General features: G+C 47.1%; 1 protein-coding gene across 1 annotated transcript; it reads left to right on the top strand.

Annotated features, from left to right (window-relative positions):
* Nucleotides 1–95814: 95814 nt before the first annotated feature.
* LOC147679010 (uncharacterized) lies at nt 95815–493694 on the top strand. Its single transcript, XM_086942737.1, has 7 exons — nt 95815–95969; nt 325083–326092; nt 422364–422418; nt 422500–422602; nt 443684–443826; nt 465932–466177; nt 490175–493694. The coding sequence occupies exons 1-7, from the start codon at nt 95886–95888 to the stop codon at nt 490697–490699; spliced, it is 2166 nt and encodes a 721-aa protein (XP_086798863.1). The 5' UTR covers nt 95815–95885; the 3' UTR covers nt 490700–493694.
* The last annotated feature ends 83022 nt before the right edge of the window (nt 493695–576716 follow it).

The raw sequence follows: 576716 nt of genomic DNA, 5'->3' as shown, positions 1-576716 counted from the left end.
CAATCTAGCTGTCTTTCGCCCTCGCTCTATCGCCCTCACACTATCTATCCCCCTCACTCTATCTATCTATCTATCTATCTATCTACCTATCTATCTATCGCCCTCACTCTATTTATCTATCGCCCTCACTCTATCTATTGCTCTCACTCTATCTATCGCCATAACTCTATCAATCTATCGCCCTCACTCTATCTATCTGTCTATCGGCCACTCTTATCTATGGCCCTCACTCTATCTAGCTATCGCCCTCACTCTATTTATCTATCGCCCTCACTCTATCTATTGCCCTCACTCTATCTATTGCCCTCACTCTATCTATCGCCCTCCCTCTATCTATCTCCCTTACTCTATCTCTCTATCTATCGCCCTCCCTCTATCTATCGCCCTCCCTCTATCTATCTATCGCCCTCACTCTATTTATCTATCGCCCTCACTCTATCTATTGCCCTCACTCTATCTATTGCCCTCACTCTATCTATTGCCCTCACTCTATCTATCGCCCTCACTCTATCTCCCTTACTCTATCTCTCTATCTATCGCCCTCCCTCTGTCGCCCTCCCTCTATCTATCTATCGCCCTCCCTCTATCTATCTATCTCACTCACTTTATCAATCTATCGCACTCACTCTATCTATCGCATCACCACAGCATCACTCAGCACCACCACAGCATCACTCTGGGGCACCACAACATCACTATGCGCTACCACAGCATCCCTGAGCACCACAGCATCACTCGTCGCTACCACAGCATCAATCTGTGCAACCATTCTTCAACAACAACTGGTTCAAATATGTTCTCTCAATGTTTGAAGCTTTATTACAGATGTCACAAAAAAAGTTAATATTTCACTTCTGTTCTTGGATTTTCGTCACAATAAAATACACTGAACATAATCTTCACAAACGTTATTTACAAAAGTTTAAGCTATTGCCATTATAAATTACAATAACTTTTATTTAAGTATTAATAGTTTTTTTTAATTAAAAGCCATTGTTATTTGTAATAGCAATACATCTAAGTCACATAAATACAACACATATTGCATTACAAATGCTGTAGGTTTCACATTTGCAAAAGTTATAACTATTGGCATTGTAAATGACAAAGCTATTCATTTTGTAATTTTCAAAACCAACACCCGAATAAAAAATGTGTCATTTACAATACCAATAGCTCAAACTTTTCGACTGCGAGACCTATTGCATTGCAAATAGCCCTCACTCTATCTATCTATCGCCCTCACTCTATCTATCGCCCTCCTCTATCGCCCTCACTCTATCTATCGCCCTCACTCTAACTATCTTTCGCCCTCACTCTATCTATCGCCCTCACTCTATCTATCTATCGCCCTCACTCTATCTTTCGCCCTCCCTCTAGCTATCTATCACCCTCACTCTATCTATGGCACCACCACAGCATCACTCAGGGGCACCACAGCATCACTATGCGCTACCACATCATCACTGAATGCCACAACATCACACCACAACATCACTCAGCGCCACCACAGTATCAATCTGTGAAACCATTCAACAACAACTGGTTCAAATATGTTCTCTCAATGTTTCAAGCTTTATTACAAATGTCACAAAAAGATGTTAATATTTCACTTCTGTTCTTTGATTTTCGTCACAATAAAATACACTGAACATAATCTTCACAAAAGTTATTGACAAAAGTTTAAGCTATTGCATTATAAATTACAATAACTTTTATTTAATTATTAATTATTAAAAAAAATTAAAAGCCATTGTTATTTGTAATATCAATACATCTAAGTTACGTAAATACAAAACGTGTTGCATTACAAATGCTATAGGTGTCACATTTGCAAAAGATAAAAGTATTGGCATTGTAAATGACAAAGCTATTCATTTCGCTATTTTCAAAACCAACACATAAATAAAAAATGTGTCATTTACAAGACCAATAGCTCAAACTTTCCTAATGCGAGACCTATTGCATTGCAAATGCTTGTTATTGAGGTCTTTTAAACATTTAAATATTTGACAGTTTTTTATGTGAATTGTGTGTATTTTATATTATGCTTGTCTTTTTTGATCATCTGTGAAATGATCGCACAAAGATTATGTGATCGGAAACAAGATAACTTGACTGGGGGGGAATGTTTGATTTGTTCAGCATTCCGTCCATCATTTGTTCCTTTTGCATTGGTTGCCCTAAGTGCGCTGGGTATGCCCAGACATGGCTCCCGTGCTAACAGCACCTCTGGAGTCAAGCTAGCCTGGCTGACAGGGATGATTGTGTTGTAATCTGTTTGACATATCTTCATTAATCTCCTTACAAAAGGAGGTGTGTTGTAATCTGACATAATTACAGCTGTTTGCACTTGCCCTTGGTACGTTCCTTTCCCCCCCTCCTCCTTCCCGTCCCTTGGTTTCCCCCGGTGGAATGTTGGTGAGGGAGCTCACCTTCGAATGTTCAGAGCGTTGCTGGTCAGGTGCCTGAGGACAGGAATTAATAAACTGCCTTCTTCCACACTTCTTTTGACAGCAGTTTCTTTCTAACAAATTGGCGACGAGGGTGGGATACGAACCCACGCGTGCAAAGCACAATGGATTAGCATATGCTATGCACGCGTGGGTGGAGAAGTGTGGCTCAGGGGTTAGAGGCGGCAGACCCGGAAGCTGAGATCGGTCCTGGACCAGGGTTCAATTCCCTGCCTCGGCGGGTCTTGGGCGCAAAAATTCCACGGACTCGATAATTCTCGTTCCGGTGCCTACTCGACTCATGGGTTCACACTCTGCAACTCTTGGCAATAGCTTGCTTAATCTCCACTACGGCCCCTTGCGTCGGGATGCCTGGCTTTCACCTTGTGGATACCCTGCTGGGGTTATCTCACAGGGGAATACCAGGACGGGTTCCCAAGGCAAGCGCCTTGATGCCTTCGGGTGATACGTGCGCTATATAAATCGCAATACATTTACATTTACATTTACCTAAGCAGCGCCCAATTGTCATCCTAGGAGCACCGATCTGTCATCCTCCTGCCCTCTCGTAGTGTGCATAATGAGCTCGTCTCCTCCAGAGCGAAGGCTCCTAGTGATTAATTTATGCTGTGCTCATGGGCGTCCGCAGACATTTTTCCAGGGGGGGGGGGGCAAAATGTTAATGTCTTCACTATCCTCCGACATGATGTGTGCCAGGTGGGGCACAAGAAACACTGGGGTGAGAACTGGGATAGACTCAATTAAATATCAGGAATCCAGGAAATGTGACTGACCCTGCCACAGGCCAACAAACAACGCCTGTAGGGAAAATGCTAAACTTTCTGACAAGCTGCTTTATCTCTGTCTCCTAGGTGTGCACACTTCCGGGTCCTCGATCCAACACCAATCAAGGCTGTCTTCAGCACTGAATACTTCAAAACAGCCTATGATTAAAGCACCAGATTAAATATACTGTATGCACAGTGTATGTTAGGGATTATTTGTAGTGCACATATTTACCAATATTGGCTTAATGGTGCTAGAATTCATGATAACTTTTACCCAAAGTTAAAGCACAACTTTAGTCAGTAATAAATAATGCAGCAATCACATACGCTAGTGATTCGCCAAGGGGTGCTCCCTTTACTAGAATTCCTCTGGCATTGCTAAATTTTACACACATTCAATTAATTTATACAAAATAAAATGTATAGGTCCAAATGTTAGCAATATTTTTTAAAAGAAACCTAGAGTCCCTCTACTTGTAGTCAATGTCAAACTGACAACGTGCACACGTTTAGGGATACAATAATGGCCATCTCCCTTATACGGAAGCCCTGCACCGTAAATGTGTGGCACTGCGGAGCCCGCAGCGCCGGCACATCACAGATCCACAGATGCTGAGTCTTACACAGTGGTCGAAGTGGAGTAAAAAAAGTAGGGGAACAGTGGGCAGAGAATCAGAGGGCCGGAATAACCCAAGGATTGGGTCTGTGGGTGGAGCCCAATTGTTTGTATTTGTTTGGCATTTCACTACCCAGTTTAATCAACCAATGGATACAAATGATTATTTAACGTTATAATGAGTTACTGACATTAAAATATATTCACAAAGTATGCTTCTAATCACAGAATGTACCAAATACGATAAAATGTGGAAACACAAGCCATTTGTCTCCGAGCCATGGAGTTTCTGTCATCAGTACTTCTCCCTTTTCCCACAACAGCAGTTCAAACAAGAAAGTAAAATATCCTAGTTTGCAAATGCTTTCTCTAAAATTATGGCCCTGCCATATTTGCCTCATAATGCAAGATCTGCTGCATGATCTGACCATTTAAACTAATAAATTGTTTGTAGCTCAAACATATAAAAAATTAATAAAAAATGTGACTTGTGTTGTTGTGGAGTAAATGGCCTATTGCAAAGGTTTACTGGTCACCTTTCTCACTTCTGCGTTTGTATGTTACACTGGTACTAATAAGGCAACATCTTTCCAGAGACTGTTAGCATGTGTACACACGTCAAAATAATAAAATATCTGAAAATATACTGCATTACGCTGCAGCCTTTTTTTAAAGCATAATTTAGTCAACACTTCAGCATACTTTTGTCATCCTTTGCTGCATAATTAATTCCAGTAGCCCCACAGGAGGCAGCACATGTTAAAAGTGCTTGTAAATGAAGCAGGGAGACTGTGAAGTCTGCGAACTTAGTTTGGTGTGCGTGCACATCCTGCATTGCCAATCCCTGGTGAGTTGCAGCTACTACTGCTGAAACAAGGCGAATGGAGGTACCTATGGGTGAGGCAGACTGGCCTCAAGGGCAGGGCCAGCCATAGCACTGGTGGTGTCCTGTGCATTAATGTTTGTTAGTGCCCCCAATGACCACCTCTGCCATGGATTCCCTGACTACCACCCTTTAACTGTGCCCCCCATATTCCATAACCACTCTCTCTCAGATGCACTTAATTTGATTTACAGCACCACTCATACCATTGTAGGGTGTCAGAGCACTTTACATCACACACATTACACAGAGACAATCAATGTATACATGTGTAAATCACGGTATAGGAAATGTTACATAAAACTAAGGACCACAATGTGTAGGAGTCACATGACAACCATACTAATAGCCTGTATAGTTTTATAGTGATTGGTCTGGAGAAACACAATACCCGGAATTTAAAACGTAATACCATGGTTGGGGGTTCTACTTAATAATCAGAATTGATTTCTGTCCAAAAGAACAATTTTTGGGACAGTAGGATGATCAAAGACTAGGAGGGGGATGGGGGCGGGGGGAATATAACGCTCTAATTTATACCTTGCAGTTTGTATGCAGGTTTTAGATGACAGTTAATAGCTCACTGTTCTAAGTTAGGATTTTAACTTATAAACTGCAAGTAACAAAAGGATCTCTCTGACAAAAGCAGTAGCCCACTGACCTATTTACATTATGTGCACTTTGTGATCTGCATGGCACATGCTCTTTGCAGCCGGTACATTAACCCTCTGAGCTACCTTTCCATGAGTCAAAACTTCCACTAGACAAAATTCTGATCTCTCTCTAGGAAGAACATTAATCACCAGAGTCATCGTGACATTTTTATTGTTGCCGAAAATTGCTGGAGGCCAGGAAGGAGGTAGCAAGCGTTTTTAAAACCATAATATACTTGCAAACACGATGCCTCCACCTAAAGTCAGCACCCGGCGCGGTCACACTGGTTGCACTGCCCTAGAGCTGGCCCTTCTCAAGGGTCCTGTGACCTCAGTGACTGTTGTTCTAGGGTGTGCTGCTTCCAGGCCTGCCCGCAAGACTGGAGGTGAACTTCAGTATGGATAGTGGTGGACAAGCCTTGAAGGTTAACCTACACTTGTCATGCTAGGGTCCACCTGCTGGTGCGAAGACACCAGGTCTTCTAAGGTGTTGCGAAGCCTTCTAAGGTCTAGCATGTGATTGTGCTCTTGCAGGAGAGTGGTCTGGTGGACTGGTTATTAAGGCTGAACCTGGTTCCCAGTTCCAAATTCAGCAGCTTTGACCATAGTGCCACATCCTCTCCCCCACTGAACACCGTACTGCCCCACTGAGAAAAACTCCCACTGTGTTCAACTACAACCCAATTGTTGCCCGCTATAAACACCTGGATGCGGCTCAATTTAAATTACGCACTAGACAAGAGCAATATGCGGCCTACAAAAAAAAGTAACAACATCCTGGAAAAAGAAAACACTTATAGGGAATGCAAAATTTAGCAAACCATGGGAAATGTAAGCAGGAACAACATGGTTACCTTAATGCTTTTACACTCACTATTAAGAAATCAGTGTGTGCTTTTGCCTGAAAAGTTAAGGACATGACTATAGGGCCCTGAATGGATCCATTTCAATGGCCATTGCTTAGATCCTTACAAAACATAAGCAGTATGGTAAAAAGACCACAATCCTGGACGCAGAGCCTCCGCCCACAGCACACGTTTTGTTTTCCGATCCACACATTGCAGTACCTCCAGGATTGGTGCACTAGTTCCAAGTCCAGGGAAAACAAAGACAAGAAAACAAAAATAGTGCTTGACTGGCAAACTTTGTAAAAGTGGCGCTAATGTGTTTGGGTGTGAATAAAATCAGTTTGGGCAGTTTGCTACCACTCTGTCTTACTTTATTTAGTTACTTATCTATTTTTCATATTTTTAGCCTTTTATTCCCAATGCTGCACTTTGGAATTAAAATGTCAGAAAAATACAACATTTCCAGCAAAAGCATCTTTCTTTTTTGGATCCATTTCACAGGGAAGCAAATAAAAGAAAGTAGAGGAAAGAGTGAGAACCCCGTCTTGAAGTCACGGTTTTCATGGGTGTCTGCAGGGAGGGCAAGGAGGGGCACTCCAGGGGGGGGGGGCAAGGAGGGGCTGCGGACGCCCATGGCCTGTGCTCATCTTCCTTAGCCGTGGGAGATCGTCCTGCATGCACATTGGAGTTTGCATCAGCTGTTCTTCGTCCAGTTAGCAGAGATTTTTAAAATAACTCCTTATTATCTGGTCTCTGGCGCCGCCCTGTGGCAGAGTTTACTAATAACATTTTGTTCGTACAAGTCATTGTTCTGCCTACCCTGAACCTGTTTCACTACTGCAATTCTCATTTACTATCAATCTGTTCAAGGAAAATCCAACTCTTCCACATTACTTCTTTTATTCTCATCAAGAATTGGGATCTTTGTGTTATATTTAAGCAGTGTATATTTTTGGACTTATCCACGCCGCTGACAGGCACAGCTTCCCATATTCCTTATTCCTTGCCTGTCACCTTACGCTGATAGGCACAGCTTACTCACATTGTGGACATTCACTTCTATACGGTTTGGAATGTTCTTTATGTTTTGAACAACTTATAATACATTTTGGCCTGTCTCTCCCTTATCTTTTCTTCTCCTTCTGTCTTTTATTGCTGCTTTTCGCCGTTTTCCTCATTTATTTTATTTTCCCTTCATTTTCTGGTATGGAGTCATTTGCAATGTCACAACCCCCCCCCCCCCTTTCCTTAATGAAGAGGATGAACCTCCCATGCCTTGGAAAAATTGGGTAAACATTTTTTAGTCTTATTTCATTGCAATTGGGGGAGACAGGTTCTCTAATGTACGCAAACAGCATATTTTATTACATAATCTTGGGAAACATGCCAGAGAAATTTATGAGAACCTACCTGATACTTTGATTGAAGGGGAAGGAGGAGATGAGGATGCCCGGGGAGACCCTCAACATGATGTGTACCAAATTACACTGAAAAAATTTGAAGCTCAATTTGGGAAGAAAATCAATGTAGTTCTAGAACGCCATAAATTCTTCTCAAGGTCTCAAGGGAAAAATGAAAGAGCCACTTGTGATTTTGGCACTCTGACTGATTCTCTTATTAGAGACCAATTAGTGAGGTGCACTTCAGATAGGAAAATTCAAGAGAGGTTATTGGCTGATGCCCCTGATCTAAAACAAGCTGTTGACATAGCCAAAAGCATACAGCTTTCTGCATGAGTGAGATGAAAGATACGGTAGAGGTTAAACAAGTAAGTGATAAAGAAGTACTCAAAATTGCAACAAAAGATGATAAGAACAAAAATTCATCGGTAGACAATCCAAAACAAAATCTGAGGCTCATAAGTTTAAGTGTTTCCGTTGTGGTAATCCTAACCATTTAGCTAATAATATAAAGTGCCCTGCAAGGAATGTTATTTGTAGGAAGTGAAACAATCGTGGTCATTTTTCAAAAGTATGTCATGAAATGAGAAAAGATATGACTCATAGTGTTCACAATGAAGAAATGCATAATGAAGATATTGTGTTTCAGGGGATGGCGACGTTACAATGCATACTTTTACCACGCATGCCTTTACAACGTGGTATTTACAACGAAAACCTTTACAACGCATAGTGCTTTGGGGTGCTGGATAGTGAATAGTTTAATTTACTATTCCAACTCCAGTCCCCGTGGACACTAGGGAAGGTGTTGGATAGTAAATTAAACTTATTCCTATCCTAGAGCGCCCCCCCAGCGCAATGCGTTGTAATGGTTTTCGTTTCAACTACCGCGTTGTAAAGGCACTGCGTTGTAAAAGTTGTGTTGTAAAGGATGTTTCCCTGTTTCAGGTAACAGAACCCAAAGATGGGTCGAGTAGTGGTTACCCTGATGTATGATTTGTCTTGACAATGTACCTTACAATGTTTATGCTGACTCTTGTTCCCCGTATACTCTCATTAGTGAAGCCACGTTCAGAACCAATTCAGGGAACAAAGATTATGATTTATTACCACCTGATATCAACTCGGGTGGGTACAACCGTGACACTATACCCTTAGCAGGAATGCTGATTAAGCAAATTAACTTCAAAGATAGAGTCACGGTGGGGAAGGTTTACATAACCAAACAAGGGTCAAACTTATTGGGGTGGAAACACCAGAAAGATTTAGGCATAAAGCTAGATCCCAATGCCCCGGAACCAGTATATTTGGTAGAGAGACCTAGTGTGGGAGCAGAGGTGTGTGAGGAATTCCCTGAAGTATTTTCTGATGAGTTGGGGTTGTTGAAAGGTTTTCTCCACAAAATCAAGTTAAAAAAACGGTACAAACCTTCTGTCCACAAGGCTAGATCAGTACCCTTGCTTGTAAGGGATCCTTTCAAGGAAGAATTGAGGAAGTTAGAAACTAGTGGAGTTATTGAGAAAATTGAGAGCTCGGAATGGCTTGCCCCCATTATGGTAGCTTCCAAGGGTAGTGGTAGAGGAATTCGTTTATATGTGGACCTCAGGGACCTTAATGCTAACATCTGGGTGGAAAGACATCCCCTTCCCAAGATAAACGAAATGCTCAGTGTCATACAAGGAGCCAAATACTTTAGTGTCCTGGACCTCTCGGCTGCATATCATCAGGTCGCCCTCCATCCAGATTCCAAGCATCTGACCTCATTTATAACACCCTTTGGGGCCTACCAATTTAATAGGAGGCCTTTTGGGTTGGCTTCGGCTGCTGCTGTTTTCCAACGGATCATGCAACACATCCTTGAGGGGCTAGGAAAGGTAGAGTGCTTTCAAGATGATATCTTGATATATGGTGATTCGGAGTCTGAGCACAATAAAGTTCTGAGAGAAGTACTGAGTAAGTTACGTAAAGCAGGTTTCACTACCCATAAAGACAAGTGCAAGATAGGGGTGAAATCGGCAACATATCTGGGACACACCATATCTGAAGAGGGCATCAGACCAAAAACCAGTCTTGTTGATGCTGTGAAGTTAGCTCCCGCTCCATCTAATAAAGAGGAGCTCAAATCCTTTCTTGGCTTAGTGGAATATGTGGCCAAATTTGTAGAGAGCTTTGCAGATCACACACACTCTATGAGAGAGCTATTGAAGAAAGGGTGTCCTTTTAACTGGGATTCCAATTGCCAACATGATTTCCAATTCATCAAACAAGCCATTGTTAATGCCCCGACCTTAGGTATGTTCGACCCCAATGCAAAAACTACTTTGACTACGGATGCCAGTATGAAGGGTCTCGGTGCATCCCTCACGCAAATGGTGGATGGAAGTGAGAGAATAATTGCATTTGCATCCAGTGCACTTAAGAGACCAGAATGCAATTATTCTACCATTGAGAAAGAAGCCCTAGCGTGTTACTGGGCTATAAACCATTTCAAATTTTTCTTGTGGGGAATTCCCTTTTCCCTACGCACCGATCATAAACCCCTTATCCCACTGTTTTCTACAAAAAACATAGAAAGAGCCACTCCCCGCATTTCTAAGTGGGTGTTAGCCTTACAAGGTTACAATTTCTCTATGTGTTATGTTGCTAGCATAAAAAATACTGTTGCAGATTGCATGTCAAGGTTACCTATTACCACTGATGGCGGCCATTATAATCCACCTGATGAAATCATCTTAACCATTGAGTGTCTGGCCATTAACAAGGATGAATGGGAGAAATGTACACTTGAGGACACGGTGTTAAAAGACTTGAAAGAAATGATTGTGAAAGGATGGCCAAAATGTCATAGTGAGATTCCTGAAGTGATCAAACCCTTTTGGATAGTAAGAGATGAGTTATCCGTGGTGGAGGATAAAGTATTCAGAGGTACCAGGGTTGTTCCCCCTAACAAAATTATAGAGCGCATCATAGCGATTGCTCACGAGGGTCATCCAGGGAGAAGCATCACTAAGGGAAAAATTAGACAATACTACTGGTTTCCCAAAATGGACTGTCTGGTGTAAGGAGTAGTGAAGGGCTGTATAACCTGCGGCACATGTGACAAATCCAAAATGATACACAAAGCTCCTCTGATTCCTGTACCAGTTCCATCCAAACCCTGGGACAAGATTGACCTTGATATTATTGGTCCCCTGAATCTTCCAACCATCTCTCATAGATTTATATTTGTTCTGATTCACTATCACTCACACTGGATTTGAACAAAGGTAGTGTCCTCAATAACAACGATGGCCTTAATTGAATTCTTGAAGGAGGTATTTTCTAGAGAAGGAATACCTAGTACCCTCGTCACGGACAATGGGGTCCAATGGACATCCGAGATGATGACAAAATTCCTAATTCAGGTGGCAATAACTTCACGGCAAAACGTATTCGTTGTTCCGATACTAAAAGTTCCATATAGATCATGTACAGCATTTGGATCAAATGAATTTTTAAACAGATAATCATGACTGTATTTTTTCATTGGGGTTTCATTCCGTCTTTTTGTTGATTGTTTTGTATTTTGTTATTTTGTTAAACGATACTGTAATGTATTAATTGTGATTTTTTAATGTACTAACTGTATGCATACCTTCGGAACATTTCCGAGATTTTAAATATACTCAGAAAAAAGAAAATTATTTTGAATAAAAACAGTGTAAGTATTACATTTCAGTCTGAGATTGTAACTTGGGTTTGGATCCGCATGTCTAGTGCAGTGGTGTTGAATAGCTTTTCGGATGTGGGGGTTCCAGAGAACCCTTAGAATGTGTGACTAGTGAAGGTGTATGAGATTTTCCTCCAGGGATTTTCTATTTTGCTTAGTTGTATTGGTACAGAGCATGTGGCCCCATTATTAGAAATCTACAAAATGGGGTGCCTTCCGACTTTGACATATGGCATGGGGGTATTGAGTTATCATCTAAGTAGAGGAAAATAGATTTTGTTGCCGTCTGTTGTGGATTTCTCCCTCGACCCCCCATTTCTCTTTACATCAAGAGTTAGGGGTTGAGTATGTCAAGGACCTAATTTGCGCCGCTCCTGTGGCTCTTTGGTGTTCCATTTGGTCAAATAAGGAAGCAGAGCTCAAACGAGCTGTTGTCAGAGATTGTGTTTCTTGTGACTCTGGATTGACCATCCGGTGCCTAAAGTATTTAAGACGTTACAAAAAGGGGGTTGAACCCATGCAGTCACGGGGACCTGGGCGCTATGTGATACATATGAAAGGGGTCCCCGTAGAAAGGGAAGGTGTATTGTGAGTTACATACACTAAAATTGTTCACAAAACACTAAAGCAAAAATTAATAATTAAAGCAATTATGAGATTGGCAAATATTATTTAATAACCAATACTACGTGATTGCAAATTGCAGTACAAAGTCACATAAATTGCAAGCCCCAAAGGGGGGGGAGGAAGGAAGGGGGAGGGAGTAGTGCTCAAGGAAGTGTAAGAAGGAAATAACACAGTATCAAGAAGTAACAATACAGACTTAAAGACGGTCATCAAAACAATTATGATACAAATGCCCAAATACAGGGCAAAATTCTTAGACACATACAATTAGATTTCAACGGTCACATCTGAACAAATAGAGAATTAGGGGGTGTGCCGGAAAATCAACAAGAAGAAAAAACAGTTGACGTTTCGACCCCTATCTGTAGGCCAATTAAAGTCCTTTCACGGGGTCTTCATCAGGACGTCACACAAGGGAAGGGAGAAGTGAGGGGCCATTCTGTGTAAAAAGATTTTATAAATTATTTTACTAGAGTTCATGGAAAGGACGAAGATAATCATCGTATCTAAAATTCAGACACGGATTATAATTAATAACACAATTTACCATGGATTACAACCCGACTGGGTTCAGTATATGGACAGAAAAGCCACGCGGAACGTCGTGGTCAGTCTAGTGTGGTGGACGACTCAACTAAAGAGGAGACAAACCATCAATCAGTTTCAGAAAGAAGGAATCAGAACACTTATTATAACCGCAGTTACATCCTAGGAGGATGAAGGCAGTTAATCAGAGAATCCAAAACGTCATTGGCCCTGCAGACTAGAACAACTTGGATATAGAAGGAATTTGTTACATAAAAATGGCTACATGGAGAAATAAACAGTACCTCTTGTTTGCTGGAAAAAAATCTGAGGTTCTGGCACAATATATGAAGGCTTTTCAGGTTCTGCGCTTAATGTACTGTTTGAAAATCAAAAAAGTGGGTAATGGTTACCAATTACATGAGTTTAATGCAAAACCTAATTTATGGCAATGAAAGCAAGTAAGTGCATACTCACAGCTCCAAGATCATAAATGCGCCAACTACAATGGGGCAGAGACCGTGGAATGAATAGTTCAACTGTGACAACAATCAGGAGGAGATTTCAATTTGACCCTGCGATTATAAACAAGGGGTGTTTGTTTAAACAAAGGCAAGATTGCAAATTGAGAAAGATCCAAAAGGATCACATTCTGACTTACAAAAGGCAGGCGGCCCGCTTAATTGGCAGCGCTCGAAGCGGAGGTTAAATAGATGTGGGTGTCGCCTGTCTGTGTGGGTATCCTACGGAAGATTAAAATGAAACCATTTACCCAATTGTATCATTCAATTGTCAAAAGGCGCAGCCAACTACAAGAAAACTTACAGGGACGGAGAATGCAGCCTCGTCTGCTCGAATCATGAAGTGAGCACCTTAATAACGTGGCGTATGGCTGATTGGTAGTCCTGCGGTAAAATAATAATTGTTTACCGAATTGCGGGACTCAAATATTGGAGACCTAAAATATTTGAGTATTTACAGCGGCACTACCTTGAAAGGTACTTACAAGATAGGGCACAGGTACCGGCGTCAACTTGGGTCCTGAACGCAAACTCCGCAGTGTGTACAACGCGGAGTTTGGGGCGGAGCTAGATTAAAGTAAGTAACATAGAAGAGTTACTGCCGTGAGCCTCTTGATCGAATTCAATGTGAATATAATTAAATTGCGGTTATGATACAATTAGTACCGCAAAGTAACTCTAAAATTCCCCAAAAATTTTTTTAAAGACATAGGATCATCCATTAATCAGAGTTCATGATTGTGTACTAGTCTTAAAGTCTTAAAAAGAGATCAGCAAGAGCTGCAATGCAGAGTCTGAAAACGGAGCCAGATCAAGCCTCAAAGTGGAAAAATGCAAAGTTGTAAGAGAAAGGCACACTAAAGAGGTTCAAAAGTTGTATTAGTTAAAATATGGTGCAGCTCTCACACAGGAGGCTGAAAGCCAGTTTTCAAAACAATGAAGGCATAATTGTATGGAAGCATTGGTCACAATTACAAAAATGGGGGTGTGCTTAGTTAAAAATACATTGGTGAAAAACAGCAGTTATATTCAATTCAACAATCATGTCGAATACATTCTAGTACAATTCTCAACCAGAGGGCTGAGAGATAGTCCACAGAACATTATCCAAAATTAGCATATTATACTTATCATCATCATCATTATAGAAAACCTTATAGGGAACTCGTGCACTTCTCAAGCATGAGGGTGTAACAAGTCTGACTGGAATTATTTGTGGTAACAGCTTTGGAAAAGGAAGTTTTTCTTAACCGAGAGCTGCCAATTGTGCTGTACTGCTGTCCTGCTCATTCAACCCATTCTTAATGGAGTCCAAAAGGTACATCCATTTAGACTCTCGGGTGTTTAATATTGTGGGGAGATTTCCACCTCTTCTTCCCAGGGATACTTTCTCAATGACAAACCAACGTAGGTCTGTTACAGCGTGTCCTGTTATCCCCCAATGGTCTACCAGGGGTGCCCCTGCCACTTTGCATCTCAATCTGCTAGAATGGGATGAAATCCTGGATTTGATTTTTTGTTGGGTTTGCCCTACGTATAACAGGTTACATGGGCACCGAATGATGTAAATAACTCCAGTAGAGTTACAATTCGTGTAATGTTTCAAGTTGTACGTTCTTCCCCCATAGACCAATGTTTTTGTCTGAATTGTCGTATCACAAGCGGTGCATGTACCACATCTGTAATGCCCAACTACCGGGGGTAGGTTCCAAAGAGATGTCAAAGTTGGTTGGCTAGCTGATTCCGGATAGGAGTGGACCACCATGTCCCTGATGTTTTTGGCTCTCTTAAATGAGTGAAGAGGTAGTTCTGTTTGTTCAATCACATCTGCGACCAAAGGCCAGTTTTGATTGATGATTTTTTTAATGTCATTACTACGTTTAGAGAAAGTTGTCACACAGATGACTCGATCAACCGAGGTTCGTGACGCTGTCTCTGGGTTGAGAAGGGAGTCTCGTGGATTGTACCACGCCCGTTTTCTAGCCCGTTTCACCATCCGGGATGGATATCCTCGTGAGATGAGACGTTCACTCAAGACTTCGGACTCTTTCAGGTAATTGGCCCTTGTGGAACAATTCCTCCTGACTCGAAGGAATTGTCCGACCGGCAGATTGTCATTAAGGCCTCTCGGGTGATGACTCTGATATTGCAATAATGAATTGCGTTCTGTTGGCTTCCTGAACAACGTTGTTTGTAGGTGATCTACTTCCACATAGATGGACATGTCTAGAAAGGGTATGATTTCGTTGCTGGGTTCCATCGTGAACTGGATGTGAGGGTTCCGGGAGTTGAGCCAATCATGGAATTCTTTAGGCTGGTCTGGATTGCCTTCCCAAATGCAGAGAACATCGTTGATGTATCTGACCGAAAGTGGCAGATTAGCCTTGAAAGGATTTGTTGTTGGGAAAATGTGTTGTTGTTCAAAATGGTCCATATATATTATGGCCAAATTTGGGGCAAAAGTAGCCCCCATCGCTACTCCCTTGGTCTGCAGATAGAATCCTTCCTGAAAGATGAAAAAGTTGTGCATCATGGCCATCTCCAGCAGCTCAATTATAAAATCCGTAGGGACCTGAACCGGTGCCGTTCTTTGGTCTAGGGTCTTTTTCATTATCTCCAAAGCGTCTTGTTGAGGGATACTAGTATACAGCGATACGATATCGCAGGTGACTAGGAGGGCCTGTTCAGGATTAAATGGTCTTTCGTCGATCAGGTTAATAACCTGAGTTGTGTCTCGTAGATAGGCTTTAGTCTTGAGAGCAATGGGCTTCAGAAAGAAGTCCATATATTGGCAAAGAGGCTCCAACAACGATCCACAACCGGACACGATGGGGCGTCCAGGGGGGGGTGTTAAGATTCTTATGCACCTTCGGCAAGGTATAAATGGTAGCCAGTCTAGGGAATTTTTGGTTGAGAAAATCAAATTCCTGTTTGCTCAAGAAACCTGCATCCAAGCCTTTCTGTGTGATTCCCAAAATGGTTTTAGCCAGATCACGTGAGGGATCGCTAGGTAAGAGGCGGTAACTAATCCCATCTGATAGCTGTCTCAGAATTTCTGCCTTGTAATCTGAGAGATCCTGCACAAAAATTGCACCGCCTTTATCCGCGGGTTTGATGACTACTTCTTTGTTGTTGCGTAGGTCTGTCAAGGCTGTTCTCTCCGTCTTACCCAAGTTGAGTCTAGTGAATTTCGGTTGTTGAAGTGAACGATTTATGGAAGAGATCACGACTTCTTCAAAGGCAAGAATCCGACTGTTCATAGCATACGTGGGGGGAAAAAAAGTTGAAGGTACCCTGAGTCCTGTGACTGAGCCTTGTTGTCTAGATGTTTGATTACGAAAATAATATCGCAGTCTGATCTTCCTGAAAAAACTATAAAGTTCTGTTTTCAGCAGGAACTTGTTGACCGAGGCAGTGGGAACATATGAGAGTCCTCGACCGAGAACCTTAAGTTCTTCCTCACGTAAATCATATGTGGATATATTAATCACCGGGCTGATGGTTGATACACCGTCACTTGGTGTGGCAAGATTGGGTGTGATATATCCATTTACCATCTGTAGGTGTTCCTGCGGGTTGAGATCTCCCCGTGTACCTCTGGGCGAAAAGTCACCCTTTTCTGCTGCTTGCCTCGACCGCCGTCCCATCCTGTCTGATTCTGTTGTTGACCTCTTGCCTGGCCCCTGGCCCAGTTGTTGCCGTGTCCCCGTGGAGGGCGCCATTGGCCCCGGCCTTAGTCTAAAAAATGAGGTTGGAATTGTAGCGGGTACTGTTGGTAGCCTGGGTCTGAATTTTAGATACGATGATGATCTTCGTCCTTTCCATGAACTCTAGTAAAATAATTTATAAAATCTTTTTACACAGAATGGCCCCTCACTTCTCCCTTCCCTTGTGTGATGTCCTGATGAAGACCCCGTGAAAGGACTTTAATTGGCCTACAGATAGGGGTCGAAACCTCGACTGTTTTTTCTTCTTGTTGATTTTCCGGCACACCCCCTAATTCTCTATTTGTTCAGATGTGACCGTTGAAATCTAATTGTATGTGTCTAAGAATTTTGCCCTGTATTTGGGCGTTTGTATCATAATTGTTTTGATGACCGTCTTTAAGTCTGTATTGTTACTTCTGGAGTTCTGGACTTTTTGGTTCCATCCAGAGGTGTCAGGGAACAACACCCGAAGACCCCGGAGTTCCACCTGTCTCGGTGCACAAATAAACAGAAACACGGGCTTCTCGATGGTGGCGTCAAAGACCAAAGGTTTATTACTGCAGGGACACAGAAGTCACAGAAACTACACACGGGCAGATTCTAGGAGCCTGTTCGATTTGTACAAAGAGGGTTGCTCCTTATATACTAAATATTGGCCTTCAGGCAAATTCTTCACATGTTAGTACATTCCCAAACCTTTGTGTCCTAAACAATAAATATTTGGCGTTGCACAGGAATCGTCGACAATATCTGATGTCAAAACATTACGAACGAGGGGTTCCCACTTTTCCATCATAATCTCATGTCAACTTTTCATTCAAGACCCGGACCGCCTCATCGTAAATTTCATTACCTCCCCTTAATAAAGGCCCAGAAGGAAAGGAGCAGAGCCAGGTGCAGAAGATAGAAAAGCAGGATAAGGGATGTTTGTGGGTTGTAAATGGGCAAGGCTACCGGCTTCGGCCGCCTAATCATGATCAGGCCAACGACCACAAGAACCAGTATAGCAGGACTGGCCTCGGGCAGAGGAGGCAGCCTTTGTCGAGTCATGCAGCTACAGCGTGTTCTGTTCCAAGGTGCACGTGTCACTAGAAAGGTGAATCGCCGGCTAAGGCTACGTGTCCTTAATCGAAATGAAGTAATCAAAGGTTATTGCGTATGTGAGGGCAAGAAACACAAAATGGCTGCCATGATCTAAGATGGATGCCATGGGTAGATCGGAGATGTGTTCGTAACAGGAGTACTCTTGCTCGTAGCGTAGCGAAAACACCAGGATATGCTAAATGGATCATTTGCGGTTCGCTGATACCAATATTATGTATTTCCGACAATATTGAAAACACGGGTCCAAATCGTCACGGAACCTCAGACCCTCCTTTTGCCCTTACATAGGCAATTACTCAGTCTATGTCAGAGTCTATGTCAGAGTCTAATTCTATGCTCATCAGGTCAGTGACATGTTGTTGTATCATCATCCTTTCTCGCGCCTTTTCTCCAAACGCAGGTGGTTTTCTAAAACAAGTTGCAGCACAAAGACTACACAGAGCAGGACCACACTGGATAATCAGGCAACACGAGAACAGGAATACTAAGATGACACCAATGACCATCAGAACCTTCCATCCCCACGCTGATATCAGAGTCCAAAACCACTCCATGAAGGACCAGTCTCCCTTGTCTACGTGTATGGAGTCGGAAATCTTGTGTAGCTTAGAGATCGCCTCATAGACAGTTGGAGCATTATTGGGAATAAAGACACAGCAGCTCGATTGGATCATTCTGCATACCCCACCTCGATCTGCAAGTATTACGTCTAGAACCATACGGTTCTGCAACGTCATGAGTCTATCCGCCTGAAGCTCAGCTGTCAAATTGCTAAGGGCACCAGCAGTTTCAGTAATAGTAGATTCAACTACCCGTGTTAGCTGACGTATGTTTCTACTATTGGCCATAGGCCCCCAGAACGGAAGGAAACCTTTGAAGAAGTCTCCAGCTTCCTGACCAGCGGTGTCTTCCTTGCTGAAAACACCTCTTGCTACTCTGGTCTTGTGGTAGTCAGATGAAGCAGTGTATGTTGGAGGCAACAATCGAGCAATATAGCATGACCCCGCAAAGTCGGCAGGCAACCATGTATACGCTCTGTCTTGACAGATGAAGTAGGTACCCCTAGCAGTAAGAAAAGCAGGGGAAGAGTTAGACGGAAACACGTAAGTCTCTACGCACTCACTCCTCCCTAGCTGAGCTCTCGGATTTCTCCCATTTCCTTGCAAACAGACCTGACCTCGGTGAGGTACGACCCAGATTGGAGTTGAGCTTTTACGCTTGCTTTCTCCCAAACTAAGGCGATACTCTGAAGAATTCCAACTCAAATATACTCGCAATTCGTCTCTAGGGTAAGATGGAGTATTATTGACGTCCTTAATCATGTCAATAATTCCCTGGACTAAAGCTTTGTTGGCAGAGTTATATTTAGTGGAACGTGGTGGACGCGGAGGATAGGTTTCAAGGGCATAAGCAAAGATGGTTTGAAAGGCCTGAAATGATCCATTATAGCTAAAAGGCAAAACCAGATAGGGAATGCCTTTATCCATAGTGTGGGGTATCAAGCCACACACCCAGCAGTCTGTAGTGTTAACTACCAGTTGGTGTTGGTGCAAGAGCTGTACAAAAGTGTTATTGATGAATTCAGAGCGTCGAGCTTGCTCATGTTCAGGAAACGAATGAAAAGAGTGTATGGAAGAAACAGTAGAGGAAGCAGGATCAAGGGGAGGTACTGTAGTTACTGGCACAAAGATGAAATTTATACCAAAAACGATTCCACCCACCAACGTTATTAAAACAATTAAAAATGTAATAGCACATTGCATCAGAAAACATTTACTATGAAGGATTCTGTAAAGTCTGTTTCTGCGAACATAAATCACATTTTCTCGTTGCAGCGCAGGAAGCTCCATCTTCTACAATCCGCTCGCGACCACTGATGATGTGTACGTAGATGAAAATGCCTCTATCAGCCCTGGGAGTTCCCAGAACCAACAGAAAGATCGACCTTGTGTCTGATCCCCGCAGATTCAACTAGGCACACAGCCACAACCCTACGGCTACCCAGACGGCAAGGCAATTTTAAAAACAAAAAAAACAATAGCAAACTTCCTGGCTGAAGGCAAAAGTTCAAATTTCAAATATCACAATAGGCAGTTTCCTGCTTTATTTGTCCATATTACGAGATCGTAAGTTGTATCTTAGTTTTGCAGGAACCGTTTGATCAGGAAACAGTGTAGTGTCAGTAGAGTTTGCAATGTTCAAGTTCGCAGATGGCAAAGTTTCTTCTGATGCAGAGGGCAAGTGTTCAGGAGTCAAAGAAGTAGTTTCAGGAGGAGAGTCAGAGTTTGAAGTGTCAGTTATCAATTCGGCATCGCTGAAAGGGATAAACTTGGGTGTTTGCTCGAACTCAGAGGCACCAATTCCCTTCTTAATCCAGTTGTCATAAGGAAGTGGCAAGGGCACACGTTTGACATGTGTTGCATGAATCCAATGCTTGCGACCAGCCACACGAACAGCAGTTCTCGTCGCCAATAACACCTGGAAGGGGCCAACAAATCTGGGCTGAAGGTTCTTCGTCCTCGCAAAGTTTCGTACCACAACGTGGTCACCTGGTTTCAGCTGATGACCTGGACTCTCCGGAGGCTTTGGCAATGCATCGAAAACCTGTTGGTGAATAAGACTCAATTTAGCAGTCAAGTCGTAAAGGTAATCAATCAACATTGGATATTCCAGAGAACAAAATTCCTTTGGCCTTGGCACTCCCCAAATATTAGCAGGACGGCCAAAGACAATTTCGTATGGACTAAGCCCTACTCTAGAATGCACAGTCGCTCTCGTGGATAACAAAGCCAAGGGTAGTGCGTCTGGCCAGGATAAACCCGTGGATGCCTGTATTTTAGCAAGTTTTAGTTTGAGGGTGCCATTGTAACCCTCAACTAAACCAGCAGACTGGGGATGGTTTGCACTGTGAAATTTTTGCTTAATACCTAAACCGGCACACACACTCTGCATAACTTTCCCTATAAACTCACTTCCGTTATCTGACCATACAATCCGTGGCATTCCGTATCTAGGGAAATATTCTTTGAGAAGAATTTTGGCAGTTGATAGGGCAGTATTGTCCTTTAGTGGATATGCTTCGATCCATCTGGAGAAAGCACAAACTACCACCAGGACGTATTTTAAGTTATTGCACCGATCCATGTGAATGAAGTCTAACTGAATTACTTCAAAGGGGCAAGAGGGTGGAGCGAAGTGACCAGCAGGAGTAGGAGTTCCCTTGCCAGGATTATGCATCAGGCATACCATACAATTTTTCACCACTCTCTCTGCACATTTACTAATCCCATCATTCTTCCAGACTGGAGCCAACATTTTACAGATTCCTTTAGAACTTATGTGCGCTACTCCATGTGCCAATGTCACCACTGCAAGCACATACGCATCAGGCAACATCCAACGCTGTTGTTCCGACAAGTCAATCCAACACCCACTCGAATCCAACTTGCCCGTACTTTCTTTCCATGCACGTTTTTCCTCCTCAGTTGCCTCTTTCTGAATCTTTTTCACACTTTCCACTGTATCCTCACACATTCCAGACTCGGAAATCCATCTTGCAGACGTTGCAACATACATTCTACTCATCATATTTCTAGCTGTCTGTTTAGCAGTCTCATCAGCAAAAGCATTCCCACGACCAACATCATCCGTGATTGCTTTATGCGCACTGCATTTCACAATCGCAACTTCAGTCGGCAAGGTTAGAGATTCCAACAAGTCATTAACTAACTGACCATGTTGAATCTTAGTCCCATGGGACGTAATGAAACCTCTTTCTTTCCACAAACGGCCAAAACTATGGGCCACGCCAAACGCGTACTGACTATCTGTGAACACATTTACTCTCTTTCCCTTAGCTAAAACACACGCTCTTGTTAGGGCGATTAACTCTGCAGCTTGGGCAGAATTCTGACTCACTCTTGCAGTCTCCACAATCGTCCTCAAAGTCGTTACTGCATAAGCAGCAGTCACATCACCATTCTCCAATTTAAAACATGACCCATCAACATACAACGTGCCATCTGGATCTGACAATGGGGTGTCTTTTAAATCAATTCGTCCTTTTGTCTCCTCCTCTGTTCTGAAACACCAATCATGGGGTTCGGAATCACTCGACTCTTGATTAGCCGGCAACAGTGTTGCTGGATTCAATACATTGCATCTTTTGATCTGAATATGACTCGCTAGCAGTGTTAGCTCGTAGCAAGATAATCTCGCACTGGTAAGGTGTTGTGTCTTGGTTCTGTTCATGAGTGTATCCACAGCATGAGGAACCATGACCACTAGCATGTTATTCATCACCAAACCAGCAGATTGTCGAATGGAAGCCGCAGCTGCCGCTGTAGCTCTCAAACAACTAGGTAACGCTCTAGCTACCGGATCTAATGTTGATGAAAAGTACGCACAAGGGCGTTGTTTATCACCAAATTTCTGTGTCAGAACACTCAACGCGCAACCTTCTCTTTCGTGAACATAGAGCGTGAATGGCTTGCTGTAATCGGGTGTACCCAATACAGGAGCTGAACAAAGTGCATTTCGTAACTCAGAAAAACTCTCCTGACATTCAGCAGACCATGGCACTGGACTCGGAACATTTTTCCCAGTCAAAGCTACCAACGGTTTTGCTAAAAGAGAAAAATTTGGGATCCACTGCCTACAGTATGAGGTAATACCTAGAAAGGCACGTACCTCTCTCTGTGTGCGAGGAATACTCATCTGCGTAATTGCTTTTATTCTCTCTGGGGTCAACTTCCTTCCCTCCTTTGACAAGAGATGACCTAGGTAGGTCACTTCTTGGCAGCAATATTGCATTTTCGAAGGTGACACCTTGTGATTCAAATTAGACAAATGATGCAATAACGAAATTGTAGCTGCTTTGCAAGTTTCCTTGTCATCGGCAGCCACTAGAAGGTCATCTACATACTGTACTAGAGCAGAACCTGGAGGAAGTACAAAGGAATCTAACTGACTTTTTAATGCCTGACTGTAAATGGATGGGCTCTCACAATAGCCTTGTGGAGCGCGTTTAAATCTGAAGCTTCGACCTCCTAGACAGAAGCCGAAAATATCTCTGCTTTCCTCGGCTATCGGAATGCTGAAAAAGGCGTTTTTTAAGTCGATGACTGAAAACCATGTAGCTGTTGCAGGAATCAACGTTAACAAGGCAGTAATGTCTGGAACCACAGGAAACTGCGGAACCACAATCTTATTAACCTCTCTGAGATCGATAACAAACCTATATACTGGAGGCTTTGTAGGATCAGTTCGTTTCAAAATCGGTAATACAGGACTTGTTAGAAACGGGACCCTGGCTGGCCAAGACTCGCGTCGAGGTCAGTCAGGGATCACCATTCCTAAGGTCAGGGCAAGGGAGTTACACGCCAAGATAACCCCTACTCGCCCTCTAGGTAACGTGGCGCGAGCAGCAAGGCTAAACTTGGAGGCGATATGAGTTAAGTATCTGCGCACGCACCCCAGCAACAATACCCAAGGCCCACCACAAAGGAAACTCCACACAAGGTTATATATAAAAATAGCCTTTGTATTCCAGTAAACATACATTAGATAAAACACACACTTTACATTGTGCCAGAGGCACGGGCAGAATTTACAAGGGATATGTACAAGACAGGGCCACCTGGACCACTGTCAGGAATCAGCACTTTCAGAAGTAACGCTTTTAAAAATAGCACTTTTAGAATGTAAAATCACTGTAGCACAAAACAAGTAACTACTGGTAATCAGGTAAGTACTCCCTACGCAATCCTAACCACCCTAGGAACAGGTCACGCAGGGAACCAGGACCTTACTAGCACCACCTGCACTAGCAAGAACAACCAACTAAATATCAACATACATTTAGGGGTATAGACCTGGGGACAAAACACATGATGTATCAACAACACATTCAGCGGTGTAAGGAACACATGACGCATCAACACACGTTCAGCGGTGTAAGGAACAAGGCACATGATGCATCTACAACACATTCAGAGGTGCAGCAAAGAACACTTGGCATAAATCACATTAGCACATAAATCATACATGCGCCAGAATCACATTAGCCAGAACTTACAAAGTCCAGGTTGCGCCACTTGCGCCAGAACCTGAACGTAGCAATAGCAAAATCCACATTAGTCACCAACTGTGACTTTCCCTAGGCCAACTGGCCTTGTTGGGGCTAGGACGCCCTGTGTCTCAGAGTCAGGGTCCTAAACGTGGCAGTTGCCCACAAAGTGCTGGGCAACTGGTGCAACAATGTTTGAGCCTTCCAGGGCTCAAGAACAACAATGGGGGAGCCTCGCTGGGCTCTCAAAGATACTGGTGGCGCCTGAGCCCCTCGTGGGCTCTCAGTAAATGAAAAATGTCCCCTTGAGCCTCTCACAGGCTCTCGAACAAGACTGCCGCCTTACTGGGCAGTGGGGTCCCTCACGGGGGACCTAGGAGCACTTGAAGAGCCTCTCTGGGCTCGCAAAGCCAATCGGCACTTCGAGCCTTTCTCAGGGCTCAGGAAACAAAGGGGACCCGGCGTAACAGGGAGGCACTAGAGCCCTCGTGGCTCTATGAACAAAGCTGCCTGGATGTCGGAGCCTCGACCGGCTCAAAGAAGGAATGCCCCGGGGCCCCACTCACCGGCTTCCTCCTGGCGGGCGGGGCTCTCCTCCTCCCACGGGAGCCTCGCTCCCTGCAGCACTTCTCCGGCGGTCGCTCTGGGGCCGCGGGCGGGGCTCCTCTCGCTCTCCGGGGCTCTCCTGCCCTGGGGAACCTCGCGCCCAGCCTCACTCTTCATGCTGCATGTCGGAGGGAGGCGGGGTGAGCTCCCGTCCTTCTTCCTGGTTTCCTCGGGCTCCGGGGGCGGGACTTCCGGCCGGCCGCGCTGTGATTGGCCGGCCAAGCACTTCCGGGTCGCCGCGGGCAGCGCAGCGGCTCGCCTCGGATAGGCAGGTGGGGTCCCATGATCCGAGGAGTGGGCTCCCTCGTGATCAATTACAATCCCAGGACGGGGCAATGCCGGGTGGGCACCGGCGTCCAATGAAGATATAAAGCGAGGTGGGCACTCGCTCGTCGGAAAATCGGCACAATTAAACGGGCAGACGCCGGGTGGGCACCGGCTGCACCACGAGCGCTCCCAAGCGCTAGGGGCATAAAATAAAGCGCTCTCAAGCGTAATAAGTGAAATAAAGCGCTCCCAGGCGCTAGGCAAGTGAATACAGCGCTCCCAGCGCTATAAATCAGGAAAGGGTCCAGAGAACGCGCTCCCCAGCACTAGTTGACCCAAAAGTCCAGCAAAAGGGTCCTCAGGAGTCCAGGGGCTGGGCAGAGCCCAGGGGAGGCAAGCCTTCCCCTGGGCCCAAGCAGCAGCACGCCCCTGGCAGATTCAAGCAGCAAACAAGAACATTTTCATGGGGTCACAGCCCCTCTTTTATACACCTTTTTCTTTTGTCTGTAGGTGCAGGGTGGGGGCAGAACCAGTCGCAGCTGGTCTGTGAGCACTGTTGATGGCTCAACCTCCCCTTTCATTCATCAGGCAGGCTAGGGTCATCAGTCGCACCACAGGGGGCGGAGCCAGCATTGTGTGGGGGAAACCCAGCCTCATTCAGGACACAGGCGCAGCCCCTCCCTCACATCAGCATGCTAATCTCTCCATTCACCACCGGGGCAGACCCACACAGACTTCCTGGAGCCTGGCATCCCAGCCAGCTCCAGCCAATCACACGCCAACACCTTCACAGCACATACACAGTCATGTCTAGAAGTAGCACTTCCGCACAAGACACAACCATGTCACATACATCGTTGCGAAGCATTCACTCTCCCGAGTTCGCACATACCAAACTTGACCATGCACGCCTCACGCATCAGGAACTACCAGGGACACAGACATTCCCCATGCATTCCTATGGGAGAGCAGGCCAATCTCACACACGCACTCAGGGAGAGCATGCACTTTACACTGCGCCACAGTGTCAAAGTGCGCAAAGACCAGAAATCACTAGGCAAAAAGTTCAGGGGTGAACCTGCCAGAAGGGCCAAGTCCAACAGGACTGTTACATACATTTCCTCTAGTTTCTTCAACCACACCTTTCTTAATCAAATCTTGCACAATCAATAAAAGTGCACGTTCACCTTCAGTAGAGATCTTGTATTGAGGAATTCGTGGAAATTTTACATTTGCTTTCAAAGTGACTACATATGGTGGTATTTCTAAAAGGCCTACATCATTAGGACCAGTCGCCCATAGAGTATCAGGGAGTGAACGCAGCTCCGGCGGGAGTGCATCCATTGACAAGTACATCGGAGAGGTGATTCTTTTACCCAACGTAAGCTGTACTCCTTCCGGAGAACAGTACAATGTCGCATATAGGCGTTTTAACAAGTCTAAACCAAGCAGATTTTCATTACAACCTGTCGTCAAAATCAAGGGTGCTTTCAATTGACACGGTCCAACAGAAATAGACAAAGGACCAGATACAGGGTTGTAAACAGGGGCGCCTGAAAAACCTACAGAAACATTTGTTAAGCCGGACAAAGGTGCGCCAGGGAGTTTCGCATGAATGATAGAACTTTTTGCGGCACCAGTATCCAACAGAAACGGTTCGACTACACCTGATGTTGCTACTGCGACATAAGGCCCACTCTGATCCACTGGAACTGATACTACTCCCTCTCTCTGTCCATGGCTGTCCTAGTACTCATTTTGTTGAAATCCCTCATCATTTTCACAATAGTCTTCAACATGATACTGTTGAGATCTATTTTGTTGGGCAGACTGTCCATTTCGTTGATCAAAGTGATTGGAAGGGCGATCATTCGTCTGTGGAGGCATAGCACCTCGTCCTCGACCTCTAGAATTCTGCACAAAACCACCACGACCTCTCTGAGCTGCGGCTGCGTTATTTTGCGCTAAGACTGGACACTCATTTTTATAATGACCCTCTTTCTTACAATACGCACACTGATTCCACTGATATTGTGGTCTCTGAGAACCATAATCTGTCCTTTGATACGATCCTTGTTGCGTATTAGTCTGATTCATGCGAGGTGGATATGCCTGTTGCAAAAGAACTTTAGTCTTTAAGTCTTTCGTTTTCTTATCTGATTTCTCTTTCTCCTCTTTATCCCTGTTTTCATAATACTGTGCAGTTGCAAGTATTTGCGCAGTTGTAGAGACAGCCCACGCACTCTCGGAATCTTTTAATTTATTGCAGAGCTCAGGTAGCAAATTGTGTACAAATTTATCGACAAACAATCTCTGTCCTCCTTCTGTGCTCATATCCTGACCACTGTGATCTACAAAAGTCTCTTCGAACCTCGTGAAAAAGTCGGAGACACTTTCGTCTTTCTTTTGCCTGCATGCGGACAACTTGTCCCAATTAACACGCAATGCTGGCATCAGAGTCTTCATTAAGTCGATTATCCTACCTGGAAGATTAGCAATTAGGGGTTCAGGTTTGGAACCACCTATTTGCTGACCGTCCGCTGCAATGATAGCTGCCCAATCACCACCTAGAGCAACGGGATGATTCTCTTTACGAATTTTAGCCCAAATTGGTTGCGGAACTACATTCCCAAATAACATGTCAATGTCCGCCAGATTCATTACACAGGCTTCAACTGTTTGTGCTAATTCCTTATAGTACCCAGCAGGATTCTTACGCGGGTCTGGCAAGGCCTGTTTCACTGCTAACACTTCGGCTCGCTTCCACGGAATGTGTATCCACACTCTTTGGAATTGCGCCGGAGCGGCAGCAATACCGAGGTTTACATCAGCTTGCACAGCTTCGCGCCAAATTGGTGGAACCTCCCTCATTGGATATTGGCGATTAAGCTTCGTACTACTTTTCTCTAAGTCTCTCGGTGAACGAAGTGATGGATCATTCCTATAACTTAAAATCAGTTCCATTGCTTCTTTTATATTTTGACCTACTATCATTCCTGCAGCAAACTCTTTCTGAACCTTAATTAAGTCTTCTAAATTCAATTCAGAGTCATCTTCTTCTAGTTCCTCACGTAAAAGAGAGCACATCTCGTCAAAGACATATCGTTGCGTTGGTTCATTCCACTGCATGAATGTATCTAGTACATCTCTCGTACTATATCTCCTACTTTTCGAAATCCATCTGAGAGCCGTGGAATCTAATATTCCCCGTTCCTCAGTACTTGGGAGCTGACTACGTCTTTGTACAGAGTCAGAAGTAGGAGTCTTAATTAAAGATTTATAGAAAGGAGACAGAATGTTAGAGACAGAATCAGTGATTCTTCGACGAACAGAAAGCGGAGTCATAATACTGGCAGATGCGGAGAACACAGTAGCAGTTGGAACAGATAGCGGGACAGTAGGAGTATCGAGTAAGATAGCTTGTGAAACAGTAGGTGTAAGCGATACAGGTATAGGTAGAGAAGTCGGCAACCCAGGAAGAGGAGGTGCCGTAGGAACATTTACATTAACCACAGGAGGTACAAGAGCTTGATTCTGAGGGTCAGGAGCAGGAATACCAGGTTGTCCAGCAACCGGCAATTGAACATTTGGTACAGGTGGAGCCGTAGCACCCTGTGCATACGGTGGTGGTGACCGTAACAAGTAAGACAACAGAGGATCGTTTTCGGGGTCCTCTACTATCTTAGTCGTACTCGATGGCAAGGCTGGATAGCACTTATCTATTGCTAAGTTACGCTCTCTAGTAGCTATCTCCATTGCTTTCTCAGACTCGTTATCTTGCAGCTGCTTAGCCGCTTGTTCTAAAGTTAACTCTTGCTCTTTCTGTTCTTTTTTCAACCTTTTCATTTCTCTCTGTTTAGATTCTTTTCGCCAGTAACGGAAAGAATCAAACATTGCCGGCCGGGCTTTCTTCTTAAACAATTTCACTTCTAAATTGTCAAGGATTTCGGGTTCAAAACTACCATGTAGTGGCCAACTAAGGACACCATCCTTTTCAGTGTATCGGACCCATACCTCATTATACGATATAGGACCCACACCATGCTTACAGTAAAGATCATATAGAGGAGTCCCAATCGGAGGAACCAGACATGAGTCCTCCAATCGTGAATCACTGTTGCAACCAAAACACGACAACATACAATTTCTCCGACTTACCATTTTGTAATCCGGAACACAGAACAAACAACACAAACAGGGATGTGCACTCGAACCAAGAACTTAGGCCTACCAAAAGCGAACAAATGTATCGATACCCAAACTAAACCAAATAGATTATCGTAACCAGAACAACCAGTGATAATCTTACGAAACCAAACCAAACCAAGAACCAAAAAGGATTTTAACAACCCTCACGAAGTAACCAGCTAGCAACCACTAAATACTTAACTGAGGCACTGAAGACGTCACCAAGGAGAAACCCGTCACGTTTCGCCGTACTAAGGAATGCACCTCGGGTCCAAGACAGGGCGACGGTCAAGGCAACGGACCACTGCAGCCGTCCTGAACGGGAACCCTCGTGGAAGAGAACGTCGGGCCACTTTTGCGATATGCCGGGATCGATGAAGTGGGGCGCCTCCCTCAGGAATCTTCACACGAAGCTTCTCGAACTCTTCAGGCTTTTGGACCGGTACCGAATGACGTTGCCCCACGTTGGGCGCCAATTGGAGTTCTGGACTTTTTGGTTCCGTCCAGAGGTGTCAGGGAACAACACCCGAAGACCCCGGAGTTCCACCTGTCTCGGTGCACAAATAAACAGAAACACGGGCTTCTCGATGGTGGCGTCAAAGACCAAAGGTTTATTACTGCAGGGACACAGAAGTCACAGAAACTACACACGGGCAGATTCTAGGAGCCTGTTCGATTTGTACAAAGAGGGTTGCTCCTTATATACTAAATATTGGCCTTCAGGCAAATTCTTCACATGTTAGTACATTCCCAAACCTTTGTGTCCTAAACAATAAATATTTGGCGTTGCACAGGAATCGTCGACAATATCTGATGTCAAAACATTACGAACGAGGGGTTCCCACTTTTCCATCATAATCTCATGTCAACTTTTCATTCAAGACCCGGACCGCCTCATCGTAAATTTCGTTACCTCCCCTTAATAAAGGCCCAGAAGGAAAGGAGCAGAGCCAGGTGCAGAAGATAGAAAAGCAGGATAAGGGATGTTTGTGGGTTGTAAATGGGCAAGGCTACCGGCTTCGGCCGCCTAATCATGATCAGGCCAACGACCACAAGAACCAGTATAGCAGGACTGGCCTCGGGCAGAGGAGGCAGCCTTTGTCGAGTCATGCAGCTACAGCGTGTTCTGTTCCAAGGTGCACGTGTCACTAGAAAGGTGAATCGCCGGCTAAGGCTACGTGTCCTTAATCGAAATGAAGTAATCAAAGGTTATTGCGTATGTGAGGGCAAGAAACACAAAATGGCTGCCATGATCTAAGATGGATGCCATGGGTAGATCGGAGATGTGTTCGTAACAGGAGTACTCTTGCTCGTAGCGTAGCGAAAACACCAGGATATGCTAAATGGATCATTTGCGGTTCGCTGATATCAATATTATGTATTTCCGACAATATTGAAAACACGGGTCCAAATCGTCACGGAACCTCACTTCTTGATACTGTGTTATTTCCTTCTTACACTTCCTTGAGCACTACTCCCTCCCTCCCCCTTCCTTCCTCCCCCCCCCTTTGGGGCTTGCAATTTATGTGACTTTGTACTGCAATTTGCAATCACCTAGTATTGGTTATTAAATAATATTTGCCAATCTCATAATTGCTTTAATTATTAATTTTTGCTTTAGTGTTTTGTGAACAATTTTAGTGTATGTAACTCACAATACACCTTCCCTTTCTACGGGGACCCCTTTCATAAAGTATTTAAGAGATACCACCTCGGGTCTAGGCTGTGCATACTTGTTTGAGAACCCAGGCACCATAAAAAAAAGATAAAAGCTGGGTTCAGGATTGCCTCTTTAAGCACAGACAGGTGACTAGGGAGGCTGTGGAAGTGGTGGAGCCATTTGTAAGAGACTACTGCCTGGTCCAGACGACAGCCGGGATCGACCCATATTCATTATTTGTGCAGAATGTGTAAGAACGCAACTTATTGACTCAATTTAGGCTAGGGACAATGCGTTGGTTGTTGTGTTTTTCCTTAGTGCAATACTCTCCAGACGTTATTTGCATTTCCCCGAGTGATGAGCAATCAAACCAGGTCTTATTGCACTTTGCTTTCTTTTCTAATTATCATCTCTCTTGCACTAGGAAACTTGTATTGTCCCAGCTGCGGAGGCATAAATGTACCAAGTGTAAAGCTGCCCTCCTCTTCCGATAGCAACTAAACGATCAAGATACCTGTTATTTGGTTGGCTGCTTTTTGAGGAGTATCCTAAGAGTGAGAAAGGCAATGTTATTTTAAATAATGTTTGCTCATTTCCACCTCCTCTTTATGTCCCGGCCTTTATGATCTTTTGCTCCAATTTTATTATATATTGTATTCGTTTATATTTCAAGATTGGATTTTTTAATGATGGTCTCATGATTAGTATGCATTCCTTTTTATTGATGTCTTTTAAATATTTAAATATTTGACAGTTTTTTATATGAATTGTATGTATTTTATATTATGCTTGTCTTTTTTGATCATCTGTGAAATGATCGCATAAAGATTATGTGATCGGAAACAAGAAAACTTGACTGGGGATGAATGTTTGATTTGTTCAGCATTCCGTCCATCATTTGTTCCTTTTGCATTGGTTGCCCTAAGTGCGCTGGGTATGCCCAGACATGGCTCCCGTGCTAACAGCACCTCTGGAGTCAAGCTAGCCTGGCTGACGACGCATGATACCCTGAAACTGGTCCCAGGTTCTTGTTTCTGGTCCAGGGAGGACCCATCTTGACAGTTTGGGCTGGACTGTTCCCATGGGGATCAGGGTCCAGAATGATTTGCATATGGCTTTGTCCAAACTGGGGTGACATGGTGAGCAAAACAACCATGGATTTATCCCAGATTTTTGTGACTGGGGGTGAATGTTTGATCTGCTCAGCATTCGGTCCATCATTTGTTTGTCCAGAATCTCTGAGGTGAGAGACAACTCTAGTAATAGAAGGTCAGCCTCTCTTTTCCCCGCCTCCCTAGGGTGAGAGACAGCCCCTGCTTCTTTTCTCCCCGCCTCTTTCAGGTGATAGATCGCTCCATTCAAGGAAGGTCAGCCCCTCTTCTACTTGCCTCCCTTAGGTGAGAGACTGCTCTAGTCTCACTTCTCCCCGCCTGCCTAGGGTGAGACACAGCCCCATTCACAGCAGGTCGGACTCTGGTCTCCCTCAGGTGAGAGGCCGCTCCAGACCTAGCTGATCAGCCTCTCTTCCTCCTGCCTCCCTTGGGTGAGAGACAGCTCCAGCCATGGGTCAGTCTCTCTTCTCCCCGCCTCCTTCAGGTGAGAGACAGCTGCAGTCACAACCAGCTGAAATTGAACCCGGACAAAACCGAGCTGGTTCTTACCGGTGGTTCGTCCAGTCCCTGGAATTCTCATTTCTGGCCACTCTCTCTAGGTTCCCCCCCCTCTCCGTCACCCACAGTTAAAACATTGGGGGTTAAAATCAACAACCAGCTCACCCTCCACTCACAAATCAGCACTGTTGTATCTTCCTGCTTTCTCACCCTTCGCACTATTCGCTCTGTTTCCCGTTTTTTTCCCCCACAGGCACTTAAGGTGATCATGGCTGCACTGGTCATCTCGAGGCTAGATTACGCTAATGCCATCTACAACGGCATCCCATTATATAGCCTGCGGAGACTCCAGTTGGTCCAGAACCAGGCGGCCCGTCTGGTCTACGGTCTCCCACGGTACCACCATTCCACACCCCTCCTCAAAGAGCTTCACTGGCTCCCGGTTAAAGAACGTTCCCTGTTTAAGACTGGGTGTATGGTCTTTCAGGCCCGACAAGGCACTGCCCCTGCCTTTATTGCCTCATTACTAAAGGAATACGTCCCCTCTAGAGAGCTTCGTTCTTCCTCCAAATCCCTCCTCCTAACCCCACGTTTTAAACGTAAAAAATGGGGCGGAACCAACTTTGCCACTCTTGCCCCCACTTTTTGGAATTCCCTCCCTGATCACCTCCGCTATTCTACCCATTATCTTTCGTTCCGCAAGGATTTAAAAACCTTTCTCTTCAAACAAGCCTTCCCTGTATAATGCCCCTCCCTACCCAAGACTGGTCTTATTTTTCTTCAGGTGTTAAACGAACTATTAGCGCCAAGAAACCGTACGGTATACGCTGCGCTCTACAAATGTTTTAAATTAGAAATTAGTCATAGAATTCTCTGCGCCTCTCTCAGATGAGAGACAGTTCCAGTCATAGGTCAGTCTCTCTTCTCCGCACCTCTCTCCGATGAGAGACAGCTCCAGTCATAGACCGTCTCTCTTCTCCCCACCCCCCTCAGGTAAGAGGAAGCTCCAGTCATAGGTCAGTGTCTCTTCTCTGTGCCTCACTCGGATGAGAGACAGCTTCAGTCATAGGTCACTTTCTCTTCTCCCTGCCTGCCTCGGTGAGAGACATCTGCAGTCATAGGTCAGTCTCTCTTCTCCCCGCCTCCCTCAGGTGAGAGACATCTGCAGTCATAGGTCAGTCTCTCTTCTCCCCGCCTCCCTCAGGTGAGAGACAGCTTCAGTCATAGGTCAGTCTCTTTTCTCCCCACCTCCCTCAGGTGAGAGACAGCTTCAGTCATAGGTCAGTCTCTCTTCTCCCTGCCTCCCTCAGGTGAGATACAGCCCAGTCATATGTCAGGTATGCTCAGCAGGATCCAGTCGTTGCTAATAGGGGTCCACCTCCTGACGTTACCAACACCCTGAAGTGTAAACACAGGGGGTTTGAACCATCAGGCGAGGGAAAGGAAATGGAAGGGGACTGCAGGGAAAAAGATGTGAAACAACACAAATACAATATTATAGGCAAAGCAGACATAAATGGCTACACTCATGTGGTCTCACTAGAATCAGCAGTACCTGTCGTGTGTAGAGGGATCTCTTAAAACACCAGAGCATCCAAGACAGACCTTCTCCTCAGGACAAAATCTGTAAGCATATAAACGTATAGGTAATCTAAACAACACCTTTCTGTGTTTACTAGTAGTACTCAACAGATGCACCACATTCTCACATACCATAAATGATAAGACTATCAGGGAATTGTCATCCACAAAGAATAACTCATAAATCAAGGGGTACCCTGTAGCATACAGTTCAACTCCTTTATCCTTATATAAGTCATCATCACCTGGACGTCTTAACCTGAGTCTCAAATGAAACACAGTAATGTTTGAAAAGATAAAAAGAAATGAAACAAACAAAACCAGGAAATCCTGTTTAGTCTCGGATTGAAATGGTATCCAGAAAGCACAGTAGAATGTGGTTAAAACCTCACCACCTCGCTCTGCATGAACAAAGTAAATTATCACAAGGACTAGTTGGTGGCTACACAGTAATGTGTGGTTAGACCAATACCACTGCGCTCCGCATAATAACAATCCTGGACAAGTGAGGCAAACGGTAGTGTGTGGTTTCCTATTCACCACTGCGCTCCCCTGCACAAGTACTCACACAAAATGGCCACTAGAATGTCAGCGAACCCACGTGGTCTGAATGACCCCACCGTGTTTCACTGGGTAAGTATCAGAATGAAAGGTAGGAGAATTCAGGACAGAGTACGGCAGCGCATGGCCGACAGACACACAGCGCTCCGCACAAGTAACAATGAAATTAGGACAGAGTACGGCAGCGCGTGGCCGTCAGACACACAGCGATCCGCACAAGTAGCAGAGTCCTACACTTGTAGAAGAAGACATCCTCTCTGCTCTCCAGCCGGAGACACCAAAGTGTAAGGCACAGCAGGACTTGGCACAAAGAAAGTTGAACAAACTCAGCGACACAGGAAACAAACACAGAATTACGCGCATCAGTCCCAGCGTGACTTGATCTTAAGTACCTCCCCTCATGAGAAGGAATCATGGGATTTGTAGTTTATACATTAGGCAGGCGTGAATGAACCAAATCCTGACAGTAGGCCCTCCTTCTCAGCGCCTCCTAGGTCCAGGTTTACCAGGATACTGCACATGAAAGGCGTGCACTGCTGCAGGAGCATGAACATTGTCACATGGTACCAATGAGTCATCTTCAGCAGAATACCCCTTCCATGAGACCAAATACCACAACACACCTCTCTTCCACTTAGAATCACGAACACTCTTCACTTCGTACTCATAACCACCATCAACTAGAACAGGCTGAGGAGCACAACGTCTGGAGGACATGGCTGGCTCCAGCAGACTACAACCAAATACCAGATGGATCCGGAGAGCAGCAGGCAGTTTCAACTTGAAAGCCACATGGTCAATCCTTTTTACGGTGACATAATAATAATAATAATAATAATACTGCATTTTATAAAGCGCGAACAGCTACCTCGCTAGGAGGTGTCCCATAAGGCCCCATGTAACGAGGATGGAACACACTGCACAATTTGAAATGAATGTTCTTAGTTGACAGTCACACCTATCACCCACTTGATAGTCTGGTCCAGCGACACGGTGTTTATCCGCCCACCGTTTGTAATCCTGTTTAGCTTTAAACAAGTGTTTGGTGATTTGTCGATGGACCGTGTGTAATCTTTTCATCCTACTAAAAACCGCCGGTTGCTCAGATACACACTCAGGAATATGGATAGGAAGTATGCAGGCATCAAATCCGTAGGTTGCATAGAAAGGAGATACACCCACAGAACTATGCCAAGCATTGTTATATGCCAACTACGCCATCCTTAACAACGAGACCCATGAGTCCTGAGCTGTAACAGCATAGCAACAAAGATATTTTTTCAGAGTTTGGTTTAACTTTTCAGTCTGTCCATCCGTCTGAGGATGGAAACTCGTGGACAGCGAGGAAGAGATCTGTAATGCCTGACACCAAAATTTCCAAAACCTGGCTATAAATTGAGGGCCTCTGTCTGACACAATCACTTCTGGTAAGCCATGCAAACGAATGACATTAGAGAACAACAATTGAGCAGTTTGCCCGGCAGTAGGGAGGTTGACACAGGGTATAAAAATGACCTAATTTGGTGAGGCTATCGATGACAGGCAGAATAGCCGTTTTGCCTTGATCTGGTGGTAACCCAGTAACAAAATCCAAACTAATATTTTGCCATGGTTTACGTGGGGTCGGCATTAGCATCAATTTCCCTTTCCTCTTACCAATGTCAATCTTTGATCGGGCACAGTCGGCATATTGCGCCACCCAAGATGAAACATCAAGTTTCAACGTCTTCCACCAGAAATGTCTTTGTAGTAAATTAACTGTTTTAAGCACTCCCTGATGTCCTACCACTGGAGAGTCATGACACCAGTGAAACGCCTTTTTCTGCAAACCCAAAGAGGGCAAAAAAAGTTTGTACCAACAAAAGGCAGCCCCTGTTTTATGACTCTACCTTCTCCCTCTGCAACCCAAGACTCCCATTTGGATTCAGTCTTTGCATTTCTTACATTGTTCAAAAAGTTCCCTGCCCTTAGTGCACAAATCACTTTGGATGGTTCAACTATAGATTCCATAGAAGGTCTAATAGAGGACTCTTCAGCAACCTCCTGTCTGGATAATGAGTCAATTTTTCTGTTGCCAATCCCTGGTCTAAAGGTAATCACAAAGTGTTATTCCGCAAAGAACAACATCTACCTCATTTGTCTTTGCGTGAGATGCCTAGCTGTTTTCATGTATTGGAGATTTTTGTGGTCCGAATATACTGTAACTGGAAAAACAGCTCCCCACAGATAATGTCTCCATTCTTGGAAGGCTTTCTTAATTGCTAGCAATTCTTTTTCGGAAATGGTGTAATTTCTTTCAGCTGAACTTAATTTCTTTGATAAATAAGCCACAGGATGCAATTGACCTGTGGTTTGATCCCGTTGTGACAAGATAGCTCCTATCGCATCGTGTGATGCATCAGCTTCTACTCCAAATGGCAGTTCAGATTTAGGATGGGCAAGCACTGGGGCAGAAGTAAAGGCTTGTTTGAGGTATTCGAAGGCCTCATTCGCTTCCACAGACCAATGGAAGGACACTCCTTTCCTGAGCAATTGAATTAGGGGCACCGCAACCTGAGAGAAACGTAGGATAAAACTCCTATAATAATTAGAGAATCCGAAAAACACTGGACTTCCTTCATGTTTTTGGGAGTCGGCCAATTCTGCACTGCCAACAACTTACGTTCAGACATACATAACCCTTCGGGATAAAGCATGAGCCCCAGGAATTCTACTTCAGTCACACCGAATTCGCACTTACTCAATTTGCAAAACAACTTGTGTTCTCTTAATTTCTGAAGAATCCTGACTATATAAGGATGTCATCTATGTAAAGCACTACACAGATGTCCACATATTCTTTCAAAACATCATTCAGGAAATATTGGAATGCGGCCGGGGCGTTGCAAAGCCTGAACGGCATCACCAAATATTCATACAGACCATAGTGAGTTTTGAAGGCGGACTTCCATTCATCCCCTGCCCTAACGTGCACCAAATGATACGCACCTCTCAAGTCCAGCCTAGTGCATATCTTGGCGTTTCTTACTTGGTCCAGCAAGACCGAAATAAGGGGTAAGGGGTATCTGTTGCGTATGATATTCTTAATCAAAACAAGCCCGCAAATCCCCATCAGCTATCGTGATGAAAAACAAAGGAGAGGCAGCAGGAGAACGGGAAGGCCTTATAAATCCAATTTCTAGGTAGTGCTCTAAGTATTCGTTCAAATGTTTTGTTTCAGGCACTGATAGTGCATATACACGACAAGTTGGAATAGTGGCCCCTTCTACCAGGTCAATGCGGCAGTCATATTCTCTGTGAGGGGGCAACTGTTCTGCAATGATTTCACTGAATACATCACTGTAATCCTGGTAGTGTATGGGCAAAACCACCTCTTGTTCGGCGGCCGTAGCTATCCTGAACGAGGTTAACAAGGCAACCACGTGTGTATGTTTGTTCTGGACTATGTGGCTCTGACATTCTTGATCTAAGAATTGTATAGTCTTCGTTTTCCACTGTATGGTGGGATTATGGTGACACAAACATGGCATTCCTAGTATTACTTTTTACTGTGGGGGCCTCTATAATGTTCAAAGATACCTCCTCTCTGTGCGTACCGTTACAGACCGGAATAGACAAAACCACTATATTTGTCTGCTCAGTGATAAGGCCTGATTTCAAAGGGTTGCCATCCACAGCCCATACCTCCTCAGGGTTGTCTCTAACTACTCTCTGCAAAGCAAGATTCGTCACCAAACCACTATCCACAAAATTGCCAGTGGCCCCAGAGTCTATCATGACCAAAACCTTATGAACCTGTTGCTTGCTTTCAAGAGTCATGGGAAGCACTATGTGTGATTCATTGTCCTGCAAAGCCGTAGCAGATAAGGAAGGAAGTTTCCAAATCTTAGCTTCCTCACCCTCTTTATGGGATTCAATAGGATTAGCAGGTGACACTGCCACCTTTTTATTCTAGGACCAACCCCCTGTATTCTTGGGTTTAGCAGGGCATTCCTTTCCATAATGTCCCTTCTGGCCACAGTACATACACAGTCCTAACACCCTACGACTTTCTCGTTCATCTCTGGTTAATGGGGTTCTAACAGCACCTATCTCGATCGGTTCGCTCCCCGATTCTGTAGGTGAAACTGTTTTACGGGGAGAGATGTCAGACCTGTAATACCCTCTGTCCCACCTTCGTCTCTCTCCTCCACGTTCAGCTAATCTCCCATCCAACCTGAGGGATAGACTGATCATATCTGCACAGGTGACAGGTTGCGGATCAATTTGGGCTATTATGTCTTTCAAGCCATCTCTTAAGCCCTGATAAAATAACGACATCCGCTTCTCCTCGGGCCAGGCTGTTTCGGCCACCATCCTATTGAACGTAGTAAGATATGTGACCAAATCGTGTCTCCCCTGTTTGAGTTCTAACAGTTCCCTGTCTGCACTGAACGTAGTGGCCCTTTGATCAAAAACCTTCTCAAACTCTGCCCGAAAAGCCGCCCAATCAGAGAGTATGGCATTGTTACCCCTTACCAGAGGAACAGCCCAATTGGCTGCATCTCCGTTTAAATAGGATATGGCAAAGGTCACTCTGGAATGATTGGTGGGAAAGGAAGCGGGTTTGAAAGAAAAATGCAACATGATTTGGGTCAAAAATACTTGTGTTTTAGAAGGATCTCCTGAACACCATTCAGGACTGGCCAAGGGAATGGGTGGAGGGACTATGACCTGTATCTGTGGAGTGGCGGAGGAAGCATCAAATGCATTCCTAGCTAACTTGTCCACTTTGTCTCTTAAAGCGGCAGTTTCTGCCCTAGATGAAGCTAACTCCTGTTGTACTAACACTAAAGTATGGAGGACATCCTCCATAGAAGTCATGACTCCTACACCACTGGATCGGGCGGAGCAATATTCTTGGGCGCGTAATTCTGTCAGGTATGCTCCGCAGGATCCAGTCGTTGCTAATAGGGGTCCACCTCCTGACGTTACCAACACCCTGAAGTGTGAACACAGGGTGTTCGAACCATCAGGCGAGGGAAAGGAAAGGGAAGGGACTGCAGGGAAAAGGATCTGAAACAACACAAATACAATATTATAGGCAAAGCAGACATAAATGGCTACACTCATGTGGTCTCACCAGAATCAGCAGTACCTGTCGTGTGTATAGGGACCTCTTAAAACACCAGAGCATCCAAGACAGACCTTCTCCTCAGGAAAAAATCTGTAAGCATATAAACGTATAGGTAATCTAAACAACAACCTTTCTGTGTTTACTAGTAGTACTCAACAGATGCACCACATTCTCACATACCATAAATGATAAGACTGCTATCAGGGAATTATCATCCACGAAGAAAAACTCATAAATCGAGGGGTACCATGTAGCATACAGTTCAACTCCTTTATCCTTATATAAGTCATCATCGCCTGGACGTCTTAACCTGAGTCTCAAATGAAACACAGTAATGTTTAAAAAAGATAAAAAGAAATTAAACGAACGAAACCAGGTAATCCTGTTCAGTCTCGGATTAAAATGGTATCCAGAATGCACAGTAGCGTGTGGTTAAATCCTCACTACCTCGCTCTGCATGAACAAAGTAAATTATCACAAGGACTAGTTGGTGGCTACACGGTAATGTGTGGTTAGACCAATACCACTGCGCTCTGCATAATAACAATCCTGGACAAGTGAGGCAAACGGTAGCGCGTGGTTTCCTATTCACCACTGTGCTTCGCTGCACAAGTACTCACACAAAATGGCCACTGGAATGTCAGCGTACCCACGTGGTCGGAATGACCCCACCGTGTTTCACTGGGTAAGTATCAGAATGAAAGGTAGGAGAATTCAGGACAGAGTACGGCAGCGCGTGGCCGACAGACACACACCGTTCCGCACAAGTAACAATGAAATTAGGACAGAGTACGGCAGCGCATGGCCAGCAGACACACAGTGCTCCACACAAGTAACAATGAAATTAGGAGAGAGTACGGCAGTGCGTGGCCGTCAGACACAGAGCGCTCCGCACAAGTTGCAGCGTCCTACCCTTGTAGAAGAAGACATCCTCTTTGCACTACAGCCGGAGAGACCGAAGCGTAAAGCACAGCAGGACTCGGCACGGAGAAAGCTGAACAAACGTCAGCAACACAGGAAATAAACACAGAATTACGCTTTTCAGTCCCAGCGCGACTTGATCTTAAGTACCTCCCCTCATGAGAAGGAATCATGGGATTTGTAGTTTATACATTAGGCAGGCGGGAATGAACCAAATCCTGGCATCATAAGTCAGTCTCTCTTCTCCGTTCCTCTCTCCGATGAGAGACAGCTTCAGGCATAGGTTAGTATCTCTTCTCCCCACCTCCCTCAGGTGAGAGACAGCTTCAGGCATAGGTCAGTCTATCTTCTCTCTGCCTCCCTCGGGAGAGAGACAGCTGCAGTCTTAGGGCAGTCTCTCTTCTCCCCCCCTCCCTCAGGTAAGAGAAAGCTCCAGTCATAGGTCAGTCTCTCTTCTCTGTGCCTCTCTCAGATAAGAGATAGCTTCAGTCATAGGTCTGTTTCTCCTCTCCCCGCCTCCCTCAGGAGAGAGACACCTGCAGTCATAGGTCAGTCTCTCTTCTCAGCACCTCTCTCAAAACTAGAGACAGCTTCAGTCATAGGTCGGTCTCTCTTCTCCCAGCCTCTCTCGGGTGAGAAACAGCTCCAGTCATAGGCCAGTCTCTCTTCTCCCTGCCTCTCTCAAATGAGAGACAGCTTCAGTCATAGGTCGGTCTCTCTTCTCCCAGCCTCTCTCGGAAGAGAGACAGATCCAGTCATGGGTTGGTCTCTCTTCTCCCCGCCTACCTCAGGTGAGAGACAGCTGCAGTCATAGGTCACTCTCTTTCCTCCCTGCCGCCCTCAGGTGAGAGATAGCTCCAGTCATGGGCCAATCTCTCTTCTCCCCACCCCCCTCAGGTAAGAGAAAGCTCCAGTCATTGGTCAGTCTCTCTTCTCCCCGCCGCCCTCAGGTGAGAGACAGCTCCAGTCATGGATCAATCTCTCTTCTCCCCGCCGCCCTCAAGTGAGAGACAGCTCCAGTCATTGGTCAGTCTCTCTTCTCCCCGCCGCCCTCAGGTGAGAGACAGATCCAGTCATTGGTCGGTCTCTCTTCTACCTGCCTCCCTCAGGTGAGAGACCGCTCCAGTCATGGGTCAGTCTCTCTTCTCCCCGCCGCCCTCAGGTGAGAGACAGCTCCAGTCATTGGTCAGTCTCTCTTCTACCTGCCTCCCTCAGGTGAGAGACAGCTCCAGTCATTGGTCAGTCTCTCTTCTCAGCACCTCTCTCAAATGAGAGACCGCTTGTCATAGGTCGGTCTCTCTTCTCCCTGCCACCCTCAGGTGGGAGACAGCTCCAGTCATAGGTCAATTTCTCTTTTGCCTGCCGCACTCAGGTGAGAGACAGCTCCAGTCATAGGTCAGTCTCTCTTCTCAGCGCCTCTCTCGGATGGGAGACAGCTCCAGTCATGGGTCAGTCTATCTTTTCCATGCCGCCCTCAGGTTAGAGACAGCTCCAGTCATAGGTCAGTCTCTCTTCTCCCCACCCCCCTCAGGGAAGAGACAGCTAAAGTCATAGGTCAGTCTCTCTTCTCCATGCCTCTCTCAAATGAGAGACAGCTTCAGCCATAGGTCGGTGTCTTTTCTACCAGCCTCTCTCGGAGAGACAGCTGCAGCCATAGGTCAGTCTCTCTTCTCCCTGCCTGCCCCGGTGAGAGACAGCTGCAGTCATAGGTCACTCTCTCTTCTCAGCGCCTCTCTCGGATGAGAGACAGCTCCAGTCACGGGTCAGTCTCTCTTCTCCCCGCCGCCCTCAGGTGAGAGACTGCTCCTGTCATAGATCAGTCTCTCTTCTCCCCGCCTCTCTTGAATGAGAGACAGCTTCAGCCATAGGTCAGCCTCTCTTCTACCTGCCTCTCTCAGGTGAGAGACAGCTCCAGTCATAGGTCAGTCTCTCTTCTCCTTGCCTATCTCGGTGAGAGACAGCTGCAGTCATAAGTCACTCTCTCTTCTCAGTGCCTCTCTCGGATGAGAGACAGCTCCAGTCATGGGTCAGCCTCTCTTCTCTCCGCCGCCCTCAGGTGAGAGACAGCTCCTGTCATAGGCCAGTCTCTCTTCTCCCCGCCTCTCTCGGATGAGAGACAGCTTCAGGCATAGGCCAGTCTCTCTTCTCCCTGCCTGCCTCAGGTGAGTGACAGCTCCAGTCATGGATCAGTCTCTCTTCTCCCTGCCTCTCTCGGATGAGAATTCAAAAAAGAGGGGGGAGGTAGAGGAAAAAACAGCTAGGTTCGTCCTCCACAACCTAATGTACGCAAAAAGATCTGAAAGAATCATATCAAGAAAACCTAGCTGACAGATGAGACATTTCCAGAATGGGATATGTCTCAAGGAAGACAAATTGGGCAAGGGGAAAAAAACTTTTTTTCTTTAGTCCCCTCACTCACCGGAGTTGCCTCACGGTGACATGCTTCATCATAGGGGCTTCCCAACCCGCTGCGGGTTGAGGCGTGCTACAACTAACGGTATTGCGTAGGAGCACTTTCAATTGTAGACTATGTGTCGTGTCATGTGAAAAAGGGGAAGTGAGTGGAGTGGTGAGGGTTAAAAATATCCTACTAATGAGCTAAACAAACTTTATTCATGCGCCTAGCGGATACATTAAAAGTGGGGTGGTTTACTAGGTGAGCTGGTTCTATTATGAAAAACAGTACCCTAGTAAAAAAGTCAACCAGTTTCGAGCTGTACCCCTCAGCTCTTCTTCAGGACTTCACAGGGTCCCGCCCTGTGAGTGCCACTCCAAAAAAGTGAAAAGTATGCCTACTTCAATATAAAATTATACATACTATTTTTCTGCAATTCAATGGCATATCTGTAAAGGAAAAGACATTTCAGATATTATGGATTCGAAACGTTTCTTTTCTGAACTCGCATTAAAAAGAAATGAGTCTATAAGTTCAAGATTCAAAAGAGTCTTGTGATGTTCATAGAAATGAGCATTGTGTCCATAGAGAAGAAATTATTTAAACTTCCACCACTTTTACATGCACCATTAAAAAATCGAGTGGTCCCAAATATCGGAACATCCCGTGTTTAACACAAATTGAAGTTATTTACATTCAAACCACAAAAGTAGAGCAGTGTCTATATACAACACAGAACACGACAAACACAGACAGGGAGGAAAGACATACGTTTTATCAGGCTAGACTGGGCCTCATGGTCAATCGCGGGAAAGATATGAAGTTCACGCAAACACCTAAATGGTGGAATAATTGTGGAATAATTAGGTCTTACCCCATTTGTTCGAGTGTACCGTGTATTTTAAACACGGTCTTCACAACAACTCCATGTGGCTGTCGGGGAAAGGAAGGATCTTACTTGTTACGAGGCTCTTTCTAAACGGAAAACCTACTCGGCTTCCCTCGAGACCGGCGGACGCCGTCTCCGTCTCGCGGGGTCAATATCAAGCTTCCCCGGTTGTGGTCTAGCTTCCGGTGGGTAGCTAGACCGCGTATGTTGATCCAAGATGGCCGTTCGTATTGGAACCGAGCAGCGGCCATCATTGAATACTCGCAATAGAAAAATAAAAATAAAACGTAAATAAAAACGAAATACAGACAACATAAACACACATGGGACTCAAGATTATTTACAAGAATGTTCGTTGATATTATAATTAAGACTCTTTTTGCTGTTATGATTGTCTTGCCAAGAGGCCCCAGGGGATGGTATCATTTAATCCATTAGTATCAGTTTTCAATTTGTACACCCAACGTTGTTCTTTTTCCAGAAGGCGTTGTTCCAAATTGTCCTGTCCATGTAGTTTGTCAAGAATCACCCACTTCATATCATTTGGTGTGTTTTTACATTCAATAAAATGGGATGTCATTTTAGTCATGTTCTTTTTCCGTCTGATATTGCTTCTATGTTCCACAATCCTGGTACTAGCCTTTCTGGTTGTCATACCAATATAGTGTAGGTTACAAATACAAGTAATCATATACACTACACCCGAAGTGTTACAATTGGTGAAGTTTTTCAATTCCCAAGTCATGTTGTTATTGAATGTTATTTTTTTCGTGATGCTTGTCAAATGACAGACGCTACAGTCTCCGCATGGATAATGTCCTGTGGGAACTGTGCTGATCGTTCTTTGTTTTGAATTCTTGTTTTCCATTTTCGGACGAGTATGGAGGAGGTAGTCTTTCAGATTTTTTCCTCTCTTATGACTAAACATGGGTTGAGGTATATCTAGATTTCCACAGTTCAGGGTGTGCCAGTGTTTTTTGATGATTTTGGTTACTTTGTTGGAGGCAATGTTGTAGGTGGTGATTGTTGGACCTGGCCCTCTTGGCAGGGTCATCCCTAAACTTTTTGCCTTCCTCCAATACTCTCTCTGACCTGTTTTTGTTGGTTTAGTGACTCTGGGCACTTTACCACTGCTGACCAGTGCTAAAGTGCATATGCTCTCCCAATGTAAAGTGTAACTGTGATTGATGCCCTGATTGGTTCATTGGATTTACTGTCAGTCCCCAGTAAAGTGCACCAGGAGTGCCAGGGCTTGTAAATGCCAATACTGCTAGTGGGCCTGCAGCGCTGGTTGCGCCACCCACAGAAGCAGCCTTAACATGTGTCTAGGGTCTGCCATTGCAGAACCTGCGTGCAGTCTGGTACTGTCATGCTGGCTGGGCAAGTGCACACACTTGCCAGCCTCTAAACCTTCCCTTAACTTCATATTAGTCACCCCTATGGTAGGCCCTAGGGCAGGGTGCATTGTAAGTGTAAGGTAGGACAAGCCCTGATGTGTGTGGCATGTCCTAATAGTGAATTACAGCCAAATTCGTTTTTCACTATTGTAAGGCTACCTGTTCTCTTAGGCTAAGATGGGCTGCTGGAATTATTACACCCTATAACCCCAGCAGGCTCAGGGAACATGGTAGAAAATAATGTTTAGTATGCCTGAACTCAGAATAATAAAATACTTCTTTTAGTAAAGTTTATTTTAATATCCTGTGTTTGCAAATGCTACTTTTAGAAAGCTAGCATTTGCTTGCCTAACCATTTCAGCCCGCCTCTGCTAGTATGTGTATCTGACTGTCTGGGATGTGTGAGTGACAGGGCTGGGGGATGACAGGTGGTGAATGCAAGGATTACACCTTAGTGGGAGGTAGGAGTGGCCCTGGACTCTTCATCAGGCTGTGCTCTGCCACCACAATGCTGGCTCCGCCCCCCTGGGGAGCGACTGATGACTCAGCCGGCACCTGGCCCAGGAAGGGATAAGCACCATCAACAAGGTACTCCTGGCTGCCCCTGTCCACACAATGCTGGCTCCACCTCCTGTGGAGCGTCTGATGTGCCTGCCCCTCACACTGAAAGCAGAAGTCAGAGTACTCCCAACACAGTGCTCAGAGACTGAAAGTAGTTATGCAAAGGCCCCCCTGGCCAGTAAGAACAAAAGAAATGCAGTATAAAGGTAGGAGCTCTGCTCCTAAGAAATCAGAATCCTGTTTTACCACGAAGGACCTCTACCCGACTAGAAGGAGAAGAAGACGCTGGAAGGACTGGCCTGCTACTTGCCTTGCTGAGAAAGGAGAGGAAAAGACTTGGTGAGAAAAGACTTTGCTACTTTGTGCTTTAAACATTCTCCAAGGGCTTGATTGAGCTTGCTCCCTGATCTGGACCCCAGGACTAGTGGGTCCTTGGTGCTTTTGCTCGTCCTGACATTCGAGCCGTGTCTGCATCCCGCCGGAGCCAGACTGCGCCCCTCATCGCCCCTCCTAGGGCTGTGGCACTCGGGAGCTTGCCTGCCTTTGTCCTGTGAGAGCCTCGCTCCGACCGGAGTCGCTCTCTGCCCCCAGGCTAGGCTTCCTGCTCCTCTGCCCCTTGCCTGCTACTGGAGCGCGCTGAGACGCTCTCCCCCCTCCCGCCGGAATTCTCTCTACAGATCGCGATCTACGCCGGGTCGACAGCCGCACAGAGGGTGCCCTGTGACCCCGCTTAGCGACCTTAGAGGCTCGTCAGGCCACGCCGCCCCCGCTGAGGAGACCTCCGCACCGTCGTGCCAAGGGTCGCGGGCCGCGCCTGCCTGACTGCACACGCCCGCTGGCGTCAAGATCCAAGAGTGCCCCCAATCGCCAGAGTCGCACAAGCCTGTGCCGACCCCCGCTGAAGTAAGAGAAGTGTTCGTGAAGTCATCTGGTCATCACCGGGCTCGGGGCCCGCAACTTGTTATTTCCCCGTCATCGCTCCTTGCCTTGGAGCCGAGAAAAAAAGTCTGCGTGCCCTCGTCTTCAGAGTCCCCACGGGTGAGTGAGAGCTGTGCGCTCCGTCTGCACTCCCCGTTAGGGACTCCGAGCTTCTCCCTGCCTGCCGCGCTGTCCCCGGAGCCCTCCCGCACCGCCGAGCCGGTCCGCAACTGACTCTGTCCCCGAGCCGAGGGGAAGAGCCGGTCCCGGCATAGGCGTGCTCACGCCCGATGCGTGAGCCGCGGTAGGGTCTGAATCAATTTCACAGCGGAGAGCCGGAGAGGCGCTGCAAGGCACGCCGAAGGCCCGGGGTGGGTCCAGAACCCATCTAACTGAGAGAGAGACTGCATTTAAAAAGAGATAAAGTAGAGAAAAATAACTATTTGAACTAGCAACAAAGAAGAAGCTGGCCTATTTACAATCTGGTGGCCTTAAGAAAACGTTATTGGTCTTGTGATAAGTCTGCTGCTATATATATATATCTATTTCTACATAAAGAATCGTATTTTGATGTATACTTCCAGCCTGGTGTCCATTTGTGGGGGGATTGGTACATTTTACTGTGTGTGTGATTACAAATGCTTAACTGAATAACGCCTGAAGGATAGCCTTGGCTGCTCACGCCACGCACCTAGAGGGTGAGCAAGGGTAATTCTAAGGGGTCATTCTTTGCCCTGACTTAGAGGAGAGGGTCCCTGCTTGTCACAAGTACATACTTGCGCCAACCAGAGACCCCCAATTCTAACATTGGACGCACACACAGGGATTCAGACGATTTTAACCAGTGTTGGGATGAATTAACGGAACTTAAAAGAAATCAAGTGAAGACTCTGATACATGGTGTCATGATGGCGCAGTATTTAAGAGCAAACACAGCACCGAGAGGATTAATAGTAAGGAACGAACCGTTCATTTTTCAGCACGACAAACAATTTAAAACTGATTGGTCGCTAATCTCTTGGCATTGCACCAGAGATTGGCTTGTCTTGATAATAAAAACTGCTGCGAGACTAGGTGAGGAGATGAAAGTAGAGGCACTCAAGATTGAGGTACAATTAAAAACCTTTCAAAACGTAACTGACCTCAAGAAACGCCTGGATGAATTGAATAAACAAATGACAGACTTTGAGATAAGTCTAAAAGACACAAAGACCATTAAATTCAAGAAAGATTTAAAAAACTTCTCTCATGAAAAGATATATCCATACACAAAAGATGATTATATTCCTCCTAATAGAAACCCAGGTTTTCATACGGATTCAGATAATTCAGACACTGGATCATACAATTCCAACAACAGTGACAACTACAGTCGTAATAAAACCAGACGCCCTAGAGGAGGCCGCTTTAGAAATAGAGGTGGTTACAACCCAAACTGGGACGGATTTTTTGGCCCTCCATCATATGGCCCACCACCACCACCCCGTCATTTTTTCTACGGACCACCAGGTTTCCCACCACAATACCCTCACCAATCACACAACTTCTGGGACAATGCACAAGGACAAGAACAACAACAGCAGCCTTTTTTATCGCGAGGCCGAGGTCAACAAAGAGGAAAAACAAGAAAAACACAACAAGTCCAATGGGCTCAACCACTGGAAACATCCAGGAGTCACACCAGGAGCATGGGCCCAGTGGACCAGCCAACAACGAGCAAACCCCCAGCCTAGTGGTAAATCTCTTGGATATTCAGATTACAGACATACAAAGAAAGGTCCTGGAAAAAGGACTTGGTTTTGTTCCAACCCCCAGCATGGATAAGTTCCTCTTAGCTCGCGAAATGAACAAATTCATAAGGAAAATAAAACTACAGGTCTTCTTTAAAGATAAACCCACAACCAACCTATCTACTACTGATACGGGTCTACATAAAAAATCAACCTTCACACCACCTAGTGCAAACCTTCCGGTGGAGGTTTTAGCCTTTGAAAAAGCGGTAATGAAGGACATTGATGAAATTGATCCTAGAACTATAAAAGTTTTCCACAACCTCAGTAAAGTAGAAAGTGACGCGCTGAAGAATCTCACATCCATCAAAGAGATAACAGTAAAAACCAGCGGATAAGGGGGGAGCGATAGTGTTGCAGAACACGACCACCTACAGAGAAGTCTGTCTCAACCTCCTATCTGATGGAAGGAACTATGTGAAAATCACAGAAGACCCCACGAACCGTCTTAAAAAAGAGATTGCATATCTAGTGGAAGAGTCAACTGCCAACAATTGGCTAACAAAAAAAGAAGCTGATTTCCTAGAAAATAGAAATCCAGTAATTCCCTACTTCTACACAATACCTAAAATCCATAAATCCATAATACACCCTCCAGGAAGACCGATAGTATCGGGCATAGGATCGATACTGGAACCTTTATCAAAATATGCCGATGCTTTCTTGAGACCACTGATCCAATCTACAGACACCTACCTACAGGACACAAAATCGGTCCTTACAGTACTTCAAGACCTACCATTTGATCCCACGAAGAATATCCTGATCGGATTAGACGTGGAAAGTCTTTATACAAGTTTACCCCATGCCGAGACACTACAAATATTGGAAGATGTCTTGTTCGAACAAGTATGGGAATATCAAACACCTCGCCATGTCGTCCTTGAATGTTGTCGTCTGGCCTTAACAGAAATGTGTTTCCATTTTGAAGAAACCCTTTTCCGGCAGTCCCATGGTACCAGCATGGGGAGTACTTTTGCGCCGAGCGTAGCGGGGTTGTATGTTCACCAACTAGAAAAAAGAAAAATCCTCAGTGACATGAATCCCCATAGACAACATGTGAGTCTTTGGAAAAGGTACATCGATGATGTCCTACTCATTTGGGAAGGTACGGAGATAGGGGCACAAGACTTCCTAATATGGCTAAACCAGCAAGATCCATTCCTCAAGTTCACACACACTATGAGTAGGTCTCATCTGGTGTTTTTGGATTTAAACATCATGGCCAATGGAGATTCCCTCAGTACAACCACTCATTTTAAACCAACTGCAAGAAATTGCCTTTTAGTTTTCGATAGTTTCCATCCGAGACAATTGAAAGAGAACTTACCTTTTGGTCAGTTTTTAAGACTAAGGCGCAACTGCAGTTCCAAGGAAGCATTCAACCAACAAGCCAATGATCTCACAAAAAAACTGCTAGACAGACAATATCCAGTGAATTTGGTAAAAAAAGCGAAAAAACGAGCAGCCAACAACAATAGAGAGGCATTATTGGAACCAAAAATAATCAAGGACTCCTCAGAGAAGAGACCTATATGTATCACCACCTACAACATTGCCTCCAACAAAGTAACCAAAATCATCAAAAAACACTGGCACACCCTGAACTGTGGAAATCTAGATATACCTCAACCCATGTTTAGTCATAAGAGAGGAAAAAATCTGAAAGACTACCTCATCCATACTCGTCCGAAAATGGAAAACAAGAATTCAAAACAAAGAACGATCAGCACAGTTCCCACAGGACATTATCCATGCGGAGACTGTAGCATCTGTCATTTGACAAGCATCACGAAAAAAATAACATTCAATAACAACATGACTTGGGAATTAAAAAACTTCACCAATTGTAACACTTCGGGTGTAGTGTATATGATTACTTGTATTTGTAACCTACACTATATTGGTATGACAACCAGAAAGGCTAGTACCAGGATTGTGGAACATAGAAGCAATATCAGACGGAAAAAGAACACGACTAAAATGACATCCCATTTTATTGAATGTAACCACACACCAAATGATATGAAGTGGGTGATTCTTGACAAACTACATGGACAGGAAAATTTGGAACAACGCCTTCTGGAAAAAGAACAACGTTGGGTGTACAAATTGAAAACTGATACTAATGGATTAAATGATACCATCCCCTGGGGCCTCTTGGCAAGACAATCATAACAGCAAAAAGGGTCTTAATTATAATATCATCTATACACCCCTTGAGAATGATCATGATATGATAATCCTAAATTCTCACTCTGGCATGAAAAGATCGTAAAACGAACATTCTTGTAAATAATCTTGAGTCCCATGTGTGTTTATGTTGTCTGTATTTCGTTTTTATTTACGTTTTATTTTTATTTTTCTATTGCGAGTATTCAATGATGGCCGCTGCTCGGTTCCAATACGAACGGCCATCTTGGATCAACATACGCGGTCTAGCTACCCACCGGAAGCTGGACCACAACCGGGGAAGCTTGATATTGACCCCGCGAGACGGAGACGGCGTCCGCCGGCCTCGAGGGAAGCCGAGTAGGTTTTCCGTTTAGAAAGAGCCTCGTAACAAGTAAGATCCTTCCTTTACCCGACAGCCACATGGAGTTGTTGTGAAGACCGTGTTTAAAATACACGGTACACTAGAACAAATGGGGTAAGACCTAATTAATCCACGATTATTCCACCATTTAGGTGTTTACGTGGACTTCATATCTTTCCCGCGACTGACCATGAGGCCCAGTCTAGCCTGATAAAACGTATGTCTTTCCTCCCTGTCTGTGTTTGTCGTGTTCTGTGTTGTATATAGACACTGCTCTACTTTTGTGGTTTGAATGTAAATAACTTCAATTTGTGTTAAACACGGGATGTTCCGATATTTGGGACCACTCGATTTTTTAATGGTGCATGTAAAAGTGGTGGAAGTTTAAATAATTTCTTCTCTATGGACACAATGCTCATTTTTATGAACATCACAAGACTCTTTTGAATCTTGAACTTATAGACTCATTTCTTTTTAATGCGAGTTCAGAAAAGAAAAGTTTCGAATCCATAATATCTGAAATGTCTTTTCCTTTACAGATATGCCATTGAATTGCAGAAAAATAGTATGTATAATTTTATATTGAAGTAGGCATACTTTTCACTTTTTTGGAGTGGCACTCACAGGGCGGGACCCTGTGAAGTCCTGAAGAAGAGCTGAGGGGTACAGCTCAAAACTGGGTGACTTTTTTACTAGGGTACTGTTTTTCATAATAGAACCAGCTCACCTAGTAATCCACCCCACTTTTAATGTATCCGCTAGGCGCATAAATAAAGTTTGTTTAGCTCACTAGTAGGATATTTTTAACCCTCACCACTCCACTCACTTCCCCTTTTTCACATGACACGACACATAGTCTACAATTGAAAGTGCTCCTACGCAATACCGTTAGTCGTATCACGCCTCAACCCGCAGCGGGTTGGGAAGCCCCTATGATGAAGCGTGTCACCGTGAAGCAACTCCGGTGAGTGAGGGGACTAAAGAAAAAAAGTTTTTTTCCCCTTGCCCAATTTGTCTTCCTTGAGACATATCCCATTCTGGAAATGTCTCATCTGTCAGCTAGGTTCTCTCGGATGAGAGACAGCTCCAGTCATAGGTCAGTCTCTCTTCTTCCTACCAGCCTCGGGTGAGACACAGCTGCAGTCACAGCAGGCCTCTATCGTCTCTCTCTGTGACACAGAAGGCCCAGGCAGTTCTCCAGGTCTTTCTAGCCTGCATTTAGCTTTGGGGGCTTGTTTCTTACCCTGGGAACTAGGATCTGATATTTGTAATTAAATTAAAAATGGAAACCCCTCATCAGCTCCATCAGTTTGAGTGTATCAATATGCAGGCAAGGACAAAGTGGGCAATCCAATTGCCAAGCGCCTCCTTCTTGAAAGCGGCCCCCTGAAAAGGTGGAATTTCTCGCTCTTTCACTGTCCCACGTCTGTCTATTTCTTTTTCTCAGCCTCTCTCCTTCTCCCCTGTCACCTTGAGGATTTGTGAGGCCGTAGACAAGACATATTTTAGCTGTGTTTGTGTAATACCTTTTCTGAAACATATATTTTAATATTTTTGGACATTGTGTGGTCTTCAATTAGCAAAAAAATAGGTGATAACATTAAAAATGATATGTTATTATTTTGGGAGATTTTGTGGTCTTCAGTTAGCAAGAAATAGTACATTCAATTCAAAATTATCCCGAACAGGGGACCCCAAAGCATGCATGCCAATTGTACCGATTCCGACGGGAGCTCGCGATTTCTAAGACAAAAAGTAAATAAATGGCTTTATTTTGTCTGTCTGTCTGCCTTCAGAAATAGCCTTTGTTTCAATAAAGTAAGGGGGGGGTACATTCTCCCGATTATTATTTTTTTTATCTTCCACCTCCCCCTCTAAAATGTTGGCATGTATGCCAAAGCATGTGTGTCCTGGGCCCCAAACCCCCTTAATTAATGCATCACTGGGAGATGCAGAAGGCGAAAGGAAAGACATGTCACCATTCCAACTTCCCGCTTTGTGTGCAGCAGCTTTAATTCAATTCCGATCCAAGCCACATGGTGGCAGCATTTACTTCCACTAGTTTACAGTGTAGGTTCCAGACTGTTTTCGGGGCTTTTTACTGTGCATTTCCGGAATTATTCCTGGAACTAAAAAGAGATTTATATTCAGCATATAAAGCACTCTGATATTCAACGGCTTCCTAGCGCTGACATCTGAGTACCCCATACAAATCTAGCAGAAATGAACAAAAACAGTTTTTAGAACTGTCCTGAAGGCGTTATTACTTCAAAAATATTTTTGTGTATTCGATCAAATCTGACGTATCTAAAATCAATGGCTTCACGTACACAAAACCGAAGTCGACATAGAACATTTACTTTTCTAATATGTAATGTATTTCCAATTACCAAAGTACGTTTTGCCATCTCTTCTGCGCGCAAGGAGGAAGACACGTGAAAGGGGCGCCTCTCTCTTTGGTTGGAGTTGCTAAGAATGGATCAGTGGTTGTGACTGCATTTGTGGTTATAAAGCATTGATAGCTCACAATCTGTCACAGCAGGTGGTAGTCATCCGCCAGGTGTATCTCCGCCAAGTGTTCAGGTGTGTTTATGATATTTCTCTGTTTACAGTGTGAGTGTGAGTGACATTCTTCTGCTAAACGTGACACTTCGAGTGACATGTTTGCAATGATCAGTAATGGAGTGTTTTCTCTGTTAGTTTTCCATTATTGTATCCAGGCATATACTTTAACAATCAACATACCGGTAAAATAACCCAGGCCTACGGGCGCTGCCAGCGCGTAAGAATGAGTAATATCCGTGATATTGTTGTGAATTATTAGAATTGAAAATGTTCCACTTTTGAAAACAAGAGACTGTGAATCAAACTATTCAAAAGTCCGTGGAAAGGTTGTGGTCTTAGGGGTGACTCAGCCACTCCCGACTTCCTCTTCACACCCCTGTGCTCTGCGGGTTCGCACTCTGCTCGCTAACTACGCCCTTTTTGCACCACATCTTTCTGAAATCCTCCCTTTGTATATTCACACGTCATTTCCGTCCCTTTCATTACCATCTTTTTCCATGGTTCTGCATGTATTTCCTTGTGTCGCCCCTTCACAGTTTTTCCTCTCTCTCTCTCTCTCTCTCTCTCTCTCTCTCTCTCTCTCTCCCTCCCTCCCCCCTCCTAGTAAACACAGCATTTTCTTTCCCCTGGAACTGGCAATATTTCATCAGCTGTGTTTACATCCTTCACACACTCTAACATTACAAGGTATTTACAATTACCACAGACCAAACCTGCTCCTGCTGCTTGAAGTGCTTCGCGCAAAGCTGCTGCCCACGCTCACATACGGCAGTGAGGCCATGCGAGGGACGGATGAAGAAACCCTCAACAGAACGGTTGCTAAAGCGTTAAGAATAATCTTCAAGCTTCCTAAATACACCTCCCCAGCCCAACTATGGCTCGAATTTGGAACAGTAAACCAGAGAATAAGCAGGAAGGCCGCGTATGTAAAAAGCTAGTATAAAATAAAGAGTGCAGAGGCGGGCTCGCTGAACTCATTCCTATGGAAGGAAATATGAAGGAAAAATGCCTCACCGGCCAAAGACTACCTCCAATCAGGGATCAGCTTGTTAACCCTGGAGAACATTTGGGAGTCAAGACTCCCATTTAAGAATCTAAAAGACTTGGTGAATAAATCAACAAAGCTTGTCTCCACAGAAAACGATAAAGAAAGTCTAAATAAGAGGGCCCATAGCTGGTTCGTGATACAAAGCTATCTAAAATGCTCACCACAACCGTACTTCAGCACCAGTTTCTCCGGGACTTTAAAGGAAGGCTTCTTGGCACTGAGGATGGGGATCCTTCCTGTCAAACCCCATTTGCCCCCCTGGAAACGCACATTCACATCTATACAATGCAGACTATGCGGCGAAACTAAAGAAAATATGCTGCATCTCCTATGCATATGTAAGCTCCTAGACCGGGAGAGGAGAGAACTGTTAAAACCGTATATAAATGAAATGCATATCGGGTCGTGCAGACAGGCAGTGAAGGCGTGTTTCAGCGGGGCCAACGTTAAACTAACCTGTAGTTTCGTCCGCTTCTTGAAAACTGCCCAAATGAAGCTTCTCGCCGCAGCCTGAGCAGAGTCGCGCACACTCAAGTTCTGTTATCCGGCAACTCTTTTTGACTCCCACTACGCTCCGACCCTGAGTCAGCCGTCCACGACCACATAAAGGACTATTAGACTTACAGATACTGGCGTCACCCCCAGACGGAGACTTACCTATGCTATTACTTAAATTTTTATAATTTTACCGCAAACATATTGTATATATTTTTAACAGAAAATCGTTTTGATTTTAGAGTATATTCATTACGTTTTTAAGACAATATGAAATTATGTTATATATATGTATCCTTTTTATAAATTCTATATTGATGTGTGTACTGCTAAGATTTTAGTTAATCAAGCAAAACTTGGTGTGACACTCTACTCATTGGCCTCTGTGCCAAGCGCACAGACGAGATGTAGTTTGAATAGTATGAAAGGTAACTGACAACGTCCATTTGTTTAAAAACTCCACAAATACATATAAATTAAATTCTTTTTGGGACCTGGGCAGATTTCCTCTACTGTTAGAAACAACCTCCTGCCACGTGTGTCCTTCACTTCACTTCCGCCCGGCCCACTCACCGTGTGTGTGCTCTGGCTTCTGGCGCCATTCATTAAAAATAAAACTAACTTAGGGAGAGGGAATCAACTATTAAGACATCTATTAGCGCGAGAGGCTTCAGACTGCGAAGGGGGCGGGGGGGCTATTCTGACAATCACACATTTTCCCGGTAAAATGCAGGATAGGTGGCAGCTTTTTCAGCACTGTGTGCACCTCTGTGATCCACATATACATCAATATGCACATTAAAAGACACCTATTGCCCATTGTAGTCACGGCCACGTGCATTGTGGGGCTCATTTTAATATTTTTGGCAGGGCTGACTTCGGTCTCCTGTTGGGCTCTGCTGACAACTCACAAACTCAGGAGCTCTCGTTAACTACAAGAGAGCTCACTAGACCTGTCAAGGGATGGTGACTTGATCCAGGCAGCGCCGAGAAGCCGAACCCAAGCGCTGGTAGGTGAGCTCAGATGTACATGACCTTTGCTGCCTTCGATGCATAGGCAGGAGTTGTAGGAAGGTGGATACCTGACTATGGTTACCCCCAACTTTTTGCCTGGTGTTTTGCTGGTTTTCCGACTTAGTTGACCTGGGGCCCTGCCAATCAGGACCCCAGGCCTACTGCTCTCTCTCTAAAATGGATTCCATGTACCTTAGGTACATTTCCAATTGGTACTGGGCCACCTTATCAGACCCTGTAACTCAGGGCATAGGTGTACCCAGGGCCTACCAGGGGCTGAAGCATGTATTATGCCACCCCTGGATGGCCATCTAAATCTGACACAACTGGCTGCACGACAGCTGGGGCAAGGTGGTGTAATCACCCTTTGCTTTAGATATAGTATACCTATATCTAACCCTAAAAATGGACACACAGATTCCTATCAGTCACTCCTATGGCAGGCCTTGACAATCCTGAAGGAAGAGTGCTTGGAATCGTGTGAGATGGTGCTCTGGCATGAGCTGAGCCCATTTGCAGCTTGCGGAACCAAGTCCTAATAGCTGTTCCATGATAACGCATACCATATACTCTTAAGTGCATTATAATCCTCGCGGTTAAATGCTATCTTTGGTATCGCTTTATCAAAACATGCCGAGTAAGGTGTCATACAAATTGGAATACTAACCCCTCGCCAATTCTGGCGACGGGGTTAGCATTCCACCCTTCTAGAGGGACACGACATGTATGTAACTGTGAACCCCGGTTAAAGTTAACTGAAGCCTCAGCTCCAAAAAATGGATGCTGCCACCACAGACACGAGTCTGACCTCCTGCTGCTGGGAGTCCTTCCAGCGAGGAGAGCTTGGACAAAGGGTTTCCTGTCAGGGGCGGTGCTAGCACCATCCCAGACAAGGTTTTGTGTATCCTGGGTAGGCAGGGCTTTACAGGAAGGTGACTGCAGAGTGGCACCCCGGTGCTCACTACGCATCTGCCGGCTAGAACCAGTTCCAGGGGCACACCAGCCCCTGGCCTGGGGAAAGTCCGGCATGGGAGCGGGGTGTAGCCACCCCCCTTCCTGGTCCCACCCCTACGGCAGGACCTAGTCGCGTACCCACCCCTTTCTTTAGGGTAAAGGCAGGAGCGGGGACCCTTTCAAATTAGATCAACTTTGAATCAAGAAACTACTTTCTACGAAAGGAACTCTCGACTTCTTCTCAAGATTTCTCCCTTGTGGCTAAGGAGTAGTCACCCTGCATCCGCATGCACCATCTAAGAACTCTGCGGTTTGCTGCACGTCCTTCCTCAGGAATCCGACTGACCAGCACAACGAGACCCGGCTTCTCTGGCACCTCTGACCTCTACCTACCTCTACAGCTAAGCTGAGAACCGTAGGTGCGACAAGACCTCGAGGGACCGGCCATCATCAGAACTGCACGACTTCTATCCAGCACAACCGCAGAGGGATCCTCTGGTGAGTGCTTTGGGGTCCGAGAAGCCCCGATCCTGAGCAGCTCCAGCACCGAAGTCCAGCCTTTCAGCATCTCCACGATCTGTGTGGGGCCCTTCTGCTTTTTGCTGCTCACCGTGTTGTTTCGCTACTAGCCCGCTGGCTTGTGGCCTTCTTAACGAAGCCCGACAACATTACTGCTGCTGGTCTGGTTGCTCCAGACTGGCCCTTGCTTCCTTCCAAAAGAGGAGCACCCCGGACCCTCCTGGTCCACTCAAGACGCCATTTTAGGTCCACCGCGTGGGCTTGAATTTGCCAAGGCTTGTTGCCCCAATCCTGGGTCCAGCAACGTCGACAGCATCATCCATCGTGGGACAGCTCGCACCTCCATCCTGGTTGCCGACAACGCCTCCTGGTCCGTGAGATCTGCAGAGCACAGCGTCACCCACTCACCTAGTCGAGGTGACTACCATCCGGTGCCCTCCTGGTGCCACCTGACTACTGGCTAGTAGTCACGAACTTGGTCCCCTCTGCTTTCAGGTGTCATCCATCTTCGATCCAGGCTTGGATCACTCGAACAATCTTCACTGGTCGCCTGCCAGCAACTCCTTCCTTCAGGCTCCTGGTTCGTCTACGAGGATTCCCGACGTCTTTTGAGACCTATGCAGCTGCAGCCCCTGGGCTAGGTAACTTCGGCATTTCGGTGCCCCAGCATAGCCTCACTATCCAAGGGTCAGGATCCACTGTCGTTTTCGATCTACCTAGTCGGGTTCGCCCGAGAACACTAACTTTGTGAAATCTAGCTACCATAGACTTTGTCCCGCATCCCGCGTGAGAGTGCACACTCTGCACCCGAGTCCCCTAGGCCTCCTACTAGTAATCTGAAGGTTCAGTAACGTAGTCCTAGCGATTCCAAAGCCTATTAGTACAGTACTTACCTGCTAGTAATTTCGCATTCCACTTTCATAGTATATGGTTTTTCCTGCCCCTCAGGCATTTGTGTAAATTGTGCAACTTAAAGTATTTTCATAAGAGTTTTGTTGTGTGCTTAGTACCCTGTCCTCATAAAGAGTACAGGGCTGTTGTGACCTAAATAAATACACTGTTTATTTTCATAACACTTGTGTGGTGTCCTTTCACTTGGTGTTCAAGGGGTATATGTGATGGTATAACAGCTGGCTTAACACGCCCTCTAGAGTTTAGCCCGAAGACTGCTCGTATCCACGCTACTAGGATAGCTGGTCTATAAGGTTGACTTACAACCAATCACCATAAGGGTTGTTTGGACTGATGCAAAGTGCTCACTAGAATAGTGAACACTATATATCAGGCCAACTTCTCACAGGAGTGTTCCCCTTTCAAAGTAAGAGAGGTGAGTGCTGCAAGCAGGGCTCTCAGAGCTGGCACCGAAGGCCTGGGCGATCCCAGGGGGCAGCTGGGCAGCACCGCAGACCTGACCTCCTATCTCCTTAATTCAGGTTTGGTGCAATCCATCCTGTGCCAAATGGACTGTTGAGTTAGTTGATTTATATAGTGCGACTTATCACACGTGAGGGTATCCAGGCGCTATCTGATTAGCCCAGAATCACAGCATGTTCCACCAACGCCGAGCCCCGGCTCTCGAGTTGGTAGCTCTGGCCGCTGCACCACACCCTCTCCACAGCACAACAATAAAAAACAGGAAGGAGAAGTAAACACTGTGGTGCCCACACAGACTGTTGGGAGGGCACAGGACTGCACTTCGCTCCACAGTCTGACAAACCTGACTGGCAACTGACTCAAGCCACCTGGCATGCTGGCTGGTGACACCAGGAAAAGCATTAGAGGTTTGGAGATAAAGTTCAATGCAGCAGTGTAACGAGAAGACAAGCCGCATGAGCAGCTCTTGGGACCTAGAGTTGCCTCAGATGAGCAGTAATATATCTCTTTCAACACAATACTGGGCGCACTGTCAGCCGAGAAGGCTGATGTATCACAGACCGCAGCACATGCGGCGATGCAGAGATTCCTTCAATTTGCGTTATACTAACGCATGATGCGTGGCATTTGGCAGGGCTGAAAGTGATGCATCGTGGTTGCAGGTGATACTGCAGGGGACCACCCCTGTCCCCCAAAATGTTCCCTCATAGCATGCATTTTCTTTTTACAGCAGCCCTCTCTTTTAATGAATAGTAGCTGCAGTCAGAACAAAATCTTTTTTTATGGCTAATACAGGGATGGCGACTGATGCCACTCGCGGTCCTCCATCTATGCCTCACAAGCATTCGATGAAGCAGCATGATTGTGCAAATCTAGTATTGCAGTGGTGAGATGCACCCGTCACTTTACAAAATGAAGGTGAGTTCACGAAACCTTTGGTGTGCAACACACACTGACTGCTGTGCACTGTCACCCTTGAACGTCAGACCCAAATCAAGGGACCATTAGAAAGTAACCTGAGGTGAAGCACAAAGTTCTAGATGGCACATACTAAGTAAACAATATTCTGGGGTAATTTGGGATTCTGGCCAAAGGCTGCTTTTTGAATGCTACAGATCGCCTTAAACTGGACACGCCTCTGCAGAGCGGGCAATGGAGAGACACATGTCCCTGACTTCAAGTGCTTAACAAGCCTGACCACCACCTTCTGTACACTTTGGAGCCTGTTTATGTTCTTGACACCAGCCCTAAATGCAATGACTTACAGGGGGGACGGGAGAGTTTGCACCAGCCGTAATCATTTCGCATGGATTTCTTCAATGACAAAAGGTGACATTCTAGGAAGGACCCATAGTCAGTAGCACCAAGACGGCAACATCAGAATCAGTTACTTATTTAATATCTTTGTCTGGTAAAACACCAAGACCTGATTAAAATTCTGGCGGAAAGGGTACTCCATCGCAACAGCAATAGAGTTCCCTCTCTGCCAACATTATGGCGTGCTTGCTTGATTTACAATCAGGCGGACCATAGGTGTGACGTCGGCAGAGACTACTCCGTCTATACTGTGGTCAAACCCCTCTGATGGCCCGAAGGAGTCAGAGCGTCGGAGGTTTGGCTGTGTGTCCACTCAGCTAATTTACATAGATGGACATACAGCCGGTTTTCAATGCCCATCACCTTCAGGAAAAACCTGGTAGCAGGAGGCAATGAAAAGTGCTCAATGCCCCCCTCGCCATTGGAGGAAACTTCCATTGTGCGCCGAAGGCGCGCCAAGATAAGCCCGTCTGCACCCGTCCGTGCCTGGACCGCGCCCAGTGCCAGGACCCCTGGCCCCCACCGCTGCAAGACGACCCGACAGACCTACGACGCCGCCGCCCTCAACGCACTCAATGCCGGCCGGAACCCCGCCTGCTGCTGGGCCGCCCCGAAACACATTCACGGACCCTTCACCTGCAGAACCTGCAAGTTCACCTGCCTCCGAACCTGCACTGCACCCGCCAAGCACCAGCAGCAACCTCAAGTGCATCCTGCTCAGCACCCGCTCCGTCCACAGACACGCCGTGGAACTCTAGAACCTCCTCGACACAACATCACCAGATATCGCCTTCCTCACGGAAACCTGGATGAACGTCTCCTCAGCCCCCGACATCGCCATCGCCATCCCGGACGGATACAAGATCATCAGGAGGGACCGCATCAACCAGACCGGAGGAGGCATCGCTATCGTCCACAAGAACACCATCCGCATCACGACCGACTCCAACGACACCTTCGCCGCCGCCGAACACCTCCACTTCCAGATTCACACCGACCCAAAGATGACCCTCAGAGGCACCCTCATCTACAGACCCCCGGGACCATGCACACAATTCAGCGAAGACATCACGGACTTCATCAGCCCACACGCCCTCCCCTCTGCCGACTACATCCTCCTAGGGGACCTCAACTTCCACCTGGAGAACAGAAAGGACCTGAACACCGCCCCCCTGCTGGACAACCTCGCCAACCTCGGACTCAAGCAACTGGTCAACACCCCCACCCACTACGCCGGCCACACGCTTGATCCCGTCTTCTCATCCAGCAAGCACATCACCTTCAGCCACTCCACCGAACTCCACTGGACCGACCACAGCTGCGTCCACTTCAGCTTCAGAAGAACCACAACCCACCACCACCCGCAACAGGTTCCTCACAGAAGCTGGAGCAAGATCACCGCCGACCAGCTCACCACCTTCCTCAGCCAGAACCCATCCGCCAGCACAACGGACCCAAACGAAGCAGCCCGCAACTTCACGAAGTGGCTGACCGCCTGCGCTGACGACCTCGCACCACTGAAGAACCATCCCAGCAGACCCAGTTGCAAGAAGGCCTCCTGGTTCACCGACGAACTCAAGGACTCCAAGAAGACCTGCCGCACCCTCGAGAAAGCATGGCTCCTCGACCAGACCACTGACAACATGACCGCCCTCAAACACGCCACCCGCAAGCACCACCAGGTCATCCGCACCACCAAGAAGAAATCACTGAAGGAACGACTTGACAACAACGCCCACGGCAGCAAGGAACTCTTCACCATCGTCAAGGAGTTCGCCAACCCCAGCACCGGCAACAACAACATCACTCCCTCACAAGATCTCTGCGACTCTCTTGCCTCGTTCTTCCACCGCAAGATTGCCGATATCCACAACAGTTTCGGCGCACCATCCACGCACCCAACCGTCGAACCAATGCCCCCCACTGCCACCCTCCGCACCCGGACCACGGTGACCACCGAAGACACAGCCCACACGATGAACACCATCCACTCCAGATCTCCGACCGACCCCTGCCCCCACCACGTCTTCAACAAGGCCCACTCCACCATCGCACCCCAACTCCGGGACGTCATCAACACCTCCATCAACACTGCCACCTTCCCGGAGAGCTGGAAGCATGCCGAGCTCAGCGCCCTACTGAAGAAACCAACAGTGGACCCTACCGACCTCAAAAACTTCCGCCCCATCTCGCTCCTCCCTTTTCCTGCCAAAGTCATCGAGAAGATCGTCAATAGACAGCTTGCCGCCTTCCTCGAGACGAACGGATCCCTCGACCCCTCGCAGTCCGGTTTCAGAGCCAACCACAGCACCGAGACCGCCCTCATCGCAGCCACCGACGACATCCGAGCCCTGCTCGACAACGGGGAAACAGCGGCACTCATCCTCCTGGACCTCTCTGCAGTGTTCGACACTGTCTGCCACCGGACCCTAGTTCAACGCCTCAGCAACATCGGCATCCAAGAGAAGGCACTGGAGTGGATCATCTCGTTCCTCGCCGGTAGAACACAGAGAGTCCGCCTCCCCCCGTTTCGATCCGAGGCCACCGAAGTCATCTGCGGCGTTCCGCAAGGATCATCACTCAGCCCCACCCTCTTCAACGTCTACATGAGACCTCTTGCTGCCATCGCACGCCAACACAACCTCAACATCATCTCCTATGCCGACGACACCCAGCTGATCCTCTCCCTCACCAGAGACCCCGACACCACCAGAACCAGCCTGCACGAAGGGATGAAAGACGTGGCCGAGTGGATGAAGAACAGCCGCCTGAAACTGAACTCAGACCAGACGGAAGTCCTCATCCTGGGACCATCGCCCTCCGCCTGGGACGACTCCTGGTGGCCCCCATCCCTGGGCACCGCTCCCAAGCCAACAGACCATGCACGCAACCTAGGCTTCATCCTGGACTCCTCCCTCTCGATAACCAGACAAGTTAACGCCGTCTCCTCATCATGCTTCTACACCATACGCATGCTTCGCAAGATCTTCCGATGGATCCCGACCGAAACCAGGAAGACGGTCACCCAGGCCCTCGTCACCAGCCGACTGGACTAAGGAAACACCCTCTACGCCGGAACCACAGCCAAGCTACAGAAAAAACTCCAACGCATCCAGAACGCCTCCGCCCGACTCATCCTGGACATCCCCCGACGCAGCCACCTCTCCGGCCACCTGAGGAACCTGCACTGGCTCCCTGTCAACAAGAGGATCATGTTCAGGCTCCTCACCCACGCACACAAGTCTCTCCATGACCTGGGCCCCAAGTACCTCAACGACCGCCTGACCTTCTACACGCCCACCCGCCAGCTACGGTCCTCTAGCCTCGCCTTCGCCGCCGTACCACGCATCCGAAGAGCCACCGCCGGAGGCAGATCCTTCTCCTACCTGGCGGCCAAGACATGGAACTCCCTCCCCATCCACCTTCGGCTGACCCAGGACCATCTCGCCTTCAGGAGACAACTCAAGACCTGGCTGTTTGAGCAGTAGCGGACCCCTTCCCCCAAGCGCCTTGAGACCCTTCCGGGTGAGTAGTGCGCTATACAAGTGTTATGATTGATTGATTGATTGATTGATTGATGGCTAAGGGGGCATTGCTTTCCTTATTTTCAAAAAGAAAATCCTGCTTTGGGATTTTCGTTTTGAAAAAAACTAAAACCATTGTATGTTTGTCATATGGTTCCCGTCATGTTGACGGAACCGTCAGTCAAACTTTCAATGCATTGACAGGAACCACAGTGATGGTGGTTCGTGCCAATGCTCAAAATGCCCAGCACAAGCTGGGCATTACTTTCTTTTCTTTCTGTGGAGCATGAGCTAAGCACATATTGATTCAACTTAATTAGTGTCTGTCCACTGATCGCACTGTGATATAGGTATTTGTTCCTGGACACTTCCACTGTTTCTAGTTTTCATGATGCTTTCTCCACTTGTTCTGTTTTCAAACCTGCCTGCATCTTTTTGAATGAATAAATGAATGAATGAATTAATAGAATCATATATCGGGCAACTTAGCCCAACGGCATCAAGGCGCCACAGCAGGTTATCCAACAGATAGTCTACCAGCATCAGCTTTACTGATACGCTTCAGAAAAGAGCCACGTTTTTAGGGCCTTGCGGAACAGAGCAAGCGAAGGTTGCCCTAAGAGCTCAGGGGGGGAGAGAGTTCCACAATCTGGGTACAACAGAGGAAAACGCTCTACCTCCCCATTTCGCTCTTACAAACCTGGGGACCGTAAGAACATTTTTATTGGAGGAATGAAGGGATCTAATAGGGGAGTAAGGATGAACGAGTGACCTAATCCCCTCAAGGCCAGAACCATCTTAGCCGCAGCATTCTGGACCATTTGGAGGCGGTGGACAAGGCTCTTGTTAACGCCTAGATAAAGGGCGTTACAGTAGTCCAATCTAGAGGAGATTAATGCCACCGTAGCCTGTTTCCGAGCATCAGGGGAGAGATAATTGATGATCTTTCTGAGAACCCTAATGATGCCACAGCAGGTGGAAACGGTCCTATTGACCTGGCGGTCAAAGGGAAGGGCAGTGTCCATTAGCACCCCTAAGTTCCTAGCATACTGGCGAGGGGAGGGGGGGGGCATTCCCCAAGTGAGGGCGGCCACCAATCCCTTGACCAGATATCCTGATTGCCTCCAAAGATCAAAACCTCCGTTTTCTCCCCATTCAATTTCAGGAAGTTCTGCACTATCCACTGGGAGACAGCCCCCATACAGCTCCTGAAATTCAGGGCAGAGTCCTCCACGGAATGAGTGAGAGAGACCATTATTTGGGTGTCGTCAGTGTAAGACAGCACCTCCAGCCCAAATGATCTGACCACCCTGGCAAGGGGGGTCACATAGATGTTAAACAATGTAGGGCTCAATGAAGAGCCCTGGGGGACCCCACATTGCACAGGCTTAGGAGCAGAAAGAAACTGACCCAATTTCCCTTTCTGTTCCCTTTCGTTGAGAAAGGAAGCAAGAAGGCTCAGAGCAGGGCCTCCGACCCCTATCTCCCTAAGGTGAGACACCAGTATAGATGGAGACAGGGTGTCGAAAGCCGCCGTAAGGTCTAGCAGGACCAGAAGAGTGGTATGGCCCTTATCGACCTGAGAGCGAATGTTGTTGACAACAGCAGTAAGGGCAGTTTCAGCGCTGTGTAGTCTCCTGAAACTGGGCTGAGAGACATCCAAGAGGGCAGAGTCCCTAAGGAAAGAGCTAAGATGGAGATTAAGGTGGGACTCCAACATCTTTGCAGGGACAGGAAGAAGCGAGATAGGACGGAAATTTCTCGTAACCCCTGGGTCCAAAGCAGGTTTCTTCAAAAGAGGTTTTACAACCGCCATCTTCCATGAGGAGGGAAAAACTCCCTCCGAAATTGCACGATTCATAACATTCATGAGAGGGAGAATAACAGCTTCCCGGAAAGCTTTCAGTACTTTAAGCGGACAAGAATCTAAGGGAGAGCCCGATTTAATATTGTCCAGAAGCTGAGTCATCACCTCAGAAGTTAAGAGAGGGAAGGACAGAAGACTCGAGGGTTGCTCACCAGGCAGACTCTCAGCCTTAGAAGAGGCAGGGAGAGTAAGAAGTCCCATACCAGAATTTAACGATTCAAGCGTGCCATAAATATCCAAGATCTTAGTATGGAAGAAGGTGGCTTACTCATACAGCTAAAATATAATGGCATTCTACGTGGGTTGGATTAAGCAGTTGTAATGTATAAATGCCACACTAACAACACATTTACACCTTCATAAGGCTTGCTCCAGCACACCTATTTTCTGTGCCTTTCAGTTTTTCATCCCCTTCAGGGCTCGAATCTTTGTGATGATTTTAAATTTGATTCCTTGTTTAAGTTATTTACACCCACAACTGTACTACTCTGTGCCACTCTAAGTTACTCAACTCTGTGCCCACTCCACTCCACTCCACTATTCTCTACTCCAATCAATCAATCAATCAGTCATTTGTTAAGCGCACTACATACCCGCGAGGGTCTCGAGGCGCTGGGGGGAGGGGGAGGTGGGGGCCGCTACTGATCGAACAGCCAGGTCTTTAGTTTCCTCCTGAAGGTCAGCAAGTCTTGGGTCTGTCGTAGGCTCAGTGGGAGAGTGTTCCATGTCTTGGCGGTGAGGTGGGAGATCTCCCGCCGGTGGTTGTTGTTTGGATGCGCGGGACGGTGGCGAGTGAGAGGTCGGCGGAGTGTAGCTAGCGGTTGGGGGTGTAGAAGGAGAGCCGTCTGTTGAGGTAGGCTGGGCCGGTCTTGTGGAGTGCCTTGTGTGCATGGATGAGGAGCTTGAAGGATATCCTCTTGTTGACGGGGAGCCAGTGTAGGTTTCTCAGGTGGGGAGTGATGTGGCTGTGTCGTGGTACATCGAGGAGAGGTCGTGCCGATGCGTTTTGGATGCGTTGTAGTCGATTGATGAGCTTGGTCGGGGCTCCCGTGTAGAGGGCGTTTCCATAGTCGAGTCTGCTGCTGACGAGGGCCTGGGTGACTGTCTTTCTTGTATCTGTCGGGATCCATCTGTAGATCTTGCGGAGCATGCGGAGGGTGTTGAAGCAGGAGGAGGAGACGGCGATTCCCAGGTTGCGTGCGTGGTCGGTGGGGATCGGGGCTCCCCCAGTGCCGTTGGCCATCAGGAGTCGTTCCAGGCTGATGGGTTGAGGCCGAGGATGAGGACCTCCATCTTGTCCGAGTTCAGCTTCAGACAGTTGATCTTCATCCAGTTGGCAACGGCCTTCATTCCTTTATCGAGGTTGGCTTTGGCAGTGATGGGGTCCTTGGTGAGGGAGAGGATCAGTTGAGTGTCATCGTAAATGTTGAACAGTGTCGGGCTGAGGGAGGATCCTTGAGATACGCCGCAGATGATCTCAGAGGCTTCGGAACGTAACGGGGGGAGGTGGACGCTCTGGGTTCTACCAGAGAGGAAGGAGGTGGTCCATTCCAGAGCCTTGTCTTGGATCCCTGCGGCGTGGAGGCGTGCGCGTAGTGTGGGGTGGCAGACGGTGTCGAAGGTGGCGGAGAGGTCTAGGAGGATGAGTGCTGCAGTCTCCCCGTTGTCTAGCAGGGTCCTGATGTCGTCGGTGGCAGCGATGTGGGTGGTCTCGGGGCTGTGGTTGCTGCGAAACCCTGACTGGGAAGGGTCCAGGATTCTGTTCTCTTCTGTTGTAAACCATTTTAGGACACTATTGTAATTTTCCCGATTCATGCCCCGGTATAGGTATAAATCACCTATCCTTATATAGGCATTGAAGTCATAACCATATTTAGGCATAGCTCATGCAGTCCAAATACGGCAGGGCTACTTCCACTAGTTCCGAAAATCTACAACGATTTCTTGGAAAACTCAGCTTCAGTAGCTAGGCACTTTCCCTTGCTCGAGAACTGACTTGTCCAAGAACTCATGGAGGTTTCAAAGAACTGAGACTCTTTGATGACGTTATTATGTCCACCTTTACGTAAAACTCTGCAACTTCAAGGTATAAATATGCCAACACTTGCCTTAGCAAACACACGGTGGTTTGGAGCAGTTCGACTATCTACTTTCCTGACGCATCTCACTGCAGCAAGTGCCGAAGAAAGCCGACCCTCCAGCAGACGCACTGAGAGAGACGCTGTCTTTTCTCTTGCCGAGAAATCCAGCTCCAGTGTTTCCAAGCTACCCTTGCGGGTTGTTGGGAAATCGAGTCCAGAGACTGACCTTCTCTATTCTAAACTAAGGTATGGAGCTGATTAGACCCTAAGAGAAATCTTGGACAGATTCTTGGCAAAAGAATACTACATTTATGCTACACCTTACTTACTTCTTCCCTCGTACTAAGCTCAGGTTAGGTACACCGGGGTAGGCGTATTTTAGAAGCACCAGTTGAGTACTTTTAGCCTCTGCTATTTATGTATGTATTTTTCTATGGTTTAGGAACCATATAATGCTCTTACAGTATTATTTTGTTCTACTTTTTATACTGTATGCGTTATATTTTACAACCAGTTTTACGATTGTAGCAGTTCATTTCTCGTGCTTGAGAAAGAAGACTGTTCAATAAATCCTTTTATTGAAAATGCCCATCTATCTATTTCTCTGCAACTCTGGTGAAACGAAGCATGCTCGATTGACTGAGTGAAATATATATATCTATTGTTACCACAACTCTGAAGATCAGTTTTATCTTGGAGAAACAAAGTTGCCATGTTTATGCGGTTGTCAGAAACGAATCCCTTCTTGTGTATTCGAGAAAGTTTCAAGGGACCTCTGAGCTAGCTGCCACTCACAATTAAGTCTAATATATTCGATAGAGACCTAGTAGACATAAGTTCTACGTCAAATCTATAGTATATGTTATTCCAATGCACAGAGCCTATTGGGAATATAGGAACTACACTACATGGTGCCCAACGTTTGGTAAGGCGATACTAGATACTAGAGTAACTCAGTCTTGCTTTTCACACAGACCCCTTTTTCCCGTAAAATACTCCAATAGATGTCTGGAGTGGGTTAAAGGATAAAATATCAGCCAAAACTGAGTAGGACGAAAATCCTATGTATTAGTTTTTGGTTTGTTCAACGTTGAAAGATACAGTGTTCTAAAAATATTGTGCACCTAATCTTTGTTTCCTTGAAACTTGTTCTGCAAAGTTTCGGTCAACAAAATGTCAGATAGTGAAGAGGAGAGGGAAAAAGTTGCAGCAGCAGCTCGAGCAGTTTTAGACGACACAAGTCTCCAACAAAATAACCCGGCTGCAATATTGATCCCGGTAAATGTGGGAAAAACTATAACTTACAAACTCCTAAATAATGGAGTATCATCGAGAGGTGGTAAAGTAATCTTTTTTATAGAGGCGCGTGAATATCGGCAGACAGAGGTATTCTATTCATGGATTCAGTTTCCTCCAGCAAATGCAGGAACACACGAGTTCCACTACTACAAAGTAGAGGAACCTCCAGCAGAATATGTTCCTTACGAGAACGTTGAAATTCCATTAACTTACCAAGAGCATCAACTCTGGTTTAAAGGTGCCCTACAACATCAAAATCCCATTACCAGGCTCGGTCCACTAGGTAGACCAGGAGCTACATGGCCGGTACTAGCCAGCTATAAACCACATCCTGACATTGAAAGAATGACAGGTCCAGAACTGTTAGCCCATCTAAAACAGTTAATTAAAATACATAGACAATTGGTTCAATATGTAATGCAGACTTTAACAGTCCAACCTGCTGCAAGGATTCCACAGCACACCCCTCACCAGGGGAACACAAACAAAAGTACACGACAGACTATACAATCAGTCATTGGTAAATTACCCTCAAAAATGGAACAAATTCTGTTTTGGTTAGACCAAAAAATTACTCAGATAGAGGCAGTGTTTCCTGATAGTATACCTCATGAGAAACACAGAATTTTAACAATCTGTTTACCAATGGGGATTGCACCACACGTGGAGGACTGTGACACTTGGAGTACAGTCTTTGCTTCAATCTACACAAAAACACATGGTGTTCTGTCTATGGCAGTAATACCAGACATCCTAAGACAGATTCAAAAGGAATACGGACCAGAACCTGCTTTAAATCTTGGTATGAAGTTACTAAAAGATTTCAAACAGGTCTCGGCTATACTTTTAGCTAACATTAAAGGTAAAGCAGCATCTGTGGCAATCTGCCAAAAACTAAAAGAAACTGATATAACAGAGCAACCATATGAACTTACAAGAATTATTGAAAAATCATATGAAGAACTAGGTAGAGATAGTTTGGGTGGGAAACCACTAAAACCCCAACTAACTGAAAATCCTGAAAAGGTTTTTATTAAAAATAATCTCACTACTCCTAAAAAGAAGTGGGAAAACGCTAAACAAACACTTCCTAAAGGGAAGCGTTTTCAGTCCGGAGCAAGGTCTCCCCTACGGGAGTCCTCTGAAAAGAGGTATAACCTCAAAAATAGGGATAATTTGAGAAAACCTGATAGATATCAAGATTCTGATACACGCTCCTCTCGTACCTTTCAGACTTCCTCGCAGAAATTTGAAAGAAGAGGACGATAAGAACAAAAGGAAGAACACGTGAAGTCCAAAGACGAACAGCACGTTCCTAAAAATATGAAACTCAACTCACCAAAAAGAAGGTAGCAAGCGTAAAGATCAGAAGTGCAGAGGATCCTGAGGACACAACTCAAGAACGGGGAGTGGGCCCAGACAATGCTAGACAGCGCAGCAGAAGTCACCATAGCTCGCAAGATCCTGAAGGATCATCTGGAGACAGTGGACTTGAATGGATGCATTCAAGTTGAAACTGCCGACACCAGGGTTAGTGTACCCCATAAGTTATATGAAGTAACACTCCGGATGGAGGGAGAAATAACTAGAAAAATAAAAGCACTCTTTTGGAGAAGCTATCTATGGGTTATGACATTCTTCCAGCTGAACAAGACTGGCCACCTGAATTTGTCAGGGAGTGCCCACATGGCGAAGAGATAATAATGCCAGCCTTCTCAAATCACATTCCAATTCATAAAAAATACACATATGCCAGAAAATGGGCAGTAGCCCAGGCTCCAGCATTATACAAAAATCATGTAGAATGGGATAAGGACTCTCCTCACCATAAAATCCAGTTAAAAAAATCAACCTACTGCACAAAAGGCAGTATCCAGTTAAGTAAGAAGCTAAAAAACAGGTCAGGGAGATTTTAAATCAACTTGAATACCAAGGGGTGATTGAAACATGCACCTCATCTATGAACAATCCTTTGTTTCCTTTCTCCAAACCAGACAATTCATATTGTCTAGTTTTGGACTACAGATATCTAAACTCTTGTTTCAAAACTTTTGCAGTACAAAATGCACACAGGGCAGCACTGATGAATAACATTTTGCGGAAAAAATATGAAACCACATTAGATATTTCAAATGGTTTCTTCTGTCAGAATATTGCACCAGAAAGCAGGCACTTGACCGCTTTCTCAATAATGGGGACACACTGACAATTTTGCCGTCTCCCCCAGGGATTCAAGAATAGTCCAGGGTTATTTTCAGCCAGAGTAACAGAGTTACTACGAACGTATGATGATGAGGCATTATCCTATGTCGATGAAATCTATCTTACGGACGATGATTTGGACTTGCACTTGAAAAGAGTGAACACCATAATACTTGGGTTTGCTTCTGAAGGGTACAAATTCAATTTTAAGAATTTACGAATTGCCCACCTTAATGTCGTATTCTTAAGATACAAACTTTCAAGTGAAGGCAAAAGCCTGGCAGCAAACTTTCCAGAGAAATGTGCAGTGCTCCAGCCTCCAAAGACACTGAAAAACTTACAGTCAATTCTAGGTTTCCTGAATTTTGGAAGAACTTATGTTCTAAACTACGCAGAAAGGGTTAAACCTCTCTACGAACTGATCAAACCTGATTTCAAACCAACTAATTGGACTCAAAAACACACAGAAAGTTTGCGTTCAGTGCAAACAGACATGTTAGCAAAAACACAGGTACAGACACGCAAAAACACGCGTAACCTTGTGATCCGAATCATTCCAGGGAGATGCAGAGTCACTTACCTAACCTTTAATGAAGGTGAAAAGGTACCTATAGCTTACAAATCACACTTGTACACACAAGCTGAAATGAAATTCACTTCTACAGAAAAAATTCTGACAGCGGTTCAAACTGCAGTAGCAAAAGAGAGAGCCCTAGCGCAGGGAAAATGCATAATGATCGCCCTAGAGGCAGTGACGAAAGCGAGCATTCCAAATGCAAAAGCTTTACATCCGAGATAGATACAATGGGTTAATTCTCTTGCTGCAACAGACATTGAAAACGTTTTTGACCCATCCTTGAAAACACAAAAATTTCTACAATACGAACACCAATGTCCTCTGTCGACCGAGATTCTGCCTCTAGAACATTACGGATGTATAATTTATACAGACGGATCAGCACAGCCCGTAATCGGGGGTAAACAAGCCTATGGTGCTGCGTGCGTGATTGTTAAAGGTCGCTGGCATGAAGATAAATTCAGACCAATGGTCACTAAAACTCAATCACTCGGAGACTGTACAGCTCAGCGAGCTGAACTACAGGCTTTCAAGATAGCGCTTGAAAATACAGATTGCGAATTCCCCATACTCATAGTGTGCGATTTGTATTACTGAGTCCAATCTTACAATGAATATTTACAGAACTGGGTTCAAAACGGTTTCAAAGACGCAAAAGGTGGCACAATCAAGCATAAAATGCTTTGGGAACAAGTAGTTCTATTACAGAAAGAACTACAAAAGACTCAAGTGATTCATACACTGAGTCATCAACGTGATGGCGTTCACGTTGCAGGGAATTCATTGGCTGATGAAGCCGCGAAGGCAGCTGTGCAAACGGCTTCCGTAGCTACAATCACTCGTTCAAAAACAAAAATAGACGGTGAAACAATGCTAGCAGTAAATGCCTCAATGAAAGGCAGCTATGCAGCGTTACCTCTAAATTATCCACTCAGATATACATACATAATTGATGCAAACTCCGTTCCTTTTGCTCGAATCCCTGGAGTGGGGGATAGAGTAATTCCAAACAGGAACCAGAGAGGTGCTTTGGTTCACGAAGCCCATATGGGAGAGGGTCTGACACATCAAGGGATCTTAAAGTCTCTAATAGAATTAGAAGAGATGTAGTGGTGGCCGGGAATGAGCGTCGAAGTTTACAAATTTGGAATTAACTGTGATACCTGTACAAAGATCAAAGCTTTGAAAGCCAGCAGGTACCTGACTACAGTGTAGCCAGCCCAGTACAGACACTACTGTTAGACAGCATTTGACTTTCTTCATGCAGACGTCACCATGGACGGATGCGGTCCCACAACTATTAGGATAAGATTCATTTGGATGTGGCCTCAGCGCTCGGCTGACGCCCGTACTGTTAAAAAAGATTTGCGAGTCTTTATCGGCACATACGCAATCGGCACGCTACATTCAGACCAGGGTCCTGCATTTGGCTCTCGAGCTTACAAGGAGGCCATGCCCAGCTTGGGCGTTGCATTGCGGTACTCAAGTCCATTCCATCCTGAGGGAAATCCGGTACTGGAAAGAAAAAAACGTGACATAAAGAAATCTATAACAGCTAGGGGATTAGGTTCGGGTGACGGGTGGGTCAAACATCTAATAAGTGTCCGACGTAGTCTTAATAATCTGCCAAGAAATTCTCTGGGTGGAATCACTCCATATGAATTACTGTTTGGTACTAGAATGATTATAAAAGACCTCGATTGTCAAACTTCAGTGGTGGAACAAAAACCCTTTGATATCAAAGACCGTTTGGCTGTTTTGCAGGACTTAAATGAAACAAGAAGGAGTCTGAGCAACACAATGCAGAAGCCAACGACCACTGAAGAAAAACCACCTGTCCCAGCAAGAACTGTCTGGATTCTGAAGATTGGGGATCTAGTCAGGGAAAATATCGCGGTGAAGAAGGAATTTGGGCCTGCTTACAGAAAAGCAGTACCTGTCTTAGCAATCCACAGAACAAGATCAGTGTTACTACTGCCCCTTGCTGGTAAAATGGAGAACAGAGTTGTATCCATCGAGCTGGTCAAACCACATCATGTGGCAGATAATAAGTAGTAGGCCCAGTGGATTCCGCAGATGTAGCAGACGATCTAATTTTGCTACAATCCAAGAGGTTCAAACTGAAAGACTTATCACCTTTGATAAACCTGCAGTAAGAAAAGAAGGACTATGCAACAAAGCCATGGAACTTGTGCCTTTTGAAACCCAAATAACAGTTTGTCAAAAAACACCTGTCTACAATGATATAGCCTCTGACTATATAAATATGACAAAGGAAGAAGCAGCTCCAACGATTCCAAACAATCCTGATGCTATTCCAACAATTGACAGAACTGCCTCTGGCTATTTCATCAACTTTGATAACTTTTCTGAGGATCTCAGTGAACCTGAAACTACGCCAGCTAATAAAACTTTCAAAGAAAAAATAACAGAACTCTTTCATCAACTTGAAAATACATATCTGGTTTCACCATGGGTTGAATTTTGGATTGTGTTAGGTGTGCTTTTTCTGCTACTTTGGCTCATTCTTGTTTTAAATTTGGGAAAAATGATAGATGGAAAATACAGTACAATGGACACAGCAAGTAAGAACATCAACTTGCTCCTGAAACCTCACAAATCATCTCATTGTGAGCGAAGAGACCTGTCATCAGTGAACATCACAGCAGTTCCTATACCTGGTGGTATAGCATGGGACACAACTGATTATGACATTTATGGCCCGGTGGAACTATTGAAGATCCCACACCAGTGTAAGGTTTCTTTGAGTGACTTTGTCTCACCCAACACATTTTCTGATGATTGGGACTTTGAAACTGTTAATAATATGATGACAGATTTAGAAATGTCAGCTAAATTCACAAAATATGAATACTGAGAAGGTTCATCATATTATGAGCAAATATATTGTTTTAATCATTATGGTCACCATTATTTGCACAAATCTGCAAACCCTAGAAATGTTTTTTTCTTTCAATCAATGGGAACATTGTCCAACGCCGCCAAAGGGCAGCTCAAAAACATTTTATGAAAAGTTTCCAACTTCTAAGGTTTTAATGTCACAAATCCAGAAACGTTTTATTTAAAAAATGTGAATAAGACAGGAGTGAAAAACATGTTGACTAATACTAAACAAATGTATTCTGCGAACATTTATGCTCAGCTGTCTACATTAGGTTTTAACTTTTGGAAAGACAACATTGAGACAAAAACTGTCTGGGGCACAAAAGACTGGCAGGTGCAAGGTTTAGAAGCCTTATTCAGAGCCTGCAATATCCCAGAACAAATAATGTTTTTAAATGACACTGTTCAACAAACATCTTGTCTTGGCTTAGCTAAGATAAAGGATTTAAACAAACCGTCCATACCTAAAGCCACACCTGACGGTAATAGCACTGCAGATGAGGAGGTAGACGAAAAACATATTTTACAACAGAACAGAACTAATCCTGATTGGAAAAAATGGGTAATCTGGCCCACAGACATGAATAACTGTCAAGATAGATTCATGAACAAAACACAAGGGTTCACAGTAACTAGGCCAGATCCAAGATATTCCCAGAGACAACATCCAGGGAAAGTTACAACATAGAGTGTAGGAAAACTATGCCTTGATTGGCTACAGAAATCCACACTTCCAGAAATTAAACAACACTTAACTTTTCTTAAAGAAGGTGTTTATTTACAAGACTTCTTGCTTGGACCTCGTAAACCACGTAAAAAATGTTTCATATACGCCGGTATATATTCTGCTTACAATGAAGCATGGAAAGTCACGCAAATGGAAACTGCAGAAAGAATACGAGAAATTGATCGTATTGATTTAGAGAAAGCTCTCTCTGTACTGGACAATGGGTTAACGACTCTGTCCTCCAAAATGTATTATTTGGACAGCATTGTATCATCTGTCATTGACATAATAGAGCAGGACTTGCTAATGTTACAACATGGCCAGTCTCAATTACGTTCTATAATGCTGCTAGGCTGGACGTTACAAAATCTCCGTTCAGGCTACGTGCCATGGCGCCTAATCAACACCACGTCATTGTTTACTGTCTTTAACCTTACAGATAAACAAATCTCTTTGGCACAAAGAGGAGCAGACTATACGGTGCTGAGCATAGAAAAACTGGAAAGATTACCATTAACTGTTTCTGAGAAACCAGTCGTGGAATGGATAATACATGGCACCATCAAGATACCAGTGATGATTTTCCAGTTTCAGTATTGCTTAAGAACCATACCAGCAGGCCTGTATGAAAGGTTGGGTAAAGAATACAACAAGTCAACCTGGAATTTACCCTACACACACAAATGTTGGAGTGGAGGAAAGGAGGTATTTCTTAGTGGAAAAAATTGTAAGAACTCACTAAGCAGTACACTTTTATGTCAAGGTATTAATTTACACAGAGCCTGTAAGGGTTCTTCAAATAACCTTTCTTGCCACCTGCACGGTTCACCAGCAGCAGTGATAGATCCAGTGTTTAGACAGCTATCCAATGGTAGCTACTTAATGTTGAACGATTACAGCTGTTGTGGCATGTTGCCAGGAAAAGCCTATCTAGTTAGTGTGTCAGCCAGAGTCACTTATTGTATGCAAGTATTTTTTCCAAAAGGCAAGACAGACAGGGAGTCAGCATTATTGCATTCACTGAATATCTCTTCTATACAAATTGATACTTTAAGCAGAATGAAAGCCATTCTTTTGCAAAAAACGTTGCCACTGACCTCATCCAGAGAAACGTATGATCTGCAAGTCGCTAGGACTTCTGCAGAGATACATGCCCTATTATCAACAAACTGCCCAATACATTTCGCAGAAATGTTAGGTCGTATCTTAAACATGTCTGATACGAGTGATATTGCACATGTATTTAAGACAATTTTTTCGGGACTGATAGCACCCTCTAAAGCAGTCCTCTGCATTTTTCCAAATTTCGTGCACTGTGTTCGGCAGCCTGCCTCTCATTTTGGGACTCGTAGCAGGAATTCTATTTTTGTTCCTTCTGCTCCGATATTGCAAGTCCAGTCAACAGCGATACCCAGACTACCATGGAGAACGCTCTCCTAGCAATACGGTACCATGACAGAATTACATAGATTCTTGGCTTGGCTCATTTAAGAGATCTGAATACCACATGGTTTCTTTCGTTCAGACCAATCTGGCAAGATTGCATCTTACCTGTTCTACGATGCCTGCTTTGTGGAGAAGAATGCGTGTTGGACGTTTGTCTTACACTTCCATCAGCACTGCCAACGGATGTTGACGCATTTCTGAGTCCGGTAACGGCTCACGTGTTGGGTTGCCCCCAACGGCTACCTATCCTGATGACGGCATTCATTGAGATCTCACCAGCAAATCCAACAGGAGGTGAGGTACGCGGATCAACATGCACACAGGTACCATCCGATATGAACATTGCTGACGCTGATGGCGATGCTTCTCATCTGTGCACTGTTGATCTACTTAATGAAGTAGTTCCACTTTCACCTACTGTGGTAGACAATTTCTTTGCCAGCTTAGACGATTTGATGTTTTCTCCTGACACCGAGAATAACTTTTGAAATCTGCACACAGCGTTCCATGAACTCTAAATTTGGCCTTCACTTTTCGTAACAATCCTTCCAAAGTTTTGGAGCTCTATTTATCTACGGCTAATTTTGACTTTTTTCCCAAAAACTGAAATTCTTTTTTAAAGTAATCTGCTTAAAGTAGAACTATTCTTAGAGAACAAAAAATTCCTTTTGAATACTTCCTAGAGACAATATTTGACCTTGTCCTCAAAACCAAAACAGTATATTATTCTGAGAAATCCAGCTCCAGTGTTTCCAGGCTACCCTTGCGGGTTGCTGGGAAATCAAGTCCTGAGTGAGAGATACCAGACCTCCTTCATTCTAAACCAATGTACAGAGCTGATTAGACCCTTAGAGAATTCTTGGATAGATTCCTGGCAAAAGAATACTAAAACTAAGTTACACCTCACTTACTTCTTCCCTTGTACTAGACCTAGGTTAGGTACACCGGGGTAGGCATATTTTAGAAGCACCAGTTGAGTACTTTTAGTCATTATTTATTAATGTATGTATTGTATGTTATTTTATATGGCTTAGAAACCATACCATGCTTTTACAGTATTATTTTATAATGCTCTTCGTATTGTACGCATTGTACTTTGCTACCAGTATTACGATTGTAGCAGTTCATTTCCTCTGCATGAGAAAGAAGACTGTTCAATAAACACTTTTATTGAAAACGCCTATCTCTCTATTTCTCTGTAACTCTGGTAAAATGAAGCATGCACGATTGACTGTGTGAAATAGCTATCTATTGTTTCTGCGAATCTAGAGATACGTTTCTTATTATTGGGAAACAAAGTTGTCATGTTTATGCGGTTGTCAGAAACGAATCCCTTCTTGTGAATTCGAGAAAGTTTCTAGTGACCTCTGAGCTAGCTGGCACTCACAATTAAGTCTAATATATTCGATAGAGACCTAGTAGACATAAGTCCTACGTCAAATCTATAGTATATGTTATTCCAATGTGCAGAGCCTATTGGGAATATAGGAACTACACTACAATACAACTTCATCAGGGCATCTTCCACGAATAAACATTTTCTCTATACATTGTACAACCGATTTGCTCATCACATCTCCCATAAATTCTACTTCAAACCATTTTGAATAGTAATCCACCATGACCATCACAAATCTACTGCGATTATCCACCACATCAATAGGACCCATTATGTTGATAGCCACCTTTGACCAAGCACTCCGAGAATAACCAACCGGCTGAAGAGGTTGGGTATTAGTTTTCAAGATTTTATCAGTACTAGCGCACAACCCACAATCCTTAGCAACACTTTCAATATCTTTATCCATGCCTGGCCACCAAAACAATTGCCTTAACCTGCTTTTAGTCTTACTTCTACCTAGATGACCTTGGCGACCACACTCCACAATCTTACCCCTCAGTATAACGGGAGGAATAAGCTTTCCACCTCTTCTCACACCCCACTCATCCAAACACAATTAATCTTTTACCTGTACATTATTGCTCAAGTCTGATACATAAGAACGCCAGCCCAACCTAATGTACTTGCAAAACGATATCAACTCGTCATCCCCATTCACAGCATCCAACCATTCCTTTGTAGTAAAATGTTTTTTCTCAAAACACTCCACACTGTGACCCATCCAAATTCATTTAAGTCATCTCCAGAACGCATACTATATTCCGGCATTGACTTGTATCTAGATAATGCATCAGATAATACATTATTTATTCCTGACACAAAATGCATGTTAAAATTGTATTCTTGTAACTTTGCCAGCCATCTGGCAGTTCTCAGTTACATAATACTTGATTGCTTAGTAGAAAAGACATTAACAAGAGGTTTGTGATCAGTTCTGATTATGAATGAGATTCCCCATACAAATGTTCTAAAATGCCTGGCAGACCAAAAAAACTGCCAGAGCCTCTCTTCCAATTATAGAATACCGTTTTTCAGCATCAGACAATGTGCATGAAACATATGATATGACCACTTCTTCACCATTTTTTGTTTGTGACACCAACACTCCTAGTCCAAAAGCACTAGTATCAGTTGATAACATAGTCTTACATGATATGTCAAAACTACTCAAGTAGAGGGCTTTACCAATTTCCGATGTAATTGTGATGAATTCTTTTTGACACAACTCATCCCGTTCAAACTTACACGATTTCTTGAGTAAACACCTCATACATTTTGTCTTATCTGTAAAGTTTGCTATAAACTTCCCATAAATCTGAATGACCCCCCAAAAAGACGTATATTATCCTGTTTAGCAGGAATTATGGCATTGACAATGTTATTTACCAACTTTTCACGAGGTTTAACTCCATTGGCATCAATAACGTGACCCAAGTAAGTCACACTGTTAGCTCCCCACTTACACTTCTCCTGTTTGTCTGCTAGACCACTAAACAGGAGCCTTTCCAAAACCCCATTTGATTTAACATCATGGTCTTGTTCATACTTGCCACAAATCAAAATGTCTTCATGGAAATAACTAACACCAGACATTTCCCCAAAAATCTTTTACATCAGTCTCTGGAAAACCGAAGATGCAGATTCCAAACCATATGGCATCTGTTTAAAATCTATATGCGCCAAATGGTGTGATAAAAGACATCAAATCTTTAGAGGAATCATGCAATTCCATCTAATGATAGGCCGCCAATAAATCATACATTGAAACCATATTTTTTTACCCACGGTAGTAATCATTCCATTTATGTTAGGCAAGGAATGCCTATCAACCCAAATAGCTTTGTTTATATCGCTAAAATCAACACATAACTTAATAGATTGATCCAGTTTCCTAGCCACCACAATGAGTGCTAACTAATCTGACTATTTTATATCCTCAATGATGTCAGCATCAAAAAGCTATTTTATTTCAGGTTTGACATCATCCCTCACAGCCAATGGATGATTCTGTACTTTGTGGACTTTAGTATGACAACCCCGGCATAATATTATTTGATGTTTGAAACCTTTTAACTTGCCCAATTTATCAGTAAACACCTTTGGAAATGCTTGTACAATATCCCTTTCTTGAACCGTAGCACCCACCAGTACAACGTGTACACCCTACCAGAAATGTATTTTTTTTATGAGATTACTGCAATGAAAAATCCCAATAACTCAAAATAATCTTCAGAAATTATGATAAACCTGGCTACCGGAACCACAAGCATTGAATAGGGATTACCATCAATTTTAATAACTCATTTAGGATCTTTCACACTCAACAATCTGTCATTGTCTGGGTCAACAAGTGGAGATAACAATAATCAGTCATCCAATACATTTGAACCTTTACCAGCATCCTCATCCAACACACATAAGATCTGATCAGCATATAATTCCTCACTGTTATCATTTTCATTAACCTCACTAACTGTCCCTACACAAGATCCTGACCCTTTACAAACATGTGCGTATTGACCCACTTTCTTACAATGTAAACAGGTTACATTTCTAGCGGGACACAATTTGTCATAGGTCCAAAGATTGCAGAAAGTTCAGTCCAGTCCTTTCATTGCCCAAGACAGAAGCAGCCACTGCAGGCCAACACAGCAAAGCACACAGCAAAGTGGTAGCTCCTCCTCACAGCTTCTCCACCTCTTCTTCTTTGCAGTCTTCTTGATCCCAAAAAATTGTAAAGTTCAGGGGTCTAGGCCCCCAGTATTTGTATCCAATAATCCTTTGATCCTCTAGGTAGAGGGTGTCTGTGCCCAGCCAGAACTAGTTATGCCTTCTCTGATGTTATTTCTTGGCAGGGGGTGGAGCCGGCATTGTCAGGGGCAGGACAGGCCATTTGAGGTGCAAGGAAATCTCCTCCCTCTTCCCCCATCGTAGCCCAGGTCTATTCAGTCTATTCAGCCCTTTCCCGTCCTACCTAGACTATGGGAGCCACCCTTGCTTCCTAGCCATCTGTCGTCCAAAACCCAGACAGACAATCCACATTCCAGCAGAGGCACATGGGATAGAAAATACCTACCTCCTAAAAGTGTTTTTTTCAAACACAGAATGTAAAAATCACTTTACTAAAAGATGCATTGTTGGATTCTGAGCTCAGGCATCCAAACTTTTTTTCCACCTAGTTCCCATGGCCAGTTATGTTTATAAGATGTTATAAGCAAACTTCCCATTCTGTCCTATGGGGAACAGGTAGCCTTACAATAGTGACATGAGCTGTAATTCACTATCAGGACATGCCACACACACCAGGGCATGTGCTACCTTTCACATACACTGCACCCTGCCCACAGGGGTACTTTGGGCCTACCTTAGGGGTGTCTGACATGTAAAAAAAAAAGGGAAGGTTAGGGACTGGCCAGTGTGTGCATGGGCCAAGTCGACATGTCATTTACAAACTGCGTGGAGACTCTTGCAATGTCCAGGTCTGAGGTACCTTTTTAGGACTACTCACATGGGTGACACAATCAGTGCTTCAGGCCCACTAGTAGTATTTGATTTACAGACCCTGGCACACTCAGTGCACTTTACTAGGGACTAACAAGTAAATCAAATGACCAATCATGGAAACACCAATCCATAACACAATTTACGCAGAGAGCATATGCACGTTAGCACTGATTAGCAGTGGTAAAGTGCCCAAAGTCCTAAAACCAACACAAACAAGTCAGGAAAAAAGGAGGAATAAGCAAAAAGTTTGTGGATAACCCTGCAAAAAGGGCCATTTCCAACACAAGGAAACACATGAGGACGCTGAAAAGTGCGGGTAACTTCACGCCCACCATGAACAGTTAGCTCACGATAGAGCTCTAGCAAGGCCGCTATAGGAAGTACCTCTTCTTTAAAATCAGCATAGGAGCCACAACAGCCAACACCAAACAGCCATCAAGGAAGGACTGCAACGCAGATAGACCAGCACGATCAGGTGGGAACCACAACATGAGAACCAGTGCCTCCATGAAAAATGCAACTTGAAATCCGACGAGGAAGGATTCCCAGAAATATCTTACGTCGTGGACCTGCCGGAGAGTTATCCAACTCGTCGCCACATTAAATGTAGCAGTATTCTCCAAAGATGATACGCACGACCGTGTAAGTAAAGTTCCTTTATTAAGACAACTCCCCAGAGTAGCCGAACTCCAGCTGCGTGGTCTTGAAACTCCCAACATTCCTATTCCGACTGGAACAGCAATCCCTTGCGTTAATTGTTCCAAAAATGCGAGGGATTGCAGTGTACATTAAATCACAACACTCTGTCCAGCTGAATGCTGTACTCAAGTTGATCGTGTACAGGCAAACAAGGGCCACCCTACTCACAAGGAACCAGGGTATCTATTATATAGCAAGGAACAATGGTTCCTGTGGACAATGTGTATAATATATTTATGTTATTTTAGTGTGTTTTATATAGCGCACAGCTACCCCAACGGGGTGTACCGGCGCTCCTGTGCGATCTTAAGCTGAATTAAATATATATATATTTTTTTTGAGGGGGAATTAGCAGAAGAGGAAAGTTTTTAAGGCTTTCCGAAAGGGGAGTTCTTCATACTTGAAAGGTTTATCCGCCTGAGCGGGTTTTTTTAAATCTGGGAGTAGTGAGAAGGTTTTTTGAGGAAGAGCGAAGACGCCTGGTGTTGCTGTAGGGGGAAAGGCTAGTGGAGAGGTAGGCAGAGCCCTTTCCCCTCACTGCTCGATGGGCCAGTACTAATGCTTTAAATTCTGCCCTTTTTTGTATGGGCAGCCAATGTAGTCTACGGCGGTGATAATAGTTTAGCTCAAAGGCAGTGCACCTGGGTAAAGGTAGGTTAAAGAGAGAAGTAAAATTATACACAACAAGAAAATCAAGGTAAATTGATATCTATATAAATTGCGTAATCAAGTCAATCATAAAAGCTGTGCGGTGTCCCAAGTGAGCATAGAACCTATACATCAAAGGTGGCAGTTTGTGACATAAAAAAATGTTGGACAGGCCACATGAAGGGCTTGCTCCCCCCCCCGCATGACAAGGCCCGAGCCCCGGCCCTCCACGTGTTACCCACAGAAGCAACCCGCACCCCGTCTCATACGGGACTCCTGCCCCCGGACATCGCTGTATCATGGGGCCGAACCACTACCGGCTCCTTCGCCCGGACCGGCCGCCATCTTGGACACTGCACCACGAGGCCGCGTGGCCTCAGCTCGACCCTAACCCTGGGCCTGGCCAGGCCCCGACATCCCGGCACCACCATCCACCCAGGAGGTGAAAGGACCACTTGGCAGGTCAATGGGAGGAAGAAGTGTCGATGGCTCTCCCCCGCCAGGTGCCGATCGCCCCCAGCCTCCCCGGGCGCTGGCTCCACCCCCCTGCTGGGTGTCTGGACTCCCTCATCCCGGACCTCCCGACCTCCAAGTGCGAGGGTCCGGACATCAAAGGGCGCCAGACCTATAACTGGGGCAGCTCCAGAGCAGAAAGGCAGTTGTATCCTGGAGTCGAGAGACACCGTGACGAACTCATCCTTGACGGACTACTGGCGCTGCCGTAGCCCTGCCTTGTGAACTATTGTCCTGCCTGCTGGCGCTGCCGCAACCTTCTGCATCCTTCATCCTCGTCGGGACCTGCTGGCGCTGCCGCGGACCGTTGTAACTACCACCTTCACCGGGACCTGCTGGCACCGCCGCGGACCGTCGCTACCTACGATCATCTCGGGACCTGCCGGCGCTGCCGCGGCCCGTCCATCTAGAACGCCGAGCTCGAGGATTGTGAGCTATCCATCATATCATCGCATCTACCAGATTGGTAACAAGACTGTCCCGCTACCCCCTTTCCCATCCAAGAGACTAGAATCGAGGGGACCCCTGAGTCCAGACCTCCTTGTACCATCCTATCGTACCTAAAGATTGCCTATAAAGAACGTTAAACCTTATCCTTGTGTGATGTACATCTGTGGGGGGGAAGTTACTCGTCTGTACGATCACTGGAGACGGCTCTCCCCGGAGACCTCTCCTCTTGTCCTCGGCCGACCCTCCCGGTCCGTCTAACATTGGTGGCCAGCGGCGCGATCCGAATCAACGCGTAATCGTACAGAGAGTTACTCACCCCACGACTAAACCACAATGACAACCAAAGAAAGCGGATCCACCGAGAAATTCCAGATGGAGAAATTGGAAGAGTACAACCATCGTGAGTTGAAACAATTCTGCATTGAACTAGGCATTGCTACCACCGGTCTGAGCACTAAAGACGATTTCAAGCACGCCATTGAGTCTTGGGCCGAAACCGGGGCCGCCAGACCCCCGGACCAAAACGTTGCAGCATCAGAGAGGAACACCACGGCTCCCGAGGAGCGAAGAACAGGTATCTCGCAGGAGGAGATCCAAGAGAGAGAAAGAAGCAGACTACATGAGTTAGAAATGGCACGGCTCAAAATGGACGGTGAACTGAAATTAGCCGAACAAAAACTGAACCTCGAACATCTGCGACTCCGAGAAGAACGGGAAGAAAAACAGAGGCAAAGAGAGCTCGAAGAAAAGAGACTAGCGTACGAACACGAGCGCAAACTGGCAGAATTAGACCTACGGAAGCAAAACAAAGAACTAGGAGTGCCCGAGCAACCGCGCACCCCAGGAGCAACAGAGAAAAAGGTCCACATCCCCAAGGATGTCGTCCGAGAGTATTTCCGAGATGACGACATACAACAGTGGTTCAAGGCCTACGAGATCGCCATGACCTCCCACAGGATCGACCGAAGTGACTGGGGAGCCGGTCTATGGGGGAGGTTCGTCAATGAAGGTCGCAATGCCCTGTTACAACTCCCCGACCACCTGATGACATCCTATGACCACATGAAGGCTGCCCTCCTCACCCGATATGGGCTCACACCCGAAATGTACCGCCAGAGGTTCCGAGACTGCACCCGGATCCCGGGTACGACTTGGGTGGAATATGTGAACTATTTCAGCCGAGCCTTCGAGGGTTGGATCAAGGGGAGCCACGTAACAACCTACGAACAACTTTTTAATCTCATGGTGTGGGAGCACCTCTCCAACAACTGCTTCGTCGAGCTCAGGCAGCACCTCCTCGACAGTAAATTGACTGACCCACGACAGCTCGCCGCCGAGGCTGACCGATGGGAGAGCGCCCGAGTGGGCCGGAGCGGGCCGCACGAACAGAACAGAAACAACCAAGGTCAGCACCGTCCCCGAGGAGGAGGAGGAGGCCAGGGACGAGGAAGAGACACCGTCCCGGCCGCTCCCGCGGCCAGCACTCAGCCCCCGGCCGGCCGGGGCAACACCCCGATGCGCCCGGGGTTCTGAGCCAATGTCACGTGTCACCGATGCCAGCGAGTCGGCCACTACGCCAACGACCCGAACTGTCCACAGAACCAAACTCCGAGGCCCCGCCAGGTAGCTGCCGCCGCCCTGGGGGGAGAGCAAATCTCTGAAGAACAGGAAGAGTGCGAACAAGAACAACAAGAGTGGGAACCGGCCGCCATGGTTCTAGCATGCCTAGGGGGAAGAGACATGATCCCGCGGGCTCCCCTACCCGCAAACACCAGAAAATATAGTCAGTGGGTGAACATTAATGGGCGCAGGGCCGAAGCGCTACGTGACACGGGGGCCAGCGTGACGGCCGTCCGCTGTCACCTGGTGACCCCAGAACAGATCCTGCCGAACATTCTCTGCCCCGTCCGTTCAGCCGACAATTCCGAGAGTCTGTGTCGGATGGCCTGCGTCCCCTTCGAATGGGGAGGAGTCTCCGGCATGTTGAAGGTGACGGTCCGAGACGATGCCCCCGTGGACTGTCTCCTGGGGAATGATCTGGAGAGTTCCCCGTGGGCCGCCGTGGAAAGGAGAGAACACCTGGGGATGCTGGGCCTCCCGGACTGGGCGTGCGTAACCACCCGGTCCATGGCCGCCCGGGCCATCCCCCAACCTGAAGAAACCGAATGTCCCGCACCTCCTCCTCCGATCGCTCCAGTGGAGGACATCGACCATACCGACCCCCCAGAGCACACCCCCGAAGGGGCCACTCAGCTCCAGGACCTTCCCGATCTGGCTCAGTGGCGTCAGGAAGGGGGGCCCACCCAGGAGCAGTTACGACAAGAACAGAAGACCTGTCCCTCCCTCGAGGGACTCCGCCAGCAAGCCCTCGCCCAGAGCGCAGGGGACACCACCGGAGCCCATTGGATCTATTGGGACAACGACCTGTTGTACAGTGAACAGAGAATCGCGGAGTTAGGGGCCAGTCCAGTGCTGGTGGTGCCCCTCCGTCGCCAGTGGGATGTGCTACTGCCGTGCCTCCTCTTCGCATATCGAGAAGTCCCCCAGAAGTCCCTCGGCTTCAGCCCGTTCAAACTCTTGTACGGACACCCTGTGCGAGGGCCCCTCAGCCTAGTCAAAGAAGGTTGGGAGATGGCCCCCCTGACGACCCCTCCAGATGTCTTCAAGTACCTCCTGACCCTACGCAATCAGACCAGGCGATTCAGAGAAATGGCGAAAGCGAACCTTGAGGCCAGTCAGGAGGACATGAAAAAATGGTACGATCAAAATGCCTCCTCCATCGAATTCGAACCTGGCCAACAAGTGTGGGTGATGTCCCCCACCGAACCATGTGCCTTGCAGGACAAGTGGACGGGGCCCTTCAAAGTGGTCGAGCGCAAGAGCCCCGTCACCTATCTCATCGATATGGAATCTCCACGGAACCCCCTCCGGGTCCTCCACGCCAATAGACTCAAACCCCACTTTGTGCGCTCGGAGCTCAGTCTCCTGATGGCTACAGACAGCGGAGCGGAAGAAGACTCCGAGCCCCTCCCTGATCTCCTAAAGACCCGTGAGAAGGATGGTTCCGTGGACGGGGTCCAACTCTCAGATGCCCTCACCCCGGAACAGCGCCAAGGCTGCCGGGACCTCCTGCTGCAGTTTGCGACCCTGTTTTCCCTCACCCCAGGGGTCACCCCCTGGTGCGTGCACGACCTGGACACGGGGGACAGTCCCCCTATCAGACATCGGGCGTACCGCGTACCAGATCGGGTACGGGCCTGCATCCAAGAGGAGGTGTCAAAGATGCTCACGCTCTGGGTCATCGAGCCTTCGGACAGCCCCTGGGCCAGCCCGGTCGTGCTGGTCCCCAAAGCTGCTGCCCCCGGCACCACCCCTGAGCTCCGATTCTGCGTCGACTATCGGGGCCTGAACGCTGTCACCAGGACTGACGCTCATCCCATCCCCCGAGCGGATGAACTGATCGACCGCATGGGGGCTGCCCGCTACCTCAGCATCTTCGACCTGACAGCGGGCTACTGGCAGATCGGTCTCACACCCCAGGCTCAAGAACGATCCGCCTTTTCCACCCCCGATGGCCACTACCACTTCAAAGTCATGCCCTTCGGCATGAAGAATGCTCCAGCTACTTTCCAGCGACTGGTAAACCAGGTCTTGGCGGGACTCGAGGAGTTCAGCGCCGCCTACCTGGACGCTATCGCTGTGTACAGCCGCCACTGGTCCGACCACCTCCACCACCTCCGAGAGGTCCTGCAGGCCCGCCAACGGGCCGGCCTCACAATCAAGGCCAGCAAGTGCCAAATTGGTCAGGGGTCCGTAACCTATCTCGGACACCAGGTGGGAAGCGGTCTGGTGGCCCCGCTTCAACTCAAGATCGCTGCCATCCAGTCCTGGCAGCCCCCCGTCACGCAGACCGAGGTCCGAGCCTTCTTGGGGCTCACCGGCTATTACCGGCGGTTCGTGAGGGACTATGGCAGCATTGTGGGACCCCTCACGGAACTCACATCCAAAAATCAACCGAAGAAGGTCAACTGGACCCCAAACTGTCAAGCGGCCTTCGAAAAGCTGAAGGCCGCCATGTGCACTGCCCCTGTGCTCCAGGCCCCCGACTACAGCCGGGAATTCCTCGTACAAACGGATGCCTCCGACCATGGCATTGGGGCAGTCCTCTCCCAGTTGAACCCCGAAGGACTTGACCATCCAGTGGCCTTCATCAGCAGACGTCTCCTGGCCCGAGAACAACGCTGGAGCACCATCGAGAGGGAGGCCTTCGCAGTGGTATGGGCCCTCAAAAAGCTCCGGCCCTATCTCTTCGGTACCCACTTCCGGGTGCAGACAGATCATCGGCCCCTGCAGTGGTTAATGCAGATGCGGGGGGAAAACCCAAAACTATTGCGTTGGTCCATCTCCCTGCAGGGGATGGACTTCACTGTGGAACATCGACCTGGCCAAGACCACGCCAACGCAGATGGCCTGTCACGATTTTTCCGCCTCGACGAGGAGAGTCCCCAAGAGGATGGGTGACTATCCCTGCCTTCGGCTGGGGGGGACGCATGTTGGACAGGCCACATGAAGGGCTTGCTCCCCCCCCGCATGACAGGGCCCGAGCCCCGGCCCTCCACGTGTTACCCACAGAAGCAACCCGCACCCCGTCTCATACGGGACTCCTGCCCCCGGACATCGCTGTATCATGGGGCCGAACCACTACCGGCTCCTTCGCCCGGCCCGGCCGCCATCTTGGACACTGCACCACGAGGCCGCGTGGCCTCAGATCGACCCTAACCCTGGGCCTGGCCAGGCCCCGACATCCCGGCACCACCATCCACCCAGGAGGTGAACGGACCACCTGGCAGGTCAATGGGAGGAAGAAGTGTCGATGGCTCTCCCCCGCCAGGTGCCGATCGCCCCCAGCCTCCCCGAGCGCTGGCTCCACCCTCCTGCTGGGTGTCTGGACTCCCTCATCCCGGACCTCCCGACCTCCAAGTGCGAGGGTCCGGACATCAAAGGGCGCCAGACCTATAACTGGGGCAGCTCCAGAGCAGAAAGGCAGTTGTATCCTGGAGTCGAGAGACACCGTGACGAACTCATCCTTGACGGACTACTGGCGCTGCCGTAGCCCTGCCTTGTGAACTATTGTCCTGCCTGCTGGCACTGCCGCAACCTTCTGCATCCTTCATCCTCGTCGGGACCTGCTGGCGCTGCCGCGGACCGTTGTAACTACCACCTTCACCGGGACCTGCTGGCACCGCCGCGGACCGTCGCTACCTACGATCATCTCGGGACCTGCCGGCGCTGCCGCGGCCCGTCCATCTAGAACGCCGAGCTCGAGGATTGTGAGCTATCCATCATATCATTGCATCTACAAGATTGGTAACAAGACTGTCCCGCTACCCCCTTTCCCATCCAAGAGACTAGAATCGAGGGGACCCCTGAGTCCAGACCTCCTTGTACCATCCTATCGTACCTAAAGATTGCCTATAAAGAACGTTAAACCTTATCCTTGTGTGGTGTACATCTGTGGGGGGGAAGTTACTCGTCTGTACGATCGCTGGAGACGGCTCTCCCCGGAGACCTCTCCTCTTGTCCTCGGCCGACCCTCCCGGTCCGTCTAACAAAAAGGTTTCAAATGATGCAGAAACGACCGTGACGTAGATATACAGAAGTTATTAGCAGCCTTCTAGAACAATGATAAGGGTTGGAGGATGGTTTGTTTTTAAATGTGTGTCTCTTGATTGACTTGATTACGTAATTTATATAAATAGCAATTTACCTTGTTGTGTATAAATTTACTTCTCTCTTCAACTTACCTTTACCCTGGAGCACTGCGTTTGAGCTAATTCTGGTGCTTGCGAATACACCACCACTGAAAACAGGGCAGATTGAGTCTCCAGATTCCTTACGAAATAAGGCTCTGCAGTGGCTGAGTAACAATATGCATATATCTCCTTGGGGCAAAGAAAAGTTATCAGACGATCTCCTTACAGCAAGAAGGGTTAAGTGGATAGGGACCAAAACAAAGAAATTCCAAGGGGATTGTGTGGTTTTAAATTTCAAAGGCCCCGAAGTATTACCTGATGTCTTGCGGAACATCTTCCCACCACAGCATAGAACAGCAGAAATTATACCACTGACACTGGACTTCTTCTACAGTAGAAGAGGTCTAGTAGCAAAACCAAGCATATTGAGAACAAAGTGGACAGTTGTGGGAAACAGAAGGGCCAGGAATGGCCCATTATGCGAGTGGGGGTTAAACCTAGAAAACCACTATTCTGCATTATCCGACCTAAACGAGTGCGACTGACTCGTGGGGTCTCTCCCTGCCACCCCTAAAAGCCAGCTGCTCCTTGGGTATGATAGGGCAGTTACCCCACACGAGCCTTTATCAGGAAATCTGACCTTGGCCCCTAAGGAATCCTATACCCCTGTTTCAGAAGAACTAAACATAGTTCTAGAGGGACAGATTAGAGCACCAGAGGTGATTGAGAAGTTCCCAACACTGAGGGAAGGTCTAATACCAAGCTTAGAATCTGAAGAAGTAGCAAACGCACCTGAAAATGACCAGTTATATCATCAACTGGATATGCTACCATTATCACTTGTCTCTTGGAACATAGCCGGCATTATAAATAAGCTAAACATTCCAGAATGGGTCGATTTTATTGACCATTATGACATTATTATGCTGCAAGAAACTTGGTCGCTCACCCCAACCTTCCGGCAAGGGTATCTGAATTTCTATGTCCCAGCTGTAAGAAATCGAGTAGGTCGCCCCTCTGGGGGCCTGCTAATTTGGATACGCCAGACATTGAATTGCACAATCAAGCAAAGGTTTACACCTTCTAATGACATCCTAGCTCTTGATATTAGTTGGCATAATGGCCAACAACTTGCCCTGTTTAATGTTTACTCCAGGGGAGTTGGTGGGGGTAAACCATCAGAGGCCATAACAACTCTAGAGCATCACATTGAAATGCTTCCATTGCTACCCCATGTAATAGTAGGCGGGGATTTTAACACCACCTTTGAACCCTTGGGTGAAGAGGATAGGATCCTGGCCGAAGAGGAGGATGCCAAGTGGAGAATTCCTCACTTAGAGGTACCAGCCATTAGAAAATGGAGCACTGTAGCAATCCAACTAAAGAGTTTTTGTCTCTCAAGAGGGCTTAGAGCAGTCAATGGACGGGCACCCTCTGATCTAATGGGGAAAAATACATTTGATAATGGCCGAGCAGTCAGCAGAATAGATTACATACTACTGGATGTAAGGGCTTGGAATAAATTGGTAGATATGGAAGTGAAAGACAAAATAGAAAGTGATCATAATCCCTTATGCCTGACACTCCATCCCTACCAAGAAGCCTCTGAAGACCCAAGCAATAATGAAATGGTGACGCAAGATCTTGTGAGCTCAAATAATCTTCGCCACCTGAAGTGGAGTATGCTCCTAGAAGATGTTTCTAAATTAGAGATTCTTAAAGAATTAGTGGTGGATGAAGTCTCTAAGATTAAGTCCCATTGTGGGATGTCTGACTTTATATACTACATGATGGAGGCCCATGAGAAACTATTCTCCAAAATCCAAAGTTTCTTTGTCAAAACGGTAGTTTCTAATACAAAGAAAAAGGATCAAGGGAGCCAAGGATGGTACGACAAGAGTTGCAGGATAGCACGACAAAATCTTAGCATGGCAATGAGAACTGGAAATGCATTAACAGTTAGGTTGGCGAGAAATCAGTACAGACAAACCCAAAAACTGGCAAAGAAGCGTTGGGATGAGGATTGCTGGCGCGAACTCAAGGAGGCATGTGCTTCCAAGGACTCCAAACGTTTCTGGGCCACAGTAAAATGGGTAAAGGGGGGCATAGCTGCCCAGCCGTTGAACCATGTTCCGAAAAACAATTGGGTAGAATTTTTCCAACCACAATATGCCCGAAATCCAGCCTTTACCCACGATCGTCCTCCTCCACATGTTTATTACAAATCTCCAATATTTGTTGAAAAGGACGTAAGCATTGTATTGGATTGTGTAGCAGGGGGCAAAGCACCAGGTATGGATGGAATTCCGTCTGATATATTTCTATCGGATCGGAATTCCTGGTGTAGTTATTTCACAATGCTGGCCAATGCGGTGGCAATGGGAGGGAAAGTACCTGCTTCATGGAAGGGAGCTGAAATTATTCCCATATTCAAAAAAGGTGATAGAACTCTGGCCAAAAACTACAGACCCATTAGTTTGATCGATACAGCCCAAAAACTAATGGGCCGACTAGTCCAGAATAAACTGCAACAATGGATTGATGAAAAGAATATTCTGTCATCTTACCAAGCAGGGTTTCGCCCTTTAACTAGTAGCGTTGATCAAGTTCTCCACTTTCTAACCATCTACTGGAGAAACGTTACACTAAAGAAGGGGACATTGTATGCAGTCTTTGTGGACCTAAAAGCCGCTTTCGATCTGGTCCCCAGAGAAAAACTCTGGCAGACCTTGGCGGATGCAGGCTTAAGCCAGGAATTGCTTACACTCCTTGTTCGTCTCCACGAAAATAATTTTGCAAGAATCAGATGGGGCAAGCAAGGAGAAGTAACTGATCCCTTTCCGATAGAACGTGGGGTGAGACAAGGGTGTGTCCTAGCGCCGACTCTCTTCTCAATCTATATAAATGGTATTGTTGAACACTTACAGAAGATGGCTAGTGACGCCCCGGTAATTGCAGGCTCCCGTGTCCCCGTCCTTATGTTCGCGGACGACACGCTTTTACTTTCTCGCACCCCCAGTGGTCTCCAAAAAGTGGTTGATGCCTTTGGTGAGTTCTGTGATGGTAGGGGACTTGAACTGAATACCACCAAAACAAAATTCATGTGCCTTAACCAGCAGTCCTCCTTTAAAAGTGTAATAAAATATAAAGGTACTCCCCTAGAAAGGGTGGACTCTTTTTCTTACCTAGGCATCATCCTTCAAGAAAATATGAGCTGGAAATCACATATCAATACAACTTTACTAAAGTTTAGGCAGTTAGCAGGTGCAATTGCCCTAAAACATCGAACCTCGCTAACTAAGCCGGTAAACTGTGCATTGGAAATTTACACCATGAAAGTACTGGAGGCTTGTTATATGGATCTGAATTATGGGGGTTTTCTAACCTGAGAGAACTGGGCCGTGCAGAAAACAGGTTTCTGCGAGGGCTTGTGATGGTCCCACAAAGCACACCCACAATTCCACTAAAATTGGACCTCGGAAGAAAAAGTGTAGAGGACATAGCGAGATTGCGGCCTCTCCTATATTGGAGACGGATCATGGTGACTCCAGAATTAAGCCACTATGCGGCGGCCTTGATGGACGTCATCAAGTTCGATCGTTTCCATAGTATCCCATGGCTAAAGGAGCTCCGGGGACTCCTTGTAAAACTGAAATTGGAATATCTATGGGATACTAAAGATGTGACCAGCTTCCCCACGAAAGTAAAGCTGAAAGAACTATATTGGGAAATGGTGTATCTCACAATGTCTTGTGATGGATCAAGTTCAAGTTTAACATCTCGCTTCTTGGATATAAAAATGTACCCTTCATGCGAATCTTTTTGGGACGTTATTGAACGACCATATGACAGAAAACTATATTTTCAATTTCGCATGGGTACACTTCCGGTGAATGCCTTTAAGAAGCATTGGTCCCCAGCTTGGGACGAACACTGTCACCATTGCAATGATCAAACTGAGCACATTTCCCATTTGTTGTTCTGTTGTCCACTGTACTCGACCCCCAGACGCAAATGGCTAAAACCAGTGTGTCTAAATATGGGAACTCGCATGGATAATTCGTACTCGTTCACTAATGGCAATTACATCCCAATGAAATTATGTACATTATTAATTCTGCACTTAGCCACATGAAATATTATATTTTTAAAAAACCTACTTTTTATATGAAATTGTGATAATGCTTTGTATTCTTACTATGTATTTATTCGACAATCTACGTTTAATATGTATTTTAGAAAGTATTTTATGTGTAGTATTTATTGTATTAGGGTTAGGTGAATGCTTTTATGACAAATGTCGAATAAAGCTTGAAAACAAACGCTAAGCTATTAATATATATTATATACATTGTCCACAGGAACCATTGTTCCTTGCTATGTACTCAAGTGGATCAACGTGTGGGCGGAGTCAACGCTCCACCTTTAGTGCGGCTTCTGGATGCTTTTTGTCTGTGATTATATAAGTGTGCCTACAGCTGCCAGGGCCGGCTTTAGCACTGGTGGCGCCCTGTGCCACAATGTTAGTTTAGTTGGTGCCCCCAACGACTCCCTCACTACCACCCATTAACAGGGCCCCCCAAGTCTCCATATACCGCTCTCTATCTATCAGATGTATTTGATTAGTTATATAGCTCCGCCTATACCAGTTTAGGGTGTTGGAGCACTTTACATCTCACACACATAGAGACAATAAAACATATGTGTGTAAATCAGTGTATAGGAAATGTTACTTAAGACAGAGGACTACCAGGTGAGTCACATGCCATCCATACAGGTAGGCAGTATAGCTTAAGAGAGCTTTGTCTGGAGAAGCACAGACTCAGAATTTAAAACATAACCCCGTGGTTGGGTGTTACATTTAATAATAAGGATTTTGTTTTGATGAAATGAACCCTTTTTGAAACATTAGAATAATGAAAGACGGAGGGAAAAATCATAACTCTCTAATCTATACCCTACAGTTTGCATGCAGCTCTTTCATTTCACTGTTCCATGTTAGGATTGTAATATCTACACTGTTAGTAACAAAAGGATCTCTCTGAAAAAAACACTGATCTATTTAAACCATATGCACTTTGTGATCTGCATGGTACACATTCTTTGCAGAAGGGATATTAACCCTCTGTGCTTCTATAAAAATGAGTTGAAACTTCCACTTGACAAAACACATTCTCTCTCCAGTTAGAAGATTAATCAGCAGAGTTAACTTTACATTTTTATTGTTGTATGAAAATGGCCAGAGGCCAGCAATGCAGCAGCAGGTGCTTTTAAAAGCATCAAATACTTTAAATACGGCGCCCCCTCGAAGAGTCAGCACCCGGTGCGGTGGCACGGGTCGAACCGCCCTAGGGCTGGTCCTGACAGCTGCCCTGTCAAAACCAGACCTAAAAGAGAAGCTTAGAAGAGGAAGGTAAGGGTTGGAAGAGGTGGTGAGACGAGAGAGGGGAAGATGAGGGCCAGAGAAGGAGTGGGGAGAGGGATAAAAAAGAGATTACAAGGGTAGAAGGGGGGGGGGGATTACTAGATAAATCCATGTCACCAAAAACACCAGGCGCCAGTCCAGGGCTTCCCTATTACAAACCACTGCTTTCAATTAAGTTGGTCCACCAGAAATGAACAAAGACTACAACTCCCAGAATACATTGGGTTGTCAAGGAAAAACACTGAACTGGAAAATAGTGCCCCTGCTGCCGTGGAAGGGGAGCGCTGGGGGTCGGAAGGGGGTGCAGGGGGTGGGTAGAGGAGCACGGTGTTGAAGTGATGGAGGGTGAATGAAAGAGGGGTGAGGAGAGATAGAGAGAGTTACGGGAGGTGCATGCTGAGTTTGTGTACCTAGAGTTTGAGGGGCGGGAGAGCACGCCTTGAAAGTTGTGTTTTCATAAGGGGTGTGTAAAGGGGTGGGGTGTAAAGTAAAACAGACGGGAAGGGGCCGGCTGCTTGCTGACGGGCCCGGGGGAGAGACGTGTCGAGGGGCCGAGGAGGAGGAGAGTGACAGGTAATCAGAGAGGGGAGGGACCGCGGCCGGAGGGAGGAGAGAGGGGTCCCGGCTGGGGGGCAGCAGAGGCAGCGCCAGCATCCAAGTGAGCCCTGGAGTCGGAGCAGGATGGGGGACCTCGGGGGAGCCCCCGCCAGGGTCCTGATGGTGGCCGCTCTGTGTCTGTGGACCCCCGAGCATGGCGAGAGCAAGGTAAGCCGACCACCCACTCACTTCTCCCAGCGCAGTTCATTCACCCCTCCACAGCCAGGAAGGGGGTCCCGAGGAGTGACAGGCATGGAGAATCGTGCCCCACCCACCAGCAGCGAGGGGCTTGCAACTTTTCGTGCGTCTCTGCACTTGCTACTGCAGGGAGGGAGGTCTGTGGGCACAGGGTCTCCGGTATGCACGGGGTAAGGGAGACCGCAGGGCGCTCTTTCGGAGAGGGGGTGTAGGGGTGAGAGCAAGGGGGTAGAAAGGCTGCAGGTTACAGGAGGGCTAGGGCGAAAGAGTGGCTGCTGAGAGTGCACATGGCTGTGACATTGTGCTGCACTGGCCTCATGCATGACAGTAGCGGAGTCAGTCCTGGTTTTACAGCCAACAACACGAAGCATGCTGGGACTTGTAGTCTAGTCTTCCCATTCTAGTCGGTTGAACTACAAACAAATGAAAAGGGACCAGTTGACTTTTCCACGGTATCGTACCGGGACACAGGGCTGCAGGGACTGGCGTGAAGATGGAAGGGCGAGGATTACTTCGGGGTGGGGTGGGATGGGGGGTAATGAGGGAGAGGCTGCAGGAAGTTCACATGGGAGAGTCCGTGTATGCAGGGAGCTGACAGGGGACGGAGTGGGCAATACTGAAGGAGCTCACGTAACGAGGAGAGAGCGACCGCATGGAAGAGCGTGCTTATGTGGAGAGAGAGACTGCATGGAGCGTGCTTATGTGGAGAGAGAGGCTGCATGCAGCGTGCTTATGTGGAGAGAGAGAGGCTGCACGGAGCGTGCTTATGTGGAGAGAGAGAGGCTGCGTGGAGCGTGCTTATGTGGAGAGAGGGGCTGCATGGAGTGTGGTTATGTGGAGAGAGAGGTCGCACAGAGCGTGCTTATGTGGAGAGAGGGGCTGCATGCAGCGTGCTTATGTGGAGAGAGGGGCTGCGTGGAGTGTGCTTATGTGGAGAGAGAGGCCGCGTGGAGCGTGCTTATGTGGAGAGAGAGGCCGCGTGGAGCGTGCTTATGTGGAGAGAGAGGCTGCATGCAGCGTGCTTATGTGGAGAGAGCGGCTGCATGCAGCGTGCTTATGTGGAGAGAGAGGCTGCAAGGAGCGTGCTTATGTGGAGAGAGAGGCTGCATGCAGCGTGCTTATGTGGAGAGAGAGGCTGCATGCAGCGTGCTTATGTGGAGAGAGCGGCTGCATGCAGCGTGCTTATGTGGAGAGAGAGGCTGCAAGGAGCGTGCTTATGTGGAGAGAGAGGCTGCATGCAGCGCGCTTATGTGGAGAGAGAGAGGCTGCATGGAGTGTGCTTATGTGGAGAGAGAGGCTGCATGCAGCGTGCTTATGTGGAGAGAGGGGCAGCATGGAGCGTGCTTATGTGGAGAGAGAGGCTGCATGCAGCATGCTTATGTGGAGAGAGGCTGCATGCAACGTGCTTGTGTGGAGAGAGAGGCAGCGTGCTTATGTGGAGAGAGGGGCTGCATGGAGTGTGCTTATGTGGAGAGAGAGGCAGCATGCAGCATGCTTATGTGGAGAGAGGGGCTGCATGGAGTGTGCTTATGTGGAGAGAGAGGGTGCACGGAGCGTGCTTATGTGGAGAGAGAGGCTGCATGCAGCGTGCTTATGTGGAGAGAGGGGCTGCATGGAGTGTGCTTATGTGGAGAGAGAGGCTGCATGGAGTGTGCTTATGTGGAGAGAGGCTGCATGCAGCGTGCTTATGTGGAGAGAGGGGCTGCATGGAGCGTGCTTATGTGGAGAGAGAGGCTGCATGCAGCGTGCTTATGTGGAGAGAGCGGCTGCATGCAGCGTGCTTATGTGGAGAGAGAGGCTGCAAGGAGCGTGCTTATGTGGAGAGAGAGGCTGCATGCAGCGTGCTTATGTGGAGAGAGAGGCTGCATGCAGCGTGCTTATGTGGAGAGAGAGGCTGCATGCAGCGTGCTTATGTGGAGAGAGCGGCTGCATGCAGCGTGCTTATGTGGAGAGAGAGGCTGCAAGGAGCGTGCTTATGTGGAGAGAGAGGCTGCATGGAGTGTGCTTATGTGGAGAGAGAGGCTGCATGCAGCGTGCTTATGTGGAGAGAGCGGCTGCATGCAGCGTGCTTATGTGGAGAGAGAGGCTGCATGCAGCGCGCTTATGTGGAGAGAGAGAGGCTGCATGGAGTGTGCTTATGTGGAGAGAGAGGCTGCATGCAGCGTGCTTATGTGGAGAGAGGGGCTGCATGGAGCGTGCTTATGTGGAGAGAGAGGCTGCATGCAGCGTGCTTATGTGGAGAGAGGCTGCATGCAACGTGCTTGTGTGGAGAGAGAGGCAGCATGCAGCGTGCTTATGTGGAGAGGGGCTGCATGGAGTGTGCTTATGTGGAGAGAGAGGCAGCATGCAGCATGCTTATGTGGAGAGAGGGGCTGCATGGAGTGTGCTTATGTGGAGAGAGAGGCTGCACGGAGCGTGCTTATGTGGAGAGAGAGGCTGCATGCAGCGTGCTTATGTGGAGAGAGAGGCTGCATGGAGTGTGCTTATGTGGAGAGAGGCTGCATGCAGCGTGCTTATGTGGAGAGAGGGGCTGCATGGAGTGTTCTTATGTGGAGAGAGAGGCTGCATGCAGCGTGCCTATGTGGAGAGAGAGGCTGCACGGAGCATGCTTATGTGGAGAGAGGCTGCATGCAGCATGCTTATGTGGAGAGAGACTGCATGCAGCGTGCTTATGTGGAGAGAGGCTGCATGCAGCGTGCTTATGTGGAGAGAGAGACTGCCGGGAGCGTGCTTATGTGGAGAGAGGCTGCACGGAGCGTGCTTATGTGGATAGAGGCTGCATGCAGCGTGCTTATGTGGAGAGAGAGGCTGCACGGAGCGTGCTTATGTGGAGAGAGGCTGCATGCAGCGTGCTTACGTGGAGAGAGGGGCTGCATGGAGTGTGCTTTTGTGGAGAGAGAGGCTGCATGCAGCGTGAATATGTGGAGAGAGACTGCACAGAGCGTGCTTATGTGGAGAGAGAGAGACTGCATGCTGCGTGCTTATGTGGGGAGAGAGACTGCATGCTGCGTGCTTATGTAAAGAGAGACTGCACAGAGCGTGCTTATGTGGAGAGAGAGACTGCATGCAGCGTGCTTATGTGGAGAGAGAGGCTGCATGCAGCGTGCTTATGTGGAGAGAGAGGCTGCATGCAGCGTGCTTATGTGGAGAGAGAGGCTGCACGGAGCGTGCTTATGTGGAGAGAGACTGCATGTAGCGTGCTTATGTGGAGAGAGGCTGCATGCAGCGTGCTTATGTGGAGAGAGAGACTGCCGGGAGCGTGCTTGTGTGGAGAGAGAGGCAGCATGCAGCGTGCTTGTGTGGAGAGACAGGCTGCACGGAGCGTGCTTATGTGGAGAGAGGCTGCATGCAGCGTGCTTATGTGGAGAGAGGGGCTGCATGGAGTGTTCTTATGTGGAGAGAGAGGCTGCATGCAGCGTGCTTATGTGGAGAGAGAGGCTGCACGGAGCATGCTTATGTGGAGAGAGGCTGCATGCAGCGTGCTTATGTGGAGAGAGGCTGCATGCAGCATGCTTATGTGGAGAGAGGCTGCATGCAGCGTGCTTATGTGGAGAGAGGCTGCATGCAGCGTGCTTATGTGGAGAGAGAGGCTGCACGGAGCATGCTTATGTGGAGAGAGGCTGCATGCAGCATGCTTATGTGGAGAGAGGCTGCATGCAGCATGCTTATGTGGAGAGAGGCTGCATGCAGCGTGCTTATGTGGAGAGAGAGGCTGCATGCAGCATGCTTATGTGGAGAGAGAGGCTGCATGCAGAGTGCTTATGTGGAGAGAGAGGCTGCACGGAGCGTGCTTATGTGGAGAGAGACTGCATGTAGCGTGCTTATGTGGAGAGAGGCTGCATGCAGCGTGCTTATGTGGAGAGAGAGACTGCCGGGAGCGTGCTTATGTGGAGAGAGGGGCTGCATGCAGCGTGCTTATGTGGAGAGAGAGGCTGCATGCAGCGTGCTTATGTGGAGAGAGGGGCTGCATGGAGTGTGCATATGTGGAGAGAGAGGCTGCATGCAGCGTGCTTATGTGGACAGAGAGACTGCCGGGAGCGTGCTTATGTGGAGAGAGAGGCTGCACGGAGCGTGTTTATGTGGATAGAGGCTGCATGCAGCGTGCTTATGTGGAGAGAGAGGCTGCATGGAGCGTGCTTATGTGGAGAGAGGCTGCATGCAGCGTGCTTATGTGGAGAGAGGGGCTGCATGGAGTGTGCTTTTGTGGAGAGAGAGGCTGCATGCAGCGTGAATATGTGGAGAGAGACTGCACAGAGCGTGCTTATGTGGAGAGAGAGGCTGCATGCATTGTGCTTATGTGGAGAGAGAAGCTGCATGCAGCATGCTTATGTGGAGAGAGAGACCGCATTCAGCTTGCTTATGTGGAGAGACAGACTTCAAAGAGCGTGCTTATGTGGAGAGAGTTCAAGTTCAAGTTCGGTAATTTGTATAGTGCACTACTCACCCAGAGGGTCTCAAGGCGCTTGAGGGAGGTTGGGTGCATTACTTATCGAAAAGCCAGGTTTTGAGCTGCTTTCTGAAGGAGAGGTGGTTCTGCGTAAGACGGAGGTGAGTGGGAGAGAGAATTCCAAGTCTTGGCTGCTAAGTAGGAGAAGGATCTTCCTCCCATGGTGGATCTATGGATGCGCGGAATTGCGGTGAGGGCTTGATTGGATGAACGTAGTTGGCGGGTGGGTGTGTAGAAGGATAGTAGTGTGTTGAGGCATTCAGGTCCTAGGTCGTAGAGAGCCTTGTGTGCGTGGGTGAGGAGACGGAATGTGATTCTCTTGTTTACTGGGAGCCAGCGAAGGTCTTTCAGGTGGCCGGAAATGTGAGCATGACGGGGGATGTCCAGTATGAGTCTGGCTGAGGCGTTTTGGATGCGTTGGAGTTTTTTCTGTAGTTTGGCTGTGGTTCCGGCGTGAAGGGTATTTCCATAATCCAGTCGACTAGTGACCAGTGCGTGGGTGACTATCTTTCTTGTTTCGGTGGGGATCCAACGGAATATTTTTTTGAGCATGCGTAGGATCTTGAAGCATGAAGATGAGACGGCGGTGACTTGTCCGGTCATCGAGAGGGAGGAGTCTAGGATGAAGCCCAGGTTACGTGCGTGATCTGTAGGTATGGGTGCCGTACCCAGGGCCGGTGGCCACCATGAGTCGTCCCAGGCAGAGGGGGTGATCCTAAGATGAGGACTTCCGTTTTGTCCGAGTTTAGTTTTAAACGGCTGTTCTTCATCCAATCGGCTACTTCTTTCGTTCCTTCGTGTAGATTGGTTTTGGCGGTGTTTGGGTCTTTGGTGAGGGAGAGGATCAGCTGGGTGTCGTCTGCGTAGGAGATGATGTTGAGGTTGTGTTGTCGCGCGATGGATGCGAGGGGGCTCATGCAAACGTTGAAGAGGGTGGGACTGAGCGATGATCCTTGTGGTACGCCGCAGATGACTTCGGTGGCCTCTGATTTGAATGGGGGGAGGCGGACTCTCTGGGTTCTTCCGGCGAGGAACGAGATGATCCAGTCCAGAGCTTTTCCTTGTATTCCGACGTTGCTGAGGCGTTGTATGAGGGTGTTATGACAGACTGTGTCGAAGGCTGTGGACAGGTCAAGTATGATGAGGGCAACTGTTTCTCCGGTGTCCAGTAGTGTTCGGATGTCGTCTGTAGCTGCGATGAGGGCGGTTTCAGTGCTGTGTTTGGCTCGGAATCCGGATTGTGAAGGGTCGAGGGATTTGTAGGATTCGAGGAAGGCGGCGAGCTGATTATTGACGGCTTTCTCAATGACTTTGGCCGGGAAAGGGAGGAGTGAGATGGGGCGGTAGTTTTTAAGTTCAGAGGGGTCTGCTGTGGGTTTCTTCAGGAGGGCGCTGAGTTCGGCATGTTTCCAGCTTTCCGGGAAGGTAGCGGAGTTGAAGGAGCAGTTGATGACATCGCGGAGATGGGGTGCAATGATGGAGTCTGCTTTGTTGAAAATGTGGTGGGGACATGGGTCGGTTGGTGAACCTGAGTGGATGGAGTTCATCAGGCGGATGGTGTCTTCAGTAGTGATTGGGTTCCAGGCGCAAAGGTTGTGAGAGTGCTGTTTTGGTTCGGAGGTGGGTGGAGTGGTCTGATCTTCGGGCTGGTTATCAAAGCTGTTATGTATGTCGGCGATTTTGTTGTGGAAGAAGGAGGATAAAGAGTCGCAGAGGTCTTGGGAGGGAGTGATGTCGTTGGTGCCGGCGATGGGGTTGGTAAATTCTTTGACGATGTTGAATAGTTCCTTGCTGTTGTGGGCGTTGTTGTCGAGTCGGTCCTTGAATGCTGATTTCTTGGTGGATCGGATCAATTGGTGGTGTTTGCGGATGGCGTCTTTGAAGGTGGCCAGGTTGTGAGTGGTTGGGTTTTTTCTCCAGGATTTCTCGAGGGTACGACATAACTTCTTGGATTTCTTAAGGTCATCGTTGAACCAGGGGGCCTTTTTGCTACCTTGTTTGATCTGGTGGTTTTTCAAGGGTGCTAGTTCGTCAGCGCTGTGGGTGATCCATTGTGTGAGTTTGGTGGCTGCTTGGTTTGGGTCCGATGATATGGCAGGAGGGTTTTGGTTAAGTGATGTGAAGAGTTGGTCGGTGGTGATTTTGTTCCAGTTTCTTCGAGGAATAGGTTGTGGGGGGTTGTGAGTCGTGGTCTTTCTGTAGCTGAAGTGGACGCAGCTGTGGTCCGTCCAATGAAGCGCTGTGGTGTGATCGAAGGAGATGTGTTTGCTGGAGGTGAAGATCGGGTCGAGCGTGTGTCCGGCTAAGTGGGTGGGGGTGTCAACAAGTTGCTTGAGTCCGTGATTGGCCAGGTTGTCCAGAAGGGTGGTGGTGTTGCTGTCGTGTTTCTTTTCCAGGTGGAAGTTGAGGTCTCCCAGTAGGATGTAGTTCTCGGATGTGAGGGCATGTGGGCTGATGAAGTGAGTGATGTCTTCGTTGAATTGCGTGCGGGTTCCTGGTGGTCTGTAGATGAGGGTGCCTCTAAGTGTGGCCCTGGGGTCGGTGTGGATCTGGAAGTGAAGGTGTTCGGCGGCCGCGAGGTTGTCGTCGGAGCTGGTCATGATTCGGATGGTGTTCTTATGGACGATGGCGATGCCTCCTCATGTTTGGGTGGTGCGGTCTTTTCGGATGATCTTATAATTGTCCGGGATGGCTATGGCGATGTCGGGTGCTGATGAGGCGTTCATCCATGTTTCAGTAAGGAAGGCGACGTCCGGCGATGTAGTGTCGAGTAGATCCCAGAGTTCAGTGGCGTGTCTGTGGTCCGAGCGGGTGTTCAGCAGGATGCACTTCAGGTGGTTAGAGTCGGAGCTGTGTTTGGAGGAAGTGGATTTGGTGTGGGTACAGATGCAGGTGAACTTGCAGGAGTGGCAGGCGAATGGTCCATGGGTGTGTCCTGGGGTAGCTGCGCAGCATTGTGGTGTGCGTCGGGGTTAAGGGCAAAGAGGGTATCGGCGGTGTACGTTATGTGGGTGGAGTGGGGTATGCGAGGACCAGGGGTCTGGCGCTGGGCGCGGTCCAGGCGCGGATGGGCTTAGACGGGCTTACCTTTGGCGCGCATGGGGCACGACCGCTGCGCGTGAACGCTGCACGCAAAAGCATCTGACATATGCCGATAGTGGTAGGGGAGGGGCGAGGGCGGAGCAGCTGGGAGGCGGTCGGGGTGGGGAGCCGGGCAGGGAGGCACAAAAATAAACAACAAAATGATGGCTGCGAGCCGAAATCGAAAGAGGAATGGGGCACAAGCACTAAAAACGCGAGCTAATTGGCAATGGCACCGGCACAATCAAGCACAAGACAAATAATGAAGGCAAGGCAGCACAGTATAATCATAAACAAAGCGCACTTTCGAACTATAGCGCTATTTTACAAATCTATTGTGCATTCAGGCACTACTGGTAGCATGAGCAATGCAATTTAATTCAATGCAATTTAGCAGTCTTTTATGCCGTCTGGCGCTACGATACCACTCAGGGAGCTGGGAGCAGCGTGAGGAGTGACCGCTTCTGAACGGATCAGGACGGTCACAGCGCTATCCCGGGATCGGAGTCTGCAGTATCAGTGGGAGGGCGGAGCAGCTGGGAGGCCGGGGCGGGGTGGGGAGCCGGGCAGGGAGGCTCAAAAATAAACAACAAAAAGGATGGCTGCGAGCCGAAATCGAAAGAGGAATGGGGCACAAGCACTGAAAACGCGAGCTGATTGGCAATGGCACCGGCACAATCAAGCACAAGACAAATAATTAAGGCAAGGCAGCACAGCAGCGTGTTTATGTGGAGAGAGAGGCTGCATGCAGCGTGCTTATGTGGAGAGAGAGGCTGCATGCAGCGTGCTTATGTGGAGAGAGAGGCTGCATGCAGCGTGCTTATATGGAGAGAGAGGCTGCATGCAGCGTGCTTATGTGGATAGAGCGGCTGCATGCAGCGTGCTTATGTGGAGAGAGAGGCTGCATGCAGCGTGCTTATGTGGAGAGAGGGGCTGCATGCAGCGTGCTTATGTGGAGAGAGAGGCTGCATGCAGCGTGCTTATGTGGAGAGAGAGACTGCACAGAGCGTGCTTATGTGGAGAGAGAGGCTGCATGCAGAGTGCTTATGTGGAGAGAGACTGCATGCAGCGTGCTTATGTGGAGAGAGAGAGACTGCACAGAGCGTGCTTATGTGGCGAGAGAGACTGCATGCTTTGTGCTTATGTGGAGAGAGAGACTGCACGGAGGGTGCTTATGTGGAGAGAGAATCTGCACGGAGCGTGCTTATGTGGAGAGAGAGGCCGCGTGAAGCGTGCTTATGTGGAGAGAGAGGCAGCACGGAGCGTGCTTATGTGGAGACTGGAGAGAGAGGCTGCACGGAGCGTGCTTATGTGAAGAGAGAGGCCGCGTGAAGCGTGCTTATGTGGAGAGAGAGGCCGCGTGAAGCGTGCTTATGTGGAGAGAGAGGCTGCACGGAGCGTGCTTATGTGGAGACTGGAGAGAGAGGCTGCACAGAGCGTGCTTATGTGGAGAGAGAGGCCGCGTGAAGCGTGCTTATGTGGAGAGAGAGGCTGCACGGAGCACGCTTATGTGGAGACTGGAGAGAGAGGCTGCATGCAGCGTGCTTATGTGGAGAGAGAGGCCGCGTGAAGCGTGCTTATGTGGAGAGAGTTGCTGCATGGAGCGTGCCTATGTGGAGAGAGGCTGCATGCAGCGTGCTTATGTGGAGAGAGGGGCTGCATGGAGCGTGCTTATGTGGAGAGAGAGGCTGCATGCAGCGTGCTTATGTGGAGAGAGAGGCTGCAAAGAGCGTGCTTATGTGGAGAGAGAGAGGCTGCTTGCAGCGTGCTTATGTGGAGAGAGAGGCTGCATGCAGCGTGCTTATGTGGAGAGAGAGGCTGCATGCAGCGTGCTTGTGCGGAGAGAGAGGCTGCATGCAGCGTGCTTATGCGGAGAGAGAGGCTGCATGCAGCGTGCTTATGTGGAGAGAGAGGCTGCATGCAGCGTGCTTATGTGGAGAGAGAGGCTGCATGCAGCGTGCTTATGTGGAGAGAGAGGCTGCATGCAGCGTGCTTATGTGGAGAGAGGCAGCATGCAGCGTGCTTATTTGGAGAGAGAGGCTGCATGCAGCGTACTTATGTGGAGAGAGAGGCTGCATGCAGCGTGCTTATGTGGAGAGAGAGGCTGCACAGAGCATGCTTATGTGGAGAGAGAGGCTGCATGCTGCGTGCTTATGTGGAGAGAGAGACTGCATACAGCGTGAATATGTGGAGAGAGAGACTGCATGCAGCGTGCTTATGTGGAGAGAGAGACTGCACAGAGCGTGCTTATGTGGAGAGAGAGGCTGCATGCAGCGTGCTTATGTGGAGAGAAAGACTGCATGCAGCATGCTTATGTGGAGAGAGAGACTGCACAGAGCGTGCTTATGTGGAGAGAGAATCTGCATGGAGCGTGCTTATGTGAAGAGAGAGACTGCAGGGAGCGTGCTTATGGAGAGAGAGACTGCAGGGAGAGTGCTTAGGTGGAGAGAGACTGCAGGGTTGGTGCTTATGTGTAAGCATGGGCGGAAAATCCGTTTCGCTCGCGGATTTTGCGGATTTTCGGTAAATTCGCAATCCGCGAGATTCGCGAATCTCCCGCAAAATCCGCAAATCCGCGAGCAGCGGATTTTATGGCTTGCTCGCACTGTTCGCGTGAGTTCGCGGCTTCCCAGTACAACTTTGCGCCCCGCGAATAAGCGCAAAATTGCAGAAATACGATCTTAGCAAAACTGAAACTACTTACCAGGTTCAAAAGTTCAGGCTCATCATTAGTAGCCATTTCCTGTAGTGCTTCCTGAGGGGCCCCTCCAGAGTTCAGTTGCCAGTTGCAACTATTATGTGACCCTGCTTTGAACCTCAGAATAGTTACACATATGCCACAAAGGTCCTGAATTACAGCTAAGGGAGACAAGCAGGAGCCAGGCTGGAAGTTCAAATCCATTAATCAGCCCCTAATTCATTATTGTCAGTTGGGGCAGGGCAGGTGTTGTAACTAATTTTGCAACAATGAAAGCACTTAGCAAGTGCAAAAGATCACTAATCAGGAAGCACTAAGGAAGCAGGTGCCAGCAAAAAAAATATTCTGTGACACATTAATCAGCCCCAAATTAATTCAGGTCACTTGAGGCAGGGAAGGTGTGCTTGCTTTGCCACAATAATGTACACTGACTGGACAACCAGAGGGTGCTGTGATGAAACAGAGGGTGGCATGGGTGGGCCAGAGGGTGGCATGAGTAGTCAGAGAGTGGCAGTGGTGACAGAGAGTGGCAGTGATGAAGAAGAGTGTCCCAAACAGGCTGGACACGTAGAAACAACAAGTTCGCGAAACTTGCGACCCGACAGGTAAGTTCGCGTTTGCGAAATTGTACAAAACCCTCGCGAACTGGCAGAAACCCGCGCGAACACACACAAAAAAAAATCCGCAAATTCGCGAGAATTCGCGGATTTTGCGAATTGCGAGTTCGCAAATCCGCAAAATTCGCGAACGCGAGATTCGCAAAATTCGCCCATGCTTACTTATGTGGAGGGAAAGACTGCACAGAGCATGCTAATGTGGATAGAGAGACTGCAGGGTTGGTGCTTATGTGGAGGGAGAGGCTGCAGGGTTGGTGCTTATGTGGAGAGAGAGGCTGCATGGAGTGTGCTTATGTGGAGAGAGAGGCCGCATGCAACGTGCTTATGTGGAGAGAGAGGCCGCATGGAGCGTGCTTATGTGGAGAGAGAGGCTGCGTGGAGCGTGCTTATGTGGAGGGACGCCGCGTGGAGCGTGCTTATGTGGAGAGAGCGCGACTGCAGGGAGCGTGCTTATGTGGAGAGAGAGATTGCACAGAGCGTGCTTATGTGGAGAGAGAGGCTGCATGCAGTGTGCTTATGTGGAGAGAGAGATTGCACAGAGCGTGCTTATGTGGAGAGAGAGAGACTGCATGCTGCGTGCTTATGTGGAGAGAGAGAGACTGCATGCTGCGTGCTTATGTAAAGAGAGACTGCACAGAGCGTGCTTATGTAGAGAGAGAGACTGCATGCAGCGTGCTTATGTGGAGAGAGAGAGACTGCATGCTGCGTGCTTATGTGGAGAGAGAGACTGCACAGAGCGTGCTTATGTGGAGAGAGAGGCTGCATGCAGCGTGCTTATGTGGAGAGAGAGACTGCACAGAGCGTGCTTATGTGGAGAGAGAGGCTGCATGCAGCGTGCTTATGTAGAGCAGGAGATTGCAGAGAGCGTGCTTATGTGGAGAGAGAGAGACTGCATGCTGCGTGCTTATATGGAGAGAGAGACTGCACAGAGCGTGCTTATGTGGAGAGAGGGGCTGCATGCAGCGTGCTTATGTGGAGAGAGGGGCTGCATGCAGCATGCTTATGTGGAGAGAGAGGCTGCATGCAGCGTGCTTATGTAGAGCAGGAGATTGCAGAGAGCGTGTGTGATCGTGGGGGTGTCGCGGGCCGGAAAATCAGGCAAGGAGGCCGAATGTAGTGGGCTATAGTTGGTTTTTATTGGTACGAGAGTCAACAGACAGGATTTTAAAGGTAGTCCGGCAAGATGGGATGGTTCTTCCTGGTCGACGATCTTCTGCTTGCAGGGTCCCGGGATGTTCTTCGTCTCCGTTGCTGGGGAGGTACCTCGGAGGGCAATAAGAGAAAGAAGGGACCGTTAGACCGAACCGGGTCTCAAAACGTATGCTGACACCGACACCAGGACGTGCGTGGGAAGAAAAGGAAGGTCTAGTGAGGGAGGGTTCTACGGGGAAGTGGAACGTACCGAAAGATAGGGAGGTAGGTCAGAGAAAAGAGTGTTAGGGTGACGGTGACGGGAAGAGGGGCGTTTGCAAGGTGAAGTGCTTTACAATAATCACAGTGCAGTTTTAACGTGCGACAAGTGCCTAAAGGTGAGAGAACTATACAATATATACACAGAGCACCTAGCGTGCTCACGGGGAGGGTTACGCTACTCACGCGGTCCGCCGTAGCTCTCCAGTGAGCCACGGCCGCTCTTCAGCCACCTCCTCAAGGGCTCCACCAGTCCTCCGTCCACTCGTCTTCTTCGGCTTGCTCTTCCTCTCGCTCTCCAACACCAGTCTGAGTATCCTGCCACAATGCTCCGACCTCGTCCTCACAGTGGCGTTCGCTTTTCACTGGTGCTGTCGCTGCCTCCGGGGTGGGACTTCCGAGTTCACGGTGACGTACTTCAGGTGCTTGAGGCCCGGTGATAGGTTCCTGGAACAGAGAGAGGGGCGGGGCACTGTGGGTCATGCTGTTCGCTCTGACACTGTTACGGACCCGAGGGGGTAGTCTAAAAGTGCGTGAGTGGGAAGTCCTTGACAACGGTAAGGTTTCAGGGGGGCACAGTCCAGGCGGGGGTGAAACAGGGACCGGGTCACAGCGTGCTTATGTGGAGAGAGAGAGACTGCATGCTGCGTGCTTATATGGAGAGAGAGACTGCACAGAGCGTGCTTATGTGGAGAGAGTTGCTGCATGGAGCGTGCTTATGTGGAGAGGGGCTGCATGCAGCGTGCTTATGTGGAGAGAGGGGCTGCATGGAGTCTGCTTATGTGGAGAGAGGGGCTGCATGCAGCGTGCTTATGTGGAGAGAGAGACTGCATGCAGCGTGCTTATGTGGAGAGAGAGACTGCAGGGTTGGTGCTTATGTGGAGGGGGAGACTGCAGGGAGCGTGCTTATGTGGAGAGAGAGGCTGCACGGAGCGTGCTTATGTGGAGAGAGAGGCTGCACAGAGCGTGCTTATGTGGAGAGAGAGGCTGCATGCAGCGTGCTTATGTGGAGAGAGGGGCTGCATGCAGCGTGCTTATGTGGAGAGAGAGACTGCATGCAGCGTGCTTATGTGGAGAGAGAGACTGCAGGGAGCGTGCTTATGTGGAGAGAGAAACTGCAGGGAGCGTGCTTATGTGGAGAGAGAGACTGCATGATGTGTGCTTATGTGGAGAGAGAGACTGCACAGAGTGTGCATATGTGGAGAGAGAGGCTGCATGCAGCGTGCTTATGTGGAGAGAGAATCTGCAGGGAGCGTGCTTATGTGAAGAGAGAGACTGCAGGGAGCGTGCTTATGTGGAGAGAGAGACTGCAGGGAGAGTGCTTAGGTGGAGAGAGACTGCAGGGTTGGTGCTTATGTGGAGGGAAAGACTTCACAGAGCGTGCTTATGTGGAGAGAGAGGCTGCACGGAGCGTGCTTATGTGGAGAGAGAGGCTGCACAGAGCGTGCTTATGTGGAGAGAGAGGCTGCATGCAGCGTGCTTATGTGGAGAGAGGGGCTGCATGCAGCGTGCTTATGTGGAGAGAGAGACTGCATGCAGCGTGCTTATGTGGAGAGAGAGACTGCATGCAGCGTGCTTATGTGGAAAGAGAGACTGCACAGAGTGTGCATATGTGGAGAGAGAGACTGCATGATGTGTGCTTATGTGGAGAGAGAGACTGCACAGAGTGTGCATATGTGGAGAGAGAGGCTGCATGCAGCGTGCTTATGTGGAGAGAGAGGCTGCATGCAGCGTGCTTATGTGGAGAGAGGCAGCATGCAGCGTGCTTATTTGGAGAGAGAGGCTGCATGCAGCGTACTTATGTGGAGAGAGAGGCTGCATGCAGCGTGCTTATGTGGAGAGAGAGGCTGCACAGAGCATGCTTATGTGGAGAGAGAGGCTGCATGCTGCGTGCTTATGTGGAGAGAGAGACTGCATACAGCGTGAATATGTGGAGAGAGAGACTGCATGCAGCGTGCTTATGTGGAGAGAGAGACTGCACAGAGCGTGCTTATGTGGAGAGAGAGGCTGCATGCAGCGTGCTTATGTGGAGAGAAAGACTGCATGCAGCATGCTTATGTGGAGAGAGAGACTGCACAGAGCGTGCTTATGTGGAGAGAGAATCTGCATGGAGCGTGCTTATGTGAAGAGAGAGACTGCAGGGAGCGTGCTTATGGAGAGAGAGACTGCAGGGAGAGTGCTTAGGTGGAGAGAGACTGCAGGGTTGGTGCTTATGTGTAAGCATGGGCGGAAAATCCGTTTCGCTCGCGGATTTTGCGGATTTTCGGTAAATTCGCAATCCGCGAGATTCGCGAATCTCCCGCAAAATCCGCAAATCCGCGAGCAGCGGATTTTATGGCTTGCTCGCACTGTTCGCGTGAGTTCGCGGCTTCCCAGTACAACTTTGCGCCCCGCGAATAAGCGCAAAATTGCAGAAATACGATCTTAGCAAAACTGAAACTACTTACCAGGTTCAAAAGTTCAGGCTCATCATTAGTAGCCATTTCCTGTAGTGCTTCCTGAGGGGCCCCTCCAGAGTTCAGTTGCCAGTTGCAACTATTATGTGACCCTGCTTTGAACCTCAGAATAGTTACACATATGCCACAAAGGTCCTGAATTACAGCTAAGGGAGACAAGCAGGAGCCAGGCTGGAAGTTCAAATCCATTAATCAGCCCCTAATTCATTATTGTCAGTTGGGGCAGGGCAGGTGTTGTAACTAATTTTGCAACAATGAAAGCACTTAGCAAGTGCAAAAGATCACTAATCAGGAAGCACTAAGGAAGCAGGTGCCAGCAAAAAAAATATTCTGTGACACATTAATCAGCCCCAAATTAATTCAGGTCACTTGAGGCAGGGAAGGTGTGCTTGCTTTGCCACAATAATGTACACTGACTGGACAACCAGAGGGTGCTGTGATGAAACAGAGGGTGGCATGGGTGGGCCAGAGGGTGGCATGAGTAGTCAGAGAGTGGCAGTGGTGACAGAGAGTGGCAGTGATGAAGAAGAGTGTCCCAAACAGGCTGGACACGTAGAAACAACAAGTTCGCGAAACTTGCGACCCGACAGGTAAGTTCGCGTTTGCGAAATTGTACAAAACCCTCGCGAACTGGCAGAAACCCGCGCGAACACACACAAAAAAAAATCCGCAAATTCGCGAGAATTCGCGGATTTTGCGAATTGCGAGTTCGCAAATCCGCAAAATTCGCGAACGCGAGATTCGCAAAATTCGCCCATGCTTACTTATGTGGAGGGAAAGACTGCACAGAGCATGCTAATGTGGATAGAGAGACTGCAGGGTTGGTGCTTATGTGGAGGGAGAGGCTGCAGGGTTGGTGCTTATGTGGAGAGAGAGGCTGCATGGAGTGTGCTTATGTGGAGAGAGAGGCCGCATGCAACGTGCTTATGTGGAGAGAGAGGCCGCATGGAGCGTGCTTATGTGGAGAGAGAGGCTGCGTGGAGCGTGCTTATGTGGAGGGACGCCGCGTGGAGCGTGCTTATGTGGAGAGAGCGCGACTGCAGGGAGCGTGCTTATGTGGAGAGAGAGATTGCACAGAGCGTGCTTATGTGGAGAGAGAGGCTGCATGCAGTGTGCTTATGTGGAGAGAGAGATTGCACAGAGCGTGCTTATGTGGAGAGAGAGAGACTGCATGCTGCGTGCTTATGTGGAGAGAGAGAGACTGCATGCTGCGTGCTTATGTAAAGAGAGACTGCACAGAGCGTGCTTATGTAGAGAGAGAGACTGCATGCAGCGTGCTTATGTGGAGAGAGAGAGACTGCATGCTGCGTGCTTATGTGGAGAGAGAGACTGCACAGAGCGTGCTTATGTGGAGAGAGAGGCTGCATGCAGCGTGCTTATGTGGAGAGAGAGACTGCACAGAGCGTGCTTATGTGGAGAGAGAGGCTGCATGCAGCGTGCTTATGTAGAGCAGGAGATTGCAGAGAGCGTGCTTATGTGGAGAGAGAGAGACTGCATGCTGCGTGCTTATATGGAGAGAGAGACTGCACAGAGCGTGCTTATGTGGAGAGAGGGGCTGCATGCAGCGTGCTTATGTGGAGAGAGGGGCTGCATGCAGCATGCTTATGTGGAGAGAGAGGCTGCATGCAGCGTGCTTATGTAGAGCAGGAGATTGCAGAGAGCGTGTGTGATCGTGGGGGTGTCGCGGGCCGGAAAATCAGGCAAGGAGGCCGAATGTAGTGGGCTATAGTTGGTTTTTATTGGTACGAGAGTCAACAGACAGGATTTTAAAGGTAGTCCGGCAAGATGGGATGGTTCTTCCTGGTCGACGATCTTCTGCTTGCAGGGTCCCAGGATGTTCTTCGTCTCCGTTGCTGGGGAGGTACCTCGGAGGGCAATAAGAGAAAGAAGGGACCGTTAGACCGAACCGGGTCTCAAAACGTATGCTGACACCGACACCAGGACGTGCGTGGGAAGAAAAGGAAGGTCTAGTGAGGGAGGGTTCTACGGGGAAGTGGAACGTACCGAAAGATAGGGAGGTAGGTCAGAGAAAAGAGTGTTAGGGTGACGGTGACGGGAAGAGGGGCGTTTGCAAGGTGAAGTGCTTTACAATAATCACAGTGCAGTTTTAACGTGCGACAAGTGCCTAAAGGTGAGAGAACTATACAATATATACACAGAGCACCTAGCGTGCTCACGGGGAGGGTTACGCTACTCACGCGGTCCGCCGTAGCTCTCCAGTGAGCCACGGCCGCTCTTCAGCCACCTCCTCAAGGGCTCCACCAGTCCTCCGTCCACTCGTCTTCTTCGGCTTGCTCTTCCTCTCGCTCTCCAACACCAGTCTGAGTATCCTGCCACAATGCTCCGACCTCGTCCTCACAGTGGCGTTCGCTTTTCACTGGTGCTGTCGCTGCCTCCGGGGTGGGACTTCCGAGTTCACGGTGACGTACTTCAGGTGCTTGAGGCCCGGTGATAGGTTCCTGGAACAGAGAGAGGGGCGGGGCACTGTGGGTCATGCTGTTCGCTCTGACACTGTTACGGACCCGAGGGGGTAGTCTAAAAGTGCGTGAGTGGGAAGTCCTTGACAACGGTAAGGTTTCAGGGGGGCACAGTCCAGGCGGGGGTGAAACAGGGACCGGGTCACAGCGTGCTTATGTGGAGAGAGAGAGACTGCATGCTGCGTGCTTATATGGAGAGAGAGACTGCACAGAGCGTGCTTATGTGGAGAGAGTTGCTGCATGGAGCGTGCTTATGTGGAGAGGGGCTGCATGCAGCGTGCTTATGTGGAGAGAGGGGCTGCATGGAGTCTGCTTATGTGGAGAGAGGGGCTGCATGCAGCGTGCTTATGTGGAGAGAGAGACTGCATGCAGCGTGCTTATGTGGAGAGAGAGACTGCAGGGTTGGTGCTTATGTGGAGGGGGAGACTGCAGGGAGCGTGCTTATGTGGAGAGAGAGGCTGCACGGAGCGTGCTTATGTGGAGAGAGAGGCTGCACAGAGCGTGCTTATGTGGAGAGAGAGGCTGCATGCAGCGTGCTTATGTGGAGAGAGGGGCTGCATGCAGCGTGCTTATGTGGAGAGAGAGACTGCATGCAGCGTGCTTATGTGGAGAGAGAGACTGCAGGGAGCGTGCTTATGTGGAGAGAGAAACTGCAGGGAGCGTGCTTATGTGGAGAGAGAGACTGCATGATGTGTGCTTATGTGGAGAGAGAGACTGCACAGAGTGTGCATATGTGGAGAGAGAGGCTGCATGCAGCGTGCTTATGTGGAGAGAGAATCTGCAGGGAGCGTGCTTATGTGAAGAGAGAGACTGCAGGGAGCGTGCTTATGTGGAGAGAGAGACTGCAGGGAGAGTGCTTAGGTGGAGAGAGACTGCAGGGTTGGTGCTTATGTGGAGGGAAAGACTTCACAGAGCGTGCTTATGTGGAGAGAGAGGCTGCACGGAGCGTGCTTATGTGGAGAGAGAGGCTGCACAGAGCGTGCTTATGTGGAGAGAGAGGCTGCATGCAGCGTGCTTATGTGGAGAGAGGGGCTGCATGCAGCGTGCTTATGTGGAGAGAGAGACTGCATGCAGCGTGCTTATGTGGAGAGAGAGACTGCATGCAGCGTGCTTATGTGGAAAGAGAGACTGCACAGAGTGTGCATATGTGGAGAGAGAGACTGCATGATGTGTGCTTATGTGGAGAGAGAGACTGCACAGAGTGTGCATATGTGGAGAGAGAGGCTGCATGCAGCGTGCTTATGTGGAGAGAGAATCTGCAGGGAGCGTGCTTATGTGAAGAGAGAGACTGCAGGGAGCGTGCTTATGTGGAGAGAGAGACTGCAGGGAGAGTGCTTAGGTGGAGAGAGACTGCAGGGTTGGTGCTTATGTGGAGGGAAAGACTTCACAGAGCATGCTTATGTGGAGAGAGAGACTGCAGGGTTGGTGCTTATGTGGAGGGAGAGACTGCAGGGTTGGTGCTTATGTGGAGAGAGAGGCTGCATGGGGTGTGCTTATGTGGAGAGAGAGGCCGCATGCAACGTGCTTATGTGGAGAGAGAGGCCGCATGGAGCGTTCTTATGTGGAGAGAGAGGCTGCGTGGAGCGTGCTTATGTGGAGAGACGCCACGTGGAGCGTGCTTATGTGGAGAGAGAGGCCGCGTGGAGTGTGCTTATGTGGAGAGAGAGGCCGCGTGGAGCGTGCTTATGTGGAGAGAGAGGCCGCGTGAAGCATGCTTATGTGGAGAGAAAGGCAGTGTGGAGCGTGCTTATGTGGAGAGAAAGGCCGTGTGGAGTGTGCTTATGTGGAGAGCGAGAGACTGCATTGTGTGTGAAGAGAGAGGCTGCATTGGATGTGTGGAGAGAGAAGCTGCATTGGGTGTGTGACTGTGTGTGGAGAGAGGCTGCACTGGGTGTGTGTGTGGAGAGAGGCTGCACTGTGTGTGTGTGTGTGTGTGTGTGTGTGTGTGTGTGTGTGTGTGTGTGTGGGTTTGTGTTACTATCCTTGTGGGGACTTGGGTGTGATAACACACTCACGCTGTGGGGACTTGATTGCACTGTGGGGACCTGAACCCAGGTCCCCACAAGGCAATGTCTTCTAAATAATAAAAAATGACTTCAGGAACATCTGTGTCAAATTTTACAACTTTTAAAAAAATTGCCTTGTGGGGACCTGTGTTTCATCAAGTGTGTTTATATTTTTGCTCGCTCTGCCCCCGTAGACAGGAGGTGGTACTGCAGTCTTAAACACACTTTGCATTTAAACACACTTTGCTTATCAGAAACACACTAGTAGCGGAAAGAGCAGACTTTTCTAAGGAAAAGATGCACAACCCTGTGTTTATCCAAATATTTTTCATACAAATTAACCCTTTCTCTATTTATTAAAATACAATTTTATTTGCATAAAGTATTACATTTAAACTTTTTGTAAGCGATTTTATAAATATTGCTCAAAGCAGCTTGGAACAGTTTCAAATCCCAGATTACTTTTTTATTGATGTTTATTTCGTAATTGCAATAAAAGAATGATGATGCACTACACTGCAATACAATATAAATTGGTTTAATAATTTTTGGCAAATAACTTAAAGGGATTAATACTTATTGTTACATTTTAAGACTTGTGCCAGAAATTCTAAGTCTCTAAGGGGCATATTATCAAGGGGGTTTATCTCCGCTTTTTTGGCTTTAAAAGCCAAGAAAGCGGAGATAAAATTATCTCCCTATTACCTAGCTGTCGCTAACACCAGTTAGCGACAGCTAGTAGGAGATAGCGACCATCTTGGGCCCCACTTTGCATGTCAGTGATATTTATCACTAATGACATGCAAAGTGGGGGTGCCAAGATGTTAGCGACTGGAAACCGTCGCTAACATCGCTATCTCCTATTACCAACTTTTGGAGATATTCGCGCTAAGCGCGAATATCTCCAAAAGCTAACACCTGCTTTGAGCAGTTCTTAGCCATGTTATCTACTGGGAGGTGGATAACATGGCTAAGAGCATTAGCTCGGTAATGCATGAATATCACTGACTTTTCAGTGATATTCCTGCATTGCAGCCGTTTTTTATCGCATTTGCGATAAACCTTGGTAATACCAAGGTTTATCTGCAATAAAAATCGCCGCAGCTCAGCAGTACATTTTTGTCTCTAACCAAGCAATAGCGATAATTATCGCTATTGCTTGGTAATATGACCCTATGTTCCTTTGCCTTTGTTTAAATATTAATATGAAATATGGAATTTGCTGGCACATGCATCAAGGTAGGCTTTTGCGATTCCTTATTGGCGATTATTAAGGAATCGCAATGAAGGAATCGCAAAAGCCTATGCATGTAGGAATAGCTAAAAAAAAATAGCGATTCCTAAACATTCCTTAATTGCGACTCGCAAATTGCAATTCGCAATTAAGGAATGGCTTCCCATTCATTCCTATGGGCCTACTTGCCAATAGGAATGCATGGGATAAATGGGAATTGCATACGCAATTTGCGAGAACCAAATAGGTACCCGCAAATGGTGCATGCAATTTCAAGGGTGCCAAAAGGACACCTTGTTGCACCCCTGACATTTGTAATGTGCACCCATGTTGCGCACACACAAGCCCCAAGGGCATGTGTGTTTAACATGTAACTTTGAAAAGTGCACTTTAGTGCATTTTTCTAAGTTTTTGCAAATCACTGACCAGTTCTTTTTTTCGGTAATTTGCGACCCTCTAATAGTGAAATCACTGATTTAAATTGCTTCTAGCATTACATTTAAGGAATCGCAATTTGCGTTTCCTCTAATGCAATCGCAATATGCGATTTCTGCATTTGAGATGATGCATCCTAAATGCAAAAATACTGGCCGCAAAGGGGCAGATTCTAAGAATCTGCACGTTTGCGACCGGTTTTTAGTTTGATGCATGGGGCCCATGCTCTTTTAGATTTTGGCTAGATGGGGAACACCGTTTACAACATTGTATTTACCATGAAGCCTTTACCACGCATGCCTTTACCAAGCAAGTACTTTTGTGTGACTTTACCGTGCCAGCCTTTGGCAAGCATGATATATATGTATAGAAGTAAAGGATGGGAAGGGTGAGTTTAGGGTTTATGCATAAGGAAGGCAATAGTAAATTTAGGGTTATCGGGTGGATGGTTGTAAAGGGTGGTAAGGGTAATTTAAGTGCAGTGTTTAAGGGTAGGAATTTGTGAAGGGTGGTTAGGGCAATTTTAGGGCATATATATATATATATATATATATATATATATATATATCCAACAAAACGCTCAGTCAGAGTGCTGGAGGCCCCGAGGGAGGTGGCGTGCGTTCCGGTCGAGCAAGCCGGAAAATAGTAATCCACACCACAGCAAGATGCACGTTCTCAGCAGCCGCTTGTGAATAAACACCCTTGGATTATACCTGTTTTGGTGTTTTGTGGCGGCTGCTGAGAGCGTGCATCTTGCTGTGGTGTGGATATATATATATATATATATATATATATATATATATATATATATATATTCCACAACACAAGTTTAAGTGTCCAATGCGCTCTCAGGAAGCAAATGCAAAGACCAAGATAAGAGATAGCAGGTTTATTCACACAACGCGTTTCAGCAAAACCGCCTTGTTCACGTGTATAAAATATATATATATATATATATATATATATATATATATATATATATATAATGTGACCAAGAGCCTGTGTGCTCGAAACGCGTCTTCTTTGTGCCCATTAAAGAATACCTGATAATCTACCCGGCTGGAGTGGCTTGTGATTCCTTCACGTTGCTGTGCAGGAGTTTGGAGTGAATATATATATATATATATATATATATATATAAAAAACAAAATGTTTTCTTTGTCCAACGCACAATACAATGTCCAGGCCGCTGTACCAATAAAACGTGTTTATTCAATTACGCTTCACTCGACGCGTTTCGAAGGACTGGCCTGCTTGACCTGGACATTGTTTTGTGCGTTGGACAAAGAAAACAATTTGTTGGATATTTTGGGACTCGCAACCCCGTCCGGGCCCGCCGCTGTCAGTGGTAGGGGTTCGTTGCGACCTTGGGAGACTGAATATTTTATGTTCACTATGTATGGTGCACGTAATTAAGTATTTTGTTTAAATGTCGGTCTGTTTGCTGATGAAATTACCCGTGAGCAAGGCCTTATGCGCCGAAACGCATAGGGTTGTTTATTTGGCTTATGCTTAAATAAATCATTTTGGAAGCAAAGTAACAGCTACAGTGTCATATTCACAAGGAGTGCACGCATGCTGTTTTTCGTAGCATGGTGAGACGTGAAATATATATATATATATATATATATATATATATATATATATATATATATATATATATATATATATATTCCATAGAAAAAGAGTTTTTTTGACTTGCCTGTATCTTTGGCACCTGTGGTTATAGTAATTTTATGGTTATGGGGTGGGCAGTTGTAAACGGTGGTAACGTTGTAAACGTTTCAGCGTTTAACGTTAGGTATTGATAAAGGGTGGTAATTTTAGTGTTTAGAGGGGGTGAGGGTAATTTTATATAATATGTATATTTCCTGCTTCTGTTCCCTGGTTACGATGCCTGATATCATGACGAATGCCGAAGGGCTTGCCTGACAGCTCACTTCTGGCTGCAGGCCAATAATTGACGACGTATTGCCTTCAATATATAGGAGGCACATGGTCGGGTGTGATCGATAGTTCTTTGCACCCATAAGTGCCATCGAACAAAATTGACATATTAATCTTGGGAGGAAGTGCTTATAAGCCGAAACTCTTTGTCTGCAACTATGAACTTGCAGTCTGGCAATTGATCTAATCATATAGTAGATTCCACTGTGGATTTCTACCAGTTGGAAATGTGAGGTTGACTCTTTGCTGTCTGTGGTTCCTTGCAATTGGATCCACACATTTGCCAACCTAGTTACCCCTATATGATTAGGGGAAAAACTAATGCCCTGAAGAAGTCCGCTTCAAGGACGAAACGCGTTGGCTGTGCCACTTTCAACAAGTGATGCTTATGACCTTGCTTTTATAATACCTTTTTTGATATTTGAATAAAGGAAACTTTAGAAGAACACTGCTGTTTGGGAATAGATTGTATATTTGTTTTTCCCTGTATATTGAGAAGTGGTGCACCTGTGCTTCTGTTTAAAATTGTTGAGTTCCATTAGGAATAACATTGTGACAGTGAGTGTGATACAGTTTGCACACATATCCACATGAGTATATCTAGGTCAGAATAGTGGAGGGATAGCAATTCAGGTGCATCTGATTGTAGGGATCCACTGTTGGGTGCTTTTTGTTATAGGTCACTAGTAGGTAGTTATAGTTGTTACCTAGTTTCCATAGGAAAATAGTTTTTGGACTTGCCTCTATCTTTGGCACTGGTTGACGGAACTTCACGATAGTTTCCAAATTGAATAGAGGATTATACCAGATACTGCATGTTTGAGGTGAAAAAGGTATATGGGAGAGATTCTCTCTCCCGGATGATTACGGATTCTTCACGCTTTAATAAATACAATTTATATTGTGCCAGCAAGAAGAATGATGAGGTTTGCAATGACTGTCAATTTTAACAATTTGCATGTGGCCACTTTAATTAATCAGATGCACTGAACAACAATAAGGATGGATTTTGAACTGTTGTGGTGAAAGAGCGCTATTAAGCAATATTCACCATATACTACAATACAGTTTTTTAGGATGAGAACACAGAAGTCTCTTGGTACTTGTAGGAACTCACTTTAGTCATGCGTTGAAATGAATCTAAAGCACCTGTGTAGTATTTGCACACCTCTATTCCTGTGATCAAGGCATTTCGCCGAAACGCGTAAGGTAGGATCATTTACATGCATCCACTTTATCAAGTGAAATGAAACTGGTGAAACCGTGAATCGGCCTCTGCAAATCTCTTTTTGTGCAATTAACTTACGGGATATATATATATATTCATTCACCAGTAGGTAGTTATAGTTAAGATCTAGTTTCCATAGGAAAATAGTTTTTTGACTTGCCTATACCTTTGGCACCAGTTGACGTATCATCACGAAGGTTTCCCCAAAAAGTGTCATAGTAAGTTTTGTTGTGCATGGGAAGATTTGGGATGATCCTTCAAGCAGAGGCTGAGAAAAAGGGGGTTAAAAAAAGTGTGTTTCCTAATTTTAATTCCTATAAGATGGGTAGTCAAACCAACAGCCCGAACCGCTGGACGGAATTACACCAAATTTGGCAGAAATGTAGATGTTGTGCTTTTTGTTATTCACTGTAAATCCATTCAATGTTCTTTGGGAAACTTAAGAAGAAAAATTTTATATATCTCTGGTAGTGGATATTTCACAATGCTTTCGCTATCTATCGCAAATGTTCGTGCCAACAGGAATGCTGTGATTGGCTGGACACAACCTCAGCAGAAAGTTGTGGCTGCCCTTCTACCAATCGAGAATGGTTCCGGGGCTGAACATTTCTGTTAAAACTATCATAAGGGATCAGGGTGGAGGTACTCAGACCCCATGTTTGAGAAATGGGGGTGTCAGTGACACAAGTTATGTGTCCACATTTTTTTGTAAATCTCATGCGATATTTGCGATGATGATCCAACCACCAGCGCGGCCCCTCCCCCTGTGTATGGTCACTGGGACATCGCGACTATTGACGTCTTCGCGAATATTAGTGAATGTATTAAAAAATATATATTTGTACACACTGCTGGTCACTATTGCAGACTCATGTATGCACTCACAAACTCACTCAGACACTTATACACCCACTCAGACACTTATACATCCAGTCACATACCCACACAGATATTCATGCACCCACTCCTATGCCCTCTCAGATACTCATTAACCCACTTACAGACTCACTCCGAAACACACACCCACTTAAATACCCACTTATAGACTCATGCATGCACCCACTCACATTCCCACTTAGAGACTCTTACACCCATCACAAAACCCCTGGGCATTCAAGCACCCACTAACTGACCCATTGAGGGACTTAAACACCCAGTGACAGACCAATTCAGAGACTAATGCACCGAGTTAAAGAGCCAGTCAAAGACTCACACACCCACTCAGATATTTACTCAGAGACTCGTGCACCCTCTGACAAACCCACTCACTGACCCACTCAGAGACTCATGCACCCACTCACAAATCCACTTAGAGATAATGCACCCATCCGCCAACCCACACAGAGACATATGCACCCCCTCAGATACTCACTCACAGATTCATGCACCCAGTCTCATTCCCACAGAGAGACTAATGCTTTGTCAGAGCTGCTTTGTGGGTCTTACTGCCAGAGCAGCAGCTGAATTCTGAATCTCATTTGAATATCAGATGATAAACTAATGTTCACATGGAGCATATCCGCAGAAAGGAGACTATCCAATACATGGTACTTACATGGGCGGCTGTGTCATGAAAGGAGGAAGTAGCCACAAAGGACAGAGACATCCTTAGGACTACACTTACAGAGCAGATAGTATTGTTTTTAGTTTATTTCCTTGCAACTTGTGATTCTATAATACATAGACGGTGTACTGAGTCTCTTCTACATGTATGGGTAAGTTCAAGTTATGAGTGGGTGTGCATGATGCAGCACGGTTGAGAGCTCTAGAGTTGGGGTTAAGGCAGTGAGAGCTTCTTATAGTCCCTGTTGGTACCTCAAAAGTGTATTCAGACCACTTAATAATCATCTAATAATTGGCCTCTCTACTGAGTGCACAGGAGAACGATAATCTTTTCTCTTAAAGTAATCCATGTAAGTGATACAGTCCCTTTTTACATTTCATCTTTTACTTCATTTACATTTCCGAAGATTAGATGGATTTTCCAGAGGGTATATTTCTATATTTTGTTTTTATACAACATGTGATTCTTGTACAGTGCATACTGTGAAATGTGTCACCTCTAGGTGTCTGGGTAAATTTGAGTTATGTACATGTACTCCTAACTATACGTAGGTGCATCTACCACTACCTATACATTTGTACCTCTACTCTGCCCTATACTCCAGCATCCATACCTACATCAAAAGCCTAGTAACTTAATCAAAGTACCTGAATCTCTTTGACACCCTAGTAGCTCTAGCCATGTCCATGCCTCCTTGAAGTACCCCTTACTCGACTTTGGTACTGCTACTCTTGCTAATAAGGGGCTTCTCCTTTTCCCCCAGTATTGATACCCTTGGTTTAACCTATATCCAAATATCTCAACCTTTCTCTGTAACTTAGTTTTTCTACTCAAATCATAGTAGTTCTATCCCTGCCTAAACCCTACTACTTCAACTCCTGCCTAACATCTGAATCTGCCAATACCCCAGTGCCTTTAACCCTGCCACTTTCCTAGTATGCCACTCCTACCTATACCCTAGTATCTCTACTCATACACCATAGAACCTCTACTCCTAACTACATCCAAGTAACAATGGGGGTCATTAGCATAACAGGCGATCGCCAAATGGCCCCGGTTCACCCCCGCCATATTAGTATGGTGAGGGGTTCCATGGCGGATGGGAAGACCGTCTGCCGCTTTTACACCGGTCGGATTGCCAGCTGAGCGTAAAATTGACATAACATGGTGGGGGTGCCTTTCAGGCACCGCCATACATATTATGATGGGCATGCGGAAATGCCTGCCATCGTAATGGACCCCTATATTCTTGCCTATGCCTCTAGGTCGGTCTTCACCTTGTAGCTCTACTTAAGTTGTGCCATTAGTATCCTGTGCCTTGCTTCTCTTTTCTGTTGAGTGGCTGCAAATAGAAATAGGCAATACATCTATTCTACATTATATGTTACCTGTTTGTGCCATATCCACTTGTCACTGAACACATGCCACAAGTATTGGTTTTGTCAATGCTTGTTTACTTTTGGAAATGGAGAATATATAGGTCATTTTATGTTATGGGTGTGAATCGTGCTACATGTCCACTGGGCCAAACGAGCGCCGTGTTAGGTTGCTAGCTTGTTTAGCTATTCAGTGATATGCATCAAGTTGAAAGAAATTTAGTTGGCATGTAGGTTAATCAATACGTGGTTAACAATATAAATGCGAGAAGTCTGTCCACTACTTATAATATTAATGTTTAACTTTATACAAAACTTAAATAGCATGAAGAATACTGTCACGGAAAAAAATTATACAATTTACATACACCCACATGCTTTTCTAAATAGGGACAGCCACGATTATAAACCATGTCATGGCAAAGCAGACATATTAAATTCCGACATTGCATTTCATCCTGCAATATATTTGCTTCATCCTATTTAAAAGCCAACAAAAAAGTATGCATTAAAAAAATATTGTTCAAGAAGCCCCTAACTATTCATTAGCGCCGTTGACAGAAAGGAAACCTAGAGCAGGGCCTCTGCCTTTGGACGGCCTCTCTCAGAATGTAAATGCGCGATCACGCATCGGAAAAGGTCAATCAGCATAACAAGAGACCTGTGGCTGGCACACCTAAAGCGCATGAAAACTCCCAGGGTGGGGGATGGGCTGTCCTGCAAGGAATGCACCTTGAAAGGAAGCCGACAGGAAACAGCATTGACTGTGACTGCCTTTCATCCCTGACAGAAGCAAGTACAGGCCGAGGGGCACAGAAGAGAGACGCTCGGTGACCTCGGCCTCGAGCTCAGAGCAATGTTATCACAGACAGAACATTGAAATATAGCGTTTGTAAGTGCTTTACAAAATTCTGTGTGCATAGGCACACACTTTTTATGTTAATTATTGCATTGTTAAAGCCTATCTAGGATGCAGGTGGGTTAGGATTTGCGAACTATCTAAGGGATGAGACACTTTTACAGACTCACGAATGGGAGGCATTTTCATTCTTTTTCATGTTTCAGTGATTGTTTCAAAATAGAGCACAGGCTTAGCAACCACATTACAAAGGCTTCCTTTCATTCGGGAAAACATGTTTTGTAACTAAACAAAAGTTTGGGGGGGGGGGTCGGTGATATGCAAATAAATGCAAGGTGGGAACAGGAGACAAAAGGAAAGCAACACAAAGAACCGTAAACAAAGAAATACATGGAGAGGAAGAGACAGGAGACACAGAGAATGGGAAGACTCCTCAATCTTTCTGTTCAGGTTCAAACCAGTGCCTTTGGTAACAAAAATAGTGCCAGGCGGCATAGCAATTCCATCATAAGCAATCAGTTCATTCCTGGCATCTCTTTCTTTTTTGCCATTTGATGGCTTTGGATTTGGCCTGCTTTGTGATCAATATGTCACATCTGAATGTTGCGCCGGAGGACTCTCAGCTAACTATGGCATGGAAGCTCTCCAAATTCTGTTTACAAACAGTACCAACAAGGTGAATAGTCCAAATAAAAGGTTTAGGGCTAGGTTTTATTGAAATAATGAGTTCCTCAATTCCTAGCAGGTTGCACTCTAGCTGTGTTTTAATAATCACCTTTGACAGTACAGTACAGTGCAGCACATATGAAAAGTGGGAAGGCAGGAGAAATAAAATACTTTTTAACATCTGCTTCAAAGTGCGCTCTTTTTTTGGTGCAAAACCATGTCTATTTTTGTTTGCAGGTAGGATTGTGCATCAACAACTCTGTGGGTGGTTGCATGGAAATGTCCATGTACCACCCATGAAACACCCCCTTGATGCTGAGCAATACAAGCAGCCCCTTGCGCTGCTTGTATTGTGCGGGAAAGTAATACCCCCCAAAATCCTGTTGCTCAGGTGTGTGTCAATTTTCCAAAGCAGATCCAGAGCAATCTTTTATACATCTGGGACAAAATATGTGTAAACTTCGCATCTAAAGTGATATTTTTCAGAACAATCTATGGCGTTGTTTCCATAATTTTTGCCATTTAAGCATACACTGATATAAATAGGATTCCACTGTAGAAAATGAAAGTAGAGTACATGTTTGGCAAATGATAATCAAAATTTTATTTACCAAGGAAATATTATGTTTGTTGTTCATGTGTGTACCAAAACACCAATTTATTACTCAGAACATCACATATATGTTTCAAATCTTGTCTTCAATACTGGATGTACCCGTATTCACACTATTGGGCGCTGAGAAGCATCTCTTTCAATTAGGAAACAGGCCTGATAAACTTACAGTACATCATTTATTTTTCAGAGCTGTGTCTCTTAAGGAAGCACATTTGAATTGAAGACATGTCATGTTCAGGAATCTTTATAAAACCTGTGAGCCCTCGTGAAAAATAAGTCTATATTTACAGTAGAATAGCTCTTGTAATGTAAGCATGAATTTCCCACCATATAAAACAACGAATTCATGACAAAGAAAAATGCGCCTTCTTCCAGACATCTGTGGAGTTGATAGCTGAAGTCCAAGCAAGTGATGCAAATGCACTTTTGCGCATAACAAAAAGGCCATTAGCATCGCAAGAGACCCGTGTGCTCTTAAGCCTAGAAGTCTACCACCTTCTCAGGCTGGGGGATGGGGCTTGCACCTGACAACAAACCTTCTTGGGAGGCAGCATAGGATGACATTGACTTGAGACCCTGATAGCAACAAGAATCGGGCTCAGGAGTTCAAATATTGGCTGTCTCCAACACAGATTCGAACAGCCAGCAATTTTATAATAGCCACAGTTAAGCAAAGTGTTCGATTCCAAAGGTAATTGGTTATTTTAACATGCACTTTCTTATTTTATTTTTTTTCCAACCTGCAGCTTTTTCATGACTTTGGCAGGGGGAAAGGTTCAGTGTCTCTTGGAGCCCAGCACAAGGCAAACGTTTATAGTTACTGCATTGCCATTTCTTAAGCTGAGCGCAGCTTCCACAATTCGCAATAAAAATAGACAGATTTGGGGAAGGAAAAAAAATGAGCGGACGAGGAAACTGAACATATAAGACTGAGACCTCATAGAGACATGAAAGAAGAGAACATGGGATGTTGGAGAGTGCCATATGACGAGGGTGAAGACGTCTGAAGTGTATGGAACGGAATAAGAGCGCAAAGGTAATAGAAAGATTGGAGCAAGTAGGGAGAAAATACCCAGAATGGCATGAGAAATATGTAAGGAGATTCAAATGGGGAGATTTGGGCGTTGATATTTTAAAGGGGAAGAAGCCTGCCATCTAACATTTGGAAACACCCAAGAGGCAGATTGGACGTTTAAGAATGATATGTATTGGCTAACGGAAATGCATATTGAGGACCTAATTATGAGTAGTATGGTCCAGGGAGTTCAGAAATACTCGACCAAAACTACAATTTCTGGCAAGTTATTTCTCAACTGTATACCATTCTATTCCGAGTTAAACTTTTGAATGAGACAGGTTGGTATCTACACCCGGGGATAAAATTCGACTTGACTTGTAATTGACCCAATAGTGGCTTTTTAAGTAAGTGAGAGAGAGAGATAGAGAGAGAACGTCCATAAAGATATAAAATATCATCAGTTTACATATATGGAGTCATTCTCTATGTAATGGTGAGCGCTGTGAATTAGGTAAAGAAAATCTCAAGAATGTTAAAACCCGGAGTGGAATTTGGAAGGGGTAGGATGACCTAGGAAAGGGGTAAATTAGATATCATTGCCTTCCCTCTAAGATTGACATTTAAATTTTTTGTTGGTTATGCATATATTTATTTGTATGCACGTACATGATCATGTGCAGGGACGGTGACAAGCATAAAGTCAACAACTCCAGGGAGAGAGAGCTGGGTTGTGAGCAGTTAAAGCAGTGTAATGTAGCATTTTGTGAAGAGGTGAGTCTTCAACTCTTTCCTAATATTAAGCAGCGTTTGTGCTGTTCTCATGGATATGGGAACGTGGTTCCAAATCCTGGGTGTATTTATGGAAAAGGCATAATGCTTTGTGTTTTTTCTTATATACATTCCTTATTCTGCAGTCTGATGGTGTCCTGGCCCTGCATTTGCAAAGAACCACCAGAGATGGGGAGCTTGTCTGCAAGATAAGCCAGTTGCTGCTCGCAATGGCTTTGTAAAACACATCGCTGGATTTGAAGATGGTGCAGGCCAGCAAGGGGAGCCAATGTAGGTCCATTAGGATGAAGGTGATGTGATCATATTTCATCATGCCCAGGATGAGCTGTGCTACGGTGTATAAGATGGTCTTAAGAAGTGACAGTGGGGGGTCTGGGAGGCGATAGAGTAGGGCGTTATCGCCATTCATGCATGAGTACAAAGGCTTGAACGGAAGTTTTGAAGTTGCTTTCTGGTTTCACTTTTGAGTACCATGCCATTTTGTTTTGGGAAATATGTTCCTTGAGGATGTGGTTGGTGTCTATGATGAATCAAAGTAAGTTGGCATTCTGTGAAAGGTTGAGTTCAAAGACATCAAGGTACAAGCCATTAAGCCAAGGTTTGCATGGTGTCAGGTGCGTTGTTGCATTCCTGTCTCTAGCACTAATTCAATAAGCTAGTGCATACTGGGAGTTGCAGTGAGTGTACTTCAGTCCAAACATTTACACAAATGTTCTAGATTTGAGTTGTTTGTATAATGAAACATTTATTTTAACATGTTGTCCCCATTGAACCGTCGGGGACTTAATGTTACTGTTCATTTTTTGATCCCAATTCTTATTAAAAAAGATATTAGGACCTGTCCTGCAGAACTTACTGACACCCAGTTTACCTGGTAGTTTAGGAAGTTGATTCTCTATGCAGGTTGCATCTATGCAACTTCTTGGTGGAAATCATAAACTCTTGGTTTCTTCTTCACCATAAATGCCTTTGTGGACCAATAGATACTTAGGCACTCAGTGGGTTCTGGAAGCAGAATTTTTCGTTTAGTTGCAAGTTTACCACATCTATACCCCATAGACTCTTACGTATTTTATATATGTTCAGAACAGTATCATGCTCTTAGGATAGGTCAGCTGGACACAAGCACACTGTGCTGAAGCAAAGCGGGGTGGAAAACGCTATCTTCATCCAAATCATGCAGCAGTCTCTCTAATACCAGGCTCCAAAGAAAAGTGTATTCTGTCGGCTGCCTTCCTACAGCTTATCTCTCAGCTATGCACAAACAACTTGAGGTGCAAGAAATCTTTTTTAGTGAAATACGGGGGAAGGTAGGCACCAAATTGATGTTTGCTGTGGAACTATCAGTGCAAAGGTGAGTCGTGGCCATTCTCTATGAAGTATTTACAACAAGGGGTGGTGAGGGACAGAGTCTCTGAATTAAGCAGAAAGCTCTCACCCAGTCAAGAGATCAGGGCTAGATCCAACACCGTTTTTTAGCTCACTGCACCATCCCAGTTTCGGAACCTGGCAGTATGCAAATTAGTCTGTTCCTGTCCCAGTGCATGATGGGAACAGGGCAAACCAAACTACAAAAGCCAATTCTTACACTGGGAAGGAAACAAGCTCCCGGGGACCGGTTTCTGGCATTACAGCCGTCTTCGGCCCGGTTTGCTTGAATCCTGATGGTGCAATGAGCAAGGGTCTCACATCTGAGAATACCCTTCCACGCTTAGGGTGGACAAAAATATTTACAACAAGGGGTGGTGAGGGACAGAGTCTCTGAATTAAGCAGAAAGCTCTCACCCAGTCAAGAGATCAGGGCTAGATCCAACACCGTTTTTTAGCTCACTGCACCATCCCAGTTTCAGAACCTGGCTGTATGCAAATTAGTCTGTTCCTGTCCCAGTGCATGATGGGAACAGGGCAAACCAAACTACAAAAGCCAATTCTTACACTGGGAAGGAAACAAGCTCCCGGGGACCGGTTTCTGGCATTACAGCCGTCTTCGGCCCGGTTTGCTTGAACTCAGACACTCTGTTCATCACCACCCCCTTTTCTAAATCGTTTTTGGCCACTATAGGTGTGGCAGGGTATACTCAGACATGAGTCCCTTTTTCACTGCTCCATCAGGATTCAAGCAAGCCGGGCCGAAGAAGGCTGAAATGCCAGAAACCGGTCCCCGGTAGCTTGTCTCCTTTCTGGTGAAGAATTGGCTTGGTAGTTTAGTCTGCCCTGTTCCCATGATGCACTGGGCCAGGGACAGACTGATTTGCATATAGCCAGGTTCTGAGCTGGGATGGGGCAGTGAGATAAATAACGGTGATGGATCAAGCCCTGATCTTTGGACTGGGTAAGAGTGGTCTGCTTAACTCAGACACTCTGTTCATCACCACCCCCTTTTCTAAATCGTTTTTGGCCACTATAGGTGTGGCAGGGTATACTCAGACATGAGTCCCTTTCTCACTGCTCCATCAGGATTCAAGCAAGCCGGGCCGAAGAAGGCTGAAATGCCAGAAACCGGTCCCCGGTAGCTTGTCTCCTTTCTGGTGAAGAATTGGCTTGGTAGTTTAGTCTGCCCTGTTCCCATGATGCACTGGGCCAGGGACAGACTGATTTGCATATAGCCAGGTTCTGAGCTGGGATGGGGCAGTGAGATAAATAATGGCGATGGATCAAGCCCTGATCTTTGGACTGGGTAAGAGTGGTCTGCTTAACTCAGACACTCTGTTCATCACCACCCCCTTTTCTAAATCGTTTTTGGCCACTATAGGTGTGGCAGGGTATACTCAGACATGAGTCCCTTTCTCACTGCTCCATCAGGATTCAAGCAAGCCGGGCCGAAGAAGGCTGAAATGCCAGAAACCGGTCCCCGGTAGCTTGTCTCCTTTCTAGTGAAGAATTGGCTTGGTAGTTTAGTCTGCCCTGTTCCCATGATGCACTGGGCCAGGGACAGACTGATTTGCATATAGCCAGGTTCTGAGCTGGGATGGGGCAGTGAGATAAATAACGGTGATGGATCAAGCCCTGATCTTTGGACTGGGTAAGAGTGGTCTGCTTAACTCAGACACTCTGTTCATCACCACCCCCTTTTCTAAATCATTCTCTTTGAAGAACATCAGCTACCCCGTCTAGAGGCATTCGAACAGGTGCTCAAACACAAAGTTGTCTATATCAACCAATGCAGAAACACTGCATCTAATCTTAATAATTCTAATCTAGCCCATCCCTCCTTACCTCTCTAGCTGTTCTGCCCCTCTTCCACCTTACCTATTTCATTCTACCATGTCCCCTTCCTCTTTGCGCTCTCTAGTGACCTCTCTCCTCTCACTAACAGATCCATCCAGTTTCTAACTTCAACATCTCATTATACATTGCCAACGCTCTCTGCACAGTCTTACTCAATAAACGCCCTCCTACATCTCCTTACTCAAGAAAGGCCTTCTCATATACATTTCTGTTCTCCTCTATGCACTCCTGCATTAAAACACTACAGGGATATTCTCAAGAACGTCTGATAATCATCGCAAAATTAGTTTAACGCAACATTGCATATAGCAGAATATCGCAGGAAAATAGCGCTGTGTTAACGCTGTATTCTCATCAAGGCGTTACCATGCGAAAGGCTCACGATAACGCGTCAAATGTCCTCGATAAAGTTAACGCGGCTCCGCAAAAATGCTAAACGCGAAAAAACATGTGGTAAGGCCAAGCGCGATGCAAAAAGCAGCGAAAACCTCTGACAGGCCGCCAATCCCCACTTGTCAAGCAGGAAAAGGCACCATAAAAGCAGAACGAAAACAAAGGGAAACAAAAAGAAATGGCGTAACGCCAAGGATGCACCCGGACCCAACACGTGCGGGAAGCCAGCTGTGGCATGGAAGTTTTGCTTGGTCTCCAGCTGTTCATGCGCATTGTGGGGGGCATATAGGTACTGGGGTACCAAGCTGATGATGGCATCCAGGAAAGGTGTGAGGAACTTTGATGGGGCTGGCTGTGAGACTCCTCTGACTCAGGCAGTTGTTGGTTGGAAGGTACCAGTGGCCAACAGGTGCAGCACAGCCAGCAGTTTTGTCTGAGGTGTGAGGTTGGTTGTCCGCTTTGTTGGTACCATTAGCCTGTGGGCAATGATGTTCAGGATGCAGAGGATGGTTGTCCTTTTGAGCCTGTAGTGGGCAATGACATCCTCTGGTGTTCGGTCTGTGAGGCTTGTGCGTTTTCTGAGGGTCCACTGTCTTTGTCTGCGCTGCCTTTGTGGTAGTCCAGGGTAGTGAGCGCCCTTGGGTTGGTGGCGGTGGGTGTTGTGCCCCTCTTGGGTGTCCAAGCTGCATGATCCTGGCTCCATGGCATCTGTTGTTCTTCAGGTGTGGCTCTGGGCCGGGATCCCTTTTCTGGTGCAGGCTGCCGTCCAACCTTACACCAGGTCAGAGCAGGTGTTAATTCCCCGCTGGCAAATCGCCTTATTGCCTGTTTTGTGATCTTATCGCCGCTCTGTCTGGTCGTTAAGAATGTGAGGGAGTGATGTTTTCGCAGCTATTTGCACGGGAATGCCTACTCTGCATCTCATTACCGAAAGTTGCCGGTGTCATCTGTGGCGCTGTTTTTTGCGGCTGCTATCGCAGGTAAACTGGTGATATGGGCTGTTATCACTAGCTTGTGAATGGGGCGATAGTTTTATCGCCACATTGGCTGCGATAAAGTGCCGATAACTTGGCGATAGTTCCTTGAGAATATGCCCCTACAGGACTTAACTAGGACTATCATTTACATACTGTCTATAGGGACTAGAGCACAATTTTAATCATGCACTATCTCTGTAGGGAACTAACCTAACACACTACCTCAGCATGGATTAAATAGGCTATCAATAATACACTATTCCTATGGGGACTTCAACACAAGTTTAAACATGCACCATCTCCATGGTGACCTGGCATCAATAGAGCCACACTATATGGGCACCTGGGCCTCACTATAATTACACATATCTCTGCTGGGGCTCATGAATGACTAACCCAATACACTATCGCAACAGGGACTTAACTATGACTATCCTTAAAACACAATCTCTACAGGGACTTGAGCAGAAGTTTAATCCCACTCTATTTCTGTGGTGCGGACTGTATCAATACACACATACGCTAGCTCTATGGGGATCTGGGCATCGCTATAATCACACACTATCTCTGTGGGGACTTGAGAATGGCTTACCTAATAAAGTGACTCAAGAGGGACTTAAACATGACTAATCAAACACACTATCTCAACAGGGACTTAACTCTGACTATCAATAACACCTTATCTCTACAAGGACCTGAGCACACGCTTAATTACACAGTATTTCTGTGTGTACTTGGGAAAGACTAATCTAACACAGTATCTCAAGAGGGACTTAAATCTAACACATTAACTCTACATGGACTTGAACATAATTTTCATCACACACTATGGCAGTGGTGACCTGGGCCTCACTATGATCAAACAGTATTTCTGTAGGAACCTAGGCATCACTATAATTACACACTATGTCTGTGGGGGCAGCAGTAGGACTAACCTAAGAAGTTTCTCAACTTGGACATAAATATGACTATCATAAAAACACTATCTTTAAGTTACTGCATCACATGTTTAAACACGGACATCACTAAAATCACACACTGTTGAAATAGGTACCTGGGCATCATTATAATCACACATAACTGTGTGGAGACATGTGAGTAACTAACTTAGCACACTATCTCAACAGGGACTTAATAATTACTATCATTTTTTTATGTTTTATAGAAAAATGTATACAGTTTAGGATGGCATACAATAAAATAATACAAAGCACTTAAACAAGAGTTACAGAGAGAGCAAGATAAATGAGAGAAAATAGAGGAATATATAATTCATAACAAACAACAATACAGTCTGATCATTTGTCAACTGTATAAACTTGAGATAATAAAAGGAGACGTTTGATAATAACAAGTCTTAAAGATTTTTGTGGGGAAGTCAGGGAGGTTTTAAAACTTCCTGAAGAAGAACGGTGGGGGGGGGGGGCAAGAGTTGTAATGGCAGAGTAATCCAAAAATATTACCATCATTAACACACTATCTCTAACTGGTATTGAAACACAAGTTTAAACACACACTATCTCTGTGGTGCCTTGAGCTTCCCTATAATCACACACTATCTCTATGGGGACCTGGACATTACGATAATCACACAGCATCTCTGCTGGGACTTGAAAATGACTAACATAACACACTATCTCCAAAAACACTGGGCTATCAGTATCATTAACACACTATTTCTAATGCGACCTGAGCACAAGTTAAATCACACACGGTCTCTGTGTTGACAAGGGCATCACTACAATCACACACTATCTTTGTGGGCACCTGGACAGGGGCACATTTTATGTTTAATTTCCCCACAAAAAAGCTAATTGCCCTTCTCTGTTCTAAAAAAGAGGATTCACGAATCCCTTTGAGAAAGCCTAGTTGTATACCCAACATACACCGACATACAACATTTGAGATACTCAAAAATGTTTATGTTAACATTGTGAAATACTCCTGTAATTAAGGGGGGCCATTTTGAAATGTGTATTCACATGAAAAGTACAGCTGTAGGTCAGCCAAAGTGAAATTACCAACTTTTACACATTGAGCATAACAACTCAGTTTACGAGCCTAATTTGTACAACCATCGAAGCTGTCAAAGACTCTTATTCTTAACATGAGCATTTCTGGGAATGTGCTTTTTTCTATGAACAAGACAGAGTTTAAGAACTCCTGTATTACACTCGAAATATAATACGTGCCTTCCAAATTCAATCAATCAATCAATCAATACTTTATTTCGCATTTAGAAACAAATGCATAAAAAGTTCAGATAAAAATATACAAACATATCAATAAATTATCATAAAAAGCTGATATCTTAAAAGCTTAACCTAAAAAACCCCTAAAAACAGCATATACATCTCCACACTAATTCATATGATTCTTAAAACAATTAGATTTCTTTGGGGTGTGCACAATACACATGTTTTTTGACACTTGATCACATGTTCGCTAATCTGCGAGTTTTTAATGCTCTACATAGAAATGAGGCCACCGTCAGGCATAACAGTCAGGGTGGTTATGTAATTTCACAAACAAAATTACTTCAGTAGTGGCACAGTAAATCTTTTCCTCTGTTTCGTAAAAATAACAAAAAAACAGTATGTGTATAACTGATTGTTTTGAGCAGGAAATCACATGGACATCATTGCAGTTGTTTCTCAGAGAACACATTTGCTGGGAAACCCAGCATTAAAGTTACGTACCCAAACAGAAACTTTATAAAAAATAAAACAATGGCAATTATTGGTCACACAAGCAAGGTACGAAGGCAGACTGTGTGCCAGAGGTGGTCTCTTATTATATTCAATTACCTTGGTTTTATCTTTATTTCCCTGTTTTCTCTCATGTGCACGTTTCTCTAAAAAAGAATTTATTAATTTCGCCTTTGATAAGGATTCGCATTGGGCGGGGTCATCATAGAGGGCCACCAATCCCAGAGAGTCCAGAGTGCATCGTATATAGTTCAGCCTCGTTATTTGTGCCTATAAGCCAATTTCATGACGTCCTTTATAATACATCGGTTTATCTGTACTGCCTCCTGTTTCCAAATTGACAGCCAGAGTAGCAAAGGCGCCAGTTTGATTGTATCAGAAATGTAGGGTAAACCAAGTAATTTCATTGTAACATGCCTTAGGGGTGGACAGTAATCTCTTGGTGAATCTATCCTCTAATTTTTTTAAGGGTGTCCACATTGGTTATATCCCAAATGGATGCCCCATATGTGGCCACAGCAACAGTTTTTGCCAGGTAGATTTTAACCATCTCTGGTATTGGTTTATTGCCTCAGTTCGATGCAAATCTAAAGATTGCCACTATACTTTTGTTCAGTTGTGTAACCCTCGTGAAGAGCATTATATTCCAGTCTAAGGGGTCCATTACGATTGCGGGCAGATCGCCACCGCCGGGCCGTTGGTGTCCCTTGTTCTCCCCCTGCCATATTAGGCGGATGGAAAGACCGTCCGCCGCTTTTTCGCCATTCGACTTGTTGACTGGGCGGAAAAGGAGCACAATATGGTGGCAGTGTCTGCAAGACACCGCCATTCATATTATGATGCATGCAGTGAATGTCTTTTCCATGGTGGTGATGTCGCCATGGAAAGGCATGCGGTTCTTGATGTTGGGGGCCCGTTGCGGGCCCCCAGGGTGTTGGGGGGTGGGAGGTGCACATGGGGGGTACCCCCCTACATTGCAATGCACTACGTGGGTGGCATCACATATTAGTTGATTGCCTCAGTTCGATGAAAACCTAAAGATTGCCACTATACTTTTGTTCATCTGTGTAACCCTCGTGGAGAGCATTATATTCCAGTCTAAGGGGCCCATTACGATTGCAGGCAGATCGCCACCGCCGGGCCAGTGGTGGCTACCGCCGGCCCAGCGGTGACGATCTGCCTGCCAAATGTCCCTTGTTCTCCCCCTGCCATATCAGGCGGATGGAAAGACCGTCCGCCACTTTTCCGCCAGTCGACTTGTTGACTGGATGGAAAAGGAACACAATATGGTGGCGGTGTCTTCTAGACACTGCCATTCATATTATGATGCATGCAGTGATTGTCCTCGCCTCCATGGAAAGGCATGCAGTTCTCGATGTTGGGTGCCCGTTGCGGGCCCCCAGGGTGTTGGGGGGTGGGAGGTGCACATGGGGGGTACCCCCCCACATTGCAATGCACCATGTGGGAGGCATCATGTGGTGCCTGCCATGTTGTGCATGGCAATGCTGTGGACAATCCTTTTACACTGCAAGCAGGGCTGCAGCCAGCAGATCCACCCGCAATATAAAAGGGCTAGGATGCGCCCACTGGTGTGGCGGGCGCATCCTAATCTGCATGTCGGGACCGCCGCAACATCGGCTGTCGGTCCCGTGCCCCAGTTGCGGTGGCGGGCGGACTTTGCCCCTTAGTTGTTATCAAACATAATGCCTCTATATGAGAAATTAGCTACAATATCAACTTTTCTCTGTGCAGTAGCATAATTTCATTTCTTTTTGCTTTGCCAAATACAAATAATAAAAGACTTCGCTTTGTTAACATGTAAATCAAGAAGTCATAAAACAAACCTAATGGGTGATGCAATTTTGTAGGGATAAGGGTGTTTGTGCCAAGAGGACCGCATCTTCTGTATAAAGCAGGATGGGGAATCGTGTTGTGCTTGCGATCTATTGTTATAATATAAAGGTTATTGATATAATGTTATTAATTTGTTATTAATATAATGTCTATTATCTTTTCATCTAAATGTTCATTTAGTTTGTTAGTGTACAATGAAAACAGGAAGGGCGCAAGTATGCAACCCTGCCTTAGACTATTTGCTATGTTAAAAGATCTAGTGCATTCACCCTGCCTACCGTGGTGCACCTTTTGCTGTAGCCCCTGCATACAGTTGTCTTATATAACAGACCATTGCTGCCTCTAGCCCCATTTACGCCATGACCTGCCACAACTTGTTATGGTTATCGCAGTCAAATGCAGCAGAGAGATCCATGAATGCCATATAGAGGTTCTCTTGCGTCACCTGTGTGTACTTCCCAGCTAGGAGTGCCAAGTTCAGACATTGATCCACGGTCCCCTGCCTTTCCTAAATCCATATTGGACCTCGGCCTGGCTCCCCTTCTCCCATGCCCAATCTACCAATCTATTTAACAATATTTGGCCCATCACTTTTGTCTTACTATCAATTAACGTGATTGGGCAATAGTTAGTAGGATGGGAACCATCTCCTTCTTTAAATATTGGTACATTAATGGACTGTTTCCACAACTGCAGGGGGTCCTCAGTGCCAATGACGTTGAATGCCATAGTGAGTAAAGGGACCCAGAAGGTTCTATTATTCAAGAATATATCCACAGGAACCCCATCTGGGCTGGCGACAATGCACAGTCTACCTCTTCCATATTACAGACTAGGGGGAAGTCTGTTTTATCCTATCCAACCATTCTACAGTGGGATTTATACGAGACTTTTGGAAGATTTTTGGAAAGTGGCCTATCCATGTATTTTCGTCTATACATACGTCTGTGGAAGGGCCTCCTGCTTCATGTAAGAATGGTGTATTGAACACTTGCTAGAAGGATTTAGTATCACTGTCATTAGCTGCTATCCTTAGTTTCTCCCATGCGTCGGATCTTAGTTGTTTTTTCTGATTTTTCACAGCGCTTTTATAGATCTCTCCAGGATTTTTAATTTGTAACTTATCCCCAGGGTTAGCTGGTGAAGGTTGACTGAGGCTTTTGAGCAGGTATTATCAAACCAGCGATTTTGCGGCTGTTTTCTTGCTCCTGAAGGGCAAATTAGTTACTGTTTAATTCCTTCTAAGAACTTCGAGAATGCTGTGACTACTAGGGAATTATTTATTGGATGATTTAAGCAGAGGCTAATCTCATCGTAATTTGTCTGTATCAAACGAGAGAAGAGCCCTTCGTCAACCTTGCCCCATTTTAAGGAGTAGCCGTTTCATCTAGCTAAGACATGTTTGGTGATTATGGTACTCTTTTTGGTTATGCATTGAGCTTTCCAGGGCGGAAAAATTATATATATTTTTTTAACTCTCCCCTGTTTTTCAGGGGCACATTTTGAGAATATTTATTTTCCCATTTAAAGGCTGTTGTATCGTACCACTGCCAATGTGTTTTTCCCATTCTCGCACTAAGTGACAACTAGCCTTACCCTTGAAACTAGAATTTGTTCACACAAACACAATTATTTTTTCACTTTGTTAAACAAGGTTTATGTTTGGGCATACAATAATTTACAGAGTGCAAGCTAAGGCAGCTTGATGGAGCCCTAACTACAGGTAGAAGAAACACTCAAGAGAAGAAAGAATTTTGGTAGGAGAGGCCCAATATATTCGGGAATTCTAGTGACAAAAATAACAAAGATGTGCCCATCCTTAAATCTATTTCTCCAATGTAATAAAGTAACAGGGTCAGAAAGAATCAGCATAGACAGTTTTCTACAATCAGAAATACAGTTTTATCCTCTATATGGAGAATAGTCTATTAGGTGGTGGCTAGAAAGAAGAAAGAGAACTCATATTTAGTTTTCTGGGGAATTATGGACCTTCATTGATGAACATATTTTAAATCAGGTATGGCTGTATTTGAAGTGGGATTATTAGATTAGTAAAATAATTCCAGTCTAACTACAGGAGGTGCTTGAATACCACTATTATCAGATCACATCCCATCATCTCATTTACACTTTCATGCCTGTGGGATATCTTAGTGCTGAATAACAATTGTTTTTTGTTACCCAAGTCACTGGTACTCATTTTATCAACAGTGGAAAGATGAAAGTCTAAGTGGAAGCACCAGGATCCACACATTTGAGTGGGAGGTCAAACACAGATCCCTGAAGTGGAGTGGCAGCTGACAGTGGTGTGGGGCAGGGGAAGGGGGGGTTAGGAAATGCATAAAAAAGAAAACTTACCTGCTTGTCGCCAGCTGCTGCCTCTCCTTGCAGGAACCTGAAGCGTCCAGGCTTCCAGACTCCCTGGACCAATCACAAGGCTGCTGATAGCAGCGTTGTGATTGGTCTAAGCACTGTGGTATGGCATTCAGACAGGGAAAGGAAGCATGGGAATGTTCTCCACCCCGGCAGTAATGCAGCCTGGCTGGAGAACATTAAAAGTGCGCATGAGCGTTTAGTTGGCCAGTGACGGCCGGCCAAGGAGTCATGTGCACTTTTGGTGCAGCAGCAACCAATCTTTCTCCCCGACATCAGGGGAGCCCAGCCCCACCCACCTTAACCTGACAGCAACTGTGTTGGACGTGGCCCTCTTTGCAGGGTCATCCCAGAACCTTTTGCTTTTCTTCTGTAATTTTTTCTGACCTGTTTTTGTTGATTTTCTGACTCTTTGCACTTTGCCACTGCTGATCAGACTAAAGTGCATGTGTTCTCTCTTGTAAACCTGGTAAGACTGGTCTACACCTGTTTGGCATATTTAATTTACCTGTAACCAGGGCCCATAAATTAAATGCTACTAGTGGGCGTGCAGTGCTGCTTGTGCCCCCCACTGCAGTAGCCTTCCCAACGTATCTCAGTCCTCTGCCAATGCAGGGCCTGCATACACAGTTCACTGCTGCAGTGACGGTAGATGGCAAGTGGTTGCCATGTCTGAAACTCCCCTTTTTCTATATATATCACCCCTAAGGTAGGCCTGGGTTAGCCTTATGAGAAGGGTGCTGCAGAGGTAAAAGGTAGTGAAATATCCAAGAAGCGGCTTGTAGGAAACGCACACCAGTGCAGAATGTTACCTAACTAATTTACATTTCCAAACGCATTGTAAATCAACGGCTTCACGCGAGCACATTAATTAAATACCACAAGGCACAGCGGATTCCTCGTGGCCTAAGGATATCACTAAAATCCACCTTGTGCAAGAACAATGCACGATTTACAGAAAAATGGTTCGCAATCCTTAATAAATGTTCGCTCGACCTGATATTACTAATAATTGAGGAATTAGCTAAACTAATTGAGGATTTGAATAAAGAAGCAGCACAACTCAAAGATGAACTGAATTCTATGTTATCAAAGGAAGAACGGGATCAAGTTTTGAAGGACATTAACGTACAACTAGACACCTACACCAAAGAGATTAGTGATCGCAAAATCAGGAAGTTTAAGAGGGAAACTACAGATTACCGAACTGGAGAAGTTTACAATTGGGCAGACATTTACGCCCGCCGGCGCCAACAAAAACCAACTCAATACAAATCATCAGATGAAACAGCATCCGACGATTCACAATCAAACAGGAGAGGCCCTACGGTCGAAGAAACACTCAGCAAACTCAGGATGAAACTCAATCTGTAGATAATACCAGACAACAAACCTCAACTGCTTCAACTTCTTTTTTAGAGAGAGGCCGTGGACGCCATAAAGAACCAGGAGGGGGAGAATCAGAAGCAGGAAGAAGTCACTCAACAGAGACGGTCTCACAAAACACCAGGAGCCACAAAATCTAGTTATTAATATCTCTAGTCACAACATCTCTGACTTTCAATTACAAACCTTGCAAAAAGGAACGTCCTTCGTCCCGACATACCATTCAAATATATTAGAAACGCAGGTATGCGTATACAAATTCTTAAGAAGTTTACGCTTAAGACATTTCTTCACCAACGTTCTTGAAAGACCGCTTGCAGGAAGAGACTTGGAACCAGACAAACCGATGGGTCTTAGGAATCCTAGCCGATTTTTACCTCCCGTGAGTCACAAAGTACTCAACGCCTTCGAAAAAGTTGTGAACCAAGACATTGTTAAGGTTTTTAAAGCTTCCAGAACAAAAACGACCAATTTCACACAGAAGGAGAGGCGGCCCATCCAAACTTTGGCTGAAAACAAGGACATCACGATACGACAGGCAGATAAGGGCGGCGCCCTCATAATCATGGATACAGAATTTTACAACAAAAATGTTCGTGAACACATTAACAATGCCAATACATACAAGGAATTGACAGGTGATCCTATGAAAGAATACGTAAAGATTTTAACAACTGTCATCAACAAAGCAATTGACGCAGGAACCATCAGTAACAAGGAAAAGGAATATCTCATCAAGCAAAATCCATCCATACCTTACATCTACATGATTCCTAAAATACATAAACACCCCACCGTCCCTCCGTTCCGTCCGATCGTTTCTACTGTCAACTCAATCCATGAACCTGTTGGGAAATTCATTGATAAACATCTTCAACCACTTGTGCAACACTATTTACAACCAACATGATCTTAACCAGCATTGACGTAAAAGCACTATATACCTCAATCCCTCATGATATGGGGCTGACAGCCTTGGAAAACATTCGGAAAACATTCTAATTGACAGTGACAAGGAGGAAGACCTCAAATTGCTAATCATGGAATTAATGCATTTCACGTTATTCCATAGTTACTTCCAGTGGGAAGATCAATTTTTTGCGGGTACATCCATGGGAAATTGTGCGGCCCCATCGTACGCCAATATTTTCATGCACTATTTTGAGACCCAGCATATACTATCCAAGCAAATATGGCAAGATCACCTAATATTGTACAAACAATACATTGATGATATTTTCATCCTTTGGAACGGATCTACTACTCAATTATTATCAGCCATCCATGATCTCAATAACATCAACAAACGTATCCAATTCACGCATAACATCAGTGAAAGTCAATTATCATTTCTAGACGTGTTGGTTATGAAGGAATTCGACAAGTTACATACAACGGTATTTCAAAAACCAACAGACAGGAACAATTTACTGCACCATCAGAGTTTTCACCAACCCTCGTTGAAAAATCATCTTCCATTTTCCCAATTAATCAGAGTTAAACGAATCGCCTCCTCTCAGGAAATGTATGAACAACAAAAGAGAAAACACCATCAAGAGATATAAAGATCGCGGATATCCAGAAACCACGTTGAAACAAGCCGTAGACAGGATACAAACCATGAACAGACAACCACTACTATCACCAGCAGGTACAAAGGATGAACGGAGATCAGTGTTTGTCTCCAAATACTCCACAAGGAGCCAAAACATCAAAAGAATCATTTTAAAACATTGGCCGGTACTAGCTCTAGAAGAAGATTTCCATGGAATTTTCACCCTCAATCCACGGTTTGCATATGAAAGAACCAGAAATCTTAAAGAATTGTTGAAACAAAACCAACCTCATCCTCAAAAACATACAAAGGTACCCTACCATGTCACAATTGTGAGAATTGCAATTCAATTATTAAAGGGAATGAAATCCCCCATCCATCAAGTGGAATCAAAAATCAAATTACAAGTGAATGGTACGTGTGACAGCACAAACTTGATTTACATGTTGAAATGCCCATGTGGACTTCCATATGTGGGTAAAACCTCAAGAAAAATTAAAACTCGACTGATAGAACATAGAAGTAATATCAGATTGAAATCAGTTAAATCAACAGTCACAGTACATTTTAATGAACATCAGCACAATCCAAGCCAATTAAGATTCTGCATACTGGAGTTGGTACACGTATTGCCAGGAAGAGACAATGACCAACATCTTCTAAGAAGAGAACTTTATTGGATACATAGGCTATCATCAACCATGCCAAGAGGATTGAATGAACGGCTTGAATTTAGCTGTTATTTATAATAGACCATGAAAACTACCTTCTGAACTAGAATTAACCATGAAACATTTTGTATTTATTTTTTATTATTTTTCATTTCTTTTCCTCTACATTAGTGACTTAACATGAACGTAGTAATGCACTTGTTTATATACCCTTTTATATTCCTCCCATCCTGATTTCAGATTATCATCACTCGTTACTTATTGTTCTCTTTTTTAGAACTCATAAAGTTTCACAATCTCTCACACTATTGCGGTAACACGTGACCACTTTCCAGCCTATCATCGCCGAGGTAACATTTCGTCGAGTCACATGGTCGTGTACACTCATTCGGAGTTCACCTCACGTTGCTACCATCCAGTATTCCCTTGAGTCATTCATCATGAATGTCATTATCACTTGGTACGCTATGTTTAATTAAGTCGCGAACTTTCAAACCATCACGACAACACATGACCGCAATCTAGCCAATTACTGTTCGAATAACATTTGCCGAATCACATGATCACGTATACCCATTTAGAGTTCAGTAAATAGCGTCCGGACATTGCCGGGATATTCAAACATCGGAGCACTGAGCACCGAAAGACTTCTGTTGTTTACTTTGCGGTAAGCCACCATTCTTGAAATGGACATTTTGTGTCCTATCCTACATGATAGCGAACAAGCGATAGCATTTGAACGCTCATATGACATTTTCCATTTTTTCACTCACAGGTTTATTTCACTTTCGTGAACCCGCTAAAGAAACAGACCCATACCTCGTAATCAGGTCAGATTTGTAAAACTTAAAGTACCGCATGCTATGCACTTTCAGATTTTTTCACATTTAAATTACGAGCACACTCTTTGACTAGACTCGTCACGTACCGCGTGCACTTTAGAATTGACACCTTTTAAAGTACAATTCAACCGGTCTGCACCATTCCATGCACAACCAGTTCTCGCACATGGTCACCTTTTTGATCTAAATTGTAATCCCCTAATCTCCTTTGTGCATGATGACAAATGAGTCATACCTGATTAATAGAATAATTTTGTTCTTGTACCATATGTATTTTGAATCAGAATTTAAATGAATACTGTACTTGGTCACTTTCAGATACTATACGTCCCCTGAGGAAGGGCTATGCCCGAAATGCATTGGGCCACTGGCATTAACATTATGGAATCAATAATGTGATGAATTTGCAACTATAATAAATTTAAAATAAAGAAGAATATGCTTAACCACAAAAGAATAGAACTCTGATTAATTTGTTCATCGAACAAATTAAGGAATTATCTTTGGAGTGCCCTGGAGGGACACTGTTCTCGAGGGAAACAATGCTATCACACGGAGGTAAAAGGTAGGACATGTGCCTTAACTGTGTGGCATGTCCTGGTAGTGACAAACAGCCTATTTGGTTTTTCACTGCGGTGAGGCTGCCCTCTCATAGGGTTGCATTAGGGATTCCCTGATATGTGCTTCAGGGGAATTCCTGACATGAGATGGGTAGCGTGACCATGTTTGGAATGCTATTGATAAATCCTGCATATTGATGAAAATAGATTTATTATTACTAGTTTAGAAATACCCCTTTTAGAAGTGGGTATTTCTGTGTGCGTATGAGACTTTGTGCCTGTCTGATGTGTATTGACCGTCTGGTTTTGACTTACAGGAGAGAGGGGATGTGCACACTACAGCCAGTCCCTGAGGGTGTTGAGGTGTGTCCTGCCCTGCGTGGGTTACTCAGTGCTTGGCTGAATAGACCTTGCCTGAATTTAGAGTGGCAGGGGGAATTTTCATTGTACCTGAATAGGCCTGGTCTTCATTTGGAGTGGTCGGAGGTGCTGCACGTGCACCTGAATAGGTCTGTGCCTACCTTCCACAATAATGGCTCCACCCCCTGTGGCCTGTCTGGGGCCCAGGCTTACAATATGAACGGGGGTGTTGTGCCCTTCTAATATGTGGTTGAAGTGCCCCCTGAACAAAGACTTTGGCACTATAAATACAGGGGCTGTGACCCCATGAAAATAAGAAGACACTGTGTGGGGCTCATACCCAAAGGACTGATGTGTGCCAGGAGGAACGCTGTTTGGGAATACCTGCTTGTGGGTCTAACCTGCTCGGTGGCTGAAGTGACTGCCACTCTGCTAAGGGACCTTCCGTGCTGGCCTGCCTGTGCCCTGTTCTCTGCCCCAGTGTCTCCAGGGACGAGGTAGTGCTAGCCTCCCTGTTAGTGTGTCGTAAGCGCTTTCAATTCTGTTGCCAAAGGAGTGGGCTAAGCTTGTGCTAACCCCATACAGGAGCACTTTTTACCCTGCAGCATGGGCAGCGCAGCCCTCTCATCTAGGGCCTGAACAATGAGAAGGAAGAGCTGAACGGAACGGAACGAAATGCTCTCCCTCTCCCTCTCCGGGCAGAATTGCTTGCCTTTGTTTATGTGGCCCTGCAGCCCGGGCTCTGCTACATGGCTGTGATGACATGCCCAAGCAGCAAGGACTATCATCCCGAGAGTTCCCTTGGATGTCAGAAGAAGATGGGGCCCAGCCGCAGCCGGAAGTGACTGGAGCCTCGCATGTCCATTCAGCTGCTTCCACACGCGGCCGATGCGAGCCCCTAGGTGGCCGATGCAAGCCCCTGGGTGCGGGCATTGCTATGGAAGGCAAGAGCCTCCCAGCTGCACCAGGCCACCTGCAGCGAAACATGAAGAGCTTCTCACACATGCCACACTACGGAGCTGTACCAGGGGCATTGGGCCCCCCTTGCCATCCGGCTCTGTTGTTGTGAATAGTGCGGGCAGGTGGACCCATCACGCTAGATAGTGCGATCACTCAGGGATGGTGTGCTCACACTGACAAACAGACCTCCCACCAGGCTGATCTCCAGGGGTGAGATCCTTTGGTGTTTTCTTAACCCGCAGAGTACCCCTGTACTTCCCGTCATTCCCTTGCCTACATGGAAACCGGTAGAGTGTTTCCATGCAGAGAGTGCAGGCCAGTGGCCCTATCACACTGGTGAGCACAAGCACCCATAGACGGTGCTCTCTCCCCGTTGTGCAGGCAAGAGATCTTTTGCAGCTTTCTTGCCCCGTGGGGCGTCTCGGTAATTACTGGCATGTTCTCTGTTTCTACGGGAACCAGTGGAGCATTTTCATGTAGAAGGAGCAAGGGGGGATGTACAGGGGAAGTAGTTGGGTGTTAACCAAGCTGGAAGCACCTATCCTAAAAGATTACCCTGTCAGACTGGTGACACTGGCTCAAGCGGAAATAGTGTTCACCTAATCGGTATTGTCTTGATTGCACTAATTGTAATGTTAGGCCTTATGTTTTCAGTGTGGTGTTCACTTATAAATATTTACTACAGTTCAGTAGCAACGAAAATTATGCCAATTACCCAATTAGCAAAAGTGGCATATGACTTTGTGATGTCATGACAAAGTGCCGAGTGGCACAGTGATTTATGTGATGGTGATCTGATGTTTTTTATAAATAATACAGAGGATATTTTTATATAACCTTGTGTGGAGTCGCTTTTTGTGGCGTGCCTAGTGTGAGTGTGTTGTGCAAACGCTTTAGACATTGCCTCTGGGATAAGCCTGACTGCTCTGCCAGGGGTTGTCTTTGGTGTGTAACTCCCTTACCCTGAGTAGAGTGATGGGTTCTGCCTGGCTCAGGTGCATACCCTAGCCAACCAGATACCCCATGTCTAACAAACTGGTATACTAAAAATAAAATGATAATACCGTCCATTATTATCATTTTCTTTTTTCCATTGCCCTTCTTTAAAGCAGTGGGGCGACTCTCCTCCACCTTAGCAGAGCAGCTGCCACTGCTGAAGTGGCTACATTAGTTTGCTAAGCCACCAGACTAATGCTATCTGTTTAAGTCTTCATAATACCTATAATCACAGACATCACTGTGGAGACATACTATATCTGTGGAGACTTGAACAAGTCTATAATTACACACTATCTCAGTTGGGTCATGGGTATCAATATAATCAATCAAAAACTGCCTTTGTGGAGAATTGAACAAGACTGTCATCACACACTATTTCTGCTGGGACTGTGATAACGCTATAATCACACAACAACTCTGTGGGGACCTGGACATCTCTATAATTACACACTATCACTGTGGGGAGCTGGACATCTCTATATTTATATACTATCTCTGTGGGGACCTAGCACCTCTACAATCACACACTATCTCTGTGGGGACCTGGGCATCAATATAACCAATCAAACGCTATCTTTGAGTAATGGAACGTGACTATTATTACACATATCTCTATGGGGACCTGGCATGTCTATAATTACACACTATCTCTGTGGGGATCTGGCATCCCAATATTCACACAATATCTCTGTGGGGACCTGCCATCCCTATAAACAGACACTATCTCTGTGGGGACCCGGCATCCCTGTAATCACACACTATCTCTTTGAGGACCTGGGCATCCTTATAATTACACACTATCTCTGTGGGGACCTGGGCATCACTATAATCCCACACTATCTCTGTGGGGACCTGGGCATCAATATAATCAATCAAGCGCTATCTTTGAGTAATTGAACATGACTATCATCACACATATTTCTATGGGGACCTGGCATGTCTATAATTACACTCTATCTTTGTGGGGACGTGGGTTCAATATACATTAACATTGTGGGACTTGAATATGACTGTCATCACATACTATCGCTGCAGGGACATCAACATGTATATCATAAAAGACTGTCTTTAGAGGGATGGGAACATGACATGTATCACACACTTTCTCTATAGGTCAATAATCGCCATCGTAGTGGGCTTCCCTGTTATCATGCACTATCGCTTTGGGAACCTAAGCTTCACTATAATCACAACATATCTCTACATCACTTGAACATGACTGTAACTACACACTACCTGAGCAGGCACCTGGACATCATTATAATCACATACTACCTCTGCAGGAGCCTGAGCATGACTATTATAACAGCAAGAACTTCAACATTATTGTTTTATCACAATCTATGTGGGGACTTGAACATGACTGTAATCACATACTATCTCTGCGGAGATGTAATATAACAATAATCACACTATCTGTGAGGGGACTTGAAGATGAATATGATCGCACATTTTGTCAATGGTGACAATAATTAAGCGCTGTATTAATTCGGAATGAATGTCAGAATGACTCTCATCGAACACTTTCTCTACAGGGATTTGAACAACACTATCATAATACTCTCTATTTGGGACTTTAATATGGTTATAATCACACACTATCTCTGTGGGGACTTGAACATGACTATGATCACACACTATCTCTGTGGGGACTGGAACATGACTATGATCACACACTATCTCTGTGGGGACTTGAACATGACTATGATCACACACTATCTATGTGGGGACTTGAACATGACTATGATCACACACTATCTCTGTGGGGACTTGAACATGACTATGATCACACACTATCTCTGTGGGGACTTGAACATAACTATGATCACACACTATCTCAGTGGGGACTTGAACGTGAATATGATCACACACTATCTCTGTGGGGACTTGAACACGACTATGATCACACACTATCTCTGTGGGGACTTGAACATAACTATGATCACACACTATCTCAGTGGGGACTTGAACGTGAATATGATCACACACTATCTCTGTGGGGACTTGAACTTGAATATGATCACACACTATCTCTGTGGGGACTTGAACGTGAATATGATCACACACTATCTCTGTGGGGACTTGAACATGGGTACAATACCACACTATCTCTGTGGAGACCTGGGCTTTCCCATAATCACAAACTATCTCTGTGGGACCTGTGCATTACTGTAATAGTGTTATTTCTGCATGAACTGTAGCATGACTATCATTGTACACCAAAACCAAAATATCTGTGGGGACCTGGGCATCAATCTAATCATGCAGTGTCTCTGTGGGGGCTTGAAAATTACCATTGTCATACACTTACTCTATCAGATCTAGAATAAGATTATATTATCATGCCATCTCTTTGGGGACTATTAATGCACAGCCATACGAAGATGGTGCCAATTGGTGAAGTTGATGAAAAACAACTAAGTGGTCAGATGGCAACTTGGTTTTGCAATCTGACCCCATTGTAGGACCTTTGGCCTCTAAATTAATTTAACTATGTGTTGTTTTCGTATTCCTTAATGTTTGTGAGCACTCAGTAATAGGCTATATATCTGTGAATCCCTGTCCATGCACTTTATATATATGATAATTTTCAGCTGTGAAATGCATTATTAGACAAATCCATTTTCTAGGTGCACCTAGGACATAATGAACTATTCAAATTTGACTAAAGTATAATGTTGTTTATGTATGGCACTGAAAAATAGCATTTATGTATTAGATTACGAATGTATTCAATCACAAATGAGAATTATTGAGTAGGTCCCCACAAGGATGGTAGCACATGTTCAAGTCCCCACAAGGATGGTGCTGTGCGCACGATTAAATAACAACATATTTGTAAAATTGAAGCAGGATCCTGTATTATGAATTTTTTCTTAACATTTTTCTGTTATTGGTATATTTTTAAAACATTGGGAAGGGTTAGTCCCCACAAGGCTGGTGAAAACACATAGTCCCCACAAGGATGGTAACACGTGTATGTGTGTGTGTGTGTGTGTGTGGAGAGAGGCTGCACTGCGGGTGTGTGACTGTGTTTGGAGAGAGGCTGCATTGGGTGTTTTTGGACTGAGAGAGGCTGCATTGGGTGTGTTTGGACAGAGAAAGGCTGCATTGGGTGTGTGTGGAGAGTGGCTGCATTGTGTGTGTGTGTGTGTGTGTGTGGAGAGCGGCTGCATTGGGTGTGTGTCTGTGTGCATGGAGAGTGGCTGCATTGGGTGTGTGTCTGTGTGTGTGGAGAGTGGCTGCATTGGGTGTGTCTGTGTGTGTGTGGAGAGTGGCTGCTTTGGGTGTTTGTGTGTGTGCGGGGAGTGGCTGCATTGGGTGTGTGTGTGTGTGGAGAGAGTGGCTGCATTGGGTGTGTGTGTGTGTGTGTGTGTGTGTGTGGAGAGAGTGGATGCATTAGGGGTGTGTGTGTGTGTAGAGATTGGCTGCATTGGGTGTGTGTCTGTGTGTGTGGAGAGGCTGCATTGGGCGTGTGTGTGTCTGTGTGTGTGGAGAGAGTGGCTGCATTGGGTGTGTGTGTGTAGAGAGGCTGCATTGTGTGTGTGTGTGTGCGTGGAGAGAGTGGCTGCATTGGGTGTGTGTGTGTGTGGAGAGAGTGGCTGCATTAGGGGTGTGTGTGTGTGTGTGTGTAGATATTGGCTGCATTGGGTGTGTGTCTGTGTGTGTGGAGAGGCTGCATTGTGTGTGTGGAGAGAGGCTGCACTGTGTGTGTGTGTGTGGAGAGGCTGCATTGGGTGTGTGTCTGTGTGTGTGGAGAGGCTGAATTGGGTGAGTGTCTGTGTGTGTGGAGAGGCTGCATTGGGTGTGTGTGTGTGTGGAGAGAGTGGCTGCATTGGGTGTGTGTGTGTAGAGAGGCTGCATTGTGTGTGTGTGTGTGTGTGTGTGGAGAGAGTGGCTGCATTGGGTGTGTGTCTGTGTGTGTGGAGAGGCTGCATTGGGTGTATGGAGAAAGTGGCTGCATTGGGTGTTTGTCTGTGTATGGAGAATGGCTGCATTGGGTGTGTGTGGGTGTGGAGAGTGGCTGCATTGGGTGTGTGTGTGTGGAGAGGGGCTGCATTGGGTGTGTGTCTGTCTGTGTGTGTGTGTGTGTGTAGAGAGGCTGCACTGGATGTATGGAGAGAGTGGCTGCATTGTGTGTGTGGAGAGAGAGAGGCTGCATTGTGTCTGTGTGAGGACAGATAGTGGCTGCATTGGGTGTGTGGGGAGAGTGGCTGCATTGGGTGTGTGTGCGGAAAGTGGCTGCATTGGGTGTAGTGGGGTGTGGCTACATTGGGGTGTGTGTGTCCGTGTGTATGTGAAGAAAGAGGCTGCGTTGGATGTGTGTGGAAAGAGAGAGGCTGAATTGGGTACGTTTGTGGGGAGGGTGGCTGCATTGGGTGTGTGTGGAGATTGGCTGCAATGGGTGTGTGGGGAGAGAGAGGCTACATTGGGTGTGTGTGGAGAGAGGCTGCATTGGGTGTGTGTGGAGATTGGCTGCAATGGGTGTGTGGGGAGAGAGAGGCTACATTGGGTGTGTGTGGAGAGAGGCTGCATTGGGTGTGTGTGTGTGCATGTGTATGTGAAGAAAGAGGCTGCATTTGATTTGTGTGGGCAGAGAGAGGCTGAATTTGGTGCGCCTGTGGGGAGAGAGGCAGCTGTGAGAGAGGGGAAAGAGTGAGTATAGACAGTGTACTTAGCAGCTATGTAACCTCTTGTTAGTTTGCTATTTTCTCGACAGATTCGTCCCATTACTCGAATTTATCAAAACTGTGACATCCCGGCTGTTTCCTGATGTCTGTGTCTGCTCGGCCTGTATCCAGCTGTGCCCAGGTGTGCCCTGACTCGCTAGCTGTAGGCTGATGTGCTTGTGACGTTACATGCATGCGCCTGAGCCTGCTGGGAAAATAATTAGTAGCTTTGCATATCCAGCGTGGTTGATGTTTGCTTCTGTCTAGGTAAAAGTTTGTTCTTCTGTCTGGGTCCACGCTGAAGTTTGTTATTCTGTCTGGGTACACGCTGAAGTTTGGGCCTCTGTCTGGGTCCACGCTGAACTTTGTGCCTCTGTCTGGGTCCACGCCGAAGTTTGGGCCTCTGTCTGGGTCCACGCCGAAGTTTGGGCCTCTGTCTGGGTCCACGCCTCTGTCTAGGTACACGCCGAAGTTTGTGCTTCTGTCTGGGTACACACCGAAATTTGTTCTTCTGTCTGGGTACACGCCGAAGTTTGTGCCTCTGTGTGGGTACTCGCCGAAGTTTGTGCCTCTGTCTGGGTACACACCGAAGTTTGTGCTTCTGTCTGGGTACACGCCGAAGTTCGTGCTTCTGTCTGGGTACACGCTGAAGTTTGTGCCTATGTCTGGGTACTCGCTGAAGTTTGTGCCTCTGTCTGGGTCCACGCCGAAGTTTGTGCCTCTGTCTGGGTCCACGCCGAAGTTTGTGCCTCTGTCTGGGTACATGCCGAAGTTTGTGCCTCTGTCTGGGTACACGCTGAAGTTTGTGCCTGTTTCTGCCTCTGTCTGGGTACACACTGAAGTTTGTGCCTCTGTCTGGGCACACACCGAAATTTGTTCTTCTGTCTGGGTACACGCCGAAGTTTGTGCCTCTGTCTGGGTACACGCCGAAGTTTGTGCCTCTGTCTGGGTACACACCGAAGTTTGTGACTCTGTCTGGGTACATACCGTAGTTTGTGCTTCTGTCTGGGTAAACGCTGAAGTTTGTGCCTCTGTCTGGGTACAAGCTGAAGTTTCTGCTTCTGTCTGGGTACACTCCGAAGTTTGTGCTTCTGTATGGGTACACGCTGAAGTTTGTGCTTCTGTCTGGGTACACGCTGAAGTTTGTGCCACTGTCTGGGTACACACCAAAGTTTTTGCCTCTGTTTGGGTATACATCGAAGTTTGTGCCTCTATCTGGGTATGCACCGAAGTTTGTGCTTTTGTCTGGGTGCACGCTGAAGTTTGTGCCTCTGTCTGGGTACACGCCGAAGTTTGTGCCTCTGTCTGGGTACATACCGTAGTTTGTGCTTCTGTCTGGGTAAACGCTGAAGTTTGTGCCTCTGTCTGGGTACAAGCTGAAGTTTCTGCTTCTGTCTGGGTACACTCCGAAGTTTGTGCTTCTGTATGGGTACACGCTGAAGTTTGTGCCTGTCTGGGTACACACCGAAGTTTGTGCCTCTGTCTGGGTATACATCGAAGTTTGTGCCTCTGTCTGGGTACACACCGAAGTTTGTGCTTTTGTCTGGGTGCACGCTGAAGTTTGTGCTTCTGTCTGGGTACACACTGAAGTTTGTCCTTCTGTCTGGGTACACGCTGAAGTTTGTGCCACTGTCTGGGTACACACCAAAGTTTTTGCCTCTGTCTGGGTATACATCGAAGTATGTGCCTCTGTCTGGGTACACACCGAAGTTTGTGCTTTTGTCTGGGTGCACGCTGAAGTTTGTGCCTCTGTCTGGGTACACGCTGAAGTTTGTGCTTCTGTCCGGGTACACGCTGAAGTTTGTGCCTCTGTCTGGGTACACGCCGAAGTTTGTGCCTCTGTCTGAGTACACGCCGAAGTTTGTGCCTCTGTCTGGGTACACGCCGAAGTTTGTGCCTCTGTCTGGGTACACGCTGAAGTTTGTGCGGTGTCTGGGTGCGTGCTGAAGTTTGTGCCTCTGTCTGGGTACACGATGAAGTGTGTGCCTGTCTGGGTACATGCTGATTGTTAATGAGTGGCGTGGCGCACAGCTATTGTTTGTGTTGAGTGACTCAATGATTTTTAGAGAAACTGGTTTTATTCGAGTTTCGGGTGCTCCAACAAGTGACATGACCGTCCATGCACGTCGCAATTGATTACTGGTTGAGTGCGTTACAAGGGAAGTAAACGCATCCTTGAAATTGGGCACACGCTTTAGGTTCGTCGTATAAAGACAGACTCCATTGAAGTTATGACAATCGATTTATTGTTCAAAGATTTATCATATTCATTGACTTCAGGAAGTTTCTAGATTCATGTATTCTATAGTTTATAGTTTGATCACAAGGAAATCATTCTTGAAAATTTCAAAACAATGCTCCGATGCATTTCGGGCAGGAGATGCCCTTTGTCTAGGAGCTCTGTAAACACAATGAAACGCTTTTACCATCCAAAACAAAACATAAAAGGAATAACATACATGTTGATTACATTTGCTTGGATGAAAGAGAACATGCGTGACGTGAAGGTTGTATACCTTATAGACCAATACGGGTGCATGGAATGTAAGGGAGGGGGAGGTGGTGGATCGGATGTAAAGGTTGCGGGGTTCGGGAGGAAAACACTTACGTGTCAGGATCAAGAAGTGTGATCAGGCTCTGCGGATGAAAAAGGTTGGGCAACCTGTTAGAAAACGGTACGGATCCGACGTTAAGCAATGTTAACGCGGGTCTCTATCGGAGCTCCGACTTACTTGGAAGTGAGGGGGTAGATCGTCTCACAGTTCCACGGCGGGACCGTCGGTGGCTTGTGGAGTGATGGCGAAGTTCGAGGGGTGTTGTTGGAAACTCCGCGGAGTGGTGATCACGGGGTTGGGTCATGGACATGACATAATGGGAGGACTGGCTGCTGAGTGATGGGTGTCACGGCCATCTTAGGAAGGTGAATTAGGGTGAATGCATAATGTAAACAATGTGCAATGTTTATTCTCAAGCTCAATAAACAAAAGATACAAGGTGAAACGCGAGTACCATAAATGGTATTATAGGAAGCAACACAGAGGAGCATGTACCTGAACAGGCACCACATATAAACTTGAACCCACACAGGCACAAACAACAGCGTTAACCTAGACAGGCACAGATAACCGGATACCTATAAACAGATACATGCATCAGCCTCTAACCAGACAGGCACAATCAGCAGTAAGGGAAGTAAACGCATCCTTGAAATTGGGCACACGCTTTAGGTTCGTCGTATAAAGACAGACTCCATCCAATCGATTTATTGTTCAAAGATTTATCATATTCATTGACTTCAGGAAGTTTCTAGATTCATGTATTCCATAGTTTATAGTTTGATCACAAGGAAATCATTCTTGAAAATGTATAATTGTATAGTATTGTTTACCTGTAAATATATCTGTTTATGTATTCATTCATTCAATATGAAAAATTGTGTATAGGCTCCTCATTTTAAAATATGTATATTTTGGATATTTCCTTAATAGCCCTGAAGAAGTCTCTCAGTAGACGAAACGCGTTGGCTATGCTTTTTGGAACTGTGGAGTAAATCCGTTGATGAAAAAATAAAATGAAAACTGCATTTGAAAATACAAACAACAGGAGTTGGGCAATTCTTCATTGTGCTAATAATTTGTGAACTTTAACACAATATAGTAATATATATGCATAAGAGTGCTGAAACTCCTTTGCAGTGCAATTTGTTTACTTTTCTTTTCCTGATTGAAAAGTGACAGGATTTTGTGAAGCTGAACTTTGTGACAATCGAAAGACCAGCTTTTGAATACCAGTTTAGCAATTGTATTTTAACCGGGCCTCATTAAGCCATATTATGGGGTGTGGGCGGGGGCCTTGGGGGTATGCCCACAATCCAATAAGGGGCAACAATCACAGTTTAGTTGCACTTTTGAACTTTAAGGCACACAATTTAGATAAATGCATTTTTATAGGCATATTGACCAATTTTCATTGTATTTTTCTACGAATCACAATAACTTTTACCCCCAGCCCAGGGCTCAGATCTTCATGGAATGAGTAAATTCCATTATGTCGTGGATGTGTGAATGATCTATTGGTTTTTTGTAATGATTTTAAATAATCGGACAATAAATAATTATTCTTGCATGGGTAGAGGTAGTGTGGAAGGGATCAATATATTTTTTCCAACACAAAATAGAAATACCTGTAAATGATATCTACAGATATTTCAGCATTTATCATCTCTCATTTTTTGGAATTCTGAAGTGTGATGGAAACAAAGATTTTAATAAGAAACCTGAAATACTCGTGGAACCCTGATTTCCACACATTGTCCTTTGTGCACTGTATAGTTTTCTCAGTAACACTGCATTTCTGTGCAACTTTAGTGGCTATTTCAATGGAAAAGGTGCTTAATTGAAATCATTGTGTGCTAACACACCATACTCCAGTGATTTTACTTGCACCAGTGGTTCCAAATTCAAAACCAGCTACATGCTACCTAACTACCACTCTCTTGCTGAGTACATTTGCTGTTCTTGGTTTTCACAATCCCTTGGACTTCAGCGATGTAACATTGGTGCCCGCACCCCCACTCTGAATATTGTTGAGCAACCACTGGCCACCATGTGGTAGACTGTGGCAAATAAGTGCGGGTAGTTAGACATAAGTGCCAGTGCTAAGGACAGGCAAACACCGGCACAAATTAAGTATGCCTCCTTTACTTAAGACCATTTGTGTGAGAAAGTACACGATTGGCTGTGGGAAAGCAGGTACAAAAGAGCGCCTTGCCATGCAGAAGGCATGTCTAGGTTGAGGATGTACGCTGTTTGGATGTGACCACAGATCCTCATGTGAGAGGCATCCATGGGTAAACGATGTATGCATCAGTATTCATATAGCACAAACCTAGCCAGGGGGCTTCCAAGCGCTGTATAGAGGGTGACTGAGGGCCCAGGTGTACTGTGGACCGTCATTGCAGCGAGGCAGCGACGCTTGCTGTCCTCAGATCTGGGGGTAGAGACCCTTTAAGAATGGGGTCGTCAGCTACTTTGTAAATTGCGGTGTCACAGTTTCTCTAATATGGTTGGGAGGTTGTTCCCCATTCTGGGGGTGCACAGGAAGGTGGCCTGTCTTCTGACTGTAACAGCAGACAGTCAGTTCTACCTCCAGACTCTTGCTGCAGCAGCCCCCCTGTTTGCTCTGAATTGCTTGATGAGATCCTACTGGACGCCTGCCTGTAACATGCCTGCTGGTTACATCTCCTCCTTCCTCCCAGGGCCCACTCTAGGAAGTCACACATCCGGCCTGATGTATTGAGGGGTTTTACCTATTCTGTGTCTATGGGGAATTGTGTTGATAGGTGAGCACCATGGTGAGGAGACAGGAGTTACTCCTTCCCGTTGGTTGATTAAGTCACCTCCAAAAAGCCAGGAGAAGCCCCTCAAGCTTGCCTATGAGGCTTTCAGATGTTGCTATATGTAAAAGCTAATTTATTTGTGCATTTTTAAAATATTTTTTATTTTTGTTTTCCTCAGTATTTCAAAAGTGAAACACTTATACATACAATTTTTATGATCATGTTTCCTTATTGAGATAGGTAAATAAACAGAGATCCATAAGCATGTAATCAAATAACCTATATGAAAGGCTATGCAGTGATCTATATGCTTCTTTTTTTTAATAGGTCTTTAATGACTTTTATAACATAATCTATATGTTGAGCGTAAAATAATATATAAATATATATATTTTAACCATAAGTATTATACACATTTGTTAAGCAGACCTAAAGAATCTCTTTATATTTTTAAACCATAAGGAGTATATATATTTGTAGCAAGAAATGCACATATCTAAATAAATACACGTTTACATGCAACAGCATATGCTCTACATTTGTAGCTGAGTGTGGCGGTCCTATCGAAAAGAGCCAGCTCTGGAATAGTTTTCTGAAGATAAGACAGTTGTCTATGGCTCTTGTGTTTGGGGGTGATGAATTCCATACTTTGGCTGCTTGAACAGCGAAAGATGTACCACACATGTTTTTAGGTCGAGCCTGGGCACTGCATGCACTGCTCTGCAAGGCATGCTGTTTTCTTGAAGCTCCGCCCACTTCCCACTCATATTTTTATTAGCTTGTTTCATTGTCCTTTGTAAACTATGGCTCTTCATTGGTCAATAGGCTTAGTATTTCCTCATTGGTACCACCTTGTCTCATCTTGTAACCTCGCATAAGGACTGGCCCTCTTACATTTGTTGTTAGTCGGTAGGCTTAAAATACAGCTTCCGAGCACTATTTTGTTTAGATTGTTTTCAGCTGCCTGCTGTTGCAGGCAGGACACGCTCTCTCCTAACGCTTGTTTTTTATTGCAAGGCACGGCACGCCACATAGGCGGCCACGCTTTTGGTTTATTTGCGCCGCCCAATGCAGCTGCATGTTCTTTTTTACTCTTTATTAATTTTTTTTGCTGTTTCCAAGCGCCCCATGACACGCTTGCACATTCATAGAGGCCACACCCCTTTCTTTAGATGAGCCGCATCTAAAGAAAGGGATGCAGCTGCCACTGAAATAACAGCGCTGTTTGGGGTGCTTTTACAAAAAAGCACCAATTTTGCACTTTCACTTTAATGAGCCTTCTTTAGACACGGATCGTCTAAATAAGGGGCATGGCGTCTATTAACGTGCAAGCATGGCATGGGGCGCTTGGAAAGAAAAATATTTGCAATGCAATGGGTCTCACATTTGCAAGAGTTTAAGCTGTTGCATTGCCAATAGCTCAAATTCTCGTAAATGCGAGACCTATTGAATTGCAAATGCTTGTTTCTTGTATGCTGGGGTGTTGGACAGGCCACATGAAGGGCCACTCTCCCCCGGCCCGACCAGGCCCGAGCCCGGTCACGCAGGTACCACACACCACCATTACACGTCCTCCGTCCCCTCCGGGACCCCTACCCTCGAACATGTCGACCTCGTGGGCCTGATCCACTGCCGGCCTGCGCGCCCATCCTGGGCGCCATCTTGGACACTCCACCACGAGGCCGCCTGGCCCCAGATCGACCTCAACCCTGGGCCTGGCCAGGTCTCAGACTTCCCGGCACCACCATCCACCCAGGAGGTGAGCGGGCTACTTGGCAAGTCACTGGGGGAAAGAGGTGTCGATGGCTCTCCCCCGCCAGGTGCCGCTCGCCCATCGCCTCCCCGGGCGCTGGCTCCACCCCCCTGCTGGGTGTCTGGACTCCCTCATCCCGGACCTCCCGACCTCCAAGTGCGAGGGTCCGGACATCAAAGGGCACCAGCCCTATAACTGGGGCAGCTCCAGAGCAGGAAGGCAGTTGTATCTTGGAGTCGAGAGACGCAGAGAAGAACTCATCCTTGACGGACTACTGGCGCTGCCATAGCTCTGTCTCGTGCACCATCGTCTTGCCTGCTGGTGCTGCCGCAACCTTCGTAACCTTCATATCCTTCATCGTCGTCGGGACCTGCTGGCGTGGCCGCGGACCGTTTGCATTCACCATCTTCATCGGGACCTGCTGGCTCCGCCGCGGACCGTCGTTTCCTTCGTCCATCTCGGGACCTGCTGGCTCCGCCGCGGCCCGATCATCTAGAACGCCGAGCTCGAGGATTGAGAGCTAGTTTCATCTTTTGGTAACAAGACTGTCCCGCTACCCTTTTCCCAAGCCAGAGACCAGAACCGAGGGGACCCCTGAGTCCAGACCTCCTTGTACCATTCCATCGTAACCTTAAAGAATTGCCTATAAAGTCTCGTTGAACTTTACCCTTGTGTGGTGTCCGTCTGTGGGGGGGAAGTTACTTGTCTGTACGATCGCTGGAGACGGCTCTCCCCGGAGACCTCTCCCCTTATCCTCGGCCGACCCTCCCGGTCCGTCTAACATTGGTGGCCAGCGGCGCGATCCGAATCACCGCATAACCGTACAGAGAGTAGCTCACCCCACGGCGAATCACGATGTCAACTAAAGAAAGCGGATCAACTGAGAAATTCCAGATGGAGAAATTGGACGAGTACAGCCATCGTGAACTAAAACAGTTCTGCATCGAACTAGGTATCGCTACCACCGGACTAAGTACCAAAGACGATTTTAAGCAGGCCCTAGAATCTTGGGCAGAAACCGGGGCTGCCGGAACCTCGGATCAAAGCATCGCAGCAAAAACCACCACGGCCCCCGAGGAGCAAAGAAAGGGTCTCTCGCAAGACGAGATCCAGGAACGAGAGAAAACCCGACTACACGAGCTGGAAATGGCCCGGCTCAAAATGGACATTGAACTTAAATTGGCCGAACAAAAAATCAACTTAGAGCACCTGCGTCTCCGAGAAGAAAGAGAGGAGAAACAGAGACAAAGGGAGCTCGAGGAAAAGAAACTGGCATATGAGCATGAGCGGAAATTAGCGGAGATCGACCTACGCAAGCAGAATAAAGAAGTAGGGGTGTCCGAGCAACCCCACACCCCAGGGGCAACAGAGAAAAAGGTACACATCCCCAAGGATGTCGTCCGAGAGTAGTTCCGAGAGGACGACATCCAGCAATGGTTTAAGGCCTATGAAATCGCTATGACTGCACACCGGATTGATAGAAGCGATTGGGGAGCCGGTCTATGGGGGAGATTCCTCAATGAGGGCCGCGACGCCCTGCTGCAACTCCCGGACCACCAGATGACCTCCTATGACCATATGAAAGCTGCACTCCTCACCCGCTATGGCCTCACACCCGAGATGTACCGTCAGAGGTTCCGAGACTGCACCCGCATCCCGGGTACAACTTGGGTGGACTATGTAAACTACTTTAGCCGAGCCTTCGAAGGCTGGATCAAAGGAAGCAAGGTCACAACCTACGAACAACTGTTCAATCTTATGGTCTGGGAGCATCTGTCGAACAATTGCTTCATTGAACTCCGCCAGCACCTCCTCGACAGCAAGTTAACGGATCCCCGGCAGCTCGCAGCCGAAGCTGACCGGTGGGAAATCACCAGAGTGGGTCGAAATGTGTCCTACGAACAAAACCGGAACAACAGTGGTCAACACCGTCCCCGAGGAGGAGGAGGAGGCCAAGGGCGCGGAAGAGACAACGTTCCGGTCGCCCCCGCTACCAGCACCACCCCCCCGGCCAACCGGGGCAGCACCCCGGCGCGACCGGGATATCGAGCCAATGTTACGTGCCATCGATGCCAACGAATCGGACACTATGCAAACGACCCAAACTGCCCCCAGTACCAGAGCCCAAGACCCCGCCAAGTAGCCGCTGCTGCTCTGGGGGAGGAACAGATCTCAGAGGAACAGGAGGAATATGAACAGGAACACCAAGAATGGGAGCCAGCCGCCATGGCTCTAGCCTGCTTAGGGGGGAGAGACATGGTTCCGCGGGTCCCCCTACCCGCTAACACCCAGAAGTACAGCCAATGGGTGAGCATCAATGGACGCCGGGCCGAAGCCCTTCGTGACACTGGGGCCAGTGTAACAGCCGTCCGCTGTCACCTGGTGACCCCAGAACAATATCTACCGAACATTCTCTGCCCTGTACGTTCAGCCGATAACTCGGAAAGTCTGTGTCGGATGGCCTGCGTCCCCTTCGAATGGGGAGGGGTCTCCGGCATGTTAAAGGTAACGGTCCGAGACGATGCCCCCGTAGACTGCCTCCTGGGGAATGACCTTGAAAGCTCTCCGTGGGCAGCCGTAGAACGAAGAGAACACCTGGGGATGTTAGGCGTCCCGGACTGGGCGTGCGTCACCACCCGGTCCATGGCCGCCCGTGCCAACCCCCGCCCAGAGGAACCCGAATGGCCGGCGCCACCGCCTCCGGTCGCCCCAGCCAAAACCACCGACCGTGACGTCCCCCCAGAACCAGCTCAACCTCCAGACCTCGCTAACATCGACCAGTGGCCTCAAGAGGGGGGGCCCACGCAAGAACAATTTCGCCAAGAACAGAAGACCTGTCCCTCCCTCGAGGGACTCCGCCAACAAGCGCTCGCCCAAAGTGCAGGGGATACCTCCGGAACGCACTGGGTCTACTGGGACAATGAACTGCTGTACAGTGAGCAAAGAATCGCGGAGCTGGGGGCTAGCCGAGTACTGGTGGTGCCCCTCCGTTTTAGAGACTTTCTGCTAAACCTGGCCCACGATGTCCCCCTGGCGGGACACCTGGGTCAAGATAAAACCTATAGTCGTCTGGTGACCCACTTCTTCTGGCCCAAAATGAGGAACGATGTACACCAGCATTGCCGATCTTGCCCCACGTGCCAAGCCAGTGGAAAGAGCGGCCGCAAACTAAAAGCCCCCCTGCAACCTTTTCCCGTGGTCACCACCCCGTTCGAGAGGGTCAGGATAGACATCGTGGGACCCCTGGACCCGCGCACCAAACAAGGCCATCGATTCATCCTGGTGCTAGTGGACCACGCCACCCGCTACCCCGAGGCTGTTCCCCTGCGAACTGTGACAGCCCCGGTAGTCGGCCGGGCTCTGTTGGGGATCTTCTCCCGTGTGGGCTTCCCCCGAGAAGTCGTCAGCGACAGAGGCACGAACTTTATTTCTAAATATATGAAGTCCCTCTGGCAACAGTGCGGGGTTACCTACCGATTCACGACCCCCTATCACCCTCAAGGAAACGGACTCGTTGAGCGGTTCAACCGCACACTCAAAGGGATGATCGGGGGGTTGGAAGAGCCCCTCCGTCGCCAGTGGGACGTGCTGCTGCCGTGCCTCCTCTTCGCCTATCGAGAGGTTCCCCAGAAGTCCCTGGGCTTCAGCCCGTTTGAACTACTCTATGGACACCCAGTGCGGGGGCCGCTCAGCCTAGTCAAGGAAGGCTGGGAGATGCCCCCTCTAAAGAACCCACCAGATGTTTTCCGATACCTCCTAACCCTCCGCAACCAGACCCGGCGGTTCAGAGAGCTGGCAAAAGCCAACCTAGAGGCCAGTCAAGAGGACATGAAAAAGTGGTATGACCGGAATGCCTCCTCCATCGAATTTGAACCTGGGCAACAGGTATGGGTGATGTCCCCCACCGAACCCTGCGCCCTGCAAGACAAGTGGACAGGGCCCTTCAAAGTAGTCGAGCGCAAGGGTCCTGCCACCTATCTCATCGACATGGAATCTCCCCGGAACCCCCTCCGGGTCCTCCACGCTAACAGACTGAAACCCCACTTTGTGCGTTCAGAACTCAGCCTCCTGATGGCCACAGACAATGGGGCTGAAGAGGACTCCGAGCCCCTCCCTGACCTCCTACGGACTCAGGAGAAAGACGGCTCCGTGGATGGGGTCCGACTCTCGGAGGCCCTCACCCGAGAGCAACACCAGGAGTGTCGAGTCCTCCTGTCACAGTTCGCCAGCCTGTTCTCCCTCGCCCCAGGTGTCACTTCCTGGTGTGTGCACGATGTGGACACAGGGGACAGCCCCCCTATCCGCCACCGGGCCTACCGCGTGCCAGATCGGGTACGGGCCTGCATCCAGGAAGAGGTAGCAAGAATGCTCACGCTCGGGGTCATCGAGCCCTCAGATAGCCCCTGGGCCAGTCCTGTAGTACTGGTCCCCAAAGCAGCCGCCCCTGGCACCACGCCGGAACTCCGGTTCTGCGTCGACTACCGGGGCTTAAATGCGGTCACCAGAACAGACGCACATCCCATCCCCCGGGCAGATGAACTAATCGACCGCATGGGAGCTGCCCGCTACCTCAGTATTTTCGACCTGACGGCGGGCTACTGGCAAATCGGCCTCACACCCCGGGCCCAAGAACGTTCTGCCTTTTCCACCCCCGATGGCCATTACCATTTCAAGGTCATGCCCTTTGGCATGAAGAATGCCCCAGCAACCTTTCAGCGACTCGTCAATCAAGTCCTGGCGGGGCTCGAAGGGTTCAGCGCCGCCTACCTAGATGACATCGCTGTATACAGCCACCATTGGACCGAGCACCTCCGCCACCTCCGAGCCGTGCTACAAGCCCTTCAGCGAGCTGGCCTCACGATCAAGGCCAGCAAATGTCAAATTGGTCAAGGGTCTGTAACCTACCTCGGACACCAGGTGGGAAGCGGCCTGGTGGCCCCTCTGCAGCTCAAAATTGCCGCCATCCAGTCCTGGCAGCCCCCCATCACCCAGACCGAGGTACGAGCCTTCCTGGGCCTCACGGGCTACTACCGAAGGTTCGTGAAAGACTATGGTACTATAGTGGGTCCCCTCACGGAACTCACGTCAAAAAATCAACCCAAGGCAGTCAACTGGACCCCAGAGTGTCAAACAGCATTCGAACAATTGAAAGCCGCCATGTGTTCCGCCCCTGTGCTCCAGGCCCCCGACTACAGCCGGGAGTTCGTCGTCCAGACGGATGCCTCCGACCATGGCATCGGGGCAGTCCTGTCTCAAGTGAACACCGAAGGCCTTGATCAGCCAGTGGCCTTCATCAGCAGGCGACTCCTACCACGAGAACAACGCTGGAGCACCATTGAGAGGGAGGCCTTCGCCGTGGTATGGGCCCTCAAGAAACTCCGGCCCTACCTCTTTGGCACACACTTTCGGGTGCAGACCGACCACCGACCCCTGCAGTGGCTGATGCAGATGCGGGGAGAAAACCCGAAGTTACTACGTTGGTCCATCTCCCTCCAAGGGATGGACTTCACAGTTGAACATCGGCCTGGGCCAGATCACGCCAACGCGGATGGCCTGTCCCGGTTCTTCCGCCTCGACGAGGAGAGTCCCCAAGAGGATGGGTAACTCTCCCCGCCTTCAGCTGGGGGGGACGCATGTTGGACAGGCCACATGAAGGGCCACTCTCCCCCGGCCCGACCAGGCCCGAGCCCGGTCACGCAGGTACCACACACCACCATTACACGTCCTCCGTCCCCTCCGGGACCCCTACCCTCGAACATGTCGACCTCGTGGGCCTGATCCACTGCCGGCCTGCGCGCCCATCCTGGGCGCCATCTTGGACACTCCACCACGAGGCCGCCTGGCCCCAGATCGACCTCAACCCTGGGCCTGGCCAGGTCTCAGACTTCCCGGCACCACCATCCACCCAGGAGGTGAGCGGGCTACTTGGCAAGTCACTGGGGGAAAGAGGTGTCGATGGCTCTCCCCCGCCAGGTGCCGCTCGCCCATCGCCTCCCCGGGCGCTGGCTCCACCCCCCTGCTGGGTGTCTGGACTCCCTCATCCCGGACCTCCCGACCTCCAAGTGCGAGGGTCCGGACATCAAAGGGCACCAGCCCTATAACTGGGGCAGCTCCAGAGCAGGAAGGCAGTTGTATCTTGGAGTCGAGAGACGCAGAGAAGAACTCATCCTTGACGGACTACTGGCGCTGCCATAGCTCTGTCTCGTGCACCATCGTCTTGCCTGCTGGTGCTGCCGCAACCTTCGTAACCTTCATATCCTTCATCGTCGTCGGGACCTGCTGGCGTGGCCGCGGACCGTTTGCATTCACCATCTTCATCGGGACCTGCTGGCTCCGCCGCGGACCGTCGTTTCCTTCGTCCATCTCGGGACCTGCTGGCTCCGCCGCGGCCCGATCATCTAGAACGCCGAGCTCGAGGATTGAGAGCTAGTTTCATCTTTTGGTAACAAGACTGTCCCGCTACCCTTTTCCCAAGCCAGAGACCAGAACCGAGGGGACCCCTGAGTCCAGACCTCCTTGTACCATTCCATCGTAACCTTAAAGAATTGCCTATAAAGTCTCGTTGAACTTTACCCTTGTGTGGTGTCCGTCTGTGGGGGGGAAGTTACTTGTCTGTACGATCGCTGGAGACGGCTCTCCCCGGAGACCTCTCCCCTTATCCTCGGCCGACCCTCCCGGTCCGTCTAACATGGGGTTTTGAGACGAAGTGCCAATCTGTAAGTGGAAGTTCCTTTGTTGTATGTATTTGGTGATTTTATTCCTGATGAAGAGCGGTCCTGTTCCATGTAACGCTTTGTGGGTGATACAAAGCAGCTTGAATGTAGATCTTCTGGCACCCGGTAACCCTTCAAGGCGGGGGAGACATGGGCTTGCTGCTTTACATGTAAGAGTAGTCTGGCAGCAGAGTTCTGATTTCATTGTAGTTTTTTTCATCGTTGATTAAGATGATCTGTGGTAGAGGCCACTGGAGTCATCCAGTTCAGACAGTACGAGAGAGATAGTAGGATGGGCCTTGTGCGGATATCCGAGGTGGGGGGGAAGATGAGCCAGAGTTTTCAGACAAGTGTTTCATACTCAATATAAATAACTCAGCCCTGATAAGACAGGCGCTATTATATGCTGTGTGCCCCCATTCCCTTTATATCGGAGGAGGTGTCTGGGATAACGTGAAATAAAGGACAGACCTCCTATATGAGTGGCTCCCGACTCTTGAAAAAAGATGCTCCCCTCAAACTTCAACATCTACACTCCTAGACGTGTTTAGTTTCTGGCATTCGCTAAAGTTAGAATTCAAGCCCGGAAGCTGGAAGCGAGGCAGGCCTCTCGCGCCGGTTGGAGGGCCTGCTGACTTGACTGGCTCTGAGACAGCCGCTTGTTGGGATGTTGTGAGAGATGTCTTGGCCCAGTCTGACCCTTGGTGCTCCTTGTGCCTAACTTGTGGCTTCATGGCCCGAATGACCCGGCTTTTTAGCCAGCAGCTTGGTGCAGCTAGGGCCTTTACATGTGAATACTTGCAATCGGAAAACAAAAACTAGAAGTTTCAGCATGCAAAGTGTTGTTGAATAATAGGTTATGACTGGATGAAGTGGTCATGCTTGGCATGAGTCCACTTGGCCAGTGCCCGATTAAACCCTGTGGAGGCCCCTATGCAGTCGAAATCCCCCCCCCGCATGAAAATGATCTCTAATACATTTTTTACCAACCAACAATTTTAATAAACTAAACATGAACAATTAAGGTTAGCAAACAAAAAGATTTTTTTAAAAATTTTAATAAACCAACAAAACTTTAAATATTCACTTTCCTCAATTAGATTGTGGTGAAATCTTTCAGGATATCTTGGAATTCTACCTTTTGCAAGAAGTCGTATTCAGTGGAGTCTTTAATGTTGAGTTTTTGTTTCTCTGAGTTGATTCATTTTTAGGTCTCGCCTAGGCAGCGTTTGCGCTGTCTCTTTGAGACATACTGTATTCAAGTATGGATTTGAAGCTCCACCCACTCTCCGCCTATCTTTTTAATTGGCTGCTGTGACTGTCCTTTGTTAATGCTGCCATTTGATTTGTTAATAGGCTTATTACTCCCTCCTTAGTACCGCCATGTCTTCTGTTATTACCTCCCATCAGCACTGGCCCTTTTACCTGTGTTGTTACTCGGTATGCTTTATTTACAGTCTGCCTACACTATTTTTAAAATAACTTCATAGTACCTGCTGTTGCAGGCACATTTTCCCTTCACGCGTTTGTTTTCTTTTTTTTTTATTATTGGAGAAGTTTGGCGGGCGCATGTTCTGTTTCATGCACTTCTCTTCTGCCCGCCATCCTGATTTTTTGTTTTTATTAATAATTGTGGTCATATTTTATCAGCGCTGCACCCTTTTCACAAGCGATGTACTGGCTTTGCTTTTATTGTTGTGTGATTCCAGCACGCCTTATATTTCACCACTCTCAGGGCTCATAAAAGCTGCATGCAATGCAGGGGGCCGTTGAGTATGTAAATCTTTTTTTTTTATGACGCAACACTCATACTTTATCATGGCACCCTCACACCTTTCTCTTGATGTACACAGACACACAAAGTCAGCGATGGGCCCCCAGCGGCTTAAAGACTCTCATCCTGCTTTAACTTTCAGCAAGGCACCCGCTTTTAGATTAACAACACTGGCACCCAGTTTAATATTTTAGCAGGCGCCCGCTTTTTTTATTGATCACCCACACCCAACATGTCTGACCCGTGTCCTAGTGCCTTTTTACTGTAGCCTACAGTTGTTTACGCACCTTGGTCCTGACCTCACAGTCTGTGTTCTGCTGAAGCTGAGGGTGGGGGCAGGGTAGGGCTCCGCGCGCGCTGTAGCATCAGCAGCTCCTCTGAGTCCCGCGCCTCAGCCACATGCAGCACCATGGCAGAGAGCGCCGCCCTATGTTTCAGTACTAGCTGCGCTCCAGTATATCATTCCCTCACGTCTGCACACATCTGTTCCCCCATCAGCAGAATTTGGTCTTCTCACACTTTCAATCCCTTAAATAGCTCTGTTTTCTGGATATGATTCTGCTCAGAGTTTGTTTATCTTCATTAGTTCTACACGTCTAAACAGGGCTTTAAGTGGTATGAAATAACTTGGGGGGAGGGGTCTCTCAAAGGGGCATGGCCAATGTAATAAGGGCGTGGCCAGGCGCGCAACACCCATTGGACTCACCGGGCTTCAGCCCCCCTTGTCGTGTGTGGCAGCCCGGGATGAGACAGATCCCGGGCACAAACAGAGCTGCACCCGAACGTTTCACGGGTCTTTAAAAGACCATTTGAATGTTAATTAGGCCTTGCAGTTGATTCACCCCTTCTAAGAGCCCCTGCAGCTCCACTCTGCCTACTGATAAAAGGTTCAGCCCCCCCCGAAATTTTTTCAAAGCCCCCCCGAAATTTGGCTCTAGTTGCACCTCTGGGCGTGGCTTAAAACTGCTATACCAAAAATCTGTGTTTAGCATAGTGTGCCGACCAACTGGTGTTTTGCTGCTTTTGTCATTGCACTCAAGCATTTGCAATGCAATAGGTCTCACATTTTCAAAACTTCGGCCTATTGGCATTGTAAATGACAATGACTTTTATGTATACGCACTTTGCACTTCTAGTCGTTGCTTGCAGGCTTTCAAAACACATAAATAAAAGACATTGTCATTTCCAATGCCAATGGCTCAAAATCTCACAAATGCGAGACCGTTGGCATTGCAAATGCTTGTTTCCTATCTTTTGGAAACAAATTTAAGAAACCTTGATTGTAATTTTCTTTCAAGATCAAATCAGTATTATTTTGATCCGTTGTCGCGGGGCCTCTAAAAGGAGCGGGCCTATAGCCGGTGCCTACTTTGCCCATTTGGTAATCCAGAACGGCACCTGGAGCTAGAAGTCAAGATGGCTCAGTGAGTTAAATGCTCACCGCAGAAATCTTCATGACCGCGAAGGCAACACTTCGAATCCTGACTAAGGCTGCATTATGTATCAATTGGGGTTAAACTGCGTACCACTTAGTAAGGTGATCGTAAAACATGTCATCATAGTGCTTGAAAACAACAAAAGTGCACAGAGGCGCTTCATAAAAAAAAAAAATCGTTGTTGGCATCGTGTGTGCTTGGAAGTCGGGGGACTGCCAGCTCCTTGTGGGACTGTAAGTGTATTCAAGGCGCCCCCTCCTGCCAGAGACCCCTTCCTTAACCCCATCAGTGAACCGTCCCAGTTGGCTGGTTCTTGCTGGCCTTGGGGCCGGCGCCTCCTTCACACTTTCTCCTCTCCTGGCAGAAGTCACCCGAGGACAAGCGCTTCATGGAACGAGGACTCCGAGGCTTAGCCGCTGTATTTACGTTCCCCCCACGCCCCCTCACATCTCATGCCAGCTCGGAGGCCACCCCCCACCTCCCCCAAGAACATGCTTGAAATTCTTCAATTAATAGTTAGGATCTAACCGGATTTTCACACCTCGGAGTCCGGCTGGGGGCTGGAAAAGGCCGATTAGAGCCCAGCGGGGGGGCTCTAAATTGGCAGGGGGCACTCGAGCAATTAATGAGGGCTGAGTCTGCCCACTGCCTGCTGCCCAGGGGGTGCCAGGGCAACGCAAAGCCAGGACTCTGGAAACGCAGGCATGGAGTGCCTGCTAAGAGCAGGAGCAGCGGGACCGCCAGCCTCAGCTTGGTTAATGAGGCTGTGCCTGGAAGCCGATGCTAGGCGCCTCACAGGCTTCTTTACACTTGCAGCCCTGCAGCCATCCCCGTCCGAGGGCTAGATACAATATGAACTCGTTTCTATCTAGCGTTGCAAGTGCCCTCGCAGCGCTATGCAGGCGCTCTTTTCGCACCACACCCGTTTTCATTGACTCGACGAGGCAAGATTTAAAGGGTGGTTTGGCCCTGCAGGGATCACAACAAAATGAAAACCATGGAGCCGACACCGTGACGGACCCTCTGAGGCCAGTGTATTTAGAGCTCCCTATCAACACCCAATAAAGACAAACACCGGTGTGTGTTCGTGAATTCCACCTATACCCCATCCCACTAGTCTCAAGGCCAATGCTTTATTTGTAAACAAATAAGTGCCGGGGCTCTCTTCAGGGGGCCATTGCAGCTTGAACCACACTCTGCCCCTGCTATGCTGCTAATGATAGTACCAACACAACTACTAACCATCACATTCCTAGAAGTTTGACAGTTTCGACTATTTCAGGCCTCCATAACTACAAGAAGGGCATGGGTGGCTGGTAATAGTCTTTATTAATGCATATTGAATTAAAACTGTTGTTATGGTTATCTCTAAATTTGCCAGACAGCACCACCATGTGGCAGACTGTTACAAGCACTGGTGTTGCAAATTAAGTGCTGGTGCGAGCGCCGAAACCACCTGCTCAAATTAAGCACTACTGGAGACACAAGAAGCGCTTTCCACACCAGGTAAACACTTCAATGCACCCTTCCTCATCTATGATTTCCACAGAAGTTCAGCCTATAGTCACCATTATCCTGTATTAAATGTGTTAAATAATGCATGGGATTCTGTAATCCCTGAGTAAACAACAGTCTCTAATTTCTTTATAATCTGAGATGTGTTTCACCCAGTGGTCGATAATAAAGAAAAGACGTCAGACCTGGTCTATTATAAGGTTATTACAGTCAAGTTCTGACCTTGCAATGCCTGCTGCCAGCAGTGAAGGTGAAAGGCAGGTCGGGTCATCCAGCATATTTGAAGCAGCTGGTTAAAGAAACGAAAATGGAATGTTGCTTTTTTGTCTTCTGCTCTTTTTTTCTAGTTTACAATGACAAGCAGAGAGAACATGTTTATTTTTTGCACACCTTAGAGAAAAGCTAGAATCTTTCTGCATGTTTCTTCACATTCTGAGATAGTGCAGCTTTTTGTTTAAAATAAAACCTGACAATATTGAAATGTTTCTAATATCTGTTTGCAACTAATATCGAACCGGTTTTTGATGTTTTTAAGTTTGCACTAGAGGTTTTATTCTCCATGTTTGCACATATGCTCCCTCTTTCATATGAAAGATCTATGCCTTAATATTTTAAGTGGTTCATGGGAAAGGAGATGGTGTGACTTCGTATTATACAGGATAAAATACCCCCTAGAGTACATGAAAGGGATGTTGCAAGCCAGTGCTTCATTTGTAATAAAATACGTCGCTGGCCCTCCTCAGGAGCGCCACTAGCGCTGGCCCCACCCATTGCCGTTCTAGCACTGCCAAAGCAAAACAACTAACCATCACACTCCTAAAAGTGTGACAAGTCCGACTATACCAGGCCCGCAAAGCTGAAAGAATCTCTTGGGCTGCAGATATTAGTCATTCTTAATGTATAAAGATTAATACACATCTGTTGTTCTGCCCATCTCTAAATTAGACACCATGTGGCAGACTGTCATATGTACCGGTGTTGAGAAATAAGTGCTGGTGCAGAGCACCGGAAACCACCAGCTCAAATTAAGCACCAAAGTCACCTCAGACTTCCATAATGATAAATAAGAGCTCCGTCATCAACCTCGCTCATCTATATATGGCTATGGAACTCCTCGGCGACTTGCAATATCCTCATCATGTATGGTAGGGGGTACTTTATCTCTTATATATTGCAAAATGTATATAGTGATTACCACATAGGAGCGTGCTGAAGCGCTTACCTACATGGGCAGCAAGCTATACCGTGTGGGGTGTGTGTCTGGGAGGATGTTGGTTTTGTTTTTTGATCCCATGTGGGAAGGATTTCCACATCGTGTGTGATGACCAGTGAGTTGTGGGTTTTGTCTTTTGGGCCTCAGTGCTTAGCAGTGTGATGGATGAAGAGGTGTGTGACACAGATGCACATTTTAAGTTTATTCCGTACACTGGCAGCTTTGAGCAGCTCTGAAAGTGCCTTCAGGGTATTTATTATGATCAGAACATGCTTAGCTGGGTACTGCACTGGGTTGTCCCACCTGATATTTGGTTTAATGTTATTGGTCCTGAGCAGGCATGGATGGAAAGAGAAGGCGTGTGGACGTCTGCGGGATGGGCTTTGTTACTGTCGTCCCATATCGGAATGTCCTTGCGAGGTGTAAAGAAGCTGTCGTAGTGTGTAGCTAGCTGAGACCTGCAATTGTGGACTAGATTAGACCCCTCCGATTGGCCACAGAGTTCATCAGATCTCTTCTGTCATTCCAGGCAGGTTCAGTCGGTGAAGGCTGGCTTAGAGCTGGTCCAGTGCTGGGTGATGGACAGGACCTATAGCACATCTGTCTAATGTGAGTGTAAGAGGATTGTACTGTTTGAACTACAACCGGCTGCCGGTGTTACCATATTAATATTGGGTGGGGCCAGAATGAACCTGACATTACCGCATAATTTCCAGGCTAGCGATAGGTCCGCCCTTCATAATAATGGACATATACAGCAGTGCGCTGGTTGGGTTGCTCCATATCTGTGGGTCGTAAAGGGTGGATTGTACCTGAAGGTGTGATTATCTTTCAGCGCTCTGTCCCAGTGTTGGCGAGGATATTGTTGTTATAAATGTAGCCATGATTTCAACTGTTGTCTGAAGTGTATGTGTGTATCCTCCTGGTTGCTTCGAAGGCTGGTTGGTAGTGAGTTCCAGAGCTTGGCGGCTTGTCCCGAGAAAGCAGGGCCTCCTACAGGTTTCTTATGGTAAGGTGGGATGGTAAGGGGTGCAAGGCTGGAGCGCAGTGTCCTGTTTTGTTTGAATTGCTTGAATTGAACTTGTAGGTATAGCTGTCCTTTCCTTGTTAAAGTCTGTGGATAATGTAAAGTGCCTTGAACATTGCCCTTGTAGCTGTATTTGTAGGTGTCATTGCTGTAGGTAGCGAGTGGAGAGATTTAGGGACGGGAGCCTACGGTTCTCTCAGTGAAGGAGCAGGCTGAGTCTTGCAGCAGTGTTTTGGATGAGTTTATTTTGGGTGTGATAAGTCTAAGTTTTTAAGAGGATTGGAAGAGATATTGTAATAAAAGTAGTTTTTCTTCCAAATCCTTTTTCATTTTCACTCACTTGCACTGCGCCAATTTTTCCATCAACGAACCATATAGATATCTTATCTTGTGTATTTAGTGACTACATTGGTTACTCTTGCCACTTTTTCTCTAAACCTCTTACTACTGTGGGCTGAGTGGTGTATATGTAATTCAAACCACACCTTTTTCTTTGTAATCAAAAGAGGTCGTGGTAGATGAAAGGATATCCAAATGATGACACTGACCTCTCTTGGCAGTTGATGGAAATCAGACTTTTCTCGTTTCGGTCGCTTTCCTGTGATTTTTAGTATATCTGTTGGGTTTTTACACTCTTGGTGTAAAAATTCTTTGTTTGTCTTCTGCTTCGCTCTTGTCTCTTGTTTGACCACCAGATTTTGTTAGGTGAAGAATACAGTTGGAATTGGGATTAAATCTGTAATTGGTCTGTAAACTGTCCCTAGGACTCTTCTCCCTTTGTGGATTTATTTGTGATAAGTCTGGGCGCGCCAATGTATAGGCTGTTTCCACAGTCCAGCCTGGAGATTATATGTGTGGAGATGGCTTGTGGTTTTTGTTGCTATCCAAGGTATGAGAAGATGCAACACAATGTTTTCATTGTGTAGAAGGTAACCCTGGGCGAAGCACTACGCTACGCTCGCGGAGTTTGCGAAGTTTGCGCAACTTCGCACTACGCGGGCTGCACGTAGCACAGTGCGAACACGCATAGTGCAGCGGTCATTTTTTGCTTGTTCTCGGTCCTCAACGTCATGTTCGCGACCGCGAGAAATCAAAATGACATCCCGGCGAGATTCTCAACGCGGGGAGGTCAGGTTTCTCATTGTGAGTGGTTGCACATGCTCGCGACCGCTCTCAATGAGAAACTACCAGTTCGCGTTGAGAAAGCTGCCGTTCGAGTAATAATCTACTCGAGCAGCAGAAAACGACAGCTCGCACTGTGCAAGATGCCGTTTTCAATGATTGCACAGTGCCGGATGCTTGTCCGCACTGTGCAATCATTGAAAACGCATCTTGCACAGTGCGAACATGCTACTACGCAGCTCGCGTAGTGCTACGTGAAGTTCGCGTAGTGCGAAGTGCACTTCATGTAGCTTCGTGTAGCGCTACTTCGCGAACTACGCCCACCCCTAGAAGGCACTATTTCTGACGTTGCTGACTTGTGGTACCAGGGATAGGTCTGAATCCATCCTTACCCCTAAGTTTCTGGTGGTGGAGGGGCCTCGAGTCCCATGGGCCATGTAGCAATATACTGATCATTTAGCCAATGTCCGCAGACCATAATCAATATCTTTGCAGTGTTGAGCTTTCGGTTGTCACCCTTCATACATGTGTTTATGGATCGAAGGCAGGGGTCAAGGTTTCAGTGGTATAGGTCTTCCAGGCCATTGATTCTTACAATGATTTGCATGTAATCTGCATAATTGTAACAGGTGAGGTTTAAAGATGCCGTAGGATCTGGTAAGAGGGTTAGGTATATGTTGTAAAGTAAAGGCGATATGATGGCCCCTGATGGATGCCACAGTGTTTGGTGCGAGGAGCTGTTGCGAACAATGTTTGTTACTGAGGTAAGAAGTAATCAATTGTAGAGTATTTTCATATATTCTGAGATGTTGGTTCCTCTGTAGTAGTGGTGGATGGTGGGCAGTGTCAAATGCCACTGATCGGTCCCGCCTACAGTACATAAGATGCCTGGACCTGCATTTCCTACTCCGATCATTCAAAATAATCCAAAATCCAGTAGCAAAACCACTTCCACACCATCATCCAGGGGCCCTCTATTCACCAGTCCTTCTAGCACATCACTAGCTGCTTGCGGCCACCAGTCCTACAGCGCTTCAAAGGCTGTCCGTAGCTAGACTCCTGCTTCAAGGCACTCTACATTGCCTACTGGCCTTCTATGGCATGGGTCCATCCTGCGTTCATTTCAAATGTAGGACGCTTGCGGTATAGAGCCCTTTGCTCCAGATTATCACCCCGCCCAACAAGAAGTCATACATCTTTGGATCCTCATTCTCGATGCATATAACACCAGTATGGAAGTCCTTCCTGGTAAAGACCAGAAGCATTCAAGACCAGCGAGAACCAACATCCAAGACCAGCTAGAACGAACATCCAAGACCAGCTAGAACCAACATCCAAGACCAGCTAGAACCAACATCCAAGACCAGCTAGAACGAACATCTAAGACCAGCTAGAACGCACATCCAAGACCAGCTAGAACACACATCCAAGACCAGCTAGAACGCACATCCAAGACCAGCTAGAACGCACATCCATGACCAGCTAGAACGAACATCCAAGACCAGCTAGAACTAAGATCCCAGACCAGCTAGAACTAAGATCCCAGACCAGCTAGAACTAAGATCCCAGACCAGCTAGAACTAAGATTCCATGATCAGCTAGAACTAAGATCCCAGACCAGCTAGAACTAAGATCCCAGACCAGCTAGAACTAAGATCCCAGACCAGCTAGAACTAACATCCATGATCAGCTAGAACTAACATCCAAGACCAGCTAGAACGATCATCTAAGACCAGCTAGAGCCAGGATCCAAGACCAGCTAGAACCAACATCCAAGACCAGCTAGAACGCACATCCAAGACCAGCTAGAACGCACATCCAAGACCAGCTAGAACGCACATCCAAGACCAGCTAGAACGCACATCCAAGACCAGCTAGAACGCACATCCAAGACCAGCTAGAACGAACATCCATGACCAGCTAGAACGAACATCCATGACCAGCTAGAACGAACATCCATGACCAGCTAGAACGAACATCCATGACCAGCTAGAACAAAGATCCCAGACCAGCTAGAACTAAGATCCCAGACCAGCTAGAACTAAGATCCCAGACCAGCTAGAACATGACCAGCTAGAATACACATCCATGACCAGCTAGAACCAACATCCATGACCAGCTAGAACCAACATCCATGACCAGCTAGAACCAACATTCATGACCAGCTAGAATCAACATTCATGACCAGCTAGAATGAACATCCATGACCAGATAGACCTAAGATCCATGACCAGCTAGACCTAAGATCCATGACCAGCTAGACCTAAGATCCATGACCAGCTAGACCTAAGATCCATGACCAGCTAGAACTAACATCCATGACCAGCTAGAACTAAGATCCATGACCAGCTAGACCGCACATCCACGACCAGCTAGAACTAACATCCATGACCAGCTACAATTAACATCCATGACCAGCTAGAATTAACATCCATGACCAGCTAGAACGAACATCCAAGACCAGCTAGAACGAACATCCAAGACCAGCTAGAACGAACATCCAAGACCAGCTAGAACGAACATCCAAGACCAGCTAGAACGAACATCCAAGACCAGCTAGAACGAACATCCAAGACCAGCTAGAATGAACATCGAGGACCTGCTAGAACTAAGATCCAAGACCAGCTAGAACTAAGATCCAAGACCAGCTAGAACTAAGATCCAAGACCAGCTAGAACGAACATCCAAGACCAGCTAGAACGAACATCCAAGACCAGCTAGAACGAACATCCAAGACCAGCTAGAATGAACATCGAGGACCTGCTAGAACTAAGATCCAAGACCAGCTAGAATGAACATCGAGGACCAGCTAGAACTAAAATCCCAGACCAGCTAGAACTAAGATCCAAGACCAGCTAGAACGAACATCCAAGACCAGCTAGAACTAAGATCCAAGACCAGCTAGAACTAAGATCCAAGATCAGCTAGAACGAACATCCAAGACCAGCTAGAACGAACATCCAAGACCAGCTAGAACTAAGATCCAAGACCAGCTAGAACGAACATCCAAGACCAGCTAGAATGAACATCGAGGACCTGCTTGAACTAAGATCCAAGACCAGCTAGAACTAAGATCCAAGACCAGCTAGAACTAAGATCCAAGATCAGCTAGAACGAACATCCAAGACCAGCTAGAACGAACATCCAAGACCAGCTAGAATGAACATCGAGGACCTGCTAGAACTAAGATCCAAGACCAGTTAGAACTAACATACAAGACCAGCTAGAACGAACATCCAAGACCAGCTAGAACGAACATCCAAGACCAGCTAGAACGAACATCCAAGACCAGCTAGAATGAACATCGAGGACCTGCTAGAACTAAGATCCAAGACCAGTTAGAACTAACATACAAGACCAGCTCAAACTCAGGAAAGAGGAAAAGACCTGACTCAGCCAAAAAAGATGATTTCGGATTGCTACGACCAAGAAACGGAACCTATCCCTAACAGAAAGCCTGTAATAGCAGATAACTCTGAACCAGCACCACTCAAGAATCTTCCACCCGACAGTGGTAGACGCAAGCACCCTACTTCAATCCATTCCTCACATGAGCCCAGGTACAACTTCACAGCCACATGTATTTTAATTAATTTATTTGAGTTTTATATAGTGCTGGCTAGACTCAAGGGTATCGGAGCGCTTTACATCTTTTGAGAATATGTTTACAAGAAGTACATGACAAAAGTTTAGTGGGTTCAAAACAGTCAAACAGAATTTTTTTTATAGGACAATAGAGCAGTAGTGTAGTCCACTGTAAGGATACAGTAGGGTGCACAATCAAGCCATTGGGTAAAGGGGTTGGGAACCGTGTTGAGTCTGCGTAGTTCAGGGCTAAGAGCAAAGCGCTGCTCATCACGTGAGGGACAAAAACATCCTCTGCGGGGGCTGCACTTGCAGCCCAGATCCTTCCAACCAGACAGAACAACGCCACAGAAACTTAACGAGGTTCCATCTCTCGTCTCGCTGCTCAGTGCTCAAGTGCAGCAACATATGACTCACTTAGAGGCCCACGAGCAACACCAAACACTTCGCATGGACCTAAGCCACAGTACAAAGATTCACCCTTCAGCCAAGCTCAATTCAAAAAGTATCTTGCTGTGTGTCCGCCAAAGCGCATTGGCGTCTGGTTAGGAATTTAAAGCGCTATAGTAATGCAAATATAAAACAATTGCAAGCTGTGTCAGATTTTCTGCTTTCAGGTGACAAACGGGAATGCAGCGTGGAGTCCGGGGGGAGTCTCTGTCTGAAAGGAAGGTTTAGGTGTGAAATATCTGCTTCCTCCAAGCCTTGCGTCAGTGCTAGGAGGTCAGACCTCAGGAAAGGCTTGGCGAGTAAGACCTGGGCTCCTGGGTAAATTCTGATGTTGTCCTAAACGCCCACCCAGGGTCACAGGAATTCCGGGCATCCCGGGGTCAAATTCTTGTCCAGAGGGGGGTTGGAATTTGTGTCAGGAAATGTGCTGACTCAGCTGTTTGCAGTAGCAATGCAAAACAAATGTATATTTGTAATGAAAAGGGACAAGAAATACTCTGTACAAAACCAATGTATATATTTCAGTAGAAAACAAGCGCATAGATTGGCTTCCTATGGCGCTATATCGCGTATCTGTTTTACGCCATCCTACTATGCTACTACGCAGATACACACGCTGCAGTTATACTGTGTTACCGTTCTTTCTATTTAAGTATACAGCCAGGTGTGCTCACTGCAGATATAATGTGGAACCATCCTAAGTAATACAGAAGTATACTCATTGGAGCAACACTGTGTAAATATACTATGGAAAAAGATCCATCTGTAGGCGGCAGCTATACATTCTAACTCCTATTGCACTGTAACTATCCTTTGTAAATATACAAGTCCATTTGCTGCATCCGAACCATGTCCGTTTGCGGTGTCACTGCACTGTACACATGGATAACCCTCCGGGCATACTACAGAATTATATAATATGTAGGCCAGCTCCCTCTACATCAGGCCTCGGAATCAACCCCAGACTCCGCCCCCAAATTTACGGATACCAGAAAACAGGTAACTCTAAGGGTGGGGTACGGAGGGTCTCATAGAAATGAATTAATACCGAGGAATCTGTAATTCCATTTCTTTTAGCCCTTGAGTTGCACCCACAGGGTTTGACTACTGGTTACAGAGTAATTGTTGGAATTTAAAAGGGACTTGGTGCAGCAGTGAAGCCAGTGTGCCATGGGTCGTAGCCCCCCACCTCCCCCCTAATCCGGGTTCACATGGCCCCGGTGCCACTGCACCGGCTGCACCAGTGCAAGCGACGCTTCTGACCCGGTAACGAGGCCCTGAGTATTTAACTACGTTTATTACGTCACCACGGTTCGCAGCAGGACTTCGGCCCATGGATTGAGGCCCAGAGCGGTGAATGTGACACGTTTATCGGCTCGGATTGGCCATACCTCACTGGAGTGCACACCTCACCGGAGTGCATACCTCACCGGAGTGCATACCCCGCTGACGAGATTTCACGTCTTACCCCTAAGCCCCGGCATATTTCAGTAGCTGAGCTCTGCTGGCTCATAATGCTGCCTGCATTCTCCACAGAAGCGGCTTTGGGATTTTACCGACTAGAGCCGGCCAGTTTAAGCTACCGAGGAGCTTGTATTTGATGTATGACGTCTTTGTTTCCACGGGCGTCGGTTTGCAGAGGATCAACCTGGAGCTATGTGAGTGACAGCATGGCCTGCGCGGTGCTTCTCTGCACCCCGAGTTCCACCTGCGGGCGGGTTGATGAAGATGACCGCGCGGGCTGTACATGTTGTTGTTTGGGACAGGAGGGGAGGTCTGGGTTACTTGTTGACATTCCAGGCTGTCTTGGGAGGCGGGGGTGGGTTTATTTTAAGCCACAGGCGCTCTTGTGACATTCTGCAGAGCTACGGGTGCTTCCCACCGTGCTCTGACTTCGTATCTGGGGTTGATTCATTAATATAACTTCTTGAATATATAACTTCTTACGTAAATGGCATTTAACACAACAATATGCATAGGCAGGGGCTTGGCTCCCAGTGGTGTAACTGGGGCACCGGGCCCAGACCCCTGACGGGCCCACTGATCCCTGATAACTGTTGTATTTACTACCCCAACAACAGTCAAAGTGCAGACATAGTGCATTGCAAATGCTTGCGTAGTGAGCCAGGACCTGCATTGTATGCCTCCGTGCAGTACTGAAGCTGCTTCTAGAGGTCCCTGGTGAGCCAGGAACCAGCATTGTATGTCTCAGTGCAGTACCGCAAGCTGCTCCTAGTGAGCAAGGCACCAGCACTGCGTGTCTAGGTGCAGTACCGCAAGCTTCTATTAGAGGTCTCTAGTGAGCAAGGCACCAGCACTGTGAGTCTAGGTGCAGTACCGCAAGCTTCTATTAGAGGTCTCTAGTAAGCAAGGCACCAGCACTGTGAGTCTAGGTGCAGTACCGCAAGCTTCTATTAGAGGTCTCTAGTGAGCAAGGCACCAGCACTGTATGTCTAGGTGCAGTACCACAAGCTGCTCCTAGAGGTCCTTAGAGAGCCAGGAACCAGCATTGTATGTCTGGGTGCAGTACCGCAAGCTGCTCCGAGAGGTCCCTAGGGAGCAAGGAACCAGCACTGCATGTCTTGGTGCAGTAAGGAAAGCTGCTCCTAGAGGTCCCTGGTGAGCAAGGCACCAGCATTGTATGTCTAGGTGCAGTACCACAAGCTGCTCCTAGAGGTCGTTAGAGAGCCAGGAACCAGCACTGCATGTCTGGGTGCAGTACAGAAAGCTGCTCCTAGAGGTCCCTGGTGAGCAAGGCACCAGCATTGTATGTCTGGGTGAAGTACAGAAAGCTGCTCCTAGAGGTCCCTGGTGAGCAAGGCACCAGCACTGCATGCCTAGGTGCAGTACCGCAAAGTGCCCCTAGAGGTCCCTAGTGAGCAAGGCCCCAGCACTGCGGTCCTCTTTTGGTCCCATATGGTACTGCACCCTGCAGAAGATATGGTAAATCCACCCTTCACACAATGCATTGCATGCAAGACCTTACTACAAGTACATTCAAATAGCTCTGTCTATATATACAATTAGTAGGTTTGAAATGTGACAAAAGAATTATTACATTAATTTCAGATTAGGTTGTACTCTGTGTAGAGCTCATGAAGGGAAATTTATAGACGGTCTCATATAAATGTGAGAGGCTCTAGTGAGCGAAGTAACCACTGCTGGCCTAGTTTAGGACCAAGTGTGTGTCTTGCCTGAAGCCTTGTAAGAAAATAGTTCCTTGAGGATGTAATTAAAACCTAGGGAGTAACAACCGATGTAACAGGAGTGTCCTCATGGGAATTTACAAGAACAGATAAGGCGGTACTAAGGAGGGACTACTAAGCCTTTTGACCAATGAAAAGCCACCATTTACAAAGGACAGGGACCGGGACCAATTAAAAAGAGGGCCGGATAGTGGGCGGGGCTTTATGCCCATATCATGAATACAGCATGTCTCAAAAAGACCGCGCAAGCGCTGACTAGGCGAGACCTGATAAAAGAGGGGGACAACTGTTACTTTCCAGCAACAGCTAATATCAGTCCATTTTAGCCCTGTAAGCTGTCCTCTTCTATAAATGGTGGCTTGTGGGTTTGGTTATTATGGCGTGAAGGTGCCTGTTGGCTCTGAGCCATCCATACATCGGATCAGGACCTCACCAGGCCTGTGGTATCTTTCTGTCACTTTTCAAAGAGATTGTAAATCCGACTACAGTTTTACTTACAAAAGATGGCAGACCATGAAGACATTTTCAGTCGGCACCAGTAAATCTGATGCCTAGTTCAGGATTTGAATTCTTGAACCACATCACGGAATCCTGGATTGCAGACACGATTTCTATTCATGTTTGTCTCCTTTCTTTTTTGTTATTTCTGAATACGACTCCATCCGTTTACCCCGTTCCAAAATATTGAACAAAGTTAAAGGGTTGCTAGAGTTCAGGGCTGTCTCTACATTAAGGCCAATACATTCTGATACCTTAGGTTCCACCTCGGATGTCCACAAGAAGGTGCCAGATTGCAAGAAATAGGCTAAAAAGGACATATGTGCTTAAGGAAAGGGAGTGTCCAAATTGCACAATGTCATTTTGCCTGAAGCCCAATAAAGTTGTCACGGTGCACAGGATGACTCGACAAGACAGAGGGAGAAATGTCACCAGAAAGCCTGCATTTTTCAAAATGACTTGCGTTTTGAAGTCTGCATCAGCTGTTGGTCCTTCGCCTGCAGTATATTCCTTTTTGGGACTAACCTCTTTCTGTCCTGCAACACATCTCAGGGGCCTGATTCCAGTCAAAACTTCTTGCAGGCTGTAAATCTCCATTGGTCAGATGTAAGGGTATGTGAAGTTGCAACTCTTTTTTTGGAAAGCCTTTCAACTTTGTGGACGTTGTATGTTGCTTTGCCAAATCTGTGCAAAAAATTGTGACTTTTGCAACATTTTTGCACGTGTTCTCTATCGAGACTAGTTTGAAGTTGATAACAAAGTTTATTTAGACAATAGTCTATAAACCATACATAGGGCAATGGATTACACATAGTGATAAAAGATCTTTAAAACTACAATTCATTTTACACATTTACAACACTTGTAAAACCATACCATAAAATTGGGAAACACTGTACTTTTTAATCTCTCTCGCCCTCCTTTGCTACCTCCGTTATATATTCTCTTGTTGCTTTCAGAAATTTCCCCAATGCAATAGTAATATCCAAAAAAGACATTTCTGTAAGGAGGTCAATGGCATCTGCACGGGAGGTCACCTGATATTTAAAAAAAATTGGACGTTAAAAGGTTTTCCGAATTGCTAAAATCCATGTACAATCAAACAATATATGTAAAATAGAATTTCTTACTCCTAGGCCACATTTACAGGTTCCGTCCGGGTGGATCAGGGCCATTCTTATTTTTCTTTCAATCTTCCATGGGTTTAGGCCCACCCGAGCCTTTTAAGATTTCGTGTCTTAGCCATCTATTGGGCAGTAAATCCAAATATGGGAACCGGACCTCCTTTTCCCATTCATTCTTTACCCAATTCACTGATTTTTTTAACCTCAGATAGTCCATGTCTTGTGATCTGGAAAATTCAAGCCCTTTGTCTCTAAGCATTTTTTTAGTGCAGACTATATTCCACAATGGTGGAGAGAGGCTCAATTTCAAGCGCGCGGCTACCGTCTGGAGAGTTTTCTTCACATCTCGCGCCCAGCGTAAGCTGCTTGCTTGAATTTCCTCTCTACACCAAATCGATACCTTCTCTTCACCACCAGACTCCTGTCGGTTCCAAAATCTTATTAACCCTTTCGATGCTGATGACGAGCTCAGCTCGTCATCACCCACGGGTGTCATGTGCTGATGACGAGCTGAGCTCGTCATGGTGCCACTAAAATGGCATTTTCCAGCACAGGGGGGGGGGGGAAACGCCCAGCAGCCATGTGGTTAAGGACGTTTGAGTCTTTACATCCCATGATGTCAATCCCACCTCCATTCTGATAGCTTGAATCATGGAGCTATTTAGTAAGGCCAACAACATTTTCAAAATTTTACCTTCTTCCCGGTCCCACCCTCTTTTACCACTCAGGTAAAGCACCTCTGCACCATAAAGCACTTGTGGGGGGATCATCGCTTCAAATGCCTTTAAAAGCGGTCTGTGTGACATGTCGCCGTAATCTTTATTGAATTTTTTTAGACCACAGACCGAGGAATAAGCCTTAGCCGTTTGTGCCTCCACTTGGGTATTCCACTTTAGTGAGCTATTAAACCAGAGGCCTAAATATTTGTATTCACCTACTACGTCTAGTTTTTCCTGTCCTAAAAACCAATTAAAATTATTTACCCTCTTTCCAAAGCATAGGATCTTAGTTTTTTCCATATTTACAGTTAAAAACTTTTTATCACAATATTCTTTAAAAACATTTAATTTCCTTTGGAGGCCCATTTCGGTTTGATCCAAGATCACAAGGTCATCGGCATATAAAAGGCATGACACTTTATTGCAGTTCATACGTGGACTTGCACTTCTTTCAACTTCCAGGGCAGCGGGGAGATCTGCCAAGAAAATTGAAAAAAGCAAGGGTGCCAGAATGCACCCTTGTCTCAAACCGTTCTTTACTGGGATTTTATGTGTTAATGAGCCCTTTGTGTCTATCAAGACTAAAAAAGTGCTCCTGCAGAAGGTCTCCTTTGTAGAAACCGATACTGTTATGTTTTTACTCAGTGCCCTTATGAATAGAAAAACTCTGCAAAATGGAAACTTGAAAAATCCTGCACTCGCTTTGCAGCTTGGCTGGGGATTTATTAGTGGGAAAATGATCTTCCCGTGTTAGGGACCATGTTCTCGCAAAGTGAAGTAACATGTGAACATGTGCAACCTTCCCCAGCGCCTTCAGACCCTAAGGGGTGATTAGCGGTGCTCTATAAGAACCCTGATTGAAGGATTAAACCTTCTTTCTACACAGATCTCTTAGCGCTTGTTGTATCTACACCTTCTCTTGCCCTCATGAAGGATGTGCCATATCTACGCCTTATGTTGTTTGTTTTGAGTGATGGTTGTTGTGAGTGGTGTGTGAGGATTCCGGGCTGAGCTGGCCATGCTTTAGGACTGTGCGACCGGTGCAGCCACACCTGGCGCTGACCGCGGTGGGGGCCGCAATGTGATTAAAAATAACTTACGGGCCGGGCCACTAACATTATGTGGCATGAGAGAGCCAAATTATGCGGCATGGTTGAGTAATTATGTAGCAGGATTGAATAATTATGCGGAAAGAAAAGGGAAATTATGCAGCATAATGTAGCACATTTTGTAATCGTATTACTCCATTTCTTTCATCATTTTTAACAGCGTAACACCTTCTGGGCCTTAGTTGCATTACTTTGGTACCAATTTAACAATGAAATATATCAATAAGCAGCAAAAAGGTGACCAGTCCAGGTTTGCAAAAGTCATTCCACTGCGTGGCAACATGTTTTGTTGCATTTTTAGTAACTTTTGAACTGTTTGCACTAGAAACACATATTGTTTTTGTTAAATTCTGCAGATTATGCCGCAGTTATGCCGCAGGTGATGGATTATGTGGCAAAATCGGCAAATCTATAGTTATGCGAAAATTGCAGAGGCCCCACAATCGCATAATACCAGTGGCTCTCCTTCGGGGATAAACACGCGTGCGGCAGAGTTCCTTTTTTGTCCAGCAGTTTTCAGGCAACAATAAAATGTCAAGATAACTAACAAGATCATTAATGTTCTTGCCAGAGAGAAATCGAGTTTTGTTGTAGCAGTTTTGACTCCTAAAGTAACGCAGAGGGTTACTGTGCCTGCTGCAAAGAATGTTTTCTATGCAGATCACAGAACTGAGTGTGAATAAAATATAAGTAATGATATAAAAAAAAATGGATGTCAGAGGGGCTATGGTGAGACGAGGGGCACTGTTAGAGGGTGGTAGTGAAGGAATCTGGAGAAGGAGATCACTAGAGGGGAGGGGGGGGGGGGGTGCCACTGTCGCACCAGTGCCCCCAGCGCAAAAGCAAGCCCTAGCTGTAAGAGTCAGTTGGGTAAGGAGTCTGAGCAGATAAGACCTTGCTCCTGGTGGGTGTCCTACCTAGAGCTTACATACCTCCTTTCTCTAAGGCACTTGTGGAATTTAGAGTGACCAAGAAGTTTCCTAGTCCTGCCTTTTTACTACAAAGGTACTCGGATTACAACAGCGCTCCTTACATAAAGTGAACTTTTGCAGTTGGGGTTACTTCTGACTGCACGCTGTGCTTCAGATTGAGCTGTTCACCAGAGTCACGCTCAGGGTTACTTCTGACTGCACGCTGTGCTTCAGATTGAGCTGTTCACCAGTTTCCCACTCAGGGTTACTTCTGACTGCACGCTGTGCTTCAGATTGAGCTGTTCACTAGTGTCACGCTCAGGGTTACTTCTGACTGCACGCTGTGCTTCAGATTGAGCTGTTCACCAGAGTCACGCTCCGGGTTACTTCTGACTGCACGCTGTGCTTCAGATTGAGCTGTTCACCAGTTTCACACTCAGGGTTACTTCTGACTGCACGCTGTGCTTCAGATTGAGCTGTTCACCAGTGTCACGCTCAGGGTTACTTCTGACTGCACGCTGTGCTTCAGATTGAGCTGTTCACTAGTGTTACGGTCAGGGTTACTTCTGACTGCACGCTGTGCTTCAGATTGAGCTGTTCACTAGAGTCACGCTCAGGGTTACTTCTGACTGCACGCTGTGCTTCAGATTGAGCTGTTCACCAGTGTCACGCTCAGGGTTACTTCTGACTGCACGTTGTGCTTCAGATTGAACTGTTCACCAGTGTCACGCTCAGAGTTACTTCTGACTGCACGCTGTGCTTCAGATTGAACTGTTCACCAGTGTCACGCTCAGAGTTACTTCTGACTGCACGCTGTGCTTCAGATTGAGCTGTTCACTAGTGTTACGGTCAGGGTTACTTCTGACTGCACGCTGTGCTTCAGATTGAGCTGTTCACCAGTGTCCCGCTCAGGGTTACTTCTGACTGCAAGTTGTGCTTCAGATTGAACTGTTCACCAGTGTCACGCTCAGAGTTACTTCTGACTGCACGCTGTGCTTCAGATTGAGCTGTTCACTAGTGTCACGGTCAGGGTTACTTCTGACTGCACGCTTTGCTTCAGATTGAGCTGTTCACCAGTGTCACGCTCAGGGTTACTTCTGACTGCACGTTGTGCTTCAGATTGAACTGTTCACCAGTGTCACGCTCAGAGTTACTTCTGACTGCACGCTGTGCTTCAGATTGAGCTGTTCACCAGAGTCACGCTCAGGGTTACTTCTGACTGCACGCTGTGCTTCAGATTGAGCTGTTCACTAGTGTCACACTCAGGGTTACTTCTGACTGCACGCTGTGCTTCAGATTGAACTGTTCACTAGTGTCACGCTCAGGGTTACTTCTGACTGCACGCTGTGCTTCAGATTGAGCTGTTCACCTTTTACGCTCAGGGTTACTTCTGACTGCACGTTGTGCTTCAGATTGAACTGTTCACTAGTGTCACGGTCAGGGTTACTTCTGACTGCACGCTGTGCTTCAGATTGAGCTGTTCACCAGTGTCACACTCAGGGTTACTTCTGACTGCACGCTGTGCTTCAGATTGAGCTGTTCACTAGTGTCACGCTCAGGGTTACTTCTAACTGCACGCTGTGCTTCAGATTGAGCTGTTCACTAGTGTCACGCTCAGGGTTACTTCTGACTGCACGCTGTGCTTCAGATTGAGCTGTTCACCAGTGTCACGCTCAGGGTTACTTCTAACTGCACGCTGTGCTTCAGATTGAGCTGTTCACTAGTGTCACGCTCAGGGTTACTTCTGACTGCACGCTGTGCTTCAGATTGAACTGTTCACCAGTGTCACGCTCAGGGTTACTTCTAACTGCACGTTGTGCTTCAGATTGAACTGTTCACCAGTGTCACGCTCAGGGTTACTTCTAACTGCACGCTGTGCTTCAGATTGAGCTGTTCACCAGTGTCACGCTCAGGGTTACTTCTAACTGCACGCTGTGCTTCAGATTGAGCTGTTCACCAGTGTCACGCTCAGGGTTACTTCTAACTGCACGCTGTGCTTCAGATGGAGCTGTTCACCAGTGTCACGCTCAGGGTTACTTCTAACTGCACGCTGTGCTTCAGATTGAGCTGTTCACTAGTGTCACGCTCAGGGTTACTTCTGACAGCACGTTGTTTAATGTATTTCAGAAACGCATGTGACCATTCTTACTGGGGTCATAAGACCCATTGCTTATTTTGGTTTCTTGGTACCAGAGAGCAGTTAGTGCTGTTGATACTCTGTCATGACTTGTGTAGACATATCATCATGTCTATTGATAAATCTTTCTATGATATTATCTGTGTTGCTCTTATGGGTCTGAGCATGTTGATGACACCGGTCTGCTGTCTGGACTTGTAAGCTCTTGGTAATTGAACGGTAGCATTGCTTGGTGAGCCTGTAGCAGAGATACAACTCTGCTGCCTATGATCTCACGTGTATAAAGTATGATTTTAAGTCCAAGGTTTCTCGCAAATCGATTCTCAGTCATAGCAGATGACTGAGAATCTATTTGAAAAGGACCAGATGGAAAATTGAAGCGAAGGAAGGTGTTAGATTGTAAAAATGATTTGACAGCTGACATTGCTTTGTCAGACTATTTCAACTGTCTGCAATACATACATCTTTAGTACATTTTTAAGGGAATTGTGCTGAAAAATCCACACCTTTTCATACATTTCTCAGGGCGGATGAACCTGAACACCCTTGTAAATGATCAGGTGTGCTTGTGACACCACATAAGTTTAGCTGTTTCTTGACTGGCCCTTTAGTGCAATTAGAACGCTAGTCAACCTATGCAAAAACTTGTGTTAAAATGTACAATTTGGCCCTGTTTTCTCCAAACTTTTCTCTACAGGAGATGCCCCAGATCCACTCTAAAATAAGTTGGGTTTGCTCATTTTACGCAATCACATAGTATAATTGGATTCCAGTATTAACGCCCTACTACTTCTACTGTTCCCTAGCCGCCACTAGAGAAATGTTTAATGATGTTGTTAGAGTAAGGAAAAGTAAAGTGAATCACGTGACAATCTTGCTGGGGCACATGAAGTGTGAGAGGATACATTGTAGGATGTAATTTCTTTGTAACACAGAGAGAAATGTAATTATCTGTAATAAGCCATACACATTCAGCAGTTAGAAAAGCAAAAACAAACCACTTTTTTTGTAATTCTGAAGTGTTATGAGAACAAAGATGTTAATTGGATCAGAACAAATCAATATACTTTACTTGGTGATGCACAAATAATAAATATTCACTGAAACCAGATTTATGCACATTATCATTTGTATGTAGTAGAGTTTTAGAAGTAAAACTGTATGACGGTGAATGTTTAGTATCCACTTCAGTGGAATATGTGCGTTACCACACGATGCTTTAGCTACATTAAAAAAATCACCGGACTATTGTCCATTATAGCAAGGTGGGTCGCGAAAGTCTGTCATTTGAAAATGTGGGTCGTGTTTCTAAAAAGTTTGGGAAGCACTGCATTAGGGTGACGTTTTGGCTTTGCAGGGAATCATAAGTGAGGAATTTCAGTATTTTTTTAGATATTGGATTGGATTCTTTTTTCTTATATCCATGTCAGAAGTACCTGCTAGAAGGGGTCTAAACCTTGTCCAGTAGCCACTGCTCACCCAGATACTGCCCTCAGGCTGTGCCCTCTACCTATATCCTTGGCCCAGTAGTACCACCTCAGTTCATTACCCGCCGAGGGTTCTCAACACACCACCTCTTATGAGCTGTGACCTGACTGGGGACCCTACACCCAGGCTGGGAACACCTGGCTCTGTATTTGCCTTCTGTTATTGACATGTTTAAGTGTACCTACTACATGTGCTAAGTGTTAACGTCCTCCTGAACCAGAAAACTGCTGGCGTTTGAATGTCGGTCTGCAGGACTGTGCAAAGTCTGGAGACTGAGTGTGCCCTACCATAACACTGTGAGGGTTGTATGTCCAAGGACTTCGCGGAATCCAGATCCAGCGAGTAATGGTCCACCTCCTGATATCACCAACACCCCGATGTCGATAATACAGGGTGTTCGAGGGATCAGGCGAGGGAAAGGAAAGGGAAAGGAGCAGCGAGGGATATAGGACCTGAAACAACAAAAGACACAGATGTAAATTGTGCATACAATATCTACACTCCAATGATCTCCCTAGGTTTATACATAGGGATACCTTTTCCAACATACATCGTTTCCTGGAGTGTATAATCTATTCCTGGTTCTGGCTCGGTATGAAGGTGGCTTCTATAGAACAGAATACACACAGTTGAACTCTCATACAATCATGTGCTGACATCAGAGATTATATCTATTTCTCCCTCACTCACATACCAAGGTCTCTGAACAAGGCAACTATATATCCAACCAATGTGGGAGATGAGATAGCGGAGTCAAACACAAGTTTCATCCCTTTGCTCAAAGGGTAAGTGAAGATTGTTCTGGTAACATTATAAACTGGAACAAAACAAAGAGTTTTCATACACCACAGACTTTGTCGAAGAACACATAGGTGACTGGTGTGGTGGTTAGTCAGTCTTTGTACCAATAGAATATATTTCTCCAGACAGTCCATTCATAGTTCCCCGTTAACTCAACAAGAAAGAAACAAACACGGTAACGTATGGTTATCTAGTCACCACCACGCTCCGCGAATAACACTAATTCTTCACCAAATACACGGGAACGTGTGGCTAACCTTACCACTACGCTCCGCTATTTATTATATCCAGAAAAGCCCAACATATACGGTAACATGTGGTTCAGTAGTCACCACCACGTTCCGCGATGCGAATGATCAGGCTAGTTCGTAGAATACACGGTAACGCGTAGTAAGATTACCACTGCGCTCTGCTATTCCTGTAGTCCGATACACCACAGCATACAAGGTAGCGCGTGGCACTTTGAAATAACCACTGCGCTCCGCTATGTAGAATCTCCAAACGCCCACGCTAGATTCCTCACAAGCATGAATTCCAAGAAGAAAAGAAACGGCAATGCGCTGCCTCAGTTGACCACCGCTACATTCTGCTCCAGTGACATAATAATCAAATCAAAATAGCCCAGGACCAGACTTCGGACAAAGATTCAGTTACTCACAGTTCCGCCGAAATAACGAACATCCAGCACAGACAAGAAAGCTCGTAACTGAACTTCCGCTATAGCAGCTCACTCGGCCGAGTGAGCGCGGTGCACTGCAAACAAAATTACGCACAATGACGTCCTTGACAAGGCGTCTGAAGTACGTTTGTGTAGAGAAGCGATGAGGCAGGAAGCAGATGGTTAAAGTATCAGGAAATATTTTATTGAAGCATAATACAGCAGATTACAGGAGCGCAGCCTGTCCAAGTCAAGTCCAGAGAACAACTGACACAAACTGCTTAATAATTACTGTGTACGGCATTGACTCGAGGGACGCACTTTTGAAGAGAAACATTCTCTTCAAAAGTGCGTGCCATCATGATAGAACACTGAGCGGATGCTAAGACATGAGCGCGCCGTAGCGTGCCATGTTGACATTTAAACAAAGAAACTTACACGTACTTTACATCTTCTCCCTATTTACATAAATAAAAGAAAATAAAACGACAATAAAAAGTTAGAATTTAAGAAAGAAAATAATCTTTAAAACGAGCTGGAAGGGAACAATTCCTGTGAGACCTGTCAGAGGAAACAAGAGAAGAAGTTGCAACAACATGAGGGTCAACAGCAGCATCACATGTTGTTTCTTCAATCTGAGAATCTGTAACAAAGTTTGAGTTAGAAAGTGAAATTCGAGAAGAAGAAGAATTAGCAAGTGTGTCTTCGTCAGAGGTAGTACCTAAAGGGAAAAAGGAACAAGAGGACGATTCATTTACATATTTGGTAGTGGAAATTTTTCTTGCCTGTTCAGGAGTGAGTCTGACAATGACACGCTTACTCCACCACCCCCTTCCATCAAGAAAAAGAGATCCCTTAGATACTTTAAGGACCTGTGTAGGTAAGGAGAAGGTCGAAAGACCTTTCTTAACCTTGTTATTGAATTTAATCATGACCCAGTCTCCAACGTGGAAGGGTTGAATAGGAGAAAGAAATTTTGAATTAAAATTTCTTTCTTGGGTCAATTGCTTAGAAGCAACATTTGCTTTGACAATTTCTTTGTCAAGGCAAGCTAAACAAGAGTTGTCCTTATTTTTCAAGTCTTTTAACCAAGACGGGCAAATGTTCCCATTAGGATTTCTCTTCCTCAGGAGTCTGAAAGGGGAAACACCAGTTGTACTATGAGGGGTAACTAAATAAGACCATAATTTGCCCCTAAGGAATTTTTCTACATCCAAACTAGAAGATACAGCGGTCTGTATTCCCTCCTTGAAAAACCTATTCATCCTCTCAATTAGTCCATTGGATGACGGAGAGTATAGTACCACTTTAAGATGTTTGATATCATATGACTTAAGAAATGACTCAAAAGAGGATGAACAAAAATGAGAGCCATTGTCACTGACTAATTCTCTAGGGGGACCCTCAGAGAGAAAAATTTTACTGAGGAAATCAATGGCAGCAACAGAAGTGGGAGAGTCTGAGAACTCAAAAGCGCACCACTTAGAATGATAGTCAACTAGTGAAACAATAAAACGTTTATTACTAGGTAACACCTCCCAAGGACCAGAGAAATCAATAGCCAGCTTTTGCCAAGCTTCAGCAGAAAAAGGAACTGTATGCAAAGGTAAAAGGGGTGTTTTCCAGTGCTTATCCGAAACCAGACAAGTAGAACAAGACTCAATCCAGTTAGAAACATCCCCATCTAAACCAGGCCACCAAAAGTGTTCCTTCAATTTCCTTGAGGTGCTGCCAACGCCAAGGTGTCCCTGATGAGCAAAGTCAAAAAGTTTTTTTCTAATACCTAAAGGAGGGACACATAAATCACCCCTAAAAATGACATCATTAGCAATGGAAAGTTCACCAGACACTTGAGCAAAGACTTTCAAGGGCGCAGGAAGAGAGCGAATTCTTGGCCACCCAGAAACAATTAGATTTTTAACATTGAGAAGAACTGAATCTTCAGAGCAACTATGCTTCCATTCAGTCTCTGATATACAAAAAGGTGAAAGGACCAACTCTTCTATGGATGCTACCACACACTCAACGTCATCAACAGAATCATCCTCAACATCATTTTCAAGTAAAGTAAGTCTTGAAAGAGCATCAGCTCGCAAATTACTGCCACCTGAAATGTGTCTAATGGTAAAATTGTACTCATGTAGTTTAGACAAAATGCGAACTAATCTAGAAGAAGCCTTGCCTGTACCATTACCATTGAGAAGATGAAGTAAGGGCTTGTGATCACTGAGGAGAATAAAGTGAGATCCCCAGATAAATGTTTTAAATTTCTCAATTGCCCAGGAACAGGCAAGGGCTTCTCTTTCAATAGTGCTATAATGAGACTCAGCTACATTTAAGGCTCTTGACGCAAAACCTATAGTATTCTCCCTACAAGAGTCTCTTTGAGTTAACACTGCACCTAAACCCCTTTGACTAGCGTCAACAGCAATGGTACATTCTAAACTTGGATTGAATGATGATAGGGCAGGTGCTTCAACAATAACCTTTTTAACAGTGTCAAAAGCCTTGTTGGCTTCTTCAGACCAAATGAATTTAATATCTTTCTTGAGTAAGGTGCGGAGAGGTTGGACAAACTGAGAATAATTTTGGATGAAGCGTGAATAGTACTCAGCAAGCCCAAGAAATGATCTTAAGGCATCCTTATCTTTAGGGACAGCAACATTGGAAATGGCTTTGGTTAAACAAATCTTGGGTTTAATACCATGTGCAGAAATACTATGTCCAGTTCTTTTACCATAAATATACATTTCTTAACACCCAGAGTTATGCCAACTTCTTGAAAGCGAGACAAAACTTTCCTTAACACTTTAAAATGCTCTGATCTATTTTTCGAATGAATCAGAACATCATCCTGATAGGCTTGTACATTTGGGATGTCATGCAAAATTGTGTCCATGAATTTTTGGAAGACACTGGCGGCAGAAGCCAAACCAAAAGGGAGTCTGAGATTTTTGAATGCCCCGAAAGGAGTTATGAAAGTTGTTAACTCAGAGGAGGACCTCGAGAGAGGAATCTGATGGTACGCACTCTTGAGGTCCAAAAGTGAGAAAATTCTGGATTCCGAAATGCCTGTCAACAATTCTTGAATTTTAGGTAGGGGATGGCAATCCACAATGATGTTTTGATTAAGGGAGCGCAAATCTGCACACAAACGAATCGAGGAATCCTTTTTCTTAACGACAACTATGGGACTAACCCATAAAGAAGAATTCGTAGGGACAATAATACCTTCTGAAACTAAGTTGTCTAGGACTTTTTTAAGCTCATCTCTTACATTCAAAGGAACATTCTCAGTTTATGGCAGACAGGAATGGCATTGGGTTTCAATCTGATCAGATGCTCAAAATCTTTGATGTAGCCCACGGAATCTTTGAAAACCTCCGGAAATTCAGATATTAAATTCTGAATCTCCAAGTCTTCCTCATGAACTACATTAAAAATTGAGGTCTCATTGATTTGAACTGGTGTATCAGAACCAGGAACCAATTTCAAACCCATTCTAGCCAAATCTTGCCATCCAACAATAAGTTTTCCATCAATAGCAATATACACTTTCGTAGTGGTAAACCTACCCAAACATTCAATTCTTGAAATAAAATATCCTAACATATCAATACTTTTCCTATTATAGGCTTTGGGAATGATGTCAAGAGGAGATAAAGTTACACTTTTGCTCCAGATTTCATCAAATAAGGTATTAGAGATGATGGTAACAGGTGCCCCGGAATCTGCCATCATATCCAATTTTACACCATCAACAATTACACAGCAAGTGGGGTCTTTGACATGTGTAGTGTCGAGATCAAGCTCAACTAAATCAATGGAGAGAATTTTCCTCTCAGGAATGGACAGGTTAGAATCAACATTTTGAATTGAGTTAATGTGAAGATCATCAAATGGGGATTGCAAGAAAGACATGTCAACATTGGAAACATTTACATGAGGATCTTCAACAGAAGAAATATTATTGATTCTAACTCCTTTCCTGTTTCTGCAAACAATATTAAAGTGGCCAATTTTGCTACAAAAAGTACACTTTTTACCCAACGCAGGACATGTGGGGCTGTTACTAAGGTGACTTTTTGATCCACATCTAAAGCAATAAGAATTAAACTTCTTTTGAAAAGGTTTAAATGATGAGTTTTTTTGAAGAACAGCATTAATTTGTACATCCTTTTCATGTTGAAGAGAATTTCCATCGGTGATGCATCTGGAAGAGACAATCGACCTTTCTACACTTTTGGCCATATCTAACACTTCATTTAACGTGGGGTCACGACAACTTAAAATCCTTTCCTGGATTTTTTTGTGATAGCAGTTGTAGACAAACTGGTCTCTTAAAACAGTGTCTAGATATGCTCCAAAATTGCATTCCGCAGCCAAATTTCTCAAAACAGAGATGAAGTCTTCCACAGACTCATCTTGATGTTGTTTCTTTTTCATGAAGTTGAAACGTTCCATCATAACACTTGGCTGATCAATAAATTTTTTATTCAATCTTAAAACTGCATCTGTGAAAACATTCCATACTTCTCCATCTCCTGATGGAGGTACAGACAATGGAAGATTGTTAAAAATTTCTTTTCCTGCAGTACCCAAATGGCTATATAAAATGGCCAGCTTCCTTTTTGCAGAGTATTCATCTGCTCCAATTGCCACTAAGTAATTTTCAAAACTTATGAACCACAACTTCCATGACTCTTTAGGTTTACCAGGTTGGGTAAAAAATGGTTCAAATAAACAATTTGTTGACTAGTGGCCATGATAAAATAATTAAAACAGGAAGCTTTGTAAAGTTCTTGTAAAATTGTAATAACAGTATATAATGTAGTTGAAACAAAAAGCAGAAAGTCTTTTTTCTTGTAAATTTAAAGTAAATACCTTTTGAATTAGGTGCGCTCGCTGTTTTAAAGTGAAGAAAACCAACTTGAAAATCACTCGTTGAAGAAAATCAACTCGAAAATCACTCGTTGAAGCGTTGTCATAGAAACGAGTGAATAAACATGGCCATCTGGGCATGAACGTGATGACGTGGTTAAAGTGATGTCATACGCGTCATTGACCGCTAGACGAATCAAGCGCTGATATCCCAAAATTGTAAAAAACTGAAGAAATACCTCAGGGCTCAGCGCAGTGTCGTAAGATGACGAGGTTTCCAGGAATGGTAGAGCAGATCAACAATGAGGTAAGCGAAACGCACACACAAATGAAGGTAATTGAAAGGAAATGCGCAAAAATGGTAAAATGCTGATAAAATCGCCGGAGTCGCCGAGATGCTTGTCGCCAATATGTAGAGAAGCGATGAGGCAGGAAGCAGATGGTGAAAGTATCAGGAAATACTTTATTGAAGCATAATACAGCAGATTACAGGAGCGCAGCCTGTCCAAGTCAAGTCCAGAGAACAACTGACACAAACTGCTTAATAATTACTGTGTACGGCATTGACTCGAGGGACGCACTTTTGAAGAGAAACATTCTCTTCAAAAGTGCGTGCCATCATGATAGAACACTGAGCGGATGCTAAGACATGAGCGCGCCGTAGCGTGCCATGTTGACATTTAAACAAAGAAACTTACACGTACTTTACAGTTTGTAGTGCAGGCGCCATTACGGATGAATCTTGACAGATTTATACATATATTAGCTCCAGACTATGGACTGCCAACATACTATCAAGGTAAGCCTACATAAGGAAGTATAGCTGTACCTGGGAAAAGTCACGGACTAAAACTCATGGCAGTGGTCAAATCAGGCTGCCCCTTGGATATGATTCCTCCAAACATGTTACTGCGAGGGAAGGAAGCTATTGCACCGGTGCTTACTAATTTGCTGAAGATGTCCTTCAGCTCAGGGCAAGTTCCAAGTAATTGGAAACACGCAATGGTGATACCACTATTAAAGAAACCATATTTAGATCTGGCGATCCCAGAAAATTTGAGACCTGTATTTCTGCTTCCTTATTTTGCTCTCAACATCATCTCCTACGCCGACGACACCCTACTGATCCTCTCCCTCATCAAGGACCCCCTCACCACCAAAACCAACCTCCACGAAGGAATGAAAGCCGCCACTGAGTGGATGAAGAACAGTTGACTGAAGCTAAACTCTGACAAAACGGAAGTCCTCATCCTCGGCTCCACCCCCTCGGCCTGGGACGACTCCTGGTGGCAGACCGCACTGGAAACAGCTCCAACACCCACCGACCACGCACGCAACCTAGAGTTCATCCTCAACTCTACTCTCTCCATGACAAAGCAGGTCAACATCATCTTGTCGTCCTGCTTCAACACCCTCTGCATGCTCCGCAAGATCTTCAGGTGGATCCCCACCGAAACAAGAAGAACGGTCACCCAGGCCCTTGTCAGCAGCAGGCTGGACTACAGAAACGCCCTCTACGCAGGAGCCTTGGGCAAACTCGTGAAATGACTCCAGCGCATTCAAAATGCCTCTGCTCGCCTGATCCTCGACATCCCTCACCACAGCCACATCACACCCCACCTGAGAGACCTGCACTGGCTCCCCGTCAACAAGAGGATCACCTTCAAGATCCTCACCCACGCACAGAAGGCACTCCACAACACCGGAACAGCATACCTCAACAGACGAATCAGCTTCTACACCCCCAACCGCCAGCTCTGCTCTGCTGACCTTGCCCTCGCAACAGTCCCCCGCATCCGAAGAGCGACCTCCGGCGGCAGATCGTTCACCCACCTTGCCGCCAAGACCTGGAAATATCCCTATCCTCCTACCGCAGACCCAAGATCTGCTCTCCTTCAGAAGACTGCTCAAGACCTGGCTATTCGAGCATTAGCAGCAACCCCCCACCCCCCCTCCCCTCCCTGCACCTTTTGACCCTCCCGGGTAAGTAGTGAGCTTTACAAATGTCCTTATTGATTGATTGCAAAAATTGCAGAGAAATTTCGAAATATCCAGTTGACTAATTTCATGGAAGAAAAACAGGTTCTCCATGAAACTGAATCTGATTTCAGGGCGGTACACAGCACCGAATAGGCCTTACTCCTGGGTTCGGAGTTGCTATGGAAGGACGGCAGCATTGATTTTACTGGAATTGAGTGCGGCGTTTGATACGGTCTCCCACGGCCATCTTTTGCAGCGTCTGTGGGAGGCCGGTGCCAGAGGCAACACATGGGAATGAATCAAGCACTTGCTGGAGAATAGATCCTTCCAGGTCTCACAACGTCCTTTTAAGTCCAAGATATGTCCTCTGTCGCAAGAGGCACCACAGGGCTCTGCCCTCAGTCCAACTCTATTTAATGTGTACATGCGCCCTTTGGCAGATATTGTATTGAAACATGGGGTGAAACTGGTGTCATATGCTGATGACACTCAGTTGATTGTCCCATTGGCGCAAAAGGAGGCAGAGGCTGCACCTAAATGCAAAGCCTGCCTGAGTGATCTTGTGAATTGGATGAAGTTCAGCTGTCTGCAATTAAATGTAGAAAAGACGGAGATGATGGTGGTTGGTAAACAGCCCTCCATCTGGTCACACCTGTGGTGGCCGGAGGAATTAGGACTAACACCGAATCTAAAGTTTAAGATAAAAAGATTGGGAGTCTGGTTTGACAACACCTTAACGTTTGCAGAGCAGATATCAGCTGTGGCAGGAGTATGCTTTGGCATTCTAAGAATGTTGCACAAAATCTTGGATATACTACCATTAGATGCCAACACAAACATTGTACAAGCCCTGGTTACATCACGTCTGGACTACTGCAACGTCCTCTATTTTAGGGTCACGGAGAGTAATTTGAATATTTTACAGAAGGTCCAAAATGCAGCTGCCCGGATGATATTGAATATTCCAAGGCGTGCATCGGTGGGAGCAGCCTTGAGGGAATTACACTGGCTTCCAGTACAGGCCAGAATTACCTTCAAGGCTCTGTGTTTCTGCCACAGGATTTTCAATGAGAAAGGGCAAAGGTACCTGCGCCCGTTACTCACTGCTTACAGACCCACTCAGAATCTTAGATCTATGGGCACAGCTAGGTTGGTACTGTCAAAAGGCACGTTCGGGAGGTAGATCCTTTGGTTTTCTCGAGGCTAAGGCCTGGAATAACCTTCCTTTGGAACTGAGGCTGTATCCATCTGAAGCAATGTTTCGTGAAAAACCTAAAACCTGGTTCTTTCAGTCATCCCCGCGGGATTGGTGTGAAGTGCTCCGGTAGCAAAGTTATTGCGTTGCTGGGGTCAGTGGCCTCTTTTGGGGGGGGAGGGGGATAGGGCTTTGGTGTCATGGATTGCGATGTCTTAGCGCTGGGACACTGTTGGGTAACCAGGCGCTTTATAAGCTTTATGTTAGAAATGGGGTTACCAGTTCTACAGGGGGTAGCATGGAGCAGAGCGGGCAGGCCAAACTTCAGAGGACATGTGTGAAGCATCCACGCAGTACCCACAGACGACACACCAGGCCCACTACAAAGGAGGCACAACACCTTTTCTGGTTGGAAAAAGAATAAATGTTGTATTATCGCCAACCTGCAAAGGTAAAACACAACAATAGCAGTAATCACGAGGGGGCGTCAACTGGCGCCACAGCAATGAATACCAGGGGGATTATTTACAAGGAAAAATGGGAGAAGTGAGAAAAGGGTTAAGGAAGTCCATTAGTGTCCAGCTGAAATGAAAAGGATGTTAGCAAATGCATAAACATAGGGTTAATATCGCAGGGCCAACACAGGTATTAATCCTTAGCATCACCTGGGTAGAAGACTGGAGCGTAAAATAAATCATTAGGTGTGAAGACCCCTCATGCATGGCATCAGCATACAAGCAATCAATAGGCGTAAAATATTAACCTCATTGGTAACATCAGTCTGCATATAACAGCCAGCCCTCTGCATAAGGATAAACATTAGTCATGGAAGCCCCTTGTGGATAAACTCCTTAGGCCAGCAACACTGTGCAAATATGAATGGCATCAACAGCTTTAACAACAGGACGGAAATCTGAAACCTGTCAGGCGTAAAACACCTTTAAAAAGGGACCTCAACATCAGCACCTGGGGCATATATCTCCCTATACCTCAGGGGTGTACTGAAGATGAACCTGGGGCATACAACCACTAGGCTTAACTCCTGGCATAGGGCATCCTCCTCGATGCGAGTACACCATTTAATACATCAACCCTAGGCATCTGATCTGTTGATGCCCAGCTCAGGAGCCTCAGTTCCTTTTGGGCCGCTTCAGTTTACCAGGGGCCAACGGGGCCCAACTACAGTCTCCAGGGGGCAGGACGGCCTTCGTGGCAGCCAAACACTAGTCCCGGGGGCGGGCTCTGCCGGGCAGGCTGCACCTCCGGTACTTTAAGGCAGAGGGCCAGGCACCGATAATGTGCCTCAGGCCCCCCTCTGTACTCCTGAAGATAGCCCCTGCCTCTGATGTTACCCCGGGCTCCCACAGCGCTTCCAGGCAGCACAGCTCCTTGAGGGCACAATCTTCCTAACACAGCGCTGTAGGATCATGCAACACAGCGCTTAGCAGGTACAGCGTTCCCAGATTATAGCGCTTTGCAGGCAATCAGTTCCTTTGTGGGCCTTCGCTTTCAAGGGCACAGCAGGCTGCAACAGTCCTGGGCAAGGTTAGCGCTTTGCAGGCACACAGCGCTTCTTCTAGGCATAGCGCTGAGAAGTAGGCAGTATAGCACTTTGGCAGGCACACAGCACAAGGTGGGGGGGGGGAGCGGACGGTCCCAGCAGCAAGCCCCAGGGTACCAATCCTCACCTCCTGGGAGGGGGCCCAAGATGCTCCTTCCCTTCTGGGCGCAGCCCTTGCGTGGCGCAGGGTCCCGGCACTTCAGGGACCTAGGGGGGCCCTCCTTCTTTAAGGGCCTGGGGAACAGAGCAGCAGGCACTACAGGGCCAGGTCAACAGTCAGTGGGGGCTTCATCAAAACAGGGCGCTAGGCTGACACCATCCCCCACTGCAGCGTGGCCCTCCTCCTAAACAGCAGCCTGAACTCCTGAAGTGGGGCTTCCATTAGCCCTGGGGACGGTAGACTGGGGATAGATGGGTGCAGGGTCCAGCACACAGGCCCAAGTGGCGGTATCCCCTGGCAGCAGGTCCCCTCACATTCCTGTCACAGCTCTGTCTCTGCACATGACAACTCTACTGCTCTACCTTTACCAGAAAGGCTGGAAGCTTCTAGAAGGTCCTAATGCAGGGGTGGCTGGGTACCTGACGACTAGACCGCTAACCTACTGCAGTCAGGTGGCACAACGCACAGCCTTGGCATCCATTTTAAATGCAGCATTCCATCAGGGTACATTTTACAGAATGGGGGAAAATCCGTGCACACACCATTGAATTGCATTTAACATTAACATGGCGTCTCACACCACACATGGCCCATTCAGTGACCTTTACCATGGGGGAGACGTATCAAATTAGGGACGCAAAAAGCGAAACATTTTGGGGGAAACGGGCCAAGTCCAACACTTAAAAAAAAATATATATATCCTTCACTCCACATCTATATACTTTGATAATATGTTGGTAGTCGATATTGTGAAGTCGATGAAAGTGTAGATTTATATTAAAAAATATAATAATGTCTAATGGCGAGGAGGGGTGGGTAGTAATGTGGTCCTTATCAAGGCCTTGGCATGACAGGTCACATATCTAATGATATCCCTTGTATCCATTAGGGTACATTTCATGATTGGTAAGAGACAGCTCAGTAGGTTCAGCATCCACCTCCAATATCTTGTGTACTTGTAGATCAAAGACTGAAACCCAGGGATGGCTGGCAGAGGAGTTTACCACTCCGGCGTCTTTAAATCTTATTTAACAGGTAAATATTATTATTACTATTTGAACAAAATGTTTATTGAAATTTGTTTACGGTAAACATTCTCTTTTAAATCACGTGCATAAATTATAAACATTTTTTATGTAATGCACAAAATCATAACCAGTGTTATCTTAAGGATTTTGTTGGTCCCTGGAAAGACATATTTTGGAGGCTCCTTTGCAGAACAAATCTGAATTTCATTACCCATTTCCTGCTACTTTAAGCCCGCCTAATGCCAAATAATACTAAATTATATGTTTAGCTTTAACAGGGTCCCTTAAAAACAGCTGAAATATGTCATGCCCGGGACCCCAAAAATCCTTAAGACTACACAAGGTAGAAAAACCGAGTCTGCGGTACTGTCGTGAGCAGAAAGGGAGACCAATTTGGCTAGAGAAATTGAACAGACCGTGATCCAATAGAGAGAAAGTACTTTCCCAGGGGGACTTGGAAGATGGGGGTCCTGGACAATTGCCCAATTTGCCCACGCCTTACAACATCTCTGATCGTAGCTCCCCTAGAAATATATTTTCTTATGTCTGTTTCAGTTAATGTTTTTTTTAATTTTTTTATCTGATCAGTGAATATGGTCTAATTGTTCCTGAAATGACAAGATTTAGCACCACAAAATGCAAAGTAGAGTTATCACCGGTGGGTGCAATAGAACACACCTAACTTCACCTGCTGTGAAGCCGGGTGTGTATCGATTAGGAAAGCAAGGTCTCACTCTCCTTTGCCACCTGAGGCGGGCGCCGGGTGTGGGCGAGCGAGCAACTATAATCGTGCTGATTACTAGCGCTTCTAGCGTTTTTAGACCTTTTAAACCGCTATTTTTACTTGTGATATTTTATAAAATTGTGTTATACTTTTAAAAGCTGAATACGAGCTTTCTCCATCTTCACTGCTGCTAAAATTGTAATATACTTTCAAAAGCTGACTACGAGCTCCTTTATTTCCACTGCTGCTAAAACTGTATCATACTTTTAATAGCGGACTACGAGCTTTCTTCACTTCCACTGCTGCTATCTGCACATCTCTCCTGTGACACTCCTTTCAGGCACCTGAGGCGGAAAGCCGGGTGACCTTAGGCCTCTTAGCTTTTGCTACTTCTCCTACCTCTTATTTTCCCCTCGCCTGTGTCGCGCTGCTCTGCCTGGGGTGCTCCTGCCCTTCCAGCCGGTGTATCGTGGCACTGAGGGGTGCTCTTGGATCTGCGGGCGCGCATTTCCTTGGCGGCCATCTTGGGTAGGCAGGCTCGCGGGCGGCAGTCTAGTGGTGCGGGATCGCGCTGGACGGCCACCGATGCCTTAAAACTAAGTGCACCTCCCTCCGCGCAGGGGACACGCGCTGCGGAGGCACCTAAGGAGCCCCGAAGGAAAGCCCGTCTGCGCCCGTCAGCGTCCCGGAGGCGACCGGGCGCGGGCCCAGCTTGTAGGGTGCCCTTCAGGATGATAACATTTACAAGGGACGAGCTTTTCACTCTTAAACACACAAACGATATCTGTTCTAAGGTCTTTCCTATATCGCATCGGTCAAACAATAGGTGTACAGCTTGTGGCTGGCAATCAGGCGATGGCCTCATCACCTCTTTGACCCCTCCCTCTCATAGCACCAGCTGTCTACTACTCAACACCAGATCTTTAAGCAAGCACGCGCTTGACATCTATAATCTCCTGATAGACTCCAGATCCGACTGTCTGTTCCTGACAGAAACTTGGCTGGGGGAGGGCGCAGGACCTGACATTGCCACTGCCATCCCCCCGAGCCATGTTATCTACAGGAAAGACAGAGCCAATGGGAAGGGGGTGGTGTCGCCCTGATTATCGACAGGCGCATCGCATGCTCTATTATTCCCTCGGACAACATTGCGGGATGTGAAGCTCTTTCTTTCTCCCTTTCACCTCAGCAATCCTGCACTGGTCTGCTGGTCTACAGACCCCCTGGTCCTATGGGCACTTTCTTTGAAGAACTCCACTCTTTGATCTCCACACTATGTCTTAGGTCTGACCACTGCCTTTTACTGGGTGATTTCAATATCCATATGGATAAGGAGGACGACCCGGACAGTATCAAGCTCAAGGACATCACTTCCTCCTTACAGTTTCTGCCGTACCTTCGTTCCCCCACACACTGCAGAGGACATACATTAGATCAAATTTTCTCTACTGTTCCTGTGGTCCTGACCTCCCTTGCCCCTGTTCTATGGTCAGACCACTTTTTAACGGATTTTGAGATCCTCCTCACTATAAAGAAAGTAGCTAATGGACAATGGCGCGATGCGCTTCCTTCCAGAGCGTTTCAGCATGTCTCCCCAGCCATGCTGTCAAAAGCCTTAGAGACCCAGCCTTGCCTGCTAACAGGCTCGCTCGAAACGGACCTTGATCTTTTTCAGGAATGGCTGACGCAACAACTTGCCGTTCTTGCCCCCCCCATTCCGCCGAAGACGTGTTCGGTCAGGTCCTCTGCCCCAAACGACGACCATGCAATGCAAACAAGCCGAACAAACTTGGCGCAAACTTTGACGCCAGTGCTAAGCAAACCTACAGGGCAATGACCAGAGACTATCATCACGACATCGCGGCTAGCAAAAAATCTTATCTGGCTAGCAGAATTGATGGCGCCTCCAACTCCTGTAAAGAAATCTTCAGGATAGTCAAAGATTTCATCTCCCCCCCCTGGTCCACCCCCAAACTGACTCATTCAGAGTCCTGGATCTCCGAACTGGCGGACTTCTTTACCAGCAAACTCAGGACTATCCAGAGCTCTTTCGGGACCGCCAATTTGAGTCCCCCTCTCCTCTCAGGATCTCTCGATCCCCCCCAGACCTTGACCACTCCCTCCCTCTGGAACTTTCCTCCATTGTCTCTCCAGTCCTCCCTAGACCTCCTCTCCAAATTAAAATCAGGCTCTCCTCTCGACCCTTGCTCTGCTAAATTTCTTGCACAAATGGCCCCTACCCTTAATCATCTCATTAATCCCATACTTAACCTCTCGCTCAACACAGGTGAAGCACCACAATCTTGGAAGCAGGCCCTCATTTTGCCTCTTCTGAAGAAAGCCAACCTGAACCCTGAATCACATGTCAATTACAGACCCATTTCCCTTTTGCCAGCTCTGGTGAAAGTGGGTGAAAAACATGTCCACACCACTTTGTCCCACTTTCTAGAATCTAATGATATTTTACACAAATCCCAATCTGGCTTCCGCTCGAATTTGAGCACCGAAACAGCTCTGCTTGAGGTCACCAAAGTGATCAAAGAAACCCTGGACAGGGGAGGAAAAGCTCAATCAATCAATCAAGGCATTTATAGAGCGCCCTACTCACCTGGAGGGTCTCAAGGCGCTTGGGGGGGGGGGGGGGGGGAGGTGCCGCTACTGCTCGAACAGCCAGGTCTTGAGCTTCTTCCTGAAGGAGAGGTGGTCTTGGGTCAGGCGAAGGTCGGGAGGGAGGGTGTTCCAGGTCTTGGCGGCCAGGTAGGAGCAGGACCTTCCTCCTGTTGTCGCTCTTCGGATGCGGGGGACGGCGGCGAGGGCGTGGTTGGTCGATCGGAGGTGGCGTTTGGGAGCGTAAAAGTTGAGGCGGTTGTGGAGGTAGCTCGGGCCTTGGCCGTGTAGGGCTTTGTGTGCGTGGGTGAGGAGACGGAAGGTGATTCTCTTGTTGACGGGGAGCCAGTGCAGGTCTCTCAGATGTCCGGAGATGTGGCTGCGTCGGGGGATGTCGAGGATGAGTCTGGCTGAGGCGTTCTGGATCCGCTGGAGTCTCTTCTGGAGCTTGGCGGTGGTTCCGGCGTAGAGGGCGTTGCCGTAGTCCAGTCGGCTGGTGACGAGGGCCTGGGTGACCGTCTTCCTGGTCTCGGTGGGGATCCACCGGAAGATCTTCCGTAGCATGCGCAGGATGTTGAAACAGGACGCGGAGACGGCGTTGACTTGTCTGGTCATGGAGAGGGAGGAGTCCAGGAAGACGCCCAGGTTGCGTGCGTGGTCTGTCGGTTTGGGTGCGGTGCCCAGGGCGGGGGGCCACCAGGAGTCGTCCCAGGCGGAGGGCGAGGAGCCCAGGGTGAGGACTTCCGTCTTGCTTGAGTTCAGCTTTAGGCGGCTGGTCGTCATCCACTCGGCTACGTCTTTCATCCCTTCGTGGAGGTTGGTTCTGGCGGCAGCGGGGTCGTTGGTCAGGGAGAGGATCAGCTGGGTGTCGTCGGCGTAGGAGATGATGTTGAGGTTGTGTTGGCGTGCGATGGCCGCAAGGGGGCTCATGTAGACGTTGAAGAGGGTGGGGCTGAGTGAGGAGCCCTGAGGAACGCCGCAGATGACTTCCGTGGCTGCAGATCTGAACGGTGGTAGGCGTACTCTCTGTGTCCTTCCAGCGAGGAAGGAGATGATCCACTCCAGGGCCTTTTCCTGGATTCCGATGTTGCTGAGGCGCTGCACTAGGGTGCGGTGGCAAACAGTGTCGAACGCTGCGGAGAGGTCTAGGAGGATGAGGGCCGCTGCTTCACCGTTGTCCAGCAGGGCTCGGATGTCATCGGTGGCAGCGATGAGGGCGGTCTCGGTGCTGTGGTTGGCTCGGAAGCCAGACTGTGAGGGGTCGAGGGATCCATTTGTCTCGAGGAAGGCGGCCAGCTGCTTGTTGACGGTCTTCTCGATGACTTTGGCTGGGAACGGGAGGAGCTATGTTGGTGATGCTTGCCCTCTCTGCAGCATTCGATACCGTCCCTCATGATCGCCTCCTATCGAGACTCTGGGAGGTAGGTCTAAGGGGGACGGTGTTTAGATGGTTCAGGTCATTCCTCACCGGCCGCCAGCAAACGATCTGGGCTCCACCTTTCTCTGCCACAATGCCGCCTCTGGAGGTCGGAGTGCCGCAGGGCTCAATTTTGAGCCCCTCACTCTTCAACATTTATATGACCCCTCTGGCGGCACTTGCGGAGGACTTTGGGGCCCAGATCGTGTCGTAGGCCGAAGACACTCAACTCTTGTTCACCTGTGACAGGGGTCATGACTTCGACGGGGCATCCATTCGGGGCTGCCTTGGGGCTGTGTTCGACTGGTTTAGTCAGCACAACCTCAAGTGTAACTCGGACAAATCCGAGGTGCTCTTCTTCGGCTGCCCTGCTGACCCCAAATGGAAAGAGTGGTGGCCGGCAGCCATGTTCCCTCCCACCGGTGACTCAGGGGCTGCAAAAAACCTGGGCATTCAGGTCGATAACTGTCTCTCCTTTAGGGCTCAGGTGGCGGGCCTAGCCGGCAAATGTTTTGTCATCCTGAAGATGCTGAGAAAGTTTCTGCCGCTTCTATCCTTGGAACACAGAAAGACCACTGTCCAGGCCCTGATTGGATCCAGGCTGGACTACTCTAACGTCCTTTACCTTGGACTGCCAGACTATCTCCTATCACGTCTCCAGGTGGTGCAGAACTCGGCGGCCCACTCCATCTTCGGCCTCTCCAGGAGAGCAAGGGCCAGTGAGCTTCTTAGAACTCTTCACTGGCTTCCCATGAAGAAGCGGATCACTTTTAAGGCCCTGACCATCGCGTTTTTTTTTATTTAAACTCTTTATTCGTGACTGTAACAAGATGTTATACATTACATTCCTTCATTATATCAGATATCAGTCATTTCCATTTTCTTTACCATTAACTTTTTGTAACATATCTTTCCAAATCATGTCTTCTGTCTTACAATTCTCCGGATGTTTCCCAATTCCAGCCGTTAAACATCTCATTTATGACTTACATATTTTGCGAAACCTCAAATGCCCCTCCCACCCCACCCTCCCTCTCTTCGTCTCCTGGATGACCATCGCGTTTAAAGCTCTTCATGGCACAGGCGCCCGCTATATTCAGAAATGGATCAGTTTTTACTCACCACCCAGATCCTTGCGCTCTTCAACCCAGGCCAAGGCAGTCACTCCCATGATCCGTCGTGCCCGCTGTGTGGGGCGCTCTTTCAAACATCTCGCCCCTCGGCTGTGGAACGATCTTCCTCTCTCTCTCAGATCTAGCCCCAATCTGTTGGCTTTCAGGAAAGACTTGAAGACCTTGCTTTTCCTGCAATAACACCGCCCTGCTGAGCTATGCCCCCTTCATTCGTCCTGTCTTTTTCCACTATGGACCTGTGAGGCTCTGACAGCGCCGGGACACTCCTCGGAGTGGCCGTGCGCTATAGAAGCACCCCCTATAACATAACATAACATAACATAACATAACAAGGTAGTGTAATTTAATTAAGTAAATTGAATTGTAGCTGCTACTATTTGCAGCTCAGCTACAGAAAGTTTCCCGCTTTTCTGAGCCTGCCGGGTAATTGAATGATTATCCGTTACAGTCGCCATGTCAGAAAGCAATGCAGGTAGACCAGGTGGGCCGACAACGGAGCCCCAAGAGCTGAGATGCTCACCTTCAACAGAAAATGTTAAACAAATGTTGGAAGGCTCAAGAGCTGCATGCTTACTGGGAGGCGGCTGCTATTCTAAGGCATAGTTGGTCACTGCTCCGACTGTGCAATGTTGCACCATTATCAATGACGTGCTACTAAGGTTTTGCAATCATGCTAGATGCTCAGTCAATCTGTGCTTGGGCCATTAATGGGACATGCCCAATAAACTGTTACTTATGCTTTGCAGTGATGCAACATAATCAGTCTCTGCTCTGTCAGGATTGCGCTCAGCAGGATTCTCATGTAGTTACAATGCTCCACCTCCGGACCCTCCGAACACCCCGAAGTTAATACACAGGGTGTTCAGACGATACGGTGAGGGAAAAAACCCCAAAAGGGGAAAAAACCCAACAGAAAAGAGGAGTAGGGGAAAGGGCAGCAGGGGAACAGAAGCTGTAAATACAGAACATACAAAGGTTAATACAGTTCAATGTAATTCCCTACTCTCTTGTATTCTCACTAAATCAACATTACTAAAGCATCACCTGTAAAGAACAACTTGCACAGCCTTTTCTCTGTACTGCTGGCTTCCTTTTGTAATCTGTGCAGGTACAAGGACAACAAGTTAACATATGGAGTGGTACTCTCCACTACTCATAATAACTGTGTACTCACAAACACCTACCCCTTCTATTTGCCAAAGCTGCTTTAAAATGAATCCTTTATATAACCAAAAAGCAATAATGATGAAGTTCGATGCAACAGTGAAATATGCAAATGAGTCTTTGCAATAGGTTTTTCTCCAAACGATCTATAAGAACAACCAAACACGGCAAGGCGTAGTTAACTCACTACTACCCTCCGCTTTGGTATTTGTAATCCAAATGAAGATGCCTTTCGTGTGTTCATGACGGTGATGCGGAGGTATGGAACTCCACCCCATGCATTCCGCCACACCAATTAAGAAGATTAAATCAGCAAGGACAGTAATTAGTATATAGGCGCTGAGCACCCGAAAACCAAAGATCCCTGCTAACTGTAAAGCGACTCCTCGCAGCCGCGAGGCTCAAATGAAATTGCACAAAGAAAAGTACGAACACAAACACACGCTCGTGAAAGAGCGCATCCACAGGTTTACCCAAAAGCTTCTCCCTCTGGAACTGCAAACCCCACGATCCTCCGACCGGGCATGAAACCACGGGAAACACGCTGGAAGTAAACTGGAAACGGCTGCTATGAAATGGTAACACAGAATAACGAGCCCCGAACACCGGATCCGCCCAGCATTTCACCTCTTCCGCCGGGGCATGTGGGTAATGTAGTCTTACGCCTAAGCCTCATGGGAAGTGTAGTTTTTGGCAGGCGCGCTCGCTCTAGATCCTGACAGTACGCCCTCCTCCCAGGCGCCTCCTAGGCCCAGGCTTAGAAGGGTGTCTCGAATGGAAAGAGCGGATAGCCCTAGGAGCATGCACATTGCTCCACGGTTCCCATGAATCATCTTCAGTACTGTAACCCTTCCACGAGACAAGGTACCAGAGCACCCCCTATACATCTTGGAGTCACGAATGGATTGCACTTCGTACTCCACTTGTCCATCACACACAACAGGCGGTGGCGCTGATCTGCGCGATGTAAGAGCTCTTTTCAACAGATGTACATGGAACACTGGATGTATTCTCAAAGAGCCGGGCAACTTGAGTTTGTAAGCAACAGGGTTGATGCGTTTCACTACTGAGTACGGGCCTATGAAACGAGGGTGAAAAATGCTCCGCAATTTAAAGCGTATGTTTTTAGTAGAGAGCCATACCTTGTCTCCTACCTTGAACTGAGGACCAGGGTCACGGTGTTTATCCTCCCAGCGTTTGTACGCTTCTTTTGCTTTGCTCAGATGTGCTTACACTCCCCTATGCACCTTCCTTAGCGCCTGAACCCGTTCTCTCACTGATGGCTGTGTGTGCAAATCAGTGGGGATGGTGATTGGCAAGGTATTCGCATCATAGCCGTAATTAGCCTTGAACGGCGACATACCCGTTGAACTGTGCCACGAATTGTTATATGCTAACTCAGCCATCCATAACAAATCCACCCAGGAGTCTTGAGCTTCCTTGGAGTAGCAGCGCAGATATTTCTTCAAAGTCTGATTTAAACGTTCTGTTTGCCCGTCTGTTTGCGGATGGAAACTGGTGGAGAGAGCTACCTCTATACCCAACGCCTTGCACCACATTTTCCAAAAACGTGCAACGAACTGTGGCCCCCTGTCTGACACAATAACCTTTGGAACACCATGTAACCTGATGACCTGGGAGGCTAGTATTTGGGCTGTCTGACCTGCTGTTGGCAAATTTATACAGGGTATAAAATGCCCCATCTTTGTCAAGTTGTCCACAACCACCAGTACTGCAGTTTTGCCCTGATCCAAAGGCAGACCGGTGATAAAATCTAGGCTTATGTTTTGCCACGGTCGGTCCGGAGTAGGCATAGGCATCAATAACCCTTTCTTCCGAGTGGTACTTCCTTTTCCTCTAGCGCAAGTCTCGCACTTACCTACCCACAGGGTAGCATCGCTAACTAAGGATTCCCACCAGAAATGTCGTCTTAACAGGCTTACTGTCTTTGTTAGTCCTGGATGACCCGCCGATGGCGCATCATGGCACCAACAAAAAGCCTTTTTACGTATCTACTCTGATGGCAGATACAAACAATCCCCTTGAAAAGGCAGTCCCTGTCTTATCTTCCTGCCAGACTTTTCCGCAGCCCATTTATTCCATGACCCCGTCGACCTGGATCCTTTCACCTCATCCAAGAACTTCTCAGCTCTCATCACACAAACCACTTTTGCCAAAGGTATGATCGAGTGTTGTTCCTCTGGTACCTGTTCAGCGGGTACTTCCTGTCTCGATAGAGCATCTGCCTTCCTGTTCTCTATTCCTGGTCTGAAAGTTACCACGAAGTTGTATTCTGAAAAGAACAACATCCAACGCATTTGCCTTTGCGTTAGATGCCTAGCAGACGTCATGTACTGGAGATTGCGATGATCGGTATAGACAGTAACTGCCTGACAAGCCCCCCACAAATACGGCCTCCACTCTTGAAAAGCTCTTTTTATAGCTAGTAGTTCCTTTTCAGCTATCGTGTAGTTGACTTCAGCTGAACTCAACTTCTTTGAAAGATAAGCAACTGGATGTAATTGACCGTTTTGTGGATCTCTCTGTGAAAGTATAGCCCCAAGGGCTTCGTCAGACGCATCAGCCTCGACAATAAATGGATGCTCCAACACAGGGTGTGTGCCAACACCGGTGCAGATGTAAATGCCTTCTTCAATGCTTGGAAGGCATCCTCCGCCTCTTGTGTCCATACAAAAGGAGTTCCCTTTCGTAACAACTTAGTTATAGGGACAGCTGTCTGAGAGAAATGCAGTATAAACCGCCGGTAGTAGTTGGCGAAACCCAAGAAACTCTGCACCTCCCGCACGTTTCTAGGGGCTGGCCAATCCTGTACTGCCTGAACCTTCCTCGTTGACATGTGCAGTCCGCTTGAACTGAGATTCACTCCCAAAAACTCCACCTCCCGTACACCAAACTCGCATTTGCTCAGCTTTACATATAAACAATGCTCCCTCAATTTGTCCAACACCTTGCATACATGGGCGGTATGACATGAGACGTCCCCGGAGTATATCAAGATGTCATCGATATACATTACCACGAATTGGTCCACATATTCCTTCAACACATCGTTTATAAAGAACTGGAACGCTGCAGGAGCGTTACACAGCCCAAAAGGCATGACAAGGTATTCATATAGGCCATATCGTGTTTTGAAAGCAGTCTTACACTCATCCCCCTCTCTCACTCTGACCAGATGATAAGCCCCACGTAAATCTAATCGGGTGTAGATAGTTGCCTCTCTCACCTGGTCGAGTAAGACTGAAATGAGGGGGAGAGGATAACGATTCCTTATGGTGTTCTTATTCAAAACGCGATAGTCCACACATGCCCTCAAGTCACCATTGGCTTTTGCTATAAAAAACAGAGGGGATGCAGCAGGAGATCTAGATGGTCGAATGAACCCCAAACGGACATAATGGTCAAGGTATTCCCTTAGATGTGTGGTTTCTGGTACAGACAAAGCGTACACTCTACAAGATGGCATTGTGGCCCCTTCTACCAGATCTATGGGACAGTCATATTCCCTATGAGGAGGTAGGGTTTCAGCTTTCTTCTCGCTAAAAACATCCGCATATGACAAGTATTCCTCAGGCAATTGCACATGTGTTTCCATCGCTGTAGCTGCTACAAACGGGGTGGCCAGTACTGCAACATGAGCGGAAACACTGGGTACTAGATGGTCCTGACAATTCTCCATCTCGAAATGGAAGGTCTTTGTCTGCCAATCAACCACCGGATTGTGCTTTTTTAACCATGGCATGCCCAGAATAACCTCATACTGAGGAGCTGCGATTATATTCAGAGACAGCTTCTCCGAATGGACATATCCCTGCATTACCACCGTTAAACCCAACTCTCTGGTTTTTTCGATTATGTGACCCGAGGTTAAGGGTTTACCATCCACTGCTAGGACTTCTTCAGGACTCTCTCTCGGAACTCGAGGCAAGGCTAATCTAGTTACCAGACCATCGTCTATGAAATTGCCTGTGGCTCCAGAATCCAACATCACCATGACTTGATGTTGTTCTGATTCATAGTCAAGAGACATAACCACCACTATATGCGACTCTGTTTCCTCATTGCCATAAGAGGACAGAGACGTAAGTTTCCATTCCTGTACTCCCTCACTCCTCTTTTGTTCGTCGCTCTCTGCTTCAATCTCTTGCAAAGTAGTAGACACAGCCAATTTTTTGAACCTGTTGGTATTACCCGAATATTTGGGTTTGGATGGGCATTCTCTGACATAATGACCCTTTTTTCCGCAGTACATACATGAACCCTGTACTCTTCTGGATTCTCTCTCTTCCCTAGACAAAGGAGCCTTAAGAGCTCCTATTTCCATGGGTTCTGGGACTGCTTCGGATACCCCCACTACTCTGCGAGGGCCCCTATCGCTACTGTATGTTACTCTGTCCCATTTCCTCCGGCTGTTCCCTCTCTCTGTCAACCGACTATCCAGGCGTAACACTAGATTCACCATATGAAGAAAGGAAGTAGGTTGCGGATCAACCTGTGCTACGGCATCCTTTAGATCCTCCTTCAAACCTTGGTAAAAAAGTGACATTCGTTTCGCCTCTGGCCATTCTGTTTCTGCCACCAGCCTGTTAAAAGCCGTAAGGTAAGTAACTAATTCTCCTCTCCCTTGCCTCAACTCCAATAGCTCTCGGTCAGCACTAAAAGATGTAGCTCTTCTGTCAAACACTCTTTCAAACTCTGCCTTAAAGGCTGTCCAATCCGACAGGATGGGATCATCACGTTTCACCAAAGGCACTGCCCAATCCGCTGCATCACCAACCAGATAGGATATAACAAAAGCCACTCTTGAGTGATTGGTGGGAAAAGAAGAAGGCTTACAGGAGAAATGCATAAGAACCTGGGTCATAAACACATGCACCTTACGGGGATCGCCTGTGAACCTTTCGGGATTAGCTAGAGGTATAGGCGGGGGCACTGTTACCTGAACGGTAGAGGAGGGAGCAGAAGCGTTAAAAGGATTGCCACTCATTCGTTCTACCTTTTCTCTTAACTCAGCGGTTTCGGCCTTAGAAGAGGCCAATTCCTGCTGCACTAGAACAAGCGCTTGCAACACGTCCTCCATGGACGCCATTGTAACCACACAAAAACCAGGCAGAGCGGAATTCTTGGGCTCGTTATTCTGTCAGGATTGCGCTCAGCAGGATTCTCATGTAGTTACAATGCTCCACCTCCGGACCCTCCGAACACCCCGAAGTTAATACACAGGGTGTTCAGACGATACGGTGAGGGAAAAAACCCCAAAAGGGGAAAAAAAACAACAGAAAAGAGGAGAAGGGGAAAGGGCAGCAGGGGAACAGAAGCTGTAAATACAGAACATACAAAGGTTAATACAGTTCAATGTAATTCCCTACTCTCTTGTATTCTCACTAAATCAACATTACTAAAGCATCACCTGTAAAGAACAACTTGCACAGCCTTTTCTCTGTACTGCTGGCTTCCTTTTGTAATCTGTGCAGGTACAAGGACAACAAGTTAACATATGGAGTGGTACTCTCCACTACTCATAATAACTGTGTACTCACAAACACCTACCCCTTCTATTTGCCAAAGCTGCTTTAAAATGAATCCTTTATAAAACCAAAAAGCAATAATGATGAAGTTCGATGCAACAGTGAAATATGCAAATGAGTCTTTGCAATAAGTTTTTCTCCAAACGATCTATAAGAACAACCAAACACGGCAAGGCGTAGTTAACTCACTACTACCCTCCGCTTTGGTATTTGTAATCCAAATGAAGATGCCTTTCGTGTGTTCATGACGGTGATGCGGAGGTATGGAACTCCACCCCCTGCATTCCGCCACACCAATTAAGAAGATTAAATCAGCAAGGACAGTAATTAGTATATAGGCGCTGAGCACCCGAAAACCAAAGATCGCTGCTAACTGTAAAGCGACTCCTCGCAGCCGCGAGGCTCAAATGAAATTGCACAAAGAAAAGTACGAACACAAACACACGCTCGTGAAAGAGTGCATCCACAGGTTTACCCAAAAGCTTCTCCCTCTGGAACTGCAAACCCCTCGATCCTCCGACCGGGCATGAAACCACGGGAAACACGCTGGAAGTAAACTGGAAACGGCTGCTATGAAATGGTAACACAGAATAACGAGCCCCGAACACCGGATCCGCCCAGCATTTCACCTCTTCCGCCGGGGCATGTGGGTAATGTAGTCTTACGCCTAAGCCTCATGGGAAGTGTAGTTTTTGGCAGGCGCGCTCGCTCTAGATCCTGACATGCTCAGGCTTTGCAGTGATGCAACATGCTTAGTCAAACACTGCTGAGGTTTTGCAGTAATGTAACATGCTAAATAAATCGCAACTCAGGCTTTGCAGTGATGCAACAAGCTCAATACATCCCAGCTTGGGCTTTGCAGGGATGCAACGACCTCAATACATCCCTGCTTAGGCTTTGCAGTGATGCAACGATCTCAATACATCCCTGCTTAGGCTTTGCAGGGATGCAACAAGCTCAATACATCCCTGCTTAGGCTTTGCAGGGATGCAACAAGCTCAATACATCCCTGTTTAGGCTTTGCAATGATGCAACAAGCTCAATACACCCCTGCTAGGCTTTGCAATGACGCAACAAGCTCAATGCATCCCTGCTTAGGCTTTGCAATGATGCAACAAGCTCAATACATTCCAGCTTGGGCTTTGCAGGGATGCAACGAGCTCAATACATCCCTGCTTAGGCTTTGCAGTGATGCAACAAGCTCAATACATCCCAGCTTGGGCTTTGCAGGGATGCAACGAGCTCAATACATCCCTGCTTAGGCTTTGCAGTGATGCAACGATCTCAATACATCCCTGCTTAGGCTTTGCAGGGATGCAACAAGCTCAATACATCCCTGTTTAGGCTTTGCAATGATGCAACAAGCTCAATACATCCCTGCTAGGCTTTGCAATGATGCAACAAGCTCAATACATCCCTGCTTAGGCTTTGCAATGATGCAACAAGCTCAATACATTCCAGCTTGGACTTTGCAGGGATGCAACGAGCTCAATACATCCCTGCTTAGGCTTTGCAGTGATGCAACAATCTCAATACATCCCTGCTAGGCTTTGCAATGATGCAACAAGCTCAATACATCCCTGCTTAGGCTTTGCAGTGATGCAACAAGCTCAATACATCCCAGCTTGGGCTTTGCAGGGATGCAACGAGCTCAATACATCCCTGCTTAGGCTTTGCAGTGATTCAACGATCTCAATACATCCCTGCTTAGGCTTTGCAGGGATGCAACAAGCTCAATACATCCCTGTTTAGGCTTTGCAATGATGCAACAAGCTCAATACATCCCTGCTAGGCTTTGCAATGATGCAACAAGCTCAATACATCCCTGCTTAGGCTTTGCAGTGATGCAACGAGCTCCATACATCCCTGCTAGGCTTTGCAATGATGCAACAAGCTCAATACATCCCTGCTAGGCTTTGCAATGATGCAACAAGCTCAATACATCCCTGCTTAGGCTTTGCAGGGATACAACAAGCTTAATACATCCATGTTTGGGCTTTGCAGTAATGCAAAGAGCTCAATACATCCCTGCTTAGGCTTTTCAGTGATGCAACGAGCTCAATACATCCCTGCTCAGGCTTTGCAGTGATGCAACGAGCTCAATACATCCCTGTGTAGGCTTTGCAGTGATGCAACGAGCTCAATACATCCCTGCTTAGACTTTGCACGGATGCAACAAGCTCAATACATCCCTGTTTAGGCTTTGCAATGAATCACCAAGCTCAATACATCCCTGCTCAGGCTTTGCAGGGATACAACGAGCTCAATACATCCCTGTTTGGGCTTTGCAGTAATGCAAAGAGCTCAATACATCCCTGCTTAGGCTTTGCAATGATGCAACAAGCTCAATACATCCCAGCTTGGGCTTTGCAGGGATGCAATGAGCTCAATACATCCCTGCTTAGGCTTTGCAATGATGCAACAAGCTCAATACATCCCAGCTTGGTCTTTGCAGGGATGCAACGAGCTCAATACATCCCTGCTTAGGCTTTGCAGTGATGCAACGATCTCAATACATCCCTGCTTAGGCTTTGCAGGGATGCAACAAGCTCAATACATCCCTGTTTAGGCTTTGCAATGATGCAACAAGCTCAATACATCCCAGCTTGGGCTTTGCAGTGATGCAATGAGCTCAATACATCCCCGCTAGGCTTTGCAATGATTCAACAAGCTCAATACATCCCTGTTTAGACTTTGCAATGATGCAACAAGCTCAATACATCCCTGCTAGGCTTTGCAATGATGCAACAAGCTCAATACATCCCTGTTTAGGCTTTGCAATGATGCAACAAGCTCAATACATCCCTGCTAGGCTTTGCAATGATGCAACAAGCTCAATACATCCCTGCTTAGGCTTTGCAATGATGCAACAAGCTCAATACATTCCAGCTTGGACTTTGCAGGGATGCAACGAGCTCAATACATCCCTGCTTAGGCTTTGCAATGATGCAACAAGCTCAATACATCCCTGCTAGGCTTTGCAATGATGCAACAAGCTCAATACATCCCTGCTAGGCTTTGCAATGATGCAACAAGCTCAATACATCCCTGCTTAGGCTTTGCAGTGATGCAACGAGCTCCATACATCCCTGCTAGGCTTTGCAATGATGCAACAAGCTCAATACATCCCTGCTAGGCTTTGCAATGATGCAACAAGCTCAATACATCCCTGCTTAGGCTTTGCAGGGATACAACGAGCTTAATACATCCATGTTTGGGCTTTGCAGTAATGCAAAGAGCTCAATACATCCCTGCTTAGGCTTTTCAGTGATGCAACGAGCTCAATACATCCCTGTTTGGGCTTTGCAGTGATGCAACAAGCTCAATATATCCCTGTTTGGGCTTTGCAGTGATGCAACAAGCTCAATATATCCCTGTTTAGGCTTTGCAGTGATGCAACAAGCTGAATACATCCCAGCTCGGGCTTTGCAGTCATGCAACAAGCTCAATACATCCCTGTTTAGGCTTTGCAGGGATGCAACAAGCTCAATATATCCCTGTTTAGGCTTTGCAGGGATACAACGAGCTTAATACATCCATGTTTGGGCTTTGCAGTAATGCAAAGAGCTCAATACATCCCTGCTTAGGCTTTGCAGGGATGCAACGAGCTCAATACATCCCTGCTTAGGCTTTGCAGTGATGCAACGATCTCAATACATCCCTGCTTAGGCTTTGCAGGGATGCAACAAGCTCAATACATCCCTGTTTAGGCTTTGCAATGATGCAACAAGCTCAATACATCCCAGCTTGGGCTTTGCAGTGATGCAACGAGCTCAATACATCCCCGCTAGGCTTTGCAATGATTCAACAAGCTCAATACATCCCTGTTTAGACTTTGCAATGATGCAACAAGCTCAATACATCCCTGCTAGGCTTTGCAATGATGCAACAAGCTCAATACATCCCTGTTTAGGCTTTGCAATGATGCAACAAGCTCAATACATCCCTGCTAGGCTTTGCAATGATGCAACAAGCTCAATACATCCCTGCTTAGGCTTTGCAATGATGCAACAAGCTCAATACATTCCAGCTTGGACTTTGCAGGGATGCAACGAGCTCAATACATCCCTGCTTAGGCTTTGCAATGATGCAACAAGCTCAATACATCCCTGCTAGGCTTTGCAATGATGCAACAAGCTCAATACATCCCTGCTAGGCTTTGCAATGATGCAACAAGCTCAATACATCCCTGCTTAGGCTTTGCAGTGATGCAACGAGCTCCATACATCCCTGCTAGGCTTTGCAATGATGCAACAAGCTCAATACATCCCTGCTAGGCTTTGCAATGATGCAACAAGCTCAATACATCCCTGCTTAGGCTTTGCAGGGATACAACGAGCTTAATACATCCATGTTTGGGCTTTGCAGTAATGCAAAGAGCTCAATACATCCCTGCTTAGGCTTTTCAGTGATGCAACGAGCTCAATACATCCCTGTTTGGGCTTTGCAGTGATGCAACAAGCTCAATATATCCCTGTTTGGGCTTTGCAGTGATGCAACAAGCTCAATATATCCCTGTTTAGGCTTTGCAGTGATGCAACAAGCTCAATACATCCCAGCTCGGGCTTTGCAGTCATGCAACAAGCTCAATACATCCCTGTTTAGGCTTTGCAGGGATGCAACAAGCTCAATATATCCCTGTTTAGGCTTTGCATTGATTCAACAAGCTCAATACATCCCAGCTCAGGCTTTGCAGTGATGCAACGAGCTCAATACATCCCTGCTCAGGATTTGCAGTGATGCAACGAGCTCAATACATCCCTGCTTAGGCTTTGCAGGGATGCAACGAGCTCAATACATCCCTGCTTAGGCTTTGCAGTGATTCAACGATCTCAATACATCCCTGCTTAGGCTTTGCAGGGATGCAACAAGCTCAATACATCCCTGTTTAGGCTTTGCAATGATGCAACAAGCTCAATACATCCCTGCTAGGCTTTGCAATGATGCAACAAGCTCAATACATCCCTGCCTAGGCTTTGCAGTGATGCAACGAGCTCCATACATCCCTGCTAGGCTTTGCAATGATGCAACAAGCTCAATACATCCCTGCTAGGCTTTGCAATGATGCAACAAGCTCAATACATCCCTGCTCAGGCTTTGCAATGATGCAACAAGCTCAATCCATCCCTGTTTAGGCTTTGCAGGGATACAACGAGCTTAATACATCCATGTTTGGGCTTTGCAGTAATGCAAAGAGCTCAATACATCCCTGCTTAGGCTTTTCAGTGATGCAACGAGCTCAATACATCCCTGCTCAGGCTTTGCAGTGATGCAACGAGCTCAATACATCCCTGTGTAGGCTTTGCAGTGATGCAACGAGCTCAATACATCCCTGCTTAGACTTTGCACGGATGCAACAAGCTCAATACATCCCTGTTTAGGATTTGCAATGAATCACCAAGCTCAATACATCCCTGCTCAGGCTTTGCAGGGATACAACAAGCTCAATACATCCCTGTTTGGGCTTTGCAGTAATGCAAAGAGCTCAATACATCCCTGCTTAGGCTTTGCAATGATGCAACAAGCTCAATACATCCCAGCTTGGGCTTTGCAGGGATGCAATGAGCTCAATACATCCCTGCTTAGGCTTTGCAATGATGCAACAAGCTCAATACATCCCAGCTTGGGCTTTGCAGGGATGCAACGAGCTCAATACATCCCTGCTTAGGCTTTGCAGTGATGCAACGATCTCAATACATCCCTGCTTAGGCTTTGCAGGGATGCAACAAGCTCAATACATCCCTGTTTAGGCTTTGCAATGATGCAACAAGCTCAATACATCCCAGCTTGGGCTTTGCAGTGATGCAACGAGCTCAATACATCCCTGCTAGGCTTTGCAATGATGCAACAAGCTCAATGCATCCCTGCTTAGGCTTTGCAGGGATGCAACAAGCTCAATACATCCCTGCTTAGGCTTTGCAGTGATTCAACAAGCTCAATACGTCCCTGTTTAGGCTTTGCAATGATGCAACAAGCTCAATACATCCCTGCTTAGGCTTTGCAGTGATGCAATGAGCTCAATACATCCCTGATTAGGCTTTGCAATGATGCAACAAGCTCAATACATCCCTGCTTAGGCTTTGCAGTGATGCAACGCGCTCAATACATTCCTGTTTTGGCTTTGCAGTGATGCAACAAGCTCAATACATCCCTGTGTGGGCTTTGCAGTGATGCAACAAGCTCAATACATCCCTGTTTGGGCTTTGCAGTGATGCAACAAGCTCAATATATCCCTGTTTGGGCTTTGCAGTGATGCAACAAGCTCAATATATCCCTGTTTAGGCTTTGCAGTGATGCAACAAGCTCAATACATCCCAGCTCGGGCTTTGCAGTCATGCAACAAGCTCAATACATCCCTGTTTAGGCTTTGCAGGGATGCAACAAGCTCAATATATCCCTGTTTATGCTTTGCATTGATTCAACAAGCTCAATACATCCCAGCTCAGGCTTTGCAGTGATGCAACGAGCTCAATACATCCCTGCTCAGGATTTGCAGTGATGCAACGAGCTCAATACATCCCTGCCCAGGCTTTGCAGTGATGCAACGAGCTCAATACATCCCTGCTTAGGCTTTGCAGGGATGCAACAAGCTCAATATATCCCTGTTTAGGCTTTGCAGTGATGCAACGAGCTCAATACATCCCTGCTCAGGCTTTGCAATGATGCAACAAGCTCAATCCATCCCTGTTTAGGCTTTGCAGGGATACAACGAGCTTAATACATCCATGTTTGGGCTTTGCAGTAATGCAAAGAGCTCAATACATCCCTGCTTAGGCTTTTCAGTGATGCAACGAGCTCAATACATCCCTGCTCAGGCTTTGCAGTGATGCAACGAGCTCAATACATCCCTGTGTAGGCTTTGCAGTGATGCAACGAGCTCAATACATCCCTGCTTAGACTTTGCACGGATGCAACAAGCTCAATACATCCCTGTTTAGGCTTTGCAATGAATCACCAAGCTCAATACATCCCTGCTCAGGCTTTGCAGGGATACAACGAGCTCAATACATCCCTGTTTGGGCTTTGCAGTAATGCAAAGAGCTCAATACATCCCTGCTTAGGCTTTGCAATGATGCAACAAGCTCAATACATCCCAGCTTGGGCTTTGCAGGGATGCAATGAGCTCAATACATCCCTGCTTAGGCTTTGCAATGATGCAACAAGCTCAATACATCCCAGCTTGGGCTTTGCAGGGATGCAACGAGCTCAATACATCCCTGCTTAGGCTTTGCAGTGATGCAACGATCTCAATACATCCCTGCTTAGGCTTTGCAGGGATGCAACAAGCTCAATACATCCCTGTTTAGGCTTTGCAATGATGCAACAAGCTCAATACATCCCAGCTTGGGCTTTGCAGTGATGCAACAAGCTCAATACATCCCTGCTAGGCTTTGCAATGATGCAACAAGCTCAATGCATCCCTGCTTAGGCTTTGCAGGGATGCAACAAGCTCAATACATCCCTGCTTAGACTTTGCAGTGATTCAACAAGCTCAATACATCCCTGTTTAGGCTTTGCAATGATGCAACAAGCTCAATACATCCCTGCTAGGCTTTGCAATGATGCAACAAGCTCAATACATCCCTGCTAGGCTTTGCAGTGATGCAACGAGCTCAATACATCCCTGCTTAGGCTTTGCAGTGATGCAACAATCTCAATACATCCCTGCTTAGGCTTTGCAGTGATGCAATGAGCTCAATACATCCCTGATTAGGCTTTGCAATGATGCAACAAGCTCAATACATCCCCGCTTAGGCTTTGCAGTGATGCAACGCGCTCAATACATTCCTGTTTTGGCTTTGCAGTGATGCAACAAGCTCAATACATCCCTGTTTGGGCTTTGCAGTGATGCAACAAGCTCAATACATCCCTGTTTAGGCTTTGCAGGGATGCAACAAGCTCAATATATCCCTGTTTAGGCTTTGCATTGATTCAACAAGCTCAATACATCCCAGCTCAGGCTTTGCAGTGATGCAACAAGCTCAATACATCCCTGCTCAGGCTTTGCAGTGATGCAACGAGCTCAATACATCCCTGCCCAGGCTTTGCAGTGATGCAACGAGCTCAATACATCCCTGCTTAGGCTTTGCAGGGATGCAACAAGCTCAATATATCCCTGTTTAGGCTTTGCAGTGATGCAACGAGCTCAATACATCCCTGCTCAGGCTTTGCAATGATGCAACAAGCTCAATCCATCCCTGTTTAGGCTTTGCAGTAATGCAACGAGCTCAATACATCCCTGCTCAGGCTTTGCAGTGATGCAACACGCTCAATTCATCACTGCTCAGATTTTGCAGTGAAGCAACTTGCTCAATAAATCGTAACTCGGATTTTGCAGTGATGCAACATGCTCGATTCATCACTGCTTGGTCTTTGCAGTGAGCTCAATGACTTGCTGCTCAGATTTTGCAGTGATTTAACATGCTCAATAAATCGTAACTCTTGCAACAAGCTCAATACATCACTGCTTTTGTTTCACAGCCATTCAACATGCTCAATTAATCACTGCTTGGGCTTTGCAATGAGCTCAATGACTCCCTGCTCAGATTTTGCAGTGAAACAACTTGCTCAATAAATCGTAAATCATACTTTGCAGCGATGCAACATGCTTAGTCGAACACTGCTTGGGCTTTGAAGTGATGCAACATGCTCAATACATAACTGCGTGGGCTTTGTAGTAATGCAACATGCTTAATGACTAGCTTCTGAGCCTTTGCAGTAATGCAACATGCTTAGTCCAGCACTGCTGAGGTTTTGCAGCAATGCAACATGCTCCATACATCACTGCTTGGGCTTTGCAGTGACGCAACTAGCTCAGTGACTTGCTGCTTAGGATCTGCATTGATACAAGTTGCTCAATCAATGGTTACTCAGTGATGCAACAGGCTCAGAGGCTTGCTGGTCCAGGTTTTGCAGTGATGCAAGATGCTCAATCTAGGGTTATTCAAGCTTTGCAGTGACACACCATGCGCTATCAACCAATGCTCTTTCACTGATCATGTTTTACAGTGATGCAACATGCTCAGTATAAGGGTTGCAATGATGCTTAATCAGTGGTTGCTCCGGCTTTGCAACGATGCAACATACTTGGTTAATCAATGCTCGGGGTTTGCAGGGATGTAACATGCTCAATCAATGGTTACTCCTACTTTGTTTAGATGCTCCATGCTCCTTCAGTCAATGGGTACTTGAGCTTTGCAGTGATGCAACACACTCAATTCATCACTGCTTGGGCTTTGCAGTGATGTAACATGCTCGCTGACTCGCTGGTCAGGTTTTACAGTGATGCAAGATGGCCAATCAATTGTTACTCAGGCTTTAGAGTGATGCACCATCCTCAGTCAATCAATGCTCCGGTTTTACAATGATGCAAGATGCTTCCTCAGTGGTTACGATGCAGCATGCTTGGTTAATCAATGCTCGGGCTTCGCAGTAAGGGAACACTCAGTCCATCACTGCTCGGGGTTTTCAGGGATGCTACATGCTGCATCAATGGTTGCTCAAGCTTTGCTTTCATGCGCCACGCTCAGTCAATCGATGGCTACTTGGGTTTTGCAGTGATGCAACAAATTCAAAAACTCAGTGATCTCGCTTTTCAGTGATGTACCAAGCTCAATAACGTGCTGCTCAGGCTTTGCTGTGATACAAGATGCTAAATGAATGCAGTGCAGTGATGCACCATGCTCATCCTCGCGGCTCCCGTTCCCCCCGCTGCGACCCCTGCGGCCCCGCCCCCTTACTGCCCATTCGCTGCTCCTCCCTCCCACCTCCCCATATAGGCCGGCCGCTGCGCGGTGAGGAGAGCGACCCTTGACCTTGCTGGTAGGTCGCTCCCCCACCACACAGCTCCGCCTGTGTGTCCTGACCCTGCCCCAGCTGCCGCTGCTGTAGAAGTTGAGGCCCTCCTCCACCCGGAGGCTACCACCGGCGCCTCATCCCTGGTGGCCAGTGGTAGGCCTTAGGTTTGTATCACTGTCGCTGTCTGTCTGTCTTCCCTGTACTGCCCACACTGTCTTCTGGTGTCTGTGACCGCTGTTGCCTGTCTACCCCCTGTGCCTGCATTCTTATCTGTGCCCGTTCTCTTGCCTTCTGTTCCCCGATTGTGCTCATTTTCTTGCCTTCTGCTTCCCTGATTTGTACTTGTTTTTCGTGCCTTCTGCTCCCCGTCGCTGCCCCTGATTTGTGCCCGTTTTCTTGCCTCCTGTTCCCTGATGGTGCCTGTTTTCTTGCCTTCTGCTCCCCTGTTTGTGCTAATTTTCTTGCCTTCTGCTCCCCTAATTGTGCTGGTTTTCTTGCCTTCCGTTCCACCTCACTGCCCCTGATTGTACCCGGCTGCCTTGGTGCCCTCGCCGCTCCCATTCCAGCCTCTGTGTCCCCTGCGTCCCCGCCCCACTCACTGACCATTCGCTGCCAATGCCTCCTGCCTCCCAGCTGCCTCTCCCTCCCACATCCCCATATATGGCGGCCGCTGCACGGCCTAAGGCAAGCCTGTCAGCGCACATCCACGCCTGACCGCGCTCAGAGCAAAAACCCCTGGGCCCCGCACCCGCCACGATGAACACCACCACTACGATTCCAGCACACTCCATGCTCTCAACTCTGGACGGACCCACACCTGCTTCAAGGCCGCCCCGAAACGCACGCACGGCCCCTTCACCTGCTGGAACTGCAGCTACACCAGCCTCAGAGCAGCTAAACAACCCGCCAAGAAAGACCTCAACCACCTCCGATGCATCCTACTGAACACCTGCTCCGCACGCAAACACGCTGTCGAGCTCTGGGACCTGCTCGACACATCATCCCTGGACATCGCCTTCCTGACAGAAACGTGGATGAATGACTCCTCTGCACCCGACATTGCCATAGCTCTCCCAGATGGCTACAAGGTCACCCGCAGAGACCGCACCAACGGAGTCGGAGGAGGAATCGCTATCGTCCACAAGAACAGCACCAGAGTCTCGACCAGCACTGAGGACACTCTCAGCACCACCGAACACATGCATTTCCAGATCCACACCGACCCCTCCCACCCTCAGAGGCCCCCTCGTCTAAGACCTCCCGGACCCCGACCCCAGTTCAGCAACTCCATCGCCAACTTCGTCAGCACGCACGCCCTGACCTCCACCGACTACATTCTCCTCGGAGACCTGAACTTTCACCTTGAGAACAACAATGACAGCAACTAGACCACCCTGATTGATAACCTCGCCAACCTCAGACTGAGGCAACTCGTCACAACACCTACCCACTATGCTTGCCACACGCTTGACCCTATCTTCTCTGCTAGCCCCCACGTCTCCTTCAGCCACACCACCGAACTCCTCTGGACCGACCACCACTGTATCCACTTCTCCTTCCAGAAACGCACCACACACCACCGCACCCAACAGATCCCTCGCCGCTACTGGAAAAAAATCACTGAAGACCAACTACACGCAAACCTCGCTCTCAGCCCACCCACCGAACCCTCCAACACCGACAATGCTGCCCACAGCCTGACACGCTGGATCAACGACTGCGCCAACACCCTCGCCCCGCTGAAGAACAACCCCCCCTGCAGAGACACCAGCAAGAGGGCCAGCTGGTTCACCCGAGAACTCCTAGCCTTCAAGCAAGACTGCTGGAAACTAGAGAAGAAATGGCACAGTGAACAAACTCCGGACAGCCATGCAGCCCACAAGGACACCATCCGCAACCACCATCACCTCATTAGGACTGCCAAGAGGACCTCCTTCGAAGACCGCCTCGACATCAACGCACACAACAGCAAGGAGCTCATCAACATTGTGAAATAACTCTTCAACCCCAGCTCCAACACCAATGACATCCCGCCGTCGCAAGCCCTGTGCGACTCTCTCGCCACTTTTTTCCACTGCAAAATAGCAGACATCCACAGCGTGCTTCATCACCCAGACAGCCCCAACAGACAGCAACACAACAGACTCTCCGCACACCATCGACCATGACCCCCTGCTAGCCTGGGCCAGCGTGAGCATCGATGACACCGTCAATACCACAAGCACTGTCCACTCCGGCTCCCGGTCAGACCCACTCCCCCATCACATCTTCAACAAAGCTAGCAGCTCCATCGCTACCCACCTGCGCAACGTCATCAATCTCTCCCTCAAGACAGCGACCTTCCCAGAGAGCTGGAAACACTGCGAGATCAACGCCCCACTAAAAAAAAAACAAGGCTGACACTAGAGACCTCAAGAACTTCCGGCCCATCTCTCTGCTCCCGTTCCTGGCCAAGGCCATCGAGAAGATCGTCAACAGACAGCTAACCCGATACCTCGAAGAAAACAGAATCTTGGGCCCTTCCCAGTCACGGTTCCGCAGGAACCCAGCACCAAAACCGCCCTCATCGCCGCCACTGACAACATCAGGACCATGCTGGACAATGGTGAGACCGCAGCCCTCCTCCTCCTGGACCTCTCCGATGCCTTTGACACCGTCTGCCACCGCACATTACGCGCATGCCTCCACGTCGTAGGGATCCAAGACAAAGCCCTGGAATGGACCACCTCCTTACTCTCAGGCAGAACCCAGACCGTCCGCCTCCCCCCTTTCCGATCCAAAGCCTCCGAGATCATCTGCGGCGTACCCCAGGGATCCTCCCTCAGCCCGACACTGTTCAACATTTACATGGCCCCGCTCGCACACATCGCCCGACAGCACGACCTCCACATAATCTCCTACGCTGACGACACTCAACTGATCCTCTCCCTCACCAAGGACCCCATTACCGCCAAAGCCAACCTTCACGAAGGAATGAAGGCCGTCGCCGACTGGATGAAGATCAGCCGACTGAAGCTGACCTTGGACAAAACGGAGGTCCTCATCCTCGGCTCCAACCCATCAACCTGGGACGACTCCTGGTGGCCGACGGCACTGGGGGCAGGCCCGACACCCACCGACCACGCACGCAACCTGGGAATCATCCTCGACTCAACGCTCTCCATGACCAAGCAAATCAACGCCGTTTCCTCCTCCTGCTTCAACACCCTCCACATGTTACGCCAGATCTACAGGTGGATCTCGATAGATACAAGAAGAACAGTCACCCAGGCCCTCGTCAGCAGAAGACTCGACTACGGAAACGCCCTCTATGCAGGAGCCTCGACCAAGCCCATCAAACGACTGCAACGCATCTAAAACGCCTCGGCACGACTGATCCTCGATGTCCCATGCCACGGCCACATCACCCCCCCACCTGAGAAACCTGCACTGGCTGCCCCTCAACAAGCGGATATCCTTCAAGCTCCTCATCCATGCACACAAGGCACTCCACGAGACGGGCCCAGCCTACCTAAACAGACGGCTCTACTTCTACATCCCTAACCGCCAGCTCCGCTCCGCCGACCTCTCACTTGCCACCATCTCGCGCATCCGAAGAAGAACCACTGGTGGGAGATCCTTCTCCCACCTCACCGCCAAGACTTGGAATACCCTCCCACTGAGCCTACGACAGACCCAAGACCTGCTGACCATCAGCAGACTTCTCAAGACCTGGCTGTTTGATCAGTAGAGGCCTCCCTCCCCTCCCCAGCGCCTTGAGACCCTCACGGGTACTGTGCGTGCTCTACAAATGGTTGATTGATAGATTGATTTCAACAATGCTCAGGCTTTGCCGTGATGAAAGTCCCTCAGTGAATATAAAAGACGTTTGTTCGCATGCGATACATCGCTTGCCATTACAACGCGGTAGTTACAAGGACGCGTTGTTACATCGCATACGATTACATCGCAAGTCATTACAGCGACTTGCTGTAGGGGGCTCGCTGGACTTAGGAATAGTATAATTTACTATTCCAACTCCAGTCTGTGCAGCAGTAGGGAAGGTGTTGGATTGTAAATCCAACACCTTCTGCCCCCTACAGCAAGTCGTTGTAACGACTTGTGATGTAATCATATGCGATGTAACAACGCAGTTGTTGTAACGTCCACGTTGTAATTGCATGCTATGTATCGCATGCGAACTAAACCATGTCTCCGCTCTCAGTTCATCACTGCTCGGGCTGTGCACGATGCAACATGCCCAATAACTTGCTGCTCAGGTTTTGCAGTGAGACAAGATGCTCAGTCAATGGGTACTCAAACTTTGCAGCGATGCACCATGCTCAGTCAATCATTGCTCGTGCTTTGCAGCGATGCTGTACGCTAAATCCAACACCTGCCCCCTACAGCAAGTCGTTGTAACGACTTGTGATGTAACAACGCGGTTGTTGTAACGTCTGCGTTCTAATGGCATGCTATATATCGCATGCGAACTAAACAATGTCTCCGCTCTCAGTTCATCACTGCTCGGGCTGTGCAGCGATGCAACATGCCCAATTACTTGCTGCTCAGGTTTTGCAGTGAGGCAAGATGCTCAGTCAATCATTGCTCCAGCTTTGCAGTGATGCAACATGCTAAATCCATTAATGCGCGGGCTGTGCAATGATGCAGCCTTATCAATCATTCTCTGGTCCTGCTTTGCAGCGATGCAACATCCTGAGTCATTCTATGCTCAGGTTTTGCAGTGAAGCAGCATGCTCACCCCATCTTTGCTCAAGCTTTGCAGAGATGCGGCATGCTGTGGCTTAGCTTGGTTCCACGGAGTGCCCCAGGTTAAGACTTGTACTCAGGAATGAATTTTTATTGTGCCTGAGTCTACTCTTTTTTTTTATTTTTATTTTTTTGTGAAGATTGCGGGCAGTGATGTTTCCCTCTGGACTGTTCCTCATTTGTATATCTCATTTTTGGGAAGATGGACTGAATGTTTCAGATTTGAGCCTTGTGTGCTGCGCCTGATGCAAGATCCAGAACAAGGCTGGTGCCTCTCCATCTGGGGGATCTCAATGCCAGGGTATCACACTGGTGTGCTGGCAGCTGCCAAGAAGTCAACCACTGGACATGGCATTGAGCAGGCAGATGTTGGCTCAAGTAGCACCTAGGTCTGCTGGTTTCAAGGCGCTGTGGAAGGGGACCTCCACATATGACTTGCAGGCTCAGCTGGTGCAGTCTTCTCACTGTCTTGGCCAGGAGTGACTGGTGCCCAAGCTAGTGCAGCTCATGCCTTCTTAATCCATGTCCTGCCCTTGTTCGGTGTGTGGTATGGTGCGTTCCCTTGCATGCTACATTTGGTCCCATGATTCTGAGGGGGATGCTCTCCTTCGTGCTCACAGCATCACATCATACTCGCTCCTGGAACACGTTCTGTTCTCTAGCAGAGCAGCCTCTCGTATGCAAGAGTGTGCTGTCTCTCAAAGCTCGCAGCATGCACTCTTGTAGCACTCTCTCTTCTTTTGTAGAGCATGCCTCTTGTATGCTGTATACTGCCTCTCCCTGTTAACACGCTCTCTCCCTGAGGCCTCGCTCTCTTCCTGTGCTGAGCATGCCTCTTGTATGAGGGTATGCTGCCTCTGCATGCTTACCATGCTTACATGTTCTCTCCCGGATGACTCACCCTCTTCCTGTGCTGAGCATGCCTTTTGTATGAGGGTATGCTGCCTCTACATGTTTACCATGCTTACATGTTCCCTCCCTGATGACTCACCCTCTTCCTGTGCTGAGCATGCCTCTTGTATGAGGGTATTCTGCCTCCCCATGCTTACAGGCAAGGTGGGCCCTAAATCGGATTGACCAGGACAGTGCACTGGGCGGAAATAAAATGTGATGTTTAATATTGGGGTGGGGGTCATTGCGGTGTGATGCAGTGGCGGTTGGTAAGGTATAAGGGTGGAGAGGCAGGGCAGGGAGGGGGGTTAGAATAATTTTTAAAAATCCCTTCCCTGATCTCGCCACATCTTTCAATCGTCCCTGCCACGTCAAGCGAGTCTGTTCCGGGAAGCACCCAGGCTCCCAACAGCCAATCAATGATGCAGAGTTGTGATTGGTAAGCACCCAGGCCCCCTGAGCCAGTCACTGTAATGCAGCCTGCGTGGTGAACATGCAAAGTGTGCATTACTCTTTGGCCCAAGACGGCCTGCCAGACATTTCATGCTCTCTTTACAGAGAGGACAACCCCTCTTTCCCGAGGTCAGGGGAGCCACGCCCTGCCCACCCTATCCTGAAGATACGAAAAATAAAATGATAAAACCCGAAGTTATCATTTTATTTTTTGTTTACACTGCCTCTTGAGTAGTGGGGTGATACCAGGGCCGGACTGGGAACCAAAACCGTTTCCTGGCAAAGTGCTCGGCCGCCCCCCCAGGAGGTTGGTGTGCCACCGAGCTCTTTGCCGGAGCCGGTTTTCGGCCGATTTTGTTTCAATGCCTATTTTGCAGCTATGCTGCAAAAACGGCCCTGTAACAAAAACGGCCCCCAGGGGCCCAAAACCGGCCTCCACCAGTGCGGCGCACCGGGGGATTGCCTGGTGCCCGCAACGGCCAGTCCGGCCCTGGGTGACACTTCTTCGGAAAGCTGAGGATCGCCACTGGTGTGACTGGAGCTGGTGTGAGGATGATGGGAAGAGGGTAGGGGGCGATGGGGTGTTAACAATTACACTGAGGTGCATTAAGGGCCGATTACAAAGTCTTTAACGGACCAGATTGAGACCAAGCGGGATGCACGAGCTGCTGTTTGCATGACATGAAGTCCGGCAGCTTCCGGATGCGCCCCTCGGAGTGTTGGCGCCCTGGGCCAAGGCCCTGCTCGTCCATGCCCAAGTCCTGCCCTGCTTACAGCATATTCTCCCCTTAGGACTTGCTCTTTTCCCGTGCAGTGCATCAGTACTCCTGTTTCAGAGACCCTCGCCCTGGGTGCCCCCCCCCTCCCTATCTTGCTCCACGATATTTCGAAGCGCATTTACCCTCCCCTTCCTCTGAGACTTGTACCCCCTCCCTTATGGTACCCCCAGCCCCCTTATCATGCACTGCATCCGTTCTCTATGCGGTATTGTGTATGTTTATTAATCGGAGCATTGTTCCAGTCTGGAGAGCCTAACCTGACCCCTGACCCTCTTCCTCCCGACCGCCCCATGGCGCGCGGGAAATGTCCATGGCATCTCGAACTTCCTTTTGTGCGGCTTGGCTTCGGCTGCTAATGGGTTCATCGCACCGACAATTACTTGCCTGAGGAGACCCACAAAATGCCCCTTTGTTCCGCATGTGCGCGGCATATTTGGCCGGATGGAGGTTGGCACGTGAGGGTCCCTCTGTGGGGATCAAAATGGCCGAGGTGGGTTGAACGCATGGCATCTGCCCTCGGGATGGATGGGTCTCTGGGCCAATCAGAAACCTGCATTTCATAGCATGGCCGTCGGAGCGACCTATGGTGTTAATAAGTATACACCGGAAGAGATGATAGTACATGGGTCGATGTTTGTCAGTGATTGAAATGGAAATACAGAAGTGCAGGTACTCCTTGTCCCAGTGTGATTGGTATCAGTACTCGCCCATTTAAAGCATTGGAGCAGTCCTGATAAGTGCCGATACTACCCCTTCCAAAGTAAAGAACTGAAGGTACTGAGTACCTGACCATTCAAAGTGCTTTAGTTAGGTTATTTTAAGTTATCCTCATTTCTATAGCACCTTCTACCATTATTTTTGCATCAAAGCACGTTCTTATCCTGCACGCCATTACCATATGGTTCAGGGACTCTCATCCATCATTGTGTAAGGATGGTTGTGTCAGTTTGCATTTGCATTTTGCATTTGCATTTTGCATTTAAATTATATTCATATAGCACTTACTTACCCTGATGAGGCATTGAACTAGTTCACAGTTATTTAGCGTCTGTGTTTGTAATGGTTTATATTCATTATTCTGAATGGAACATGAATTTTCTGCTGCTAAAGGACTTATTTCAGTCTGTTACCAGCATGTGTGGTAGTTCTTATTCTAGTCGGTTACCAGTATGTGTGGTAGTCCTTATTCTAGTCCGTTACCGGTATGTGTGGTAGTGCTTATTCTAGTCGGTTACCAGTATGTGTGGTAGTTCTTATTCTAGTCGGTTACCAGTATGTGTGGTAGTCCTTATTCTAGTTGGTTACCGGTATGTGTGGTAGTCCTTATTCTAGTCCGTTACCGGTATGCGTGGTAGTGCTTATTCTAGTCGGTTACCAGTATGTGTGGTAGTTCTTATTCTAGTCGGTTACCAGTATGTGTGGTAGTCCTTATTCTAGTCAGTTACCAGTATGTGTGGTAGTCCTTATTCTAGTCCGTTACCGGTATGTGTGGTAGTGCTTATTCTAGTCGGTTACCAGTATGTGTGGTAGTTCTTATTCTAGTCGGTTACCAGTATGTGTGGTAGTTCTTATTCTAGTCGGTTACCGGTATGTGTGGTAGTTCTTATTCTAGTCGGTTACCAGTATGTGTGGTAGTTCTTATTTTAGTCAATTACTGGAATGTGTGATAGTTCTTATTCTAGTCAGTTACCAGTATGTGTGGTAGTTCTTATTCTAGTCGGTTACTGGTATGTGTGGTAGTTCTTATTCTATACGGTTACTAGTATGTGTGGTAGTTATTCTAGTCGGTTACCAGCATGTGTGGTAGTTCTTATTCTAGTCGGTTACCTGTATGTGTGGTAGTCCTTATTCTAGTCCGTTACCGGTATGTGTGGTAGTGCTTATTCTAGTCGGTTACCAGTATGTGTGGTAGTTCTTATTCTAGTCGGTTACCAGTATGTGTGGTAGTTCTTATTCTAGTCGGTTACCGGTATGTGTGGTAGTCCTTATTCTAGTCGGTTACCAGTATGTGTGGTAGTTCTTATTTTAGTCAATTACTGGAATGTGTGGTAGTTCTTATTCTAGTCGGTTACTGGTATGTGTGGTAGTTCTAGTCGGTTACTAGTATGTGTGATAGTTCTAGTCGGTTACTAGTATGTGTGGTAGTTCTTATCCTAGTCAATTACCGGAATGTGTGGTAGTTCTTATTCTAGTCGGTTACCGGTATGTGTGGTAGTTCTTACTCTAGTCGGTTACCAGTATGTGTGGTAGTTCTTATTCTAGTCGGTTACCAGTATGTGTGGTAGTTCTTATCTTAGTCAATTACTGGAATGTGTGGTAGTTCTTATTCTAGTCAGTTACCAGTATGTGTGGTAGTTCTTATTCTAGTCGGTTACTGGTATGTGTGGTAGTTCTTATTCTATACAGTTACTAGTATGTGTGGTAGTTCTTCTAGTCGGTTACCAGTATGTGTGGTAGTTCTTATCCTAGTCAATTACCGGAATGTGTGGTAGTTCTTATTCTAGTCGGTTACCGGTATGTGTGGTAGTTCTTATTCTAGTCGGTTACTGGTATGTGTGGTAGTTCTTATTCTTTACGGTTACTAGTATGTGTGGTAGTTCTTCTAGACGGTTACCAGTGTGTGTGGTAGTTCTTATCCTAGTCAATTACCGGAATGTGTGGTAGTTCTTATTCTAGTCAGTTACCAGTATGTGTGGTAGTTCTTATTCTAGTCGGTTACTGGTATGTGTGGTAGTTCTTATTCTATACAGTTACTAGTATGTGTGGTAGTTCTTATTCTAGTCGGTTACCAGTATGTGTGGTAGTCCTTATTCTAGTCCGTTACCGGTATGTGTGGTAGTGCTTATTCTAGTCGGTTACCAGTATGTGTGGTAGTTCTTATTCTAGTCGGTTACCAGTATGTGTGGTAGTCCTTATTCTAGTTTGTTACCAGTATGTGTGGTAGTTCTTATTTTAGTCAATTATGGAATGTGTGATAGTTCTTATTCTAGTCAGTCACCAGTATGTGTGGTAGTTCTTATTCTAGTCGGTTACTGGTATGTGTGGTAGTTCTTATTCTATACGGTTACCAGTATGTGTGGTAGTTCTTATCCTAGTCAATTACCGGAATGTGTGGTGGTTCTTATTCTAGTCAGTTACCGGTATGTGTGGTAGTTCTTATTCCAGTCGGTTACCAGTATGTGTGGTAGTTCTTATTCTAGTCGGTTACCAGTATGTGTGGTAGTTCTTATTCTATTCGGTTACCAGTATGTGTGGTAGTTCTTATCCTAGTCAATTACCGGAATGTGTGGTGGTTCTTATTCTAATCGGTTACCGGTATGTGTGGTAGTTCTTATTCTAGTCGGTTACTGGTATGTGTGGTAGTTCTTATTCTTTATGGTTACTAGTATGTGTGGTAGTTCTTTCAGACGGTTACCAGTGTGTGTGGTAGTTTTTATCCTAGTCAATTACCGGAATGTGTAGTAGTTCTTATTATAGTCATCTACCAGTATGTGTGATAGTTCTTATTCTAGTCGGTTACTGGTATGTGTGGTAGTTCTTATTCTATACTGTTACTGTTATGTGTGGTAGTTCTTCTAGTCGGTTACTGATATGTGTGGTAGTTCTTATTCTAGTCGGTTACCAGTATGTGTGGTAGTCCTTATTCTAGTCGGTTACCGGTATGTGTGGTAGTGCTTATTCTAGTCGGTTACCAGTATGTGTGGTAGTTGTTATTGTAGTTGGTTACTGGTATGTGTGGTAGTTCTTATTCTATACAGTTACTAGTATGTGTGGTAGTTCTTCTAGTCGGTTACCAGTATGTGAGGTAGTTCCTATTCTAGTCGGTTACCAGTATGTCTGGCAGTTCTTATTCTAGTCGGTTACTGGTACGTGTGGTAGTTCTTATTCTATACAGTTACTAGTATGTGTGGTAGTTCTTCTAGTCGGTTACCAGTATGTTTGGTAGTTCCTTTTCTAGTCGGTTACCGGTATGTGTGGTAGTTCTTATTCTAGTCGATTACCAGTATGTGTGGTAGTTCTTATTCTAGTCGGTTACCAGTATGTGTGGTAGTTCTTATCCTACTCAATTACCGGAATGTGTGGTAGTTCTTATTCTAGTCAGTTACCAGTATGTGTGGTAGTTCTTATTCTAGTCGGTTACTGGTGTGTGTGGTAGTTCTTATTCTATACGGTTACTAGTATGTGTGGTAGTTCTTCTAGTCGGTTACCAGTATGTGTGGTAGTTCTTATCCTAGTCAATTACCGGAAGGTGTGATAGTTCTTATTCTAATCGGTTACCGGTATGTGTGGTAGTTCTTATTCTAGACGGTTAATGGTATGTGTGGTAGTTCTTATTCTAGTCGGTTACCTGTATGTGTGGTAGTCCTTATTCTAGTCCGTTACATGTATGTGTGGTAGTTCTTATTCTAGTCGGTTACCAGTATGTGTGGTAGTTCTTATCCTAGTCAATTACCGGAATGTGTGGTAGTTCTTATTCTAGTCAGTTACCAGTATGTGTGGTAGTTGTTTTTCTAGTTGGTTACTGGTATGTGTGGTAGTTCTTATTCTATACAGTTACTAGTATGTGTGGTAGTTCTTGTAGTCGGTTACCAGTATGTGTGGTAGTTCCTATTCTAGTCGGTTACCAGTATGTCTGGTAGTTCTTATTCTAGTCGGTTACCAGTATGTGTGGTAGTTCTTATTCTAGTCGGTTACCAGTATGTGTGGTAGTTCTTATTCTAGTCAGTTACCAGTGTGTGTGGTAGTTCTTATCCTAGTCAATTACAGGAATGTGTGGTAGTTCTTATTCTAGTCCGTTACCAGTATGTGTGGTAGTTCTTTTTCTAGTCGGTTATTGGTATGTGTGGTAGTTCTTTTTCTATACGTTTACTAGTATGTATGGTAGTTCTTCTACTCGGTTACCAGTATGTATGGTAGTTCTTATTCTAGTCAGTTACAAGAATGTGTGGTAGTTCTTCTAGTCGGTTACTGGTATGTGTGGTAGTTCTTATTCTAGTCGGTTACCAGTATGTGTGGTAGTCCTTATTCTAGTTGGTTACCGGTATGTGTGGTAGTGTTTATTCTAGTCGGTTACCAGTATGTGTGATAGTTCTTATTCTAGTCGGTTACCAGTATGTGTGGTAGTTCTTTTTCTAGTCGGTTACTGGTATGTGTGGTAGTTCTTTTTCTATACGGTTACTAGTATGTATGGTAGTTCTTCTAGTCGGTTACCAGTATGTGTGGTAGTTCTTATTCTAGTCAGTTACCAGAATGTGTGGTAGTTCTTCTAGTCGGTTACTGGTATGTTTGGAAGTCCTTATTCTAGTCGGTTACCGGTATGTGTGGTAGTGCTTATTCTAGTCGGTTACCAGTATGTGTGGTAGTTCTTATTCTAGTCGGTTACCAGTATGTGTGGTAGTTCTTATTTTAGCCAATTACTGGAATGTGTGGTAGTTCTTATTCTAGTCAGTTACCAGTATGTGTGGTAGTTCTTAATCTAGTCGGTTACTGGTATGTGTAGTAGTTCTTCTTCTATACGGTTACTAGTATGTGTGGTAGTTCTTCTAGTCGTTACTGGTATGTGTGGTAGTTCTTATTCTAGTCGGTTACCGGTATGTGTGGTAGTCCTTATTCTAGTCGGTTACCGGTATGTGCGGTAGTTCTTCTAGTCGGTTACCGGTATGTGTGGAAGTCCTTATTCTAGTCGGTTACCGGTATGTGTGGTAGTGCTTATTCTAGTCGGTTACCAGTATGTGTGGTAGTTCTTATTCTAGTCGGTTACCAGTATGTGTGGTAGTTCTTATTTTAGCCAATTACTGGAATGTGTGGTAGTTCTTATTCTAGTCAGTTACCAGTATGTGTGGTAGTTCTTAATCTAGTCGGTTACTGGTATGTGTAGTAGTTCTTATTCTATACGGTTACTAGTATGTGTGGTAGTTCTTCTAGTCGTTACTGGTATGTGTGGTAGTTCTTATTCTAGTCGGTTACCGGTATGTGTGGTAGTCCTTATTCTAGTCGGTTACCGGTATGTGCGGTAGTTCTTATTCTAGTTGGTTGCCAGTTTGTGTGGTAGTTCTTATTCTAGTCGGTTATCGGTATGCGTGGTAGTTCTTATTCTAGTCGGTTACCGGTATGTGTGATAGTTCTTATTCTAGTCGGGTACCAGTATGCGTGGTAGTTCTTATTCTTGTCAATTACCGGAATGTGTGGTAGTTCCTATTCTAGTCAGTTACCAGTATGTGTGGTAGTTCTTATTCTAGTCGGTTACTGGTATGTGTGGTAGTTCTTATTCTAGTGTCGGTTACCGGTATGTGTGTTAGTTCTTATTCTATACGGTTACTAGTATGTGTGGTGGCTCTTCTAGTCCATTACTGATATGTGTGGTAGTTCTTATTCTAGTTGGTTACCAGTATGTGTGGTAGTCCTTATTCTAGTCTGTTACTGGTATGTGTAGTAGTTATTATTCTATACGGTTACTAGTATGTGTGGTAGTTCTAGTCGGTTACCAGAATGTGTGGTAGTTCTTATCCTAAACAATTACCGGAATGTGTGGTAGTTCTTATTCTAGTTGGTTACCGGTATGTGTGGTAGTTCTTATCCTTGTCAATTACCGGAATGTGTGGTAGTTCTTATTCTAGTCAGTTACCAGTATGTGTGGTAGTTCTTATTCTAGTCTGTTACTGGTATGTGTGGTGGTAGTTCTTATTCTAGTCGGTTACTGGTATGTGTGGTAGTTCTTATTCTATACGGATACCAGTATGTGTGGTCGTTCTTCTAGTCCGTTACTGGTATGTGTGGTATTTCTTATTCCAGTCAGTTACCGGTATGTGTGGTAGTCCTTATTCTAGTCGGTTACCGGTATGTGTGGTAGTTCTTATTCTAGTCGGTTACCAGTATCTGTGGTAGTTCCTATTCTAGTCGGTTACTGGTATGTGTGGTAGTTCTTATCCTAGTCAATTACCGGAATGTGTGGTAGTTCTTATTCTAGTCAGTTACCAGTATGTGTGGTAGTTCTTATTCTAGTCGGTTACTGTATGTGTGGAAGTTCTTATTCTATTCGGTTACTAGTATGTGTGGTAGTTCTTCTAGTCGGTTATCAGTATGTGTGGTACTTCTTATCCTAGTCGGGGTAGTTCTTATTCCAGTGGGTTACCAGTATGTGTCAGAGTTCTTATTCTAGTCGGTTACCGGTATGTGTGGTATTTCTTATAGATAGCATTCCTACCCAGGTAAATATCTAAGATGTGCTGTTTTGCATTTGAGGGTGTGGTATCTTTCAGCCAAATTCGCCCTGAATGGTTGTATGTTTGTGTGATGTGGGGAAGGCTTTGGAGTGGTAAGAGTTTATCACCTAAAAAGCTGTGATGCAGTTTTGTGCACATGAAGGTTTCAGTGGTCTGGCTAGAGTATTCTGTTTGAGCAAAGCAAATGTTTAAATGGTTTTAAATGTCGCAAAAAAAGAAATGTATATGTACACGTCTGTGTGTGCATGTGTATATATATGCGTGTGTGTGTATGTGTATAAATGTGTGTATATATATATATATATATATATATATACCTCTATATGTCTATCTCTCTCTCGCTCTCTCTCTCTCTCTCTCTCTCTCTCTCTCTCTCTCTCTATATATATATATATATATATATATATATATATATATATATATATATATATATTGAAGTACAAATTGCCCTTGATTTATCACAGGGCGCAGAGAAGCGAGCTGCAGCGAGGCTTACAATGAGGAGAACGCTGTCGAGTGCCCTCCCGCTGCTCAAGGGCAATTTGTACTTCAATCAATTTCACGGCGGCCCCTGCCGTGGGGATGAGCACCGTTTTCTGACAATGAAGGAAAAAGCTGTGGAGTGGAACCCTTCCAAACCACGAGGCACAGCGCTCTTTTGCACAAATGGAAGCCTGTTTCTCTGAAACCCATCCCACCAAGGAAAATACACGGACTTAATTGACTTTAAAGCACTGTACCCACTAAAGGATGTGAATGTACACTCACCATTGTAACTACAAGTCCCAGAATACCGGCGGGTCGTTGTTGCCACGCCCACTACTAAGTGTGACGATACGAAATAAAGGAAAAATGGTGAGCATTACAGTGTTTGTTCAGTCTGCCCAAGAAGAAGAGGCGCAATGCCTCGAAACGCGTCGGCTTTGTCTAATTATCACAGGGCGCAGAGAAGCGAGCTTAAATCAGAAAGGTAGCCCCAAAGGAAAAAGGCCTCCAGCAGGAAATATTCCAATTTTATTGTTGAAAGCTCACACTCAGGCACAAGCGTTAGCCGAACATCCGTATTGCAGCATGGCCAGACGCGTTTCAGGAAGTTGATTCCTTTCAACAGTGGCGTGCAAATGTTCTTTTAAAGACAGCGTGTTCCATGCTCTTTATATTTCCTCAGAACCTGCCCCAGTGGGCGTTGCCAGTGTCTAAGCCTTATGGTTCTTGTAGTGCCTGAAACAAAATAACACTTCAGTGAGCCTGGGGCAGGTTCTGAGGAAATATAAATAGCATGGAACACGCTGTCTTTAAAAGAACATTAGTCAAAACAAATAGATTCCCTTGGGTTGTGTACAGGAAAAGCTGAGAATTAGCTATGACACAGTAAAATTTATATCACACAAGTTAAAAATATAAGCAAAATTAAGAGTACATAACAGTTTATTGAAACATTAAAATAGCATACAGTACATTTCAAAATGATGTTAAAGAACAATTAAAAACAAATTTATAATTTTGTGACCTGCACAAAAGTATGAGACAGACAAAACTAAATTGTAAAACATGGGACTTGAAAATTACAAGGCGTACATTCACAGTAAAAGTTTCAAACAGCCCTGGTGTTATAACCTCACAATCTTATATACATCGGGGAGGAAAAGCATGAATTGTACATGAACTTGCGTCAACGCGTTTCGGTGGTTGTACGTGTAATTGGGTGCCACCTTTGTCAAGACTGTTATTTTCGTTGTCTGTCATACAGTTGGATCCTCATTGATCTCCTGTAGGTTTCCTGTACGTGAAACTTCCTATAAATTGTAGTGGCTGTGGTTGTCAGGTTGTCAAGTTTGTACCATCTGCAGGTTACTAATACAATTCCTATCCAGTAGAAGATTAAGGAATTGGTTCAAGTCCGTCAATCAGTGGACACTTTTATGCGACTGGACGACCGCTGTAAATAACATGCGTCGTGCTACACTTCTGAGCTGGTTTATAGCATTAGCCTGAGTAAATCGCTCAATATAAGGGGATAACTCGATATCAAGATTGTATTGTTTGTATTGCAGTCCGAATTACACCCTCTGGTGGGGTCCGTGTAGTTGCTGTCATTTTTGCACCCCAAATGTTATTGTTCAATGTTTGTAGGTTTTAACAGAATAAAAAGGATGTTTCCTGTTCTTCTGCGGAGTGGCGTCTCTGAGCTCTGGGGCATCTGGAATAATTTTGACACGGCGGCCTCGGCCGTGGGAGATTGCACCGCCTCATGGATCGAAGAAGAGGTCTGTCTGGCTGTTTGAAAAACGGCAGCCAGTCTTCAGCACGGAGGAACTCTGTCATTGAAAACCGGAGCACTTTCCAGAAGCCCACTGGAGGGCTACAAACATTGAACAATAACATTTGGGGGTGCAAAAATGACAGCAACTACACGGACCCCACCAGAGGGTGTAATTCGGACTGCAATACCCAGCATGCCACATATTGAAGGGTGGTTACATCACAAAGGGTGAAAAGCAATTGCAGTCTGCTCCGTGTTTTTGAACTTTCCCCTTCCCTATTGAATAAGATGCAGGTGCATCGAAACGCGTCAGGGACAGAATCATTTGGGAAAGTGAGCTGGTTTTAACAGAATAAAAAGGATGTTTCCTGTTCTTCTGCGGAGTGGCGTCTCTGAGCTCTGGGGCATCTGGAATAATTTTGACACGGCGGCCTCGGCCGTGGGAGATTGCACCGCCTCATGGATCGAAGAAGAGGTCTGTCTGGCTGTTTGAAAAACGGCAGCCAGTCTTCAGCACGGAGGAACTCTGTCATTGAAAACCGGAGCACTTTCCAGAAGCCCACTGGAGGGCTACAAACATTGAACAATAACATTTGGGGTGCAAAAATGACAGCAACTACACGGACCCCACCAGAGGGTGTAATTCGGACTGCAATACCCAGCATGCCACATATTGAAGGGTGGTTACATCACAAAGGGTGAAAAGCAATTGCAGTCTGCTCCGTGTTTTTGAACTTTCCCCTTCCCTATTGAATAAGATGCAGGTGCATCGAAACGCGTCAGGGACAGAATCATTTGGGAAAGTGAGCTGGTTTTAACAGAATAAAAAGGATGTTTCCTGTTCTTCTGCGGAGTGGCGTCTCTGAGCTCTGGGGCATCTGGAATAATTTTGACACGGCGGCCTCGGCCGTGGGAGATTGCACCGCCTCATGGATCGAAGAAGAGGTCTGTCTGGCTGTTTGAAAAACGGCAGCCAGTCTTCAGCACGGAGGAACTCTGTCATTGAAAACCGGAGCACTTTCCAGAAGCCCACTGGAGGGCTACAAACATTGAACAATAACATTTGGGGTGCAAAAATGACAGCAACTACACAGACCCCACCAGAGGGTGTAATTCGGACTGCAATACCCAGCATGCCACATATTGAAGGGTGGTTACATCACAAAGGGTGAAAAGCAATTGCAGTCTGCTCCGTGTTTTTGAACTTTCCCCTTCCCTATTGAATAAGATGCAGGTGCATCGAAACGCGTCAGGGACAGAATCATTTGGGAAAGTGAGCTGGTTTTAACAGAATAAAAAGGATGTTTCCTGTTCTTCTGCGGAGTGGCGTCTCTGAGCTCTGGGGCATCTGGAATAAAAAAAAAAATATATATATATATATATATATTAAATCTGAAAACAATACCTTTTCAGGCAAAGAAAGAAGTAGAGAACTCTGTAAGAATGTCAAAAGACTTTGTCCCTTTCTATCTTGGGTGGTTGGCACTGCCCTTATCCTATGCTTAACCACATCGCTGCGGAGGCTATTCCGCCGCAGCGCTAGGTGGGCAGGGCTGCCGTGCGGTGGGCGCATGCTGGTGACGGAACCGCTCCGTCACCAGCCGCGGTTGGGCTGTGCTCATGACGGAGCGGTTCCGTCATGGCCCCGCCCGCTCAATGGAACGCCCAGCGCAGGCGCGGAATCCGCGCCGCGCAGGCGCGGCGAGCGGGCCATGAAGGAACCGCTCCGTCATCAGCACAGCGCCACTGCAGCTGATGACGGAGTGGTTCCGTCATCAGCATCGAAAGAGTTAAAGATTTTGATAGAAAAGCAGATATTTGAGGTGAGAACATTTGTGTCGCTGTTGTTGAGGGTGGTCTATACCGGAGCTGCTCTCCACCTTAACTCGGGAACTACCCAGAGTTCTCTGCTTTTTTTTTTGCATCATTAATGCGTCACTCGATGCCAGAAAGGGTATTGTTTTTGACGTATATTGGGTGCATATACAAGGCATGATGTTGTATTTGTGCTATTTGCCGTAGCACGGGAAATCAATTGTCCGGCGCTCGTGTTGCCGTTGGGTATAATAAAAAGTGAAACACACAGAGATGGCTGCCATGGTCATTTGTTATCAAAAAGGACGGCAGCAGTCCCTTTTCTCGTATGACTTTCAAGCAACCAATGGGAGTGCATTTGTTGAATTTAAAAGCATTGCTGAGATGTTCATGGCGTTTTTGCTGATGTTGACAAAGGCGAAAGCAGAAATGTGTTTACTGGCAATAAAACCCTAAAATTTCATCCAGTGAGTGCTCCGTGTTTTGTCCTGTTGGATGAAAGAAATGCAGAATATATATGTATATATATACACACATATATACATGTATATATGTATATAACATATAAAAATTGTTGGCTCTTACCCTGCCCTTTTAAATGAGGCCACATGGAGGGAGATGGCAGGGCTGCAGGTACCCAGAGGCTCTTCCCGTAGGACCCTATTAAAAAACAGTTACTAGAAAAAAATATATATTTTTTAAAGTTCTTTTTATTGTCATTTTTAAAGACCTAACATGTCAACAGTAATCAAAATTACGGACCATTGCACTACAGCATCCGTCATCCAGGTACAAGAAGTATACAAGAACAGAAAGCATCTGGATCACCACACATTACAGAAAAATGGATGGACCCAGTTGGTGAACTCTTTTTTTTTTTAAGTAATCGGATTTGTAAGTAAATATGCAATCAAATATTTCCAGTAGTCTCTTGGTCGTGAGCCGGCGGGGAGTTCTTCATACGTTTTTAATGTGTCCTGACAGTATACCATGTCATGGAGCCATTGTTTAATTTCAGATGTATCTTTACTGTCCCAACACAGCGAACCCCTGCGCTTGGCAAGGAGCAAAGCAACCACACAAAACTTTCACTTAGTTGCACGTACAGTTCTCAGAAGTCCCAGTAAGCAGGTGCGAACATACCAGCGATTTCAATACCCACCATCTCAACCAATAGTTTAGTAACCGTTTCCCAATATTTCCGAACATATGGACAGTGCCATGCAAGATGTATAAAGTCAGCCGTGACAATTCCACAACGTTTACAACCAGCATTTGGACGTAAGCCATATTTATAAAGCATAACCGGGGTATAATAAGTTTGATGTAGGTATTTGAAATGCAGAATCCTCAAATTGCCGTTGGGCGTCAACATTACGGTAAGGGAACAAGCTACCTGCCATTCTTCATCCGTGAGCGAAACATCCAACACTTTGTTCCATCTCTCAAGCACTCTACATGTAGTGCTGGCAATTTCCTCTTGCGCTGCATTGTACAACCGCGATATTAAGTGTTTATCATTAGGGGAAGATATTATCAGTTGTAGCATGTTTAATTGCGGGGGCTCCGCCGGATAAGTGGGATATAATTTCTTGATCGCCCCTTGAAGTCTGTGATCTGTGAAGCGAAACAGTAGTGTTTGGTTGCTAACCTATGCCAGGTCCTGTGGTGTTTTAAATATCCCATTTTGGTAAAGATTCCCATAGTCTTAATACCACTTGCTTTAACTGTCCCATGCCTACCTCTTCACCAGTGACAGAGAGAGCAGGGTGGTGATGCGGTGGCAATGCAGGGGCATATGAAGGCAGTATAGGCGCCAAACTACCCAACTTGTTCCAGGCCGCATTTGTAGCGTCTATAGTGTTAATGTCTTTGGAGTGTAATGGCTGCCTTCGGTGAGTGATGATTGCTGTCAGTGGTATTGTGTCCCCTTCTTCTCTAGCGGTATGTGTTAAATATGGGATCTGATGGTACCAGTAGGTAGCCTATTGCGCTTGTGCACACAGGTAATACAGCAAAAAATCGGGCACCTTGAAGCCTCCTCTGGAATATGGCAGTGTTAAAGCTTGCAATTCTATGCAGGCTTGCTTACCCGCCCAGGTCAATTTAATGACTAATGATGACAACCGACAAAAAACTTCTGATGGGGGAGGGATTGGAATATTATTAAAAAGGTAGAGGAACTTTGGTAGTATTACCATTTTTACTATGGCCAGTCTATACACCAAAGATAAAGGCAGTTGGATCCAGCGGCCAATTTTTTCTTCTAGTGAGGTTATCGCTCTACCAAAGTTAGTCCTAATCACGATTTCCGGATCACGATGGTACCAAACCCCTAGATATTTTACCGGGTCTGTTTGCCATTCCAAAGGGAATTCTGTGGGGTGCTGGTGTGTGGTATCCGTGAACGGGATAATTAAAGATTTTGCCCAATTAATTTGGAGACCTGACTGCCTCCCGAATGTAATGTATTCACGTAACAGGGGAGCCAAGTGGTGTTCCGGGTCACGTACATAAAGCATCATATCATCCGCATATAAGGAGATATGTAGGGGTCGCTGCGGAAACTGTTGAGCCGAGTAGTGGTGCCCCTGTCTAATTTTACATGCCAGGGGTTCAAGTGGTAGTGCAAATAGTAACGGGGACAGAGGGCACCCCTGTCTCGTCCCCCGCGCTATGTGTATTGTATTAGAGATATAACCATTGACTCGAATACGAGCTATTGGTTTTGTGTACAATAATTGGACCCATTGAATAAATATAGGGGGGAAGCCCATCCTCCGTAACACCGCCAGTAGATATGAGCATTCTATAGAATCAAATGCTTTGGCAGTATCTAGCCTAATTGCAGCTGCCTTCATGCTAGGAATCAAGTAGTGGGAGAGTGCGAACAGCGTGCTAGTGTTGTGCGTAGTTGCCCTCGTTGGTATGAAACCGGACTGATCCGGGAGGACCAAGTTGGTCATGAGGGGTTGCAATCTCGTAGCCAGTAGTTTAGCCAATATTTTAGAGTCAACGTTAAGGAGTGAGAGTGGCCTGTAGGAATCGCAGCATTCGGGGTCCTTAGCGGGCTTAAGAAGGGCAATTAGTACAGCTTCTTTTAAGGAGGGAGGACGTACCGTCTTATCATACTCATCACCATACATAGCGACTAGGTGTGGGGATATCCGGTCCACAAAAGTCTTATAAAATTCGCATGTGAACCCGTCTGGGCCTGGGGCCTTATTGTTCGGTAACGACTTGATAATTTCTGTGACATCTTCTACAATAATTGGCAATGACAGATATTCACGTTGTGTGTCCGATAGCCATGCTATGGCCACTTCTGCTAGATATTCCATAACCTCTGCTGACGAAGCCGCGGGCTGTGACTCATGCAGCGCGCCGTATGTTATTACAAATCCCTGCAATATACCTCTCGCATCCGTTCTCACACAGCCGTCCTCTTCCCTAATTTGTAGTACAGTCTTGGGACTACGGCCGTCACAAATTTTCGATGCTAACACTCTACCTGGTCGTCCCCCTTCACCAAAAGCCCTAGCAGTAGGACGCTTCGCTATGTATTTAAGTTTGTCCTCTGCATATGTCTAATTCTCTGTCATTACCGTTCTAATTTTCCCTAATAACTGAGGACATTATGTAATCTCATATTCGTTCTCAAGCGATTTCATCTGGATTTTGCACTTGGAAAGCTGTCCACGTATGTCTTTCAGGATCCCTGCATTTGTGCTGATGCACACACCTCTCAATGTGGCTTTGAAAGCCTCCCACAATGAGCTAGGGTCATCAGTAGATGGCGCATTTAACAGAAAGTAGTCTGTGACAGCTGTGGTTATAGTGTCTCTGTATACTGAATCCGACAGTGCTTTCGTATTGAATCGCCAGCTATAGGGGGGTGGCACGTAAAATGGTACATTAATGGACATTAATATGCGATTATGATTGGATAATGTCCTGGGTAGGTGCGTTATATCCCTGGTCCAAAGCAGGACATCCTTCGACCCAATCCAGTAATCTATACGCGACCAACTGTTGTGCGCTGCAGAAGTGTGTGCCGCTTCCATACGCCCGGGTTCTGAGTTCTCCACATATCATGTAACTGCATTTCTGACATGATGTCTATTACCTTAGCCATCGCCCTCCTGTGTGGTTCTGTAGTGATGTCTGATCTGTCAAGGTGCTCATTAAATACAAGATTAAAATCCCCTCCCCACAGTAAGGTTTTACCCAACTCCCCATGCAGCTTCTGCCAGATCTCATGATAAAAATCAGGCTCATCCGTATTTGGGCCATATGTATTGATAATTGTGATCTGTTGTCCTCGAAGTTTGCCTGTGATAATGATATAACGCCCTTGAGTATCAGCTACTGTATGCTGAATTTCAAACTTCGTTCCTTTTTTTACCAAGACTGTGACCCCTCTAGAATACGAGGAATATGTAGAGTTGTGAATCAATTCGGCCCATTTACGACCAAAGCAGTTAATTGTGTGTGGGGCGATATGTGTATAATAGGGCAATGTCAATATGTAATCTATCAAAATATGCTAAAATTTTGTCTGATTTTTTTGGGGGTTGTTAAGCCCTCTGATATTCCATGTGAGCAAGTTTAAATGTGCAGGCCTCTGCTCAGCGGCAGCCATTACAGTTACAGGCAATTAGATACCAGCAGATCATGACTTTCATAAAGTGTACCATCTCGGTGTGGTATCTGTTGTGTGGAAGAAAATGAATCATGGTGTGAAAAACATAGTCAGTTTGGATCTCAGCAATGCATCTCAAGTGCTCTGGTCCGCAAAACGATTCCCAACCCCTACCCCACCCCCCACCACCCAATCTAGCATCCCAAACATGCCAAAGACAAACCCTAGAATAGTGCACCCACCCAAACAAAAACTCCATGGGGAACTCCTGCGTGAGGGTCCTCCATGGGCACACATCACCATCCAAGTTAATGGATGTGGTCAGGACTCTACCGTGAGTGCAGACTAATCTTAAGCAAACATAATGTCATACAATTGACAGCAACTTAAACCCTACATGAGGCTTCACGCAATATTCCTTCTAATATTCGTTTTTCTACTTCCATCATGACAACGCAGCCAACTAACATTAGGGGTACATCCCCCGCTCCCAAAGAGGGGACGTGGTAGTGTTGTATAGGCACATAACTAACATATATGTAAAATATTCAATACAAGCGTAATTCGCAACACAGTGAGCAGCTTGTCATTTGATATATGGCAATCCAAGGAAACTCTCCACCCGCCCCGATCTGTTATTATTAAGCGTAATGGGCTTGCCTCCTGAAATCAAAGAAAGGTCCCTCTGCCGCCTTGGCACATACCAGGAACAGATTGTGCTAGTAGTTTGAAATGTGCGTAGTCAAGCATTGTTTATTCATCACAACCCAATGTGCCTCCACCCAGTGTGCTCCGATAGCATAATGCAAGGTATGTACCAGAGATGTAGTCTCGTCAGTAAGTGTCATATAGTGCTCTCTTACTACTTTGGGGGGGTTAGCAGAACAACTAATAGAACGTAAAATTTTGTAAATAACTCAGTAGTTACCACCCCATCAAAGTCTATACAGGGACCGAGTAGCGGGCACCTCCTTCCCGCATGTGGCAACCATGATGAAAGTTCCCAGGGAGTGTTCAGGTCAGTCGTGGTACTTTATATTGTTCACAGTAGCCAAGTATAGTGCTTCCTCCTTCACATAAACTAGACCCCACCATGCGACCTCATCCTTCAAATGCAGCACGCAACCATGCAGCATGAATTACGACGCACCCATCATTCCTATATTGTACTTACTGCACGGGAGCGTACCAGTCTATAGGAGGTCTGTATTGTACGGACCATCCAGGACTAGTGGTATTAGGGCATACTGGAAATTACCTCTATGCTGCCAGCACTGACCCGTGAGACATTTCGTTATGATGATAACTTAGTCCAAATCCTGATGTGGGTTTTTGCGTTTCCGCTCCTTGCGTTTGGTGACAATTTTCTTGATGAAATCCTGAGCAGCTTTCGGTGTCTGGAGGATCGTTGACCGACCGTCCCATGCCACTTTCAAGAACGCTGATATGTCACCTGTTGCTTTTCGCGCGCCATCCTCAAGGCAGTGTCTCTATCTCTGTAATTCAGGATACGAGCCACTATGGGCCTAGGAGAAGCGCCTGGTGGGGGACGTGGCACCAGCGACCTATGTGCACGCTCTACTATGAAGACCGAAGAAAAGTTTTCAGCCCCAAAGACCGCTCGAAACATCTCCTCCACATATGGTTCCATTCGGCCCGTGTTGGTCGATTCTGGTACACCTGCAATCCGAACATTGTTCCGGCGGGATCTCGCTTCTAAGTCTTCGGCTTTGTTTTTTATCACTTCAAGTATCTTTTCCATCCCTGCACATTTACTTATTGTGGCATGTGCTTCGTCCTCCACTGCTGCAATTCAGGTTTCGGCATCATCCAGGTGCTCCCCCTGTTTGTCTAGATTCTCCTCCATGCTGTCTACTCGCTGAGTGAGGTGGTCCAGTTTCCCATTAATATCTTGTACGTTGGATTGAATTGCTTTAAGAATGGACTCCATGTTATGTTATGTTAATAATATTTATACAGCGCACAGCTGCCCCAGCAAAGGGGCGTCCTGGCGCTTGAACAGGTACTAAAACATAACACGCAGGAAGAGGAAAAAGACGGCTAACCAGGTACAGAGAACAGGAAGGTTTTGATAGCACGCCTAAAAGCGGTCAGATTATCCAGAGCTCGAATGTGCACCGGGAGTGAGTTCCACAAACCAGCGGCAAGCACTCGGTAGGTGCGGCCACCCATCCTGCTGAGTTTAAAACGGGGGCAGGCCGCGAGATGAAGAGCCTCCGATCTCAGGGACCTCGAAGGGACATAGGGGATAAGCAAGTTAGCGAGTGCAGGCGGCGAAGAGAGCTTCATGATTTTAAAGGCCAGACAAAGCGACTTAAACTTAATTCTTTGTCTGACCGGCAGCCAGTGAAGGGCGGAAATAGTGCTGGAAACAGAACAATGCCTGGGAAGGCCAACAATGGCCCGCGCCGCAGCATTCTGCACCCTTTGTAGCCTAGATGCCTCAGCCTGGTTTATCCCCAGCAGCAGCGCGCTGCCGTAGTCCAGCCGAGATAGAACCGAGGCCTGGACCACGAGCTGCCGGGTGGAGGGATCAAAAAACTTAAGGATCGGTCTTAAGCCTCGCAAGATGCCGTAGCAGGTGGCTGCAACCTTCTTCCTATGGCCCATGAAGGTAAGCACCGGATCCAGCCATACCCCTAGGTTCTTTACTTCGGAAGCTGGAACGGGAGTGACGCCCAATTCTGGAGGCCACCACTGATCTCCCCAAAGCTCCGCATGTTTCCCCAAAACCATGACTTCGGTCTTTTTGGCGTTCAGTTGTAAGCAATTGATTCTTAACCAATTTGCTACTGCCACAAGTCCAGCTCGGAATCTGGGGGCATCCATTTCAGGGTCTCCACTCAGTGTCACCACCAGCTGCGTATCATCTGCATATGAGGTCATCGTCAAACCCCACTGTTTGACGATCGCAGCTAGCGGTTTCACGTAGAGGTTAAACAGGGTCGGGCTCAACGAGGAGCCCTGTGGAACCCCCAGATCCAAAGGATGGAAGGTGGACTGGCAGGGTGGTATAGCCACCTTAAAGGACTGATCAGAGAGGAAAGAGCGGAACCACTGAAGAGCAGTCCCCGCTACTCCAGCTTCCTCTAGGCGCTGAATTAAGACACGGTGGGACACAGTATCGAATGCGGCGCTCAGATCTAGTAAAAGGAGCGCCGCCGTCCGCCCGGAGTCGAGCACCAAACGCAGGTGTTCGATCATATAGAGCAAAGCGGTCTCGGTGCTGTGTCCCGCCCGGAAGCCATTCTGACTCGGGTCCAGTATATGGTTACGGGAAAGATGATCAGACAGAATGGAATTTACATGAGCCTCCATGGTGCAGCTTGTTGTAGCCTCCGTCTCCACTTCACTGTCTGAATGCGCAGTTGCACCCTTTATCTGCCGCCGTGATTCGAATGTGAGCTTCGGCTGCTGCTTGTCTGGTTTGCCCATGATGAGGAGTGGGAGCACCCCCAATGAATTATACTAAGAGTCACAACCCAATCTGATCCAGAAGGGATCCTGCACACCACCCGACCACGACAAAGTGGGCTGCACATCTTTATAATCTATGCCACTTCGGAGTATTGCTACCTTCTAGCACAATTGCCATCCAGGGAGGAGCGCATACACTCACGCGCAGGGAATAAGCAGGGCCGTTTGTATTGAAATGTCCGGAAGTGGTACTGCGGCACAGGCCTCCACACACCAGCGCCACTACGTGGCAACACGCCAGGGAAACTTGGTGTCAGCTGCAGTGAAGTTTGGCTTGATAATGGCGCCTGTCATAAGAGAGGTCCTCTCTGAGCGCTGCATCTGCAGTAGGGACATGCACTAAACGATATATTCTGGGGCAGTAGCAGTTCAGCGCTCTACCAGATTCAGCACCGGGACCGGGGCCTGTAAGTAGCGCCTAACTGACGTTTACACCAGTACTCACGAGACAGGCCCATTCCAGCCAAGCAGATCAACCTCCCCATCTCCGTGGTGCAATACGAATTATTTATGGGCGAAGTACCTCTACACACAGACCAGGCACATCTGAGCTCTGTAGTCCCCCCTCCTCATCACGCTGCCTGTTTGGCCTCCATTTCGGTCCTGCCTGTTTCTGGCAGTAAAAACGCACAGTAGCACCACAGCGCTGCACCATTGACAGAGCTCCCGTGTTGTGGCAAGAAACATACAAGCCAAGTTTTTAAACAAAGCAAAGGCCTGTGGTCCCGCCGTAGTGCAGCATGGCCAACAACAGGTTGGTCGTTGAAGTCACTTAATCAGAGTTTCAAGTTTTCCGGCGCTGTCATTTTGTGCTGGGCTTTTCGCGCTCCTTCTCGGGGAACCACAGCCGTTATTCCTTCTCCGCCCAGATGCACACGAAATTCTGGGAGAGTTAGGGGCTTATCACACCCAGCAGCGGTCTCCGCTTGCAGTCCGAAACGCCCGGGGCGCCAACTTTGCAGGTTTTCGCTCACCATACTGTGTAGAGGCCAGTGCATGTTATCGGTCAGGGCGCCGCCATGACATCGCGGCCCCGTGCTCCGTCGTCTCGATCCGCGTTGCCGCTGACAGCTACCCAGCTGCGGCACACCAAATAGCAACGCGCCTTATGACCAAGCGCAGTGTCCCGAATCGGCGCATAGCAGCACCCGTACAACTGTACCTCTCACCGTGTCCCACAGTTGCAAAGTACACTGGCATCCGCCATCTTGATGAGCTCCGTGATCACTGTCCGTCAGAGCTGGAGGGAGGTTTTAACACTTTTTGCCCATCAATGCAGAGTTCAATACCGCTCCAATGAATCACGCCAACTTGTGATGTATAATGCTGCCAAAATAGTGATTTTGACTAATTTGCATATAGCTTGGTAGTTTGGTCTGCCCTGTTCCCATGATGCACTGGGCCAGGGACAGACTGATTTGCATATAGCCAGGTTCTGAGCTGGGATGGTGCAGTGAGATAAATAACGGTGATGGATCAAGCCCTGATCTTTGGACTGGGTAAGAGTGGTCTGCTTAATTCAGACACTCTGTTCATCACCACCCCCTTTTCTGAATCGTTTTTGGCCACTATAGGTGTGGCAGGGTATACTCAGACATGAGTCCCTTTCTCACTGCACCATCAGGATTCAAGCAAGCCGGGCCGAAGAAGGCTGAAATGCCAGAAACCGGTCCCCGGTAGCTTGTTTCCTTCCCAGTATAAGAATTGGCTTGGTAGTTTGGTCTGCCCTGTTCCCATGATGCACTGGGCCAGGGTCAGACTAATTTGCATATAGCCAAGTTCTGAGCTGGGATGGTGCAGTGAGCTAAAAAACGGTGATGGATCAAGCCCTGATCTTTGGACTGGGTAAGAGTGGTCTGCTTAATTCAGACACTCTGTTCATCACCACCCCCTTTTCTGAATCATATATTTTAGTGCTGCAGAAGGCCATGCGTGATGTTGGGTTGGCTGCCCAGGCCAGTCGCTACGGCCAAGCCCACGTCGTGCACAGGGAGTTGGCTGCTTGAAAGGGGGGAGAAGGCCGCAGGCCACGCCCTGCCCTGTAGCCAAAACCCCCTGCACATGGCCAAAGATCATGCGCTGCGGGGAGTTGGATGCCCTCGGGGGGGTTTGACCCTTAGGCGAACCCCCGCCATGCACTGATTAAGTCTATGCGTGGCGGAGGAGTTGGCTGCCCACGGGGGTTGGATGCAGGATCTGGACGGTGACAAAACCCCCACAGGCACCCACCCCCCTGTGCGCGGCGTGGGGTTGGATGCAGGGCCTGGCCTGCTGTATACTACTGTTTACCATTTACTAACAATTGCAACATTTTAAAATGATGTAAGGGTTTATGGAGTAATGTGAAGAGCAGTATCATAGTTGATGTGATGAATGATTTATTCACTGATGTCATCAATGATGTCATTTGAGATGTCATTAGTGATGTAATCAATAATGTCAAATAAGATGTCATGAATGATGTAATATATGAGGCTATAAGCATTTAAAGAAGGGGTGCAAGTTTTTAAGTAAAGATCTAACTACCATACCTATCTGAGTAAAACACAAAATATTTGAATTGCCAATAACTTTGATGTTGTTTTACGCATGTTTGTGAAATTTCCCAGCCTATCAGGGCAGGCACTTCAGTTGCTGTCTTGAAAATTTCAGGGTGATCCGTCAAGGGGGGTCCCAGTATGCTTTTTCTCCATGTTAATTTCCATAGCAAACTTTAGGCACGTCTATAGCCCAAACTGCTGGACGGAATTACACCAAACTTGGCAAAAGATAGCTTTTGGTCCATAAAGCATTCTTCTTGTTAAATGGTGTAAATCTGTTCAGTAGTTGCTGAGAAATTTAAAGATTTCTCAGATACACAACTGTGGCCGTGGTGGATCCGGGACCTATTTCTATTTCGTGCCTGAGAACTGATTGGCTGTCAGCACTTTAAACCAGCATTGGCAGCCATCTTGTGACTCCGTTGACCTGAGTCAGTAAACACAATGTAAAAAAAAAAGAAAAGGGGGCAGTGTTGAAACACCCTGACCCCCCTAGGCCTGTTCCAGGAGAAAACATTAAAAAAAAAAAGGTTTGGCAGGGGTCGCAGTGGTTCAGCGAATCTGGCACCCTAAAAAACAAAAAAAAAAGAAGTGCAGGCTCTTGCACTTCATTTAATTAGGCCCGTGGTTGGTCAGGTCCCGGGGGCTTTATTAAAATAATGATGGGAGATCCGATTGGGCCCCCTGCAGCCCAGGGGACCATTACCTCCCTGGGGCTAATTCACTCAAATACAGGGGTGGGGGTATGCAGCACTCCACAGCCCCAGGGACCGCCGCCTCCCCGGGGCTAAAGAAATAAAGCATGGGGAGCTCCGACTCGCCCACCCACCCACGCAGTGCCAGGGACCGACCACCAACTCCCCGCACCGCTCCTGCCATGGTATACCAAACTCGGCTCTGCTTTCAGCAATCGAGAGCACAAAATGTTCTCGCTTGCTGAAAGCAGAGCAGCGTCGGTTTCCCTGCTCGCTGTGAAGCAAGCAGGGAAACGGACACTTTGCTTTGGGATCCAGGGAGGTAGCAGCATGTTAGCAGCTCTCTAGATCTCAAAGCAAAGCCAGCTCCTGCAGGAGGCTGAGAGCCTGCATGGACCACAGGGGCACTGAGGCTCCACCACGGTCCCAAAAGAAGTGGCCAAACCCTGGGGATGTGGTCCCGGGGCCAAAGTTGGCCCAGGGAGGGGGGCCACATGGTCCCCCCTCCTATTAAAAAAATATGATTGGCCTCTGGAGGGGTCGCACAGCCCCCTCCCTTTGTATTATAAAAAAAAAAAAGAAAGGCCATGTCCTGGGGGGATGGGGTCCCCGTGGACACAATCAACCCAGGAAGGGGGCCACATGGCCACCCTCCCTTGTTTTATTTTGAAGTAGAATTTTTTTTTAAAGGGACAGGCACCAGGGGATGGGGACCCCAGGGCCGATAATGGGCCAGGCAAGGGAGGGCATAATTATATACTGAACAAACCAAAGGTTACAGGGACGTTCTAAGTAGGCTGACATTTCACTCGTACAAAACCAGCCCTTATAGTTAACCGAGCTAACTATAACTTTTGCCCACGCAATGCATTGCTTATGACTTCGCATATTACATCACTCATGACATGGTCAGTGACATCACTGATGACATCTCAAATTACATCACTGATTACATCAACCAGTGAGTGTAAGCATTTTTGAGTTTATGGGTGTTAAACATATATACTAACCTACTACAAAAGTTAAATGAGTATACTAGGTGTACTACTATTAAGTCACACTACTTCTAATCTTTATTAAGTGAATGGCTGTGTGACTGTATGTATCCTTGTTTGTTTGGGTGTGAGAATGGCAGTATGGGTGTTTAGGTGGGTGTGAGTAGCTGTGTGGGTGAGTGAGATGCTGTGTGAGTGGCAGTATTGGTGAGTAAGTGGCGGTGTGAGTTGATCGATGGGTAGGTAACTGGGTGTGTAGCCCCTTCCATGCTCATGACTAGCTCAGCTCGTCATGCAGTACAGTGCTCCTGTGCTCATGACGAGCTGAGCTCGTCATGACCACACCCGTTTTCATTGCTGTCCAGCACAGCAGAGGGATTTGTCAAGCAGCGATGTGGGTAGTGACTGTATGGGTGGCAGAGTGGGTGTCTGTATGAGTGAGTGGCTGGGTGTGTAAGTGGCTATATGGGTGAGTGAGTGGCTGTGTGAATGGCTGTATGAATGGCTGTATGAATGAGTGTGTTTTGACACGACAAGGGAAACCCAAAAGGAATCGCACTAGGGTCCTTGGGCAGTAGACTATTGTACAGAACAGGGGACCCTAGTAATTGAGGATCACATAAATAATAGACATATACTTAATAGTATATATGACCTCTGCCCAGCCGGACAGGTTTTTTAATTATGCAATTTTTTAGTGTTATTCCATATAAATGACAATTATACAAAAGTGGGCACAGCCTGTGACCCACAAGGGACAAGGACAAAACAAGTGACACAAACAATTATGTAGAAACACTCAAAAGCGGTCTGTACTCATTCCTTGGTAATACAGACTAGTTTACAATCATAGCAACCCATTGTTGTTCAGAAATTATGAGGTCAAATCAACATATGGTGCATTTAGGTCGACGACGTTTCGATGCAATTACACAATACTTGTATCATCATCAGGACAGGAAATAATATGTCATGTTTGTCTGGAGATTAGATTACAACCACAGAGCCTCTGTTGCGAGTTACATAATACATAAGGAAAAGAATAAAGGGAGGAAACAAAATCAAGAGAGAGTCATTAGAAGCGACTAGGCATGAATCCAATTCATCTTATAGTTAAAATCACTAACCAGCAATTTACATGGTGCTGTGTGAAGGAACTGAATACAAATAGTGCATTGGGGCACATGCTCGTGATCTAAAAAACCATGCACAGGTGTTGGTTTCTGGTGTATTTAAAAGTCGACGCAGTGAAGAGAACTGGATAAAAAACTGTGAATAGAATCACAGGCTTGTGTTCAACCAGCGTGAGAAGACCGGGAGAAGATATAGATTTCTAGTGTGATAAAAAACGGCGCAGTGATAAATGTATGTTTCTTAATGTAACGTATTTACATGCTCGTGGCCGCGGACGCCGGAGAGACTGGTGAATTACATTGGGCTGTAGATATGGTGAAAAATCGGCGCAGTGAAAGAAGAAAAACAGTGCTGAAAATTAACGGCGCAGTGTTGATAGCGAGTAACAGTCAATGTGACTACATTTGCGTGAAACTGTGAATTCTAGGATCTAAAAGGCACTTTGTTGAAGCGGTTACCTCGTAAATACTCAGATTGGGTCCATAGTAAGAATTCCGCACAGCGATAACCACTAATTAAACCAAAAGGCAAACCAAGATGGGCTGTTAGATCAATTACAGTGTTTTTAAATCGTGCAAGTGGTGCAATTCTGGGCGGGAATAAATACTCACAATGATTACGCTTTCCGCGGGGACTAAAGGGAAAGCTGAAACAAGGGGGATAATTAATTTAGTCTAACGAAGGTATACATAAGGATAGGGAATAGCCGTGTGACGTTTAGGAACTTACTTAATTCGGCAGTTCCATGCGTATGGTCCTGGTGGTTATAGCTTCATATGAGGGATCTGACGGAAAATAGGACTACCATTAGTTTACTAACCATAGGATAATGTTGAATAAAGGAAAGTCAAAAGCGGTACTTACAAATTGCTACAGCATGATGGCTGGACGAGGCGGTTCTGGCGGTGATCGCTATTCAGCATGCACGAGAACCTCATAGTTATAGTAGAGGAAGGACTATGTGCCAGAGTCAGTGACTGCGGCAGCCATCTTGTAGTGGGGTTTAGTCAATATAGCAGTACCTATTGCTAGGTTCAGCTGGGGGAACTACAGATAACTGGTAATTACAGTGGCTTAGTAAACTAAATCTAGAATAAGGGATAAGCAGTTATTGTTACAGCATAATGGCTGGACGGGAGTGTAGTGGCTTGGCTAGGCAAGGGAGTCAATGGAGGACTACACGCAAGAATATCTAACAAGGCGGCCATCTAATGGTAGTGATTGTGGTGCGGCGCAAGTGGGGTGAAGGTGCTCAGTGAACATATAGTGACAATTGGTGCTGAACATTTCAGTTGCAAACGTATTTACAATTTATATGATTATGTAACAGTTCATAACAAGGAGGTCCAATCCTCAACTCTGTTTAATCCTTTTCGTATGCTGTCAGTTCTCAGGATCCAATGGAGTTCCATTTTATTCAGCAGTTGCGAAATATCCACTCCTCTTGGGGGGGGGTTTCACCTGTGTGATCACCGTCCATGAAAAGTCATTCTCTGTGTGCCCTTTTTCCATGAAATGTTCCACTAAGGGTGCATTGGCAGTTTGACACCTAATCCGGCTTCTATGTTGTCCCATCCGGAGCTTGATCTTCTGGCTGGTCTGTCCTATGTATATCAACATGCATGGGCAAAAAATTGCGTACACCACATTTTGTGAATTACAATTCGTAAAGTAGTGCCTTTCATATCTGATTGTACCAAAGTTGAATGTTTTGCCTTCTATAGTTGACTCACATGAGACACATTGGCCACACTTTGCGTGACCTTTGAGAGTTGGTAAATTCCATAACTCATTTAGAGTATTCCTTGAGTCAGATTGTGGAAGTGAGGCACAGACCAAATGATCTTTTATGTTCTTCGCTCTTTTAAAGGCAAACATTGGTCGTTCTAGGTTAAGAATACCGGCATTTAGAACTGGCCAATGTTTTAAGACACTTTTCTTCATGGCATTTGATGCTGGGGAAAATGTGGTCACACATGTGATTCTTTCCTGGTTACATTTGGTGCGGGGTTCTAACAGTGTCTCCCTAGGACAGTACCATGCTCTTTTCATTGAGCGCCTCACTAGTTTGCGTGGATATCCTCGATTTCTTAGTTTATGGCTCAGTGTTTTAGCTTCTGTGAAATAATCCTGTTTGCAGTAGCAGTTCCTACGAATGCGTAGGAATTGCGAGTAAGGTAATGAATCTTTTAGGGCACGGGGATGATGACTTGTGTAATTTATAAGGTGTTCCTTTCTGTCGGTTTACGGTGGAGACTAGTTATTAGTCGTCCTTCCGAGTGTTTTATTTCAAGGTCTAGAAAAGGCAGAGATTCTTTACTGGTAGTCATTGTGAATTTTAACCCTCCACTATTGTTACAAAGCCAGTGTGTGAGTTGGTCTGGGGAAGTGTCTGAGTCTTTCCAGATCATGAAGATATCATCAATATACCTCTTCCACAGGGCAATGCCACTGTGGAAGGGGTTTGATGTATCCAAGATGGTATGATTCTCAATATGGTCCATATACAAAATTGCTAAGTTGGGGGCAAAAACCGCCCCCATGGAAGTTCCACGGACTTGCCCATAAAATTGTCCTTCGAAGAGAAAAAAGTTTTTTGTTAGACAGATCTCTAGAAGCTGGAGAATGAATTTAGATGGTACATTGTGCGGTCTTGGGCGTGTGTCTAGAATGGATTCGATGACACGGAGGGACTCAAATTGGGGGATGTTTGTATAAAGTGATTCCACATCCAGCGTACACATGGTGCTGGATGTGGGATCAAATGGGTACTCCTCAATAAAATTGATCATGGACATAGTGTCTCTAATATAGCATGTAGTTGCGGGCACAAAGGGTTTAATAAAATGATCAATATATTGTCCGAAAGGTTCTAGAATTGAACCGCATCCGGAAACTATCGGCCTGCCTGGTGGACCACCACCTTTAGGACAATATATTGATCATTTTATTAAACCCTTTGTGCCCGCAACTACATGCTATATTAGAGACACTATGTCCATGATCAATTTTATTGAGGAGTACCCATTTGATCCCACATCCAGCACCATGTGTACGCTGGATGTGGAATCACTTTATACAAACATCCCCCAATTTGAGTCCCTCCGTGTCATCGAATCCATTCTAGACACACGCCCAAGACCGCACAATGTACCATCTAAATTCATTCTCCAGCTTCTAGAGATATGTCTAACAAAAAACTTTTTTCTCTTCGAAGGACAATTTTATGGGCAAGTCCGTGGAACTTCCATGGGGGCGGTTTTTGCCCCCAACTTAGCAATTTTGTATATGGACCATATTGAGAATCATACCATCTTGGATACATCAAACCCCTTCCACAGTGGCATTGCCCTGTGGAAGAGGTATATTGATGATATCTTCATGATCTGGAAAGACTCAGACACTTCCCCAGACCAACTCACACACTGGCTTTGTAACAATAGTGGAGGGTTAAAATTCACAATGACTACCAGTAAAGAATCTCTGCCTTTTCTAGACCTTGAAATAAAACACTCGGAAGGACGACTAATAACTAGTCTCCACCGTAAACTGACAGAAAGGAACACCCTACTAAATTACACAAGTCATCATCCCCGTGCCCTAAAAGATTCATTACCTTACTCGCAATTCCTACGCATTCGTAGGAACTGCTACTACAAACAGGATTATTTCACAGAAGCTAAAACACTGAGCCATAAACTAAGAAATCGAGGATATCCACGCAAACTAGTGAGGCGCTTAATGAAAAGAGCATGGTACTGTCCTAGGGAGACACTGTTAGAACCCCGCACCAAATGTAACCAGGAAAGAATCACATGTGTGACCACATTTTCCCCAGCATCAAATGCCATCAAGAAAAGTGTCTTAAAACATTGGCCAGTTCTAAATGCCGGTATTCTTAACCTAGAACGACCAATGTTTGCCTTTAAAAGAGCGAAGAACATAAAAGATCATTTGGTCTGTGCCTCACTTCCACAATCTGACTCAAGGAATACTCTAAATGAGTTATGGAATTTACCAACTCTCAAAGGTCACGCAAAGTGTGGCCAATGTGTCTCATGTGAGTCAACTATAGAAGGCAAAACATTCAACTTTGGTACAATCAGATATGAAAGGCACTACTTTACGAATTGTAATTCACAAAATGTGGTGTACGCAATTTTTTGCCCATGCATGTTGATATACATAGGACAGACCAGCCAGAAGATCAAGCTCCGGATGGGACAACATAGAAGCCGGATTAGGTGTCAAACTGCCAATGCACCCTTAGTGGAACATTTCATGGAAAAAGGGCACACAGAGAATGACTTTTCATGGACGGTGATCACACAGGTGAAACCCCCCCCAAGAGGAGCGGATATTTCGCAACTGCTGAATAAAATGGAACTCCATTGGATCCTGAGAACTGACAGCATACGAAAAGGATTAAACAGAGTTGAGGATTGGACCTCCTTGTTATGAACTGTTACATAATCATATAAATTGTAAATACGTTTGCAACTGAAATGTTCAGCACCAATTGTCACTATATGTTCACTGAGCACCTTCACCCCACTTGCGCCGCACCACAATCACTACCATTAGATGGCCGCCTTGTTAGATATTCTTGCGTGTAGTCCTCCATTGACTCCCTTGCCTAGCCAAGCCACTACACTCCCGTCCAGCCATTATGCTGTAACAATAACTGCTTATCCCTTATTCTAGATTTCGTTTACTAAGCCACTGTAATTACCAGTTATCTGTAGTTCCCCCAGCTGAACCTAGCAAGAGGTACTGCTATATTGACTAAACCCCACTACAAGATGGCTGCCGCAGTCACTGACTCTGGCACATAGTCCTTCCTCTACTATAACTATGAGGTTCTCGTGCATGCTGAATAGCGATCACCGCCAGAACCCCCTCGTCCAGCCATCATGCTGTAGCAATTTGTAAGTACCGCTTTTGACTTTCCTTTATTCAACATTATCCTATGGTTAGTAAACTAATGGTAGTCCTATTTTCCGTCAGATCCCTCATATGAAGCTATAACCACCAGGACCATACGCATGGAACTGCCAAATTAAGTAAGTTCCTAAACGTCACACGGCTATTCCCTATCCTTATGTATACCTTCGTTAGACTAAATTAATTACCCCCCTTTTTTCAGCTTTCCCTTTAGTCCCCGCGGAAAGCGTAATCATTGTGAGTATTTATTCCCGCCCAGAATTGCACCACTTGCACGATTTAAAAACACTGTAATTGATCTAACAGCCCATCTTGGTTTGCCTTTTGGTTTAATTAGTGGTTATCGCTGTGCGGAATTCTTACTATGGACCCAATCTGAGTATTTACGAGGTAACCGCTTCAACAAAGTGCCTTTTAGATCCTAGAATTCACAGTTTCACGCAAATGTAGTCACATTGACTGTTACTCGCTATCAACACTGCGCCGTTAATTTTCAGCACTGTTTTTCTTCTTTCACTGCGCCGATTTTTCACCATATCTACAGCCCAATGTAATTCACCAGTCTCTCCGGCGTCCGCGGCCACGAGCATGTAAATACGTTACATTAAGAAACATACATTTATCACTGCGCCGTTTTTTATCACACTAGAAATCTATATCTTCTCCCGGTCTTCTCACGCTGGTTGAACACAAGCCTGTGATTCTATTCACAGTTTTTTATCCAGTTCTCTTCACTGCGTCGACTTTTAAATACACCAGAAACCAACACCTGTGCATGGTTTTTTAGATCACGAGCATGTGCCCCAATGCACTATTTGTATTCAGTTCCTTCACACAGCACCATGTAAATTGCTGGTTAGTGATTTTAACTATAAGATGAATTGGATTCATGCCTAGTCGCTTCTAATGACTCTCTCTTGATTTTGTTTCCTCCCTTTATTCTTTTCCTTATGTATTATGTAACTCGCAACAGAGGCTCTGTGGTTGTAATCTAATCTCCAGACAAACATGACATATTATTTCCTGTCCTGATGATGATGCAAGTATTGTGTAATTGCATCGAAACGTCGTCGACCTAAATGCACCATATGTTGATTTGACCTCATAATTTCTGAACAACAATGGGTTGCTATGATTGTAAACTAGTCTGTATTACCAAGGAATGAGTACAGACCGCTTTTGAGCGTTTCTACATAATTGTTTGTGTCACTTGTTTTGTCCTTGTCCCTTGTGGGTCACAGGCTGTGCCCACTTTTGTATAATTGTCATTTATATGGAATAACACTAAAAAATTGCATAATTAAAAAACCTGTCCGGCTGGGCAGAGGTCATATATACTATTAAGTATATGTCTATTATTTATGTGATCCTCAATTACTAGGGTCCCCTGTTCTGTATGAATGAGTGAGCAGATGTGAGTGCTTGTAAGGAAGTGTGAATGGATTTGCAAGTGAGTGTGTGAGTGCTTGTATGGGTGAGTTAATGGCTGTGTTCAGAGGCTGTATGGGTGAGTGAGTGGTGTGAGGGACAGGTTGTATGAGTAGCTGTATGGGAGATTGAATGGTTATGTGAGTGGCTTTGAGTGAGTGGGTGTGTGGGCCTAGTATGGTTCTGTGAATGGGTATGCTGGTGGTTGTGTGGGTGTGTGAGTGGGTATACGAGAGGTTGTATGGGGTGTAAGTGGGTGTGTGAGTTTCTGGGGATGTCGTCATCAGTGATGTCATGTTAGATATCATCAACGATGTCATCAGCGATGTCACTGACCATGTCATCAGTGATTTAATATGTGAGGTCATAAGCAGTGCACTGCGGGGCGTAAGTTAAAGTTAGCTCAGGTAACTAACTGCTGAATTTCACTGCTTTTGCCTAACTATAACGTTCCTGTAACCTTTGGCTTTTCTCAGTTAAGTTCTAACATGTTTTAAAATTCTATTTCCGAACTATAACTCAACCTGTAACATTTGCTTTTTTAAGTGAATTGCTAAGGTTTTTTAACTAGAAGTCTCGTTTGCAGAGAGATGGAGAAAAGGGGCGGGACTCCGACCAGCTCTCAGGAATCCTGCTTTGTTGGACTTACTGGAGGTAACAGGAGGGCTTCTGGGCCTGAAGAACCCTTAGCATCCAAGAGAACTTCTTCCCCTAACCAGGAGACCAGTTTGCAGAGTGGTTGAGAAAGGGGGCAGGGCCTCCGGTGACTTGCTTGCAAGCCTCTTTTGAATAAAAAAAATATATATTCAGGAAGAGGGGCCCTGTGGCCCCCCCTTCCCTGGGCCAATTTTGGCCCCGGGGAACCCCATTCCCCGGGGCCAGGCCTTTCTTGAATGGGGAGGGGGGCTGCAGGTGCCCTGGTCCCACTTGGGGTACCCACTCACTATTAATTGGGACTGCGTTGGGAGCCTGAAGGCCCACGCAGTCCCTGCCGGCTTCCTGATTTTTGCAGGACCCGGCATTGCTTTTACAGAGAGGGAGCTGCAAACATGCAGCTCCCTCTCTGTAAAAGCAGTTTTGCTCCGCTTCTAGCAAGCAAGAACATTTGTTATGCTCTCGCTTGCTAGAAGCAAAGCAGAATTTGCTATGGTTTGGCAGGAGAGGTAAAGCTCTTGCCACGCCATAGCAAACAGCAATGTCCCAGGGGTGGGGTTCTCTGGACAGAGCAGGAGCCGACCTTGAGGGGTGGCGGTCACCAGGGCCATCTATGGCTCTTTTCTTAGAATTTGCCCCGGGATGTAGCTATTGGGGGTGGGCACGGCCTCCACATTAAATTTGACAAAAACCCCGGGGAGGTGTCAGTCCCAGGGGCTGTGAGGTGATCCGGGTGGCCTGCTCGCATAAATTAGAATTAAAGGCCTGGGAAGGTGGAGGACCCAGGGACTGTGGGGTGGGTGGCTCCGCATGGCTCTCAACATTCTTTAAACATAAATCCCCAGGGAGGTGGTGGTCCCTTGGGGGGGGGGGGATCCAAGAGGCCCCCCATTGATAAATAATTAATCCCGGGGTAGATGGTGGTCCCCGGGGCATCCTGCATTTTTTTATTAAACCAGTCCCACGGAGGTGGTGGTCCCCGGGGCATCAATCAGCCCCAGTAAGAGGGCATACGTGCACCCCCCTCATTTAAAATTCCCCTGGATCTGGCCCACCCAGGGGCCGATTGGCAACGAAGTTCGGGAGCATGTGCTTCATTTTTTTTTCAATTTGGCAGCTGATCCACCCGCAAATTTGTAGCAAAATTAAATGTAAAAAATGTTTTTAACTTCAGGCGGGGGTCCCAATGGGATCCCCCCCACCATATCTGAGGGGTCAGGGTATTCCTACCCTGCCTCTTTTTCTTTTTTTTTTCTTAAATTTTTGTGGGACTCTGCTTCAAGCAGTGTCCCAAGATGGCTGCCAATACTTCCTGGATGAAGTGTTGGCAGCCAATCAAATTTTAGCACAGGGACTGTGGATCCGCGAGTCCACTTCAAGGATCTGTGTTCCCAGATATCTATATTTTTAACGTTAACTATCTCTTAAACTACTGAACAGATTTACACCAGATCACAAATAGTACGCTTTCTGGACCAACATCTAGCTTTCCGCCATGGTTGGTGTAATTCTGTTCAGCGGTTTGAGCTGTAGTTGTATTCAAAATCCCGATGGGAAAATGCATAGGTAAAACTCGTTTCGGGAAATCCTTTTTTCTCGGCCTCTGCTTGACAAATCTCTCAGAAACTTTCAACACAGCAGCTTAACCAACTAAAGTTAAGGCAATTTTATGAAGATTTGTCTAGCATGCCAAAGGTATTGGCAAAACAAAAATGCTCTACCTATGGAAACTAGGTCCTAACTAACCCTGGGCATAGTTCGCGAAGTAGCGCTACGCGAAGCTACGCTAAGTGCACTTCGCGCTATGCGTAGCACTATGTGAACTGCGTAGTGCGCTGTTCACGATGATTGCACAGTGCCGGATGCTTGTGCGCACTGTGCAATCATTGAAAACGGCATCTTGCACAGTGCGAGCTGTTGTTTTCTTCCGCTCGAGTAGATTTTTACTCGAGTGGCAGCTTTCTCTACGCGGATTGGTAGTTTGCGAGCGGTCGCGAGCATACGCGACCACTCAACCTCCCCTCTTTGAGAATCTCGCCGGGAGGTTTATTTTCCACGCTCGCTTGATGTTGCTGATCGCGAACAAGGAAAAAGTCTTGCCGGGGTGTCAGTTTGCTCGCTCGCGATCGCCAACTTGGCGTTGAGGACCGCGAGCGAGCAAAAAATTACCGCTACACGTGTTCGTACTGTACTATGTGTAATTCGCGTAGTGCGAAGTAGCGCAAACTTCGCAAACTACGCTAGCGTAGTTATCTGCCCAGGCTACTCCTAACTATAACTACCTACTGGCAACCATCAGTAGGGTATAGGTATGTGTGTGTGTGAGTGTGTGTGTGTGAGTGTGTGTGTGTGTGTGTGTGTGTGTGTGTGTGTGTGTGTATATATATGTGTATATATATATATATATATATATATATATATATATATATATATATACACACACACACACATGCACTCTGGGTATTGTAGTGTCGATGTACCCACTACAACACATTGGCATCAGGAAAGCAGGACAGTTGACCACGGATTCCTGTATCTACCCACTTGGGATGTAAAACTTTTAATCATGGCAGTGAACAGCGCACCCACTTGGGATTTATACATCGACACTACAATACCCAGAGTGCCGTGTTTACTGTCGCGCCTGATGGGGCGGGGTTGAAGCATTTAAATTGAAAGGCACTGACACTTCGTTTTGCCTGCACGCCACTGACAAAGGGATAAGGTGATTCCCGAAACGCGTTTGGTGTGATCAAATTTGTAGAACAGGACTACTGTTGTGCCTACTGTCAGCATGCTGCCAATAAAAGTGTGCTCCTATCAGCTTTCTTGTGGCCTTTTCCAAAAGGGTTCCTGCATCGTGTTTGATATGTGTATATATAGTCCTTGTTCTATAAGTGCACAATAAAGGATTTGTGCTGGATTTTCCTGGTGTGCCGTTTTCTGTGTCCAACTATCGAAGGTGGATGGGAAGCAGGTTCTAATATATATATATATATATATATATATATATATATATATATATATATATATATATATATATATATATATATATATATATATATATATATATATATATACTAGTTTCCATAGCATAGTAAAAGTGTATTTGTTTTACCAATAACATTGGTGCCATTTGACTAATCTTCATGAACTTTTCAAAACTAATACAATGTTCACTTCAGCTGTTCTCTTTGAAAGTTTCAGGGTGATCAAGGGTGATCAATTAAGCGGGGCCATGAACCAGGGAGTGCTTCAAAGCCAGTTTCTCCATGTTAATTCCCATAGGACCTTTAGACACGGCTACAGCCCGAACTGTTGAAGGGAATTACACCAAATGTGGCAGGAAGGTCGATATTGGTTCAAGGAAGTGCCTTTTTGTGATTTGGTGTAAATCCGTTTAGTAGTTGCTGAGAAATGTAAAGAAATTCCCAGTTGTATATATTTGATTGGCTACCAACACTTCAAACCCGGAACTGTTTGAAGTGTTGGCAACTATCCTGTGACTCAGTTGAACAGAATCACAAGAAAAAACATTGAAAAAAGGGGGAAGGGTAGAAAAACCCTGAACCTCCCCCACCCCTGGCCGAAAAATAAGAACTTTTTTTGACATTTTCGGCAGGAGTCGCACTGAATTTGCATCTCGCGGCACATTTTTTTCAAAAATGAATCGCGGTCTCCTGCGCTTCATTAAATATAGATCCTCAGGTGGGCCAGGTCCCAGGGGCAAGTTTATATAGTAATGCAGTAGGTGCTCATGCTGCATCGCCGGGGACCACCACCACCCCGGGGCAAATTATTAAGTGCAGGGGATACCCTATGGCTTCTCCCACAGCCCCGGAGACTGCCAACTCCTCAGGGCTAATTGAGACAAATGCAGGGGAGCATCGGGGTCTCCAGCAGCCCCAGGGATTGCCACCTCCCCGTTGCTAAATTAAATAATGCATGGAGCCCCGGGGACTGCCACTTCCCTGGGGCTAAATGAGACCAATGCGGGGGGCACGCAACCCAGGGACACCACCAATCTAAAGCTAAAATTGTGGGGGAATTCTGGTACCCCCATGCAGCCCCTGGGATCAACACCTCCCCAGAGAAAGTCTTTTAAATTAAATATAGTGCTGCACGGCCCCCGCAGCCCCAGGAACCACCCTGGGGCTTAATTAACCCTAGGAGGGGGGCCATGGAGCCCCCCTCATGGAGCCCTACATGGCCCTGGGTACTACCACCCCCAAGGGCCGGGTCCAGCAATGTCCCGGGGTGCCCACCCCTGGAACATTGCAGTACCACTCCCGCCAAGCCATAGCAAACCTGCTCCTCTTTCAGCAAGTGAGAGCAGAAAATGCTCTTGCTTGCTGAAAGTAAAGCATGGCTGTTTCCCTTCCCGCTGTCAAGCAAGCAGAAAACCATACAAATTGCTTTGAAATCCAGGGACCTGCATGTTAGCAGTTCCCTGGGTCTCAAAGCAATCCCGGCTCCAGCAGGAGGTGGGGAGTCAGCAGGGACCACAGGGGCCTTCAGGCTCTCCCTCACTGTGCCCATGGTTGAAAATGTGGGTGCCCTGGGTGGGACCAGTGCACACACACTACAGGTGGGGCCCCGGGGTTGGGGTCCCCAGGGCCGAAATCAGCCTAGCCTGGGAGGGGGGCCACATGAACCCCTTCCTTTTTTTAAAAAGGGGAATGCCTGGGGGGGGGGGGTCCCTGGGGGCAAAAGTGACCCCCCTCCTTTTCAGTCATATAAAAAAATAAAAGTTCTGGCCCCGGGGGACAGGGGCCCGAGAGGAGGGCTGCGCGGCCCCTTCCCTTTGTTTAAAAAAAAAAAGTGGCAGGCCATGGGGGATAGGGTCCCCGGGACCCGAAAGGGAAAAATACAAATATAAAAAAAGCTGCAACTTGCCGGAGGCACCACCCCCTTTCTCCACCACTCTGCAAATGCGGCTCATGGTGCACTTCTGTTTGGGGGATGAAGTCCACTTTACTCTTGAGGGACCTTGGGGGCCAAAAAGCCCTCCTGGTATCTCCTATAAATCCTACACAGTCAGATTCCTGATAGCTGGTCAAAGGCCCAGCCACCTTTCTCCACCACTCGGCAAACGCGACTACCAGTTAAAAAAGTGATAGAAATTCACTGAAAAAAATCAAAGGATACAGCGACGTTATAGTTAGGAAGTGGAATAAAAGCAAGCTTGGAAATTCACTGAAAAAACAGAGGGTTACATACAACTATAGTTAGGCTCGGGTTTCATTCATACAAAACCAGAGAAATTCAGCAGTTATAGTTAGCTGAGCTAACTATAACTCGCGCGCCCGCGACGCACTGCTTATGACCTCACGTATTTCATCACTCATGACGTGGTCAGTGACCTAATGATAATATTGATGACACATTCCACAGAATGTCTGATGCACACATTCACATACACCCACTCCATCTTCCACACTACCATTCTAAAAACCATTGATGGCCCCATGCCAGTACTTGAACACTCGCTCACTGATTCATAGGTCTACACACACATCCACTCAGTCACCCATGCAGCTACTCCTACGCCAACTCACTCACTAATACAGCCACTGATATATCCACCCATACAGCCACTCACACAGTCAGTCACCCAAGGAGCTACCCAGGCACCTACCCACTCACCCACAGTCACTCCCACAGCTACTTATTCACCTATACAGTTATACACACACCCACTCACTTATTCATTCAGGAACTAACACCTACTCACTCATCTATACAGTCACTGACCCAAGCAAACACTCACCCATACAGCCACTCATATACTCCAAGACTCACCTATACTGCCTTTCACATATGCAGTTACTCACCCGTATACCACTGACACATCATTTCACTCACCGACACAGCCATACACACACTGTCACCCATACAGCCCCTCACAGACACACTCACTAACCCATACAGCCACTGAATTACCCACTCACTTATCCATGCAAACAGACAAACACCCTGTCACCCACCCACACAATCAATCAATCAATCAAGGGAATTGTAAGCGCACTACTCACCCGTGAGGGTCTCAAGGTGCTGGGGTGAGGGTGGGAGGTGGGAGGGGTTAAGCAACTCCGGTCAGTCAAAAGGCCAGATCTTGAGTGTCTTACTGAAGATGGTCAGGGAGGGGGTACGTCTTATGTCGATCAGGAGCCTGTTCCAGGCCTTGGTGGCAATGTAGGAGAAAGCTCTTCCACCTGTTCTGGCTCTGCAGATGTGTGGGATTTTGACGATGGTGAGGTCGCTGGATCGGAGGTTTCTCTTGGGCAGGTGGAAGGAGATTCTTTCATTGAGGTATTACGGACCGGTGTTGTGTAGGCATTTGTAGGCGTGGGTGAGTATCTTGGAAAGTGACTCTCTTCTGAATGGGGAGCCAGTGGAGTTTCTGGAGGTGTTAGGTGATGTGTTTGCGTCTAGGGTTGCTGAGTACGAGTCTGGCTGCGGTGTTCTGTATGGTCTGGAGCTTGTGGAGCAGAGACTTGTTGATCCCGGCGTAGAGGGCATTTTTGTAGTCGAGCCTGCTGGTTATGAGTGCGTGGGTGACGGTCTTTCTCGATTCCGGGGAGGGGATCCATTTGAAGGTCTTTCAGAGGATGTGGAGGGTTTTGAAGCAGCTAGAGGTGATGGCGTTGACTTGTCGGGTCATGGAGAGGGAGGAGTCGAGTACGATGCTGAGGTTCCAGGCGCGGTCAATAGGGGTGGAAGGGCTGCAGAGGGCGGTGGGCCACCAGTAGGCATGGGCGGAAAATCCGTTCCGCTCGCGGATTTTGCGGATTTTCGGGAAATCCGCAATCCGCGAGATTTGCGAATTTCCTGCAAAATCCGCAAATCCGCGAGCAGCGGATTTTGCTCACACTGCTCGCACTGTTCGCGTGAGTTCGCGCCCCGCGAATAAGTGCGAAATTGCAGAAATACGATCTAAGCAAAACTGAAAGTAACTACTTACCAGGTTCAAAAGTTCAGGCACATCATTAGTAGCCATTTCCTGTAGTGCTTCCTGAGGGGCCCCTCCAGAGTTCAGTTGCCAGTTGAAACTATTATGTGACCCTGCTCTGAACCTCAGAATAGTTACACATATGCCACAAAGGTCATGAATTACAGCTAAGGGAGACAAGCAGGAGCCAGGCTGGAAGTTAAAATCCATTAATCAGCCCCTAATTCATTATTGTCAGTTGGGGCAGGGCAGGTGTTGTAACTAATTTTGCAACAATGAAAGCACTTAGCAAGTGCAAAAGATCACTAATCAGGGCGCACTAAGGAAGCAGGTGCCAGCTAAAAAAATATTCTGTGACACATTAATCAGCCCCAAATTAATTCAGGTCACTTGAGGCAGGGAAGGTGTGCTTTGCTTTGCCGAAAATAATGTACACTGGACAACCAGAGGGTGTGGTGATGAAACAGAGGGTGGCATGGGTGGGCCAGAGGGTGGCATGAGTAGTCAGAGAGTGGCAGTGGTGACAGAGAGTGGCAGTGATGAAGAAGAGTGTCCCAAACAGGTTGGACACGTAGAAACAACAAGTTCGCAAAACTTGCGACCCGACAGGTAAGTTCGCAAATTGCGACATTGTAAAAACCCTCGCGAACTGGCAGAAACACGGGCGAACACAAAAAAAAAAAAATCCGCAAATTCGCGGGAATTCGCGGATTTTGCGGATTGCGAATCCGCAAATCCGCAAAATTCGCGAACGCGAGATCCGCAAAATTCGCTCATGCTTAGCCACCAGGTGTTGTCCAATGAAGAGGGGGGTGTCTGAGGACGAGAACCTCTGTCTTCTCCGAGTTGAGCTTCAGGCAGCTGCTGCTTATCCAGGATGCAACGTTCTTCATCCCTTCTTTGAAGTTGAGTCTGATGGTGATGGGGTCCTTGGTGAGGGAGTGGATGAGCTGGGTGTCATCGGCGTATAATACTATGCTGAGTCCATGCTGTCTGACGATGGCGGCGAGGGGGGCCATGTAGATTTTGAAGAGTGTGGGGCTAAGCAATTATCCTTGGGGTACTCTGTAGTTGATTTCTGTGGTTTGGAGAGTAAGGGTGGTAGTCTGATTCTTTGGGTTCTGCCAGTGAGGAACGAGTGGATCCAGTCGAGGGCGGTTGCCTGAATTCCGGCGTCATGGAGTCTGGCGGTGAGTGTGCGGTAGGAGACCGTGTTGAATGCTGCTGAGAGGTCGAGTAGGATCAAGGCTGCGGTGTGTCCTTGGTCGCGGAGAGTGCAGATGTCGTCACTGGCGACGAATAGAGTGGTCTTGGTGCTGTGGCTGCTGCGGAATCTTGATTGGGAGGGGTCGAGGATGGAGTTCTCTTTGATGAATTTTTGTTAGTTGTGCATTGATGGTTTTCTCTGTGACTTTGGCCACGAAAGGGAGGACACTCATACACCCATACAGCCACTCGCGTACCCACTCGCCAACCCATACAGCCACTTAGACACCAACTGACAGACTGATACACACAACCACACAACCTAGTCACTCACTGAGACACCTAATCACTCACTTATTCAGTCAGTCACACACACACTGAATCATCCATAAAGGCGCTTATTCACCAATACACCTTGGTAGATATATATTTAAGAATTATAAACTTTTTTAACACACAGTCCCTGGATGATATCATCAGTTATGTCATTTGAGATGTCATCAGTGACAATGTCATGAGTGATGTAATATGTGAGTTCATAAGCAGTGCATTGCTGGGATGTGAGTTATACACTTAGCTCAGCTTACTATAACTGCTGAGCTGCTCTGGTTTTGTACAAGTGAAACCTTTTGTTTTTTTTGGTATATATATATTATATATATATATACTAGCAGCCCGTCCCGACGTTGTCCGGGTATGAATTGCTGCCGGCCAGTAGTATATTGTTTTGTAGGATTTCGTTTTGATAGTGTTTCTTATCTGTGACAGGCCTGTGAAACGCTCCGATTCACAGTGCACTGCTGATGCACTTAAGAGTGCGCATTCAGTAGTGTGTGAACTCGAGTTTCCCTACTTTATTTTTCCTTGCAATATTCTAAAGCGCGAACTCGACAACATGGCATGAGCACAATTTACATTACAGAAGAACACATTCATTTGTGGTAGGCACGGGGAGACAAAGCGATTTGCCTGGAATCACAGGACGTTGAGCTGATGCCGAGATTCGAACGTAGCTCCCCAGCTCTAAAGTTCGCAATTCTAGAACTTGTGGCGGGAGGTGTGTCTAAAAGTGTATGTCGGTGCTGGTCATCACTGAGACAGACCTGTGCATTTTTCAAATGGGTGGTGAAAAAATATGAGTATATTGCTGGAGATGTGGGCCGCCGTGCCACCAATGTACTTACCGGGGGAGGGTGAACACCCATTATTCCGCAACTTTCTTTCCGCATACCATCACTCCGCATACTTTCATTACAAAAGTACCATGACTCCGCAATGCCATTTTAACGCATGGCATTACATTTTATATGCTTTTACCACGCATACATTTACAACGAAATTCGTTGTAAATGCATGAATGGTAAAAGCATGTTTTTTTCTAATGTTTGGATAAGGTAAGTATGGGTATATGTTTTGGGGTACTGAGGTATATGTTTTGGGGTGTTTGGGTATTTTAAGGGTTCAGATATAGTTTTGGGTTATGGGGTACAGGGGTAGTTTTAGGGTTTAGGGATAGGTATGGATTTTTGGGGCACAGGGATATTTTTAGGGTTCAGGGCTAGGTTTTGGTTTTGGGGTATAGGGGTATTTGGATTCAGGGGTAGGTTTGGGTTTTGGGGTACAGGGGTATTTTAAGGGTTCAGGGCTAGGTTTGGGTTTTGGGGTACAGGGGTATTTTTAGGGTTCAGCGCTAGGTTTGGGTTTTGGGGTACAAGGGTATTTTAGGGTTCCGCGGTAGGTTTGGGTTTTGGGGTACAGGGTTATGTTTAGGGTTCAGGGCTAGGTTTGGGGGTACAGGGTTATGTTTAGGGTTCAGGGCTAGGTTTGGGGTACAGGGTTATGTTTAGGGTTCAGGGCTAGGTTTGGGTTTTGGGGTACAGGGGTATTTTAGGGTTAGGTTTGGGTTTTGGGGTACGGGGTATTTTAAGTGTTCAGGGCTAGGTTTGGGTTTTGGGGTACGGGGTATTTTAAGTGTTCAGGGCTAGGTTTGGGTTTTGGGGTACAGGGGTATTTTAGGGTTGAAGGGGTAGGCCGGTTTTGGGGTACAGTGGTATTTTTAGGGTTCAGGGCTTGGTTTGGGTTTTGGGGTACAGTGGTATTTTTAGGGTTCAGGGCTTGGTTTGGGGGTATATGGGTATTTTTATGGTTCAGGGGTAGGTTTGGGTTTTGAGGTACAGGGGTAATTATAGGGTTTAGGGAAAGGTTTGGGTTTTGGGGTACAGGGTATATTTATAGGGTTAAGATGGGTTAGTGTTTAAGGGTGTTGGGGTATTTTAAGGAGTAAGGGTGGGTTATGATTATGGGGTGCAGGGGTATTTAAAGGGAGCAGGGTGGGATTAGCAGCACACAATATGAGACATGGCATGAAGGGCGGAACTTACCACACGCCCCCAGTGTTTGTCACGCCCCAGCAAACGCCCACAGCACAACGCAGACACGCCCAGAAGGGACTAATTTGCTGGCACGGTTCTTTAACCTTTTAAATGTATATGGTGGGCGTCTGCATAGCCTATGTCCTTCTGCTGCAACTGCCCTTTCCAACGCTGTATTGGGTGTTGTGATTGGTGCTGTGGTTCCTGAGATTACCCGCCTCAAAGGTTTGGGCTTTCTCTTTATTATATATATATATATACTAGCAGCCCGTCCCGTCTTGTCCGGGAGCAATCAGGCTTCCCTGACCCCCGCCTGCCCCAACATTACCCAGCAGCCCGGGCCCCCGGCCGCTCCGTCCCCCGCCTGCCCCGACATTGTCCCCCGGATGTCACAAAGGCCCAGTGTTGAGGCGCTCTGCATAAATCTCCATGGCAGATGCTGTAAGTCCCCGTCCCCCGCCTGCCACGACGCCCACCTGCCCCGACATTGTCCCCCGGAGCCTTTCCTCAGCCGATGTAAATTGTACCCTTCTGTTTTGTTGTAACTTCCCGTCCCCCGCCTGCCCGACATTGTCCCCCGGAGCATTACCTCAGCTGCCGCTTCTCAGTTCACCGCTCCTCGCCGCTGGTCACCGCTCCTCCCGCCGGTCCGCTGCTCCTCACCTCCTCGCCCGCGCCATGTCCGCCGCTCGTCACCGCTCCTCCCCCGCGCCATGTCCGCCGCTCCTCCTCGCGCTCCTGGACGCCGCACCTCCCCGCGCTCCTGACGTCAGCACGCAGGTCGCGGCCGGCGCTATTTCGAGGGGACTACTTTTTATATAATGTAAATTTTTTAAATATAACAGCTTTTTTAACTTTATATAGCCTATGTCCATCTGCACACCCTGAAAATTACAACGATGTATCTCAAAGCCTCAAAGTTCTTCCTTTATAATAGTAGTATTTATATATATATATATAAATATATATATATATAAATATATATATATATTGACCACCAAAAGAAATTATTTTCTGCACTCGCTCAATACGATAGTTTGGGTTTATTAAACAAGAGACTCACATACAGCCGGTACCGCGTGTCAAAATCAAGGCTCAAAAACTCTGCTTATATCTCCAAACAAAGTACAAGCACTCCGTGGTGGGTGGTCAGACGTTTTTAATCTGGCAACAATAACAGACGCGTTTTGGACGTCTAGTCCTTCGTCAGTTTCATGGCTGTATATGAACACGTCATTGCAGTCTATACATGGAAAGCGATGACGGCTCAAAAAACCATTCCATTTTACATGTAAATAGCGCGGCAATATGGGCGACTCAGGTCGTGGTATGGAGACGCTATATTGATGACCTCTTTATCGTGTGGAGGGGCTCCTCCAGCGAGGCAGAGGACTTCATCAGCGCCTTGAATAGAAACAATCTGGATTTGAAATTTACCAGTGAAATCAGCAGCAGGGAGGTCCATTACCTAGATCTCAGGGTCTTTAACAATGGTGGTAAAAAGTTGGACACAGCTTTATATAGAAAACCCACCGCTGGGAACAGCGTATTACACGCTAGAAGTAGTCATCCCCCTAGCTTAGTTCGCAGTATACCATACGGAGAATTGTTAAGGATTCGACGTAACTGTTCACCAGACTGTGATTTCTCCAAGGAAGCAAAAGAATCTATTAAGAGGTTCAAAACTAGAGGTTATGACAGCACCCTTCTAGAGAAAACCTATAGCAAGGTAGCAAAAATCCCTAGAAACATGCTATTATTGCCCAAGGAGAACATAAGTGAACCTACTTCCGTCACCAACAAATTCCGTATGAATACAACCTTTTCTGACGATGCCAATTATTTAAGGAAAACACTAACTAAAAATTGGCATATACTGCAAACAGACCCTGTAATAGGTAGGGACGTCCCAGACCGTCCATTGATCACGTTTCGTAAATTGAAATCCATCAAAGACAAAGTAGTCCAAAGCCAGCTCATGCCACTGAAACCCAAAAGCAGTGGAACCCTGAAAGAAATGAGGGGTTTCTTCCCTTGCGGGAAATGCAAAGCGTGTGAAAATAGCAGAAGAGTACTCACCTATAAAGTACCGGGTCAATCTAGAAGTAGAGAGATTAATAAGTTCATCACATGCTCAACCTCCTTTGTAGTATATTGCCTATCATGCCCATGTGGCCTTAAATATATTGGCAGCACAATCAATAGTGTAAAATTGCGAATTTTAGAACATCAACGGGCAATAACAAATAAGGATGTAACGTATCCGGTTGCCCGGCACTTTGTCAAAACACACGACAGCAATAGGGACCTATTGCAGTATTGGGGTTTAGACCATGTACCTCTACAACCGAGAGGAGGTGATAGACTTCTCAAGTTGAGAAGACTAGAGTCACGCTACATTATAGATCTAGACACCAAGACCCCCCAAGGTATGAATAGTGGAGAAGAACTAACAGCACATTTGGGAAAATAACATACAGTGGATGGGATGATAGAGAAATGTATTGATCTTTGTGGATTGTATGATCAACTGTTATGAATATGAAATCTTTGCTTATTTATTTATTTAACCTCGTACCTCTTTTGGATTTTTGGGTTGTTGTCTATGATGAAAGAAAGTAGGAATGTTGACAACCCGTTTATGAATCAGAATTAATTAATTACAATGTCAAATTGGTCTATGTTCGGTATAACATGTAAAATGATGGCTGGTGTGATGCCGATACACGGCTCTATTGTTGCATTTTAACACCGGCCCATAGCGGCTAATTTGCCGATACACAGCTTTATACTGAGAGTTTTTATATCTGGCGCCGTAGATTTCGAGCGCTATTAAGGTGCAAATATGTATATACACAACCTTAAAATGGCCGCGCTATTTACATGTAAAATGGAATGGATTTTTGAGCCGTCATCGCTTTCCATGTATAGACTGCAATGGCGTGTTTACATACAGCCATGAAACACTCGCTATGTGCAAAACTCTGACGAAGGATTAGTCGTCCGAAACGCGTCTGTTATTGTTGCCGGTTTAAAAACGTCTGACCACCCTCCACGGAGTGCTTCTACTTTGTTTAGAGATATAAGCAGAGTTTTTGAATATATATATATATATATATATATATATATAATACACTTTCTGTTTCTCCAGGACGGCAACACAGAGCTTCTTAGGTAGGTTTATTATCCCTCCTCTCACTCGGCATGACACGTTTCGGGTAACGAATACACTTGTTCACATAACGGGCAAGCAGTACTGGTAGCTTTATATATACATATTTTTTTCTTTCACTTCTCAAAACCACGAGACCATGAACAGTGAAAACATACTTCACAGTGACATAAGTGCTTTAACGAAATCGTCTGATTTTTTTTAGAGTCCCCATTATTTTGCTCATTCTTAGCATGATTACAATTCTGGACAACATACAACTTTGGGAAGTTGGATAATATTTTCACAATGGCAGCATAAATGCTTTATAATCCGTGCAAACTTCGCAATAAATATTATTATACAATAGTTAATATAAAATCTATAAATATGTACAAAATATTGTTGCACCACAAGCTTATTATTTTTAAACAAAATCATAAAACATTATCATGATTTGTGCATTTCTGTCATTCATTGTAATGAATGCACGTGCAAATCACAACCTAAATGCTGACGCGTTGCGCCATTTGTCCACACTTTTCTATAAAGGGCCTATCTCTGTTCATAATAAGTCCCCTCCTCTGTGCAAGCTATGCAAAAAAATGCTGATATACTTATTAAGCATTGTGCAAATCACCTGCCTTAATGCAGTCTCATCTATGCAAAAATAAGCCTGTGTAAAAATAGCTGCCACGAATTATCCCCAAATAAACTTCTTAAATAATTTAAGTGGTCCAGATAAAATATAATTCTTGTCTGTTCCTGGTCTCAGATACTCAAAATTTTCCAATGTTCATGCCAACGATTCCTTTAACAAATTACAAAAGTGCTTTGTGCTGACGATATGTGCAAAATACATAATAAGTGCAAAAATAGTTTTTAAACTATATATATCTATATATATATATTATGCATTAATGTACATAGTTAACAATGTATATATATGTGTGAACAAGGATTGCATGTCTCAGCAACTCTTTTTGAATGCTGGCACCTTTTTTCAATGATGGAATGGAGAGAGGACTTAAGTTACAACATTCAACCAGCCAACTATGGGCCTGATTACGAGCTCCTTATAATATTCTGACCCTGTTTATGCATGGGTCAGAATTACGAGTTTGAAGGTATTTAAAGCACCCAGTAATTGTCGGATGCGTTAATGAACTCAACATTTGTGAAATTTCGGCATTCATCCGTGACGATAAATAACGCCTTATCTCGTAATCAGCTCCTGATGTGTTGGAACAGTAGCTGGTTTGTTGGAGGTTGAGTGATAACAATGTTAAGACAATCCACCTGTACGATCTTCTGTAATTTTATTCTAGGACTGTGTGGAAATGTACCTTTTTAAGGGGCACACCGGTGCACGATTCACCCTTACCTTGTCCACGGGTCCATAGACCAACAAAATAGAGATAGGCACTGAAGCTGGAATTCAAAGAACAAGTTTATTAATCACTCATGAGTGGGACTACATCCACACAGCACCCTCGGATGCTGCCTGAGGTAGTACACTTAAGTCACAGAACACTTCGGACTCCTGAGGCGGAAGCCGGGAGCGCTAGGATATTATTTTAAAACTTGTGTGATACTGTGATTTTTAAAATTACCTACTTACTTGCACTTTTGGCCTCCTAAACAGCGGACTCACGCTGCAACGACACCCTTGATTTTGCTCCCCAACTCACGAGGGCGAGGCGCGTCACGAGACACGCCCCCTCTGCTGGCCACGCCCCCTCACCAAGCTGTATAAATAGCGCGCCAAGTGCCCTGGCGTCGCATTTAACATCGGACTCCTGAGGCGGAAGCCGGGAGCGCTAGGATATTATTTTAAAACTTGTGTGATACTGTGATTTTTAAAATTACCTACTTACTTGCACTTTTGGCCTCCTAAACAGCGGACTCACGCTGCAACGACACCCTTGATTTTGCTCGCCAACTCACGAGGGCGAGGCGCGTCACGAGACACGCCCCCTCTGCTGGCCACGCCCCCTCACCAAGCTGTATAAATAGCGCGCCAAGTGCCCTGGCGTCGCATTTAACATCGGACTCCTGAGGCGGAAGCCGGGAGCGCTAGGATATTATTTTAAAACTTGTGTGATACTGTGATTTTTAAAATTACCTACTTACTTGCACTTTTGGCCTCCTAAACAGCGGACTCATGCTGCAACGACACCCTTGATTTTGCTCGCCAACTCACGAGGGCGAGGCGCGTCACGAGACACGCCCCCTCTGCTGGCCACGCCCCCTCACCAAGCTGTATAAATAGCGCGCCAAGTGCCCTGGCGTCGCATTTAACATCGGACTCCTGAGCGGAAGCCGGGAGCGCTAGGATATTATTTTAAAACTTGTGTGATACTGTGATTTTTAAAATTACCTACTTACTTGCACTTTTGGCCTCCTAAACAGCGGACTCACGCTGCAACGACACCCTTGATTTTGCTCGCCAACTCACGAGGGCGAGGCGCGTCACGAGACACGCCCCCTCTGCTGGCCACGCCCCCTCACCAAGCTGTATAAATAGCGCGCCAAGTGTCCTGGCGTCGCATTCAACATCGGACTCCTGAGGCGGAAGCCGGGAGCGCTAGGATATTATTTTAAAACTTGTGTGATACTGTGATTTTTAAAATTACCTACTTACTTGCACTTTTGTCCTCCTAAACAGCGGACTCACGCTGCAACGACACCCTTGATTTTGCTCGCCAACTCACGAGGGCGAGGCGCGTCACGAGACACGCCCCCTCTGCTGGCCACGCCCCCTCACCAAGCTGTATAAATAGCGCGCCAAGTGCCCTGGCGTCGCATTTAACATCGGACTCCTGAGCGGAAGCCGGGAGCGCTAGGATATTATTTTAAAATTTGTGTGATACTGTGATTTTTAAAATTACCTACTTACTTGCACTTTTGGCCTCCTAAACAGCGGACTCACGCTGCAACGACACCCTTGATTTTGCTCGCCAACTCACGAGGGCGAGGCGCGTCACGAGACACGCCCCCTCTGCTGGCCACGCCCCCTCCAACGCCCTGACCATCCACTATATATCTTGTGTCTCGGTAGGAAGCGCAGCGGACGAGCGCAGCGGGCGCGACGATTGCGCGCCGAAGGCGCGCCTAAGGCAAGCCCGTCTGCGCCCGTCCGCGACCAGACAGGGCCAGGGGCTATAAACCCTGGTCCCCACACTCTTCTGGTCAGGACTTATTCCTCGGCGGCCCTTCGTAGCATAGGTAGTGGAGCTGGTGCTCACTGTACCCATATCCACGCCCCTACAGAGCTTCCCACTCAATGCCTGTTCTGTAAATATTCTTTCCGCCACCTCTCTACGTCTATCTCAGCACAAACATACCGCATGTTTGCGCTAAATTGCCGCTCCCTACCCAAACACAGCACGCAGATTGCTATGCTGCTAGAGGAACAAAAACCAGACGCACTTTTCCTGACGGAGACGTGGCTCACTGCGCATTCTGAGCCAGACGTAGTATCAGCTTTACCTACAGGGTATCATATTGTCCGGTTAGACAGATCGGAAGGGAGAGGGGGAGGTCTGGCGATCATATTGAAGACCCAGTACCAATGCCGCACCTCAACAGAAACCATTCCTGAGTGTGAGAGCATAGCATTCTGCATTGAGATGAATGCTAATAGCTCTTTTTCCTGCACCTTGATTTATCGCCCCCCAGAACAACCAAAAATGTTCCACAGGTCTCTTCCAGAGATTATAGCAGAAAGAATTATGGCTTCGGCCAACCACACGGTCCTAGGGGACCTTAATTTCCACTTTAACTCCCCCTCAGACCAATTCGCTAAAGAACTAATAGAGGACCTCGGAGCTCTTCAAATGTCCCAGCTGGTGTTAGCTCCAACTCACGAAAAGGGCAATTTACTGGACCCCATATTCAGCAACTGCCCGGGTCTGACGGCCGACCTACCTATTCCCATCCCATGGTCGGACCACTTTCTGGTCCCGTTTACCTGGACCACACTAAAAGTCCCCCAGTTACCACCCCAAGCCACTACTTGAAGAAATTGGACAAAGCTCCCCTTGGATGCCTGGTTACACAACCTGGACGCTACCCGTCCACTACCCTGCCCAGACCCTAATGTGGCAAATAGAAACTTTGTAGGCTGGATTACAAATTCATTGGATCCGATCCTCCCTCTTCGCAGATCTTCCTCAAAGAAAATACACAAATCTGCCCCCTGGTTCTCCGACTCTCTAAGGGAACTAAAACGCCTTTGCAGGCAACGAGAGAGAGCCTGGCGACTAGATTTCCTCTCGGACAAAAAGGCCGCCTACAAAGAGGCGATTAAAGCTTACAAAAAAGGAATTAGGCTCGCCCAGGCAACCTATTACTCAGATAAAATTCTTGAAGCTAAATCTAAGCCGAAGGAAATCTTTAGTATAATAAAGCTATGCACCAGCCCCAATACTGCAACCCCGCCTAATAAAACCCAGGACCAATGTAACGAGCTTGCGAACTTTTTCCATGATAAAGTCATAAAAATCTACTCTACATTCCCAACAGTAGCCACAAATCGGGACGCGACTGCCTCACCCCTCCCTAGATCGCACCTTCATCCCGAGCAGCCCTCCCTTGAGCACTTCCTTCCTTTGGATCTCGACACCTTAGACAAGGTGGCACGCCAAGTTAAATCAGGCTCCCCATGTGACCCTGCCCCCCCAGATGTCCTGTTGCAGGCATCTAAAACCACCCTGCCAATAATGCTGGAACTTCTCAATTCGTCCATCTCTGCGTGCGTAGTCCCCACGGCATGGAAGCAAGCCATGGTGCGGGCGCTGCTAAAAAAAACTAGCTTAGACCCCGATGATCATGCCAGCTACCGCCCCATCTCACTTCTCCCTTGGGTCAGCAAGGTTCTGGAGAAGTTTATAAACGCCCAACTCGTTCAGTTCCTAGAGAACCACTCTCTGCTACACACATCCCAGACAGGCTTCAGACCGAAGCACGGTACTGAAACCGCCTTGCTAGCAGTCACCGAAGAATCTCGAAGGGTACTGGATCAGGGGGGATCAGTGGCAGTGATCCTCCTTGATCTAAGTGCCGCATTCGATACGGTCAGCCATACCACCTTGCTGAACCGTCTCCATGACATCGGAGTATCTGGTGACGCACTAAGGTGGTTTGAGTCTTTCCTGTCTGAGAGATCCTTTCGGATCTTTGACGGCGAGACAATGTCCTCTAGGAAAACCCTCAGCTGCGGAGTACCACAGGGCTCTTCCCTGAGCCCTGTGCTGTTCAACGTATACATGAGGCCGCTGGCGGGTGTCGTCGAACCGTATGACATCAAAATTGTGTCATACGCCGACGACACTCAACTAGTGGTCTCATTGGCCGCTGGTAATAACAGGCAACGCCCGGTAGATCTGCTAAAATGCTTAGAGGATGTCAAGGGATGGATGACCACCTCCTCCCTAAAACTGAACGGGGACAAGACGGAGCTAATGCTCCTAGGCCCAACCTCTCCAGTGCCTTTCACCTCCTTATGGCCCTGTACATTGGGCCCCTCTCCCACCCCCAAGGAAAGTGTTAAGAGCCTGGGAGTGTGGCTGGATAACAAACTCTCGTTCTCCACCCAGGCCACTAAGTTGTCCGCCACATGCTTTGGCCTACTAAGAATTCTTAGAAAGATCCTTCCGCTTCTACCTTTAGAAGCTAGAAAGGTGGCGGTACAAGGCCTCATTCAGTCCCGTTTGGATTTGAACAATGCCCTGTATGTTGGGGCTCCCGAAATGACCCTCCGGAAATTACAGATCGTGCAAAACTGTGCAGCACGCACCCTGCTACAGATTCCACGATCCCAGTCAGGCAGACCTGCTCTGAAGAGTCTCCACTGGCTGCCAGTGAGGCAGAGAGTAGCATTCAAGGCGTTATGCATGGCACATCACGCCTTTTGGAAAACAGGCCCACCTATTAACAACGACCTTGTCATCCCCTATCACCCAAACAGGAATCTTAGGTCGATGGAAGCCTTCCTTGCTGTTGTTCCCAGAGTGAAGAGAGCCAGGTCGGGTGGCAGGCTGTTCTCTCTCAACACTGCCAAACTCTGGAATGCCCTTCCCCTCTCACTCCGATCTAATCCAAATCTGCTTTCATTCCGGAAAAACTTGAAGACACTACTGTTTGCTAAATCCTTCGTGTCTTAATTCTTCCGTTCTTGGTCACTCCGCCTCAGCACAACTCAGCGCTTGGACGCCCCCGGGCAGCAATCGCGCTCAATAAATTTATTTTCATTTCATTTCATTTCAACACAGCCATTTTATACAACTTTTTCTGCACTGTAGGCATGTAGTTACAAATAGAAGGTACAGGCATACACAGGAATAACTACCGACAAACCTGGGCAGATGGAGATCACTTAGTCAGCAAAGTGGGAGGGGGAACAAAACAGCTTACAGTAGCAAAGAGTGATCGACAGTTACATCTTTAGACAGGTGCATTCTAGCAGCTACAGGCATGTGCAGGATTACTGCATCAAGGTGTGGCCTTTGGTGACAGTTTAGAGGAACACCTAAACAAACCAAGGTAGTAAAGTAGAATTCCTTGTACTTAGGTACTTCATTGATTATCTGTGGGAATTATGTTGGCCAGTTTCATGTAATTTTTACGTCGCTGGCATGTTTTTTTTTTTCTAGATCTTTTGCAGCTCTCTTAACAAAACTCATGTTGCTTCGAGTTGCAGCTTGGAACGGCTAGTGAGGTTTATGGGTGTCTGTCAGTTTTTATTGTTGTTTTTAATTAACCAGTGGTACTTTCCCTTGTTTTTCCACTCTTCAAATACACAACTCTGTGTCAAACATTTCATGTACTATAGCTCAGTAAAGTAGAAACTATTATAACAGGTCAACTGGAGTTTCCACCGTTGATAGTTGCTATGCGAAACTGTTCCACGCAGTCCTGGATAGGGGCTGGTTTGGGTGATGGGATGAGGGTGAATGAGACCGCACTGGAGAAAATAGTTTCATTGGTGCCCCAGAGAGGGGTCAGAATGAGTTCCATTTGTTTTTAATTTAATTGTATGCTTGCAGACTTGCCCAGTGCAATAATGCTTCTGTGTGACGAGATCTTGAATTTCGGAGTGCAGTGGGCGTGGTGGAGAGTGGTGCCACCCTGAACAGCCATTTTGGAATGGGCTGAGCACGTGGCGGTGCTAAATCGAAATATGGAAACATTCCATGCCTCCTGGATATGTCTGCCATGTCTTAGTGGACCACGTTCTACCGAATGCCTGTGTCTTGTCCCCCACCTGACAATGCAGTATTTGTGTCATAGTTTTTTTTAAGCACATGTTGCATAGAGGACCCTGTTTTTTGCATTATTTGTAGACACTCATTTCGTTACCTCAGTTTTTAGCTCCTCCCTCGCCAAAGTATAGGGTGAGCCTCTTAAAAGGCCACGGGTAGCAGTTCACTAAAATTCTAGAGAGCGTCAAAGTGACATCACACTCTTTAACTTTCGAGAGAGGCTTCTTGTCCCGCCATGAGCCCCTCGTCTGCTTTTGAAGTGGCGCTGGGAGATGTGCAAGGTGTGCAAAATGCAGACAGTGTGCATGCCTGTCGCAACTTTATGTTCTTTTAATTCCTGCCTTCATGAGTCATGACACCGGGGACCAGGGGCAGAAAGGGCAATGCCAGGGGTACCAAAGTGGCAGAAAGGCATAGCCCATGCTGCCACCCTCTACCCACCTGTATCAAATTGTGAGAATGGGGGGTGCTGCGTGGGGTTTGGGGTGAAGGGTGGGAGGTGCAGGTGGAGGTGCAGGAGAGAGAGAGGGAGGTGTAATTAACAGATGACAGTAATTGTGCCCTACAAAACTAAAGGGGATGATGGACGGAGTGTTGAACAATGCAAGCACTCACCCCCAGTCAACTGATCTGGGTTTAATCCATCATCATTCTTTAGCTCACTCAACCACCCCAGTTTAGACATGGCCATATGCAAATCAGTCTGACCCTGTGCCTCATGGGAACAGTCCAGCCCGAAATGCCAAGCCAGGTCTTCCCTGGACTGGAAACAAGCATCCAAGGACTGGTTTCTGGCTAATCAGCCGTCATCAGCCAGGCTAGCTTGAATCCAGTGGCAAAATGAGCAAGGGACCCACGTCTGGGCATACCCTGTCAACGTAGGGCGAACAAAGCAAAACCAAAGGGGATGATGGACGGATTGTTGAACAATGCAAGCACTCGCCTCAAGTCAACTGATCTGGGTTTATTTGTGCCCTGCCATTGGTCAATAATAGGCCTGCGTTGCCATGATGATGATGAAGATTATGAGGTAGCCTTCCAGTTGGGTCTGCCCTACTCCTCAAATGCTACTATCGCAACTTATTTTCATGTGGCTAACCAACCTTCGTTGAAGCATAGACGAGCTAAAAATAAGATGGAATGGAATGCCACCCAGCGGAATTCCCAGCGGTTCAGTCTCTTAGGCCAACGCCTTTCCATCCATCACTTTTTTGCTGTCTAAGTTTACACTCCGAGCCACCAGCTAATTGGGGTTAGAATGTGGACTGCTCCTCTTCAAAGGCAAGGGAGGCCCATCCTTCGGATCAAGTGCTTGTTATTGCTTTGCGTGGGAAGCGCTATTTATCCCTGCAGTGGCCTCCTCTCCGGAGCAGCCAGCTGCACGGCTGGGAGACATCGAAGTTCTCTGGCGTTTTCTTAAACATCAACAACATACAGTTGGTGAAAGTTTAAAAATAGCTGGTAAGAAAAAACGTGTTTGGCTGGGAAATGAAATCAACTTTTTTGCAGTTGCCAAGTTTTTCACATTTGCAAACATTGGACAGTGAAATCCGTGCACACCCACGGTTTAAGGCCAAACCCCTGAGTCACCGGGGTTAGTTGGATAGGGTTGCAACCTTTCTTAGAAAAGCAAAATACCAGCCATTCGTTTACGTTTTGCTGTTCTGGACCAATCAGCGACTGGTAGGTGAAAAAGCATTCTTGTCAAAATGTCTGGATGCTTTTGTACCATGGCTATTGTCCCTCTGTTTGCTCTAATAATTGTTCTGAAACGATTGGGGCAGCTCGCAAATCCTTTTACCTGATTTCTGAGTGTGATTGTTGTTCTAGGTTTATGTTTCAGAAGTGAACAAATACCGGCTTTTACTGCTTTTCCAAATATTTAACTGGCCTGGACTTAAAAAGTACAGACTAGGCTGGTAAAAATCCGACCAGGTGTAACCCTACCTGTACAACACACCAGACAAGGCCGTAAGCACCTCGGATTACACCAGCCCTCATGTTCTCGTCACTGGGTATCTCTGCAGTGGAAGGCTGCATTGTGTGGGGCTTCATGGCGCTGTACATTTGTTGAGCTTTCTGAAGGCCTTAGACCGTATTTATTAAGATGTGAAGTTGAGCGAATCTGGGGATGAAAGGAGCGAAAAACTGAATCTGCGGTGACCTGAGTGAAAAACGGGATCTGGGGTGACCTGAGTGAAAACGGAATCTGGGGTGACCTGAGTGAAAAACGGGATCTGGGGTGACCTGAGTGAAAAACTGAATCTGTGGTGACCTGAGTGCAAAACGGAATGGAATCTGTGGTGACCTGAGTGAAAAACTGAATCTGTGGTGACCTGAGTGAAAAACTGAATCTGTGGTGACCTGAGTGAAAAACGGAATCTGGGGTGACCTGAGCGAAAAAGGAAATCTGGGGTGACCCGAGCGAAAAACGGAATCTGGGGTGACCTGAGCAAAAAACGGAATCTGGGGTTGTCCCCGTACAGCTCTCCGTTACTAGCGAGGTAGGTTTGCGGTTTACAAAAACCACTGCTTGACTCCCAAGCGAGCTTCGGCCAAGTTTTTGACCCTCTCCTCCATATTGGGTGGGATATTAAACCCTGCTGTGCGGCACAGTCCTGGTGCTTTTTGCGCTTAGCTCTGTCAGATGGTCCAGCTCGGACTCGTTGACCAAGGATGTGCCACTTTGCACAATTTGAACAAAAATGTCCCCTTGTTTGCACTATTTGAACAAGGATGTTCCAGTGTGCACCATTTGAACAAGGATGTTCCAGTGTGCACCATTTGAACACGGATGTTCCAGTTTGCCCCATTTGAACAAGGATGTGCCCTTGTTTGTACTATTTGAACACGGATGTTCCAGTTTGCCCCATTTGAACAAGGATGTGCCCTTGTTTGTACTATTTGAACAAGGATGTGCAAGTTCGCACCATTTGAACAAGGAAGGCCCAGTTTGCACTATTTGAACACCATTTGAGCAAGGATGTGCTCTTGTTTGCCACGCCCTTGAGAAGGGGGTGGGTGGGGGGACTCTCTGTAACCCATAGAGCCTTTAAAAACCCGTGTTATCCGGAACTGAGAGACTTATAAAGCTGAGGTTTTCCTATGCAATAAATCCCTAAATTGCTTCCAGATTAGCATTCCAGGAGGGAGGGGATTTTCCTTGACGTTGGATGGTATTCATTATTCCTACCTGTAATTGCTTCCATTCACAGGGCTTCCCAATTTCCTGACGTGCACCTCCGAATAAAATATATATTTTTATAATTAATTCCAACGAGGAAGATCAAATACACGAGATTCGTAAATATATTGAGGTTGTGTCAATATCTGATCTTTAGTTTACTAAGCCAAGCCTAGTACAGGGGTGTTTGTAAGTCTTTGTGCTCTTTGAATCTATTTGTACAATCTGGGTTTCTACTAAATATTTTTGATTTCTGAAAAAGAAAAAAAAAGGGGGGAAAAAGAATGTATTCTAGTAAATAGTTGGGTGCGAGTGCTTTCAGTCGGGTGTCTGTCGGATTTGAAACTGGGATTTTTAAATGCCCACTCTGGCAAAAACTTACAAACACACTCTTGTCTCTGTTTTGAAGGTCCTAGAAATGTTCATTACTTTAAAAAATATTGTGTTTTAAGCATCCCAAACCATGCACCCTCCTCTCTTTCCACTGCCCCCTAAGGCTCCCCTCTTGTCCTGCTTCTCATATAATGTGTTTTATCAGGATGTCCCAGAATGATTGTCGGGAAATCTGAGGCTCACCCCTTAACACCCCCACCCTTACTGACCAAGTTACGCCCCTGACCTAGAACAAGGTGAAGGTTCAGAAAAACGACGTGTCCCAAAATACCCCACGATATGGCTCAGATGGTTCTTGTGACTCCAGGTCCTTTGCCAAACCTTTGTTGTGGTGCAATGAAATAACAATACAAGGGGCTAGCAGGTGGTCAGGGGAATATAGAGTATATTTCGGCCTATGACGTGACCCTTGCTTGATGAGACTGAGTGCGCAAAAACTCCTGAATAAGATGCAGGTTGTCATGAATGACGCTGCTAGGCTTATTTTCAAAACGCCAAGGAATACCCATGCATCCCCCCTTATGCGAGAACTGCACTGGTTGCCAGTTAAGCAAAGGGTGATGTTCAAAGGGCTGTGCATTGTTCACAAAGCCCTTTACGGTAAGGCGCCAATCTACATGAAATCTCGCCTAATCCCCTATAGTCCAGCTAGGGTGCTTCGATCTGCTGACGCCACCCTCCTTACTCAACCACGCTGTAGATTGGCCACAGTGGGTGGTCGTGCCTTCTCCTATTTACTCCCAGCAGCTTGGAATAAGCTGCCAATGGAACTGCGGAAGGAGACCAATTTGTTGTCCTTCCGAAAGAAACTAAAAACAGTGCTTTTCCAGCAAGCATGGGGTGGCTTGTAATCTTATGAATAGTTGTCCTCCACGGTACTTGATGTTTCGATCCTGACAAAGCACTTAGAGACCCCTGGGTTATAATGCGCTATATAAATTAAATAAATAAAATAAAATAAGTGCTGGGAGACCGAATGCAGCTGAAGTGCCACATCACCCCTCAGCCTTGCACGGAAAAGCGTGGTAAGTTATTGCAGACGTCTCTCAAGTAGTGTTCAGTAGCCGCTTAAATATTCAGATCTTGTTAGAACCAATAGAGTGAAGATTGAGGTTTTAGACCAAAATGTCTTGCTGGAATGTGGCTCAAATGACGATTCCCATGTCTCCAGCTCGGTGACAGGCCAAGGCGAGAGGTTGTTCCAAAGTTGAGGCCCATATCTGATGAGCGAGACTTGAGGTGTTGGGAATTCGGATCTTGGTCTGTCTGCCGTGAAGGTCTTCGTGGCCTACAGGTGCTCCATGGCCTGTACCAGCTTCCGTCCATCCTCCCGTGGTCCTGCATCCGCGGTCCCGGCTCTGGTCATTGGCAAAGCCCTCTCAGGTTAGCTCCCGTCTATACTGGTGATCAGAGTCTACAGAACCTGCTGAGATGAGTAATAATTTTATGATATTTCTAGGTAGAAGCGTATGTCTTTTTCGGATGGTGAGTGGGTTAAATAATCCACTGCAAATTAATGAGGTATGACTTTGACACCACTGATTCAAGTCAAGCCAGCGGGCCATCCAAGAGTCGACTGGCGCGTTGCCCGATGGGCGCATGGTAGAGCCAACTAGTTTATTTTCCTCCATTTGTCATTGGACAGGTTTTTCCTTCACGAAAGTTATCATAGTGGTCATGAGTTTTGTACCCTTCCAAGACAGACCTGCATGGAAGCTAAGAAATGACCAAGGACAGTATCTGGGCAGGCCCTTTTTCCTCTGTCCGAGATTAACTTGACCCTACAGTTCCACCAATTTCCTGGTACGGACGACTTTAATCTCCAGCACTGGGGGGTGTATTGTCTGGCACGTTTGGGCTTATTTACTGACCTAGCTGGCCATATTTTCTGGCAAATTTGAGATATTTTTGTGGCACATCTGTTCCTATTCCCTACTACAGTGAGACTCCTTCCCATTGGTGCTTATTCTGCGGCACAGGTGAATTTACTTACCTCCACAGCTGAACTTGTTTTTGCGTACTCTTATATCCAAAGTTGACCACAGCTAGGCTTCTTCCTAGGTGCATGTGGTCTTGGGTATCCAGATTATAAGTAAGGCTTCCAGTTTTCCATTTTAACAGATAAACACAGACAGAAAACAAAATATTTCCGGTTTATATTTATTTTTAACCCCTTGCCCGCGGCCAAAATTCCGCTCCTGTGCGGCACATTCCGATCGCGGGTGTGGTCGTGACGGCTCCCCGCCGTCATCAGCACACGAGCACTGTGTCGCATGACGGACGGGAGCCGTCACCAGCATGCAAGGGGTTAAAAGCAAAAAAATACAGAAAATTGTACTTCTTTAAGAGTGACTTTCTTTGTTTTCCTTCATGAATTCCAGATCAACTGCTTAGCAGATAGACACCATCGGGATTTAAAAACAGGATGATATTCCCTTAAATACAGGCATATGATAACATATATTTGTATATAATGCTAATATTTACCTGTCTGTGTAGTGTTTTGTTATATTTGGCTGCTTTATTTGTTAAAACACGAAAGGCATCAATGTATGAGTGCATGTGTAGCAATTAAATACATTTGGAAACATACGCTTTTATGACTCCATTTATTCTCAAAACATAAATTAAATATGTACAAATAACAATAAAATGGGCAAAAAACAAATATGGATAAATACAGACTGAAAGGTAAAAAAACATAAATACCATAAAAACGGAGCCCTAATTTTAAGGCGCCAGGGATTACCCTCCCTGCTGCACAAAAATACAGAGAGCACCTTTGTCACAAAGAAAGGTGCATTCTGTGGTATGTTGATAAACTTTTTGGAAGCACAGTCATGGCCATATTCCGTGGCTTTACACCCTCAGATTACAGAGAGAAATAGCAAACACACGCGCAACAGGCACACAGGCAACATACACTTGCAGTACACAGAAGCAACACATACTGCAATGAAGATAGCCCTACCTAGCTTGCATCTCCCAAAACAACCCCAGGCGGAGGAGGACTCACGCGCCTTACAACACAATAACACATGGCGGCCATCTTGTTTCTATTAATGTTGGTTTACGTCTCTCTTCTTGGCGAGCTGCGAGGGCGGGCCCGGCAACCACATGAAGAAAGGCCTGCTGAGTGGGTGCAGCTGTGTTTAGATTTAGGGGCCTGGCTGTATAAAGGGCCAGTGTGACTGAGCCGGTGTGCTTGTGTGTATCTGCACGGGTGTCTCTGGCAACGTCCAGTAGTCTTTATCGTCTCTGCATTATTCAGTGTGCATTTGTCTCAGTTTCATGGTACGTTCACCCCTGGAACGCGATGTTGTGTACACAGTTGTGTTATTGGATGTGTGCAGTTGCTCCGATTACTTCCCGGTAATATTCATTACTCCGAGTCCTGGTATTCCTTTTTGCTCATGATGATGGGATGGGACGAGCAGGCGGCGTTGAAGTAAGCGAGGCAGACCCAGCTGCGTGTTTTGGGTATGGGTGACACGGCCTCTAACCCCGCCTCTTTGATTGAGGGTGGGCACTCTTATTATGGTAACATCCATTGATTTCAATGTGCCTGCTCCATCCTGTTAAAAAAGGCCTCCCTGGATCCGGAGGTCCTAAAAAACTTCCGGCCTATCTCACTGCTTCCTGCTCCAGCGAAGATGCTTGAGGCACATCTTAACAAGCATCTCGCTGTTTTTGTGGAAAGCTCGGGATGCCTGGACTCCTCCCAGCATGGGTTTAGGAGGGAATTTAGCACCGAGTCAGCCCTCACCATCGTGCTCGATAAGATCCGCACGACAGTGGATTGGGGCCAGACCACCCTCCTGGTCCTGCTAGATCTAACTGCGGCTTTCGATACCCTCTCCCCCTCAGTACTTTCATCTCGGCTGAGGGAGGTGGGGGTGAAGGACACAGCCTTGGATCTTTTGACCTCTTTCCTTACGGGGAGGGAACAAAGAGTCAAGCTGGGGGAGTTCCTATCTCCATCCCGACCAGTGCTGTGTGGGGACCCCCAAGGGTCGGCACTTAGCCCGACCCTTTTCAACATCTATGTGACCCCACTAGCCAGACTAATAAGATCTTTCGGGATGGAGGTAGTCTCTTACGCAGATGACACCCAAATACTCGTCTCTCTCCCCCATTCAGATGTACTAATCGCCTCCAAGTTTAGATCTTGTATGGAGGCGGTTGGTCATTGGATGATTCAGAACTCTCTTAAACTGAATGGGGAGAAGACTGAGGTGATGGTGTTTGGGGGGAAAGAAAACATCTGGTCAGCCAACTGGTGGCCTGACTCACTAGGAATATGCCCTTCCCCTACAACATCTGCCAAGAATCTCGGGGTGATGATAGACCCTGCCCTTGACTTGGGCAGCCAGGTGAGTAGAACCGTTTCCACCTGCTGGGGTTTGATTCACACCCTACGAAGGATTAGGAAATATCTTTCCTTGCAGGCTAGAAAACAAATAGCCGTCGCACTCATTAGTTCTCGTTTGGACTACTGTAATGCACTGTATGCTGGGATAAACAGGAGCCACCTGCAGCGCTTACAGGTAGTCCAAAACGCCATAGCCAGATTTGTTCTGGATATTCCCAGACGCTCCTCGGCCACTGCGGCCAGGAAAACGCTGCATTGGCTACCGGTAGAACATCGAATCCGGTTCAAAGTCTTATGCATGACCTACAGATCCATTGCTAAAAATAGCGACACTGGAATAGGGTCCATCATTTCCCACTACATCCCTGGAAGGAACTTGCGTTCCTCCGGGAAATTGCTTCTGACAGCCCCCCGCGTACGAAGAGCTAGATGGGGTGGCAGGGCCTTCTCCACTCTAGCCCCTAAATGGTGGAATGATCTTCCCCTGGACCTGAGATCCCTTCCGTCTTTACAGAACTTCCGCACTGCCCTAAAAACTCTCCTCTTTCGGCAAGCCTATATGTAAGGACGTCTGTTTCAACTTTTGATCATATTGTTAGGCGCCTTGATACCTGCGGGTTATTGTTTCTGCGCATTATAAATCTCCTTCATCATCATCATCATCATCAGGTGGTCCTTCCCATGAAGATCGCAGGGACAAGTACTGTTGACTTGGGGCAGCTGCTGCCTTTTCTGAAACCTCAGATAAATATTATGTCTCTGAAAGACTCTTGACCAGGCACCTGTCTGCATCTACATAGCGGCTGATGACTGGCAAAAAGGAGACCATTAGTTCTAGAACCTTACACAACACTCTCTCTTCCTTTCCTGTTTGGGTGGTTCACCCCAAGCACAGGCGCAATTTCAACCACTGATGCTTTGGATGAGCTTGGGCTCAACTCTGAACGTCTGCACTTGTACTAGTTGAACATAACTTTAACCCCTTCACTGCGGCGGCTATTCCGCTGCAGTGCTAAGGGGCGGGGCGGCCGCATGCTGGTGACGGAACCGCTCCGTCACCAGCCTCGGTTGAGCAGTGCTCATGACGGAGCGGTTCAATAGAACGTTCAGCGCAGGCGCGGAATCCACGCGGGCCATGACGGAACCGCTCTGTCATCAGCACAGCACAGCGCACCCGCAGCTGATGACGGAGCGGTTCCGTCATCAGCGTCCAAGGGGTTAATGGTTGCAAATACTATACAGATGGCAATAACATACCGCACTCCTGTATTTGCTCTTTGACGAATTTCAGATTCACAGAGGTTGAGAAATGGGCACTTTGTGTGATAGGATCCACCCTGAGTACATACGGGGGAGCAATATATATACCGACATTTGTAGAGCGTGAACAGCTACCTCCGTAGAGGTGTCTCTGCACTAAGAATGCTCTGCTTCACAAGTGGGGAGTGGGTTGTTAATACACAGCAGAGTGCCCAGAGGTTCATCCCAGCTCTTTCTTTCATTAAAAGTACAACTAGGGAGGGAAAGCTTGCACTGGAGAAGGAATCTGGTGACCTTTCATGAGGGCCTGGCTGTTGTCCAACACTTTTCTAGTTCCAGGAAGGCATGACGTTGGGTACAGCCAACCCTTGTTTCCAGACTTAATCGGTACTTATCGCCAGAGTATAATGCGGCTTAAGCAGCAGGGTACGTTAGATTAGGCACGCGTGGCGCAGCTGCTGCCCCCTCATTGTCGCGTTCCTAGTGGGATGGGGAGTCAGCCAGGCTTTGCTGCATATTCCAGGTATAGCTTGGTTCTAACCAACTGCAACTGGCCTAAAGGGGCTCCACATGGGTAAGGAGGGCTTTACCACTTGCCCCGGGTACAGTGTGATGAACCCCCGACGCTGCTTCCCTAGTGGTCTGATCGGGGTGAGCCAGGCTATTCTGCATGGTCTGGGTAGGATGAACGCTTCGATTGCCCATGTGGATTGAGCCTTTATGGGTCAGGGCCTGCTGTTGTCAGTGCCTAATTTGTAAAAAAAAAACCTAAGTGCCAGGGCTCTCATCGGAAGGTCACTGCAGCTTGTAACTCCCATTGCCCCTGCCAGCGCTGCAGATTGTATTGTAATTGCATTTATGTAGTGCTTACTACCCCTGAGGAGGTATTGAAGCACCTTTTCTGCGAGTAGCACGCTACTCCGGAACCCATAAAGGATCAGTGGTGAATTAATATAGTGAGAGAAGTGTGGCTCAATAGTGGAGAAGTGTGGCTCAATGATTAGAGCGGCAGACCCTGATGCAGAGGTCTAGCCCGGGACCAGGGTTCAATTCCCCGCCTCGGCGGGTCTTGGGCTCAAAATTCCACGGACTTGATAATTCTCGCCTCGGTGCCTATTCCAATCATGGAGTCCCACTCTGCAACTCTGGGCAATAGCTTGCTTAATCTCCACAACGGCCCCCACAACGCTAAGGATGCCTGGCCCCCACCTTGGGGGTGCCCAGGAGTGGACGCCTCACAGGGAAAGCCAGGATGGGTTCCACAACGGTATTCGTACAAGCGCCTTGAGACCCTTGCGGGTGAGTAGTGTGCTATACAAGTATCAATTTACAATTACAAATAAAAGTCATTTGAGTGGTGGATATGTTAGTTATTTGGATTGAGAAGGATAGTGGAGGGATAGAAGAGGGTAAAAGGCTTGCATTCATATAGCGCTTGCTACCCTTGATGAGGTGTTGAAGCGCTTTTTTGGCAAGTAGCACGCTACGCCGGAACCCATAAAGTATTAGTGGTTAAGCAGTATAGTGAAATATTAAAATAAATTGAGAGGCGGACATGTTAGTCCGTTATGCGGATTGAAAAGGATAGTGGAGGGTAGTTTGGGATCTCACAGCAGCAGGGGGAGGCTTGGGTTGAGTACAGATGAGGTGGAGGGAGAAGAGTCCGAGGGAAGGGTTTAGAAAGGCTTTTGTTGGGAGATCGGAATAGTAAACGAGGTATGAGATAATACAAGGAGGGGTAGAGTAGGGAAGAGTTCAGAAAGGGTTATTTTGGGAATCATACTAGTTGTATGGGGTTTGGGATGAATGAGAGAGTGGATGTAATGGATATATTGATAGAGGTATAGGGTGAGAAATAGGGTAGTGCATTCGCTATGCTGAATTAGAAGAAAAGTAATAAATATATAGATCAATAAGTACATGGAAGGTATATAAATGCATAAAGGAATGTGGTATATGCAGATTAAAGGTGCATAAAATAAACTCTGCCTTTCAAGTGTTGTTGTACTTTAAATTGAATTATTTTATTTTTTTATTGTTTAGTAATTCCATAGTGAAGTAATTGTAAATAGTTACAATAAAAGATTTACTTATTTATGCAATTACTTATATACATGTTATAAACATAGAATAATGTAAATCTCAGTAATATGTACATTTGTTAAGCTGAATAGATATATATATATTTTAAACATAATAATTCTACACTTTTATATAAAGCAATACACAACGATAGGTACATAGCAATAAATGCTTATAAACAGAGAGATATGATCAATCAATCACTCAGTGTTTTGTAGATCGCACTACTCACCCGTGAGGATCTCAAGGCGCTGGGGGCGGGGTGGAGCAGCTCCGTTGGGTTCATTCGAAGAGCCAGGTCTTGAGGTCCTTTCTGAATTGGTGCAGTGTCGGGCTTCGTCGGAGGTGAAGGGGGAGTTTGTTCCAGGTCTTGGCTGCGAGGTAGGAGAAGGATCTTCCACCTGCTGTGGCACTGTACAAACGAGGGATGGTGGCGAGGGCGAGATCGGCTGAGAGGAGGTTTCTCTTGGGGGTGTGGAAGGAGATTTGGTCTTTGAGGTATTGGTGTTCGGTGTTGTGGAGGGCTTTGCAGGTGTTTGCAAGTAGCTTGAAGGTTATTCTTCTTTTGACGGGAAGCCAGTGGAGATTGCGTAGGTGTTGGGTGATGTGGTCATGTCGTGGGATGTTGAGGAGAAGTCTGGCTGCGGTGTTCTGGATAGCTTGGAGTTTGCGGAGGGGTTTTTTGTTGATTCCAATGTAGGGGCATTGCCGTAGTCCAGTCAGCTTGTGAAGAGTGCTTGGGTGACCGTTTTCCTGGAGTTGGGGGGATCCACTTGAACATCTTGCGAAGTATGCGGAGGGTGTTGAAGCATACAGAGTTGATCTGGCGATTCATGGTGAGTGAAGAGTCAAGTATGATGCCGAGCTGTATATTTCTGTTTGCGTATGGTGGTTACGTGGGGAAGAGCCAATTTTTTAGAAGTTTTCTCATGATAAGGTGGTTATCCCTGGATCTTATGTTGGGAGGTAAAGAGTTCCATAGTGTGGCTGCTTGAACACTTTTGGTTTTTGTCTTGTACGTTGGGATTTTGAGGTGAGGTGCCATTCTAGAGTGGAGGTTCCTTTGCTAAATGTATTTGTTGATTTTATTTGTGATGAAGAGTGGTCCCATTAAATGTACTGCTTTGAGGATGATACAAAGTCGCTGGAACGTGGATCTTCTGGCAACCGATAATCAATGCAGGGCTTTCTAGGCAGGGGAGCTGTGGTATCACGGTTTTATAAGTAAGAGTAGTCTGGCAGCCGAGTTGTGAATCTGTTGTAGTCTTTTCATGGTTGTTAAAGGGGGTCCGTGGTAGAGGCTATTGTCCTAATCGAGTTTGAACAGAACAAGGGAGATGGTAGCATGGACCTTGTGTGGAAATCCCAAATGGGGAAGATCAGTCGCAGAGTTTTTATAGTAACAAAGCTTGATCTTGCTTGTTTGTTCACTTGGGCATTCATCGACAGCTTGGAGTCCATGGTCATTCCGAGGTTTCTTACTTCCTTCGATACTTTAGGTGGTGATCCCAGTTTATCAGGCCACGTGGCGAGCGGGTAATAATGTTTCCAATCGCCACACGTGAGTATTTCTGTTTTGAAATCATTCAATTTGGGATGGCTCCACATCATCCTTTGATCCACAGCTCTGAGACAACTGAAAATTGGTGAGTTTCCATGGTCTTTGGGATATTCCAGCTGAAGGAGTATTTGTGTGTCATCTGCATAGTGATAGCAAGTGAGGTGAAATTGATCGATCCGGGCCAGTAATGACTTTTTGATTCTCTGTGTGCCCTGGGTGCGGTATGGCATCGCATCATCTTAACTATTGAAGTCCCTACCACTTTGCACTGATCCCAGACATGTACCTGCACTTTATGCCAACCTGCGACCCGTAGACTGTACCAAGGAGACTGGCTGCCTCTGGCATGAGCCAGCAGTTGCCACCATCATTTAACCATGTCTGCAGCTGCCTTGCAAACCACAGGTCAGCATAACCCCTAGAGCCTCCAGTGTCCCAAAAATGCACCACCCAACTGTTCCATCTACTGACACATGCCTCTAATATTCACCCAGATATGTGCAAATCCATTGCTCCTTCTTTCTCCCCAGGCCCTCGACTGTGCAGTCATACTGTGCAACTCTACTGTCCCTTAGTCCACTCAGACCCTTGCATGTCCTCTTGGTCACGTGCTGCGGTAGTGTGCCGAGCTCCTCCCAGACCTCTAGTTGTCCTCTGACATTCACTGGTTCAGTGTAATTCTACTCTCTGGTATGCACCAGTCCAGCGTGTTACAATCGTCTTGGGCCGGCTAAACAGTCCTGCGCCCTTTGCATCTTCCCCACCAGTCTGCATTATACAGCCTAGGGAGGAACATGCAAAGCATCCGATTCCCCGTCTGAGCGCCGAAACACAGTGCTCAGACCAATCACAAGGCTGCATTGCAGGGTTATGATTCCCTCAGGGAGCTTGGGAGCCGGGTGTTTCCTGCTACCGGCCGAGATTGCAGGAAGAGAAGGAAGATGACGGAGGACTGAGGAGAGGTGAGTGGTTTTCTTATTTTATTGACTTCGTCGTCCCTCCCTCCTCCACCCGCCTCACCACCATGGTCCGGTAGCAGCCGCTGCTGCACCACAGATATCTAAATCTATCCTAGCTGCATGCCAGGCCAGTCATTCTCTGTACAGGTACCTACACTATAGAATGCACCCCCTTGTTTATAAAGGGGTCATCCGGTGTACAGAAGAGACTCCATTTGTCCAATCCGCGATCTCTGATGTCACCACCAATAGGTGTTATAGAATGCATCTGTTTGACGATGTCAACTGGGATTTTGAAACTTATTGTGACATCATTCACTAGATGACATCTTTGAACTCTCAGCACATCTGCTGACCTTCTGGAAAAAATAGAGAGCTTGGCAGTATTTCGACTAGTGCCAAGAAACACGCTCCTACTGGTGATCGGCAGGGCTTTAAGTGGGCCGGGTGTCGCCGGCGCTGAGCACCAGCAGTTTTTTAAAGGGGGCCTCGAAACGGGTCTTCATCGGGCTCTGTATGTGCCCTGGCACAGGCATTCCATTTTTTCCAGACTGCAGTGAACAGGCACATCCATGTGCGCGTGCTCACTCTACTCACTTCTCATTGGTGGAGAAGTTACGTCATGGCAGATGAGCGTTGTAGGGGAAGGGAAATCCTTTAAAGAGAGTAATTTTCTCTCTGGATTTCCCTTCTCTCTTTTTGAAACTCAGGAGCAGCAACATTCTCGTGGTGTCACCAGGGCTTTAAGTTGAAGCTTTTTCAATATTCTATACAAGCCATAGTTGCTGCTTATTTATCTTATGCAACTAACAACCATTGACAAAGCCAATAGTCCTGACCTGTTGTAGATAGGATGTTACTTGTATCATATATCTGGGTGCAATGACAGAAACCGCAAAATACAAGTCGGGCGGCACACTATGCTAAGCACAGATTTTTACCTTATGTGTGTTTAAGCCACGCCCTTAATTACATTGGCCACACCCCTTTGCGAGACCCCTAGTTTTTCATCTCACTTAAAGCCCTGGTGGTCAGTATATACATGTAGTCTATCAGTCACTGCGCCTCGGATTCACCCCGGACACTAAAGTATGAAAAACAAGAAGCCACCGGTTTGCCCATCATGTGGTTGAAAAAGAGGGCGTGCCCTCCCTTGGGACAGATTAGTCCTACTTTTCTTTGAGGCGATTTTTCCAAGTATATTCGTTGTTAAGGAGACAGGCTAGAGGCAAAGGCCAGAGCTCAAGTACAAATGCTCTCGTAATAAAAACACACAAAAAACGGAAAAAACACACGCGCCTGGATTTCTTGAAGGAAAAAAAAACTGGCAGAAGATGAAAGCGCAGAGAAACATCTGTCTCTGGTTTTCTGGCCTGAATTCATTTTCTTTGCTTTTTTTTTCTTTTGTGGGCTGTTTTCTATTAGGCGCACCTTCTAGCAAAAGATTGGTTTTCTTTTTGGGATCGTAAACCCTTGCAGCACTGTGAGGTCCACAGTTAAGTGGGGTACAGAGGTTAGGGCGGCTTCAGTGTGTGGCAACACTTGCTTTCAGGGTGTTCTGTGCCAACCCTCACATGTATACTCGGATTCGCGGTGAGCTTTGTCTCCACTAACTCTTTACAAAAGTCTCGATTATTTCACTGCAAGTCAGTGGGCAGTTCAAGGAGATTTTAGGTCCTGTTCATGTTTGGCTGGAAAAGGCGGGAAAGAACACCAAGAGGGGGGTGGGGGGTGCTGGGGAAGCAACCCTGGGGGCAGAAACCTCATTGAAAGGGCAGAGAAGCACACAGCGAGTGTAGTGTCTTGACACCATTTATTACCGTATTAATGTATAGCTTTACTATATTGGGTTACTGTTACTAGAACTGTGTTTTAGGATGCTTTACTGAGTTCTGCATTCCTTGTAGAACTCCTTCTCTGGTTGCTAAGTGAATGGGCAGTTACTGCTGACCATTCACCCTAGCAGCTGGACTCAGCTGTAGGTCCCTACTTTTGGATTTAACTAATAAACAACTTCTGTTCCTCTACTCTTGACTCCTGCCTTGGTGGTCATTCAGCCACACCCCAAGACTACATTTGGTACCAGGAGTGGGGTGAGCGCTCTCTCGTGACCCGCTTGCTGACTGAAGTCTCGGACCCCCAGGCTGAATTCTATTGATTATGAATAAGCAACTGATTTGGTTGGAGCTATCAATATAAGGTGGACCAGCTTTCCTTTTGACTTCTCGAGCTCCTGTGCCGTTATTGGGCCTTCACTCACACGCAGAAGGTGTCCTTTGCAGTACCGGCCTGTCCCCTGCCAAGGTGGGGGGATGGGCCAGCTGGCCAGAGGGCAGTAGCGGCTGGTGCTCATACTTCTAATAAATTACTTCTACAAGTAACTACTCGGACCTCGATCATCCTTCATTCAATACACAATTCATCCCATCCTCGTCACCATATATTGTGGGGGAATGTTCTTTACAACGGAACTTTTACAACGAAGTACCGTTACGACGCACGTTTAACAACGAAAGTCATTACTCCGACTTTCGCTGGAGGGCGCTCTAGGATAGGTAATAGTTTAATTTACTATCCAACACCTTCCCTACTATCCACGGGGACTGGAGTTTGAATAGTAAATTAAACTATTCACTATCCAGCGCCCCCCAACGCAAGTCGTTGTAACGACTTGCGTTGTAAAACCTGCGTCGAAATGGTACGTGTTGTAATGGCACGAGTTGTACCGTCGTACATCCTATATTGTGTAGTGAAAGAAGGATGATCAAGGTCCGAGTAGTTACTTGTAGAAGTAATTTATTAGATGTATGATGGTACAAGGTACATTCAGGTATAAGTAATAGTACAGAAGTTAAGTAGATATTGAGCCCCACCAAGAGCAGGATCATCTGAGCTCAACCTCCAGTCTCAACTGATCTTCGAAGCTGAGGCCGCATTCTATTACATCACAACCATGGTAACCTTCTAATAAGCAAAGCATGAGCGATTACAATAAAGAGAGATGCCGAAGTCACTACAGTAGAATGAAGATGGATGATGGGGACAAAGAAGCACATTGCAAGATACCCGCATGTATATGGATAGTCGGCAGAGGAGCACAGCAGCACACAGCGGGACAGCACAACACAGAGATGGGGCAGGGGACAATAGGGACAGAGCTGTAAAACACTTGCAATCGCAGTGAGGACTTAACTAAAAATAAAAAAGCAGTACCAAATAAACCAAGCAGTGTAAGGACACGGTAATGCATCCATGCTCTAGGGAAGGGAATAATTCACGATGGTGAAGTAAAGCCATCACAAGCCATCAAATAAGAAGTGACAATGAGGCCAACCAACGATAAACCATGGGAGCCCACTGTGCTGTAACAAAATGTCTTGCAACTCCGAGCACATGCGCTGTTCTTGGTGAGACCTAAAAAGAGGATACAGACAGATAAACAGTGGCACACTGGTGTTGATTTGTCAGTTATACATTTTGTGTTTATTTTTATCATTGGTGACTGGGTCAAAAAACTACTCCATCTCTGCAATTTTGTTGGCCCCTTTCCCTCTCAAGGCATCACTGGGCTGCTAGAGCTAGACACACTCCTTTACATAGAGCACTTGGGTTGCTGGTGATGATGAGAGCCTCACTTCCTGTCAGTCGATTGGTCAGTGCACAAGTGCTTGCTGTGATGGCGGCATTGAGTGTCTACTGTTCGCTTCCTGGGTGGGAGGAGCCATGCAGTCCCAGACATTCCATGCCACTCCCAAGACGCCATGTGAAAACAAGCACTGGCGTTGCCAATAGGTTTCGCATTTAGAAAGTTGGAGTTATTGGTTTTGTAAATGACATTTTATATTTATATATCGTTATTGGCATTGTTAATAACAATATATAAATATACAATGTCCTTTACAAAGCCAATAGCTCCAACTTTCCAATGCGAAACCTATTGGCAACGCCAGTGCTTGTTTAATTTGTCAGACAGATACCTCGAAACCTGATATGCCATAAGCATTAGAACGGGATTTGATCTTTGTTTCAGCAAGCAAGTACGCCTAATCCATGACAATATTTTAGGGCGATGCAATTTACTATTTGTAATATTGATTTACCGGTGCTTATGCACGCAAATACATCTAAACCAAGGCACTAGTTCCAGAAAAATATAGCTTTTACTATTTGTATGCTGTGACTGGTATTTACCTCCCACGTTGGGTGAAGTCGACAACACTCGCTCATTCTGTGCTTTCACAGGCGGTGCTATCTGCTTGTGCACCCCTTATATATAGTCAGAAGTCGAACTGAACGGGATGTATGAAGAACTATGTTTCCAGTCATTTTTATTGTTATGAAAAAAATACCCATACTTCTTGTCAAAAAAGAACTGTTCCGGCAGAGTCAATGGTGACCTTGTGTTACCTCAGGCTGAAAGGAAAGACGTGGGTCTCCTGCACTTTAAAGATTAGCTGCATTATATTGTATATGCAGTTACTCTCTGTGGAAGTCCAACAATGTAGCCTTTTTTTAGTAATCTGACCTCTCCTCGACTCTCACGGACGCTGCACCCAGTGTGCTCAGGATCAAAGTCCCCATACTTTCTTATTGGCCTTGAATGCTGTATATACTGTATTTTAACATGCATAAAATATGAGGCGCTCTGACCAACTCGGAAGCCTTGTTCGCGGCGTATAGTTTCCTGAAAAAATAAATGTTCAGCCGGATACAATATGCTTTGAAGGCCATTGCTCCGTGGATTCGGTCCACTGGAAGGGTCCCTGTTTAACCTGTAAATCACAGGCACTGAGCCAGAGCCAGCTCGGGTGGCTAATGCACCAGCAGGCGAGAATGGCGCATGGCCCGCAGATCACAGGTGTCAATGTTTGCGTTTTTGCTCACTGAAAGGATGCTGCGGCTGCTAAGATTTGTTTGGGTAACCAGCAGGTCACAGGTTTGAATGCTGACACAATGCAGACTAGCAGGGGCGTGAGAGCCATTTTCCCCCACCCCACCCCACACTTCATCACTGACCTCAAAAGAAGCAGCCGGGCGGGTTGCAAAAAAAGGGGGCAGGGAAGCACTTTACATCTGCTTTTCGCTTCCTGTGTCCCTAGCCCTCCTCCCCCTCCTGCATGGGGGCTCCTCTTGAGAATAGGTGGGTGGGGACAGACAAAGCGAGGAGGGGAGAAAGGAGGGGGCAGCAGGGGGAGTTAGTGGTAAAACTGGATAGGTGAATCGGCGGGGGCAGATGGGGACAGATGTGGTCAAACTGGAAAAGTGCAGAGGGGTATCAGTGCGTTTCTTTGTGACCTCGGCTCCGTTTTATATTTTGGGGTCCCGTGTCTAAAGCTCCCTTGTACCATTGCCACTGCTTCCGCGTCCTGCCAAGGCTGAATCAAAGTTGCGCCATGAAGCTTCAGAATTGGCGATCAACCAAACAAAGGGGGTGGGGTGGGGATTGGAGATTGAGAAAGGGAGTAGCGACGATGTAGAGACAAGCGAAACAGGCAAAGCGATTCATTTCATACAAGAGAAGTGAACAGACAGAGTTACTCACCAGGGTCATGCACATAGAGCGACCTGAAAGCACTCGGGTAGATTCCGGCTAATGTGGTTAGAAACATTCGCCGGGGAAGCCGGGCATCAGTCATGGTAGGGGGGTAGGAGCAGAGGCTCAGAAACTTGAGCTCTTCGTCCACAGGACAGCCAACGCGCCACCTGGGAGTCTGCAGCATGGCACTGGGCAGACATGGTGTGTGGGTTACATCAGTCTATGGGCCGCGTGCACGCTTTAGGAGGTATTGCCATCGCCTCAGAGAAGAGAGAAGGACTCAAGCAAAAACACAGTGGAATGGAACTCCTTTTGTAATGAATGTTGCCAGTTACAACGTGGGAACAGTAATGCATTATGCGATGTGGCATTTAAGTTGAAAACGTCATGTTCCAAATAGAGAGTAGATGGAGTGCTGGGGGGAAGTGAAACGAGCAGTGAGGTGCGGGTGAGGTGAAGCAACAGAGGGCGTGGGTAGGTAGGAGAAGCAATGGGTGAAAGAGCAGTGTAGAGCGGGTGGGGGAGAAGGACGCTGACGACAGAGCAACATGTAAAGTAGATTGGGAGAGAGGGGCACATGAAACAAGAAAACGATGGGAATAGGGGAGAAGTGTGGCAGTCAGATGGCTGCGCGGAGGGAATCCGGATGGGGACGGGAGAGCCTGGTGGGGGGCGGGAAGGTATAGAATGACGAGAAAACGATGGGAATCGAAAAATAGAAGCTAAAACCGGGAAAGCAAGACTATTCCGCCATGCTCGGCTCGAAAAAGCAAATGGCCGGATGGGGGCGGGAGAGCCTGGTGGGGGGGCGGGAATGCGTGCGAGGGGAGAAGTGATGGGAATCAAAAAATAGAAGCTAAAACCGGGAAAGCAAGACTATTCCGCCATGCTCGGCTCGAAAAAGCAAATGGCCGGATGGGGGCGGGAGAGCCTGGTGGGGGGGGGCGGGAATGCGTGCGAGAGGAGAAGTGTGATAGGCAGATGCACGGAGGGAAGCCGGATGGGGGCGGGAGAGCCTGGTGGGGGCAGGCGGATTAGGGAGATGCTCGTGCGTGTGTGGTCACGTGACCCGCTTTTGTGGTCACGTGACCTCACATGCACTGTAAAGAAACCGCAGTGGAAACCGCAGTGGTTTCACTATTCGATCGAGCCCATGAATTTTCGCCATTCCATTCGCAAGCGAATGGTAATAGGCGAAACCTAAAAATACCCACCCTTCAGTTGAGATTGGCAGCGTTTGCCCCACCGACTGCGGGAACAATGCAGTGTCATGTTACTGCTAATGTTAGTGCCGGCGAGAGCCCTGTTCACTCCAGGATGCCGACAACTGTGCACATGAAAGGTCTGTCCCATCTCCATGCTTTGGAGGAAGGCTGTATGGAAGCAGCTGCAGGGTAACCCCTTCAGCTCTATACACTGGTCTACGCACACACTATTCATATTTCAATTTGCATTTAGTATACATTTGTTCATTAGTGTACACAATAAAAGGACATGATTCAATGAGCTCTTCAAATAATCAAACGTCACTTCTGATGTTCTTGTGTTCTTCTATTCTAACGATTTTGCCCAGCCAACACGTGTTTCGTCATGAGGAATTACCCACTTGGCTTCTTCAGGCTGTCTGCAAAATATAGACTCTTTTGCGTCCTCTCCGCCGGTTCTACTTCCATCCCGGCTGTTTCTACACTATTCCTTTTATGATCCGGGTCATACAGATGCTCGGGAAGATGGAATAAGGAAGGGAGCGTACGTGCTAAGGGACTAACTACACCCAGAATTGTGCGGAGGCAGATTGCAGCATTTAAAGGAGAAACGCCAGAATAGAGGGCAGCCTCACGATTAAGAGCAGACAGTTGAGGTTTCTCGGCTGACAGAAGATATAAATATCAGAATCATAAAAATAATACTGCAGTAACAGCCAGGACGGAAGTAGAACCGGTGGAGAGGACGCAAAAGAGTCTATATTTTGCAGACAGCCCTGAAGAAGTCAAGTGGTTAATTCCCCATGACAAAACACGTGTTGGCTGGGCAAAATCGTTAGAATAGAAGAACACAAGAACATCAGAAGTGACGTTTGATTATTTGAAGAACTCATTGAATCATGTCCTTTTATTGTGTATACTAATGAACAAATTTATACTAAATGTAAATTGAAATATGAATAGCGTGTGCGTAGACCAGTGCATAGATTAAAAGCGTGGGCTTTTGGTGTCCACCTAGGGGGCTTAGGGTGTTTTCCCCTCATCGACTGCACTGCACTTACAAGACAAGGTTTACGATTACACTTACTCGAGAGGCGCCAGCACCCCACAGTAAAGATAAACCCTTCAACTCCCAGAGCACAAATGGATGAGCCGGGAAGTCCCAGGCACTGTATGTTACTCTTCACATGTATGTATGAAGCTTGCTTGTGCTCTTAATGCATTTTCCCATCTCTTTCATGTACCTAAGGGCTCGTGACTCCCACTGACCCCATTCTGTGTCTTCCAGACCTGCCAACTCACACAGTGCCACTTTGTCACTCTGCATCAACTACTTTCACACGGTCACTCGATGATGAGCCGATATCATATGGCAGCAGGCTGTGTGTTCGAAACCACTGTGGAGAGCACTTTCAACTCGCATTGTGTGAAGACTGAGCACAGCTGATGTGTATCGTGGTTTTGATACCTCCCCAGACATCAGCGGCAGCCTTTGAAGCCTCAGTTTGGGTTTATTTAGGGGGGTTAGCAGGGCTTATGGGCAGTGACCTATACAAAGTCCAACCCCCTCTGATTTGTCTAGACGTTTGTGTAGCCTTCAACACTGTTTCGCATTCACTTCAAATTGACTCAGTCATCCAGACTTTCGGATCTTGCCCACTCTTGGTTTAACTCTTTCCTTTCCAACAGAACACAAGCTGTCTACTCCCTTTTCAATTTCCTGCTTAACCTTCTAAGTACGGGATTGCCAAGCCCCTTCCCTCAGCCCTAGCTTCTACCCTCTGCCCTAGCCTCTTCCCTCAGCCATAGCCTCTTCCCTTAGCCATAGCCTCTTCCCTCTTCCCTCAGCCATAGCCTCTTTCCTCAGCCATAGCCTCTTTCCTCAGCCATAGCCTCTTTCCTCAGCCATAGCCTCTTTTCTTGGACATAGCCACTCCCCTCGGCCCTTGCCTCTCCCCTCTCCCCTCGGCCCTAGCCTCTCTGCTTGGCCCTAGCTACTTCCTCACACAAAATAAAAGCCACCAAGGATCGATGCGAAGAATTTGCCTGCTTCTTCACAGATAAAGTCACAGAAATTGAACAATCCTTCATCCAAACCTCAAATCCTCCTTCCCTCTCAACCGACGCCCCTTTAAGCACCCTTGACCAAACAGAACAAAATCATACCAAGGACAACCAGGTCCCCTTACAACTGAAAAATGGTGCTTATTGGTCAGACTTCGAACTCATGTCGGAAAACCAGGTCTTTAATATAATTTCAAGCTTAAAGCCTACATCCCACACTATGGACCCTCTCCCATCCACAATAGTAAAACAAAAACTTAAACACATAATTGTCCCTTTCTGGACAAATATCATCAACTCCTCTCTCACATCAGGCTGTGTCCCAGACTCTCTTCAACTAGTACAAATCACACCCATACTCGAGAAACCAGGGGCCGACCCAAACGATCTCAACAACCTCAGACCTATCTCCAACCTTCCGTTCCTAGCTAAAACATTGGAGAAGTGCGTTCTCCAACAACTTAACAAACACATTTATGATTTCTACCACCTAGACACCCTTCGGTCAGGATTCAGGAAAGGTTGTAGCACTGAAACAGCTATGCTCAATATTTCTGACGATATCCACAGAGCCTTAGATTCAGGTGAAGCTTGTCTTCTCATCCTTAGGGACTTATCAGCGGCATTCGACACAATAAATAATCCAGCTTTACTTGAGACCTTGAAGAGGCGCACTGGCATTAATGGCATAGTACTAAAACTTCAGCACCGTTCGCAACACATTAAAATCAATCCCTGTCTCTCTGGACCGACACGAGTCACACTTGGGGTCCCGCCAGGCTCGATCCTCTCACCATCCCTCTTCAATCGCTTCATGGAACCCCTTACAATCATTCTGAAACAAGCACGAGTTAACTTCCACCTATATGCAGATGACATGCAAATCTACTACAAAATCAAATCACCCAGCGACATCCGAAACCTCAATGTCACACTAACCAAGATCCAAACTTGGTTTAATGCAAACCACATAAAGCTGAACCCGGACAAAACGGAATTAATACTGTTCTCTCCGAAAAGTAACCACCGACCAATCCAAGACTGGCTCAAGAATCTTGATGCCCTAAACTGCTCCCACATCCTATCCGACTCGGTTAAGTCACTAGGCAATACCTTGGACAAAAATTTATCAATGAAGGACCACATCAAAAACTCTGCAAAAGGTATGCTTTATTCACTAAAACACCTCAAGACTATGAAACCTTTCATTCGCCAAGATTATCTCAAGACAATAGTACAATCCCTAGTCCTCTCTAACCTGGACTATGGGAATGCCATCCTAACAGGGACACCAAAAGCTCACCTAGCCCACTAAGGTCAGTCCTTAACATGGCAGCCCGACTCATAACTGGTGTAAAGAAAATTGAAAACATCACACCAACCCTCAACTCCCTCAACTGGCTTCCCATGGAAGGTAGGTGTATTTACAAACTGGCCTGCATCGCACACAAAACCCTTCACTCGCCTTCCCCTAACTACTTTAACAGCAAACTGGCAAAAGCAGGAAAATCCAGAACTCTGAGAAGTTCCAACTCACTTCTTCCCATCCATCCGAAATTGAAAAAGAAAACCACTCCGTGCCGATCCTTTTCTGGTTGTGTACCCAGGTTGTGGAACACACTCCCTAGAGACCTCAGATGCAACCCTTCCTTCTCCTGCAAAAGGGACCTGAAACTCCATCTCCTCAACAAATACATTAATGACGAGTCAACTAACCTAGATTTCAATAACCTACTTGAATCCCCTCTCACTTGATCATCAAGGATAGATGGTTACTTGACTGTGTCCAACCACCTGAGTTTTTCTCCACTCACTGTATGCCTAATTATTATGTTTCAAAAAACACAGGTGGTGGACAGAATGCAGAACAATGTCTTACATTCACCCCAGTACAAAGATCTGGGCCTAAATCCATCGTTTTTTTGCACTCCACACCACCCTAGGTCAGACAATGGCTATATGCAAATCAGCCTTGACCCTGTACCTCATGGGAACAGTCCAGCCCGAACTACCAAGCCATGTCTTTCCTAGACCGGAATCAAGCATCCAAGGACCGGTTTCTGGCTATCAGCCTTCTTCAGCCTGGATAGCTTGACTCCAGTGATGTGGAGAGCCTGGGACTTACGTCTGAGCATACCCAGCCCACTCGGGGTGAAAATGGCTAAAAAACACAATTGATAGACAGAATGCAGAACAATGTCCTACATTCACCCCAGTACAAAGATCTGGGCCTAAATCCATCGTTTTTTTGCACTCCACACTACCCCAGGTCAGACAATGGCTATATGCAAATCAGCCTTGACCCTGTGCCTCATGGGAACAGTCCAGCCCGAACTACCAAGCCATGTCTTTCCTAGACAGGAATCAAGCATCCAAGGACCGGTTTCTGGCTATCAGCCTTCTTCAGCCTGGATAGCTTGACTCCAGTGATGTGGATAGCCTGGGACTCACGTATGAGCATACCCAGCCCACTCTGGGTGAAAATTGCAAAAAACACAGTTGATGGACAGAATGCAGAACAATGTCTTACATTCACCCCAGTACAAAGATCTGGGCCTAAATCCATCGTTTTTTTGCACTCCACACTACCCTAGGTCAGACAATGGCTATATGCAAATCAGCCTTGACCCTGTACCTCATGGGAACAGTCCAGCCCGAACTACCAAGCCATGTCTTTCCTAGACCGGAATCAAGCATCCAAGGACCGGTTTCTGGCTATCAGCCTTCTTCAGCCTGGATAGCTTGACTCCAGTGATGTGGATAGCCTGGGACTCACGTATGAGCATACCCAGCCCACTGTGGGTGAAAATTGCAAAAAACACAGTTGATGGACAGAATGCAGAACATTCACCCCAGTACAAAGATCTGGGCCTTATTCTTGCTCGCCCTTCTCCTCTCATCTTCTTTGCATCCACAGGCTCCCTGTTTTCAGGTGTTCTATCTTTAAAGCTCTTTGCATCTGTCATCTTGCTCTACTGAAAAAGGTTCCCTCTTTCACTATGAAGTGTATCGACCTTACGTCACCTTGGAGAAAACTTTGCCTGGCTACTTCCCATCTCCTTCAAGTCCCGTCTTCAAAAGATTCTATTTGGCAGGCACTCTTATTTATACTTAGCAGCACGACAGCAGAAAGTTTGTTGGATTTACAAAGTGAACACAACCACCCCGCCTTCTAGAAAAGTTTTACATTTGGATATTTCAATAATATTTTCTTGCTTATTCTTCTCTTATTATGTCTTCTCTGTAGTATAACAATGTCCAAGTAGGGTAACAGTTTGCCCCTTACTGTGTTTTAGAAAACAGGGGCTTCTTGCCGATGTCCCCCCCCCAACCTTTTGCCCCAGTTTGGACTTCTAGATGCTGGATTTCGACTCTTAACAGGGCACTGAAACCTGCTAACCAGGCCCCGGTGCCACTGCGCTCTCCCTAACACTGTTATGTGTAAATTGGCAATCCCAATTGACAAGGACTTTACCCCGCATTATAAGTCCCAAGTACATGGTACTAGTGGTACCCAGGGCATGGGTAGTAAAGGGGTTGCCAGGGCTTGCAGCACTATTTGTGCTACCCTGAGTGACCCAAATGAATTACTGACAGCAGGCCTGCCATTGCAGACTGCAGGAGCAGTGCAAACAGTTTGAGCTCGACTTTACCCTTGCCATGTGTGGCAAAGTAAATGCGCTTTCTTTGATATATGCAAGTCCCACTAAAGGAAGGCCTTCTAATGCCCAGGAGAATTGGTGCATTATATCAAAGGTGTGGACATGTACGTGTAATCTTATATGATCCTGTAGTGAGCTTTACCATTAAAGAACACTAAGTGATAGACGGTCAATGGGATAACATGAGCTGGCACCTGGGCAAACCCGAGGTTGGCAGATCCAATATGGTACTACCTTAATATGTCATGTTTGGTATCAAACAACATGCCTTCTCACCCCTGACATGAATCTCATGTAGTGGAGTTCTGGACTTTTTGGTTCCGTCCAGAGGTGTCAGGGAACAACACCCGAAGACCCCGGAGTTCCACCTGTCTTGGTGCACAAATAAACAGAAACACGGGCTTCTCGATGGTGGCGTCAAAGACCAAAGGTTTATTACTGCAGGGACACAGAAGTCACAGAAACTACGCATGGGCAGTATCTAGGAGCCTGTTCGATTTGTACAAAGAGGGTTGCTCCTTATATACTGAAAATTGGGCTTCGGGCAAATTCTTCACATGTTAGTACATTCCCAAACCTTTGTGTCCTAAACAATAAATATTTGGCGTTGCACAGGAACCGTCGACAATATCTGATGACACAACATTACGAATGAGAGGTTCCCACTTTTCCATCATAATCTCATGTCAACTTTTCATTCAGGACCCGGACCGCCTCATCGTAAATTTTGTTACCTCCCCCTAATAAAGGCCCAGAAGGAAAGGAGCAGAGCCAGGTGCAGAAGATAGAAAAGCAGGATAAGAGATGTTTGTGGGTTGTAAATGGGCAAGGCTACCAGCTTCGGCCGCCTAATCGTGATCAGGCCAACGGACATGAGAACCAGTTCAGCAGGGCTGGCCTCGGGCAGAGGAGGCAGCCTTTGTCGAGTCATGCAGCTACAGCGTAATCTGGTCTAAGGTGCACGTGTCACTAGAGAGGTGAATCTCCGGCTAAGGCTACGTGTCCTTAATCGAAATAAAGTGATCAGAGGTTATTGCGTATGTGAGGGCAAGAAACACAAAATGGCTGCCATGATCTAAGATGGATGCCATGGGTAGATCAGAAATGTGTTTGTTACAGGAGTACTCTTGCTCGTAGCGTAGCGAAAACACCAGGATATGCTAAATGGATCATTTGCGGTTCGCTGATACCAATATTATGTATTTCCGACAATATTGAAAACACGGGTTCAATTCGTCACGGAACCTCAGACCCTCCTTTTGCCCTTACATAGGCAATTACTCAGTCTATGTCAGAGTCTAATTCTATGCTCATCAGGTCAGTGACATGTTGTTGTATCATCATCCTTTCTCGCGCCTTTTCTCCAAACGCAGGTGTTTTTCTAAAACAGGTTGCAGCACAGAGACTACACAAAGCAGGACCACACTGGATAATCAGGCAGCATGAGAATAGGAATACTAAGATGACACCAATGACCATCAGAACCTTCCATCCCCACGCTGAGATCAGAGTCCAAAACCACTCCATGAAGGACCAGTTTCCCTTGTCTACGTGTATAGAGTCGGAAATCTTGTGTAGCTTAGAGATCGCCTCATAGACTGTTGGAGCATTATTGGGAATAAAGACACAGCAGCTCGATTGGATCATTCTGCATACCCCACCTCGATCTGCAAGTATTACGTCTAGAACCATACGGTTCTGCAACGTCATGAGTCTATCCGCCTGAAGCTCAGCTGTCAAATTGCTAAGGGCACCTGCAGTTTCGGTAATAGTAGATTCAACTACCCGTGTTAGCTGACGTATGTTTCTACTATTGGCCATAGGCCCCCAGAACGGAAGGAAACCTTTGAAGAAGTCTCCAGCTTCCTGACCAGCGGTATCTTCCTTGCTGAAGACACCTCTTGCTACTCTGGTCTTGTGATAATCAGATGATGCAGTGTATGTTGGAGGCAATAATCGAGCAATATAACATGATCCTGAAAAGTCAGCAGGCAACCATGTATACGCTCTGTCTCGACAGATGAAGTAGGTACCCCTAGCAGTAAGAAAAGCAGGGGAAGAGTTAGACGGAAACACGTAAGTCTCTACGCATTCACTCCTCCCTAGCTGAGCTCTCGGATTTCTCCCATTACCTTGCAAACAGACTTGACCTCGGTGAGGTACGACCCAGATTGGAGTTGAGCTTTTACGCTTGCTTTCTCCCAAACTAAGGCGATACTCTGTAGAATTCCAACTCAAATATACTCGTAATTCGTCTCTAGGGTAAGATGGAGTATTATTGACGTCCTTGATCATGTCAATAATTCCCTGGACTAAGGCTTTGTTGGCAGAGTTATATTTAGTGGAACGTGGTGGACGTGGAGGATAGGTTTCAAGGGCATAAGCAAAGATGGTTTGAAGGGCCTGAAATGATCCATTATAGCTAAAAGGCAAAACCAGATAGGGAATGCCTTTATCCATAGTGTGGGGTATCAAGCCACACACCCAGCAGTCTGTAGTGTTAACTACCAGTTGGTGTTGGTGCAAGAGCTGTACAAAAGTGTTATTGATGAATTCAGAGCGTCGAGCTTGCTCATGTTCAGGAAACGAGTGAAAAGAGTGTATGGAAGAAACAGTAGAAGTAGCAGGATCAAGGGGAGGTACTGTAGTTACTGGTACAAAAATTAAACTCATACCAAAGACGATTCCACCCACCAACGTTATCAAAACAATCAAAAATGTAATGGCACATTGTATCAAAAAGCATTTGCTGTGAAGAATTTTGTAAAGTCTGTTTCTGCGAACATAAATCACATTTTTCGTTGCAGCACAGGAAGCTCCATCTTCTACAATCCGCTCGCGACCACTGATGATGTGTACGTAGATGAAAATGCCTCTATCAGCCCTGGGAGTTCCCAGAACCAACAGAAAGATCGACCTTGTGTCAGACCCCCGCAGATTCAACTAGGCACACAGCCACGACCCTACGGCTACCCAGACGGCAAGGCAATTTTAAAAACAATAAAACAATAGCAAACTTCCTGGCTGAAGGCAAAAGTCCAAAATTTCAAAATATCACAATAGGCAGTTGCCTGCTTTATTTGTCCATATTACGAGGTCGTAAGTTGTATCTTTGTTTTGCAGGAACTGTTTGATCGGCAAATAACGTATCACTAGTAGCTGTTGCAGTGTTCAGGTTCGCAGATGACAGAGTTTTTTCTGATGCAGAGGACAAATGTTCAGAGTTCAGAGGAGTCTTTTCAGGAGGAGAGTCAGAGTTCGGAGTGTCAGTTATCAATTCGGCATCGCTGAAAGGGATAAACTTGGGCGTTTGCTCGCATTCAGAGGCACCAATTCCCTTCTTCACCCAGTCGTCGTAAGGAAGTGGCAAAGGTACACGTTTGACATGAGTTGCGTGTATCCAGTGCTTACGTCCAGCCACACGAACGGCAGTTCTCGTTGCAAGCAGCACCTGGAAAGGTCCGACAAACTTGGGCTGAAGGTTCTTTGTTCTCGCGAAATTTCGGACCACAACGTGGTCGCCGGGTTTCAGCTGATGCCCTGGACTCTCCGGAGGCTTTGGCAATGCATCGAAAACCTGTTGGTGAATAAGACTCAATTTAGCAGTCAAGTCGTAAAGGTAATCGATCAACATAGGATATTCTAGAGAACAAAACTCCTTTGGCCTAGGCACACCCCAAACATTTGCCGGACGGCCAAAAACAATTTTGTAAGGACTAAGCCCTACTCTAGAATGTACAGTTGCTCTCGTTGATAACAAAGCCAAGGGTAGTGCATCTGGCCAGGATAAACCCGTGGATGCCTGTATTTTAGCTAGTTTTAGTTTGAGGGTGCCATTGTAACCCTCAACTAAACCAGCAGACTGGGGATGGTTTGCACTATGAAATTTCTGTTTAATGCCCAAACCGGCACACACACTCTGCATAACTTTCCCTATAAACTCACTTCCGTTATCTGACCATACAATCCGTGGCATTCCATACCTAGGGAAATATTCTTTGAGAAGAATTTTGGCAGTTGATAGGGCAGTATTGTCCTTAAGTGGATATGCTTCGATCCATCTGGAAAAAGCACAGACTATCACCAGGACGTATTTTAAATTATTACAGCGATCCATGTGTATGAAATCTAGCTGAATCACTTCAAAGGGGCAGGAAGGAGGAGCGAAGTGACCAGCAGGAGTTGGGGTTCCCTTGCCAGGATTATGCATCAGGCATACCATACAATTTTTCACCACTCTCTCTGCACACTTACTGATCCCATCATTCTTCCAGACCGGAGCCAACATCTTACAGATTCCTTTAGAACTTATATGCGCTACTCCATGCGCCATTGTCACCACTGCAAGCACATACGCATCAGGCAACATCCAACGCTGTTGTTCTGACAAATCAATCCAACACCCACTCGAATCCAACTTGCCCGAACTTTCTTTCCATGCACGTTTTTCCTCCTCAGTTGCCTCTTTCTGAATCTCTTTCACACTTTCCACTGTATCCTCACACATTCCAGACTCGGAAATCCATCTTGCAGACGTAGCAACATACATTCTACTCATCATATCTCTAGCTGTTTGTTTAGCGGTCTCATCAGCAAAAGCATTCCCACGACCAACATCATCCGTGATTGCTTTATGAGCACTGCACTTCACAATCGCAACTTCAGTCGGCAAGGTTAGAGATTCCAACAGGTCGTTAACTAGCTGACCATGTTGAATCTTAGTCCCATGGGACGTAATGAAACCTCTTTCTTTCCACAAACGGCCAAAACTATGGGCCACACCAAACGCGTACTGACTATCTGTAAACACATTCACTCTCTTTCCCTTAGCTAAAACACACGCTCTTGTTAGAGCTATTAATTCTGCAGCTTGGGCAGAATTCTGACTCACTCTTGCAGTCTCCACAATCGTTCTTAAAGTCGTTACCGCATAGGCAGCAGTCACATCACCATTCTCCAATTTAAAGCATGACCCATCAACATACAACGTGCCATCTGGATCTGACAACGGAGTGTCTTTTAAATCAATTCGTCCTTTTGTCTCTTCCTCGGTTCTAAAACAGCAATCATGGGGCTCGGAATCACTCGACTCTTGATTAGTCGGCAACAATGTTGCTGGATTCAATACATTGCATCTTTTAATCTGAATATGACTTGCTAGCAGTGTCAGCTCGTAGCCAGATAATCTCGCACTGGTAAGGTGTTGCGTCTTGGTTCGGTTCATGAGTGTATCCACTGCATGAGGAACCATGACCACTAGCATGTTGTTCATCACCAAACCAGCAGATTGTCGAATGGAAGCCGCAGCTGCCGCTGTAGCTCTCAAACAACTAGGTAACGCTCTGGCTACCGGATCTAATGTTGATGAAAAATACGCACAAGGGCGTTGTTTATCACCAAATTTCTGTGTCAGAACACTCAACGCGCAACCTTCTCTCTCGTGAACATAGAGCGTGAATGGCTTGCTGTAATCAGGTGTGCCCAATACAGGAGCTGAACACAATGCTTTTCGTAACTCAGAAAAACTCTCCTGACATTCATCAGACCATGGCACCGGACTCAGAACATTTTTCCCAGTCAAAGCTACCAACGGTTTTGCTAAAAGAGAAAAATTTGGGATCCACTGCCTACAGTAAGAGGTAATACCTAGAAAGGCGCATACTTCTCTCTGTGTGCGGGGAACACTCATCTGCGTAATTGCTTTTATTCTTTCTGGGGTCAACTTCCTTCCCTCCTTTGACAAGAGATGACCTAGGTAGGTCACTTCTTGGCAGCAGTATTGCATTTTCGAAGGTGATACCTTATGATTCAAATTGGACAAATGATGCAATAACGAAATCGTAGCTGCTTTGCAAGTTTCCTTGTCATCGGCAGCCACTAGAAGATCGTCTACATACTGCACTAGAGCAGAACCTTGAGGAAGTACAAAAGAATCTAACTGACTTTTTAATGCCTGATTGTAAATGGATGGGCTCTCACAATAGCCTTGTGGAGCGCGTTTAAACCTGAAGCTTCGACCTCCTAGACAGAAGCCGAAAATATCTCTGCTTTCTTCGGCTATCGGAATGCTGAAAAAGGCATTCTTCAAGTCGATGACTGAAAACCATGTGGCTGTAGCAGGAATCAATGTTAACAAGGCAGTAATATCTGGAACTACAGGAAACTGCGGGACCACAATCTTATTAACTTCTCTGAGGTCAATGACAAACCTATACACTGGAGGCTTTGTAGGATCAGTTCGTTTCAAAATCGGTAATACAGGGCTGTTACAGACATTTCCTCTAGTTTCTTCAACCACACCTTTCTTAATCAAATCTTGTACAATCAATAAAAGTGCTCGTTCACCTTCACTAGATATTTTGTATTGAGGAATTCGTGGAAATTTTACATTTGCTTTCAAAGTGACTACATATGGTGGTATTTCTAAAAGGCCTACATCGTTAGGACCAGTCGCCCAAAGAGTACCAGGGAGCGAACGCAGCTCTGGCGGGAGTGCATCCATTGACAAGTACATCGGAGAGGTGATTCTTTTGCCCAATGTAAGCTGTACTCCTTCCGGAGAACAGTACAATGTCGCATATAGGCGTTTTAACAAGTCTAAACCAAGCAGATTTTCATTACAACCTGTCGTCAAAATCAGGGGTGCTTTCAATTGACACGGTCCAACAGAAATAGACAAAGGACCAGATATGGGGTTGTAAACAGGGGCGCCTGAAAAACCTACAGAAACATTTGTTGAGCCGGACAAAGGTGCGCCAGGGAGTTTCGCATGAATGATAGAACTTTTTGCTGCACCAGTATCCAACAGAAACGGTTCGACTACACCTGATGTTGCTACTGCGACATAAGGCCCACTCTGATCCACTGGAACTGATACTACTCCCTCTCTCTGTCCATGGCTGTCCTAGTACCCATTTTGCTGAAATCCCTCATCCACTTCACAATAGTCTTCAACAAGATACTGTTGAGATCTATTTTGCTGGGCAGACTGTCCATTTCGTTGATCAAAGTGATTGGAAGGGCGATCATTCGTCTGTGGAGACCTCTAGAATTCTGCACAAAACCACCACGACCTCTCTGAGCTGCTGCTGCGTTATTTTGCGCTAAGACTGGACACTCATTCTTGTAGTGACCCTCTTTCTTACAGTACGCACACTGGTTCCACTGATATTGAGGTCTCGGTGAACTATAATCTGTCCTTTGATATGACCCTTGTTGCGTATTAGTCTGATTCATGCGAGGCGGATACGCCTGTTGCAAGAGAACTTTAGTCTTTAAGTCTTTCGTTTTCTTATCTGATTTCTCTTTCTCCTCTTTCTCCCTATTTTCATAATACTGTGCAGTTGCAAGTATTTGCGCAGTTGTAGAGACAGCCCACGCACTCTCGGAATCTTTTAATTTATTGCATAACTCGGGTAACAAATTATGTACAAATTTATCGACAAACAGTCTCTGTCCTCCTTCTGTGCTCATATCCTGACCACTATGATCTACAAAAGTCTCTTCGAACCTCGTGAAAAAGTCGGAGACACTTTCGTCTTTCTTCTGCCTGCATGCGGACAACTTGTCCCAATTAACGCGCAATGCGGGCATCAGAGTCTTCATTAAGTCGATTATCCTACCTGGAAGATTAGCAATTAGAGGTTCGGGTTTGGAACCACCTATTTGCTGACCATCCGCTGCAATGATAGCTGCCCAATCACCACCTAGGGCAACTGGATGATTCTCTTTACGAATTTTAGCCCAAATTGGTTGTGGAACTACATTCCCAAATAACATGTCGATGTCCGCTAAGTTCATTACACAAGCCTCAACTGTTTGCGCTAGTTCCTTATAGTACCCAGCAGGATTCTTACGCGGATCTGGCAAAGCCTGCTTCACTGCTAACACTTCGGCTCGCTTCCACGGAATGTGTATCCACACTCTTTGGAATTGGGCCGGAGCGGCTGCAATACCATTAATGGCATCAGCTTGCACAGCTTCGCGCCAAATTGGAGGAACCTCCCTCATTGGATATTGGCGAGTCTGCTTCGTACTACCTTTCTCTAAATCTCTCGGTGAACGAAGTGATGGATCATTTCTATAACTTAAAATCAGTTCCATTGCTTCTTTTATATTTTGACCTACTATCATTCCTGCAGCAAACTCTTTCTGAACCTTAATTAAGTCTTCTAAATTAGATTCAGAGTCATCTTCTTCTAATTCTTCACGTAAAAGGGAGCACATCTCGTCAAAAACATATCGTTGCGTTGGTTCATTCCACTGCATAAATGTATCTAGTACATCTCTCGTGCTATATCTCCTACTCTTCGAAATCCATCTGAGAGCCGTGGAATCTAATATTCCCCGTTCCTCAGTACTCGGAAGCTGACTACGTCTTTGTACAGAGTCAGAAGTAGGAGTCTTAATTAAAGTTTTATAGAGAGGAGACAGAATGCTAGAGACAGAATCAGTGATTCTTCGACGAACAGAGAGCGGAGTCAACATACTGGCAGATGCAGAGAACACAGTAGTAGTTGGAATAGATAGTGGGACAGTAGGAGTATCGAGGAAGATAGCTTGTGGAACAGTAGGTGTAAGCGATACAGGTACAGGTATAGAAGTCGGCAACCCAGGAAGAGGAGGTGCCGTAGGAACATTCACATTGACCACAGGAGGTACAGGAGCTTGATTCTGAGGGGCAGGAGCAGGAATACCAGGTTGTCCAGCAACCGGCAATTGAACATTCGGTACAGGTGCAGCCGTAGCACCTTGTGCATACGGTGGAGGTGACCGTAACAGATAAGACAACAGAGGATCGTTTTCGGGGTCCTCCAGTATCTTAGCTGTTTTCGATGGCAAGGCAGGATAGCACTTGTCAATCGCTAAATTATGCTCTCTAATGGCCACCTCTATGGCCTTCTCAGACTCGTTAACTTGCAGCTGTTTAGCCGCTTGTTCTAAAGTCAACTCTTCTTGCTCTTTCTGTTCTTTCTTCAACCTTTTAATTTCTCTCTGTTTAGATTCTTTTCGCCAGTAACGGAAAGAATCAAACATTGCCGGCCGGGCTTTCTTCCTAAACAATTTCGCTTCTAAATTATCGAGGATTTCGGGTTCAAAACTACCATGTAGTGGCCAACTAAGGACACCATCCTTTTCCGTATAGCGGACCCATACCTCATTATAAGATATAGGACCCACACCATGCTTACAGTACAGATCATATAAGGGAGTCCCAATCGGTGGAACCAGACATGAGTCCTCCAACCGTGAATCACTTTTGCAACCAAAACAGGACAACATACAATTTCTCCGACTTACCATTTTGTAATCCGGAACACAAAACGAACAAAACAAGAAACAAATATGTGCACCTGAATCAAGAACTTAGGCCTACCAAAAGCGAACTGATGTATCGATACCCAAACTAAACCAAATAGATTATCGTAACCAGAACAACCAGTGATAATCTTACGTAACCAAACCAAACCAAGAACCAAAAAGGATTTTAACCAACTAGCAACCACTAAATACTTAACTGAGGCACTGCAGACGTCACCAAGGAGAAACCCGTCACGTTTCGCCGTACTAAGGACTGCACCTCGGGTCCAAGACAGGGCGACGGTCAAGGCAACGGCCCACTGCAGCCGTCCTGAACGGGAACCCTCATGGAAGAGAACTTCGGGCCACTTTTGCGATATGCCGGGATCGATGAAGTGGGGCGCCTCCCTCAGGAATCTTCACACGAAGCTTCTCGAACTCTTCAGGCTTTTGGACCGGTACCGAATGACGTCGCCCCACGTTGGGCGCCAATTGGAGTTCTGGACTTTTTGGGTCCGTCCAGAGGTGTCAGGGAACAACACCCGAAGACCCCGGAGTTCCACCTGTCTTGGTGCACAAATAAACAGAAACACGGGCTTCTCGATGGTGGCGTCAAAGACCAAAGGTTTATTACTGCAGGGACACAGAAGTCACAGAAACTACGCATGGGCAGTATCTAGGAGCCTGTTCGATTTGTACAAAGAGGGTTGCTCCTTATATACTGAAAATTGGGCTTCGGGCAAATTCTTCACATGTTAGTACATTCCCAAACCTTTGTGTCCTAAACAATAAATATTTGGCGTTGCACAGGAACCGTCGACAATATCTGATGACACAACATTACGAATGAGAGGTTCCCACTTTTCCATCATAATCTCATGTCAACTTTTCATTCAGGACCCGGACCGCCTCATCGTAAATTTCGTTACCTCCCCCTAATAAAGGCCCAGAAGGAAAGGAGCAGAGCCAGGTGCAGAAGATAGAAAAGCAGGATAAGAGATGTTTGTGGGTTGTAAATGGGCAAGGCTACCAGCTTCGGCCGCCTAATCGTGATCAGGCCAACGGACATGAGAACCAGTTCAGCAGGGCTGGCCTCGGGCAGAGGAGGCAGCCTTTGTCGAGTCATGCAGCTACAGCGTAATCTGGTCCAAGGTGCACGTGCCACTAGAGAGGTGAATCTCCGGCTAAGGCTACGTGTCCTTAATCGAAATGAAGTGATCAGAGGTTATTGCGTATGTGAGGGCAAGAAACACAAAATGGCTGCCATGATCTAAGATGGATGCCATGGGTAGATCAGAAATGTGTTTGTTACAGGAGTACTCTTGCTCGTAGCGTAGCGAAAACACCAGGATATGCTAAATGGATCATTTGCGGTTCGCTGATACCAATATTATGTATTTCCGACAATATTGAAAACACGGGTTCAATTCGTCACGGAACCTCAGAAGAGGCTGCTGTGGCATGCACCCAGATGGCTACCTTAGAGGTTTCCCACCAGGTTGCCTCTGCTTCTCTTTGCTCTGGCTGGCCAGTCCACATTTGTTGCTGCCAAGACAGGCTTCTGACCTTCTGAAAGGTAGTGTGATCACTCCCAGGAGTCGGTAACAAAGGCTTGGGCATGAAGGAGGTCACATCTCCCTCCTCCCGAGCAGGCTAGTGAAGTGGCACATCAAGGTGATGAGCTTCAAAAGGGAAATCAGTTGGTGATGGAGGTATACTCTCCCAGAAGGCTAGCCACACCTACAGGGTGAGCAGCCTGGTCTGTACACTAAAATTCAAATTCTGCCATCTTTAGGGATGGCAGAATAGGGAGTTCTGGGTAGAAAAGATGGCCTACACACCAGGACCTCTTGTTGTACTTAACTAGACACAAACAGTCTCTTGCAACTTGGAGGCGCCTCCTCCAGATAATACATGCTACTTTTGTAGCAATTAAATACGAGGGGCTGTATTATGGAAAGTGCCCTGGGGGCACAATGTGCATGTTTGCACGCTTTGGCCCCGGGGCACTTGGGTATTACAAAAAGTGCTGCAGACTAGTGTGCTGCCCTTGCTGTAATACAGATAGTGCTGGCGGTCATATAGCACCAGCACTATCACCAGGGGGTGTCCCCTCATTTGCATGGGTGTGTCACTGTCCAGGCAACAACCCACCTTCACTTTTAAGGGGGATTAGAGATCACCTTGCGGGCAGGTGTAGTGAGTGACTGCACCAGCCAGCAATAGAATGTCTGGGGGGGTCCATAGGACCCCCTTTCCTCCTTCCAGAGAGCTGCCTTGAGGGGGTACACTGACCGCTTCTTTGCCTCTGCGCCCGGCTCTATAATAAATGCAAAAACAACAGTTGATGGACAGAATGCAGAACAATGTCATACATTCACCCCAGTACAGAGATTTTTTTGTTTTGCTCACCATGCCATTCCAGTTTGAACCCAGCCATATGCAACTCATTGTTGACCATGTGCCCCATGGGAACAGTCCAGCCTGAACTGCCAAGCCAGGTCCTCCCTGGACTGGAAACCAGCATCCTATGACCGGTTTTGGACTTTCAGCCCTCATCAGCCAGGATAGCTTGATTCCAGGCTGAAGAGTGGGGAAACCCCGAAACTGGTCCTAGGATGCTTGTTTCCGGTCCAGGGAGGACCTGGCTTGGCAGTTCGGGCTGGACTGTTCCCATGAGGCACAGGGTCAAGACTGATTTGCATATGGCCAGGTCTAAACCGGGGTGGCAGGGTGAGCAAAAGAATGATGGATTTAACCCAGATCTCTTGACTGGGTGAGAATGTTTTGATTTGTTCTGCATTCCGTCCATCAATTGTGTGTCTTTTGCTTTCTTGTCCTAAGTGCGCCGGGTATGCCCAGACTTGGGTCCCGGGCTCGCTGTGTCACTGGATTCAAGCTATCCGGGCTGAAGAGGGGTGAAACCCCCGAAACCAGTCCTAGGATGCTTGTTTCCGGTCCAGGGAGGACCTGGCTTGGCAGTTCGGGCTGGACTGTTCCCATGAGGCACAGGCCCAGTTTAGACCTGGCCATATGGCCAGGTCTAAACTGGGGTGGCATGGTGAGCAAAAGAATGATAGATTTAACCCAGATCTCTCGACTGGGGGAGAATGTTTTGATTTGTTCTGCATTCCGTCCATCACTTGTGTGTATTCGGCTCTATAAAAAGGCACGGGTAAAATAGAGGCAAAGAAATCTAGAATTACAAAGTGTATCCAGATGGTTGTTCAACCAATGCATGGAGTTAAAATGTATATGCTACTCTATGCTGTGAGTAGGAAGCATGCTCACCTAAGCATTGATGCAGGTTGCACCCCTTAAGTACTTTTACACCCCCAAAGAACACCCAGTTGGAGGTGCAGCGGCTACGTCTGGGTTGTTGAGTTGTACTATTCACATCTGCGGAGTCCAGGTGATAGGAGCCTGGTCTGATATTGATGCCGTACAATTGCAAGATGGCGTCAAAGATGTCTTTTAGGGGAGTCCTACGCCTTCTTCCCTTCATACCAGTGCACACCAGTCCGGGTCTTACAGCCAGCCATGGAACATGCACAGACGGAACTCCTGAAGTCTCCATTACGAGTCATTCAAAGCAACCATAGCGGCGTAGCTGCAAAGAATACTTGTTTAAAAAACTTTTGTCATTAGTTTTCTGATCAGTGTTATATCACAAGATTAAAACATCTAAAATAAGAAGTTGTTCTCACAGAATGACCCTAGCAATATTATTTTAGTCTCACTTTGGCGATACAAGCGAGGCTAGCTAGCGGTTATCTTCCATACTGTGTACTGTAAGGCTATCACATGAAGCTACAGGCTTGCATCAATTATTTACAGGCACATGCATAAAAGCTTTTTACGATTGCAAACGGTGCAATTCCCAAATATCAGCCGTTTGCGATCGCAAAATTAGCTTTTGCGATGCATCAAGGGTCAAGTCTCTCGCAATTTGAGAATTCGCAATTAATTGCGAGTTCTCAAATTGCAATTGCATTTAGGAATCGCATTTTGCGATTCCTTAAATGCAATGCAAGAACCTCTTTGAAGTAGCGCTACTAGGGGTCGCAAATTACCATGAAGTTGAACTTCATGGTAATTTGCAAAAACTTTGAAAAATGCACTAAAGTGCATTTTTAAAAGTTGTAGGTTACATACACACATGTCCTTGGGACATGTGTGTGCGCAACATTTGTGCACAGATCAATTTCAGGGGTGCAACAGGGTGTCCTTTTGACACCCTTGCACCCTTGAAATTGCATGCGCAATTTACGAGTACCAATTGGCACTCGTAAATTGCACATGCAAATTCCCATTCATTCCAATGGGCCCATAGGAATGAATGGGGAGCCCTTCCTTATTTGCGAATCACAATTTGCGACTCGCAAATCAGGAATGTGCAGGAATCACCATTTTAATAGTCATTAATCCCAGCTGATACATTTTAATGAGTGCATCAATGGATATTGCCCGGAGAGGAGGCATGGGGGTGGGGGGTTGAGGGGACTGTGCAGGTTCTTGATTACCTTGTTGTGAAACCTATGTCAAGTCATAAGCGTTGGAGACCTGGAAATAACATTGTTATATATGTAAACTCAATAAAATGTGACTAAACAAATACAATGGATAATTCCAACACATATGAAAGGTATACTCGGGAAATGTGGCACAACCTTCTAGTACTAAAGCCTAACACGTGCGGCGGCATGCAAGCAGGGTGGGGGTACCTGAATCACGTGCCCTTGGGTGAATCTGGGTGGGGTAGAGAGGTTCAAGGAATGTCTGTGAAGGGTGGCTAGGTAGGCTGGTCTGGTCTATCACAATGTCCGCTTCAGTTTTGTTCTTATCATATTTTCTCCCTCTCTTTGGCTCTACATTCTTTTTTTTCTTTTTTATTCTTTTTATTGAACAATTCAAGTGGAATGGTCATTGCATACAATAAATCATTACTTACAGCCATGTCACAGTCCCACAATCAAGCAGTTATTTTGCACATTATAACAGTGGGGTAGAAGAAAGTGGTGGCTGCCTGTATATATAAAGGTGTCAGTGGTTGGTCAAGGGAGGGGACATTTGGGGGCTCACAAACATTGCTGTGATAAACATTCCATTTAGTCCAGAGCGCTATCCATTTTCGGGCACAGCCACGTGCTACATATACCATTTTCTCCCGTACCATACACCAGTCCATGTCTTCCTTCCAGGAGTTCAGTGTTTGTGGTGTTACTGCTCCCCACAGACGGGTGATATCTGCTTAGCTACCATCTGGCCAAGCGTTGCACAGGTTTTTGCCCTTTGTGTTCAAGCAAGTCTGTGGGCTCCCAGACATTCAAGAGACATCTTTTGGATTAAAGTCGAATTTCCACCCCATACTGTGCTCATACATTCATGAACTTTTTTCCAATAGTTTTGAATAGTGGACATTCCCAAATAATGTGTAGAAAAGACCCCTCCAGGCGGCAATGCCTTTTACACAGCCCCTCTTCCCTCCTGCCCATCAGTACCAATCTATAGCCAGAGAGATACACTTGATGTAAAATATTCAATTGGATCAGCCACAGTTTTGCTGAGATGGCGACCTCCTTTGGGGAGGAGAGTGCTTCCTGCCATTCCTCGTCGTCCAATTCTAGGCCATCCCGCCCCCATTTCTCCCTCAGTGATATTAGGAGATCAGGAGTGTTGTGTTTTAGCTTTTTGTATGTGAGGGAGATAGCTTTGTTTGGCAGGTATCCGTCGAGCAGTCTATCTTCTAGAGGAAAAGACTCCGGATGGCTCCACTTTCTTACTCCTGCGCAGTAAAGATACAATTATTCAATTTACTTTTTAGTGAGATAATGTCTCTTTTTCAAAATATTATATCTACTGTTTACCCTTATTTTAAATACTTTTGGCAAAAATTGTTCACTTCTTCATCAAAACATTTTTGGCCGTCAAGCATTCCCTTTTATTTATCTAAAAATCAAATTGATTTGCTTGAAAGTAAAAAAAAAATTAACATTCTTTTTCTCTTTTAATTGAAATGCAATTTTATCCTAATATTTCATTTACTGTTTACATTTTAAAATGTACACTGTTTTCTTCCTCAATTTATATTATTTGCTAAATTAAAATACACAATTTGCCTCCCAAATTTTATGAACACTGTAAAGTAAAAATCCAATATTCGTGGTATTCTGCTTTTATTTTTTTAAATTTGTTTAATGGAAGTTAAAGAGGCACACCGGAAATAGTTTCCGGATTATTACTGATAATGATGAGAAAAGTGGTCAGTCCCCCCTTACCGACTTCTCCCCAAAGCACACAATCCTACCAATAAAAAGTGGTGTCTGAAAAGAGAGGAAAGCTTGATGAAAAAGTTATTAGTCTAAAAACACGATTAAAAATATCAATTTATCCCAATAAAATTAAAATAACGAATTTAACCTACCTTAAACTACATACTGAGCCTGAGCAGAGGCGCTGGTCCATTCAGAGTTCACCGGCGGGAAGCCAAAATCTTCTTCACGCTCATGAAGAGAATCGTCTAAAAAATGATCCTTTAATGGGATTAAATCTGGCTGGTTTGAGACTAGGGGCACCTGCAAGAAAACATAAAAAGGAATGAGGAAAGAAACGGACTGCTCTAATGCCAGGTGCTCTTCCTTCTTCAGCTGCAGTGTTATATTTCGTACTCTTATTACAAATCATATTAGAGCGTTAAATGTCGTCCATTCGGTTCTATAGCATTCCGCAAACCTTTAAAGCATGAACAAAGCAAGCAATTATAAAGCAGTGAAAACTATTCCAGCCAAATTATTAACTCTACCGTACCATATACATACTACACCTGAACATATCTTTGAAACTAACTTCAACCCAGCACCCTATCCCTAACTCTAATGCTAACTGTAACCCACACATTAACCATAATTCTACCTTAACCTCCCTCCCAAGCCTTATCCCAACCATAAGCCTACAGTCTAACCCTAAATGTAATCATAACTCTACACCCCAACACTAAACCTCAAACAAACCTTAACCTAAACATAATGTACACTCGTCTAAACCAAACTCTAATCATAACCTTCCTTAACTCTAATGCAAATCCTACTCCTAAACCTGCAACATACCCCAAATCTGATAACTAACCAAAGCCCAACTCCAAACCTAGACCTTACTTCTAAAAAAAAAATACATTCATCCTACACCGAAACCCGCACTCTAAAATAGGCCACCCAACCCTCCTGATACACCTAAGTCTATAATTATAGCTAGACCCTAACCTGGAATTTAACTCTAATTCAAATGCTAATCCTAACCCTAACTTTGACTCTTCACCCTGCACTCTACCCATAACTCCTGAACCTAGCCCTAATGCAACCTATTGCTAACCATAACTCAAACCTGACACTGTAACACTGACCCTCCTCATACATGCAAGCCTAAACCATAGTTGCAATCTTTTTTTGGGCCTTTACATTTTTTTAACTTTCTATATGTGAAGTTATGATTTAGGTGGAATAGATTTTCTATGCTTGGAAATAGGTGTTTTGAAAGATACCATTCCAGTTTGCTTTGGGTGGCCCATGGCTTTTGATTTCATTAAGTGTCACCATTTACTGACTATGTGCTTTTTTCCATTTTAGGTCTATTACTCCTGTGGAGCAGTGCTGAGCACCATTGAAAGAGGCCTCATTTTGTCACCTGGATTTCCTAACCACTACGACGCAGGGGCACACTGTGTGTGGCAGTTTTTTATTCCCGCTGGGACCCATCTGATCCTGGAGATGTTTGATTTTGATGTCTTTGAGAGCAATGGCGAGGGGGATGTGGTGGACCCCTTCATCTATCCTTTCAAGAGGGCGAGCGAAGACGCAGCCACAGCAGAAGTTGAGACCTCCAGGGCATCACCCACCTCTGAGCACCCTCTTCAGGGTGTGGTGGACACACCTGAGCCGGCCTCCGGCTCCAGGATCCGAAGCGGTGTAAGTGGGTATTTTCACACCCAGAAAAAGACTCAACCTGAGCTAGTTGAAAGACCAGGACTTCTGACATCACTGGATGTGTCTGCGACGGAGCAAAGTCTATTGCATAGCAAGCTGCAGGCTATATTTGAGGCCAAACAGCCAAGCTGGCTACAGGAATATAATAGCGAGTATGGCTCGAAGGATTTTGGTGGTGGAAGTAAATTTGCAGAGGACCCCGCTCGACAACAGAACCAAGCCGCGGAAGATGACGGCAAATACTTCCAAATCCACCACGATGTGCCGGACAGTGCGACTCCCTCTGCTACTCCCTCGGTCACAGACACCTCCGACACCTTTCCACCCCCAGCAGAAGCTTGCCCCCAGGATGTCCTGTATATCTCGGATCTTGTGACCTTTTCTTCACGCTTCTGTGGATCCAACTCCCCGCAGAATAAGAGCCTGGTCTTCGGCTCGCCCTCGGAGATGATGGAAGTCATCATGGAGCTGATCACCACCACCACCGATGGACGCGGCTTCCTCATGCTCTTCGACTATCGGAACATCTCTGTGGTCACGGCCATGAATGTCCAGGAGCAGAGGGACAGGGATCACCTGGTGGTGTTGGCCATCCTTGCTGGTGTGGCCACGTTGGTCATTCTGCTCCTCAGCGCGACGTGCTTGGTGTACAGGTATGGATGGCTTTGCTTTATGTATTGGTTAGTTCCATATGAAGATGTTTTGCATCCCACAAAGGTCTCTCAGGGCCTCCCCAGTAACCTGAGAGGACAGGAACCCCTGCAATTGGTTGGTGGACCACCCATGTGTTTCTCTTTTCTGTACCTCGGATGGTCGTGATGAGACCGAACTTTACAGAAAGGAAACTTGAAAGTGAGGCCACCAGCAGAGTGGTCCTTTAATAAAGCTCCGCAGTCTCGCTGTCCAATGCAGAGAACTGTGTGAAGTTAGCAGATTTCAGCACGGCCGGTAACACTTTTGGGGGCAGATGTACGACTGTTTTTGCGGTCGCAAACTGGAATTTGCCCATTTGCAACCGCAAAATTGGGTCTGCCCCAAGCACAAACCATATTTTGCGAGTCGGTAACCTACTACCGACTCCCAAAATATGGTTTGCGACTCCCTGTTTGGAAGGGGTGTGCCAAGGGTGTCCTTTCCTAATAGCGAGTCTCACAGCAATGTATGATTATTTGCCACTGCATTTTTGGTTGAAAAACTCGGTTTAATACCCACCTACTTCAAGTAGGTGGTAAGCCACTCGCAAACGGGAAGGGGTCCCCAGGGGACTCCTTTCCTTTTGTGTTTGATGTTTGAAAATATTTTTTACGAGCAGGCAGTGGTGCCGTTGAGAAATGAAACTGAAAAGTTTCGTTTTTCTTCTTTAAATGCAGACCTATTCCTTTAAGGAAAACGGACTGCATTAAAAAATTTTTTTATTTAAAAGGCCGTCACAGACATGGTGATTTGTGGACCCCAATAGGCCACCATCCTTGTGAGTGCCAGCCATTCCCAATGGGGTCGCAAATTGCGCTTGCCTCATGAATATTGATGAGGCATGTAATTTGCGACCCCATTAGAAATCCCAAACAGTGTCTGAGACTCACTTTAGTGAGTCACAAATTGCCTCCTAGAAGGGAGGATTTGGTGCTGTGTCCCACCCTGAACTTCAGCTATGTGCACACTTCATGGACCCTGAACTCACCAGGCAGGTGTTAACTATGAACAAACTCAATGGGCCCTGAACTCCCCAAGATTGGTGTAAACTGAGATCACACTGTGTGATAAACTCATAAGAGCAAGTGTCAACTGAGAATAAACTCCAGGTCCCCTAAACCTGCCGGGGCAGGTGTTAACTGAGCTCACAAACCCTGGCGCCCTCAACTTACCATGCATGGTTGAACTAATATCATCTTTGTGATCCCCGGAGTGAACAAGGTCCATTTTAACTTGGATCACACTCTGGATGCATGACATTCATAGAGGCACGTGTCAACGGAGCTAACACTCCATGTGCCCTAAACTAACCAAGTCGAGCGTTGACGTGAACCACACTCCAAGCACTGTAAGCTTACCTCAGTGGGTTGTAATTGAGATAAGCTCACTTCAGCGGGTGGTAATTGAGAGAAGTTCACTTCCGGAGGTGGTAATTGAGAAGTCCACCTCAACGGTGGAAATTGAGGCAAGCTCACCTCAGCAGGTGGTAATTCAGACAAGCTTACCTCAGCGGGTGGTAATTGAGATAAGCTCATCTCAGAGGGTAATTGAGATAAGTTCACTTCAGTTGGTGGTAATTAAAATATGCTCACCGCTGTGGGTGGTAATTTAGAAAAGTTCACCTCAGCGGATGAACAGTTAGATCAATTTACCTCAGTGGGTGGAAATTGAGATAAGCTCACCTCAGCGGTTGGTAATTGAGAGAAGCCCACCTCAGCGGTTGGTAATTGAGAGAGAATTGATAGTGGGCGACCCAGTATACGCTTGAGGGTTTGAGCAAAAAGTGTGATGGGGTAAGGATACCTTCAAGGGATTTTAATAGACACAGGAATTTTGAAATCACTTAGAGGATGAAATCGTGTGGGCTTAGTGATTTGAACCCACTAATGCTGGTTATGCAACAACAAAAATTACATGTATTCAAAGCTGTTACTTATTAGTAATCAATCAGGGGAGAGAGCAAAAAGAGATTGAAAAACGGGTGTATATAAACATAGAGTATTTAATCTTTTTTTCAAATCAAGTTAAAAAGTTGGGTACAAGATAAACAGCAAAGATGTAGAAGGGTAAATACATTAATCCACACAGCCCTTGTTACATCAATTGCTCAAGCTTCTCTACCTATCACAAAATTAATTAAATATTCAATGGTAGATAAAGCCACAGTTGACGTTTCGGCCTCTATTCTTTCGTGTAGGAGACCATCCTCAGGACATGGATTTCATATCTTGATTACCCTCAATCATGTAGGCGCATGTGTCAATCATGTAAGCGTCCGGATCATAAAGTCAATTTCCTAGCGCTGATACCGGTTCAAGAATTATCGTGTTGCGCTGAAGTGTCCTTATGGGAGCCAGCAGGTGTCCCAGGTAGATGGAATAATTTGCACCGTAGAGATAAAAAATTGCTGTGGCGGAATCTGTTAAGTCGGTCGTTTCCCGAAGCCACTGGTTTAGGGAAGAGGTCCTCGTTAGTTTTAAAGGATTCCCTTACACATTCGAAGGTATAGCGATGCCTTCTTATTAATCGTTTTCAGTGAGGTAGTCAGTTCTGAGTTCAATGTGTCGGAGTCCACCCTCACGCAGCGAATGCGCCTACATGATTGAGGGTAATCAAGATATGAAATCCATGTCCTGAGGATGGTCTCCTACACGAAAGAATAGAGACCGAAACGTTGACTGTGGTTTTATCTACCATTGAATATTTAATTAATTTTGTGATAGGTAGAAAAGCTTGAGCAATTGATGTAATAAGGGCTGTGTGGATTAATGTATTTACCCTTCTACATCTTTGCTGTTTATCTTGTACCCAACTTTTTAACTTGATTTGAAAAAAAGATTAAATACTCTATGTTGATAACACCCGTTTTTCAATCTGTTTTTGCTCTCTCCCCTGATTGATTACTAATAAGTAACAGCTTTGAATACATGTCATTTTTGTTGTTGCATAACCAGCATTAGTGGGTTCAATTCACTAAGCCCACACGATTTCATCCTCTAAGTGATGTCAAAATTCCTGTGTCTATTAAAATCCCTTGAAGGTATCCTTACCCCATCACGGTAATTGAGAGAAGCTCACCTCAGCGGTTGGTAATTGAGAGAAGCTCCCCTTAGCGGGTGGTAATTGAGATAAGTTCACCTCTGGAGGTGGTAATTGAGATAAGCTCACCTCAGCGGGTGGTAATTGAGAAGTTCACCTCTGGATGTGGTAATTGACATAAGCTCACCTCAGTGGGTGGTAATTGAGATAAGTTCACCTCTGGAGGTTTTAATTGAAATAAGCTCACCTCCGATGGTGGTAATTGAGATAAGATCAACTCAGTGGGTGATAATTGAGATAAGTTCACCTCAGCGGGTGGTAATTGAAATAAGCTCACCTCAGCGGGTGGTAATTGAGATAAGTTCACCTCTGGTGGTGGTAATTGAGATAAGTTCACCTCTGGATGTGGTAATTGAGATAAGTTCACCTCAACAGTGGAAATTGAGGCAAGCTCATCTCAGCGGTGGTAATTGACATAAGCTGGCCTCTGTGGGGGTAATGGAGATAAGTTCACTTCTGTGGGTGGTAATTAAGATATTCTCACCTCTGTGGGTGGTATTTGAGATAAGTTCACCTCAGCGGATGAACATTTAGATCAATTCACCTCAGGGGGTGGAAAATGAGATAAGCTCACCTCAGCGGTTGGTAACTGAGAGAAGCTCACCTCAGCGGTTGGTAATTGAGAGAAGTTCACCTCTGGAGGTGGTAATTGAGACAAGTTCACCTCTGGAGGTGGTAATTGAGAGAAGTTCCCCTTAGCGGGTGGTAATTGAGAGAAGTTCACCTCTGGAGGTGGTAATTGAGATAAGCTCACCTCAGTGGCTGGTAATTGAGATAAGCTCACCTCAGTGGCTGGTAATTGAGATAAGTTCACCTCTGGAGGTGATAATTGAGATAAGCTCACCTCAGCGGGTGGTAATTGAGATAAGTTCACTTCAGCGGGTGGTAATTGAGATAAGCTTGCCTAAACGGTTGCTAATTAAGATAAGCTCACCCCAGTGGGTGCTGATTAACATCACTGCAGGCACCATAAACCTCACCGAGGGGGTTCTTAACCAAAAACACACTCCATGTGCTCTAAACTTACCAAGGGGGATGTTAACTGACATTACAATCCATGCACGCAACTCCATGCACATGCACGCAAAACTGACCACGGCAAGTGTTAACTGAGATCCCAAAATGTGTACCCTAAAGTCACTGAGGCAGGGGTTACCCGAGTTCACACTCTGCTCACCATAAACTCATTGAGGTCAGAGATCAAACGTCATGGGCCCTAAACTCCCGAATGTGATTGCTAGCTGTTCCACACAACATAAGCTCATCGAGTAGGATGATTGGGTGGAGGGCTCGGGTGGATGCAGGGCTCGAGTCGGGGTACACAGCGTCCTCCCACTCTTTGCATAGGGTGGACGCCGTTCCCCCCTGCCAAGAAGTTGGGCCCCACAGAAATATGCGGAAGTTGTCCCTGTGTAATTTTCAGACACCGGGACTCGTTCAGCAGCGACTGCACGAATAGTGCGCAGATGTTTAAGATTTACATTTAGCACTATTTTATTTTTTTTCTAGCGCTACGTTATGACGTCATGGGGTCATTTGCATATTGTCTTACTTGCTCATTCCCCCCACTTCTTTTTATAGGACTTGTGCCCTGGGTGAATGGATCATTGAAGGAGGATGAAAGGGTGGAAATAATTCTTGTAAGGAGAGCCGTGTTTGCTTTCCTTGCGTGCTCAGGGTGATTCGAGTCATGTTTCATGTTGGGGGGGGGGATACATTTCCTTTTCTGGCTGCTTCTTCGCTCCCGTGGTTTCCCACCTGAGAGTCTTAATGCAAAGACAAAGGACGCTGTGAACGTCCTCCTCTTCCTGGCTCATGTGTCTATAAATGTTCCGGATTTTTCTGAATAGGAACCTGCTATGTATATATGTAAATTTGCATGGTCGAACCTAGCAAAGACCGGGAAGGGAGGGTAGCTTTGTAGCTCTATTTCCTGTCTGATTCGAGGACAGGAACAGAGGACCCGTCCCTCGGGCGCGTGGAGCGGATTTGGTCAGCCCCATGGCTATTAAGCAGCAGGTGCCAAGGGAACGCTTCAGGCCTCTGTCATGACTGTCGCGACACAGTAACTGTGGTACGTGTAACGTGTGTGTCTGTTTGTGGCAGCATCTTCTAGGCCCCTGAGCCGAACTCCTGCAGACTGAGAGGTGGGGCCGAGGCCGCAGCTCGTCTGATGAGTGCCCCCTGCGACCACCCACCAGCCTCCTCGGCGCGCTTCGGATGGAAGCCATCAGGATGACGCAGGGATTTGACCTCGTGCCCTCACCCCTGGTAGCCGGGACTGGCTGCAGGGTCGGTCTGGTGGCCGGGACGGGGTTAACCTTTTGTGCTTGTGTCACATGCATCCGGCCGCGCGCACTGCACCCTGACCCGAGCGACCCCCTGACCTGGGAAATAGGGCCCCTGCCTCCCTTCCAGTTAACTGGACTAATCCGTTCCGTTTTCTGTCATGAATCTCGAGCTGGGTTTAATGCTGGATGCCAGGCCTTGTAACACAAGCCTGTAAATAAACTTTGCAGCCCCCGAAACCTGATGCCACCCGTGGGTAGGGATTCTACGCACTGTGCCTGAGTGCCAAGGGCGCGTGGGGGACCCGCCCCTACCTACTGTGGGAGTGGCCAGTGGAGCAGGGGCTGTTTGTAACCAGGAGTGTCATGGACGGGAGGGAAGGCGCATGAGCTGATAGGTGGGTGTACCTGGAGAGACAGGACAGCAGTGCCAGTGGCGGGGGTTGTTTTACAGATGTAAGGGCAGTGCCACCGGTTATAAGGATGGTTTTGCTTGTGATGATAGGTGAGGCGGGGGTACTTTTATTTTTTTATAGATAATAGGGGTAGTTTCAGCAGTGGCATTGAAAGGGTGTATTTTATTTGTAGCTGTGGTGGCAGTGCCTAGGGTTATGGCACTTGGCACTCTGTAGCTACTGAGACAGGTTAAGGGGTTGTGAGATTTGGGGTTTTAATATTAATACAGGGCAGTGCCATGTGTTACGAGGCCGTGAAACTGGCATGGATGTGGGAGTAAAGGCAGTGCCTCTGTTGTGAGGCTTGGGTGCTTTTATAGATGATATGGGCAGAGCCATGGGGCGGTATGGGGGTTGCATGTGCTGTGAGACTGGGGCATTTAAAAATGTATGAGTGTAGTGCCAGGTGTTATGATGCTGCGGTACTTTATAACGTATGGGGGCAGTGCCATGCTGTGAGACGGGGTACTTTAAAAGGTTGGAAGGCAGTGCCATGTGCTGTGAGTCTTGGGTACTTTAAAAGGTTGGAAGGCAGTGCCATGTGCTGGGAGTCTTAGGTACTTTAAAAGGTTGGAAGGCAGTGCCATGTGCTGGGAGTCTTGGGTACTTTAAAAGGTTGGAAGGCAGTGCCATGTGCTGGGAGTCTTAGGTACTTTAAAAGGTTGGAAGGCAGTGCCATGTGCTGTGAGTCTTGGGTACTTTAAAAGGTTGGAAGGCAGTGCCATGTGCTGTGAGACTGGGGTACTTTAAAAGGTTGGAAGGCAGTGCCATGTGCTGTGAGTCTTGGGTACTTCAAAAGGTTGGAAGGCAGTGCCATGTGCTGTGAGTCTTGGGTACTTTAAAAGGTTGGAAGGCAGTGCCATGTGCTGGGAGTCTTGGGGTACTTTAAAAGGTTGGAAGGCAGTGCCATGTGCTGGGACTCTTGCGGTACTTTAAAAGGTTGGAAGGCAGTGCCATGTGCTGGGAGTCTTGGGGTACTTTAAAAGGTTTGAAGGCAGTGCCATGTGCTGTGAGTCTTGGGTACTTTAAAAGGTTGGAAGGCAGTGCCATGTGCTGTGAGTCTTGGGTACTTTAAAAGGTTGGAAGGCAGTGCCATGTGCTGGGAGTCTTGGATACTTTAAAAGGTTGGAAGGCAGTGCCATGTGCTGTGAGTCTTGGGTACTTTAAAAGGTTGGAAGGCAGTGCCATGTGCTGTGAGTCTTGGGTACTTTAAAAGGTTGGAAGGCAGTGCCATGTGCTGGGAGTCTTGGGTACTTTAAAAGGTTGGAAGGCAGTGCCATGTGCTGGGAGTCTTGGGTACTTTAAAAGGTTGGAAGGCAGTGCCATGAGTCTTGGGTATTTTAAAAGGTTGGAAGGCAGTGCCATGTGCTGTGAGACTGGGGTACTTTAAAAGGTTGGAAGGCAGTGCCATGTGCTGTGAGTCTTGGGTACTTTAAAAGGTTGGAAGGCAGTGCCATGTGCTGTGAGTCTTGGGTACTTTAAAAGGTTGGACGGCAGTGCCATGTGCTGTGAGTCTTGGGTACTTTAAAAGGTTGGAAGGCAGTGCCATGTGCTGTGAGTCTTGGGTACTTTGAAAGGTTGGAAGGCAGTGCCATGTGCTGTGAATCTTGGGTACTTTAAACGGTTGGAAGGCAGTGCCATGTGCTGTGAGTCTTGGGTACTTTAAAAGGTTGGAAGGCAGTGCCATGTGCTGGGAGTCTTGGGTACTTTAAAAGGTTGGAAGGCAGTGCCATGTGCTGTGAGACTGGGGTACTTTCAAAGGTTGGAAGGCAGTGCCATGTGCTGGGAGTCTTGGGGTACTTTAAAAGGTTGGAAGGCAGTGCCATGTGCTGTGAGACTGGGGTACTTTAAAAGGTTGGAAGGCAGTGCCATGTGCTGTGAGTCTTGGGTACTTTAAAAGGTTGGAAGGCAGTGCCATGTGCTGTGAGTCTTGGGTACTTTAAAAGGTTGGAAGGCAGTGCCATGTGCTGTGAGTCTTGGGTACTTTAAAAGGTTGGAAGGCAGTGCCATGTGCTGTGAGTCTTGGGTACTTTAAAAGGTTGGAAGGCAGTGCCATGTGCTGGGAGTCTTGGGGTACTTTAAAAGGTTGGAAGGCAGTGCCATGTGCTGTGAGACTGGGGTACTTTAAAAGGTTGGAAGGCAGTGCCATGTGCTGTGAGTCTTGGGTACTTTAAAAGGTTGGAAGGCAGTGCCATGTGCTGTGAGTCTTGGGTACTTTAAAAGGTTGGAAGGCAGTGCCATGTGCTGTGAGACTGGGGTACTTTAAAGGTTGGAAGGCAGTGCCATGTGCTGTGAGTCTTGGGTACTTTAAAAGGTTGGAAGGCAGTGCCATGTGCTGTGAGTCTTGGGTACTTTAAAAGGTTGGAAGGCAGTGCCATGTGCTGTGAGTCTTGGGTACTTCAAAAGGTGTGCTGGGAGTCTTGGGTACTTTAAAAGGTTGGAAGGCAGTGCCATGTGCTGTGAGTCTTGGGTACTTTAAAAGGTTGGAAGGCAGTGCCATGTGCTGGGAGTCTTGGGTACTTTAAAAGGTTGGAAGGCAGTGCCATGTGCTGTGAGTCTTGGGTACTTTAAAAGGTTGGAAGGCAGTGCCATGTGCTGTGAGTCTTGGGTGCTTTAAAAGGTTGGAAGGCAGTGCCATGTGCTGTAAGTCTTGGGTACTTTAAAAGGTTGGAAGGCAGTGCCATGTGCTGGGAGTCTTGGGGTACTTTAAAAGGTTGGAAGGCAGTGCCATGTGCTGTGAGACTGGGGTACTTTAAAAGGTTGGAAGGCAGTGCCATGTGCTGTGAGTCTTGGGTACTTTAAAAGGTTGGAAGGCAGTGCCATGTGCTGTGAGTCTTGGGTACTTTAAAAGGTTAGAAGGCAGTGCCATGTGCTGTGAGTCTTGGGTACTTTAAAAGGTTGGAAGGCAGTGCCATGTGCTGTGAGTCTTGGGTACTTTAAAAGGTTGGAAGGCAGTGCCATGTGCTGTGAGTCTTGGGTACTTTAAAAGGTTGGAAGGCAGTGCCATGTGCTGGGAGTCTTGGGTACTTTAAAAGGTTAGAAGGCAGTGCCATGTGCTGTGAGTCTTGGGTACTTTAAAAGGTTGGAAGGCAGTGCCATGAGTCTTGGGTACTTTAAAAGGTTGGAAGGCAGTGCCATGTGCTGGGAGTCTTGGGGTACTTTAAAAGGTTTGAAGGCAGTGCCATGTGCTGTGAGTCTTGGGTACTTTAAAAGGTTGGAAGGCAGTGCCATGTGCTGTGAGTCTTGGGTACTTCAAAAGGTTGGAAGGCAGTGCCATGTGCTGGGAGTCTTGGGTACTTTAAAAGGTTGGAAGGCAGTGCCATGTGCTGTGAGTCTTGGGTACTTTAAAAGGTTGGAAGGCAGTGCCATGTGCTCGGAGTCTTGGGGTACTTTAAAAGGTTGGAAGGCAGTGCCATGTGCTGTGAGTCTTGGGGTACTTTAAAAGGTTGGAAGGCAGTGCCATGTGCTGTGAGTCTTGGGTACTTTAAAAGGTTGGAAGGCAGTGCCATGTGCTGTCAGACTGGGGTACTTTAAAAGGTTGGAAGGCAGTGCCATGTGCTGTGAGTCTTGGGTACTTTAAAAGGTTGGAAGGCAGTGTCATGTGCTGTGAGTCTTGGGTACTTTAAAAGGTTAGAAGGCAGTGCCATGAGTCTTGGGTACTTTAAAAGGTTGGAAGGCAGTGCCATGTGCTGTGAGTCTTGGGTACTTTAAAAGGTTGGAAGGCAGTGCCATGTGCTGTGAGTCTTGGGTACTTTAAAAGGTTGGAAGGCAGTGCCATGTGCTGTGAGTCTTGGGTACTTTAAAAGGTTGGAAGGCAGTGCCATGTGCTGTGAGACTGGGGTACTTTAAAAGGTTGGAAGGCAGTGCCATGTGCTGTGAGACTGGGGTACTTTAAAAGGTTGGAAGGCAGTGCCATGTGCTGTGAGTCTTGGGTACTTTAAAAGGTTGGAAGGCAGTGCCATGTGCTGTGAGACTGGGGTACTTTAAAAGGTTGGAAGGCCGTGCCATGTGCTGTGAGTCTTGGGTACTTTAAAAGGTTGGAAGGCAGTGCCATGTGCTGTGAGTCTTGGGTACTTTGAAAGGTTGGAAGGCAGTGCCATGTGTTGTGAGTCTTGGGTACTTCAAAAGGTTGGAAGGCAGTGCCATGTGCTGTGAGTCTTGGGTACTTTAAAAGGTTGGAAGGCAGTGCCATGTGCTGTGAGTCTTGGGTACTTTAAAACATAGGAAGGCAGTGCCATGTGCTGTGAGTCTTGGGTACTTTAAAAGGTTGGAAGGCAGTGCCATGTGCTGGGAGTCTTGGGGTACTTTAAAAGGTTGGAAGGCAGTGCCATGTGCTGGGAGTCTTGGGGTACTTTAAAAGGTTGAAAGGCAGTGCCATGTGCTGTGAGTCTTGGGTACTTTAAAAGGTTGGAAGGCAGTGCCATGTGCTGTGAGTCTTGGGTACTTTAAAAGGTTGGAAGGCAGTGCCATGTGCTGTGAGTCTTGGGTACTTTAAAAGGTTGGAAGGCAGTGCCATATGCTGGGAGTCTTGGGGTATTTTAAAAGGTTGGAAGGCAGTGCCATGTGCTGTGAGTCTGGGGTACTTTAAAAGGTTGGAAGGCAGTGCCATGTGCTGTGAGACTGGGGTACTTTAAAAGGTTGGAAGGCAGTGCCATGTGCTGTGAGTCTTGGGTACTTTAAAAGGTTTGAAGGCAGTGCCATGTGCTGTGAGTCTTGGGTACTTTAAAAGGTTGGAAGGCAGTGCCATGTGCTGTGAGACTGGGGTACTTTAAAAGGTTGGAAGGCAGTGCCATGTGCTGTGAGTCTTGGGTACTTTAAAAGGTTGGAAGGCAGTGCCATGTGCTGTGAGTCTTGGGTACTTTAAAAGGTTGGAAGGCAGTGCCATGTGCTGTGAGACTGGGGTACTTTACAAGGTTGGAAGGCAGTGCCATGTGCTGTGAGTCTTGGGTACTTTAAAAGGTTGGAAGGCAGTGCCATGAGTCTTGGGTACTTTAAAAGGTTGGAAGGCAGTGCCATGTGCTGGGAGTCTTGGGGTACTTTAAAAGGTTTGAAGGCAGTGCCATGTGCTGTGAGTCTTGGGTACTTTAAAAGGTTGGAAGGCAGTGCCATGTGCTGTGAGTCTTGGGTACTTTAAAAGGTTGGAAGGCAGTGCCATGTGCTGGGAGTCTTGGGGTATTTTAAAAGATTGGAAGGCAGTGCCATGTGCTGTGAGACTGGGGTACTTTAAAAGGTTGGAAGGCAGTGCCATGTGCTGTGAGACTGGGGTACTTTAAAAGGTTGGAAGGCAGTGCCATGTGCTGGGAGTCTTGGGTACTTCAAAAGGTTGGAAGGCAGTGCCATGTGCTGAGAGACTGGGGTACTTTAAAAGGTGTGAAGGCAGTGCCATGTGCTGTGAGTCTTGGGTACTTTAAAAGGTTGGAAGGCAGTGCCATGTGCTGTGAGACTGGGGTACTTTAAAAGGTTGGAAGGCAGTGCCATGTGCTGTGAGACTGGGGTACTTTAAAAGGTTGGAAGGCAGTGCCATGTGCTGTGAGTCTTGGGTACTTCAAAAGGTTGGAAGGCAGTGCCATGTGCTGTGAGACTGGGGTACTTTAAAAGGTTTGAAGGCAGTGCCATGTGCTGTGAGTCTTGGGTACTTTAAAAGGTTGGAAGGCAGTGCCATGTGCTGTGAGACTGGGGTACTTTAAAAGGTTGGAAGGCAGTGCCATGTGCTGTGAGTCTTGGGTACTTTAAAAGGTTGGAAGGCAGTGCCATGTGCTGGGAGTCTTGGGTACTTTAAAAGGTTGGAAGGCAGTGCCATGTGCTGTGAGTCTTGGGTACTTTAAAAGGTTGGAAGGCAGTGCAATGTGCCGTGAGTCTTGGGTACTTTAAAAGGTTGGAAGGCAGTGCCATGTGCTGGGAGTCTTGGGTACTTTAAAAGGTTGGAAGGCAGTGCCATGTGCTCGGAGTCTTGGGGTACTTTAAAAGGTTGGAAGGCAGTGCCATGTGCTGTGAGTCTTGGGGTACTTTAAAAGGTTGGAAGGCAGTGCCATGTGCTGTGAGTCTTGGGTACTGTAAAAGGTTGGAAGGCAGTGCCATGTGCAGTGAGTCTTGGGTATTTTAAAAGGTTGGAAGGCAGTGCCATGTGCTGGGAGTCTTGGGTACTTTAAAAGGTTGGAAGGCAGTGCCATGTGCTGGGAGTCTTGGGGTACTTTAAAAGGTTGGAAGGCAGTGCCATGTGCTGTGAGACTGGGGTACTTTAAAAGGTTGGAAGGCAGTGCCATGCGCTGTGAGTCTTGGGTACTTTAAAAGGTTGGAAGGCAGTGCCATGTGCTGTGAGTCTTGGGTACTTTAAAAGGTTGGAAGGCAGTGCCATGTGCTGGGAGTCTTGGGTACTTTAAAAGGTTGGAAGGCAGTGCCATGTGCTGGGAGTCTTGGGGTACTTTAAAAGGTTGGAAGGCAGTGCCATGTGCTGTGAGACTGGGGTACTTTAAAAGGTTGGAAGGCAGTGCCATGTGCTGTGAGTCTTGGGTACTTTAAAAGGTTGAAAGGCAGTGCCATGTGCTGTGAGTCTTGGGTACTTTAAAAGGTTGGAAGGCAGTGCCATGTGCTGTGAGACTGGGGTACTTTAAAGGTTGGAAGGCAGTGCCATGTGCTGTGAGTCTTGGGTACTTTAAAAGGTTGGAAGGCAGTGCTATGTGCTGTGAGTCTTGGGTACTTCAAAAGGTGTGCTGGGAGTCTTGGGTACTTTAAAAGGTTGGAAGGCAGTGCCATGTGCTGTGAGTCTTGGGTACTTTAAAAGGTTGGAAGGCAGTGCCATGTGCTGGGTGTCTTGGGTACTTTAAAAGGTTGGAAGGCAGTGCCATGTGCTGTGAGTCTTGGGTACTTCAATAGGTATGCTGGGAGTCTTGGGTACTTTAAAAGGTTGGAATGCAGTGCCATGTGCTGTGAGTCTTGGGTACTTTAAAAGGTTGGAAGGCAGTGCCATGTGCTGTGAGTCTTGGGTACTTTAAAAGGTTGGAAGGCAGTGCCATGTGCTGGGAGTCTTGGGGTACTTTAAAAGGTTGAAAGGCAGTGCCATGTGCTGTGAGACTGGGGTACTTTAAAAGGTTGGAAGGCAGTGCCATGTGCTGTGAGTCTTGGGTACTTTAAAAGGTTGGAAGGCAGTGCCATGTGCTGTGAGTCTTGGGTACTTTAAAAGGTTAGAAGGCAGTGCCATGTGCTGTGAGTCTTGGGTACTTTAAAAGGTTGGAAGGCAGTGCCATGTGCTGTGAGTCTTGGGTACTTTAAAAGGTTGGAAGGCAGTGCCATGTGCTGTGAGTCTTGGGTACTTTAAAAGGTTAGAAGGCAGTGCCATGTGCTGTGAGTCTTGGGTACTTTAAAAGGTTAGAAGGCAGTGCCATGAGTCTTGGGTACTTTAAAAGGTTAGAAGGCAGTGCCATGAGTCTTGGGTACTTTAAAAGGTTGGAAGGCAGTGCCATGTGCTGTGAGACTGGGGTACTTTAAAAGGTTGGAAGGCAGTGCCATGTGCTGTGAGTCTTGGGTACTTTAAAAGGTTGGAAGGCAGTGCCATGTGCTGGGAGTCTTGGGGTACTTTAAAAGGTTGGAAGGCAGTGCCATGTGCTGTGAGACTGGGGTACTTTAAAAGGTTGGAAGGCAGTGCCATGTGCTGTGAGACTGGGGTACTTTAAAAGGTTGGAAGGCAGTGCCATGTGCTGTGAGTCTTGGGTACTTTAAAAGGTTGGAAGGCAGTGCCATGTGCTCTGAGTATTGGGTACTTTAAAAGGTTGGAAGGCAGTGCCATGTGCTGTGAGTCTTGGGTACTTTAAAAGGTTGGAAGGCAGTGCCATGTGCTGGGAGTCTTGGGTACTTTAAAAGGTTGGAAGGCAGTGCCATGTGCTGTGAGTCTTGGGTACTTTAAAAGGTTGGAAGGCAGTGCCATGTGCTGTCAGACTGGGGTACTTTAAAAGGTTGGAAGGCAGTGCCATGAGTCTTGGGTACTTTAAAAGGTTGGAAGGCAGTGCCATGTGCTGTGAGTCTTGGGTACTTTAAAAGGTTGGAAGGCAGTGCCATGTGCTGTGAGTCTTGTGTACTTTAAAAGGTTGGAAGGCAGTGCCATGTGCTGTGAGACTGGGGTACTTTAAAAGGTTGGAAGGCAGTGCCATGTGCTGTGAGTCTTGGGTACTTTAAAAGGTTGGAAGGCAGTGCCATGAGTCTTGGGTACTTTAAAAGGTTGGAAGGCAGTGCCATGTGCTGTGAGTCTTGGGTACTTTAAAAGGTCGGAAGGCAGTGCCATGTGCTGTGAGTCTTGGGTACTTTAAAAGGTTGGAAGGCAGTGCCATGTGCTGTGAGTCTTGGGTACTTTAAAAGGTTGGAAGGCAGTGCCATGTGCTGTGAGACTGGGGTACTTTAAAAGGTTGGAAGGCAGTGCCATGTGCTGTGAGACTGGGGTACTTTAAAAGGTTGGAAGGCAGTGCCATGTGCTGGGAGTCTTGGGTACTTTAAAAGGTTGGAAGGCAGTGCCATGTGCTGTGAGACTGGGGTACTTTAATAGGTTGGAAGGCAGTGCCATGTGCTGTGAGTCTTGGGTACTTCAAAAGGTTGGAAGGCAGTGCCATGTGCTGGGAGTCTTGGGGTACTTTAAAAGGTTGGAAGGCAGTGCCATGTGCTGGGAGTCTTGGGTACTTTAAAAGGTTGGAAGGCAGTGCCATGTGCTGGGAGTCTTGGGGTACTTTAAAAGGTTGGAAGGCAGTGCCATGTGCTGGGAGTCTTGGGTACTTTAAAAGGTTGGAAGGCAGTGCCATGTGCTGTGAGTCTTGGGTACTTTAAAAGGTTGGAAGGCAGTGCCATGTGCTGTGAGTCTTGGGTACTTCAAAAGGTTGGAAGGCAGTGCCATGTGCTGTGAGTCTTGGGTACTTTAAAAGGTTGGAAGGCAGTGCCATGTGCTGGGAGTCTTGGGTACTTTAAAAGGTTGGACGGCAGTGCCATGTGCTGTGAGTCTTGGGTACTTTAAAAGGTTGGAAGGCAGTGCCATGTGCTGGGAGTCTTGGGTACTTTAAAAGGTTGGAAGGCAGTGCCATGTGCTGTGAGTCTTGGGTACTTTAAAAGGTTGGAAGGCAGTGCCATGTGCTGTGAGACTGGGGTACTTTAAAAGGTTGGAAGGCCGTGCCATGTGCTGTGAGTCTTGGGTACTTTAAAAGGTTGGAAGGCAGTGCCATGTGCTGTGAGTCTTGGGTACTTTGAAAGGTTGGAAGGCAGTGCCATGTGCTGGGAGTCTTGGGGTACTTTAAAAGGTTGGAAGGCAGTGCCATGTGCTGTGAGTCTTGGGTACTTCAAAAGGTTGGACGGCAGTGCCATGTGCTGTGAGTCTTGGGTACTTTAAAAGGTTAGAAGGCAGTGCCATGTGCTGTGAGTCTTGGGTACTTTAAAAGGTTAGAAGGCAGTGCCATGAGTCTTGGGTACTTTAAAAGGTTAGAAGGCAGTGCCATGAGTCTTGGGTACTTTAAAAGGTTGGAAGGCAGTGCCATGTGCTGTGAGACTGGGGTACTTTAAAAGGTTGGAAGGCAGTGCCATGTGCTGTGAGTCTTGGGTACTTTAAAAGGTTGGAAGGCAGTGCAATGTGCTGTGAGTCTTGGGTACTTTAAAAGGTTGGACGGCAGTGCCATGTGCTGTGAGTCTTGGGTACTTTAAAAGGTTGGAAGGCAGTGTCATGTGCTGTGAGTCTTGGGTACTTTAAAAGGTTGGAAGGCAGTGCCATGTGCTGTGAGTCTTGGGTACTTTAAAAGGTTGGAAGGCAGTGCCATGTGCTGGGAGTCTTGGGGTACTTTAAAAGGTTGGAAGGCAGTGCCATGTGCTGTGAGTCTTGGGTACTTTAAAAGGTTGGAAGGCAGTGCCATGTGCTGGGAGTCTTGGGTACTTTAAAAGGTTGGAAGGCAGTGCCTTGTGCTGTGAGTCTTGGGTACTTTAAAAGGTTGGAAGGCAGTGCCATGTGCTGTCAGACTGGGGTACTTTAAAATGTTGGAAGGCAGTGCCATGTGCTGTGAGTCTTGGGTACTTTAAAAGGTTGGAAGGCAGTGCCATGTGCTGTGAGTCTTGGGTACTTTAAAAGGTTGGAAGGCAGTGCCATGTGCTGTGAGTCTTGGGTACTTTAAAAGGTTGGAAGGCAGTGCCATGTGCTGTGAGTCTTGGGTACTTTAAAAGGTTGGAAGGCAGTGCCATGTGCTGGGAGTCTTGGGTACTTTAAAAGGTTGGAAGGCAGTGCCATGTGCTGTGAGTCTTGGGTACTTTAAAAGGTTGGAAGGCAGTGCCATGTGCTGTCAGACTGGGGTACTTTAAAATGTTGGAAGGCAGTGCCATGTGCTGTGAGTCTTGGGTACTTTAAAAGGTTAGAAGGCAGTGCCATGAGTCTTGGGTACTTTAAAAGGTTGGAAGGCAGTGCCATGTGCTGTGAGTCTTGGGTACTTTAAAAGGTTGGAAGGCAGTGCCATGTGCTGTGAGTCTTGGGTACTTTAAAAGGTTGGAAGGCAGTGCCATGTGCTGTGAGTCTTGGGTACTTTAAAAGGTTGGAAGGCAGTGCCATGTGCTGTGAGACTGGGGTACTTTAAAAGGTTGGAAGGCAGTGCCATGTGCTGTGAGACTGGGGTACTTTAAAAGGTTGGAAGGCAGTGCCATGTGCTGGGAGTCTTGGGTACTTTAAAAGGTTGGAAGGCAGTGCCATGTGCTGTGAGACTGGGGTACTTTAATAGGTTGGAAGGCAGTGCCATGTGCTGTGAGTCTTGGGTACTTCAAAAGGTTGGAAGGCAGTGCCATGTGCTGGGAGTCTTGGGTACTTTAAAAGGTTGGAAGGCAGTGCCATGTGCTGGGAGTCTTGGGGTACTTTAAAAGGTTGGAAGGCAGTGCCATGTGCTGGGAGTCTTGGGTACTTTAAAAGGTTGGAAGGCAGTGCCATGTGCTGCGAGTCTTGGGTACTTTAAAAGGTTGGAAGGCAGTGCCATGTGCTGTGAGTCTTGGGGTACTTTAAAAGGTTGGAAGGCAGTGCCATGTGCTGTGAGTCTTGGGTACTTTAAAAGGTTGGAAGGCAGTGCCATGTGCTGTGAGACAGGGGTACTTCAAAAGGTTGGAAGGCAGTGCCATGTGCTGTGAGTCTTGGGTACTTTAAAAGGTTGGAAGGCAGTGCCATGTGCTGGCAGTCTTGGGGTACTTTAAAAGGTTGGAAGGCAGTGCCATGTGCTGGGAGTCTTGGGGTACTTTAAAAGGTTGGAAGGCAGTGCCATGTGCTGGGAGTCTTGGGTACTTTAAAAGGTTGGAAGGCAGTGCCATGTGCTGTGAGTCTTGGGTACTTTAAAAGGTTGGAAGGCAGTGCCATGTGCTGTGAGTCTTGGGGTACTTCAAAAGGTTGGAAGGCAGTGCCATGTGCTGTGAGACTGGGGTACTTTAAAAGGTTGGAAGGCAGTGCCATGTGCTGTGAGACTGGGGTACTTTAAAAGGTTGGAAGGCCGTGCCATGTGCTGTGAGTCTTGGGTACTTTAAAAGGTTGGAAGGCAGTGCCATGTGCTGTGAGTCTTTGGTACTTTGAAAGGTTGGAAGGCAGTGCCATGTGCTGGGAGTCTTGGGGTACTTTAAAAGGTTGGAAGGCAGTGCCATGTGCTGTGAGTCTTGGGTACTTCAAAAGGTTGGACGGCAGTGCCATGTGCTGTGAGTCTTGGGTACTTTAAAAGGTTGGAAGGCAGTGCCATGTGCTGTGAGTCTTGGGTACTTTAAAAGGTTGGAAGGCAGTGCCATGTGCTGGGAGTCTTGGGGTACTTTAAAAGGTTGGAAGGCAGGGCCATGTGCTGGGAGTCTTGGGGTACTTTAAAAGGTTGGAAGGCAGTGCCATGTGCTGTGAGTCTTTGGTACTTTAAAAGGTTGGAAGGCAGTGCCATGTGCTGGGAGTCTTGGGGTACTTTAAAAGGTTGGAAGGCAGTGCCATGTGCTGTGAGTCTTGGGTACTTTAAAAGGTTGGAAGGCAGTGCCATGTGCTGTGAGTCTTGGGTACTTTAAAAGGTTGGAAGGCAGTGCCATGTGCTGGGAGTCTTGGGGTACTTTAAAAGGTTGGAAGGCAGTGCCATGTGCTGGGTGTCTTGGGTACTTTAAAAGGTTGGAAGGCAGTGCCATGTGCTGTGAGACTGGGGTACTTTAAAAGGTTGGAAGGCAGTGCCATGTGCTGTGAGTCTTGGGTACTTTAAAAGGTTGGAAGGCAGTGCCATGTGCTGTGAGTCTTGGGTACTTTAAAAGGTTGGAAGGCAGTGCCATGTGCTGTGAGTCTGGGTACTTTAAAAGGTTGGAAGGCAGTGCCATGTGCTGTGAGTCTTGGGTACTTTAAAAGGTTGGAAGGCAGTGCCATGTGCTGGGAGTCTTGGGTACTTTAAAAGGTTGGAAGGCAGTGCCATGTGCTGTGAGTTTTGGGTACTTTAAAAGGTTGGAAGGCAGTGCCATGTGCTGTGAGTCTTGGGTACTTTAAAAGGTTGGAAGGCAGTGCCATGTGCTTGGAGTCTTGGGGTACTTTAAAAGGTTGGAAGGCAGTGCCATGTGCTGTGAGTCTTGGGTACTTTAAAAGGGTGGAAGGTAGTGCCATGTGCTGTGAGACTGGGGTACTTTAAAAGGTTGGAAGGCAGTGCCATGTGCTGTGAGTCTTGGGTACTTTGAAAGGTTGGAAGGCAGTGCCATGTGCTGTGAGTCTTGGGTACTTTAAAAGGTTGGAAGGCAGTGCCATGTGCTGGCAGTCTTGGGATACTTTAAAAGGTTTGACGGCAGTGCCATGTGCTGTGAGTCTTGGGTACTTTAAAAGGTTGGAAGGCAGTGCCATGTGCTGTGAGTCTTGGGTACTTTAAAAGGTTGGAAGGCAGTGCCATGTGCTGTGAGTCTTGGGTACTTTAAAAGGTTGGAAGGCAGTGCCATGAGCTGGGAGTCTTGGGTACTTTAAAAGGTTGGAAGGCAGTGCCATGTGCTGTGAGTCTTGGGTCCTTCAAAAGGTTGGAAGGCAGTGCCATGTGCTGTGAGACTGGGGTACTTTAAAAGGTTTGAAGGCAGTGCCATGTGCTGTGAGTCTTGGGTACTTTAAAAGGTTGGAAGGCAGTGCCATGTGCTGTGAGTCTTGGGTACTTTAAAAGGTTGGAAGGCAGTGCCATGTGCTGTGAGTCTTGGGTACTTTAAAAGGTTGGAAGGCAGTGCCATGTGCTGTGAGTCTTGGGTACTTTAAAAGGTTAGAAGGCAGTGCCATATGCTGTGAGACTGGGGTACTTTAAAAGGTTGGAAGGCAGTGCCATGTGCTGTGAGTCTTGGGTACTTTAAAAGGTTGGAAGGCAGTGCCATGTGCTGTGAGTCTTGGGTACTTTAAAAGGTTGGAAGGCAGTGCCATGTGCTGTGAGACTGGGGTACTTTAAAAGGTTTGAAGGCAGTGCCATGTGCTGTGAGTCTTGGGTACTTTAAAAGGTTGGAAGGCAGTGCCATGTGCTGTGAGTCTTGGGTACTTTAAAAGGTTGGAAGGCAGTGCCATGTGCTGGGAGTCTTGGGTACTTTAAAAGGTTGGAAGGCAGTGCCATGTGCTGTGAGTCTTGGGTACTTTAAAAGGTTGGAAGGCAGTGCCATGTGCTGTGAGTCTTGGGTACTTTAAAAGGTTGGAAGGCAGTGCCATGTGCTGGGAGTCTTGCGGTACTTTAAAAGGTTGGAAGGCAGTGCCATGTGCTGTGAGTCTTGGGTACTTTAAAAGGTTGGAAGGCAGTGCCATGTGCTGGGAGTCTTGGGGTACTTTTAAAGGTTGGAAGGCAGTGCCATGTGCTGGGAGTCTTGGGGTACTTTTAAAGGTTGGAAGGCAGTGCCATGTGCTGTGAGTCTTGGGGTACTTTAAAAGGTTGGAAGGCAGTGCCATGTGCTGTGAGTCTTGGGTACTTTAAAAGGTTGGAAGGCAGTGCCATGTGCTGGGAGTCTTGGGTACTTTAAAAGGTTGGAAGGCAGTGCCATGTGCTGTGAGACTGGGGTACTTAAAAAAAATCTTTTTTATTGTTTTCATTGTAAGCATTGGCAAAAAATCAGGTTGATCACAATCACAATTTACTAATAATGTGCATTCCCATATCAGCAATAGAGTCATTACATATATAGGTTTTTGTAGCTCGTGTGGTTCCCCAGGCAATGCCTCTATGTACCTCCTGTCGCTCTCCCTATTGTTCCTCCAGTCCGATCTGTGGCGGCTCACATATGTCACCCCTGAACTTATTCCACGCTCCCCATATCTAGTTCCATTTCTGGGTGCAGCCCTGATTAATAAATACTGTCCTTTCAGCCACCATGGCCATGTCCATGTCGCTGCACCATGCTGCCATTGACGGCACCTCCTCCGCCCCCCATTAAAAAAATTTTTTTTTATTGATTTTCATTTCAACAAAACAAGAAAGCATTCTCATACATAATACATCAGTGCAGCACAACACGTCATCACCATAATCACTATTCCACATTATACAGTCACCAATTTACAGTACCCCAACATCTGAGACCAGGCCCCGTCCATTTAACTACCAATCATCACATCTCATCTGAGTCAGTCATCATCTTCGTGGTCTGAAGGTGGTTCACAAATATCACCCCTATATTTGTTTCATGCCCCCCAAATTTTACTCCACTTTTTAGGGCATCCTCTGCTGCTGTACACTGCTCTCTTGGCCAACATGGCTGCATCCATGTCTCTTCCCCACGCTGTGAGTGATGGTATCTCCGTCCCACCCCATTTTTGTGCTATATTTCGTTTGGCGGCCATAATTCCCAATGTTACCCAATGCTGCCCAGAGTGCGTTAGGTCATTTGGCTCCCATATATTTAGTAAACAGCGTCTCGGCTCCGGCACCAGCGAAACCCCTTCCGATTGAGACATGGTTCTCATTACCTGCGTCCAATATTCCATTATTTTAGGACAGTCCCAAATGGTATGAAAGAAGGATCCTTCTTCCCCGCAGCCACGCATACAGTAGGGGTGTTCTGCCCTTCCTACCTGTGTAGGGTGCGTCTAGTGTAGTAAGACCTACGTAAGATGCGGCGCTGCACCAGTCTGAGGCGCAAGGGTATGCCCACCTTCCGTGGGGATGCCACTGCCTCTTGCCACTCTGAGTCGTCAACCTCGCCAATATCTTGAGACCATTTTTCTCTCAGAGGTTTTATCGAATCAGGCATATTATTTACTAATTTACGGTATGTCAGAGAGGTGGCCTTCTTTGGCATGTATTCAGTCAGTAACCTGTCTTCCATAGGGGATGCTTCCGGAACTTCTGTGCCTTGAGGTAGCACTGTCATAAGGGCGTGTCTTATCTGTGCGTATCGGAATCTTTCCGTGGAGGCCAAGTCGTATTGCTGCTGAAGGTGTTCAAAAGAGACTATCTCACCTCCCTGCCACATATCTCCCACCGTGGATATCCCTATATAATCCCATCTGTCGAATCCTTTACTGTTCCTAAGTCTGCCTAGCTGTTTTGTGTCCCATAGTGGTGTGAGCTGGGTTATCACTCCCCGCCATCCTAATTTTGATTGCGCTGTATGCCATAAACCCAGCGTATGGCGCAGCGGACCGAACATTGCTAAGGCTACTTTCTTATCATACAGGGGAGTAAGCATACCTCTTATGCCCAATTGCGTCCTGTCGGCCTTGAATGCCGGATCATCCTGTGAGACATGTATCCATTGGTTAATCACTTTCAGTTGTGCCGCCCAATAATAAAGTTGTACGTTGGGGAGCGCTATCCCCCCGTCATACCATCCACGCACTAACTTAGTTTGCGCGATACGTGCAGGTTTGTTGTTCCACAGAAGACTAGAGACCTGTGTCGCAATCGCCGTTCAGTACGATGGTAGCACTGGATAGGGCGTATTCTCTAGAACATAGAGGAATCGGGGTAGGGCCATCATTTTGAAAAGCGCTGCCTTCCCCAACCAGGTCAGTGGCAGCGTCCCCCAGTGACGTACGTCTCGTTTGAGACGTTCCAACGGCGGTTGTAAGTTCTCACGAAAAAATTCCCCCGGGTCAGCAGTAACATAGATACCTAAATATTTAAATGTACTGTCTGCCATCTGATGCGGGCATGTCTCGGGGAGACTTGGCGGTGGGCCATTCAACACATATAGTCTTGATTAGGACCAATTTATGGTGTACCCAGACGCCTTGCCATAGGCCCTAAAAATATCTAGGAGAACCAATATAGAGCGCCTTGGCGAGGTCAGATATAACAAAATATCATCAGCGTAAATGGACACTCGATCCTCCCAGTTATCTGTCCATATGAGGCCCTGAACCATTGGGTCCGATCGTATCCACGCCGCCAATGATTCCAATACCAGGGCAAAAAGCAACGGCGACAATGAGCATCCCTGGCTCGTGCCTCTTGCTAAGGGAAAGTCATCAGAAATGTGACCATTGGCTGTGACGTGGGCCATTGGCTTGGTGTATAACAGCTTGACCCAGGAGCAGAATTTTGGACCAAACCCCAAGTGGTGTATACGTTTAGTTAGATGCCACGTAAGCCAATTTGCCAGCAGCTTTGCAAGGATTTTAGCCTCGGGGAGATAGGCCGATAGGAGGTACATTTATCCGCAGGCTTCCCTGGTTTCAAAACAGCCACTATGGTGGCCGCCCGTTGGCCCAACGGGAGTTCTCCCGCCCTTAGACTATCCGTGTACATGTTTAATAAATATGGCGTAATGGTGTCTGCCGGTCTTTTATAGAGTTCAACAGGTATGCCATTAAGCCCTAAGGCCTTACCCGATTGCAACGCTCCTATGGCCACCTGCAGCTCGTCTATGGTAATATCACCTTCTAGTTCTAGTGCATCCTCTGAGGATAGCTTGGGCATAGCAAGATCTCATATATAGCACCCTGCCTCTTCTAGGGACATCTCCGCATCTGAGGCATAGATTAACTGGAAGTGGGGTGCCAGCATGCTCAATATTGTATGCGGGTCCGATGTTGCCTGACCTCCCTCCACGCTAAGCCGCGCAATCCATCGATCGCTTTTCTCCCGCCTATCTAACCATGCCAACAGCTTCCCGGCCTTGTCACCCATGTCGTATACTCTATGGCTTGTGGCCTCCAATTGCTGTTTCATCAACTCTGTGAGATGTTCTTTGTGTTGTAGTTGTTTTAGGCGTAAATTATGGGCTGTCTCAGGAGTGGGGTCAGTAGCCTGTCGAATCTCTGCTGTGTGAAGCTCTGACTCTAACTTTTGGAGTTCTAATTGCCCCTCTATTTTATGTGTGGTGATAGAAGCTATAGACTGCCCCCAAACGACCGTCCTGAATGCCTCCCAAAGGGTGGTTGCCGAGGCAACGGACCCTGCATTGTCTTGGAAGTAGTGGCTCGTTACTCTCTTAAGTGTTCTTCTGATCTTGGGGACCTGCAAATAACCAGGGCGTATTGGGAAGATACGGCGTCGCTTCTGTTGATAATAAGTGTATCGGAGCAGCAGTGGGGAGTGATCAGATATGCCCCGGGGCCGAATCTCTATAGTATCTATATTTTATAAGGCTTCCTGACGAACCTAGAAAATAATCTATACGTGTTAAGCTTTTATGGGCACTTGAATGATATGTGTATTGGCGTTCTGTTGGGTGGTGTCTCCTCCATATCTGTAAGACCCATTGCCTCCATGAAGCTCCCCAGGTGGGATACTCCGGGTGTTCCTACTCTCGAAGGAAACCTATCTAGGGATTCATCCAAAATAGCATTGAAGTCTCCGCCTATAAGGAGCTCCCCCTCTGGTAACCCCAGTAGAAACGTACTAAAATCTGGGAGGGTCGCCGCGTGTAATTCTGGTGGGATGTAAACTTATACTATATTTAGGGGCCGCCCCTCCCATTGCGCAGCAATGGCAGCGAATCTCCCCGATACGTCTGATTTGACCTCTGTTATTATTAATGGGAACTGCTTTTTTACCAGGATACCCACCCCCCTGGATCCAGATGTAAATTCGGAATGTACCACCGTTTTGTAATCCCACCTGTCCATCGCTTTACTGGAAGTACCGGTAAGATGTGTCTCTTGTAGTAATGCCACTGCCGGGCCTCCCCTTTTTATGCATTACAGTTCCAGACCACGTTTTATTTTGTCTCCGAGGCCTCGTACATTCCAAGTGAGTAGAGAGAGAGTTGGCATCGTGTGGACGGGTCCTTCAATTGACTGATTCAGCGTAGCCTCACTCATCCCCATACTCAACGGGGTCTGTTAAGCTAGTGACTTTATCCAGCATCTTACTTGTGGGCAGTACAGTGTGCGCTACTACTGCTTCACTATCTTTGAACATAACTGTTTAAATAACCATGATACCAAATGTTTAAAAAAATCCCAACCCCCCTACCCCCCTCCCTGCCTCCGTGCCATGCGGACCCAAAACTGCCCGCAACCCCAACTCAGCAGAGCGCTTGGAACCCCATCCATTAAACATTACTTGCATGTGCTGGAGAGGGATGTCCGCAGTCTCCCTTTGCCCCAGAGTCCTCTACCATCGGTTTGATTGTCGTAGTCAAAGTGCCGAGGTGGGCTTTAATGTCTATCAGTTTGTACCCTCCAAACGTGGAGGCGGTGAGCCCCAGAATACCTCATTCTCCGGCGTCTTTCTGTGGCTGATCTACCTCTTCTTCACCTTGTTCAATGTCTTTAAGTTCTCCTTCCCTCCCATTGCGCCGCTGTATCCCTTGCGTTCTTCCGGACCTTCCTGTTGTTCGCCACCCTTCAAACCAGTCATGGGCCTCCTCCGGCGATTCAAAGAACCAGGTTTTGCCATCTGCAACTACAGTGCCTTCTTGACATCTAGGAAACTCCTGCGGCATGCTGAGACCACCACCATATAATCCCGGAAGAAAGAAATTGCAGAGTTTTGTACTCAGATGGGCGGCGCCACTCGGGTCGTTTGAAGAATGGCATCTCTATCCCGAAAGTTAAAGATGCGGGCCAGCACCGGCCTTGGGGGGCCGCCGGGCTTCGGCCTTCCACCCGGCACCCTGTGCGCCTGCTCCACTGAAAAGAATGTTGATAGTCCTTTAGGTTGCAGTTGTGATTTTATGAGATCTTCGATGTAGAGGTCCATGGCGGGGCCCCCTTCAGACTCTGAAAGACCCGTGATGCGGACGTTATTGCGGCAGGAGCGCCCTTCCTGGTTGTCAAGTTTTGCTACCATTCGTTTGTTGTCCGCTTCTAATGGCGCTACCTTCTTGACCAGGAGTGTGGAGTCCTTAGAGAGCCGTCATCACCTGTTCCACCTATGCAACTCTGGCGGACATTTTCTGAAAGTCTGCGCGTAAAAATGTGACATCCGTCAATATAGAGCCCACCGTGGTCTGCACCTTATGGAGGGCTGCCATAATATCTTCCAGCGTCACTTTGGGTCCGTCTTCCTTTTCCTTGACTTTGTCAGCTTACCCTGTACGTTCTGGCAAAGGAGGGAAGTCTTTGGCGTAGGCGAACGTATCCAGCTTACCCTGCTGGTTCGTGCGGGACCCCTTGCCACTCATTATTCATTCCGTAGTAGCACCTGTCCCTCTGCCCGGAGAATGTGACACTTGCGTTGGGGGGGTCTACATCTGCTGGAAGGTCCTCTATTTGATACTTTGCGTTGCTGTCTTGTGTAACCCTGTACTGCTTCTCGCCAGCTCTGTCTTGGGGGTGCCGCAATGTATTCTAGGTAATTTTCTGGTGTTAGTATTTCCCCCACAATTGGATCTTTGTCTTTGGTATATTTAACAGGGCTTCAGCTTGCAGCCATTCCGCAGCTCTATGGCCTTCAGACACTATGCCGACCCAACGAGGAGCATTGCCGATGATGAAGCATGACACCTGCAAGGGTGTGTGAGGCCATTATATCCAACACAGTGGATACCCACGCGTTCATCCACGACATTAAGTAGTCACCAACATCTAACCTTCACCCTATCTAGGAACAGCCTGGTGGTACTTTTGTTTCATACCTATTTGGGCGAACACCTAGCTGGACCTACCACTCTCTCCTTGAGTGGGAAACTCGCCTCCACTACCTTCTTTCCCCTCTTTGAAAATATAGCTCTGCACGGCTAACCACCGTGGGATTACCATATAGGTGGGTCAGTCCTTCTATCCCCCTCACAACACCGTCCCATCCCGATCTGAACGGTCTCAACACCCGCATTTGGGTGTTTCTTAGTCTTCCTCCTCACCATAATTAACCTTGACCCCAATAAAATGGACGGACAAGGACTCAGTTTTGGCGAGGATGATGCAGCAGCAATTCTCAGAATACCATCTATCCTGGGCGTTGAACTTGACAATTCCACAGGAAGTAACACATCGGACTGGCAATCCCTTTCAGATTTAACAAGCACTGGCGTTGCCAATAGGTCTCGCAGTAGGAAAGTTGGAGCTATTACAATTGCAAATAACAATGCCTTTTATTTTTGTTTTCATTTTAAAAACATAAAGGGCTTTGTCATTTACAAAACCAATAGCTCCAACTTTCCTACTGCGAGACCTATTGTGCACTGCACAGTGTGGGTGAATGTGGCACTGCATGGGTGTGAGTAGCTTTGAGTGAGTGGCGTTGCGTGGGTGAGTGGCGTTGCATGTGTGAGTGTTGTTGCGTGGGTGAGTGGCATTGCGTGGGTGAGTGGCGTTGCATGGGTGAGTGGCGTTACGTGGGTGAGTGGCGTTGCGTGTGTGAGTGGCGTTGCGTGTGTGAGTTGCGTTGCGTGTGTGAGTGGCATTGCATGGGTGAGTGTGGCGTTGCGTGTGTGATAGTGGGCTTGCGTGGGTGTGAGTGGCGTTGTGTGTCTGAAAGTGGTGCTGTGTGGGTAAAAGTGGCACTGCGTGGGTGTGAGTGGATTTGCGTGAGTGAGTGGCGTTGTGTGAGTGAGTGGCGTTGCGTGGGCAAGTGGCGTTGCATGTGTGAGTGGCGTTGCGTGGGTGAGTGGCGTTGCGTGGGTGAGTGGCGTTGCGTGGGTGAGTGGCGTTGCGTGGGTGAGTGGCGTTGCGTGGGTGAGTGGCATTGCATGTGTGAGTGGCGTGCATGTGTGAGTGGCATTGCGTGTGTGAGTGGCGTTGCGTGGATGAGTGGGGTTGCGTGGATGAGTGGGGTTGCGTGGATGAGTGGGGTTGCGTGGATGAGTGGCGTTACGTGTGTGAGTGGTGTTGCGTGTGCGAGTGGTGTTGCGTGTGCGAGTGGCGTTGCGTGGGTGAGTGGCGTTGCGTGTGTGAGTGGCATTGCGTGTGTGAGTGGCATTGCATGTGTGAGTGGCATTGCATGTGTGAGTGGCGTTGCATGTGTGAGTGGCGTTGCATGTGTGAGTGGCGTTGCATGTGTGAGTGGCGTTTGTGCGTTTGAGTGGCGTTGCGTGTGAGTGGCGTGCGTGTGAGTGGCGTTGCGTGTGAGTGGCGTTGCGTGTGAGTGGCGTTGTGTGGGTGAGTTGTGTTGCATGATCTCTAAATATTTCACAAATGCGATATTGTTACATTGTTGTTGGTAGTAAGGTATTGTTACGTTCCTCACTCGTGTTCATGCTAGTATACATTTCAGAGCCACTAAAGAAAATAATTTTCTCAGTGATGCATGCGAAATTTGGACTTCTTCGTTTTTATTAGTTCATTGGTTTGCTGTCCGTTTTTAGTTATGTAAGGCTTCGTTTTGCCCGTGCAGTTGCATTAAATGCTCACAAAACCTTCAATTATTTTCAGTTAGCGCCATTGTGATATTTTTAGGTCTTTCAGGAGACTGCAGTCTTTGGGGAGGCGTGAAGCCTTTGCTGCCGTGAAAGATATTTTATTTTTCAGCCCCTTGTGCTGTAGAAATGCTGCAGATGCGCGTGTCTGGCAGGGAACAGATGGCCTGGCCGTGAAGCAGGGGGCGGGGCAGCGCTGGGGAAGCCTGTGGGAGGGTGATTGCCGTTTTTTTTTTAGTTATGCAAGGCTTCGTTTTGCCTGTGCTGTTGCATTAAATGCTCCAAATCCTTCAATTATTTTCAGTTAGCGCCATTGTGATATAGCCTGTGGGAGGTTGATTGCCGTTTTTTTAGTTAGGCTGTGTTTGCGGGGAGAGAGAGGGGAGGTGCTGGTGTGGGAGAGGGGAGGTGCTGGTGTGGGAGGGGGGAGGTGCTGGTGTGGGAGGACTGCTGCTAGGGGAGGAGAAGCCCTGGCCGTGAATGCGCGTGCATGTTTGCTCATGTGATTCACGTGAACTGCAAGAAAACCGCGGGGCTGAAAGCCCTTGGTTTGAAGAGGATTTTGCCGACATGAATTCTCGCGGGGCTGAAAGCCCTTGGTTTGAAGAGGATTTTGCCGACATGAATTCTCGCTCTGCTCAATGCGCTTGCGCACATTGATAGGTCGCGAGACCTAAAAAGAGAATGGGTCAGGATCACCCTCCATGGGGCCATGATGGCCGAATACTTCAAGGCCAAAATTGCTCCCAATGGGCTTATTGTAAAAGACTTCCCCAGAATCTATTGGGAAGACGACCAATTTAAAATCGAATGGTCCCAGATCTCGGGGAAGTGCACGCACGACCTACTCATTCTACTGGTCAACACAGCCAAACGCTTGGCAGACCAACTACTTGTACGCATCCAAGCAGCTGAGAGTGCGCTGAAAAGTGCCGTACCTAACCCTGGTTTCAAGACCAAACTTACCGAGCTCAATAAAGAAATAGCAGAACACAAGGAATACCTTCTGAAGCAAAAAGTCACCAAACTTCAGAAGGATGTCTAACGCTTCTCCAAAGAGAAGGTTTATCCGTATCTGAAGGATGACTATGTCCCCCCAGGCACGGGTTATCTCTCGGACTCGAGTGCTACGTCATCGAGAAGAGGTTCAAGTAGTGACAGTAACTCCAACGAAGATGATGGGCACACTCTCCAATGGGGTTCTGGACGCAGAGGAGGTAGGCGCGGACAACAACACTTTCCACAACCACCCCTCCACGGCCCAGCATACTGGCAATATCCCCAGTTCCCACACCCATTTCCACCATATGGCCCCCAGTACCCCCTGCAATTCGCCCCACAAGGTAACAATTGTCCCCCTTTTTTAGACCGAGGCTGGGGCAGAGGGCGCGGGCGAAAGCGAGGGAACGGGCCAGAAAAGAGAGTGCAATGGGAGAACAACCCAGCACAAGGGATGGACACAAGGAGCAGAACGGCCAACAAGTGAGCTTAGTGGTTAACCTGTCCTCACGCCAACTATCTGGTGATGAGGAAAGGGTGCTCCAGAAAGGACTCGGTTTTGTCCCTACCCCCAAGGTTGACAAGTTTGAACAAATGTGTGAAATACAAAAGTTTTTCAGGAAGATTCAACTGAAGGCCTTCTTTGAAGGGAAACCTAGGGAATTATCTGATGACTCGGGCTTACATATTGGCTCTACCTTTACTCCCCATAGTGGGATGGTACCTAATGAGATCCTCACCTTTGAACAGGTGGTTCTCAAAGACATCAGAGCTATCCCCCAACACAGGAACTACTCTAATATCTCCAATGCAGACAGAGCACTCCTCGATTCCCTAGCTAATGACCCATCTGTCACTATCAAACAGGCGGACAAAGGGGGAGCCACAGTTCTCATGAACACTACGGACTACGATACTGAGTGTCCGAGACAACTCGATGACAGGAGGTATTACACAACCATCCAGATCAACCCAACTGAACGGCTGAAAAGCCAGATCTCTGGAATGGTTGAAACTGCTGAATGCCACGACTGGATTAGCAAGAAAGAAGCGGAATTCTTAACGAAAAAAGACCCATATATTGCCCAAAATACACAAGGGGACCACACCAGTCCCGGGGCGCCCCATAGTGTCCGGAATTGACTCTGTCCTCGAGCCCCTGTCACAATTTTGTGATCATTTCTTTCAACCCCTGACCAAACAAATACCATCATACATCCAGGACACCACAGACGTGCTGCGCCTGTTGGAAAACCTAGAGGTCAACATCAACATTGACTTCCTCATCACCCTGGACGTGGAGGCCCTCTATACAAACATCCCACAGAGGGCTACACTAGGGGTGATTGAGGAGGTTCTCAATGCTGAACTGTGGACTTCCCCCACTCCCACGGCATTCATCATGGAATGCGCAACTATGGCACTAACTGAGAACTTTTTTGAATTTAAGGGACAATTTTACCATCAAACCCAGGGTACTTTAATGGGGAGCACATTTGCCCCCAGTGTAGCCTGCCTCTACATGGCTAACTTCGAAAAACAGCACATTGACCCAGTAACTAACCCTTACCAGAAGAACATCAAACTATGGAAGAGGTTTATAGACGATATTTTGGTTTTCTGGGAAGGCGACCAAGACTCCTATAAAGAATTCTTTAACTGGATAAATGCTCTCAACCCATACCTAAAGTTCACCATATCAGCATCCAACACTCATATTTCATTTTTGGATCTGACTATTAGGATGGAAGAGGGGCACTTAACAACTTCCATGTTCCAAAAACCAACAGACCGTAACAGCCTCCTCCATTTCTCAAGCCACCATCCGAAATCACTTCGGGAGAACTTGCCTGTAGGACAGTTCCTGAGGGTCAGACCCAATTGTAGCAAGCTAGCAGAATACAAAGTACAGTCTAAAATCCTCTCTAAGAACCTACTGGACAGGGGCTATCCAACTAGGGATGTGGCGAAAGCTAGAAAGAGAGCACAGAACAACAACAGAGATGCACTTTTGGAAAGGAGGACACCAGGCCCTGAGAAAAAAGAGCCTTTGACGTGTGTCACCACATTTTCCCCAGCATCCAACGCTGTAAAGAAGACATTAAAAGGTCACTGGCAATGAATTTGAACAACCTAGGTTTGCTTTCAAAAGGTCCCAAAATCTGAAAGATATTTTGATACACACTAGACCCAAAACTAAACAGATCAGAACACAGCCCACATTATGGCAGCTACCTCCAGTGCAGGGCCACTTTCCGTGCGGGTCATGTAGTGTGTGTCTAATGACGAACAGGTACAAGACAATCCAACTGAGTCCCTCCTTTTCCAGGGAATTAAGGAGCCATACCAACTGCAACACTGCAAAATGTATTTACCTAATACTGTGCCCCTGCGGCCTTTACTATGTGGGCATGACCACTCGCCCAGTCAAGGTACGCATGGCAGAACACCGCAGCAACTTCCGCTGCAAAAAGACCAATACAAAGATGAGTAAACACTTTGCAGAAGCCAATCATAGTGCAGACTCGATGAGATGGTTGATGCTGGGAGCTAACAACGCGTCAACAAAACAGAGCCTTTTCTACAAGGAACAGCGATGGATACATCGCTTATGCTCAGACAGTTCAGGACTCAATGAAGATATCCCATGGAGCACCCTGTAATTACTATCTGCCCACACTACCTACACACTGATAATACTTGGTCCATAACCAAAAGTGAGACACATGTTCTGTAAATCTACCTGCACACCTCTGAGTGACAACCGCCGCCACCTCACTGGGCTAACCATAATACCCCATCTGACTAAGCATTGTGTCACTAAGCCCCATTAGGCATCTCACTGGGGACACCATCGTTCCACTTTCGAGAAAGGAAAAGTACACTGCCGGTTATGACAAACATCAATAAATCTGACATCAAACCTTTAGTTATGTCAGTTTTTCCTCCCATAGACACAATAGTGTCATCTGGCTCTACTAGACATTTAATTGAGGTCACTGCCTCCGATTATTTAGAGGAACTCTATGCTATCTCGCCTTTACTACATGACAAGGGGTTGTTTATTTATGTAGGCTGTAACTCTTCCAACTATGAAAACAACCTATCTTTCTGTGGCTCGACTACATTGATTGGTAACTCCAAGATGCCCACTGCGATTACTCTGAAACCGCAAACGGCAGTGCCTCGCAAGCAACAAGTAACACCACCCCCACCACGTGACCCTACGATCAGTTAAGACTTCCGCCTCCCGGAGGTCCGGTCATCTACCCAGTCCCGGCAGAGAGGGGTAGGTCTACTAGTGGGAGCACGGCAAGACAAAAGTAAGTGAAGCTGTATGCATGTGTGACTGGAGCGACTGTTTCAAGTAAACCCGCCCGAACGGTGCACCTTTTAATCTGTTTTGGTGCAAGCTATTTACGAGTAGTTGACTCTCGTCCGCCTCCATCCGCACTCCCTAAGCATGACGGGATCGGCTTGGTTGAGGGCGCAGACGCCTTTTGTCAATCTAGTTGTACAGATTCCCTGAGCTCCTATGTACCCGGCCAGGAACCTGGTACTAACAACACCTCGTCTCGCTATTTTCCGGCGCACCCACAGGGGCGACCTTTAACTTATGACCACGGGGGTGTCCACCTACCATTTCTTTTGTACAACACAGGCTGGCCGCCCTTACAATCCTCTATAAACGGTGATTATACTTAAAAACAAGTCATAAAACCGAATCTATGTGCGTATACGAGAAACACCATCTGAGAGAGTGAGAGCGAGAGAGGGGAATGGTGAGAAAGGCACTCTGGAATCGCTAAGATTTTACATTGATCCCAGTTGATAACATCGGTCACCTAGTTAATTAACCCCTGATTTTATTAACAGAAGGGGCACCACATGATTCTAAGATCAAATGAGACGCTCACTTTTACATGGTCGACACAGATGGTTAGTGAAATTGATCATGGAACAAAGTGTTATATGCTCTCTATACTGTTTTACACAATACTTGATTTCTGTTCATCTACATTAGCCTGAAAACTGAGAGGTTATATCCGTAGCTCTACCTGCCGGGTGCTGTTGTTGTAACTCACCCAACCAAGATAGGTGAGTGCTCAACCATCGCAACTGTCATGAGAATACTGCTGCTAATTATTGTTTTTAATTAGAGGGACTACTCCCTTTGAGCACGCAATTCACTTTGCTCATCACGGTTGAGTCCACTTGTTTTTAACACATGTCTATTATACACCCATATAGGCATGCTTCACACTGTATTGGTTGTTTGGTGTCACATGTCAACTACTTTGGAAACGTGACCTGTTGTGAAATGCTCTTTTTGTCTCCCACTTTAGGCAATTGCAGCACAACACAGGTACAATTTTTGACCCTTTACACTAATTGGAAAATGACTTCTAGCAAGGTAAAGGCACCATGTAGATAGTTAACGAATCACAAACCTTTTTGTTTATTTTTCTTGGTCCTGAGGAATCGCTAATCAGAGGACAAACAGCGAGAAACATGTCGACCGATTGATACACTCTGTAGTCTAGTCTCGCACTAGGGGACACTATTTCCCTACGAGCCTATTATATTTTTTCATTTTTAATTTGGAATAAGGGACCGCTAGAATAAACTTGATCCTGGTACCCTTTACTCCAATTTTAAACTCTTTCACCACGTCTACACACTACTGGCCCCTCACCCACACTTCACCCATACGGCAGTTGGAAAAAGATCTCCGCCAAAGAGCCCCTCTTTGAGGTGTTGCCCGTTGGGTATTGCACCGCCGACCCAACGAGGAGCATTGCCGATGATGATGAAGCATGACACCTGCAAGGGTGTGTGAGGCCATTATATCCAACACAGTGGATACCCACGCGTTCATCCACGACATTAAGTAGTTACCAACATCTAACCTTCACCCTATCTAGGAACAGCCTGGTACTTCTTTTGTTTCATACTTCAGACATTATGCACACGCGCTAGGGGCTAGCTGTTTGTGTCCTTACGCCCGGTGCTGACTGCCCCTCACTTTTTCTCCAGGTGCCATCCACCTATGCCACCGCCGGAACCCTCACTAGTTGGGTCACCAGTTCGACCAGGCTGAGAAGTGCAGCCTTTTTAGGCCCCCCGCCGGGTGCTTCACATGTGTCCCGTCACTATTAATAATCCGGCCCCTTATTTATGTGCAGTGAGGCGGAGGTTAATTTATCTTGATGAAATAGCAGCTTTGTTGTAGGTGCACGCAGCAGTGTGTGCCTGGTTGTATGACGGTAGCTCCTCCTCTGCAATTCCACCCGGTATGCGCCTCCAATACCTGCCTCAATCTCTGACGGCGTAGCTGGGTTCCGACGCTCTAGCTCACCCAGGCCAGCAGCAACAGACAGCGCTTCCACCACTCCTGTCCGTTGACGTCTTTTTCACACGGAGATGGGCCGCCTCTCTTACGGCCCCCACAGCTAGCTGTGTGGCAACTCGGGCCTGTCAGCAAAATTTAGTCCCCGGCTTCCGCCAGGCGCGTAGGCTGCAATCCGCCGTCCTCTGTTGCTCATTCAGTCGTGAACGGATCTGCACCAGATCTAGATCGCTCCGTTCCGCTTCACCTCAGCCGTCGAAATTCGGACCCTGGGCACAATTTTAAGGGCGGATTAATAATCTGATTGCTGGGTAGACGGTTTTACCCCCGGAGCCCCTGTAGGCAGCGGCCATTTCGCTCGGCTGCTAGCCACGCCCCCAGACTGAGGTACTTTTACAGGTATGATGGCACTGCCGTCATACCTTTAAAAGTACCTCAATCTCACAGCACATGGCACTGCCTTTTAAAGGTATGAAGCCAGTGTCATGTGCTGTGGGCTGGGTACTTTAAAAGGTTGGAAGGCAGTGCCATGTGCTGTGAGACTGGGGTACTTTAAAACATAGGAAGGCAGTGCCATGTACTGTGATTCTTGGGTACTTTAAAAGGTTGGAAGGCAGTGTCATGTGCTGTGAGACTGGGGTACTTTTAAAGGTATGATGGCACTGCCGTCATACCTTTAAAAGTACCTCAATCTCACAGCACATGGCACTGCCTTTTAAAGGTATGAAGGCAGTGTCATGTGCTGTGGGCTGGGATACTTTTAAAGGTATGAAGGCAGTGCCCAGTGCTATGAGACCGGGTACTTTCAAAGGTATGAAGGCAGTGCCCTGTGCTGTGAGACTGAGGTACTTTTAAAGGTATGAAGGCAGTGTCATGTGCTGTGGGCTGGGTACTTTTAAAGGTATGAAGGCAGTGCCCTGTGCTGTGAGGCTCGGGTACTTTAAAAGGTTGGAAGGCAGTGCCATGTGGCTCAGGTAGTTTTAAAGGTATGACGGCAGTGCCCTGTGCTGCGAGACTGGGGTACTTTAAACTGTATGAAGGCAGTGCCATGTCCTGTGAGATCTGGGTACTTTTAAAGGTATGAACGTAGTGCCATGTGCTGTGGGCTGGGGTACTTTTAAAGGTATGACGGCAGTGCCCTGTGCTGTGAGGCTGAGGTACTTTTAAAGGTATGACGGCAGTGCCCTGTGCTGTGAGACTGAGGTACTTTTAAAGGTATGACGGCAGTGCCCTGTGCTGTGAGACTGCGGTACTTTTAAAGGTATGACGGCAGTGCCCTGTGCTGTGAGACTGAGGTACTTTTAAAGGTATGACGGCAGTGCCCTGTGCTGTGAGACTGAGGTACTTTTAAAGGTATGAAGGCAGTGCCCTGTGCTGTGAGGCTGAGGTACTTTTAAAGGTATGACGGCAGTGCCCAGTGCTGTGAGACTGAGGTACTTTTAAAGGTATGACGGCAGTGCCCTGTGCTGTGAGACTGAGGTACTTTTAAAGGTATGAAGGCAGTGCCCTGTGCTGTGAGGCTGAGGTACTTTTAAAGGTATGAAGGGCAAGGCAGTGCCCTGTGCTGTGAGGCTGAGGTACTTTTAAAGGTATGACGGCAGTGCCCTGTGCTGTGAGACTGAGGTACTTTTAAAGGTATGAAGGCAGTGCCCTGTGCTGTGAGACTGAGGTACTTTTAAAGGTATGAAGGCAGTGCCCTGTGCTGTGAGGCTGAGGTACTTTTAAAGGTATGACGGCAGTGCCCTGTGCTGTGAGACTGAGGTACTTTTAAAGGTATGAAGGCAGTGCCCTGTGCTGTGAGGCTGAGGTACTTTTAAAGGTATGACGGCAGTGCCCTGTGCTGTGAGACTGCGGTACTTTTAAAGGTATGACGGCAGTGCCCAGTGCTGTGAGACTGAGGTACTTTTAAAGGTATGACGGCAGTGCCCTGTGCTGTGAGACTGAGGTACTTTTAAAGGTATGAAGGCAGTGCCCTGTGCTGTGAGGCTGAGGTACTTTTAAAGGTATGAAGGGCAAGGCAGTGCCCTGTGCTGTGAGGCTGAGGTACTTTTAAAGGTATGACGGCAGTGCCCTGTGCTGTGAGACTGAGGTACTTTTAAAGGTATGAAGGCAGTGCCCTGTGCTGTGAGACTGAGGTACTTTTAAAGGTATGAAGGCAGTGCCCTGTGCTGTGAGGCTGAGGTACTTTTAAAGGTATGACGGCAGTGCCCTGTGCTGTGAGACTGAGGTACCTTTAAAGGTATGACGGCAGTGCCCAGTGCTGTGAGACTGAGGTACTTTTAAAGGTATGACGGCAGTGCCCTGTGCTGTGAGGCTGAGGTACTTTTAAAGGTATGACGGCAGTGCCCTGTGCTGTGAGACTGAGGTACCTTTAAAGGTATGACGGCAGTGCCCTGTGCTGTGAGGCTGAGGTACTTTTAATGGTATGACGGCAGTGCCCTGTGCTGTGAGACTGAGGTACTTTTAAAGGTATGACGGCAGTGCCCAGTGCTGTGAGACTGAGGTACTTTTAAAGGTATGACGGCAGTGCCCTGTGCTGTGAGGCTGAGGTACTTTTAAAGGTATGACGGCAGTGCCCTGTGCTGTGAGACTGAGGTACCTTTAAAGGTATGACGGCAGTGCCCTGTGCTGTGAGGCTGAGGTACTTTTAATGGTATGACGGCAGTGCCCTGTGCTGTGAGACTGAGGTACTTTTAAAGGTATGAAGGCAGTGCCCTGTGCTGTGAGACTGAGGTACTTTTAAAGGTATGAAGGCAGTGCCAGGTGCTGTGAGACTGGGGTACTTTTAAAGGTATGAAGGCAGTGCCCTGTGCTGTGAGACTGAGGTACTTTTAAAGGTATGACGGCAGTGCCCAGTGCTGTGAGACTGAGATACTTTTAAAGGTATGACGGCAGTGCCCAGTGCTGTGAGGCTGACGGCAGTGCCCAGTGCTGTGAGACTGAGGTACTTTTAAAGGTTTGACGGCAGTGCCCAGTGCTGTGAGGCTGACGGCAGTGCCCAGTGCTGTGAGACTGAGGTACCTTTAAAGGTATGACGGCAGTGCCCAGTGCTGTGAGACTGAGGTACCTTTAAAGGTATGACGGCAGTGCCCTGTGCTGTGAGACTGCGGTACTTTTAAAGGTATGAGGCATGTGGCGGGTGACATATGTGTCACGGTATCTCCTGGAGCCTGGGCAGCAAGCAGATGATGCCAGCAGGTCGCTCAATGGGATGAGCCCCTGCTGTGGACATTTAGGAAGCTGGGCCGGATCCAGATGGGTTGATGGAGAAGCAGATAATGTGGTCCAAATTAAAATCGATTCAGTATTTCAGGGTTTTCTTTATTATGGCATATTTTTTTCTACAAAGTTTCATATTGGTAGTTTTTTTTGGGGGGTGGGAGATGGTGTTTCCTCAGTATTTATCTTTTTAGGTCGAGCCTTCCGTCTGGTGAGAAAAGACCTCTGGTGGGAATACCAAAAATTTGCTGGGGATTACCGCCCACCCGTTATCCTTACCATTGGATGGCCTTCTTGTCACTCATTCAAGGACTCTGTCCCAGCGTGTCCATCCCGTGTTTACCCTTACCTGACACATAGACTCTTTATCATGCCTCTGGTTGGCTGGCCTCTATCCTTCCACTGGTCACTTTTAGAGCACTTCTAATCTTTTTTCGTAAACACTCCATGATAGTGCATGTATTTTCCAACTTTCTCCCTCGTGTGCTTCTCCCCCCACCAAATACTCTCTGCGCTTCATGTGACTGTCCATTATGTGCTGTAAGCTGTCTCTCTCTCCTGTGCTTCTGTAGACGACAAAACGACATCCCTCTCTTCGTTCCTTCTGCTAAGCTGCTTACTTGTGCATCTGCTAAGTTGCTTTTCCCAGTGTGCTGCTTTTCCTTTTCCCCTCTCTCGGAGTGGGGCGTTTGGGTGTGGGGGGATACCCAGGCGCGCACCTAGCATAGGGCTCAAAGGCTTTCATGCATTAATTCGTCCCACTCTGCACTTACATTCGCACCCAAATTCATATGGTCACCTCACTCACCCTACAGTCACTCCTCTTACCCTACTCTCACGCTGTTGCATCGCTCACTGTGCACTCAAGTCAAGTCAAGTCAAGTCAGAGAATTTATATAGCGCACTACATACTCAGAGGGTCTCAAGGCGCTTAAGGAGGGGTAGGGAATCACTTGTCAAATATCCACGTTTTAAGTTGCTTTCTGAATGCTAGGTGGTTCTGGGTAAGGCGAAGGTAGGTGGGAAGTGAGTTCCAGGTTTTAGCTGCCAGGTAGGAGAAGGATCTACCTCCCATGGTGGTCTTGTTGATGCGAGGTACATTGGCAAGGGCTTGGTTGGAAGATCGAAACTGGCGGGAGGGGGCGTAGAAGGACAGTCGTGTGTTGAGGCATTCTGGTCCGATTTCGTAGAGTGCTTTGTGTGCGTGGGTAAGGAGCCAGAAAGTGATTCTCTTATTGACGGGAAGCCAGTGGAGGTTTTTCAGGTGACCAGAGATATGTTCTTTACGCGGGATGTCTAATATGAGCCTGGCTGAGGCGTTTTGGATTCGTTGGAGTTTTTTCTGGAGTTTAGCGGTAGTCCCGGCGTAGAGGGTGTTTCCATAGTCCAGTCGGCTCGTGACCAGAGCGTGGGTGACCGTTTTCCTAGTTTCGGTGGGGATCCAACGAAATGTTTTTTTGAGCATGCGAAGAATGTTGAAGCAGGATGAGGAGACGGCGTTGACTTGTCTGTTCATTGAAAGTGAGGAATCCAGGATGACGCCCAGGTTCCGTGCATGGTCTGTCGGGATGGGTGCTTTTCCAAGGGCTTCTGGCCACCAAGAGTCGTCCCATGCGGAGGGGAAGGTATCTAAGATGAGGACTTCTGTTTTATCTGAGTTCAGTTTCAGACGGCTGTGTTTCATCCATTCGGCTACTTCTTTCATTCCTTCGTGTAGGTTCGTTTTGGCGGTGCTAGGGTCATTGGTGAGTGATAGGATCAGTTGAGTGTCATCCGCGTAGGAGATGATGTTGAGGTTGTGTTGGCGGGCGATGGCCGCGAGGGGGCTCAAGTATACGTTGAAAAGGGTGGGGCTGAGTGAGGATCCTTGTGGTACGCCGCAGATGACTTCAGTGGCCACTGACTTGAATGGTGGAAGGCGGACTCTCTGGGTTCTTCCGGTGAGGAACGAGGTGATCCATTCCAGAGCTTTTCCTTGGTTTTCCGATGTTTCTGAGGCGCTGTAGAAGGGTGCTATGGCAGACTGTGTCGAAGGCTGCTGAGAGGTCGAGGAGGATGAGGGCGACTGTGTCTCCATTGTCCAGTAGAGTTCGAATGTCGTCTGTTGCTGCGATGAGGGCGGTCTCAGTGCTCTGTTTTGCTCGGAAGCCGGACTGTGAGGAGTCGAGGGATTTGTTGGCTTCGAGGAAGGCGGCGAGCTGGTTGTTGACAGCTTTCTCAATGACTTTGGCCGGGAATGGAAGGAGCGAGATGGGGCGGTAATTTTTGAGTTCGGTGGGGTCTGCTGTGGGTTTCTTCAGAAGGGCGCGGAGTTCAGCGTGTTTCCAGCTTTCTGGGAAGGTGGCGGATTTGAAGGAGCAGTTGATGACGTCTCGGAGGTGCGGTGCTATGATGGAGTCTGCTTTGTTGAAGATGTGGTGAGGGCATGGGTCTGTGGGGGATCCTGAGTGGATGGAGTTCATCAGGCGGATGGTGTCCTCAGTGGAGATTGGGTTCCAGTCATTAAGGATGTTCGAGGGGGGTGGAAGTTCAGTAGATGGTTGGGTGGGTTGGTCTTCGGGTTGGTTGTCGAAGCTGTTGTGGATGTCTGCAATTTTGTTGTGGAAGAATGAGGCTAGGGAGTCGCAGAGTGCTTGAGAGGGGGTGATGTCGTTAGAGTTGGCCGAGGGATTGGTAAATTCCTTGACGATGTTGAAAAGTTCCTTGCTGTTGTGGGCGTTGTTATCTAGTCGTTCCTTGAAGGCGGTTTTCTTGGCTTTTCGGATCAGTTGGTGGTGTATGCGGGTGGCGTTTTTGAAGGCGTCCTTGGTGCTGGTGGTTGGGTCTTTTTTCCAGGCCTTCTCAAGGGAGCGGCAGAGTTTCTTGGATTTCTTAAGATCATCGTTGAACCATGATGCCTTCTTGCTGCCAAGTTTGCTTTGTCGTTTTTTCAGTGGTGCTAGGATGTCGGCGCTGTTGGAAAGCCAAAGGGTGAGGTTGGTGGCGGCTTGGTCGGGGTTTGAGGAGTGGGCTGGGGGGTTTAGAAGAAGCGATGAGGAGATCTGGTCGATGGTGATTTTGTTCCTGTTTCTTTGCAGAGTTGGTTGGGGTTGGTTGTTGGGTTTGGGCTTGTTGTAGGTAAAGTGAACGCAGCTGTGGTCAGTCCAGAGGAGAGCCGTAGTGTGGCTGAAGGAGACATGATTGCTGGAGGTGAAGATAGGGTCGAGAGTGTGACCTGCGATGTGGGTGGGGGAAGCGACCAGTTGTTTAAGTCCGAGGTTGGCGAGGTTGTCCAGAAGGGTGGTGGAGTTGCGGTCGTTGTTCTTTTCAAGGTGAAAGTTGAGGTCTCCCAGAAGGATGTAATCTTTGGAGGGGAGCGCGTGTGGAGTGATGAAGTCTGTGATGTCCTCACTAAATTGTGCGCGGGGTCCTGGTGGCCTGTAAAGGAGGGTGCCTCTGAGTGTGGTCTTGGGGTCGATGTGGATCTGGAAGTGAAGGTGTTCAGAGTTGGCGAGATTGATGTCAGAGCTGGTTGAGATGTGGATGGATTTCTTATGGACGATAGCGATTCCTCCTCCTGTGAGGCCGGTACGGTCCTTGCGTATGATCTTATAATCTTCTGGGATGGCAATGGTGATGTCTGGGGCGGAGGAGGCGTTCATCCATGTTTCTGTAAGGAAGGCGACGTCCGGAGAGATGGTGTCTAGTAGATTCCATAGGTCAATGGCGTGCCTGTGGACCGATCGGGTGTTGAGCAAGATGCATTGTAGGTGGTTGGGGTCGGGAATCTGAGGTGTGATCGTAGCGGAGATGTTGACGGTGCCGATGAATCTGCAGGAGTAGCATGAGAAAGGTCCATGGGTGTGTCCAGGAGCGGCTTGGACGCAGTTGGGGGGACGGCCGGGGTTAAGGGCTAGGAGGGTGGAGGCATCGTAGGTAATGCGGGAGGGCTGGGCAATGCGAGGGCCAGGGGGTCTGGCGCTGGGCGCGGGCTCGGCGCGGACGGGCGTAAGGGTTAATGCGCCTGCTACAATGTACCATGCAGATCACAGAGCTGAGTGTGAGTAAACTATAAGTAGCGTTATAAAAAAATGAAATGTTTGTCAGAAAGGTGCTCTAGAAAGACGAGGTGCATTGTTGGCGAGTGGTAATGAGGGAATTCATGGAGAAGGAGGAAATGGGGGAGGGGGCGCCAAAAAAGATTGTTGCACTGTGTGTGACCTGTGCTAGGGCTAGCCCTGGCTAGAAGTGTTAGCCCGCCCACCCCCCCTCCCCTGAAGTTCGGGTCTAGTTGCGCCCCTGGGACGACCAGGCAGCAAATTGCTGCTAGCCCTTCTTGAAAATAAATAAGAAAGGTTTTATGCTACTTCGTTCATTATTTTTTAAATTTACTGATCCATTTCAGATGGCTAAATAAAAATTGAACCCAAGCCATTTTGTGCATTTGGCCATCCTGCACAGCCCCGTGCTGGTGCTGTGTAGCGTTGCCAAAGGGCATTAACAAAGCTAATAGATGCCAATGACAAGACCTCTTGGCTTTTCCCGTGTTTGTTTTTGTTAGGGGTCAACAAGTTCTTTCTGGCACCGCGGGCTCCTTTGGTCCATGTCACCAGGGAAGGACGGCATGTTCTCGGTCCTAAGCGATCCGTTCACAAATTATTTTAATGATATCCTGGCCTAATTGGTGCAAGTGTTCAGTGTCCAGAGTACAGATCTCAGAATGTAATCGGCTGTTAAAGGCCAAGTCGAGTTTACGCGTCCCCAGTGCCTTTTCTTAAGCAACTCCTCCACAATCTTCGTATAGCATAGATCTATCTCAATATAGCGCCTTGAAATGATAGTATATTGTAACAGAAGCGCCTCAAACTCGAGGGCAGTACACAGCAGGGCTTTAAGTGGAATGAAAAAGCTAGGTAGGGGGCCTCTAAACGGGGCATGGCTGATGTAATTAAGGGCGTGACTTAAAAACACCTAAGCAAAACATCTGTGCTTAGCATAGTGTGCTGCCCAACTGGTATTGTGCTGCTTCTCTCATTGCTTCCAGATATGCAATGCAGCGTTGTGATTGGTTTGAGCGTCGTGACGCAGTGCTCAGCCAGGGGCTGTAGGGGTGGGCATGTTCTCCACGCAGCCTGTATTGCAGCCTGCATGGAGAACAGGGAAGTGCGCATGACTGTTTTGGGCGGCTGAGAGGGTCTGCCAAACAGTCATTGCACACTTAAGAGGGTTGTACCCTCCTCCCCTGCTCTGCAGTCCCGCCCGCCCCCTCACGCAAGCTGCCGCATCAGGAGGACAAAACAAAATGGTAATAACATTACGTTATCATGTTGTTTTTTCCTTTCTTTTCCAGTTTGAAGGCAGTGGGGCGACCCTCCTCCGCCTTAGCGGAGGAGACACCACTGGTTGTAAGTTGTGCAAGATAAATAAGCGACAACTATGGCTATGTTGTATAAAATATTAAAAATGTTTCAGGACATGGAGACTGCAAGAACTATAACGAGCCTCTTTGAAGTCACCTCAAAAGCAGTGAAGGGTGGTGCTGATGCAGAGTTAATATGTTTTGTTTTTTTCACTCTGAGGATGATGGCAAAAACGAAGAGCCTGAAAGGGACCCGTCTCAGCAGCTGCTTTTTAGAACTGCTGGTGCTAAGCACCGGCAGGACCCCGCCCACTTAAAGCCCTGCATAGATATAAATGATGGGGTGGTTCAGAAGGAACCGAACATCAGAAACCAGGAGGGGAGATGGGGAGAATATGGGGAAGCTGTTTTTCACAGTCTTAAAATTTGAGGTACAAGGAGTTAATTGATAGGTGATTTGTCCTGGTTCTCGCAGTTGTTTGGTTTAGGTGCCAAAGGCGAGATTAGAACCCAAGTCTCTATTGTGTAAGATTAGCTTCTGAGTGAGCCACTGGCCCAGATGTTGTAACTGCTAGCGCCACATCTGTGGTGACCAGGCAGTCCTATCGGTTGAAAGCAGGCGTGTCACGAGCCTTTAAAACCTTGTTATACACTAGAGCAGGGCTTTAAGTGGCCCGGGTCCTGCGGTGCTCAGCACCAGCAGTTCTAAAGAGCTGGTGCTAAGACGGGTCCCTGTCGGGCTCTCTACTTTAGCCCTCACCTTCGGGATGAAAAAAATACCACCCTTTACTGCCTTTGAGGTAACTTCAAAGAGACTCGTTATAGTTCTTTCAGAGTCTATTGATTTCAGAACTAAAGCATTTTAAATATTCTATACAACAAAACCATAATTGTTTTGTATTTATCCTATACAAGTAACAACCATTAACAAAACCAATAGTCTTGGCTTGTTGTAGTTGTAATGTTACTTGTTGTGTTGTATATCTGGATGCAATGACAGAGCACCAAAATACCATTCAAGCACACACAATGAAAATCATATATTTTTAGCTTGCCTGCTTTTCAGCTATGCACTTAATTATATTGGCCGCGGCCCTTTGAGAGACCCCCCCCCCCCCGGTTTTTTAACCACCCTCCACCCTGCACTAGGGTAACAACTTCTGTAAATCGAGGAACTACAACTGGGTTATAAAATGATTTTGTGTCGTTACAATGTTGTGTTATGCCGCTGTTGCTAACAATATGCTAACGATATGCTAATGAAATGATGCAAGCGTTTTTAAAATAAAGTATTTACAATTATTGATGTTTACAATATGCCAAACGCATCTCAATGTACATCAATCAAGACCAATCAATCAATAACACTTTATTCGGCTGGACAGGCCGCAAAAGACAAAAAATACACAACATATTAATACAGCAACATTGAAAGAAAATTTCCACAATTCGAACATCAGTTAGGTAAAATTTATTAGAACAGAATATCTAAATCAGTAAATATCAATGTCCAAACTCTGCAAGGTCTTGCAAATTTATGAAAGTGCGAATTATCAATACTAAGACCGCTAAAATCCAGCAGAAAAGAATAAAAGATAAAAAGAATAAAAGAGATTCTTGCAAGACAAATATGCGAATCATAAAGAGTCCATCACAACCTTAAGTAAATTATTAGCCCTCCATCGTTCTCCTGGCTCTGATAGCAGATTTATAAAAAGAACATATACTAAAAAAAATATTCGGGTGTTTAACAATTGCAAATGGTGTAATGCTTCATTGCATCTGCAAAAACCACACATTTTTAACAATGGCTTAAGAAAGTGCTTCTGTGCATATTTATAATAAACACAAAAAAATGTAATGCAGCAAAGACTGTTCGGAAAGGTTATCACAAGGGCAGAAAGTTGCCGGGTTCCCCAGATGGACAAAAGGGTCAGCGAACCACAAAAGATGTCATACAGTGTTAGATTTGAACCGAAAAAGTATAGAACGTTCCCAATGAGTTAATGCAAGAACAAGATAAAACCAGCATTGGCATAGCCAATAGGTCTCGCCTTTGGGAGCGTTTAGTTATCCAGCACAATATCCTTGGTGCAACAACATCAAGTGTTGCATTACTAAATACTTATAAGGTCCCAAAAGCAAGATCTATTGGCTATGCCAATGCTTGTTTAATTTGCCACCGTTGTTCAAAATAAAACTATATCACCCTAGATTCGAGGTGGTTCTCCTTGGGATCCTAGGGGTGACTGCACTGTCCCGCTTTGTTAAGCCCCCTCGTGATTTTCACAGTCTGCGAGGCAACCGCTTGCAACACCTTTGGACGCGGTAATCGCGTTTTGCATGAAAGTTGATTAGTGCTGCCATTCAGGCCGCTTATCAGGTGCAAGAGCCCATGCCCGACTAGCACATTGGGGCCTTGGTTGGGAACATCAACTGGACAGGGAATCTCCCGAGCTGCAGCTCTGTCGTCGTCACTCCCTAGCTCCGAGGAGAAGTCCATAATGATCTGTAGACACGGATACCCCTTCACGTACTTCCCTAGGGACACCGTGCCAGGTAGAGTGACGCCACCTATGATTGGATCACAAAAGGCAGCGCGTGGATAACCAGATTGTGATTAGAGCCTTGGCGCGAGCATGAATTGCCAGTCTGTGAGGTGGCGCGTGGCATGGTGCCAGTCAGTGGGAGAAGGATGTGGGACGCCGGAGATTTCCTGAACTGATATGGGGATGGTCCCTACCAAGTCTAATTCATGCAAGCGTCTTGTCATATTGAATGACCGTCAAAGAGGCTCAGAGAAGCAGCTCCAAACATCACCAGGGCTAAAGACCGCTGTGAGGCTGTCATAAGGTATGAGGTTATACATATATCAAAAGAGATCCTTATCTCACGTCCTCATGTAACACTCACTCTCTGGCTGCAGCCTGTGGCATGAGAACATGAGAAATACGTAAATAATGTATCATGTGACAAAAGACAAGTTCCATGTTCAGACTGGAGCGCGCCTCAAACAAAAATAATTCACGCTTGTATTAGTACAAGCTTGTGCACGCTGTAAATAATAACAAACAGAACATGTAGAAAAATAATCTCTTGGCGTAGCCCACGGGTTAACAAAAGGGAGGGGTGGGGGGAGTGCGGGCCGAGAGCACACACAGCGTTTTCCTTGCGGGAGCGAGCAGGGGCACCATCTGTTTGCGCGTTAATTATAAGCAGATGTCGCCAAAGCCCGCTCCCTCAAGGGAATTGCCAAACGTGCACGCGTTGCCATTGAAAGCAATGCAAAGCGTGCATGTTTTTGGCCGAAAAAGCAAACTGATTTCAAGAGGTCCCCTCCTATGCAGCGCATGCGCGCTACTTTGACGAGACCTAAAAAACTGGCTCAGCAGAGGCGAGCAGTTAATTGTAAAAGTGAACTGTGCTTTTCGTGCTTTCGAGTGCAAATCTCCTTTCTTCGCAGAACTGAAGAAATAAGCGCTTTACCATTGATTTATCCTCTTTCTTTCTAGTTGTAGGTAAGGAAAAGAGAGCAGACAACCCCAGGGCCTTTGAGGTACAGGATGTATAACTCAACCGTGGTAAAACACATCTTCTGTCAACGCTCAGACAATCCTTAATAATATCGCTACATAGCTTGCCATATGCATTCACCCATATGCTAATCGAAAGCAAAAGGGGTGCCAAGTGGACTGTGTCCTCAATGTATTGCTGATCGATCTCTGCATGAACAATGCAGTTTGATGGTGCGGGTGGGAGATGTAAAAACTTACGATAAATTTGATTTTGTTACAGCTGAAGTAGAAAAGCATTGTGGTAGCCCCAAACCCCTGCCCCATACACTGCTCTAGGAAGGAATTGAGCGTTGAACACTTTTAGGAGAGATATTACCTTTGAATGAGCTACTATAGAGATTAAAGACGGCTCTCTCTGATCTACTGAGCTTTATGCAACAGGAAGTCACCTGCGGGTGCCAGGTACCTGCAGAGTTCAATGTGATTCCCGGGTAACTAAATTCATTAACACCAATGATGCTGTCCATTAATGATAAACCTCATGTACTTTTGCCAGGCTCTCAAGCCATGATTTGTGATTTGCCGTAATTCGTGGTCCACTCTGAATTACTCCTAAAGAGCCCGAAACAGTCCACTAGCACACAGAAATGATTTTGTGTGTATACAGTGTTGTGCTATGCCACTGTTGCTAACGATATGCTAATGAAGAAATGATACATAAGAGTGTTTTTAATAAAGTATTAACAATTGTTTACAATATATAGGGGCGGAGTTGCACAACGCTGAATTCCGTGGAGTTGCATAAAACTACTTGGAATTCCACAGAGTTGCACTCCACCCTAGTCACCACCCACCATGCAGTGTGAATGTTTGCTCAAAGGTGCCCTGGGATGAGGGAGCCACTGAGGCCGTCAAGGAGAGATCACTGAAGGGAGAGGCAGGATTGGAGAGGGGGTGAAGAAGGCTATGGAGAAGGAGGGGGAGGCTTTGAGGGTGGTAGATGCACTGCTTGAGAAGAAAGATTGGGCCATGTTATGGCAAGAACTGGGCTGCATTCACTATAATGCCTGGTCTTCATCTCTTTTGTCCTCCCTGAACCCCTGTTCGATTCCGTGGGGATGTTTCCGCTAGTCCCCTCGAGACCATGGAGAGCAGCAAACCTGCCAACCTTGAGGGACATACATTTATCATAACCCTAACATTCACCCACCTTTGACATTACCCACCCACTCGGACACTCCCGCCCCATCCCACCTACTCCTCCCGGGCCCCTGTGTCTCACCCACTCTTGGATCCACATCATTCATTCTCCCTGCGGGCTCTGCCTGTCTGCGTACTGGGAGCTGCTCTGTCCGCATGCTGGAAAGGGGGCTTCTGATGCCCACGAGCATGCTCCGCCGCTGCACGCAGCCTGACGCTCCCACCTTCTCTCTGACGGAAGTGGCACAAAATAGCCGTACAGACAACTGGGGTTGGTAGCCTCCCCTGAAGTCTCCACCCCCAGACGGTGTCTCTTAGCATCCTGAGATGATGTCAGTCATTCCAGCTGCATATCGGGATTTGATGCTTGTTTCCTGCTGGATCCAGCTATTGAAGCTTCTTTCCTCCCACCCCAATCCACTTTGCATCCACTCTGGTCGGTGCCATGCCCACCACCAAACATCTTTCCCTATCTGTTCCCAACTCCCACCCTCTGCTCCATCAACTCACCAGGCTTCCGTACACGTCTGGTGGCCGCTGGTAGTACACAGCGTTATGCGCCTCCTCCAGGCACTGTGGGACAACTTGGCTTCCTGTAGTTTAAGCTTATAAAACAACAGTGCTTTGCGGGATACGTTGCAAGCCCTGGGGATGCCAACCTCTGATGGCACCCGAAGATAAATCTGGGGAGTGTCATTGGCTTACGACTAGATATAAAAGGCTGCATACCCACTCACTGCAACTCCCAAGTGGTGTGTTCAGATTAAAAGTAAGGGTGGACGGCAGGGGCAAACACAAACTATGATACGCAGCGGAGTCACAGTTTCCAAGCGGAGCGCGGAGTTGGAAAAACTCTGCAAACTCCACTGGCAGAGCAGAGTTCACCGTCCACACTTAACAATGTACCAAACACATCCAAATGTATATTAATCAAGACTTCTGCCTACCAGAAATCACTATGGATTCGTATTTTGCCTTTCACATGGGCAGACCACTAATTTACACGTTACGTGTTTTATTCCCCTGGACAACCTTGAAATCTTTTCTGATTTCATAACCTCAAATGCGATTATTTGCAAGGTACAACCTCATACATACGAGAGACTTTACTCATCCTTGGAAACGTGGGAAAGTACAATCAACTATTTTTTGTCGTCTCTGTGAGTTATAAAAAACCTGGGTGCAAGCTGCTTAGGGAGACGATGCTCACACGTGCTGTGATAGGTGATGGTCAAACGAGGGCTCTACCCTTGAGCTCGAAATATTGGCAACAGAGGGGCCTTACTCTCCCCGGATACCCAGGGGTAAGTTATGGGGAAGAGGGACAGATATCTAGAAATTACCAATCAATCAATCAATCAATCATCGTATTTATATAGCGCACTACTTACCCAGAGGGTCTCAAGGCGCTGGGGGGGGGGGTCCGCTACTGCTCGAACAACCAGGTCTTGAGTTGCTTCCTGAAGGCGAGGTGGTCCTGGGTCAGGCAGAGGTGGATGGGGAGGGAGTTCCATGTCTTGGCAGCGAGGTAGGAGAAGGACCGTCCCCCTGTGGTGGCTCTGCGGATGCGGGGGACGGCGGCGAGGGCGTGGCTGGTCGAACGGAGCTGGCGTTTGGGAGCGTAGAAGTTGAGGCGGCTGTTGAGGTATCCTGGGCCTTGGCTGTGTAGGGCTTTGTGTGCGTGGGTGAGGAGACGGAAGGAGATTTTCTTGTTGACCGGGAGCCAATGCAGATCTCTCAGGTGTCCGAAGATGTGGCTGCGACGGGGTATGTCCAGGATAAGTTGTGCTGAGGCGTTCTGGATCCGCTGGAGTCTCTTCTGGAGTTTGGCGGTGGTTCCGGCGTAGAGGGTGTTTAATTAGTCCAGACAGCTTGTGACGATGGCCTGGGTGACCATCTTCCTGGTCTCAGTGGGGATCCACCGGAAGATCTTACGTAGCATGCGCAGGATATTGAAGAATGACGAGGAGACGGCGTTGACTTGTCTGGTCATGGAGAGGGAGGAGTCCAAGATGAAGCCCAGGTTGCGTGCGTGGTCTGTTGGTTTGGGTGCGCTGCCTAGGGCAGGGGGCCACCAGGAGTCGTCCCAGGCGGAGGGTGAGGATCCCAGGATGAGGACTTCCGTCTTGTCCGAGTTCAGTTTCAGGCGGCTGTTCTTCATCCATTCGGCTACCTCTTTCATCCCTTCGTGAAGGTTGGCTCTGGCGGTGGCGGGGTCGTTGGTAAGGGAGAGGATCAGCTGGGTGTCGTCGGCGTAGGAGATGATGCTGAGGTTGTGCTGGCGTGCGATGTCTGCGAGGGGGCTCATGTAGATGTTGTAGAGGGTTGGACTGAGTGAGGAGCCTTGAGGGACGCCGCAGATGACTTCGGTGGCTTCAGATCTGAACGGGGGGAGGCGGACTCTCTGTGTTCTTCCGGCGAGGAAGGAGATGATCCACTCCAGTGCCTTCTCCTGGACACCGACGTTGCTGAGGCGTTGTGCTAGGGTGCAATGGCAAACAGTGTCGAAGGCCGCAGATAGGTCGAGGAGGATGAGGGCCGCTGTTTCTCCGTTGTCGAGCAATGCTCGGATGTCATCTGTGACTGCGATCAGGGCGGTCTCGGTGCTGTGGTTGGCCCGGAAGCCAGACTGTGAGGGATCGAGGGATCCGTTCGTCTCGAGGAAGGCGGCCAGCTGCTTGTTGACGGTCTTCTCGATGACTTTTGCAGGAAATGGGAGCAGCGAGATGGGGCGGTAGTTCTTGAGGTCGGTGGGGTCAGCCGATAGCTTCTTGAGTAGAGCGCTGAGTTCGGCGTGCTTCCAGCTCTCCGGGAAGGTAGCGGTGTCGAAGGAGGTGTTGATGATGTCCCGCAGGTGGGGTGCGATGATAGCGTCGGCCTTGTTGAAGACGTGGTGGGGGCAGGGGTCGGTCGGAGATCCGGAGTGGATGGAGTTCATTGTGCGGATGGTGTCTTCGGTGTTGATCGGAGTCCAGGCGCGGAGGGTGGTGGTGGGGTACGGTGGTTCGGTCGTGGTGCTAGTCGGTTGAGTGCTGAAGCTGTTGTGTATGTCCGCGATCTTGTTGTGGCAGTAGGAGGCGAGGGAGTTGCAGAGGTCTTGCGAAGGGGTGATGTCGTTGTTTCCGGCGTTGGGGTTGGAGAGCTCTTTGACGATGTTGAAGAGTTCTTTGCTGTTGTGTGCGTTGTTGTCCAGTCGTTCCTGGAATGCAGTCTTCTTGGTGGCGCGGATGAGTTGGTGGTGTTTCCTGGTGGCGAGCTTAAGGGCAGTCATGTTGTCCGGTGTTGGGTCTCTGCGCCAGGTTCTCTCGAGGGCTCGGCAGTTCTTCTTGGAGCTCTGGTACCAGATACCAGAAGACCGGATACTACTAGGTGTATTTTTCTTGTTCACATTTCTTGGTTCGATTTCACCTTTTAATGCTTTTAGCTATCATTAATTTTATGCTATAGAAGTTAAGAGTGTGCTAAGGCTTCTATCTGAGTAATTATGGTATGTCACAGATTGACACTCGATCCTGGGCACTCCAGGGCTTAAAACCGAACCGCCCAGGTGCCAGGCCGACCTTTGCTCAGCCTGACATACACTGTTCGTGAGGGGTAAAGGTGAGGGGGATGTGGCCCCTCAGCCCCAATGGACCGGCTGCTAAGGTGTTTGACCCGTAACTGGAGGATATGGTGAAGCGGTCTGCTGAGAACAGGAAGCTGATGGCACATGTTTGCCCTCCCTCTCGGTCGGGTTTTGGAAATCGCTGTGCTTTTGCCTTTCCTCAATCTAGAGGTGCTCACCAGCACTTTCGAGGCAGGGGATCGTGGCCAGGTGGCCCCTTGAAGTGACAAGTCCTGCTCTCTGTCCTCTGTTACCGCCTCCATTCCTGCTCCAAAGGAATGACTCTTCGCCTTTCCCAGTTGAGGGTTGCCTTCCCTTCTTTTGTCACCACTGGCAGGGTCTTTCTGCGACCTCAGGTGACCGGATCAAGTTCTCATCTCGATCGGCTCAGGTTTTCAGGGAGACTGTATTGCCATGGGGTCCCTTGAGGAGGGCACCCTTGCTGGAGGGTGTTCTGCTTCTCTTGGTGAAACAGGCTGTCATCAAGGTTTCGCCCCTGGAAAGGTACTATTTGATTATTTTTCTGGTTTCAAAGAAGGATACCACCGACCTTCGCCCTGTGTTGGATCTGAAAGATGTGAATCTACATATTCCACATCGCTGTTTCAAGATGGTGACTTTGCATTTGATTCTTCAGCTGGTGCACAAGGGGTCCTTCCTTTCCTACCCGACATGAAGGACTCTTACCTTACCTACATGTTCCCATCCATCTGGGGTGTAGGAAGATGGATACCTGACTGTGGTTTCCCCCAACTTTTTGCCTGGTGTTTTGCTGGTTTTCCGACGTAGTTGACCTGGGGCCCTGCTATTCAGGACCCCAGGCCCACTGCTCTCTCTGTAAAATGGATTCCATGTACCTTAGGTACATATCTAATTGGATACTGAGTCACCTTATCAGTCCCTGCACAGTGTACCTTAGGTACCCAGGGCATAGGTGTACCCAGGGCCTACCAGGGGCATGTATTATGCCACCCCTGGCTGGCCATCTAAATCTGACACAACTGGCTGCACGACAGCTGGGGCAAGGTGGTGTAATCACCCTTTGCTTTAGATATAGTATACCTATATCTAACCCTAAAATGGACACATGTATTCCTATCAGTCACTCCTATGGCAGGCCTTAACAATCCTGAAGGCAGAGTGCTTGGAACCATGTGAGATGGTGCTCTGGCATGAGCTGAGCCCGTTTGCAGCTTGCGGAACCAAGTCCTAATAGCTGTTCCATGATAACGCGTACCATATACTCTTAAGTGCATTATAATCCTCGCGGTTATTTGCCAACTCTGGTATCGCTTTATCAAAACATGTCGAGTAAGGTGTCATACGAATTGGAATACTAACCCCTCGCCAATTCTGGTGATGGGGTTAGCATTCCACCCTTCTAGAGGGACACAACATGTATGTAACTGTCAACCCCGGTTAAAGTCAACTCGAGCCTCAGCATCACAAAATGGATGCTGCCACCACAGACACAAGTCTGACCTCCTGCTGCTGGGAGTCCTTCCGGCGAGGAGAGCTTGGGCAAAGGGTTTCCTGTCAGGAGCGGTGCTAGCACCATCCCAGACAGGGTTTTGTATATCCTGGGTAGGCAGGGCTGAATAGGAAGGTGACTGCAAGTGGCACCCCGGTGCTCACTGTGCATATGCCGGCTTGAACCAGTTCCAGGGGCACACCAGACCCTGAGCTGGGGAAAGTCCGGACAGGGGAGAGGGGTGTAACCACCCCCCTTCCTGGTCCCACCCATGGGCAGGACCTAGTCGCGTACCAGCCCCTTTCTTTAGAATAAAGGTAGGAGCGGGGACCCTTCCAAATTAGATCATCTTTGAATCCTGAAACTACTTTCTACGAAAGGAACTCAAGACTTCTTCTCAAGATTTCTCCCTTGTGACTAAGGAGTAGTAACCCTGCAGCAGCAGGCACCAACTAAGTATTTTGCGGTTTGCTAAGACGTCCTTCCTCCGGAACCAGACTGACCAGCTCAACGAGACCCGGACTCCCTGCCCTCTTTGACCTCAACCTGCCTCTACAGCACAGCTGAGAACCGTAGGTGCGACGAGACCAGAGGACCCGGCGATCATCAGAACCAGCACGACGAGAAGGACCCACAGGGGCGTGGCTTGGATGCCGAGGAGGTAGGCAGCGTGAGCTCGGAGCTCCGCGCCCGATCCCGGAAAATATCCTGAAAATCTGATCGGACCCCGACGTAATTGATATCATCCGACACTGGAAGATACCACGGAGGGTCCGGTGCCCACGGAGGACGACGTCGGGCCATTCCTGACCCGTTATTCGACTTCGAAAGTTGGACTCAGGCGCGAAGTCTTCGACCTAAGATGGCGGCGGTGGCATGAGACACGGAGACGACGGAGTCGCCGGACCGGAGCCCCACCGAGAGCTGCTGCCTCTACAGTTAGGAGATGTTCGCGGTTGCATCGCACTCCTCCCTGGGTGGTGGAGTGGACCTCGGGCGCACCTCGGGCGGTGGCTGGGATCCGCCCCTTGGTAGTGGAGGCGACAGCATGGCTATGGCCCTGTGGTGATGGCCCTGGGCCTCTGAGCACGACTGGCGCCATCCGGTCTAGCGGCTGATCGGAGACTCTGCTCCCTAGAGACAGCCTTGGATCCGGAGCCCTGAGCGGCGCCCAAGGCACGGAAGGGACAGGTCTTCCCGCTGCAGCTGCAGGGGACCTCCCTGAGGACGACGTCCGGCAACGTGCGGAGAGAGAGCAAGGACAGAGTTGGAGGCCATCGCTCGTGCCGGCCCAGATGGGGAAGCCAAAAGGAAAGGGAGATGGTGCGACTGATACAGAGGCCGCGGAAGGAGCGGATCGAGACCAATCGGCACTGCAGCGGATGCAGGATCGTATCCTGGAGGCCATCGCCACCACAAAGGACGCTTTACAACAAGATATAGCTCAGGTGGCGACAGGCTTGGGCCTCCTGAAGGCCGACCATGATAAACTTAAGGACCGAGTGAAATCCGTGGAAATCACGGTTAAGGAATTAGCCCCGGGCCATGCAGCGGTGAAGGCGCAGATGTCGGAGGTGATGGACCGCTTGAAGGTGCTGGAACGGAGGGCCGAAGATGCGGAAAACCGGAATAGGCGCAACAACGTACGCCTTGTGGGCCTGCCGGAAAAAATTGAAGGTGACGATATGGTGGGCTACCTCGATAACTGGTTGCGAACGGAGGTGGCACCGGAGGGACTGTCCCCCTTCTTCTCCCTGGAGCGAGCGCATAGGGTTCCGGCGCGCCCACCGGCCTCAGGTCTCCCTCCTCGCCCAGTGGTGCTCAAATTGCTCCATTACCGGGACAGAGACTGGCTTTTGCAGAGGGCGAGAGAGGCAGGGCCCTTTCAAGTGGACAATAGCAGGGTCACTATGTTCCCGGATTATACGTTTGAAACGCAGCGGCTCAGAGCGAACTTTCTGTCCCTTAAGCGGGAGCTCCATACTGAAGGCATCAAGTACTCCCTGTTGTTCCCGGCGAAGCTGAGAGTGGTGGTGGATGAACAATCACTTTTCTTCACGTCCTCTGCGGACGCTTGGACCTGGTGGGACACTTATAAAGCGGGAACGGACGGTGCTAAGGCCAGTGAGGAGGAGGCTAAGGTGGCACAACCGGTCAGGAAATCCCAACGGATCAGGAGGAACCGCAGGAGAACCGGCAAACCTTCGGTGTTGCAGACGGAGGCGGAGAGGCAGGCGGCTCTACAGGCGGTAGCGGACTTATCCAGGACCACCAGAAGTCAGTCCGGGAAGGGCACGGACTCAGAGGGCCCGGACACGGGCTCGGAGACAGGACAATCGGAATTTGGCGGGGCCCGGGGCCCTATTGTGACACCGCAGACTTCGGAGGAGATACTCGAGGCGTGCTGACCTGGACTAGTGGAATGGACTCGCTGGTTGGACACCGGGGCACTGGGCCCGTGGCAGTGGAACGCTGTGATTTGAGGTTTTGGGGCGCTATAATGTGGGGATTGTGGGGTGGAGTGCGCGGGGTGGATTTGCTTTGAGGATCTATTGCATCGAGCCACGCCTTACTGGCCCCTAAGGTCACCGCAGTGGAGACTGCGGCCATTTCTGCCTTTCTTTGAGGGGTGGTTGGGAGTGTTAGTTTGGATGGGGGTACTTCCAGTTGCGGGGGGCCTGTCCTGGGGGGGTGGGTGTTGCGAGCAGTTGGGGTTGCTCGGGGGCAGTTGTTGTTGGAGGGGTTTGGCTTCCTGTTGGGAGAGGGAGGGTGGGTTGGCCCGTGGTCGCGGAGCACATGAGGACATTGTTCTTTATCGTCTGGTCCGGTTGTGTGGGGGGGGATGGCTAGTACCGGGGCATTGAAATGTGTTTCCTGGAATGTGCGGGGTATGCAGTCCATGACACGCAGGCATAAAGTCCAGGCATACCTCAAGCGTAGGGGGGTCCATATAGCGTTCCTGCAAGAAACGCATCTTAATAAGCATGAGGGGGCTGCTCTGCAGAGACGCTGGAGGGGGCAGCTGTTTCACACGACGTTCTCGGCCTTTGCGAGGGGGACACTGATTTGGGTACGGGCGGGGGTCCCCTTCCAGGTAACAAAAACGTTGGTGGACCCGGAGGGCAGGTATGTGGCGGTGGAGGGGAGGCTGAGAGGCAGGGTGATATCTCTTTGCAATGTGTACGCTCCTAATGTAGATCTGCCCGCATTTTTATCTACAATCTCGGGCAAACTGGCGGGTTATTTGGCAGGGCCGGTCCTTTTGGGGGGAGATTTCAACTCGGTCGAGGATGTGTTATTGGATAGATCCCATCCCCCACTGCGCGCGTCCCCAGTGCATAGAGTCGCCAAGCGCAGGTTGGAATGGCAGGAGAGCTGGGCCCTCACAGATGCATGGAGGGCGTTACACCCAACTACTAGGGACTACTCCTTTCACTCACACTTGCATGACCTACACGTGCGGCTAGATGCATTTCTTTGTTCGCCATGCGTGCTCCCTGCGGTGGGAGGGGCGGAATACTTGGCCAAGACGATATCGGACCACAACCCGTTGTTGATATCCCTGAACTGGATGGTGACTGCTAACAGCGTGCCAACATGGCGCCTACAACCCGACACCCTGGATGACCTGTTGTTCAGGGAGGCTCTGGGGGAACGTATTGAGAGTTACTTTGAGGAGAACAGTGGCACGGCCTCCACGAGGGCGGTAGAGTGGGATGCGTTTAAGGTGGTGGTGCGGGGACACTGTATTGGGCACACAGCTGGGGCCCGCAAGACTTTGCTGGACGACTTGGATAAGGCTGAAACGCGGCTGAGGGAACTGGAGAAAAGGCGCCCGAATCACCCTGAGTTGCAGGAGGGGCTTAGTGGGGCACGGGAGGGGCTGGCTGTAGAGTTGGAACGGCTGCGCAGCTTTGACCATAAGGCGTACATGACGAGGGCGCATGCGGAAGGCGATAAGGCGGGGTCTATGCTGGCATGGCTCGCTAACCCAGTCAGGAGGGGCATGCCGATCATGATGATCCAAGAGATAGGGGAGGAGCCCTGCCATACTCAACCCGGGATCCTGAATAAGTTTCGTACTTATTACGAGGGGCTCTATGAGAGTGGTGAAACAGGAGGGGCGGATGAGCTAGGGGAGTTCTTGGACGGCCTCCAACTGCCGAGAGTGGAGGAATCGGAGGCAGAAGAGCTGGGTCGGCCCATCACTCTTGGAGAGATAGGGTGTGCAGTAAAGCAAATGGCCAGAAACAAGACCCCGGGACTTGACGGACTTCCGATCGAATTCTACAGTAAATATCTAGAGTACCTTGCTCCTCGGCTGTGTGAGGTGTACAATGAAGCGCAAACGAAGGGCCGGCTCCCGGGCTCCATGAGTGAGGCCCTCATGATACCGCTCTTAAAACCGGGCAGAGAGGGTGCAGCTTTGTCCTCGTACCGTCCGTTGTCCATGTTGACAACGGGCTACAAGGTCCTGAGTAAAATTCTTGCCAACAGACTGCTGGTGCATATGACGGGCCTTGTTCACAAGGACCAGTGCGGTTTTATTCCGACACGCAACACTACCCATAATATCCGTAGGCTTACGAGACTGATGGGTGCGGACTGGCCGAGCGCCGTTTCCCCATTTGTCCTTTCCATTGACATAGAGAAGGCCTTTGACAGCCTTGAGTGGGGATACCTGTATGAGGTGATGCGACGCTTCGGATTGGGGGACGGATACATAAACTGGACCAAGGTCCTTTATACTGATGCGGTAGCGAGGGTCCGAGTGGGTACTCTGATCTCGAGGCAATACCCGGTCAGGCGTGGTACCAGACAGGGATGTTCCCTTTCTGCGCTCCTGTTCGCATTGGCTATGGAACCCTTCGCTGTGGAGGCCAGGCTGGGCCGCCACTATGCCGGTTTATCATTTAGGGGCAGGCCGCACCTAATTTCCTTGTACGCAGATGACCTGCTGATGTTTCTGGCCGACGCGGGCCCCGAGCTCGAGGGGGCACGGCGGCTACTGGGGCGGTTCGGCCGGTTGTCGGGCCTGAGGGTCAATTGGCCTAAATCCTGCCTGTTCCCCCTGAGATCAGGAGAACCGTGTCCACTCACCGCGCAAGAACTTCGGTGGGAGCCGCGCTGCCTGCATTATTTGGGGGTCTATATTTATCACACCACGGCTGATTTGCTGGAAGGCAACATCACCCGCTGTATTACTGCCCTACGGGGGTCCATGGACTTCTGGTCGACCCTGCCGTTATCCCTGGCTGGTAGGATTTCCCTGCTCAAAATGGTGGCCCTACCCAGGCTTCTGTATTATTTTAGGACACTCCCGGTGTGGGTCCCGAGCTCTATTTTTAAACGCCTGAGGTCTCTGATCATAGCGTTCTTATGGGGCACGGGCAGAAGACGCATAGCGCTCGATACTTTGCTGCGCCCCAAGGATGAAGGAGGAATGGCGGTGCCGGATTTTGAAGGGTATTACCTGGCTGCGCAGCTGCAGATTTTTACTCAGGAGGTTGCGAGAGTATATAGAGGCCCTGAGGACGCGAGAGTGGAAGGTACCCCGCGGCATGTTCTGGCGTACATCTCGCTGCACCAGAAGCTCCGGGTGGGAGATTTGACGGTCGAGGAGCAGACGTTCCGACTCTGCTGGGACTGGGCCCGTAAGCAGGCAGGAGTCCGCCTTATGTATGCCCCTGAAATTCCGCTGGGTATGATCACGGCCCTCCCGCATGGAGGTGACTGGTCGCGCTTGCTAGGTTGGGAGGAGGCGGGGATACAAATGCTGGGTGATCTATACGAGGATGGAGTACTGCTGCCGTTTCAGGCTTTGCAAGAGCGTTTCGACCTGCCGAGAGGCGACTACTTGTTGCATGCAGCGGTCACGGGTGCAATGCAGGCCCACTGGGGGGAAGGCTTGCAGGAGCCGAGCACCTCCATGGCCTGTCAGTACACGATGATGGCTGCGGGGTCCTTTAAGGCTGTCACTTGCTTGTACTCCAGGATGCAGAGGGAGGCCTTGCAACCATTGACGGCCCTAAAGGCCAAGTGGGAGCTGGACCTTCAAGTGGAAATACCTGATGCGACCTGGGGCCAGTTACTGAGGCGGGCAAGGAGGAGCTCGAGAAACGCCAGGTTTCAACTAATCCACTTCTATGTCATCCACAGGGCATACCTCACACCGGGGAAAATACAACAGTATTTTGGGGTAGACAACGCTGCTTGCCCTAGATGTAATACGGTCGGGGCGGATCTGGGTCACATGCTATGGGATTGCCCCGCTCTGGGAGACTATTGGCAGGAAGTGGGGCGGGCCCTTAACAGCGCGACGGACAGAGACATCCAGTACACAAAAGCGGTTGGCATCCTCCACTGGTTCCCACACACGCCTAGAAACAAGACCACTAGCAAATTTATAGACTTGGGACTTATTCTGGCCAAGCGGGAGATAACGAGGAACTGGAAGTCGAGAGTGGGGCCCACATATAAGAGATGGTATGGGGAATGCCTGAGGTGGGCCGCATGTGAAAGCACCCTGAGGTACCAGGTGGCCTGGAGGATGAATGACGAGAAGGCTCTGGAGAGAGCTACTGCATGGGAAATGATGGTGCAGGCTCTCCGAGATATGGACGCTGAGGAGCTAGAAGGTGAGGGTGAGCTAGATGGGGCAGGCCCTGTCACTTTGCAGGAGAGTACACCTTAGCGAATGTTTGTTCCTCCTACAACGCGCCAGACACTTACACTGCTGATTCAACGCAGAGCGACCACGGGGGGGGGTGGGAAGGAAGTCGGAATTGGCGGGCTGTTGGGGCACCGAAATTAGGGGAGGGGGAGGGGTGAAAATCACAAAAGCAACCCAGCGATACTTGACTACTACTACTGTCAGACATTGTAAGGTGTTACGAGAGACATTTATGGACAAGGCCACCCGCACCAGAGGAAAAGGCGGGCCTCCCGGATAATGTAGGACTGAATAACATCACTCTTGTACACTGTGAATGTATGTTGCTGATTATCTTGTCTGTACATTTATATTGGTGATGCAATAAAAATGATGTAAAAAAAAAAAAAAAAAATCAGAACCAGCACGACACTGAACCAGCACGACCACCGAGGGACCCTTGAGTGAGTGCACTGGAGTAAGAGAAGCCCCAACCCCAAGCAGCACGAGCACCGAAGTCCAGCCCCCCAGCATCCACCAGATCTGCGTGGGGCCCTTTTGCTCCTGGGTTGCTGCTACGTTGTCCGGTCACTTGCCCGTTGGCTAGTGACCCTCCAGACGACGTCCTACATTTGTTTCACTGCTGGTCTAGCTCCTCTAGACTGGCCCTAGTCTCCTCCTGAAGGGGACCTTCCTCGGACCCTCCTGGTCCACTCAAGACGCCATTTTGTGTCGCCACGTGGGCTTGCCGTAGCCAAGGCTTGTTGCCTGCTTCACCGGATCCAGCATCGCCAGCAGCAGACATCCGACGTGGGACAGCTCGCAGACCTCCAGCCTGGTCGACATCAGCGCCCCTGGTCCGTGCAACAGCAGAATCCAGTGTCACCTCTTCGCCTGGCTGAGTGACCTCGTCCGGTGCCCTCCTGGTGCCCAACTAATCACTGGCTAGTGATTCAGAACTTGGTTCCCTCTGCTTACGGGTACTCTTCTTCACTGATCCGTCCCCGGATCAGCCCGGAACATCTTCACTGGTCGCCTGCCAGCAACTTCCACTTCAGGCTCCTGGTTCGTCAACGAGGATTCCCGATGGCACTTGAACCCTATGCAGCCGCAGCCCCTGGGCTAGGTAACCCGAGTACCCCGGTGCTCCAGCGTAGAACAACTCTCTAAGTGTCTAGATCCACTGTAATTTTTGACCTACCTAGTCGGGTTCACCCGAGAACACTAACTTTGCATTTACTAGTATCCATAGACTTTGTCCCGCATTACGCGTGAGAGTTTCCACTCTGCACACGACGTCCCGAGGCCTCCTGCTTTTAATCTAAGGGTTCAGCATTGTAGGCCCAGCGGTTCTAAATCCTCTGAGAGTAGTACTTACCTGCTAGTAATTTCGCATTCCACTTCCATAGTATATGGTTTTTCGTGCCCCTCGGGCATTTGTGTAAATTGTGCGACTTTCAGTATTTCTTTAAGAGTTTTGTATTGTGCTCAGCACCCTGTCCTCATAAAGAGTCCAGGGTTGTTGTGTTATAAATAAATATCCTTTTATTTTTCATAACAACTTGTGTGGTGTCCTTTCACTTGGTGTTCAAGGGGTATATGTGATGGTATAACAGCTGGCTTAACACGCCCTCTAGAGTTTAGCCTAAAGACTGCTCTTGTCCATGCTACTAGGATAGCTGGTCTATAATTTTGACTTACAACCAATCATCAATAAGGGTCGTTTGGACTGATACATAGTGATCACTAGAATAGTGAGCACTGCATATCAGGCCAACTTCTCACATGGGGATCATCAATTTCTGCAGTTTGCTGTGGGTTCCTAGCACTCCCAGTTTCCAGTTGCTTCATTTCAGCCTTTCATCAGCGCCAAGGATTTTTTACGAAGCTCTTGGCCCCCCTGGTGGGTAATCTCCATTCCTGTGGTATTCAGGTATATTCTTACCTTTGGCTGATTGTTTCTCCTTGTTTTTCTCAGGCTACGAAGGATGTTCATCAGGTCTGTCATCTACTGAGTTCCTTTGGTTTCCTCATCAATCACAAGAAGTCCTCCCTTCAGCCCTCCCAGTCTCTGAAGTTCCTGGGGGCCCTCTACCGGCATCTCTCCTGGGTGCTCTCCCAGTCTCCGATGTCAGCCCGGCTCTGGCTGTGGAGTCAGGGGAAGATGTCCTCCATTTTACATGTCCTCTCCTGGTCCCATCTCCATCTGTATCCCCTTTTGCATCACTGCCTGCACCTCTGGAATCCTGCTTCACAGAACTACGAGGCTCTCATTCTGGTGTATCAGGATTTTTAGGATTCCCTCTAGTGTCCCCTCTCAATCTCTCCAGGGGTTTTGGTCTTCTTCCCTCTTCTTCCTCAGTAGTCCTGTCCACTGATGCCTGGGCCACCGGGTGGGGGGCAGTTCTGGGGGTTTCCAGAGCCCAGGGCCGGTAGTCTCATTTCGAGTATCTCCAGTCCTTTAATTGGTGAGAATTGAAGCAGGTTTAGCTGGCCTTTTTTGTCTCGCTCCCCTCCTTCGGTCCCGGGCTGTTTGCGTTGAGACAGACAATCAGGTGGTTTGTGCCTATGTCAACCGGCAATGAGGTATGCGCTGGTCTCCCTTTCTCCTTTCCTGGAAGATCGGTCTCTGGGTTCAGTGGAATCTCCTTTCTCTCCATGTAGTTTATCTTCCAGGGAGGGAGCACGGGCCTGTGGATTCTTTGAGCAGGGTATTTCCCTCATCAGTGGCCATGTGTCTGTTTCTCCTTTCCTCTTCTTTTTCGACAAATCATATCCAAGTTCGGCCTTTCATGACTGGATCTCCCTGCCTCAGAGGAGACGGGCCGCCTTCTGCTGTTCTGCAGCCTGATTCCCTCGAGGTTGGCCTGGGCAATTGATGTTTTCTGCATCCCATGGTCCCAGGGACTCCTGTTCGCCTTCCCTCTTTTCCCCTGATTCCTCGGGTCCTCAGGAAGGTCCGGTTGGATCGGGCAGAGTAGCTTCTGGCAGCTCTGGAATGGTCTTGGCGGCCCTGGTTTCCCGTCCTTCAGGATTTGGGCGGGTTATCCCCATTGGCGGTTTCCCCTGTACTCATCTCCTCTACTTGCCCCCCCGCCCTTCTCAGTGAGTCCTCTTTTCTTCACCTCAGGCTGGGGGTTTGCCACTTGAGAGGTTGAATATTTTAGTTCAAGGCTGTTGGCTGGAGGTGGCCCAGTGTATTTGGTATTCTCGTAGGCCTTCAAACCTAAAGTCTTACTTGCAGTATTGGAAGAACTTTGACTCCTGGTGTCATCAGCGGGGTTGGTCTTCTTCCTGTGATCCTGTCCGGGCATTGGATTTTTTTGTGGGATGGTTTTGTCTTGGTTCTCGCGGTCTCCACTCTCCGTGCCCAGTAGGCTGCCATTATTGTCCTCCGGGGTTCTGCGGTGGCCTCTGTATCTCCTTTGGTGTCTCACCTTTTGCAGAGTTTTTGCTTCAGCGGCCTGTCTCCCACTCTCCGGTATCCGCGCGGGGGCTTCCTTTGGTGCTTCAGGAGATGACTGGTTCACCCGTTTGAGCCCCTGCTTTGTGTTGACCATAAGTTCCTTTCGGCTAAGGTTCTTTTTTCTGGTGTCCATTTCTTCAGGTAGGAGGGTCGGTGAGATTGGGGCTTTGCTGGCTTCTCCCCCTTTCTTAATTTTTGTTCAGACAAGGTGATTTGTGGCCTAGTGCATTTTTCTACCCAAAGTCTTGTCTGCCTTCCACTCTCAGGAGGATATTGTTCTTCCTGTGTTCTATCCTGGTCCATCCTCTCCCTGGATGTGTTGTGGGCTCTTCACATCGATCTGGGCCATACCCATTAATTTCGGAAGGTTGACTCTCTTTTTATTACCTACGGTGCATCTGGCATGGGTTGAAAACCTTCTTTGTCCACTTTGACTAAGTGGGTGAAGTGTGTGGTGGTCCTGTACTAAGAGGCTGCTCAATGTCCTTTCTTCTTCTGTCCAGGGACAGTCCACTCGTGGAGTTTCCTCCTCTTGAGCCATGTTGAAGGGTGCCTCCTTGCGGGATATTTGTAAATCTGCTATTTGGGTCTCTACCCATGCTTTTGGGTCCCACTACCGCCTTCAGTTGGGGATGGCAGCTTCTGCTGCTTTTGGCTCTCATGTTTTGTCAGCTGTACATGATTTGTGATCTGTACTGTTTTCTATTTTAATTACATTTGACCTGTTGGTTCTGCTGCATCCTTCTGGTCTTTGTGTTTTCAATCACCTTTTGCTTGTGTATGGGCTTACAAGTAAGGAATGGAAAGGGAAGACAGACTGGGAGGTAATGCCCGGTTACTCACCTGTAATCTTCATTACTCCGAGTCTTGGTCTTCCTGTTCCATTCCTGGGCCCCTCCATCCCAGTTTTTTTTTTCAGGTGATTGATTGTGTTTTTTTCTTTTTCTTGAGTTTCTTTTGGTATTCTCTGAATGTTGTTCTGACGTACTTCCCCCTTTATGCATGCCAGACAGGGCAGGCGGCGCCATATTAGGGGAAGTATTTCCGTTTGCTATGATAACAAGTTTCTGTAGAGCAGACAAGCTGCTCGCTGGTAAGGGATCGAACGGGAAGACCAGGACTCTGAGAAATGAAGATTACCGGTGAGTAACCGGGCATTAATTGCTATTAACATAGCTACATTAGGGATATTGCCGGCTAATGGCCACAGGAGGGTGCCAGATTCCAGCAAATAGGTGAAAATGATCCTGTTACTATAGAAGAAGGAGCGCCAAAGCCACAACATATAATTTTACCATGGTTTCTGAAAACCCTTCGTATAGGGCTGACTGTTAAAGCTCTCTGCTGAGGGCATAGTCACATCAGGGCCACATGAACCCCCGCCCCACATGCCCAAACCCGCAAATAACACAAGGACACAAATGTTAGGTTTGGGTAAAAATTGCTGCAGGTTTATTACATACAACATATGTAATGACGGTGGGTTAGCTTACGGGCGATCCTAGGGCAGGCCGCATTCTCGCCACCTGCCCGCCTGTTGAGCCAAACAACACAGTGGCGAACCACCCAACTGTTGTACAATTACCATAATTATAATGACACGCCCATTGCGGGGCGTGACTAGGCAAACCCCCGGTTGCGCAGGCCCACAACCGCCCGAAGGACTACTGGGGCGCCGACACGGATTCCTGCACCTCCCATGAGGTTACAGGTTAGGCTCTGAGGTTATGCTCTGGCACCCCTATGTGCCCGCTGACGTCCAGCGTTTGCACCTCTCTTCTTCCGGATCGCCCAGTAACTCCGCCTGCAACGAAAAAGAAACATATTAAAAGCTCCCCCCGGAACCCCCTCAAGCCGACACTCTGGGTTCGAGGAAGGGCGGGAAAAGAGTGTCCCAACATGGAACTGTGACGTCCGGGGCGGCAAAGAGGCCTCCCCAGCAGGGCAGAGGTCTGATGTACTCCAGACGGCTCCTCCCCACCGCCCCGGACGTGCATCACTACCAGTCTCCACCAACCAGGGGAGACTGCCTCAGGAGAGGAACTACTGCGTCATGCGGGGGCGGGACAGCCCTCCATGACTAGGAGCCCGCCCTCCTGATGGCCACTGCGTGGCCTCGGGCAGGCGCATAGTCACATCAGGGCCACATGAACCCCCGCCCCACATGCCCAAACCCGCAAATAACACAAGGACACAAATGTTAGGTTTGGGTAAAAATTGCTGCAGGTTTATTACATACAACATATGTAATGACGGTGGGTTAGCTTACGGGCGATCCTAGGGCAGGCCGCATTCTCGCCACCTGCCCGCCTGTTGAGCCAAACAACACAGTGGCGAACCACCCAACTGTTGTACAATTACCATAATTATAATGACACGCCCATTGCGGGGTGTGACTAGGCAAACCCCCGGTTGCGCAGGCCCACAACCGCCCGAAGGACTACTGGGGCGCCGACACGGATTCCTGCACCTCCCATGAGGTTACAGGTTAGGCTCTGAGGTTATGCTCTGGCACCCCTATGTGCCCGCTGACGTCCAGCGTTTGCACCTCTCTTCTTCCGGATCGCCCAGTAACTCCGCCACAGCCCGTGAGGTGGTTCCCGCTGCCGCACGGGCCCCCCCACCATTATTACTGCTCTTTACCTGCAACCTACACCTAGAATTGCTACCTCCAACAGATGAGGAACAAGGCAACGCCCATAGGCGTGGGGTGCTACCATCGGGCACCAATAAACCTGTCCTACAACCCCTCAGGGAAACAAAAGGGATAGGAAGGGGCCCCTACTACAGAGGCCCTAGGTAACATGAGATAGGCTGTCCAGCGCAAGCCGCTGGGATGCCAACGTATCCCTTCACACTGAGCGGCAGAAGAACTGCGCCAAGGTGAATTCACAGCGGCAGCTAAATGCCGCCTTCTACACAATCAGTAGAAAATGTGCTTACTGAGACGCTGTCTTCTGTATTTTAGCAGAAAGTGTGCTTACATGACACTTGAGCTGCAACCTCAGTAAAGGACCGGGGGATTGGCGGGCACAAGACATACTATAGAGCTTGGGGGAGTCCCAGGTAAGCAACATACAGGGTCCACAGGAAATTACAGCCGGCATCCCCTGCCCTCTTGCGCTTTTGGCTGGAAGCGGCTTCCGCCAAGATACCGGTAAGTTAGCTAGACCGTAAGCCGACAAATGCCACCTCCCGGGGGCAGCTGCGCCAGCAACGGAGAGCCCCCTAAGCTCCTGACCTGCGCAGGGACATGTCTTGGACAAATACGACCCCTTTTGACACCAATAGGCATAACCACCCGGGAACAATCCCTCTACCACCAAAGTGAAGACTAACCCAGGCAAAAGACCAGGTGACTGGGAGGGCCCCCCACAGAGAATGCCTCCCTAGTATGCAGGCGCTGCCAAAAAGTTCAAATCACACTGCAAGAATACGCTCGAACAACTAATCCCCCAAAGGATACAGAAGTCTATTGCAGTGCCCAAATGCATATATTGGTATAACTAGCGACGTGGTCGCGAAAGTGAAAAACAGAAAACCACGTACTCAGGCCTCCCCATTCCAGCCTGCCGGCTGCAAGTCTATCCTACCACAGGGATAGCTTGTCCCAAGGATACCCAGGAAACTAGGACACCCCCCAAAGGGATAGAGAACTGACACGGGGGGGGCACTGGATAAGAGACCAGATAGGATATTCTCCAGTCTGCTAGGGGCCCACCCAAAGTATAACGTTTTTTCTTGTGCCTGGTGTGTATTGCGTGCAATAGCCATTGCACCACACACAGGTTGGCAAGTTTGCCAACCCAGCACGGCACAATCCTTGTGCTGCACCCCTTTCGCCTACCAAATACCAGGTGGTACTAACAACTCCCAGAGTTCTAAGCATTTCTGATTACCCTAGTTCGTAATTCAACACCCAGGAATTCGCTTACAGGACCCGCTCAGAGGTAGCCTGGGAATAGCCACACCCTAAAACCACTGGCATAGGAGAACATGCCTAACAGGGACGAATTTCTTGGAAAAGGTTTAGTTTGACCGAGATAACATAGGGGGTGGAGTCCGAATGTGGATCCATTCAGAATTCTCTGGTATGACACAGTACTTAGCCTGGTGAGTGTTACAGAGGATACGAAAAGTGTGAGGAGGAAAATTCAGCCCACCCAAAAGTGCTGAGTACAGTCTGGGTAGCTGGTTCAATCCCAGGAGGAAGAGTCTGCCCACGGTTTAGTAGCTTAATGTTGCAAGAAATTGGTTGGTTAGCAAGAAACCAAACATATGGGAACAATACACCTGTACTAGCGCCCACTTCGTCGACCGGGCATGCCCGGGCAGTACATATGGCATTGGCTTATTTGCCATGAACACTCACTTGTTTAGCATAACACTTAACTCCGGAGCTGGGGAGTTTCCGCCCGTCCGCATACTGCCAATTACAGGTTGATATTTTAAAATTGGAGTGTAGATATGAGTGACAGTTCAATAGCTTAAGGAGACGCTTTCCTGTACGACGAGGGCAAATGCAATTGCTCCGCAAGGGATCGTAATATCAGATCATTATGATTTGTGGCCTAGCGCATACCTGTTTGTAGACTTGTATACTCACACCTTATTCACACACATACATAATATTTATTGTAACTGTCGAACCCTAAGACCCCTAGTATTTCAATTAGCAAGCCTCCCTGTTTAACTGGAGAAATTACGGGGGACCTATACATAGGTGACAACGTTGAGACTATGTAAGTGTGGCATATCCAGTCTTTTACGTGTGGCATACGGGTGTCTTATGTCTAACACTTCGCTGCTTGCTAGAAAAGGGGCAGAAAGGAGGTCGGACGTCATGCCTATGTAGTAGTATGATGACCTCTTTATTGGTAAATGGGACCCAGTTATAGCGTAGGTACTTCGAAAATAATAATTAACATGAAACGATACTGGGTTGTCTTTGGAGATTACCTGCGTGTCAGATGCCAGGCAGAACTATAAATTAAAGTAGTCGTGCGTCGCTAAGACGCCATGTTACTTTCCGAAACATGGCCCGGAGTGCCAGCCCCAGGAAGGTGATAGATTGATAAAAATGCAGCCATGAAGAACTACGGCTATGAGGAGGACAAGTGTCCTTGGTGCCACTGCTCCCGCTGCAGCTACGCTCCTGTTTATGTCTATCTCAGAGAGGGAGCGTCTTCATATAAGAACAGGTGTAGGGTCTTATCCTACAATTCTTGTCCAGCCTACAGCTATAATAATAACATGTCAGTTCTATCCCATGCTATGCTGATGACATACTCCCCCCCACAATAAAAGAAAACCCGATACATGTATGACATGACGACCAGTGTCACTACCACTTCCAGAATTTACAAGGGCCAAAACAGTCATTAAACATCTATTACTAGCCCAAATGAGCAGGTCATACTTGGATCTCTTCGGCAGCTCATGCTAAAACCCCGGACGAAAGATCAGATAAAAGATGGGTAGAAAGCGGGCGGGTCATCATGTCCTTATCGTGCCCGCATCAAGCCTAGGACAAACAGCACCAGTGCTGCCTAGAAGAGACCTAATGCCTATACACTGCATGTATCAAACTAAGTGTAACCAACTGATAATGGCCCTGCTTCTGTAAGCCAAAACATTAGCGCGACCGCCAGACACCCGTGGTGTTGAAACTTCCTGCCCTTCTACACTCCGAGCAAGTCTAGTAAGATAGGTATGCTCGGCGGACACACTAGGGTTTGAGCGGGGGAGCCGTGGAGAGAAGGGCACATTGTAGGATAAATGGCCTAAAGGGCATTCCTAAAATATTAACTCTCACGACCAGGGGTCTGGTCGTTGACCTTCTAACAAATGACTGGGTGTGGACTAAAGAACACCGCAGTACACACCGACCGCCACGACCAGTGGGAAACCTAGGGCATCAAATAGCGCGTGCCAGCACATTTAATTAGGGGAAAGCGTGTATCATCCCCTAGGGAAAACAACGTGCGTAGGATTTATTTCCCTGGTAGAGCCAGCGACCCAGGGCAAATTGAAATCTTCTTACCAGCGCCTCCTAAAATGAATACTGGAGACGTAAGGGCTTGCGCACTCGCCCTTGTACATGGAGACTTATAGGGAAGGCACAACAGATACGAGGCAAAAATTATAACGACGTCACATGAATAAAGGTAGCACCGCACGGCTGATCCCCATTCAAGTCGTATAGTGCCCTTCCTTATGAATAGCTTATCAATTTCATAACAGGGGCCCATGTGAACAAACCCAGAATAGTTATTTTGGCCAACCAGAATTACCTGCATAAGTATCTATAAAACGCTTTCAGATTGGGGCTCGGGCCTCATGTTTTGTGCTTTCCTGCTAGGCTGCATGGCTACTCTACCCCCCTCATATACAAGGCTAGCGGCATCTTTAAAATTCTGATTTAGGTAAGAGGCCTAAATAATTGCTGCTAGAACTGGGAACTGAGCTACCTCATAAATGCGGACAATAGTGAGCCTTTCATATACGATGAACCACCTCATTAAAGAACATATCAAAGCAAGCCGCAGATAACAACAACATAATATCCTCCCACCCACAACCAAAGCTTGATACAGCTACGGTGCGCAAACACGTGCTTCGCGAAGGAATAAATAATTTAGCCAAAGACAATTAAAGTATGCGGCACAGGTAGGATCTAGTGTTCTCGACGTTATTTCCATCCACCGTACTGATATTGCAAGTAACTCCCTTTCAAGTCCCACGACGATAATGTACTCCGCACGAGACAATACCTACCCTTACTCACTGCAATATGTGACAATGTGATATAAATGCGGGAGACGTGATGCAACAGAAGTCGGATGACAAAATACGCGCGGTACTACAAAGGGGGGAGACTTAACATGACTAAGACCCCAAACTGCTAATACTACCTAGCAGGAGGCCAGATGCAACGAATCGGATGCCTGAGGCCCACACAGCCCCACGCCCCCCATTTGCCAGCGAACATCCTTCACAAGGAGTGATTGCAGGAGCTGTTGGGTCAGCGCGGCGCCAGGAGTACGCAAAAGAGGGGGGGGGGGGGGGGGAACAAAAGTAGCGTGAATTCTTGTGGCTCGATAAGAGGCTCGAAACAGGTCTCACAGCACCAAGTTGGCCGCGCTAACCGTCTGCCCACATCCTCTTCCCAATCTGAAAGGGTAAATGGCAAAATAAGGTGTAAAGGCCCACACCAGAAGTGCAGCATGGGACGGTAGCAAAATTCACATGCTTAAGAAGCTGACCCTCGTGACTAAAACCGCGGGAGGTATACAAACCGGCTGCATCGCAAGCCAGGCGTCCATAAATTTCCCCAGCCTAGTGGGCAACTAGTCATTGCCAAATTGCATTGTATGAACGGGCGCGGAGTGCACCAAACCCCCCACTGCAACACACCGACAAGGTCCGGCAGAAAGGCCCGCCCAACACCCCCGGCGCGGGGCAAAGGGGGGGGGGAGAGGGTCAGCAGAATCCCGCCCGGTCCCCGGAAGAAACACTGAATAAGCAATTAACGAATTCGGGGCAAAACACCCTTAATGTCATAACGGCCGTCGAGGCCTGACCTAGGACTAGCATTTGGACTACATCGGTTTTGACAAAAAGCGTGACAAAACGCGATAATTTGCAGTCCCGGATCATCAATAAACAAATTGTACTCCTTTATCGCCCTCAGCTGGATGAAAGGCCAGGAGTGGACTAGATGGGAATAGAACCATTGACCCAGAGGTTGATCACAGTTCCCAGTCGTGTACGAATTAGTCCATTGCGCGACCCGACCCGACCCGACATGGAATGAACAAGGCATGAGCACGCATCGGGTCATTACAGGCGTCCAGGCATGACCTAAGACTCTCGTCATAACCTCGAAAACTTGGCATACAGCTTGGGAAACGCACTGCATCCATAGTGACCAAGCAACGCACCGCCACCAAGTGACCTAGTCGCACTTGCCGCCCCACTCTGGGGCCCATATTAAACCTTCTCAAACCCTCCTCCGAATCGAGCAGCATTGCGTGCCAGATGCCGAAATTCCCACACAACATCACCTAAAACCACACGTAATCCCAAGCTTCGTGAACACTTAGGAATGAACGATCGCATATCTGTTGGTACATGCTAACTGCTGATGCGGAGAACAGGGCTGATCCATCACATCTCCCCTTATCTACGCCAATGCATCTACAAGAAAAGTTTATTCACGATCGCCAAAAGCCCGCGCACCACACAGCGTGCTGTAACCCTTTGAACATGAAATCACCGTCGGAATTGGAATACCGCATTACCACGTAGTGCTCGAGGGCACCGCGTCTAGGCACGCACGTGGACAACGAGGGGCTAGAAGAGCGACTCTAAGGCAAACTACGATCCCCCTTGCTCAACACATACCGCTGCTCGGATACCCGGCATACAATCAAGCTAGTGATTGTCCAGGATCACACAATTGGAATGTGGACTGGAACCCTATTTCCGGTTCTCAAAAGGGGGCACACAAAAGTGACTGGCCCCGTCTAGTTCCAACCGAGTAGTCCGCAAACTGTTCTATATGAACCATACAAGGCAAGCAGCATGCTACGCTATTGAAACCCTTGTAATTTCAAACCAGATGTAAATCGCGGTACCACACTCATAGTTAGACACCGCCTCTGCAGCCTGCGGTATCGCATCGAGCAATACTGCCGGGTTGTGCTCACTAACATTTCTAACAACAATGCATACACGGACCTCCGCAGCCGGTGCGTGAACCTTCGCTCTATTGATTTAGACTGGTACTGGCCGGACGAGGCCCGAACTCCACTCTTTCCCACACCGAAACAAAACATTCAAAACTGCCCGACATGCCAAAGCTTACAGCTGTGAGCGCGGGGACCGCACACCACCGCGTGCAGCACCCCTCACCGCCCCCACCTCACACCCCTGGGGCACATCACCCGACGGAGGATGCAAAGCGTGACCCGCGGAGGTCAAAACTGCGATAAGACCACCCCTGACTCACCGCAACAAAAGCCCACCAGGCGACCGCAGGAAAAACCGCACACTGACGCTAAACAACGCCTCTGGACGGGGCGACCCGGAGCAACAGCGCTTGAGCCGCGGGTGAGCAGGGGAAAAGAGTGTCCCAACATGGAACTGTGACGTCCGGGGCGGCAAAGAGGCCTCCCCAGCAGGGCAGAGGTCTGATGTACTCCAGACGGCTCCTCCCCACCGCCCCGGACGTGCATCACTACCAGTCTCCACCAACCAGGGGAGACTGCCTCAGGAGAGGAACTACTGCGTCATGCGGGGGCGGGACAGCCCTCCATGACTAGGAGCCCGCCCTCCTGATGGCCACTGCGTGGCCTCGGGCAGGCGCAATAACGATTGTTAATTGCCACCTTTGCAGGCATGCACCTTGAGCTAAAGGCTGGTGTCCCCTATAGGGGAAAGACAATTAGCATTGGTTAGCACCCAACCACATAAGTGCAGTCATACTGTTGACACCGGCTCCCCTAATGTGAAAACAACCTGGCATAATCTGTTTCCTGTTGAAGCTTGAACTGAATTTTGCATGCAGGCATATGATTAAATTAATGCCCCCGTTCTAAGCAATATGATTGGTTGTGTCAGTCTTAATATTCCATACAAAGCTCGTACTTGTGATGTGAATTTGCACACCTGTCTCTGCAGCAGGTGCTCAGCCGAGTGGGCTATCCTACCAGCTATGAGGCGAGTAATGATGAAGTAATGAGGCTTCTTGTTACTGTCTCCTTACAGAAGCTTGAGACCGCAGCTGTGCTTTTGCATTTAAGATTAGTAACACGTGGTGTTCATGGCCCTTTGTCTCACCCCTAATTTAGGGGTGAGACAAAGGGCCATGAACACCACGTGTTACTAATCTTAAATGCACACAGACTGCCGGCACACCGAGACCCTGTGAGCAGCACACGAGTGATGTGACTAAAGCCGCTGTGTGAGGTCAGAGCTGTGCGTTTGTGTGTGTGTGTGTGCGCGCGGGGGTGGGGGGAGGGGGGCATTGACGTAATCACAGCAGATTGCCAGCCTTATCTCTGCACTGCACTCCGATATGTGTCGGTTTCTGGGGAAATCGGAGGCTTTCCCAGGAGGCAGTGTCAGTCACTAGTCAAGTAGTCCGGCTCCTTGGGGAGTCAGTCTGTGATTTGTCAGGCTCCTTGGGGAGTCAGTCTGTGATTTGTCAGGCTCCTTGGGGAGTCAGTCTGTGATTTGTCAGGCTCCTTGGGAAGTCAGTCTGTGATTTGTCAGGCTCCTTTGGGAGGCAGTCTGTCATTTGTCAGGCTCCTTGGGGAGTCAGTCTGTGATTTGTCAGGCTCCTCAGGGAGTCAGTCACTTGTCAGGCTCCTCTGGGAGTCAGTCACATGTCAGGCTCCTCAGGGAGTCAAAGAGTCAGTCCCTTGTCAGTCTCCTCTGGGGAGGCCGTGCCATCACTTTTCATGCTCCTAAGGGAGTCAGTCAGTCACTTGTCAGGCTCCTATGGGAGTCAGTCAGTCACTTGTCAGGCTCCTCTGGGAGTCAGTCAGTCACTTGTCAGGCTCCTCAGGGAGTCAGTCAGTCAGTCAATCACTTGTCAGGCTCTTCTAGGAGTCAGTCAGTCACTTGTCAGGCTCCTCAGGGAGTCAGTCAGTCAGTCACTTGTCAGGCTCCTTGGGAGTCAGTCAGTCACTTGTCAGGCTCCTCAGAGAGTCAGTCAGTCACTTGTCAGGCTCCTCAGGGAGTCAGTCAGTCACATGTCAGGCTCCTCAGGGAGTCAGTCGGTCACTTGTCCGGCTCCTCAGGGAGTCAGTCAGTCAGTCACTTGTCAGGCTCCTCAGGGAGTCAGTCAGTCAGTCAGTCACTTTTCAGGCTCCTCAGGGAGTCAGTCAGTCAGTCACTTGTCAGGCTCCTCAGGGAGTCAGTCAGTCAGTCACTTGTCCGACCCCTCATGGAGTCAGCCAGTCAGTCACTTGTCGGTCTCCTCTGGGGAGGCCGAGCCATCACTTTTCATGCTCCTATGGGAGTCAGTCAGTCACTTGTCAGGCTCCTCAGGGAGTCAGTCAGTCAGTCACTTGTCAGGCTCCTTAGGGAGTCAGTCAGTCAGTCACTTGTCAGTCTCCTCTGGGGAGGCCGTGCCATCACTTTTCATGCTCCTATGGGAGTCAGTCAGTCACTTGTCAGGCTCCTCAGGGAGTTAGTCATTCAGTCAGTCACCTGTCAGGCTCCTCACGGAGTCAGACAGTCAGTCACTTGTCAGGCTTTTCTGGGTAAGCTGTGCCATCACTTGTCAGGCTACTCAGGGAGTCGGTTAGTCAGTCACTTGTCAGGCTCCTCACGGAGTCACAGTCAGTCACTTGTCAGGATTCTCTGGGCAGGCTGTGCAATCACTTGTCAGGCTCCTCAGGGAGTCAGTCAGTCAGTCAGTCACTTGTCAGGCTCCTCAGGGAGTCAGTCAGTCAGTTACTTGTCAGGCTCCTCTAGGAGTCAGTCAGTCACTTGTCCGGCTACTCAGGGAGTCAGTCAGTCAGTCACTGGCAGGCTCCTCTAGGAGTCAGTCAGTCACTTGTCAGGCTCCTCAGGGAGTCAGTCAGTCAGTCACTTGTCAGGCTCCTTGGGAGTCAGTCAGTCACTTGTCAGGCTCCTCAGAGAGTCAGTCAGTCACTTGTCAGGCTCCTCAGGGAGTCAGTCAGTCACTTGTCAGCCTCCTCAGGGAGTCAGTCAGTCAGTCACTTGTCCGGCCCCTCATGGAGTCAGCCAGTCAGTCACTTGTCAGTCTCCTCTGGGGAGGCCGAGCCATCACTTTTCATGCTCCTATGGGAGTCAGTCAGTCACTTGTCAGGCTCCTCAGGGAGTTAGTCATTCAGTCAGTCACCTGTCAGGCTCCTCACGGAGTCAGACAGTCAGTCACTTGTCAGGCTTTTCTGGGTAAGCTGTGCCATCACTTGTCAGGCTACTCAGGGAGTCGGTTAGTCAGTCACTTGTCAGGCTCCTCACGGAGTCACAGTCAGTCACTTGTCAGGATTCTCTGGGCAGGCTGTGCAATCACTTTTCAGGCTCCTCAGGGAGTCAGTCAGTCAGTCACTTGTCAGGCTCCTCAGGGAGTCAGTCAGTCAGTCACTTGTCAGGCTCCTCTAGGAGTCAGTCAGTCACTTGTCCGGCTACTCAGGGAGTCAGTCAGTCAGTCACTGGCAGGCTCCTCTAGGAGTCAGTCAGTCACTTGTCAGGCTCCTCAGGGAGTCAGTCAGTCAGTCAGTCACTTTTCAGGCTCCTCAGGGAGTCAGTCAGTCAGTCACTTGTCAGGCTCCTTGGGAGTCAGTCAGTCACTTGTCAGGCTCCTCAGAGAGTCAGTCAGTCACTTGTCAGGCTCCTCAGGGAGTCAGTCAGTCAGTCACTTGTCAGGCTCCTCAGGGAGTCAGTCAGTCACTTGTCAGGCTCCTCAGGTAGTCAGTCAGTCAGTCACTTGTCAGGCTCCTCAGGGAGTCAGTCAGTCAGTCACTTGTCAGGCTCCTCTAGGAGTCAGTCAGTCACTTGTCCGGCTACTCAGGGAGTCAGTCAGTCAGTCACTGGCAGGCTCCTCTATGAGTCAGTCAGTCACTTGTCAGGCTCCTCAGGGAGTCAGTCAGTCAGTCAGTCAGTCACTTTTCAGGCTCCTCAGGGAGTCAGTCAGTCAGTCACTTGTCAGGCTCCTTGGGAGTCAGTCAGTCACTTGTCAGGCTCCTCAGAGAGTCAGTCAGTCACTTGTCAGGCTCCTCAGGGAGTCAGTCAGTCAGTCACTTGTCAGGCTCCTCAGGGAGTCAGTCAGTCACTTGTCAGGCTCCTCAGGGAGTCAGTCAGTCAGTCACTTGTCCGGCCCCTCATGGAGTCAGCCAGTCAGTCACTTGTCAGTCTCCTCTGGGGAGGCCGAGCCATCACTTTTCATGCTCCTATGGGAGTCAGTCAGTCACTTGTCAGGCTCCTCAGGGAGTCAGTCAGTCAGTCAGTCTGATGTAAATTAGAAGGAAGATCCACAGGCACAGGTAAGCTTTAAGTGAGCTTTATTGCAGCACAGAGATAGTAGGTCAGCTCCACGTCCAACCAGAGCTCCAACTGCCAACAAGGCAGGGGAGCGCTCCAGAATGCAGAACACAAGAAGAGATCTAGAGTGCAAGCTCAAGGAAGAGCAAAGCACTGTACAACATATCTCCTCTCCTTGCAATGAAAAGGAAAGACAGGAACAAAAGGAAAGGAAACGCTAATGCACATAGTCATCCAAATACATAGGTGGGCGGCGGGAGCGAGAGCTCCTCAGGCAGACATCAGATAAAGAAGAGGAAGAAGGAGCAGGAGTACAAGGTACGGAAGGAGAAGCAGGAGTAGTAGAACTGAAATCAAGTACAGACCTATTGTGATAAGTACACGAGGAAGTGGAGGCATCACCACCACCCACCTCCCCCCGACTAGCTGACAGGGGAATGGGAGGAGCAGGACAACCAGAGGACAATAAGTAGCCATTACAGCCATCTACTTTGGCAGGAGACAGGTCATCAGAAGAAGAAGCTTTACGTTTCTGGTAGAGGGCTACCCTCCGGTAATTCCAACTCTCACCATTGGATAATACAATGAAGTTGGGAAAAACCTTCCTGACTTTGTAGGGGCCTCTAAACTTACTAAGGCCCTTAGTAAGTCTGCCCGGCTTAACCTTGACCAAGTCGCCCACGGAAATGGGCAAGGAGGCACTGTCATGGGTTAAAGGAATTTCACCGCTAGAACTCAGCCAAGAAGGGGTCAATTTGCTTACTGGTGAGCGACCACGCATTAGCTCAAAAGGAGACTTTTCACCAGACTTATGGGGTGTGGAGCGATAAGCCCAAACCAATTCCTGGACACGCTCATTGGAAAAACAGCCAGACTCCACAAACATCTGAATCACGCCCTTAATCAGGCGATTCACCCTTTCACAAAGGCCGTTGCCCTGTGGGTTGTAAAGACTCGTCTTCTGATGCCTGATGCCACAACCATTAACGAAAGATGTCATTTTAGAGGACGTGAGTTGCGTCCCGTTGTCAGAAATGAGAACAGAAGGATACCCCTCGTTGTTAAAAATGCCCTTCAAAAACTTAATAGTAGCATCTGTAGTGATTTCCCTTACAAACTGTACACACAACCATTTTGAAAAACAGTCGATAAGGACAATAGCAAACCGGTGATCGGTAGGAAGCTCACACATGGGGCCTATGAAGTCAATGCATACACTATGCCAAGGAGTATTTGCAAAAGTAATCTTGTGAGTGGAGTGGGAGCCTAAAACTTTGAGGCGCTTCTCACCCTCCTTACAGAAACTGCATCTCAACACACAATCCACTGCATCATTATCAATAGAGGGCCACCAGAAATTCAATTTGACACGACGTTGCGTGAGGCTTTGACCCAGGTGTCCCTCATGGGCCAAGTCTAGAATTCTCTTTCTCAACAAAACAGGGGGAACAAAACGATCACCCCTCATAAGAACATCTTTACCTTCTAAGGAAAGTTCATCCAAAATTTTTAAAAAGGGTCTGACAGAAGGACTAACAGCACTTTCTCTCCTAGAACCATTAGAAATGAGACTGATGACGGCCTTCAAAGTCAGATCCTCCTCCATACCCTTGGACCAGTCATCACGGGTAAATGTGCCACCACACACAGACAAGACATCTTCTATAACAGCAACTGCAAGGTCGTCGGACTTGGCCTCAGAACTACAGTCAGTGGAAGGTATAGGGAGCCTAGACAGACAATCCGCTTGGATGTTTTTCCACCCATGAATAAATTCAACCTCACACTGAAAGTCCTGTAGCCGAGAAGCTAGTCTCGCCAACCTGGGAGAACCTTTACCAGCTCCACCAGGAGCAAGGATGTTGACAAGGGGTTTGTGGTCGGTACGTAAAACAAATTTATAACCCCATAAGTAGGTTCGAAAGTAACTTGTACCCCAGACCGCAGCAAGAGCTTCGCGCTCTATTACTGAGTAGTTAGACTCGGAAGAGGACAAGGATCTAGAAGCGAATGCGATTGTCTTTTCAACCCCGCCATGTTTCTGTAAAAGAACAGCGCCCAAACCAATGGCACTTGCGTCCACCATCAAGATGGAGGACCGAGTAGTGTCAAAAGGGGTGAGGACGTTGGCAGATTTGAGTTCCTTCTTAATCAAATTGAAGCAGGATTCGTGATCAGAGGTCCAGTTAAACTTGACACCCTTTTTGAGCAAGGATCTAAGAGAAGCTGTTTTAGAGGCAAAATCTCTTACGAATTTCGAGTAGAACTCGATTAAGCCCATAAAGGACCGAAGTTGATCCTTATCAACTGGGGAGGGTGCTAGTTCAATAGCCTCAATTAAATTCTTTTTGGGTTTAATGCCATCCTCTGACAAACAAAAACCAAGGTATTCTATCTCTTTCAATAGGAAAGCACACTTCTCTTTCCTTAAAGTCAACCCAGCCTCATCTACTCTATGTAGCACATCATGTAAAATTTTATTGTGTTCCAGTAATGAACTACCATAAATCAAGATATCGTCTTGAAAAAATAGCACCTTATCAAGACCCTTAAAGACTTCAGAGACAAGTCTCTGGAATACGCTAGCAGCTGAGACTAGCCCAAAAGGTAGTCTAGTAAATTGGAAAGTGCCCTCACTAGTGATAAAAGCAGTTAAATGCTTTGAGTTATCGTCCAGACAAATTTGGTGGTAGGCGTGCTTAAGGTCCAACTTACTAAAGAACCTTGCACCTCTAAGGGTTGATACCAATTCGCCAATGTTGGGGAGGGGAAACACGTCAGCTACCACACACTTATTGAGAGAACGAAGATCCACACAGAACCTGATTTTGTTATCCGGTTTCTGCGAGATCACAACAGGCGAAATCCAAGGAGATGCTTCAATGGGCTCAATGATCCCCCCTTGGAGCATTTCCTCAAGAGTAGCCTTAACCTCATCTCGCAAAGCAAAGGGCACCCTTCTAACCTTGTGCTGTACAGGCGAACTGCCCTCTTTAAGGATTATGCGATGAGAGTATCCAATAAGTTCACCTAACTGGTCCCTAAAGACATTTTTAAATCTGGCCAAAATATCTTCCACGGATGAAGTCTCAACTATGGAAACTGGGTTGTCCGACCTGGGATCAACTACAATATGGAGGTCGTATTGGTGATGACGGCCTAGGATTGCTGGTCCATCAGCCGATATGTAAATTTTCCCATAGGTTGATCTCCCTTTGAAAACAATTTCCGCTTCAAACAAACCCAGCATGTCTATTCTCTCCCCTTGGTAACCAGACGGGAAGATGTCACACGTTTTTAAGGCTCTTTTCCCCCAAACATTTTCCAACAGGGAAAAGGGAATTATGGTCCACTTCGACCCTGTATCAACCATGAGTGTAACAGTTTTCCCATCAATTATAAAATCATCTTTGAAAGGATTGCCCCTCTGGTTATCACACGCACACACAGTGTCAGTCAGAACTAAAATTTTGTTCACATCACGTCTTAAAACATCGCATTCATCAACAACTGTAACTTTTGAGTAATTCCTATTCTTACACATTTTAGCAAAGTGTCCTGTTTTACCACACCGTAGACACTCTTTGTTATTTGCATAGCAAAATTTTCCATCTAAAGGATGAGAAGAAGTACCACATCTCGAACACAATTTCTGATTATTCTTGTTAAGCGATGTTGCTTGCACATTCTTTCTTTGAAGAATGTAGCCTTTCTTCCTGACGATTGCAATAGCGGCAGATTCATCGTCGCTATTATCACTTACAGTATTTTTATGAGAGACTTCAGCTACCTTGGCTTCTAAGCCACTTTTTTGCAGTTCCCTCATGCATTTTTCACTTTCTTCTACGACTTTGGCCAGCTCTATTGCGTCTTTCAATGTTGGGTTCTTAGCCGCCCACAGACGTTCTTGCACCTTTCTATTGTTGGCTTGCACAACCAATTGGTCTCTGATTAACTCGTCTGCCATCTGCCCAAAGTTACATTTAATAGATAATTCACGCAGTCTTGCTACGAATTCGTCAATGCTTTCTTCAGCCAATTGTTTATTTTTATAAAATTTATATCTCTGAAAGATGAGATTCTCTTCCTTGCCAAAACGAGTTTCTAGTCTTGTGACAGCTTCTTTAAACTCGTCAAAATCGGCTTGTGATCCTGCAGGTAGCACTTGTGGTAGGTATCTGAACAAACGCTGCCCCTCTTTACCTAACGTGGTCATCAACAGTGCTTTTTTACGTTTAGGCGAATAATCTTCTCCATCTAGAGCCTCAATAAAGTTATGAAACATAACTATCCAGTCCTCCCATGCTATAGGAGGATTGCCTGGCTCTGACAAGAATTGAGGAGGAAGGGCAACATTGATTGATTGTGACATGACTTTTAACAAATGTCAATAGGTACAGAGAATAAAGTACACCAAACAGTGGAGTAAAAAGAGTACAAAGCAAAAGCTTACTGTTAATGCAGCTGATGGTCTGCTTACTGCTTTGTCACACACGTTTCAAATGCTTTGAAACGCTCGTTTCCAACAATGCCTACCAGTGAGGAACTGCACCAAATCAAACTTTATAGTGTTATCTCCGTTAAAACGCAGCTCGGAGGCACTTGCAGCTGATTGAAGATTTCGTGTTCGTGGATGTGAGTGCGAAGGTCTTGTGCACCTCGGCACGTAACTAGGGCAACGGTAAAGCCGTCAAAATGGCCGACAACGTCGTGACGTCGTGCGTGAGCGTCACGCGTCAGACGCAGACGTTCCGTGTCATCCGCTTGTACACCATTCAAGAACGCGCTCAGAGGCAAAGCGTTACTAAGCAACTCACCAACAAAGGAAGTTGGTTCAGGTGACGTCGCTGCTTGTGGTGATCGCGTTGCTGGGATACGCGTTGCAGCAGAGTAGACGTTGGTAGAGATGACGTCAACACTGTGTGGAGAACAGGAAATCGGCATAAACATCCACAAATAGATCAGCACGAAGTCGCTGTCGCTGAAGAAACGGAGGTTATTCTTCTCATTAACGCTGTATCACACGCATAGATTCTTGATGGAGTTGAGGCGCTACTTCTCTGGGAAATGACTTCAGGCTGCAGCGGACACAGGAGACAGTGGTCGGACCTCACACCAACTCAAGTCGCCAAATGATGTAAATTAGAAGGAAGATCCACAGGCACAGGTAAGCTTTAAGTGAGCTTTATTGCAGCACAGAGATAGTAGGTCAGCTCCACGTCCAACCAGAGCTCCAACTGCCAACAAGGCAGGGGAGCGCTCCAGAATGCAGAACACAAGAAGAGATCTAGAGTGCAAGCTCAAGGAAGAGCAAAGCACTGTACAACACAGTCACTTGTCGGTCTCCTCTGGGGAGGCCGTGCCATCACTTTTCATGCCCCTATGGGAGTCAGTCAGTCACTTGTCAGGCTCCTCAGGGAGTTAGTCATTCAGTCAGTCACCTGTCAGGCTCCTAACGGAGTCAGACAGTCAGTCACTTGTCAGGCTTTTCTGGGTAAGCTGTGCCAGCACTTGTCAGGCTACTCAGGGAGTCAGTCAGTCAGTCACTTGTCAGGCTCCTCACGGAGTCACAGTCAGTCACTTGTCAGGATTCTCTGGGCAGGCTGTGCAATCACTTGTCAGGCTCCTCAGGGAGTCAGTCAGTCAGTCACTTGTCAGGCTCCTCTAGGAGTCAGTCAGTCACTTGTCCGGCTACTCAGGGAGTAAGTCAGTCAGTCACTGTCAGGCTCCTCTAGGAGTCAGTCAGTCACTTGTCAGGCTCCTCAGGGAGTCAGTCAGTCACTTCAGTCCGTCACTTGTCAGGCTCCCCGGGGAGTCAGTCTGTCACTTTTCAGGCTGTGCCAGTCACTTTTCAGTCAATTTGGCGAGGCGGTCACGTCTGACATCACACACCCCTTGACTCACAATTACATCTCTGGGTTGAGCCTTAGGTCCACTCTTAGTCCCCCCTCAGCCTCTTCTTTACTCCTGAGAAAGGGAGAGACTAAAGGACGAATATTGCAAGCCGTGGATAGTGAACCTGGATCCGAGAGACCCCTTAACATTACAATCTACACCCCATCGCTGCGTTCAGGATCCTGTAGACCAGGGGTGGGAAGCTGCTTCCAGAACACCGTAGACCAGGGGTAGGGAGCTGCTTTCAGAATCCTGTTGACCGGGGGTAGGAAGCTGCTTTCAGAATCCTGTAGACCTGGGGTAGGGAGCTGCTTTCAGAATCCTGTAGACCTGGGGTAGGAAGCTGCTTTCAGAATCCTGTAGACCAGGGGTAGAAAGCTGCTTTCAGAATCCTGTAGACCAGGGGTAGGAAGCTGCTTCCAGAACACCGTAGACCAGTGGTAGGGAGCTGCTTTCAGAATCCTGTAGACCTGGGGTAGGGAGCTGCTTTCAGAATCCTGTAGACCGGGGGTAGGGAGCTGCTTTCAGAATCCTGTAGACCTGGGGTAGGGAGCTGCTTTCAGAATCCTGTAGACCAGGGGTAGGGAGCTGCTTTCAGAATCCTGTAGACCAGGGGTAGGGAGCTGCTTTCCGAATCCTGTAGACCGGGGGTAGGGAGCTGCTTTCCGAATCCTGTAGACCAGGGGTAGGGAGCTGCTTTCAGAATCCCGTAGACCAGGGGTAGGGAGCTTCTTTCAGAATCCTGTAGACCAGGGGTAGGGAGCTGCTTTCAGAATCCTGTAGACCAGGGGTAGGGAGCTGCTTTCAGAATCCTGTAGACCGGGGGTAGGAAGGTCCTTTCATGATCCCGTAGACCAGGGGTAGGAAGCTGCTTTCAGAATCCCGTAGACTAGAGGTAGTAAGCTGCTTACAGGATCGCATAGTCCAGGGTAGCTACCTGCTTTCATGATCTTATAGAATAGTGGCAGTCAGTTGGGTGCCAAGGATACCAACGTGGAAGCCAGGAGGAGATGCTGCTACTCCTCGCTACTCCTAAATGATGCCCATGCTCTCAGCTTCCCTACTGTCCCATGCTCTTTGAGCGACGGCTGCCTGGGAACGAATAGATAAAAAAATGAAATTACCTTACCTGCCCTTCGCTGCAGCCGCCTCATGCCTCTCCTCCGTTCTCTTCATCTGCACTGGCAGCACTGGAAGCAGACTCTCCCAGCCAATCACGACGCTGCACGAGCAGCTTCGTGATTGGTCTGAGCGGCCTGTTTGGCCGCACAGGCAGTGTCTTGGAGCCTGGGCTTGTTCGCCATTGGGCTGTGCAACACAACCAGAGGTAGAACATGCTAAGTGCGCTTGAATGTTTGGCCGTCATGCGCACTTAGGGATCTCCTCAGTTTGCTCTGCCCGGCCCCGCCCCAACCTGGCTGGCTCCAGTCCTGCACAAAAAAAAAAAAATGATGATAACATCTGGTTATATTATCATTTTCTTTTTGCATTGCTCAAATAGCAGTGGGGCGACCCTCCTCCACCTTCACGAGGAGCCGCCACTGTGCTCTTTGCAACACCTCTGGGTAGTTCAAAGAGGCTCTGCATGTTTGAAGAGTGGCTGCACCCTAGGAGGTGAGAATGCATTACGAGGTTTGCAGCGAGGACCTTCTCATCCAAGTTCATTGGGTAGTCCACATTGCGTCATCTCCTCAGGCGTGGTCTGGGGGTATCATTGCCCTTGCCAGCACTGGCAATTATACCAACAGAACTACAAACCATCACACTCCTACAAGTCAGACAATTCAGACTATTCCAGGAACCCAAAACTATAAGAAAGGCTTGGGCAGTATATATTTGCCATGTTTAATGTATATTTAATTAGTAAACCACTGTTGTACTCATCTGTAAATCAGACAAACAGCGCCACCATGTGGCAGACTGTCGTAAGTGCTGGTATTGCCAATTAAGTGCCGGTGCTGAGCACTGGAAAACACTGGCTCAAATTAAGCACTAGAGGCCACACTGGTGATACCACCAGCATAGTCCGCAAGTGTCCCGGGACCTTTGAGAGCTTCAGAGAACCAAAGTCTTTCCCCACCGGCATGTCGCGTGTGCCCCAAAAAACTGTAGTCATTTAAAAGTCCTGTATAGTCACCTCGACGTTCAGCTCTGCCTGCAATCCATCCCTTTGCCCTTACACACCATTTCCCCATCTCTAAACATTAAAGTAAACCCATTGTCCATGTTTTATAAAAATTCTTGCAGCACGGTAAACTTTAGACCAAATTCGATTTCGCTTTCCTTTTCTTTGTGTATATGAAAAATGACACACATAGATGCAAATACAATTTTAAAATATGAAGGACGAATTTAAGGTTAAACAAAATCCGCTTCCTTTATTTCTTGTTGCAAGAGCAGCAGAACTAGTGAAAAAAGTCATATTTCTAGGGTTCTTTTTTAAGAAAATGTTGTGTTCGAATTACGTGAATGATATTTTTCTCTGCTAGGAGCTATATTCGTGATTTACAAGCAAAAAAAGTCACGCATTATTTGTGATTCATTCACAATCTATTTTCTCTACACTTACCATGGTGTAAAATATGCATGGGGCAAGGGCTGGAGTGCAAAGTCTCACTCTATTTTCTGGAAGAAAGAACGGTGAAAAATAATGGACATTTTTTCCAAATGTTCACTAGTGCAAAGTTTATAGACTCGATCTGCTGGCGTCCACATCAATGTCACATAAGAACAATCTGGGTGCGTGTCATTAGGTGTGGCTTGATATAACCCTTGCCTGTTGACCTATTGTTAGCCGTTGTTTAAATTATGCATTAAATGGGCTTTTGCTCCGCCCAGATCATTAGATCTTTCTCATCCTATTTGCTTCTGGATGAACCATCCCACCTCCTGTGGAGTGCTTGCATTGCAGTTCATGGGGAATTAAATTTCTTCACAACTCAAACATACACTGAATCATCACACAAATTCTTTCTCACGGATGCATTGTTTTCAGAAAGAAGTCTATTTTTGTTTTTGCACTGCGGTAGGCTTTTTTTTCTTTTTTTAAACAACATATTTTTGTCCGGCCTTAAAAATAAATGCCACACCTATTAACTTCGCCAGTGCTTGTTTACATTGGCATTGGCGTGAGCAGGAGGCGACTAGCATTCGGAAATTAATAGACAGCGAGAATTGTGCGACGAACCTAAAAGGATGGCGGGGCTGGGGAAGAGTTAGTCAAATGGCACACATCCATCATCAGACATGTGGGCAACTCCACCCCTTTTCATTTGCTTTGATTTTCCTACAGGAACCCCACAGAGATGTCTATGGCTGTGGCTGCTGTCAAGCCACCGAGTCAGTGATCTCTGCGCAACCTTTGAAAAAGTTTTAAAAGCCACTAGATGTCTGTCCCAACCACTCTATGGTGTAATTATGCACATTATGTGTCTCTATGACTGACATCAGGCCACAGAACAATTGTTACAGGTTAGTAACTTTTTGTGAACATTGGAGACGCTCCCATTTCAAACTCCTCAAGAACGAAAGGGATAATTATGCACAGTATAGGTGTCTACCTCTGGCATCAATCTACAGAACAATTATTACGTAACTTTTTTTGAATGAACATTGGAAATGCCCTCCATTTCAAACCCATCCACAATGACCTGAAAATACATTTTATGACCAGAAACTGTCCTTTGAATGGACGGGGTAGCAGACCCTTGTCAAGGTCTAAAAATGGTGTCCAGCAATTAAGGTCTAAGGTTGTCAAATGTCAGGCATGGGTAGTTCGTTCATTCTTTGTTCTGTGCATTCTGGGAACTGTAGTACGGATTTCCCGATCATAAATTAAGAAATACAACATTATAACCCATTTAAAGAGCAGGAGTTACTTACATCTGACATGGGTCAATTTAGGCTCAGTAAAGAGTTCTAGATGGTGCTATGCAGACTCCCCCCTCCTCACCCCTCCTCCCCAGTGAAGAGGTGGTCTGCCCTGGTTTCCTCGCTCCCCGAGTGAAATGTGCCAATTTCCTGTCACGCGAGCGCCGTGTTTACCACCAAGAGGCGAATGAAAGGGGTGGTTGTTTTTTTGGCCAGAACCTCTAATTGCTTTTGGCCCCAGAGCCGGGGCAGGCTCCCTTTCTGGGGGCTGCCCAGTAGGAAAGAATGCGCCCACCTTCCCGACCTGGCACATTCCGTCCCAGCTGTGCCGTTGCGAAGCTGGTTGGCCTGGCGCCCAGGAAGGGCAAAGCCACGGGGCACCCAGGTGCCCGCCAGAGGCCAGGATCAGCAACCAACTTCAGAGGCCTTCAGTGTTACAGAAAGGAGCCACTCGCTGGCAAAGTAGCTCAGTGGGTTAAGGAACTGCGGCTGAGATCTGTGTCAAAGGTTCGAATCCCTCTGTGGCTGTCTCAGCATTTCATCCTCCGATAGATAACAACCAGTGCAACTGAGTTCGGTGATAGTTACTGCCCCGAGATTAGGAGCCAGGACGAATAAGCATTTAAAGACGAGCAACAGCGAATGTAGCTAGACACGATGTTTAAAATGGAGAGGTGTAGAACATTTTCTATATGTACCCAATTGGAAGATACACATGTAGGGTGTTACTAGGCAGGCCCGGTTCTAGAGGGTGGGCCGGGTGGGCTAGGCCCACCCAAACATGAGACTTGGCCCTCGCAGTGAACCTGCCACTGACGTACAACATCAATAAAAACTGTTCAGATAACTGGTGATTTACGATCCTGCTGCAGAGTAACCATTTGTCTTTTGGTAGTTTTTAAATGCAGATAAACTGAATTTTATGGGAATAGCTCAGTGGGTTACTACCTCTGTCACAGATATCCTTGTGTTACTTGCAGTTCAGAAGTTACTATCCTAACATAGGACAGTGACCTATGAAATGTCATCAAAGAGCTGAATACAAACTTCGCTTTTTTGTGTTGTGATATAGCTAGAGCTTCTACATTCTTTCAACATTCTAATGTTGCTAAAAAGAGTTTGGGTAGTTGTACCTTTTTATCAGTAAGCCAACCCCCAACCACTGGAGTACTCTTTAAATCCTGAGTTTTTGCTTCCTCAGACCAACCCCTTGTAAAATATATTGCCCACCAGTGTGGATGACGTGATTTCTATACCTTATAATCCTCATTGGCTTATGTGACATTCTCCGTAGACTGATTTATTGCCTCTGTATAATGTGTGCTGTTATGTAAATTACTGTGACACCCTACACTGATATGAGTAGCGCTATACAACAAATGGAATGGATATGAGAGAGGGGCAACGGCGATATGAGGGGCACTAGTGGAGGATGGCAGTGAGGGAATCCATGTAGGAGGTCATGGGGTGGGGGGCTACGGAGAGATGAGGGCGCTGGTGGAGGCTGGCAGTGAGGGAAGCAGAGGAGGTGGTCACGGGGCGAAGGAGAACAACAGAGTTGAGGGGCACTAGTGGAGGGTGGCAGTGAGGGAAGCCGAGGAGAAGATTATGGGATGGGGGGGAAACTACAACGAGATGAGGGGCACTAGTGGACGGTGGCAGTGAGTGAGTCCGAGGAGGAGGTCACAGGTTGTGGGCATCTATGGAGAGATGAGGGGCGTTGGTGAAGGGTGGCAGTGAGGGATTCTCAGGAGGAGGTCATGGGGTGAGGGGTCAATGGAGAAATGAGGGGCACTAGTGGAAGGTGGCAGTGAGGGAAGCCGAGGAGGTGGTCATGGGGTGGGGGAACTACAGAGAGATGAGGGGCGTTGGTGGAGGGAGCAGTGAGGGAAGCTGAGGAGGTGGTCATGGGGTGGGGGAACTATAGAGAGATGAGGGGCACTGGTGGAGGGTGGCAGTTAGGGAATCTGATGAGGGGTTCATGGTTGGGGAGAACTACAGAGAGAGGGGGGGGCACTGGTGGAGGGTGGCAGTTAGGCAATCCAATAAGGGGGTCATGGGGTGGGGGAACTACAGAGAGATGAGGGGCACTTGTGGAGTGTGGCAGTTAGGGAATCTGAGGAGAGGTCATGGGGTGGGGGATCTACAGAGTGATAAGGGGTGCTGGTGGAGGGTGGAAGTGAGGGAATCTGAGGAGGAGGTCATGGGCTGTGGGGAGCTACGGAGAGATGAGGGGCATTGATGAAGGGTGGTTGTTGGGGAGTCTGGGGCGGAGACCATGAGGGGGAGTGGCTATGGAGAGAAGAAGGGCACTGTTGGAGGGTGGTAGTTGAGTTATCTACAGAAAAAGAGGTAAAAAAAGAGGTCAAAAAGACTTTTGCAGAGGGGCATGCCTTGGCGGCCAAGCATGGCAGCTGCATATCGGTAGAGCTCCGTGAGTGAAGCAGTGTCCCCACATCAATCCGAACACTCATCCATTCAATAACAACCTCTGCACGGAGGAACCTGGATTTAGGACCGAGCGGGAGCCTCCCGAAGAAAAGCCGGCCGGAATCGAGCACCGGGGAGTGGATTTGTGACTCCCGACGCAAATGGGCCCACATCGCACCAGCAGCACCGGACTCTAGTGCTGCCTGAGGCCGCCCGGAAATAAAGGCAGGACGGCAGAGGGCGGCCGGAAGTGTGCGGTACCCGGTCCTCCCCCGTTTAGAGCAACAACCGGAGCTCTCCCCTGAACCCCCCTGGGTGCCCCCGGGTCCCGGCGCCGATTGGAACACTCGTCGCAACACAGTGAGGAACCCCCCCCCCCCCCCCGGCTGAACTACCTGGAGGCGGAGAGCGAGGGGCTCGGCGGGAAGGACACGCGCGAGGTGGTTCTTTGCCCGGCAGGGTGGGCGAAGGAGACAGGGTGCGGGCGTACCCATCGGAGGGCTCCACGGGTCCCGTTGCAGCTACCGCTCTCCCGGCGCTGCTACACACGCTGGCCCTGAGTGGCGGAATTTGCCTGCAAGCACGGAGAGACGGTGAGGGGGCTGGGACGGAGCAGGATAACGGAGCGCGGTGGCTGCGGGGCCCCGGGGGTGCCCGAGGTCCGGGGAGAGACTTACCTGCCCCACTGAGCGGGCGTGGGACACACTGCCGTCATCGCGTGAGTGGCCTCACTCTTGCACACAATAGCAGCGGCAGGCTGGGACTGTGGGTGCGGAGGTGCAAGGACAATTAGCACAACTATCCTGACCAGGGGATTGTCATTGAACTGTGGAGCTAAGTGGGAAACGCTACTGTCCCGCGTATTGAATTCCTCCCTCCTGAGTGTGGGCACAGACTCACCTGAGACGTCATGGCGGGTAAAGGCCCGAGTCACAACGCCTCGCAATCCAGGCTGGAGAAATATGCGTTCGATAGACAGGCCGAGCCACGCACATCCACAGGGAAGACCCCGGAAACCGATAGGGCGAAGAAAGCGACACTTGACGACGTGATGAAGGCTCTGGCGCAAGTACAGGCTACGGTGGGGTCCACGGCCACCGAGGTCTCTCTTCTGAGGGCTGACTTTCAAAAAATGGGAGAGAGGGTGAAGCAGGTCGAGGTGGTCGCTAAATCCTTAGTAGAAGACGTGTCAGACCTCCAACTAGCAATGGAAAAGATGGCAGCAGAGAACAAGACTCTGAAAGAAAAGCTGGACGACCAGGAAGGGCACTCTAGGCGCAACAACGTGAGAATTATTGGAGTTCCGGAGTCGGAGGGCACCGAGGCCATGGACCTCTATGTGGAGAACCTGATTCAGACGCACCTCAAGCCTAAGGGTCTATCGCAGTTCTTCTCTGTGGAAAGAGCGCACAGGGTTCCAGGAGGAAAGCCCAAGCCTGGAGCCGCGCCTCGGCCCATACTGGCGAGACTTTTCAACTTTCGCGACCGTGACGCGATCCTACAGGCAGCAAGAGTGGCCGCACCGATACGGGTTCAGAACTCCACATTAGCTTTTTTCCCAGTCTATACTGCTGAGGTTTCATGCCGGAGAAGGACTTTCCTGGAAATTAAGAGAGACCTGAGGGCCAAAGAACGATCATATTCCATGATTTTCCCTGCACGACTGAGAGTGGTGGCGGATAGTAAAGTCTGGATTTTCGATACACCGGAGTCAGCGCGGGACTGGCTAGAGGGATGGCGCCAGATGGGACCACCCCGCCGCACACACAGGACACAGCAGAATAAGCGCGGAGACAGTCAGCCGAGATCACAGGCATCAGGAATGGAGGGCTCATTGCACTCACATGCCCCAGACACCGCAGACACGCTGCAGGAGGTGGAGGAATGACGCCCCAGAGGCACGCTAAATGAACATTGTAGAGAATTCATGGGCGATTCCCGGCTTGGACACTGATCTGGGTGAGACCGGAGAGGGCAGGGGACCTGGACACTCCGGGGACACCTCACCCCAGCAAGCAAGTACTGTTCATGGGTTGGGCGAAGCACTCTGCTGAGTTGGGGAGGCGGGCAGTTTCAGGTCCGAGAGGCAGGGAGGGAGGTGGACGGGGGGGGATAGTTCACTGTTCAATGTACACTACAAGCCGAGACACAATACACGTTGTACCAAGTTCAAGTTTTGGTGGGGACGGGGACACCAGTTACGTTTTTAAGGAATCTACATGAAGGGCCACGCTGTACTCTAAGGCCTTTGCGTTGCATACAGGGCAGGCGGAGGAGGTCCGCACGGACCGAATGGCAGGTTCAGTGCCTGCACAACCACATGCCGTTTTATGTCAGATTCTCCATCACGTAGTCGGGAGGAAGGGGTGCCCAGAACACAGAGCGCCCCACTCCGCCTTATGACATGGAATGTGCGAGGGCTGGGAGACAAAGTCAAACGTGGGTTGGTACTCACCACCCTAAAAAGACAGAGCCCAGACATAGCGCTCCTTCAGGAAACGCATCTACAGGGAGGGACTACCAAGGCGCTAGACAGGAGGGGGTATAAAATGTTAGCACATTCGGAGTTCACGTCGGGATCCCATGGGACTGGCATTTTACTGAAGAAGTCCTCACACTTCATACCACGGGGCACGAAGACAGATTGCCAGGGATGCTTTGCTGCTTTACAGGGCCAATGGGAGGAAGGAATCATTAATGTAGTCTCGGTGTATATCCCCCCAGCACTCCATTCAGTCATGCTACCGGCACTGGGGGACTTCCTCCTGACCCTCCCTGAGGGGGATGTTATACTGGGGGGGACTTTAATGCGACTGTAGACACCCTAATTGATAAGTTCCTAATGGTGAGCCATACCGGGGGGCCTTCTCGCCTCCAACGCTTCTTGACGGCTATGGGTCTAATTGGCGTATGGCGACACACCCACCCTCAACTGAAACAATACACCTTCCACTCTACTGTGCACAATAGTCTATCGGGAATAGATTACTTCCTGGCACTAGGGGACTGCATGCAACACGTTGACACAGTAGACATCCAAGCAAGAGGCATCTCAGATCACTCCCCGATTACCCTGACACTCTCCACCCAGGAAAAAACACGAAAGCGCATTTACCCCATACGGGCTGCGTACCTTAAGGTGCCCAAGATAAGAAAAGCGCTTAAGACCGCCACGATACATTACTTTGCGGAGAATACCACCTCCGTATGGTCCTCTGCGACCCTATGGGAAGCATACAAGGCGGTGTTGAGAGGGCAAGCGGTGACAACGATCACAGGTCACAGAAGGGAACAGGCACACGAGGTGGCCGAATTGGAACTAGCATTACAGCAAGCTACAGAGACACACGAAACTCACCCCACGCCAGACACAGCCCACGCTCTGCACGTTAAACAACATCTATACACGGAACATTTACGACACCAAGTGCGAGGTCAGATCACTGACACACAAACCAGGGTCTATGATATAGGAGACAAAGCGGGCAGGATGCTGGCATGGTTGGACAAGAAGGGGGGAAGTACCAGAGGTATCCAACAGATCAGAGATGAAAGTGGGACACTACACACGAGCCCCGAGCAAATAGTGGAGGCCCTTGCAGAACACTTTGAGGGGGTATACACAACAGACAGAGTGGTTACCACAGACATGGCTAGGGCAGCATTAGAACCCATCCAGACACCGAGGTTGCAACCTGAGGCGATAGCTGAACTGGACATGGACATAACAGCAGAGGAAATCCACACAGCAATACAAGAAATAAAACCCAGCAAGGCGGCCGGTCCTAATGGCATTCCGATGGAATGGTATCAGGCCGCATCGGAGAGGCTCAGTGGCCACCTGCTTGCCATGTATACAGATTGCCTATCAACGGGAGAGCTCCCACCGGACCAAAGGTTAGCGACTATCATCGAGATACCTAAACCAGGGAAACCGCCGGAAGAGTGCACTTCCTACCGTCCAATATCCTTACTCAATGCAGAGGTTAAAATTTTGGCCAAGCTCCTGGCCACCCGCTTAATGGCACACCTGCCGTACCTCATACACCCTGACCAATCCGGGTTTATGCCGCACAGAAACACAGCATTGAATCTGCGGAGAGTGCACGGAGTACTGGCTAGAGCGGACTCGATTTCCGAACCGGCGGTGATATTGGCACTCGACGCAAAAATGGCCTTTGACTTGGTGGAGTGGAACTACCTGTTTGAAGTCCTGGCTCACTTAGGGTTCAGACCCAAATTTCTAGCATGGGTCAGATTGCTATACACGAAACCAGTGGCGCAGGTGGTAGCGAATGGCCACATTTTGCGCACTTTCCCCTTGGAGAGAGGTACCAGACAGGGCTGCCCCCTGTCGCCGCTGCTCTTCGCAGTCGCCTTGGAGCCCGTGGCCCACTTGATATGGACCACCCCACTGCTTAGAGGGATTTCCTGGACTGAGGGATGGGAAGATCGCGTCTCCCTGTACGCCGATGACATGCTGGTGTACCTCACAGACCCGGAAAGCAGTATACCGGCGCTCTTAACCCTATGTGATGAGCATGGGAAAGTGTCGGGCTACACTCTGAATTGGACCAAATCAGAGCTCTATGTGTTGAAAGGCCCACCCCGATGCGTAGAGAAAATTGTCCTTTGAAAGAGGCCGTGTTATCCTTTAAATATTTGGGAATTCATGTCACCATGGACCCCGTAGAATTCGCACAGAAAAACCTGCTGCCGCCCATAGAACGGCTTAAGCAGGACGTCGTTTTCTGGGCCGGGCTACCCCTGTCGATGTTGGGCAAAGCGGCACTCTACAAGATGATGTCTCTGCCGCGCTTCCTATATGTTCTGGAGAATGCACCGTACTCGGTGGCACCGGGTTATTTCAGGAAAGTGTCTGCGCTGGTGGCCGGCCTACTGTGGAGCAACCGACCAGCGCGCATCGCGCAGGCTAAAATGCACAGAGGGTGGTATGACGGGGGGGATAGCATTGCCAGATCTCAAACTATATTATTGGGCGGCGCAATTAAAAAACATAAATCAGTGGATACATGCCCCCCAAAATGACCCAGCATTTAGATCAGATAGGACGCAACTGGGGACGAATACCCTGCTTGCCCCTCTGTACGACCAGCGTAAGATACGTAAGTTAACAGGACCCACGAAACTCACGGCCTCGATATGGCATATCGCATTGGCGGCGCTCGGATGGAAAGGAAGGATGACTAAACTCACCTCTCTGTGGGATTCCCGGGCAGGTGGGAATCCTGAGAAACAGCAGGGGCTTCTCACATTGGGATGAGATAGGCCTATCTACGGTGGGAGACCTGTGGGAACGAGGCACGGTAATTCCCTTTGACCAACTGAAAGAACAGTATGGACTGGGACCGAGAGAATCGTTCCGGTACAATCAAATTCGACACGCACTGCTCAGAGCCATCCCCCCGGAGACAGAAGTGCCAGAAGCCTCCCCACTGGAAGACCGCCTGCTTACGAATTTTATGCCCGAACGGGCCACCTCGTTCACATACCGTAAGCTGATCAATAATTTACCAGATCCCATGACCAAACTTAAAGACAAATGGGAGGGAGACGTAGCAGCGATGGATGATAACGAGTGGCTTGAAGCACTGGCATCCCCTAAAGAAGTAGGCATCTCGGCTAAATTCCGGCTTGTACAACTCAAAATATTGCACAGAGTGTACTATACGAGAACGGCCTTGCACCTCATGGGCCGCGCACAACACCCATACTGCCTCCGAGGCTGCGGTGAGGAGGGTACGTTTTTCCACACAATATGGGAATGCCCACGCATTCAGGAGTACTGGAGGCGGATAATGCGCACAATTTCTCAAGCTATGGAGACCTCACTGGTCCCTGAGCCACGAAAATGTTTACTCAATGTGTGGGAACCCACTGATTTGTCCAAATATGGCCAGCAGTGGGTTACTCTGGGCATGGTAATCGCAAAAAGGGACATCGCACAGAGATGGGGGGCGGTAGAGGTACAGACGAAAACACAATGGTATGAGAATATGAACAAGGTAATGATTACGGAAAGGGCGATCTACACTGGGAGGGCATGCCCGAAGAAATGGAACAAGATCTGGACCCCATGGAACGCATATAGAGGGGATATTTGTGACACATTGCCGGAAGAGGAACCAATAACATCGGATGAGGAAGGTGAGGCGGACTAGTGGACTCGGGGATGGGAGCTTGCAGTAGGAATAAGACTCTGGGTAGACCTTGGCAGTAGAGGGGGGTAGATAGACGGGGAGAGGGAGACAGGTACACAGCATGGATCTCAACACCCATGTTAATTTAGGGATGGAAGCATTAGGTAGTCCTGCAGGCGTGTGACCACCCATAACATCCAGGAACCTGCCTTGACGCAATTGACACTGTCCCATTGTCACACTTGATGATTCCTTTGTTGTTTAATTTCTTTTTATGTTGTATATTGTTAAAAAACAAAAAAGAAAACCTAAACCTGCTCAGATCGGTAATTTCATAGTGATTGCTGCACCAATACAATAATGTACAATACCTGTACCCTGAAGGGGAGCCCGAAATGCAGATTCATACACAGTATGCGCTCTTAACGTTTATGTATGGCAGCCGGCCCCATGGGTTGTAGGCCAACAGCTGTGTAATAAGGCAAGGTGCAATAAAGGTTTAAAAAAAAAAGACTTTAGCACCAGCACTAAAGCCGGCCAATTAGGACAACTGTGGAGCATACTTTAACATGCATGCTAATTACATTTACTGCTATATTCAATTTTTCAAGTTTGAAGGTGATTTTGCTATTATTTTTTACTGGGAATAATGAAAGTGGAAGTGAATGGTGGCTGATATGGGGCTGGGACCCAAGGTCTGCTGTAAAATAAGGTGTAATGGAGAGGGGTGGTAGAAAAGTGGATAATCAAGCCTGTAGGGGAGTGTGCTGCAGAGTCAGGGGTCAGGTGGACGTAGTAATGAAGAGGGTTTCTACCTGAAGGCTCGCACAGAGGGAGCCCGAGTAGTGTCACTTGCTTGATACTCCCACCTTAGAAACCACTTCCCATCAAAGAGACATTACATGGAAGAAAAGCACATTTAGAAAGAGACTTTGAAAAGAGTGTGTTTTACTGTGCCTTGTAAGACTAAGGAGAGAAAGGAGGGCCCATAAGCAGGCCTGGCTAGATATATAGGCGATAAAGTGGGCCAGCAGTGGCCCACTCAAATGTACCTTTGGCCCATCCAAATAAATATTCCTGGAGCAGGGCCTGTTATTAGGTAGCTTCGATGCTAACCTATGGGAGGGAGAGTCCTTTCTGTAGTGAAAAACAAATTTAGCAGTATTTCACTACACGGACATGTACAAAAGCAAAGTATTTGTCCTACTTTTTAAATACACTGCACCTTGCCCATGTGGCGGCCTAGGGCCTACCTTAGGGGTGACGTTTATGGATTAAAAAGGGAAGGTTTCGACCTGAGAAGTAGGTGAATTTGCCAGGTCGAAATGGCAGTTAAAATCTGCACACACAGGCTCCGCAGTGGCAGACCTGAGACATGTTTGCTGGGCTACTCAGGTGGGTGGCACAATCAGTACTGCAGGCCCGCTAGTAGCATTCGATTTACAGGCCCCGGGCACCCATGGTGCACTGTACTAGGGACTTGTTAGTTAATCCAAGAAACCAATCATGGAGAAACCAAATGCCATCCCATTCAAGGCACAAAGCACATGCACTTTAGCACTGTCAGCAGTGGTAAAGGGCCCAGAGTCCTGAAACCAGCAAAAATGAAGTTCAGCCCACAATCTAAAACAGGAGGCCAGAAACAAAAAGACAGGAGAAACCCTGCCAAATGATGCCAGGTCTAACAAAACTGTTGCAGAAATAATGTCAGAACTCAGCCAATTTTTGGATGATTTCTCCTTTAGTGGCGTTGAGGCCAGATGACCCAAACTACAATTGTGGTTTCTGCGACTTACTTAAAACGTGTGCCAATCCTGGACAATTGTGTAATTTTTCAGCATTTTGCTTATCTTCCAGTATAAGAAACGCGTATAAGAAACACTTAAAGAACAGACTGACCGTTAACATGCTGGTTAGGTCCACATATAGGTCTCCATTGTTAACATGTTTTGGCGGTGGGTACTAGTCTGTTGGCCTTCTTCAGAATCACTACATATCTAAGTGGGGTCAATCAGTCAATGCCTGACTTTAGTGGACGCAATCAGAGAGCGTGTATTTGGACGGTGGCTTGTGCTTCAATTCACATCAATTGCTTTCTATTCATGAATTGGACAAGGTCTAAAAATCTGTTCCTGATCTTCTCTCGCGTTTTGCTCCAGAGAATGAGCGGCGCCAGGCATAGGACGTTAGGCGCATGAGTGATACTAAGCGGGAGGATAGGAAAGGGAACTGTTAGACTGTTGGGAATGGAGGTGATGGCCTCTGGCACTGAAGCTACTGGGTACTGCTCGTGTAACAGGGGTGGTGCAAGTAAGAAGTGCTGTTGGGCACTGTTGGTAAGCTGAACATTCTGGCATTACTGGCATGTTTAGCGCTGGTGTTGAATTTATGGTGCTATGTGACTGTTGCCCAATAGTGTTACGCATGTTGTTAACCCAGAACAGACCGATACATTGCAGCAGTGCTTTCTTCTTTCTAAAACCCTACATCAGCATTTTTTTTTCTCTTCCACCCCCAAAAGGCGGCGACTGTTTCTAAAACGAACCCCGAGTTCCACCGTGCTGGGAGAGCAGGAGGTAAGTAGTGTCCGTGCTTGTGCCAAGACCATTGCAAGTTTCTGTGGTGTGGCCCTCACTTTCCCATGTTCCGTGTTCCAGAGTGGGATCCAGAACGGGGCCGTGGACATCAATGAGCTGCAGCTGGTAGTGCCCGGGCAGGAGAACGAGAACAACAACCATTCCATTGGTCATGAGACAGCAAGTAAGTTGGCCGAGGGTATGTGCGATGCGCTAGTTTACAATAGAGCAGTAGCAGCGACCCTCAGCGAGCATAGCTTGCAATAGAACACTCACAGCAACTCTCAGCAAGCCTAGCTTGCACTAGAACACCAGCAGCAATCCTCAGTGAGCAAAGCTTGCAATAGAACACTAGCAGCAACTCTCAGCAAGCCTAGCTTGCACTAGAACACCAGCAGCAATCCTCAGCGACCATAGCTTGCAATAGAACACTAGCAGCAACTCTCAGCAAGCCTAGCTTGCACTAGAACACTAGCAGCAACCCTCAGCCAGCCTAGCTTGCAATAGAACACTAGCCGCAACTCTCAGCCTGCCTAGCTTGCACTAGAACACCAGCAGCAATCCTCAGCGAGCATAGCTTGCAATAGAACACTAGTAGCAACTCTCAGCAAGCCTAGCTTGCACTAGAACACCAGCAGCAAACCTCAGCGAGCATAGCTTGCAATAGAACACTAGTAGCAACTCTCAGCAAGCCTAGCTTGCACTAGAACACCAGCAGCAATCCTCAGCGAGCATAGCTTGCAATAGAACACTAGTAGCAACACTCAGCAAGCCTAGCTTGCACTAGAAAACCAGCAGCAATCCTCAGCGAGCATAGTTTGCAATAGAACACTAGCAGCAACTCTCAGCAAGCCTAGCTTGCACTAGAACACCAGCAGCAATCCTCAGCGAGCATAGCCTGCAATAGAACACTAGTAGCAACTCTCAGCAAGCCTAGCTTGCACTAGAAAACCAGCAGCAATCCTCAGCGAGCATAGCTTTCAATAGAACACTAGCAGCAACTCTCAGCAAGCCTAGCTTGCACTAGAACACTAGCAGCAACCCTCAGCCAGCCTAGCTTGCAATAGAACACTAGCAGCAACTCTCAGCAAGACTAGCTTGCACTAGAACACCAGCAGCAATCCTCAGCGAGCATAGCTTGCAATAGAACACCAGCACCAACTCTCAGCAAGCCTAGCTTGCACACTAGAACACCAGCAGCAATCCTCAGCAATAGAACACTAGCAGCAACTCTCGAGAAGCCTAGCTAGCAATAGAACACTAACACAACCTTCAGTGAGTCTAGTTTGAGGTAGAACACTAGCAGCAACTCTCAGCAAGCTTAGCTTGCTATAGAATACTAGCAGCAATCCTCAGCGAGCCTAGCTTGCAATAGAACCACTAGCAGCAACTCTCAGCAAGCCTATCTTACAATAGAACACTAGCAGCAACTCTCAGCAAGCCTAGCTTGCACTAGAACACCAGCAGCAATCCTCAGCGAGGATAGCTTGCAATAGAACACTAGCAGCTACTCTCAGCAAGATTAGCTTGCACTAGAACACCAGCAGCAATCCTCAGCGAGCATAGCTTGCAATAGAACACTAGCAGTAACTCTCAGCAAGCCTATCTTGCAATAGAACACTAGCAACAACTCTCAGCAAGCGTAGCTTGCACTAGAACACCAGCAGCAATCCTCAGCAAGCATAGCATGCAATAGAACACTAGCAGCAACTCACAGTAAGATTAGCTTGCACTAGAACACTAGCAGCAACCCTCAGCCAGCCTAGCTTGCAATAGAACACTAGCAGCAACTATCAGCAAGCCTATCTTGCAATAGAACACTAGCAGCAACTCTCAGCAAGCCTAGCTTGCACTAGAACACCAGCAGCAATCCTCAACAAGCATAGCTTGCAATAGAACACTAGCAGCAACTCTCAGCAAGATTAGCGTGCACTAGAACACTAGCAGCAACCCTCAGCCAGCCTAGCTTGCAATAGAACACTAGCAGCAACTCTCAGCAAGCCTAGCTTTCACTAGAACACCAGCAGCAATCCTGAGCGAGCATAGCTTGCAATAGAACACTAGTAGCAACTCTCAGCAAGCCTAGCTTGCACTAGAACACCAGCAGCAATCCTCAGCGAGCATAGCTTGCAATAGAACACTAGCAGCAACTCTCAGCAAGCCTAGCTTGCACTAGAACACTAGCAGCAACCCTCAGCCAGCCTAGCGTGCAATAGAACACTAGCAGCAATCCTCAGCGAGCATAGCCTGCAATAGAACACTAGTAGCAACTCTCAGCAAGCCTAGCTTGCACTAGAACACCAGCAGCAATCCTCAGCAAGCATAGCTTGCAATAGAACACTAGCAGCAACTCTCAGCAAGCCTAGCTTGCACTAGAACACTAGCAGCAACCCTCAGCCAGCCTAGCTTGCAATAGAACACTAGCAGCAACTCTCAGCAAGCCTAGCTTGCACTAGAACACCAGCAGCAATCCTCAGCGAGCATAGCTTGCAATAGAACACCAGCAGCAACTCTCAGCAAGCCTAGCTTGCACACTAGAACACCAGCAGCAATCCTCAGCGAGCATAGCTTGCAATAGAACACTAGTAGCAACTCTCGAGAAGCCTAGCTAGCAATAGAACACTAACACAACCTTCAGTGAGTCTAGTTTGAGGTAGAACACTAGCAGCAACTCTCAGCAAGCTTAGCTTGCTATAGAATACTAGCAGCAATCCTCACCGAGCCTAGCTTGCAATAGAACCACTAGCAGCAACTCTCAGCAAGCCTAGCTTGCACTAGAACACCAGCAGCAATCCTCAGCGCGCCTAGCTTGCAATAGAACCACTAGCAGCAACTCTCAGCAAGCCTATCTTACAATAGAACACTAGCAGCAACTCTCAGCAAGCCTAGCTTGCACTAGAACACCAGCAGCAATCCTCAGCGAGGATAGCTTGCAATAGAACACTAGCAGCTACTCTCAGCAAGATTAGCTTGCACTAGAACACCAGCAGCAATCCTCAGCGAGCATAGCTTGCAATAGAACACTAGCAGTAACTCTCATCAAGCCTATCTTGCAATAGAGCACTAGCAGCAACTCTCAGCAAGCCTAACTTGCACTAGAACACCAGCAGCAATCCTCAGCAAGCATAGCTTGCAATAGAACACTAGCAGCAACTCTCAGCAAGATTAGCTTGCACTAGAACACTAGCAGCAACCCTCAGCCAGCCTAGGTTGCAATAGAACACTAGCAGCAACTCTCAGCAAGCCTAGTTTTCACTAGAACACCAGCAGCAATCCTCAGCGAGCATAGCTTGCAATAGAACACTAGCAGCAACTCTCACCAAGCCTATCTTGCAATAGAACACTAGCAGCTACTCTCAGCAAGATTAGCTTGCACTAGAACACCAGCAGCAATCCTCAGCGAGCATAGATTGCAATAGAACACTAGCAGTAACTCTCAGCAAGCCTGTCTTGCAATAGAACACTAGCAGCAACTCTCTGCAAGCCTAGCTTGCACTAGAACACCAGCAGCAATCCTCCGCGAGCATAGCTTGCAATAGAACACTAGCAGCTACTCTCAGCAAGATTAGCTTGCACTAGAACACCAGCAGCAATCCTCAGCGAGCATAGCTTGCAATAGAACACTAGCAGTAACTCTCAGCAAGCTTATCTTGCAATAGAACACCAGCAGCAATCCTCAGCGAGCATTGCTTGCAATAGAACCACTTGCAGCAACTCTCAGCAAGCCTAGCTTGCACTAGAACACCAGCAGCTATCCTCAGCGAGCATAGCTTGCAATAGAACCACAAGCAGCACTCTCAGCAAGCCTTGCTTGCACTAGAACACCAGCAGCAATCCTCAGAGAGCATAGCTTGCAATAGAACCACAAGCAGCAACTCTCAGCAAGCCTAGCTTGCACTAGAACACCAGCAGCAATCCTCAGTGAGCATAGCTTGCAATAGAACACTAGCAGCAACTCTCAGCAAGCCTAGCTCACACTAGAACACCAGCAGCAATCCTCTGCGAGCATAGCTTGCAATAGAACACTAGCAGCAACTCTCAACAAGACTAGCTTGCAATAGAACACCAGCAGCAATCCTCAGCGAGCCTAGCTTGCAATAGAACCACTAGCAACAACTCTCAGCAAGCCTAGCTTGCAATAGAACACTAGCAGCAATCCTCAGTGAGCTCAGCTTGCAAGAAAACACTAGCAGCAACTCTCAGCAAGCCTATCTTGCAATAGAACACTAGCAGCTACTCTCAGCAAGATTAGCTTGCACTAGAACACCAGCAGCAATCCTCAGCGAGTATAGCTTGCAATCGAACACTAGCAGTAACTCTCAGCAAGCCTATCTTGCAATAGAACACCAGCAGCAATCCTCAGCGAGCATAGCTTGCAATAGAACACTAGCAGCAACTCTCAGCAAGCCTAGCTCGCACTAGAACACCAGCAGCAATCCTCTGCGAGCATAGCTTGCAATAGAACAGTAGCAGCAACTCTCAACAAGACTAGCTTGCAATAGAACACTAGCAGCAATCCTCAGCGAGCCTAGCTTGCACTAGAACACCAGCAGCAACTTTCAGCAAGCCTAGCTTGCACTAGAACGCCAGCAGCAACCCTCAGCGAGCCTAGCTTGCAATAGAACCACTAGCAACAACTCTCAGCAAGCCTAGCTGGCAATAGAACACTAGCAGCAATCCTCAGCGAGCTCAGCTTGCAAGAAAACACTAGCAGCAACTCTCACCAAGCCTATCTTGCAATAGAACACTAGCAGCTACTCTCAGCAAGATTAGCTTGCACTAGAACACCAGCAGCAATCCTCAGCGAGCATAGATTGCAATAGAACACTAGCAGTAACTCTCAGCAAGCCTGTCTTGCAATAGAACACTAGCAGCAACTCTCTGCAAGCCTAGCTTGCACTAGAACACCAGCAGCAATCCTCCGCGAGCATAGCTTGCAATAGAACACTAGCAGCTACTCTCAGCAAGATTAGCTTGCACTAGAACACCAGCAGCAATCCTCAGCGAGCATAGCTTGCAATAGAACACTAGCAGTAACTCTCAGCAAGCCTATCTTGCAATAGAACACCAGCAGCAATCCTCAGCGAGCATTGCTTGCAATAGAACCACTTGCAGCAACTCTCAGCAAGCCTAGCTTGCACTAGAACACCAGCAGCTATCCTCAGCGAGCATAGCTTGCAATAGAACCACAAGCAGCACTCTCAGCAAGCCTTGCTTGCACTAGAACACCAGCAGCAATCCTCAGCGAGCATAGCTTGCAATAGAACCACAAGCAGCAACTCTCAGCAAGCCTAGCTTGCACTAGAACACCAGCAGCAATCCTCAGTGAGCATAGCTTGCAATAGAACACTAGCAGCAACTCTCAGCAAGCCTAGCTCACACTAGAACACCAGCAGCAATCCTCTGCGAGCATAGCTTGCAATAGAACACTAGCAGCAACTCTCAACAAGACTAGCTTGCAATAGAACACCAGCAGCAATCCTCAGCGAGCCTAGCTTGCAATAGAACCACTAGCAACAACTCTCAGCAAGCCTAGCTTGCAATAGAACACTAGCAGCAATCCTCAGTGAGCTCAGCTTGCAAGAAAACACTAGCAGCAACTCTCAGCAAGCCTAGCTCGCACTAGAACACCAGCAGCAATCCTCTGCGAGCATAGCTTGCAATAGAACACTAGCAGCTACTCTCAGCAAGATTAGCTTGCACTAGAACACCAGCAGCAATCCTCAGCGAGTATAGCTTGCAATCGAACACTAGCAGTAACTCTCAGCAAGCCTATCTTGCAATAGAACACCAGCAGCAATCCTCAGCGAGCATAGCTTGCAATAGAACACTAGCAGCAACTCTCGGCAAGCCTAGCTTGCACTAGAACACCAGCAGCAATCCTCAGCGAGCCTAGCTTGCAATAGAACCACTAGCAGCAACTCTCAGCAAGCCTAGCTTGCAATAGAAAACCGGCAGCAATCCTCAGCGAGCACAGCTTGCAATAGAACCACAAGCAGCAACTCTCAGCAAGCCTAGCTTGCACTAGAACACCAGCAGCAATCCTCAGCGAGCATAGCTTGCAATAGAACCACAAGCAGCAACTCTCAGCAAGTCTAGCTTGCACTAGAACACCAGCAGCAATCCTCAGCGAGCATTCCTTGCAATAGAACACTAGCAGCAACTCTCAGCGAGCATTGCTTGCAATAGAACCACTTGCAGCAACTCTCAGCAAGCCTAGCTTGCACTAGAACACCAGCAGCTATCCTCAGCGAGCATAGCTTGCAATAGAACCACAAGCAGCAACTCTCAGCAAGCCTAGCTTGCACTAGAACACCAGCAGCAATCCTCAGTGAGCATAGCTTGCAATAGAACACTAGCAGCAACTCTCAGCAAGCCTAGCTCACACTAGAACACCAGCAGCAATCCTCTGCGAGCATAGCTTGCAATAGAACACTAGCAGCAACTCTCAACAAGACTAGCTTGCAATAGAACACCAGCAGCAATCCTCAGCGAGCCTAGCTTGCAATAGAACCACTAGCAACAACTCTCAGCAAGCCTAGCTTGCAATAGAACACTAGCAGCAATCCTCAGTGAGCTCAGCTTGCAAGAAAACACTAGCAGCAACTCTCAGCAAGCCTAGCTCGCACTAGAACACCAGCAGCAATCCTCTGCGAGCATAGCTTGCAATAGAACACTAGAAGCTACTCTCAGCAAGATTAGCTTGCACTAGAACACCAGCAGCAATCCTCAGCGAGTATAGCTTGCAATCGAACACTAGCAGTAACTCTCAGCAAGCCTATCTTGCAATAGAACACCAGCAGCAATCCTCAGCGAGCATAGCTTGCAATAGAACACTAGCAGCAACTCTCGGCAAGCCTAGCTTGCACTAGAACACCAGCAGCAATCCTCAGCGAGCCTAGCTTGCAATAGAACCACTAGCAGCAACTCTCAGCAAGCCTAGCTTGCAATAGAAAACCGGCAGCAATCCTCAGCGAGCACAGCTTGCAATAGAACCACAAGCAGCAACTCTCAGCAAGCCTAGCTTGCACTAGAACACCAGCAGCAATCCCCAGCGAGCATAGCTTGCAATAGAACCACAAGCAGCAACTCTCAGCAAGTCTAGCTTGCACTAGAACACCAGCAGCAATCCTCAGCGAGCATTCCTTGCAATAGAACACTAGCAGCAACTCTCAGCAAGCCTAGCTCGCACTAGAACACCAGCAGCAATCCTCTGCAAGCATAGCTTGCAATAGAACACTAGCAGCTACACTCAGCAAGATTCGCTTGCACTAGAACACCAGCAGCAATCCTCTGTGAGCATAGCTTGCAATAGAACACTAGCAGCAACTCTCAACAAGACTAGCTTGCAATAGAACACTAGCAGCAATCCTCAGCGAGCCTAGCTGGCACTAGAACACCAGCAGCAACTTTCAGCAAGCCTAGCTTGCACTAGAACTCCAGCAGCAACCCTCAGCGAGCCTAGCTTGCAATAGAACCACTAGCAACAACTCTCAGCAAGCCTAGCTTGCAATAGAACACTAGCAGCAATCCTCAGCGAGCTCAGCTTGCAAGAAAACACTAGCAGCAACTCTCAGCAAGCCTATCTTGCAATAGAACACTAGCAGCTACTCTCAGCAAGATTAGCTTGCACTAGAACACCAGCAGCAATCCTCAGCTAGCATAGCTTGCAATAGAACACTAGCAGCTCCTCTCAGCAAGATTAGCTTGCACTAGAACACTAGCAGCAATCCTCAGCGAGCATAGCTTGCAATAGAACACTAGCAGTTACTCTCAGCAAGCCTGTATTGCAATAGAACACTAGCAGCAACTCTCTGCAAGCCAAGCTTGCACTAGAACACCAGCAGCAATCCTCCACGAGCATAGCTTGCAATAGAACACTAGCAGCTACTCTCAGAAAGATTAGCTTGCACTAGAACACCAGCAGCAATCCTCAGCGAGCATAGCTTGCAATAGAACACTAGCAGTAACTCTCAGCAAGCCTATCTTGCAATAGAACACCAGCAGCAATCCTCAGCGAGCTTAGCTTGCAATAGAACCATTTGCAGCAACTCTCAGCAAGCCTAGCTTGCACTAGAACACCAGCAGCTATCCTCAGCGAGCATAGCTTGCAAGTTGCAATAGAACCACAAGCAGCAACTTTCTGCAAGCCTAGCTTGCACTAGAACACCAGCAGCAATCCTCAGCGAGCATAGCTTGCAATAGAACCACAAGCAGCAACTCTCAGCAAGCCTAGCTTGCACTAGAACACCAGCAGCAATCCTCAGCGAGCATAGCTTGGAATAGAACACTAGCAGCAACTCTCAGCAAGCCTAGCTCGCACTAGAACACCAGCAGCAATCCTCTGCGAGCATAGCTTGCAATAGAACAGTAGCAGCAACTCTCAACAAGACTAGCTTGCAATAGAACACTAGCAGCAATCCTCAGCGAGCCTAGCTTGCACTAGAACACTAGCAGCAACTCTCAACAAGACTAGCTTGCAATAGAACACCAGCAGCAACCCTCAGCGAGCCTAGCTTGCAATAGAACCACTAGCAACAACTCTCAGCAAGCCTAGCTGGCAATAGAACACTAGCAGCAATCCTCAGCGAGCTCAGCTTGCAAGAAAACACTAGCAGCAACTCTCACCAAGCCTATCTTGCAATAGAACACTAGCAGCTACTCTCAGCAAGATTAGCTTGCACTAGAACACCAGCAGCAATCCTCAGCGAGCATAGATTGCAATAGAACACTAGCAGTAACTCTCAGCAAGCCTGTCTTGCAATAGAACACTAGCAGCAACTCTCTGCAAGCCTAGCTTGCACTAGAACACCAGCAGCAATCCTCCGCGAGCATAGCTTGCAATAGAACACTAGCAGCTACTCTCAGCAAGATTAGCTTGCACTAGAACACCAGCAGCAATCCTCAGCGAGCATAGCTTGCAATAGAACACTAGCAGTAACTCTCAGCAAGCTTATCTTGCAATAGAACACCAGCAGCAATCCTCAGCGAGCATTGCTTGCAATAGAACCACTTGCAGCAACTCTCAGCAAGCCTAGCTTGCACTAGAACACCAGCAGCTATCCTCAGCGAGCATAGCTTGCAATAGAACCACAAGCAGCACTCTCAGCAAGCCTTGCTTGCACTAGAACACCAGCAGCAATCCTCAGCGAGCATAGCTTGCAATAGAACCACAAGCAGCAACTCTCAGCAAGCCTAGCTTGCACTAGAACACCAGCAGCAATCCTCAGTGAGCATAGCTTGCAATAGAACACTAGCAGCAACTCTCAGCAAGCCTAGCTCACACTAGAACACCAGCAGCAATCCTCTGCGAGCATAGCTTGCAATAGAACACTAGCAGCAACTCTCAACAAGACTAGCTTGCAATAGAACACCAGCAGCAATCCTCAGCGAGCCTAGCTTGCAATAGAACCACTAGCAACAACTCTCAGCAAGCCTAGCTTGCAATAGAACACTAGCAGCAATCCTCAGTGAGCTCAGCTTGCAAGAAAACACTAGCAGCAACTCTCAGCAAGCCTATCTTGCAATAGAACACTAGCAGCTACTCTCAGCAAGATTAGCTTGCACTAGAACACCAGCAGCAATCCTCAGCGAGTATAGCTTGCAATCGAACACTAGCAGTAACTCTCAGCAAGCCTATCTTGCAATAGAACACCAGCAGCAATCCTCAGCGAGCATAGCTTGCAATAGAACACTAGCAGCAACTCTCAGCAAGCCTAGCTCGCACTAGAACACCAGCAGCAATCCTCTGCGAGCATAGCTTGCAATAGAACAGTAGCAGCAACTCTCAACAAGACTAGCTTGCAATAGAACACTAGCAGCAATCCTCAGCGAGCCTAGCTTGCACTAGAACACCAGCAGCAACTTTCAGCAAGCCTAGCTTGCACTAGAACGCCAGCAGCAACCCTCAGCGAGCCTAGCTTGCAATAGAACCACTAGCAACAACTCTCAGCAAGCCTAGCTGGCAATAGAACACTAGCAGCAATCCTCAGCGAGCTCAGCTTGCAAGAAAACACTAGCAGCAACTCTCACCAAGCCTATCTTGCAATAGAACACTAGCAGCTACTCTCAGCAAGATTAGCTTGCACTAGAACACCAGCAGCAATCCTCAGCGAGCATAGATTGCAATAGAACACTAGCAGTAACTCTCAGCAAGCCTGTCTTGCAATAGAACACTAGCAGCAACTCTCTGCAAGCCTAGCTTGCACTAGAACACCAGCAGCAATCCTCCGCGAGCATAGCTTGCAATAGAACACTAGCAGCTACTCTCAGCAAGATTAGCTTGCACTAGAACACCAGCAGCAATCCTCAGCGAGCATAGCTTGCAATAGAACACTAGCAGTAACTCTCAGCAAGCCTATCTTGCAATAGAACACCAGCAGCAATCCTCAGCGAGCATTGCTTGCAATAGAACCACTTGCAGCAACTCTCAGCAAGCCTAGCTTGCACTAGAACACCAGCAGCTATCCTCAGCGAGCATAGCTTGCAATAGAACCACAAGCAGCACTCTCAGCAAGCCTTGCTTGCACTAGAACACCAGCAGCAATCCTCAGCGAGCATAGCTTGCAATAGAACCACAAGCAGCAACTCTCAGCAAGCCTAGCTTGCACTAGAACACCAGCAGCAATCCTCAGTGAGCATAGCTTGCAATAGAACACTAGCAGCAACTCTCAGCAAGCCTAGCTCACACTAGAACACCAGCAGCAATCCTCTGCGAGCATAGCTTGCAATAGAACACTAGCAGCAACTCTCAACAAGACTAGCTTGCAATAGAACACCAGCAGCAATCCTCAGCGAGCCTAGCTTGCAATAGAACCACTAGCAACAACTCTCAGCAAGCCTAGCTTGCAATAGAACACTAGCAGCAATCCTCAGTGAGCTCAGCTTGCAAGAAAACACTAGCAGCAACTCTCAGCAAGCCTAGCTCGCACTAGAACACCAGCAGCAATCCTCTGCGAGCATAGCTTGCAATAGAACACTAGCAGCTACTCTCAGCAAGATTAGCTTGCACTAGAACACCAGCAGCAATCCTCAGCGAGTATAGCTTGCAATCGAACACTAGCAGTAACTCTCAGCAAGCCTATCTTGCAATAGAACACCAGCAGCAATCCTCAGCGAGCATAGCTTGCAATAGAACACTAGCAGCAACTCTCGGCAAGCCTAGCTTGCACTAGAACACCAGCAGCAATCCTCAGCGAGCCTAGCTTGCAATAGAACCACTAGCAGCAACTCTCAGCAAGCCTAGCTTGCAATAGAAAACCGGCAGCAATCCTCAGCGAGCACAGCTTGCAATAGAACCACAAGCAGCAACTCTCAGCAAGCCTAGCTTGCACTAGAACACCAGCAGCAATCCTCAGCGAGCATAGCTTGCAATAGAACCACAAGCAGCAACTCTCAGCAAGTCTAGCTTGCACTAGAACACCAGCAGCAATCCTCAGCGAGCATTCCTTGCAATAGAACACTAGCAGCAACTCTCAGCGAGCATTGCTTGCAATAGAACCACTTGCAGCAACTCTCAGCAAGCCTAGCTTGCACTAGAACACCAGCAGCTATCCTCAGCGAGCATAGCTTGCAATAGAACCACAAGCAGCAACTCTCAGCAAGCCTAGCTTGCACTAGAACACCAGCAGCAATCCTCAGTGAGCATAGCTTGCAATAGAACACTAGCAGCAACTCTCAGCAAGCCTAGCTCACACTAGAACACCAGCAGCAATCCTCTGCGAGCATAGCTTGCGATAGAACACTAGCAGCAACTCTCAACAAGACTAGCTTGCAATAGAACACCAGCAGCAATCCTCAGCGAGCCTAGCTTGCAATAGAACCACTAGCAACAACTCTCAGCAAGCCTAGCTTGCAATAGAACACTAGCAGCAATCCTCAGTGAGCTCAGCTTGCAAGAAAACACTAGCAGCAACTCTCAGCAAGCCTAGCTCGCACTAGAACACCAGCAGCAATCCTCTGCGAGCATAGCTTGCAATAGAACACTAGAAGCTACTCTCAGCAAGATTAGCTTGCACTAGAACACCAGCAGCAATCCTCAGCGAGTATAGCTTGCAATCGAACACTAGCAGTAACTCTCAGCAAGCCTATCTTGCAATAGAACACCAGCAGCAATCCTCAGCGAGCATAGCTTGCAATAGAACACTAGCAGCAACTCTCGGCAAGCCTAGCTTGCACTAGAACACCAGCAGCAATCCTCAGCGAGCCTAGCTTGCAATAGAACCACTAGCAGCAACTCTCAGCAAGCCTAGCTTGCAATAGAAAACCGGCAGCAATCCTCAGCGAGCACAGCTTGCAATAGAACCACAAGCAGCAACTCTCAGCAAGCCTAGCTTGCACTAGAACACCAGCAGCAATCCTCAGCGAGCATAGCTTGCAATAGAACCACAAGCAGCAACTCTCAGCAAGTCTAGCTTGCACTAGAACACCAGCAGCAATCCTCAGCGAGCATTCCTTGCAATAGAACACTAGCAGCAACTCTCAGCAAGCCTAGCTCGCACTAGAACACCAGCAGCAATCCTCTGCAAGCATAGCTTGCAATAGAACACTAGCAGCTACACTCAGCAAGATTCGCTTGCACTAGAACACCAGCAGCAATCCTCTGTGAGCATAGCTTGCAATAGAACACTAGCAGCAACTCTCAACAAGACTAGCTTGCAATAGAACACTAGCAGCAATCCTCAGCGAGCCTAGCTGGCACTAGAACACCAGCAGCAACTTTCAGCAAGCCTAGCTTGCACTAGAACTCCAGCAGCAACCCTCAGCGAGCCTAGCTTGCAATAGAACCACTAGCAACAACTCTCAGCAAGCCTAGCTTGCAATAGAACACTAGCAGCAATCCTCAGCGAGCTCAGCTTGCAAGAAAACACTAGCAGCAACTCTCAGCAAGCCTATCTTGCAATAGAACACTAGCAGCTACTCTCAGCAAGATTAGCTTGCACTAGAACACCAGCAGCAATCCTCAGCGAGTATAGCTTGCAATCGAACACTAGCAGTAACTCTCAGCAAGCCTATCTTGCAATAGAACACCAGCAGCAATCCTCAGCGAGCATAGCTTGCAATAGAACACGAGCAGCAACTCTCGGCAAGCCTAGCTTGCACTAGAACACCAGCAGCAATCCTCAGCGAGCTTAGCTTGCAATAGAACCACTAGCAGCAACTCTCAGCAAGCCTAGCTTGCAATAGAAAACCAGCAGCAATCCTCAGCGAGCACAGCTTGCAATAGAACCACAAGCAGCAACTCTCAGCAAGCCTAGCTTGCACTAGAACACCAGCAGCAATCCTCAGCGAGCATAGCTTGCAATAGAACCACAAGCAGCAACTCTCAGCAAGTCTAGCTTGCACTAGAACACCAGCAGCAATCCTCAGCGAGCATTCCTTGCAATAGAACACTAGCAGCAACTCTCAGCAAGCCTAGCTCGCACTAGAACACCAGCAGCAATCCTCTGCGAGCATAGCTTGCAATAGAACACTAGCAGCTACTCTCAGCAAGATTAGCTTGCACCAGAACACCAGCAGCAATCCTCAGCGAGCATAGCTTGCAATAGAACACTTACAGTAACTCTCAGCCAGCCTATCTTGCAATAGAACACTAGCAGCAACTCTCTGCAAGCCTAGCTTGCACTAGAACACCAGCAGCAATCCTCCGCGAGCATAGCTTGCAAAAGAACACTAGCAGCTACTCTCAGCAAGATTAGCTTGCACTAGAACACCAGCAGCAATCCTCAGCGAGCATAGCTTGCAATAGAACACTAGCAGCTACTCTCAGCAAGATAAGCTTGCACTAGAACACCAGCAGCAATTCTCCGCGAGCATAGCTTGCAATAGAACACTAGCAGTAACTCTCAGCAAGTCTATCTTGCAAAAGAACACTAGCAGCAACTCTCTGCAAGCCTAGAACACCAGCAGCAATCCTCCGCGAGCATAGCTTGCAATAGAACACTAGCAGCTACTCTCAGCAAGATTAGCTTGCACTAGAACACCAGCAGCAATCCTCAGCGAGCATAGCTTGCAATAGAACACTAGCAGTAACTCTCAGCAAGCCTATCTTGCAATAGAACACCAGCAGCAATCCTCAGCGAGCATAGCTTGCAATAGAACACTAGCAGCAACTCTCAGCAAGCCTAGCTTGCACTAAAACACCAGCAGCAATCCTCAGCGAGCCTAGCTTGCAATAGAACCACTAGCAGCAACTCTCAGCAAGCCTAGATTGCACTAGAACACCAGCAGCAATCCTCAGCGAGCATAGCTTGCAATAGAACCACAAGCAGCAACTCTCAGCAAGCCTAGCTTGCACTAGAACACCAGCAGCAATCCTCAGCGAGCATAGCTTGCAATAGAACCACAAGCAGCTACTCTCAGCAAGCCTAGCTTGCACTAGAACACCAGCAGCAATCCTCAGCGAGCATAGCTTGCAATAGAACACTAGCAGCAACTCTCAGCAAGCCTAGCTCGCACTAGAACACCAGCAGCAATCCTCGGCAAGCCTAGATTGCACTAGAACACCAGCAGCAATCCTCAGCGAGCATAGCTTGCAATAGAACCACAAGCCGCAACTCTCAGCAAGCTTAGCTTGCACTAGAACACCAGCAGCAATCCTCTGCGAGCATAGCTTGCAATAGAACACTAGCAGCAACTCTCAACAAGACTAGCTTGCAATAGAACACTAGCAGCAATCCTCAGCGAGCCTAGCTTGCACTAGAACACCAGCAGCAACTCTCAGCAAGCCTAGCTTGCAAAAGAACCACTAGCAGCAATCCTCAGCGAGCTCAGCTTGCAAGAAAACACTAGCAGCAACTCTCAGCAAGCCTAGCTTCCAATAGAACACCAGTAGCAACCTTCAGCAAGCTTAGTTTGTGATAGAATACTAGCAGCAACCCTCAGTGAGCCTAGCTTGCACTAGAACACTAGCAGCAATCCTCAGCGAGCCTCACTTGCAATAGAACCACTACCAGCAACTCTCAGCAAGTCTAGCTTGCAATAGAACACTAGCAGCAATTCTCAGCGAGCCTAGCTTGCGATAGAACACCAGTAGCAACCTTCAGCAGGTCTAGCATGTGATACAACACTAGTAGCAACCCTCAGTGAGCCTATCTTGCGAAAGAATACTAGCAGCAAACCTCAGCAAGCCTAGCTTGCGATAGAGCACTAGCAGCAATCCTCAGCGAGTCTAGAACACTAGCAGCAACCCTCAGTGAGCCTAGCTTGCAATAGAACACTAGCAGCAACTCTCAGCAAGCCTAGCTTGCAATAGAACACTAGCAGCAATTCTCAGCGAGCCTAGCTTGCGATAGAACACCAGTAGCAACCTTCAGCAGGCCTAGCTTGTGATACAACACTAGCAGCAACCCTCAGCGAACCTAGCTTGCGATAGAACACCAGTAGCAACCCTCAGCGAGCCTAGTTTGCGATAGAACACTAGTAGCAACTCTCAGCAAGTCTAGTTTGCGATAAAGCACTAGCACAACCATCAGTGAGTCTAGTTTTTGGAGGAACACCAGGTGCAACCATTAGTGAGATAAACAATGAATACATTTAATCCAAAGTACAAGATGTTATTTTCAGAAACATAAACCAAGTATACTTATGTTTTTAAAATAGTTTATATGAGAGCTTGCTCGCTTGTTGATTAGAAAATTGAGCATCTCCGCAGCAGTCAGAGTTTTGAACATAGCTGGATTCTCACTGGTGGTAAAATGCTGGCCTTAAGTAATTATTTGTTGGAGTGAGTTCTTGGCCGAGCAGTGTCCATATTCCTTTAGACCAGTGCCCTTTTGTAGATGCTTCACTGAGGCAAATTTGTTGTCTCTCCGTCCAGCAGTTTTCATTTCTCTTTTTTTTTTAGCTGACGCTTAAGTTACCTCTGGGGTTAATATGAACAAACGCATGGGTTGAGACACTCCTCGATACACATTTTTCATTTTTCCTTCCTGATCAAAAAACACAACATTTCAAAGAATTAAACAAAGATGAAGTGACTTATTATGGCGAGTTTTATTCAGGTTCATTATCTTGGTTAGAAAACCAGCACTGGCAAAGCCAATGGGTCTTTCCTTTGGGACCTGTTGGCTTTGTCATTGCCGTTTGGTGATGCTGTGCAGTGTGGCCTAAAGTATATAAAAAAGGTGCGATGAAGCAGCTAGGCCATTTTGTAGGTGCGCACACAGATGTATATCACATCGGGGGGAGGGGGGAAGGGGGGGTGTTATGTGATCGAGCCCTGCAAGGATTACAGGGCAGCCGAAAGATGGCCTGCTGCCATGTTTGCGATTGTCAATAGGGCACTTGGACGTCTGTCTGCTACCTCAGTCCTCCTCGTAACCCCAAACCATGATGGAGGACTGGGAGAACGGACCAAGAGGTGCCATCTACCCCCGCCCGCCTTCACCTTCAGAGGAACGGCGACAAAGAGCCACCGAAAGGTTCAGTGGATCCAAGTTCAGAAATGTGAAGAAGACACAGGCGCAGCTGTTTGCTGCCCTAGTCCTCCTTCACAGTCAGTCTTAATCGCTCATTGTTCATTCTCGCTATACTATCGCTTTTGCATTTGTATGCATGGTGTTGACATGCTGTTGTTTTATGGCCAGAAGTATTGACACATGTGGAACAAGAGCACACGGGGTAAACTCTCTGTAGTGATTGGCTGAAGTGTGCAGCCGATGGCCACATCCTACACTCAGCCTGTAGTAAGGAAAAGGGTATAGAAAAATTAAAAGCATAGCTTTTAGTTTATCATAAAAAATCCCCAAATATTTTCAGAAAACCCTTGTTTCTCTGTTTATCGATTTCAAGATCTTCAGTTTATTATTTATTTGTCAGATTTGTATTGCGCATAGCTGCCCCAGCAACAGGGCGTCCCAGCAACGGGGCGTCCCAGCAATGGGGCGTCCCAGCACCACCACAGACCTTAGACATGAACCAAGGGAAGAACATGAGAAGTAAAACAGGGAAAAGCCAGGTCTCTATGGCTCTTCGAAAGGCCAGGTGGTTCTGGATTGCTCTGATGGAGGCAGGGAGCGAATTCCAGAGTGTCGCAGCCAAACTGCGAAATGAAGGGCCACCAGCTCTGGCTTTCAAAACCCGAGGAAAGCAGACCAACGCTTGGTCGGCAGATCTTAGAGGACGCCGTGGCATGTAAAACTCTAACAGGTTGGCCAACCTCAGAGGTGCCTGTAGGATCAGGATCCTATGCGACACACAAAGAGACTTAAATTGAATGCGCTTCTCAACAGGCAGCCAATGAAGTTTAGGAAGCACATGAGAAACTGAGCAGGATTTCCGAAGTGCCACCAAAATGCGAGCTGCTATGTTCTGTACTCTCTGCAGACGCTTAATACTGGCCTTGCTAGCGCCCAGTTAGTGCTCAGTCTGTTGAAAAGTAGTCCTGGAGTCTTCCAGCTACCTTTAATGTCTATGACGTTGAGTATGCATGTGTTATTTTTACAGTGTAAACCTAGCCTACAGACAGTGGAGCATGGTACAGCGTCCAAGGCAGATGCTCAGTTTATATGTGATAGGAGGAGGAGCTAGTCTGTGGGCTGTTACATCATCATAAGATTGTGCTCTTGAAAGAGGTGAGTCTTCTGGTCTTTCCTAAAGTGCAGCAGGGTAGGCCAGCCTCATGGATAAGAAGGCATTCTTCCAGATTCCAGGTGCATCAATGGAGAATGCTTATTGCCAAGTTTTATGCACTTCTTTGTCTTTGTGTGATTGGGTCCTGGCGAGGGGTATGCCTGGAGTCACCAGAGCTCCTGTGCTTCTCAGTCAAGTAGCCAGTGGTGCCAGTCATGATCGCTTTGTAGATGATGCAGCTGGTTATGGAGATGGTGCGGGCTGGCAAGGTGAGACCGTGGAGTTCCATCATGGTGGGGCACATAGATCACATTTCTTAATTCTTAAGCACATTTGAAGCTCATGGGAGTAGGAAGGCAGTGAGGAGTTTGGATGGCCCAGGAGTAGGGCCATTATTCGGATGCAAGAGACCTAGCTCAGACAGGCTTTGAAAAGGCGCGAGATCACCAGCTGGGGCGTGCAGTTTATAGAAGCATGGATGGGCATTCATAAAGTCTCAAGGGTGATTGCATCTGTACAAGCAAACACATCTATTTTCTGAATGGAGCAAAGACATGTATTTTCTGAGTGGCGTGAGAGAAGGCTCAGTGAAAGGTCAGGGGCTTGTGTGTGTGTGTCTGCATGCACATACTTGAGCTGGGAGAGAAGAGATATTGTTCCAGAAGTTCAGGTGAGTTGGGACCAGCTGCAGATGAAGGGAAGATTGGTTGACAGGATGTGAGAGTAGTAGGGAGGGGAAGGCCAGTTTTCTCATTTCTTACCTTGGGGGTCACCAGTTTCACAATGTGTGTGCTGGAGAAGGCCTGCTTTCTCTCTCCTCTTATCTATGGGACCGACAGTGACGAAAATCAATTTTTCCCTTCCTTGCTTTGGGGATCAGTGGTGGAGAAGGCCTCTTTCTGCACTTTAGCAATCTCCGATTTGACCAGGTGTGTTTTAAGAAGTCACTAATAATCAAGGGATAGTGTAAGAATGAGAGGCGTTGGCCGCCTGGCGATGTTGTCCCGCCTAATATTATTCACAAAAATAACAAAAAAGGCAATCTGGAAGAGTTGGCGATCACTGGGGGTTGCCTCCCATGCATCTGATGTTTTTTAGGGGCCAGTTGGGCTCCCAAAGATTTGAGAGAGAGCTTTGGATGGAGTTTAATGGAACTCCTACTTATGGTACTGATATCCAACGCACCCTTAAAAACCCCATAAAAAAAACTATATATTGTTTATTATGGGTTACTATGGGACATTAAAATCAATGATATTGTAGATGTTGGGGATATTTATTAATCTTGTATCCCTCTTGGTCGACATGTTTCAGCTGTTTTTCTAGCCCTAGCGGGTCTCAGGTTAACACTATCTGGGCAAAGATTTCACTTCATTAGTACCACTGTGCCACCCAAATGCAGAAATATGCAACACAAAGGTTATCGGTCACCCTTTGTGAAGGGCCTTCACCTGCTTTGCAACATCTGATCTACTTGTTTAAATCTGCAGATTATGCAGCCGATGGGGCATTATGTGATGAATGTAGCAAATCCATAATTACACGTAAAATGACGCAAAACTGCATAAATCCAGTGTCCATGATTTAAAGTAATGAGTATGCTGTTTTACTCCAAACTGCAGCCCTTGAAAGTAACAGAGGCCAATTGTCAGGCAGATATGTGACACTCTAGGGCAGTGGACGCCAACCTTTTCATGGAAAATCATCCAGAGCTGCTAATATTATTAGATTTGTTATAGTGATCACAGCAAACAAGGTGACATGAGTGGTCACCATATGTAAGGTTGCCACCATTGATCACCTCAGGGAATCAGGCAGGGTTACCGGCAATAATAAGAAAAAACCTGAATCCATGCGCAATGCCTCTTAATGGGAGTTACAGAACAGCCATAGCTGCAATGCCCCGGACACTAGGGTAATAATAATGGTAACAAGTCTCCTGAACAACACATGATTTATCATCCAAACATGAACATAAAAAAGTTATTTTGAAAATTCAGCCCTTTTTTTCTAAACATCAACCCATGTGTTCTGAAAATAGACCACTCAATCTATGTGGATCATTTCATAGCATGCCACTTGTAGCCATAAACCCTTCGCTGGCTTTCCTATTATAGGTATTTTGTTCTATATCAATCTTTCAGTGCTTAATTTTGTGTTAGTGAATGAAGAAATAAATGGGTTAGGAATACATTTCTGTAGAGCACTGCATTGTCACCCCTGGGGGTATCTGGGCACTGGGGTGCGAGATCTGTGTCGAAAAGCCAGGTCTTGAGGAAATGGCAGGAAAAAGGAAGAAACAAGCAGGAAAAGGCAACACAGAAAACAGAAGAATGAGCAGAAAAGGCAAAACATAGGGTAGAAAAACTAGCAGAAAAAGACAAAACAGAGGACAGAAAAATGAGCAGAAAAGGCAAAACACAGCAAGAAACAAGCAGATGAGGCACAAACGGAGGGCAGTAGGTTGAGAGGCAGCAGAGGGTAGTGCACTGCGGGCAAGCTGGACAGGAGAACTGTGTAAGGGGAGCTCGCACGAGGATCTGCTCAATGGGGTTGCGCTGTGACCTCCATTTAGGGGGAAGGGCTGGGTGGCGGGAGGAGGGAAACGGCAAAAGGCGGGATCCAGTGGTAAGAGGGAAGAAATGAACAGAAAAGGAAAACAGAGGTCAGAAAAACGAACAGAAAAGGCAAAACGGACGACAGAAAAACAAGCAGAAAAGGCAAAACGGAGGGCAGAAAAACAAGTAGAAAAGGCAAAACAGAGCAAAGGAGGCCAAAACAGGGCAGAAAAATGATCAGAAAAGGCAAAACAGAGTAAGAAATGAGCAGATGAGGCACAATCGGAGTGCAGCAGGTAGACTGGCAGCAGGGGGTGGCAGACTGCGGGCAAGCTGAACAGGAAGACTGTGTAAGGGGGAGCTCGTCCGAGGACCTGCTCAATGGGGTTGCGCTGTGACCTCCATTTAGGGGGAAGTGCTGGGTGGCGGGAGGAGGGAAACGGCAAGAGGAGGGATCCAGTTGTAAGAGGGAAGAAATGAACAGAAAGGAAAACAGAGGTCAGGAAAACGAACAGAAAAGGTAAAACAGAGGACAGAAAAACAAGCAGAAAAGGCAACAGAGGGCAGAAAAACAAGCAGAAAAGGCAAAACAGAGGACAGAAAAACAAGCAGAAAAGGCTAAACCAAGCAAAGGAGGCCAAAACAGGGCAGAAAAATGAACAGACAAAGCAAAACAGAGTAAGAAATGAGCAGATGAGGCACAATCAAGGGGCAGCAGGTAGACCGGCAGCAGGGGGTAGCAGACTGCGGGCAAGCTGAACAGGAAAACTGTGAAAGGGGGAGCTCGCCCGAGGACCTGCTCAGACACATTTACATCTCGAAATTACACTTTTAATTTTGGTATACATAAATTAAATTCAACCTAGCAAAAGTTTCCAATTTAGTAAGCTGGACAGGACACATGAGAGCTATTTTCAGGTAGCTGGAGAGTTATTAGTAGCTCACGCGCTAGTAGTTGGAGAAGCCTGATCTAAGGCACCTCTCACAAGGGAAAAGGAAGTGACCAGAAAGTAGGTAAAGGCGTGTTGGGGCAGAGACTGGGTAGAAACCCCACACGCAGGAATAGCATCTCATCCCTCCCTTCACACCTCAGCTATTGTTCATAGTAATACCATTGTTTGTTTCTTTTCTCTCAGTAGAGTACATTGGAGAGCAAAGTGACCGGCATCCTGGGATGGCCCCTACCTCCTCCATGACGGGATCCGGAAGTGACGAGGTCTTTGTGATTTCAGCTGGGCATGGTGCCCGGGACTTCGACTTTACCTCCTATCCCGTCCAGGTTGGTATAGATGATGTCATCATTTCCGGTTATGTGATTTGTGTCCGTCATCGACCTCTGGAGAGTTGAACAGAGGGTTTAGTTGGGGCACATGCTCTGATGAGGTGGGGGTCGGCATCCCTTCACTAGCTGCACACTTTCATGTGCAACACATATTTCATTATTTCTTAAAAAGACAGGAGGCACGTTTAGTGAAATCAGCATAACTTATGACTCTCTTAAGAGACACCCACTTGTTCTTAAGTCGCACCTGTTGGGGGTAAGTACTAAGTGTAAGAAAGTGGCTCTGTATATACTGCACCAAAGTAAGTTGCAGTGTGCACAGAGTCCACAGTCCCCAGAGGTTGGGCAGAGGCTAAAGTTAGATATAACCTTACTCTCTAAAGTGGTAGCTTGGTCGAGCAGTAAGGCAGTATCAGAGGACAGTGTAAAGCATTTGTTGCACACACACTGTCAGCAAATGGTCTCACACACTCAAGAACTGAACACTAGGCCAACTGTTTTGTATATAAAAATGTATTGTTGTTTTATTTTAGAACCACAAGTAGGTATAAAAATACTTTCTCAGAATGAGATGCTAGAGTTGAATACTTTCAATTAGCAATAGACTTTTCAATGCAATAGATAGTTGTTGCTATATGCAACACAATCCTAACACTATAATAACATTGAGCTCAATGAGAATTTTAAGTGAATGCAATATCCATTACTTTGCCTATGTTTTTCTTACATCGGGCTGGATCCTGGATTCAGCCCTGGTGCATCTCCTGTAAACCGTTGAAAGAGATTGTTTATAGAAAACCGGTGATTTTTAAGGAATATTTGTAAGTTGCAAAAATCGACACAGAAGAATTTCTGGTGAAAACCAGGCAATAATATCCTATGGAGGAAAATCAGGTTATCACAAAATCACAGTTGTAATTACTTTTTAGGGTCAGTGCTGGGCACCAAGATCCAGCACTGGGATCTCTCCTGGTAACAGGTGAGTAATTTCGTTTTCGTTGATCGGATCATTTTTAGTGAATATTTCGAAGTTTAAAAACTCGACCCTTTGACTGGTTTTCACTTGGAAATTCTTCTATGTTACCCCGTGGAGAAAATGTTAGTTATCGGCTTTCAGGTAAGTACTCGACTGACAAAGATAAGGTTCTTGGGTAAGACTCCGGGGTCTCCCAGGTTCAGGTAGGTAGAGTAGTTATACCCTCAGCGGCAGAGGGGCAGCCGGGTGCAGAGAGAGTAGGCCCAATGTTAGCGGGTAGGGGGCCTTCGGTTGATGGCTGCTAGCAGGCAGGCCACGCAGCTGTGGGAGTTGGGCTCCTGGTCTCTTGCTCAGAGCAAGTGGGGAAGTCGAACAGAACAGAGGTTGCACTCCCAGCGACTCTGGGGCGGCTGGGTGTAGGGTGTTTTTGGGCCCTCTGGCGCCCAATTTATTTCAACGGGAAAGCTGCAAGACGAACAAAGGCTGCCGGCTCAGGGACGGAGATTCTTCAGGTGCGACCACCACTTATAGAGGTAAGTTGGGAAGCTGTAAGTTAGGTAGGCATACAGGAATTGGGCACAGGTAGCCGCAGGGTGCAGGGGTGGCTTTTGGCATTGGGCAATCTTACCCTCTGCTGGTCGTGGTTGGGGGGGTCCCTGGAGTTGAGGCTGCAGGCATCGTCCGGAGCGTTGAGGGAGGTCCTTGGGTGCTGGATTCTTTGTCACAGTCGCCGGGGGGATATCCTCGTGGTCTTTTTCCACTCAGGCACGGCTGGGCTCTGCGGGTGCGGAGTGTGCTGGATTCACGGTTCCTGGTTGGCACCAGGAGTTGTAGATCTTTGAGCAGAACCACTGCTCGTGGAAGTCCCAGTCTTTGGATGAGTCAGGTCCTCCGGGGTTTTCGAGGTCGCTGACTAGAGGAGACACCGGGGTTTAGCAGGAGCAGGTTTGAGGGCCGACAGGCCGGTAGGGCTTGGGCCAAGTCAGTTGGTGTCCTCATCTTGTTAGCAGCTGCACGGCAGGTCTTCTTTCTTCTTATTCTTCTTTGTAGTTTCGGAATCGGGATCTGAGGAAGGAAGGTTCAGGGTGTCCCTGAATACTAAATTTAGTGGCGTTACAGGTAGGGAAAGGACAGGGACCAATGGGTCCCTTTCCTGGGGTGAGTACACCCCCTATCCTGCCACTCTACATTGGGAGGGGGCAGGAGCCAAGCCCTGATTGGGTAGGGCTCTCCATCCTCAAGATGGAGAGAGCCCGGAGTTGTGCTGCACCTCGCCTCCCCCAACTGAGTTGTGGGGTTGGCAGAGGCTGGCACACCCCCTTTCCCCACTTTGGGTGTCCTGTCTGTCTTCCCGCCAGAGTGGGGGTCAGAACCGGTGGGGCCAGTTGCTGAGTACTGCGGCGTGCCTTTGAAGCTTCCCCTACCCATCCTGGGGGAGGAGGCCTAGCACCTCGCCCAAGTAGATGCATTGTTGCAGGCGCACGAGAGCGGATGGCTCTCTACCCAGGGGTCCAGCAACATGTCTGCTGGGTGGCAGACTAGGCAGCTATCAGTCTGGTCGGGGGTTGTGGGTTAGTTTCAGGGGGCAACTCTAAGTTTCCCTCTGTTGTTCATTTTACAATACATCCCACTCTGGCATCTGTGTGGGTTTAATGTGCTGAGAAGTTTGATACCAAACTTCTCAGTCTCCAGTGTAGTCATCATGGTGCTGTGGAGTTTGTGGTGACGACCTCCCAGCACCATAAACTCTTAATGGCAGCACTGCACTTAAAGTGCCCAGTAATGGACCTGGGTACTGTAGGGGTACAGGGCTCATGCACCTGTAATCACACCACTGCCATAGGACACCCAACTAGAGGGGTGACTGAAGTATGCCAGGGTAGTGTGTTGTGGGCATGGAACACAGGGATGTGTGCCATGTCGACTCTTTGTTTTGTTCTGCACCCAGACACTCAGCCTGCAAAGGCAGTGTGTGTGTGTATCAGGGTACAGGGCCTCTAAGGGTGGCACAATAAGTGCTGCAGCCCTTAGGGGCCTTCTCTGGTCACAGTGCCCTGGGTACCTAGGGTAACATTTACCACGGCCAAACCACCCTATTTCCTATCTCACTCCACACCAAGCACCCACTGTATATAAAACACTGAGGAGCTGCAGCGAGATTATGCAAATCTCTAGGCAGCAGCTCCATCACAACATTATTATATTAAATTTTGTTGATGTCCCTGCCCCTTCTAGGGACATTACCAAAAACAAAATGTATGTATGTACCCTGCCCAGGGCACCATGAGGTGCTTCGTAATAGAGCAGTGAATAATAAATGTGGCTGCGGCCTTTCATTTATTATTGACTTTTGGCTATTTTAAAAAAACAAAATCTGGGTGTCCCAGGCCCACCCGGGACACCTACTATGTACTACGGTCACGCGGCCCACCTGCTCCCTTTAGGCAGCCCCATTTCATGGAGCTCTGCAGAAGCCGCCATTTTAAAATCTAAGTGGTGCCCCAGTGCCCTCCAGGTTCACCCCACACCATACAGTTTTTTTGGGGCCACAGGTGGGAGCCCAATCAGCGTTTTCCTATCTTTTTTTTTTTTATTATGAAGTGGCGTGGTTTGATGCCCACCCAGGGTATGTCACAATTTTCCCACTTTTTTTCTGTCAGTGGGGTGCCCCGGTGTCCACCCGAGGCACCCCTTAGGATGTCCCCTGTTGGGTGCTGTGGGGTCTGTGCAGCCCTGCCAGCTCCTTTGCTTGCACCCAGGGCTCGAGTCGAGGTACCACGCGGGTGGACGGCGTCCCCCCGCATATTTTACCAGGGTGGACGCCGTCCCCCCTGCCAAACAGCTTGACTTCACTCGGACTTCCCTCTCAGGCCACTGGGACGAGATCGGAGCGCACCTTTCGTGATGTCACTTCCTGTCGTGACGTCACTTCGGTGACAGCGTCCCCCCACTTCTCTTTTTAGGACTCGTGCCCTGCTTGCACCCATCGTGAATTCGGCGGAAGCTGGCATTGCTCCAACACGGTGGGAGCAGTTTACTTTTGCTCACGCGGGGTAGCAGCAGTCAAAGCATTTCCCTGCCCAAGAGCGCAGGGAGAGGGAAAAGCTTTGTACTCCCACTGGGTGACCGCACAGCTGCCCTCCACTTTAATAATGTTATCAATCCCGGGGAATGGGGTTCCCAGGGCCTGGTAGAATATCATGGAGTGGACACACACCCCCTTATGAAATTATTGGACCTGGGGGATGGGGTCCCCATGGCCTTGTGGAAGCTTAAGTTGGAGGACCACATACCCCTTATCCTTTAATGAGTGCTGTGCCTCTCCCCTCCCCCGGCCCACCTGGAGAGGTTTTTTTTTTTCTTTTTTGATTTTTGCTGTGGATTCACGGGTCCTCTGTGAAACTGCAGCAAAATAAAAAATAAAAAAAAATGTTTTGGCCCCAGCCATGGTCCCATGAAGGAGCCCACCACCAGGCCTAGAGGGTCAGGGTTCTATACCCTGCCCCCTTATTTCTTTATTTGCATTTTTCTTAGGATTCCGGACCGCGACCCGAATCCTTAGATGGCTGCCACCACTTCCTGGTTGAGGAGGTTGCAGCCCATAAGATCTCAGCAGGAGATCTGTCAGATCCGCGTGCACGCCACGTCCCTAGATATACCGTTTATTTTAGCATTATTTGCTGGAAAAACTACTGCACAGATTTATACCAAAACACAAAAAGCACTCTTTCTGGACCAAGATCTAGCTTTCTGCCAAATTTGGTTTAAATCCATTCAGTGGTGGTTTGGGCTGTAGCTGTGCCCCCCCCCCTTTTCTCAGCCCCAACTTGACGGATCACCCTCAAACTTTCCATGTACCAACTAGGCAAAAAGTAGAGTTTTTCTGGAAAGTTTCCTGGAGATTCGTTAAACTGCACCAAAGTTATTACCAACACAAAAAAGCCATCTCCTATGGAAACACGATCCTAACTGTAACTACGTTGTGGCCAATGGATATAATACTACAACCAGGGGCGGCCAGCACGGCTTCTGGGTGTGGTGCCTGAACGTGGTGGGGGAGGGGTGCGGCTGCGGGCTGCATAAAAAAAATAACAATAAATAAAACTTCCCTTGCCGCCGTGTCCCTCGTTTTCTTTCCTGCTCGCCTGTGTCTTACTCCAGGTCGGAACAGGAAGCAGGCAGCCAGGCTCCCACCCCTAAGCCAATCAACGCTCCAATGGAGCGTTGTGATTGGTCTGAGGGCCGTAACATAGCTCTGAGCCAGGGGCTGAAGGAGTGGCTTTTTCTCTATGCAGGCTGCATGGAGAACAGGGGAGTGCGCATGACTGGTTTGGGCGGCCAGAGAGGGCCGACCAAACAGTCATAGCGCACTGAGTGGGAATTCCATTCCTCCCCTGCGCCGTAAGCGGAGCAGCCTGGCCACCCACCCACCGGCAAAAAAAACCATAAAATGGTTATAACTAAAAGTTATGACCATTTTATGTTTTTGCTTCTCTCACTGCGAGAAAGCAGTGGGGCAACGCTCCTCTGCTATAGTGAAGGAGCCGCCACTGAGTCTACAAATGTTTTGTAGTATGACTGGCAACATGGGTCAAACTTTTAATCTAAATATTATAGAGAATGTGCCTGCTCAGGAGTTTCTGTCGCTCTGAAATATCTCTCTTCTGGTTCTAACATGTTTACTGGTACCCCTACGTATTAATGTGTAAAAGCTACATGAACACATTGGTGTTTGTAAAGTAGGTTTGCAGCCCATGAAGGGATATGCGTGACATCGCCGCCCTCTGCTGGTTATGTCTGTCACTGCAGCTATAACTGCTGCAGGAGTCCTTGTACAGCAGGATCTGTAGTGTTCGAGAGCCCTACAGGTGGAGTGTCTGTCCTTTTGTAGGTGCATCACGGCCCGTACTGTTGCACCATCCAACCATTTTCCGAAGGTGTGTCCATTTACACAGTTGTTTGTATTAACTTTGCACTTTTTATCCCTTGTTTGTCAGAATATCAAGCACAAAAACACTGAGATACAAAAATAGAGCATCCAGAATATCTGGGGCCAAAATATGGTGAAGAAGAGTATAAAGAGGCAAACATGTGGTATTAACTACACGTCTGTGTGCTTACATAGACTGTCAAGGTACACATGTGGAGCTAGGTACAGGGAATGTATACTTATCTACACAATAATGTAGGCTTTGATATTCTTGTTCCCATATCTTTGTAGCACAATATTTAAAGCTCGACATTCTAGTTCCATAGTATCCCACATTGTAAAAGTGCCTGTTTACAATTTCTTTCTTTAAGCCTGATTGCTGCGTAACGTGAGCATTGGTTACAGAAGAACGAACATATCACGTATTTTCAACATTGTACAGCATTTGATCAATTTGTGTCTGTACAAATATGCTTGCTCGGCCAGGTGGCCACCTCGGAGCGTTGAAAGAAACAAAACAAAGAGCAAAAAGGGGAGGAGGTGATGACTGAGGGCACCTATAGAATACATGCAGTCGCCCTGGTACTGTATGAAGGGCATGCGTGTCGTCATATGGTCACGTTAGCCATAAAGATGCAGTGGTTACAAAAAATTAAAGCGAGACTTTGGCAGTGAACGGATCCGCCTCCGAAGGATTATTTCTTCTTATGAACCACAAAGCTTAGGAGGCTGGCCATTGAGGGGAGGGGGAGCGGAGGGGGCGTTGGTCTTCTAGTAAGGCACAAGCACTCTTGGAAGGGGGCAGGGACTTGTTTATGAAAACATTGCGAATTGAGCATTAAAGATTCATCTATCACTTGCAACGCCTTGAGTATTTATGAACTATATATACTACAAATGTGTCCATTGTTGTTGCACAATACCCAAGGTTTTTGACAAACTTTAATCACAACAAACCCATCATTCCTGTGAATGCTATGATTACGTATGGTAATCCCCATTGATCTTAGTCCTACTCGTCCTCGACCCAGTCATCACACATGAGGTATTCCACACGACAGGAAACAAAACAGGAAACGCTTTTAGACTCCACCCACCCTCCTGTCAGGTGCTATAACACACCTCACCACCAGAAGCAAATCCTGATGTACCAAGCACCAAAGGCCTGGAAAGGGAGGGCGGGCGGGTTGTATGACTGGGTCGAGGACGAGTAGGACTAAGAGTAATGGGGATTACCATACGTAATCATAGCATTACCTCTACGTCCCTCGTCCTCAACCCAGTCATCACACATGAGGCATACCAAAGCAACGCCCAAACAGGCCTTTGGCAACCCACACACAACAAAACACAGACCAGACACAAAGGAGTGCAGCAAGACAAAGTTGCAAGAAACAACAGAATCACAGTGGAGGGGAAAAACCCCCACAGCCAGCAACGACCAAAAACAGGTCCGGTCAGACAAGGCACAACTCCACCACCAGTGCCGCACGAACGCGGACCCGGAGGCCCGGGACCCAGCCCGACAAATCCTCCCAGGGAAGCAGCCCAGGAGCCAAACCAGCCAAGCCACAGGACACGTAGAGAGAGCCAGAAGAGCGAAACACCCCAGAATGAGCCACAGAAAGAACAATGCACGTACGAGGCCAAAAGAAAGAACAGAAAGCCACCAGGCACGACAGAATGTCAAGGGCCACAGACTCCAAAGGTACAAAAGGGGAAGACTGCAAAACCCCCAAAACCAAGGAGAGACCCCAAGGGGGGCACAGAGAGCAGCCCAAAGGCCCAGCAAGGAAACCAGAGGAGGAACACCACCTCGAAAACGAAGACCATCGCTCCGAAATAGGAAGACAAAGCAGACAACCTACGAGAAGTCCGCAGGACCAAAACAAGAGGTTGGGCAGACCACGGATCCCAAGAGACACCCGTTCAACCCCCAAACCGCCAAGGAGAGGGGAACCAGAAAGAGAGACAGAGAACTCAGAGGAGAGGGGTGACGGGGCAGAAACCAAGGAGGCCCCACCGCCAGGCCCAGCAGCAGATGAAACCAGGACCTCCACGGCCAGAGAGGTAGCACAGCCACCACCTGAGCCCCCTCCCGCCGATCCATCAGCAGAAACGCAGGAACCATAGGAAAGGGAGGAAAGGCAAAGAGAAGCCAGGGAGGCCGAAGGAGATACATGGCATCCACCCCCCCTGCGCCCCCCTCCGGAGACCAGGAGCAGAACAGGGGCACCAGGGCATCGGGCCCTGAGGCAAACAAGGCCAGAGCCGGAGTCCCGAACCTCAGGCAAAGCAACCGAAAGGTCCTGGGAACCAGACACAGGGACAGAGACCCTGGTGATTCAGATACGCCACAGTCAACGTGAAGGCCGATCCCACCAGGACAAGGCAACTCCCCAGGTGAAGATGGAAATAGTGAAGCGTCCTCTCCACTGCAGACAACACTCCCCAGTTGGACGACCTGCGAGACTCCGACGGGAGCCAGCGCGCCAGCATCACCCAACAGGCCAGAGTCACTCCCCAGCCCGAGGCGACGGCATCCGAGGTCCCAACCAGAGGAGGAGGTAGACGAATCAACAGCCCCACGGAAAGGAGGGAGGGGTCAACCACCACAGGAAAGCAGACACCACATCCAGAGACACAGGAACAGGAACTGCAAAACCCAGGACAGAAAATGAGACCCACCGCTGCATAGGCCACAGCAGAGGCCGTAGACGAACCCCGGCCCAGGGCACAGTGAAAACAGAAGCAGCCATGTGGCCCTGAACCACCAGCCACTGAAGGATGGGAGCCGAGGCATGCGACAACAACCTCTTCAGCAATGACTTTAGGCGACGAATCCGGGCGTCCGCCAGGAACACCCTCCCCGACACAGAATCGAACACGGCTCTGATGAAGGACCTCCGGGTCGCAGGCACCAGGTGACATTTGGGCAAGTTGAACAAAACTCGTGGTCCCTGCGCGTAGACATGAAGGCGGCGAGACATGACCTCCAGGGACGGAGCCCGAACCATCCAGTCGTCCAAATACGGGCACACAGACACCCCCAGGAGATGCAGATGGGCCACCAAGGGAGGCACCCCCTCGGCGAACACCCGGGGGGGGCGGACCGAAGACCAAAAGGGGGGACGCAGAACAGCTAGTGCTGACCCTCCAGGCAGAATCGCAGGAAACGCAGATCCGACACAGCCACCGGGATGCGCCGACACGCATCTTGGAGGTCGAGCGCGGATGAACACCCAACCCGACTGGATCAACGGAATAACCTTCTGGAGGGCCTCCATCCTGAACGGTATCCCCCGTACGAACAAGAACAGGCTCCGAAGGGTGAAGAACACTCGGAAACCCTCCGTGAATTATGGCACCACGAAGATGAGGGAGTGAAACGTCCAACCCCTGCTCCGCCAGGGGAACCGGGAGAACCGCCCGTCGGCTGATCAAAGAACGAACCCCGTCCAACAAGGCCAGATAGCGGGAAGCATCCCGAGGAGAAGGGGTCACCACCACCCCGGAGGGGGAGGGGGGGACAAGAATCCAATCCGGTAGCCCCACAAGATATCCAGCACCCATCTGTATGAGGACGACAGGCGTCAAGCAGGAAGGAACCTGCAAAGTCTCCCACCATCCAGAGGAGGAACACCAGCGAAAACGACCCCAAGGGTGGCCCAGTCAGGAACACTGCGGAACAGACCTGGCACCCCTCCGGGACCTCCTCCCAAATGCCCGGAGGAAAGAAAGCCTAGAGCCATGACGAATCCGAAAGGAGGACTGCAGAAACCTGGAAGGCTGGTGGAAAGGCCAGGCACCCAAAAACGAGGGAGCCCCCCCCCCGGTCGGAAGGCCATGAAAAGAATGCATGCGCTCCTGGAAGACCCCGTGTAGCCACTCTTCCAGCGAGTCACCAAACAGACAGGCCCCAGCGAAAGGCAGCTGCAAGCCATGGACCGCCGGACCACGTCCGTCATCCAATCGCGCAGAAAACAGGATACTGCACAGCAATAGAGGAACCACAGGACACAGCAGAAGCCCACACAGAAGCAAAGGCGACGTCCGGCATACATTCACCTCCAGGCGGGCCATAGGCCCCAGCAACACCAGACAACTGGCACCCTCCTGCGAGGACGAAAACAGGGACTCCAAAACGGTCAGTAAAGACCGGACAACGCCAGCACGAACAGCCAGAGGAGAAACAGCAGAAGACATCTTCAGGGCAGAATCCATCCACATGCCCACACTTTATAATGGAGGCTCTCCATTTCTAGCAAGTGGAGAGAAATTGGAGGAGAACCACTTTCAACTCAACACTTCTTCTTTCCTAGATGCTTTTCTCAATAAACTGGGCTTTGACAGTGGTATCAAGCCGTCCTTGTCTTCAGCAGGACCGTCCATCGGAACGTGCCCAGCAGCCATGGAAGGACGACCCACAAGACTGGTTCCACAGAGTCCACAGGAACGAAGACAGGCCAAGAGACAGCCACATCCCATAACGTAGAAAGCAAGGACACAAACCAGGGCATGGAGAAAGATCCGGCACCATCCACACTCGCAACAGAACCACGGACACAAAAGAGGTACTGGCAGAGAATAGGCCACAAGAAATCCGAAGAAAACAGAAAGCCCAACAGCAAGCAACAGATGATCCAGAAGAAGGCGCCCAAACCGGGCATCAGCACACCTCCAGGCATCACAGGAGAGGGGAGGAGGCCCCACCGGAAAAAGGGGAAGATGCAGGCACAGGAGAGGAACATCACCCCTCACGACGGAGGTAGCACACGGCCATTTTCATCTTAAAAGGTATCTTGGCGATGAACAACAGATGGCTAATGTTACCCCACGGTAATAGTTTTATCGGTCACAGATGGATGAAAGTCTGAGTGCACCCACCGGGAATTGAACCAGTGACCGTGAGGTTGAGCACAGGCCCCTGCAGTAGACTCAATAGTCCATCGAGCCATCGGACCCAGCCTCCAAGCCGAACTCCAGACATCCGTGCAACTACCCCAGCAAAACAGTAGAGGGTAGGAGAGGAAACGCAGCACAGCGTAATATACACCAACATAATAAAGTGACGAACAACATCGCAGAGCACGTACCGTAAGCAGACTCCCATCAGATGCCATGCCAGGATACCAAGTTGCAAGCAGAAAGCCAGTGTCCTGTCCACAGCGCTCAGGCAACGTAGAACACACAATGCAGAGGAAGCGCAGCAAAGACCACTGCAATAGTGAATGAAAAATCAGTCAGCAGCACCAGGTGAGGCTCAAACTCCCACCCACGGCATGGCTCAGCGCAAGGACGCCGAAGCAGCACCGCGCACCAATCGACTGAGCCACTGGAGAAAACACACCAGCAAGGGTCCATGCGGAAGCGGGACTCCACATCCACACCCCGGAAGAGCAAAGGAATCCCCCTGAAGAGGCCTCGGGCGCAATTCCCGGAAGCTCCAGGAGTCACACTCCCTCAGGCTCCCTCAGAATGCCCACCAGCTGAGACACGCAACCGTGCATAACCATGGAACAGGCACGACTCCGCACCAAGAACCGGGGCACCCGGAGTCCACCCGGGCGCCCGCCCACACCAGCACCCGGCACTGAACCCGGCCGAAGGGTGGAACAGGGGGCACAGCGCATGCGCGCAAACAGGAAACGCCGCCGAGACAGCCGGCCGTCCCAGCGCAGCAGGGATAGTCCAAACAGCCACGAACTCCCGATGTCCAAAGAAGGGAGAATACTCAGCCGCGTGTCACATGCCACCATAGTCGGCACCGCGTCCCGGAGGCACACGCAGGAGCCGTCACCAGGGCCCCCTCAAGGCAAAGAGGCAATGGAGACATCGGGGAATCCACAGGGGAGGAGCGCGCCCCAGAACAGCCCAGCGCTCACAGCCCCAAACCACAACCACGTCCACGGTCGATCCAGCAGGAAAGCAACAAGCAGCAGGAGGAAGGTCCACAGCACATCCATCAGCGTGAACAGAGACCAGGGCAGGAACGAAACAGGAAAACCCACAAAGCCCAGCAGTATGGGTCACCTGAGCCCAGGAGGAGAAAGGGAAGCCCAGTAGCCCCACTACAAGCAATCCCACGACGGTCCATGGGAGCCCCCCGAAGCCCAGCAGCGGAGGATCCATAGGACAAACGAAGCAGGTAAGCGCCCGGCACTCACCCCAGCGTCTCCCATCAAGAAAACCACCGACAGGAAACAAAACAGAATTTGCTTCTGGTGGTGAGGTGTGTTATAGCACCTGACAGGAGGGTGGGTGGAGTCTAAAAGCGTTTCCTGTTTTGTTTCCTGTCGTGTGGAATACCTCATGTGTGATGACTGGGTCGAGGACGAGGGACGTAGAGGTAATTAGAGATTTCAGTCAATAGAAAAACCTAGCTCGTGTTTGATTTCCTTCTCATTCGTTAATTAAGTCCTTTCCGACCCTTATCCCTTTGATTTACTATCTTATAATAATGTGAGTACTTCTGTTAGATAGTGCCATATATTTCTTTCTTGTTGCTCAACTTTGTCATCATTTTACAGAAGTGTATATGAATAGTGCCGTTGCTAATCTTACCATCGCACGGAGCACTTTATTAAGTTGCCTGTATATGACGCTGTCTTTTCATCTTGTTTTTTTAGATACTTACGCACTTTATCTATATTCTTTGTGAATAATGGCACAGTCACTTTAAGTTCTCACAAACTGCACCTTGTGACTTGTGTAGTTATCCCTGAATAGCAGTGGAGTGCTAACACGTTCCTAAAAGAAAGTTGGTTAGGGACCCATTTAGTTCAGATGATTCACCTGTATTGTGCTTTTATTATCACGGCTCAGTTTTATGATGATATAAAATATTTGTACCATGTATTTTTATGATGAATGTGTATCTTGGTTTTACATATGCTTGATAAATTGTTATGGTTTTAAATAACTGAAAACAACAATATTTACTTGGATCTTGCATGATTCTCGCCACTATGCACAGCCTCCGTTGCTTCTGCTAGGTCGATGCTCCCTCAGTAGCAACAAATACATTCATACACCCGTCACCAATCATCGAGTCTGCAAGCAGGTCAATCACTCGGATCAATCAGTGCATCAAACAGGTTATTTCATTCAATGAAGACTCCTTGCCAAACAACTCTTAACCCATGAAGGCTAAAGGAAGCATTTTGAGCTATCAGATCTCCGTTGTTGGATGAACAATAGAAAGCTCATTTGCCAAACCCTGAAATTCTTAAGTCGACACGTTTCTAAAAACAGAAACTTAAAACCGATCAATGTCTTCACCTGGGCTCGAGTCGGGGTACCGCGCGGGTGGACGGCGTCCCCCCACTTATTTTACCAGGAGCTCGATTACTGGAGCAAATGGAGCCACACATTCACTTTTTGGCCTCTCTGGGGCGAGATCGGAGCCCATTCAGAACGCTGCTCACGCGCTGGCTTCTCTGATGCAACCGCATCTAAGAGGTGAGCGAAGGGAGGCAATGAGTCTGATGGTGCAAGCCACCTTTCGTGATGTCACTTCCTGTCGTGACATCAGCATCCCCCCACTTCTTATTTAAGGACTTGTGCCCTGGTCTTCACTGAAAGGCTAAACACTGACTAATATGAGATATTTGTTTTAATATGTTTGCTATAAACTACAGAGAACCCAATATCATAGCAAAGAAATTCAACTTAAAGCTTTAAATTAACCTTTTTTGGTTCAAAAATCATACATGGGCAGATGTACAAAGCCCCTTTGTGGTCACAAACCATGAAAATGGCAAAATCACAGAGTTTGAAACGGCAAAAGGACTTTTTTCTATGCGCTAAGCACATTTTGTGAGTCAGGAAACCTACTCAAAATATGATTTACAATCCATTCCGAATTGCAGCAATGAGGGGGGCCTCCCTACCTAATGGCAAGTTGCACTGGTATTTATAAATGGTTTCTTTCGTTACTAGCACCTCCATGGAGGTGGTAACTGATTTGCAAGGGAAAGGTGTCCCCATGAAATGTTGTTCTGTTCTCTGAAGGGTGCTTGAAGCCTAAAAGGCTGATGAAACCTCATGTCAGCCATCCGTGACAGCAGCCCTCTAGAGTTCAGACGGTAGGAAGTGTCCCTGGGTCCAACATACAGGAAACATTTACAGAAAATAGAGACATCCATTCCACTGTAAAATAAATATTAGCCGAGATACGTTTACCACCTGTGGGGTACTATTCCAAATTTTAAACAAATGTTTCAAAAAAGCCAAAAATGTGCGTGTTGTCAAAGTTGTAAGTAGGTTGGGAAAGAAAAATGTCTATGTGAATTTTAAAATACAAAGCAGTAAATCAATGAGGTACCAGCATTAAGCATGTGTTATGTGGAGAATTGCACCTGTACTGATCACAATGAGGCTTTTGTAAGTGAAAAACAGGACGGTACAGAGGTGGCGATTACCTTTGCATCCTGCACACTAAGAGATGATGGAAGGGGATTCTTATGGTCAAGCATAAAACTCCAGCTATGAGCAACCACGCATATCAGAGCCAGGCGTGACCTGTCCTTACGGGCTCTGCCTGCCACCTTTTTGCAGATAGAAAGAGTGTCTTTAAGGCTCAGCAAAGTTCAGCCTGACGGACACTCTATGTTCAGGTCAAGCACTGTACATGCACTAGATGGACAGAAGCCTGGCTGCCCGAACTGAACTTTGCTGGGCTGAGGATTTCACAGCCCGGCGGGGGTGACCTCCCTAGTCCTACGGAATGCCTTGAGGTCCCTCCCCCTCATGACAAAGGGGAGTGTCTCAGATGACCTCAGACCTTTGTGCTTCATTTTTAAGCCCTGAAGTGCCCAAGACCGAGTGTTAATCAGTATCGCTCATCAGAGTGGGGTGGGATCATTAACTCTCACTGACCCCCCATCCCGCTCTGGAAAGAGTAATGGACTTTCCCTTATCATTGGTTTGCCCATGACAAGGTCAGCCAATGAGAGGAGGTGACCTTGCCATCCTCCAGCAACCACTGAGACTTCCTTCCGGCCACCCGATATCACCGCTGCAGCGGGTACTTTTTTTTTTAATGTTTAATGTTTAGTCTGTGCGTGAGTGCATGTGGGTATGTGTATTTCCATGTGTTTGCTGTTAATGTGTGTGCTCGTTTGTATGTGCTTGTGAATGGTGGGTGTATGTGTGTGTGCTTGTGAATGTATGGGTGTGATGGAGTGTGCATTTAGATGGGTGAGTGTGAGTATTTATGTATGTGCGTGCGGCCTGCCACCACCCCACCTGCTCAAATTACCAGCTGCCACTGTTCAAAAAATATGAATAGGTTGTGCCATGCAGGGGACATACAGACCAGGAGCCCCTCATACATCTTTCGATGATGATAAAGAATTCAGGAGTAATGTCTCCAAGAACAGCAAGGTGGTCGACAAACTTCGAAGAATGTAACTTCTCCGTGGAACGTGTTTTAGGCAAACACAATTTTAAGGCAGAATTTTGTGTTGAGTAATGACTTTTGTAGATGACAAACTCAAGAAAAAGTTTACAAGAAAAACAAAGTTGGGTGGCAAAATTTGGTCATGGTGGTGGGCCAAAAGATAGGGTTGACTTAAGTTAGTTTGTTGTCGTTCAGGAGGAGAGAAGAGATGGCGAGTGGGGAAACAGACAACATCTTATGGACTTCTGCCAGGCATCTCTTGGTCCATATAGACTCAGTCCTGGCAGATTCTCTCTTAGACTACTCCCCAGGGTTTTAGGTTTAGGTGATTTGTTACAAGTTTTAATATCATGGAACCCCAAGTGACCCTGTCATTGGGGACTCTGAGGACCTTGCTGGAAGATTGTGTGAAGTTATCTGGTCTGTATTAAAATCCGCATTGGGCGCACCTGGAAGTCATACATAGGGTTGGAATTATGACCATTTTATGGCAGATAGACACCCAGGCTAGGAGATGGATCGGGTTCGCCAAATAAGGAGATCTGCTTTAAAACGAGTCCGAAGGGGGATTATGGTTGCCCTTTAGTGATCAGAAACACGTGCAACAATAACACCTAGTTGTATTAGAGTGTCTGCTCAGATTCTGAAAGTCATCGTCAACCTTATCGTCTCCACTTCTGCATGGTTAACAGTCTCAGTACTAGTTCAAACGTATCATGGTTGATCTATGCATTGTGATGCTTTACTAAACTTAGGAGATGTGACAGGCGGGAATGATGGGTCAGCATCAGTCATTAAGATTAGTACCTCATCTACAAAAAGCGATATTGTGTGGACCACTCCGCATGACGTCGGGCCCTTTAGATTGTACACCTATCTCAGAGACCTTTCCACAGGCTCAATAGCCATGGCAAGTAACAGTGGGGACATTGGACATTCCTCTTCTGCTCCTCTGTGAATGTTAAAGATGTTTGAGAAGATGCAGCTGGTAGTTATCCTCACCCTAGGACTCACAAATGAGCCAGTCTTTCAACCCAGGTTTCATCCAGACCAAATTCCAGCACGACCTCCTTTAGAGGGGTCCAGCTCCTGTCGTATGACTTCTCCGCATCCACTGCCTACAAAATTAAGGGTATTTTTTTGTATAATTTTTTGGGACACAGTAAGCTGTGCTTCATATATTGTCAAATGTTTGTCTCTCATGCAACCAGATTGGCCTTCGTGTGTTCTCTCCGGGAGGACAGGCGCCAGACTCTCAGCTGGAATCATCCTGTAGATGTTATAGTCCACATTAAGGAGTGCTAGAGGGTGTCAGGATTTGCATTGTTGACCATCTTTGCCAGGTGCTACAAGGACAATAATGACTTTGTCTGACAAAGAGTCTGTGGTCTTCTGTTTTTCGGATACATAAGGAAAATACTCTAAGTTGGAGAAAAGAATTTTAAAAACTCAGCAGAAGCCCATCAGGACCTGGGTCTTTCTTCGATTTTCTGGTTTGTATTGTGGTTTTTAACTTCTGATATAGTAATTAGCACCAGCAGTTTCTCACCTTGAGCTGCCATAAGTTTTGCTGTGAGTTTTGCAGTGACTCTTCGTGCGAGTCAGACAATTCTACCCCATCAGTTCACAGTGTTCTGTAAAATTGCTGGAGTAGGCCCGCTCTTCTATATCCCCAAATACCAGCTTTCCATTTTTGCCTCTCAGTTCAAATATTCTCTCCTTGTTTTTTGTTGTTGCTTTGAGTGCCCTTGCAACCAACTTGTGGACTTTATTTCCATATTCTTAATGCAGCAGATGGTTCGCATGAATTTTTGATATTTGTTGAGTAAAAAAGTGCTTAATTGGCCCTTATCCTCATGACTTTCCTAAAGTTTATTTTGGTTCCTGACCCCTTGTTGCAGTTTTCAAGTTCTCATAGTTTCTCCTGTACTTTGTGTTGCGTTAATTAATTATTGTGCATATCCGCAGCCGCTAAGGCAATTAGTTTGCCTCACACCACTACTTTCACTGCTTCCCACAGTACTTTTCTAGCGATGTCCCCGTGATCGTTGGTTGCTAAATAGTCTTGTACAGTTTGCAGTATTTCTGCCCTTTGTGAAATATCATGTGAAAGGTGTCTTCCTAGGTGCTGTCTTTAGACCCTCATGTTCCTGTCTATATCCCTCATGTTGAGCTCTACATGGGCGTAGCCTGATATATTGCAGTTTCCTATGTCTGTAGATTAAATCAGTCTTATCAAGTTATGCAAGACAATTATCATATACTTCCTTGAGTATGTAATGTGTACATTTGATTACAACATATAATGGCAATCTTTTTTGCTGTGCGTGACGCCAAATATCTGATAGACCCGTGTAGTGTATTTAATATATATACGGACATTATTCATTGAAATAATTCATGGACAGTATCTTCCAGTGACCAGTCAGTGCCCTAATTGAATTCTCCTTCCAGGATGACCTCCCTCTCAGCAAAGCCCTGAAGAATCTGCAATGCTGATGGAACAAATCTATCTAAGCCTTGGGTGAGAGGTGTAAGAGTTATCTATGGCGAGGAACTCTGCACCCATCCTACATTAAATAAATGTGTACTGGCCATTTTTGTCGTGGAACTTCTCCTCCATTGCTGCTTCCAATGGGTTCCTAATGAGGATTGTGGCCCTCAGTATCTAATGATGCCTATAATGGTGTCCGTGTGGCAAGGTTTAAATCTCCCCGAATCACCTTTGCACAGGTGACTCTTCAGTAGGAGTACTATTGTTGCCTGGTAGTGTTCCAACTTAGTGCAAACTTTTATTTTAAGTCCCATATGATTGGTGGTGCAGGACAGTGCACAGCCTTTTAATCTTATAATCACTTCTGTGAGTAATACATGTGTTTTGTTGGTGCCTATAATGTGCCATAAGGAAAAATTGAAGGAAACCAGACCCTTGACTGAGGCCTGAAAGCCATGGCTGAAGACTATGGTCAAACAGTCTCTAAAATAATTGGGTTGCTTTCACCCCATTCTCAAGGGTTGGTTTTGTCTACATGGTCGGACTTTCCCCGTGAGGGTTGCAAATATATTTTCAGCATTTATGTGGCACTTACCAAAGGAAACGTTTGACTGAGGCATATTCGTTTTTAATGAAGTGGTGCAAAGTTTTAACCAAAAACTGTAGACCTTATGACCTTTGTGAGTCCTTCCACTATTGGTCTGAAGACTTTTTATTTGGCTAATGTTGCAAATCCACGAAGGCTTAGGACCTTGTTTCTTGGAGTTCATGTCTTTTTGCGGGAATAATGTCTCTCTGGGATTTGTCATTGTTCTGGTGTTGAGGTCTACTCTGTGTGCTCATTCTATGAAAGTTTCTTCTTCTTTTAGATCCAAGATTTGTATGAAGAGTAGCTTGATGTATTCCATTAAGTAGGTTTCTTCAACCTCCTCCATCTTGTCATAGATTTGCACATTGTTGAGCCAGCCACTACTTACCAGATCTTCACATTTACATTGTAAGTTTCCAGTGCTGTTATCTATCTCATGCTTTTTTTTGCTAGGTTTCTCGCTCTGCCATTTCGAGAGTCTCTATCATCTCCTCGAAGTCTTGGATGTTTGATTTGTCATAGATTGTGAAGCCCGATCCCCAGATTGCATATCTCTCTGGTATCATTCCATTTAACACCATAGAACGTCCCCTTAAATCCTTCACCCAGGTGATTTATGCATGCTAAAAGAAGTCCCATTCAGCCTTTGATGTGTGTTCCACTGGGACTGGTGGTGTTAAAAGCGTCATTACTTCCAGGAGCCCAGGGAGTTCTCGAAGGCTCGGGAGTTCTTGAGGGCACTCACTTTTTCTGTTTTTAGCCCATTCTTTAGGTCCCTGCTAGGGTGCCTTCACCACTGTGAGAAAATTTGGTTTGGGGTGCACCACTGTCGGTCTAGCACCCCTTTGATTCTAGGTTGGTACAGCTCACCTGAGATCCCGCCGTCTGGGTTGCAGCCATGTCAGTGGTGCAAGGCCCACTCTCTGTGTTTGTTTGGGTGTGCCTTGTTTAATAAGGAGGAGCCTGGGGCCTCCACCCCCACACAACACCTCTAACCCACTGAGATGTCACCACTACTCTGTGGACTGCACCCACCTCCAGAAGTGATGCCAATAGATTGCTCTCATGCTCGACCACATGTCACATCTGTCTCTCCACACTCATAACCCTTGGCATCCAATCATCCTACCATCTGGACCTCCCATGTTGTATCGCTCATCTCTGTGGGGTGCCCCAAACTGGTAAAGTAATGTATGACCACTCTCCGAGTTCAATTGTGGATTCTCATTGATATTAGAAAGGTTGTTGGTTGGTACGAAGCAGAATATTAGAGATTCGCATCTACCATCATGGTGCACATGCCAGGAACTCACCGAGATGTGTGTGTGCTAAAGAGATAGGCCCATTGGACACACACAGAGGGACCTAATATAAGCACAAATAGAATCATAAGGAGAATGAATAGAGAGATCAAAGATGGTTCACAATTGGATAATTCCAAGTTGTGAAAAAAAAAGTGAAGGGCACTTAGGACCACTGAAAATGTGCTTACTGGTTGTTCTTTCAAGTTTGTTCAATATTTTTTTATTCGAATCCTAAAAGTACAAACAAAAAGTATTTGACAATATAATTTACTTCCTAAAAAAAGACCATAAAACAATTTTAAAAAGTTAAGAGATATAAAAATGTACATCTAACATTTTCATTACAACTACAATGTACAAGAAGCAGCATACTTTTTTATTGGGGGAAAACAATTAGGCATGTATAGCAGCATTCATTTTTAAGGCACATTTTTATAAAAGACGACAGCTAAAGTAATAGTTGAATGTGATAGTAATTGTAAGTGCAAAAAAGCTGGTCTATGTTGGTAAAACCCTCTAGATTTTAGAATAGGAGACAGATATATTTTTCGCGATAGTAATATGTCAGAAAAAATAAAACTGAATGGACCAAGGTTTGTACAGAGATTCCGTCACAGGGACACATCAAAAAAGAATTACTGTCATATTGACCAAGATGGAAGCCGAGACTGCACTGTATTGAACCCAATCGAAACCTTGTAAGCAGGGATCTCTCCCAGGGATTTTTAACCAAGGTAAGATAGGACTCTGGGCCTGGAGTTGTTTGTATTATCTTACAGGGTCTTGCTATCGTTCTTCCCAGGGCCCTAGATTCTCTTATTTCCAATAGATTGAGGAGCATAGTATAATCGGAGTGTCCAAATCCAGCAGTTGGGTTTTTATATATGCCAGCCGTGGTATCTTGTCCCCCAGGTCATAGCCAAGACAGTCCTTAATTACTTCTCTGTTAAAGGCTGTGTGATCCCCACTGCAGACAGAGATCCAGAGAAGTAATGGAGCTATTTTAACAGCATCTTCCACAAATCTCAGACCCACCTCATCATGCACGCAGGTGCTAGGACTTGTGGGACCAACCCAAAGTAGTTTTCGACAAAATCTATTCTCCTCTCTCTGTATTTTTAAACAATTACCATAGCCCAAGATGGCTGCACAATTTATACGAACTGGCAGACATCCTATAAACCCCTAAAAGAGGAACTATAGGTTTGCTGCCTATCTAAGCAGGAAACTTGAAAAGAGCACCACAGGCTTGGTTAAAACGTTGGCCTCTATCAGCCATACATGGGCTCCAGTTACTATGTTGATCAAAAGTGACTCCAGGTATGGAAAAGAACTTATCTGCGATATTACTTCACCCTTAATACATATGGCCCTAACTTTAGGATCTTCTCGCCGGTCATAATATGGGTTTTGGGAACATTGGTATCTAGATCCAGGTCATTCATCAAATTTACAAACGTATCCACCAAGCCCCTTAGACCATTAGATGTGTGGGATAATAAAACCGCATCATCTGCATACAGCAGAGACGGGCCAAAGAGAAAATTTATCATGGGCATATCCTTAACGTTTTCAATCGAAAATGTATTCAAGTCGTTAATGTATGATGGGAATAGGAGGGGGACAGTACACAACCCTGCCTAACGCCTCTAGGGAGGTTAAAGGAGGGAATTTAACTTAGAACTGAATTGAGGGTGGGAGAAAACAACAAGATTTATCGGAAGTCAATAAGAGGGGAAAAAACAGAAGTTCAAAAAAGCAGTTTGACAGAACATGAGGTATGCTTCAAGACAAGGTAAAAGAAGAGAACTCCAGGAAAACTCCCAAAATATAAATCTGTGTGCTGAGGAGGGTTTTCAGACTAGTTGAAGAGTAGTTATGTTGGAAGATGGATTGAGGTGGAACAAGGGAAGGTTCATTAAAGTTCACGTAGATCGGATTGAGAAAGAGGAATAACGAAAAGAAGATGAAGGATCTTGCGGATAAAGAAATGAGGCGTGTGGGTGATGAATATGGGTCAAGTGATGCAGAATAGGTGGTAGAACTTCATAAGGGCAAATCTCTGAGGAATACGAGTATTCAGAAGAAATTTGAGGCTTTGTCATGTCTGCTCACTCTTTTCCTCAAAAGACTCATCGTGATATAAAGCACAATCTGGGATTTGAATACTCCAGCTATAAGTTGTGTGAATATTTGTATAATAGTTTTCGAAAAAGGGGGAGACGTGTTGTATGCAGTGTGTGCCAAACCCTGATTTATTTATTGTTTTGCCATGAAAAGTATGCAAATTTGCAAAATTCACTTTCCCTGCAAATGATTTGGCAGAATATGAAAAGCATGGTGTCCTTTGAACTGTTTCCAGTGGTTCTCAACCTGTCTAGTTAACAATCTCTGTTTATTTCACAGAAGAGCAACAGTTTGCGGAGAACCATGACCAGTCCATCCTCCGTGTCGAATTGGCAAACTTGGGATCCTTCGACCAGCAGTGGAGATCCCATGGATCGGGAGGATGTGAGCTCAGGGCCGGATCCTCCCAGGCGGAGGACGTGGAGTGTGCGCACCTTCCATGACTTCCTGTCTCCGTTGCCAAAGCTACAGAAGAAGTGGTGCAGTTGGAGCACAGGCAGCCCTTTCACCAAGCTGGTGGACAGTGTGAGTACATGCACCAGGGTAGCAAACTCTTTGACATGTCTGTCTTAACCCCTTAAGTGCTGCTGACGGCCAATGGTCGTCAGCAGCGCTACCTCCCCAGTGCTGCGCACGACCATTGGACGTCCATTCAGCACTGGTTCCAAATGACAGCACAGCACTGGGGAGGGATGTTTACACGCAGCTAAGGTGTTAACATACTCATTGTTTAGTCTCACCTGCAGGCAGTGCACATGTGCTATTGCTTAGTTTCGAGCTGGAAAAATCCAAAAACAAAAAAGCTCCAAAAGGGGCTTTTAGGCAGCCCATTACTTAACATTTTTTGGCAACGTTATCACTCTTCTTGGCTCCCGCCCATTGCTTACCATTCGTTGGCATCATTATCCTTCTTCTTTGCTCCCACCCATTATTTACCATTTGTTGGCGTCATTATCCTTCTTCTTTGCTCCCACCCATTGCTTACCATTCGTTGGCATCATTATCCTTCTTCTTTGCTCCCACCCATTGCTTACCATTCGTTGGCATCATTCTCTCTTCTTTGCTCCTGCCCATTGCTTACCATTTGTTGGCATCATTTTCACTCTTCTTTGCTCCCCCCCATTACTTACCATTTGTTGGCATCATTCTCACTCTTCTTTGCTCCAGCCCATTGCTTACCATTCGTTGGCATCATTTTCACTCTTCTTTGCTCCCACCCATTGCTTACCATTCATTGGCATCATTCTCACTCTTCTTTGCTCCTGCCCATTGCTTACCATTCGTTGACATCATTATCTTTCTCCTTTGCTCCTGCCCATTATTTACCATTTGTTGGCGTCATTATCCTTCTTCTTTGCTCCCACCCATTGCTTACCATTCGTTGGCATCATTATCCTTCTTCTTTGCTCCCACCCATTGCTTACCATTCGTTGGCATCATTATCCTTCTTCTTTGCTCCCACCCATTGCTTACCATTTGTTGGCGTCATTATCCTTCTTCTTTGCTCCGCCCATTACTTACCATTCGTTTGCATCATTATCCTTCTTCTTTGCTCCCACCCATTGCTTACCATTCGTTGGCATCATTATCCTTCTTCTTTGCTCCCACCCATTGCTTACCATTCGTTGGCATCATTCTCTCTTCTTTGCTCCTGCCCATTGCTTACCATTTGTTGGCATCATTTTCACTCTTCTTTGCTCCCCCCCCATTACTTACCATTTGTTGGCATCATTCTCACTCTTCTTTGCTCCCGCCCATTGCTTACCATTCGTTGGCATCATTTTCACTCTTCTTTGCTCCCAACCATTGCTTACCATTCATTGGCATCATTCTCACTCTTCTTTGCTCCTGCCCATTGCTTACCATTCATTGGCATCATTATCACTCTTCTTTGCTCCCGCCCATTACTTACCATTCGTTGGCATCATTATCACTCTTCTTTGCTCCCGCCCATTACTTACCATTCGTTGGCATCATTTTCACTCTTCTTTGCTCCCACCCATTGCTTACCATTCGTTGGCATCATTCTCACTCTTCTTTGCTCCTGCCCATTGCTTACCATTGGTTGGCATCATTATCACTCTTCTTTGTTCCTGCCCATTACTTACCATTCGTTGGCATCATTATCACTCTTCTTTGCTCCTGCCCATTACTTACCATTCGTTGGCATCATTATCACTCTTCTTTGCTCCTGCCCATTACTTACCATTCGTTGGCATCATTATCACTATTCTTTGCTCCCGCCCATTGCTTACCATTCATTGGCATCATTATCACTCTTCTTTGCTCCCGCCCATTACTTACCATTCGTTGGCATCATTATCACTCTTCTTTGCTCCCGCCCATTACTTACCATTCGTTGGCATCATTATCACTCTTCTTTGCTCCCGCCCATTACTTACCATTCATTGGCATCATCATCACTCTTCTTTGCTCCTGCCCATTACTTACCATTCGTTGGCATCATTATCACTCTTCTTTGCTCCCGCCCATTACTTACCATTCGTTGGCATCATTTTCACTCTTCTTTGCTCCCACCCATTGCTTACCATTCGTTGGCATCATTCTCACTCTTCTTTGCTCCTGCCCATTGCTTACCATTGGTTGGCATCATTATCACTCTTCTTTGCTCCTGCCCATTACTTACCATTCGTTGGCATCATTATCACTCTTCTTTGCTCCTGCCCATTACTTACCATTCGTTGGCATCATTATCACTCTTCTTTGCTCCCGCCCATTGCTTACCATTCATTGGCATCATTATCACTCTTCTTTGCTCCCGCCCATTACTTACCATTCGTTGGCATCATTATCACTCTTCTTTGCTCCCGCCCATTACTTACCATTCGTTGGCATCATTATCACTCTTCTTTGCTCCCGCCCATTACTTACCATTCATTGGCATCATTATCACTCTTCTTTGCTCCCGCCCATTGCTTACCATTCGTTGGCATCATTATCTTTCTCCTTTGCTCCCGCCCATTATTTACCATTTGTTGGCGTCATTATCACTCTTCTTTGCTCCCACCCATTGCTTACCATTCGTTGACATCATTATCCTTCTTCTTTGCTCCGCCCATTACTTACCATTCGTTGGCATCATTATCCTTCTTCTTTGCTCCCACCCATTGCTTACCATTCGTTGGCATCATTCTCTCTTCTTTGCTCCTGCCCATTGCTTACTATTTGTTGGCATCATTTTCACTCTTCTTTGCTCCCCCCCATTACTTACCATTTGTTGGCATCATTCTCACTCTTCTTTGCTCCCGCCCATTGCTTACCATTCGTTGGCATCATTTTCACTCTTCTTTGCTCCCACCCATTGCTTACCATTCGTTGGCATCATTCTCTCTTCTTTGCTCCTGCCCATTGCTTACCATTTGTTGGCATCATTTTCACTCTTCTTTGCTCCCCCCCATTACTTACCATTTGTTGGCATCATTCTCACTCTTCTTTGCTCCCGCCCATTGCTTACCATTCGTTGGCATCATTTTCACTCTTCTTTGCTCCTGCCCATTGCTTACCATTCATTGGCATCATTTTCACTCTTCCTTGCTCCCACCCATTGCTTACCATTCATTGGCATCATTTTCACTCTTCTTTGCTCCCGCCCATTGCTTACCATTCATTGGCATCATTTTCACTCTTCTTTGCTCCCACCCATTGCTTACCATTCATTGGCATCATTTTCACTCTTCTTTGCTCCTGCCCATTGCTTAACATTCGTTGGCATCATTATCACTCTTCTTTGCTCCTGCCCATTGCTTACCATTCGTTGGCATCGTTATCACTCTTCTTTTCTCCTGCCCATTGCTTACCGTTTGTTGGCATCATTCTCAGTCTTCTTTGCTCCTGCCCATTGCTTACCATTCGTTGGCATCGTTATCACTCTTCTTTTCTCCTGCCCATTGATTACCGTTTGTTGGCATCATTCTCACTCTTCTTTGCTCCTGCCCATTGCTTACCATTCGTTGGCATCGTTATCACTCTTCTTTTCTCCTGCCCATTACTTACCATTCGTTGGCATCATTATCACTCTTCTTTGCTCCCGCCCATTGCTTAACATTCGTTGGCATCATTCTCACTCTTCTTTGCTCCTGCCCATTGCTTACCATTCGTTGGCATCGTTATCACTCTTCTTTGCTCCTGCCCATTGCTTAACATTCGTTGGCATCATTATCACTCTTCTTTGCTCCCGCCCATTGCTTACCATTTGTTGGCATCATTCCCACTCTTCTTTGCTCCTGCCCATTGCTTACCATTCGTTGGCATCGTTATCACTCTTCTTTGCTCCTGCCCATTGCTTACCGTTTGTTGGCATCATTTTCACTCTTCTTTGCTCCTGCCCATTGCTTACCATTTGTTGGCATCATTCTCACTCTTCTTTGCTCCTGCCCATTGCTTACAATTCGTTGGCATCGTTATCACTCTTCTTTGCTCCTGCCCATTGCTTACCGTTTGTTGGCATCATTTTCACTCTTCTTTGCTCCTGCCCATTGCTTACCGTTTGTTGGCATCATTTTCACTCTTCTTTGCTCCTGCCCATTGCTTACCATTCGTTGGCATCGTTATCACTCTTCTTTGCTCCTGCCCATTGCTTACCGTTTGTTGGCATCATTTTCACTCTTCTTTGCTCCTGCCCATTGCTTACCATTTGTTGGCATCATTCTCACTCTTCTTTGCTCCTGCCCATTGCTTACCGTTTGTTGGCATCATTTTCACTCTTCTTTGCTCCTGCCCATTGCTTAACATTCGTTGGCATCATTCTCACTCTTCTTTGCTCCTGCCCACTGCTTACCGTTTGTTGGCATCATTTTCACTCTTCTTTGCTCCTGCCCATTGCTTACCGTTTGTTGGCATCATTTTCACTCTTCTTTGCTCCTGCCCATTGCTTACCGTTTGTTGGCATCATTTTCACTCTTCTTTGCTCCTGCCCATTGCTTACCGTTTGTTGGCATCATTTTCACTCTTCTTTGCTCCTGCCCATTGCTTACCATTCGTTGGCATCGTTATCACTCTTCTTTGCTCCTGCCCATTGCTTACCGTTTGTTGGCATCATTTTCACTCTTCTTTGCTCCTGCCCATTGCTTACCATTTGTTGGCATCATTCTCACTCTTCTTTGCTCCTGCCCATTGCTTACCGTTTGTTGGCATCATTTTCACTCTTCTTTGCTCCTGCCCATTGCTTAACATTCGTTGGCATCATTCTCACTCTTCTTTGCTCCTGCCCACTGCTTACCGTTTGTTGGCATCATTTTCACTCTTCTTTGCTCCTGCCCATTGCTTACCGTTTGTTGGCATCATTTTCACTCTTCTTTGCTCCTGCCCATTGCTTACCGTTTGTTGGCATCATTTTCACTCTTCTTTGCTCCTGCCCATTGCTTAACATTCGTTGGCATCATTATCACTCTTCTTTGCTCCAGCCCATTGCTTACCATTCGTTGGCATCGTTATCACTCTTCTTTGCTCCGGCCCATTACTTGCCATTCCTGGCATCGTCATCACTCTTCTTTGCTCCCTCCTGCTTCTTACCATTTGTTGGCATCATTATTACTCTTCCTTGCTGCCTTATAATTCAGCAGTGCACGAGAGGCGTCACTTCCTGAGTCATTTTGTTTCCTTGTGTGAAGCCTGGACTAAGTACAGATTGATTTACCATGATTAGTGTCCATCCACTGCTAGAAGCCAGAACCTCTGCTTCAAGCGCCTCTGCCAGGCCTCATTCGGCATGATGCCATGGCCATTCTCCACCGCAGTGCCACCCCAGCGCTGTCACTCATCACAACCATGGTACTAGCAACTGGGAGCTCCAGGGTGGTACTATGGGCTCACCGCACACTGGCGGCCACATTGACTGCATGCGGTAGTACTAAAAGAAATATGCTGGTGCACGATTCCATGTCCACTCTCTAATTGACAATAAAATTAAATTATACAGTTCATGTCCATTTATGTCCTAGTAAGGCAGAGAGGATTAGAAGCACTGCTTGGAAAAAAAGTAAACTTTGGCAAAGGCAATAGGTCTATTTAAAAAAACAAAGGCAATATGTTTAACCATAGCGAAAGGAAAAGTAAATACAGAAGTGCTACAACAGGGTCAATGCTGGCCTTTTGTAGGGGTTCTTTGCTATCAACCCTGCTGCACAGCAGCCACACAGATGTACAACATGAAAACAATGACCTGGCCAAATAGCTCTACTATTTGGATTTCAGTGTTTTTTAAGCCATGTTGTACAGCTGCGCGGCTACTGTGCAGTATGGCTGAAAGATTTAAAATGCCATGACGCAACCAGTGTTGACTGCATCATAGCACTTTTTTTCTTTACTTTACACTTTTAGCCATGCTGCACAGCAGGTGGGCTGCTGTGGCTAAAAAACATTGATAAAGCCAATAGATCTTGCGTATTCAAGACCTATTGGATCTGCCAATGGTTGTTTGTATTGACACCCAGTTCTAGTGCGTTAACAGAATCGTGCCTTGAGTTTACACTCGCTCTGATCACAGTGGCTGTGTTACCGGAACATCTGAGATATTCTTGATAACAGAGTTATAGATACAGGATTCTGTTTTTGTGTTGGCACGGTACCATAAGATTTGGTAAACCGTTGAAACATCTGCTTTTATTGCAGTGAACAGCTGTCCGATGATTTGGCCTCCCTTTGTGTTGTGAAAACACAGCATAAAGTAGAAACTGTCTGACTCATTTAATATTCCAGTCACTCATTCATGTATGCAATGACTTACCTACTAAATCTACATTCATCCAGCCACTCACATGTTCATTTACACAGTGACCCGTTCAGCTCCCTACTCATGTATTCATCCATTTGTTTACCACTTCACATACCCCTGCATATACCTACTCTCCCATGTACTAACTAACTCTTCCTTTCCCTCGCACTTCTACCCACTCACCTATTCATTCACTTATTCAATCAGGGAATTGTGAAGCGTGCTACTCACCTGTGAGAGTCTCAAGCGGCTGTGGGGGTGGTGCAGCTCCGAGTCAGCCAAAGAGCCAGGTTTTGTGTCTCCTGCTGAAGGTGTGCAGACTTATTCATTCAGCCACTCACCCATTCATTCAATAAAACAATCATCCAGCCTCCCATTCACTGATAAATTATCACTGTCTACTGACACATCATTAATTTAATCGAACCTGTCACACATTTAGAAACTCCTAAGTTCACACACTCTACTCATCGACACACAACACTCCATTTGCCACCTGACCTATCCACCCAAACGTTCTCTTACTGTCACTCACTCACATATCCATCCATTCACATCCAGGCACGTATCCACTCTCTCACTCATATAGCCACCTACTTACCCCACCACACACCAGAAATGCTCCATTATTAAACCCACACTTTCACACCCCACTTCACATGTGACTTTCAGAACAGGATACAACACACCGAGTGAGAGCTTCAGAACAGGATACAATAGATGACACCTGCAGAACTAGACACCATCCTCCTGGTGAGGCCTTCAGAACTGAAGACAGGGGGGCGTGGCTACGTGCGACTCGGTGATGGCCGCGTAGCAGAGGAGCTCCCCACCACCTGAGCCCTAAACCCCTCCATCCGCTAAAATAATCTGAGTCCTGTAGCGGGATTGGACTGCCCCGGACGCCGTAATCCCTCCCGGTCTGTTTCCTGTCCCCAGCGGTGGCGCGGGAGTGGGTCGCGGCCGGTGGTGGACTGCGGCCTTGAGCTCCGGCGAAGCCGCGGCCCACGGTACTTCTGGCCACCGCGGGGCAGACACTGCTGGGCCGGCTTGCGCTCAATCGAGGCCCTGTGCCGGGGCTTGGTCCGCGACTCGGGCCTCCGCCTTGTTGTTGGATCGGAGCTTTTGGAGGCTGCCCACCCTTGGAGGACGCAGAGGAGGGCTGGACTGAGCACAAATGGACGGCCTGCTCCTGCGACCGGTTGGTCGCTGTGGACCCGGTGTGCTTGGCGGGGGGAAGACTGTGTAGGTCCGAGAAGACTGGAGCCTGAGTAGGCAGGACGCCGGCAGGCCGGGGAGTCTAACGGAGGTGAGCCAGAGTCCAGTGATCTGCGGGGAGCCCTCCTGACCTGACATATCCAGCAGGCGCCATACCTGAGTGACTAGTAGGACATCTGCACCTCCCCCTGCCTGTAGCCACCTCCCGGTGACTGATTTGTGGGAGATTGAGAGTGCTGCGTGGCGACCGGGGCTCGCGGCCGAAACAGGCATGGCCAGATGAAGGGGCCCGAAGGTGACACAACAGAGCAATCTGGACAAGTATACTGGCCCGATTGCTCTGTCCGGCAGGGATCCAGTGGAGGGTCAGGGAGCGCGCCCCCTGAACCATCCCTCAAAGATGTCATGGATGCCATCGCAGGGGTGCGTGTCTTAAATGGACGCCATATCGATGGAAGTGACTTTGATCAGGGACGACCTAGCGAAGACTCATGAAAAGGTCAAGCAGCGGGTAATAACTACTCAAAGTCTTGTGGATGATGTCTCGCAGCTACAGACAGAGATCCAGGACTTCCACGCCTTTAAAAAGTTCGCGCTGGACAAGCTTGATGACTACGAACGGCGCTCCCGGCGCAATAATGTTCGCATTGTGGGCCTTCCCGAAAAATCAGAGGGGCAGACGCCAGACCTGTTTGTCGAGGAGCTGGTGCTCCAACATCTCAAGCTGCGAGGTCTCTCAAAATTCTTTGTGGTGGAACGGGCTCACCGCGTTCTGGGAGGCCGCCCCAAGCTGGGGGCTCCTCTTCGACCTATGTTGGCGAGACTCCTGAACTTCAGGGACCGGGACGTGATACTACAGCATGCCAGGAATTAGCCACCTTTCCAGTACGAAAACTCAACGGTCTATTTTTGTTCAGATTTCACTCAGGCTGTCTAGAGGCAACGGCGATCGTTTTTGGCTGGTAAGAAATCCTTGAGGGAAAAAGGACTGAAGTACTCCACGCTCTTCCCCGCTAAGCTTAGAGTGGAGGCTAATGGGAAGACATGGTTTTTTGATCAACCGGAGGTTGCGGCGGACTGGCTGGAGAGCTGGAGAGACCCTGGGGAGCACTCCCCGCGTTGAGCGGGGAGTGGTGGTATGTGGGTTTATGTTTTAACTATCTGTTTGGAGGAGCCCTGGGACACCTTTTGGGGACTAAATGTGGACGAGATTGGGGGCGCGTCACTGCGAACATAGGTGTGTTGGCATGACTGGTTCTATGTCTTCCCATACTGCTCGGGGGCAGTCTCCTCTCTCAGGACTAATGTACTGTGTGTTTTATTCCTTTTTGGTGAGGGTTTGTGGGTGGGTGGGGGTCCTTTATCCCCGCAATTCACTTGTGTTCTTGGGCGACAGGCACTCTGCGTAGTTGGTTGTTGGGCTGGTTGTAGGCCCGAGATGCAGGGAGGCAGGGAGGGGGGAGTTGGGACTGGGGTTGGGGGGCTTCATTTTTTGTTGTTTGTTTATCGGCTTCAATGATGCACATGGTTGTGGATGTGGTGGCGTCCTTCCTGGAGATCCTCATATCTGAGCACACACTAACATTTCACCGGGATAAAAGTTTCACCTTGCTCAGCTGGAATGTCAACAGCCTGGGATACAAGGTAAAACGTACAGTAGTCCTGCAATACATCAAACAACACTCACCGGATGTAGTCCTCCTCCAGGAGACACACCTGGTTGGTAATATGTGTAGGGCTTAGAACAGGTGGGGGTACAAGCTTCTTGCCCACTCTGGATTTACTAGTGGGTCCCGGGGAGTGGGCGTCATGATATAAAATTCTTTCCCTTTCTCACCCCAGTCTACGCATGTTGATGATCGGGAGGGGAGGGGAACTCTGTGACCCTTGTGTCGATATATGTTCCCCTGGGCCTACAGGCTCAATCATTCACTGATCTAGGCACTCTGTTTCTTTCTTTGCCGGACGGCCTTCTTTTGGTGGGTGGGGATTTTAATGCAGTATTGTCTGGGGAGCTGGATCGTCGGCCCCCGCACGCCACAGGACCCTCCAACAGTTGGCTTCCTGACTTCGAGGCATTCGGGCTGTCTGATGCCTGGAGGGCCCTCCACCCTGGGGACACACAATACACCTTCTTTTCCGGGGCCCACCACAGCTTCTCCCGCATTGATTATTTACTAATGCCTGCTTCCCAACTGGTTCACCTACAAGAGGTCCGCCACCTGGCGAGGGGTATATCTGACCACTCGCCGGTGTGGGCCAGACTGACGCTGGGAGACTGCCGGGCTGATATGGTGGTGCCTATCAACCCATGGTTTCTTCGAAACACATCTCTTCGTGGGGAACTGCTGAAGACGATAGACCATTACTTTAGTGCGAACCTCGGGTCGGTGGATTCCCCTCAGACGCTTTGGGAGGCTTTTAAGTCTGTTGTGCTAGGGTCTGCACTTTCTGTAGTGGCGGGGATCAGGAAGGAGAATTTCAGGGACATCTAAGCAATTGAAAGGGATGTAATACATCTTGAGGCAGAATTGGAGGTTGGGGGGACCTCAGACATGGAGCATCTATTGCGTCTGAAGATGGATGAATACATGGCTCTCGCCACTGAGCGTGCAAGACCTGGGGTAGGGAGAGGGATGGTAGGGTGTATCAATGGGGGGATAAGGCTGTGAAACTTCTCGCATGGCTGGATAAACGGAAGCATGCTGGTCGACTAGTGCCTGAACTCACAAATGTTTTGGGTGTGGAGGTCCGGGATCTGGCCCTTATAACAGGCGAATTTGCGGCACATTACTCAGGGGTGTACACATCGCGCTCGCACCCCTTGGTGAGGCAGACTCAGTGAATCTGCTTACTGACATTGGTCTTCCGTCCTTATCGGAAGGTGACCGAGACTATTAAGACAGTGCGTTATCCAACGACGAGATTGAGCAACCAATCAGGACCCTTAAACCGGGTAAGGCGTCGGGGCACAACCGACTCCCCATTGAACTTTAAAAAATATGTCCGGACAAGTTGGCCCCACACCTGCGGGCCATGTGTGAAGACAGCAGGGAGGCTGGAGAGCTGCCGCCCGACCAGCGGTTGGCCTCTATAGTAGTTATCCCTAAGGACGGAAAGCCGACGGACAGGTGTACATCCTATCGACCCATCTCCTTGATCAATGCCGAACCAAAAATACTTGCTAAGCTTCTGGCCACCCACTTGTCACGAGTACTCACCTCCCTGGTGCACCCTGACCAGTCTGGATTCATGCCCCACCGCAGCACTGCTTTGAGCCTGAGACGTGTCCATGGGGTAATGGCGAGAGCTGGCACGATACAGGAAGACGCAGTCATCTTGTCTCTCGATGCGTCAATGGCTTTTGACACTATCGAGTGGCCTTACTTATTTGCCGTACTTTCTAAATTTGAGTTTGGGCCGCAGTTCATCTCCTGGGTTAGACTCCTTTACTCTGCCCCTCTTGCGCAAGTGGTGGTTAACAACAAGCGTTCCTAGCCCTTCCTTCTTGGTCGGGGCACCAGGCAGGGCTGTCTGTTGTCACCCCTGCTCTTTGCTCTGTCCTTGGAACTCTTGGCCGCCTGGATTCGGCAGGATTTGTCCGTCGGGGGTAAGCGGTGGTCGGCAGACTGGGAGGATAGCATCTCCCTCTACTCGGATGACATTCTGCTCTATTTGACCTCGCCCCAAACATTGCTCCTTGTCGTCTTGGACATTTTTACATCCTTCGGTAGATCATCGGGCTACTCTATCAACTGGGGGAAGTCTCTCCTCTGTCTTATCCGGCGGTGCCCCGTCACTTCCTAGGGACTGTCCAATACAAGTGGTGACCGACGGTTTCTGCTATCTAGGGATCTACGTTACGGCAGATGCCAAGCTCCGGTACGAGAGAAACCTGATTCCGCCCATGCAGCGTCTGCGGGGAGATATTGCAGTCTGGAAGAATCTACCACTATCACTGCTTGGGCGTGCTGCTCATTTTAAGATGATGTCCCTTCCCCGCTTCCTTTATGCCCTTCGGACTTACCCATATCCAGTCCCGGTTCGCTACTTCAGGGAGCTAGAGGGATTACAGAGGCAGTTGATGTGAGACGGGAGACCCAGGATTGCACTCCACAAGTTAACCCTAAATTGGTACGATGGCGGGATTAGCCTCCCTGACATAAAAAAATACTATTGGGTGGAGCACCTTGCTGCCATCAATCAGGGCACATACCAGGCTCAGGGGGACCCAGGATATGCCATTGACAGGTGGTTGCTACCTGGCGGCTCATACAATCATGCCCTTTACTCGAATCCCAACACCCTACAATTGACCGGACCAACGTCTCACTCGGTTCAAGTGTGGCACGCAGCCAACAGGAGTCTGGGGTGGGAGTACAAGTTGACACTTGCGACCCCCCTTTGGGACACGGCTCATTTGGGTTGTCTTCATTCCTCCAAAGGCTTTGACAAGTGGGACCTCATTGGCATTTCTCAGTTGGATGATCTCTGGGTGAAGGGCCGAATCCTCAGCTTTGACCAGCTTAAGCAGCAATACGAGCTTGCAGACTCGGAGTTCTTCCGATACCTCCAGATCCGTCATGCTCTCACCACCACCATAAGAAAGGGATCCACTCCCCCAAGACTCCTTCCCATTGGAAGATAGACTACTGGACGGGCTACTCCCGCAGAGGGCTATCTCTTTGACATACAAGAAGCTCATTAACAACACACCAAATCCCCTATTTAAATTGCATGAGACGTGGGAGGCAGATGGCCTCTTGCTTGATTATGAGGACTGGACTGCAGCGGTGGCCTCCCCAAGAGAGGTAGCAATTTCCGCACGTCTCGCCTAATACAACTGAAAATACTTCACAGGGTTTACATTACGGGGCCGCAGCAGTCTCACATGGGGCGGGGAAAACTGTAAATTGTAGGCGACAATGCGGAAGGGTGGCCACTTTCATGCATATTCTTTGGGAGTGTGAGTGTATTGAGCCCTGAAGAAGTCCCTGGAGGACGAAACACGTGGGCTACTGAACGTTTGCTATGCTTTTAAGAAAAAGATGACTAAAGATTTATTGGAAGAATAAACCACTCTCACATTTGTTTATTGAGATGACAATGATATATCATTCAAAATTGTGCATCATGTATTGAAGAATTATGATATGCATATAATTTATCTTGAAATTGAGTGCTGAATCACTGCTGCTGAGTACAGAGCATTCCATGGTCCAGTACAACAGTTCATACCCAAACTGCTCTAAATCTCTTCTGTAGCAGTCCGTATTACCGTTACTAAACACAGCCTACCCACCTAACCTGTCTTTTGCATCTGCGGCCCCGTTACCTGCGCTTGTTGCTGCAGTTATACAGTGCTGATGGGTGTTCTCCTAGACGTGGATTCAGCAGCGACTCCATTGACACCAGACTCCGGTTGTGAATGGTGAATGCCAAGACAGCCTGCTCGGCGAGTACAAATCCTGGTAGATGCAGCCCCTGGGCCAGGTACTTTTTGGGACCTCCAGCACAGGAACAAAATGGATGCTCGTTTGGCAGAGGAGGTCTTCGGGCTGGTTTCAGACTTCTGTTTTGGTGGCTACTGAATCTCCTCTACCGGATTGGTTTGGAGTCAGGTAGCATCAGCCTTCAGGACCTGCAGTGCTGCTGGACAGCCTTTGGTTACTTTTCTGGCTTGATTTCTGTATGCGATCCACTGCAGGGCAATGTTGAAGGACTGGGAGACCCCTGTCAACATGGGTTCGTCAGCAGTTTCTTGGTGTTCCACACCCAGGGAACACACCTGGTTCCTCCTCCTGAACAGCCTATTCCTCTGCAGAGACATGCACTCCATTTGTCTCCAAGCAGGCAGGAAGGCTAATAGGTGCTAGACGGACCTTCTGGTTCTCCAGCACATTGTGCATTCTTCAGGTGATGCCTCCCTCCCACTTCCAAGAGACTGGCTGTCATGCAGACATCAGCCCTGGTCCCACAGCAGCTCTTCTGGTACACTGCGTAGCCCACACTTCCATGGTTAAGAAACACTTGGAACTAGAACAAAGTGGATCCCACATTCATAGACATTTTCCAGACTTGAGATCCACTGTAAAGGCTTCAGAACTGGTTAGAGGTGGTTCTCTTTCAAGTGTTATTTCCAAGCTGCTCCTCAGTTACAGCCTTTGTGCAAGGTGAATGCTCTCACAGCAGGTGGAAATGGGGCTGGCTCCTAGCTGTTTTTTTCATTCAAAAAATGTAACATTTCTGCACCTGGCTGTCATCAGGCTTCCTGAAGCAGTGATCAGGGACAGACAAAAGGGAAGTCCTACCTAAAAAAAGTCCTCATCTTGAACACCAGAACTGCAGTCTCGAGCCCTGCCCCTACAATAAAGTGTTCAGGAAGAACTCATCTGCAACCTTTTGTCAACAAGATTCTCATTGAGTTTCTGAAGGCAGCCCAGGCTCCATCGGCCTCACCTAAGTGTCTTGATCTCCAGCGTCCAGCCGTGACAGTGCAGGTGATACACTTCCAGTGCCTGGGGCAGCGGCATCACCCTCTATCTTGTGCACATTAAACCAGGGGGAATTCTGGTGCCAGTCCTCAGACTCATGTCTTAGACGAGTACTACTTGTCATACTTGTGCTACTCATTAAATCCACATACATGCACTTGGCATGCATACAGAATGTCAACACATGGTTCTGGAGTTACCAAAGAATGTACCTTTACATGAGAGGGTCCTGTAGACTCTCCTTTCCCTGAAACAGAAAAAAGGTCTGGCCGTACGACTAATTCACAAAAACCTGGTATGCTACCACCACTGCTTTACATGATTCACCCCGGGCAAGGACGGTAGCTCTACGACGATTGAGGGCTTGCTTTGTGCGCCCTTGTAGGGTACAGAACAGGTTCTCTGGATCTTTAATTACTAGAGAATGGCTGAGGACTCTGCCCGCACACTAGATCAGTGTAATGCCAGGGCCAAAATAAAGAGTTGGGATACCAGTTTCACATGCTGGCGGGCTCTCAGGGCAGAAAGTGCATGCCATTTCACCATGCTAGGGCTATTCCTGTCCAAACAATGTACTGCCACACTCGCACATCTCTATGGCAGGCCTTGACTCGTTGTACAATACAGATAGGGGCTCATGTGTCCTTCTTAAGGAGGCTATTTCTTTAATTACAGTAGCAGTAATTACAGTATCTGGGAAACATGCCAGGTTCAAGGTGTGGGTGCACCTCTTGTGTAGAAAGTACAAGAAAGATGAGCAAGAAATGGCTTACTGAAGTCTGTTGATCAGTACCGACCCAAAACCTACTCCGGCTCTTGCTTCATCGCCCCCTACATTTTCAGGTAACCCGAGTGAAGTGGTTTTAGCCTTTAAGGCTTGAATGTTGTCAGTGGTTGATTCTGTTGCTCCACTTAAATTCAGCCAGTCCCTTCACACCACGCCTACTTCCCCTAGAACACAAATACACTTAGAGAAGCAAAACAACACTGCAGAAAGCTGGAACACAAATGGAGCGCAAATATCAACCCTGCACCGAAAACCCTATACAAGGCTCTAATTACAATCTTTTTTAAAAGATGTGGTACGCGATAAAGATATCACGACCCTACCGATCGCACAGCATAATTCTAATTTTTTCCTCCTTTTCTGATTATTTAAATAACCTTATACTGCACACTCATAGCATGTTTTTCATGGTTCTTACATTTATTCAAATCATTGTTTTGATTCACAATAACCAACTGATATTCGCTTTCACATGTGCATGTATTTCATTTTTACATTTCAATGTACTCTGTATTACATTCGTTGTATTGAAATTCATACAAACAATAGAACAACAATCGACGATAGTTGAATTAATTGGCCCGATGCATTTCGGGACCCACGTCCCTTCTTCGGGGGCCTCTGTAAAAGATCATATACAAAAATCGATTATAACTTTCCTGCGTTCTCCATATGTGTATATTTCATAATACACGCCACTAATAAATCCTGAGTGCGCCACCCTTATCTCATGTATAAAATACCTGGCTGCCTCTATTCACTGAAAATTGTATCACAAGTAGCTGTCATAGTATCCGTCAGGTTATTCAATTACTACTATGTATCACACAAAAGAATCTAAAAACTGTTACTGTTTCACCATGGTTGTACAAATACGAGGAACATGAAAAATCTTGATTAGAACTTAAATATACTGCGATAGATAACTGATGTTTAAACTATTTATAACATGGCATAAAGCTTGGAGAAACAAAGAACACTCACGATGTTGGTGCAACTTAAATGTGTGAACTTCTACGTGTGGCAATCGTCCAAGTAGATTCACTGATGGAAAATGAGGGAAATTTTATCAGAAATCGCTACTGTGTGTTGCAGTTTGAACGACAAAAAGTCTTACAAAAATGATGAAAAACGTGCGTTACCTTAAGTATGTGCTCAACTACGGCGTTTCTGAAGGAAACGGTAAACAGGGCTCGTGTTAATAACTTTAAGCGGTGCAAGAAAGAATTTCAAAAAAAGTGTGAAAACAACCTAACGCACTACTGAAGAGCGCTTACCTTAATAGTTCTCGGGAATCGTTGTACGGTACGCGAAAGATTTGCGGCTGACTTCCGGGTTTCCAGCTTATCTGAACCCGTTCTCGCGAGTGTGTTTTATAATGGCGTTCTGGATGCGGCGGTCTGCAGCATGAGAGATAGAAAGGAGGCTTGAAGCTCAGTTGGCCATGTTAGAGTGCCGAAAATTGCGTAATGTGTATAAATGTGAAAGAAATGACTGGCCAAATGAAATAAAAAAGGTTTGTATATAAAAATAAACATTGTGTATAAAAATGATTAACTGAACGTCTTGCACCGTTTCGACTGGTAATAAATAGGAATAGCCCAGCGGTGTGGTATGTGATGAGGTTGCAATGGAGATATATGAAAACGTTAAACTTCTCCTTCTCGAGGGCTGTGCTCTACCAACTCAAAACATGTTGCAACACCCGAACTAGCACCCTGATGCCTGACCATCTTCAGGTTAAATGTCGTGATCCGGTCAGTGTTAAAAACTACCTTAAACTCCTACAGGCAGCTGAACCTCTTATTGCACAAACAATCCGGTGGCTTCTACTCATTCATCTTCAGGTCTTCACCATCAAAAATTCCGCCCCTCGTCCATTAGTCCGTAATCAGCCCGTAATCAAGTCATCCCCCTTAGAGCTGGGCAATAACTTGTACTTGTTTTTTCACATTAAAATCTCCTCCATATACGAGTAGATGTTTATTCTATTTCACGCTTCTGTGAGTGAATTTCTCATCCTCCTTGGATTAACAATTTCAGTTCAATAACAATTGAGTGCATTCAATCAGCTTTAATTAAGTAAATCTAGTTCCGGTTTGACTCCCTACACCCCTTCTATTTTGTAATTAGGCAAGGAGTTCATCATCCCTCCCCTCTGTCAACTCTTAAAATCCTCTCTCAATTCTGCTTCTGTGCCAATATCTTGGCAGCCACCTTACGTACAACCTCTGCTCAAGACACCGGGTGCAGACCCTTCATAATTGCCGAATATCAGAGGGAAACAACCTTTACTACACAGCCAGAACTATGCAGTACCATTACAACGCGGCCAATCCAGAGAATGCCACACGTTCCATTACCACGCAAGTCGTTACAGCGACTTACATTAGTAAATGTGTGGTTGGAATTTAAATCCAACACCTTCCCTACTCTTGCACAGTCTGGAGTTGGAATAGTAATATATACTATTCCAAAGACCAGCACAGACTGCCTTTCTCCCCCCGGACTTGCTGGCTATGGCAGCCCTCTTCCTGGACTTTCGGACTTGGACCTTTATGCTCCCCGCCATTTTCTTTTTATGACTCGCTTCTTCTTCTACCTTTCTCCTCTGCCATTTTAGCGATCTCCGACCTCCCCCTCTGTCCTAGCGACCTTTCTATTGTCTCTCCTGTTGCCTCTGACACACTCCTCACTGTCTTACTCATTACTATCTGCTTCCCTCTCTCGTGTGTCTCACTTTCCTGCCCTTCTCTGTCCCTCCCTTGGTGCTGTGACTGCATCCCCCTCTCCAACCCCACTTAATGGAACTCTGCTTTTCTGTATATAGAGATAACTCTAATCAATAGTATATGCAGTAGACCTTTGTACTCCCTACCATTCCTATGTGACTCTTAGAGTATATCCATTAGTATCCCTTCCCTATGTATATAGGGATAACTCTATTCACTAGTATATGCAGTAGACCTTTGTACTCTCTTCCATTCCTATCTGACTCTTAGAGTATATCCATTTGTATCCCTTCCCTATGTATATAGAGAGAACTCTAATCACTAGTATATGCAGTAGACCTTTGTACTCTCTACCATTCCTATGTGACTCTTAGAGTATATCCAGTCATATTCCTTCCCTATGTATATAGAGATAACTCCAATCACTAGTATATGCAGTAGACCTTTGTACTCTCTTCCATTCCTATCTGACTCTTAGAGTATATCCATTTGTATCCCTTCCCTATGTATATAGAGATAACTCTAATCACTAGTATATGCAGTAGACCTTTGTACTCTCTACCTTTCCTATGTGACTCTTAGAGTATATCCATTCGTATCCCTTCCCTATGTATATAGAGATAACTCTAATCACTAGTATATGCAGTAGACCTTTGTACTCTCTACCTTTCCTATGTGACTCTTAGAGTATATCCAGTCATATTCCTTCTCTATGTATATAGAGATAACTCTAATCACTAGTATATGCAGTAGACCTTTGTACTCTCTACCATTCCTATGTGACTCTTAGAGTATATCTATTCTTATCCTTTCTCTATGTATATAGAGATAACTATAATCACCAGTCTCTTCTTTGTATGACTTTACTTCTTGTACATTTGCAATTTTTTTCTGTGTGTATCTTTTATGTAACACATGTAATCCTAAATTCTTATGTTTTGCAACTGGTTCTTATGTAAAGCGCTCTGACACCTTCGGGTAAAGTTTACGCTATGTAAAATCGCATTAAATAAATAAATAAAAAGTCATTGTAACAACTTGCGTGATATTGAAACATGTGGTAACAACGCGTTCGTTGTATTGCCCGCATTTTAATGGCATGAGCCGTAAAAGCGTGATTGTGTCATAGATCCAATTCAGAACCCTTTCTCTCCTACTTCTTGTTTCCAAAATACTGGAAAAATCAGTCCATCAGCAAATATCAATTTATGTGAAAACAAGTCTCTTTTTGATGACTCCAGTCAAGTTTACGCCTTATGTATAGTACTGAGTTTTCTTTGAGGTGCTTCAAAACACATCTTCCTTACTCCAGACCAAGGCGGGTCGGAGGCACCTGTCTCTGCAGCCTTTGAAACAGACTCATGTCAAATGCGGCTGAAATGTCTTTTCCAGCTTGGAATAGATGGATCTCCTCTTAGATGGATCATTTCCTTTCCATCAGATCGTCAACAGTTAGCAACGCTTGATTCAACTTTCTCCTCTTCGACATCACTAGCATATGGTGTACCGGATAGCGCCACTTTGAGCCCCAAACTTTTCATTGTGTGCTTCAGACCCCTAGAAAATTTGGTTCAAACTTCTGGCCTTGAACTCATATTCTTTGCTGTTCACACCCAGCTCGTTATTTCCATTGAAGAAAATTTCTAATGCCATCCGCCTGGTGGTCTAACTAGTTAGGAAACTCCCCTTCTCTAGCCAGATCCATCATAAAACTAGGCATGAAATTTGACCATGATTTATGCTTTAAAGCTCAAATTGTGCACGCTGCTGGTACATGTTTCATCTTGTGAAAGTCTTTGAGGAAAATCTGGACATTCTACCGTCCACTTGCCGCAACACTGTGATCTATGCCTTGATTGCTTCAAATCTGAACTATGGGAGGTCACTATACTTGGGACTCCCCAAATATTCAATTTATTCGCCCAGAGTGTGCAGAATGCTGCAGCCAGACTTACCCTCAGTAGAGTAAAGAAGTAAACAATGTCCCTAATACCTAATGTCTAGAATATTAATAAGTGAGGGGCACACAATCAGGGTAAAAACATATGTTCATCATACAATTAGCAGAATATATCATAAATGTCATATACAAGAATATATTTATTAATAAATTACAAATTAAAAAGGTCAAACCAACAACTGATCATAATAAATGCAAGTTAACAAAAAGATAAAAAGGGACACAATTTATTACAATATTTCATTATAAAAACATTACAACAATTCATAATTAAAAAACATGTACAAATGAAGCAATCACAGGGTATTATTGTTGTAGTTCCCAGTTTTAGAAAACGTAAGCGACGCTGTGTTTCGGTGATTTTGTCTACAGTATTCACCTTCTTCAGGACTGTTTTCTTCAAAAAATGATATATGCAGTTATTACTACTATCCGTTTATGGTGACCTATTTTTACTATACATCAAAATAACTACCCTCAGTAGAACCAGACATCAATCCATTGTCTTTCGGTTTAGAGACCTTCATTGGTTGCCCATCCATAAAAGAATGGCTTTTAAAACTTCTGTACTTCCCTTCCTTGCCCTGTCTAAAAAGAGTCCAAAATACACCCATGGTCTCATCAGTCTATATGCACCTACAAGAACCCTCAGACTATTGGCAGACCCCTGATTTAAGCAATCTAGACTCTCGTCTGTTCCTTTTCTTACCTCGCTACTAAACAGTATCATGCCCTCCCTCATGCACTTTGTCAGGACACACTTCTCAATCATCTCTAAAAACAACTGAAAATATTGCTTTTCTCAATAAATTAATCCTTCCTTTTACCTCTTTAGCCGTACTCCCTAGAGCCGCGATGTCCTAGTTTGACCAACTAGTGCACTTTCCAATTTTCTATTCATTTGTTCTCAAATGCTTGTGAGAAAGGCATATGATGGATTGTTCTCTCTCCATGAAAACCCATATCAACCAACTATCCGGCATATGCTATGGGATCATGCAAAAGCTGCGTAAAATGTTCAAATGGCTATCCCTGGAAACCAGAAAACCACTTGTGCAAGGTCTAATCATAAGCCGTTTGGACTACGGCAATGCCCTATCCACAACAATCAATGAGTGTTTTCTCTCTAAATGACAAACACTGCAGAATGTTGCGGCAAGACTAGTGCTTGGCCTTCTACCTAGTTCAGCCGCTTTGCCTAGTCTTAAGCAATTACACTGGCTGCCAATCCGCCGGAGAAGCCATTTTAAAGTTCTTAGTTTGACTCACAAACATCTTTACAGCACTGGGCCAGCTTATCTTGCTAAAAAACTAGTCTGGTATCGCCCCACCAGATCATTAAGATCAAGCTCTAAATCTCTTCTAGTACAACCACGGGCACGGATGGCGCGGAATGGATGCCGCTCCTTTTCCTATGTGGCTCCATTTCTTTGGAATAAACTTCTCCCCCATCTTCTCTCAATTACCAACCACCAGCTGTTTCGAAAAAAAACTAAAAACCTGGCTCTTACCGAAATAATGGCTACCTAGCAGCTTTAGCTCATGTCATGGTTGTTGTTCTTTACTGCAAAGCGCCCTGAGACATCACGGTGATTTGTGCGCTATATAAAAGCATATGACTTATGACTTATCCTCCTTGCATTGCTTAAGAAAATTGAGCTGGACTCGCCCATCGTAAAGAATTCTAAGCTCATCTTCCATCTCCTGGCAGCATCTCAGGTCATGGGGAAGCTTGTTTTTAGCTGGCCAAATAGAGTCCCAGAAAATCACAAGTTTGTTGATGGGTGGCAAGTGGGCATGCGCCCATTGCACAGCATTAAAGCCGACGTATTGACCTAGGAGGAGGGCCTTCGGGGGGAGGAGTGGTGGTTGTTGCTTTCACATCTGTCAAGTGTGTTTGATGCAAATGGTAATCATTTCTGGTCCTGACCAATGGTTTCGATGCTTTCTAAAGAGCTGCACACATATGGTTTTCCTTCCGCCATTCTCTTGGAGGTGTAAGCAGCGTCCTGTGAGGAGTCACATGGGTGGGCCTTTTCACTTGCTGTCTTCGTGTAAATGGACCCATTGCACGAAAGGGGTCACTCCTTTCAAAGTCGCTTTCTATGCAGATGACTCTGCGTTTGCTGAGGTAGTACCAGTCATCCTGTAATTTCACTAGTCCTCTGGAAAAATGTGTAGCTGCCATCCATGGTGCTTGAAGAAGAAAAGAGATCTAACTTGCAGCCAAGTTAGATGTGTTGGCTTTGTCAAGTGTTTGTTTTTTCGCGCTTCAGGGATTTAAGTTAGCACATTCATAATTGGTTGGCATATAAATGATATGTAATGGATTATGAGTATTGTTTATCTTTGAATGTTACTAGCAGTTGTGGTTATGTGCCAGATGTACTAAAAAGAGGGCGCATAATACCAGGCATAATTTTCAAGCCGTGTGGTAATTTGCAAACCTACCTATGTAGGTTGATTCGCACCTTAACAATTCTTAGCAGCCCACAATTCGACCTACTTCATGAACATTAATGAGGTAGGTCGCCCACTGCGACCCACTATGATTTGCGGCCATAAATGGGATGGTGGCCTGCTCAGGTCAGCAGACCACCATGCCTGTGATTGCTTTTATTGAAAGTTTTTTTTTTTTTTAAGTGTAAACCGTTTTCTTCAAAGGAAAACAGATTGCACGTAAAAATGAAATATGTAAGTTTCATTTTATGAGTAGGCAGTGGTGCATTGGGCCACCGCCTACTCTCAAGAAATGTTTTGGTCAACATTCACGGAGGGGAAGCGGCTCCCAAGAGAACCCCTTCCTGTTTGTGAATGTCTTACCACCTCCTTTGAGGAAGTGATAACAGATTAAGGTTTGACCGGAATTCAGTCGCAAAATATTAATACATACCAATCTGATTCATATTTGGACGGAATGCCCTACACATGCCCCTTCCTAATGCTGAATTACAAACCTAAATTACAATTCGGTAACATGTTTTGTCCATATCAAAAGGCCGTTTTGCTGTCACAAATGGCCCAATTCGACAAATCAGACTCTTTGCGACCCCCCAAAAGGCTTTGTACATGTGGCTCTATGTTCTTTTAGAAATAAAATTATCACTTCCAGTTTTTTTGTCCTACCCATAATAAAAGGATTTTCTATCTTTAAAATCTGCTAATAAAATGACAATTGTCCAAAGTGGGCCCCCTCTGCCACCCGTGAGCAGGAAGGTAAAGACAAATCACACTCTTCGCGCCCTCCCTCCATGATGAATAGCAATGCCTTTAGGCTCACATTCCAAAGCTCTCCGTCATGGCTCGTTAGCAGATTTTATTACAGGCTGTGACTGAGAGCTCTGGAATTCAGGCTGAAGGCAATGTGAGTTATTCACAGTGCTCATCAGTGGCCCAAAATATAGAACTTAAAAACATACTTACCTATGCTTCCTCATCACCTTGAATCCTCCTGGAGCCTCAGCCAACCGTCTCCAAATCCCAACGCTGCTCTCATGCTGCAGATGAGCAAAATGAGAGCATCACCAGGATTGGATGGAGCAGGCTGCCTCTCTGCTCCAGCAGATGCAGGAGGCCTGTGCCTGCTCTCCACCAAGTTGTCTAAGACTGCATTCTGGAGAGGTTCACACTGTGCATGTCAGGCTGGCCGTCTCGAAACAGCCGTCCAAAGAGAAATGTGCAGTGTAAACTGGTGGAGTTAGCCCCACTCCCCTGCTACCAGTCAGTAGCAATGCCCCATCCCCAAACACCTCTAAGGCCATTCATTTTATTACCATTTTATTTTTCACTTTTGCTGTACTGGCAACAGGGGCAACAATCCTCTGCCCTAAAGGCGGGGCTGCCGCTGACAGAGACCAAGGATTCTCTTTACTCCCTAGAGCATCACTTGAGAACAGAAGGCAGCAGTTTGTCATGTGTCATCAGTCTGGGCTGCCCCTGTGACAGAGAGGAAGGCCGGTATCACAAACGGGACACCAGACACAACTGTGCCAGGGTGGCGCAGGGACACGCACGCACACACACACACACACTCCTCGCTACCTGTGAGCAGACAGCAGTGGGCTTCAAGCCGTGCCAGCATGCTAAGAGAATGCAAACATATTAAAGGGACCCTCGGATGCACAGTGGCATGGAATGAACAAAAACAGACTTCTTTTAATGAAACTGTCTATAGCAGACAGGACTTTTGTAGTTTTAGTATGTATGTGTGCGTTGTATGTGGGATGTGTGCTATACAAGTATGAAATATATTTATTGCTTCATGTGGCGTGGTTTGAGAGTGAATGTATTTTGTACGTGTTGGATGTATTTTTTTGTATTGTGCAGATTGTGTTATATAGTTGTAGTGTGTGTTGTTTAATGTGTATGCTGCGTTTGTGTGAATGCATGGGATTGTTTGGGTTGCATTTGTTATGTGTGTATGTGTGTTGTGTACTATGAAATGCGTTGTGGGTTTGTTGCCTGTTTTCGTTTTATGCATTTGTTTTGTATTGTACTTGTGTGAAAGTAGAATATGTTTTGGCGCATGTGGATGTTTTGTTTGGGTTATGTGCGGCACATGTCCGGCTTCCTTGACACCCTTTTATTTTCTGTTTCAGGGCTTGATGGCAGCAGGAGGGAATTCCAGTGAAGACAGCAGCGAGCAGGCAAATCCTACAGCACACATGGGGCGTGCCTCCGACTCGCCCCACTCACAGCCTTCCCACAGCAATGCCTTGTACCCACTTAGCCAGTCTGCTCAGCGGCAGCGCAAGGTGTACACTGGCAGCCTTAAGAAGTCTCACTTTGGGAGTCCCTACTTTGGGTTTCGGGCCAGCTCACCGGATGATGGACAGGCAGAGCACTCAAGAGCTGCCCAGGAAATTAGCCCCATAGAAATCCCACGCATTGGCCAAGAGAGTGCCAAGGAGGGTCTGAGCCCTGGCAAGCGTAGCTTGGGCAGCGTTACCCGAACCAAAGACTTCTGTATGGAGATTGAAAAGTCCAAGCCTGTGTTTATCATTTCAGAAGAGGAGGACCAGCAACCACTAGTGCTGGCGGAGCAGCTGAGCTCTGGCGGGGACGCCGAATGCGCAGAAGGACACATGAGTGTGGATCTTTACGAGCCAAGGCATCAGGACTAGCCGATTTAAGGCTGCTATTTACCTCCTGGTCTACATGGGTGTGCTGCACACACATAGGTACCCTCTCGAGATCCCTTGGGCTGTTGACTTGTCATGGAACCCAAGGTGACCTAATCTAAATGATCAACCGTGAGTCTGCGCCCAGTGGGAACTGTCCTTACCCACTACGCATGGGGTGTATGCTTGAGTTAGAGCTTTGATTGGCTCGAGCGTGCCTTACCAATCACGGGTCATCCAACTGAGAATGTTTAGTGAAGGAGTACGCTGAGAGTAGGGGTCAGAATAGCCTGTGTCCATAAGCTGTGTGACATACGCACTATGGCATGCGCCACGATACAAGATGGAGGGCGTTTTTCCTCTCCAACAAGATGGGAAAGTGAGACCCTAGGTGTGAAAAGCTCCAAACCTACTGTGCATTCCACAAAAGAAGCTCCTGGTTGGTTCATGGGGCAACCTTCTCCAGGGTTGCAAACCCCGCTGCACATGCTCTTAGATCGACAATTTTGCGAGTTACACATCTTCCTCTAAATAGGTCTGCATTGTACACAGAGCTGCTCCATACGGTCACCACGGCTGTGACATGTAGATGCTTCCTCAGGTGTCCTGCCAAGTATTTAGTCAGTATTATTGTCTCTATAAAGTCTGTGTTCTTGGAGGGTAGATGGTTTGTTTTCCCACCAGGTGCTCTACAGCCACCTTAATGGGAGCCACAAAGACAAAGTGGGGTTCGGTGGTATCAGAACCCGGACAATGGCACATGGTCCTCTATTGTTTGGGAAAAAACATACTAACATGTTTATAATTTGCAAACAAAGATCCATGTACGCCTTGGTCGCTGAACTATGATACCGGAGGGTAATGCAGTGGAAAATAATTTGGATTTATGAGTTTGTGAGAGTTGTGCTATCAAGATACCAGAGGAGACTACAATATGTCTGCCCTGCATTCAGAAGCAGATTGGCCAAAGGTAAATTGGAAGATTTTGTGAAGCGCCATCAGCGTTAGGGAACAGCCTGTCTCGTGGAACTGACCCATTCCCTGCACTCTGCCCTACCTGGAGGCTTCAGTTTTCTTCTAGTTCAGTGGGCTTCAGTCCATGTTCCAAATTGATTTCAGAGCTGTGCATGAAAATATGGCCTTGAGAAATATAGCAAAGGTCTACATTTCAACATGCATGTGAAAAAAAAGGGGAGTAGGGGTATAAGGCTGTGCATGGTGATGTAACCGTAAGTGAGCAAAAGGAATTCTATTTGTTGAAAGTACAATAGTGCTCCAAGGAATTTGAACAATGACCGCTCCTCGTGGTTAAATGAGTTCAGACAATATCCACCGTCATATGGTACAAAAACAATTTCACAGTCCTGAGCAGCAGTCGTAGAGTTAGATTCACAATAAGTCCAAAAAGTAGCCTTCTCAATTGATTTTCTTGATCTTTATTCCAATTTTAGTAAAATTTGTACTCCAGTCCTTCAACATAACAGGTAGCCACAGGTTGAGCCAACACGTGTTTTGTCTCTATGCATTAACTAACCTAAGACTTCGTCAGGGCTACAACAAACAAAGATATAAATTACTATAATACAAAATATAAAATTTCAGTTGAACTGATAGTTACTCCACCAAGTAAAATCTAAATAAAGAGTCTCCTAATGTGCAACCACGTCAGTCAATCGAAATTTCAAAGAAAAAAGTATAAAAAATCGTATTCATACAGGGATGGGGCAGTGAAACATCAAATCCCAAAGAACGTGAAGAATAAGTGTCAAGACTAAGTAAAAAACAACAAAGAAAGAGATAAATACCACCGCCATAAAATCCCAAAGTGATTCAAGATAAGTCCTACTGTATCTGACAATGAGCTCACCGCAAAAGACGTATATCAATGGACAAGCGACGCCGATAAGATTGTCTTCCCAATCTTACAAAATTGCCGTCCTCAAGCTCATTCAAGTGCACTAGAATATAAGTGCAATGACTAAATTACCATTCAAAGTTCCCAAACATCAGTAAAGTCGCTAACTATACAAAACCATTGCTAGTAAAGTGAATAATGCAGTCCAAAGTCACCACTATGTAACGGGAGCACAAGGTATAACAAAGAAGTGAAGAGATAAAGAAATCCCTCTTTCCTTGTTGTTTTTGACTTTGTCTTGACACTTATTCTTCATGTTCCATTGACTGACGGTGGTTTCACGTTAAGAGACTCTTTATTTGGATTCTACTTGGTGGAGGTTCTATCAGTTCAGCTGAAATTTTATATTTTGTATTATAGTAATTTCTGTATTTGTTTGTTGTAGCCCTGACGAAGTCTTAGGTTAATGCCTAGAGACGAAACACGTGTTGGTTCAACCTGTGGCTACCTGTTATGTTGAAGGATCCGAGTACAAATTTTACGAAAATTGGAATAAAAATCAAGAAAATCAATTGAGAAGGCTACTTTTTGGACTTATTGTGATACTAACTCTACGACTGCTGCTCAGGACTTTGAAATTATTTTAACATGCATGCCTATGCTTCGAGTTCAGAGGTCATGATCTTCATGATGTAATCCTGGCCTTGTTTTGTTTATGGGGTGAGAGAAGAAATGTAGCTAACAAAAACAGGGCAAGCAGCATGAGCACGAAGGTCAATATTGCCAACTCCCAATGTTGAATCCAGTAGACTGCTGCAAAGGAACCCGCCAATCATCCGCTGAAGGCTCCGCCTATGAGGACACTCCATTTAAAGCAAAAGAAACTGCATCATGGAATCAAAAGAACATATGGCCACACTGCTTTACCAAGTCTCAGTGGGTATCAGAGAGAATGTTTTGTTTGTGTAAGAAAGGAACATTAGATTCTGTTCCTCACCTTTATTTATCCCTCTCTAGTAGTATTAAAATGTGTCCATTTCGTTGTACTTCAAATATAAGTCACCCAGAATTAATATATATGTACATATTTGTTTCCATGCCCATAAGTTTTTAAAGTAATAATAATGTACTGATAAATCCTCATTCTTGGGTCTTTTTTGTTTTACTTTTAGCATAAATTTGAAAATCTCTTTATGCTTTGTCCAGATCACAAAAGACTGTGCTCAACAGATGCAACGTGGGGGTGCTTGTCCAAGGAGAGAAATGTACAGAAAATAAAGCAAATGACATCGCTTATTTATGTAACGCGCACCACAACCTGGATTGTGGATTTTATCCCTGTGTGGGGTCCTTTTTCTTTGTTTTTCCAGTTTTCACTAGTTCTGGTAATAGTGAGAACTTGTGCCTTCTTCTGTCCCACCGTGAGGATTCATCGGTTGATGACATCACTTCAGCCACCAATGGTGACAGAGAGCCCCACAAGATGGCCGCCAGTCACTTCCTGGCTGCTGAGAGTTAGAAGGCAAACAGCAAAGTCCACGTAGAATGTACCTTAAAAAGAACTGCCTCCATTGTTTGCTGCTTGGCTTAATGAATCTTTCAAAGGTGATTTTTTTGTATTTGTGCCTTTATTTTCATTTGTCTGATTCTATGGCTCCAAGCATTTGCCATCATGCCATGTCCCATGCATAAGGAGTTCGAGCTTTTTTTTATTATTATTATTTGAAAGCTGTTAATGATATGTTTATGATAAGTCAATTTCACGCCAAGTCACTTGTGTCGTAGGGCGTGGCAAAGAAGTGAGAAAAGCTGCAGGTAAAGAAGTAGGCGAGTAAGCATATAGGTGGAAAGAGTAGGAGAGATCTCTTGAGGGCTTTTGTTAAATTCTACTTTCCCAGACATATGAATCTAAACAACCCTTTGCATTTTTTAAACGTGTTTATCCTCGCGCTCGACTCACAGCTATTGCGAATTAGTACAGCACAAAGAGGCAAAACAAACGCCACCAAACAGAGAACAAATACATTCAGTGCAACACTTAACATCAATGTACCTGCAGCAGTGTTGGAGACAGGATGGTGAAGATGAGAGCAAGGCAAGCACTTCTACAACAGGACCTCGGTGTGCACCTCCCACTGTCGAGAATCTTAATGGTGGAAATAGCTGACAGAAAGAGTTCCTTCTATGAAATAAACATCTGATTCAGAGGCTTTGTTTGGTAGGTAGACCTCATTGGAGCTGTAACTGAAAGGTTTTATTGAATACAGAGATTAAGGCACTTCGAAATGTAATCAGGCACTGAGAGAAGCAGAGAAACGAATAGAAAGCCCCACCATGGACAACACACTTTAGAAAGTGGATGTCTAAACTGCAAATATGAAGGCAAAATCATTCTGGGAAAGTTGACAACTTTACACCAGGCGTGTCCGGCGAATAGCTCGTGAGCCAGTGGGAGCTCTCAAGACACCTGTAAGTATCTCTGCTGTGTGCAGTCCAGCCCACTCAATTAGAAGCTTTTGCTTGGCCGAAGTAATATATGTATACCAAAATTGTAAAGTATGTATTTGAGACAAAAAAAGTATGCATTTTCAGAACTTAGAGCTGATGTTCAGAGGAAACTGGTTGAATTTTCAAAATATATTTATAGCTGGTACTTGGGTGATAAATCATGTGGCTTTGGGGGATACTTAATTATTATTAAGATTATTACCTTGATGCCTGTGAGATAACGGCTATGGCTATACAATATCACCCATACAATAATTCCACATTGACAAAGCCTTTTTTTAAATACTGCAAGCAACTGTGCCAGAGGGACTGATGTGATCACTGTTGGTGATCTTGCATAAGGTGGTCACTCTGTGATAAGGTGGGCACTGTGATCACTGCTGGTAATCTTGCATAAGGTGGTCACTGTGATCACTGCTGGTAATCTTGCATAAGGTGGTCACTGTGACCACTGCTGGTAATCTTGCAAAAGGTGGTCCCTCTGTGATAAGGTGGGCACTGTGATCACTGCTGGTAATCTTGCATAAAGTGGTCACTCTGTGATAAGGTGGGCACTGTGATCACTGCTGGTAATCTTGCATAAGGTGGTCACTTTGACCACTGCTGGTAATCTTGCATAAGGTGGTCAATGTGATCACTGCTGGTAATCTTGCATAAGGTGGTCACTGTCACCACTGCTGGTAATCTTGCATAAGGTGGTCACTCTGTGATAAGGTGGGCACTGTGATCACTGCTGGTAATCTTGCATAAGGTGGTTACTGTGATCACTGCTGGTAATCTTGCATAAGGTGGTTACTGTGATCACTGCTGGTAATCTTGCATAAGGTGGTTACTGTGATCACTGCTGGTAATCTTGCATAAGGTGGTCACTGTGACCATTGCTGGTAATCTTGCATAAGGTGGCCACTCTGTGATAAGGTGGGCACTGTGATCACTGCTGGTAATCTTGCATAAGGCGGTCACTCTGTGATAAGGTGGGCACTGTGATCACTGCTGGTATTCTTGCATAAGGTGGTCACTGTGATCACTGCTGGTAATCTTGCATAAAATGGTCACTGTGATCACTGCTGGTGATCTTGCATAAGGGGGTCACTGTGATCACTGCTGGTTATCTTGCATAAAATGGTCACTGTGATCACTGCTGGTGATCTTGCATAAGGTGGTCACTGTGATCACTGCTGGTGATCTTGCACAAGGTGGTCACTTTGACCACTGCTGGTAATTGTGCATAAAGTGGTCACTGTGATCACTGCTGGTAATCTTGCATAAAGCGGTCACTGTGTTCTGCTGGTAATCTTGCATGAGGTGGTCACTGTGATCACTGCTGGTAATCTTGCATAAGGTGGTTACTGTGATCCCTGCTGGTAAACTTGCATAAGGTGGTCACTCTGATCACTGTTCGTAATCTTGCATAAGGTGGTCACTGTGATCACTGCTGGTAATCTAGCATAAGGTGGTTACTCTGATCACTGCTAGTAATCGTGCATAAGGTGGTAACTGATCACTGCTGGTTATCTTGCATACGGCGGCACTGTGATCACTGCTGGTAATCTTGCAAAAGGTGGTCACTGTGATCACTGCTGGTAATCTTGCATAAGGTGGTCACTGTGATCACTGCTGGTAATCTAGCATAAGGTGGTCACTCTGATCACTGCTAGTAATCGTGCATAAGGTGGTCTCTCAGATCATTGCTGGTAATCTTGCATTAGGTGTTAACTGTGATCACTGCTGGTTATCTTGCATAAGGCGACCACTGTGATCACTGCTGATCTTGCATAAAGTGGTCACTGTGATTACTGCTGGTAATCTTGCATAAGTTTGTCACTGTGGTTAAGGCTGGTGATCTTGCATAAGGTGGCCACTGTGATAACTGCTGATAATCTTGCATAAGGTGGTCACTGTGATCACAGCTGGTAATCTTGCATAAGGTGGTCACTGTGATAAGGTAGCCACTGTGATCACTGCTGGTAATCTTGCATAAAATGGTCAATGTGATCACTACTGGTGATCTTGCATAAGGTGGTCATTCCGATCACTGCTGCTGATCTTGCATATGGTGGTCACTGTGATCACTGCTGGTAATTTTGCATAAGGTGGTCACTTTGATCACTGTTGGTTATCTTGCATAAGGTGGTCACTTTGATCAATGCTGGTGATCTTGCATAAGGTGGTCACTCTAATCACTGCTGGTGATCTTGCATAAGGTGGCCACTGCAATTACAGCTGGTAATTTTGCATAAAGTAGTCACTGTGATTACTGCTGGTAATCTTGCATTAGGTCACTGTGATGACAGCTGGTAATCTTGCATAAAGTAGTCACTGTGATCACTGCTGGTAATCTTGCATAAGGTGGCCACTGTGATAAGGTGGCCACTGTGATGACTGCTGGAAAACTTGCATAAGGTGGTCACAGTAATCACTGGTGGTAATCTTGCATTAGGTGTTCACTGTGATCACTGCTGATAATATTGCATAAGGTGGCCACTGTGATCACTGCTTGTGATCTTGCATAAGATGGTCACTCCGATCGCTGCTGGTAATATTGCATAAGGTGGTCACTGTGATCACTGCTGGTAATCTTGCATAAGGTGGTCAATGTGGTCACTGCTGGTAATCTTGCATAAGGTGGTCACTCCGATCACTGCTGGTGATCTTGCATAAGGTGGTCACTGTGATCACTGCTGGTTATCTTGCATAAGGTGGTCACTGTGATCACTGCTGGTGATGTTGCATAAGGTGGCCACTGTGACCACTGTTGGTAATCTTGCATAAAGTGGTTACTGTGATTACTGCAGGTAATCTTGCATAAGGTGGTCACTGTGACCACTGCTGTTGATCTTGCATAAATTGGTCACTGTGATCACTGCTGGTGATCTTGCATAAGGTGGCCACTGTGATCACTGCTGGTAATCTTGCATAAGGTGGTCACTGTGATCACAGCTGGTAATCTTGCATAAGGTGGCCACTGTGATCACTGCTGGTAATCTCTCATAAGGTGGCCACTGTGATCAGGTGGCCACTGTGATCACTGCTGGTAATCTTGCATAAGGTGGTCACTGTGATCACAGCTGGTAATCTTGCATAAGGTGGTCACTGTGACCACTGCTGGTAATCTTGCATAAGGTGGTCACTCTGTGATAAGGTGGGCACTGTGATCACTGCTGGTAATCTTGCATAAGGTGGTTACTGTGATCACTGCTGGTAATCTTGCATAAGGTGGTCACTGTGACCACTGCTAGTAATCTTGCATAAGGTGGTCACTCTGTGATAAGGTGGGCACTGTGATCACTGCTGGTAATCTTGCATAAGGCGGTCACTCTGTGATAGGGTGGGCACTGTGATCACTGCTGGCATTCTTGCATAAGGTGGTCACTGTGATCACTGCTGGTAATCTTGCATAAAATGGTCACTGTGATCACTGCTGGTGATCTTGCATAAGGGGGTCACTGTGATCACTGCTGGTTATCTTGCATAAAATGGTCACTGTGATCACTGCTGGTGATCTTGCATAAGGTGGTCACTGTGATCACTGCTGGTGATCTTGCACAAGGTGGTCACTTTGACCACTGCTGGTAATTGTGCATAAAGTGGTCACTGTGATCACTGCTGGTAATCTTGCATAAAGCGGTCACTGTGTTCTGCTGGTAATCTTGCATGAGGTGGTCACTGAGATCACTGCTGGTAATCTTGCATAAGGTGGTTACTGTGATCCCTGCTGGTAATCTTGCATAAGGTGGTCACTCTGATCACTGTTCGTAATCTTGCATAAGGTGGTCACTGTGATCACTGCTGGTAATCTAGCATAAGGTGGTTACTCTGATCACTGCTAGTAATCGTGCATAAGGTGGTAACTGTGATCACTGCTGGTTATCTTGCATACGGCGGCACTGTGACCACTGCTGGTAATCTTGCAAAAGGTGGTCACTGTGATCACTGCTGGTAATCTTGCATAAGGTGGTCACTGTGATCACTGCTGGTAATCTAGCATAAGGTGGTCACTCTGATCACTGCTAGTAATCGTGCATAAGGTGGTCTCTCAGATCATTGCTGGTAATCTTGCATTAGGTGTTAACTGTGATCACTGCTGGTTATCTTGCATAAGGCGGCCACTGTGATCACTGCTGATCTTGCATAAAGTGGTCACTGTGATTACTGCTGGTAGTCTTGCATAAGTTTGTCACTGTGATTACGGCTGGTGATCTTGCATAAGGTGGCCACTGTGATAACTGCTGATAATCTTGCATAAGGTGGTCACTGTGATCACAGCTGGTAATCTTGCATAAGGTGGTCACTGTGATAAGGTAGCCACTGTGATCACTGCTGGTAATCTTGCATAAAATGGTCAATGTGATCACTACTGGTGATCTTGCATAAGGTGGTCATTCCGATCACTGCTGGTGATCTTGCATATGGTGGTCACTGTGATCACTGCTGGTAATTTTGCATAAGGTGGTCACTTTGATCACTGTTGGTTATCTTGCATAAGGTGGTCACTTTGATCACTGCTGGTGATCTTGCATAAGGTGGTCACTCTAATCACTGCTGGTGATCTTGCATAAGGTGGCCACTGTGATTACAGCTGGTAATTTTGCATAAAGTAGTCACTGTGATTACTGCTGGTAATCTTGCATTAGGTCACTGTGATGACAGCTGGTAATCTTGCATAAAGTAGTCACTGTGATCACTGCTGGTAATCTTGCATAAGGTGGCCACTGTGATAAGGTGGCCACTGTGATCACTGCTGGAAAACTTGCATAAGGTGGTCACAGTAATCACTGGTGGTAATCTTGCATTAGGTGTTCACTGTGATCACTGCTGGTAATATTGCATAAGGTGGCCACTGTGATCACTGCTTGTGATCTTGCATAAGATGGTCACTCCGATCACTGCTGGTAATATTGCATAAGGTGGTCACTGTGATCACTGCTGGTAATCTTGCATAAGGTGGTCAATGTGGTCACTGCTGGTAATCTTGCATAAGGTGGTCACTCCGATCACTGCTGGTGATCTTGCAAAAGGTGGTCACTGTGATCACTGCTGGTTATCTTGCATAAGGTGGTCACTGTGATCACTGCTGGTGATGTTGCATAAGGTGGCCACTGTGACCACTGTTGGTAATCTTGCATAACGTGGTTACTGTGATTACTGTAGGTAATCTTGCATAAGGTGGTCACTGTGACCACTGCTGGTGATCTTGCATAAGTTGATTCACTGTGATCACTGCTTGTGATCTTGCATCAGGTGGCCACTGTGATCACTGCTGGTAATCTTGCATAAGGTGGTCACTGTGATCACAGCTGGTAATCTTGCATAAGGTGGCCACTGTGATCACTGCTGGTAATCTCTCATAAGGTGTTCACTGTGATCCTTGGTGGTGATCTTGCATAAGGTGGTCACTCCGATCACTGCCGGTAATCTTGCATAATGTGGACATTGTGATCACTGCTGGTAATTTTGCATATGGTGGTCACTGTGATCACTGCTGGTAATCTTGCATAATGCGGTCACTGTGATCACTGCTGGTTATCTTGCATAAGGTGGTCACTGTGATCACTGCTGGTGCTCTTGCATAAGGTGGTCACTTCGATCACTGCTGGTGATCTTGCGTAAGGTGGCCACTGAGATCACAGCTGGTAATCTTGCATAAAGTGGTCTCTGTGATTACTGCTGGTAATCTTGTATAAGGTGATCACTGTGATCATTGCTGGTAATCTTGCATAAGGTGATCCTTATGATCACTGCTGGTAATCTTGCATAAGGTGGCCACTGAGATCACTGCTGGTAATCTTGCATAAGGTGGTCACTGTGATCACTACTGGTAATCTTGCGTAATGTGGTCACTGTGGTCACTGCTGGTAATCTTGCATAAGGTGGTCACTCCGATCACTGCTGGTAATCTTGCATAAAGTGGCCACTGTGATCACTGCTGGTTATCTTGCATAAGGTGGTCTTTGTGAATGTTGCTGGTGATCTTGTATAAGGTGGCCACTGTGATCACTGCTGGTAATCTTGCATAAAGTGGTCACTGTAATCACTGCTGGTGATCTTTGCATTAGGTGGCCACTGTGATCGGTGGCCACTGTGATCATTGCTGGTAATCTTGCATAAGATGGTCACTGTGATCACAGCTGGTAATCTTGCATAAAGTGGTCCCTGTGATCACTGCTGGTGATCCTGCATAATGTAATCACTCCGATCACTGCTGGTAATCTTGCACAAGGTGGTCACTGTGATCACATCAGGTAATCTTTCAAAAAGTGATCACTGTGATTACTGCTGGTAAACTTGCATAAGGTGGTCACTGTGATCACTGCTGGTAATCTTCCATAATGTGGTCACTGTGATCACTGCTGTTTATCTTGCATAAGGTGGTCACTGTGATCACTGCTGGTGATCTTGCATAAAGTGGTCACTCGGATCACTGCTGGTGATTTTGCATAAGGTGGCCACTGTGATCATGGCTAGTAATCTTGCATAAAGTGGCCACTGTGATCACTGCTGGTAATCTTGCATAAGGTGGTCACTGTGATCACTGCTGGTGATCTTGCATAAGGTGGTCACTGTGATCACTGCTGGTGATCTTGCATAAGGTGGTCATTGTGATCACTGCTGGTGATTTTGCATAAGGTGGCCACTGTGATCATGGCTAGTAATCTTGCATAAAGTGGTCAATGTGATCACTGCTGGTAATCTTGCATAAGGTGGTCACTGTGATCACTGCTGGTGATCTTGCAATAAGTTGGTCACCCAGATCACTGCTGGTGATTTTGCATAATATGGTTACTGTGATTACTGTTGGTAATCTTGTATAAGGTGGTCACTGTGATCACTGCTGGTAATCTTGCATAAGGTGGTCACTGTGACCACTGCTGCTGATCTTGCATAAGGTGTTCACTAAGGTAATCTAGCCTGATGTGTTAATTATTTCAACACTGATATTAGGAGCTCAATAATATTTCATTAAAAATAAGTAGCTCTTATTACAGAAAAGTTTGGAGACCCCTGCTTTAAGACTTATATCAAAATGGAGGGAAGGGGATTAGAGGTCCATTCAGTTCCCCTGGACAGATACTCGATGATCAAAAATAGAATGGACACTTGTTTCTACAAAACCATTGGTTTTTATTCGAAGACCCTCATAGACATCCTGGTTTTATCGTTGCGGTATATCTTTTTTCCGCCCCATCAGGAGTCGTGGCGTATTCATAGGGTAGTCGATTAACGTGCTGGATGCCTGCCTCACCCGAGGCTACCTCCGGTACAGGTAGAAGTGTCCAGAAATAGTGGAATGTGGTGAAAAAATAAGATAAAAATAGTGTCTAACCTAAAAAGTTATTTATTGTAAATGGGTAGGCACTATCATTAAAAAGGAAATTGCGATATGGTGGTAATCGTGTTACTGGATTACCGCATGTCTTGAAAAATGTGTCAACATGTTTCAGCTCTCTAAGCCCAGCCGGGTCTACGGAGCTTTCGTCAGGACAAAAACACAAACAGAAATGAGGTACTCACACAACTTGTGTGGTATTGAATGATGAGTATGGTCAACTCATACTAAAATTTCCTGTGCTGTATTAAGCTCAGTAAAAGCTTCAACAGGGGTCGGAGAGTCGCGTGTGGTCTTTGCCACGAGGTTCGGCGTTGGATCCCTTGTGTTGACTCTTCCCCTGGCTATCCCTGCTTTAAGACAATTTGACTGAATGCACTCTTTCTAAAGTTGAAGGAAATCCCTCTTTCTTCTCACTTAGACCGATCATACTTTGATTAGTTCCATCAAATGGTCAGAAGAGCCGCGGAAGCACCTGCAGCACATAACCCCACAGTGACAGCAGCAGTCAGAGAGCTCCCAGCCTCTAGCACCTCCCAGCATCATATGCCACATTCCTCCCAGGGCATAGGTACTCTTGTGTCCTGGTAAAAGCCATGCTCCACGTCCACTACATCTCACAAGCCACAGCTACACCATGTTCATCCTCCCATCGTTCACCTTCACAAGGAGATGCAACCAATGACATCCCACATTTTGCGTTTCCACGCCAACACAAACTTTCTTATGCAGCTTCACACTTGCCAACTCTCACAACAACTGCACAAACTTCTCATACTGACTAATTCCCATGATGCAATCAAGCATGCAGCAGACATAGCCACACTTACTCGCATTAATGTCAACCTTCTTACAGACAGCTAGTTCTACCACCAGCCCCAGTTGCCAGATGTTCTAATATTACAGGACTGCATCACCCAGCACAGTGACTGACTAAAAGAAATGCGAGGGGAAATTGCGGCGACCCGTCCTTCTTCATCACTTTGTACAATCCAGCTGTTGCTGACACGCGTCATCTTTGTACTCCTCGACTGCTGTGGTCCACACACACACAGATCATCTTGTCCCACTGTCCCTACCGACCATCTAATGTGAACCCCTGGTTGAACTCAAGGATGTCAGTCCTCACCAGAGCAGCCTACGCCAGAGAAAAGATCATCTTCTTCCTTGGCAACTTCACTTGTCCAAGTGATGCCTCAATCAGGACCATGAAGGAAGCCTTCTTCAGTCTGAGGACCACTGCTGAGCATCACTCAAGTAATCACCATACCAAGCCACACTGAAGAGAACCTAGAATCCCGTCGCTCGTGCATTATCAGGGGCAACCTCACCTGCCACGGTATGTTGACTTGACTGACCATACCGCCATCACCATTCCTTACCTATTGACGTCAACGCAAGCCAGCAAACGGAATGAGCCTAGCCTTCATTCCAAAAAGTGAAGATTGGAGACCACGACTCTACCATTGCCAATGCGCTCTAAGGAGCCCCTATGGCTCAGTTATGGGACAAACTTTATTCAATCTATACATAGTCACTAGGCCTAATCCTGAAAACAACTGTGGCAACCGTGTGCCAATATGCTGGCGACAACAATTATAGACATCTTTATTCTACAATGAAATCAATAAAAAGACTTTCGGTATTCACAGAAGGCGTTTAGGGGTCCCAAAGTTAGGACTCCTAACTTCTGTGAATACCGAAATGTTTAAGTGCCTTCTGTGACTACTAAAATGAATAAGTGCCTTCTGTGAATACCAAAATGGTAGTACGTTTAGGATTTTTTCTTAAGTTAGTTCTGTGAATCGGGCCCTGAGATTCTTGAAGCGAGAGGGTTTCTCACCAACTCTGACTCCCGTTGTAACTCCCCTAACCCTAAACATAAATGCTAACCCTTGTGCTACCCTTAGCTCCAGCCCTCCTGCCTCAAGAGTTTCCATTGGCTATAATATTTCACACTTAATGCTTATGTAAACACTAATGTGTAGTTTAATGCAGAGCAGAATCCTATGATAGATCTTGGTCGGGGTGAAATGTGTATGAAATTCAACCCGGTAACAGGTCTTGCATTTATGTGAAAAAACACAGTCCAATACACAAACTGCTCAATATTGGTGGAAAAAGTTCCGGTGTTCACATCAAAAAGAGAAACAGCTACCCTTCCATTTGATTATTCAGCAAACACAGGAAACAGAAGTTCTTCCTCAAAGTGCGATTGTAATGCCTACCTTATTTTTATCTGCAACTTTAAAAAATAAATAACGAATAAAATGATATCATGCAACATGCATTCAAATGGATTCTCAACTTGTAACGCCTATTTTTACAATTAGTACAGTTGACCATATTGAATATTTATGTAGGTAGTAAAAAAAAATTAAAATGCCATCCATGCAATTTCATTAGAATTTCAGATAGAGAACTCATAAGAATGTACACAAACACTTTTCAGTGTGAAGTCCACATGGGGTTCTTGTTACCATCTTTAGTCTCTTCAATGCTTCCTCTTTGATCCTTCCTTGGAACACGAATGAGTGCTGGGGCTGTAAGGCCTATAGGCTTAGATTCGTGTATGTCTAAGAAATATAAAGATATGTAAATGTAAATGTAAATGTAAATGTGTTTCGATTTATATAGCGCACTTTAACCCAGGGGTCCCAAGGCGCTTGCTTAGGGAACCCGTCCTGGTATTCCCCTGTGAGATATCCCGGCCGGGTATCCACAAGGCAAAAGCCAGGCATCCCGCCGCGAGGGGCCGTAGTGGAGATTAAGCAAGCTATTGCCCAGAGTCGCAGAGTGTGACCCCGTGAGTTGAGTAGGCACCGGAGCGAGAATTGTCGACTCTATGGAATTTTTGAGCCCAAGACCCGCCGATGCGGGGAATCGAACCCTGGTCCACGGCCGATCTCAGCTTCCGGGTCTGCCGCCTCTAACCACTGAGCCACGCTTCTCAGGTCTGAGTTGTTAGTAGTTAATGTCTAGTGTACATATCTTAATCGAGTGGATGGCGCTGCCTGTATAAATCAATCAGCAAGGGCAGATCACAGCAGATCCTGACTGTATCTACATTGGGTATCTGTTTACATTTATTAAGAGCAAACTGACAGACCTTGGGCCTCATTTATGAAAAGTGACGCATCACTGCGAGAAAACAGCGATGCGTCACTTTTCATTGCGCCCTCCTTGCGACACCAATGATGCGTCATATTTACAGTATGATGCATCATGTCGAAAGGATTTACAGATACATCAGTATTTCTGATGTATCTGGAGGCGCAAAAAAGACGCATTGCTGGAGTCTGTCACAAAAGTAACGCAACTCCAGCAATGGGTCATTACACATGGGCAAGTCCCATGTGAAATGTGCCTGCATCAGTCTTACGCCTGCCATGAGGCAGGAGTAAGATATTGACACATTTGCATCCTACAAGTGTCGCAGTGAAATCTTATAGATTTCACTGCGTTACTTCTACGAGGCTTACTTGCTTCGGAACGCCCTCCCTGTATATATTATACCTGGCGCAGGTATAATGTGGCGCAGGGGTTTACAAAGTGACGCATCTACCTAGATGCGTCACTTTGTAAATATGACGCAACATGGTGCATTTTTTTTACCCTGCTGATGCGTCACAAAAAGTGACGCACCGGCGGCGCAAAACTGACGCAAGGGCTCGTAAATAAGCCCCCCCCCCTTGTATTTATTTAAGATGTAAAACCTAACTCCCAGGTTCGAAATCCAATGTAATTGCTTATCAGGAGAAGTGACGCCTCACAAACTTCCAAACACATCTCCCACAAACTAGTATTTTCTGTAGATAATGGATGGGAGCGCACAGCTAATCTATGCCCAGCTATATAAAAAAAACAATGTTTGTACAGTAAGTTAGAAAGTCTGATATTGTTACTAGTTTAAGTTGTGATACATTTCATTTTCAAAGCATTTATTGCACTCTTTTATTTACATCTAGGAATCCTTTCTCTGCTACAATGTTCTGTCCTAGCATTCCAACACATTTCTAGAATAGCCTTGGGCTGGACAACAATTGCTTCCTCTTAGCTTCATCTCTAAATCCCAATATATTTGAATAGTCCCTCCATGCATGCACAGTTCATCCCCCTTAAAGGGTATTCAATAACAATTTGATTAGATGGGAGCCACGTACCTGACCATGCTCATAGTTGGTGAATTGCTAAACATATTGTGCACAGTTCTTTATTATGTATGCTCTGCTCAGTATCAAGAAATGTAATGTTGTCAGAGGTATGTTTGTACTTTAATTCCAGATTAAAGTTCTTTCTATTGATATTCGAGATATAGTCCACTAGTTTATCTTTGCGCGTGTATCCCAAACAAGCAATAGATCTAAATCTCGCCGCCAAGACCTGGAACTCCCTCCCCACCAACCTACGGCAGACCCAAGACCTACTGGCCTTCAGAAGACTACTCAAGACCTGGCTCTTCGATCAGTAGCAGCCCCACCCCACCCCCCCAGCGCCTTGAGACCCTCACGGGTATGTAGTGCGCTCTACAAGTTTCCTAATTTATTGATTGAAATATTACTGGCATAAAATGGAATGTATGTAGCGCTCTATGAATCATGCAACCCCCCTCTCCCAGCACTGCATTAGGTGGTTGTTGTAAGATGAGACAAAACACAACCCCATGGTGGCGCCATTGTCAATGTAAGGGATGGTCAGTTTCTTTGCTGAGTTCCTGCTTTGAGACCAAAGTTGTAAAACTCTTAAGTATTCACTATTCTCTTTGTCACTCTGGATTCCTGTTTTTTCCCCACTTGGCTTGCAATGTTATCAATTTTTTGAGTTAGTGAGAAATTGGGGTATTGTTAGAGAGAGTGAAACTCTCCTCAAGCAACCATTCCAATCCTTGTCATTGTGAATCACAAGAAGTCACTAAATTAATCTATGCTTTACCCTCTGGTAGCCTGGCACGAAAAGCAGTCAGGCTTAACTTAGAGGCACTGTAAAGTATTTATGCAGCACTTAATAAAATGAAAACACAACACAAGAAAAATCCCACATCATTCAATTTAGTAAAATAGAAAATATTTTAATTATTTGAGATCAACACAACAAAAATCCAATCAGTATGACTGGGGTCATGCCAGTTTAAAGCTTTAGATAAAAGTAGTGAAAAAAAAACGCAAACTGTGGGTATCATGTCACGCTGGACCAGGTCAAAATCACAAGTTCAGGCCGACCACGATGGAGTGCAGGACAGACACAGGACCACGTTTGGCCCGCTAAGGATTGTACCTTAAGTCTTTGGCGCACGGTCTGCATGGCGTTGCTATGTGAGGCTTTGCGTCCTCCGGAATCAGTTCTAATGAAACTATGCGGCAAGGTGTTGTGGCACTCTGTTCAGGTCCAATGAGCTATGTGGTCAGTCTTGTGGGGCTTTGCGTTGCTTGGCATCAGTTCCGATGAGGCTAGCAGCTGTACGGTGAGGCATTGTGGGATTTTACATTGCTTGGCATCAGTTCCAATGAAGCTTGAAGCTGTGCAGCGAGGCTGTGTGTCGCTTCATGCCGGATTTGATGGAACCTTAAGTTAGGTCAGCCAAGGGCCCAGGACCTGGGGAGGCACCAGGGGATCAGGAACTCACTCCAGCATAGGCCGGCAGGGCTCAGGCAAGTCCATTTGCAGGCCCAAGCAGGTTCTGTGCAGCAGGTCAGTTGGACACTTCCAAGGAGGCCTCTGGAGCTTGTTGTGTCCCTGTAGCTCAGAACAGGAGGTATGTCAGATGACCCTTGGAGTCACTTCAGTCTGGGATGAAGGAAGCAGATCCAGTCTTCCTTCTCAGACAGCAGGGCAAGGCTCAAGCAGTTTCAGACAGCTGAGCAGTCCTGCATGGCGAGCAAAAAAACAATGGATTAAACCCAGATCGTTGTGGTTGGGGGTGAATGTTTGCATTGTTCAGCATTCGCCCATCATTTGTTCCTTTTGCTTTTGTCGCCCTAAGTGGGAATGGTATGCCCAGATGTGGGTCCGGGATCTCACTGCATCACTGGATTGAAGCTATCCTGGCTGATGAGGGGTAATGCCTTGAAACCGATCCCAAGATGCTTGTTTCCAGTCCAGGGAGGAGCTGGCTTCGCAGTTCAGGTTGGACTGTTACCATGAGGCACAGGGCCAAGACTGATCTGCATATGGTTGGGTCCAAACTGGGGTGGTGTGGTGAGCAAAATAAACATTTATTAAACCCAGATCTCTGTGACTGGGGGAGAATGTTTGCATTGTTCAGCATTCCGTCCATCATTTGTTCCTTTAACTTTCTAAAAGTGGCATTTTCAAAATAGTGATTTAAAATCCGACTTTACCATCAAAGAGGATTTTAAACTACGATTCCTTAGACACCAAACTTCAAATTTGTACTTGCTCCCAAACAACCGTTACCACTTATTGAATGTAATAAAGGAACCGAATATTATCCTATGGAAGCCTCACAGTAGTAAAAACTAATTTGTGAGATGTCACTACTAGGACATGTAAAACATGAATGTCCAACTTATTAAATACAACACATTCTGCCTTTTTGGCTGTTTAGGGCCAACACTAGGGATAACTTACATGTATTAAAAAGAGAGTTTTAGAAAAATTATTATTTTGGATCTGATAGCTTAATTTACAAATGTTTCCACTGTAGAGGCCTGTGTTTGACCTCATGGTAACAGGTTCAAATCCAGAGGGTCTACTTAGGCTTTCATGCGTCTGAGGTTGATAAAATGAGTACTATTGAGTTGGGTAACAATAAACATTTGTTATTCAGCGCCAAGATGCCCACGGGTGAGCATACGCTTTACAAATACTTATGTTATGTTATGTTATTTTGCCAAGTTGAATTGGCAGGTTAAAATTGCATACAGGCTGCAATGGCAGGCCTAAGACAAGTTGAAAAAGGCTACTTAAGTGGGTGACTCAGTAAATGCTGCAGGCTCACGAGCAGCATTTAATGTACAGCCCCTGGCTACAAGTACTACCATTTTACTATGGAGTTATAAGTAAACGAAAAGTGCCAAAAGGGTGTAAACAAATCTTACCACAATTAAAGGAGAGAGCACAAGCACTTGTATTGGTTAGCACTTGTAAAGGGCACAGTCTCCAAAGGCCATCAAAAATGAGTTCAGAAAACAGGAGGGAGGAAGGCAAACACTTTAGGGGTGATGCTGTAGAAAGGGCCACGTCCAACACCATTGACTTGCTATAAAGTAATTTTTAAAGAAAGAAACACATTTTGTATTTATTTTGGAATTCTCTTGCAACCATAACTGTTCAATCTATTCAACATGTATAATCTTGCTCTTTTACAGTTTAATGAGACATTGTCAATAAATTTACCAAACCTTTGGCAATCGATAATGTCTTACAAAAGTATGTTTTGAGGCCCAAGTATCAGCTCTACATATGTCCTCTATAGAGACTCCTGTAAAGTATGCACTAGAAGCAAATATAACTCTTGTAAAACATGCATGAATTTCATAAGGCTCTGAATATGTCATAACAATAGTCAACACACTCCACCTGCTGAGATGATTCAACGCCTTCTTCCCTCTTCAAAGAGGGCAAAACTTACAGGGAAATGATCTGACCATCTCTATTCCTTTGATATGTTGAAGTAAACAGATAAAGCTCTTTTAGCATCCCAACTATTCAACAACGTTTCCTCAAGAGAAGTACTGTAAGGAAAGAAAAAGAAGGAAAACTCTATTAGAGACATGAGAGGAGGAATAAACTTTAGGCATGATTGAAGGGGCCAACTTCAATATTATAGCATCCTTACGGATCCTCAGGAAAGGAAACTAATTCCAATGCCTGAAATAGGATATTAAAGTAGAAGGCCTTCTAGAGCTGCTGCAATATGTCTGATGACTGCTAGATGAGGAGTAGACTTGAGACTTAGCCTTTCTACCACAAACCCGAAAAGGATCTCTGATAGGTAGAGTCGAATATGTGAGTACAGATGGATGTAGAGAAAGCAAGCAAGGATGGGGAGTCTAGTACGTGTTTTTAGTAGAGAAAACCACGGCCTTTGTGACTAATGGAGAACTAGCAGGAGCATCTCCATACTCTCTTCCTGAATCTTGCAAAGCAGTCTTGGGTTTAGCAGAAATGGAGGAAATGCATTTGATGATATACCGGACCACCTGCACCAACCAACCAAGCTCCTTCCTCTGTAAATCAGGAGAAGATCCCAGGAAGAATGCCACTGCTACTTGAGGCAAAAATAATAATCCAGAATTATAGTCCTAATCTTTCTGGACACATTCAGAAACATTGTGGAGATAAATACAGATTCAGGGATGAATAAAAAAACTACTTGGTTGATCTATATTCCCATCATCCATCTCTCTGATGTGGCCATCAAGTGAGCCTCTGCCTAGGTGCCTGGTTGGGCTGCCCCCGAGTTCAAGGTCTTACAGGTTCTTCTCTGGCAATTGATGCATGTCACTATAACCATGTTGTCAGATCTCACAAGGATGTTTTTCTAATGAACTTGAAGTTCAAAATGCTGTCATGTTATCTACGCAAACATGAGTTCTCTCCTCTTCAGGACTTGCAGGTCTCTACTATTGATCATATGCTCTGTCTGGAAAATGTCACTCCCCACCCCAGAGAGCTGGCATCAGTTTTGAGAATTGTTGGAGATTCCAAATGGTTGGGAAACCGGTCAGGGTTGTCTTTGGGCTCCAACCACCACTCGGGGTCTTCCCTCATCTTCTGAGTGACTGGCACTGCAGTCTATAAGAACTGGAAAACTGGAGACCAAACCCTCTGAAGGTGTTAAAGAAGTGGACGTGAATGAAGCCTTGACCATTGAACCGGAAATACACAGGATGCCATACGATGCTGGACTCCACACACGTCCTCGCTGTGGCTCCCTGGAGCGCTAGCAGATTTGTAAAAAAATGACTAAAGATTAATTATCCTTGCCTCTAGAAGGAAAACGTTGCCTAAGTCCATCCTGAATCGGACTCTTAGAAAGGTTATGCACTTTGAAGAGTTGACCTGAGATTTTGGGACAGTCAGGGTGGGGACACACTGAAGATTGCCTCTTCCAAAAAACTGGAAGGTCGCAATCGCTGAAGCAAAAGACACTTCAATCATTTGTTTGCTGCAACACTTTTCTCCCTAAGTTGGCAGGGTATGCCCAGACGTGTGTCCCTTGCTCACTTTGCCACTGGATACAAGATAACCTGGCTGAAGAAGGGTGACATGCCCTGAAACCGGTCCCAGGATGCTTGTTTCCAGTCCAGGGAGGACTTGGCCTGGCAGTTTGGGCTTGACTGTTCCCATGAGGCACATGGTCAAGACTGATTTGCATATGGCTGGGTCCAAACTGGGGTGGCATAATAGGCAAAAGAAGGATGGATTTAACCCAGATCTTTTGACTGGGGGAGAATGTTTGAATTGTCAGCATTACATCCATCATTTGTTTGCTGTAGCAATTTCTGAAGCAGCATGAATTACCAATCGCCCAGATGTAAGAATACTGGATTCTCTTGGAGATAAGCCATGATCGGAGCCACTCCTGACTGCATATAATTGACAAGATCTTTAACTGCCAATGTTGATCCTAAATGCAGAAGTGTAGAAATGTCTCGTGGCAGATTACAATATTAATTTGGAAATAAACATCCATGGTGATTAAGTCATGATTCAAGGGAATTAGGGGAATGAGAGAATCTCTTTCCCACTAGTTGACTTTTTTGTAGTCTTTTTTGTAGTCTTTTACCTCCTCTTCTTCCCAGTTTAGACAGGCACTGACCAGCACTACCAGTCATTTTTGCAGTGGACAGACAGGATGGGGGCCCCTTTCACTGCCGATGGGGTCTGGTTTTGTTACTTGGCATGAGGCGGCCACGGCTACGGCCACATCCTATAAACTGCATAAAACAATGTCTTTAAAGCATGCCTCTATATAATTAGTTTATACTTTTGGGAGCTTTCTGTCTCCTGCAAGGTCACCACAAGCAGTGCTCACCTTCAGGGATTTGTGGAGGCATGGGGATGTGAGGGGTCTGCTGTTGCTTGGCTCAGAGAGTCCAGTACATATATGATAAAGACTCTTCAAAGAAGTTTATTTCTTAATAAAGGGATCCTTTCAAAGCATTTCAGTTTAGTAAATTATATTTTAAGGATACGTGGAGGCAGCACCAAAGTCAAAGTAATTTGCAGAGGCGAAGAATAATGTATAAAAATATTTTTCTTTTTATTCGTTTTTTTCTTTTTTCAAGGTGCACAAAACAGCCAACGCGTTTCGCTCCCCAGCCTTGGGAGCTTCGTCAGGGCAGAGAGAAATTGTAGAGGTGACTGAATAATCCACGTGTTTGTCCAAATACGTCAGGGGGGCCGTAAGTCACTACAGTCAAAAGATAATAATATGCAGAAACCTGTAGAGGTCCCGTGTATTAAATATTCATATTAGCCAATGTGGGTGACGTCATGATGATAAGCAGTCCTTGATAAGCTGCAATGTATATTGAGTCTCACATAAAGATGACAACCGGACAGTCCCCCATGATAAACGCCAAATTATATTTTAACACTGCAGGTTGTAGCAATTGTTAGAAGCAACAGAGTGTAATCATGAACTTCAAAAATGTCTGCCCCCACCAGCACTGCCCTGACCACAATGTTTTTAGTGAACCAAGAGAAAAGTCACCTGTCTTCTGTCCCTACACGTGCCCTAGGGGGTTACCATAAATGGATTAACATGTTTGTCTTTTCCATGTGTGCAGTGCACACCATGCACTGATGCATTGGTGCTCTCATGTGACGAGGAAAGAAAAGAAGCCACCTTGAAAAATGTAATTGCCTAGGATCATATACTGTGGTCAAGTGGAAGCCGGGATCGATGGAAGGTTTTCTTGTTTCATATTGTGTAATTCAGTCAAAACATGGTTATCATGTTCTCTCTTCTATTTTAGATTATACATTTTTGAGGCCCTAAATCAGAGCTCTGTGTTTAAATAGATCCAGGCTATGCGTGTTTCTTAAGGATTGGTTGAAGACGTGTGGTGGGAGGGTGATGTTTTAATGCAGAAGCTAAAACAAAAAACAGAACACTAACCCGAAGTCAGCGCATTGACACCATTTGCTCCACTTAGCTTAAAGTATTTTATAATTTAAAAAAAACAATGTACTGGTTGTCATCCATTCTTAGATTAATTCATTCACACCCTCCTCACCGTCCAACTATTTATCTATTGATTGAACAATTGTTAAAAATTGGGTCGTTAGTTGTCAGAGTTGTGCACCCTGTCCAAGCAGCAACCACAATCCTAGTCAGGGTGAGACAAATACACACTAAGAGATAGCATGTGCTCACCCTCCAGTAGCTTGGCACAGAGCAGTCGGGCTAATCTAAAGAGGCAATTTGTAAAGTATTTCTGCAACACAACACACAGTAACACAATCGAAACACCACAAACAAAACTCCTTACAAGATTAAAGAATGGACAATTTTATAAATAAATCAAGACCAAAATGTCAAAATACAAAGAGTAGAAGTCGAGATATGAATTTTTAAAGAATAAAAAGTTTCTGTAGTCCTTAAAAGCAATAAGTGCCAATGGGGTTATCCAGTCGCCTTCGACCGGAGCAAAGCCAACAGTTCAGGCTGACCACGATGTAGTACAGGCCGGACACATGAGCGATTCAGCCGCGACGAATAGAGCACTGGTCGAAACAGCCGAGATGCGTCATGCAGATGAGCAATGCGTCAATGTCGCCCCCACAGGGGAGGTGATGAACCGATTTTCTTCACTCCGTGGTGGCGCTGCGTCTGTTCCGAAGATGAAGCACAAAAGCCGAGAAGCGTTGGTTCAGAGTGTGATGTGCCGGGTTTCTCCGTGCAGTCTAGGCGATGTGTCCATCTCTCCACACTGCTATGGCAGTGATGCATGGTTCAGAGCATCGGTTTCTGCAGGCGTGTCGTTGCATTGGTTCCGGTGCAATGCACCTATTCTGCTCCTGCCACAAGGTCAAAGTGTCAGTTCTGCTATAGGCAGACAGGAGTTTCTGCAATTTCTCTGAAGCAAGTATCTTTATCCAGACATCATGCATAAAGGTCCAGACAATATACACAAAGTCACTTTAAACCCAGAAACGGTCATGAGTATCAACGTTACCTCAAACAGGGATAAAATCAAAGCAATGCAACTTACACCAATAGATGTCCAGATTAAGCCAGATCAACCACAAGTAAAGATTATTACAGAGCAACATGACTCATACCAGAACATTGGGCCGGAAAGTCCTACAAGGCGAGGTCCTAACTCTGCGAACATCGTTAACGACCGCATCCCTAATATAGATCTAGGCGAAAATAAGAACAATCCTGAGAGTAAAAACTAAGGACAGCATACAATCAGAACCACTAGGGAATGATGATCATACTCAACATGTCAATAACACAAGGGATGAGGCAAGGAATAACGGAAGTAACAAAATAAGGAGAGCAAGGCCGCATGACATAATCCATGGTACAAAACCAACAATAACTGGAAAGTTACTTTTTATACCTAATTATAGAATGCAAGGCATACAAGACTATCTTAACCGACGATACATCTAACATCGGCCATCTCGAGCCTCAACCATATAACGTCTGCAGACCTATTGGCAATTGAATTCATCACCCTTGGAAACAAAACAGTCAAAGAAGGCACCCGTACAACCTGGAGGAGCATGGAAACTGTCAAGCAGTTACTTAATGAAACTAAGAAATTCGAGGAGTGGGGGATCTCGCTCAAGGAAGAGGTAATGACAGGCTATCCCTCGCCCCTATTAAGGAAGCGCGCTAAATTAGGAGATCATGCTGGGGCTAGTCGAGATACATATTCAGTACTGCAAGGGGCAAGGGGCTCAGATATTTCCAAATTGAACCAACTGAGCAGACCAATGCAAGACCACCCAACTGAAGACTGAATCCAAAGCAGGGACTGTAACACCGGATATGGCATAGTAAAAGTCCTTTCCTGGAACATCACCGGTGCCAAAGAAATCCTGAATATCGATAGGAAAATGGACACATGGAATAGCTATGATATTATCGCCCTGCAGGAAACATGGCTAATAGAGCCAATTGACGTTCCGGGAAGAATCAGTTTTCACGTCAGTGCAATTCGCACTCAGCGCCATGGTCGAGCAAAGGGGGGCCTGTCGGTTTTTATAAGCCCTGCATTAAACGTCAAGGCCTCCCAACTGGCAGCCTCCAAGGCAGATATGCAAATAATTAAATTTGAGAGAGTGTCCCAGGTTGGTATTGGCACCATTATATTAATCAACATATACGCCCATCCAAAAATGAATGTAAAAAAGGAATTATTTCACGCCATTAACAATGTAATATCAGGTTTCCGCCTCGAACATCCAGAATGGGAGATAATTCTGACGGGCGATTTCAACTCCAACCTTATACAGCTCCCAGAAGACGAAGACAATATCATGGCTGCCAAAGAGTTCTGGATGGTGGAAACGCAGGAGATCCCCCCAGCCAACAAGACCGACCTAGTGGGAAAACAGTTGATGTGGGCCCTGGAAAATCAGGGGTTGCGCGTATTAAATGGAAGAATTAAACAGGATAAACCCCCCTTAACCACCTACATAGGCCCGAGTACAAACACAATTCTGGACTATACCATCGTCTCGCTCCCACTGCTGGGTTTAGTCAAAAGCTTCCAAATTCAATGTACAGTGGATAGTGACCATTCAATGCAGCATATTGAGACTAATTTGGCACCTTTTAAACATCCAAAAGCACAATCGATAGTTGAGGAATTAACAACGATCAACCTGAAGCGTTTAAGGTGGACGACTAATTCACTACCACAAATAGCCAAAGATGCCAAACACCTATTTCAAACCACAACCAATGGAAGTGAACTGTGTGCAGAAGCATGGACCACTTTTCTGAATAAGCTACCAAAAACTAGAGTCAACTTGAGCACTAAATCCAACCTAAAGAAACGTGGTCAGTTCAGCAAGACCATACTATCCTTAAGAAGGCGCCTGCGGAAGTGCATGAGGCAAGCAAAGGGCCGCAGTTCAAACTCTCACGTCTGGCAAACAGTCCGATCAATCAGGAAACAATATAAAAAACTACTTTGGATTGAAAAAAGAACTCAAGTCACTGATTTCTGGACCAAGTTATTATACAACACAAAAAAATCCGATCCAAGAGCATTTTGGGCACAGGTAAATTCATTAAATAGATTAGGACAAACAATAAGCACGACCTGTGTCACGGAAAATGCATGGACTCAATACTTACTTGACACCTTCTCAGTAAACCCATCGGTGCCACCCACAACAACATCTAATACCACATTAAAAACAGTGGAACTGAGGACCCCAGCAGCTATAAAATCTAAGAACCTGAGTGTCAATCAGCCGTGTGGAGATCAGACATCCAGTACAGATGCGGAATTTGAAATATTTAAAATAATTAAGAGAAGCAGGCAAGACTGTGCTCCAGGACCAAATGGTGTCCCCCAGGCGATCTACAAGGAGGACCCTCAATTTTGGGTATGCAAGTTAAACACCTTATTTAGATCAATAAATAACACGAGTCGGCTCCAAGAAAGCTGGAGAGGGGCGATTATAAATCTGATCTATAAAGGAGGAGACCGTAAAAACCCATCTAACTACCGTCTGATAGCACTTATCGATGCCAAAGCTAAATACTATGCATCTTTGGTGCTAATCGACCTTTTAAAATGGTCTGAGGATAATAAGAAGATTCCGGTAAACCAGACTGGGTTTCGTAGGGGTACAGGCACTATGGCTAACGCCATGGCATTGAGTTTAATCGCCGAAAAGAGTATGCAAAACCACCAAGCATTGTACTCCTGTTTTGTTGACTTCAAGGCGGCGTTTGACCGTGTCAGCCGTCAGTTACTATGGTGCAAATTAAAGCAGCAGGGCCTGCCGGATGCAATTCTGAATCCCATAATGGATTTGTACACTGACACCTAGATGCAGGTAAAGATAGCTAATGGGCACTGTCTAACACGGAAGATCAACACATTTGACGGTTTAAAACAGGGTTGCGTCCTGGCCCCCCACCTTTTTAATCTGTTCATGGCAGACCTAACTATAAGGTTGGACGGGATTAACGCCCATCCGCCGAGGCTAGGAGCATTACTCCTGACACATCTCTCCTATGCCGACGACGTGGTGCTCCTAAGTCAGACAAAAATAGGTCTGCAACGCCTCCTGCATGGCCTGGCAGAATACACAAAATGCAATCGTCTTAAATAAATAATAAAAAAACAAAGATCATGATACTGACACGATGGCGTAACACACTGCCAGTTTTTATCATAGACGACAAGAAGCTGGAAGTAGTGGTCAATTATAAGTATTTGGGAATACAGCTGGACAGACGCCTTAACTTTTCTTTGCACTTCGATGTCATCGAAAAAAAGGGAACAGCCCTGTTATACACGTTAAATAGTATCTCTAAGCAGCTAAAAGGTCCTCTTTTTAACCCACCTCTGACAGTCATCAAGGCCAAGCTGCTCCCTACAATAGGCTATGGCAGTGTGTTACATCATGGAAGAAGTGCGCAGCTTCTTGACAAAATTCAAATTAGGGTCTACAAGCGGGTTTTCACTTTACCGTCCAATGCCTCACCTGCGCAGGTCCGACTGGAGTTTGGCCTACAATCTCAAGAACTCCAAAAAAAGTATGAGACCATTACATTCTGGTATGATATATGGATGAACAGGGAAACAGAAATCAACCTTGCCACGTGGGAAACAATGCAAAATAATCCGAACTCCCAGTATGCTAAGTATTTAAAGCAGTCCCTTGACATCACTGATCTTGCATAGTTGTGGCAAACTAAGCTACCGGTACCATCATTTAAGCTAGCTGTTAAAAAGGCAGCAAACAGGCATTCGCTGATTAGTGACAAATCGATCTTCAGTCACCGAGCTCACGCATGGATGACAATTCAATCATACAATGTCCTCAAACCTGCAGCCTATTTGGGGTTTTCTTTCTCTTCATATATCAAATCAAGATATCTCAGCTTGAGGATGGGTAATCTGCCGACAAACGCTGATATACCAGACTGGAGGAAACCTGACACTAAGGAGTGTGACCTATGTGGCGACACAAAACAAGACTTTATCCACCTACTTTGCATCTGCCCTGCACTGGCTCAGAAACGACGGTACTGGTTAAAGGCAAAGTTCATTGCATATGGAATACGTACCTGTTGCTCCACCACCATACAAACCCTGAGTGCAGCGGATCCACAATTCATTTGCAGATTAATTAAATTTGTCATGAAGTTTGAATGCAAAAGGGGTGTCACTGCACAAGCTGAAAACTAAGAATAGGTCTTACTCATTGTAGCCATGCTAGAAGTTGCATCTACCATTCTCCCTAGCCAGTCAATGGATACAGTGGAGGAAGTTGTTTTTAACTCACCGCTCCACAACTAGTTAATGGACAATGTATAAATAAATTGCCCTGGCACTGGACACTTTTGACATAAATTTCCTCACTAATGTTGCTAAGTCCTAATCAGGAATGTATACTGATTAGTTTTAACAGTTGTTTTTATTCTTTTGTAATGGTTTTTATTAACTATACAATAACGTTATTATAGTTATAGTATCTTTATCTATTTCCAATTGATCAGGTACGGGAGCAGGTGTAGAGACTTTGATATCCCTGAGTTTCAAGCTACAGGAGGCAAGTCAACAAGCCCTTGGAGATCACTTTAGTTGCAACACAGAGTCCAGCTCTCCCCCAGCAAGGTCAGAGAGCAGCAGGCAGCAGGACAGCACAGCAGAAAAGCAATCCTTCCAAGGCCGTGGTTTAGCAGAGTTACAGTCCTTGTAGCAGCACAGCTGTCCTTCTGACAGAGGATCTTTAAGGTCCAGAAGTGTCTAATCTGGTGGGTTCAGATCCCCATTACTTAACCCAGTTGTGCCTTTGAAGTGGGAGTGACTTCAAAGAAGGGTATTTGAAGTATCAGAAGTCCTTTATACCCAGCCCTGGCTCCAGGCTATCTGTAGGGGGTAATCAGCCCTTTGTGCTGGGACAGGACACTGTCCATTCAGGTGTGCCAGCCCCTCTCTTCCTGCCCAGGATTAGGCATCAGGGTGCAGATGGGCACTCAGGCACACCTACCCTCCCTTTGTGTGTGACTTTTTGTATGTCTAGAGACAATGCACAAAGGCAAGCTGTCACCCATCCAAGTTGTGTTTTGGAGACAGGCTGCAGGCACACAGAGCTTTAAGAGCAGAGACATGCCACATTTCTAAAAGGGTCATTTCGAAAAATAGTAATGTTAAATCCAACTTTAGCAGTAAAGAGGATTTATCATTACCATTCCAAACATGACAAAGCCACTCCTTTTCAATTAGGAATTACAGTTTAAAAGTGTGAAAGGGCATTACCAATGTTAACCTTTGAGTTGAGTAGGCCTCATAGTAGTGAAAAACAGGTACATTTTTCACTACCAGGAAATTCAAACCTTAAAAGTGCATGTCCTACCTTTTACTTATACAGCATACTGCCCTATGGGCTACTTAGGGCCTACCTTGGGAGTGACTTATTTGTAATAAACTGGGAGTTTAAGTCTTCACAAAGGGTTTTAAATGCCAAGTCGACATGACAGTAATACTCCACACACATGCTCTGCAGGCACAGGCCTGAGACTTGTTAAAAAGGCTACGTGTGTGGGTGCCACAATCAGTGCTGCAGGCCCACTAGTAGCATTTAATTTACAGGTACTGGGCTTGGGTAATACACTCTAGGGACTTACAGATAAATTAAATATACCAGTTGTGTATAAGTCAATGAAACCATGTTTTGAGTACAGAGCTCATGCACTTTAGCACTGGTTAGAAGTGGGAAAGTGTTCAGAGTCCTAAAGCCAACAAAAACGAGGTCAGAAAAAGAGGAGGAGGAAGGAAAAAGTTTGGGGTGACCCTTCAGAGAGCGCCACTTTCCAACGCCCATGCAGCCTTGTCCAATCTCCATCCATCCTTTCAATGATTGGACGAGGTTCTATGAAATACTTGTTGTAAAAAGCACAATATTTTTCATTTTTTGCAAAACTTTCTTGCAGGGAGAACTTGCTCAGATCCCCATGGTAGTCGTTAGGAGCACTCGCGTTGCTTGCTCGCTACGTGCAGTTTGGGGGCCGGTCTTACAAACTTTGCCAGGGTGTCCTTTGGTTGCCTGCCCGGCCCTGAAGGTAGGGCTCTCTGCTCCCCAGGTGTTTATTTCAGACGAGACAGGAAACAAAACATGGATGTTTCCTGTGTTGGAGGTGGTCGCAATGAGAACCAGGGACGTAGAGGTAGTCACATTACTTTTATATATGATATATTTGTTATTCATTTCCAGTGAGTTTTAAGGCCAAGGGCTGCATGACCCGCTTCCTTTTATACGACTTAAAGGTAAACATCATGAAGTGTTTTTATTTGTATTTTATTTTATTTATTTAATGCGATTTTATATAGCGCAAACTTTACCTGAAGGTGTCAGAGCGCTTTACATAAGAACCAGTTGAAAAACATAAGGACTTAGGATTACATGCGTTACGTATAAAATACAAGCAGAAAAAATTGCAAATGTACAAGATGTAAAGTCACACAAGGAGGAGATACAATCAGAAAGAAAAATTGCAAATGTACAAGTAGTAAAGTCACTCAAGGATGTCATTGGTGAGTTGGAGAGTCCTTTCCACTGCCCCAGGGAGTCCCTGCTAACGCCTATGATTTTGGTGAAATTATACCAGTGGCTGTATGGTGCTTGTATAGTGCTCTGAAAAATGTTTCATAACACTCACATAACTTGATTGTATTTGTCCATCTTCTTCACTTGGCCCGAACTCTCAAATCATGTGTTAGACACTTGGAACAGGGCAGGCCCACTATACGCGAACATTTTTATATTTCGTTGAACGCATTTACCAGTTATATAGAGCCCAGCACAAAATCAATCGCATCTCCTGCTTTTCTCAGCGGTATGGGGCTTCTTCTAAAGTGGCTCTGCTGTCGCGGGCCCCCGTCTAATAACTGATCCTACATTACCATCTAGTGGTTATATTGTACAATAGCACCTTAGTGAATTGAACAAGGCTCCTTAGCTTGAGCAGCTGCAGTCTCGGTGCGCACGAAGGATGTCCGAGCCGAGGAGATATGGTGCAGGCACGCGACAGCTGTCAAGGACCGTACACCCGCACGTGTCATTCAGCACATCAGTCAGATATGCTGATTTCACTGTCGGATTTCACATGAGATCTGAAGCACCGGATGCACAGAAGCATGTTTCTCCGAATCTTTGAAGTATTTATTTAAACTGAACTCTCTAGACACACACCCACACCCATGCGCACACACACATACATACGTTTAAAAAAATCGAAGCGTATAATTTAGCCGTAATTGGCCTGATGTACAAAGAACCGATAATCCAAAAAATGGTTGCAAATTGCGCACTGACTTTTTGTGACTCGACTCTGATTTTGTGAACACCCAGTGGGCTCACGGGGCTTCAGCCCCCGAACCCATCCCCCCATCCCCCCCCCTCGCCCCGGCGTCGTGTGTGTAGGCCCGGGCTGACACAGCTTCGGGGGCTGGCGACAATCTAATTGCAGCCGCATCCGAGTACTTAACAGGTCTTTAAAAGACCATTTACTTGCAAATTAGGCTTTTGTTGCGTTTTTAACCGTTCTTGCAGGCACTCTGTCTATGGTTAGAAAATTACCCCCCCCCCCCCCCCCCCCCCGAAATTTGGCTCTAATTGCCCGCCTGGAACTGACAAATGTACTTATAGGTTGGTTCGCAAAATCACTATTCAGAGTGGATTGCAATTCAACCTTCCTCATCAATATTCATGGGGTAGGTTGCAAAATATGATTCACTTAAATTGAATGCCATCAGAGGAATAGTGGCCTGCAGGAGTCAGCAAACCACCCTGTCTGTGATTGCTTTTAAATAATGTATCAATTAATCAATCAGTGTACTTGTAAAGCGCGCTACTTACTCGTGATGGTTTCAAGGCGCTGGGGGGAGGGGTGCTGCTACTGCTTGAAGAGCCAGGTCTTGAGGAGCCTTCTGAAGGTGAGCAGGTCTTGGGTCTGCCGCAGATGGGTGGCGAGGGTGTTCCAGGTCTTGGCGGCGAGGTAGGAGAAGAATCTGCCGCTTGAGGTTGTTTGTTGGATGCGTGGGACGGCGGCAAGGGGGAGGCTGGTGGAGCGGAGCTGGCGGGCGGGGTGTAGAGGTTGAGTCTGTCGTTCAGGTAGGCTGGTCCGGTGTTGTGGAGTGCTTTGTGTGCCTGGGTGAGGAGTTTGAAGGTGATCCTCTTGTCGACAGGGAGCCAGTGTAGGTTTCTCAGGTAGGGGGTGATGTGGCTGCGTCGGAGGGCGTTGACGATCAGTCGGGCGGAGGCGTTTTGGATGCGTTGTAGTCGTTTTTGGATGCGTTGTAGTCGTCGCAGGTGTTTGGCCGGGATTCCTGTGTAGAGTGCATTGCTGTAGTCGAGCCTGCTGCTGACGAAGGCTTGGGTCACCGCTCTTCCTGTTTCAGTCGGGATCCACTTGTAGATCCTGCGTAGCATGCGGAGGGTGTTGTAACAGGAGGAGGAGATGGCGTTGACCTGCTTTGACATGGAGAGGGAGGAGTCGAGTAATGTCCCTGCCAAGAGCACAAATCCCCCTTTGGGGAGCAAAAATCTGCTTTGCAATGTACGCTCGCTTGCGAAGCATGCCATACGGGTATGGGACATGATTTCCACAGAGAAACCTGACTTATGTTTCTTAACAGAGACTTGGCTCAAGCCGCACTCAGCGCCTGCCATCACATTAGGGATCCCTATGGGATATAAGATAATTAGAATGGACCGCCCTATCAAATTAGGAGGGGGAGTAGCAATTGTATAGAAGGAGGAGTTAAACATCACCATTTTGGAGGAAATTAGTACCCCGCGGATGGAATTATTGATTTTTAAACTTACCTCCGCATCTAGGGAAAATAGAAGGGGTGCAGTACTGTATCGACCCCCAGGTTCGAGTGCAAACTTTTCCATCCTCCTTATGGAGGCTCTAGCGCCATTCATAGAAGAGAAGCAGAACTTCCTATTAGTAGGGGACTTTATTATGCATAGCGACTCAGAGAAATGCATGGAAGCTAAAACCCTCTTAATGGATATGGAACATTTAGGTCTTAAAAAGATTAATCAGGGACCTACACATGAGGCTGGCCACACTTTGGATCTGGTGTTTTCTAACTCTCCCCTAACTACGTGTATGCCCCCTACCCAGGTCGAATGGACTGACCATTTTATTTTAAAATTTTACACTGATGCTATGGATAAGCCACGCATACAGTTGCCCCTGCCCACTAAACGAAGACCCTGGCACAAATTAAAGGTGGAAAATGTTCTTGAAGCCTACCAAGCCCCCCTGATCAATGACCATAGAGGAACTATGTCAAATGAACTTGAACGGTTTGAAAAGGCAGTTAGTGAAGCAATTAACTACACCATTCCGCTGAAAATATACAAACCCCGTCAGGCAGTCAAGCAAGAAATCTGGTATTCCGAGGATCTGAGACTGATGAAACAAAAAAACAGAAAGTTAGAAAAAGTATGGAGACAGTCTCGGACACCGGAGGATAAACAACACCATATAACCGCTCTCAGGTCTTATCACAAGGCCATAAGGGCAGCTCGCAAAAACCATATCGCGATGCAACTCACCAAGGCAGGGAAAGATTCTAAAGTCTTATTTAAGATCTTACAAACTTTTACTAAGCCTGTGGCATGTGAAACTGTAGAGGTTGCATCTCAAGACCTATGCGACAGGATCTCTCAATTCTTCATGAGGAAGATAGATGCTATCTATGGAAAGATAATGACCTCAAAGAATACTGAGGTGGCCGATCCCAATAGTCTTTTCCATAATAACACACAACACAAGCCACATGCTAAGTACCTAAAGAACTTTCCCCCTATCTCCTTGGAGGAAGTTACTGCTCTAATGACTGAGATTAAGAGTGGCAGCCCCGAGGACCTCATCCCTGCCCGCATCATGCCCATGCTGGCGGAAGTTCTGGGCCCAGAAATCCAGCAGTTAATCAACTTGTCACTAAGTATGGGAGAGGTCCCGAGGGACTGGAAAAGGGCACTCGTGAGACCGCTGAGGAAAAACACCACCATTCCTTGGACGGAACTCACCAACCTGAGACCTATTTCTCTCCTTCCCTTTATGGGTAAAGTGATAGAGAAATTTGTTAATAGGCATCTGTCCAATTATGTTGAGGAGACAGATGGACTGGATCCTTCCCAGTCGGGTTTCAGGCTGAGGCATAGCACCGAGACCACCTTGTTGTCAGTCGCAGACGATTTACACATGTTCCAGGATAAAGGTCATTCTGTTATCCTGGTTCTGTTGGATCTGTCTGCGGCGTTTGACACCGTGTCACATGACATCTTGACCACCAGGCTTATTAACATCGGCATGGAAGGTGAGGCCCTAGCGTGGTTGAGGAGTTTCCTGACAGACCGCACCCAAACAGTCACCTTGGGTGCCTATAGGTCAGAGGAGTTGGAGATCTCGAAGGGGGTGCCACAAGGCTCTTGCTTGAGCCCTACCTTGTTCAATATCTACGTGGCCCCCCTAGCGAACATCATGAGGTCCCATGGGTTTATCCCTGTCTCGTATGCGGATGACACCCAACTCCTCTTCCCTTTTACACACTTTACCGATGAGGTCAGGAACTCCTTCTCCCAGGGGATGAAGGCAGTGGCCCACTGGATGGCATCTAACTTCCTGCAATGTAATGTTGCTAAAACGGAAGTGATGCTGTTCGGTGAGGCCAAACTCCTGTGGTCCCCCGATTGGTGGCCGCAGGATTTGGGACCAGTCCCGGAGCCTAAACAGGTGGTAAAAAATCTTGGTGTGCGTCTGGACCAGGAGCTATCCCTGAAGCAACACAGCAACCAAGTGGTGGGCTCCTGTTTCCATGTCATCGGTATGTTAAGGAAAGTGTTTCCCTTGCTCCCTGACTCTACCAGGAGGACGCTAGTGCAGGCCTTGGTGTTGAGTCGTTTAGACTATTGTAATGGGCTGCTTCTATCAGCCAATGAGAGAGTAATTGCCAGATTGCAGATAGTCCAAAATACTGCGGCTCGCCTTGTTCTAAACCAGCCTCCTCGCACCCCCTCCAAACCCCTCTTGAACACCCTGCATTGGCTTCCTGTCAAGCAAAGGGTGAAGTACAAGACTTGTTGCATAATACACAAGTGTCTTCAGAAGAAAGGCCCTGGGTATTTGTTTAATAAATTTCTCCCCTACAAACCTTTGCGATCCTTAAGATCCAGTGAACAAGCTCTGTTGCAGGTCCCGAGAGCAAAAAAAACTAGACAAGGTGGTAGAGCCCTCTCAATTGCGGGTCCAACGCTGTGGAACAGCCTCCCAGTTTCCTTAAGACTCTGTAAGGAATATCTTCCGTTTAGGAAACAATTAAAAACCTTTTTATTTCAAAATTATTAGATAGGACATGTACTCACTGTCTATGTGCAGGAAGGATGCCAAAGGCGCGGAGATACTCCTTTGGGAGGTGATCCTAGCGCGTTATAAACCCGCAAATAAATAAATAAATAAAATAAATCCTAGGTTGCGTGCGTGGTCTGTGGGTGTTGGAGCCACTCCCAGTGTGGTCGGCCACCAGGAGTCGTCCCACGCAGAGGGGGTGAGACCTAGGATGAGGACCTTCGTCTTGTCTGAATTCAGTTTCAGGCGGCTGCTAGTCATCCACTCCGCGGCGGCCTTCATTCCCTCGTTGAGGTTGGTTTTGGCGGTGTGCGGGTCCTTGGTGCGGGAGAGGATGAGCTGGGTGTCGTCGGCATAGGAGATGATGTTCAGGTCGTGCTGGTGGGCCACTTGTGTGAGGGGGGCCGTGTAGACGTTGAACAGGGTCGGGCTGAGGGATGAGCCTTGGGGTACGCCGCAGAAGATGTCAGTGGCTTCGGATTGGAAGGGCGGGAGGCGGACTCTCTGGGTTCTGCCGGAGAGGAAGGACGTGGTCCAGTCCAGGGCCTTCTTCTGGATTCCGGCTTCTTGGAGGTGTGTTCTTAGTGTGTGGTGGCAGACCATGTCGAAGGCCGCTGACAGGTCCAGGAGAATGAGGGCTGAGGTTTCTCCGTTGTCTAGCTGGCACCTGATGTCTTCTCTGGCGGCGATGAGGGCAGTCTTGGTGCTGTGGTTTTGTCTGAATCTGGACTGGGATGGGTCTAGGATGTTGTTGTCCTCGAGGTGGCGGGTCAGCTGTATGTTGGCGATTTCCTCGATGACCTTCGCCGGGAAGGGGAGCAGGGAGATGGGCCGGAAGTTCTTGAGTTCTTTGGGGTCCGCCTTGGGCTTCTTGAGGAGGGCCTTGATTTCGGCGTGCTTCCAGCTTTCCGGGAATGTCACTGTGTCAAAGGAGATGTTGATGATCTTTTGCAGTTGGGGTGCGATGGCTGCGTCAGCTTTGTTGTAGACGTGGTGTGGGCAGGGGTCTGATGGAGATCCTGAGTGGATAGAGTTCATGATCTTGCGTGTCTCTTCGTCGTTGACGTGGGACCAGGAGTTCAGCCGGTTGGTGCTGGTAGCGTTCGCGGTGGTGTCTATTGTGGTCGGGGCGGATGCAGAGTTGAAGCTGTCGTGGATGTCGGCGATCTTGCGGTAGAAGAAGGTGGCCAGTGCATCGCACAGATCTTGCGAGGGCGTGATGGTGTTGGCGCTGGGGTTGGAGAGTTCCTTCACTATGTTGAAAAGCTCTTTGCTGTCGTGTCCGTTGTTGTCCAGTCAGGTTTGAAAGGACAATCTCTTGGCTGTTCTGATGAGGTAGTGATGTTTGTGGATGGTGTCCTTGTGGGCTGCGTGGCTGTCTGGTGCGCGGGCGTGGAGCCATTTCTTCTCCAGTTTCTGGCATGTTCGTTTGGAAATCTTGAGTTCTTCGGTGAACCAGGCGGCTTTCTTGCTGGGGTGGTTGGTGGAGGGTTTCTTGATCGGGGCGAGGATGTTGGCGCAGTCGTCGATCCACTGTCTGAAGTTTTGGGCAGCGGCGTCTGTGTCGGTGGGGTTGGTGTGTGGGTTCTGGGTGAGGGTAGAGGTCAGCTGGTCTTCAGTGACTTTGCTCCAGCAGCGGTGAGGCAGCTGTTGGGTGCGGTGGTGCGTGGTTGGTTTCTTGAAGGTGAAGTGGATACATCGGAGGTCAGTCCAGTGGAGTTCATTTGTGTGGTTGAAGGCAACGTGGGAGCTCGTGGAGAAGATGGGGTCGAGCGTGTGGCTGGCGGCGTGGGTGGGTTCGGTGACGAATTGTCGGAGGCCGAGGTAGCTGAGGTTGTCAATCAGGGTGGTGGAGTTGGCGTTGTTGTTGTTCTCGAGGTGGAAGTTCAGGTCACCGAGGAGGATGTAGTTTGTGGAGGCGAGTGCGTGGGTGCTGGTGAGGTCAGCGATGGAGTCGCTGAAGAGGGTCCGGGGTCCAGGAGCTCTGTAGATGAGTGTTCCTCTAAGGGTGGTGTTGGGTTCAGTGTTGGTCCGGAAGTGAAGGTGTTCTGCGGAGTTGAGGGAGTCGTCTGCGAGAGTGTGGACCTGGAGGGTGGACTTGTGGACGATGGCTATTCCTCCTCCCGTCCCGTTGGTGCAGTCTCTGCGGGAGATCTTGTAGCCATCCGGGATGGCTATGGCGATGTCAGGTGCCGAGGACTCATTTCACCAGGTCTCGGTCAGGAAGGCAATGTCCGGGGTGGAGGTGTCTAGTAGGTACCAGAGCTCTAAAGCATGTTTGCGTGCGGAGCGGGTGTTGGGGAGTATGCAGCGAAGGTGGTTGAGTCTGGTCCTTGGAGGTTCTGTCGCATGTGAAGTTGCAGGTGTGGCAGGAGAAGTGTCCTTGGGTGCGTTTCGGGGTGGCCTGAAGCAGCGGTGGTCTCGGCCGGTGTTGAGAGCGCGGAGGGTGTTGGCATCGTATCGGAGTCTGGCGTCGAGGTGGGTGCGAGGGCCAGGGGTTCTGGCGATGGGCACGGTCCGGGCGCAGACGGGCTTGCCTCTGGTGCGCCTCCGGGGGAGCAGCGGCGGGAGCGGGATACAGAAGTACAGCGGGGGGAGGGGGCGGAGAAGGGCAGGACCTAGGGGCGGCAAAATACAAAAGAGGAAGCACAGGTGAAATACAATCAGGGCAAAATGAAAGAACACCAATTACACAATGAACAAAGCAGAAAAATAGCGCGGCTCAAACCAGAGGGGCACAGCAGTCAGGATCGAACTCGCAGGAACAGCGGCAGCAAGGGGAGAGGCAGGGACGCACTGGTGGAGCCATGCGGCAGCAGGAGAGCGACCTGTCCTGCAAGCAGGGTCAGGAGTCGCTCTTACTGCCGCGTAGCGGCCGCCATTTAAGGCGGGGAGGGAGGGAGGAGCAGCTGGGCTGCGGGAGCGGGGCGGCGAGGGGGCGTGGCCGCAGGGGAGCAGCGGCGGGAGCGGGATACAGAAGTACAGCGGGGCGAGGGGGGCGGAGAAGGGCAGGACCTAGGGGCGGCAAAATACAAAAGAGGCAGCCGGGTGAAATACAATCAGGACAAAATGAAAGAACACCAATTACACAATGAACAAAGCAGAAAAACAGCGCTCCTCAAACCAGAGGGGCACAGCAGTCAGGATAGAACTCACATGAACAGCGGCAGCAAGGGGGAGGCAGGGACGCACTGGTGGAGCTGTGAAGCAGCAGGAGAGCGACCTGTCCTGCATGTACACGTTTTAATGCAGCCATTTTCCCCAAAGAAAACGAGTTTGCTGCGTATAAGAAAAAAATACTTTTTCAAAACAGTTTAGCAGTACTGTGCAGTCCCAAACATACATTTCGTTGCTATATGCTACTGCATCTTGTCTAGAGCGCCCCTATTATCCATGGGTGTCATACTGGGAGGGTGGCTCTGAATGATTGTAATATTGGTGTTCCAGGTAAGAAAGTGATGGAGGTTCTGCGGGAGATGGCACAGGCTGGAGAATCTGGAGGGACAACCATGGTTGTATTCACCATTATTATAAGGTTTGCGCTTGACTTATCACCTGCAGGTCGGGCATGGTGACTTAAAACACCTGTTGCCAAAGTGCCAAAATGCTCTGTGCCTTAAAATTGCTTCATGCTGCTACTAAATGCTAGATCATGAAACCTTATTAATTTAGGGTAAATTGCTCTATCATCTACTCTTTCCTTGGTAGATCTGTGCCCTAATTTTAAACCAAGGTCGGCTTGCTGCATCCAGTGAAAGGTGGATCCATTGCTTCAGACAGTTGATCTGCCTTTTCAATAACTCCCATGTACCACCCATGGAACGCCCCTTTGGCGCTAAGTAATGTCTCACCTGCAGCCAGCTTTACTTGTCACACCAGCCTCAGGTAATGAAAACAAATAATTGAAAACCCAAAGATATATACATTAAGGGGCTTTTGGTCACCCCTCTTTATCCATCTAGCTGTCATTCATGGTACAGAGCAAGAATATCGATGTATAAATATCGACCTACAGAAATATCGAGGTAAAAATATTGTGGGTAAGAAATATCGATGTAAAAAATATTGCAGTAAAAAATATCAATTGTTATATAAATATTATCGATTGCAAAATCATCATTGTTAAATATTGTTAACAAAAATATAGTTGTTAAAAATATCGATGCATTATCAATGTTATGTCTTTTAGTATTTTGTATGAGAATAGTTAATATATTTTTTTTACTTGAATTTTGTGTTTTTAGTTCCGTAGCGGGTTGTGGGTTTATAGGGGAATAGGGTGGGAAGTGATTTAATTATATAGATTTTAATTATTATTTATAGTACTTAATAATTATTTTTAAATTGAATATTGCGTTTTTAGTTCCATAACGGGTTGTGGGTTTATAGGGGAAAAGGGTGGGAAGTAATTTAATTATATAAATCTTAATTATTATTTATAGTATTTAATAATTATTTTTAAATAGAATTTTGCGTTTTTAGTACCGTAGCTGGTTGTGGGTTTATAGTGAAATAGGGTGGGAAGTAATTTAACTATATGGAATGTATTTAATAATTTATATTTATTCATAATTGTATAATTGTGATGTTATAGAGTTATAAATGTGTAAAATAAATAATTAATAATTGTTGATAATTAGTTGGTAATTATTTTAAATTAATGAATTTATTATGTTAATTGTTTAATTAATTTTAGGTGTGTGTTATTGTTTTCATAGGTGTAAATGGTGGGAAGTAATTTATGTTAAATAATTTGCTTTAATTCATTTGTGAATTAATTTGTATTATGTCACTTGAATTAATACGTTATTAATTATGAATTGTAATTGTGTAATTAATTTTAGATGTGTGTTGTAGCTATTATAGTGTTAAACAATGTGTAATTAATAAATGTTTATTTTTTTAATAATAAGATATTTACATTTCAATATTAATTATGTTACAGATGAAATAAAATGTAATAAAAATGTTGATGTTTATTTTTTTATTGGTGTGGTATCCAGCACTTTCCCTACTGTTGCACTCACTGGAGTGGGAATAGTGATTTTTACCCCTCTGCTATCCAACACTTTTCCTAATGTTGCACTCACTGGAGTGGGAATAGAAATTTCTACCCCTCCGCTATCCAACACTTTCCCTACTGTTGCACTCACTGGAGTGGGAATAGTAATTTTTACCCCTCCGCTATCCATCACTTTCGCTGCTTTTGCACTCGCTGGAGTGGGAATAGCAATTTTTACCCCTCCCCTATCCAACATTTTCCCTACTGTTGTATTTATTGTGTTGTGAAATGTATTTTTAATATTTCTTTTAATAGTTTAATGTGTTAATTATAGAATGTTATTTTTATTTTAAATTATTCATATATGTAAATATGTTATGTGTATATAATTTAAAACGTTTATAAATTAAGTAAAGAAAATAGTTAATAAACTGTTTTAAAGTAAATAAATTTATTTGTACACATTTCTATGTGTTTATGTTATTTAATTAAGTTTATTTGTTATATTTAGTTAACATGTATATTAAATGTAATTTATTTAGTTAAAAAATATTAATATTATTTAATATATTTAATTTAATTTATATATGTTTTTTAAGTTGAAATTGTGCTACCCAGTTTCTGGGGAGCCTGAGCAGGCAGGGTTTACTGGGCATGTGTAGTGTCCCCTGGAGTCAGGGGAGTTGCAGCCCCAATTCCCCCTTAAGTATCAACCATGGGGGTGTAGAGTTCTTGATGGGCTTCTTGTCTGCAGAAAAAATCTGATAATGTATGTGAAATGGTTAGTGGGTAAGTGAATGAAAGGATGGATGTGTGGGTGAAAGGGTGGATGGATGGGTGAGTGACAAGCTGAATGTAGAGAAGAATGAGTGAAAGGATGAATGGGTGAGTGAACAGACGGATGCCCGAGTGAAAGGAAGGGTGGCTGAATGAAAGGGTGAATGGATGGCTGCGTGAAGGGATGGATGAAAGAATGTGTGGATGAATGGTTGAGTGAAAGGGTGGATGGATGGATGAATTAATGCATTGATGGGTTGATGGGTTGATTGGTGGATGGATGGATATAAGGATGGTTGAGTGAAAGAATAGATGGATGAGTGAAAGGGTGGATGGATGGAAGAGATAAAGGGAGGTTAAATTGAGTAAAAGGGATGATGCATGCATGGAGGAGTGACAGGGTGAACAGAGAGGTGGATGAGTGAAAGCATATGGGTATTGGGACTGGATGGATTTTATTATCATGTTCTGAAAGGTTGTCTCCCCTTCAGGGGTTCAGGTGAGAAAGAATATGCCAATGAACTTATAATAGGCAGCCACCGACTGCCAACTTCCTCACAATATTCAACTGTGCACCCTCTCCCCAAAGAACGAGTTTGCAGAAGCCGGCCATAAATGTAAATCGATCCCTCCTTCTTCCCCTACAGCCGGAAACCAGCCCCTTCTTTCCACAGGGGCGCACGCGAGCCCCCAAACAAGTAAAACAAGTGAGCCCACTGTGAATAGGCACTCCCAGCCCTTCTGACTGCGAAAGTCCGGTAGACTAAGGGTATTTGTTCGCCGAAATAAGAGAAATGTTATTTGCCTCGTTTTGCAGCTAATTCGGAGAGAGACCTTGGCGTCCCTTTGGAAGGTGTTTATTGAGTTCAGAAAAGTTATGGGCAGCATGTTAAGCCTGTTTATTTAGTATTCTGAAACATTGTGCCTTTCTCAACAAGATTAAACAAGTGCAGATAAGCGCAGTCGCGAAAGTGAAAGCGGCCATGCTGGGTTAATTAGTAACCTGATCCTGCAATGCAGCTGGCACACTGCGCACTGCTGCTCACTCTGCTCGCTCCCGATGCCCATAGGCCATAGGCCATAGGAGTGAACGTTTACAGAAAAGGTGGGACATACCCCCGCCTTTTGTCATTTGACTGCTTTCATTTTTTAAACCAAACGCAAAGGCCAGTAAAATGTGTGGGTGTGAACACCATCACACGGAGAAGTCTGTAGGAAGTTGGGAGTGCTCATAAGAAGCCTCCCCATAGAGCAGCGCAATGCTCGCTGCGCTAGGCTTGACCTAAAAAGTTTACCCAACTCTCACACTTCCTCATGCATCCCATTGCTGCTTCGCTTTTATCCAATAGACCCACACAGTGTTGTGTGCTATCTGCGCGGATAAGCACTCCAGTGCCCCATATAGAAGCAGTAAGAATTATACAAATGCTTCAAAACAATTAAATTAGAAAACTGGTCTACAAAAGTTGCATATTTGCTATAAAGAAGTCACTGGTCCTCACACTGATCTAAAACAGAGAAAGAGATAAGGGAGTGACAAATGTATTACAGACACCCCAGAATAAACCTCACAAAGGAGTCATCTCCCATGTCCACTGCCCAAACCAGAGTTAGAGGGTTCAATGGCCAGAGCAGCAGCCCACTCCCACACCAGACCGTACGCCGCAGATCACTCGCGAGAACCTCCAGGCCCTTTAGTCAAGAACGCCACCGCCAGCCCCACTTGTGTACAGTGATATGTTTCCCTTCATGGTCCATGCTGAGCCCTGAAGGAAGGTCAGAGACACTGAAATCTGTAGGTTTGTCAAATCCTTGCTTAAATTTGGCTTCTTCCAAGCCATGGTCTCATGCAGTCCATTCCAAGTGGAAAAAAGAAGCAGTGCTCAGTGCAGTGATGTGAACAATTCTGTCCAAACATGGTTCATAAAGCAATCAAAGAAATAATATTAACATTAATGGCTAATAAACAATGACAATGTCTACGGGGGCCAATATACAGCAGGCCGGAAACTACCCATATGAATAGAGGTGAGGGTCCAATTATTGAATTAAATGCCACCCGTTGTATAGTCAAGGACAAGCATATTAATGTGTGCATCTGAGATTAGTAGATAAAAAAGAAAAATACAAACAAATGTTAGTGTAGGAGAGAGCACAGGGAGCGCTGGCATGTCAAAGAACTTGTCAAGGACTCACTGTTCAAAATGGTTAAAAGGATCCTGGAGATGCCACTAGCTGTGTATGGTAAACAAGAGGAAAAACAGAAAAATAAAGCACAGGCATTAATTCAGTCTTTATTAAATGCCAATAATACACTAAGAAAACATTTGTTTAAGAAATACTCAAACGTTGTGAAGGAAGAGCATCCCTACTATAATCATTTGGAGGTACAAACATATATATCATTGGGTGATGCTCAAACTCCTTTAGTAGTGTATGAACTACAGCCTTTCAGTATGCTGTCCTGAATGGGTAGAGATGACACCTCTGCACTCAATCGAATATGCAGGATGGGGCAGTGAGCATCCTTTTTGACACCACGGTGTCAGATCCTGCTAGACAGGTCTGCTGGTGTCACATGTAACACTTGGGGTGCACTTGAAAGGAAAATAACTCAATGCCAAGACAATTCTTGATTATCCACTGTCTGGTTGCTCGAGGACCCTGCTTTTGTACTGCTGCACTGCTGTCTCTGAGTTGATTTGTTGTGGGTACAATACCTGTTTCAAACTGAGTTTTAGTGTTAGATATCGGAGGACACTAAGATTAGCATAGTACACTCCTCACACCCAACCCCAGCCCACAAAGCCCAATGTAAGCGTGGCCGAAGACTTGTTTATATCTTCAACATGCCCTAACATATTGCATTTTGGGCCTGTTTGCAGTGCAGAAAACAAGAATGACTGAAAACATGGCAGGGCCAGCGTTAGGCATGTGCAAGCTGTGCACCTGCACAGGGCCGCCAAACCCCAGGGGCCGCCACGCCAATATAAGTCCTTAATATAAAAATCCTCTGAGGATGGATACATAGTTGCGTGGCGGCACCAATGGCAGGGTTTTGGTGGCCTCCATCTCTGTTCCATTTCCAAACACCCTGACCCCCTCTCTTCACTGGCCTCCGTGCCTCTTCCGGGGCCTCCTCTTCCGGGGCCCTCTTCCGGGGCCCCCTACCTATGCCCCCTGCCCAGGGCCGCCATGAGCCTAGAGCCGCCCCTGCACATGGGGAGGGTTGGCCCCGGGAACTTTTACTCCAGTGGTTAGGAAAGGGTCAAGTGTCACCGCACTATCTCATGTCAGGCCTTTACAGGAACCCACTTAAGAACACTTTCTGGACATGAGAAACAGCAGAAGGGGACTGAATATGCTCCCTCCTGTACCCAGGGCAAAGAAATGGACTTCAAGGGTCAGTCGGCTCCCCTCCTTTGTGGCTTCAGGAAGTCAACAAGTTGCAAGAGGACTTTTCCTGGAAGTACTCAGCGCAGTGGCAACTGTACTGGGCAGAACGCTGCTATTGGCCTCTGCCTGACACCCTGTGCATCTCTATATGACTTCCATGAGGTCCTGGGGACTTTAGAAGTGCACTCATGTGGTGCATTGGGACTTAGAAGACTGACTCAGAAGATAAAATGTTTGACCAGGATGAACCTGGTTGGTGTATCCAACTCACACTCCATCGTGGTCAGCCTCAAAGGGCACTTTGGTTCCGATCTACTCTGACCATTGATTAATATAGACATGTTGTATTTTTTGGTGCAATTTCCACTTAAAAGTTAAAAAAATCATATCTCTAGTTCCTCCTATTGGAATTGTGTAATGTTAGTGGCATTTTGTTTATTAGATTTTAGTCTATTATTCTAATTTGGTTTGGGATTTTTTTTGTTTGGCATTTTAACTTTATTACTGCTTTGTGGCTCCATAAATGCTATGCACATTTCCGTAAATTAAGCCTGTATACTCTGTGCCAAAGCTATCACGGGTGGAGCTCATGTTAACTTAGTGAGCTTGAGGGTTTACCCTGACAAGGGTTGTGATTATTTCTTGAGGTGGATAGTCACCCACCACAAATAATATTCTAATTTCCTAACTAGATGTTCAGCTACGGGACCCAATACATGTGTTTTGCAATGCGATTCAGTGATTTGAGTTGAAATTAAAAGTCCTTCTCTAAATTAACTTTTTAGATTTTTTTCTCTAAATTAATTCTTGCAGTCAATTTTTGCACTCTATGGTCATATTTACAAACCCCTTGCTCCGCCGGTGCATCACATTGCGTGACGCACCAGTGGTGCAGCCTGGTAAGTGACATTTACAAGAACAAGTAAAGTCACCCTGCGTGACTTAATCTGTGCTTGTAAATATCGCCCCTGTTCACGCAACACTTTGCGTGTTAGGGGCGTGACATGGGTGCTGCTGTGGGTGTTCCCAAACAAAACTAACCCAGGGCGTAGTTCGCGGAGCCGCACTCCGCGGTGCTACGCGAAGATGCACTTGCACTCCGCGACCTACGCGTAGCTCCGCAGACATGCGTAGTTGCTTGCTAGACCCGTTCGCGCACCGTTTTTCGTCTTCGGGAGCGCGGTGCTCGTGTTCGGGGCGCTGCCTGCATGCTCGGGATGGCTAGCGCGCTAGTTACCCAAGAGGTTTGTCCCGCCCGCTTGCGTTCCCTTATTTCCTGTTCTGGGTCACAAGTAACGTGTTCGGGTTATGCAAGACATGTTCGGGAACTCGATCTTACGAACAAGCATCCTCGCGCGTCCTTATGACGCTATCGCGCACCCAAATGACGTTATCGCGTTCGCACAGTCGCACGGGATTGTGCGGGAGGGTTTACAAACATGGTGGCACACGCGACCGGGAAAAAAGCGAACGCAGAACCAAGTTAAGCCATTGCCGCACACGCGATAATGTTATTCAGCGCGCGAGAACTACGCTACGCACCGGATCGCGGAGTAATCGACAGCTACGCGTTCTCCGCGGAACGCAGAGTTGCCGCAACTCCGCAAACTCCGCAAACGGAGCGTAGTTCTTCGCCCAGGGTTAAACAAAACCCATGTCCACTGAGGCATTTCCAGATTTACGAGAAATCGTAAATCTGGAAATGCGTCAGAATGCTACGCCACCCTAGGGGTGGCGTAGCGAGGTGCAACAAGGAGAAATTTCTCCTCGTTTTTTCCCTCTTTCAATGCTTGCTGCATTCTGCAGCACACATTGGAAGAGGAAATCACCTCCATTGATTGTTTTTGTACAGGAAGGTGCCCCTTCCTGCACAAAAACAATTTCCCCACGAAGCAGGCGAGGGTGCCTGTGATAGAGCGCGCAGGTCACCTGGTCATTATTTACCATACTCACCTGAGCCCATGAAACAACACAATTTATCGTGAGTCTTAATCAGGTAACCTGTGCACTTAATCCAATGAGTGATTCATATATTACGTTTCTAGGACCTATATCATTGACTTACCAATCCTTGTCACCGGTACCTAAAGTCCTAAGGGATCAAGGTGTTAGCATAATAGGTAGAAAATAATAATAATTGCACTCATATAATAACCACAAACTCGGGAAAGGTTTAAACTCTTTATCTACATTTTTTAAATGCCTCAATCCAAACATTAAACATCAAATAATTTTCTATTAGAGAGAACGATTAAAATGAAGATATGCAAAGATTTTATGAAGCGGTCATTAAGCATTTGATTTCGGGAAGGGTAAAGAAAAGGAAGCAAGATTATGACATTTACCTACACGGTATAATTATCTAAAATGGTGTGATATTGGGATGGGGAGAGAGAAGGAAACAATACAATGACGTACCCACATAGAATATTTACCTAGAATGGTGTGAAGAAGTAACCCTGGCCACGGGTCAGTCAAAGGATAGAACCGCAAAAGTGCAAGTGCCAGCGAGATAAAAGGTGCCGACCAGAAATCAGGACAGGTGCAACCAGATTTGGATCAGGACAAGACCACCACAGGCTAAGACCGGCACCCACAGTTAAAGTTGCTACACCAGCACTACAACCCTCTCTGCAGCTAACAGTCAAAACCCTGATTGTGTTATCGAATTCTCCGACAGAGTGCTCCGCCAGCACCCTTACTCCCGAACCCCGATTGGGTTGTCGATTCTTCTGACAGAGTGCTCCACATGGACCTCTGCTCACGATCACCTATTGAGTGCGTTGGGTCAGTGACAGGTCAGCTATTCGGACAAGTCGGACAAAAAAACGAACTAAGCCTACCCTAGTTATACTATTTTTCAGGACAGTGTACCACCCCTCAATGTTGCAAGTGTAAGGATCCCCAATTTCGATTGGACAAAAGGATGAGGAGAGGTCATCACACCATACCAAAATGAAACTTTTAGAATAAATATTAATGTTTGCGTTCCCGCCCATCAATTTATTTTTCCCATGGATTTTTATTCCACACAGCAGTGAATGTATCCATTTTGTACTTTATTTTGTTCAGTCCAGCTTCCTCTTGTAAGTTCAAGGGTCATGTTCTCAGAGTTTCACAGTCAAGTCTGATGTTGGCACTAATTCAATGCCATGGCCTGGTCGGCTCAGATGAATTTCAGTTCATGCGCAGTGTGGGTTTTCAATATGGAAGCACAGCACATCCCAGGCCCAAATATTGATACATGAAAATATAGAAAGAAACAGTTTTAGAACAGAGAAATAGATGAACGTTCTGTATACCACTTATCTCTACTCTATTCCCATTACTCTATTTTAACTATTGCATTAAGAATTAGGCAGGACAAACAGATTAGCAAAAGCAGCGGTGCAAGCTTCTTGCATGTGAGGACATAGAGTAGCCATCTTAGTACTAGTGTGCAGAAGCAAAGAATTCCCTCCAAAGCATAGAGTACGTCATGTCACGTGAGTGTGACAGATGCATGCGCAGTAAGGAATCCCGTGTAGCAGCGGCCATATTAGTGCAAGCGAATTATCGTTAGTAAAAGCACATATACAAGCTTCACTTAGATGTCATGTAATGCAATATTAATAGGACAAACATGCTAGTTAGTACGTTATGAGTTATTAGAGAGAGTTGAGTACAAGCAAGTCGCTTTTACATACGCAACCTTGCACCATCACCTGCGCCGGCGCATGGCTGCAGTTTGTGCGCCAGCGCAGGGGAAAGCACAGAGATGCAACATATTGTTGTAAATATGTTTTACCCCTGTGCTTCTAAATTAACGCAGCGCGGTGCAGCAAAATGACTTGCAGCACCGCGCTGCGTTAGTTTCTTGTAGATCTGCCCCTGGATTTTTGAGAACTTGGAGGTGGATCTGGCTAATGTGGAGAGCTTTAGTATGACAAGGTTGAAGAGAATGTGTACGCTAAGGAGAGTGAAGCTAAACAAGCAGTCCAAGAAGGAGGATTATCAGATAGCCCTCAGAGACTTGGAGGAAGTGGTTCAGCACAGTCCACCGCGGCGAAGAATGCAGATGAGGTGGAAGAGGGAAATGAGGAGGACATTGAGGAATCCCCTGTGCTTGGATGTACTCTCTCCAAGGAGCAGCATCACCTGCATTGTTCAAGGCCGGAGCAGTGTGTTTGTTAACAGTTTGCTCCCATCAGAGCTGCAGGACAGGCAGGCAGAGAGGGCCTTGAAAATTGCAGCTGACTACCCTTGCCCTTGAAGTGAAAACGTTAGCTGCTGAGGAGAACACATCAGCTGGCAGCTGCCAAGGAAAAGAAGGGAACAGCAAACCTTGCACTGGAGGAGAAAATGTTGGCCATGGCCTTAGAAGAGTTGAAGGCCCTGCTGGCATACGAGAGACACCAGCATGAGATGGTCTTGAGGTTCCAAGGGGCATGTGAGTCCAGTGTGATGGTGGGACAGTGATACTGAAGTGCTTAGGAGAGGTAAACACAGGATCCACATCCCAAGAGGCCTGGTTCCCAGTTATGTGGTGGGGGGTGACATTAATCTGTGGCTTGAAGCTTATAAGGTGGGCTTGCCGATGCATAAACTCCTAGAGGAGAACTGAGGTGGTAGCCTGTAGAAGCGCTTGCCCATTTTTAGAAGGGATACACTATGTTTCCTCTATGCAGTGACCACATAATCTATGGCCCCATCAAGAAGCCCTTATAGCCAAATTTAGCCTAACCCCAGAAAGGTATTGCCTGAAGTTCAGGGATAGCCATAGGCAATCACACCAGTTTAGGGTAGATTTTGCATAGTAGACACATCTAGTAAAGCACTGAATGACATTAAGACATTAAGGTAAAGGGTTATGATGGGCTATATAATTTCATTTTGCAGGAGTATATCCTGAGTAATGGCTTTACAGAATTACGCCAGCACCTGATAGATTCAAATCTCATTGTACCCAGAGAGCTTGGGAAAGAAGCAGATCTCTGGATCAGTAGTACCAGAGTGTTCAAAAAGGTACTGGGAGTGATCACAAGAAGGGTTTTTGAGGTTCCCCCCGCAGAAGGAAGGGGAAGGCCAGGATACCACAGAGATGTTCCCCAAAGGACCCTGAATGAGCTTTGAGGGGAAGGATTCTCAGGATTAGTTCTGAACATAGATGGGGAGTTTTGATGGGAGGCCCACAATGTCACATCACAAGGCTCGGCATTATGACAGCCTGCAGGCAGGGCACAAAGGGTGGGTCACTATATCTACCTGAAAGCCACCCAATGGTAGTATCTCTATAGGGACGTATTATTCCCAATAGGGGAGATAAAAGCAATCCTTAGCTGGAAGACAAGCTGGTGATGCCTGGGGGTAGTGGACACCACTTCCAGTAAATCGCAATGAATACGGTCCATTCCCTGTCTGCGTAACACTTATTCCAGGCAGACCATGCTGGTAGCAAGGCTTGTTTCCCAAGAGCAGCATCTGCTAAGATAGATCTGAAGGGCAACATAGGCCCATTTGCAGGAGTATGTCTGCCATATGGCCATTGCATCCTTAGAATGGGAGGGAGTACTTGTTCAGAGGAGAGTCATTGTCCATTGACTGTATCCTTGGCAATGATCCCCCGCTGATGAGAAAAGAGCTGGGAGGAGGGGCCACACACACAGCTTTTCTGTCCCTAAATAGAGGCTACAGAAGAAAAGTAATGGGTAGGAGGTGGATGACCTCCATTAAAAGGTGTGAAAACTGTTAGCCTGAAACAAGATGAGAAGGTAATTTTCTTGGATGTGTTTGACTGGTTGGGAGGTGACAGATTTCTGAATAACCCTACAGATAAAAGAGAGGCCAGAGATAGGTCTCAAAATTGAAACGATTGAGATAGGTTTTTTGAGGAGGGGTGTGATATGTGCTAATTTGAGGCACTGCAGCACAACCCCATTTTGGAGGAAGATGATGGTGAAACACAGCCACCGAAGGAGAAATACATGAGAAAACTATTTGGCAGCAACAGGAGAAATTGAGTCAGCACTGTAAGACACTGGCTCCATTTTTGAAACAGTGAAAAGAAGGTATTCTTCAGAGATGATATCGAAAAAACTCAAAAGAAAATTGACTTGTTTCAAGGTGGGATAGTGGTGCTTTTATTTTACATTATTGGAAAATAATAAAGCATTATTATGGATTCTTCAAGGCCAGGATGAGAGGTGTTATTGATCTGGGATTGGGTGATTACTTTGATCAGTTCCTTGAAGAGTTTGAGAGTTGAAGCAAGTAGCTTCAGCTGAGGGGAAATGGGTTTGTAGTTTTTCCTTTTTAATTAAAGTCGGGTGAGAGAAAGCGACAAGGTTTGGTAGTTTTTCATATTTATTCTATAATGTTTCTTCTCTTCTAACAGAACATCTTTTGAAGCTGAGACTAGAGAGATCCATTTACAAGCTTTGCTAGTAAGAGTTCTCATGGAGAAAGGGGTGCAGCCATGAATGGCGGCTTTGATAGATGATTGGTACTCTTGAAAGAAAAGACTGATGTTGCTTGAAGCTGTTGCTTGGTCAATTGAGGAAGAGATAGAAGTACTCAAATCCTCTTTATCTAGGTGTCTATAATCAAAGCCCACATGTATTCTCTTTTGATTTGAGCTCTGGACTTTATAGATTAGGCAGAGATTGAAAATGGAAATCAGGAAATCATTAAACCAATCTAGTTTGATGGAATCGAAAATGAGTATGCGAAATTGAGCTTGAGTGTGAGAGTACCACCCTCAAGTAGGGTTATTTTAAGACAATGTTATAGGAGGTAGAAAGCAGAGCAGAGGTGCCTGCTGTTTATTCCTTCTTGCCTGTGGCTTGCTGTATTAGAAAAATGGGGCTTCCTAAAGGCTTATGTGTAGCTGGTGGTCTGCATGAGATAAATTTACAGGTGGTTCTATGTTGCAAACCCTGCACTGATCCTCCACCAGTGATGCACTTGTTAAATACTTTTAAACTCTTGTCAGGCATGCAGGTTTACTGTGGGAAATCATGGTTCATCTAACAGACATCATCTAACACTGTAATCCAGTTTGGAGCAGGTACTGTACCCACAACAAATCCAGAGGCAGAGGTCTGGTAGGACAAAAACAAGGTCCATCATCAATCAGACAGAGGATACACAAGAATGTAGTGGCATCCTATTCTCTGCTTTTCAAGTGTCCCCATATTGTTATTTGTGATAAGGGTGCCCACAGCCCCTACCCTGCATATTCCATGGAGTGCAAAAGAGTCAACTCTGCCCATTCAGGCCAGCCTATTGTTTGCTTTTGGGAGTTTTTCACATCTTTTTTTCACACCTATTGAAGGTTAATCACTGGCTAGGAAAAGCTGAAGAGCCATTATAAATTAGGATCCAGGATATTAAGATAGGGAAAAAGTCACTTTCTAAAAGTTACATTTCCTTAATATTTATTAAACATCCACCCGCACCATTGAATTGGATTGTTAATAATTGTTTTAAATCGTTGTTTAATTATTTTTCTAGCTGGTCCTATTCCTGAGATAAAGTATCAAGATGTTAATCTGTACTCTGGCTTTCTACATAGGGCAGCTAGGCCTGCCACTTTGAAACTAGCTTGTTGGTGCTTGTCATAGTAAAGGCATGTTAACATTACATTTATACACGTTCTACGTTTAAATACCACGCACTCTACCTTGTGGTCTACAAGACCTGCATAACGTGACATTCATATGTAAAAGGAAGTTCTTTACTTGTTAGAAAGGGTTTATTTTGAAAGGAGGTGGTGCATGTTGAAGTGAGCTAAGGGATTACCGGGTAGTTACTGTAGACCGCCAGCAGTGTATAAGGGCCGGCAGGATGGTGGACCTTCGCCCTAAACACAATAAGGCCATTTTCTTAACGCGAAGAGTGCTAAGGAGAGCCTTGCGTGCCCATAAACTGAACCCTACCATAAAATCTGCAACAATCATCATCAATCTGTGTAATCAGCATTAAAGAAGGTCATTGAACAAAAGGAATGGCTAAAAATCTACCAAATGCTAAAGGAAACAAATAAGGGATGCTTCTGGAATTTATCAATAAACAAACAACTAATGTCACAAGGGGAAACGGAGTCTCAGAAGAAACTTGGATAAGGCATGTGGAAGAGCTAAATACAGATCAGTTCCTTGCACCTGATAATGCTACCAAGTTGGAGGCTGTAGAATTGAATACAGAGAGAACTGAATACAGATATAATTCAGGAACGGCCTCCCCAGCCCAGATCGGCAAACTCATCAAAGCAATAAAAAATTGAGTTGCTTCAGCGCCCAATGGTCTGCGGCAAGTATATTTAAATGTGCCTCGGAGGGATGGGCAAAGGTGTTAACTCCCCCTCTTCAATCACTTCTTTCTGAATGTTTAAGTGCCAGGTGCTTGAAGGGGGTTCATACTGTGGCCAATATTTAAGAAAAGGGACTCAACAACCCCATCAAATTATCGCCCGATAGCACTCAATCTAGAGGTCAACATTTTTGCTAGAACAGTACTTAAACAGATTGAGGCTTAGGTAATGGAAAACAAGGCCTTGCCTTTTTTCCAGACTGGGTTCAGAGCCACTGTATCAACATTGGATAACATTACGACATTTGCTGTCCTGCGTCCCCCAGCAATTCATAAAGATCAGCCACCCCATTTCTGAGGCTTCATCGACAATAGTGCTGCTTTTGATAAGGTGGATTGCTCCATTCTATGGAGAAAATTGCACACGTGGGGCATGCCCTCTAAACTACTGAGGGCAATTATAGCTCTTTATTCTGGCACGTGGGTACGAGTGAGAATAATACCTCACACTGCCACCCCCAAAATCACCCCCGCCCGGGTTGAAGCAAGGGTGTGTTCTTGCGCCCCTCCTTTTTAATCTATATACTGCGGACTTGGGAAAGCTCTGGAGGGTGGCTGCCTGATTCCCCCAAAATTTGGCCTGTACAAAGGACGTATGCAGATGATATATTCGTAATGGACCACTCCAGAGCTGGCCTGCAGAGAGTCTTGAGCAGCCTTCATATATATAACAGGAAAAACCATCTCACAATAACCCCAAACAAGACAAAGGTCCTGATTTTTGGGTGCCACAGGAATAGGAAACATCTTACATGGCATGTGGGAAGAAAGATCAATAATTTAGTCAAGAAGTGTCATTTTCTGGGGGTCTGGTTCACAGAAACATTTAAACCCATCGCCCCTATGGCCTCCCCGAAAAAGATAAGCTCAACCATTATTTATTTAAAAAGTTTTATATAGCGCTAGCTTGACCCGGGGGTATCGGAGCGCTTTACATACACAGGGGAACATAAGTTGCATTACATAGCAGACATAACACATAGAAAGACAAGTTCTAAAATCAGGAGTATGAAGGGATTATACAAACCTAGACTTCAATATCCAAGTGGACCCCTCTCTCTCTTGACATTCAAGGGTAGTTGGTGACCGGACTGTGTTAGTCAACCAAATGTTTCGGTAACCCAGGTAGTAGGGCGCTCAGCAAAGTATAGGGATAGTTTCAATACGCCAATCTGTTCCTGGTGCTTCTAGAGGGAGAGGTGTGGTTACCAAAACACCCACCTCAACCCACAAGAGTAGGTCAAATAGAATAAACAGATCTCCCAGAGCACTCAAATGTATGTTCTAAGCATGTATCCAAAGTCCAAAGTATAAAAAGTGTAGATCGACACAGTTACAGATCCGTAGTCCATGTAATGATCAATAACTCAGATCCTTTCAATCAAGGTTGATTTAATTCTCAGTAGTTCTTATCTTCAAAATTAATAATTGTCCACAAACAGCAGCCATCAAAATAAAGCAGCCAACACGTGTTTCGTCGTGTCAGGTAGCACACATTGACTTCATCAGGGCTGCCATCACAATATAAATAAACATGTGTATAAGTTTCCATTCCATATTGCCACATAGTATAGCTAAACTCGATACAGTCAAAAGGAACCCGTGAAGGATAGAATGGAACCAACAATAGCCAGTCTAACACATTACCCGAATGTGTGTACATGCAACAGGTTAACCATCACCAGATGAATGAGGGGATAGGTAGTGTAACAGAAAAAGAGGTCTCCAACTTAATCACCCCAATACTCAGAAATATTTTCCTCAAGTAGTTTGTCATCAAAAGCCATAAGCACAGGTCAGTACTCAAAAAAAGCCCAAATATGCTCCTCTAAATAATGCCTCCACATATCACCAGTCGACTTATCAATCGCCCCACTCCTATTAACTAATTTTACAGCTCATACTCTGTAACATTCTGAGTAGTTTTGTACTCTCCCATAGGTTAAAGTTCACCCACTAGTACTCTACTCATTCTATTTAATTCTGTCATTGCAAAAATAAAATAAAATATTCTAAAATTTATCGTAATCTCAATATCCATCGCCGAATTCTCTTTCCATCAGATACAAAATATAAATTCAATATCACATTAGGACCCTAAAATCAAACATCCAAAACCCTCCTATTAGTTATGATACCAAAAAGTACATTTGCTAAGGCAAACTCCGCCAAATCGTGTTGTCGACTTACCCCAGACTTTCAAATTATTCAGAGTGGGAGTCTTCTTTAATTGTAGACGAGTATCAAAATCTCCACAGAATTAGATCTATAAGTAAAAGTTCAAATTAAGCCACATTTATTACTTAACTCGTTTTAAAGTACCCACTTAGCGGAGTTCCATTCCATAATCTATCGCACATACCAATCTATTTTCGCGGGTCTGTGTATCTACAGTAACCGCTCCGTAGTCGGCGTCCTACATCAGCGCCATCTTAGACTACCTATTTAAAGTGTTTCACCGCGGGCGCCATCTTGTAATAGGTGATCGCGAATGTCACAGACTGCCTCCGTTTCTAGTTTGTTTAATACTCACAGCGGGCGCCATCTTATAGTAGGCAAGCACCGCGTGGCTCTTCAATATACTCTTAATGAAGTAGTAATTCAGGGAGGTCCCTATATGTTTGGATTACGTACATCGAGATACAAAATCAGAGTATTTATATCAACATAATGCAACGAGTATCGTAATCACACTAGCATCCCAACAGCAATGTCAATTACATTCCTGTTAAGTTCTATACTCTCAGCAGGCGCCATTTTGTAATATTCACGTACCATATAGTTAATTCTTGCACTCATAATAAAGCGATAATAATAAAGAGTCTCTACATGCCATTATTAAGCACATGGAGTCACCTAATCTAGAAGGTTTGTACAGCATTGGGCAGCGAGATCAAAATGTAAATAACATCACGCCAGTTATTTGCTCCGCCCAAGTGGCTTAAATATTATGTAACAATCAACTTCTGCATCTAACTAAATACTAGAGATCGTCAAAGTCGTCACAAAGATCGTCACTGGCAGTAAGGAGATTACGCGATGTATAAGTTAAGAAAGTTTGTGGATGTCATCTACACGATATCCTAGCTATTCCTTTCAAAATTTAGTAATACTAGGGTTCCTACAGTTAACTCATAAGGACAGAGAAAAGAAAAGAAAAATATAGTGTGAAGCAGAACAGGAGGTGAGAAACGAATAGAAATGCAGGATAGTTTCTCAAATAATACAAATAGATTATATATTATCTATTGCCTAGTACCACACATATATATACAATGTATATTCATAGGTATGTTCTTAAACAGTGCAAACAGATTATATTATATATATTGCCTAGTAACACACATATATATACTATCTATATTCTTAGGTATGTACAATTTCCAAGAGATATATGGCCATATCGTTCCGTGTATCATTTATCCATTGTATTTTCGTGTATACCATCACCTAAAATAAAAAGTATACTGCTCACACAAATAAATAAATGTTCTTCTTTCTTGTAAAAAGGTATGTACATTATCCGAAGATAAGGTAAGGCCAACGCTGTTAAGTGCAATTATTCTTCCAAAACCATTACATCAAGTAATTATTACCTTATTCAATCATTTCCCAAAAAATATTGATATTCATGGTCATTATTCATACCTAGTTCCACAGCTTTCAATTTCATCAACCACAAGACCTCTTTCCGCCTAAGTTTCAGCTGTCTGTTACCTCCTCTAGGGTCTTGGTTGACATGTTCGATTCCATGAAAGCTGAAGACATGCTCATCCCTGTTATCACAATTCTGGACAACATGTGCCGCAATGGGATATCTCGTATCCCCATTCTTCCAAGCCCTGATATGCTCCATTATCCTGTCTCGAAGTCTCCTTATAGTGCTGCCCACATATATCTTACCACATGAGCAGACTAACACATATACTACATATGTAGTAGCACAGTTGATAAAAGTACCAATCTCGTATATATCAGATCCATTATAGCTAAAGCTTGTTACTTTCTTCTTTGCCCACCTGCAGGAATTACACCGTCCACACTTGTAAAAACCTTTCATCTTGTTTCTCAACCAAATATCCGACCCCCCAATGGGGTAACTCGGGCTCACAGCGTTGGCTATTGTCTTACCCTTTCTAAATGTGATACTGGGTCTTTCCCCTATAAAAGGGGACAGGTTCTTATCTGCCCTCAGTAAATGCCAGTAACGGTTCAGTATAGTATAAAGCTTGTAGCTCTCTACATTGTAGTGTGTAATCATACGAATTTGTTCCTTCTGTTTTATGCTGGACCCCTTAGGTAAAAGCGTCCGTGATCTATCAAGACCACATGCTCTTCTTCTCGCTTTATCTACAATCTCATGGTCATAACCCCTTGCTTTGAATCTGCACGAGATATCAGACAGATTCAACATAAACTCACTTTCCTCTGAGCAATTTCTCCTTGCCCGCACCATTTCACCAAAAGGTATCTTATCAATCTGACTCCTCGGGTGACAGCTCCGTGCATGCAATAATGAGTTGCAAGGGGGCGTGGCCAAGCAGCATGGCCGACAGGACGTGAGCTTCACCAGCTCCGTCCCGAAGACCTGCAAAATCCTGTAATAAACTCCTGCCCAGGCTGTCACGCTATCTGAAAAGCGTGTCGGAATTCGCTCTGACCCGATTGGTACCCCTGAGCCACAGGAGCGGTCCTGAATCCCTCCGTGAACGATGGCAAAGACATTACTAGAGGTGGCGGCGGCGTGCTGAATCACGCGACACCGCAGTCTGGGCCTATGCTGCGCAGCCGGGCTGCGGACGAGCCGCCTGGGACTGCCGTGCGGCGAACCGCTGGCTGGGCGGGTCCTTGATAGGCCCCGGCGCTCTCTCCGCGCCTGTCGGGGACACATCGAGGAGGCGGGAAAAGGTGACCTGGAGACCCTGGTGATCGGGGGTGATGGTGGTGACGGGACGGAGGCGCCGTCCATATTGAGCTACACTCCTGCACCGGAGCTCCGACCCAGGCGCTGCAACTGCCGGGGAGTGATTGAATGGTCTTCTGGGAGCCTGCAGGCAGCGGCGGAGGGCGTGAGTACTGGTGCCCTGACCCCTGCTCGTGGTGCGCAGTTGGTGCGGGGGTCCCGAGGTCCCGGGTGGTCGGCCTGGTCTGGTCCCTTCGCTGTGCCCGCTGGAGCTGCGCACTTGCTTCCCTCCCCCCCCCCGGACTGCAGTCTACACTACATTTATATATTTAATCACCTAGTTACCCTCGGGGGGATGTGGAGAGCAGTGCCCCTGAAGAGGCTATTGTGACTGCGCCCCTCCCCCCGATCGCCCGCTTTTTTGACTGCTCTCATCAGGTGGCTGCACAGTGGGGCTGTGAAGGCGTGTGGCGGAGAGCACCTCCGTCACCACTTGACCTGCGGCTGTGTGCCCTTCCAAGGGGGCGATCTTCGGGGCCTGAAAACTGCCCTGCTGCTGTCTGGAGGAGGAGGGAGTCCTGGAGTAAGGGGGTGCTTGTACCCCCAGTCCCGCTGGTCTTGATCCTTGTTGCCTCGGAGAGGGGCCGGACGCTGACACCCGCTGCACTCCCGGCACTGGGGGGAGACGAGTACACGCTGCCTCCATTCTGCCCTGATCGCTGGATTGGCTACCCTGACTCGGTCACTGCATGCGGTGCGTTGCCCGTGAGCCCGGGTGTGACCTCGTGGTACCTACTGTCCCTAGTCCAGGCCTGATTGAAGAGTTTCTCCCTGACCGGTGGGGCCGTGGGTGAACACTTTGGAACGCGCTGGATTGACGCCGCGTCAGTAGATATGGCGGCTCGTAAGGGTGGGGCCTCGAAGGCCTCCCAACCTAACACTATCGTGCAGTATACTACCCCACGCCTGCAATCGCAGAGGATCACACGACAAACGGGGCCTGACGATGGGAGCGACAATCCGGCGGAACCGTCTAGAGCTGAAATCCTCAAGGCCATCCAGGGGTCTCACTCTGCCCTGGAGCGACAGATAGAGACGGTCTCTGTGGATGTTAACCTTTTACGGACAGACCTCCGCAAGGTGGCAGATAAGGTGTTGGACGCAGAGGGCAATATCACTCAACTGCAGGGAGAGGTTGCATCTTTGCAAAAATCACTCGCCCAACTTACCTCTACTACCCGCGCGTTGGAGAGACGTGCCGAGGACGCGGAAGGGAGGGCACGGAGGAGCAACATAAGGGTCCTGGGAGTGCTGGAACGACTGGAGGCGGGGAACCCTGAGCGCTTCCTGGAAACTTGGATCCGCACGCATCTGTGCCCAACCGGGTTGTCCAGTGTCTTTATAGTGGAACGGGCGCATAGAGCCCTTGTGCCCCCTCCCTGCCCTGGTGAGGCTCCTAGACCCCTCATCGCAAAGATTCTGAACTACAAGGACCGGGACTGCATCCTTAGAGCTGCAAGAGAGACGGAGTCCCTCACGATTGAGAATAGTCGCGTGTCAATCTACCCTGACTATACCCAGCTAGTGCAGGAACAAAGGAAATCCTACTTGGGGGTTAAACAAAAACTCCAAAAATGAAGCTCCAGTATATGCTTTTATATCCTGCCAAACTCAAAGTACTTTCCCAGGGCCATGCACACTTCTTTGAGACGCCAGCGGAGGTATGGGAGTGGCTTGAGATCAGGGGTGATGACCTGCCCCCGGGTGAGCGGGGTGGCTCACGTGAAACTTGGGGGACCAGACCACAGAAGAAGCACCGAGGTAGAAGGAGACGCCGTTCTGGATCCCGTGGATCTCCTGAGACTCAACCCACGGTGGGGGCAGATGGAGCCATTCGTATGGACGCCTCACCGATGAGAGCGAGTTCGAGTTCAGCTGGGGCTCCTGCTCCTGGTGAGATTTTGGTACCGGACACTTTGCAGGGAACGCCGCTGGACACAGACTCTACGGCCCCGGTGGTCCCGGAGACGGCCCTCCCTGATTCCAGGTTGGAATGACTTGTTAGATTGACCTGAATGTGCCTTTCTCTAAGGATGTCCTCTGCTTGAGTGTCCATGTACTGACAAGCTGGTAGACTACCGCACCCCCTCCTTGTCGCTGGAGCTTGTTAGATAATGGACCATGCCGGAGAACTGGCGCCCTTATGGCCTGGGGCGAGGGGGAGAGTGGGTGGGGCCGACAATTGTATTGAGTAACATCATGTCCACACTGTTAACGGAGATGGAAAGACATGCCCGGGTATTGTCTTAGGATCGTTAGGTCTCTTGGGGAGCTGGGAGGGAGGGAGGGTGGGGTTGCATTGTTGTGTGTGAGTGTGTTTTGAGTGTGTGGTATGGGGTGGCTGTGCACGTCCTGGCACTGGCGGGGAAAGGGCGGGGTGGCGTGTTTGGTTGTTGCTATCCTATTGCTCGTGGGTGGGGGTGGGGAGAATGATTTTGCAAAAGTTTCAAGTTTTGGGGTTTTTGGGGGTGGGGCGGGGTTCATGTGAACAGTTGTAGTGGCATCAGGTACATTTTGATTCCGGCTTGTGGGTGGCTCACTACTGGGGCTCCACCTCCAGAACTACATATAGTGGGGGCCGAGTGGGGACGGTTCATGTTGCACTTACACTGTGGCCCGGATGGGCGTACTTATTGGTCATGGGTTTCAAATTTTTAACGTGGAATGTGCGTGGTTTGGGTACTTGCACCAAGAGACATAGAGTCCTCACCTTCCTTAATAGTCATGGGATCTCGATTGCTTGTCTACAAGAGACCCATTTAGACGACGATGGCACGCAGCGACTCTCCAGGAAATGGAGGGGCCAGGTTTTCCATTCCTCCTTCTCCACATACGCTAGGGGGGTCCTCATATGGGTGGCCCCGGGGATTCCTTGTGCTGTTCAATATATTGAGGCGGATGTGGAAGGCAGGTACCTGTTAGTGAGGCTTAGATTGGACGACAGGGAACTCATGCTCCTTAACACTTATGCCCGAGCACTGATGACCCGGCCTTCTTCTCTCAGATTCAGGATCTGGTGGCCCCGAGTCTGGACGCACCACTCCTCTGGTTTGGGGATTTCAACTGCTTATTGCAACTTGAGTTGGACCGTCATCCACCCAGGTCGGGCACTAAGCCCCTTTTGACGGCACGTCTGCGGGAAGTGATGCACAATCTTGGGGCAATAGACGTGTGGCGTGCTTGCCACCCCGATCAGAGACTCTACACATGCTACACTCCAACACACGGCACACATAGTTGACTAGACCGAGTTCTGGCGGCTAACCTCACTTCCTCTCTTACCCTGATGGTCACTCATCAGGCCCGATACCTGTCGGACCATGCCCCCGTGACATAAGTGGCGCAGTGGCCCGATCGCGCTGCACGTCCACGCACGTGGAGACTGCCTACTGACCTCCTTCAGGATCAGGTGGCCAGAGAACATGTGGCCACGTTCCTGTCAAACTATTTAGAGCTCAACTGGGGGGGAGATGAGCTACCCTACTCCACTAAATGGGAAGCATTAAAGGCGGTGGTGCGTGGCGCGTGTATGGGCCTCACATACGGGGTCAGGAATCAATTATTGTCTGAATGGTGGGATGCGGAGGTTGCGCTTCAGCGCGCCCAATCTCGATCCGATCCAGACGCATTGGCTCAACAGGTAGAGAAAGATGCCTTGGTGTCGATACATGACATCCTCACCTGGCTGGACAAGTTCACGCTGGGCCAGTACAGACAACGTCTCCATCGAGAGGGGGATAAATCTGGCCGCTTATTGGCCTGGATACTTCACCGGGAGTTCGCTCCTGCAAGAATAGTGGCCCTGCGAAACCCCAGTGGAGTTATAGTCCACTCTGAGTCAGATGTCCTCGAGGTTCTTCGGGGCCATCTGCAGACTGTGTACGAGGCTGACCCGTTGATCTCGGAGGATGCCGGTCGCTCGTACCTTGAGGGCGTGCAACTCCAGACTCTGCCGGCGGCTGCGGTGAAGGAACTTGATACAAAGCTGACACTGGGTGAGATTCATGTGGCGACAGCTGTCCTCCCTCGTGCTAAAACCCCTGGTGGGGATGGATATCCGGCAGAGTTCTATCATTCCTTTGGACATGTCCTGGCCCCCCTCCTCTTGCAAGTCTACAATGAGGCTTTGCACACTGGCACCCTCCCACACACCATGAACCAGGGTGAGGTATGCATGATATTAAAACCAGGCGGTGACAGTACTGATCCCGCGGCTTATCGTCCTATCACGTTGCTTAATAAGGATGCAAAAATCCTTACCAAATTATTGGCCACTCGCCTTGCCCCATTCATGACTCGGCTGATCCACCCCGATCAGTGCGGATTTATCCCGGGTCGTAACACGGCGATGAATTTGCGCCGCCTGAATCACGTACTGCATGAGGTGCGGGGACGGGAGGGTCCTCACGTATTGGTCTCAGTTGATTTGGCTAAAGCCTTTGATACGGTGCACCTGGGATATCTAATGCAGGTGCTTCAGAAAATGGGGTTCGGGCCTGGATTTCGAGATTGGATCCGGGTGCTCTATGGGGCGCCCCGAGCCAGGGTGCGCCTGGGATCGGCTCAATCGGACGAGTGGTCATTGGAGAGAGGCACCCGGCAGGGCTGCCCTCTCTCCCCTCATCTCTTTGCCCTGGCAATTGAACCCCTTGCCGTTACCGCCCGCATTGAACTGCAGACCTGGGGGATAGTGGTGGGTGACGTTACCAATGTAGTCTCCCTCTATGCAGATGATGCGCTTTTCTACCTGACCTCCCCCGTTGAGGCCCTCCCCGCCTTGTTGCGGCTCCTGGACAGATTTGGTGCGGCCTCCGGGTTGCATATCAATCTTAACAAGTCTCTGGTCTTCCCGCTGACGACCATCGTCCCAGACCCGGACACGGATCTTCACCATTTGGGCCTCCGTTGCGAGCGCGTGGCATTCCGGTATCTGGGCATTCAGGTGGCTACGTCTGAAGAGACTCTACTGGCTCACAATGTCGACAGAATACTCACAGCCCTCCGCAAATCTATCACATTTTGGAACACACTTCCTCTCTCTCTCATGGGGCGTTTGGCCATTGCCAAAATGGTGATGCTCCCTAGGGTGCTATATGTCCTACAGAACACCCTATGTCTGTTACCTCCCCGAGTGTTCCGCACGCTAAATTTGCTCCTCATCTCCCTCCTTTGGGCGGGCGGGCGCAGCAGAGTCGCTTTACGCACAGTTACGAGATGCTGGGATGAAGGCGGCCCCGAGGTTTGACCTGTATTATTATGCGGTGCAGCTTCTCCCGGCCGCCAGGTGGTTCGCTGCAGATGAGAATTGGGAACTGGCACTACTGGCTGGTACGGCAAATGAGAAGGCCCTGCAGGAGGCCTTGATGCAAGGTCGCGGCGCCGATAGCGCTCTACCATACGTGGTGCGACACACAGCCGGCATTTGGCAGAGGTTTGTTGAGAAAGTACTACGGCGCGCACCGTTTCACAGAGAGCTCCCAGTTTGGATCTTGGCTCCGATGCTCCGGCTAGAGGAAAATATGTCCTTTCGGGAGTGGCGCTCTGGCGGGTGCGAGACTCTTGCGGACCTCTACCCGAACGACTCCTTCGTGTCGTTTGAATGTGCTATGGAGTCCTTTGAGCTAGGCGAGGGACAGTACCTCCATTACGGAAGTCTTCAGGATGTGGCCAGGACAACGTGGCCCCAATTCTCCGCTCACCAACACTCTCGACATCATTATATCCTGTGGGAGAGGTAAACGCTTGATCTCCCTCCTCTACTTGGCCATGCGCCGAGACTCGACCCCCCCGATAGCCCCGCCCTGGGTGGCTTGGGAAGCGGATCTAGGGGTGGAACTGGAACCTGCCCAGCGGAAACGGATTGGGCTTTTGACACATAAGGTCTCCTGCAATGCACGTTTTAAACTCATACACTTCAACTTTGTCCATCGCACTTATATGACACCTGTTTCCCTCCACCGCATATCAGCGGATAGACGTCACAACTGCCGTAGGTGTGGGGTACGGAAGGCGGGTTTCCTGCACTTGGCATGGGAATGCCCTCTTGTACAGGAATTTTGGTGAAAGGTGGTGGTGTACATTGCTCGTGCCTCACAGCTTAGGCTTCCCTTGGACCCGCTCCACTGTCTGCTAGCACTGGTGCCCAAGCCCAAGAAAAAGAAGCTGTCTTATAAATTCCTGCAACTCTTACTAGTTCTGGCTAGGAGGCAGGTGGCTATCACTTGGATGGGTCAACGGGCGCCTGAAATTTCCTCTTGGTTGAGGGACGCAAGGGAATGGACCTTGGCTGAGGAGACGCACATGCAACGCACTCGCAAAGATGGAAGGCTCCAGGATGCTTTGCTTGCCTGGAGGTCATTGTACATGGAGGGGCTGGCGGAGGATGATTCGGATGCCACCAGCGCCGACTTGTTTTCGTCGGCTGCCTCGGAGTCTGACTGTGCTGGGGAGGGGGCTGGTGTGGAGAGTTTGGAGACGGAGTAGAGACCCCTCATTGTCACGCCGATATTCCTTGATATGTATGCCTGTATTTAGCTATGATTCCCATAGGTCCATACTACATTATAATGACTGTGCCTTAGCTGGCCCTCACACACCTGTCCTAATTGTTCGGATCTGTACTAGTGATGCCATTCATGGGGTAATTAGTTATTGTTAACCTGTTACGTAGTATAATAGTGCGAAATGAGAAAACTGGCGAAGACACTGATAAGTTATGCATCCTTGAAGCACAAGTGCAATTCTTCCGTTTCTTATACATGCTGTATTCTTACGCCGCCCAGCCTCCGGGATGTGGGCCTTCCATGGCTGTGTATTGACCTTGCGACAGCATGTCCTTACCAGCTACATATTAGCAGTGTGGCTGACTGTATGAGTTGTGCATTTCTCTAACTCTTCGCAACAATAAAAATATGTTTTAAAAAAAAAATAATGAGTTGCAACTGCTTTCCTTCCTGTATAACCTGCTGCACAGTCTATTCTCTCTTATATATAGTTCAATATCCAAGAACGCAATTCCCTCTTGGCTATACTGTGTAGTAAAGCTCAAGTTCACCTCATTATCATTTTATACATAAAAAATTCTTTCAATTTCTCCTCAGTGCCAGTCCATATCATCAAACAGTCGTCGATGGGAGAGTACAAAACTACTCAGAATGTTACAGAGTATGAGCTGTAAAATTAGTTAATAGGAGTGGGGCGACTGATAAGTTGACTGGTGATATGTGGAGGCATTATTTAGAGGAGCATATTTGGGCTTTTTTGAGTACTGACCCGTGCTTATGGCTTTTGATGACAAACTACTTGAGGAAAATATTAGATTTCTGAGTATTTGGGTGATTAAGTTGGAGACCTCTTTTTCTGTTACACTACCTATCCCCTCATTCATCTGGTGATGGTTAACCTGTTGCATGTACACACATTCGGGTAATGTGTTAGACTGGCTATTGTTGGTTCCATTCTATCCTTCACGGGTTCCTTTTGACTGTATCGAGTTTAGTTATACTATGTGGCAATATGGAAGGGAAACTTATACACATGTTTATTTCTATTGTGATTGCAGCCCTGATGAAGTCAATGTGTGCTACCTGACACGACGAAACACGTGTTGGCTGCTTTATTTTGATGGCTGCTGTTTGTGGACAATTATGAATTTTGAAGATAAGAACTACTGAGAATTAAATCAACCTTGATTGAAAGGATCTGAGTTATTGATCATTACATGGACTGTGTTAGTCACCTTCATTTGTTTTCTCACCCTCCTCTGCACTGTTTACCTATTTTTCATGTTGTATTTTTTATCTCTGATTTGCTTCCTTACCGCCTTCCTACTAAGTAATGCAATTTACTTCATCTTTACTGTGTGTATGTAAAGCGCTCTGATACCCATGGGTCAAGCTAGCGCTATATAAAACTTTTTAAATAAAAAAAAAATAGCAGGGTCGGCTGATTTGCATATGGCTGGGTCCAAACCGAGGTGGCATGGCGGGCAAAAGAACAATGGGTTGGGATGTTGCCCAAGCGATATCCAGTGGTTAGACTTATTTCAAGAATTCTTTCCATCACCTTTTGTGTGTTTGATATAAAAAATATTCCTCAGCTCCCCCGCCTATTGTGTGAACTGTCTGAACAGGAAGCTAAAAAGTCCTTCTGCAGCCTTCGTTCTTAGGGTCATGAAGGCGACTCTCCTCCCGGCACTACAATACAGCCACCAGGCCTGTGTGACTAGCTTAGAGCAAGCACAGTGTACAGTCTAAAAGAAAATATTTGATCTTCCACAGTATTTCCATAGGACAAGACTCAGAGCGTAATTTGGGCTGATAAGACAATCCTTAGCCTGTCAGTCAGATATTTTGAAGTACTATATAGCCTTGAAAGCACCAGCTGACTCTGTCAAAGCCTGTTTGTAAGCCTCATTTGAAACACCAGGAAATCTCTGGATTGAGCAAACACAAAAAGCCATTTCTTCCTTCCAAATCAAGGCTTAACATTACATTCAGAGGATGTCTCCTATCCGGCCTGGCAAAGGGCAATTAATAGCCAACTGAAATCAACTTCGAACCTTCGGAATATTGCAAAGACCTCAGCTATCACACAGCCCCCGAAAAATGCGTACTTGGTGAGGAAGCCACAATCATATCTATCGGATGCCATCAATGGACAGATGTGCAGAGTCATTCTTACATGTGCCTACTGGGCCTACCAGTTACTGACTTCAATCCGGCAATGAGGGAGGAGGGAAGGGCTATGCAATTTCAGGTGAGAAACCTGGCTGCCCCTTCTGTGCTGCTGTCCTAAGCTGGATGCACATAGTTGGGGTCCGTACCTGCCTGCAGGCATCATCGTTATGTTCAGGGGCGGTTTCTTTATTGGGGCGTTGCCCCCCGTATATTTTGTTGCCCCGGCCGGCCCCATAAATGTGTTGATTCCATTTAGCCGCCTCGCAGAGTTTACCTTTGAGTTTCAGAGTGAGTGATGGACACGGACGGGTGTGGAGCTTGAATCATTATTGACAGGTGGTTTAGTTGGGCCTTGGGGTGAAGTGCGCATGTTGGGTTGAATGGGTGCCTTGGTCTGTCCAGCCCGACATGCGCACTTAAACCCTCACCAGGGTGTGCATTGTTAGGAGCGGGAGTTTACAGCTGCAGCCCCCAAGTCTCCAACAGAGAGCTCCATTATTTACTTCTCAGAGATGTGTGTTTAGGCTTCCCCCTCAGATCTCAGCTGTAACTCTAGAACCAATCTCGCAGACCAATTACTGGTGAAGGTATCCAGACGCGGTTCATGGGCATGGGAGATTAAGGGGCATGGCCAGATTTACAGGATGTTGAGCAGACATCGAGACTCGAATCCGGACTCCCATCTCCCGAGTCGGAAGCTCTGGCCACTGTTACTATAGCCTTCCCTCCTCAGGACCATTTAATCAGACTCGATAGGGAAATTGGTAGAGGAGGAGGCATTGCAGTCGCTACCAAGGCCCCCTTGTGCGATTAATGTTTTAGAGTCCTCTACTACCACAATGCTTGAGATACTGATTTTTAAGTTTGAAATTTCTGACGCTGAAACTTGGAGAGGAGCCCTAGTCTACAGACCTCCAGGCACAAAAACTACATTTTTTAACCATTTGTTAGACGTCATAGTGTCTTACGTACTAGCTGCTGACAATTTTATTTTAATCAGAGATTTCAACTACCATGCCGAGCAACTGTTGAACCCCGATACCTGCCACTTAATTCAAGAAATGAATACACTAGGATTAACACAGAGGGTAATTGGACCTACCCACTTAGCCGGGCATACGTTAGATCTAATATTTACGAACTTATCCAAATTGTCTATTGAACCTCCACTGCCAGTATTAGGGACCGACCATTATCTCTTAAAGTTCGGCATGTCCATAAACCTTCATAGGAAACTCGGGCTGAACAGAAACACTTTAATTCGGCCCTGGCGTAAACTAACTCCAGATGCTCTTCTGACTCACTTCAAGCCACAGCAGATTTCTCACTCAGATACTGTGGAACTGGCCGCAAGTATGTTGGAAACCTCTATAATATCTGCACTAGATAAGGTTGCCCCGTTGACCAAGTTAAAAGTAAAAAGTAAAGCTTCACCTTGGTTTATGGTGGCACTGAAAATCGACAAACAATTAAGTAGAACAGCTGAACACCAGTGGAGGATGACTAAAACTGACGAAGACCGTAGGAATTACAGGCAGTTCCATCTTACCTACATAAAAAACATAAATTCGGCTAAAATGTCTTACCTAACTCAATGAATAAATAATGCTGCACACTCGAGTAAGGAACTTTACAAAATATTGAAAGAATTCACTTCTCTACCAGTGGAACAATCTTCTTTCTCTCCTACTCAACAGTGGGTAGATTCTGTATCTTCCTTCTATGATAACAAAATTAAAACCATCTACTCTTCTTTCCCTCATCCTGATACAGATTTCCATCACTCAATCAGTGATATGTCTATTACTTCTTCACCACTGCAAATAACTGATGTCCCTGTGCTAATGAAATTTGAACCCATAAACATCACTGAAGTATTGGAAGGCCTGACTAAGATTAAATCAGGCTCTCCAGCCGACCCCTTTCCACCCCGAGCTTTTACTAAGATCATTCCCCTATTTGCTAATGTTTTAATTCAAATTTTTAACATGTCGCTAAAGCAAGCGAAAGTTCCGACGAGATGGAAACAGGCTCAAATCAAGCCTATTCTTAAAAAACCTCTGGCTGCCCCAATCTACCAGCCAACTATCGTCCTATCTCTGCCTTAGAAATTTGACTGGTAGACCCCTACAAGACTGCTCCGCTCTTCATCTGCAAGACTGGTGAAGGTACCAAGATTTAGGAAAGTCAGGTCATGGGGTAGATCTTTTGGGGCGACACCGGCGAAATTGTGGAACAGACTCCCCTGGGAGATCAGGCAAATTAGGGAGCTCCTTCCCTTCAGGAAAAGTGTTCCCCAAGAATTAGTTGGCTTGACCATGTCTCTGAGTCACCTCTGCCTTTGAGTCGCTTCGCGCCAGGATGCATGCAAGGTGCCAGTGCGCTCTATAAATTGACTAAATAAAATAAATAAATAAATACTTTGGGAAGGTACTAGAACATCTAGTTAATAAGCTGCTCCCGCCCATCTAGAGAATCACTGTCTCCTGGACCCCTCACAGTCAGGCTTTCGGGCCGCCCATAGTACGGAGACTGCTGTTATTTCGATTGTCGACAACATCAGGCTCACACTGGAAAAAAGGGAATCAGCTATTCTGGTTCTCTTAGACCTGTCTGCCGCCTTGGATACCATCTCCCACAGTATCCTGACACATCGACTGTGGGAGGTGGGTATCAGAGGGAAGGCCTTAGATTGGTGTGAGAGTTATTTGGTAGACAGATCCGCCATCATTCTGGTAGACTCAATAGTCTCATGTAGCCACCCAGGTTACTGTTTGGGTCCCGCAGGGCTCTATACTTAGCCCCATGTTGTTCAACCTTTACTTAATTCCCCTAGCTGGTATCATTAGATCATACGGCTTCGAGACTGTGTCGTATGCCGACGACACCCAACTGCTTGTCACCTGTGACTCTGACTACGTCGGCACACAATCTCGTTTTAAGAGCTGTATGGTCCAAATAAACAATTGGATGAGTATAAACAAGTTACAATTAAATGGCAGCAAGACTGAAATCATCTTGTTTGGAAGAGCTGAGAAATTCTGGTTGCACGATTGGTGGCCCTCAGAAATAGGTACGTGTCCCCCTCCTAAGTCAGCAGTACGTAACCTGGGAATCACCATCGACAGCTCGCTGTCTATGAAAACCCACGTTAATCAGGTTTTAGGGGTCTACTATGGGATTATGCGTAATCTCCGCAAAATCTTCAAGTGGCTACCCATTGAAGCAAGGAAACCTTTGGTGCAGGGTCTTGTCATCAGCTGCCTTGACTACAGAAACGCTCTGTTCACGGCTCTTACTGAAGACCTGCTTTCCAAGCTCCAGATTCTTCAGAATACCGCAGCCAGACTTATCCTTAATCTTCCCCTTAGATCTCCCTCCATCCCTAATCTTCAGACTCTTCACTGGCTCCCGGTCCGATAAAGAGGCCATTTCAAAATCCTAAATCATGCGCACAAGATAATGTATGATACTGACTCAGCAAAATTTAGGTAGTAGTGTTCCAATAGGGAAAAGTCTGCACATTTCACTAGACAAAGCAGTAGTATAACACTAATTAGGCGTGATAAACACGGGTAGCCTACTATGTAACAGAATACGGGTGCTATATTCGCCCCAAACACCTACTATCTCAAGGTGTTGTAGGTGCAAATCAATGTGCAACCAAATAACGTACAAAAAATTAGGTATTTTTTCAGCACACCATTAATTGCCTATTCAGTCTTCATTATAATCATCACTTATTGGGGTATAGGTAAACCCTCTAATGGACAATTGAAACAAATCAATAACACTAATTGTTAAGCCTGGCACCATTGGTGTGGGTCTCCCTTCCATTTTTGCTGTTGCCTCATGTGTTTTTGCTGGTGTTAGATGTTTTGGGCACTGTGCCACTGCTATTCAGAGAAGTGTGGCTCAATGATTAGAGCATGTATGAGAACAACAGGAGAGGACCCATAAACCACGTTGGGATGGGTGTATCATGTAAGCAAAAGCAGTTCCCAACTGGTATTATGCGGAGACAATTTTGAAAATGTATGCAATATGCATTACAAGAAAAGGAAAACCAAGGAGTCAAAGGATTTTCAGAGAGGGTAGTCTTATTTACATAAATAATAGGAAAAAACTTTCAACGGTCAATACAGTTAAAGCAGCACTGTACAGAGTGGATCTTGTGACAACCCGGTGACACTTGGTGCAGGTGCTATATACAATCAGTGACAAGTGAGTGTGCAAGTGTTTAAAAACAACAGCAAAGGCGACGCATTAATCAAGATATAAACATCAGATAATGGCCCCAGCAGAGACAAGTAATCATTACTTGAAACACAATTATTAGTATGGGAGCACAAGACGTGAAATGCGTCGTGACATTCAAGCTGTCTAGTCTGCCTGCATCCCGTTGTGACAGCAGACCCCCGGTTACGGCCCACAGCCCTGATTTAGTCAGGCCTCGCCAGTACTACCCGCTGCCCAGACGGACGAATCATTCAGCCTTGGACGACCGAGTCTATAACCAGGATTTCAACCACGTCTTCCTGCCAGAGCTTAAGTCACTGTTCTCATCGACAACCCCGTCCTGATGAGGATCCCGACCAACGGGGATCGAAACGCCGTCGACTAGACAGCTTGAATGTCACGACGCATTTCACGTCTTGTGCTCCCATACTAATAATTGTGTTTCAAGTAATGATTACTTGTCTCTGCTGGGGCCATTATCTGATGTTTATATCTTGATTAATGCGTCGCCTTTGCTGTTGTTTTTAAACACTTGCACACTCACTTGTCACTGATTGTATATAGCACCTGCACCAAGTGTCACCGGGTTGTCACAAGATCCACTCTGTACAGTGCTGCTTTAACTGTATTGACCGTTGAAAGTTTTTTCCTATTATTTATGTAAATAAGACTACCCTCTCTGAAAATCCTTTGACTCCTTGGTTTTCCTTTTCTTGTAATGCATATTGCATACATCTTCAATGATTAGAGCGGCAGACCCTGATGCAGAGGTCTAGCCCGGGACCAGGGTACAATTCCCCGCCTCGGCGGGTCTAGGGGTCAAAATTCCACGGACCTGATAATTCTCGCCTCAGTGCCTATTCCAATCATGGAGTCCCATTCTGCAACTCTGGGCAATAGCTTGCTTAATCTCCACAACGGCCCCCACAACGCTAAAGATGCCTGGCCTCCACCTTGGGGGTGCCCAGGAGTGGATGCGCCTTGAGACCCTCTGGGTGAGTAGTGCGCTATATAAATGGGATGATTTATTGATTGATTGATGCCTCACAGGGAAAGCCAGGATGGGTTCCACAGCGGTATTCGTACAAACGCCTTGAGACCCTTGCGGGTGAGTAGTGCGCTATACAAGTATCAATTTACATTTTACATTTACAGTGCAAGCGCTCCCTATTGTAAATTGATGTATGAATCAGTGGTTCCATGTTTGACTACTTGGTTTACTTGTCAGACCCTAGTCTAGTGCACTGAGTGTGCCAGGGCGTGTAATCCTAATGCTGCCGGTGGGCCTGCAGCACTGGTTGTGCCACCCACAGAAGCAGCCTTGTAAAATGTGTCTAAGGTCTGCCATTGCAGAGCCTGCGTGCAGTCTGGTACTGTCATGCTGACTGGGCAAGTGCACCCACTTCCCAGTCACTAAACCTTCCCTTTTCTTCATATCAATCACCCATAAGGTAGGCCCAAGGGCAGGGTGCATTGTAAGTATAAGGTAGGACAAGCCCTGATGTGTGTGGCATGTCCTAACAGTGAATTACAGCCATTTTCGTTTTTCACTATTGCAAGGATACCTGTTCTCCATAGGCCAGAATGGGCTGTTAGAATTGTTACATTTTATAATCCTAACAGACTCAGAGAACATGGTGGAAATTCGAGTTTAATATGCCTGAACTCAGAATAATAAAATACATCTTTTAGTGAAGTTTATTTTAATATTCTGTGTTCGCAAATACCACTTTTAGAAAGTAGGTCTTTGCGGGGGCGTGGCTTGGACGGCAGTGGAGATGGCTGCCTAACCGAGAGCTCCGCGGAACAGGAGAGCGATTCCACTTTATCCCGGCGATTTCCCGCTGTTTCCCCGTAATTCCATCAGATCCCGACTGCCCACGATGTGCGACCCCGACTGAGTGGCTGGTTGGAGCGGAGACAACGCGTTTTTGCTATTTATATTGTAGTCTTTTTCCGAGCGTGTGGAACCAGCACAGGCGCTCTACAATGGCGCCGCGATCCCACCACAGATCTGCCTGGCGCCGGGAGGTGCTGACACTGCTGATCCTCAACAAGCTGCCCTGTTGCTGCTCAGGTGACCATGAGCGGAGGCCTCGGACTGCCATCAGACGTTTCTGTGAGGTGAGCGCCCTTACCTGCTGCCACACTGCCGATAACGTCCCGCTCCGCCTGACTCCAAAATGGCAGCTGTCAGGACACTCTGACTAGCGCGGCCCCGGCATGAGGTGTTACTTCGTGGAGAGAGCCTGGTGTGCTGCTGGCCGCCGTATCTGCGACTGTGAGGAGGCATCCAGCACAACTTTGCACTCTGGACGCCCAGATGCTCCTATACCCTCATATAACCCACATTAGCGCGGCATCCTCCAGGGCACAGCACCATGCCTGCCCCTCTACCACTCACGTGCCTGCTAACTTCCTAACCTGCCAGCATTGATCTTTAGTGGCCTAGGGGAGACATTCAGCCAAGTACCTGCTGGCTTCTCACCAACAACAGGGGTCTCTAACCGCCCACCTTCATGTTTTAAGTACTCCTTTGTCTGGTTGCCGGACATGTGCCTCTCGCCCTGAAATGCAGCTGCCAACCTTCTGAAGCAAAGTCCTGTTGCCCGCGCACCTGCTGCCTGCACACTTCGTACGCCTCAGTCCTAGCCCCAAAACAGCAGCCCCCGGCCTCCTCCTCTACCGGAGGTCATCCACAAGCTACTTCTTGCCTACTCTATTCCACCTGCGGAGCTCCATATTCACGGACCGCCTACTGTCCCACGTTGGCAGACAGATCTTCACGCAATTTCGTCGCCCACTGCCAATTGGGGCCAACGCCTGTCCCGTGACTGTTCGCAACTGGAGCTTCAAGGAGCTCTTAACATAGGAGCGATCACCCTACAATAGACGCCGCCACCAGTAGGACTCCAAGCGCTATCTCTCCCTCTCACCCTATTGCTATCTCTACTGATCCATGATGACGGAATGAGAAGGCAGAGGTAATAAACAAAAGGTGCGCCCGGAACCGTCTATCTCAGCTTCTCCCATCAAAGCCAGGGCAGACGTGGCAGCCACCATGGATATGATACTTAAAAAGCTGGCAGAAGTCCACGACCTGGCAAAGTCCACCAAAAGTAACATGGACTCCATGCAGCTCGAACTCACGGTGATCAGGGCAGACATGAGTGCGATGAATAAGAGCCTAGGGGAAGTAGAACAGCGCCTGAGTGACGTGGAGGACATATCCCTTCAATCATCAAAAGCGGTACAACGCCTAGAGACTACCATTGACGCCCTCAGACGGCACATCCCCGAATTGCTAGACAGGGCACATAGAATCCCCACCTTCATCGATAAAAAGAAGAAAGGGCCACGTCCGCTGATTTGCAAGCCCCTCAGATTCCAGCATGTTGAGGCAATCCTCCAGTTCGCATGGAAGAACCACCATATCTCATGGGAAGGACAACACATAATTTTCAGACAAGATTTCTCTAAAGACACGGTTGAGCTGCGAAAAGGATTCCTCCAGCTATGAGACAAACTCAAGGCAAAGAACATTCCCTTCTCATTTGCAGGCCCATCCAGATTTAAAATCATGGAGAATGGAAGACCACATTTCTACACGGACCCCAGCGACTTAGCGCGCCATCTGGAGGACTGCCCAGCACAAGATATGGACCAGTCGAGCGGAACATCCAACAAAAGGAAAACGACCATTCACGACTCCCAGGACTCTGTCCGACCCTGAACCCTGTCGTTCTGTACCACACTTTCGGTTGCTTCTGTCTAGTTCCTAGCAATAGGTTTGATTCTAGTTATATATGTTATTCCATAATTGCCCTATTACTGCCTACCTTTGAAGGGCCTTCTGTCATACGTGCTATACTGTTAACTATATTGATGCTAGCTGTGCCCTGATAATTGTTTGCGATAAACTGTTATTAATTCTACATGTTGTACCAGTGAAGATATTTTGATACTATTGACCCCTGTTGTAGAGATGGGATATACTTGTCTCGAAACACCACTGAACACCCTGTTGGTAGCTGTCACACCTCCTGGCTCGGGACATATAATGCACTGTTCAGGCCCTATTTACGGACATTTTGTTCGTCCTAAAACTGACCCAATTGAGTTATCGCTGTTGTTGTTACTATGATGTTTAATTTTCCTGTTCCGCCTAGCAAAGCCTACCGTCGTTTTCCCTACATATGTATGTTGGGAGAGGGAGGGGAGGGAGGGGGGTTGAGGGGGAAGCTGGGGGGTTGGGAAGGAGGGGGGAGGGGGAGGGGATAGAAAGGGAGTTAACATGCATTGTTTTTGTCTTTGTTTCCATTTATTCTGCCTTATATTCATTTCAGGATGCAGCATCTCACACACATATTAAGATACACGACTCACATGCCGCTATGAGACATTGGAAGGGCCTAACTTTGAGACCTTTCCTGCAGACCCTAGTAGGTGATACACCCTATTCCATTACCCTGATGTTTCAACTAGCGATACTGACCGATACTGATGACCGACACTAAGTCCTTATCAGAAAACCTCAATATAGTTTCCCTGAATGTTAAGGGCTTAAACCACCCGGTTAAGAGAAGGAAAGTCTTTGAATACCTTGCTAAGTCAAAAGGGGATATACTATTATTGCAGGAAACCAAACTTTCAGAGGAAGACTCACGCTTCATTAATCTCCACTGGGTCTCACACACACTCTGCTCCCCCGCTGTACACAAGAAGGGTGGAGTGATTACCCTGATAGCGAAAAAATCCAACCATTCTGTTGTTTCACACACACATGACGAGGAGGGCAGACTGCTCATCACACATCTCTTGAGGGACGATGACCCTGTTCACGTTGTGAACATTTATGGGCCCAACTCTGACGTGCCGGAATTCTGGGACTCGGTCTCCCGGGCCATGGAACATATCCCACAAGACGACCTTTTAGTAGTAGGGGGTGATTTCAACCTTCCCATGGACCCAGTACTCGATCGACAATCTAAATACATATTTCACCCCTCTCGTTCACACTCACGCGCCTCTGCGACGGTTTTCTCCTAAAAGACTCTTGGCGTCTCCAGAACCCCGATGGAAGGGACTATACTTTTTATTCAGCCCCACATAACTCATATTCAAGAATTGATTTTATCCTTATCTCGAGCTCCTTCACTCACCTCATCGAGGAAACAGACATTGCCCCAAAATTAGTCTCTGATCACGCATGTATTAGCGCAAAACTTGCTGGCTCCCGGTCGATTCTACCCCCTAGACGATGGCGCTTCAATGACGAAATCCTAGCCGACCCTGAGCACAAACAACAAATAATTGACACCATAGAGGAATATATTGTACTATTGTAATATATTGTACTAAACGCCTCCCCTGAAACAGCTCCTTCCACTGTGTGGGATGCACTCAAAGCCACAATTCGGGAAGTCATCATTACCATCAGAGCCAGGACTAACAAGAAGCTGAATAAAGAGCTGGAAGAGCTTGAACGTGAAATTAGGAACCTAGAGGCCGTTCACAAATCAAACCCTCGTGACACAACACCCCTTGATCTCTTAATCAAGAAAAAATATGAATACAATGCGATAACTAGCAGACGGGCCGGTGTTTGGTTCAAAGCTCTAAAGTTATGTGATGGAAATAGAGCGGGGAAACTTCTCGCCGCTTATTTAAAGCACAAACAGAAGCTGACCACTATTGCCTCAATCGGGGACCCCGCAAATATAGTTCACACGAAACAGGCCAAAATTTTAGCCACTTTTAAGTCCTACTATGAGGACCTTTACAAAAACGAGCTGGCCCTTGACACGGATGCCTGTGTTAGCTATTTAGAATCCCTGAACCTCCCCAAACTTTTGGAGGACAATAGTGCCCCCATCGGCTCCCCCATCACAAACACTGAGGTCTTTTCCGCCATCAAAAGCCTCAAGAGTAATAAGGCACCAGGCCCTGATGGGTTCTCTACAACCTTCTTTAAGGCCTTTGACAAGCAGCTTACCCCCATCCTTCAAACACTCTTTAACTTAGTTGCCGCTAGTGGCAGCGTCTTCCCATCAATGAGCGAGGCTACCATTATAGTGATTCCTAAAGACGGCAAGGACCCGCTTCTAACCAAAAATTACCGCCCCATTTCATTGATAAATTTAGATTACAAAATTTACGCGAAGATCCTGGCGGCTAGACTTAATGCCTTGCTTCCCAAATTGATCAGCACCTCACAGGTTGGATTTTTGAAACATCGATTGTCAAATGATAATACCAGGCTTTTGTGCCATATCCTAGAGAAAGCCAAGTCTTCCCCCGCACCGACAGTAGCCATAACCCTAGATGCCGAAAAGGCTTTTGACAAAGTCTCTTGGGCCTTCCTACAACACTGTATGCACTCCTTCAACTTAGGTCCCTCATATATTAACATGGTAATGGCCCTCTATTCCTCGCCGTCCGCCAGAATCGCCATCAATGGTACCCTCTCCGACCCATTCCATTTGTATCAGGGCACTAGACAGGGTTGCCCTCTTTCCCCCGCACTGTTCCTCTTGGCCCTTGAACCCCTCCTGACTGACATTAAGTGCAACAGGGAAATAGCGGGTGTGCAATTTGGCGACACTCGGGTGAAGCTAGCGGCATATGCCAATGACATTTTAATTGCAACGGAGGATCCTGAGAACTCCATAAAAGGCCTTATGTCGTCAATTGATAGGTATTCAGCCCTTTCCGGATATAAATTGAATCGGGACAAGTCGGAGGTCAAGCCCCTTAATGTACATACCACCAGGGACGTTCTAGGCGAGTCTGGCCTCACATGGCAAAGTAGCTTTATTAAATACTTGAGTATCGAATTTGCGGACTCCCTGATTGAGACGCTCCGCCATAACGAGACCACTACCCTAGACAAAATTAAACTGCTTCTTGATGGCTGGTATCCCCGCTTTATCACCTGGTGGGGACGGGTTGAAACCATCAAAATGATGATTTCCCCCTTGGTCAACTACCTCATCACCATGCTACCCCTCACCCTCTCTAGGGACTTTCACCACAAATTGGACACACTGATATCTACCTTCCTGTGGAAAGGGAAGAGAGCCAGAATCAGCCAAAAAAAATTGCGCCTTGACAAATCCCAAGGTGGGGTTAATCTAGCGAACTTCAAAACCTACCAGACGGCCTTTCTTGCAAAACAGGGCTCACATTGGCTGGCGCCGCAACCGGGTTAGACCCCAGTTTGGCTCACCGTAGAAAGGGCCCTCCTTCAATCCCTTGACCCCACATCCTTCCTTAGCATTGCATTGCGCCCCTCTATCTGTTCCGGACCCATTTTCAAAAATACGAAAGCAGCCCTCCTGAAAGTAAGCAAGCATCTGCCGCACCAGTTCAAACGCTCAAAATGGTAATCTCTATGGCATAATCTCACTTTGACATACAAAGGGAACCTGTTATACAATCCTTCCTGTGTTGCAAAAGGGATATTCTTTCCACACCAACTTTTTAACGATTCCAGACCACTCTCCTTTGCTGAAGTGCGAGATAAATATGATCTTAAGGAGTTAGAGTTCTACAACTTCCTGAATGTCAAGGTGGCAATTTCAAAAGCGAAACTTAACAACACCACACCTTCCCTTCCTAGCTTCCCAGCTACCCTTATTAAACTAGGTCACCAAGTCTCTAAACTATATAAGCTGATGAGCCCGAAGCAACCCAAACTTACTGAACGACTTCGACAATTTTGGGAGTCTCACTCCTCTACACCAATCTCAGAGGTGGAGTGGGCCAGAACGTGGGAATCCACCACACGTCACAAAGTTAGCCCTACTCTCTCCCAGACTAAACTCTGGCTCCTCCACAAAGCCTTTTGGACCCCCCAACGACTCTTCCTGCACAACATAAGAGACGACGACACATGCTGGAACTGCACTGAGGAGGGAGGCGATCTTGAACACTTAATTTTTATATGCGAGTGTGTCACAGGCTATTGGGATAGAATTTTCGAGTTCATTGCTAAACCTCCCTGCTAAATCTCCCTGCCACGTGAGTTTTCCACCTTAGTCTTAGGTTTTACCAGAGCTGAAGAGATTAATGATGAAGACAAAGCCTTGCTTGATCTCCTACTCACTGCTGCGGTTAAGATAATCCTAAACAACTGGAAGGACACCCGTAAGGCATCCTTCCCACATTGGCTTAATTGGGTCTCCAATTTAAGAAGCGCTGACAACATTTCACTCTTGAACACCCCCTGGCGTCCCCCTCGTAGGAAGATGTGGACCTCGCTAGACAACTATTGAATATAAAGAACTGATCTCCACAAAGTGACTTACGCGACCCTTTTGACAATCAAACTGTAACTTACACCTATATCGGCGTAACTGTCAGCATCTTAACTAATAGGATTGTTAAGATTGCCACATCATACCTGCTACGCCTATTTGACAAGAACCTTTCGGAAATAAGACCTGCCCATCCACATCTAGATTGCCTTGAAAAAGCCCCCAGAGGGCGAAACACGTGTCGGCAGTGCAAAGCTGGAAATTTTTTTTTTTTAATGTGTTTGAAATAAAGATCTTGAAAGAACTACATACGGTTTTGGATCCATGCTTTGAAGCTTCCCTATTACTTATGAACTGATTGTTGAAACTGGTGAAAAAGAACTATAATATTAATATTGTATTTGGAAACAAAAAAGAATGTTTGTTCCTTGACATTGGACTTCAAAGAGGGTGCTTAGTGTAACTTGGTTTTCTTCTGAGTATAATCACCCTTTGCTTTAGGTATAGTAGCTCTATATCTAACCATCCAATGGACACCCGAGTCCCTATCAGTCACTCCTATGGCAGGCCTTGACAATCCTGAAGGCAGAGTGCGTGGGCTTGTGTGAACTAGGTTCTGGCCCGAGCCGAGCCCGGTTACAGCTTGCGGAATGAAGACCCAATGGCTGTTCCATGATAACGCGTACCACATCGGTAACTTCGGTGTCGCGTTATCAAGGCATGTCGAGTAAGGTGTCATACGGATCGGGACGCTGCCCCCTCACCAATTCTGGCGACGAGGTTAGCATTCCGCCCTTCTAGAGGGACACGACATGTACGTAACTGTGAACCCCGGTTAAAGTTAACTAAAGCCTCAGCTCCACAAAATGGATGCTGCCACCACAGACACGAGTCTGACCTCCTGCTGCTGGGAGTCCTTCCAGCGAGGAGAGCTTGGACAAAGGGTTTCCTGTCGAGGGCGGTGTTCGCACCGTCCCAGACAGGGTTTGTGTATTCTGGGTAGGTAGGGCTTTTGCGAGAAGGTGACTGCGGAGTGGCACCCCGGTGCTCACTACGCATCTGCCGGTCAGAACCAGTTCCAGGGGCACCAGCCCTGGCCTGGGGAAAGTCCGGCAGGGGAGAGGGGTGTAACCACCCCCCTTCCTGGTCCCACCCTTAGGGTAGGACCTAGTCATGTACCCACCCCTTTCTTTAGGATAAAGGCCGGAGCGGGGACCCTTCCAAATTAGATCATCTTGGAATCAAGAACTACTTTCTACGAAAGGACCTTCGAGACTCTTCTCAAGATTTCTCCCTTGTGACTAAGGAGTAGTCACCCTGCATCAGCGGGCACCATCTAAGAACTCTGCGGTTTGCTGTAAGTCCTTCCTCAAGGAATCCGACGGCCCAGCTCGACGAGAACCGACTTCCCTGGCACCTCTGACCTCTACCCACGTCATCAGCTCAGCTGTGAACTGTGGGTGCGACGAGACCTCGAGGGACCGGCCATCATCAAAACCTGCACGCTTTCTTAACCAGCACGACCATCGAAGTAATTCTCTGGTGAGTGCTCTGGGGTCCGAGAAGCCCCGACCCTGAGCCGCTCCAGCACCGAAGTGCAGTCTCCCAGCATCTCCACGATCTGCGTGGGGCCCTTCTGCTCGCTGCTCAGCACGTTGTCTGGTCACTAGCCGCTGGCTTGTGCCCTTCTGAGACGACATCCGACAATCAACACTGCTGGTCTGGTTGCTCCAGACTGGCCCTTGCTTCCATCTTTGCGAGAAGCACCCCGGGCCCTCCTGGTCCACTCAAGACGCCATCTTAGGCCCACCACGTGGCCCTGAGATCTGCCAAGGCTTGTTGCCCCATCCTGGGCCCAGCGACGCCGACAGCATCATCCTTCGTGGGACAGCTCGCACCTCCACCGTGGTCGCCGACAACGCCTCCTGGTCCGTGAGACTGCAGAGCCTAGCGTCGCCCACTCACCTGGTCGAGGTGACGGCCAACCGGTGCCTTCCTGGTACCCTCTGACTACTGGCTAGTAGTACGAACTTGGTCCCCTCTGCTTTCAGGTATCATCAATCTCTGATCCAGGCTTGGATCCCTACGAACTATTCATCACTGGTCGCCGGCCAGCAACTCCTTTTCTTCCGGCTCCTGGCTCGTCAGCGAAGACCCCGACGCCTGTAAGACTTGTGCAACCGCAGCCCTCGTGGCTAGGTAACTCGGCATTTCGGTGCCTGCATAGCCTCTTTACTCTAGGGTCCCGAGTCCCTCGCTTCCGACTTGCCTTATCGGGTCCGCCCGAGACCTTAAACTTTCCGTGTCCTCGGACACTTGTTTTAATTGTGCACTTGAAGTATTTTCCTAAGAGATTTGGTTTGTGCTTAGTACCCTGTCCTCATAAAGGGTACAGGGCTGTTGTGAATCTTAATAAATATCCTGTTTATTTTCATAACGCTTGTGTGGTGTCCTTTCACTTGGTGTTCAAGGGGTACATATGTGGTAAACAGCTGGCTTAACGCGCCCTCTCGAGTCTTTAGCCTTAGACTGCTCGTATCCATGCTACTAGGATAGCTGGTCTATAGGTTGACTTACAACCAAACACCATAAGGGTCGTTGGAACGATACATAGCGGTCGCTAGAATAGCGAACGCTGCATATCGGGCCAACTTCTCACATTGGTGAGCAGCGGTTGGGATTTGAGCTTGCTGTTGTTTTACCACACGTATCCTAAGAATATCTTGTTGAAAGATCACATAAGTACTGTTAGTACATATAACTAAAGCTTAGAATACTCTGAGTTCTACTGAACCAGCTGTTGCAGCTCCTCAAGGCTTAGCACACCTTGGCTGCAACTCTTAGCAAGGGATCAGTAGGTAAACACATAGTGTAGGTAGGTGCATCACTTACACCACACTAGAAACAGTATGTCGGACAAAGGAGGAAACTCTGAGTCTCCCCTTGTGTCAGTTGACCCTCCACAGGTCATCCCTTCGAGATATACTGTGCTGAGCTTCAAGGAGTTAAGACAAGTGTGTCACTCCAGGAAGATCAAGCAGGGGTCTAACCCCACCACGTCCTTTCCGATTGGTCTCTTGGAGACTTATGATGCCAGAAAAGCTGAGACCCTTCCCAGCTCTTCTAATCCAGAAAGAGACATGCCTCCCCTCGAGGGAACCAGAGACGATCCTGACCTCATCCACCTCGCAACTGAGAACGAAGATGTGGAGGATGATGAGGATGAAGATCCCTCTGGGGATGAGGCAGATAAGGGACAGGTAGAAGTCGTTAGACTAAGCAGGTCCAACTTAAGCAAACATGATAGTGGTACTGGGGGACCCTCAGCGCTACTGTCAGGTCCGCTTAACATTGGGAATGGACGAGCCCGATCTCTGTCGAGAGACTCTGTCAGATCCCTTCAAACCAATGGCTCTCACAACTCTTCTCAAAGAGGGATGACGTCCCCTCAGAGGAGAGTGTACGAAGCTAAGGAAAGGGCAGCTAATCTGAGGATTGAAAGGGAAGAACTTGCCCTGGCCAAAGAAAGGCTTGCCTTTGCTAGAGAGCAACAGTTAAGTGGGGTAGTCCCCACTGGTGGCAGCAATGTACCTAGCAATAGGGAAAGGAGTTTTGATACGAAACACCTTGGGAAGATAGTGCCCCCCTTTAAACAAGGGGACGACATCCACAAATGGATTACTGCTTTGGAGAGGGCCTGCACTGTGCAGGGTGTTCCCCAAAGTCAGTGGGCAGCTATCTTGTGGCTCTCCTTTGAAGGAAAAGGAAGAGACAAGCTCCTCACCACAAGGGTGGAGGACGCTAACGATTACCAAGTCTTGAAAAATACACTCGTTGAAGGGTTCGGCCTAACCACTGAGCAGTACAGGGTGCTGTTCAGGGATACCCAGAAAACGCAGTCTCAAGATTGGTCTGACTTTGTCGATTGTGCCACTAAGGCTTTTGAGGGCTGGTTGCTGGGCAGTAAGGTTACTGATTACGAAGGATTGTATAATTTGATGATGAGAGAACAAATTTTAAACAATTGTCAGAACCAGTTGTTGCATCAGCATCTTGTCGACTCGGATCTGACCTCTCCCCAAGAATTGGGAAAGAAGGCAGACAGATGGGTTCGCACAAGAGTTAAACAGAACCAGGGCCAGAATCAAGGTGGTCAGAAGAAAGCAGACCAGAAGGGTAAAGATTCTAAGGGGGAACAAAATGACCAGAAGTCTTCGACAGGTCCCCAACAACCCAAAGAGGGTGGGGGTCAGGCTCCCCAAAAGAAGAAAGAAGGCCAATCCAAAAGATGGTGCCAGTACTGCAAAAGTAAATCTCACTGGTTTAGTGAGTGCACCAAGAAAGGAGGAGGGCAGGCTCCTGCCACTGCAGCCCCTAAGGCACCTGTGCCCCCTAGTACAGCCAGCAGTGGTAGTGCACCTCCCAAGGGTTTAGTAGGGTTAACCCTGGGTTCTGAGGGGCGTGACAACTTAGTTGGCACACTCACTCAGGCTGTCCTTGTCAGTACAGGGGACGTGGACGTGTCCCCTGACGTAAGTCCCAATACTTTGGGCAAATACCGACAGACGCCTTTCATAAATGGAAAGATGGCTCAGGCCTATAGGGACACTTGTGGCAGCGTCACCATGGTGACGCCTAACTTTGTGGACCCTGGACAGATCATGCCGGGTACGGAATTCCTGGTGACCAATGCAAGCAATGTCACTACCAATCACAGTATGGCAATTGTAGCTTTCTCCTGGGGAGGGGTAACTGGCCAAAAGAAGGTTGTAGTTAGTTCAGACCTCCCAGTGGATTGTTTGTTGGGCAATGATTTGGAGTCATCACAATGGTCAGAAGTGGAGCACCGGACTCACATGGAAATGTTAGGCTTGCCAGCACATGTGTTCGCTGTGACCAGGTCACAGGTCAGGAAATGCCCCACTGAACAGGTGCTGGATCCTGGGACAACGGACCAGACACCTCCCAAGAAAAAGAGCGGTAGGGTTAAGGCTGCGCCTTCCCCCTTGCCCCAGGTCGTGGATCAAGTCTCAGAGGAGGCTGACCTACAGGAATTGAGGGAAACTGAGCCTAGGGAGTTCAAACTTGATCAAGTTGAATTCTTGGGTTCAGGGGGACCCTCAAGGGAAGACCTGGGGAGGGACCAGTTAGACTGCCCTTCTCTTGAACCCCTCAGACAGCAGGCTGCTGCTGAGGCTGCTGGGAACGCCACAGGTACCCACAAGGTATACTGGGAAGATGGACTCCTGTACACTGAGTCAAGAGACCCCAAGCCTGGCATGACCAGGAGGCTGGTTGTACCCTTGTCTCAGCGTGGTTTCCTACTTACCTTGGCCCACGAGATTCCCTTAGCAGGTCACTTAGGCCAGACAAAGACGTGGGACAGGCTTGTCTCACACTTTCACTGGCCTCATATGAACGAAGATACCAAGGAGTTTTGCCGCTCCTGTGTCACTTGCCAAGCCAGTGGTAAGTCAGGTGGCACGACAAAGGCCCCCCTTATACCAATGCCTGTGGTGGGGGTGCCCTTTGAACGGGTGGGGATCGACATCGTCGGTCCCATGGAACCACCAACAGCATCAGGGCACAAGTTTATACTGGTGGTAGTGGATCATGCCACCAGGTATCCTGAAGCTATTCCCCTTAGGACCACTACAGCACCTGTTGTGGCAAGAGCCCTAGTTGGAGTATTCTCCAGAGTGGGCTTCCCTAAGGAGGTCGTCTCCGACAGAGGTGCAAACTTTATGTCGAGCTACTTAACTGCTATGTGGAAGGAATGTGGTGTCAACTACAAGTTCACTACACCCTATCATCCACAGTGCAATGGGCTTGTTGAGAGATTCAACAGGACCCTGAAAGGGATGATTCATGGACTACCGGAAAAGCTTCGGCGTAGATGGGACGTCCTGATCCCCTGCCTCTTGTTCGCCTACAGAGAAGTCCCACAGAAGGGGGTTGGCTACAGCCCTTTTGAGCTTTTGTACGGGCATCCTGTAAGAGGACCCCTGTGTTTGGTGAAGGAAGGATGGGAGAGACCTCTCAAAAAGCCTGCAGCCAACATAGTGGACTATGTGCTTGGCCTCCGCTCGCGGATGGCTGAATACATGGAGAAGGCATCTGAAAACCTTAAGGCCAGCCAAGAACTCCAAAAAGCTTGGCATGACCAAAAGGCTGTCTTGACTGTTTACCAGCCCGGACAGAAGGTGTGGGTGTTGGAGCCAGTGGCCCCAGCAGCACTCAAGGACAAATGGTCCGGGCCCTACACCATCCTGGAGAAAAAGGGAGAGGTCACCTACCTGGTCGACCTGGGAACTCCCCGGAGCCCCCACAGGGTGCTTCATGTCAACAGGCTCAAGGCATATGTCGACAGGAAGGACATGAGTTTGCTCATGGCCCTAGATGAGGGACAGGAGGAGGAGAGTGACCCTCTCCCCGACCTGCTCACTCAGAATCCTGACGATGGATCGGTAGATGGTGTTGTCTTTTGTGGCAGCCTCTCCGAACATCAACAGAGAGACTGTAAACAGGTTCTTCAGTCTTTCAGACATATGTTTTCTCTAACACCCAGTCAGACCGATTGGTGCACCCATGAGGTTGACACTGGTGACAGCTTGCCCATTAAGAGTAAGATCTACCGGCAGCCGGATCACGTTAGAGACTGCATCAAGAGTGAAGTGCAGAAAATGTTGGAGCTGGGAGTCATTGAACCCTCGGATAGCCCTTGGGCTAGCCCCGTAGTTCTAGTGCCGAAACCTCACACCCCGGGCGGTAAGAAAGAGATGAGGTTCTGCGTAGACTACAGGGGTCTCAATGCAGTCACTAAGACTGACGCCCACCCAATACCAAGGGCAGACGAGCTTATCGATAGATTGGCTTCGGCCAACTACTTGAGTACGTTTGACCTGACAGCTGGGTATTGGCAAATCAGGTTAGCTGAGGACGCCAAGCCTAAAACCGCATTTTCAACCCCTGGTGGGCATTATCAGTTCGTGGTGATGCCCTTTGGTCTGAAAAATGCACCTGCCACCTTCCAAAGGTTGGTGAATCAAGTCCTTACTGGGCTGGATGACTTCTGTGCGGCGTATCTTGACGATATTGCTGTCTTTAGCTCCACCTGGGAGGA

The sequence above is a fragment of the Lissotriton vulgaris genome, chromosome 11, assembly GCF_964263255.1.
Source record: "Lissotriton vulgaris chromosome 11, aLisVul1.2, whole genome shotgun sequence".
Lineage (NCBI taxonomy): Eukaryota > Metazoa > Chordata > Amphibia > Caudata > Salamandridae > Lissotriton > Lissotriton vulgaris.
The sequence above is the reverse complement of the archived record's forward strand: the minus strand, read 5'-3'. Positions and strand labels throughout refer to the sequence as shown.

Excerpts from the sequence above, each read along its gene's own strand:
- LOC147679010 (XM_086942737.1), top strand. The coding sequence starts at position 95,886 with ATGGGGGACCTCGGGGGAGCCCCCGCCAGGGTCCTGATGGTGGCCGCT. Across the intron at positions 95,970-325,082 it reads CCGAGCATGGCGAGAGCAAG|GTCTATTACTCCTGTGGAGC; the intron begins GTAAGCCGACCA and ends TTTCCATTTTAG. Across the intron at positions 422,419-422,499 it reads CCGTGCTGGGAGAGCAGGAG|AGTGGGATCCAGAACGGGGC; the intron begins GTAAGTAGTGTC and ends TCCGTGTTCCAG.